At 41.7% G+C, this 556,707-nt stretch overlaps 3 protein-coding genes and 1 long non-coding RNA gene across 8 annotated transcripts; 2 read left to right on the top strand and 2 right to left on the bottom strand.

Annotated features, from left to right (window-relative positions):
• Positions 1–37,785: 37,785 nt before the first annotated feature.
• Positions 37,786–89,479, bottom strand: LOC117512736 (C-C chemokine receptor type 3-like). Its single transcript, XM_034172925.1, has 3 exons — positions 89,429–89,479; positions 89,097–89,296; positions 37,786–39,340 (listed from the first exon to the last, which is right to left on the bottom strand). Exons 2-3 carry the CDS (start codon positions 89,267–89,269, stop codon positions 38,488–38,490), a joined length of 1,026 nt encoding a protein of 341 aa, XP_034028816.1. The 5' UTR covers positions 89,270–89,296; positions 89,429–89,479; the 3' UTR covers positions 37,786–38,487.
• A 16,640-nt stretch (positions 89,480–106,119) lies between these two features.
• On the bottom strand, positions 106,120–399,109 carry LOC117512720 (collagen alpha-1(XXI) chain-like). The gene is made up of 32 exons (XM_034172906.1): positions 399,020–399,109; positions 347,885–347,985; positions 331,773–331,909; positions 328,886–329,005; positions 314,374–314,490; positions 309,418–309,604; positions 306,468–306,633; positions 306,158–306,380; positions 297,590–297,763; positions 293,215–293,292; positions 293,066–293,077; positions 279,098–279,187; positions 272,442–272,495; positions 272,260–272,313; positions 263,734–263,787; positions 263,572–263,625; positions 262,118–262,171; positions 260,468–260,521; positions 228,601–228,654; positions 221,340–221,384; positions 221,188–221,241; positions 194,908–194,961; positions 188,980–189,033; positions 152,248–152,319; positions 151,775–151,810; positions 144,396–144,440; positions 133,339–133,371; positions 131,727–131,873; positions 131,439–131,493; positions 126,269–126,463; positions 114,981–115,058; positions 106,120–107,867 (listed from the first exon to the last, which is right to left on the bottom strand). Exons 2-32 carry the CDS (start codon positions 347,967–347,969, stop codon positions 107,677–107,679), a joined length of 2,826 nt encoding a protein of 941 aa, XP_034028797.1. The 5' UTR covers positions 347,970–347,985; positions 399,020–399,109; the 3' UTR covers positions 106,120–107,676.
• On the top strand, positions 142,461–150,510 carry LOC117512730. The gene is made up of 3 exons (XR_004561368.1): positions 142,461–142,554; positions 145,391–145,401; positions 150,500–150,510. It is a non-coding gene; the product is annotated as an uncharacterized LOC117512730 (long non-coding RNA).
• Positions 399,110–445,903: 46,794 nt separating the features above from the next.
• On the top strand, positions 445,904–549,030 carry zcchc2 (zinc finger, CCHC domain containing 2). 5 transcript variants are annotated; one of them, XM_034172862.1, is made up of 14 exons: positions 445,904–446,791; positions 457,623–457,734; positions 468,258–468,328; positions 487,899–487,970; positions 489,610–489,710; positions 523,001–523,104; positions 524,419–524,481; positions 529,899–529,959; positions 530,641–530,750; positions 540,080–540,149; positions 540,976–541,058; positions 543,692–543,793; positions 544,266–545,861; positions 548,174–549,030. In XM_034172862.1, exons 1-14 carry the CDS (start codon positions 446,072–446,074, stop codon positions 548,233–548,235), a joined length of 3,327 nt encoding a protein of 1,108 aa, XP_034028753.1. In that variant the 5' UTR covers positions 445,904–446,071; the 3' UTR covers positions 548,236–549,030. The 5 variants fall into 5 exon arrangements, with proteins under 5 accessions (XP_034028753.1, XP_034028772.1, XP_034028761.1 ...); XM_034172881.1 differs by having other exon boundaries at positions 530,641–530,755; positions 540,088–540,149; XM_034172870.1 differs by having other exon boundaries at positions 530,641–530,755; positions 540,085–540,149.
• Positions 549,031–556,707: the final 7,677 nt, after the last annotated feature.

The following is a 556,707-nucleotide window of genomic DNA, read 5'->3' as shown; positions in this document are numbered from 1 at the left end:
ACTTCTCCGCCATTATTTACATTTAAGAAGTGAAAACTTGTGCTTAGGTCAATTCAGATACGTAGATTTGATTTCTGAAGTCAAATTTATCATAACGTTTGATCGTTTCTCCCTATAAGGCTGCGAATGGTTACCCTTCCTCAGCGGGCGGTGGGCACAGTTGGGTAAGGGCTGTGGTCCACCACAGGATGATTTTGTTCTAATCCTTCGCTGTCAAAGCACAGAAAAAAAGAGGAATCAGCCAGAGAGCTGACTGAGGACATGAGTTTTCTATTGACAGGAGCCCCACTTTACACTCCATTCCAATTCCACTAGGGCAGGGGTGGGCAATCATGTGCCATGAAGGGCCAAGACACTGCAGGTTTTCCTTTCAACCAATCACCTCAGCAGGTGATTTCATTCATGATCAGGTGTCTCAGCAGCTGATTTCATTGACGATCAGGTGTTTATGTTCAAGGGAGAAGCTCATCAGCAACCCATCTGCTGAGGTTATTGGTTGCAAGGAAAACCTGCAGTGTCTTGGCCCTCGTTGCCCACCCCTGCACTAGGGGCAGGCCTTTTGTACAGCTCGACCCTATCTAGTAAATCTGTGCTCCAGCTGCTTGCACCTTTATTTTGATATTCAACCTTTATTTTGATACTGTAACATTAGTACTTCCAAGATGGCGCCCTCTGTGGCGTCTCTGTCCTGCAAAACCTTCATTTGTATATAGATTTCTGTCAAAATTAGTTTCCATGTTCAGTTTATTTTGTCATATAAAACCACTAACTTTAATAAATATGAATATACATTTTATGGTTTTATTTTGACAAGAAACGCGCTCCTCACAAAACGTGACCTTGTGATTAAAAACAAGCGCCTTCTTCTGTGGTGTTTAATGTCAGCCGGCATCCATATTGTTGCATTGCTGCCACCTTCTGCATCAGTCCATTATAGCAAATTATAAACAGTGTGACTTGTCTTTGTCAAGGCCACATACCAAGTTTTTAGAAAATTTGTTTTCTTCAAAGCCTGTTTCACCTGTGTGATACACAAGCCAAAGCTTGGAATCAAATAAACAAAATTTTTTAAATGACATGAATAGAGAACATGTCCACATACAAATTATTTTTGGGAATTTCACATGTGTACATATACACACAAAATTCCAAATTAAAAACAGCAATTATTATTATATTTTATTATTATTTTTGTCAGTTGATTTAAATGGACCACAATGGAAATAAATATTTTCACTTTCTTGTGTCATCCATGTATTTTAATGTATTTACAATTATTGTTGTGTGTTGGGGGTTTGGATGGACTTTTTGTACGGCCTTTGTGTTTGTTTTCCTCTCCAGGTGGTTTGTGGCTGATCATTGTTGGCTGAGTGTGCTGCAGAAGAGTCTCTCACCTCTATCAAGACGATCTGCTGCACCTGTGGCACTCACGTGCGGACCTAAGGACTCTCAGCTGGTGCCAATTAAGAGATGAAGCACTGCATTTAAGCCAGCAGTGATCAGAGCTGAATTGCCGGAGAATACAACCTTATGATGACCGTTTGTGGGACGCTGAGGGCCGCTCCAGGTTCTGACACATCTCGCCTGTGAAGGAGGTCGAGGTTGAGAGACAAACGCTGTCAGCACACGTCAGAGGTGATTACTGTTGAAGTACTTATTAGTGATTGCAATTTGGCATCTTTACGCAGCTATAACTGAACCTTGGTGAAAATTGTCGGGTTTGCTCCTCACGGCTGTGGCACGTGGATTAATGATCCTCCACTGATTGTGAGCAGCCGCCCTTAAAATTAAGCTTGAATTCAGACCTGAACGTGTTGCTGATAAGTGCACCTCTAAATGGTATCTTTTGGTAACAGTGTTGACTAACCTCACCTCTGTCCATCCTTCAGAGAAGTCAGTCCTGGTCATAAACCACCTGGGGGGTGTCGGCGGGGTACCTGGGTCCAGAACGCCGGGCTCCGATCCAGTTTGGCATTGAGAGAGCGCGCCGCCTCTTCACCTCACCAGACTTTATTAGTTAGATGTTTTTGTACAGCACAGGGGGAAAAATAAACTTGTTTTCTGGAACCTCTTTCTGGTTATTTGGCGCTGGGTCCTGTCAGACACTGGTTCGGTTCTCACCTGCGTCCAATCTATCACAGAATTCTCCGGCCAAACCAATATGGACCCAGCGGTAGAAGCGGTTCCTTTTCAGGAAGAGGTCCAAAAACACCTGGAAAAGGTCCAAAAACACCTGGAGACGATTTGGGAGCAATTACAGCACCTTTCGAACCAAATTAAGCAAACAGATGCCCGCGTTACGGAGCTTGCAGCGCAAGCTGGCTCCATCGATACCGGTGCAGATAATTCCGCCGTCCAGAGATTCAGCCCCCGAACCGGTTATTTGTCATCCGGAGCCTTACACGGGAAAAGTTGAAGCCTGTGATCAGTTTTTGATGCAATGTTCTCTGGTCTTTGCTCAGCGACCGGCATCTTTCTCTTCTGATAGTAGCCGTGTTTCGTATGTGACGAATCTGCTTCGAGGTGACGCCTTAGCATGGGTCACTGCGTTGTGGAGCAAGAAATCACCATTGCTAGAATCCTTTGAGGATTTTTCCCGTGAGTTCCGATTGGTTTTCGATCATTCGGTAAAAACAAATACCGTGGCTCAACGGTTGCTGAATCTCAGACAGGAGCGGTGAAGTGCAGCCGATTATTCCGTTGATTTTCGAATCTTTTCTGCACAGTCTGGCTGGAACGCTGCCGCACTGAGGGGGGGGTGTTTGTAGAGGGGTTGAATGATTCCCTGAAAGATGAGCTAGCAGTCCGTGACGAACCAAAAGATTTAGATGAGATGATATCTTTGGTTATTCGTCTAGACGATCGGATTAAAGAGCGTGGACGTGAGAGAGGGCAAGCGTCCGAGCGGGTTTTTGCGTCTCGGGGCTTTCCCCGACACAAGTCCAGGCCGCCTCTTCTTCGCTCCACTGAAACTCCTCCGACGGGACCTCTAGCTCCTCTAGTGGATGAGCCAATGCAACTCGGAAGGGTTAAAACAGCCATATTGCCCCGGTCAAACGAGCATCAGGAAATATGACAATGACGTAACTCCAGGTGTTTTTATGAATAAATAAGTAATAATTTTTTTTTTGAACCACTGAGGGATAATTACTGAGAAATAAAAAGGAAACAGACCACATGTTTTTATTTTTTGGTCTGTTTTTTGTTTTCTTATTGGGATATTGGGTTTTTATGGGACACTTAAAATTACAGAATGTTTTTTGTGAATCATAGCACTTGAGGCAGTTCTGGTGGAGTGAACAGACTGGCAGATCAGAGTTCGGTTGGACTCAGGTAAGCGTAAGTTTTATTATTTGTAGTTATTTATTTTTTGTTAGTGGCGTGGGTTGTTTTGTTTTTGTTAACTTTTATTTCCCTGTCCCCTAACCCCAACCTCACACACTTCTGACCATTCATCTTTAGTGTTGTGGGGTGGTGCAGGTTGGTTACGCTGGGCGTCTCCGAGAAAACCTCTGCACCTGGGGGGGGGGGGTTTCAGGGTCGTTATTTATGTTTAGTTGATTCCCGGTTCCACTCCAGCCTCGGTGAGCCTTTGACTGTTCGCCATCGGCGTCACTGAGGTGTAGTGCAGTGGAAATATGCTTCAGCCGGAGCGGTGGGGCCGATCTGACCTGTACGCCTTTTCCGCTGTCCACCCCTCCCGGTAGGCTGAAGTATAGTTGGAGTAATGACACCGGACGTATTTCCGGTTTTCCGCTGCGCTTGGGGGTGGGACTGGGTTTGTTTTTTTTTTCCTGTTTCCTTCCCCGGCTCGGTAGTTTTGAGCCGTTTGCCGAAACCGGTACTGACGATGGGCTCTGGGGGTGTTCCGGGGTCTTTCGGGGTGTTGGGGAGAGCAACGGGGTTCTCATTTGTTTTATTTGTCTCCAGGGTTGTTTATTGGAGTCACCTGGGGGTTTGGGATTTTTATATTGTTTGTGTTTCCTCCTGTTTTCCACCTCCAGGGTTTGATGGAACGGTCCTCTGGGGGGGAAGTTGACTGTGGGGCCGACTAGCCGTGCACGGCCGGGGCTGGGGTTTCTGGGTCATGGGGGTGTCTCCTGGGGTTTGATGGGATAGTCCTCTGGGGGGCGCTAAGACTCCCGTGTATGCCTGGGAACCTCTGGATGGCCCCAGCCACGGTTATACTCCTGGAGCTGGCGGGAATGTCCTCTGGAGGGTGTTGTGCTCCACGAGTTGGTGGGAGGGTGTTTGTTATTTTTCTTATACAAGCTTGTGTTTATATTGAGTTAATGGGGCTTTGTTGGGTTTTTTGGGATTGTATGTTTTCTTTTCTCCCCGGGGTTTGATCGAACGGTCCTCTGGAGAGGTGTAAGGGTGGGTGTTGTGTTTTTATATTATGTTGTTCCCAGGAATGCTTACCTGGGGTGTGTTTGTACTGTCATCTGGGGGGGTATGTTGGGGGTTTTTCTGTGTTTTTATTTTCATGTTGGACTGTGTTGGGACTCTTTTGGGGTTTTTGGGATTGTTTTTGTTTTGATGCCAGCCGGCCTTCCAGCCGCATCTACCGGCCCTGTTGCCTGCTGTGGACCCTGGGGGCCTCGCGCTGCCTGACTCCTGCCTTGGATCCCGGGGGGAGGGACTGTTTTCAGGCCAGGTCTGTGTGGTTGCCGGGAGGCTTCCCGTTGATGGGGGGGGTACTGTTGTGTGTTGGGGGGTTTGGCTGGACTTTTTGTACTGCCTTTGTGTTTGTTTTCCTCTCCAGGTGGTTGGTGGCTGATCATTGTTGGCTGAGTGTGCTGCAGAAGAGTCCCTCACCTCTATCAAGATGATCTGCTGCACCTGTGGCACTCACGTGCGGACCTAAGGACTCTCAGCTGGTGCCAATTAAGAGATGAAGCACTGCATTTAAGCCAGCAGTGATCAGAGTTGAATTGCCGGAGAATATGACCTTGTGACGACTGTTTGTGGGACGCTGAGGGCCACTCCAGGTTCTGACACATCGCGTCTGTGAAGGAGGTCGAGGTTGAGAGACAAACGCTGTCAGCACACGTCAGAGGTGACTACTGTTGAAGTACTTACTAGTGATTGCAATTTGGCGTCTTTATGCAGCTATAAATCAACCTTGGTGAAAATTGTCGGGTTTGCTCCTCACAGCTGTGGCGCGCGGATTAATGATCCTCCACTGATTGTGAGCAGCCGCCCTTAAAATTAAGCTTGAATTCAGACCTGAACGTGTTGCTGATAAGTGCGCCTCTAAATGGTATCTTTTGGTAACAGTGTTGACTAACCTCACCTCTGTCCATCCTTCACAGAAGTCAGTCCTGGTCATAAACCACCTGGGGGGTGTCGGCGGGGTACCTGGGTCCAGAACGCCAGGCTCCGATCCAGTTTGGCATTGAGAGAGCGCGCCGCCTTTTCACCTCACCAGACTTTATTAGTTAGATGTTTTTGTACAGCACAGGTGGAAAAATAAACTTGTTTTCTGGAAGCGCTTTCTGGTTATTTGGCGCTGGGTCCTGTCAGACGCTGGTTCGGTTCTCACCTGCGTCCAATCTATAACAATTATATTATGTACTTACATTGAACTTACTGAATAAAATCACGCACTCACGCTTTAAATATAAAAATGATTTACCGGCCCTTGCTGGAATGGCATGTTAGTCCAGAATGAAATTCACAATCTTAGATAATTTCCATAGTTTCTCCAAAAATATTAGTCCTATCAATGTTCCATTTTGGTGCCATTCCTCCTTGATCCAAAATACATAAGCATACCAAATGGCAAATGTCAGCTGTCCCCAGTTGCACACATGCAGAGTTTGTTTTTTTTTTCTGCATTCTGCTGCAAGCAGGTGCTTTTAATTTTTACACAAGCACAAACACAGACGTGGCAGAAGACATCAAAAGCGATACTCTTTTCACTCATGGTAATGACAACATGACACATAACTAAACTGACTAAAGCAATTGAAATAGAAAAACACAAACCAATAACATTAACAACACTGTTAAATGAACATGAACCACAATAACATCATTTAAAACCCCGAACTCCCATGGTGTATTGCAGCACAATGGACATTGTGCTGCAATGCACAGTCATCGAGCACAGTCATAGAGCGCGAGGCAGGGAACATCCTGGACAGGACGCCAGTCTGTCGCAGGGCCACATATTGACAAACAAACACACCCGCATGCACACTTACAGACAATTTAAAGTTTCCAATCCACCTAACCTGCTGATCTTTGGAAGTGGGAGGAAGACAGAGCACTCGGAGAGAACCCAGGCAAACACGGGGAGAACACAAAGAAACTCCACGGGTGGAAATCAAACCCATGACCTTCTTGCTGTGAGTCAACAGTGCCAACCACTAAGCCACCATGCTGCACTTAACTAAACCGACTAAACCAACTGAACTACAAAAACTCAATAAATCAATAACACTAACAACACTGTTAACCCTCTGGGGCTGACGGCTAAGACCAAGCTTTACTAAATTATAAATAACTTTTAAATGATATGAGATAAAAACTTACTTTTTTTGCTGAAAAGTTAACTCCGCGGACTTTCAAGCCAGCCATCGGCCATCTTTGTACTCCTCATAGAAGCTGTGTGATGAGGTGCACAATGTGAGTGTCCAATCAGAATTGGTTCACCGCCACATGGTTTTCCAAAATCCAATCATAGGGCAGATTTACCTCATGTGAAAAGCCAAAGATCGTTTTCAGGAGTGATGTGTTACTAGCTGGCCCATTTGAATAGCCCCCTGGGTGCTTCAATGAGTACATACTATTACAACCCCTGGCAAAAATTATGGAATCACCAGCCTCGGAGGATGTTCATTCAGTTGTTTAATTTTGTAGAAAAAAAGCAGATCACAGACATGACACAAAACTAAAGTCATTTCAAATGGCAACTTTCTGGCTTTAAGAAACACTATAAGAAATCAGGAAAAAAATTGTGGCAGTCAGTAACGGTTACTTTTTTACACCAAGCAGAGGGAAAAAAATATGGACTCACTCAATTCTGAGGAATAAATTATGGAATCACCCTGTAAATTTTCATCCCCAAAACTAACACCTGCATCAAATCAGATCTGCTCATTAGTCTGCATCTAAAAAGGAGTGATCACACCTTGGAGAGTTGTTGCACCAAGTGGACTGACATGAATCATGGCTCCAACACGAGAGATATCAATTAAAACAAAGGAGAGGATTATCAAACTCTTAAAAGAGGGTAAATCATCACGCAATGTTGCAAAAGATGTTGGTTGTTCACAGTCAGCTGTGTCTTAACTCTGGACCAAATACAAACAACATGGGAAGGTTGTTAAAGGCAAACATACTGGTAGACCAAGGAAGACATCAAAGCGTCAAGACAGAAAACTTAAAGCAATATGTCTCAAAAATCAAAAAAGCACAACAAAACAAATGAGGAATGTACGGGAAGAAACTGGAGTCAACATCTGTGACCGAACTGTAAGAAACCGCCTAAAGGAAATGGGATTTACATACAGAAAAGCTAAACGAAAGCCATCATTAACACCTAAACAGAAAAAAACAAGGTTACAATGGGCTAAGGAAAAGCAGTCATGGACTGTGGATGACTGGATGAAAGTCATATTCAGTGATGAATCTCGAATCTGCATTGGGCAAGGTGATGATGCTGGAACTTTTGTTTGGTGCCGTTCCAATGAGATTTATAAAGATGACAGCCTGAAGAGAACATGTACATTTCTACAGTCATTGATGATATGGGGCTGCATGTCAGGTAAAGGCACTGGGGAGATGGCTGTCATTACATCATCAATAAATGCACAAGTTTACGTTGATATTTTGGACACTTTTCTTATCCCATCAATTTAAAGGATATTTTGGGATGATGAAATCATTTTTCAAGATGATAATGCATCTTGCCATAGAGCAAAAACTGTGAAAACATTCCTTGCAAAAGACACATAGGGTCAATGTCATGGCCTGCAAATAGTCCGGATCTTAATCCAATTGAATATCTTTGGTGGAAGTTGAAGAAAATGGTCCATGACAAGGCTCCAACCTGCAAAGCTGATCTGGCAACAGCAATCAGAGAAAGCTGGAGCCAGATTGATGAAGAGTACTGTTTGTCACTCATTAAGTCCATGCCTCAGAGACTGCAAGCTGTTATAAAAGCCAGAGGTGGTGCAACAAAATACTAGTGATGTGTTGGAGCGTTCTTTTGTTTTTCATGATTCCATAATTTATTCCTCAGAATTGAGTGATTCCATATTTTTTTCCCTCTGCTTGGTCTAAAAAAGTAACCGTTACTGACTGCCACAATTTTTTTTCCTAAATTGTTATAGTGTTTCTTAAAGCCAGAAAGTTGCCATTTGAATTTGTGTCATGTCTGTGATCTGCTTTTTTTCTACAAAATTAAACAACTGAATGAACATCCTCCGAGGCTGGTGATTCCATAATTTTTGGCAGGGGTTGTAGTACATACTCAGTACGCCCTGCGCCATTACGCACAGCGATCAGTGAAAGCAGGAGCACACGGAAAGCCTCTGATGACAATCTCATTGCTCAAACAAAGAGTGTGTAACTATCAGGATTGCTCCACTAGTTTGCATGTGAATGTTACTGAATAACTCTGTTGCTTTCTCTGCATAAAGCACTGTTTACCATATCAATGGACAACAAAATGCATAGACCATTTTGTATATATTGTTCAAAATGTGCATTTGTGTTTACTGTTTGAACCTTATTGTTGTACAGTTTTTCACACAAGACCTCAAATTACCTTTATAAAGTCTCAAAACAGTTGTTTATTATAGTTTGCTGTGTGTTTTGAATAAATGTGTGGAAAATTATTTTTCGCTTTATTTTTTCCTTGCTTATTTTTGATTGTAACCTTTATTACACTTATAAAACACAACAAAAACATATATATTCTGAAAGCACAGGTTGTCCTGAAAAAAGAGACATAAAACGTGATTGTGGGATGCAGGGAGAGCTGTTAAGAGCAACAATAAAACATTTATGCCAGGTGAGTGAACTGTCCAAAAAAATGGCCTCGGACCCCAGAGGGTTAAACTAACATGAACCACAATAACAACAATTAAAACCACAAAACCTCGAAGTCCCATGGTGGATTGCAGCACAACATCCATTGTTTACTGGTTGTGAATTTTGTGAATTTTGAATTGTGAATTTTTCCAAAAATATTAGTTCCATCAAAGCAAAAAAAGGAAAGTTCTCCGCGCTTCTGCCAAGCACAAAATCTGGTGCAACCAGGTATACACAGACTATATATAGCTGGTGCAACACAGAAATAAGTGCAAAAAAAATTATTAAGGTGCCAAAAACATAGAAAAGACTAACGTTTCAATATAACATCTTCCTCAGAGTCCTTGAAAGACACGGATGGTGCAGTGCAGCCTTAAATACTACAAGGGCCAGGTGTCATGCGTAAAAGGGCGTTCCCATCCATCAATCAAGGCAGCTGCACTCAGTTCATAGTTAGAGACACACCATCCCAATTAAAAACAAACATAAAATATCAGTACCCCAGAAAAAAGACTATAAATATCAAAGAAAGCAAATTAAATTCAGTTCCTCATTTAAACCGAACGACCCCCCCCATGCTTAGCCTGTTTGTAATGGTCTTGCCATGACATAGTTTAAATTCTGGGTATGGATTGCTGTTTTATGTTCAGCTATCTGTAATTTGAATTGACATTTGTTTGGCCTATATAGGCCAATCCACAAGAACATTTAAAAGGTATACTACATGTGTAGTGTTACAGTGAATAAGTAACCCCTAAATGTGTTCACATTATTGTGTTCTGGAGGCTTCTCTTTGACAGCCTTCAGCTGGGACAGCTCTGTATTTATGGCATCTTATATGAACCATTAAATGCATTGAAAAGAGGTCTTTGTGTAAACCACATTTCAACAACCAGAGAAATTGCTATTTAGAAAAATATCACCACAGTAATCTGCATCACCTCTTTTTAAAGCTCTGTCTTAAGTTGTAGTTTGACAACACAATAATGCAATCACACAGCACATACATTCTGAGCATGTCTTAGTGAAATCAGACTGCTATTCACTGTATTGAGGTTTCAAATCTCACAAAATCTCAGCGAGGTTGCCGCTCTGCGAGATGTCAACAACACTGAGAAATGCAATGGTCTGATAATGTTGCACACTGACAACAACATCAACGTCGCAATGTAAAACTCTTTGTATATTGTTCCTAAAACTCTCATGAATCTAATATGTGGATTTTTAGGCGCTGTTATTTGCTTGTTTTATGTAAACATGTGAGAATCTCAAGTGATTACACCGTTATTTATAATGGGAATTGCTGTGAGGCGCGATCGCTTCCTGGTTATGTCATTCTGGGTAGAAAGTGAAGTTTGCTTTCTTAAGATGGAATCAGTTATTCAGTGAAATCACCTGGTGGAGTCAGTGGCTGCAAAGAAAACCTGCACCCCCTTGGTCCTTTCTGGAACAAGTTGCCCACCCCTGCATTAGGGTGTATATGCTATTTTTATCATGCTCAAAATTTCTGCAGTTGGACTGCAGCTGTATTTCCTGTGTTACATCATAGGAAACTCATAGTGGGCCACACTGGTGCGTGTGCACACACATACACGGGCACAGTTGCACTTGCGAAACAGGAGCAGCCACAGTAAAATTATATTAATGCACTCAGCTGTGGCCAAAGTCCCCCAGATTTCCATAAAGACTTTGTGTGAGGAGATCCGTGTTTCTATTGATGAAACTCCATATAAGAGCAGCTGTAAGAATGATTAAAAAAATTAAGCATTGAGGCTTTAAAGCAGAGGTCTTCAACTCATTCCAGAAAGGGCCGAGAGAATGCAAGTTTCCTTTGCCACCACCCACTCCACCAGGTGATTTCACTGATTAACTGATTCTATCTGCTCACAATGATGTTAATCAATGGTGGCAAAGGAAACCTGCAACCTCTCGGCCCTTTCTGGAATGAGTTGAAGCCCTCTACTTTAAAAGATCTGACTTCCAGGGTGTGCACAGTGTGCAGTTTTGGTGTAGCCACAGATGACCAAAATGCAAATTCTAATTCATTTTGAAGATTGATTAATGTGTGCGCATGAAGTAAATATGAATATGATTTTCAAAAATGCTTGCAGCTGAGTCACTGAAAAATGTGATGTCTTGGCTCACATGATGCATCTCTTTCTCTGAGCAGACAAAATTTTTTACGTGCTCAATAAATTTATGTCTTTGCTATTATACACAAACACCCACTAATAGCCTCTCAAACTGTGTAATTGGTTATCTCAAGTCTCTGTGAACACTTGGCAATTTTGCACAGCACAGACACATCTTGTGTACATGTATTTATCCAATGCAGCAAATTGCATCTTTTGTGCACACAACAGAATTTTTCTCTCTGCATCAGTGAGAATCTCTACAACACTGTACACAATGTACACCTCCTATTAGTCCCTCCACTGTGTGGCTAAAGTTGCACAACATAGTGTGTGTTTTGCGGTGATATGCACTCCATCTGAAGTACATTTCTGCATTACGTGGATAAAGTTCTGTGATATGTTGATAAGGCAGGAACATACATTATCACTGTTGTGAGTGCCAACTTTAAGCTTCAAACTTAACCTGCTCACTTAACCTGCTCTGAAACAGCCTATGTTCTGAGTTTGAACTATTGGCTATAAAAAAGCACTTGTCTTTAATGGAGTTCCACTGAATTGTATGCTGGTGTATTCCAAGTCTAGGATATAACTGCATTATGCAGTATAAAGTTCCCTGTGCTAATAGCACTCAGCCATAACAATAGCTACGTTTACATGGACACTTTATTTCTGATCTGATTGAATTCTATCCAATTGGTGGATCAGATTGTCCTGTTTACATGAACGTGCCCTAAAGTGATCCACTTGCTGTGTGTGTTTACATGCACCATGATTACGATCCAATTCAGTCAGTGGAGCAATCCCATAATGCTTTGCGTTGTGACGCCTGCCATTTGTGACATACGCAAATGAGGTTGTACCCGAAGCCACCCGTATAAACAATGGATTTGTTTTCTGGAGTAATTAAGATTACTGTTATTCTTTGCGCGTTTTTTTGAAACTGCAGCATCAGAGGAACATGCTTCTTCTTCAGGACTTGTTCAGAAAGAGACGAGCGCGCGAAATTGTTTTTACGTGATGTAGCACGGAGCAAGGTTAGTAAGCGGTAATGAAAACACCGACGGATTAAACAGCTGATTTACAAGCCAAATGAAATGAAGCCTTGAGATCAGACGGAGCTTTGAGGAAACGCATGATATCGCTCAAATAACTGAGGGACACATGCAGGTAGGTTATTTCTGAACGTCGGTCGTTTGCATTGACCACAATCAATAACATCACAGCTGCCACTTTAATGACTTCTGCTAACTTTTTTCTGTGGCTTTTATGTAGAGCCCACTATGAAATCTCACTAAACTTATTTTAAACAATGAACTTTTTCAAAATATGACAATAAAGCAGTTTCATGAATAAATGAAACAAACCTTGTGAGGTGTTTTTACATTTCCTACTTTACTCAAACAAGTTGTTGCTTTTAGATTTTGGAGCATCGGTTGCAAAATGTCTGGAGAAGCCCAAGATTCCAATGTTTTGTGCCATTCAGACCTTTTTGAGAGCTCATCAACTGCCAAAGGTGCCTTTCAAACTTTTAAGAGAAAAAAAAAGTCATATCCACTGCACCCTGTGCTTTTTTCCCTGATTTTTCTTAAGGATATAATTACTCTTTAAACAAAAATTTAAAAAAACATAACCATTTTCTGTTTTAGGGTGTGAAAAACACTGACGGACTGAGGGAGAAGACTACACATCATTACGAATACAAATCAGTGGTGACCCTGCAGATCCACTCCTCGACTGGTTGCTGAAAGGCTTCATAAATTCTACACATATGACCCCAGAGGAGAAATCTGTTAATGTGAACTCAGCTCACTCTGTGTGACAGTAGAAAACACTTTAAGGATTTTGAAGTCGAGGTGGAGGGGGCTACTGAAGAGATTTTCACTTCACCTTTACACCAGTTGTGATAACAACCTGCTTTGCACATCATAATTTGTCAAAATGAGAGGAACAACGCAAGCAACAACTGGTTGGAGAAAGCTGGTCACTTTGATGGCATCTTTCCTCAGCCTGGACCACAAGTCTGGATGCAGAGCCGTTCCGGCGCGAGCAGGACAACAATGGCATTGAAGGAGTACATGTTCAATCACGTCCCTCTCTGAAATGGTCATCTCCATTAACAAAATAACAATTTAAAAAAATGACACAATATAAAATTAAAAACCTGGCAGGACCACAACAATCTGGTTAAAAATAAAATAGGGCTAAAAACTTTTATTCACTTACATCAAAGCTTGGCATTACTTCTTAGACTGGCGTTACAGTGAAGTCAGATCATAAAACCAAACCCTAAAGGTGGCTCTTTGTCAGCAAAATAAGAGAAACTAAACATCAGGGCCAGTTTCTTATGTTCAGTTTCTACATGTTGTGTAGGCTGTAGTCAAAGTTTCCACTGTTATTTTGATTATTCTGAGTGTGCAGATGTGGCAGGTAGCAACTTGGGTCGGGTGGTCAGGTGGCTCGCTGTGATTCGTGATGAAATAGTGGACTTAGTAGAGGACCTAGCTGAGATGCGTGCACATCATTTAGGAGAGATTAACTCACCTGTTCCAGACTAATATGACCCCAATGAACAACTTGAGATATGTGCCAAAATCTCTGTCCAGGACAAACAGCCCAAAAATGCCCACGCCCTTTTTCATCCCATGTGTTACTTCATATACAGCTGTATTTTCTAAACAGCAGCAGCAAGAGATTTTCAAAGGTGTTGAAAATGACCAGTACATCTTTGGGAGGGCCAAAGAAACTGTAAAATTTGTTTGATTTTTAAGAGAAAATGGCTAAAATAAGTGGGTCAACGTATTACCACACATCCAAAGAAAATTAACATTTTCCAAATAGGCAATTTTTATTTTCAGTCCTACTGTTATCAATGGAATATGCATTTAAAGTGGAAAATACAAACCCTCTATCTTTGGCAGACAGCAGTATCTAGAGGCCTTAAATGCTTTACAGATTATCAGCAACATCCCAACAGAAAGTTTAAGATACTAAATATGTGGTGATTCCAGACTGTACGGGTCTGTGAGAAAAGTATCCGACCTTTTTTTTTATGCAAAAAATATATGGATTGATTCATATGTTTTTACGTCAGCCAAGCTTGAACCTTCGTGCGCATGCGTGAGTTTTTCCACGCCTGTTGGTTGTGTCATTCGCCTGTGGGCAGGCTTTGAGTGAGCACTTGTCCAAAAATAGAAATTTTACACTCTTCTATGACCCTTCTAAACATGTACTGGTCATTCTCAGCATATTGAGTACCTTGGAAAATCTACAGCTGCTGCAGTTTAGAAAATCCAGTTGTATTGAAGTAACACTCGAGACGAGTGGTAGTTTTCAGGCTGTTACATGCTTGCTCAGCTAGGTCCGAGACTAACTTTGTTCATGTAAATGTAGAGCTGATGAGTAGGACTGAGAAAGGAGAGCCTGAAGACCATCACACAGTTGCCCTATAATGCTTTCAGTTGAGCGGGTACTTTCTTGGAAAGCACACACATATATATATATATCCAAGAACAAAATCTCAAAAACCCTTTTACCATTTTGTCATTATGAGGTATTGTGTAGTATTTTGAGGAAAAAAAATCATTTCATCCATTTTGGAATAAGGCTGTAACATAACAAAATGTGGAAAAAGTGAAATGCTACGAATACGTTCTGGATGCAATGTACACACGGCCATCACAAACCGGTGTTGCCAACAAAATGCATGTGTGTGCATCAGTGCCTTTCACAAAAGAGTCTTAGATACAGTATGTGATTGCAACTTTCACTAAAACATCCACCACTGTATTCTTGAGACTGCTGGAGACTGTCTGAAATCATTGTCAGTTTATCTCCATGTGACTAGGCCTTATGATGCACATCCTGACAGTCAGCAAACAGAACATTTTCTTTCTTACCATAACTATGATTTTTTTTATCATTTGTTTTGGGCACCAAATCATATGCCCTGTGCACAGTAGCTTTAAATCTCATCATCAGTACTTAACTCAGAGGGATGTACCACAAAGTGAGATTCTTCCCAGTGAGCATTTTCCTTTGAAAAAACATTTAAAATATGTCTAGGCCCACCATTGAAAAGATGCTAAAAAATAGGTCAACAGTAAAAGTTTTTTCACTATCTATTTGTAGATTTAATCAACATTCGAATTTTGATAATTACTAACTGAGATTTTCAAAACTGGTATTTTTAACCCTCTGGGGTCTGAGGGCATTTTTTGGACAGTTCACTCGCCTGGCATAAATTTTATTATTGCTGTTAACAGCTCTGCATCCCACAATCAAGTTTTATGTCTCTTTTTTTCAGGACAACCTCTTCTTTCAATATATATGTTTTTGTTGTGTTTTATAAGTGTAATAAAGGTTTACAATCAGAAATAAGAAAGGAAAAAATAAGCGGAATATAATTTTCCACACATTTATTCAAAACACACAGCAAACTATAATAAACAACTGTTTTGACACTTTATAAAGGTAATTTGAGGTCTTGTGTGAAAGACAATTTCTGTCTGCTTTTACACAAAGGTCACATCACAAATATCTATTTCTACTGTGTTTTGGAGTCTTCTGTCTGACTCTGCAAGCAGCTTTCATTTCACACTTTGACTCCTTGCAGTCTGAGGAGCGGCCCCTCTCCCTCACCTCATTGATATGGTAAACAGTGCTTTACGCCAGAGGGAGAGAGCCACGGAGTAATCCAGTAACATTCAAATGCAAACTAGTGGAGCAATCCTGATAGTTACATACTCTTTGTTAGAGCACGTGAGCTTGTCACGCGAGGCTCTCCGTCTGCTTTCACTTTCGCTGTGCATAATGGCGCAGGGTGCATTGCAAGAGTTAGGGGCTATTCAAACAGGCCATCTAGTAAGATTACTCCTGAAAATGATCTTTGGTTTATCACGTAAGGTAAATCTGCCCTACCATTGGATTTTGGAAAACCATGTGACGGTGAACCAGTTCCGATTGGACACTCACATTCCGCACATTATCACACAGCTTCTATGAGGAGTACAAAGATGGCCGACGGTGGATCGAAAGTCCACGGAGTTAACCTTTCAGCAAAACAAAGTAAGTTTCTATCTCATATCATTAAAAGTTATTTGTAATTTAGTAAAGCTTGGTCCCAGCCATCGTATATGATGGCGTCGGCCCCAGAGGGTTAAACCTGTACAGCCTGGCAATGCAAATACCATTGAAAACGTGAATAAACTTTCATTTTTAAACCTTTAAACACTTTTTTCACCATAACCATTTTTTAAACATCTATTCAGAATCGGATTTATTTGGCCAAGTATGAAAACACATACAAGAATTTGACTTTCTACTCCCTTTGTTCACTTTACACAATAGACATAGATAGACACCAGCAAATAAAGCACACAAGTAGACACATACACACACAAAACCATAAATAGGCATAATTAAAACAAAAATAGACATGCATGAAGACCCCTTCACACATAACATGATTGAATCTGACTAGCATTTTTTTCCGTTTTTCCGTAATTATTCTATGGCCTTGCCTTACAATATAAAGCGCCTTGGGGCAACTGTTTGTTGTGATTTGGCGCTATATAAATAAAATTGATTTGATTTGATTTAGCGCACGAAGGAGGAACTGCGTGCCATTCGTTAAAAATCAAAGCCACCTGTAACGCTTCGTACTCTTGTCACTACAACTATTCACACACACCAGCAGCCTAAAGACAGAAAGTGCCCTGTGAGAGCCCATTTGAATCCATCTTGCGCCAAATTCCAGGTGACCACACGAACTCCAACACTTCTCACTGCACACTAGAAAATGTTGGAGGCATTCACGCTGTCAGCAAGAAAATAGTGAGCAGGCGATCACTTTCGAGCTGGCGGTGAAATTTGTCAAAGTGCGCCCACATGTGTGGCATGCAAAAGCACACACGTGGCGTGCGTGTGTATCGCATGTGTACGTGTGTGTCGCCTCCCCACAACACATGTTGCATGCATGTTTTCACACTCCCTGCCCCGCCCCCCCCCCCCCCAACACATGTAGTGTGCAGGGGGAGCACACTTGCATGAAATTCTGATATGTATGTACAGACATGATCACGATGGGGGGCCGGACACCACATCTGAGTGCACACAGCACAGCAAGGCACCTCTCAGCTGATCGCAGCACACTGACAGCTGGAAATGATGGCTCAGTGCACACAACGTGTTACATTAATAACACAGAGACCACCGCCCGGGCAGGTATATAAATAATTACAACAATAAATACATACACAATTACATGCCAAATAACTAAAATGAATGACACATAACACAGAAACAGAGTGTGTCACATTTGTCCTGGGCGTCTGAAACAACAGACAAGGGGACGTGGCTGCCAACAGCAGCAGCTTTGAGATCTCTGCTCCTGGACGTCACAGCTGGGACACACATACCGTGTTTTGAAGGACATGACCATACAATTTTCCTCTGTGAGGCACGTGTCTCTGCATGCTGTCCTCATGTGGAAATACATAAAACATCTTTCGCCTTTTCGCCGGGCTGCAGCGGTTGCCACACAGTGCACTTCAGCAGACTGCTCCATGTGAAACGGACTGTCAGATCATGTGAACAGGCAGCAGGCAATCAGAATGTCATGCGTGTCCGGCTCAACATGCATGTTCTGTGAGTGGAGTGCCGCAGGACTATGAAAAGCCAACAGTGAGACAAATACCCCACATTCAGTCACGTATCACCATCTTACGCCGTAAGAAACGCTGTTTTGTCACTTAATAAGGCTATTTTTTGCCGTAATTAAAGACGACAAAAGCTTCCTCTTCTTTTCATCGCCTATTTCTCTTTTAAAAAAAAAATTTATGTCCTTTTTGATTTTAAGCATTTTAAGCAGCGCAGTGGTAAGTTTCCATCTGTTAATCAGAGCTTTTGTAAATTGCAGGTTTGAATCCCGCGAGTGGCATTTATTTTTATTTAACATGGTTATTTAACCACAGAGTTCTGCATTGGGTTCTCTTTTATTTATTATTTATATTAACCCCATGAATTTCACTAATTATACACTAATATCTAATCTATCAGTGTCTGGTGATTGTAGTAATTATTTATATACCCAGCTGGACATGATAAGACATAATGAGAGCGAACTGCTTCATTCATGTCATTTCATGACTGTATGTCTGTGACTATGGGTCATATACAGAGGCACAGGGGGATCCTACTTGTATTGTCCGCTGATAAGAGGGATTAAATATTAGACATTGCGGTGTTTTTTTATGGTGTTGTAGTTTTGTTTTTGTTTTTTTTTATCTCCACAGCAGCGGCGTGATGTGGCTCCACACGCTCCAGCTCATAGACATCCCATAACAGACAGGCATTTTGGTCATGTGACCTGGAGTGCTGAGCTGCCGATCTTGGAAGTTTGAAGCGCTGCAGCGGTCTCTCTCTGTCAGTGGAAAATGCATGCTCTGCACTTGTAATCACTGTTGATTCTCTGGCTGACTTCTCCGCCATTATTTACATTTAAGAAGTGAAAACTTGTGCTTAGGTCAATTCAGATACGTAGATTTGATTTCTGAAGTCAAATTATCATAACGTTTGATCGTTTCTCCCTATAAGGCTGCGAATGGTTACCCTTCCTCAGCGGGCGGTGGGCACAGTTGGGTAAGGGCTGTGGTCCACCACAGGATGATTTTGTTCTAATCCTTCGCTGTCAAGCACAGAAAAAAGAGGAATCAGCCAGAGAGCTGACTGAGGACATGAGTTTTCTATTGACAGGAGCCCCACTTTACACTCCATTCCAATTCCACTAGGGCAGGGGTGGGCAATCATGTGCCATGAAGGGCCAAGACACTGCAGGTTTTCCTTTCAACCAATCACCTCAGCAGGTGATTTCATTCATGATCAGGTGTCTCAGCAGCTGATTTCATTGACGATCAGGTGTTTATGTTCAAGGGAGAAGCTCATCAGCAACCCCTCTGCTGAGGTTATTGGTTGCAAGGAAAACCTGCAGTGTCTTGGCCCTCGTTGCCCACCCCTGCACTAGGGCAGGCCTTTTGTACAGCTCGACCCTATCTAGTAAATCTGTGCTCCAGCTGCTTGCACCTTTATTTTGATATTCAACCTTTATTTTGATACTGTAACATTAGTACTTCCAAGATGGCGCCCTCTGTGGCGTCTCTGTCCTGCAAAACCTTCATTTGTATATAGATTTCTGTCAAAATTAGTTTCCATGTTCAGTTTATTTTGTCATATAAAACCACTACTTTAATAAATATGAATATACATTTATGGTTTTATTTTGACAGAAACGCGCATCCTCACAAAACGTGACCTTGTGATTAAAACAAGCGCTTCTTCTGTGGTGTTTAATGTCAGCCGGCATCCATATTGTTGCATTGCTGCCACCTTCTGCATCAGTCCATTATAGCAAATTATAAACAGTGTGACTTGTCTTGTCAAGGCCACATACCAAGTTTTTAGAAAATTTGTTTTCTTCAAAGCCTGTTTCACCTGTGTGATACACAAGCCAAAGCTTGGAATCAAATAAACAAAATTTTTTAAATGACATGAATAGAGAACATGTCCACATACAAATTATTTTTGGGAATTTCACATGTGTACATATACACACAAAATTCCAAATTAAAAACAGCAATTATTATTATATTTATTATTATTTTTGTCAGTTGATTTAAATGACCACAATGGAAATAAATATTTTCACTTTCTTGTGTCATCCATGTATTTTAATGTATTTACAATTATTGTTGTGTGTTGGGGGGTTTGGATGGACTTTTTGTACGGCCTTTGTGTTTGTTTTCCTCTCCAGGTGGTTTGTGGCTGATCATTGTTGGCTGAGTGTGCTGCAGAAGAGTCTCTCACCTCTATCAAGACGATCTGCTGCACCTGTGGCACTCACGTGCGGACCTAAGGACTCTCATCTGGTGCCAATTAAGAGATGAAGCACTGCATTTAAGCCAGCAGTGATCAGAGCTGAATTGCCGGAGAATACAACCTTATGATGACCGTTTGTGGGACGCTGAGGGCCGCTCCAGGTTCTGACACATCTCGCCTGTGAAGGAGGGTCGAGGTTGAGAGACAAACGCTGTCAGCACACGTCAGAGGTGATTACTGTTGAAGTACTTATTAGTGATTGCAATTTGGCATCTTTACGCAGCTATAACTGAACCTTGGTGAAAAATTGTCGGGTTGCTCCTCACGGCTGTGGCACGTGGATTAATGATCCTCCACTGATTGTGAGCAGCCGCCCTTAAAATTAAGCTTGAATTCAGACCTGAACGTGTTGCTGATAAGTGCACCTCTAAATGGTATCTTTTGGTAACAGTGTTGACTAACCTCACCTCTGTCCATCCTTCAGAGAGTCAGTCCTGGTCATAACCACCTGGGGGGTGTCGGCGGGGTACCTGGTCCAGAACGCCGGGCTCCGATCCAGTTTGGCATTGAGAGAGCGCGCCCGCCTCTTCACCTCACCAGACTTTATTAGTTAGATGTTTTTGTACAGCACAGGGGGAAAATAAACTTGTTTTCTGGAACCTCTTTCTGGTTATTTGGCGCTGGGTCCTGTCAGACACTGGTTCGGTTCTCACCTGCGTCCAATCTATCACAGAATTTCTCCGGCCAAACCAATATGGACCAGCGTAGAAGCGGTTCCTTTTCAGGAAGAGGTCCAAAAACACCTGGAAAAGGTCCAAAACACCTGGAGACGATTTGGGAGCAATTACAGCACCTTTCGAACCAAATTAAGCAAACAGATGCCCGCGTTACGGAGCTTGCAGCGCAAGCTGGCTCCATCGATACCGGTGCAGATAATTCCGCCGTCCAGAGATTCAGCCCCCGAACCGGTTATTTGTCATCCGGAGCCTTACACGGAAAAGTTGAAGCCTGTGATCAGTTTTTGATGCAATGTTCTCTGGTCTTTGCTCAGCGACCGGCATCTTCTCTTCTGATAGTAGCCGTGTTTCGTATGTGACGAATCTGCTTCGAGGTGACGCCTTAGCATGGGTCACTGCGTTGTGGAGCAAGAAATCACATTGCTAGAATCCTTTGAGGATTTTTCCCGTGAGTTTCCGATTGGTTTCGATCATTCGGTAAAAAACAAATACCGTGGCTCAACGGTTGCTGAATCTCAGACAGGAGCGGGTGAAGTGCAGCCGATATTCCGTTGATTTTCGAATCTTTTCTGCACAGTCTGGCTGGAACGCTGCCGCACTGAGGGGGGGTGTTGTAGAGGGGTTGAATGATTCCCTGAAAGATGAGCTAGCAGTCCGTGACGAACCAAAAGATTTAGATGAGATGATATCTTTGGTTATTCGTCTAGACGATCGGATTAAAGAGCGTGGACGTGAGAGAGGGCAAGCGTCCGAGCGGGTTTTTTGCGTCTCGGGGCTTTCCCCGACACAAGTCCAGGCCGCCTCTTCTTCGCTCCACTGAAACTCTCCGCCGGGACCTCTAGCTCCTCTAGTGGATGAGCCAATGCAACTCGGAAGGGTTAAAACAGCCATATTGCCCCGGTCAAACGAGCATCAGGAAATATGACAATGACGTAACTCCAGGTGTTTTTATGAATAAATAAGTAATAATTTTTTTTTTGAACCACTGAGGATAATTACTGAGAAATAAAAGGAAACAGACCACATGTTTTTATTTTTTGGTCTGTTTTTTGTTTCTTATTGGGATATTGGGTTTTTATGGGACACTTAAAATTACAGAATGTTTTTTGTGAATCATAGCACTTGAGGCAGTTCTGGTGGAGTGAACAGACTGGCAGATCAGAGTTTCGGTTGGACTCAGGTAAGCGTAAGTTTTATTATTTGTAGTTATTTATTTTTTGTTAGTGGCGTGGGTTGTTTTGTTTTTGTTAACTTTTATTTCCCTGTCCCCTAACCCCAACCTCACACACTTCTGACCATTCATCTTTAGTGTTGTGGGGTGGTGCAGGTTGGTTACGCTGGGCGTCTCCGAGAAAACCTCTGCACCTGGGGGGGGGGGTTTCAGGGTCGTTATTTATGTTTAGTTGATTCCGGTTCCACTCCAGCCTCGGTGAGCCTTTGACTGTTCGCCATCGGCGTCACTGAGGTGTAGTGCAGTGGAAATATGCTTCAGCCGGAGCGGTGGGGCCGATCTGACCTGTACGCCTTTTCCCGCTGTCCACCCCTCCCGGTAGGCTGAAGTATAGTTGGAGTAATGACACCGGACGTATTTCCGGTTTTCCGCTGCGCTTGGGGGTGGGACTGGGTTTGTTTTTTTTTTTCCTGTTTCCTTCCCCGGCTCGGTAGTTTTGAGCCGTTTGCCGAAACCGGTACTGACGATGGGCTCTGGGGGTGTTCCGGGTCTTTCGGGGTGTTGGGGAGAGCAACGGGGTTCTCATTGTTTATTTGTCTCCAGGGTTGTTTATTGGAGTCACCTGGGGGTTTGGGATTTTATATTGTTTGTGTTTCCTCCTGTTTTCCACCTCCAGGGTTTGATGGAACGGTCCTCTGGGGGGGAAGTTGACTGTGGGGCCGACTAGCCGTGCACGGCCGGGGCTGGGGTTTCTGGGTCATGGGGGTGTCTCCTGGGGTTTGATGGGATAGTCCTCTGGGGGGCGCTAAGACTCCCGTGTATGCCTGGGAACCTCTGGATGGCCCCAGCCACGGTTATACTCCTGGAGCTGGCGGGAATGTCCTCTGGAGGGTGTTGTGCTCCACGAGTTGGTGGGAGGGTGTTTGTTATTTTCTTATACAAGCTTGTGTTTATATTGAGTTAATGGGGCTTTGTTGGGTTTTTTGGGATTGTATGTTTTCTTTTCTCCCCGGGGTTTGATCGAACGGTCCTCTGGAGAGGTGTAAGGGTGGGTGTTGTGTTTTTATATTATGTTGTTCCCAGGAATGCTTACCTGGGGTGTGTTTGTACTGTCATCTGGGGGGGTATGTTGGGGGTTTTTCTGTGTTTTTATTTTCATGTTGGACTGTGTTGGGACTCTTTTGGGGTTTTTGGGATTGTTTTTGTTTTGATGCCAGCCGGCCTTCCAGCCGCATCTACCGGCCCTGTTGCCTGCTGTGGACCTGGGGGCCTCGCGCTGCCTGACTCCTGCCTTGGATCCCGGGGGGAGGGACTGTTTTCAGGCCAGGTCTGTGTGGTTGCCGGGAGGCTTCCCGTTGATGGGGGGGGTACTGTTGTGTGTTGGGGGGTTTGGCTGGACTTTTTGTACTGCCTTTGTGTTTGTTTTCCTCTCCAGGTGGTTGGTGGCTGATCATTGTTGGCTGAGTGTGCTGCAGAAGAGTCCCTCACCTCTATCAAGATGATCTGCTGCACCTGTGGCACTCACGTGCGGACCTAAGGACTCTCAGCTGGTGCCAATTAAGAGATGAAGCACTGCATTTAAGCCAGCAGTGATCAGAGTTGAATTGCCGGAGAATATGACCTTGTGACGACTGTTTGTGGGACGCTGAGGGCCACTCCAGGTTCTGACACATCGCGTCTGTGAAGGAGGTCGAGGTTGAGAGACAAACGCTGTCAGCACACGTCAGAGGTGACTACTGTTGAAGTACTTACTAGTGATTGCAATTTGGCGTCTTTATGCAGCTATAAATCAACCTTGGTGAAAATTGTCGGGTTTGCTCCTCACAGCTGTGGCACGCGGATTAATGATCCTCCACTGATTGTGAGCAGCCGCCCTTAAAATTAAGCTTGAATTCAGACCTGAACGTGTTGCTGATAAGTGCGCCTCTAAATGGTATCTTTTGGTAACAGTGTTGACTAACCTCACCTCTGTCCATCCTTCACAGAAGTCAGTCCTGGTCATAAACCACCTGGGGGGTGTCGGCGGGTACCTGGGTCCAGAACGCCAGGCTCCGATCCAGTTTGGCATTGAGAGAGCGCGCCGCCTTTTCACCTCACCAGACTTTATTAGTTAGATGTTTTTGTACAGCACAGGGGGAAAAATAAACTTGTTTTCTGGAAGCGCTTTCTGGTTATTTGGCGCTGGGTCCTGTCAGACGCTGGTTCGGTTCTCACCTGCGTCCAATCTATAACAATTATATTATGTACTTACATTGAACTTACTGAATAAAAATCACGCACTCACGCTTTAAATATAAAAATGATTTACCGGCCCTTGCTGGAATGGCATGTTAGTCCAGAATGAAATTCACAATCTTAGATAATTTCCATAGTTTCTCCAAAAATATTAGTCCTATCAATGTTCCATTTTGGTGCCATTCCTCCTTGATCCAAAATACATAAGCATACCAAATGGCAAATGTCAGCTGTCCCCAGTTGCACACATGCAGAGTTTGTTTTTTTTTTCTGCATTCTGCTGCAAGCAGGTGCTTTTAATTTTTACACAAGCACAAACACAGACGTGGCAGAAGACATCAAAAGCGATACTCTTTTCACTCATGGTAATGACAACATGACACATAACTAAACTGACTAAAGCAATTGAAATAGAAAAACACAAACCAATAACATTAACAACACTGTTAAATGAACATGAACCACAATAACATCATTTAAAACCCCCGAACTCCCATGGTGTATTGCAGCACAATGGACATTGTGCTGCAATGCACAGTCATCGAGCACAGTCATAGAGCGCGAGGCAGGGAACATCCTGGACAGGACGCCAGTCTGTCGCAGGGCCACATATTGACAAACAAACACACCCGCATGCACACTTACAGACAATTTAAAGTTTCCAATCCACCTAACCTGCTGATCTTTGGAAGTGGGAGGAAGACAGAGCACTCGGAGAGAACCCAGGCAAACACGGGGAGAACACAAAGAAACTCCACGGGTGGAAATCAAACCCATGACCTTCTTGCTGTGAGTCAACAGTGCCAACCACTAAGCCACCATGCTGCACTTAACTAAACCGACTAAACCAACTGAACTACAAAACTCAATAAATCAATAACACTAACAACACTGTTAACCCTCTGGGGCTGACGGCTAAGACCAAGCTTTACTAAATTATAAATAACTTTTAAATGATATGAGATAAAAACTTACTTTTTTTGCTGAAAAGTTAACTCCGCGGACTTTCAAGCCAGCCATCGGCCATCTTTGTACTCCTCATAGAAGCTGTGTGATGAGGTGCACAATGTGAGTGTCCAATCAGAATTGGTTCACCGCCACATGGTTTTCCAAAATCCAATCATAGGGCAGATTTACCTCATGTGAAAAGCCAAAGATCGTTTTCAGGAGTGATGTGTTACTAGCTGGCCCATTTGAATAGCCCCCTGGGTGCTTCAATGAGTACATACTATTACAACCCCTGGCAAAAATTATGGAATCACCAGCCTCGGAGGATGTTCATTCAGTTGTTTAATTTTGTAGAAAAAAAGCAGATCACAGACATGACACAAAACTAAAGTCATTTCAAATGGCAACTTTCTGGCTTTAAGAAACACTATAAGAAATCAGGAAAAAAATTGTGGCAGTCAGTAACGGTTACTTTTTTACACCAAGCAGAGGGAAAAAAATATGGACTCACTCAATTCTGAGGAATAAATTATGGAATCACCCTGTAAATTTTCATCCCCAAAACTAACACCTGCATCAAATCAGATCTGCTCATTAGTCTGCATCTAAAAAGGAGTGATCACACCTTGGAGAGTTGTTGCACCAAGTGGACTGACATGAATCATGGCTCCAACACGAGAGATATCAATTAAAACAAAGGAGAGGATTATCAAACTCTTAAAAGAGGGTAAATCATCACGCAATGTTGCAAAAGATGTTGGTTGTTCACAGTCAGCTGTGTCTTAACTCTGGACCAAATACAAACAACATGGGAAGGTTGTTAAAGGCAAACATACTGGTAGACCAAGGAAGACATCAAAGCGTCAAGACAGAAAACTTAAAGCAATATGTCTCAAAAATCAAAAAAGCACAACAAAACAAATGAGGAATGTACGGGAAGAAACTGGAGTCAACATCTGTGACCGAACTGTAAGAAACCGCCTAAAGGAAATGGGATTTACATACAGAAAAGCTAAACGAAAGCCATCATTAACACCTAAACAGAAAAAAACAAGGTTACAATGGGCTAAGGAAAAGCAGTCATGGACTGTGGATGACTGGATGAAAGTCATATTCAGTGATGAATCTCGAATCTGCATTGGGCAAGGTGATGATGCTGGAACTTTTGTTTGGTGCCGTTCCAATGAGATTTATAAAGATGACTGCCTGAAGAGAACATGTAAATTTCCACAGTCATTGATGATATGGGGCTGCATGTCAGGTAAAGGCACTGGGGAGATGGCTGTCATTACATCATCAATAAATGCACAAGTTTACGTTGATATTTTGGACACTTTTCTTATCCCATCAATTTAAAGGATATTTTGGGATGATGAAATCATTTTTCAAGATGATAATGCATCTTGCCATAGAGCAAAAACTGTGAAAACATTCCTTGCAAAAAGACACATAGGGTCAATGTCATGGCCTGCAAATAGTCCGGATCTTAATCCAATTGAAAATCTTTGGTGGAAGTTGAAGAAAATGGTCCATGACAAGGCTCCAACCTGCAAAGCTGATCTGGCAACAGCAATCAGAGAAAGCTGGAGCCAGATTGATGAAGAGTACTGTTTGTCACTCATTAAGTCCATGCCTCAGAGACTGCAAGCTGTTATAAAAGCCAGAGGTGGTGCAACAAAATACTAGTGATGTGTTGGAGCGTTCTTTTGTTTTTCATGATTCCATAATTTTTTCCTCAGAATTGAGTGATTCCATATTTTTTTCCCTCTGCTTGGTCTAAAAAAGTAACCGTTACTGACTGCCACAATTTTTTTTCCTAAATTGTTATAGTGTTTCTTAAAGCCAGAAAGTTGCCATTTGAATTTGTGTCATGTCTGTGATCTGCTTTTTTTCTACAAAATTAAACAACTGAATGAACATCCTCCGAGGCTGGTGATTCCATAATTTTTGGCAGGGGTTGTAGTACATACTCAGTACGCCCTGCGCCATTACGCACAGCGATCAGTGAAAGCAGGAGCACACGGAAAGCCTCTGATGACAATCTCATTTGCTCAAACAAAGAGTGTGTAACTATCAGGATTGCTCCACTAGTTTGCATGTGAATGTTACTGAATAACTCTGTTGCTTTCTCTGCATAAAGCACTGTTTACCATATCAATGGACAACAAAATGCATAGACCATTTTGTATATATTGTTCAAAATGTGCATTTGTGTTTACTGTTTGAACCTTATTGTTGTACAGTTTTTCACACAAGACCTCAAATTACCTTTATAAAGTCTCAAAACAGTTGTTTATTATAGTTTGCTGTGTGTTTTGAATAAATGTGTGGAAAATTATTTTTCGCTTTATTTTTTCCTTGCTTATTTTTGATTGTAAACCTTTATTACACTTATAAAACACAACAAAAACATATATATTCTGAAAGCACAGGTTGTCCTGAAAAAAGAGACATAAAACGTGATTGTGGGATGCAGGGAGAGCTGTTAAGAGCAATAATAAAACATTTATGCCAGGTGAGTGAACTGTCCAAAAAAATGGCCTCGGACCCCAGAGGGTTAAACTAACATGAACCACAATAACAACAATTAAAACCACAAAACCTCGAAGTCCCATGGTGGATTGCAGCACAACATCCATTGTTTACTGGTTGTGAATTTTGTGAATTTTGAATTGTGAATTTTTCCAAAAATATTAGTTCCATCAAAGCAAAAAAAGGAAAGTTCTCCGCGCTTCTGCCAAGCACAAAATCTGGTGCAACCAGGTATACACAGACTATATATAGCTGGTGCAACACAGAAATAAGTGCAAAAAAAATTATTAAGGTGCCAAAAACATAGAAAAGACTAACGTTTCAATATAACATCTTCCTCAGAGTCCTTGAAAGACACGGATGGTGCAGTGCAGCCTTAAATACTAACAAGGGCCAGGTGTCATGCGTAAAAGGGCGTTCCCATCCATCAATCAAGGCAGCTGCACTCAGTTCATAGTTAGAGACACACCATCCCAATTAAAAACAAACATAAAATATCAGTACCCCAGAAAAAAGACTATAAATATCAAAGAAAGCAAATTAAATTCAGTTCCTCATTTAAACCGAACGACCCCCCCCCATGCTTAGCCTGTTTGTAATGTCTTGCCATGACATAGTTTAAATTCTGGGTATGGATTGCTGTTTTATGTTCAGCTATCTGTAATTTGAATTGACATTTTGTTTGGCCTATATAGGCCAATCCACAAGAACATTTTAAAAGGTATACTACATGTGTAGTGTTACAGTGAATAAGTAACCCCTAAATGTGTTCACATTATTGTGTTCTGGAGGCTTCTCTTTGACAGCCTTCAGCTGGGACAGCTCTGTATTTATGGCATCTTATATGAACCATTAAATGCATTGAAAAGATGTCTTTGTGTAAACCACATTTCAACAACCAGAGAAATTGCTATTTAGAAAAATATCACCACAGTAATCTGCATCACCTCTTTTTAAAGCTCTGTCTTAAGTTGTAGTTTGACAACACAATAATGCAATCACACAGCACATACATTCTGAGCATGTCTTAGTGAAATCAGACTGCTATTCACTGTATTGAGGTTTCAAATCTCACAAAATCTCAGCGAGGTTGCCGCTCTGCGAGATGTCAACAACACTGAGAAATGCAATGGTCTGATAATGTTGCACACTGACAACAACATCAACGTCGCAATGTAAAACTCTTTGTATATTGTTCCTAAAACTCTCATGAATCTAATATGTGGATTTTTAGGCGCTGTTATTTTGCTTGTTTTATGTAAACATGTGAGAATCTCAAGTGATTACACCGTTATTTATAATGGGAATTGCTGTGAGGCGCGATCGCTTCCTGGTTATGTCATTCTGGGTAGAAAGTGAAGTTTGCTTTCTTAAGATGGAATCAGTTATTCAGTGAAATCACCTGGTGGAGTCAGTGGCTGCAAAGAAAACCTGCACCCCCTTGGTCCTTTCTGGAACAAGTTGCCCACCCCTGCATTAGGGTGTATATGCTATTTTTATCATGCTCAAAATTTCTGCAGTTGGACTGCAGCTGTATTTCCTGTGTTACATCATAGGAAACTCATAGTGGGCCACACTGGTGCGTGTGCACACACATACACGGGCACAGTTGCACTTGCGAAACAGGAGCAGCCACAGTAAAATTATATTAATGCACTCAGCTGTGGCCAAAGTCCCCCAGATTTCCATAAAGACTTTGTGTGAGGAGATCCGTGTTTCTATTGATGAAACTCCATATAAGAGCAGCTGTAAGAATGATTAAAAAAATTAAGCATTGAGGCTTTAAAGCAGAGGTCTTCAACTCATTCCAGAAAGGGCCGAGAGAATGCAAGTTTCCTTTGCCACCACCCACTCCACCAGGTGATTTCACTGATTAACTGATTCTATCTGCTCACAATGATGTTAATCAATGGTGGCAAAGGAAACCTGCAACCTCTCGGCCCTTTCTGGAATGAGTTGAAGCCCTCTACTTTAAAAGATCTGACTTCCAGGGTGTGCACAGTGTGCAGTTTTGGTGTAGCCACAGATGACCAAAATGCAAATTCTAATTCATTTTGAAGATTGATTAATGTGTGCGCATGAAGTAAATATGAATATGATTTTCAAAAATGCTTGCAGCTGAGTCACTGAAAAATGTGATGTCTTGGCTCACATGATGCATCTCTTTCTCTGAGCAGACAAAATTTTTTACGTGCTCAATAAATTTATGTCTTTGCTATTATACACAAACACCCACTAATAGCCTCTCAAACTGTGTAATTGGTTATCTCAAGTCTCTGTGAACACTTGGCAATTTTGCACAGCACAGACACATCTTGTGTACATGTATTTATCCAATGCAGCAAATTGCATCTTTTGTGCACACAACAGAATTTTTCTCTCTGCATCAGTGAGAATCTCTACAACACTGTACACAATGTACACCTCCTATTAGTCCTCCACTGTGTGGCTAAAGTTGCACAACATAGTGTGTGTTTTGCGGTGATATGCACTCCATCTGAAGTACATTTCTGCATTACGTGGATAAAGTTCTGTGATATGTTGATAAGGCAGGAACATACATTATCACTGTTGTGAGTGGCCAACTTTAAGCTTCAAACTTAACCTGCTCACTTAACCTGCTCTGAAACAGCCTATGTTCTGAGTTTGAACTATTGGCTATAAAAAGCACTTGTCTTTAATGGAGTTCCACTGAATTGTATGCTGGTGTATTCCAAGTCTAGGATATAACTGCATTATGCAGTATAAAGTTCCCTGTGCTAATAGCACTCAGCCATAACAATAGCTACGTTTACATGGACACTTTATTTCTGATCTGATTGAATTCTATCCAATTGGTGGATCAGATTGTCCTGTTTACATGAACGTGCCCTAAAGTGATCCACTTGCTGTGTGTGTTTACATGCACCATGATTACGATCCAATTCAGTCAGTGGAGCAATCCCATAATGCTTTGCGTTGTGACGCCTGCCATTTGTGACATACGCAAATGAGTTGTACCCGGAAGCCACCCGTATAAACAATGGATTTGTTTTCTGGAGTAATTAAGATTACTGTTATTCTTTGCGCGTTTTTTTGAAACTGCAGCATCAGAGGAACATGCTTCTTCTTCAGGACTTGTTCAGAAAGAGACGAGCGCGGCGAAATGTGTTTTTACGTGATGTAGCACGGAGCACGGTTAGTAAAGCGGTAATGAAAACACCGACGGATTAAACAGCTGATTTACAAGCCAAATGAAAATGAAGCCTTGGAGATCAGACGGAGCTTTGAGGAAACGCATGATATCACTCAAATAACTGACGGGACACATGCAGGTAGGTTATTTCTGAACGTCGGTCGTTTGCATTGACCCACAATCAATAACATCACAGCTGCCACTTTAATGACTTCTGCTAACTTTTTTCTGTGGCTTTTATGTAGAGCCCACTATGAAATCTCACTAAACTTATTTTAAACAATGAACTTTTTCAAAATATGACAATAAAGCAGTTTCATGAATAAATGAAACAAACCTTGTGAGGTGTTTTTACATTTCCTACTTTACTCAAACAAGTTGTTTGCTTTTAGATTTTGGAGCATCGGTTGCAAAATGTCTGGAGAAGCCCAAGATTCCAATGTTTTGTGCCATTCAGACCTTTTTGAGAGCTCATCAACTGCCAAAGGTGCCTTTCAAACTTTTAAGAGAAAAAAAAAGTCATATCCACTGCACCCTGTGCTTTTTTCCCTGATTTATTCTTAAGGATATAATTACTCTTTAAACAAAAATTTAAAAAAACATAACCATTTTCTGTTTTAGGGTGTGAAAAACACTGACGGACTGAGGGAGAAGACTACACATCATTACGAATACAAATCAGTGGTGACCCTGCAGATCCACTCCTCGACTGGTTGCTGAAAGGCTTCATAAATTCTACACATATGACCCCAGAGGAGAAATCTGTTAATGTGAACTCAGCTCACTCTGTGTGACAGTAGAAAACACTTTAAGGATTTTGAAGTCGAGGTGGAGGGGGCTACTGAAGAGATTTTCACTTCACCTTTACACCAGTTGTGATAACAACCTGCTTTGCACATCATAATTTGTCAAAATGAGAGGAACAACGCAAGCAACAACTGGTTGGAGAAAGCTGGTCACTTTGATGGCATCTTTCCTCAGCCTGGACCACAAGTCTGGATGCAGAGCCGTTCCGGCGCGAGCAGGACAACAATGGCATTGAAGGAGTACATGTTCAATCACGTCCCTCTCTGAAATGGTCATCTCCATTAACAAAATAACAATTTAAAAAAATGACACATATATAAAATTAAAAACCTGGCAGGACCACAACAATCTGGTTAAAAATAAAATAGGGCTAAAAACTTTTATTCACTTACATCAAAGCTTGGCATTACTTCTTAGACTGGCGTTACAGTGAAGTCAGATCATAAAACCAAACCCTAAAGGTGGCTCTTTGTCAGCAAAATAAGAGAAACTAAACATCAGGGCCAGTTTCTTATGTTCAGTTTCTACATGTTGTGTAGGCTGTAGTCAAAGTTTCCACTGTTATTTTGATTATTCTGAGTGTGCAGATGTGGCAGGTAGCAACTTGGGTCGGGTGGTCAGGTGGCTCGCTGTGATTCGTGATGAAATAGTGGACTTAGTAGAGGACCTAGCTGAGATGCGTGCACATCATTTAGGAGAGATTAACTCACCTGTTCCAGACTAATATGACCCCAATGAACAACTTGAGATATGTGCCAAAATCTCTGTCCAGGACAAACAGCCCAAAAATGCCCACGCCCTTTTTCATCCCATGTGTTACTTCATATACAGCTGTATTTTCTAAACAGCAGCAGCAAGAGATTTTCAAAGGTGTTGAAAATGACCAGTACATCTTTGGGAGGGCCAAAGAAAACTGTAAAATTTGTATTTTGATATTTTAAGAGAAAATGGCTAAAATAAGTGGGTCAACGTATTACCACACATCCAAAGAAAATTAACATTTTCCAAATAGGCAATTTTTATTTTCAGTCCTACTGTTATCAATGGAATATGCATTTAAAGTGGAAAATACAAAACAAACCCTCTATCTTTGGCAGACAGCAGTATCTAGAGGCCTTAAATGCTTTACAGATTATCAGCAACATCCACAACAGAAAGTTTAAGATACTAAATATGTGGTGATTCCAGACTGTACGGGGTCTGTGAGAAAAGTATCCGACCTTTTTATTTTATGCAAAAAATATATGGATTTGATTCATATGTTTTTACGTCAGCCAAGCTTGAACCTTCGTGCGCATGCGTGAGTTTTTCCACGCCTGTTGGTTGTGTCATTCGCCTGTGGGCAGGCTTTGAGTGAGCACTTGTCCAAAAATAGAAATTTTACACTCTTCTATGACCCTTCTAAACATGTACTGGTCATTCTCAGCATATTGAGTACCTTGGAAAATCTACAGCTGCTGCAGTTTAGAAAATCCAGTTGTATTTGAAGTAACACTCGAGACGAGTGGTAGTTTTCAGGCTGTTACATGCTTGTCTCAGCTAGGTCCGAGACTAACTTTGTTCATGTAAATGTAGAGCTGATGAGTAGGACTGAGAAAGGAGAGCCTGAAGACCATCACACAGTTGCCCTATAATGCTTTCAGTTGAGCGGGTACTTTCTTGGAAAGAAGTCTCTCTTCTCTTTCCAGATTCCTCTCATGCTGCTGTTGCATGTTGTCCAGGAAAGATCTCTGCTGGGCTGATCGATCACCCAGGAGCTTGGCATAACCAGATGATGGCTTTCATTCTAGAAAGAATGTATAATTTCAGTTAGCAAAGAAAAAAAATGTTCCTCATGTTTTTCTCTTTGTGGATCTCTCAGTCATGTATTATACCAAAGAATCATCCTGCTTCTGTATTCAAATGTTGTAACTCGTCCACACGGCTTTTGACTTCACAAAGCTCAAAACAGGAAAACAAAATTGAAATGAAAATATGTTTGTGTCTCAACTGTCTAAAGGATATTAACTGTCATATTCTGCTGGAACTTTCTAATATTATAATTTCTAAAAAATAAAGCACTCCAAATAAATAAATAAATATGCAATGACTTTGAACGTTATTTTTTGAACAAACTCTACAGGAACTGTCAAGAACTCACTGTGGTCTTAGTTTGCAGCATATTACTCTTAAAAAAAAAGCTCACTTTTTTGTCTGGAGCCTCCTCTGTGTGGTCTTCAGGTTGTGGAGATCTGCTGTCATCAGTCTCCTCCGACGTGCTGTTTACATCATCATCATCATCATCTGTATATATGAGAGCAGAAATTAACGTGATGCACTAAAGTGAATGAGGATAAAGAGTGTTGGTTAACTCGATGATCAGACTGTGTTCATGCACTTTACTCCAAGAATAAACTTATGGGATAACTTAACATGAATCCCAAAGACTTGAACTAAAGCCACACATTTGGCTCAAAGTACGTCTCGTAAAAAAATAAAAAAAAGGAACGTTGAGTTAGAGTGATTTTATCAGGATTTACCTCCAGGCTTTCCGGTGTCTCGAGTGAACTTTTCTCCGGTGGAAAACCGACTTCTACTCCAGTGTGCTCCTTGGAGAGGGTCGTCCTCCGATTATTATCCATTAATTCATAATAAGTGAAGCTGGTTGGAGCTGTGCCACTCCTACTCGTTTATCTTCTCCTTGTAGAAAGCACTCGTTGCTTCCCAGCAGTTTTTAATTTGCTCTACTGACCTGCTGACTCCGGACACAAGAAGTCTGTGCTGCCAACTTACGTCTGTCAAGCTTTTCCACTTATTGTAAATTCTTTTAAAACGTTGAGGAGTGTTGGCTCTTGTAAAGTCCAGCTGTGTTTTTTCCGTCACCATTTCCGCGAACACAGAGCAGGAAGCGTCACGTGGTGATGTGACGTAACAAACATGCGCAATAAGGCTCCTCACAGGCGGACAATCCGACGTGCCGTTTACATGGAACGCGATCAGGTTAAAAACAGGGTTACACCACCTCCTCTAACCCGATTGTAATTTCGATCGGATTGGGCTATTCTAATCAGATGGAGCTGTTTACATGGCGTGATTTTGATCTGATTGTTCAATCAGATTACTTTTGGTCCATGTAACCGCAGCTACTGATCAATTGATATTTCAGAGAATTGCATTTCCATGAAAATGAGGCCAAAATAGGTTGCTATTCGCATAAAGAAGAATAATTAAGGTCTAAAGAGGCCCTCAGGCCCATCCGGAGGTAAGCTGGAACCTGTCTGTCTGTGGTTTTCATAGCATGAAGCAGATGAGAATTACAATTCTGTTGACAGCTAGTCCATCACAGGTACGTCTCCACCCAAGGGCAGTGCCCACTGATAACTAGGTGGGCTGAGAAAATATAGATGAAGTTTCTTGTTCAAGGACACAGACAGGTACATTGACTGGGTGACGAACCCAGGATGACAAACTCCTTACTCTACTGAACTACCTTCACAAGTGGGCAACTATTAAGAGGTTGCTAGGTCACTATTAAAAAGTAAAACACATGAATTGCAAATTGCACAGGTTATTTTATTTATTCTTATACAGTAGTGTTCAGAATAATAGTAGTGCTATGTGACTAAAAAGATTAATCCAGGTTTTGAGAATATTTCTTATTGTTACATGGAAACAAGGTACCAGTAGATTCAGTAGATTCTCACAAATCAAAAGACCAAGCATTCATGATATGCACACTCTTAAGGCTATGAAATTGGGCTATTAGTAAAACAAAGTAGAAAAGGGGGTGTTCACAATAATAGTAGTGTGGCATTCAGTCAGTGAGTTTGTTAATTTTGTGGAACAAACGGGTGTGAATCAGGTGTCCCCTATTTAAGGATGAAGCCAGCACCTGTTGAACATGCTTTTCTCTTTGAAAGCCTGAGGAAAATGGGACGTTCAAGACATTCTTCAGAAGAACAGCATAGTTTGATTAAAAAGTTGATTGGAGAGGGGAAAACGTATATGCAGGTGCAAAAAATTATAGGCTGTTCATCTACAATGATCTCCAATACTTTAAAGTGGAAAAAAAAACCAGAGATGTGTGGAAGAAAATGGAAAACAACCATCAAAATGGATAGAAGAATAACCAGAATGGAAAAGGCTCACCCATTGATCAGCTCCAGGATGATCAAAGACAGTCTGGAGTTACCTGTAAGTGCTGTGACAGTTAGAAGATGCCTGTGTGAAGCTAATTTATTTGCAAGAATCCCCTGCAAAGTCCCTCTGTTAAATAAAAGACGTGCAGAAGAGGTTACAATTTGCCAAAGAACACATCAACTGGCCTAAAGAGAAATGGAAGAATATTTTGTGGACTGATGAGAGTAAAATTGTTCTTTTTGGGTCCAAGGGCCACAGACAGTTTGTGAGACAACCCCCAAACTCTGAATTCAAGCCACAGTTCACAGTGAAGACAGTGAAGCATGGTGGTGCAAGCATCATGACATGTTCATATTTCTCCTACTATGGTGTTGGGCCTATATATCGCATACCAGGTATCATGGATCAGTTTGGATATGTCAAAATACTTGAAGAGGTCATGTTGTCTTATGCTGAAGAGGACATGCCCTTGAAATGGGTGTTTCAACAAGACAATGACCCCAAGCACACTAGTAAACAAACAAAATCTTGGTTCCAAACCAAAAAATGAATGCCTTGCAGATGTGAAGAAATCATGAAAAACTGTGGTTATACAACTAAATACTAGTTTAGTTATTCACAGGATTTCTAAAAAAGCAGTTTGAACATAATAGTTTTGAGTTTGTAGCCTCAACAGAAGATGCTACTGTTGTTATTGTGAACACCCCCTTTTCTACTTTTTTTTTACTAATAGCCCAATTTCATAGCCTTAAGAGTGTGCATATCATGAATACTTGAATCTACTGGTACCTTGTTTCCCATGTAACTATAAGAAATATACTCAAAACCTGGATTAATCTTTTTAGTCACATAGCACTACTATTATTCTGAACACTATTGTAAATATCCACCTCTTCATTTCATGGTATTTATTTATTTGACACATTAAGCAAAAGTTCTGTTTACAATTTAACAGAAAACTCCATTCTACATTCACTGATTAAAAAATGAAGAGTACACTTGTGTGGCATATTTTAAAGGCAATTTTAGATTAAACAATGAACAGAAAGTCTTTCAAATGAAGATGTGCTTGCAGCATAATTTACCATGGTGAGACAGTCAGCTTTAACACGAGCAACATTTGATTCTTTGAAAAACATGGTCCTTCCTCCTAGAAAGGCAGTTTCACCAGTCAACAAACATCTGTAAATATCCAGAAAGATACTATGATGTGGACATCTGCATTAAAATGGACTTTAATAACTGTCAACCTACACAAAACATGTGGATGTTAGGGCTGATTTGATGTTCCACACTACTTTCTGCAGGAAAATGACTTGAAATTACCAAGTCAACATACTGTTTGTACAGTTGTGCTCAAACGTTTACATACCCTGGCAGATGTTTTTGGTTTATTGACCACTTTTTAGAGAATATGAATGATAACACTTTTTTTTCCTTTTAACTCATGGTTAGTGGCTGTGTGAAGCCATTTAGCATCAACCAACTGTGTTTAGTCTGTTCATCTCATAATGACAACAAAAACTACCCAAATTAACCTGTTCAAAAGTTTACATACCCCTGTTCTTAATACTGTGTATTACCCCTTTTAATATAAATGACAGCTTGGAGTCTTTTGTGGTGGTTGTGGATGAGGCTCTCTGATGGTAAAGCTGCCACTGAATATGTCTTGGACTTTATTTACATCAGTTATGAAGAAATACAAACAGTATGGCACTCTATGGTAAATGTGCATGAAGTAGACAATTCTCAAATCTGAGTGACTGTGCAAGAAGGAGAAGAGTGAGGAAAGCCACCAAGACACGCAGACAACCCAGAAGAAGTTATAGGCTTCTGTGGCTGTGATTGAAGAAATTGTGCATAGTGCAAGTTTTGCATTTTGTATCACAGGTTAAACATTTTCTTAAAAAGAAGACCTGAATGTTTAGCTATAAATTACCAGAAGGTACATCTGAGATGCAGGCCTAGATTTGATCTGTTTTGGTGAAAGAATATCCTTCTCTGCGCTACTCCACTATGAAGCTAAGAGTAACAAATGGCTTCACCCAACCAATAACCATGAGTGTGTTGTCATTCATATTCTCTAAGAAATGTCCAAAACAAAAATTCTGCCAGGGTATGCAAATGTTTGAGCACAGCTGTATACGTTTAGCACTTCTCCTGGGTAAGTATGAACACGGATGAGGCATATCAACAGACAGATTTTGTCAAAAAGTAGTTTGTCAAAATAATAGTTTTGCAGACGGTGATTCACATTCTCATACAAGTATTTGATAACTATCCACATAGTTCAAACATGGGGGCACACACACACACACACAAAAAATTGTACATTTTTCATAAAATGCCCATTTTCTGTGGATCCCAGAAAAATACAAATGCATAGCAGTTTGTTCTGCCTTTGTAATATTTTTCATGCACCAAAACAAAATACCAAAAGACAATTTGGGAGTCTGAAAAGTTTCAAACGAAAATCAGAAAGTAGTTATGCAATCCCACATATGAATGAACTGCATTATTAAGATGGAGTTGTGCATAGGAAAAAAAATAGTAGCTTTTATCTTGCTATGGTCATGTTAAAATCCTCATATTTCATTGCTCTCCTGTTTGACCTCTTTACATTATCATTCTTGAACAAAAACATCCTCAAAATACTTGAAAAAAGTTACTATGTTGAAAATAACAGTATTGAGGAAATGCAAAGGTCTTTGATTAATATACTGGACTTGTTGCCATTTTTGTAGTAGTTGACCTGGTTGTGTGACTGACAGTAACAAAGCTTGTTAATCCTGGGAAGTGTTTCACCAGGAGTAATCGAAAGTAGTTCTGGAACTTTTTCCCAACAAATGTATAAAAGATGGGACTGATGCAAAAGTAAACATAGGCAATGGTACGAGTGACTTGAAGAGCATAACCCATTCTCTGTACTTTGTCACAGGTAGAGACATTGTCATATGTCAGTAGTACAATGTTGAACGGGGTCCAGCAAGCAAAAAACAACAGCACAATGATGAATACCAGCCTGACAGTCTTAAACTTGGTGGCTATCTTGGATAATACAACAGCAATGGTGATTCTGATGTAGCAGTACAAGATAATGGCTAAAGGAAAGAGAAAGAAAATGAAAAGCTGAAGATAAAATCCAGCTGATCTCAAATGGGATGCATTAATAGAGTCAATGTTGTAATATTCATCGCAGAACACTGTATTGCCTAAAAAAGTGAATGGCCTATAGAGAATCATCGGTTTGATGCAGGCTAACAGACTGACTAACCACACCACTGCACAGGAAACTATTGCATAGCTACGTCTCCGTACTTGTGATGCTGCTAAAGGGTACACTACTGCAACATGTCGGTCAAAGGTCAAAAGAGTGAGGAACAGAACAGAACTGTAGAAACCCAGGAAATAGACACTGCCTACAATCTTGCACATGGTTGTGCCAAAGATCCAGTTGGAGAGCTGCTGGTAGACTCCCCAGAAAGGGAGGCTGCTCGTGAAGATCAATGAAGAAAGCACCAGGTTCAGCAGGAAGATGTTGGTCACGGAGGTCAGCTTCTGAAATCTGGAAGAGATGCATTTGTTTCGGTCATGAAAATGTGCACACTCAAGCATTTGTGACTGTAGTACTTCACATATTGTTAGTAGGAATGAGCGAGCACACCACTATCTGTATCAGTATCTGTATCTGTTCAATCATCTAAATTATCTGTATCAGTATCTGTACTCATAGTGGGCAGGGCCTATATCGGAAGTGGGCATGGTTTAATCCAAAATGGGTGGGGCTTAAATCAGTACATTATTTTAAGCCTGAAATTGATGTGGATTGATCAGAAGTTGCTATATTTATTGTTTATTTGAAAACTATTTACAGAACAGCCTCAAAATTGAGATTCAAATCAATGTTTTTGATCACAAAAGTAAGAGAACTATCTACAAAACCAGGTTTTTTTTTATGTCCACCACGTAAGTTAAGTGTGAGTGAGTCACTGGTCAGCAGTCAGCGGACACGGCTCCTTGTCTGGAACGGCGAACAGCAGCTCCAGTCTGCAGAGTACCAAACAGGACAAATTAAAAAAATAAATAAAGAGAAAAAGAACACAGCATGAAACCTCACTATGTCGGCAGAATGCAGCAGGAAAATGCAGAATGCACCTCCAATGCTGTACGTGCCACCAGAAGTCTGGGTGGAAGGCAAGGGGGTGGGCGTGTCAGGAGGGCAGCTGTGGTCCTCTCCCCCGTCTCACCCTCTGTCCCTTTTTTCTGTGATTATATATTTCACTTTATTTTATTTTTACCCTATTTATTAATTTCATTCCCTTATATTATTTATGATTGTGTTATTTATGTATTTAATCAGTTATTTTAGTTATGTATTTTGTGTGTAAATATGTATTTATTGTTTTATTTTATTAATTTTTCCTCCCTCTCTCTGTTCTCTTTGTTTTAATTTAACACGTGTTCACTCTGTCAGTGTCAGCTGAGAGTGAGTCGCTGGCTGGCGGTCAGCTGACACGCCCCTTGTATGTATTTATTTATTTTTCCTCTCTGTTTCTGTCAAGTGATTCATAACTTATGTGGCGGAAGTGACATTAGCCTCGCATGGTCAGCGCCGTGCATGCTGAGACATGGCTGGGGGTGATCGAAAGGTGATCTTGTATGTTTTTAATTTTCACCATGTCATGAGAGCCTGCTAACACATGTATCATGGTGGCATGCTGAGAGGTGATGTTCTTCATGGCACGATATGTGTTCTCCAGCTGTGACTTGCTCTGGACAGACCGGTGGGCGTGTTTCACCGGGGAGCTGCTGCAGCTAACTGCTGCAGCTGATCGCTGTGTCATTGCTAGTCACAGCTGGAGAACACATATCATGCCATGAGAACCATCACCTCTCAACACCACCACAATGTGTCAGCAAGCTCTCATAATATGGTAAAAAATAAAAACACATATCACCTTTGAAACCTGTTAGCTGCACCTCACACACCTCACAGCACACCATCAGCCAGGCTGATCATGAGAGCAGGAAGCTAACAAGGCAAATGTCACATCCACCATGTGAGGTATAGTATACATGGCAAGATGTCCTTCGGCACGCCGCGCACCAATTGGGCAGTGAGAGCTGGACGCGCAGAGCCGGCTGATCATGTCAGTTCTTGAGTCCTTATTTACGTCCGTGGGCATGGTTCATGAACATAAAGGAACAGAAGGATGATAATTCTTGTATTCTCTGCTCTTTATAACAGGAATGAAATATTTTAAGACAAAAGGAAATCTATTTGTTTTGTCATTTCCAACACAGACTATCTATCTATCTATCTATCTATCTATCTATCTATCTATCTATCTATCTATCTATCTATCTATCTATCTATCTATCTATCTATCTATCTATCTATCTATCTATCTATCTATCTATCTATCTATCTATCTATCTATCTATCTATCTATCTATCTATCTATCTATCTATCTATCTATCTATCTATCTATCTATCTATCCCCAATTCCAGTAAAGTTGGGACGTTGTGCAAAATGCAAATAAAAACAGAATACAATGATTTGCAAATCCTCTTCAACCTATATTCAATTGAATACACCAGAAAGACAAGATATTTAATGTTCAAATTGATAAACTTTGTTTTGTGCAAATATTTGATCATTTTGAAATGGATGCCTGCAACACGTTTCAAAAAAGCTGGGACAGTGGTATGTTTATCACTGTGTTACATCACCTTTCTTTCTAAGCCTTCATAACAACAGCTCTTGGGAGACATATGAATACACGGATTTGACAATGATGGATTACATTGTGGATTTAAAAAACTGCATTCACCACTACTTCAAGGCCTGCTGCTCAGACATGGCTTCCCTGGATCACAGAGACAACACCAACCCATGTAAATGTAAGAAGAAGGACTCCTCTCCAGACACAGAAGATCTCCAAAGAACGGAGGTGGAGGTAAGTATGCTCCATTCCATCAACACTAAACTGGATTCACTTATGGCGATGCACACAGAAATTAAAGACATTCAGGTAAGCCACTGCTTCACATATGAAAAAAATAGATTGGCTGGAGTCTGAAAATAAATCACTTAAAGTTTCAGTGGATGTATTGGGGGAGGTGATGGTCTGGGGGAGGTAATGGTCTAGTGGTTAATGTGTTGGGCTTGAGAACAGAAGATCCTCAGTTCAAATCCCAGCCTGACTGGAAAATCACTAAGGGTCTTTGGGCAAGGTCTTTAATCCCCTATTGTTCCCGGTGTGTCGTGAGCGCCTTGTATGGCAGCACCCTAACATTGGGGTGAATGTGAGACATCATTTGTAAAGTGCTTTGAGCATCTGATGCAGGTGGAAATGCACTATATAAATACAGTCCATTTAGCATTTATTATCTAAAAACAGACATGTTAGCCAAAGAAAACAAGAAGACAACTGAAATGATAGTGGATCAGTCTAGGAGCACATGTGACAACTTAATTTTCTCAGGGATACCAGAAAACCCCACCTCAGAAGATCTAGAAGCCCTCTTAAAAGACTTCATGGTCTCCAAACTCAAACTTCCTTTCACTATTAACAGCTAATTCTGCAGTCATTGGAGGAGATTTTAATGGAGCTTTAAACCTGTCTTTACATCATTCCAGTACTCCAACAATGGCAAGACTTTTTTCATTCTGCTAGAGCTATAAAGAAGTATATGGATGACTTTGGTCTGGTTGGTAGGTGGAGAATCAGAAACACATTAATGAAGGAATATGCATTTTTATTTCCAGTACATCACTCTTTCTCTAGAATATACTTATTTCTCACTAGCAATTCTATATCTACTCCAGAAATGAATTCTAAAATTTATTCTATCAGTATCAGTGATCATGCTCCTGTGTCACTTTCCATACAAATAGAATCCACTCTTAAATTGTCTCACTCATGGCACTGTAACACCTCACTTTTAAAGGACTCTGAATTTGATAAAATCATAAGGAGAGAGTGGGCAGAATTTATAGAAAGAAATGATTCTCTGAGTATTTCTCCTTCTTTATTTTGGGAAACAGAAAAAGTAGTAATTAGAGGAAAAAATGATTTCATATTAGACTTATTAAATAAAAGGAACAAAAACTGAAAAAAAAATTAACAAATAAATATGCTGCACAGGCAAATGATCAAACTTTGACCAAATTAAATACAAAATACAAAATTTCAACTTGATAACATTATATAAAAACAGAATTCCTATCCAGCGACTCTAATATGAAAGTTTCAAACAAATGAATAAATTAATCAGGCAAATTACTGGCAAATCAATTACAATGCAGTAAACAAAAATCACAAAAACATCTATTAGGGATTCAGCCGAAAATTGTATGCAGTCACCACAGGAAATCAATCAGACATTTAATAATTACTATAGTAATCTGTACTCATTAGATAATACACCTAAGCAAATATCCAGGCATTCCTCAACAATCTAAAGTTACCTCATTTATCTAAAGAACATACAGATACATTAGACACACCTGTAACTATCACAGAACTATATGTGGCTTTGAATAAAATGCCAAATGGCAGGGCTCTGGGTCCAGATGGTTTTCCTGCTGGATTCCTGGACCCGTATGCACAAAGCAGCCTAAGGCTAAAAATAACTCCTAGTGACATTGTTCAAAGAAGAATCTTAGAATTCCTCAAATTCCTAGACATTTCTCAGAACTTTCCGTTGGTAAAGGCCCTCTCACACCTTGATGATTTAGCCAGCGTATGCCAATCGTATTAAAAAATGCTGTCCAAGTCCAATAAGTTAAGGGTAAGTTTTTTATAAGTTAAGAGCACATTGAAACCAGCCCAGTCTCACTTTTTTTTTCGTGCTCCTGTCACAAAATGAGTCAAATTTTCTTGACAGGGTTTTATTTAAATCACTATTACTAACCCTAATACTACACCCAACCCTAACCTTAACCATAACTTAACCCTACTCCTTCCCCCCACCCTAACCATAACCACCCCGACCCCCCGCTTCACTTTTAATCTCGTGCAGCCATCACGGAATGAATTAGAATGAATTTGCGCTGTCATGACGAAAATGGGGCACTTTCGTCACAATATCATGAACCAATAGATTAATGTATATTTCGTGCTGCTGAATCACGACTTGCCATGAGACCAGGTTTGTTGAAACATGCTGAAGCTCACTGATGTACGTCCTAATAAACTGAGCTCCTCAAAAAATTTTGGGCATGCTGAAAATTTTCAATGCATGCCAGCATGTGACTCATATGTCCAGCACATGTGGGACATAAGTTGTAGGTAAGTTATGGGATTGTTGGCACAAACCTGCGGTCCTCCTGTGGATCGACTGTTTCATTCAAACACGGAGTATCTGACATGTTCATTTCAGTCCAATTCTCCATCACAGATGGACATGAATCCACATAAAGCTCCTGATTTTTGAAAATGACATCTGAAAATGCTTTAATTCGTGGCTGGAAATGTAGCACTTTAAAGCAAGTCCCTCTGTTTTTTTTTTTGTTTTTTTTTTGCTGCAGATGTGTTTCTCAGAGGATACCCATGTTGCACTCTGAACACACAGAAGTGCTGTGATGATTTAAGCTTTTAAAGCACCATCGCTGTGGTGCGATCATCGGATGACCTGATCAATTAATGTGGTCATGTAGTGTGGTCATGCCTGATTAATGTGGTGTTTAAACATTTAAAGCACGGGTCACCACACCAACAGATCACACAGCGCTTTATTCAGATGTCACCTGATAGCGGTCGACTGGCGCTTTAAAAGTTTAAATCATTGCAGCGTTTCATTATTCAGGTCTGTGATGACCTGATCAGATCCGCTGATCAGGAAGCAGTTGGCGCTTAAAGAGACTTCATTCATTCATGGCAGTGTTAAGCCCTGTTTACACATAGACGGTTTTGTCGGTGGGTAGTACGTAGACTGAAGTTCGCTGTAGTTCCGGCTGTTTTCGCGGTGGAAAGGGGTGGAGCATTTCGCCAGCGTTTTGACCGCTGTGCTATCCGCAAATAGGCGGATAAAACGCTGCTAAATCCGCCGAATAAAGCGGCGTTTTGACGCCGTAGCATCTGCCACACATCAGGCAACGGGGGTTAATACCCAGTTCTATCCTTTACAATCGCAGGTTAAGACGCGCGTGAGAATGGCGGTGTTCTGCTGCCGCCGATAATGCCCTGTGTACCGCTGGTTAATACCCAGATTTTTATCCAGGCAAATCCTGCGTTACTCCAGGATCATTTGCATATAGGCACCGCCCCCAGAGTATAATAGGCTGAAGCAACAGGAATACATGCCTCTGTCACTGCAGGGGGAGGGAGATCATCCTCAGCCTTTTCTTCTCCTTCCTTTCCCCCTCCTCAACGTGTTGCTCCATCTCCACCACAGGCCTCCCCTCTGCTTCTGAACCAGACCTCTTGGTTTCCTTCTTCTTTAAGTCCTTGCCACTGCCAACTTTCTTTTAGGAGGCATACTGGAGCTTCTCTGCAAAAATATCTGGAGCTGGCCATAAGTGAGAGGCCTGCATGCAGCGCGCTAGCATTTTTATACTGACCGCCGCCTATCGACTGTTTGGAACGCCATTTTAACTGGGAGGTGGCGTTTACGGCGTACTGTCTGCTAGCGCCGCCGTTTTGTCTGCCTCTGTCGCCGGTTAAAACGCTGTTGTGTATGCCGATGTGGGCTCTATCTCCATTTTATACGCCGTTGATTAGGGATACAACACCGGCTGCCGAATAATGGCAGTGTAAACTGCAGCACTACAGGAAGGGACAGGATGAAACGGCGATTAAAAAGTATCAAACGCCGTTGTTCGCGTTGTCTCTGTCATCACGCAAATTCTCCGGGAGCGCTCCCGGAATTATTCGACATGTTGAATAATTTTTTAGACGATTCCCGGTGAAGCCGGAACTAAGCCACGCCCCCTAGCACCGGCGTTAACAATGGCGTTTGATCCCTAAGACGGCCCAGAGGAGCCAAAAACTCTTTCGGACGCTTCCGGGAGCTCTTACCTTCTATGTGTAAACGGGGCTTTAACCACAGCCAGTCGACTCATAAGCATTCTGTACACAATGAAAATGATCCACCAAGATAAAAAAAAATGAAAATAAAAATAAAATAATGTTAAAATACTCTGTTTCTGACCCACACCACATGGTGCCATACTGACCCAAACAACTGGGTGGAAACGGGGATGTCGGCATACACTGGACAATCGTCAGTGTGACAGATGCATTAATTTATTAGACCTACAACAGCGTGTGCCAGTGTTTTTAATACAGCGGGCATATGCAGGCTAAATCATCAAGGTGTGACAGGGCCTTGAGATGAAAGTTGTCTGCAAAGCACCTGAGGCCTTAAGAGAGCTCCTAAGGTGCCAAACTGGTAGGAGTAGTCATGAGGATTTAATGAAGCCTAACCCCTCGCTCACACTGTCTCCGGTGTTACCGTTGTGGGGTACGGATGCGGGACCTGTAGAGAATCCAAGTCAAAAAAAAAAAGATATAAGCCTCTCTCAGTGGTCACAGAGGTCTGCGACTGCAGTTACCGAAACCCTGCGGCGCTGCGGATTTTTCCACAAAGAAGTCTATCCTTGCAGGCTGCCAGAGGGCTCCGCATCAAAACAGAAAGCGTAGTCTCTGGACCTGTTGCCGGTGTTGGCCGCAGCTCCGCACAGCAGACAGAGGGGCGGTGTGAGTACCCTGCTGTGGCGCTTACCGAGCCCACAGACTCAGTAAATAGGCAGTGAGAGCGAGGCCTAAGAGTGTCTTAAGCAGGCAAGCTGGTGGAAAACACACAGAGGAAGCAAAGATATTCTCCATATGTACAATGATCGTGAGTTAGTAACATCCCACCAGCTTGATCTACGTAATTATTTTATATTAATTTACAACCCCAATTCCAATGAAGTTGGGATGTTTTGTAAAATGTAAATAAAAATAGAATACAATGATTTGCAAATTCTCTTCAACCTATATCCAATTGAATACACCACAAAACAAGATATTTAATGTTCAAACTGATAAACTTTATTGTTTTTGTGCAAATATTTGCACATTTTGAAATGGATGCCTTATCACGTTTCAAAAAAGCTGGAACAGTGGCATGTTTACCATTGTGTTACATCACCTTTCCTTTTAACAACACTCAATAATTGTTTGGGAACTAAGGACACTCATGATTGGGTATAAAAGGAGCATCCCCAAAAGTCTCAGCTGTTCACAAGCAATGTTGGGGCAAGGATCACCACTTTGTGAACAACTGCATGAAAAAATAGTCCAACAGTTTAAGAACAATGTTTCTCAATGTTCAATTGCAAGGAATTTAGGGATTCTATCATCTACAGTCCATAATATAATCAGAAAATTCAGAGAATCTGGAAAACTTTCTACACGTAAGCGACAAGGCTGAAAACCAACATTGAATGCCCGTGACCTACGATCACTCGGGCAGCACTGCATTAAAAACTGACATCATTGTGTAAAGGATCTTACCACGTGGGCTCAGGAACACTTCAGAATACCACTGTCAGTTAACACAGTTCATCGCTACATCTACAAGTTCAAGTTAAAACTCTACCATGCAAAGCAAAAGCCATACGTCAACAACATACAGAAACACCGCCGCCTTCTTTGGGTCCGAGCTCATTTGAAATGGACAGATGCAAAGTGGAAAAGTGTGCTGTGGTCTGATGAGTCCACATTTCAAATTGTTTTTGGAAATCATGGACGTCGTGTCCTCTGGACAAAAGAGGAAAAAGTCCATCTAGATTGTTACCAGCGCAAAGTTCAAAAGCCAGCATCTGTGATTGTATGGGGGTGTGTTAGTGCCCATAGCATGGACAACTTACACATCTGTGATGGCACCATCAATGCTGAAAGGTACATCCAGGATTTGGAGCAACACATGCTGCCAACCAAGCAATGTCTTTTTCAGGGACGTTCCTGCTTATTTCAGTAAGACAATGCCAAGCCACATTCTGTACATGTTACAACAGCATGGCTTCGTAGTGAAAGAGTGTGGGTACTAGACTGGCCTGCCTGCAGTCCAGACCTGTCACCCATTGAAAATGTGTGGCGCATTATGAAACGCAAAATACAACAACGGAGACCCCGGACTGTTGAATAACTGAAGTCGTACTTTAAGCAATAATGGGAAAGAATCTACAAAGCTTCAACAATTAGCGTCCTCAGTTCCCAAACGCTTACTGAGTGTTGTTAGAAGGAAAAGTGATGTAACACAGTGGTAAACATACCACTGTCCCAGCTTTTTTTAAACGTGTTGCAGACATCCATTTAAAAATGAGCAAATTGTTGTGTGGGCCGCTGAAGAGGAGGTACTGCTGGCCCACCACCACAAGATGGCGCCCTGCTTGAAGTGCGGGCTTCAAGCACGAGAGGGCGTCGGCTTTGCTGGAGGTGACAGCTGTCAACAATCAACACAAGCTGTCACCCATCATCACCACTACAAAGACCGGACTGCAACTCCACCTCCTCGCCGAGAAATCAACTACCATTCAGGTAATTTCTCTGCTGCCTGACACTGTGTGTGTTTAACCTGAACTTCTATTTGCAGCCGTTTTCCTGGAGTGTTTCCTTATCTGGAGGATTGGCGTTTGGTGTGACAGCGACGGCTTCACCTCACACCCCAACTCAGATAAGTGGTTGACCAGGAGCTGCACGAGTGTGTGTGATTGGAGGTGGAGGTTTTCCCTCCTATACTTAAGACAGACTGTGGATTACTGAGTGTGCGAACTCACACTCATCTGGACTGTCTTTGTTCTCTGCCAGCAGTACCGGGTCTGACTGCTGAAGACAGCGGCCACCTGGGGCGCAAGGCTTGGCGGCTCCGGTGTTCTTCAGCTCCGTTGGTGGTGGAAGCTGTGTGGGGATCCAGCTCTTCTCTCTCCAGGCATCTTCTATCGTCGAGCCTGCCCACACGTCACCTGGTGTATGATTGACAGTCACCATATTGTTATTGTCTGTACGTTGTTGTGCGATTCACAACATTAAATTGTTACTTTTTGGCTTATCCATTGTCCGTTCATTAACGCCCCCTGTTGTGGGTCCGTGTCACGTCACTTTCACAACAGGATTTCTCGGCCAGCGTCATGGATCCCGAGGGGCGTCAACCATCACTTGAACAGCCAATGGGAGAGCGAGGTGCACAGGCAGGAGGCGTGTTGGGTGAGCTGCAGCACATCTTAACCGCCTTCGCCGCTCGGTTGGACTTAGTTACCGAGCAGACCAGTGTTCTCAATCGCAGGATAGAGGCTCTCACCGCCCAGGTGGAAGCGCGTGCTCAGGGCGCTGCTGCAGCACCTCCTCCTGCTGACCGTGTGCCAGAAACAGACATTCCGCTGGTCGTTCAACGACCCCCCCCACCTTCCCCTGAAGCATACATAAGCCCTCCGGAGCCGTACGGAGGCTGTGTGGAGACGTGCACGGACTTCTTGATGCAGTGCTCGCTCGTCTTTTCACAGCGTCCCGTCATGTACGCGGCAGACGCCAGCCGGGTGGCTTACGTTATAAATTTGCTTCGAGGAGAGGCACGCGCCTGGGCTATGGCACTTTGGGAGCAGAATTCATGGCTCCTAACGGTTTATACTGAGTTTGTGAGGGAGTTCAGACAGGTGTTCGATCACCCTCATAGAGGCGAGACCGCTTCAAGCGTGCTGCTGTCGATACGGCAGGGGCGTCGGAGCGCAGCTAAGTATGCAGTCGACTTCCGCATTGCGGCAGCGCGAGCCGGCTGGAATGCTGTTGCGCTCCGCGCCGCCTTTGTAAACGGACTGTCTCTGGTTCTTAAGGAGCACCTGGTGGCGAAGGACGAGCCGCGGGATTTAGACGGGCTTATCGACCTGGTTATACGGTTAGACAACTGATTAACAGAACACCGATGGGAGCGAGACGAAGGGCGTGGTCAGGCACAAGCCGTCCCTCTTCCTCCCGGGTCTGAAAGGGAGCCGACTTCCCCACGCTCCACTGCCAGGGCTCTCCACGTGACAACAGCTCCCCCTGCTGACGTTGCTATGGAAACGAGCAGGGCCAAAAAACGATCAGATCAGAGACAAAGGAGGCTGATCCGTGGAGAGTGTTTTCTCTGCAGCTCTACTGAGCACACACAGAGAGAATGCCCCAAACGATAAAAACAGCAGCACTCGTCCTTAGAGACTGGGCTAAGGGTGGGTCACAAAACCCATGCGGGGAGACCCCGTAAATCTGCACGAATCCCAGTCACGATCCTGAGTGAGGATTTAACCCTTCACGCCCCAGCACTGGTGGACACGGGGTCGGAGGGAAATCTGCTGGATAGCAGATGGGCAAAGGAGGTTGGGCTCCCTCTAGTGGCCTTACCGTCACCATTGTCGGTGCGGACACTAGATGGCACCCTTCTTCCACTAATCACACACCAGACTCGAAAAACCTGCCACCGGGAGTGTTTAGGATCCTCGGTTCCACCCGGTGTGACAGCTAAGGAGGAGGTTTTAGTCCCCCCCAATCTGGCGGCGGTGCCAGCCGAGTACCACGACCTTGCTGACGTCTTCAGCAAGGATCTGGCACTCACGCTGCCCCCGCACCGTCAGTACGATTGTGCCATTGATTTGATACCGGGCGCTGAGTACCCGTCCAGCAGGCAGTACAACCTCTCACGTCCGGAACGCGAATCAATGGAGACCTACATCCGGGACTCGTTAGCTGCCGGGTTGATCCGGAACTCCACCTCCCCGATGGGTGCTGGTTTCTTTTTTGTGGGCAAGAAGGACGGCGGACTCCGTCCATGCATTGATTACAGAGGGCTGAACGAGATCACGGTTCGCAACCGATACCCGTTACCTCTGTTGGATTCAGTGTTCACGCCCCTGCATGGAGCCCAAATTTTTACAAAATTGGATCTTAGGAATGCTTATCACCTGGTTCGGATCCGGGAGGGAGACGAGTGGAAGACGGCATTTAACACCCCCGTTAGGTCACTTTGAGTACCTGGTCATGCCGTTCGGCCTCACCAATGCGCCCGCGACGTTCCAAGCATTGGTTAATGACGTCTTGCGGGACTTCCTGCATCGGTTTGTCTTCGTATATCTAGACGATATACTCATCTTTTCTCCGGATCCTGAGACCCATGTTAAGCATGTACGTCAGGTCCTACAGCGGTTATTGGAGAACCAGCTGTTTGTGAAGGGCGAGAAGTGGGAGTTCCACCGCACTTCTTTGTCCTTCTTGGGGTTCATAATCTCCTCCAACTCCGTCGCCCCTGATCCGGCCAAGGTTGCGGCGGTGAGAGATTGGCCCCAACCAACGAACCGTAGGAAACTACAACAGTTCCTCGGTTTTGCAAATTTCTACCGGAGGTTCATCAAGGGCTACAGTCAGGTAGTTAGCCCCCTGACAGCCCTGACCTCCACAAACGTCCCCTTCACCTGGTCGGATTGGTGCGAAGCCGCGTTTAGGGAGTTGAAACGCCGGTTCTCGACTGCACCGGTTCTGGTGCAGCCCGATCCCAAGCGCCAGTTTGTTGTTGAAGTGGATGCCTCTGACTCAGGTATAGGAGCCGTGCTATCCCAGAGCGGGGAGTCCGACAAGGTTCTCCATCCATGTGCCTATCAGTTATTTTAGTTATGTATTTTGTGTGTAAATATGTATTTATTGTTTTATTTTATTAATTTTTCCTCCCTCTCTCTGTTCTCTTTGTTTTAATTTAACACGTGTTCACTCTGTCAGTGTCAGCTGAGAGTGAGTCGCTGGCTGGCGGTCAGCTGACACGCCCCTTGTATGTATTTATTTATTTTTCCTCTCTGTTTCTGTCAAGTGATTCATAACTTATGTGGCGGAAGTGACATTAGCCTCGCATGGTCAGCGCCGTGCATGCTGAGACATGGCTGGGGGTGATCGAAAGGTGATCTTGGTGGTCATGCCTGATTAATGTGGTGTTTAAACATTTAAAGCACGGGTCACCACACCAACAGATCACACAGCGCTTTATTCAGATGTCACCTGATAGCGGTCGACTGGCGCTTTAAAAGTTTAAATCATTGCAGCGTTTCATTATTCAGGTCTGTGATGACCTGATCAGATCCGCTGATCAGGAAGCAGTTGGCGCTTAAAGAGACTTCATTCATTCATGGCAGTGTTAAGCCCTGTTTACACATAGACGGTTTTGTCGGTGGGTAGTACGTAGACTGAAGTTCGCTGTAGTTCCGGCTGTTTTCGCGGTGGAAAGGGGTGGAGCATTTCGCCAGCGTTTTGACCGCTGTGCTATCCGCAAATAGGCGGATAAAACGCTGCTAAATCCGCCGAATAAAGCGGCGTTTTGACGCCGTAGCATCTGCCACACATCAGGCAACGGGGGTTAATACCCAGTTCTATCCTTTACAATCGCAGGTTAAGACGCGCGTGAGAATGGCGGTGTTCTGCTGCCGCCGATAATGCCCTGTGTACCGCTGGTTAATATCCAGATTTTTATCCAGGCAAATCCTGCGTTACTCCAGGATCATTTGCATATAGGCACCGCCCCCAGAGTATAATAGGCTGAAGCAACAGGAATACATGCCTCTGTCACTGCAGGGGGAGGGAGATCATCCTCAGCCTTTTCTTCTCCTTCCTTTCCCCCTCCTCAACGTGTTGCTCCATCTCCACCACAGGCCTCCCCTCTGCTTCTGAACAGACCTCTTGGTTTCCTTCTTCTTTAAGTCCTTGCCACTGCCAACTTTCTTTTAGGAGGCATACTGGAGCTTCTCTGCAAAAATATCTGGAGCTGGCCATAAGTGAGAGGCCTGCATGCAGCGCGCTAGCATTTTTATACTGACCGCCGCCTATCGACTGTTTGGAACGCCATTTTAACTGGGAGGTGGCGTTTACGGCGTACTGTCCGCTAGCGCCGCCGTTTTGTCTGCCTCTGTCGCCGGTTAAAACGCTGTTGTGTATGCCGATGTGGGCTCTATCTCCATTTTATACGCCGTTGATTAGGGATACAACACCGGCTGCCGAATAATGGCAGTGTAAACTGCAGCACTACAGGAAGGGACAGGATGAAACGGCGATTAAAAAGTATCAAACGCCGTTGTTCGCGTTGTCTCTGTCATCACGCAAATTCTCCGGGAGCGCTCCCGGAATTATTCGACATGTTGAATAATTTTTTAGACGATTCCCGGTGAAGCCGGAACTAAGCCACGCCCCCTAGCACCGGCGTTAACAATGGCGTTTGATCCCTAAGACGGCCCAGAGGAGCCAAAAACTCTTTCGGACGCTTCCGGGAGCTCTTACCTTCTATGTGTAAACGGGGCTTTAACCACAGCCAGTCGACTCATAAGCATTCTGTACACAATGAAAATGATCCACCAAGATAAAAAAAAATGAAAATAAAAAATAAAATAATGTTAAAATACTCTGTTTCTGACCCACACCACATGGTGCCATACTGACCCAAACAACTGGGTGGAAACGGGGATGTCGGCATACACTGGACAATCGTCAGTGTGACAGATGCATTAATTTATTAGACCTACAACAGCGTGTGCCAGTGTTTTTAATACAGCGGGCATATGCAGGCTAAATCATCAAGGTGTGACAGGGCCTTGAGATGAAAGTTGTCTGCAAAGCACCTGAGGCCTTAAGAGAGCTCCTAAGGTGCCAAACTGGTAGGAGTAGTCATGAGGATTTAATGAAGCCTAACCCCTCGCTCACACTGTCTCCGGTGTTACCGTTGTGGGGTACGGATGCGGGACCTGTAGAGAATCCAAGTCAAAAAAAAAAGATATAAGCCTCTCTCAGTGGTCACAGAGGTCTGCGACTGCAGTTACCGAAACCCTGCGGCGCTGCGGATTTTTCCACAAAGAAGTCTATCCTTGCAGGCTGCCAGAGGGCTCCGCATCAAAACAGAAAGCGTAGTCTCTGGACCTGTTGCCGGTGTTGGCCGCAGCTCCGCACAGCAGACAGAGGGGCGGTGTGAGTACCCTGCTGTGGCGCTTACCGAGCCCACAGACTCAGTAAATAGGCAGTGAGAGCGAGGCCTAAGAGTGTCTTAAGCAGGCAAGCTGGTGGAAAACACACAGAGGAAGCAAAGATATTCTCCATATGTACAATGATCGTGAGTTAGTAACATCCCACCAGCTTGATCTACGTAATTATTTTATATTAATTTACAACCCCAATTCCAATGAAGTTGGGATGTTTTGTAAAATGTAAATAAAAATAGAATACAATGATTTGCAAATTCTCTTCAACCTATATCCAATTGAATACACCACAAAACAAGATATTTAATGTTCAAACTGATAAACTTTATTGTTTTTGTGCAAATATTTGCACATTTTGAAATGGATGCCTTATCACGTTTCAAAAAAGCTGGAACAGTGGCATGTTTACCATTGTGTTACATCACCTTTCCTTTTAACAACACTCAATAATTGTTTGGGAACTAAGGACACTCATGATTGGGTATAAAAGGAGCATCCCCAAAAGTCTCAGCTGTTCACAAGCAATGTTGGGGCAAGGATCACCACTTTGTGAACAACTGCATGAAAAAATAGTCCAACAGTTTAAGAACAATGTTTCTCAATGTTCAATTGCAAGGAATTTAGGGATTCTATCATCTACAGTCCATAATATAATCAGAAAATTCAGAGAATCTGGAAAACTTTCTACACGTAAGCGACAAGGCTGAAAACCAACATTGAATGCCCGTGACCTACGATCACTCGGGCAGCACTGCATTAAAAACTGACATCATTGTGTAAAGGATCTTACCACGTGGGCTCAGGAACACTTCAGAATACCACTGTCAGTTAACACAGTTCATCGCTACATCTACAAGTTCAAGTTAAAACTCTACCATGCAAAGCAAAAGCCATACGTCAACAACATACAGAAACACCGCCGCCTTCTTTGGGTCCGAGCTCATTTGAAATGGACAGATGCAAAGTGGAAAAGTGTGCTGTGGTCTGATGAGTCCACATTTCAAATTGTTTTTGGAAATCATGGACGTCGTGTCCTCTGGACAAAAGAGGAAAAAGTCCATCTAGATTGTTACCAGCGCAAAGTTCAAAAGCCAGCATCTGTGATTGTATGGGGGTGTGTTAGTGCCCATAGCATGGACAACTTACACATCTGTGATGGCACCATCAATGCTGAAAGGTACATCCAGGATTTGGAGCAACACATGCTGCCAACCAAGCAATGTCTTTTTCAGGGACGTTCCTGCTTATTTCAGTAAGACAATGCCAAGCCACATTCTGTACATGTTACAACAGCATGGCTTCGTAGTGAAAGAGTGTGGGTACTAGACTGGCCTGCCTGCAGTCCAGACCTGTCACCCATTGAAAATGTGTGGCGCATTATGAAACGCAAAATACAACAACGGAGACCCCGGACTGTTGAATAACTGAAGTCGTACTTTAAGCAATAATGGGAAAGAATCTACAAAGCTTCAACAATTAGCGTCCTCAGTTCCCAAACGCTTACTGAGTGTTGTTAGAAGGAAAAGTGATGTAACACAGTGGTAAACATACCACTGTCCCAGCTTTTTTTAAACGTGTTGCAGACATCCATTTAAAAATGAGCAAATTGTTGTGTGGGCCGCTGAAGAGGAGGTACTGCTGGCCCCACCACCACAAGATGGCGCCCTGCTTGAAGTGCGGGCTTCAAGCACGAGAGGGCGTCGGCTTTGCTGGAGGTGACAGCTGTCAACAATCAACACAAGCTGTCACCCATCATCACCACTACAAAGACCGGACTGCAACTCCACCTCCTCGCCGAGAAATCAACTACCATTCAGGTAATTTCTCTGCTGCCTGACACTGTGTGTGTTTAACCTGAACTTCTATTTGCAGCCGTTTTCCTGGAGTGTTTCCTTATCTGGAGGATTGGCGTTTGGTGTGACAGCGACGGCTTCACCTCACACCCCAACTCAGATAAGTGGTTGACCAGGAGCTGCACGAGTGTGTGTGATTGGAGGTGGAGGTTTTCCCTCCTATACTTAAGACAGACTGTGGATTACTGAGTGTGCGAACTCACACTCATCTGGACTGTCTTTGTTCTCTGCCAGCAGTACCGGGTCTGACTGCTGAAGACAGCGGCCACCTGGGGCGCAAGGCTTGGCGGCTCCGGTGTTCTTCAGCTCCGTTGGTGGTGGAAGCTGTGTGGGGATCCAGCTCTTCTCTCTCCAGGCATCTTCTATCGTCGAGCCTGCCCACACGTCACCTGGTGTATGATTGACAGTCACCATATTGTTATTGTCTGTACGTTGTTGTGCGATTCACAACATTAAATTGTTACTTTTTGGCTTATCCATTGTCCGTTCATTAACGCCCCCTGTTGTGGGTCCGTGTCACGTCACTTTCACAACAGGATTTCTCGGCCAGCGTCATGGATCCCGAGGGGCGTCAACCATCACTTGAACAGCCAATGGGAGAGCGAGGTGCACAGGCAGGAGGCGTGTTGGGTGAGCTGCAGCACATCTTAACCGCCTTCGCCGCTCGGTTGGACTTAGTTACCGAGCAGACCAGTGTTCTCAATCGCAGGATAGAGGCTCTCACCGCCCAGGTGGAAGCGCGTGCTCAGGGCGCTGCTGCAGCACCTCCTCCTGCTGACCGTGTGCCAGAAACAGACATTCCGCTGGTCGTTCAACGACCCCCCCCCACCTTCCCCTGAAGCATACATAAGCCCTCCGGAGCCGTACGGAGGCTGTGTGGAGACGTGCACGGACTTCTTGATGCAGTGCTCGCTCGTCTTTTCACAGCGTCCCGTCATGTACGCGGCAGACGCCAGCCGGGTGGCTTACGTTATAAATTTGCTTCGAGGAGAGGCACGCGCCTGGGCTATGGCGCTTTGGGAGCAGAATTCATGGCTCCTAACGGTTTATACTGAGTTTGTGAGGGAGTTCAGACAGGTGTTCGATCACCCTCATAGAGGCGAGACCGCTTCAAGCGTGCTGCTGTCGATACGGCAGGGGCGTCGGAGCGCAGCTAAGTATGCAGTCGACTTCCGCATTGCGGCAGCGCGAGCCGGCTGGAATGCTGTTGCGCTCCGCGCCGCCTTTGTAAACGGACTGTCTCTGGTTCTTAAGGAGCACCTGGTGGCGAAGGACGAGCCGCGGGATTTAGACGGGCTTATCGACCTGGTTATACGGTTAGACAACTGATTAACAGAACACCGATGGGAGCGAGACGAAGGGCGTGGTCAGGCACAAGCCGTCCCTCTTCCTCCCGGGTCTGAAAGGGAGCCGACTTCCCCACGCTCCACTGCCAGGGCTCTCCACGTGACAACAGCTCCCCCTGCTGACGTTGCTATGGAAACGAGCAGGGCCAAAAAACGATCAGATCAGAGACAAAGGAGGCTGATCCGTGGAGAGTGTTTTCTCTGCAGCTCTACTGAGCACACACAGAGAGAATGCCCCAAACGATAAAAACAGCAGCACTCGTCCTTAGAGACTGGGCTAAGGGTGGGTCACAAAACCCATGCGGGGAGACCCCGTAAATCTGCACGAATCCCAGTCACGATCCTGAGTGAGGATTTAACCCTTCACGCCCCAGCACTGGTGGACACGGGGTCGGAGGGAAATCTGCTGGATAGCAGATGGGCAAAGGAGGTTGGGCTCCCTCTAGTGGCCTTACCGTCACCATTGTCGGTGCGGACACTAGATGGCACCCTTCTTCCACTAATCACACACCAGACTCGAAAACCCTGCCACCGGGAGTGTTTAGGATCCTCGGTTCCACCCGGTGTGACAGCTAAGGAGGAGGTTTTAGTCCCCCCCAATCTGGCGGCGGTGCCAGCCGAGTACCACGACCTTGCTGACGTCTTCAGCAAGGATCTGGCACTCACGCTGCCCCCGCACCGTCAGTACAATTGTGCCATTGATTTGATACCGGGCGCTGAGTACCCGTCCAGCAGGCAGTACAACCTCTCACGTCCGGAACGCGAATCAATGGAGACCTACATCCGGGACTCGTTAGCTGCCGGGTTGATCCGGAACTCCACCTCCCCGATGGGTGCTGGTTTCTTTTTTGTGGGCAAGAAGGACGGCGGACTCCGTCCATGCATTGATTACAGAGGGCTGAACGAGATCACGGTTCGCAACCGATACCCGTTACCTCTGTTGGATTCAGTGTTCACGCCCCTGCATGGAGCCCAAATTTTTACAAAATTGGATCTTAGGAATGCTTATCACCTGGTTCGGATCCGGGAGGGAGACGAGTGGAAGACGGCATTTAACACCCCGTTAGGTCACTTTGAGTACCTGGTCATGCCGTTCGGCCTCACCAATGCGCCCGCGACGTTCCAAGCATTGGTTAATGACGTCTTGCGGGACTTCCTGCATCGGTTTGTCTTCGTATATCTAGACGATATACTCATCTTTTCTCCGGATCCTGAGACCCATGTTAAGCATGTACGTCAGGTCCTACAGCGGTTATTGGAGAACCAGCTGTTTGTGAAGGGCGAGAAGTGGGAGTTCCACCGCACTTCTTTGTCCTTCTTGGGGTTCATAATCTCCTCCAACTCCGTCGCCCCTGATCCGGCCAAGGTTGCGGCGGTGAGAGATTGGCCCCAACCAACGAACCGTAGGAAACTACAACAGTTCCTCGGTTTTGCAAATTTCTACCGGAGGTTCATCAAGGGCTACAGTCAGGTAGTTAGCCCCCTGACAGCCCTGACCTCCACAAACGTCCCCTTCACCTGGTCGGATTGGTGCGAAGCCGCGTTTAGGGAGTTGAAACGCCGGTTCTCGACTGCACCGGTTCTGGTGCAGCCCGATCCCAAGCGCCAGTTTGTTGTTGAAGTGGATGCCTCTGACTCAGGTATAGGAGCCGTGCTATCCCAGAGCGGGGAGTCCGACAAGGTTCTCCATCCATGTGCCTACTTTTCCCGCAGGCTGACCCCAGCTGAACGGAACTATGACGTCGGCAATCGGGAACTTCTTGCGGTGAAGGAGGCTCTTGAAGAGTGGAGACACCTGTTGGAGGGAGCATCGGTACCATTTACAGTTTTCACGGACCATCGGAACCTGGAGTACATCCGGACCGCGAAGCGTCTGAACCCCAGGCAAGCCCGCTGGTCGCTGTTCTTCGGGCGTTTTGACTTCCGGATCACCTACCGCCCCGGGACAAAGAACCAACGATCTGATGCCCTGTCCCGGGTGCACGAAGAGGAGGTCAAGACCGAGCTGTCAGACCCCCCTGAAACCATCATCCCCAAGTCCACTGTCGTGGCGGCCCTTACCTGGGACGTGGAGAAGACCGTCCGGGAGGCCCTGACACGGAGCCCGGACCCGGGGACCGGTCCGAAGAACAAACTGTACGTCCCACCAGAGTCCAGGGCTGCGGTCCTTGACTTCTGTCACGGTTCCAAGCTCTCCTGTCACCCAGGGGTGGGAAGAACCGTGGCAGTGGTCCGGCAGCACTTCTGGTGGGCGTCTATGGAAGCCGACGTCCGGGAGTATGTCCAGGCCTGCACCACCTGCGCCAGGGGCAAAGCTGACCATCACAAGGCCCAAGGCCTCCTCCAGCCTCTGCCAGTGCTTCGTCGCCCCTGGTCTCATATCGGCCTGGACTTTGTCATGGGCCTCCCGCCATCCCAGGGAAACACCACCATCCTAACGATAGTGGACCGGTTCTCCAAGGCGGCCCACTTCGTGGCCCTCCCGAAGCTCCCGACGGCCCAGGAGACTGCAGACCTCCTGGTCCACCACGTCGTGCGTCTGCATGGGATTCCATCAGACATTGTCTCGGATCGTGGTCCTCAGTTCTCCTCCCAGGTCTGGCGGAGTTTCTGTAGGGAACTGGGGGCCACCGTCAGTCTCTCGTCTGGGTACCACCCCCAGACGAACGGGCAGGCAGAGCGGACAAACCAGGAACTGGAGCAGGCCCTCCGTTGCGTGACCTCCGCGCACCCGACGGCCTGGAGTGACCATCTGGCCTGGATCGAGTACGCTCATAACAGCCAAGTCTCGTCTGCCACCGGCCTCTCCCCATTTGAAGTGTGTTTGGGGTACCAGCCCCCATTGTTCCCACTAGTGGAGGGAGAGGTCGGGGTGCCCTCGGTCCAGGCCCATCTGAGAAGGTGCCGTCGGGTGTGGCGTACCGCCCGCTCTGCCCTGCTCAAAGCCCGGACGAGGGCCAAGAACCATGCAGACCGCCGGCGTGCCCCGGCCCCTGCGTACCAGCCTGGGCAGGAGGTTTGGCTTTCCACAAAGGACATTCCCCTGCAAGTGGAATCCCAAAAGTTGAAGGACAGATACATCAGACCTTTCCCCATCCTCAAGGTCCTCAGTCCAGCCGCAGTGAAGCTGAAGCTGCCAGCTTCACTGCGGATCCACCCGGTTTTCCATGTGTCCCACATCAAACCTCACCACGTGTCACCCCTCTGTACCCCCGGACCGGCGCCGCCTCCTGCCCGGATCATTGACGGGGAGCCGGCTTGGACCGTGCGCTGGCTCCTGGACGTCTGTCGGAAGGGCCGGGGGTTCCAGTATTTGGTGGACTGGGAGGGGTATGGACCCGAAGAACGCTCCTGGGTGAAGAGGAGCTTCATCCTGGACCCGGCCCTCCTGGCCGACTTCTACCGGCGGCACCCGGACAAGCCTGGTCGGGCGCCAGGAGGCGCCCGTTGAGGGGGGGTCCTGTTGTGTGGGCCGCTGAAGAGGAGGTACTGCTGGCCCACCACCACAAGATGGCACCCTGCTTGAAGTGCGGGCTTCAAGCACGAGAGGGCGTCGGCTTTGCTGGAGGTGACAGCTGTCAACAATCAACACAAGCTGTCACCCATCATCACCACTACAAAGACCGGACTGCAACTCCACCTCCTCACCGAGAAATCAACTACCATTCAGGTAATTTCTCTGCTGCCTGACACTGTGTGTGTTTAACCTGAACTTCTATTTGCAGCCGTTTTCCTGGAGTGTTTCCTTATCTGGAGGATTGGTGTTTGGTGTGACAGCGACGGCTTCGCCTCACACCCCAACTCAGATAAGTGGTTGACCAGGAGCTGCACGAGTGTGTGTGATTGGAGGTGGAGGTTTTCCCTCCTTTACTTAAGACAGACTGTGGATTACTGAGTGTGCGAACTCACACTCATCTGGACTGTCTTTGTTCTCTGCCAGCAGTACCGGGTCTGACTGCTGAAGACAGCGGCCACCTGGGGCGCAGGGCTTGGCGGCTCCGGTGTTCTTCAGCTCCGTTGGTGGTGGAAGCTGTGTGGGGATCCAGCTCTTCTCTCTCCAGGCGTCTTCTATCGTCGAGCCTGCCCACACGTCACCTGGTGTATGATTGACAGTCACCATATTGTTATTGTCTGTACGTTGTTGTGCGATTCACAACATTAAATTGTTACTTTTTGGCTTATCCATTGTCCATTCATTAACGCCCCCTGTTGTGGGTCCGTGTCACGTCACTTTCACAACACAAATATTTGCACAAAAACAATAAAGTTTATCAGTTTGAACACAACATATCTTGTCTTTGTGGTGTATTTACACAATGATGTCAATTTTTAATCCAGTGTCGCCTGAGGAATCGAAGGTCAAGGGCATTCAATGTTGGTTTTCGACCTTTCTGTCAACAGCAAGATCGAAAGTGTAGAAAGTTCTCCAGATTCTCTGAATCTTTTGATTATATTATGACTGTAGATGATTGAATCCCTAGATTCCTTGCAATTGAACATTGATAAACATTGTTCTTAAACTGTTGGACTATTTTTTCACACAGTTGCTCACAAAGTGGTGACCGTCACCCCATCTTTGATTGTGAAAGGCTGAGCCTTTTGGGGATCCTCCTATTTTATCCATTCATGACACTCACTTGTTTTCAATTAGGTGTTCTTTGAGCATTCATCAACTTTCCCAGTCTTCTGTTGCCCCGTCCCAGCTTTTTTGAAATGTGTTGCAGGCATCTATTTCAAAATGAACAAATATTTGCACAAAAACAACAAAGTTTATCAGTTTGAACATTAAATATCTTGTCTTTGTGGTGTATTCAATTGAATATATGTTGAAGAGGATTTGCAAATCATTGTATTCTGTTTTTATTTACATTTTACACAATGTCCCAACTTCATTGGATTTGGGGTTGTATATGTCACTGTAGTGAAAGAGTAGTGAAAGTTGTTACAGGGAGGCTCACTTTGCCTTCACAGCAGCTGCATTTGCCTTCTCTCTATGGGTACATAAACTATTCATACCTAGCATGGCTTCATCACATTACATTCTCCAAGCTAGTGTTCTTTTTCTGTCAGTGTACTGACAGAAAAACAACTGGCTGAGAACTGAAGCCTGTAGAGTTCTTCCTCTCTCTTCCTCCCTGCTGCATTTGTTCAAATGATTTCAAATCAAATTATTTATCACAGTCAAGTAACTTGCTTATTCTATCTATGATGAATGTTTCACCTGCCATAGTCAGCTGTATGTGAAACTTTCTACAAAGCACTCAGATAGTGAGCTCCAAATTGCAGAATTTCTCCAACTTATAAACCAAAGGGATAGCACTCAAAAATTCTTAACAAAACTTTATTATGTGATTGCCCTTTGGTTTATAACTTTTGAGCCATTTAAACTCGCTGTCAACCAATTTTAAAAAGTTAGCTTCTCAAACGTTTCACAAAATTCAAACATCTATTCTTGCACACCAATATTACAATATTTCTCCTCAGTACATTGATAAAATTAAACGATTCACTTTCTAGATTATAAGCAGGAGTGGTGGCCAAGTGGTTAAAGCGCTTGGTTTCAGTACATAAGGTTCTGGGTTCAAATCCCACCCCTGCCACATTTCTCCATGTAATGTGGAGTTGCGTCAGGAAGGGCATCCGGCGTTAAACCTATGCCAATTCAACATGCAGTTCCACCTTGGATTAGCTGTGGTGACCCTGAGTGCAAACAAGGGAGCAGCAGAAGGGACTGCTAAGTGACTGACTGAAACAAAGGCAAGGATGCAGCCAGAGGAGAGGACATCAACCATTCTGTTGGAAGACGAATGCAGATGCGGTTTCCAGCCATGGTCCCTGGAGGGGGGTGTTTCTCCTGGGTCAGGTTTGTGTGGTCGCCGGGAGGCTTCCCGTGAGGGTGGGGTACTGTTGTATGGCTGGGGGGCCTGGCTGCCTTTTTGTTTCTGTCTTTTGTTTTTCCTTCCAGGTGGCTTGCATTTGGGACTGAGTGGCTGTGTTGCTGAGGTTATCAGGACCTCACCCTGATCACCTGCGGCTCGTCAGGACTCACAGCTGAGGTGCATCTATATGGATTGGAACATGGTGGCATTTAAGACTGGAGTATACAGTGTGTATTTGCCAGAGACTCGACCTTGTGACCAGACGGGTGAGATCGTCGTCTCGGGAGCCATCTCATCATCAGTGGATGCAGAGAACGTCCAGGGTTTGATGCACGGTCTGTGAAAGAGGAGGGGGTGAGGTCTCACGCTCGTCAGCACACTTCCTGAGGTACGTTAGATTTTGTGACTAACATTTATACAGTCAGTAAATGTGGTGTCCCTCACACCTTTTTATACTGAGCTGTATGTTAGTCATGTATTGGCTTCCACTGCAGTGGAGTTTTGTGAACTGGATGTTCCATGCCTGCAGGTTAGGAAGCTGATTAGTAATCAAGCCAGGAAGTGTTTGCTGTTTGTACACCTTTAAGTGTTCTCTCTGTGTGTAGAGTGTGGACTCACATAATGGTTCCTTCTTTCACAGACTCGGTTTGTTGCGGCCACCTGGGGGGTGTCGGCGGGGTCCTTGGGTCCGAACAGCTTCTGGCTCCGGACCGTTAGCGCTGCTGGGAGCGCACCACGCCAGACCGCACTTTCTTTAGTTAGTTTTTGTATCACTGTTATGTATTAAATTCAGTTAGCCTTTGTACCGTGCTCTGCTTATTTCATACTGGGTCCTTCAACGCTGGTCGGTTCTCCGAGCTGCGTCCGACACATAACAGTAGTCTCTGGCCAAACATCACGGACCCAGCGGTAGCAGAGACGGTAACGCGCCGGGAAGGCGGCAGCAGACGTTCAGAAGTTATCCGGATCAGTTGCGGGTGCTCTCCGCCCGGATGGTGCGTGTTTGAGAACCCATTACTGAATACTGATTCGTGCTCTCTTGCAGCCGTGTTCCTGTGTGTGCCTTATCCGTGGGTCGTGGTGGAGTGTGACTGGCGACGGCTTCGCGTCGCACTTCGACCGGATAAGAGGTTTGAACGGGAGCTGCAGGAGTGAGTCTGTAATGGGTGAACGCGCACGGCGGAGCTCTGTGGCACGGGTCGCGGTGCTTCCTGTGTTACAGTCGTAGCCCCGTTTCCCCGGGTAATGATAGCTACTGCGTCTGTTGTGTCAGCTCCGGCGTTATTTAGTTGAATCACATTTTTGGTTGTGTGCTGCTCACAGAAAGGCAGCATGAGTTTGTTTTCTCAGTTACCAAAGGGGGTTTTTCATTTTTAGCACTTTGGCTCCCTCTTTTGGTGACTGAGTCACATTACCGTCAAGCTCTTAAGTTGGAACAGGTGTGTTCCATTTGTTGGAGCTTGACGGTATAAATCACTTATTTGTTTTGTGTTAGTTCATTTTGTGTGGGTGTTTTTTGAGTTGGTTTTTGTGTGGGATTTTATTTTTTGGTTTTCACTATTTAGTGTCTGGGGTCGTGACCCTGCAGTTCTGCCAAAAAAAAAAAAAAAAAAAAAAAAAAGGACCCGAGCAACCTTATGTCAGTCTGTTAGTCTTTCTTTTTCTTTTTATTTTTTTTTTCTTTTCAGTTTCACCTCCCAGGGTTTGATGGGACGGTCCCCTGGAGGGTCATGGGGGGGGTATTTGGGTTGTTGTTTTTTCTTTCTTTTTTTTTGTTTTGTTTTTTGTTATGCCCTCTCTTCTCCTCTGACTCCAGCCGTGTGAGCCGTAGTGTCGGCGTTGCTGGAGTGGTGCAGTTAGGTTGTGCTGGGCGTTTCCCAGGTAACCTCTGCACCCGGGAGGGGAGGGGGGGTTTGGGGTATTTTCTTTTTGTTCCCTCTCTTCTCCTCTGGCTCCAGCCGTGTGAGCCGTAGTGTCGGCGTTGCTGGAGTGGTGCAGTGTGGTTATGCTGGGCGTTTCCCAGGTAACCTCTGCACCTGGGGGGGGGAGGGGTTCCCCCCAGTTTCCGCCCTCAGGGTTTGACTGTGGTGTCCTCTGGGGGGGAAAGGGCTGTGGGTCCATCTAGCCATAGACGGCCGGGGCTGGGTCCGTTGGTCGTGAGGGGAGGCGTCTCCTGGGGTTGACGAGTGGTCCTCTGGGAGGCGCTGGGAGTCCCCGTGGGTGACGTTGGATCCCAGAGAGACCTCGGCTGTGGTTATTACTCCTGGAGCTGGCGGGAAGTCCTCTGGGGGGTGTTGGTCCCTACATGTCGTTTGGGGGGGGGGGGGGGGGGGTGTTTTAGCGCTTTTATTTGTAAGCTTAAGTTTGGGGTTTTTCTTTTCTCCTCATCCCGGGGTTTGATAGGACGGTCCCCTGGGGAGGGGGGGGGGGTGGTTTGGTTGTTTGTGTTTGTCTTTTTTGTTTTATGACTAATGACCGCACATGGTTGGATAAAGGCTGACCGCACAGGTTTAAGAACTCCTAGCCACACCTGTGCTAAGTGACTGACTGAAACAAAGGCAAGGATGCAGCCAGAGGAGAGGACATCAACCATTCTGTTGGAAGACGAATGCAGATGCGGTTTCCAGCCATGGTCCCTGGAGGGGGGTGTTTCTCCTGGGTCAGGTTTGTGTGGTCGCCGGGAGGCTTCCCGTGAGGGTGGGGTACTGTTGTATGGCTGGGGGGCCTGGCTGCCTTTTTGTTTCTGTCTTTTGTTTTTCCTTCCAGGTGGCTTGCATTTGGGACTGAGTGGCTGTGTTGCTGAGGTTATCAGGACCTCACCCTGATCACCTGCGGCTCGTCAGGACTCACAGCTGAGGTGCATCTATATGGATTGGAACATGGTGGCATTTAAGACTGGAGTATACAGTGTGTATTTGCCAGAGACTCGACCTTGTGACCAGACGGGTGAGATCGTCGTCTCGGGAGCCATCTCATCATCAGTGGATGCAGAGAACGTCCAGGGTTTGATGCACGGTCTGTGAAAGAGGAGGGGGTGAGGTCTCACGCTCGTCAGCACACTTCCTGAGGTACGTTAGATTTTGTGACTAACATTTATACAGTCAGTAAATGTGGTGTCCCTCACACCTTTTTATATTGAGCTGTATGTTAGTCATGTATCGGCTTCCACTGCAGTGGAGTTTTGTGAACTGGATGTTCCATGCCTGCAGGTTGGGAAGCTGATTAGTAATCAAGCCAGGAAGTGTTTGCTGTTTGTACACCTTTAAGTGTTCTCTCTGTGTGTAGAGTGTGGACTCACATAATGGTTCCTTCTTTCACAGACTCGGTTTGTTGCGGCCACCTGGGGGGTGTCGGCGGGGTCCTTGGGTCCGAACAGCTTCTGGCTCCGGACCGTTAGCGCTGCTGGGAGCGCACCACGCCAGACCGCACTTTCTTTTGTTAGTTTTTGTATCACTGTTATGTATTAAATTCAGTTAGCCTTTGTACCGTGCTCTGCTTATTTCATACTGGGTCCTTCAAACGCTGGTCGGTTCTCCGAGCTGCGTCCGACACATAACATTACTTTTTACTTTCTAGATTATACCTTGAAGTGTCAGCATTATATTTTTGACAAAAAGGAAAATTTGTAACAAACTCCTCTCAAACAATAAAGATACCTCCTCAGCAGCGCTGCATGCATTGTGTGAACCTGACAAAAATTCAAAGGCATAACTTTTGTTTTTCATAAGATGTGTTGTGTGTTGGGGGGTTTGGCTGGATGTTTTTGTGTTCTTTTCTTTTCTTTGCTCTCCAGGTGGTATGCAGACTGTTTTTTGTCTGTGGAGAAGGTGCTGGCAGAAGAGTCCTTCACCCTCATCAGCATTATTAGCTGCACCTGTGGAGGATGTTCACGTGCAGGCCTACTAACTCACAGCACCTGTGGATGATGCTCACGTGCAAACTTAAAGACTTTCAGCTGAAGCAGATAATGAGAAGGCCTTCTGCATTTAAGCCATGAGTGGTTCAAGCAGAATTGCCGGGAACTCGACCTTGTGACGTTCGTTTGTGAGACGCCGAGGACCGCGCCAGGGTTTGACACATCGTGCCTGTGAAGGAGGACGGGTGAGGGACACATGCTGTCAGCACGCATCAGAGGTGATTATTGTCTGAATGATCATTAATAGTAATCTGGCATTCTGTTACGCAGTATATTTGAACATTGATGAGAATTGTGCAGTTTGCTTCTCACTGCCGTGGCGTACGGACTGATGATCCTCCACCTGTTGTGAGAAGCTGCTCATTTACATAAAGCTTAAATTCAGACCTGAATGTGTTGCTGATAGTGTGTGCCTCTGAAGGATATTTGCTGTAGCTCTGTTGACTTACCTCACCTTTTCCATCCTTCACAGAGTCAGTTTGTCGTGTCCACCTGGAGGGTGTTTGGCGGTGAATCTGAGTCCAGAAGCGCCGAGGCTTCGATCCTTTTGGGCGCTGGAGAGTGCGCCGTCCTTCACTCCGCCAGACAAACCAAATATTTATGTTGTACACTAATTATTGCACTGGAGGGGAAATAAAATCGTTTTGTTTGTGGAACCGCTTTCTGGTTATTTAGCGCTGGGTTCGGTCAGACGTTGGTCCGCTCCTCAACTTGCGTCTGCACATAACAAGATGAGAAAAAAAGCAAATTTCTGTGCACACAAAAGGTTTATTTCTCTCAAACTGTTCACAAATTGGTTGAAATACATGTTGGTGGGCACTTTATTATAACTATTATCTTGAGTAACTCATTAAAAACAACAATAGCCAATTTACTGATTTACAGTTTTTAAAAACCTCTAAATCACTGGTTAATGTACAGACTCATATTTCTTTGATTTCTTCTTGGAAAAAATATGAATGGTTTATTCTGAGATATCAGTGTTGTTTTGTGTTTTTTTTTTCTTTGTTTTTTGGTCTCCAAACATGTCACATGACGTTGATGTAGGCCAGGTTTAGACCTAATTGCCAGCTGTATACTGGTTGTCACATTCAGTCAGCTTGCCATGTAAGATTTTCACTGAAACTCTATTTTAACTCTGTCATAATAGAAACTGTGGTACTATTTCAATTGATGCTTGATGTTTGTGAGTGGGTGCAGTTCAGTTCCATGTCCAGCAGGTGCACATATGGAATGATATGTTGGTTTATGATGAGTAATGTCATACAGTTGATGGGAGAATAAATGACCAGTTACGGTTTCAATGCCAAGGAAGTGACCAAGGAAAGACAAAAAATAATTGATAATACACTCACTCATCTTGAACTGCTCGGGGTGCTGGAGCCTATCCCAGCAGTCAGAGCGTGAGGCAGGGTACACCCTGGACAGGACACCAGTCTGTCGCAGGGCTACATATAGACAAACAATTACAGTCACACCTGCACGTCCACCTACACACAATTTAGTTTACAATCCACCTAACCTGCATGTCTTCAGATGTAAGAGGAAGCTGGAGAACCTAGAGGGAACGCAGGCAAACATGGAAGAACATGCAAACTCCACACAGAAAAGTCACAGTCGGGAATCAAACCCATGACCTTCTTACTGTGAGGCAACAGTGCTAACCACTAAGCCACTGTGCTACCCAATTGATAATACATTCCACTTAAATATACCCAATTGTGTGAGTTAATTAGGGAACGGATTGGTTGTCATTGTGTACTTCATTACTTATCAGATGTCAGTCTCTGCAAAGGGAGTCTAGATAATTAGATATCCTCACAATCTTGGGCACAAACATGTCAAGTGGCTTACACCAAATTAATCCATTCAACTGGCAGCTGTGGCATATCAAGATGCTGATTAGACCAAATGATTGTTGTAAAGCTGTGCCTTTTACTGGTCAAAATAAAATTCACTTTAAAATGTGCAGTTTTATCACACAACACAGTGCCACAGATGTCAGAAATTACATGCAACAAAATAGAAAAATATTGCGTTTGGTTGAAAGTCTTTTTGAATATTTTAGTCAGAGTCCTTCCTTGGTTTACAAACACTTCAGTGTAATTACTCACAAGTATGTGTGCTTTCAACTAAACAAGTCTTTCTTTCTCAATCATATAATCTGCTTAGCTCGCTGGTATATGTGTGTTATCATCCTAAATAATTATTCAATCATTCAAACTCAGCCTGGTAGGGGTGTTTGAATGTATTTATTTATAATTGTAATACGTAATTATTTATTTAATTTTTATATTGAATTGTTCTGTGTGAGGCTCCTTAAGACAGCTTTTGTTGTGATTTGGCACATTATAAGATGATTAAATTGAATTGAATTAATTTAAATTCTTGTGTGTATAATTAAACAAAAACACATTGCATGTCACAATTTAACCTGACATGTTTATGTAATCAATGGTGTGTCATTCAGAAAAACTCTCAACTTTGTGGTAGTTTAAGAAAACCTAAGAACAAGGTGTGTGACAATATATTTAATGTCTAAAGTATTTAAATAATCTGTCTCTCTCTGCATCTGAAGTCTCTGACTTAGTGGCGTAGAGTCCACTTTAAAAGTTCCAAAACAGAGCACCTCTCACTTCTCTCTTGTCTTTTCCACTTCTGTTTTGCTCTCTTCTCTTGTGCAATTGCTTATTGTTCTTTATGGCTGAACAGCCCTCATTAGCGAAAAGGTACCACGTGGCTTCACTCTTTGTTTCATGACTACTGTGACTTTTGATAGCAACGTGCAAGCCTGATAATTCTTGTTCAGGCTTGTCAAGATTTTCATTTTTATAGACAACTTCTTAGCAGAGTTCTTCAGAAGAAGAGCAAATTTACAGAAAAGCATCTTTTTCCTTTCCTGTAATTTTACAACGTCGCTTCAAGCCTTTAACTTTTTCTAAGATTACAAAGACTATTAATCTGGACCCACACGTTTTTGAGGCCAAGCCCTCTCGTGCTTGGAGCCCGCACTCCAAGCAGGGCGCCCTCTGGTGGTGGTGGGCCAGCAGTACCTCCTCTTCAGCGGCCCACACAACAAAATTGCCAGTAATCTGTTCATTTTTTGTATATTTGCAAATAAAATGTAAATATCCCCTTTCAATTTTAGATCTGAATAGTTATTCAATATTTAAACTTGCTACATCTTATATTGCCGCCGTGTGTGGCCAAAGTTTAATAACTGCAAAATTATTTTAAATTACGCTACATATGGTATCAAGGGATTGGCACATGATTGGATGATGAGCTACTTGTGTCCATAATGGTGGAACAAATAATGAATTCTTGAAGATTACTTGTGGGGTACTCCAGGGTTCAGTCCTTGGGCCATTGTTGTTTCTTTAGCATATAAATGATATACAGTATGTCTGGTTTCCAAGCCCATAATTTGTATTTTATTTGCTGATGATACGACTGCATCTTGTAGTGGGGATCATTTGGGACAGCTCTTGGACACGATGGAGAAGGAATTACAGAAATTTAAACAATGGTTCAATTCACACAAATTAATATTCCAGTTTGGTAAAAGATTTTGGAATCATATTTGCAAATAAGTCCAGAAACTTAAGCAGAAATTTATTACAACATCAAAATTGAAATTGTAACTGATACAACATTTTCTTGGTGTTTTAATTGATGAGAAATTAAGTTGGAAAACATATTATGTTAAATCTAAAATGTCAAAGTCCATTGCAATTTTGCATAAAACACAAGACTCCCTCTCCCAACATTCATGGTCGAATTATGCATGAAGTGTGCAGGAAGCAGGAATTGTATGTGCAAAATTACACATGAAGTGCACATGAAGCAGGAATTGTATGTGCAATATGTGTAAAATTGTAGCTGCCTCTAATGCGTCGTACACCTGTTGCTACAATTATTTGCATACACCAGTGACTGAAAGAATGAGTGTGCGTTGTGACAGCCCATCAAACCCTCTCATGGCAGGTGTCGGCCAAATTCCAGGTGACACGCATGAACATCTAACACCACTTGCATGGCATTTAGAAAATGTGTGGCCATTCACGCTGTTAACATGACAACAGTCAGCAGACGATCACTGTCGAGGTGGATGTGAAATTTTTTCTAATTTATCTTTGGTAAATGGACTGCATTTATATAGCGCTTTTCCATCTGAATCAGACGCTCAAAGCGCTTTACAATTATGCCTCACATTCACCCCGATGTCAGGGTGCTGCCATACAAGGTGCTCACTACACACTGGGAGCAATAGGGGATTAAAGACCTTGCCCAAGGGCCTTTAGTGATTTTCCAGTCAGGTGGGGATTTGAACCCATGATCTTCTGGACTCAAGCCCAACACCTTAGCCATCTTAGACCATCACCTCCCCTAAGTGCACCGCGAGTGTGGCTTTGCAAACAGACACAGTGACACGTAGGTGTGTGCACTGAACTGACAGGGGGTGTGGCCACCAACAGTAGTGGCTGCGGAGATCTGTGGTTCGGGACGACACGGCTGGGGAACATATACCATGTTTGGATTGACATGAACTAACAACTGTCCACTGTGATGTGCATGTGTCTGCTTGCTGTCATCACATGGACATACATAAAAACAACTGTTGCAATGGGCTGCAGCAAGCGTGCACATGCTGCGCACATTGACAGGCTACCCCAGGTGATCCGGACTGTCAGATCATAACACGTAGCGGACGATCTCAATGTCATGCCATCCACGTGAGCTCTGTTCCACATGATGCAGCATCTATCCTGCAGCATGTCATCCACAAGACATGCATGTTGGGCAGGACATGTGCATGGGGCCGGCTAGACATGCTGCCAGCAGATGTGGACATAAGAGCGCCATGCTTCTCATTCATGTCATTTCATGACTGTATGTCTGTGACCATGGGTCATCTACAGAGGAACAGACTGATCATACTTGTATTGCCCGTTTGATAAGAGGGATTCAATAAAATGCTGTGTTTTTATATGGTGTGTGATTTAATTTGTAAAGGGTTTGTAAGAGTAGAATGGGAGGCAGAGCCTTCAGCTTTCAGGCTCCTCTCCTGTGGAACCAGCTCCCAATTCAGATCAGGGAGACAGACACCCTCTCTACTTTTAAGATTAGGCTTAAAACTTTCCTTTTTGCTAAAGCTTATAGTTAGGGCTGGATCAGGTGACCCTGAACCATCCCTTAGTTATGCTGCTATAGACGTAGACTGCTGGGGGGTTCCCATGATGCACTGTTTCTTTCTCTTTTTGCTCTGTATGCACCAATCTGCATTTAATCATTAGTGATCGATCTCTGCTCCCCTCCACAGCATGTCTTTTTCCTGGTTCTCTCCCTCAGCCCCAACCAGTCCCAGCAGAAGACTGCCCCTCCCTGAGCCTGGTTCTGCTGGAGGTTTCTTCCTGTTAAAAGGGAGTTTTTCCTTCCCACTGTAGCCAAGTGCTTGCTCACAGGGGGTCGTTTTGACCGTTGGGGTTTTACATAATTATTGTATGGCCTTGCCTTACAATATAAAGCGCCTTGGGGCAACTGTTTGTTGTGATTTGGCGCTATATAAAAAAATTGATTGATTGATTGATTGATAATTATTTTTAAATACATCCATTTCCTTCTTGGTATCAGGCATTTTCCCGCACCTTTCACAGGACAGCGATAGCAGCTCAGTGGTAAAGTTTCTGACTGACAATCACAGCTTTTGGAAAGTGCAGGTTTGAATCCTGTGGGTGGCATGTATTTTTTTTTTTTTATTTTAACAGCAGCTGCGTTCCCACATGCACAAAACCGTCACAGCATGTATTTTTTTTTTATTTTTTATTTATTTTTCTTCACAGCAGCTATGCGATGTGTAACCACATTGTGCAGCTGCTTGCACTGTGTTCCCGCATGCACGAAAACATCATGCACACCTGCCAGTTGGCTCAATGTTTTTGTGGTTTGCTCATATGAACTGTTCCGCCGTGAGTCGCCCTGAGTTATACTTATTCGTACTATGTGTGAAGGGGCCCTAACCATTTAATATAATTTATTACTTGTTCCATATATATGACATATTGTATTGAGGTTTGGGGAAACATACTAATCCTGTATTTTTGTTGCAAAAGAAAACTATAAGAATCATCAGTATCAAACCATATCATGAGCCAACAAATCCATTATTTGCCTGTTTACAAATTTTAAAATTCTGGGACTTGGTTGATTACATCACAATACAAATTATGTATAAAATTAAAAACAAAACTTTTGCCTCAACATGTACAGTTTAAAATGAGAGACTCCAATTATAATATGAGAGGAATATTATTTTTTGAGAAATCAAAGATCTGAACTACTGTAAAAAGTCATTGTATTTCCGTTAAAGGTGCTGGTAGTTGGAATTATTGTCCTGATATTAAATGACTTGGTACCTTAGTTTGCTTTAAAAGGCATTAAACAAATAATAAAATGACTTGTTGTAGTTTGAAGAATTAGGTTTACCAATTTTGTTATTATTTTTGTCATTGTGTACTATTGCTTGTTTGGTTGTGTTTTGAAATTTTAGCGCATTGATTAGGTTGGATTTTTTGTGCGTATTTCTTTGGTATTTGTTGTTGAGAGTACACTGTTAAGTTGTTCTTTTTATGAGTTTTTGTTTTTGTTGATCTATGTGCCAAATAAATAAATAAATTCATTCCTTCATAAATAAATTCATTCAAATTCATGAATTCTTTGTGTCTTTATTTTAATCTTACTCTGAAGCACTTTGTGATTGTTTTTGAAAGGTGCTATATAAATAAATGTTGCTTACTTACTACTCATGGCATCTGCAGACAATGGGATGCTGCACTGACCTTGAGATGCCATGCTAAAGCTGATGCAGCACATGTTTAAGATTCCTGTTTTCTGTTTCTTCAGCTCTGTAAACCTTTGTAAAACCCTTATAACTTGGCCGAATGGCCGAAGCAGTGGGTCACCCCTCTGAGTCTGGTCTGCTTGAGGTTTCTTCCTCAACATCATCGCAGGGAGTTTTACCTTACCACTGTTGCCTCTGAGCTTGCTCTAGGGGTTGGTAAGGTTAGACCTTGTTTGTGTGAAGTGCCTTGAGCCAGCTATGTTGTGATTTGGCACTATATAAATGTAATAAATTGAAATTCAAATTTGTATGTCGACATATGAGTCCTTGGGTGTTATGCTCATAAGGGTCTAGCAGAGGACGATGTGAGACCATTGAGTTGCCAAGTGTGCATATTAAGGTGTGGTTCAGTAGATTACTTTTTGAGAAACTCAGTTCATGAGTGGACATTAATCATTTATGAAGATGCAACACTGTTAATATAACACAGCCAAGCAAGTCGCAAATATAACATGTTATTGGAACGTAATTTATCACATGTAAAATATTACTTAACACTGTCCTGTTTTTTTTTTCTTTCTCTTCCTTTCTCTTTGTTCTTTTCTGGCTTCCTAGCAGATAACTCTGGTTCATGATTGCTGAAGTTTTATATTTTGTCGATGTGAACTAGTACCTGTCAAGATGAGCTCCACTGCACAGCTGCAGTTGTGCAGTGCTGGCACAAGAGAGGCATAGTATGCCTCTCACCCAAGACTGGTTTAGTATAGTATATACTATACTATACTAAACCAGGCAGTATAGTAGTGTAATTATTAACTGCACTACTCAGATCTGTGAAATGAAAATTGTGAAATCTGAGGAAAATTCGCAGGGGGTCTGGGGGGCGCACCCCCCCCCCCCAAAAAAAAACACAGCTAAAGCTTGTAGAATATTTTAAAAATCAGGATAAAATATCAATAAAATACCTTATAATAGACTTCCGGTTATGGTCATGCCTGAGTCAGATGCATAGTCGAATGGCTAACCCGATTTTTCATTTAAATAGCTTATAAATAACTATTAAATGCCACTGACACCCATCACATATAAGATCGGTTAAGACTGACGATGAGTTCCAGCCAAAAGCAGACGAAGAAAGACTCTAAAGCCGGCAAAAGTGAGGAACTGAAGATGAATCAAAAACAGCTAACGCTAGATGCTACTCTGGCTAACAGTGAGATGAGCGACTCCGTGATGCTAATGGAACTCTGCAAGTTTCGACAAGAGTCTGGTCTGGCTCAAAAAGACATAATGGAGTCACAGAAATGTTTAGAGGAGTCAATAAAAGAATTGACATACTTGAAAAGAGGCTGTTCACCGCGGAAACTCGAGTGAGTGACACGGAGGACAGAGGCCTGAGACAGGAAAGGGCACTTGCATACTTGCTGAACAGAGAAGCCAAAATAACGGCAAGGCAAGAAGAACTCCCGATAGATCACGCAGAAATAACATTCGAGTTTACGGGATTGCTGAGGATGAAGAAAATGGCATGGACATGATACAGTTTGTCACTGAATTCTTCAAAAGAAGTCTGAAGCTACAAGATGACTTGAACATCCCACTACAAAGGGCTCACAGAGCCACAATACCAAAGCCAAAAAGCACAGCCCCTCCGAGATCCATAATTATCCGCTTTCTGGATTTCAGTGTGAAGCAGGTGGTCCTTCAGCAAGCATGGAAGCAACGAGAAGTGCAGTTCAGAGGCAAAAGAGTGTATTTCGACCAGGACTACTCACCTGATCTCTAGAGAAAAAAAAGCAGGTACGAGAAGTGATTAAAAAACTCAAAGAGCATGACATCAAGGCACAAGCGCTGTACCCAACACAGTTGAAGGTGTTTCTGGAAACTGGGGTCAAAAGCTTCCCATCACTGTGGGAAGCACAACCAACTCTGAACGACCTGGGAGTGAAAGTGCATGTGGAGGAACGTGATATCCTGGAGAGGGAGTTTTGACACCTAAGGAAATCCGAGCCATCATGAAGGCAGCTGACCAACAGGAAGCATGAGAGAGAATTTTCTCAGGACATTAGATTTGATTGAAAATTTCTAAAAGCATATACATGAAAGGTTAGTGGTGTGACGGTGAACAGTAATTTCATTTCAATATATATAAGCAATAGCAGTTATAAGTTCTGATTATAAATCGGGTGACTGCACACTATTTTCTTTTTTTTTTAACGACTATCATCATCGAGTGTGGGAAGCAGCAGAGACTAGGACTAGATGAGGACTGCTGTTTACACTGTTGGTGTACCTGTTCCAGGGAGGTACATCTCCCTGCCCATGTTATATCGGGGGTGGAGGGGTTCTTGTGAATTAGACATCATAATGTTTATTTCAAATAACTTCCACCAGTTCTATTGGAAGTTCTGTTTTGTCAATTGTTCGTTCTATGTGTTTCTCGGCAATAATATTATGCAAGTATCATTGACAGGAAATGTACAGGGACTTATTCTACTTTATCGCAAAAATGGCAAATATTAAACTGGTTAGTTATAACATAAATGGTCTAAATCATCCTATAAAGAGTAAGAAAATATTGGCACAGTTAAAAAGACTGAATTGCACTATTGGGCTACTACAAGAAACCCACTTGAATGAAAAAGAACACGCCAAATTAAAAAGAGAATGGGTGGGACAAATATTTTGTGCCTCATATGAGAACTATAAAAAAAGGGGAGTTGCTATTCTTTGTCATAAATCGCTGTGTTTTACACCAGAAAAGGTTCTTAAAGATAAGAGTGAACGCTGGGTAATGGTTATAGGAACTCTCGGTGAAACTACCTTAACAATAGTTAACCTATACGCACCAAATGAGGACAACCCAGGCTTCTTCAGAGAGATGGCACAACTTTTAGCAGGTCTTTCTAAAGGAATAATTATAATAGCAGGGGATTTCAATTGTGTGGCTAATGGGTATGTTGATAAATTCCCTCCTGATCAAAAAGGCCAATCTTCTAAATCTAAAGCATTATGCGGCATGATGGAGGAGCTAGGACTTGATATTTGGAGAGTAAAGAATCCAAGGGTCAGGGACTACACTCACTTTTCAAGAGCTCACAAAAGTCACTCCAGAATAGATATGTTTATTATTTCCAGGCGGGATGCCCACAGAGTAGAGAGTTGTCATATTGAGCCTCAGACAATAACAGATCACGGACCTGTAGTAATGAAGATGTGTGTGGATCAAGAAATTACATCAAAACTATGGAGACCTAATGTGTCAATTTTGAACAATCCTGATGTTGTAAAACGTATAAAAGACAAAATAAGTAAATACTTAGATATGAATGATGATGGAAATGTATCTCCCTCTACTCTGTGGGATGCTGCTAAGGCAGTACTTAGGGGTAAAATTATATCAATTTCTTCCCACTTGAAAAGAGAAAGAGAGAACAACCAAAAAAACTCTAGAAGAAAAAATTAAGCAGCTAGAGGCAGATCACAAAAGATCAAATAAAGACAGTATCTTGTCTGATCTTAACTGCAGACAGAAATTAAATGACATTTTAACATATAAGGCAGAAGGCGCTTTACGTTTCACCAATCAAAAATACTATGAACAAGGTAATAAGGCTAGTAGATTACTCTCCTTCCAATTAAAAAAAAACCCAAGCTAGTCGAATAGTCCAAAAAGTAATGTGTCCCTCCTCAGGGAACTTGGTATCTCAACCCAAGGCAGTAGCAAACGCTTTTTCCAAATACTATGAACAACTATATGACTCGATGAGTTCACTAAATAAATTGAAAGACATCAAAACATTTCTTAACCAATTAGATTTACCGAAACTTAACGAGATTGATTATAAATCAATAATAAGGAACATATCCACAGAGAAAATTAAATCAACAATAAAAAACCTTAAAAGCAATAGGACGCCAGGGCCTGATGGGTTCCTGGGCGAATTTTACAAATGTTTTGAAGAAGAACTCACTCCTATATTATACAGAGTGTTCAATTATGCATTAAACAAGATGGACCCCCCTAAAACATGGTCTGAAGCAATTATCTCTGTGATTTATAAAGAGGGAAAGGACCCCACTCTGTGCACCTCCTACAGGCCAAAAAGTTTATTGTGTAATGATGTAAAGATCCTGAGTGCTATACTGGTGAAGAGAATTAAAACAGTGATAAATAAACTGATTGACCCAGATCAAATTGGATTTATGCCCGGAAGATTCAGAGTAAATAATATTAGGCGCACTCTCAATATTATATCTACAGCCCGAGAACTACCCCACCCTTCAGTGCTTCTCACCCTTGATGTTGAGAAGGCATTTGATAGGTTGGATTGGTCCTTTCTGAAACAAGTGTTAGAAAAGATGGGCTTTAATTCAATGTTTAATGACTGGTTTGATGTCTTATATTCAAATCCCAAATCCAGAGTGCGAGTAAATGGTTATATTTCAGATAGTTTTTTCTTGAAAAGGGGAACCCGTCAGGGTTGCTGCCTTTCGCCAATTTTATTTGCTATCAGTATTGAACCCTTGGCCGTGTTAATCAGGAATAACCCATATTAGGAATACCAGATAAAATTAGATCTCACAAACTATCATTGTACGTAGATGATGTTATATTATATATTAGTAATCCCACCATCTCAATACCCGTACTTTTAAACTGCCTCAGGACTTTCAGTAAAGTTTCCGGATATAAAATAAATGAATCCAAATCTGAAGCCATGATGATTAAGGGAACTTGGCCTGTGGAGCTGTCGCAAAAAGTTAAATTTAACTGGTCTCCTCAAGGATTTCGATACTTAGGTATTATAATAACCACAGATCCCTCTCAACTATACAAAGAAAATATTGGAAAAGTAATCACTCAGATCAAAAAAGATTTAAAAAGATGAGAAGTATTACCTCTATCACTCTTTGGGAGAATGGAAACCATCAGAATGAATGTACTCCCACGATTGCTATATCTGTTCATGTCACTTCCTATTATGATTCCTGCCACTACATTTAAAAATATACAAAAAAAATGTTTTCTTCCTTTATTTGGCAAAAGAAAAAACCCAGGATTAAGTTCTTTCAGCTGACCAGTAGTAAAGAAAATGGAGGTCTCAATCTACCTAACCTAAAATTATACTATTGGGCAGCACAATTAAGGAGTGCCATGGAATGGATAAAACAAAGTGAAGAGACAATCTGGTTAACTCTGGAACAAAGTTCAATCTCTGAAATTCCATTGCAAGCTCTACTTTTTAGTTGGACTGAAATTTGGAATAAAAACAAAATTACAAACTCTTGGATGAGATGTACCCACAAAGTATTAAATACCATACGGAAAAAAAATAAGAGCCCCGCTATCAATATCCAGGGCAACAAGGATAATTGATATTTTAGACTTCTTACCTGTGAAAACTGATTCAAGATTCAAAGAGTGGAAAGATAAAGGCCTAACAGTTTTAAATGACTTATTTGAAGGAGAAATTATGTTATCCTTTAATCAACTACAAGAAAAATTTGATTTGAAATCTACTGACTTTTACAGAGTCTTACAGTTGAGGAGTTATCTGATGTCACACAAAGAATGGTCCTTTCTTAAAATGCAAGCTAATGACTTAGAGGTTTTCTTAATTCAATCCTTCAAAAAAGGAAGATATGAAAAACTAGTGTCAAATTTGTACAGATGTCTTCAATCGCTTTATAAGGGGGTCTCTCCGGAGATAAAGGAAAAGTGGGAGTTTGAAATGAATGTGGTAATTGATGACCAGGTCTGGGAGCAAATCTGTGAAAATGCTCACAAAGTTACTAGTAGTCCAAAGTACATTTAACATATTTTAAAACTCCACTTATTATTTCTAAATTTGACAAATCTAAGACAACAAATGCTGGAGACATGTGGACAAATTGCAGATCACACACGTGTTCTGGGATTGCCCAAAATTAAAAACATTCTGGGAGGGAATTAGGCATGAAATTTCTAAAATTTTGCAGATTTATATCGACTGGGATCCAAAGGTGTTTGTCTTCGGATTGCTCCCCTGTGACTACTTAAATAGGAATCATGTGCACTTATTCAGAATTTTTGTGTTAGTGGCAAAGAAAATGATTAGTACTTTATGGTTGAAACCACTGCCCCCTACTGTTGCACAATGGAAAGAAAGAGTAACTAAAGTGTATATGATAGAAAAAATAACAGCAAGCCTCAATTTGACCATGGACCAATTCGAAAAAACATGGAAACCAGTGAAAAATCATTTGGGATTGACATGATAAGATGAACAATATTGATGTATTTACACTACTTGTTTCATTTCCTGGTAATTTATTTTTACGTCGTTGTTGCCGAGAAGTTCTTTAACTTTACATTATTATTTATGTAACACTTTTTGTTTTTGACTATTAAGACATTTCTGGATAAGAATTTGAGCTTCTTACTCTACAAATGTACATATGTAGGAACAACTGTAAAGCTTGAAATAAGAATGTGAATAAACAATGTTCAAAAAACAAAAACAAAAAACCTTATAATAAAAAGCCACACATTCTTGTGTAAATTCCTGTAAATCCACTCAAAGCCACAATGTATTTTTCCCATGAAAAAAGTCTACATTAATAAAAACTAATATACAGTGTTGCGTAAATTCATGTAGCCTAAATTCATTCGAAGCCACAATGTCTTTTTTTTTCAATGAAAGAAAGTCTAGATTAATAAAAAAAAAAATAAGGCACATAATCTTTTCTGAAATTCTGTTTGAACAGCACAATGTTTATTTTCCAGAGAGAAAAAAAATTTCTTACCGGTTCGCTTTTCCTGTTCATCTTTCAGGTATGTTCCTGAAGTCAGCAACAATTCCACGGATTCTTGTCCTTATCACACTTTTTCAAACCGTCTTTCTCGCCATCTTCGCTCTGTCTGATGTCGCTCCGTGACACAGACATGCTGCAAAGTTCTTCTTTTAAAAACTTGAAAGTTCTAAAAGTTTGCGATGTCCACATGCTACTTTTAGCTAAGCTTCGCACAGGAGCCACACAGTGTCACCGCAGCAACCAACCAGTCTCGCTTTACGACAACTGTCGCAACAGCCAGGCTTTGAGTGGATTGTATTCTCCTTGAAACTCCGCGGATCCGAGGAAACTGATTTGTATCTGTAACACACAGATCAGTGTCCGCGGACTTATAAAACTTGCATGATGTCGTAAAAAAAGAACGCTTTGCGATAAGCATTTTAAAAACTCAGTGATGATCACGATTAAAGAGTACAACAATAACACCCCCGCCCCCCTCGCCATGAGTTTTCACAGCCCTGACTACTATACTGGCATAGTAGTGGAGTTACTACTATCAAAGCCACGTTGTCATTGTCTTGCTGAAATACAACCCCAGTTCTAATGAAGTTGCTATGTTGTGTAAAATGGAAATAAAAACAGAATACAAAATGGATGCCTGCAACACATTTCAAAAAAGTTGGGACAGTGGTATGTTTACCACTGTGTTACATCAACTTTCCTTCAAACAACACTCAATAAGCATTTGAACATTTCTCAATGTTCAATTGCAAGGAATTTAGGGATTCCATCATCTACAGTCCATAATATATTAAGAAGATTCAGAGAATCTGGAGAACTTTCTACATGTAAGTGGCAAGGCCATGACCTTTAATCCCTCAGGCAGCACTGCATTAAAAACCAACATCATTGTGTAAAGGATCTTACAGCATGTGCTCAGGAACACTTCAGAAAACCATTGTTCGTTAACACAGTTCGTTGCTACATCTACAAGTGCAAGTTAAAACTCTACCATGCAAAGCGAAAGCCATACATCAACAACATCCAGAAACACCGCCACCTTCTCTGGGCCCGAGCTCATTTGAAATGGACAGATACAAAGTGGAAAAGTGTGCTGTGGTCTGATGAGTCCATTTTCAAATTGTTTTTGGAAATCATGGATGTTATGTCCTCTGGACAAAAGAGGATAATGGCCATCCAGATTGTTACCAGCGCAAAGTTCAAAAGCCAGCATCTGTGATGGTATGGGGGTGTGTTAGTGCCCATGGCATGGGCAACTTACACATCTGTGATGGCACCATCAATGCTGAAAGGTACATCCAGGTTTTGGAGCAACACATGCTGCCATCCAAGCAAAGTCTTTTTCAGGGACGTCCCTGCTTATTTCAGCAAGACAATGCCAAGCCACATTCTGCACGTGTTGCAACAGTGTGACTTCGTAGTAAAACAGTGCTAGTACTAGACTGGCCTGCCTGCAGTCCAGACCTGTCACTCACTGAAAATATGTGGTGCATTATGAAGCACAAAATACAACAACAGAGACCCCGGACTGTTGAACAACTGAAGTCATACATCAAGCAAGAATGGGAACCAATTCCACCTACAAAGCTTCAATAATTAGTGTCCTCAGTTCCAAGATGCTTATTGAGTGTTGTTAGAAGGAAAGGTGATATAACACAGTGGTAAACATACCACTGTCCCAGCTTTTTTGAAACATGTTGCAGATATCCATTTCAAAATGAGCAAATATTTAAATAAGTTTATCAGTTTGAACATTAAATACCTTGTCTTTGTCATGTATTCAATTGAATATAGGTTGAAGAGGATTTGCAAATCATTATATTCTGTTTTTATTTACATTTTACACAACGTCCCAACTTCACTGGAATTGGGGTTGTAACATAAGATCAGTGTCCTCAAAATCATTGCTGATTAATGATCTAATTATGGATCATCACTTACTTATGATTGGGTTATGTGAAACCTAGCTTAAACCTACAGCTGTGCTCCCCTTAAATGAGGCCTGCCCACTTCATGATGCGAATCAAGGGATGTTGCTCTTATTTCTAAATTTAGGTTTAGTCTATTAGCTGTTGGGGGTCACAAATATAATTCATTTGAACATCTGATTCTCTGCTCTGCCCACAATGCTACAGTAGTGTTCAGAATAACTGTTGTGCTATGTGACTAAAAAGATTAATCCAGGTTTTGAGTATATTTCTTATTGTTACATGGGATACAAGGTACCAGTAGATTCAATAGATTCTCACAAATCCAACAAGACCAAGTATTCATGATATGCACACTGTTAAGGCTATGGAATTGGGCTATTAGTAAAAAAAAAAAAGTAGAAAAGGGGGTGTTCACAATAATAGTAGTGTGGCATTCAGTCAGTGAGTTTGTCAATTTTGTGGAACAAACAGGTGTGAATCAGGTGTCCCCTATTTAAGGATGAAGCCAGCACCTGTTGAACATGCTTTTCTCTTTGAAAGCATGAGGAAAATAGGACGTTCAAAGGCTCACCCATTGATCAGCTCCAGGATGATCAAAGACAGTCTTGAGTTACCTGTAAGTGCTGTGACAGTTAGAAGACGCCTGTGTGAAGCTAATTTATTTGCAAGAATCCCCCGCAAAGTCCCTCTGTTAAATAAAAGACGTGCAGAAGAGGTTACAATTTGCCAAAGAACACATCAACTGGCCTAAAGAGAAATGGAGGAATATTTTGTGGACTGATGAGAGTAAAATTGTTCTTTTTGGGTCCAAGGGCTGCAGAGTTTGTAAGATGACCCCCAAACTCTGAATTCAAGCCACAGTTCACATTGAAGACAGTGAAGCATGGTGGTGCAAGCATCATGATATGGGCATGTTTCTCCTACTATGGTGTTGGGCCTATATATTGCCCTATATGTTGCCTTATGCTGAAGAGGACATGCCCTTGAAATGGGTGTTTCAACAAGACAATGACCCCAAGCACACTAGTAAACGAGCAAAATCTTGGTTCCAAACCAACAAAATTAATGCCTCGCAGATCTGAAGAAATCATGAAAAACTGTGGTTATACAACTAAATACTAGTTTAGTGATTCATAGGATTGCTAAAAAGCAGTTTGAACATAATAGTTTTGAGTTTGTAGCGTCAACAGCAAATGCTACTATTATTGTGAACACCCCCTTTTCTACTTTTTTTTTTAATAATAGCCCAATTTCATAGCCTTAAGAGTGTGCATATCATGAATGCTTGGTCTTGTTGGATTTGTGAGAATCTACTGAATCTACTGGTACCTTGTTTCATGTAACAATAAGAAATATACTCAAAACCTGGATTAATCTTTTTAGTCACATAGCACTACTATTATTCTGAACACTACTGTATGTATTGCCATGGTCAGAAAAATAAAAAAACAGAGCTTTCTCTTATCGTGCCCCTGTTTTGTGGAATGATATCCCTGCATCAATAAAACAGATTCTGTAGAGACTTTCAAGTCCAGACTTATGACACACTTAGGCTGAATCTCAATTCTACCTGTTGGCCCTTCCCCTGCGTTTTGTGCGGGCACGAGAGACAGAGGGGTGTCTCAATTCTCTTTTTGGAGCGAGGTGGAGGGGTAGGCGGAGGGCTACAAACCCCTCAGTTTGGAGTGAATCTGGATGCACACTCTGTTTGGAGGGGTAGGAGGAGGTTACTGCTTTCTCCCAAAAAACAAACATGGCGCCGTAAGAGCTGCACAAATGACATGGCTTTCATTACAAATTACGCTGTTTAGAAAGTTATAACTTGGCAAAAAACTTTACAGGCAGTTGTCTATGACAGCAACGTGTATGCTGCTGGATGCATGTTGCGTATATTGTCATTCTGAGGAATATCGTAACTTTGCTGAGGCGTTATAATGCGCATACACACGAACGCTATGATAAGACACGTTTATATCTCACAATGGAGAAAATCATGATAAAGGATAAGCACGTTAATTTGTATGTTCATAAATCTTTGGATAATAGCGATCCCTGCAGTTGGATTTCAAGGTGTGTAACGTGTGTGTATTTTGTAAACAAACGGAGCCCTGAGCACAATCGTCTCCTATTAAGCTTTCAGGCAGAAAATGAGGAGAAGTTTCACCAATGGGAATAAGTTGGAAAATATATACACACACATGTATATGTGTAACACATAACCTGATGTCCTAATAGACTGATATTATTTGTCACAGAAATTTCTAAAGGAAAAAGTGCTGGATGCAAAAATGGGAGAATTTGAAAAAGAAATATAAGGTTAACAGAACTAGATGCAGCCCATAACATACATACAGGTGCTGGTCATATTATTAGAATATCATGAAAAAGTTGATTTATTTCAGTAATTCCATTCAAAAAGTGAAACTTGTATAATGTATACATTCATTCCACAGACTGATATATTTCAAGTGTTTATTTATTTTAATTACTAATTAATTAATTAATTAATTAATTACTAATCAATCATTTAATATTAATCAAACTATATTAATTATTACTATTATTGATTAATTATTAGTAGTATTATTAACATTAATCAATTACTAATTAATTAATTATTGATACTATTAATTATTATTATTATAAATTACAAATTAATTTAATTAATTAACATGACATGATTGCGATGCATCAAAGAAATCTGCGACATCTTCTATTTCTTTGCATTGACGCAGAAAGGCGAGAAAATAAAAAGAGCAAACAGGCATTTCGGTTGCCATGTTAACAAACAGTGAAGATGGCAGTTTGACACGGCCAGTTTTTTTTTCTCCTAAGGTGGAGGGGTGTCTCAATTCATAGGGCTAGAGGCATACCCCTTCGCCTTATCCCTTGTTTTAAAGGGGTAGGCGTAGGGGTAGGGGTAGTGCCAAAGGGAAGGGGAAGGGGTACAAAAGAGAATTGAGATTGAGGGTTATTTTCCCTTTCGTATGGCTAGCATACTGGCATAGTATGTTACTATGCTTTTTACCCTTTGAAATTAATTTTTTTAGTAAAGACAGCGGGCTCGCACTGTGTTCGTATGCACACACGCAAATGGCACTGACTTCTTGGAGTTCTTTGTTGATAAGGTCAGACACATAAAAAAATGCCTTTACTGACCCCTTGTGGGCCAGTCCGGCCTGAACTGCCATTACAGGTCTGGTCGTCTTTCAACCGAGTGTCACTAGAAGACATTGCAGCAGTTGCAACTAAAATGAACCTGTCCTCATGCCCATTTGATGTCCTTCCCTCCAAGCTTTTCTTAGATACTTTTGACTCAATCGGGCCATGGGTCATGAAAATGTTCAACATGTCCCTGTCATCCGGTCTCTTTCCTAGCTCATTTAAAGGTGCTAGAGAGAGGTTGAATGGGGCATTAATCCTTGTTCTGTGATGTGATACGTAGCCCAAAAAAAATTGGTTGGGTCTGTAATGGCTCAGAACCTTCCTAAAAGGCTCTCTGAAACAGCTATATTACTATGCTGGGCTTATTTGGCAACCTCATTATGAAATGCACGTAGGTGTTGGCGCTGATCGGTTGCCGTTGTTTGATTGGCTGCCCTTGCGCTCTCTGAAAATGCCGCTAAGAGGATTAGGAAAGTCTCCGGTTCAACTCAGAACAGAATGAAAATGATCGCTGATTCGCTCATTTCGCTGTCAATCAAAAATGGATTCAGCCTCAGACAGATCATCCAATCATCATGCAGAAGCTGGGCGTCCGGGCCGGCTGAGGCCAGCCCACTGCCCCATAGACCCCCAGACACGCAGAGCCTCCAATGGGCGGGACAAAGCCCAGCATTTATCCAATGACTCGTCTCGTTTTGCTACACTTGTGTCGCTATTGAAGTCTGTGGATGACGGTTTAAAGCACTGTGAAGCTGCGGGTTTGAGTGAGAGGAGAAGCTGATTCTGAACAAAAGTTGAGCGCATTGTAGCGAAAATGAGACGACAGTAATCTTCTCTAACTTATTTAACAGATCACGTTTCAACATTGCTGTTGAGTGATAAATCTTGTTCCTCGCCCACCAACATGAAGTCAGCCAGAGGCTGACTGTGACATAAAGTCCAGTCACAAAATAATAATGATAATAAAAAAAAATGATCCCAAATAAATTTAAAAACAAATTTAAAACAAAAGAAAATGTGATACTTACAGGCTGTACTGATTGATGGGGTTGATTTTGTCGCAAAGTCGGAACTGACAATCTACTGAGTATTAAATGCCGATAGAAGCCAGCTCGAAATTGTGCAAGGTTTGTGAAACAGACCTCCGTGAAATGCGCAGAGCAAAGAAATAGTCGGCGGTTGTATGTACTGGGGATGCGGTTAAAAATGAATAAAAGCCATTGATCGCGTACATTGCTTTCCGTGGGAAGAATATGTAAAGATCGTAGTCCGCTATGACAGCCTGGGAAAGCACACCTGTAGCTCGCCATTGCTCCTCTTCCAGTGGTAGGAATGGGTGGGCACAACCTTATGAATAATTAATTTCGAAGGGACGTGTGTGAAAGGGGGTGGGTGTGGGTGTGTGTGTGGGGGGGCTATTGGTGAAAAAGTGACCTACCTTTTCTCTCAAAAACGGATTGGCCTGTTTTCTGGTGGCAATTCAAAAAAGGAGAATTACTTGAAACAAAGGTTCTGAAACTTGCTGGCACTTCGTGTGTATTCCCCACAGCGGGGAGACTCTGAACTAACACCAAAAACATGAAAAAGATGATTTTGATTCTCTATCCCCTTTAAACATGCTGTGGTGGAACCAAGACTCAAAAAGCCTAACTTGGACCAGTCTGAGCTTAAGAATTTCCAGCCAATATCGAAGCTCCCCTTTCTAGCAAAAATATTGGAAAAAGTGGTCGCAAAACAACTAACATCTTTCCTTGAGGTGCACAACATCTATGACACTTTTCAGTCAGGTTTTCGGAAACATCACTCCACCGAGACCGCACTACTGAAAGTGTCTAGTGACATCATGATGGCCGCTGACGCAGGAAGATGCACGGTCCTAGTCCTGCTAGACCTGTCCGCAGCCTTCGACATCGTTGACCACAGCATTATGGTCAACCGGCTGCGCGATCTGGTAGGGTTGTCGGGGTCCGTGCTGAAGTGGTTTGCCTCATACTTGGAGGAGAGGAGCTTTAGTGTGTTGGCTGGCCATAAACTATCAAAAACAGCAGCCTTACAGTATGGTGTCCCACAAGGTTGTGTTTTGGGGCCACTGCTGTTTCAGTTGTATGTCCTTCCCCTCGGCCAGATGATTCAGGGCTTTAGGGATATTTCCTACCACCTGTTTGCGGACGACTTACAACTGTACTGTTCCTTTAAGATTTCAGAAGTCCAAAAACTGAACTCTTTATTTGACTGCCTGTCACAGGTGAAGAAGTGGCTTAATGGAAACCGTCTGCAACTAAACTCTGAAAAAACTGAGACACTTATTGTTGCCCCTGACAGTGCTGTTCCTGTTATCAGGAGGCTCCTTGGTGACTTGGGCTTAATGGCAAAAACAAGCCTTAGAAACCTTGGCATTATTTTCGATGAAGGAATGTTTCTTGCTCAGCATGCAAGCAAGCTTGTGAAGAATTGCTTCTTTCAACTGCGAAATATCGCCAAGCTTCAACAATTGGTGTCACAGAAAGAATTAGAGGAAATCATCCATGCGTTTGTCTCCACGCGGTTAGACTATTGCAACAGCCTGTTCACTTGCCTGGGTAAGAAGGAGCTAAATCGGTTGCAGTATGTCCAGAACTCTGCTTCTGACCCGCACCAACAGGAGAGCCCGCATCACACCTATCTTGGAATCCCTCCACTGGCTCCCTGTTGCCTCCAGAATTCATTTTAAAATCTTGGTCTTGACTTTCTGAGCACTACATGGTCAGGCTCCTGATTACATTGCTGGCTTGATTCAGCCCTACACCTCAGCCCGCAGCCTCAGATCTTCAGGTCAGAACCTGTTGATGGTTCCTCGAACCTGCTTTAAAACTCGAGGAGACCGATCTTTTAAAGCCGTAGCGCCTCGTCTCTGGAATGAACTCCCTCTGTTCCTGCGATCCCTGGACTCTGTTGAGATGTTCAAAAAGCAACTAAAGACTCTACTTTTTAAACAGGCTTTTCATGGCCAATAATCTTTTAGTACTGAGTGTGTATTTTTACTGTATATTTTTATTGTTTTACCTTGTAAAGCGCTTTGTGGCCCTTGTCTGCGGAAAGAGCTATATGAATAAAGTTTACTTACTTACTTACTTACACACACGACCATGCATGAAACTGTCGCTGTGGGACTGTTCACACTTCTCCAAACGTGTGTCTTTCCCGACAGTAGCTGGAATTTTTCACGGTTTGCAAGTTTCTGTTTTATTTTCCCTTTTTTCTGCTGGTTTCTTCTTCTTTTGCCCAACTTCGTATTATGTGTTAAGGGGCCCTAAATCCCACACAATGCCACTTTAATGTTAATCACAAGGACTGTCCTCTAAGAAAGAGGTTCTTTTAACGAAACACTTCCACAATAATCAGAAAGATAAGAACATCCAAATTATACTGCAGGTTAGATGGATGTAACCAGTCATTACTGGGACAAGAAAAAAACAAAAAACAAATACTGTTTTGTTTTGTTTTTAGCTCTGATCTTCTCTGAGGACTTTTCTGTGTATCACAGTGTTTGCAGTCTTTAAAATCTGACCGATGGGATTATTGTCGGCATAATTAATTTGTAAAGTGTAATTGTTGCTGACTTTCCATTTGTTGGTCGACTCACCGATGGATGATGACGAAAACTAGGCCATTCCCAAAGAGGCTGAAGACAAACATGACATAGTAGAGGGTGGAGAGCTGAGCTCCAAGATAGTTGATGCTGTAAGTGTTACACGGGGAAATCGGTGTAACATTGTATTCATAATCGTAATAATCAGTTGATGTTGAAGGGGTCATCTTCACATTCAGTGGTGTCAGGAAAATCTATCAGAAAAGAAAAACAAAGATGATGCAGCCAACTTTCTATTACCAAAAAATTTTAAAAAATGACACTTAAGTGAGAAGTTAAAAGAGCTTTTGTGGGCATGACAGTCCAGTTAAACTGAGCTGACTTACCACCTGGACAGCTGAGAAGCTTCTGTTTGCTGTCTGACTGTCAAGGCCAGAGCTGTCTGACTCACAGTCAGTAGCTGTCACTTCAAGATAACGTGGGGTGGGGGAGGAAGTGTGGTGAGTGTGTAGAAATAGAGGGAACTGGCTCAGAATATACAGCGTGTTTGGACTTGCCTGTTAGCCTGTTACGTTTCATTTAATTTCAGTACAAATGAAGTATTTGGACACACAGTGGACGAGGTTTACTTCCAAAAGAGGTTTGCTTTCCTTTTGCATGAACAACAAAATACAGGAATTAATTTATACATCTACCTTGGTCTTGTTCCAGTTGCTTCAAGTAGTGATGTTTTCTTCAAAGACTATCTTTTTGTTGTTGTTTTCATGGGCATGAAAAACAGCTTCAGTGTCTCAGTACTGACATGCTGAGAACTGAGCAGCAGAAATTCTTTACAAATCTGTGAATGTCACAAAAATATGTTTTATTGGGGTGGGGGGGGGGGGGGGGGGTTTGAGGTGTGTTTGTCTTACATTTTTTGCCTTACTTTTCTTTCAGCTTTCTTTTTTATTTTGAGATATTGATTCGTTTGTTGATTTATTCTCTAACATCCTCCTCTTATGACATCAGGATCTTTCTTTTCCTGATATTTTCAACATCAGTTGTTTTATCATTTCTGTAAAACTCTTACAGTCAAACATCACTTACTCATCTTCAACCACTTAATCCAAAATTAAGGGTCACAGGGGGCTGGAGCCTATCCCAGCAGTCATAGGGCATGAAGTGGGAGTCACCCTGGACAGGATGCCAGTCTGTTGCAGGGCCACATACAAACACATTCACATCAGCACGCACAATTTAAAGTTTCCATTTCACCACCTTTGGATGTGGGAGGAATTTGGAGCACCCGGAGAGAACCCACGCAAACACGGGGACAACATGCAAACTCCACACAGAAAGGCCACAGGTGGGAATTGATCCCATGACCTTCTTGCTGTGACGCAACAGTGCTAACCACTAAGACACCATGTTGCCCAGATGAACATCACTAAGTACCAAATTACTTCCTCACAAAAATTTATCTTTTGCACTTTGGAGCTCTATCCCTGGCCATGTTTACATGACCATAATAATCAGATCAGAATCGAATTTATTGCCATATGCGTTCTCACATACAAGGAATTTGATTTGGTGTCATTGGTGCATAAACAAAAATAAAAAGAAATGGAAAAAATACTTCTGTAAGAATAATTGGTGCACAAACAACAATAAAAAGAAAAGGAAAATAATACTTCTGTAAGAAATAAGGGACTTAAATAGACAACTAGGCAAAACTATGTTCACTGTCAAATAAATATAACATTGTGGAATGGGGCTGTGCAAAGTCTTGCAGATGTACAGTACCTTTCAGTGCAGGGATGATCAATTTGTACTTTGTGGGAGTGAGGGGGGCAGGGTAATTGGGGGTCTCTGGTATTATTTATAAGTCTAGCTGCGGATGGAAAAAAGCTGTTTTTGTTTTTAGAGATTTTAGTTCTGATGGACCTTAGCTGTCTGCCAGAGGGGAGGGTGACACAAAGTTTGTGTCCTGGGTGAGAGGGATTGTCCACTATCTTCCTTGCTCGCCTCAGGGCCCTCAGATCCTGTAGGGATGGTAGATTGCAGTTGATCACCTTCTCTGCTGCATGAATGATACACTGCAGTCGGCTCCTGTCCTGTTAGTAATCAGATAACTGTAGTCTGATCTCTCACGTTGACATGCACTTCAGTAATCTGATAACTGGAAAAACCGGTGGTTTACATGGATTCACTTCATTAGTTGCATTTCTTTGGAAATGGAGAAAGAAGAAAGGACAGCTCCTGAAGAAAAAGCAGTGACTAAAAAAAGAGCTCTCTCTCTCTCTTCTTCCTCTCTCTCTCTCTCTCTCTGTCCCTCTCATTTCATTTCATTTCAATGGAGCTTTATTGACATGGGAAACATATGATTACATTATTAAGGGCCCCTGCACACATAGCACAAATAAGCAGGAATCAGGGCAAGTCATGGAGAAACAGCCCGAATGAGTGAACCCCAAAAACATCAAGCCAACATCGGGAGGCACACACGTTCTGGCAGGCATGAACGATCCCGCTATGATGGTTTCGTGCATGTGCTCGAGCATGCATGAAACCGTCACAACGGGAACACAGTGCAAACAGCTGGGGCATGTGGAACCATATCGCGCAGCTGCTGTTGGAAAAAAAGAAAACACCTAGCTGGAACGTGTGGAGCCACATCACGCGCTGCTGTGGAGATAAAAAACAAAAACAAAACAAAACCTACACACCATAAAAAAAACACCGCAATCTCCAAAATTGAATCCCTCTTATCGAGCGTACAATACATGTATGATCCCTCTGTGCCTCTGTATATGACCCATGGTCACAGACATACAGTCATGAAATAACATGAATGAAGCAGTGTGCTCTCATCATATCTTATTATGTCCAGCCAAGTATATAAATAATTACTACAATCACCGGACACTGATAGATGAGATACTGGTGTATAATTAGTGAAAATCACTGGGCTGATATAAATAATAAATAAAAGGGGAGCCAATACAGAACGCTGTGGTTAAATAACCCTGGTTAAATAAAAAAATAAATGCCACTCCCAGGATTCGAACCTGCAATTTACGAAAGCTCTGATTAGCAGACGGAAACTTTACCACTGCGCTATAATCACTGTCTTATAACAAGAATGTAAAATGCCTAACATAAACAAGGAGATAAACTTTTTTTTTTTAAGAGAAATTAGATGATGTAGACGAAGAGGCAGTTTTCATCGTCTTTAATTACGGCAAAAAAAGCACCATAACTGACAAAACGGCATTTGTTGCAGTGTATTTTTGGAGATACGTGACTGAAAGCGGCGTATTTGTTGCACCGTTGGCTTGTCATAGTCCTGCGGCGCGCTGCTCACAGGACACATGTTACCATATCTCATGGCATGTCATGATTCAGCAGCACAAAACATACATTAATCTATTGTTTGTGATATTGTCACGAAAAGTGCCACATTTTCGTAACAATAGCACAAATTCATTCTTATACATTCCGTGACGGCTGCATGAAATTAAAGTGAAGCTGGGGGGTCGGGGTGGTTATGGTTAGGGTTGGGGGAAGGAGTAGGGTTAGGTTATGGTTAAGGTTAGGGCTGGGGGTAGGAGTAGGGTTAGTAATAGTGAGTTTAAAAAACCCGTCACGAAAAATTGAATCATTTCGTGATGGGAGCATGAAAAAAAATGTGAGATTGGGTTGGACATGCGTGTCCCATCAGACCGACATGACATTCAGATCCCCTGCTGTGTTTCCACATGACCTGACAGTCTGTTTCACCTGGGTGAAACAGACACACAAGACACCTGCATGCCGTGTGTGTCTGTGCGTGCGCACCAGCCCATTGCAAAAGCAATATATGTTTTATGTATTTCCACATGACGGTAGCAAGCACACACATGCGTGTCATGTTGGACAGTTGTAAGGTCATGTCTGTCAAAACACGGTACGTGTTCTACAGCTGTGATGTCCAGGACTGGAAATCTCAACAGCTGCTGCTGTTGGCAGCCAGCCACGCCCCCTGTCCTTTCAATCAATCAATCAATCAATTTTATTTATATAGCGCCAAATCACAACAAACAGTTGCCCCAAGGCGCTTTATATTGTAAGGCAAGGCCATACAATAATTACGTAAAAACCCCAACGGTCAAAACGACCCCCTGTGAGCAAGCACTTGGCGACAGTGGGAAGGAAAAACTCCCTTTTAACAGAAAGAAACCTCCAGCAGAACCAGGCTCAGGGAGGGGCAGTCTTCTGCTGGGACTGGTTAGGGCTGAGGGAGAGAACCAGGAAAAAGACATGCTGTGGAGGGGAGGAGAGATCAATCACTAATGATTAAATGCAGAGTGGTGCATACAGAGCAAAAAGAGAAAGAAACACTCAGTGCATCATGGGAACCCCCCAGCAGTCTAAGTCTATAGCAGCATAACTAAGGGATGGTTCAGGGTCACCTGATCCAGCCCTAACTATAAGCTTTAGCAAAAAGGAAAGTTTTAAGCCTAATCTTAAAAGTAGAGAGGGTGTCTGTCTCCCTGATCTGAATTGGAAGCTTTCAGTGCAAAGACCAAAGTGTCACTCTCTGTTTCTGTGTTATGTGATCTTTTTTTATTTTTTATTTTTATTTTGGCATGTAATGTAATGTACAACCCCAATTCCAGTGAAGTTGGGACGTTGTGTAAAACGTAAATAAAAACAGAACACAATGATTTGCAAATCCTCTTCAACCTATAGTGGGGCAAAAAGGTATTTAGTCAGTCCTTGATTGTGCAAGTTCTCCTACTTAGAAAGATGACAGAGGTCTGTAATTTTCAACAGGTAAACTTCAACTATGCGAGACAAAATGAGAAAAAAAAATCCAGGAAATCACATTGTGGGAGTTTTAGAGAATTTATTTGTAAATTATGGTGGAAAATAAGTATTTGGTCAATAACAAAAGTTCAACTCAATACTTTGTAACATAATCTTTGTTGGCAATAACAGAGGTCAAACGTTTCCTGTAAGTGTTCACCAGGTTTGCACACACTGTAGCTGCTATTTTGGCCCATTCCTCCATGCAGATCTCCTCTAGAGCAGTGATGTTTTGGGGCTGTCACTGGGCAACATGGACTTTCAACTCCCTCAACAAATTTTCTATGGGGTTGAGGTCTGGAGACTGGCTAGGCCACACCAAGACCTTGAAATGCTTTTTACGAAGCCACTCCTTCGTTGCCCAAGCTGCGTTTTTTGGATTATTGTCATGCTGGAAGACCCAGCCACTATGTATCTTCAATGCTCTCACCACGTTCATTCTTCCCTTAACACAGATCAGTCGTCCTGTCCGCTTGGCAGAAAAACAGCCCCAAAGCTTGATGTTTCCACCCCCATGCTTCACAGTAGGTATGGTGTTCTTGGGATGCAACTCAGCATTCATCTTCCTCCAAACATGAGGAGTTGAGTTTTTACTAAAAAGTTCTATTTTGGTTTCATCTGACCACATGATATTCTCCTAATCCTCTTCTGGATCATCCATATGCTCTCTGGCAAACTTCAGACAGGCCTGGACACATACTGGCTTAAGCAGGGGGACACGCCTGGCACTGCAGGATTTGAGTTCATCTCTGCATAGTGTGTAGCCTTTGTTACTTTAGTCCCAACTCTCTGCAGGTCATTCATCAGGTCCCTCTGTGTAGTTCTGTGTAGTTCTGGGACTTTTGCTCACCGTTCCCATGATCATTTTGATCCCACGGGATGACATCTTGCATGGAGCCCCAGATCGAGGGAGATTATAAATGGTCTTGTATGTCTTCTATTTTCTTACAGTTGCTCCCACAGTTGATTTATTCACACCAACCTGCTTGACTATTGTACGTAGATTCACTCTTCCCAGCCTGGTGCACATCTACAATTTTCTTCCTGGTGTCCTTTGACAGCTCTTTGGTCTTGGCCGTGGTTGAGTTTGGAGTCTGACTGTTTGAGGCTGTGGACAGGTGTCTTTCATACAGATAACGAGTTCCAACAGGTGCCATTAATACAGGTAACAGGTGGAGGACAGAAGAGCTTCTTAACGAAGAAGTTACAGGTCTGTGAGAGCCAGAAATCTTGCTTGTTTGTGGGTGACCAAATACTTATTTTCCACCATGGTTTACAATTAAATTCTTTACAATGTGAGTTTCTGGATTTTTTTTTTTTTTTTCTAATTTTGTCTCTCACAGTTGAAGTGTATCTATGATGAAAATTACAGACCGCTCTCATCTTTCTAAGTAGGAGAACCTGCACAGTCAGGGGCTGACTAAATATTTTTTTGCCCCACTGCATATTCAATTGAATACACCACAAAGACAAGATACTTAACGTTCAAACTGGACACTTGAACATTGAGAAACATTGTTCTTAAACTGTTTTTCCATGCAGTTGTTCATAAAGTGGTGATCTTCGCCCCATCTTTGCTTGTGAATGGCTGAGCATTTTGGGGATGCTCCTTTTATACCCAATCATGACACTCACCTGTTTCTAATTAACCTGTTCACCTGTGGAATGTTCCAAACAGGTGTTCTTTGAGCATTCATCAACTTTCCCAGTCTTTTGTTGCCACTGTCCCAGCTTTTTTGAAACGTGTTGCAGGCATCCATTTTAAAAAAAAGCAAATATTTGCACAAAAACAATAAAGTTTATCGGTTTGAACATTAAATATCTTGTCTTTGTGGTGTATTCAATTGAATATAGATAGGTTGAAGAGGATTTGCAGATCATTGTATTCTGTTTTATTTACATTTTACACAATGTCCCAACTTCATTGGAACTGGGGTTGTAATATATTTCTGTACCTGTGCGCTGTGACACATCATGTGCACTGAGCCCACCCTGCTCAGAGTGCCACTGTCTTTGGACCGACATCTCTACTATTTTAGCATTGTGGGATAGCTCGCACCCACAGATTGAGCTCCCCGGACTACTTTCACAAAACTGCTCAGAGTGCCGCTCTCGTTGGAGTGACAACATACAGAATGTGTTTCTTCCCAGATAGATCTCTTTCAGTGCAGCTTCTTGTTCTGACTTTAACATGAAGGTAACACCCAAGTCTTTCATCGCCAACTGTAAATGGTAATCAAACCATTCCATTCGTATCTTTCTGAACTCTTCCACATCAAAATCCATCGTGTCAATGTTTCCAATGCTCATAAACTTTTAAGTTTCTTAAATATTTATTATGGCCACTCTTAAAACTTCAGTTCTCTTTATAATTTTATTACTGGCAAATTTTAGAATTGACTTAGATAAGATATACTCATTATCTCACAGGAATATATCACAATAATCTGGGAACTACGTTTTGCGCAGGAATTCATCAAGCACATTGGCTGCGGGCACGTACTAACACAGAATCCCCAGAAACTGGAAAGTTGTTCGGCCATAACGAGAGTGTCCACTTTTAGCTTGTCATAAGTTAAGCTAGTGGCGCTCGTGAGAGTGTGCACTGAGCCATCATTTGGAGCTGTCAGTGAGTCTCTGGCCAGCAATTAGCTGAGAGGCACCTTGCTGTGTTGTGTGCGCTCTGGCTGGCCCCTCCCCATCTGTACATACATATCAGCACTTCATGTAAATGTGCTCACCCCCCGAAACACTTACACTCCACATGTTTCGGGGGGGAGCGGGGTGCACAACACACAAGCGATACGCACACAAGGCACATGCGTTAAGGTTAGAGCCGACACTCTGGCATGCCACATGCGTATCGTGGGGTCACTTAGACAAATTCCACAGCCAGCTCAAAAGTGGTCACATACTCACTATTTTTGTGCTAACAGCGTGAATGGCCACACAGAGTGTCCAGCGAGCAATGTTGGATGTTCGTGTGTGTCACCTGGAGACACTGATTATCAGATGTGGGACAAAGTCACCATCAAGTCACTCCCAAATCACAAATCTACAAGTCCCAAGTCAAGTCTCAAGTCATCATGACCACCAATTGTTTGCAAGCTGACTTGAGACTTGACTTGGGACCTGCAGATTGATGACTTGAGAATGACTTGACAGTGACTTCATCCCACCTCTGCTGATTAGGTCTTGGACTTTATTTACATGAATTATGAAGAAATACAAACAGCATGGTACAGTGAAAACATTCATGTTGTCTTTTTGTTCCTGAGTTATTTTTGTATTTGAAATTTGGAAAACAAAAACAAAGAACTGTGTAGTGTTTAATAGTTTATTTGTAGAAGACAATTTAACAACAAATATAGCAACTCAAACCATAATGTAATGTAATACAATAATGATAATACTGTACCTACAAAAATAAGCAAGCAAACTCTGTCCCTGTAACAGCTTTAAAAAAATTATGAAATTATGGAAATACTGGATCTTAAAATATGTTACATGTCAAAAGAGTACACAACCAACATGTAAAACCCTAAAGAAAAAGCACAGTAAAAATGTCATTGCTTAACTATTGTATATCAGGTGGCAGCATAGCATGTTACACTGAAGATCGGCGGAGGAGGAGGACACACATACAGCAGCAGCTGTTGAAGCTGGTGAAGTTTTTCCATTTTCACATTTTCTAAGACTTTTGAAATGCTAATTACACACAGCTGGTGCTTTAGTGGATAAATAACCAAACTTAAATGATCATGACTTAATTTTGGTGCTTGAAACCAACCTATACAGAAAACCTTTCTGCACAATCAAACCACAACTATTTGACAATTGTCAGTGCTGCGCATCACTTCGGCACTTTTCTTTTATTGCAAATTTCGTCTAAAACATGCATGTAATAATAAAAGCTTGATCAACTCTTCATTACAATGGATTACCCTTTGAAGATCATTTCAAGTATCAGAAATCATCTATAATGATCAACCAGAATGAAGGGAAGGTAAAACCACAAGAAAAATTGTAAGAGGCAGTGTAACGTACAGTGCATCTGGAAAGGATTCACAGTGCATAATTTTTTCCTATGTTTTATGTTACAGCCTTATTCCAAAATGTATATTAATTTTTTCCCCTCTACTAACAACACCCCATAATAACAACATGATTTTTTTTTTAATTTTTGCAAATTTATTAAAAACAACAAAACAAAGAAATCACATGTACAAGTATTCAAACCCTTTGCTCAATACTTTGTTGTTGGACCTTTGGCAGCAATTAGAGCCTCAGCTCTTCTTGAAAATGATGCCACAAGCTTGGTTCACCTATCTTTGGGCAGTTTTGCCCATTCCTCTTTGCAGCACCTCTCAAGCTCCATCAGGTTGGATGGGGAGTGTCAATGCACAGCCATTTTCAGATCTCTCCATAGATCTTGACTGTGTGCTTAGGGTCACTGTCCTGCTGAAAGATGAACCATTACCCCAGTTTGAGGTCAAGAGCGCTCTGGAAGAGGTTTTCATCCAGGATGTCTCTGTACATGGGCAGCACAGTGACTTAGTGGTTAGCACTGTTGCCTCACAGCGAGAAGGTCGTGGGTTCAATTCCCATGGCCTTTCTGTGTGGAGTCTGCATGATCTCCTTGTGTGTGCGTGGGTTTCCTCCGGGTGCTCCGGTTTCCTCCTCCGGTTTTCCTTCCTTCCTTCCTCCAAAGACATGCGGGTTAGGTGGATTGGAGTCTTTAAATTGTCCGTAGGTGTGTGTGTGGGTGTGTCTGTGCTTGTCTCTTTGTGGCTTGAGCTTCATGACAAAAGCTGTGAATATTTATGTACGTGTGATTTCTTCATTTGTTGTTTTTGTTTTTTTGTTTTTTTTCATAAATTTGCAAAAATCTAAAAAAACAAAAACAAAAAAATAACTTTTTTCACATTGTAATTATGAGGTATTGTGTGTAGAATTTTGAGGAAAAACATGAATTTCATCCATTCTGGAATAAGATTATAACATAACAAAATGTGGAAAAAGTGAAGCGCTATGAATACTTTCCAGATGCACCGTACATTATGTTTACATCGTTTTTGTGCTGAAACATTAACGTAGCAGTTATCGTCATTTCATATGAATGAAAACCAAATTGACATAGTAACAGAACAGTATATATATATATATATATATATATTACAGTAGTGTTCAAAATAATAGTAGTGCTATGTGACTAAAAAGATTAATCCAGGTTTTGAGTATATTTCTTATTGTTACATGGGAAACAAGGTACCAGTAGATTCAGTAGATTCTCACAAATCCAACAAGACCAAGCATTCATGATATGGACACTCTTAAGGCTATGAAACTGGGCTATTAGTAAAAAAAAGTAGAAAAGGGGGTGTTCACAATAATAGTAGTGTGGCATTCAGTTAGTGAGTTTGTCAATTTTGTGGAACAAACAGGTGTGAATCAGGTGTCCCCTATTTAATGATGAAGCCAGCACTTGTTGAACATGCTTTTCTCTTTGAAAGCCTGAGGAAAATGGGTCCTTCAAGACATTGTTCAGAAGAACAGCATAGTTTGATTAAAAAGTTGATTGGAGAGGGGAAAACTTATACGAAGGTGCAAAAAATTATAGGCTGTTCATCTACAATGATCTCCAATGCTTTAAAATTGACAAAAAACCAGAGACGCGTGGAAGAAAATGGAAAACAACCATCAAAATGGATAGAAGAACAACCAGAATAGCAAAGGCTCACCCATTGATCAGCTCCAGGATGATCAAAGACAGTCTGGAGTTACCTGTAAGTGCTGTGACAGTTAGAAGACACCTGTGTGAAGCTAATTTATTTGCAAGAATCCCCCGCAAAGTCCTTCTGTTAAATAAAAGACATGTGCAGAAGAGGTTACAATCTGCCAAAGAACACATCAACTGGCCTAAAGAGAAATGGAAGAATATTTTGTGGACTGATGAGATTAAAATTGTTCTTTTTGGGTCCAAGGGCTGCAGACATTTTGTAAGATGATCCCCAAACTCTGAATTCAAGCCACAGTTCACAATGAAGACAGTGAAGCATGGTTGTACAAGCATCATGATATGGGCATGTTTCTCCTACTATGGTGATGGGCCTATATATCGCATACCAGGTATCATGGTGTTGGGAAAGTGTAGTGACACAGACCCACAACAGGGGGCGCAAATGAACGGTCAATAGATGAGCCAAAATATAACAATTTAATGTTGTGAATGTGCACAACGAACATACAGACAATCTCAGAATATCATAACAGTCAATACACAAAGGTGACGTGTGGGCAGGCTCGAGGATAGAAGACGTCTGTCCTAAGAAGAGCCGGAACCACACGATTTCCGCCGCCCCAGAACCTGGTGAATACTGGAGCCGCCAAGTCCCAAATTCCCAGGTGATCATCGTCCCCGACTGTCGGATCTGGTACTGCTGGCGAAGAACAAAGACAGTCAAGTGTGGGTGTGTGTACACCCAGTAACAACAATGGTGGGAATGCCACCTCCACCTCTCACTCAATAACTTGCAGAGTACTGTAGATTCCTCAGGGGAAAAGAGTGCCTTCAGCGCTCTCACAGCTTCCACCGACGGAGGAACTGGTACTCCTGCAAACACTCACAATATACAAATATTGCAATTACAAAACGGCTGAGGATATTACCTCCAATGAAGTATGATATCTCGGCAACGAGGTGTCAAGAGGTAATGAGTGACAGCTGTCACCCCCGGCTGTGTCCATGGCGGCAGCGCCCTCTCGTGCCTGAAGCCCGCACTTCAGGCAGGGCGCCCTCTGGTGGTGGGCCAGCAGTACCTCCTCTTCTGGCGGCCCACACAACACATGGATCAGTTTGGATATGTCACAATACTTGAAGAGGTCATGTTGCCTTATGCTGAAGAGGACATGCCCTTGAAATGGGTGTTTCAACAAGACAATGACCCCAAGCACACTAGTAAATGAGCAAAATCTTGGTTCCAAACCAACAAAATTAATGCCTCACAGATGTGAAGAAATCATGAAAAACTGTGGTTATACAACTAAATACTAGTTTAGTGATTCACAGGATTGTTAAAAAAAGCAGTTTGAACATAATAGTTTTGAGTTTGTAGTGTCAACAGCAGATGCTACTATTATTGTGAACACCCCCTTTTCTACTTTTTTTTAATAATAGCCCAATTTCATAGCCTTAAGAGTGTGCATATCATGAATGCTTGGTCTTGTTGGATTTGTCAGAATCTACTGAATCTACTGGTACCTTGTTTCCCATGTAACAATAAGAAATATACTCAAAACCTGGATTAATCTTTTTAGTCACATAGCACTACTATTATTCTGAACACTACTATATATATATATATATATATATATAGTTGTATGTAAAGTTTGGGCACCCCTGATAATTTTCATGATTTTCCTTTATAAATCACTGGTTGTCTGGATCAGAATTTTCAGTTAAATATATCATATAGCAGAATAACATACTGATATTTCAGAAGTTAAATGAAGTTTCTAGTATTTACAGAAAGTGTGCAATACTTATTTAAACAAAATTGGGCAGGTGCATAAATTTGGGCAACCTTGTCATTTTATTGATTTGAATACATTTAGCACTAATTATTGGAACACAAAATTGGTTTGGTAAGCTCACTGACCCTTGACACAGGTGAATTCAATCATCAGAAAGGGTATCTAAGGTGGCCATTTACAAATGTTTCCCCTCTTTGCATCTCTTCTAATGAGTGGCAACGTGGGAGTCTCTAAACAACTCTCAGTGACCTGAAAACAGATTGATGAACATCACGGTTTAGGGGAAGGATACAAAAAGCTACCGCAGAGATTTCAGCTGTCAGTTTCCACTGTGAGGAACATAGTGAGGAAATGGAAGACCACAGGCTTAGTACTAGTTAAGGCCCGAAGTGGCAGTCCAAGAAAAATCTCAGATAAGCTGAAGTGAAGGATGGTGAGAACAGTCATAGTCAACCCACAGACCTGCTCCAAAAACCTATAACATGATCTTGCTGCAGATAGTGTCTCTGTGCATTGTTCAACTATACAGCGCACTTTGGACAAGGAGATGCTGGATGAGAGAGTAATGCAGATGAAGCCTTTTCTGCGTACACGCCACAAAAAGAGTTGCTTGAGGTATGCTAAAGCACATTTGGACAAGCCAGCTTCACTGCTCAAAATGTACTAAGGCATTCATGCAAAGGAACAAGTACAATATTCTGGAATGGCCATCTCAGTCCCAGACCAAAATATTACTGAAAATCTGTGGTGCGATTTTAAGCGGGCTGTCCATGCTCAGAAACCAACAAACCTGAGATGTTTTGTAAAGAAGAATGGTCCAAAATACCTTCAAACAGAATCCAGACTCTCATTGGAAGCTATAGGAAGCATTTAGAGGCTGTTATTTCTGCAAAAGGAGGATCTACTAAATATTGATGTATTTTTTTTTTCTGTTGGGGTGCCCAAATTTATGCACCTGCCTAATTCTGTTTAAAGAATTATTGCATACTTTATGTACACTTCTCAAATATCACTGTGTTTGTCTGCCATATGATATATTTAACTGAAACTACTGATCCAAACAACCAATGATTTATAAAGAAAAATCATTGAAATCAACAGGAGTGCCCAAACGTTTAGATACCACTCTATATATATATATGTATTCTTTTGAGCTCATCAGAGTATTTTAACTGTGATTCTTCATAAGTTTCCAAATCATCTTTCAGTCTACACAACAACAACAAAAACAAAAACAATTAGTTGGCACTAATATGAGAGTTTGAAATGATTATTTTTCGTTAGCGTTTATCATTACCCTTGGCCCCCATCTATTGGAACAGTTTTACGAAAAGCAACATTATCATATTATGAGTTGAAATTAACAATGTATCTTAGCCAACAAGGTTCAGAATGTATTAAAATTCTGTTCAATGGAAAATGGTGGATATTTTGACATCATGGCTCCTTAAAACAACTGTGAAACTAGTACAACTAAAATGTTGCAAAGAATATAATAATTTTGAGTCTGTGTTCTCATGTAATTACGGCATTGTCATGTTGAAAATGTGAACCCATAAATCTGTGCATAGTGGCTGCAAATGTCCCTGTTATATTGTTTATTTGTGGAGATGAATGCTTGCTGCTTTTTTCTATTAAGAGATATGATATGTCAGCTTAGCCATTTGTAAATCCCACTAACTACATCTGAAATCATTACCCTATTTGACTACAATACAAGTAGTTCCATAAAATGTTTTTACCATATCATTTGTGTTACTTTTCTGAATAAATTTTGTCACCTATTTTCATTTGCTCCACTGAAAAAATAAATTGCCATTGCAACTTGCTGTTCTTCAGAGAGAGGGAGTAAACTGAAGTGACTTCACAGAACATACACTGAATTAGCTCTTTGCACAAAGCTCCTCCAACAAATCAGACCTTTGTCCTTTGCCATCATAACTGAACAACTGCTGACTTACCACATAAGGTGGTGACATAAATGGTTATTTATTTTCTGAATAAATCAAATCAAATCAATTTTATTTATATAGCGCCAAATCACAACAAACAGTTGCCCCAAGGCACTTTATATTGTAAGGCAAGGCCATACAATAATTACGGAAAAACCCCAACGGTCAAAACGACCCCCTGTGAGCAAGCACTTGGCAACAGTGGGAAGGAATAGCATTCTATAATAGAAGCACCTTTTTATATTGTGTGTAGTTTGAGATTCCAAACTGCCAGATAAAAATATCTGGAATTTCCTGAAGTTTAGGGGAGGTGATGGTCTCGTGGTTAAGCGCTGGGCTTAAGACCAGAGGATTCTCGGTTCAAACCCCAGCCTGACTGGAAAATCACTAATGGCCCTTGGGCAAGGTCCTTAATCCCCTAGTTGCTCCTGGTGTGTAGTGAGTACCTTGTATGGCAGCACCCTGAAATCGGGGTGAATGTGAGGCATTATTGTAACGCGCTTTGAGCATCTGATGTAGATGGAAAAGTGCTATATAAATGCAGCCCATTTAGCATTTTACTGTTAATCGTGATAAGATGTCACAGAACCATCACAGAATTTGCTGTAACACCATATCATAGAATTCTGGTGAAATCAAGGAGAAATCTGCACCTGTGTAAAGCTGCCCATTTTTATTTATTTATTGTTATTCTTATTATTATTTCTTTGTTTCTCTTCTTTTTTATTATTCTTCTTATTATCAGTCCTATTCTGGCCTATCTCCAGTGGCTGCCTGTGCACTTTAGAGTTCATTTTAGCATTCTTGTTTTTTTTTTTTTTTTTTTGCATTTAAAGCTCTTAATGGTCTCGCCCTGCCTTACCTCTCTGAGCTACTCCACCCATACGCCCTTGCTCGGTGCCTCAGGTCAGCTGATCCGCTGCTCCTGGAGGTGCCAAAGGTGCTTAAGCGGAACCTCAGAGGGCCTGAACTTTCTCTGTCGCTGCCCCCACTCTTTGGAATGAGCTTCCACTCCACATCAGAGAAACCCCCTCACTGTCTATTTTTAAAACTTGCCTAAAAACCTGGCATTTAACTCAGCATGAGATGCTATTTCATTTCTCAATTGAATTTATTTGTTGGTTACTCTTCTCCTTTTTTGTTTTAAACTTGTTCTATTGTTTTATTGTCTCATATATTTTATGAGACAATAGTATTTTATGTGTCATGTACAGCACTTTGTGGTAGATGTAGTAAAGTGCTACATAAACAAAACTGAGTTGAGATTAAGGGAGGAAAACCATTCTAACCTTTGCATTTTGGAGACAGTTCAACTGAGGGAGTTATCTTTTTCCTTTTTTTTTTTTTTTACATTTTGCCAAATATTCCAAAACTATTCCAAATATGAGAAAAAACTGGAATACATTTATACCACGTGACTGACTGTCCACAAATGCAGTTTGGTGTGGAAGCAGATAAATTCAATTCAACATAGTTTGTAGGCTTTACAGAGGTCTGTCCTCATCTTATGGGTGCTTCTGGATTATTTTATAGATATCAGTTTGATGATAATGCCCTTTATTAATGTGTATCAGTCATTGTTTCTCATCAGGCAGGAGTTAATAGATAAAATCTTTACCCTTATAATTCTTTTCCTGCTGATATCCAAGTTTCTGGACTTCATTCTTACATCTGCATTTTAAAATGGTATTATTTGTACTTATGCGATATCCTACATTTCCATGGCTTTGGCCTGACACTCCCTAGATGCAAATTTGGGGCTTTGTGCATTTTGCATGAGATTAACTCAAAGATCTAAAACTTTTTCCACATACACAATATCACCATTTCCCTCAAATATTGTTCACAAACCAGTCTAAATCTGTGATAGTGAGCACTTCTCCTTTGCTGAGATAATCCATCCCACCTCACAGGTGTGCCATATCAAGATGCTGATTAGACACCATGATTAGTGCACAGGTGTGCCTTAGACTGCCCACAATAAAAGGCCACTCTGAAAGGTGCAGTTTTGTTTTACTGGGGGGGGATACCAGTCAGTATCTGGTGTGACCACCATTTGCCTCATGCAGTGCAACACATCTCCTTCGCATCTCCTTCGTGAAGAGAACACCTCTCCAACGTGCCAAACGGCAGCGAATGTGAGCATTTGCCCACTCAAATCGGTTACAACGACGAAATGGAGTCAGGTCGAGACCCAGATGAGGACGACGAGCATGCAGATGAGCTTCCCTGAGACAGTTTCTGACAGTTTGTGCAGAAATTCTTTGGTTATGCAAACCGATTGTTCCAGCAGCTGTCCGAGTGGCTGGTCTCAGACGATCTTGGAGGTGAACATGCTGGATGTGGAGGTCCTGGGCTGGTGTGGTTACATGTGGTCTGCGGTTGTGAGGCTGGTTGGATGTACTGCCAAATTCTCTGAAACGCCTTTGGAGACGGCTTATGGTAGAGAAATGAACATTCAATACACGAGCAACAGCTCTGGTTGACATTCCTGCTGTCAGCATGCCAATTGCACGCTCCCTCAAATCTTGCGACATCTGTGGCATTGTGCTGTGTGATAAAACTGCACCTTTCAGAGTGGCCTTTTATTGTGGGCAGTCTAAGGCACACCTGTGCACTAATCATGGTGTCTAATCAGCATCTTGATATGGCACACCTGTGAGGTGGGATGGATTATCTCAGCAAAGGAGATGTGCTCACTATCACAGATTTAGACTGGTTTGTGAACAATATTTGAGAGAAATGGTGATATTGTATATGTGGAAAAAGTTTTAGATCTTTGAGTTCATCTCATACAAAATGGGAGCAAAACCAAAAGTGTTGCGTTTATATTTTTGTTGAGTATATATGTACACAAAAATCACAGAGGTACGGCGGCCAAGTGGTTAGTGCATTTGGTTTCATTGTGGAAGATACCGGTTCTAACCCAAAACCATGCCACATTACTCCATGTAATATGGAGTTGTGTCAGGGGGGGTATCTGGCATAAAACGTGCTAATTCAACATGTAGATCCACCTTGGATTTGCTGTGGTAAGACTGAGTGGCAACAAGGGAGCAGCCGAAGGGACTTACTTATATGTAAACAAAAATTGCAATAAAATGCTATTTTAACATATGTAGCTTTTTACATCATACTGTAACATGCAAATTTTATCTATTTGTTCCCCTAATTCAGGTCCTTTGATACCCCCTACCAGACTTGAAATGCATATGACAGTCAACCCCAGAATTGTCCTTAAGGGGTTTGTGTTGTTAAAGGTCAGGGTAATTGGGGTCAAAGGTCAAAATGGTGATCACCCACTTCTGTTGTCTAAACTTGGCACACAAATGTAGAGGGGTTCTAAAAGTGCCCAGGCAAGAGTAAATATACTAAAAGTCAATCATTGGGGTCATTGGTCAAAATTTTAGGTTTTCCACGAATTGCTCACATTTAGAGGTGGTTTCTGGAATTGCTCAGGAGAGGACACATTTATAATAGATCAATCATTGGCATCAAGGTCCTGTGAAAAGGTAAAGTTCAAAGATTTTGATTGTCCACGTGATTTGTATGAAATGTGGCTTACAGGTGGATTTCAGAATTGCATTTGAAAGGCAGCCAGAGATCAATGATTTGGCTACAGGTCAAGCTAATTGAGATCAAATGACAGCCTGTCAAACCCATTAATGTCATCATGCTCACGGCCACAATGATTTTGTTAGCAAAAGACAATCCTGCAATTTTCAAGAAATTGTGAATATGCTATAATTTACAAATTATTGATACTGGGCATGCTGCAATAAGGAGGCACTTGTAGCATTTGCCTGACAATACTGAAAATACTGTTTTAAATTTATAAAATAAATACTTGGTCTCTGTGCATGTGTATGGTGATGAGATGTCATTAATGCTAGCCTGTTAACATCGTGTCTTGCTCAAGAAACTTTCAGTAATTTTGTACTTAGACTGTTCTCAGTAAGATAGGAGGTAGCATGTCTTTATGTTTTTATTTAGAATTTTACTTGTTTGTTAGATACCTCTGCATTTTCAGGACCTGCTCTGCAAACTTTGCATTTTTAAAGTAGTTTAAAGTAGTCATGTTTGCAGGTCAGGAAGATAGAACCAGCTGACCTGAGATCCTGTCATGTCCATTTCACTTTAACTCATCTAATGATGTTATGTTGCTCTCTGCCGTAGAGAACTTTGAAACTTAGTTACACATTCTGATGGGAGGGAAGGCAATGGTCACCTCTAACTCAGTAAACAGAGTTTATAATACCACTGCTTCCTGGAAACACATCAGTTTTTCAGTTCATAGCAGCTTTTGCCACATTTCTGTATCATCAGATGTGAGGTCCTTTCTGGAATTGATCATCCCTGAAGTTGTAGGTCTGATAGCATGTGAAAACATCACAAACTCCTGGAAGACCTGGGCCGCCCCGTTTACCAGGAACTCCTGTACGTCCGGGTTTTCCTGGCATACCTTGGCTGCCTGGATGTCCGATTCCATCAAACCCACGAGGGCCTTGAATTCCTACAATGGAAAGTTTGAAAAAATGTAAGAAAATAATGGATGTGCAGCTGCTTATGAACATTTTTTTTAAATCTCAAAGACAGTTATCTATGAATACAAAGTCACCAACTGGACCATAAATTTTATTGTCATTAATTAGCGCCAATTATAGATTCATGTACAGTACATTGCTTTCTTTCATTAAGCACAGTGTCAACATGTTTATAATTAGTTTTGAGTTTGAAATATGGAAGACAACAAACAGCCTTGTTGCCCTTTTGTTTGGAACATATTAGACATTAAAAGCTCACATGCAAAAATACAGTGGTCTTTGGAATTTTAGAGAATATGTTGATAAGGGTTCTTTTTTCAGGCATTTTATGTATTTATGTATTTAGATTAACAGCAATCCTCTCCCATCCATATCCCTTACACAGTTTCTGGCTCACTGGAATTAAGTGTCTGAATGGACTTTTTGCTAATGATGTGCATATTAAAATAAATAAGCAGTTGTTTGCATGAAACTGAGCACTGTGGAATAGTGGGGTTGTAGTGGGGAAGTTAAGCAGATGAGTTTAAATACTTGGGATCAACTTTTCAAAGTAATGGAGAGTGGTCGAGAGAGTGCAGGTAGGGTGGGGAAGTGAATAGTATCTGCAATTGTGAAAAGGTCAGTAGTGATGCCAGCAGTGGCAGTAACAAGAACATAGGAGGCAGAGGTGGAGGAAGTGGTGCTGGCAGTGGGACAGCACAAGTATGATAGCTTTGAGAAAGAGTGAGAGAGGTGAGACTGACATGGTTTAGACATGTGCAGAGGGGGGATGCAGAGTATATCAGGAGAAGGCTGCTGAGGATGACCAAAGAAGATGCAAAGGATAGGGTGAGCGATAGAGACGGATAATCTGCTGTGGCCACAAAGAACAGCCGGGGCTAAAAGAAGAAGATGACAATTTAAGAAAGACCTCTCTTGCAACATAATAAGTACAATTTCTAGTCTATTAAATTTACTTAGTTGACTACGGTTAGTTGTCCAACATTATCCGTCTAATCACTGTTACATCATCAACTAAACTTGTAGATTGGCCGTCTTATGTTAGTCGACGGTTGTCACGGGCATAACGGCCTTGCACATGCCGTTGCCAAGAGACTGCTCCAATGTGCGACAATTTTGTTTACTTCTGGGTTGGTTGTTATCATGAACTATCCAGCCTTTGTTTCGTTAACTGGCTTTATAAACATTTATGGACAAATATGAACTGCAGAACGACGTATTTAACACTTAGCCTTGAAGTTTCATTCATCATATTCTTCTTCTACACTTCAGTCAAGCCTTTTCTGTGCACACAACGCTGCTCAGCGTAACAGCAATGCTAATGTGAGAACTGTGACAAACACATCATGACAAACGTCTACTGCAACTATGGCCAAAAGCGGAGGAAGGTCTCTCTCCTTTTGAAGGAATATGAGCGACGAATATGAGCGAGGGGTGCTCAAGTGTTCCATCAAGCATTGGTACATGATAGCCGGCATTTTTGAGGTAAGATGATGAAATTTTGTTGACTAAAATAAGATTAGCCTCCTGTGTACCAGGCTAAAAACTTTAAGGCCCAGTCACACGGCACTTAATGAAGTGTGACGAAGCCCTGACGAAACAAGAAACCTGGACTTTTGTTGGCATCATTTCGCGCAGCTTCGTTCCTGCAGCTGGAACTTCGTCAGGATTTTTAAACTGTTGAAAAATTTGAACGAAGGGCAACAAAAACCTCAATTTGTCTGTGTTTTGTTTTGCTGTCGTTCTTGACATTTTTTAATCGTTTGTTTAGTTTTTGTAACATTATTGTTTAATTTGACTTCGTTGGAGCAGCTGAGTGTTTTCACACAGTGCAGAAGCCGTTTTGTGAGCGCTGAGGCTGCTGCTGCTTCATGTACCGTCGGAAATTACAGGGCAAACTCAACCTGTTTGCTTGGACTTTTTTTTTATCTGTGTGAGGGGGTCAGCTTCAATGGGCTCAGGCACCTTACATAGGCCAGAATTAATCTTTTGTGTGGATATAATTCAATATTTTGCCACAAGCAACTGTTGAATTTGAAACGACAAAAAAGATGTGTAATTTCCGACGGTACTGAAATGCAGCATTAGCAGCAGGAGCAGCTCCTGCTTGCGCTTATTATTTTGTATTAAATATAACAAAATTAGTGTAGGAATGATAATCCAGCCCTTCTGTACATGTGGCAACGGGTAGATGAATCAAAATGATTATATGAAGACCACAGCGCACTCTTTTTTTTTTATTTTTTTTTTTTATTGAAGCAAGACGGAGCGCGCAGCGTGTCAACAGACAGTCAGGGTTCTGATGATGATGGAGATGATCCCTCTTTTGTTCTGGACGAGGAACCAGAGCAGGTGGTCCACTGACATGCACACAGATCTCCACAGCTTCTGTTTGCAGTTTCTCCAGGACTCAGGCGCTATGAGCTCCGTCCCAGCGCCAAGTCCTGGAACACAGACACACACTGCTCCAGCTGTGGCTCTAGGCGCGTTTCGTTAAAGCGTCAAGAGCGTGAGCTTCGGTTTTGTTAAGTTCCTCTTTCGTCCCTTTTGCGCTCTTGCTTCACATACGATTCGGTGATAAAGCTCTTTCGTCCACCTTTTCTCAACGAATTGTGATGTTTTTTACTTTTTCCCTTTGTTCAGGAATCGTCGTGCGCCGTGTGACTGGGCCATTAGTCGGGTAACACGAAACTTTAGCTGACTAAGCGCTTTGTGCAACGACTATCTATTTGTATAGTCTATTTGACTAAACAAAATTTGAGTGGTTTACGAAATTGGGCCCAGCCCTTTTGTTCAGAGCTCAAGAGTTCCTCCAAGGCTGCTCAGAAATGGCCTCCAGATTTGAGTTCCCTGGAAGAAGAGTCTGAATCCAAGTATTGAACTCTGTCCATGTGCAAGAACGAAAGAAATCTGAAAATTGAGGACGCTTCATGTTTTCATTCCTTGAAGACAGTGGCCACCAATGGTGCTCATGCGGGATGCCTGCCCTTTATATCTTGCAGTTTTCCCTGCCCTAACCATGGTTCAAGTATTTTGTTGTAAGATCTGGAATCCAACCAGTGGCTATGACTGTCTTTGGTAGTAGGTGTCTCCAGAGAGTCTTTGGGTGTGCTAGGAGTGTTTTTGTGTTAAATGAGCGTTTGCACAAGTAGCTCTAGATGAGGTGTACTACTTGCATTGTGAGTAAATTCACATTATGACATTGGCAATGTGTAACATTTTTCTGTGTATAATCCAACTGGCCAATGCCTCAGTGCTGAGGATTGCAGCAACTCCGTGAGGCCAAGAGGAAACCCACATACCATCTGGCAGTAAGGGCAGTTGCTACTTTTGTAATGAAGGGATAGACTGTTGGCCTGCCTGGGTGGTTGCCATTCAAAGGTTACACTTCACTATTTGGCAATATTAGTGTAGACACAGAATGTCCAAACACAACCAGGTCCACATCAATGGCAATGTTGTTGACATACACTCTTGAGAAAATGTTGAAAATATGTACACAAAATTTGGCCAGAATTACATTGTAAAAAAGCTTTCCAAGAGTACCATCTGTGTACACATTTTGCATAATGTTTAGGAGGCAATAAATATTCTGTGCAATTTAGTTTTGGAGTAGTAGTGACTAACTGGAAAGTCCAGGCTGTATAAGTAGCTGAGAAAGCAAGTTGGGATGGCACAGATAGTATAAAAGGAGGTGGATGGTGTGACCACTGGCCTGCTTACAGAGAACCTGAAACACTGCTTTTCTCCAAGTCTACACCTCATCTCATTGCAGTTATGGCAAGCGATGGCACAGTCCTGACAGATGCCTGTGCTGAACTGTCCCACTGGGCTGGTTACTTTGAGCAGTGGTATAAGAGTGATCCTACTGCCAAGATGGTGGACATCTCCTGTGTCAGGATTCTGGTGGCTGACCTACCAGTCAACTGTGAACCACCAAATAAATCTCAGCGAGACTGCAAAGGTGATGAATTAGCTGATGATTAGTAAAGGTGCAGGGATCTGTGGTATTGTGGCTGAAATCCATCAGGCAGATGGAAATGCTGTTCTCCTGGCACTGGAAGTGATCTTTGCTCCCATTTGGGAGACAGTTATCATCCAAATAGCCTGGAATAAAAAAAATCCCTCTGTAAATCACTCTTGCAAGTACAAGTACAGTGGTACTATACTGCTCTCTGTGTCACGAAAGGTAGTTGCAAGGGTCACTGTCAACAGTCCCAGCTACGTCAGGCTCAGTGGCAGGAACAATCTGACTTCATGCCCAAGAAGTCAACCACTGAACTCATCATAGCTCTGCAAGGCCAGTGAACATAAGTGCAAATATTGGTAGTGCTTCTTTTCAGCTGTGTTGATTTTTTGCAAAGCCTTTGATTTCGTTGACTGGGCTATTCTGTGGAACATTAACACTGACTTACACAGGCACTTAAAAGGCTATACAGAGTGGAGGTAGAGTTTTTTATTTCTTCCCAGTAACTTGTGGCATTCATCTGGGATTTTTTTTTCTTACTCTGTTCAGTGTTTGACTGGGTGTTGGGTAAGATCATGAAATCAAACACTGTGTGTGCTTTTGTGAGTGAAAAATTAGATACCTGACCATGACCTTTTTGTTGACACTGTGATCTTTTTGGAATCAATGGATGTCCTGATTCTAGCACTTTTCCAATTGCAGATTTGCAATTGTCCAGGAAGAAAACAAAGATTTATGTTTTTAATAACTTTCTGGTGTCACGAGCCAGGTCACATGAGGATTGTGTATGGTTTTCACAAGTGTTATCCGAAAGTATTACATTTTGATTCACTTATCTTGGCAGTGATATTCAGATCTTGCTTTTCAGATCCAATAGTGCATGGGAAAAGCTTATAGAGCCAAATGATTGCTGGATAGAGGAGGTTTGTTTTTTCCAGAATAAAAGTCCAAGTTTTCACACTCTAAATCATTGCAGCTGCATTTTGTTATATCCACTTGCTACTTCTCTTTAACATAAAGAGCTTTTACAAGTTTTGGATGATGAACTCAACTTTACAACTCAACTCAACTTTAACCGCTGCACACAGACAACACCATTAACATCGCAACATAAAACTATTTTTATATTGTGCCTAAAACACTCATGAATATATTCTCTGGGTTTAGAGACGTTGTTATTGCGTTTGTTTTATGTAAACATGCGAGAATCACAGACTGCCTCTCTGTTATTTTCAATGGGAGCTGCTGTGAGCTACGCTTGCTTCCTGTTCATGTCGTTCTGGGGGAAGTGAAGTTTGCTCTTTAACGTCTTTATTGTTCTTTACAACACTGTTTGTCCTCTTTGTTCCAGACTAATATATATAATATGTCTGAAATTCGGTTTGTGTTTATTAAATTGCACGCAGATTAAATGTAGCAGACACGGATTATTTGGAATATTTGTTTTAGCAAGTTTTCAGGGTATCATGCATGTGGTTTCTTATTAACGTGATGAAAAGCATAAAAAAAAAAACATTTTTGTAGTATAATATTAATTTACAATTGTCATCATGTGGATTCTCTATATGTTGTTTGACTGCAGTGACTCTCTGGCGTGCAAGGGATTATGGGATACATCAATAGGGTGAATGGCAGTGTTCTATTTATTTTGACACCGATTATATCAGATGGTTATCTAATACAACTTGGCTTTTTTTTTTGAAAATGCCTTTTTTTACAAATAAAAAATGGCATAATTTACAAAAGCACATTTATCTGTAAACACCAGCACACGAAACACATGACATTAATGTGGTGATTTACATAGACTAAATCATCCAATCAGTGTGAGCAGAGGCACATTTTACCCAGAATGCCATCTGTCTGTGTTTGTTACAAAACTTCAGAATTAGTGCATTATTCAACATTAAAAGATATATGTTATATCTTAACTTTGCACAAATGACAGAATTGACATTAATGGAGTTATTCTATCAGTATTCATTTTATTTATACACCAAACCATAACTCAGCAGGGCTTTATTTTCCAAGACCTCCGCCTGACAGCAGTGCTGTGATTGGGTAGAGAGTTGAGCTGTGAGACTCCTTGCAGTTGCTTCTGTGCTGGAAGCCATGTAGTAAACAGAAGCTTCCAGCAGGGGGCAGGATGCTCAAAGACAGAAGTGCTGACTCATTGTTTGGGTCTGTTGTTGCTTTTGATACTTCCAAAAACAATTGTGGTGTTAAAACTCAAAATCAGCTTGTTAGCAGCTGTAAGTGTACCGGAGACAATACTGGAATTTATCGGTTATCTGTAACTTCCAATACATTTTTGGGGGGTTTATCGTTTTATCTTCATCAAAGATAACTTTTCAGTTATCTGATTATGCGTTATTGAAATTAATGTTTTGGTTATCTGTGCCCACCACTGCCTAAAGTGATAACGTATTTGTTACTACAGTGTAGTGCAGTGTAGTACTGTATCTCCAGAGAATCCCAAGACACCGCTATAATGGCATTTTGTCAAAAGAACAAGAAGGAGACTCAGTTAAGGCATGTACCCTTCATTTTGAGGGAACATCAGGTAGATTACGGTCATTTGGATTAGATTAGATTTGATAGAACTTTATTGATCCCTTGGTAATTGGGCATACTTCCCCGATCATGACCCAGCTCACAGGTGGTTCAGTCTTGAGAAGCCAAGCATGTGGGATAGGCATATATCACCTGTCAGCAGCAGACACATGGTTATATTCTGAGGGAAAGGGTGGACTAGCTATCTGTCTGCCTGGATGCTTCCCCATCAGGACCCAGGGTGTTCGGTAGTGTGGTGGATGTGGTGACAGGTGGCATCAGTGCATGCTACCACCCCTGACCTGATCTGTATCATTACTGCCTGCTCTGTTTGCATGTCATTCCATCCCATCACTCATTTCAGTGTTTCCCAATTGTGGTTCTTGGGAAGCAAAGTAGAGCACATTTTTCCATTTGTCCCTGAACTAATCAGAGAATACAGCTGACTGAGCTGATCTGCTGTAATTAGTTCTGGGACAAATGGAAAATGTGCAATACTATGGGTCACAAGGACCAGGATTGGGAAACTCTGACTCATTGTGTAAGTTGACTTTTAACATACCTGGTTGTCCAGGTGGTCCTGGGGGTCCATGGTGGCCTTCTCCTTTACTGCCTTTGATCCCTTTGGGTCCAATGTCACCTGGGAGACATAGTGTGTTAACGTTTAAAAATTGTCTTTCCACCTTCATCAAGTGAGCTGTTCAGCCACAGCTCAAAGTCATGCTGAGTTCAAACTACTGAAGTGTCTCTTACGTAGTCCTTTTCAATTACACATACAAAGTACTTCACAAGATAAAATGCAATAAAAGACAATAAAACACTAAACATATAAAACATTTAAAAGATAGAAATAATATAAGATCCCTAAAATATAAATTTAACATTAAAATGAAAAAAAATCACATACGTTATTAAAAACATGAGTGCAGGGGCGCTAGTGAGCCATGATGGACTAAAGATATGTATTTCAGCGCTCCTGCAGATTTCCATTTATTTTTTAATTAATAACGACTCTTTGTTACAAAACGTAACTTAAATTCGATGGTTAACAGTTTTTAACTCCAAAGAAATAAATAACACCACGCGTTATTTGTTAACTGTGGATAAACTTCGCAAATTCAAGTATGATGGTAGCACATCGCAGCTAACAGCTAACACCAGATCCACGAGGCAGTGCACTCCTGAAGATAAACATCCACAACCCAAGAACCCGAGCATGAGTGAGGAGGTAAAAGCAGAGATTTTAGCCTCCATACGTGGTGATATTTCCAAAATTATAAGAGAGGAAATACAGAGTGCACTGTCTGAAGATCTTGATGCTCTTAAGGCTGACATTAAGGCCATACGGGACAAAATTGCTCGCAACGCCACCACAATCCGAGCATAAATGACCTCTATGGAAACGGACATTGAAGATGTGAGAGGCAGATTGTCAACATGGTCTGATGAGGTTACTACATTGCAGACAACTGGAACTGAAGTCTAGGGTGAGCTAAAGAAAATATGGGACAACTGTGAGGGCATGAAGGGGAGAATGAGGCACGGAAATATCCATATAGTTGGCATGGAAGAGCAGCTGAACTCCACCAGCCCCAGTGAGGTCTCCAAAATGATCAAATAGGTTCTGCAGATGGACTGGGAGTAAAAGTCGACCGTTCACACCGTGTGTTTGCACCCAATAAACCGGGAGATGGAACTTGTGTCATCATCGCTAAGGTGCATTATAATGGAGACAGCTGAGAAAAGCCAGGGACAGAGCCCCACTGATCTACAATGGTAAAAGGATCGCAATATTTCCAGATTACACCACCAGCGTTGCCAAAGCACAAGCCGCTTTCACTGACGTATGGAAAGCTTTACAAGGATAGAGCGACGTGCGTTTTGGATTATTTTACCCAGCAAGATTCAAAATAACCTCCAAAGAGGACAGTAAGGGGTTCTGACATCCCATGAAGGCCATGGACTACATCAGGGGGACAATCCTTCCCGCTACAGACACTGAAATGGAAACTTAAACTTGCCCTTAAAGAATAACTTGAACGACTCGGACCACTGGACTCTAATACTGGAACACTGTGGTTGGACTTTTTTTTTAAGTTGCCTTCTCAACCACTTACTGTGAGTATCTCACCTTCTAAACTGGCCTGTTTCAGGAAAAATGCCTAATGTTGCATTTAACCAACCCCTTCATAATACTGCTAAAATTGTTTACACGTTTTGTATGAATAGTTTTTGTACATTTTACACATGGTTTAAGAACTCACGTTTATTTCTGCAGGAACCTGGACTCTTACTCAATTATTCTTTCATTTTTCCTTTTCATTGTTTTTGTACACAGCCATTATCTGTGGCGTGTGTGTTGCTGCTTATGTTTAGTGGCTAGGGACTTAAACCCACTATTTTGCACCATGTTAACAACATGTAACCTTAAATGCTGTGTTTTTTGCATTCTGATCCTTCTGTTCCCAGAGGATCTAATTACAACCCCAATATCAGTGAAGTTGGGATGCTGTGAAAAATGTAAATAAAAAACAGAATACAATGATTTGCAAATCCTCTTCATGCACTGGTTATTACAACAGCGGAACAAACAAACAAACCTTTAAAGCATTCCTATTTCAGACATGTCATTGTTGTTAAGTCTAGGAAATTGTTTTCTTTGTCTTTTTTTAACTGCCAGTGCATGAACATGCTCAGTTGCGGCAAAGTTCATGTGTAACAAACTGCTTGCTGCATATTTTGCTGCATATAACTAGAGCGCAATAGGTGCTAATTAGAGCTAATGTTTAGTCACTAGCCTATAGCAGTCTGCCTCTCAGTAGGAGGGGTCTGGTTAGGTTTAAAACTCCAGCTTTTGTGGCTTCTGTTTATTCTTCTCTACAAGAGTCAAGACAGAAGTCAGACTACCAGAGCAAGAAATTTAGCTGAGGAAGCTTCTGCGATTTGAAGCGAAACGTCCTCGCGTCAAGCAACCCAGTCCAGTCAAAGATTCAAGCTTCTCTACTACGGAAACCACCTGGACAACTGAGAGCCTACACAGAAACAAAGCCAGATGTAATAACAAAAGTGAGTGTAATAGGTTATAAAAATAGATTCCACAAACATTGGAGAAATACTGAGCGTAAATATGGTAGCACAGTGGCTTGGTGGTTAGTAATGTTTCCTCAAAGCAACAAGGTCGCGGGATCACTTTCCACCTGGTCCTTTTTGCATGTTCTCCCCTTGTTCACGTGGGATGTGTTTGAGTGCTCTGGCTTCCTCCCACTTCCAAAAACATGGAGGCTAGGTGAATTGATGACTGTAAATTGACCGGAGGTGTGCATGCATGTGTGAATGTGTTTGTCTGTCTATATGTTTGCCCTGCGAAAGACTGGCATCATGTGCAGCGTGTACCCTGCACCACAACCTATGACCACTGGGACAGGCTCCAGCTCCCCGTGACCCTTGACTGGACTAAGTGGGTATAGAAAATGAATGAATGGTAGCAAATATAATATAGACAGCATTAGTTAAATCAATAAAATACACTGCTTTTTGAGTACTTGTCTTCCCATGTATATTAGATCTGGATAAAGAGGTGCCTTACACTTGTGGCTAATTTACTGTAATTTCATTGTACGCTTATGGCTATGAATGTGCAAAAGCTTTGTTGACATATTGCTGTCTATGTCACATTACTGCTCGCTATCAACTGTGCATTGACTGTTCATAAATCACCCGCAAAAATGCCTCCAACACAATGCACAAATGTTTGGATTGCCCACACAATTTAGCACTCTTTATGTGGTATTTCAGTAAATCAGGTGCAGAACATTTAAAGAACAGAAGAGTCTTCACGGGCAATAATTCCAACTGTTAAAGTGACATTTTTGTTCAAATCCTTGAATTAAAGCTAAAACTTCAGATTTCACATGCAGAGGCACAATGACAAAAATTGTGTCACTGTACAACTTTACTTATGGAGCTGATGGACCAAGATGATGACCTCCTTAAATAGCACAGAAGATTACAGAAATTGGTGGAATTACTTGTAAAAGCTTCTGGAAGAATAAATGGGATGTACTGGGGATAATTGGAGAACATTTGGCTGTATTTAAGGGCCTAACTGTAGAGCAGTCATTTCTTGCATTAAAAGCAAGAAAAAAATCTAAAGAATTAAGCTATGCCACTTGGTACAAAATTCTGAATCTCAAGAAGCAAAAATCTTTAGGAGCCATCTTACAAAGATGAATGGTACCACAAACAACTGTACAATCAATTATACCAAAATATAAGACGCTTTGGAGGACCATACAGACTTTACATTCTTGAGGAAGGAAACCCAAAGTAACATCCAGAAAGTGAGAAACCTTTGTTTTAAAGGTCCATCAGAATCAGGTCTACAAATACCTATATATTTTAGTAAATGTATTAAATTCAGCTAACTATTTTAGTAGTTTTCTTTAGTCATAGCATTTATGAAGTACAAGTTTATTTAGATAACAGCCAATAAATTTGGCTATAATATCTTGACTCATTAGTCTTTCCTTTGAGCAGCTATTTGGAAAATACTAAGAAACATGCTTCAAAGTCTTTCTAAATTCTATATATATTAATCCATTTTCAGTTAATAATTACTACAGTTGTATGCAAAAGTTTGGGCACCCCTGATAATTTTGATGATTTTCCTTTATAAATCATTGGTTGACTGGATCAGAAATTTCAGTTAAATATATCATATGGCAGACAAACACCCTGATATTTGAGAAGTGAAATGAAGTTTCTAGCATTTACAGAAAGTGTGCAATAATTATTTAAACAAAATTAGGCAAGTGCATAAATTTGGGCACCCTTGTCATTTTACTAATTTGAATACATTCAGCACTAATAAAAATTGATTTGGTAAGCTCATTGAGGAAAGGATACAAAAAGCTATCTCAGAGATTTCAGCTGTCTGTTTCCACTGTGGGGAACATAGTGAGGAAATGGAAGACCACAGGCTTAGTACTAGTTAAGGCTCGAAGTGGCAGTCCAAGAAAAATCTCAGATAAGCTGAAGTGAAGAATGAGAACAGTCATAGTCAACCCACAGACCTGCTCCAAAGACCTACAACATGATCTTGCTGCAGATAGTGTCTCTGTGCATCGTTCAACTATACAGTGCACTCTGCACAAAGATTTGCTGCAAGATGCTGTAATGTAGAGAAAGCCTTTTCTGCATACATGCCACAAACAGAGTGGCTTGAGGTATGCTAAAGCACATTTGGACAAGGCAGCTTCATTTTGGAACAAGGTGCTGTGGACTGATGAAACTAAAATTGAGTTATTTGGGCATAACAAGGGGCGGTATGCTTGGCTGAAAAAGAACACACCATTCCAAGAAAAACGCCTGCTACCTAGTGTAAAAACTGTAGGTGGTTTCATCATGCTGTGTGGCTGTGTGGCCACTGCAGGTACTGGGAATCTTGTTAAAGTTGAGGGTCACATGGATTCCAGTCAATATCAGCAGATTCTTGAGAACAATGTCCATGAATCAGTGACAAAGTTGAAGCTGTGCCGGGGCTGGATCTTTCAACAAGACAACAACCCTAAACACTGCTCAGAATCTACTAAGGCACTCATGCAGAGGAACAAGTACAATGTTGTGGAATGGCCATCTCAGTCCCCAGACCTGAATATTATTGAAAATCTGTGGTGTGATTTAAATGGGCTGCCCATGCTGGGAAACCAAGAAACCTGAGATGTTTTGTAAAGAAGAATGGTCCAAAATACAACCCCAGTTCCAATGAAGTTGGGACATTGTGTAAAATGGAAAAAAGAGTACATTTATTTGCAAATCCTCTTCAACCTATATTCAATTGAATACACCACAAAGACAAGATATTTAATCTTCAAACTGATAAACCATTTTGTTTTTGTGCAAATATTTGGTCATTTTGAAATGGATGCCTGCAACACGTTTCAAAAAAGCTGGGACAGTGGTATGTTTACCACTGTGTTACATCACCTTTCCTTCTAACAACACTCAATAAGCATTTGGGAACTGAGGACACTAATTGTTGAAGCTTTGTAGGTGGAATTCTTTCCCATTCATGCTTGTTTTACAACTTCAGTTGTTCAACAGTCTGGGGTCTCCATTGTTGTATTTTGTGCTTCATAATGCCCTACACATTTTTAATGGACAACAGGTCTGGACTGCAGGCAGGCCAGTCTAGTACCCACACTCTTTTACTACGAACCCACAATGTTGTAACGTGCAGAATGTGGCTTGGCATTGTCTTGCTGAAATAAGCAGAGATGTCCCTGAAAAAGACGTTGCTTGGATGGCAGCATGTGTTGTTCCAAAAGCTGGATGTACCTTTCAGCATTGATGATGCCATCACAGTTGTGTAAGTTGCCCATGCCATAGGCATTAACACACCCCCATACCATCACAGATACTGGCTTTTGAACTTTGGTAACAATCTGGATGGTATTTTTCCTCTTTTATCCAGAGGACACAATGTCCATGATTTCCAAAAAGAATTTGAAATGTGGACTCATCAAACCACAGCACACTTTTCCACTTTGCGTCTGTCCATTTAAAATGAGCTCTGGCCCAGAGAAGGCGGCAGCATTTCTGGATGTTGTTGATGTATGGCTTTCGCTTTGCATGGTAGAGTTTTAACTTGCACTTGTAGATGTAGCGACAAACTGTGTTAACTGACAACAGTTTTCTGAAGTATTCCTGAGCCCACACGATAAGATCCTTTAAACAATGATGTCAGTTTTTTATTGTGCCGCCTGAGGGATCGAAGGTCACGGGCATTCAATGTTGGTTGTCGGTCTTGCCGCTTACATGTAGAAGGTTCTCCAGATTCTCTGAATCTTTTGATTATATAATGGACTGTAGATGATGGAATCCCTAAATTCCTTGCAACTGAACATTGAGCAAGGGATAGGGTTAGGGTTAGGGTTATCATGACAATCACCTGTTTCCAATTAACCTGTTCATCTGTGGAATGTTCCAAAAAAGTGTTCTTTGAGCATTTATAGCTGTGGTCAGGTTGTGGAGGTCTTGCTGTTCTGTTGGGGTGAGGTCAAGGAGCACTGGCACCGCCTTCCCTTCCAATGCTAGGGGCAGATGAGTAGCAGCTTCCTTATCACTCCAGCTATTGTATAGTGCTGCTAGCTGGACCTGGAAGAGGCATGGCACCAGCAGCGTCACTCCATTGTATTTGGGCAGCTTGACTGGTGACTTCAGCACCACCACAGGCTGTGACAGACTTACTGTGGTCGTCGCCGGGACAGGCTTGTCTGCAGTGACAACTGTGATCAGCAGCCATCATAGCACTGGTGGCAGTAACCCTCCCTGTTGACAGAGGGCGACGAGAATCCAGCACGCTGTAGCCATCAGGAGCATCATCAGCAGGCAGCATGGCTGTGGCTGCACTGCTTCTCTCAGCCTCCAGAGGGGGACATAGCCTTGTCATGTCCCTCTTCGGTAAGCGCTCTCTTCTGCCACTCTGTCACATCATGCAATGCTAATTTGCTAATGTTAGTATAACAACATGTGAGCAATGTTGTGAAAGTGTAGGAACACGGACCCACAACAGGGGGCGCAAATGAACGGACAATGGAGTAAATCAAAATAACAACGCTTTACTGTTGTGAATGTGCACAACGAATACAACCAATCACGGAAATGGACAACAGTCAATTCACAAAAGTGTCGTGTGGGCAGGCTCGAAGATAGGAGACGCCTCTCCAAGGTAAGACCGGAACCACACGGCTTCCTCCGCCACAGGACCCCGGGAATACTGGAGCCGCCAAGTCCCGAACTCCCAGGTGGCCACTGCCTCCGCGTGTCGGACCTGGTACTGCTGGCGAGGAACAAAGAACAGTTAAATGGGGGCGCGTTTGCACCCAGGACTCCGAACAGCAGGGAAGTTACCTCCACCTCTCGTTGGAACAGTAATCCACAAACTAAGCACAAATCCAAAAGGATACACTCCGTCAGCTTTGATACGTTACCTCTCAGGTAGAAACGATATCTCGGCAATGAGGTGGAGATGCCGTCCTGCTGATATACCCCACTGATGATTGCTGTCAGCTGTCTCAGGTGATGGGTGACAGCTGTCACCTTGGCTGCTCCCGTGAGGCGGCGGCGCCCTCTGGTGCCTGGAGCCCGCACTCCAGGCAGGGCGCCCTCTGGTGGTGGTGGGCCAGCAGTACCTCCTCTTCAGCGGCCCACACAACAAGCAATACAAAATGCGATGCTACTAGGCACCTGGAACAAAACAGCATCACATAATGCAATGCAGTGCATAGAACCATTAGGTGAGTGACTCTTTTGTGAAGCAACAGGATTTGTAGTAGGTAAGTCCCTTTGGCTTTGGCTTCCCCCTTGTTTCGCCATAGCAGATCCAACAAACAAAAACTCTGCCTTTGTCACCAAGGCCTGCAAAGAATTCAAGATCTATTGGGAACAGAATGGTGCTAATGTAATGTGAATGCATACTGGCAATGTTTTACAGTCTTCATATGTGTGGCATATTAAAATATATTTGTGAAAATATCAAAGGTTGGATGTCTGTGCTTCCATTCTTAGCAAATTTAGTGTGAACTAGTTGTAGAATTACTGTAAGTGGTGCATATTAGCACACATAGATATTACTCTTTCTGGGAAAGACGGATGCCGATGTTTGTTTATGTTTGTAACGAGGATCAAAACCACCTGTTATGTCATTGTTTTTTGACAAATTTCATGTATTGTTCCATGAAATAAACTGGTAATATGTTATAGAAGCTCATTAGAATGGTATTCTTGAAGTTGCTATTGTTGACTGACGTAAATATGACATTTAAATGAGCTGTGATACCACTGTGTACAGGAAACATGAACATGATAAAGTCCAATCTGCGTAAACATGTATGCAGATCGTAATAATTGCTTTAGCAAGATTTTATAACAAATATAGCTTCTTATTCAGTCAAATAAATTAAGAATATTTTGTAGAGGTTTACCGGCACACCCCGTCCTTCTCCCCCGTTCATCTCGAAAATCATCCAAACATCCCCGTATACTTCACTTTCATGAGTTTCATTTGACTTTTACAAAATCGTGTCTGAAATTAATTTTTACATCACTTTTTCATTGACCATTTCTATACATCGCTATCAAAATATTGGCGATTTATTGCTTGTGGGTCAAATTTATTATGAATGAATGATCTTTGGGCATACCCATGATTCATTGCAGATGCTGAGATAGCAACTTCACTTATTCGCCATGAAAGGTAAGCTTCCACATTTGTGACGTTTGATTGGAATGAGTGTATATGCCTGTGTGTAAATAGTCAGTGAGTTTCTTAGCTTTTGTGAGACTCCTGCACATTTCATCCACAGTTGCACTGACTTCCCGGGCTACTGAGCCATGGACAAAGCAAATGAGCTGTCATAGCATCTGTAAGAAAAGGTATTGTATACAGCAGCCCAGTCTCAGGGTTTTTTTTTTTCCTGCTCCTGTGACGAAATGAGTCAAATTTTCGTTTGTTTTTTTTAACTCACTATTACTAACCCTACTCCTACCCCCCAACCCTAACCTTAACCATAACTTAATCTTACTCCTTCCCTCCACCCTAACCATAACCATCCCCCACCCCCCGCTTCACTTTCAATTTCATGCAGCCATCATAGAATGAATTAGAATGAATTTGTGCTGCAGTGACAAAAATGAGGCGCTTTTCGTCACAATATCACGAACCAATAGATTAAAAAGTCACTGATTAAGTGATTTCATCTGTCCAAGGTGATGTTAATCAGTGAAATCATCTGCTGGAGTGTGTGGTTGCAAGGAAAAGCTGCACCCTCTCAGCCCTTTCTGGAATGAGTTGAAGAGCCCTGGTGTAGAGTATACTCTACACGTTTCTGTGTGACTCTGATCTACATATCTCACCATTCGGTATTGATTTGGAGACTTCATTTTGAAGTGTCATTGTGTATATCACTGTGGGATGAATTACATGTGATCTGGCACTGTGTGAATAATTTGAATCTCTCTCTCTCTCCCTCTCTCTGTCTGCCTTTTCCCAGGGTATTGGCAGTGGAACTGATTGGAACACCTGCACCTAATCACTACTGCATATAACCCCAGTTTCTCTACTTCATCCTCATCAGAATCTACAGTTCCTTCTTCAGTAACCTGGCCTCCTTGTTGATAACTTAGGCTTTAGTTTTGCTACCCTGTTGCTGTTGCCTTGAGTCCCTCAGTTATTTTTGTCCCTCTTTTACCCACAGTTTCCTGCTACCATTCTGCTTTGCTGTTTTCTACATGGCCCTGGCTCCTCAATCCCTGATTCACAGCTTCCACAACCGATCTCCTCCTCCTGCTCCTCCAAGAATGCCTGTGCAATTTCAACCTACCATACATTAAATAAACTCGTTTGTCATTTTTACCAACTGCCTCAGTGTGCAGAGTCCAACTCTTTGATCCCCGAACCTGACAGAGTGACTTTTTTTTTTTTTTTGTCAGAAAGGCACCTGTAGGGGACCTGAGTTATCCCAACTTAACCAATGATGAAGAGTATTTCTTCATACATTATGCACTATAGGGTTTTGCATGCTGGTGATCCTACCATGCAGTAAGTACCCTTATTTCTTAACCCCCTGCCCTTTGAACAGCCTGAGTCCACAGTTGCAGATATCTAAAACATATCAGAAGTAATGTTACTGACTGAGACATTACAATTATTCAATATACCCTCTGATTAGTTCAGCCTGCCCATTTTCACATAGCTACAACTGTATGGATCAAACTAAAAGTTATTATAGAGATTATGACACCAAAATAGCCAAAATGGTCAATGAACAATGAACCTTTGAATGAGCTTTTTCCATGTAAAGCAGGCAAAGCAATTTGCATTCACTGTGTTCACACGCATGCATGCAAATGCACACCACTGTCAAAATACCACATCGCAAGCTGCACACTGGGAGCAACTTCAAGATTAAGCACCTTGCTCAAGTACACTTTAGTGATGGTAATGTGAAGAAAAGAAATACTGTTTGTCTTTCATTTCTGTCTGTCGGGTGAGGAGACTGAATTACTTTACAACCTTGCAGTCAGAAGGCTGCTTCTCTTATCGTCACTTGGACATCAACAGTTATAATTACTGCAACAAACTTGAGTGTAAATATGATCAATATGCATCAATTTCACAGTGACCTATGGACAAAAGGGTTGGTAGACATGCAGAGAGTGCTTAACATAATTTATTCTTTAAACAGTGTTCAGTTACATTATTTCTATAGTAATTCATTATGTTTGTTGTGTCTTTTATAAGACATGCATTTGCTTAATGTAATAAATGTTACAAAAATTATATGAATAACGTGACATGAAAACACTGAATCTTGAAGCCTTTGTCAGATTACAAATATTATATTTTCATTTGATTTCATTGTGTAATACATGCAAATAAAGTGTATTTTTTGTAGTAGATACAGTATTTACATTTCCCATTATTGTAGCTGTTAAAGTACACATCAAATTATAAAAATTGTCTGTTGAATGCAGTTCAAAATATATTTCATTATGTAAATTTTAACCTTTTATTTCATTGTTTTCCTGTTTTTGATTTGTAGTTATGTACCCTTCTCACCTAAGAGTATGAGTATGATGAATGGAGCCCAACCTGTGCTGAGATGTCAATTGCCTGTTTGTTTCTAAATGGAAGCAGTAAAGTAAAAAAAGAAAAAGAAAAGAAAAGAAACTGAGACTGGTTGAGAGGCTTATACTGGCTTATAACTGACATCAACTTGTCATCAGGGTCTGAAGTTAATCACTTAAACTGCAGACCTCAAGGGACTCATTACATCATGACTTAATCACCTTTGTGCCCTGGACGGCCTTGTATTCCAGGGGGTCCTGGGTAACCCTGAGAACCAGTTCTCCCAGGGTAGCCTGGAGGGCCCATGGAGCCTTTGGACCCTGGTATTCCTGGTTGCCCTGGCGGTCCCTTCAGGCTCTGGCAAGGTTCACAGTGAGACGGAGGGGTAAGGGTCTGGAGCAATGTTGGCAACTGGTCTGTAAGGCACAGCCAGAATATATTGAGTCATTAATTTACATAAAATATCAAGCCATTAACTTTCTTAACAGATATCCTTAGTAAGTGTTGGACTCTATCAAGGCTATGGTTTGTCAGTGTCTGTGATTGTTTTTGTAATGGACAAAATCTCAAGGCACACCTGAACATCAGAGTGTAATGATGTTCTCATTACACTCTGTAGCTCAAAAAAGAGAGCTTTAAATCAGAAGTGCCTGACTCCGTGGTATAACTCACAAACTCGCAGCTTAAAGCAGATAACCCGTAAGTTGGAGAGGAAATGGCGTCTCACTAATTTAGAAGATCTTCACTTAGCCTGGAAAAAGAGTCTGTTGCTCTATAAAAAAAGCCCTCCGTAAAGCTAGGACATCTTACTACTCATCACTAATTGAAGAAAATAAGAACAACCCCAGGTTTCTTTTCAGCACTGTAGCCAGGCTGACAAAGAGTCAGAGCTCTATTGAGCCGAGTATTCCTTTAACTAGTAATGACTTCATGAATTTCTTTGCTAATAAAATTTTAACTATTAGAGAAAAAATTACTCATAACCATCCCAAAGACGTATCGTTATCTTTGGCTGCTTTCAGTGATGCCGGTATTTGGTTAGACTCTTTCTCTACGATTGTTCTGTCTGAGTTATTTTCATTAGTTACTTCCTCCAAACCATCAACATGTCTATTAGACCACATTCCTACCAGGCTGCTCAAGGAAGCCCTACCATTAATTAATGCTTCGATCTTAAATATGATCAATCTATCTTTATTAGTTGGCTATGTACCACAGGCTTTTAAGGTGGCAGTAATTAAACCATTACATAAAAAGCCATCACTTGACCCAGCTATCTTAGCTAATTATAGGCCAATCTCCAACCTTCCTTTTCTCTCAGAAATTCTTGAAAGGGTAGTTGTAAAACAGTTAACTGATCATCTGCAGAGGAATGGTCTATTTGAAGAGTTTCAGTCAGGTTTTAGAATTCATCATAGTACAGAAACAGCATTAGTGAAGGTTACAAATGATCTTCTTATGGCCTCAGACAGTGGACTCATCTCTGTGCTTGTTCTGTTAGACCTCAGTGCTGCTTTTGATACTGTTGACCATAAAATTTTATTACAGAGATTAGAGCATGGCATAGGTATTAAAGGCACTGCGCTGCGGTGGTTTGAATCATATTTATCTAATAGATTACAATTTGTTCATGTAAATGGGGAATCTTCTTCACAGACTAAGGTTAATTATGGAGTTCCACAAGGTTCTGTGCTAGGACCAATTTTATTCACTTTATACATGTTTCCCTTAGGCAGTATTATTAGACGGCATTGCTTAAATTTTCATTGTTACGCAGATGATACCCAGCTTTATCTATCCATGAAGCCAGAGGACACACACCAATTAGCTAAACTGCAGGATTGTCTTACAGACATAAAGACATGGATGACCTCTAATTTCCTGCTTTTAAACTCAGATAAAACTGAAGTTATTGTACTTGGCCCCACAAATCTTAGAAACATGGTGTCTAACCAGATCCTTACTCTGGATGGCATTACCCTGACCTCTAGTAATACTGTGAGAAATCCTGGAGTCATTTTTGATCAGGATATGTCATTCAATGCGCATATTAAACAAATATGTAGGACTGCTTTTTTGCATTCGCGCAATATCTCTAAAATTAGAAAGGTCTTGTCTCAGAGTGATGCTGAAAAACTAATTCATGCATTTATTTCCTCTAGGCTGGACTACTGTAATTCATTATTATCAGGTTGTCCTAAAAGTTCCCTGAAAAGCCTTCAGTTAATTCAAAATGCTGCAGCTAGAGTACTGACGGGGACTAGAAGGAGAGAGCATATCTCACCCATATTGGCCTCTCTTCATTGGCTTCCTGTTAATTCTAGAATAGAATTTAAAATTCTTCTTCTTGCTTATAAGGTTTTGAATAATCAGGTCCCATCTTATCTTAGGGACCTCATAGTACCATATCACCCCAATAGAGCCTTCGCTCTCAGACTGCAGGCTTACTTGTAGTTCCTAGGGTTTGTAAGAGTAGAATGGGAGGCAGAGCCTTCAGCTTTCAGGCTCCTCTCCTGTGGAACCAGCTCCCAATTCAGATCAGGGAGACAGACACCCTCTCTACTTTTAAGATTAGGCTTAAAACTTTCCTTTTTGCTAAAGCTTATAGTTAGGGCTGGATCAGGTGACCCTGAACCATCCCTTAGTTATGCTGCTATAGACTTAGACTGCTGGGGGGGTCCCATGATGCACTGAGTGTTTCTTTCTCTTTTTGCTCTGTATGCACCACTCTGCATTTAATCATTAGTGACTGATCTCTGCTCCCCTCCACAGCATGTCTTTTTCCTGGTTCTCTCCCTCAGCCCCAACCAGTTCCAGCAGAAGACTGCCCCTCCCTGAGCCTGGTTCTGCTGGAGGTTTCTTCCTGTTAAAAGGGAGTTTTTCCTTCCTACTGTCGCCAAGTGCTTGCTCACAGGGGGTCGTTTTGACCGTTGGGGTTTTTACGTAATTATTGTATGGCCTTGCCTTACAATATAAAGCGCCTTGGGGCAATTGTTTGTTGTGATTTGGTGCTATATAAATAAAATTGATTTGATTTTGATTTGATTACAACAAATGTATTGCTGCTTTTTGAAAGTGATAATGTTCTGATGGCTTCTACAGCATACGACCTCCAGCTGCGGCTCAGTCCACTGTCCACCAGAGGCCCATAAGAGTTACACACAGTAAGATGTTTTGGTTTTCCTGTATGGCAGGGCATACAAATTCACTCAGGCTTCCTCTGTCTCCCCTTAGTCTTGCCCTTTTTATGCCTACTCTCTCCCTTGTGTACTCTCTCTTCACTCTGTGCAGTTGAACTGGGAAAATAAAAAAAAAAAACAGCTGCTACACATGTATATCAATAACACTTAAGAGGATATGCATTGTTTACTCTTCATTTCTTGATCCACTGTGGTTAAATAACAGCATTTATATAAAGTAAATATGAGGAGTTGTGCTTTGCATTCATGATCAGACACTAAAAAAACAAGTGAATGAAAAGTAGCCGCACTTCAGACAGATATGATAATGAGACAAAGCTATTACATAACACAGTCACAATGCGACTGAACTGTTCAGGGGTCAGTTGCACGGCTGGTGGACATTTTCTGTTAGTCACTTGGTGAAAATGTGGAAAGAGCTCAGCATAGACACACTGCTTCTTCACATTAAAAGAAGCAAGCTGTTTGTCCTGGTATGTTGTACTGTTGGGGTCCCGTCTCCTTGGTGTCTGACTTTTCATCACTTCACCGATATTCCTGTCGCCACTTGTCTTTCGTTCTTGTACGTCTTCATGTTATTATGGGGGTCTGCCCTTCCTGAAAGAAGTTGTCTGTTGGCTTTGAGTAGGATGTGTAGGCTGATCAGGAAGGGTGGATTTGGGTCACACATGCACACCACATTCACTCACGCACTACATATTATCTGTCTTGCAAGAACAAATTGCATATATGTGTATTTATGTATATAAATGGTTCTGCCAGTGTGCCATTTACCTTTACTATATATGCAGACGGGGGGGCAAATTAAGGCAGTTGAACATTATTATAATGGTATATACCCTGGATGTCTCCCTGTGGATGGTCTGTGGGCCTGCATTATTTGAATATAGCTTTGAGGAAGACTGCAAGAAATGTTAATTAAAGGCCCAATCTTCCACCCGTTGTAATGTGGCACACAGAGCAAAACAAGTGCAGTTGCTAGTGTACAAGTGATGTAGTCATCATTGTCATGCTCAGCACCGCTGTCATGTAAATGCAATTACAGCTGAACTCAATTGTGCACCCATGGGCATGTTGGGGTAAAAATGAGGTATGGTCAGGCCAAAAGCAGTTTCACCACAAACCAGTAAAGTACAGTGGAGTTTTTCTGCTATTTAAAAAGTGCTGTTTTCAGATACCATAAACTGGTGTCCTGTCCAGGGTGTACCCCATCTCTCCTTCTATGAGTGCTGGGATAGGCTCCACCCCTCCCAGACCCTTGATTGCAGTAAGCAGGTATAGAAAATGAATGAATGAAAAAATATTCAGATACTTCAGGGACTCCAGTTACAATAACAACTTGCATCGTGAGGGAGCGTCAGCTATGACAATTTGGTCATGTGATCTAGTTATCTGGGCATGATCCAGCACATGGGTACCATAATATTGAGAACCCCAGTTGCTGAAAAAGGCCAAGGGGACACTCACTCCTCACCAGGTTATGGAAGATAGATGGTAACTTTGGAGAGCTGGGATAGATGGGTTGTTTGCCTGTGTGGTTGCCATTCAGGAATCAGGGTGGTTCCATAGTGTGGTGAAGTGTTGATGTGATACACCAGCACATGACCCAATGCGTCAGTTGAATTTTCAGACACCCTCTTATATTATGTCAGTTCATAATGTGTGTAGACTTTACGCAGAGGAATGCACACTGGTGCATCAAGGTTGGTGTTTTGTCAAAACAGGGTTCTAAATATTTGACCTGGGAACAACTTGGGCTTCCCGGCATGGTCCCCCTTAGTTAGCCTGCCATCATCCAAATGAGGCCCCAGAAAAACTGGAAAATGAATGAATGAATGAGTGGGCATCATGTATTTGTGGATAAATGAATTGATTTTCCTTCCATAGATACTTTCATACATTCAACACACTGCAAAGTACAGATTTTCTCAAATACCAAAGAGAATGGTAATATATCAGATTTGCACCTGACCCTGTGTAAAATAAATTTACAATGAACATGTGTAAGCAAATCTACATAAAACCTGCACAACTGCACCAGTGGGAATTGATGCTTTAAAAGTCAAGCAGAATTTTGTGGTGTACATTTGGAAATATGAGGCTGCTGTTGAGATACTTTGGCACTTCGAAGATGTGAATGTTCTAACCTGGCCTTCACATGCCTCAGTGAATTGATACAACATGTACTTACCACGCAGCACATCAGCACACAGCTTTATAAGGTGTTCATCTGAGGGAGGCTTGCCCTGAAACACATAAATACACTTTGGTTCAGCTGAATCCACCGAGGGATGGGGAGAAGAGGCTCAGACTGTGATGGACTGTGAGCACAGAAGTAGCCCACACACTGAGAGCAGCGACCCTGTTACTCCCAGACATAACTCTCACATTCCACAGAAAATATCATAAATTGGATTTTCAACTCAGACCTTCTTTATTTAAAACGAGCTTTGTAGAAATGATCAGGAGGCTCACTCACAGGTTTCCCAGGATATCCTGGTTGGCCTGGTTGACCAGGTACCCCATCCTGCCCAGGAAATCCTCTTGGACCTACAGTCCCCATGTGGCCCATGTCCCCCTTTTTTCCTTCCACACCCTTGATGCCGGTGTCTCCTACAACTCCTTTCTGAAGAAGCACAAGGCAAGACACGTCATCTGTTGGTAAATTATCAATCATTATACATAAGGGTGAAATTAAACTAACAGCAGTGAGGTCCATAAGTATTTGGACAATGACGTGATTTTTGCAATTTTCACACTGTCACAGTGGAGCTGAAATTAAATAATCAGTATGTGTTTATAGCATAAACTTTCAACTTTAATTCAAGGGGTTGGCCAAAAATATCAAATTAAACCTTTAGTTATCACAGCTATTTTTATATACAATCCCTCATTTTCAGAGGCCAGAATTGGTCAAATTAAATACAAGAATTTTACAGACACTTTTCTTGTGACAAGTGAGAGGATGGATGACTGAAAATATCCAAGTCACTGAATATGTCTTAGACTACATTTACATCAATCATTAAGACATACAAACAGTATGGTTGTTTACGATAAATCTGACTCAAGTCGGCAGTTCGCAATAACTGAGGTTGGAAAAAAAGGAAAGTCCTTCAGTGTTGTCGTGGCTACTATAGATGTGACTGGAGAAACTGGGCTGCATGCAGGAAATAAAAAAGCAAAAATTGAATTAAATGATTTCTACTGGTAATATTGAAGTAAATTATGTCCAAATAAATGTCACATGTTAGTATTAATATTACTTGCTAGTTAATTTGGATCAACCAAATTTATTTGAGTGTTACCAACTAAAGCACTTTATCAAAGACTGTCCAACAATTCTCTTTTTTCACTGTGGTTGAGTGAGGCAGAGGAGGACTTTAGATAGAAAACAAATTAAATCTAGGCTTAAGTATTTTTTTAAGAAAATCCATCTAATTTCCACTCAACTATGAAACTGCATAACACATGAAGCTATAGATAAAAGCTCCATTTGTGCAAGTGAGGAACTGTCTTAAAAATAATCAACTTGTTGAATTAATTTTCTGAAAATGAATGGACAGTGTATAACAATGGATATAATTCCTAAATGGTTAAATAATGTTTTTGGTAAACCCTATGACCCGACAAGCACATCTGGTTTCATTAGAGGCAACATTACAACAATTGTATCACTGTCCAAATATCTAGCTACCTGACTAACTTTTAGTTGTACGTTTAGCCTACATAAAATTAATGTTATTCAATAAAATATCAGTTATAGCAAAGGTGTGCTTTAGTGGAGATTTTTGATCACAAAGTCAGTTCATCAAGTGTCAAACTATTCTTTAATAATATTCAAATGATACAGTGTGTAGATATATTGTGATTCTGCAGGCATGAAGTGTATGTTTGATATTTCCAATGTGTACACTTTTGAAGACTACACATTGGTGATGTATATTTTTTCCTGAGGGGCTGGATTTTTCCAGGCCCACGGTTGTATTGGTTGTGTAAGTCCTTTAGAGCAGCTGACAATGTTCCTCGCTGTAGTGCAGAAAGGGACAGAAAGGATTTTATCTAACCCTGCAAAGTCTAATTCAACAAACCTCTCCTTTCCTTCCCTTGGGTCCCACGTCACCCTGATGGAAGAAAGAAAAGATAGTGAGGAGAGTGGGGTATAGGGAGAAACAAAGACAGAAACGTATGCATATCAAAGACTGAGACAGTATGTCAGGGAAGCTTGCTGCTCTGCACTACTGATGCAGAAATATTCCTTTCTGTCAAAACTGCTGGCATTCAAAACATTTTAGATTGATTATTAAAATGTTTCCTGCAAACCTTTGGTGCTACTTGGTGTCATGCGATGCATCTGCATGTGTTGGGAAAACAAATCCTGTTAGGATTTGTAAAATTAAACAATGGGAATATGTAAATATGTAAAATCCTTTGTTTTAACGTGCTTTCTCCTCTTGCTCCCTTCTGCCTCCTTCAATTTATGAAGGACACAATAAAGCCAGGAGGTGGTCTCTTTACAAAGGTTTGTCTTAGGTCACGTACTGTATCTGCAATGTATCGTGTTACATCATTACAGCAGTCGAATGACGGTGAAGAAATAAAGCATGCAAACAAAATCACATGCTGTTCTGAAGTGCAGTCCAGACTCATGTTTATTTTATCGTGGGGAATTAGGAAGTCTGTCTGAACACAGAAATGTGTCACATTCACTTCTGCAGTGACACACTTATGATTCAGTGCAAATCTCTGTATCTTTAGCTGGTAGTGTGACTTGGAAATACGACCACAAACAACACTGCACTCAGAGAGCGCAAATGTTAACATGCAAAGTCAGACATGGCCCCGGTGGCCACCAGACCGAGGCTTTTGCAATGAAATACACTGACAAACAAGCTCATGTCAAGCTGCCCATAGCCTAAAAACCACACATACTCTATTTTGAAAGAGACAGAAAGATAAGGAAAAAGTGTCTGCTTCAGCTAGACTCTTAGAAATCCTTTGACTTTTATAATATTTACAGCTTTTAAATAATTACAAAATAATGGTTTACTGCACTTATTTTAGACATTTCTTTGTGGAAAAGGATTTCTTTCTTATGAACCCTATTCACTGTCCGCAGTACTATGCTTGACCATCTCCCTCAAGCTCTGTTTCTTTTGTGGCTAAATTAATATAAAGGCATTTCTGTATAGTTTGTGTGGTGGTATGACCACATTATTTGAGTTTTAGAACATAACTGCTGTGAAACAATCAGATTAGGAGCAGGAGTGGCTGTCATTTAAAGAGACAAGTCATTTCTCACAGAAATCTATTCAATCTGAGAAATAATTTTTTACTTTCTATCATCAATTCAGTATTCACTAATCATCAAACAGGTAGCAGAATGGAAAATTAGATTTGCAAGTCAAAGTGATAACAATAGGCTCTGGGTTTTCATTCTGCCCCATCTTTTTGTCAACAGCGGGATAGTTAATAAATTAAACTTGTCCTGTAGGAAGTAAACGTTTTTCTTGCCACGGAAGGCTTCATATGCAAGTGTTTGTTCCTCTTTTGAAGTGTGAAAATAAAATAATTGTCTTCATGTGATGTCATGTTTATTTGATTGTGTTCATCACAGTGGGAATTCACCCTATCGACATATCCCATAATCCCTTGCATGCCAGAGACTCGCTGCAGTCAACAACATATAGAGAATAAACATGATGACTGTTGTAAATGAATATTATACTACAAAAATGTATTTTTTTATGCTTTTCGTCATGTTAATAAGAGACTGCTGCATGATACCCTGAAAACTTGCTAAAACAATTATAACACAATCTGTGTCTGTTACCTTTAATCTGCGTGGAATTTAATAAATGCAAACCGAATTTCAGACATATTATATACAAAAATATAAACGCAACACTTCTGGTTTTGCTCCCATTTTGTATGAGATGAACTCAAAGATCTAAAACTTTTTCCACATACACAATATCACCATTTCCCTCAAATATTGTTCACAAACCAGTCTAAATCTGTGATAGTGAGCACTTCTCCTTTGCTGAGATAATCCATCCCACCTCACAGGTGTGCCATACCAAGATGCTGATTAGACACCATGATTAGTGCACAGGTGTGCCTTAGACTGCCCACAATAAAAGGCCACTCTGAAAGGTGCAGTTTTGTTTTATTGGGGGGGGGGATACCAGTCAGTATCTGGTGTGACCACCATTTGCCTCATGCAGTGCAACACATCTCCTTCGCATAGAGTTGATCAGGTTGTCAATTGTGGCCTGTGGAATGTTGGTCCACTCCTCTTCAATGGCTGTGCGAAGTTGCTGCATATTGGCAGGAACTGGTACACGCTGTCGTACATGCCGGTCCAGAGCATCCCAAACATGCTCAATGGGTGACATGTCCGGTGAGTATGCCGGCCATGCAAGAACTGGGACATTTTCAGCTTCCAAGAATTGTGTACAGATCCTTGCAACATGGGGCCGTGCATTATCCTGCTGCAACATGAGGTGATGTTCTTGGATGTATGGCACAATAATGGGCCTCAGGATCTCGTCACGGTATCTCTGTGCATTCAAAATGCCATCAATAAAATGCACCTGTGTTCTTCGTCCATAACAGACGCCTGCCCATACCATAACCCCACCGCCACCATGGGCCACTCGATCCACAACATTGACATCAGAAAACCGCTCACCCACACGACGCCACACATGCTGTCTGCCGCTGTCTTCACATTGTGAACCGGGATTCTCCAACGTGCCAAACGCCAGCGAATGTGAGCATTTGCCCACTCAAGAACTGGAGTCAGGTCGACACCCCGATGAGGACGACGAGCATGCAGATGAGCTTCCCTGAGACGGTTTCTGACAGTTTGTGCAGAAATTCTTTGGTTATGCAAACTAATTGTTTCAGCAGCTGTCCGAGTGGCTGGTCTTAGACGATCTTGGAGGTGAACATGCTGGATGTGGAGGTCCTGGGCTGGTGTGGTTACATGTGGTCTGCGGTTGTAAGGCTGGTTGGATGTACTGCCAAATTCTCTGAAACGCCTTTGGAGACGGCTTATGGAAGAGAAATGAACATTCAATACACGAGCAACAGCTCTGGTTGACATTCCTGCTGTCAGCATGTCAATTGCACGCTCCCTCAAATCTTGCAACATCTGTGGCATTGTGCTGTGTGATAAAACTGCACCTTTCAGAGTGGCCTTTTATTGTGGACAGTCTAAGGCACACCTGTGCGCTAATCATGGTGTCTAATCAGCATCTTGGTATGGCACACCTGTGAGATGGGATGGATTATCTCAGCAAAGGAGAAGTGCTCACTATCACAGATTTAGACTGGTTTGTGAACAATATTTGAGGGAAATGGTGATATTGTGTATGTGGAAAAAGTTTTAGATCTTTGAGTTCATCTCATACAAAATGGGAGCAAAACCAAAAGTGTTGCATTTATATTTTTGTTGAGTGTATATTAGTCTTGAACAAAGAGGACAAACAGTGTTTTAAAGAACAATAATCAAGACGTTAAAGAGCAAACTTCACTTTCCCCCAGCACGACATGATCAGGAAGCGATTGTAGCTCACAGCAGCTCCCATTGAAAATAACAGAGACACAGCCTGTGATTCTCGCATGTTTACATAAAACAAACACAATAACGTCTGTAAACCCAGAGAATATATTCACGAGAGTTTTAGGCACAATATAAAAATAGTTTTATGTTGTGATGTTAATGGTGTTGTCTGTGTGCAGCGGTTAAATTGCAGCCCGATCAGAGCGTCTCAGTGCAGTTCTCAATGTTACTGAGATCTCGCAGCGCGGCGAACTCTCCGAGGTTTTGTGGGTTTTGAAACGTCAATAGGGCGAATGCACTGTGAAATGTCCTTACTTAATTCAGAGACCGTTCATGCAGTTTGCGCAAAACGACTGATAGCCACGTGCTTCTGTCTGACCCAGAGTGACACAGAATTTGTTCTGATAGCGCCTAACTGCAGCCTTGAGACAAAACATTTTTTTGTGCGAATTTGTCTCTCAACAGCTTGTTTCCAAATGAAGTCATTTTCAGACAGGTACCAGCATCAGTTTGTGTAGATGAACTCGTGAGAACTTGCACACGAACACCGTCCTGACATGTACATAAGGGTGCACTCTAAGTGCTGATATAACACACACTCAGACACTTGCTGTATGCTATTCGTTGGTGAGTCCAAAGTGTTTTGTATAATAAACCTGTTAATTTTGACAAACAGTCAACCTCCTGACTCTTCCTTCCGCAGAGAGCCAGAGAGCGCTTGGTCCAAAGTTGAAATTTTGCCTCGACAGAAGAAAATACACTTTCCAGATTGTTTAATGCTGACGGTGGATTCAAGAGATTGTTTCAACTCAGAGGCAGCCATCTTGGTTGTTTAGAAAAATACCTCAGTGATGCCTCTCTGTCAATCATCCAGCAGATGCCAGTGTTCAACACGTGCCAGCCAAGCATGTGATTTGTGTGTGATGTGATGTGCTCCTTTTCTTGCCGATGCAAAACAATGTCTGAAACACTGGTGTTTCAAAGGTTCTTGAAAGCTTTCGCAACAATGTTTTGCATTTGCGATGGTTAATCTACTGTACTGACAAAGCATTTTTGTTACTTTTCATCTCCTATTTAGCAATGTAATGGACAGTTTCTAGCTTAAAGCGGGACATACACTACATGATGATATGATGCAAGTGCAAACTATCAATGCAACATAGTACTGTATCAATGTAATGTGCACTATTTTAGGAACTAGAAGTCGTGTGTTTTTGTTTGTTTGTTTGTTTGTTTGTTTTTAACTTGTTTGGCTGGTGCTGTGACTTATATTTCAAAGCAACATATATGTCCAAAAATACTGCATTGTCATCTGCGGCTACAAGAAGACACTATCTACATCAGTGATTTTCAACCTTTTTTGAGCCGCGGCACCCTTTTTATATTTACAAAATCCTGCGGCACACCACCAACCAAAATATTATAATTCTATTACCTCTGGTTTTGCGCAAAACCCAATTATCGCAATAGAAAATCGATACAGAAAACACCGCATTTCGAAAATCCTAAAGCATTTTGCACTCTGATCTCAAGTAGGGCTGTAACGATTAGGAATTTCTGGAGATGATTAATTGTCAGACAAAAAATTGCGGTTGATGAATATATTGACTATTTTTTCTTTTTTCCCCTTCTTTATATTATACTATTGTAGTATAATTACACAACTCTGGAAGAACGTTTGGCTTCTGTGAGTGGAGAAACTGGGAATGGTGCAACATTTTTATTTTTATCTTCATTTTACATACAGTCCCAACTTTTTCTGAATTGTGGTTGTTTCTATTGCATTTCTGAAATTATTTCTCCTCATCAGTCACATTTTGTGCTTAAACACTGCATTAAGCCCATATTGAACAAATCAATACCTTTGGAAAGTAACAGTTGTTAAAGTTTAGAGTTCTCACCTGCTTTTTGTGATCTGTGCATCTGAACATCACCACAGCTTCTCCATGTCAGGGTTTTTTTTTTTTTTTTTTGTGGCTCAGTTCATTTATATATTCTCATTTTTTAAATATGTTTTTAAAGCTATTTGACCGTTTATTTCATCTCATGATCTCATAAATTCAGCACACGACACGCACATGGTGTGAACAGGAAGGTAACGGCAGAATCACACCTTTAGAGAGAGTTCAGAGAGAAGTAAAGGCAGCTTCACGTTTTCGTTTTGTTAACATGTTCACTCGGGTTAAAATCCTCTCTCTGCTCCGCGCTCGCTGCGCACTGAATGTGTCGCGCCTGCATTCAGGAATCTCCCTCACCCACCCCCTCCCTCACAGTCTACAGCCTGTTAACTCCACGCGCGCACACACAGACACAGACACACACACACACCGACAGCTCCGCATTTTAGACGGCTTTTGAAGAAGACGGCACTGTTTTAATCGGCCGTCAGCCTCCTTGTTATTGTCCCGCCTTAAGACGAGCGCAAGGCTGCAGCACAATGATGTCAGATTCTGAGTCGTTTTATGCTTTGTGGATAAAATAAATAATTCACGGTAATCGCGAATATGAAAAATAATCGCGATTCACAAATATTGTAATAACTGTGACAGCCCTACCCACGGCACCCCTGACGATCGATCATGGCACCCTAGGGTGCCGCGGCACCCCGGTTGAGAATCACTGATCTACATGACTCAAGTTTCGCTGACAAACTGCTCCTGTATTAATGTTATGAATGAATGAATGAGGTGTCTCACCCGCACGCCAGAGCAGAGGGTAGTAGTAATGCATCATTAAGATGGATGCCAACCTCCATGAAAGAAGAACATTTTAATGGGGAGGACGAGCTGTGTCTTAGAGAACGAGTGAAATTAACCCAATCATGCTCTCAGCCTGAAAGGCCACACTCGAATAAAGAGAGGGAATAATCTTCATACTCCTTGTTACTTGTTTGCACTTTGTGGGACAGCCAGATGATGATGAGGACAATTGCTCGGTTAAGGTAAAACTAAATATAATGTTTAAAAATGCTTAATCTAATTGCTTCACCCATTAGCTTCAGCTTGCTAATATGATGTTTACATTAGAAATAAATAATGCACCGATTAGAATAATTTTGCTTCTTGTTCCATGAAGCAGTTGCACAACATTTCACCAATAAATGTGACTTACAGACCAATGCAACTTGTATCTTTTTTCCTCTTCATGACACATTTTTGTGTAGATGCGTTTATTCACTCATAGTAGCTCCATATTTGAGAATATCTGCAGACCACAGTGCATAAATTATAGTGGGCACCCCTGTCTGTCCCACACAGTACAGCAAGGAGGAGGAAGGCCTGAGCTGTGCAACAGGCTATAGTGTCATCTGTGGTCTAGAATGATAAAGAGAAAATGTATATTGCAAGGACACTGGAAATGCTACTGTGAGCGCACAAGAGACAATTAGTTTGCACTCTTTGATTTTTACCCACATTTGATTTGTTCATGAAGTGTGCTTAGTTGAGTGCACACAGAATGTGCTAAATTGAGAATGACAGATGTTATTATTGTATGTGGATAACAACAAACATGGAAATACATTAACTGACAACAAAATAGAGATAGTAATGAATGACATCTGTATGCACTGCTAAAATGATTTATCTCATGAAAACACATTAATCAAATCAATTACATTGTTTGTTGTACATTGTACATTGTTTTGTTTTTCTTTTTTCTTTTTTTTCTATTATGCCCTGTCTGTAACCACTCCAGTGCTATATAGACACCTTCGTATGCACAGCTTAAAACTTGGGTCCGTAAAAGGTGTAGTAGACTCTGGCTACAGGTGGGTGTGTCATTATGTTTGTTTTTGTGTTTTGACTGCCGGTGTCGCCGACTGAACGGTCCCCCCTAATTGGTCCACCCTGCCTTCACTGCGCGTGTCATTAGCCGTGGTTCATGGATTATCGCCTTGTTTCTGCTTTAAACTGCATTCCAGTCATCATCTATCTCAGCAACAGATATCTGAAGCTTTTGTATAACAGTCATTTTCACATAAATTCAGTATTATTTCATCATAAAAGATGGAGGAAGCAGTCAGAGCGCCACGGCTACATGAGCTGCTAGCTGATGTGTTCACTGTCGGTCATTTCAAAACGTCACAGAATATCGCCTCATTTCTGCTTAAAGCGGCCTTGTTTCTGCTTAAAACTGACTTTAGAATGATTTAAGAGGTTTTACCTTTATCATCTGATGGTTGATAATCCCATTAATCCATCTGATTGCTTTGGGTGAAGAGACTGCAAAAAGACACATGCACAGTGGAGGCAGGGTGGACCGTTCGGTCTGTGACACCGGGTGCAAATGTGTGCGTGCATGTACCTATGTGCCCCTGTACTGTCTCTCTGCTTGTAATAACATTTATGTAACACCACACAATGCTCATATAATATGGGAAATACAGCACCTGCTACATGGCAGGCATTTTGAACATAAGGTTAAGTTCTCATCTCACCAAGATGTACTTTGGTAGTGCAACAGCAATACTTTTATGTAAGATCCTGCATGTATTCATATTGTGTCATTGTGCAGGCTATGACAAGTGGTTATCTCACATAAAGGCCAGCACTGCTCCTGCAGGTGTTAGACACATCCGTGAAATATTACAACACAGAGACTAAATAAAGTTGCCTTCTCACTTGATGTTCATCATCAAAGTTCCCCACTTTTAATCAGTTTGTCCTCATTATACAAGCTGGCTGGGATGGACTAATCCACTTACTCATCCACTCATCTGCATTTTTGCTGTTCAAGCTCTACACAGGAATTAACTTGATAAAAAGGTGTATAATATGACTCCTCTGCTGGAATCTGACTCTTGAAGATATGATTTTATTTGATTTTATTTGTTTATAATGCTGTCTGGGGCTCTCATGCTGTTTGATTCTCAAATGTATATTATCTTCCATCATTTGGTGCATTTATTCAGTTTTATTTTCTCTTATTTATTCACTTTGTCATCCCATGCTGCAGCCTGCTTCTGCTGTTCACTTTCTGCTTCCTCTTATAGTGTGCATGGGTATGCTTTTTACAAGTGTTATCTGTTTTAATCAAAGTACATTTATCTTCATAACAGTTATACAGCTAGTTATTACATGTATTTCTTAAATATATTTTTATGTGTTTGTGACAGCTGAAGAATTGAACAATCTGTCATGCACTATTGTAATGTTTTGTGTAACAGCACAGCAGAAGCTCAAAGCAAAGTAAACAAGCAAACACATATTTAAATTAAAATTCTTCTGACATAGTAGAATACCTGTTGCTGTTGGAATAATTACTTTCCTCAATGAATTTTGATTTATGGCATTTGTCCTTTCCACACAAAATACTCCTATGTACTTAATTTGTTTCCGAGCTTTTCTCCAACCATACAAAATAAAAGATCCTCAGCCGCAATAAAAAACAATCAAGCTGTCATCCTTATTATAATTTTTTTTTTTTTTTTTTTACAGGGGATATTTACAGTGGTTATCACTTGTAATTATCTGGGATTAGTTGAAGGTACACCAGTGCCTACTATTAAACACTGATATGAAGTCATATCAGCTTTGTATTGGTCACATGCCTTTGAACTGTAGGTCCGAACTGTGACCACGACCACGTTCAGGTCATCCCCCAGTTCAACAACAGTGGCTCACTAGGCGGCTCACATTCCATGCCGGGCTCCAAGCCAGCGAGCCGGGCTTCTTACCCATTTAAAGTTTGAGAATAGGTTGAGATCGTTTCGGCCACAAGGCCTCTAGTCATTTGAGTCATTTGCTTTACCATAAAAACTGTAGTGGGGAGTGCCAGGGGTCCTGAGGGAAACTTCAGAGGGAACAGCTACGAGATGTTTCGATTAGTCTTTCGCTCTAATATCCAGGTAGGGCAACCAACTTGCACGTCAGGACCGCTGCGGGCCTCCACCAGAGTTTCCTCTGGCTTCGCCTGCCCAGGCATAGTTCACCATCTTTTGGGTCCTACCACCCGCGCTCATACTCCACCTCCCCAATGGCACGGGGACCACTAAGCCACCTGGTGGCTTAGTGATTAGCACTGTTGCCCCACAGCAAAAAGGTCGTGGGATCAATTCCCACCTGTGGCCTTTCTGTGTGGAGTTTGCATGTCTTCCCCATGTTTGCATGGGTTTCCTCCGGGTGCTCCAATTTTCTCTCACATTTAAAGACATGCAGGTTAGGTGAATTGGAAACTTTAGAATTGCCCAGGTCTCCATTGCAAAATAGATCTTGATCTCAGTGGGACTAACCTGGTCAAATAAAGGTTAAATTAAAAAAAATAATTCAAACAAGTTGAAGCGAATATGGATTAAACATGGTGGAAAGGTTGTGTGTTCGTCAACGGTAAAGTGTTTCAACTTTGGACAGAATTGAGCAAATGTCAAGCAAACACAGAATCATAAAAAATGGCAAAACCCAGTCACAATGAATGAATTTGCAACAAATCTATGTCAAACATACATTGTGTGCCCATTCAAGTATTTGTGTGTTCCTCCTTTGTATTCTCCAGATCATAAGAAAACAAGTCTGTGCAGACTGTTTATTTAGCCGTTCTTCACATTTGCTTGTTATGAGAATGACTGACAGGAATGCTGAGGAGAAGCAGTGGCCTAAAGAGTCAGGAAATAGCTGTGTAACTGGAGGGTCATAGATTTGATCTCTGGGATAAATGTGGATGAGGAAGAAAATACTTGTTTTATTTTCATTTCCACCACTAAGATACCCTTGAGCATCGTCCTGAACCACCAGAAATCCACTTAGTGTACAGTTCAGCACCTGACATCACTGTGTGAATGGGTGAATATGAGGCATCACTGCAGAGCACTTTGAGCGCCTGATGCTTAACCTACTGTATGCTGATGTCTGAGTGCTTACAGCATCACACACTCCACACTCAACTACACAACACTGTTGCTCAGTTCTCATGGTGCTGTGGGTTAGAGCTGGTGAAGTCATGATTACTACTCCGTTCATTGTCATTCTAGTGTCAGTTTAATTGTTGCTAATACGGATCTGATGACTTTGGTCATCAGATTTGCTCTTTTTGCTCCGTATGCATCACTCTGCATTTAATCATTAGTGATCGATCTCTGCCCCCCTTCTCGGCATGTCTTTTTCCTGGTTCTCTCCCTCAGCCCCAACCAGTCTCAGCAGAAGACTGCCCCTCCCTGAGCCTGGTTCTGCTGGAGGTTTCTTCCTGTTAAAAGGGAGTTTTTCCTTCCCACTGTGGCCAAGTGCTTGCTCACAGGGGGTCATTTTGACCGTTGGGGTTTTTCATAATTATTGTATGGCCTTACCTTACAATATGGAGCGCCTTGGGGCAACTGTTTGTTGTGATTTGGCGCTATATGAGAAAAAAGTTGATTGATTGATTGATTTGGTAAGAATGCTCAAGCAGACGGTGCTTCCTACAAAGAGTCACGAGCACTAAAATGGATGTGATCCACTTCTTTTGGAAGCTTTTCTGATTCCTTATGTCCTTATGAATAACCTTAAACTACAAAGACATGCATGCACACCCACAGCAAGCCACTCCAATGAACCCACTGAAACACAGTACTGCCACCCAGTGGAAAATGGATGTGTCTGCACTCACTGGTGCACCGGGAGTCCCAGGAGCTCCGTCTCTGCCTGGCATCCCCTGAAAAGAGATACATCACCGTTAAGTGCACACCGGCATGGGAGGTGTGTGTGTGTGTGTGTGTGTGTGTGTGTGTGTGTGTGTGTGTGTGTGTGTGTGTGTGTGTGTGTGTGTGTGTGTGTGTGTGTGTGTGTGTGTGTGTGTGTGTGTGTGTGTGTGTGTGCAACTATGAGGAATATGCATGTATTAATGTGTACTGGTCAATGTCTTCATTCTGAGTGTGTGTGTGTGTGTGTGTGTGTGTGTGTGTGTGTGTGTGTGTGTGTGTGTGTGTGTGTGTGTGTGTGTGTGTGTGTGTGTGTGTGTGTGTGTGTGTGTGTGGAGAGAGAGAGAGAGAGAGTGAGAGAAAAGGTCATGATTACCACTAGCAGCCAAAAAGAGAATCCCAGGGAGAGATGGGAAAGGAAATGGTTAGTGGTGACCTTTAGCAAAGCTGACGTTTTATCTCGTGTGTGGTGTTCCTGCAGCAGTGCAACACACTTCTGTTCTGTCGTTTCTCGACTCCTCTGGGTGATCACAGCTTCCCAGTGCAGGTTAAAGCAAGACATTAAATTAGAACATTCATCAGCCGCTTTGATTTTCAATTTGTGGGATACTGGAAGATGTGGAACTGCATCTTAGTTCTACGGTTTGCAGATGTCATGTGGTTAACACATGGAACAGCCTTGACCAAAATATTTTTTGTAATTTTTTTTAAGGTTGTGAAATGTATGTCTTATGTCTGCATGTTATCCATGAGTCTGACCTCACTGGACAAACACTCTGTTACATCGCCCATAGGTTTTTTGTGAAAAACTGATCTGAAGCTCAAATGGGGTTATTCAAAATATCACCATCTTGTCAGTGCTTACTGTGCCTAACTCCCTACCAATCCATAAAATAGGTAAAGAGGCAGAGCATGGGTATCACAGCAGGACCAGTGAAGTTCGAAGGCAACTCCCTTCTCAAAGTTACCAAAGAAGTTAACACTAACAGGCAAACAATGGTTTGAGTGTTTTATTAATACACATACATATTTTTGGACTGGGCAGTGGTCTTTGTGGCTTAGGTGCTGGTTTTACAGATAATGAGCAACATAGTGCCTCAGTAACTGTGGAGATAACATCACCAACACATTGACACCTGTTAATTACTGGTAATGGTGCTAATATACAAAACACAAAAACATTAACATTTCGCTTAGCTTGTGTGCCAGTCAGTCCAGGCAACCACATTAAAATTTCAACTGTCACTCATAGCTCAAAGTGACCATGCCTCTGCTACTTATTCATAATTTTGTAGCTTCAAATACGTAGCTTAAAGGATGAATTATATTCATACAGTTGTCATGAATGGAGAAACTATCTATAGCACCCAAAACCATTGTTTGGACCATAAACTTCATACTATAAAGTTGGAGATTGTAACAGTTCCCACTGGTTCCATTGATTTATCCCATGCATGATGGGACACACTAATAACAACTAATAACCAGATTGTCATTTCCACAAAGCATATTAAGACTTGTTAAGATACAATGCACCTGGAAAGTATTCACAGCACTCCATTTTTTTCCACATTTTATGTTATATTCCAAAATGGAGTAAATCCATTTTTTTCCCTCAAAATTCTGCTCACAACACCCCATAATGACTGTGATTTATATATATATATATATATATATATATATATATATATATATATATATATATACAAATTTATTAAAGATAAAAAAAAAAAACCTCACACCCTTTGCCCAATACTTTATTTATGCATCTTTGGCAGAAATGACATCCTCGAGTCTTCTTGAATATGATGCCACAAGCTTGGTGCACCTATCTTTGGGCACTTTTGTCCATTCCTCTTTGCAGCACCTCTCAAACTCCATCAGGTTGGATGGGGAGTGTCGGTGCACAGACCTTTTCAGATCTCTCCAAAGATGTTCAATCGGAGACAGGTCTGGGCTCTGGCTGGGCCACTCAGGGACATTCACAGAGTTGTCCTGAAGCCACTCCTTTGATATCTTGGCTGTGTGCTTAGGTCACACCTGTCAACCCTCCTGATATCTTTGGGAGTCTCACAGTTTGGAGAGTTATCTCCCGACCTCCCGATTCATACTTAAAATCTCCTGACATCACAGTTCCCGAGTGAGGACCGCTGACAGATGAACAGCGGAAAGCGTGAAGACTCTCTGTGGGGGCCACTAAGTCTGTAAAATGGAGATATACATCCAGCTGTTTAATTGTGACTACAACTACTTAAACAAATAAATAAATAAATCACATATTCTGTGGTAAACAGCAGTGGCAGCATGTGAGTGGACATTACTGTTATGGCCACTTGATCCCTCGCAGCCCTGATGCGGACTGAGTGGACAGCTAAGAGTGCACGTGCTCTGGAGGACAGCAGTAGCTTTACAGGTAGAGGTGTGGAGCCAAGCAACAAGAAATGAAGATTGACCATCCAAGTGAGCACTGCCCACCACTGCTCTGGAAGCCACACCAACATAAATGAATGCAGGGAGTGACGTAATCACGAATTTTCTTGCTGAATGTCTACGCAATGCATTGTGGGTACATCATTTTCAGAATGATGGCGATGTAAAACGTATTGAAAAATCTGAGAAAATAATGAAAAAACAAAGTATTTGTGAAAATTTCAACAGGACCGTTTGAAGGAGACAGCATTTATTGCTAGGAGTCACAAGGATGTCGACTTTGCAAAGTGTGTCCCCTCATGTCTCATGGACATTAGTATCATTTGAGGTGGGAAGAATGATATTGTAAAACACATTTCATTGGAACAGTACAAGAAGCACTATACTGTGGAGATCTTGATCTCCACAATGCAAACTCAACTCAGATTGGAAGGCCATCATTTACACAAAGACTAAATTTGCAATGTTTGTGGCTAAGCACAATCTGCCTTTCAGCATTTGCGATGAGTTTGTGATGAGCTGTTTTTTATTATTATTTTTAAGAAATTTGTAAAAATCCCTTCTTTTTTTTGCATTATTATGGGGTTATTCTATTGTTATTGTGTGTAGAATTTTGAGGGGGAAAAAATTAATTTCATCCATTTTGGAATAAGGCTGTAACGTAGCAAAATGTGGAAAAAAATGAAGTGCTGTGAATACTTTCCGGATGCACCGTAATTGCAAGATACATCTTATAAGCATCTGCAAACCTGAGGAAATATGATTCTTAACACTTCACTCCAAAAATGCTTCATGGGGTTAGTGTGCAAAAATGTAAATTAAGTATTTTCAGCATAAAAAATATAAAAATGTTAGTATGCTGATAACTTACAAGATGTTGGTACAAAATTATAAATTATGCACGGATTCAAAAAAACATCTGGACATTTTTTAACATAAACAGTTTGATAATAACACAGGAACTGCAATAGGTCAAAACTCTCTCTCTCTCTCTCTCTCTCTCTCTCTCTCTCTCTCTCTCTCTCTCTCTCTCTCTCTCTCTCTCTCTCTCTCTCTCTCTCTATATATATATATATGTTTGTGTGTCTGTGTGTGTAGATAGATAGATATATAGATAGATAGACATGTATAAGATAACAATTTGCATGGACATTTCTGGGTAAAATGGAGGTAAAATAAATCATTTGGAATAACATAAATAAAACAAGTTGGTTACAAGTAACAACAAAACCTTTTAATTAAGTTGGCTCAACCTAATTAACCTTGTTGAGGACAAACCAAATCTGATACACCAAACTACTTAACCAAATGCTTTCAAAACAAATTAGCCTGACTATTAAAGTTCAGTGGTGGGCACAGTTCCAATAATCATCAAAGATAAAATATTCATTATGGGATTATCTTTTCAGATAACTTTGAAAACCGTTATCGGACTAATTATCTTCTGATAAATTTTTGTCCAATAACTTTTAGACTGTTAACATGGTAAACAAAAGTGAACAGATGTGTATGTAACCCTCTACAAACAGAGAAGAGCAGCTTCTAAGAGAAACCGCTCTATCCTCTGCAGGCAAAGGAGAACTGGTTACCAAAACCCCATACTGATACGCGGCAAATATCACCCAAGTCATCCAGAGGCATACATTTTTAACTTGTGGTTCAAATTTTAACCAAACTTATTTTGGACAAGTTATTTAAATTAACGTCACTTCTGAAGTTTTATAAAGTGAAAATATCAGATATATGTTTTAGTTTTAAAGTAATGCGCTAATTTTTAAGGTTTTAGTGTGGGGCATGCTGTGTCCAGGTGCATTATGGGTAGGGTAATCTCAGTATGGTAATCTCAGTACATTCACAACAGGAGAAATGCATTTCAGACACTCTGATCAGGACAACAGGATTAAAGTCTAGTAACTAAAACTCACATGAATATATTCTCTGGGTTTATAGACGTTTTTATTGTGTCTGCTTTTATTAAATTCTACGCATCTTAAATGTAGCAATTAGCAACACAGATTATCTGGAATTTTGTGTTTGCAAGTTTTCAAGGCATCTACTGCCATCTATTGGCCAGTAGTGTTCATGGTAGTATTCAAACTGAAGCTGGGCTAATATTTTCTCATTGTACGTTCAAAAAACACACGTCTGACTCGTGTGTCCAGGAGCAAAACGTAAACAGAAGCTTTTTTTTCATACTTAATTTACAAAAACTCTCGATGGGAGACATCAAAGTTTAAAGAAACAACAACAAAAAAAACATTGAGAACTGCATTGATACGCTCTGATCGGGCTGCATTTTAACTGCTGCACACGGACAACACCATTAACATCGCAACATAAAACTATTTTTATATTGTGCCTAAAACTCTCATGAATATATTCTCTGCGTTTACAGACGTTGTTATTGCATTTGTTTTATGTAAACATGCGAGAATCACAGGCTGTCTCTCCGTTATTTTCAATGGGAGCTGCTGTGAGCTACGCTCGCTCCTGATAATGTCGTTCTGGGGGAAAGTGAAGTTTGCTCTTTAACGTCTTGATTATTGTTCTTTACAACACTGTTTGTCCTCTTTGTTCCAGACTAATATATAAAATGTCTGAAATTCGGTTTGCGTTTATTAAATTCCATGCAGATTAAACGTGGCAGACATGAATTATTTGTTATAATTGTTTTAGCAAGTTTTCAGGGTAAAATGCATGCAATCTCTTATTGACATGATGAAAACCATAAAAAAAAAACATTTTTGTAGTATAATATTAATTTACAATTGTATGTTGTTTTGACTGCAGTGACTCTCTGGTGCGCAAGGGATTATGGGATACGTCTAATTTATTTTGACACCATTATATCAGATGGTTATCTAATTACAACTTGGCTTTTTTTTTTTTGAAAATGCCTTTTTTTACAAATAAAAAATGGCATATTTTACAAAAGGACATTTATCTGTAAACACCAGCACATGACATATGTCACATTAATGTGTTGGTTTACATAGAATGAATCATCCAATCAGTGTAAGCAGAGGCACATTTTACCCAGAATGCCATCTGTCTGTTTGTTACAAAACTTCAGAATTAGTGCATTATTCAACATTAAAATATATATGTTATATCTTAACTTTGCACAAATGACAGAATTGACATTAATGGAGTTATTCTATCACTATTCATTTTATTTATACACCAAATCATAACTCAGCAGGACTTTATTTTCCAAGACCTCGGCCTGACAGCAGTGCTGTAATTGAGTAGAGTTGAGCTTTGTGGCTCCTCTCAGTTGCTTCTGTGCTGGAAGCCATGTAGTAAACAAAACCTTCCAGCAGGGGGCAGGATGCTCAAAGCCAGCAATGTTGACTCATTGTTCGGTTCTGTTGTTGCTTTTGATGCTTCCAAAAGTGATCGTGGTGTTAAAATTCAACATCAGCTTGTTAGTAGTTTTAAGTGTACCGGAGATAATATTGGAATTTATTGGTTATCTGTACCTTCCGATACATTTTTGGGTGGTTTATTGTTTTAACTTTATCAAAGATAACTTTTCAGTTATCTGATTATCTGTTATCAAAGTCACTTTTTTGGTTATCTGTGCCCACCACTGTTAAAGTCCCATGCCACTTAAGCCCCTTTCATATTGGCGTATTTGTAGAACTGCGCATTGCAGCATTGTGTTTCATTCAAATCCGCCCGAAATGCGCGCGTACTCAGCCTTTTTCCGTGTTCATTTCATACTTGCAGCTGCGTGTTCACTTTTTTAATGTGTGCACACAATCGCGTGTACCTTGCCGCTATTTAAACCCAGTTTACTCCTGTTGGCTGTGGAGAACACAACACTGCACTTGGAAAACAGTGGACTGTGTCATGAGGGTTTTACAGTTGCATTACTGCCACAATCCGGGTGTTTGATGAGTGCACCAACATGCAGTGAGTGCGCTTTTATTTTAAAGTCACAGGTTTGATCAGACACAGAGAGAGAGAGAGAGAGACAGAGTGAGAGTGAGGGAGAGCGCAAGAGAGAGCAAGCGACCGACATGCTGTTTCTGTTGTGTTTCTGGATTTCTGAGTTGAGGTTCGATTCCCTGTTCTGAGCACACAGGTGGTGTGGGCTGTGTGATCATGTTCTCATGTTCTCAGCTGACTCCTCTGAATGCAGCACTCAGTTTTTGGTTGTGTACAGAAGCGGAGTGTTGCACAGACTTGCATGCAGTAACGCTGTGCTGCACAGACCTGCTTCAAACTGTGTCCAGCGCTCTACGCCGAAGAAAATTAAACATGTTTAATTCTTCCGTCCTACGCGCGTAGCCCTCAACATAATGCTGCGTATTTTGAAAAACTCAACGTAGAGCTGCTAAAAGTGGGCGGAGAGCTGCTCAATTCAGCGTAGATACGCCACAATGAGCAGCTCTATGAATACGCCAATGTGAAAGGGGCTTTAGTCAGCAATGGTTGAGTTGCAAATTACTTAAAAATGATCCATGCAAATTGTTACCTTTTTTTTTTGAAGATGGGATCATTTTTAACATATTGACTCCTATCCCCACTAACAAGAAGATACATCCACTCACCAGTGTTGCTCAAACTTCATGAAATGATTTGGATCAACTTACTCATATTCATCATGTGAGCAGAGAGAAAAGTCGGCATCACAGTAAATGACCTACGTGATGTATCTCCACAGAGCCCCCTGTGGATTTGTACTGATGTCTTCATTGATTTGCCCACCACACTGTGTGCAGCATCCTCTGTGCCAAAATTATTTACGAGTTTTAGCTTTTATACTTAACACCTGAGCTTAGTGTCTGACCTATCACCTTGCACCTGCAGTCACATGGCCCAGTGCACATGGTAACCCAGTGGAAGTGTGAAGATGAAAGATAGATGTGTCTGTGAGGTCAGCTGCAAAGAAATAGAGAAAGGACCATACCTGATTTCCTTCAGGGCCTGTGTCTCCCAACTCCCCCTGAAATCAAATTACTGATCAAGTTTATTAAGGCCACACTTCGGTCCACAGTGGACATTTATGTGACATATCAATAAAATGTTGTTTGAAAGATTTACAGAAGAATATATTCCTGGTGAAGGACAAAATGTCAAAACAGCATGCCTGTGGTTTGCATGTTGTCCTGCTTTGAGGCATGAAGGACAAACATTGGCAACATTAAAATGAATCACACCTTCTAAGCAAAAATGAATAATGCATGTAGAAATATTTGTTGTTAAATTGTGAACATTTTTACATTTCAGGATGCAAATGTGTGTGCTTCTGGCACCAAGCACCATATATTATTCATGTAGCTGTTACTACAAAGTAATCTTACAATAATGTGCAAACAAAAGCCTAGAGGTGATTCATTTTACTTTGGATGCGTGCACGTTGTTATAAAAGGCAACCCTCACTTTATGACCTTTGAACCCTGGCAGTCCTGGAGCACCGGGCAGCCCTGGAAATCCCGGCTCTCCCATTGAGCCCTAGAAAGGTAAAAGGTCATCGTTCATTAAAGTCACTTTAGAGGATTTTCTAATCACACACATTACATGTTTTTCATGAAACCAACCACTTATTTTATATATATATATATATATATATATATATATATATATATATATATATATATATATATATATTTTTTTTTTTTTTTTTTTTTTTTTTTTTTTGAGTATATATATATATATATATATATATACTCAACAAAAATATAAATGCAACACTTTTGGTTTTGCTCCCATTTTGTATGAGATGAACTCAAAGATCTAAAACTTTTTCCACATACACAATATCACCATTTCCCTCAAATATTGTTCACAAACCAGTCGAAATCTGTGATAGTGAGCACTTCTCCTTCGCTGAGATAATCCATCCCACCTCACAGGTGTGCCATATCAAGATGCTGATTAGACACCATGATTAGTGCACAGGTGTGCCTTAGACTGCCCACAATAAAAGGCCACTCTGAAAGGTGCAGTTTTATCACACAGCACAATGCCACAGATGTCGCAAGATTTGAGGGAGCGTGCAATTGGCATGCTGACAGCAGGAATGTCAACCAGAGCTGTTGCTCGTGTATTGAATGTTCATTTCGCTATCATAAGCCATCTCCAAAGGCGTTTCAGAGAATTTGGCAGTACATCCAACCAGCCTCACAACCGCAGACCATGTGTAACCACACCAGCCCAGGACCTCCACATCCAGCATGTTCACCTCCAAGATCGTCTGAGACCAGCCACTCGGACAGCTGTTGAAACAATCGGTTTGCATAACCAAAGAATGTCTGCACAAACTGTCAGAAACCGTCTCAGGGAAGCTCATCTGCATGCTCGTCATCTTCATTGGGGTCTCGACCTGACTCCAGTTCGTCGTCGTAACCGACTTGAGTGGGCAAATGCTCACATTCGCTGGCGTTTGGCACGTTGGAGAGGTGTTCTCTTCACGGATGATGCGAAGGAGATGTGTTGCACTGCATGAGGCAAATGGTGGTCACACCAGATACTGACTGGTATACCCCCCAATAAAACAAAACTGCACCTTTCAGAGTGGCCTTTTATTGTGGGCAGTCTAAGGCACACCTGTGCACTAATCATGGTGTCTAATCAGCATCTTGATATGGCACAGCTGTGAGGTGGGATGGATTATCTCAGCGAAGGAGAAGTGCTCACTATCACAGATTTCGACTGGTTTGTGAACAATATTTGAGGGAAATGGTGATATTGTGTATGTGGAAAAAGTTTTAGATCTTTGAGTTTGTCTCATACAAAATGGGAGCAAAACCAAAAGTGTTGCGTTTATATTTTTGTTGAGTACATATATATGTACTAGTGCACATATATGTACTGGTTCAGTACATATGCATACATAACATGATTGGAATTGAAAAAGACAGGAGCATCTTAGTGGAATTTAGATGTGATAAGGTGACACTTGTGCTGGGATTTGTAAACGAGTTGTTATTGCACATGATTTGTGGACATAATAATATTGCACATGATTTGTGGACATAATAATATTGCACATGATTTGTGGACATAATAATATTGCACGTGATTTGTGGACATATTATTGCATGTGGTTATTTTACAGTGTTATTGTACAGCCTGACAGCAGCAGTGAGGAACGACCTGCGGTATCCTTGCACCGAGGGTGCCTCAGTCTGTCACTGAAGGAGCTGCTCAGCTCCATTACAGTCTGGTGCAGAGGGTGAGAGGAGTTGTCCATAATTGGATTTGAACTGGCTAACACCTTCCTCTCAGCCACCATCTCCAAAGAGTCCAGAGGACACCCCAGGACAAAGCTGGCCTTCCTGACCAGCTTGAGAGCTGGACTTCCTGACCAGCTTGTTCAGTCTCTTTCTCTCCCGCTCTGTGCTGCCCAGATGACAGCATAGAGGAGAGCAGAGGCTACAACAGAGTCACAGAAGGTCTTAAGCAGAGGCCTGCTCACTCCAAAGGATCTCAGTCTCCTCAGGAGGTGGAGGCGACGCTGACCTTTTTTGTACAGGGCGTGTTGTGAGTCCAGTCCAGTTTGTTGTTGAGGTGAACACCCAGGTATCTGAAACTGTCCAAGGTCTCTATGTCCTCCCCCTGGATGTTCACCAGTGGGTTAGGTGGTGGTTTCCTCCTGAAGTCGATCACCATCTCCTTCGTCTTACTGGTGTTGAGACACAAGTGGTTGTGCTCACACCAGTCCACGAAGTCTGTGATGACTGACCGGTACTCCAGCTCGTTCCCTCAGACACATGACCCACAATGGCGGAGTCATCAGAGAACTTCTGGAGATGGCAGCTGTCTGTGTTGTAGGTGAAGTCCGAGGTGTAGAGGGTGAAGAGGAAAGGTGAGAGGATGGTGCCCTGGGGGGCCCTGGTGCTGCACCTTACCACCTCAGACTGACAGCTGTGCAGCTGCACGTACTGCGGGCGGTCAGTGAGGTAGTCGATGGTCCAGGCGGGGAGATGTCCAACCACACCTGCGTCCTCCAGCTTCCTCCGCAGCAGCGCCGGTCTGATGGTGTTGAAAGCGCTGAAGAAATCAAAGAGCATGACTCTCACAGTGCTCCTGCCAGTCTCCAGGTGGGTGAGCACTATATATATATATATATATAAGCAAAGGGCATATAGTGAACTGTAAATAAAGTTGAACACTAAAGGTCCTATCTCACTGGGTTGCAACATTCCACAAATGGCAGTTGTGAGGGAAATCACTTGATTTCGTGGAATGTTTGCTAGGTGGTGCTCTTCCCTCTCTTTAGTCGCAGGGCATCCCCAACATCACACCTGGATTTTGAACTTTTCAAACACTGCCAGGCAACAAGGCTCCTCCCAATGTACACTCAGAGTCATCATTGGTTGTTGTGACTCTCTGAATATCCTCCTGAGTACCAGGATATATATATATATATATATATATATATATATATGTATAGAGAGAGAGAGAGAGAGAGATACAACCCCAATTCCAATAAAGATGGGATGTTGTGTAAAATGTAAATTAAAAACAGAATACAATGATTTGAAAATCCTCTTCAACCTATATTCAATTGAATATGCCACAAAGACAAGATATTTAATGTTCAAACTGATAAATTTTATTGTTTTTGTGCAAATATTTGCTCATTTTGAGACGGATGCCTGCAACACATTTCAAAAAAGTTGGGATGGAGCAACAGAAAACTGGGAGATTTGATGAATGCTCAAAGAACACCTAATTGGAAACAGGTGAGTGTCATGATTGGGTATAAAAGGAGCATCCCCAAAATGCTCAGCCATTCACAAGCAAAGATGGGGCAAGTATCACCACGTTGTGAACAACTTTGTGATCACCACTTTGTGAAAAAAAATAGTCCAACAGTTTAAGAACAATGTCTCTCGACGTTCAATTGCAAGGAATTTAGGGATTCCATCATCTACAGTCCATAATATAATCAGAAGATTCAGAGAATCTGGAGAACTTTCTACACGTAAGCGGCAAGGCCAAAAACCAACATTGAATGCCCGTGACCTTCAAGCCCTCAGGCGGCACTGCATTAAAAACCGACATCATTGTGTAAAGGATCTTACCGCGTGGGCACATGAGCACTTCTGAAAACCATTGTCAGTTAACACAGTTTGTCGCTACATCTACAAGTGCAAGTTAAAACTCTACCATGCAATGTGAAAGCCAAACATCAACAACATCCTGAAACGCCACCACCTTCTCTGAGCCCGAGATCATTTGAAATGGACAGATGCAAAGTGGAAAAGTGTGCTGTGGTCTGATGAGTCCATGTTTCAAATTGTTTTTGGAAATCATGGATGTCGTGTCCTCTGGACAAAAGAGGAAAAAGACCATCGAGATTGTTACCAGGGCAAAGTTCAAAAAGCCAGCATCTGTGATGGTAAGTGGGTGTGTTAGTGCCCATGGTATGGGCAACTTACACATCTGTGATGGCACCATCAATGCTGAAAGGTACATCCAGGTTTTGGAGCAACACATGCTGCCATGCAAGCAACGTCTTTTTCAGGGATGTCCCTGCTTATTTCAGCAAGACAATGCCAAGCCACATTCTGCACGTGTTACAACAGCGTGGCTTCGTAGTCACAGAGTGCAGGTTCTAGACTGGCCTGCCTGCAGTCCAGACCCGTCACCCATTGAAAATGTGTGGCGCATTATGAAGCACAAAATACGAGAACGGAGACCCCGGACTGCTGAACAACTGAAGTCGTACATCAAGCAAGAATGGGAAAGAATTCCAAATACAAAGCTTCAACAATTAGTGTATTTGGGAACTGAAGCAAAGGTAAGTAAGTAAGTAAGGTTTATTTATATAGCACCTTTCAAGATAGAAATCACAAAGTGCTTCACATAAGAACAGAGAAATTAAAAACAGCAGAAACATAAAAGCATAAAAACTAGGTAAAAGCCAGCCTATACAAAAGGGTCTTTAGCTTCACTTTAAATGTTTCAACAGAGTCCACAGAGCGTAGGTCCAAAGGCAATGCATTCCACATTTTAGGTGCCACCACCTCGAAAGCACAGTCTCCCCTGGTCTTCAGTCTTGTCCTAGGCACAACCAATAGGCCCAGGTCCGAAGACCTCAGAGACCTACTTGTCACATATGGATGTAATAGCTCGGTGATATAAGATGGCATTTGACCATGCAGAGCTCTAAAAGTCAGTACTAGAATTTTAAATTGGAGTCTGAAATGGATGGGGAGCCAGTGCAAGGAGGAGAGGATTGGGGTTATATGTGACCTCTTTGATGGCCTCGTCAGCAGCCTCGCAGCCGCATTCTGAACCGTTTGTAAGCGGTCCAAAGAGGACTTGCTAAGGCTAAAAAATAGAGAGTTACAGTAATCCAAACGTGATGACACAAATGCATGAATGATCATCTCCATCTCCGCCCGAGACACAATGCTGCGCAGACGGGCAATATTGTGCAAATGGAAAAAACAAGACTGTGCCAGGCGGGTAACATACGCGTCAAAATTGAGGGAGTGATCGAACGTAACACCCAAGTTCCTCACTGCTGAGCGAACAAAAGGGGCCAGAGAACCAAGAACCACAGTGGGAACAAACTCATCAGGGGCACAAACATGGACCTCAGTCTTTGCTATATTTAAGGACAAATAGTTGGCCGCCATCCAGTCACCAATAACCTCAACACAGCTCTGAAGAGCAGATACCCTAGAGACCGTTTGAGGAGTGAATGAGATGTACAGCTGGATGTCATCCGCATAACAGTGGTAGGAGACATCTTTAAAACTACTCAAGACATGACCAAGTGGGAGCAAATATAGAGCAAACAATATAGGTCCCAGAACAGAACCCTGAGGCACACCACAGGATAGCATGGCAGAGGAGGACATAAATTTACCAGCAGCAACAGCGAAAGTCCTGTGTGAAAGATAAGACAAAAACCAGTCCAGAGCAGACCCAGAAATGCCCTCCCAAGTCCTTAGTCTCTCAGCTAAGACTCCATGATCCACCGTATCAAAAGCTGCAGAGAGATCCAAAAGGACAAGCACAGAATATTCACCTGCATCTCTGCGCATTAAAATATCATTTAAAACTCTGAGAAGGGCAGTTTCTGTAGAGTGCAAGTGGCGGAACCCAGACTGGAATTTATCAAGAATATTATGTTCAGCTAAAACCTCATTAAGCTGTTTGGCCACCACTTTCTCCAAAACTTTAGAAATAAAAGGCAACTTTGAAATTGGTCTAAAATTTTGAAGGAAGGAAAGGTGATGTAACACAGTGGTAAACATACCACTGTCCCAGCTTTTTTGAAAAGTGTTGCAGGCATCCATTTCAAAATGAGCAAATATTTGCACAACAATAAAGTTTATCAGTTTGAACATTAAATATCTTGTCTTTGTGGTGTATTCAGTTGAATATAGGTTGTACAGGATTTGCAAATCATTGTATTACAGCCCAGTCTCATGTTTGTTTGTTTTTTCGTGCTCCCGTGACGAAATGAGTCAAATCAAATTTTTTCATGACGGAGCTTTTTTAACTCACTATTCCTAACTCGACTCCCATCCTCAACCCTAACGTTAACAATAACCTAATCTTACTCCTTCCCCCACCCTAACCATAACCTCCCCCAACCCCCCGCTTCAATTTTAATTTTGTGCAGCCATCACGGAATGAATGAGAATGAATTTGTGCTGTCGTGATGAAAATGAGGCGCTTTTCGTCACAATATCACGAACCAACAGATTAATGTATATTTTGTGCTGCTGAAGCATGACTTGCCGTGAGACCAGGTTGTGTATTCTGTTTTTATTTACATTTTACACAACATCCCAACTTCATTGGAATTTGGGTTGTACATGTCCTGGTATATATGTCACACATAACATGACTGAAGCCAACTGGGGCACGAACGAGGAACTCGTGAAAAACCGGAGTCACCTCAGACGCTTCATACAGCTGTCGCCACGACCATTCGCACACAGCAGCGGCCAACTGTCAGCTGGACCTGACCATGCACGTAAGGTGTTAACACTGGCAGGCCCATAGATTTTTGTTTCTGCTGCCTGCCCCCTCCTCTGTGCAAAACATGTTAATTCCTCTCATATGCTAACATTTGGAGAGGAATTAACATGCCACTCAAGTGAACCTGTCTGGGCACATTCCAAAGAAACAATAGGCCACATTCCTCTGTTGTGTCTGATTGAGCCTGAGTGCAGAAGTATTATTTCAGCTGGAGTCTGCCACTTACCTTTATTTAACCAGGAAAAGAGTCTCATTGCGATTAAAAATCTCTTTTACAAGAGCGTCCTGGCCAAGACAGGCAGCAAGGTTACGTGTCAATTTCAGCATTCCACCACACATACAGAATAAAAAAATTACCAGCCAATGGAAAAGTTTCAGTATAAAAGTTCAAAAACAACACATTTTTACAAAAAAAAAAAATAAAAAAGTTAAAACAACTACATGTCAATGTGCCAGCATCTCTGTCATTTAAAAGTCCTTTAAAAGATTCTAAGGAGACCAGCTCCCTCAGTTTTAAGTCATTCTGTAAAAGGTTCCATGCAGAGGGTGCAGCAAACTGAAAGCCCTTCTTTCCCAGTTCTGACCGGACCTTTGGAACTGACAATAAAAAACGGTCGGTAGAACAAAGTTGATAGGAACCAATACATTTCCAAGAAATATACATCCTTAAGTAACCAGGAAGCTGACCAAGTAAACATTTATAGATGAGTAAATACAGATGCCTAAGCCTTTGAAACGCCAAGGAGGACAAACCAACATGAGCACAAAGAATACAGTGATGTGTAAGAGCTCTGAGGCCAGTGATGAACCTCAGAGCTCCATGGTAGACAGCATCAAGAGCTCTCAGACTCTGAGCTGATGAGTGCATGTACAATAAATCGCCATAGTCCAACATTGGCATAAAAGTGGCGGCAACAAGCCTCCTCCGGGCCTCAAAGGACAGACAAGTCCGAATTCGAAAAAAGAAACCCAACCTGATTCTGAGTCGATTTACAAGCAGATTAATATGATGTGCAAATGAAAGTGTATTGTCAATCCAAATTCCAAGATATCTGTATTGTTTAACAAATTCTATTTGAATTCCCAGCAAGGTGGTGATTTGTGGCAGGATTTGAAGGTTGGATTTGGTGTTTGAAAACAACATGACTTTTGTTTTGTCAGAATTTAAGATAAGTTTTAGATTAAGAAGATTATTTTGAATAATGTCGAAAGCTGATTGTAAATGAGTGATGGCTTGAGCGGGTGAGTGTGCAGAGCTGTAGATGATTGTGTCATCAGCGTAAAAATGTGAATGTGCATTTAGGATATTCTGATTTATGTTATTAATGTAGAGAATGAATAGTAGAGGTCCTAATACTGATCCCTGTAGTATTCCCTTGGTGATGGCAAGTGTTTGTGATGTGAATCCATCTATCTTCACACATTGAGTCCGGCCTGAAAGGTAGTTGTGAAACCATTTTACTGTCTGATTTGAAAATCCGCATGCAGTGAGCCTATGTTCCAATAATGTATGATCAACTGTATCAAAAGCTTTTGTGAGATCTATGAACAGGGCTGCACAATGATGTTTACTGTCCAGGGTGGTAATGATGTCATTGACTACTTTTAAGGCAGCAGTGGTTGTGCTATGTTGCTTCCTGAAACCAGACTGAAAATCAGATAAGATATTATTGTCAGAGAGAAATTCTTTAACTTGAATACTGATGAGTGACTCCAGTAGTTTGACCAAGGCGGATAATTTAGATATTGGTCTGTAATTATTCAAAAGTGTTGGATCACCACCTTTTAACAGAGGGAGAACAAAAGCCGATTTCGAAATTGATGGACTTTCATTTGTGGCCAGAATGAGGTTGAAGAGGTGAGTCAAAGGTGAGGCTATAAAGTCAGCTGCTATTTTTAGGAAATAGGGCTCAAGGTTGTCAGGTCCTGGAGATGTCGAGATGTTTAAGAGTTTGAGGGCTTTATGCACCTCAGTGACTGTGAAAGGGGCGAAACTAAAAGGTTGAGTTATAGCAACACGAGAATCAACAAAGTCTACTAAGTTTCTGTGAGTACTATAAAGTGAATTGAACAAGGAACCTGACGCTACAAAGTCCAACAGTCCAACATCTCTGCTTTATCGTAAATTTTTTGAGTGTCTGTTACAATACAAGATGGGAGCTCAGCGCATTTATTAGTTTGATTAATAGATTTAATTGTCTTCCAAAACTTCATTGGGTTTTGAAGATTTTGTGCCGTTTGAGTGAGGAAGTGATCTGCTTTAGCATTTCTAATGGCAACTGTACATGAATTCCGTAATTGTCTGAACTTGAGCCAGTCCTTCTCAGTGTTTGTTTTCCTGGCTTCAGCCCAAGCCAGATTACGATCGTGTAACAGAGTGGATAAATTAAGTGTGAACCAAGGATTGTTTCGTCCTTTCACTCTAAACTTTTTAAAAGGTGCAAGCTTATTAACAATGCTGTTAAAACCATCATAAAAATACTTCCAGGCATTTTCAACATGAGCAATCAAATAAATCCTGTCCCAATCAAAACTGTACAAATTGTGGTAGAAACTCTGCTCTGAAAAATGTTTCATATCACGCTTTATGATAATGCAAGGCTTTGTTTTAGGTATTTTTATATCTCTTGCAATTGCAATGACACAATGATCACTCAAGTCATTTGCAAATATTGAAGCAGGAGTATATTTATGTGGAACGTTAGTCAAAACTAAGTCAATTAAGGTAGATTTTTCTGGATTTTTGGAGTTTGGTCTTGTGGGACTGCCAGCAATTTGAGAAAGATTCAGTGCATCACAGAGGGCTTTAAACTCACTGGATACTGGTTGCAACCAGTTCAGATTAAAATCCCCAGCAACAACAATTTCACTGAATTTCAGCTCTGACAAAAGCTGTATTAAGGAAATGAGAGCAGTACTGTGAGCTGATGGCATCCTGTAACAGCCAACAACAGTTAAGTGCAAGTTTTTAGATACCTCAGTGTCCAGTGCTAAAAATTCATACTGCTTTACTACAGACTTTGAGACCAATACATTCACATGGAACCTATTTTTAATAAAAATTGCAACACCTCCACCCCGCCTGGGTCGATCTGCCCTAAAAACCTTGTAACCATCGATATGAATGTCCTTATCTGTAACAGATTTATTAAGCCAAGTTTCAGATAGAATCATAATATCCACATCTGTAGAATGTGCCCAGATTCGAATTAAGTCCATTTTGTTAACCAAGCTTCTTACATTAAGATGGAGAAAGCCAAGACCAGATCTTGCTTTAAAATCTGCAGGTGTATCAAACCCAGGGCCAGGATTAGGCTGTACATTGCCAGACATGAACAACAATAAAACAATCAACAATCTCTGCTTAAATGAGCTTCTATAGGCCCTGTGTGCAGAGTTATGTACATTAGATAAATAATTATAAAAAACCCTGTCCGAAATAATGAAGTTCTCCTGAAAAATCATAACACTGGATAGCTGGACCAGCTCAACTGTGACTGAAAACAACAGTAGGGGGCGCTGTATGACACCTGGGAAACCCTGCTCACACCCGGAGGACTACTACCACTACTGCCCCTGCAACATTATTCATTTTGCATTCAATTTCATTGAAGTCATATCTCATTTCATGTACTAAGAGTAACCATTTTTCATTTTATATTTTATTTAGCCAACAAACAGTTCTACCCTATTTTTAGCATTTGATCCAAGATACGTTTTCTATTTGTCATAAAAAACACTTACTGTAATAATTGCCTGTCATTTTAAGAAGGGCAGAAGTATTTCTGATGAAAATCCTTCATGAATGGTAATTTGGTTGTAGGCAAAACACCAATTACAATGACAATTTACTGTACTAAGCTTACAATGTCATAGAACTGGGATTAGCTCCCCCCCAACAAAAAACATTTCATCTTGGGATAACAACAAACACAAGGTCAGGAAGAAAACTAAATTTTATTTCTCCCAAAGAAAAGTCTTGTTACTATACAAAGACTATACAAAGCACACAAATGTAGCATACAGTTGTCATAACTAGCAGTTTCCACATTCCCAAGGTGCGTCTTTCCTACATTTGCCACTGGTGTATTTTGTGCAGTGTACACAACATTCAGTGCTTCTGTTATTATTGCAGAGTATGTGCACCTGACACTGTCTTTTTTTCTGAGAAACTCTCATCTCACAACGCTGCTGCTTGCGATCTTCCCCTAGTGCCTTTTCCTGCAAATGTCTGTTTTGAAGTTCCTCAGCGAGCTCCAGCATGAACAATTGCTGACTTTCTTTTGAACCTGTACATGCTGTGTATAAAACATGTGCATTTGTGGCAGCCATGTCCTACAGGTTGTAAAACACAGCCATGGGCCATCTCCGTGTTCCTGCATGCATGGAGTAGTTTACATAATTTCTGGTCCACGATATCAACACCACATTTGAAATGGTTGTAATCAACAACAGTGTTTGGTTTTTGTTTTCAGGTGTCCACAATTTCCACTTTCTGATACATGGTGCTCAGAAGACAGACAGATTTCTTCTTTTTTTCTTGTGTACACCATCATCAGATGTGAAGACCTGTGTTGAGTACAACTGGCAGCCCAAGGTTTCCTTGGCAGTTGCTGGTAGCTCCTGATGATTTTTGTGATGGTGCCAAGCAGAGTTGTTTTTTGTTGAAGAAGCCTGTTAGCCAAAGACAGAGAGGTGAAGAAACTGTCTATAGTTACAGTCCTTCCCTGGTCCATAAATGGTTCCATCAACTTCAAAACAACATTCTCTGACAGCCTTTCTCCCGCCGGATGAGTGGGATCTTTTCTCAAGTAAGGGATGGCATTACACATGTACTTCGTGGCCAGATTTGCTGCAATCCAAAACTTGATTCCAAACTTGTCAGGCTTGGATACAGATGCAGTGTACTGCAGAAAAGGAGAACGAACCTTTGACGGAAATAATTGCTCATCCACGATAACATGCTGCCTTGGACTTTAGGACGACACACACTTCTGAACAAACCGCTGCCAGATGTCAGAAATTGCTGCAAATTTGTCTGTTTGTACGCATTCCTTGCGGGTGTCCTTGTTGTCGAAGCAAAGGTACAGCTCCATTTCAAGAAAGCGGTTACGGGGCATTATGGCTTTGATATCTGGGTTGCCAAATCTATTGGGCCACATGAATCGCATGGCACCAACATAGCCCTTGGCAGCCCTTCGAAAAACGATTACAAGGAACACCATCAGCTCATAGACGCTCATCTGCCAGCTGGTGTTTGTTCTACAGCCCTCCTGGACTGTGCAGTTTCTGATAGTCAGCTACATGCTGATATCCACCAAACACAGGAAACTTTGAATGTGAGTCATGATTTTGCATTATGCAAACTCTGTTGGCCCTCCAGATCCATTGAATGCTGTCTGTAGAGTTTCATGAACAGAATAGTCTCCAGTCTGATCCTTCTTGATTGCATTGGTTGTGACATTGTAAAAATCTGGGGTCTGTGTGAAAGGCATCCCCTATTTATGGTTGAACTCTCAGCTCAGTTATATAACAAAGGGAGGAGTTTGGTGCCGAAGTGAAACTGCCTTCACGTGTTAATTGGCACGTTCCAAAAAAACAATAGGCTGCTTTTCTCTGCTGAAACCTGTGTCAGCATCCATATGTTATTACATATGCAGGCGATACAAACCACACAGGGACTCAGCTCATTTATATAACAAAGGGAGGAGTTTGGTGCCGAAGTGAAACTGCCTTCACGTGTTAATTGGCACGTTCCAAAAAAACAATAGGCTGCTTTTCTCTGCTGAAACCTGTGTCAGCCTCCATATGTTATTACATATGCAGGCGATACAAACCACACAGGGACTCAGCTCATTTATATAACAAAGGGAGGAGGTTGGCCATATACTAAACTTTGGAGGGATTTTCACTGCAGACTAAAGTCTGCTCTCCGGGCCTATTAGTGTTAAATTAAAACACATACATCAGATAGATGCAGGACAAAAAATAATACATACATAAAATGAAAATCACAGAACAAAGGAACAGAGAGTGAGCCTTTTTTCTGTGAGCTGATGAGGTCCGCAGACAGAGGTGTGCATGTCCTTGCGACCTGCAGCTGTTTGGATATCTGTGCTCGCAAGTCACAGCTGGGGAACACCTGTAGTGGCTTGTAGAATATGACCTCACATAACTTCACCGTGAGGCACGGACATCGACATGCTGTCCGCACATGGAAATAAATTAAAACTCCCAGCACAATGCTGGTGAATATCGTGCCATGCAGAAAATCACTGCAAGGCATGTGTATCTGTGGGATTTCCCCACATTGTAATAATTAAAACACATATCACATTTGCAATGCGATCACCAGCGGATCACTGTGCACTGGACACGCCATGCCGGCTGATGTGTTCATGACAGGGGAGCTGACTCTTCATGAGACGAGCACATCAGGTAATTCATATAAAAAACAGAAAAGGAAGAAAAGTAATCCACTTTCTTTTTTTTTGCTCCGCTGCTGTGTGCGCAACTTTCCACGTGCTTACACTGTTCATGCACGTGAACACAAGCATGCACAAATGCACAGCAGGTGGAATGTTTTGCGGTTCCCCATTTCGTTTTTTGTTGGCGGATTTTCGGCCGGCTTCTGCTTCTTTCGCCCAGTTTCATGTTATGTGTGAAGGGGTTCTTAGAGACAGTGACACAAACAAAAAGACAGGAGGGAGAGCTTAAGGTGGCGGAGCTGAAGATGTTGCCGATTTTTTGATCCAGCCCTTATAGTTAGGGCTGGATCAGGTGACCCTGAACCATCCCTTAGTTATGCTGCTATAGACGTAGACTGCTGGGGGGTTCCCATGATGCACTGTTTCTTTCTCTTTTTGCTCTGTATGCACCACTCTGCATTTAATCATTAGTGATCGATCTCTGCTCCCCTCCACAGCATGTCTTTTTCCTGGTTCTCTCCCTCAGCCCCAACCAGTCCCAGCAGAAGACTGCCCCTCCCTGAGCCTGGTTCTGCTGGAGGTTTCTTCCTGTTAAAAGGGAGTTTTTCCGTCCCACTGTAGCCAAGTGCTTGCTCACAGGGGGTCGTTTTGACCGTTGGGGTTTTACATAATTATTGTATGGCCTTGCCTTACAATATAAAGCGCCTTGGGACAACTGTTTGTTGTGATTTGGCGCTATATAAAAAAAATTGATTGATTGATTGATTTTCTTTAAGAGTGATGAGGAATGACAGGATTAGGAAGGCACATATCAAGGAGACAGCTCGGGTGGGACGGTTTGGAGACAAAGTCAGAGAGGTGAGAGTGAGACAGTTTGGACATGTGCAGAGGAGGGAGTCAGAGTATACAGTGAGAAGGATGCTGAGGATGGAGCCACCAGGCAGGAGGAGAACAGGGAGGACAAAGAGGAGGTTTATGGATGTGCTGCGGGAGGACATGCAGGTGGTTGGTGTGACAGAGGAAGATACAGAGGACAGGGTGAGATAGAAACAGATGATCAGCTGTGGTGACCCCTAAAGGGAGCACCTGAAGGAAGAAGAACACAGAGCACATCCACATGGAAGCAACAGCTCACGCATGCCATCTGGACATTAGATTTCCGTGAGCTTTTTAATAAATGAACCACTCTTCCAGATGCCCTTTTTTTCTCTTCTCACATAATTTCATATCTTCAGACTGTGGATATTTTTAATCCCTGCACTGGAACAAACAGTATCTGACCTTCTTTGTGCTCTGTTACAAAAGACACAATTCCAGGTCATGATGGATCTCTCTGCACTTAATGCATACAGCTTCTTTCCACTTCAGTGCTCTGAATCCATCACCCAAATCTCTCTTAAAATACTTTCATTAACTATGCGGCAGCTGAAGATTACAAATACACCAGTAAGATCCTGCCTTTACTATACTGGAACAAATTTACTTCACACTGTTATTGATATAATAAAATTGAACAATAATTGAATTTGCGTTTAGATGTGTCTTCTGGTTAAAGTGCTTCCATAACACTGATAACTCTGGAGCTGCTGTGATTAGTTTGTAAGTTGCTGACAGAGTTATCACTAATGGTCCTTGAGCGAAGAACAGATGTGGTCATGACAGGTCTATTTTCTGTGCTACATCCTTCATGCAATTTACACCAATTGTTACAAATATCATTAGAGTCTTGAACACAGATGTGCAGACACGCAGGTGATAGATGAATAAATGAAGCGTGAGACAGACTGACAACAGCTGTGGAGAATGAGTGAAGAACAAGACATACAAGCAAATGAAAAACAACCAGACATCTGTGAGTAAAAGATCACAAAATGTCACGCTCACTCCGCCATACTCATTGCTTATATGTATTATATATCGTCAGAAATGTTTTCTGATGAATTACCTGAATTAAAAAAATAAAAAATACACACACACCCACAACCCACACACACACACACACACACACACACACACACACACACACACACACATATAGGGAAAACCGGGGCACAGTGAATCAGCAGCTATATCTGCAAAACTACATACGTATTTGCAGCATTTATGCCATATTTTTATGCATAAAGACATCTTCCTTATAAATTTGTGTTTTTGCATGCATTAAGGGTAAAACTAAGTGGCAAATGAAGTCAGTTTTTTCCTATCAAAAGTAAATTTTGTGGATATCAGTGTCTTTGTATTTATTTCTCACAACAGAGGAAAGGTGGCCCAAAAAATTACTAGTTAGAAGACTACCCTGTGCAACTGTGTACTATGTGTTATGTCTTCTCCAGACTATCAGCTATTTGGTAACATGACTCATGTGCAGTGTTGCCACAGTTACTTTGAAAAAGTAATCCAATTACTGATTACTGATTACTCCTTGAAAAAGTAACTTAGTTACTTTACTGATTACTCAATTGTAAAAGTAACTAAGTTAGATTACTAGTTACTTTTTTAGTTACTTTCCCCAGCTGCCGACAACAACCCACGTCAACATGACAATGATACCTGTTTTGCCAAAACTCACTTTATAGTCACCCTTTCTTGACGTCAATGAAAATAAATACTTGTTTTATAAAAAGTAAAATAATCTTTCTTGACCTCATATTTAACTGTTGACAGCACTGTAACAGTAAAACTTGCAATTTCAAGCACAAAGAATGGATAACATTCATTTATGCAGAAAACAGGGCCAGATTTACAGGTAAGAAAGTTTTATTGCGTTTTCACATCATGTGGTCCTCAGAAAGAGAGTTTAGGTGCATTTGAGTGGAAAATAGTGTTAGTTGTTGACGCGTCGCGGAGGATCAGCTGTTTTTAACGAGACGATACGGAGCGGCTCAGCTCAGAATTCTAAATAAAGGAGGGAAAAAAGTATAAAAATGTGTTTGTAAAGCTCAGTGCAGGTGTGCTGATCACCGCGCTTTAAGAGGTGAGGACGAGTCGAGCAGCTGCAAAAAACCGTGGATGAAAAGCTCACAGCTCGCTTAAAGTGGGCAGTTCAGTCGAACCCCGACCCCCTGCCCACGGACCAAGTTTAATGCTGCTGTCGACCCACAATGAAAAATAATAGTAACGCACAGTGACATGGAGAAGTAACTTTAATCTGATTACTGATTTGGAAAGATTAACGCGTTAGATTACTCGTTACTAAAAAAAGTGGTCAGATTAGAGTATCACTGCTCATGTGTGTCACATGCACCCGGGGAACAGTGAATCATGGCACCATGAATCAGTCTAGAAAGTGATTTACTAAGCCCCAGTATCAGGTGGATGACAAATATTACTTGTTGAAGTTTATGCATTTATTTTTACATTAATTATTTCTATAATTTGTGTATAAAAACAACTGTTTTCATGTTTGAAGAGAAATTATAACAGTTGTATTTATAATAGTTTGTAAGTAGGACTTATATCACTATATAAGACACTCACACGTCACGTAGCTGGTTTGCTGGATTATAGTTTGTATATGCATCAGCATGTATTTAATAATTTTGAAGAAATCTTTATAATCGTGTTTTTTTCATTATATTCTAAGTTGATTCACTGTGCTCAGGACACTGATTCACTGTGCCCCGTGAATTAGTGTCCGGGGCACAGTGAATCAAACATTTTAAAATCGATTTTAAACACCTGTAAATTATACTTGGGGAGACATAAATAACACTACCTTATAAACAATAACTTGCTGTATTAAATCCACAATAGAATGATGTAAACCTATGCATAATGTATTCATGCTGCCACAAAACAACATTTCTGATCCACTGTGCCCCAGCTTCCCCTACACAGTAAGGAGTGTGCATCTGTCCAAATTACAGTAAATTACAAAAGCTGTGTCACTGTAAACTACTTATGAACGTGACTGTATGTGTTGTGAAAATTATTCAGTTAGTTTTTGAATAATGCCACCATGAAACTGGTAGACACAAGTAAAATCACAGCCTTCCTAGCAGAATTTTTGAAAAGCACTTTGCCACTATCCAGAAACACGACACTTAACAAACATGGTATTTAATCTGTAGTTGTCGGTCATCACTGGCTCCAAACTGAGGTGAAATAAGAACAAGCTATCAGAATATAGGAAATAATTGCAGCTTAGAAAACAGAAAAGCCACAAACTGTTACCCAGGTCAAAGCCCGGTTCCTTTGAAGGGCGATGAGTTACTAATTCTCTGACATATCAAACTGTCACACTTTATTTCCTTAAACTTTCACTTTCATGTGCAGATGTGAGCAGTTGAGCTTTATTTAAAGCGACTTTTCTTTCCAAGTGAGGAGAAAATGTACCATTTATTTGTGCTGTGTCAGATCAAAGTAAATATTTCCAGCAACTGTGCTTTAACTCTGGAATCATTTTATTTGTAGCAGAATGTTTCAGACTACACTGTAAAAAACAGAATTACGCTTTGTTCAAGTAATTTCATATTCACTATTGAATTGACAAGAAAATGTGAATAATTATGAATGAAGAGAAAACTTCACATCAAACTTATAGGGTGCACCTCAATGATGTGCAAATGTACAATAGTGAATATTCTGGATTGAAAATACATAATTGCCACAGGTGTTGTTTTAGCGCATGACTAATGCATTGGGTTTCCTCCAAGTGCAAGGGCATTGGCAACGCGGTTCTCTTTGAAGTTCTCCCACTTGGCTTCTTGGATGGGCAAACTTTGAAAAGGTACGTTTTTTACCCTTCTGTAAGCATGTATATAACATTGTATCCTACTCAATAAATAATTTAAAAGGTCTGTGTGCGTTTTGATGAATTGCAAGATTTCGATGCATGTACTAGTTTTGACCCAGTGTTTGCTGTTGGGCTAGCTGATATGGTGTTCACGTTAGCTAAATTTCGGAGTGAATTCCTGCAGGAATGGAATGTGTTTGTTAAGCCCCGGTCACAACCCACCGTGCGTTTTTTTTTTTTCGCCGTATGTTTTCTGCGGATGCCATGGCCACTACATTTTTGTACAGGGCTGTGAAAACTGCGGATCCGCCAGGAAAAATGCCACTCAAAGTGTAGCTGTTATGACAGTTGTTGTAAAGCAGGACTGGTTGGTTGCTGCAGCGACGCTGTGTGGCTCCTGTGCGTCGCTTAAGCTAAACTTAGCATGTGGATATCCTGAACTTTTAGAGCTTTCAAGTTTTTAAAGAAGATTTGTGCAGCATGTCTGTGTCACGGAACGACGTCGCACAGAGAGAAGATGGTGAGAAAGACTGTTTGAAAAAGTCTTATAAGGACAAGAATCCGTGGAATTGTCACTGGCTTCATCAACACACATGAAAGATAAAAGAAACGGGAAAAGTGAACTGTCATCAGGAAACATGGTAAGAACTTTTATCTCCCTGGAAAATAAACATTCTGCTGTTCAAACGAGATTTTAGACAAGATTATGTGACTTTTATTCACTAATCAAGACTTTATTTCATTGTGAAAAAAGACATTGTGGCTTTGAATGGATTTAGGCTGCATGAATTTACACAAGAATATAAATGACTTTTTTACTATAAGGTATGTTATTGATATATTATCATGATTTTCCAAATATTCTACAAGCTTTAGCTGTGGTTTTTGAAATGCTGTAACGGTCTTTTCAGTCTTCATGAATTTCATGTAGTTTAATTGTTCTGAGTTAATGCATAATTTGGTTTACAATTAAAAGGAAAATCATTCCAGGTCCTACTTCCACGTCATATTCTGTTATTTCAATATCATCATTGACAGGTCAAATAAAAGGTTGAATGTAGGATCATTTAAATATGCACTAATTTTGAGATTTGTTCTTCCAGGAGATGCTGAAAAAGTATCATTAGATAAAAATTTAATTCTGGGGCCCCACAGGGCCCTAGACCCCAGCTCCTGGACGCTGCATCCCCCCCAAGACCCCCTGCAAGTTTTCCTCGGATTTCACAATTTTCATTTCACAGCCCTATTTGTGAAAACGTACGGAAGCAGTAGCAAGAGGAGGGAGGGAGTACATTCAACGCACGTCTCTAGGAGTGTAACGATAGAGTTGACAATAAAGCAGTGTGTGTGGGATCGCTTTTCTTTTTTATGAGCGGGACCGGAGTGGCAGGTGTTTTTCGGCGTCGGCGATGCATGAGCATGTCCAGCCTGCAGCGGTCAGTTGTACAAGTGTTTACTTGCCTCAGAGTTACAGCTAGTTAACAGACTGAAGCTGTGGAGTGTCTGTGTTGCTGAAGTTTGAAAATAAAGTCAAGTTCAAGTGAGAAGCTGCATCGTGCACGCAAGTCTGTCGGCCTCCCCACATCAGAGTTAGTGAAAAGTCACACAAGGTGTGAAACACTGATAGCGGAATATATCCACTACACACTTGATTACCAGCTTTTTAAATTTCAACTTAATTCTAATTTATATATGTGTATCACAATCTTCAAGATCTGATACCTACAGTTGAATTCCATAGTATGTGGTGAGTAGCCTACTGCCTCCGTATGGATTTGGTTAATTCAATAGTAATTGAATGAAAATGTGCTGCTTTGAATCCATACTGAGGCAGTACTCACAACGTGCGTCATCTGTACTGTTGGTGAATCCGCAGCCTGACCGCAGCAAAAGTTCTGCATGCACTAAAACCTCCATGGCGTGTCTGCGTGCTCCTAAATTTGTACTGAGGAAGTACTTACGACGTACGGATCTCCAAATTTAGCCCACGTTTTTGCAAGTAGACTGCAAGTACGGCGGGTTGTGACCACGGCTTTACCTGAGTGCAGTGTTTCAGTGCCATGCTGTCTGTCCGTCTAGCACTATCAGTATCATTAACTAGGAAAGCTAACATGTAAACGACACAAAGTTGATGTTCATGTTGTTGCAGTCTATGCTTCTTTTTTTTTAGCTGTTCTATGGATAGTAGCGCGTCTGTAAAGCTGTATTGCCCACATTTGTCTATTGGTTTTATCCATACATCGTCATGATTTCTAATGTGTGCATATCACAGAGCTAGCTTATTAGATAGTAGTCTTAACTGTAATGCAATTAATTTTGGTATACTATGGGGTTCCTTGCACAAGGCCTTTTTCTTATGGATACCAAACTTATTTTGAATATTCTGATTATGTTTCAGATAAGAACTACAAATCTCCATGTTATGCAAGTACTGCGGTTTCTCTTCAGACCAGGACAGTCTTGTCAGACACCACCAGCTTCACCACAGGAGACCCCACCATTGGCCGTGTGTTCATCCCAACTGTGCTTGTGTGTTTAAAACTCGAGGAGCCTTAAGATCACACCTGTCAAGATATCATCGCACAGGTGCACTTATTTGAGATCAGTCTAATTTCACCTTCAAATGTGAATGTTGTGAGTTTCAAGAAATATGCACTGAAAGGGATTTTTTTTTAAACACCTGGGAAATCATCTTAGAATTCAGGAAACTGTTCAATACCCTTTTTTGGCTGTGACTTTCAAACAAACTTGTACAAAACATTCAGCTCACATAAAAGCAGGAAACATAAGCAATATAATACAAATGACTTTAGAACGATCATTCAGCCTTGTGCTGTAACTGTAGCTGAAAGTGCTGCCTCAACTTTCATTCAACAAGAGTCGAGTAATGCATTGGAGGAACATGCCACTGATAATTTGGAGTGTACAACAATTGAGCACAAAATTGCAAGTCTTTTTCTGTGTATGCAAACTGTCTTACATGTCTCATGGAGTGCAGTTCAAGCAATAATTGAGGGATTACATGATATATTCATATGCTCAAAATCTAGTGCTTTTCAGTTAGTTTCAGAGGTTCTTGCAAAACACCATCTTACATCAGAGAGCACTCTTGTTCAGGAGATAGTTGATTCTGTTTTTGCATCCAATCCCTTGCTGTCGACAATTTCTGAAAAGGGCTGCCTATCTACTGACTACAGAAGAAACCAGTATTTTGCACAAAATTTTCCTTTGATTGAGGCAGTAGAATATCGTTACAGACAAGATAGTAGAAACACCTTTGTTTATGTACCACTGACTTTGGTCCTTGAAAACGTATTGAGACGCTCTGATTATTCAGGTGCATTAGTTCTCAGTCAAGACCACTTGCCTGGTATTTACAGGACTTTCCAGGATGGCCAGTACTTTAGACATCGTGGTGTTTCCCTAAGTGAAGACACAGAAATCAGTATAGCCCTGTACATTGATGAATTTAAATTGTGCAACCCTTTGGGTACATCATGAAAGATCCACAAAATAGTTGGAGTATATTGGGTCATCCTAAATTTACCAGCAAAGTTCAGGGCAGGGTTGACGTCGATTCATTTGGGAGCTTTAGGAAAAAGAATTGATGTCAAGAAGTTTGGGTATGAGAGTTTTTTAGAGCCCCTGATACAGGATCTAAAGCTGGTTGGTCAACATGGGATCTTTGTGGAGAAATTAGAGAAGTCTGTAAAGGTGAAGCTGTTCTGTGTCTGTGCAGATAATCTTGGAGCGCACAGTTTAGCAGGATTCCAGGAAAGTTTTACTGTTGATAAGTTTTGTCGTTTTTGTTTGGTGAGTCACAGGGAAATAGCAACTGTCAAACCAGGTGATTTTTGTTTTAAGAACTGTTGAGCAGCATAATGAGTTTGTGGAGGAGCTTAAGCAAAACGAAGCTCTTCAGAGTGTAAATGGCGTTAAACGAGAGTGTGTGTTGAGTAAGCACTTCCTTTCATCCTGTGAAGGGGTTCCCCCCTGATGTCTTGCACGACACTTTTGAAGGCATTGTTCCAGTCGAGTTAGCATTGTGCCTATCAGATTTGATTTCCAAAGGTTTTTTCACATTGGACAGACTTAACCACAGTATCAGATCATTCCCATATAAATACTCAGATAAAGTCAACAAGCCGAAGATCATTGCTAAATCAGCCCTTTCAAAGAGGTCTATAGGGGGCAATGGTCATGAAAACTGGGCGCTGCTGTGACTGCTTCCTCTCATGGTTGGTGGACTTGTCCCAGAGAATGAACCATCATGGGAGATATTAATGGACTTGAAGGAGATCGTTCAGATAGTTGTTTCTGACAAATTCACAGAGGAAACATTAAGCTTTCTGGCAACCAAGTTATCAGATCATCGCTTACTACTCAGAGCCACATTTCCTGATTTTGTCTTAAACCAAAGCATCATATTTGAACACTATCCACACCTCATACGTTGTTATGGTCCATTAGTGGAACTATGGACCATGAGGTTCGAGTCAAAGCATAGTGTCTTCAAGACAGTTGCTCGTGATGTGCATAACACAAAAAATGTACTGCTTTCTGTAGCTACTAAGCATCAGCAGTTAATGGCTTACAATTTGTGTGGACAAAGCCTCTTCAAGTCTGACTTGTACATTGACAAAGTGGTAGCTGTTCAGGTGGGAACTTTGGACAGTGCACAGAGGTCTGCGGTGTTAAGAAAGTTACCACATGTTGACACTGTATCTATTACTCGTAAACTCGAACTGTTTGGAACAGAATATTCCCAAGGCATGATTGTCACAGCGGGGCATTGCCATGGCCAGCCAGACTTTTTCAAAATTTTGAACATCACTGTCCATGGTGACAAAGTATTATTCCTGTCAAAGAAGCTTATCACCTGGTACTTTGAGCATTATAGGTCTTTTCAAGTAGAGGACAATGTCTATGGTGAAATCACTGTTGTTGACATCAATGAATTGAATAATTACTATCCTTGGCAGCTTACCTTGTTGGGGGAAGGCTCTGGGTGACACTGAGGACACACTGTTATAGGGATAATGGTGAGTCTTAAAACGTTATTCCAAAACTAATCTCATAATTCCAATTTCATGAATGTTTGTATTGTGTATAATGTATCTTCCTGAAGCTGAGTGTTTTCTGTTTCATAGGCACTGTTGCTTAGAGTAATAATATCTGCTGATGAAGCAAGACGTGTCCAACTTCCACGAGCGCCAGAGTCGGTGGATGCGCTCATGGATGTGATAAAAGAAAAACTACAACTTCAGGGGGATTTCCAGTTACAATTTGAGGACCCTGAATTCCAAATGCCCGCTGCGATTGTCACATATATCAGAACTTCCGCCTGATCGTGCAATTCTACACATTAAGTGGACAGGGCATTCAGCTTATCAAGATCCCTTGGATATATCTCGTCACTCGACACTGCAAGCTTAAGCTCCTCCAAAGGCCCCTCATCCGCCGCCTCAACAAATTTACAGAGTGCGTCAGAGTGGCCCTCTCCATTCCCTATCCCCGCTCTGTCCCTTGATGTTGAGCTGAAGTTAAGAAAAGGCAATGAGGCATATGAGAAGACAAATAAAGGCATTGATGTTACAAGAGACATTAAGACAGACATTATTGACAAAATTGCCCATGCTGCTTTTGATATAAAAGCTTATCCTCAGCCTCACGAACTTGCATCCATTGCATTTGCATTGATTACCAAATACCCATGTCTCAGAGAGGTCGATGGCAATGGTTATGATGGGTGGCTTGGCAGTATCAGGAACAAGTTCAACAACTTCAGAGCAAAGCTGTGGCTGGCTGGCTGCAGTGAAGTTTCTCTTAATTGCAAAAGAAAGGCAGATAGAGGCACTGCAGCATACACACTGAAGAAGGCCAAGCGTGGTGAGATTAACCATTTTCCTGAACATCCGAATCAGCAGGATGATTTCTCACTTGAACAGCACAGAAAGCTCTTGGTGGAAGCAACAAAGATGGCCAAAATAGATGAGAAGTTCATTAGGGAAACCATGGAAATGACCTTTTCCCTGAGGAGAAGGGAGGTTGTTGATGATCAGCCGATGGTGACTGAAGTGCAGGACAGATGGCCTGCTTTGTTTTTCAGACAGCAGGTAAGAATTTACACATTTTGTCTTTTCTGTAACTTCTGTAGACGTCTCTTAACAGGTATGTTTCCTGAGAACCCTTCCATTGTGTTTAACTCATACCTTTGTATGCTTGATTTTTGTATTTGACAGATTGATGCAGAGTTTTATCGCATCACAAACAAGATGCTATTGGCAACATTCAGAGCTGTAGTGGACAAGTACACTCCCACACTACTTCGTCTGTACCATGCACGAAAAGCAGCCTTTGGGAAGGCTATGGATGATGTGATGGCAAAGCTTGATGATGAGGTATGTTATGGTTGAAATACACTATATTACCAAAAGTATTCGCTAACCTGCCTTGACTCGCATGAACTTAACTGCCATCCCATTCATAACCCATAGGGTTCAGTATGATATCGGTCCACCTTTTGCAGCTTTTACAGCTTCAACTCATCTGGGAAGGCTGTCCACAAGTTTGAGGAGTGTGTTTATAGGAATTTTTGACCATTCTTCCAAAAGCGCATTGGTGAGGTCACACACTGATGTTGGTCGAGAAGGCCTGGCTCTCAGTCTCTGCGCTAATTCATCCCAAAGGTGTTCTATTGGGTTCAGGTTAGGACTCTGTGCAGGCCAGTCAAGTTCATCCATACCATACTCTGTCATCCATGTCTTTGTGGACCTTGCTTTGTGCACTGGTGCACAGTCATGTTGTAAGAGGAAGGGATGCGCTCCAAACTGTTCCCAAAACGTTGGGAGCATGGAATTGTCCAAAATGTTTTGGTATCATTTGGACAATTCCATGCTCCCAATGTTTTTGGAACAGTTCGGAGCGCGTCCCTTCCTCTTCCAACATGACTGTGCACAAAGCAAGGTCCATGATGACAGAGTATGGTATGGATGAACTTGACTGGCCTGCACAGAGTCCTAACCTGAATCCAATAGAACACCTTTGGGATGAATTAGAGCAGAGACTGAGAGCCAGGCCTTCTCGACCAACATCAGTGTGTGACCTCACCAATGCGCTTTTGGAAGAATGGTTAAAAATTCCTATAAACACACTCATCAAACTTGTGGACAGCCTTCCCAGATGAGCTGAAGCTGTAATAGCTGCAAAAGGTGGACCGATATCATATTGAACCCTATGGGTTAGGAATGGGATGGCAGTTAAGTTCATGTGAGTCAAGGCAGGTTAGCGAGTACTTTTGGTAATATAGTGTATACCTTTTGCAACACTGTTCAAACTGGGTAATAAAAAAAATAAATCACACACTTATCTTATTTGCTTAAAAAGGTCTTTAATTTTTGGCAGTAGAAAAGTCAAATAAATTTGACTTTTACTATTAGGAAGTTTATGAACTCTCAACTCCCTATGTTTGTCTTTCTTGTTTTTCTTTTGGATAGACCTGTGACATCCTCAGGCACCGCAAAGATGCTGCTCTTCAAGGACTTCCAGTATTTCTCCGCGAGGAACCTATGGAACTCTTCAAACAATTCCTTGTAAGTACTCATTAGTATCAAACAAAAATCACCGCTTTTTAAAACTGATATGGTATTATGACACATGTATACACATGCACACTGAAAGCAACTTGCTGTTCAGTGCAGACGTACATGTCTGTTCAATCCTTTCTGACATCTTGGCCATTCTAATGGGGCCATGGCTTGTTTGCAGTTTTTAAAAAAAAATATCTTTAACATACTCCAAATGTCATCCTAAGTTGTGCAATATTAGCAGACGCCTTACAATACAGCAGTAACTTTTGGGATTATCTTTGAATTGTGTTGAGACGTTTATTTTATAAAATGTAAACAAACCGTAACACCATTAGAATGGCTGACATGTCAGAAAGGATTGGACAAACAAATGAACGTCATTGGGTAGTGACAAGTCAAGGGTAGCGTAGGTTACTCAACAAAGTATTGAGCAAAGGGTTGCTGGCGTTGTGTGTTCGCCGCTCGTCTGATTTTCTCCAGTTTTCTCGTGTATAATTCGGTTTTTAGTGGCTTGAGTGTAATTTTTATTTTGGATATGTACTTAACGTGGTTTTTGGTCCTTCATTGTGCATTTTTAGTTCTCTTTGATTGTTTATTGCCTGCTTTGCGCTGTACGACGCCGCATTTCACTCCCTCGGCTGGCGTGATGCTAAGCTACTCTGCAGCTGAGCTACGAAGCTTGAACAACAATAATGTCCCTCGGGACATTCTCGCTATCAGAGAGCTTGGCTTGTTCCGCCGACGTTGCTGTGTCCACAGAGGCTCCCGGAGAAAGTTTGTGTTCCATCGAACTGAGTCATCTGTGCCGGTCATCTGGTCAGCTGAGCGCATCGGTGCTCGGCACCCACGTCATCAGAGCGCTACAGCTTCTGGGAATTGTAGTCCTGATGTGACGACAGCGGTTCCTGACACTCTCTGGGCGCTGGATGGAAAACGTGGAGTGGATTTTAAGATACTCAGGCCTATTCAAAGATGTCAGTCTGTCAAACCGACAGAAGTCTTCAGTTTTGGGTCTTATTAACATCAGATCTTTGTCCTCAAAATCCCTGTTGATTAACGATCTAATTATGGATCATCATTTGGACATGATTGGGTTATGTGAAACCTGGCTCAAACCCACAGCTGTTCTTCCTCTGAATGAGGCCTGCCCACCAGGGTACACATTCAGTCACATGTCTCGTTGTGCGAAGCAAGGCGGGGGTGTTGCTTTTATCTATAAATCCAAGTTTACCTTCTTGACTGTCGGGGGGCATAAATATAATTCGTTTGAGCATCTGACTCTCCGCTCTGCCCATGATGCTACATATTGTCAGGGTCAGACGTATGGAAATCAGTCATGCCATGTTGTCACTGTTTATAGGCCTCCTGGCCCATATTCTGAATTTTTAGATGAATTTGGTGCATTCATCTCTAGCCTGTCAGCTAGTGTGGACAACATTTTGATTATTGGTGATTTTAATATTCACATAAATAAGCCCTCTGATCCCCTTTGCAAGTCATTTATGGAACTTGTGGATGAGCTGGGATTCCAGCAATGTATTCAGGATTCAACACATACTAGTGGAAATACCCTTGATCTGGTACTCACACGTGGCCTTGCTGTCACAAACATTGACATTTTGCCTCTTGCCTCAGTGATCTCTGACCACTCATTTGTTAGGTGTGCATTTATGTTGCCGTGCCTAGTGGATCGAAAGCCTTGTCTTTCTTTGCGGCGATGCATTACTCCTTCAGTTATGATAGAACTCGAAGTCAGACTGCCTGAAATTTTGGCCTCGGGGTTAGAGAATATTCAATCAGTAGACAGTCTTGCAGATGGCTTGAACTCAGCGCTCAAGGCCACACTAGACAAGGTTGCGCCTCCTCTTTTGAGGACGCGCCTTCCCAAGGCATACTCACCTTGGTTTAATGGTTACCTGCGTGACCTTAGGCAGAAGGCTCGAGGTTTTGAACGGAAATGGCGTAGTTCTAAGTTAGAGGTGTTCCATCTTGCATGGCGAGATGCTGTCTTGGATTAAGCAGGCACTACTGGGCTACAAAGCGTGCCTATATTCTGATTTGATTACTAAAATAAGCATAATTTCCAAGTTTTGTTTGAAACTGTAGCACTTCTTATTCATGGACAGCCAACTGTTATTCACTCTCCTTTCTCAGCACAGGACTTCTTGGATTACTTCGAGAAGAAAATTGAGGATATTAGGTTGAGTATATCTCAGCAGGCTTTGGCCCAACCACTGCATACTGCTGTGGAGGTGGATGCGCCCACTGAGGTGGTATCCAGATTTACAGATTTTGATGGTATCTCGCTAGGCGCACTGACGAAGCTCGCGACGTCTACTAAAAGCACAACCTGTTTAATTGATCCTATACCAACAAAACTGTTTAAGGACCTGTGGCCCATTCTTGGACCAACTGTGCTGGAAATTATAAATCTCTCATTAACTTCTGGATCTGTTCCTAAGTGTTTTAAGTCTGCAGTGATCAAGCCATTACTTAAAAAATCTAATCTCGACCCTAGTGTATTGAAGAATTATAGACCGATATCAAATCTGTCATTTTGTTTTAAAATCCTGGAAAAAGTGGTCTCGCGACAGCTCGTGGACTACCTCACTGAGAATAATCTTTTTGAGCCACTGCAGTCTGCTTTTAGAAAATTTCACTCCACAGAGACAGCACTTACTAAAGTAGTGAATGACCTTTTGCGAGCAATGGACTCGGATATCACTACGGTCCTGGTGCTGCTGGATCTTAGTGCTGCATTTGACACTGTGGTTACCATATTCTACTCAATAGGCTGGAGAATCACTTTGGGATTACTGGAAACTGCTCTTGCATGGTTGACGTCGTACCTGTCCAGTCGTTCCTACTGTGTATTGTGTAATGGAACCTCCTCCAATCGTAGAGACATGAAGTTTGGGGTTCCTCAGGGCAGTGATTTTCAACCTTTTTTGAGCCGCGGCACCCTTTTTATATTTACAAAATCCTGCGGCACACCACTGTCACATGTCATGCACCACTAACTCGACTGTCTCTACACGGTGCGTTAGCAACACGTGCGGTACAGATATAACGTAACATTGTATACTATAGTCATGGAGCTGTATATAAGAACTAGAGAGCGCAATCCCAATGCTGCACACTAAACGAAAACGTCCCTTCATGGACAGCGACATGACGTCTCCTAACCGGGCAAAATATTGATGAAGTACCCGGATGTTAATGCATTTTCAATGGAGATTCGTGACTGAACACACACAGAAAAATGCTCGCAAAATACGTGTTAAAATGCCATTTTGTCCTGGATATCGAGCCAGTAAAATTAAATTACATTAAATTATGTCAGGAAAGTATTAAACTTACTCTGACACACACACATTCACAAATATTAGTGTTGAAAGTTACACGGATCTGCGCTGATAAGCTGCGCTGCTCGGTTGAGCTGCTGCTGCTGTTCAATGCAGCGCGGCTCCTAAAACCATTACAATATATTTATATATATTATATTTTTACATAATTATCCTTTATTGACCGAGTTTCATTCATGAAGTCAGCGGTGTGTGTGTGCACATCTCTGTGTGTGTGGCAGCACAGCGCGGGTCATTAATCTCATTATTTTAAGGTGCAAAAAAAAAAAAAAAAACTCCCCAGTCTTGTCGAACAATTTTTAGTCACTAACGACAAGAATTTTAACTAGACATTGGTCTAGCAGTGGAAAATATCAACTAGACATAAGTGAAATTAATGATCCGTGTCATCGGGCGACACAGGTACGGCAGGAGACATACAGCTGTTTATCATCCAGATATCACAGACAAAGTGACAACGATAACTAAAACCACTTACTTATGGAAGGAAATATTGTCTCCCTTGTTCCTCCGTTTGTGACTTTGCCAACATGCGCAGCTTTCCGGCATATTCCACCTGTTTCTTGACGAGACTAAGTGAACTTCTATGCACACAAATCACTAACTTGCCCGGAATTAAAATGGCGATCACACCTCCTTGTCGGCACACGGCTCAGCGCTACTGCGTGCTTTGCTGCCATCTACTGGAATAAAAGAGCATTACACCATCTGCCACACTATTACAGCACATACACCCGATAATGGTGATATTTGATAATTGCCCACGGCACCCCTGACGATCGATCACGGCACCCTAGGGTGCCGCAGCACCCCGGTTGAGAATCACTGCCTCAGGGATCCGTTTTGGGCCCCTTGCTTTTTTCTCTTTATGTAGCACCCCTCGGGAATATATTGCGGCGTTTTGGGATTCCCTTTCATTGCTATGCTGATGACACTCAATTGTATATGCCAATAACTGCTGGTAATCTTACTCACATAAAATCCTTGGAAGATTGTCTTGCATCAGTAAGAAGTTGGATGTCTAGTAACTTCCTACTTTTAAATTCTGATAAGACTGAAGTTATGGTTTTTGGTCCAGCGAGATATCGGCATCAATTTGATCAGCTAGCATTTAGCTTAGGTCCGTGTGTTATACATCATACGGATAAAGTGAGGAACCTTGGAGTAATTTTTGATCCTGCGTTGTCCTTTGATCTCCACATTAGAGACATTACAAGGACTGCCTTCTTCCATTTGCGAAATATAGCGAGGATTCGTCCTATTCTGTCTATGGCTGATGCTGAGACTTTGATTCATGCGTTTGTCTCTTCTAGATTGGACTATTGTAATGCTCTATTCTCTGGCTTACCGCAGTCCAGGATCAGGGGTCTTCAATTGGTTCAGAATGCTGCTGCCAGACTTTTGACACGGAGCAGAAAGTTTGACCACATTACACCAATCTTGGCGTCCCTGCACTGGCTTCCTGTTTCTGCAAGAGTGGATTTTAAAGTACTGATTTTAGTTTATAAAATTGTTCATGGACTTGCACCTCCCTATCTGGCTGACTTGATAAGCCCCTATGTACCAGCTCGGGCCCTGCGTTCTCAGGGTGCAGGACTTCTGTGTGTTCCCAGGGTGAATAAAAAGTCTGCCGGTCACAGAGCTTTTTCCTATCGTGCCCCAGCTCTGTGGAACGATCTGCCGGCACACATTCGGCAGTCGGACACTGTGGAGACCTTTAAATCACGTTTAAAGACTCATTTATTTTCCCTGTTTTATCATTAGTGTTATGATGTGGTTTTAATCTTGTATTCTTTTACTGCTGTCTTTCTTTTATGGTTGTTTTTATTGTGTTTTAAATTTTTAATTGTTTTTTTATGTTGTGAAGCGCCTTGAGACGATTTTGTCATGAATTGGCGCTATATAAATTAATAAATTTGAAATTTTGAAATTTGTGCCAGTACACCAGGGGATGTAGAGGAGGCCGTAGGATGGTTTACAACCCAGCAGCAGGATCGCCATCTCCTTCCTTGTGCCAGGTGCCACAGGAAGAGCACTGCCAGAGCTCTGCGAAATGAGCTTTGCAGGCGATAATGTGCATGTTTCTGCTCAAATGGTCAGAAACAGACTTCTTGAGGGTATGAGGGTCTGATGTTCACAAGTGGGTCCTACGCTTACAGAGTGGCACTGTAGGGAGCGATTTGCGTATACCAGAGAACATCAAGATGGGCACATTCACCATTGGTGCCCTGTGCTCTTCGCTGATGAGAGCAGGCTCACACTGAACACATGTGACAGACATGGCAAAGCCTGAAGATGCCATGGAGAATGTTATGCTGCCTGAAACATCATTTGTGAAGCACACAGGGCGCCAATGGCAAGTAAGCAAATTTTGACGTTCTCTGGTTTATGCAAATCGCTTTCTGCAGTGCCACTCTGTAAGCATAGGCCCCACGAGTGGATATCAGGCCCTCATACCCTCCTCATGAAGTCAGTTTCTGACCATTTGAGCATCAACATACACATTAGTGGCCTGTAAAGCTCGTTTGGCAGGGCTATGGCAGTGCCACCTGGCACAAGGAAGGAGATGGCAATCCCGCCCCTGGGTTGTAAACCGTCCTATGGCCTCCTCCATGTCCCCGTGGTGGGTGCACAGCAAACCTTCTTCCCACAGCGCACATTGATGTGCCATCTTGGATAAGTAGCACTACCTGAGCAAATTCAGTGGGTTATAGACACCGCCTCGTGGTACCTACAGGGTTGTGGAACCGTCAAAATGCACGTGACCAAAAATCAGCTAGAAAGGATGAGAAAAAACAGAAATTGTCTGTGGACAACACCTGCGGAATAACTTTATTTTTGGGGCACATTTTGTTTATTACCTTTTAATTTCTACCCACAACAGTAGGCAAAATGGATTCACAATGAATGTTGCTTCCTAATTGGACAGGCTGGCATCACAGAAATATGACTGAGTTGGAGTTGTGCTGTTTTGGTGTTCCCTTTATTTTTTGGAGCGTACTTATTCAGTGGAATGCATATGTGTAGTCAGTGCAGGTGTTAGTGTATCTGTTTCTCCTTATTTTGATGCACCTGTGGCGCCTTCCTGAGGGCAACCGTTCAAAACAGGAGTGCTGAAGAAGCTGTCCTTGATCAGCTGAAGCAGCAAGGGGCGGGGTGTAGATCTCCATCTGAAGAGAGCGGGCCACTGTTGGGTCATCAGCAAACCTCACAATGAGGTTGCTGTCAATCATGACTGTTGAGACAGTACTGGAGGCGAGGGGCAGAACTAGACAGATTTGCAAAGTCGATATGAGCTCTAAGACTTTTATGCTTTGTTTTCCTCAGGAGACTGATGCAGATGATGTGGCTCTCCGGGGCGTGGCTGTGGGCATTCTTTATGTTCACGAAATTGTGGTCCGGGAAGATCTACACGAGTGCAAAACATTGCGGTAATCCTTGAAGAGAGAATTGTTTTGCAAGATATCCCAGACACTCCAACTGCTCTGGCATACCTTTATGGCCTGCTTTACACTCTCAATATTTCCTACCCAAAGGCTCTGAAGTATACCTTTGATACTTTACAAAATATTTTCATGGAAATGGGTCCAAAATGCACACAGCGTGTGCTATCTCTGAAAAATAAACTTAATCTGTAAGACTTAAAGAGTGAATAGCAGGTTGTATGGTGAACTGAGTGTTCTAGTTAGATCAGGTTCCTTTCAATAGCCCATAATGTTGTTGTGTATGTTTGGAAAAAATAAGGATGGTGTACAAGTTTTATTTTAGAGTGATTATGTGGGCAGCATGTTTGCATTTGCACGTTTTAACTTTGTTTTTAATAGTTTTAACCTCCTCACTTGGGCCATGGAGGTTCAACATTGTCTTTTTTTTTTCGTGTAATAATACTTTCTACATTATCGCTTTTTTACTTACCATTTTAAGAACAGCTTGGTGAGAATGCCAAGATACCTCAGTTAAGAAATGCACTTGTTGTGATGTAGCTTGGCCTAAGAAACCATGAAGATGGCAAAGTTTTATTTAAAAGTTTAAATGTTTTTATTTCAAGAAATGGAACCCCATGTTTGTTCATGTTTGAAAAGACTTCACATAGATTGAAAAGGGGGTGTGTGCTCTGTATGAAAGTTCTGATTTTGGTAATTGAAATAAAGTTTGGAAGAAAAAAGTTCATTGTATATTTCATTATTGAAGTTTTATAATGGTGTGGAACAATGAAGAAAGGCATGTGTAGTTACATGATAAATTGTGACGACCTCAATTACCTTTTTGTAGTGCTGTGAATGTCACTGTTCAGCAAAAAGAGAAAGCTATGTTGGTAGAATGAGGAATTGAAAATAATGGATCACTCGCCTAACTAAGAATTTATAATTGGGACAACAGTGTTTTCATAGTTGACTTAATATATAGTTCATCATCGGTAAAACATAAAAGTCTTAGTGCAGACTGTTGCCTGCAAATTTTAAGTATTCTCAACTAATCTTTTTTTACAGTGTAAAGTACTGAACTGAAAGAAACTTGGTGGAAATGGATGGACATAGACAAAATGAAAATTGACTGAAAAAGTTTCCCAGGTCTGGAGGAGTTGATACTTTGTTTCATTTATACGTCAATACATCAAGTTTATTTATATAGTGCCAAATTACAACACAAGTTACCCCAATGTAACAGCCCCAACCAGTCCTAGCAGAAGGCTGCCCCTCCCTGAGCCTGGTACTGCTGGAGGTTTCTTCCTGTTAAAAGGGAGTTTTTCCTTCCCACTGTCGCCAAGTGCTTGCTCACAGGGGGTCGTTTTGACCGTTGGGGTTTTTACGTAATTATTGTATGGCCTTGCCTTACAATATAAAGCGCCTTGGGGCAACTGTTTGTTGTGATTTGGCGCTATATAAATAAAATTGATTGATTGAATGTATCTCACAAAAGCAAGGTCCAACAACAGCGGATGGATGCACAAATGCTTTAAAAGTGTAACATAATTAAGTCCACATCAGCTGTATGCTTGAGAAACTTTTTTAACCTGGACTTAAATGAGTCCACAGAATCAGGCTGCCTTATCTCAATGGGCAAGGTGTTCCACAAAAAGCTGCATGATGAGAAAAGGTTCTGTGACCAGCTGAATTCTTCTTCACCTTCAGATCACATAGTTGTCTTTTGCCTCAAGAATGCAGGTATATAAGGTGTAAGTAGACAGCCAAATATGAAGACCAAACCATGTCAAAAAAATAAATAAAATTACGTTTGTCACAGTAACTTAGTCAGATCTTGCATGAACAGGAAGGCAGTAAAGGAAGACCAAGACTGGAGTAATATAATCAAACTTTCTTCTTCCAGTTAAAACTCTGGCCAAAGTGTTCTGAACCATTTAAAACCCCTGAACATTTGTATGTGGCTAACCAGAAAACGGAACATTACAAAAGTTAATTCTAGACAAAACAAAGGCATAGATCAATGTCTCTGCATCTGCCATTCACAGATTAGATAGAGTGCATCTTTGTCGTATTACGTAGGTGGAAAAGAGCATTCTGTGTAACCTCTCTAATGTGTACATCAAAGGACAGTGTTGGACAAAAGATCAACCTTAAATTGTATTTTACTGTATTATTATGTTGTACTATGTCCAGTCTCGGTGACAGTGCTCAAAGTTACATCAGTGCCTCGCACGACCAATGACCATCATTTACAGCTTTTTTGAAGTCAAAAGTAGGAAATTACAAGATGACTATTTTTTCACTGACACCCAACAATCCTCCAAGGTCCCATCTGAGAGATATTATTAGCACTGATCAGCATGTAAATCTGGTAACATCATCATAACAGTGAAAAGCAATTACAAAACATTACAATATCTGTCCAAGGGGTGCTATATAAAGAGAAAACAGCAAAGGCCCAGTAAAGAACCCTGTAGAACCCCCTAATTTATAGGAAATTTACTCAAAAAGCTCATTAACAAGGGCAGCACAGTGGATTAGTGGTTAGCACTGTTGCCTCACAGCGAGAAGGTTATGCGTTTGATTCCCACCTGTGGCCTTTCTGTGTGGAGTTTGCATGTTCTCTCTGTGTTTGCGTAGGTCCTCTCCGTGTGCTCCAGCTTCCGCCCACATCCAAAGACACACAGGTTAGGTGGATTGGAAACTTTAAGTTGTCTATAGGTGTGTATGCGGGTGTGAATGTGTTTGTTTGTCTATATGTGGCCCTGCAACAGATTGGCGTACTGTTCAGGGTGTACCCCACCTCACGCTCTGTGACTGCTGGGATAGGCTTCAGCCCCCCATGACCCTCACCTGGATTGAGTGGTTGAAGATGAGTGAGTGTGAGGTCATTAACAACAAGATTGTCCAAAAGCTGTGATGAAACTACCCTTTCAGGAAATTTAGACCCAAAGGGTACATTTGACAGTATTTGCCAGTATCCAAATTATTTTTTTTGAGAATAGATTTAATCACTATTGATTTTGAAATATGGTAGAACAGAATTGGTTGAAAGTAACAGATTAATAATTTTCAACAAAGTGGATTCAAGTGAAGACCACATATTCTTAACAAATTTTGTTGGCAATGGATTAAAAAGAGAACCACAATTTGTGACAGCATATTGCCTAAGCGAGATAGTGTCAAAATCAGCAAGTGTGGATTTTACTGTGTGTTTCTCCAGGTAAAACTGGAGTTGTGTCAGGAAGGCATAAGGGCCCTTCACACATAACACAAAAGACGCAGAAACCGGAAGAAAATCTGCGAACCAAGAATGAAATGGGGAACCATGAAACATTCCACCTGCTTTCGTGCATGCGCACAAGCGTGCATGAAGACAGTTGCGAACAGCTGGCACGTGTTGTATCACATCGCACCTCTGCTGTGAAGAAAAAAATTAAAACCACACAAAAAACACCACAATTTATTGAATCCTGCTAATCAAGTGGACAATACAAGTATGAACCATCTATTCCTCTGTAGATGACCCATGGTCACAGACGTACAGTCATGAATGACATGAATGAAGCAGTGTGCTCTTATCATGTCCACACCTGCCGACATGCTGGATAGCTGTGATACTCCAGATAGGGAAGTTAAGAATAACATTGTCATTTCAGACAGGGTAATAGTGCAAGAATCAGCCTGTCCTGTGCATGACTGATGCAGAGTCACTGGTTCTTGCCTGTGTACCCGCAATGTAATGTTTTCTGGTCTTACACACACCATCACCAGGTCTTCTACAGGTTCAGAATGCAGCTCCTAGAGTTTCAAACAGACTGTAGATATTCATCATCATCCTACACTTTTCTCATGCACTGGCAATGGCTTCCTGTTCATGTTTGACCAGATTTTAAGTTTCTGTTGTTAATTTACAAAATACCACATGGTAGCATGCCCTGTTATCTCACAGAATCTGTGGAGCCATATGTACCTGCCCATGCTCTGCATTCCCACTCTACAAATTTCCTTTGTGTCCCAAAGGTAAGAATGAAGATGGCAGGGTTTAGGGCTTTCTGTTGTTTTCCTTTGGAACAGCCTGACAGCTGACAACAAACAGTTATGTTCTGTTCAGTCTTTTAAATCTACTCTTATCACATAGTTATTCTCTGTTTCTTATAATTTGTAAACAACTACCATGTTATTTTATCCTAACATTTTTGTAACTCTAATTATTCATACTTTGAGTTTTTATTTTGTTTTTATTCGTATTTTTACTGAAAGTGAATATGAAGTGAAAGTGAATATTTATGCTGAATGGCTCTTCTGTCAATGTTATGAAGCACTTAGTAAAACTTGTCTGAAAAGTGCTGCTGTGAATTCATTACTGTGTTGTACTGGAATCAACCCGGGAATTATATTAACTTCATGATTTTAAGAGCATTGTTATAGTTATACATGAACAAAAGCAAATCTGAAATCTTCAACCATTTTTGACAGACACTGACCAACACTGATCTACATGAATGTATTATGTATCAATAAATCAATAAGTACATAAAAACTGAAATATTTGCACAAAAATGAAGTGCTACTTAAGGGAGTGGTGAAAACAATTAATTCAGCTGTTACTTCACTCACCTTTATGCCTGACACACCAGGAGGACCAGTGAACCCGGGGTCTCCACACCTCCCCTAAGTAAAACACAATCTCCACATTAGTTTAACAATACGTGTGAAAGCCTACAGTAATGTTTTTGTTGTTATTATTTGTTTGTTCTGATATCTAATATTAATCCTAAAGATGTGTTTCATGGCTCCATTTTAACAGTCACAAAGACCAGCACACAATTGGGTCAGCTGTAGAAAATCTCCAAGCGGGATTGCAAGAGTGTGCGTGTGCTGCTCCAGTTGAACGTTGCTACATCCATCACCTCCAAGAACTATCCTGAGGTCCTGCTGGAAAACATCCAGGCAGGCCAGCAGTCCTTCCCAAGAGTTGTTATCATTCATGTGCAGCCACGTGTCAAGTGAGTATCACCTTGGCATTGCCCAGTCACCGAGACAGTCAACAATGAGGCGCCTGCATGCTGGATTAAGCTCAGGAAAATGTTCTATCCTCTCTCAAAAGGCAGGTAATACACCAGATTTAGGTCCTGCCAGTTCTCACCATGACAGGGATGTCCACATTGTCAAAGTGCAGGAAGTCACTGACAACCTAGATCTTACACTTGATCCAGTAATATTGTAAACCCAAACACTGACTTTTGTGCTGAAATTAGCCGCTGATTCTACAAAGATCACAGCATCAGGTGTGAAATTAAGGTTGGTGAACCTTTCCTCAGCAACAAAAGCACTCACGTCTAAGGACTCCACAACCTTATCCAGCACTCAGTCAAAACGCATCCTTGATGGACCGCATGATTCACTGGTGGCAGATAAGAGACTATGTTTCCACTTTACAAAGCACTTAGAGTATCTGTGTATAGGCCAGCTAGAATCCTCAGCAACTTCACAGGTATCCCATGAATTCTCAGGATGTCCCATAAAGCAGCAAGATTAACAAAAGTTTTTCAAACATCAACACAAGCTGCAAATAAGTCCTGTTGAAACTCATGTTTGTACCTTAGGTGCGGTTGGTAGTTGACCAGCAACCAGATGGATGGAAAATGATGCTTGTAAGTACCTTAACCATCTCTGAGAGCAATGTAATACTGGCATAGTTACTGCAATCCCATCAATGGAAGAATTTCAGTCATTCTACAAGATCCCACTCAACTATGTCACCACCTTTACAGTCTCACTGAGATTCCCAGCTAACTGAAGGATCAGCCACAAGAATCCTATCATCAGAGGTGAACAACATCATGGTAGGAGCATCATCTTTTCATAGCTGCTCACACCATCCAGGCAAGCAATAATTAAAGTTATGTGTCATGACTGCACCATCACTTATCATGGCCGTGGTTGAATGAGATGTAGATGTGATGTCACTGCCTCCGTAACTTGTTTTTACAACTATATATATATATATATATATATATATATGTATATATATAACATTTTTGTTTCCATATTTGTATGCATGTGAACGCAGCTTAATGAAAAGAACTTATGGTGTTGAGTTATACGAGGGCTGTCAATAAAGTTACGGTCCTTTTTATTTCTTTCAAAAACTATATGGATTTCATTCATATGTTTTTACGTCAGACATGCTTGAACCCTCGTGCGCATGCGTGAGTTTTTCCACGCCTGTCGGTGACGTCATTCGCCTGTGAGCACTCCTTGTGGGAGGAGTCGTCCAGCCCCTCGTCGGAATTCCTTTGTCTGGGAAGTTGCTGAGAGACTGGCGCGTTGTTTGATCAAAATTTTTTCTAAACCTGTGAGACACATCGAAGTGAACACGGTTCGAAAAATTAAGCTGGTTTTCAGTGAAAATTTTAACGGCTGATGAGAGATTTTGAGGCGATTCTGTCGCTTTAAGGACTTTTCACGGTGCGAGACGTCGCGCAGCGCTCTCAGGCGGCGTCATCAGCCTGTTCAAGCTGAAAACCTCCACATTTCAGGCTCTATTGATCCAGGACGTCGTGAGAGAACAGAGAAGTTTCAGAAGAAGTCGGTTTCAGCATTTTATCCGGATATTCCACTGTTAATGGAGATTTTTTTAATGAAAGACGTGCGGACGGATCCGCGCGTCGGGACGCAGCCGACGTGGTGCGGCGGCACAGGAAAAACACCTCCGTGTTGATAACCATTTGTAAAATCCAGGCGGCTTTTGATGGCTTTCAGTGGAGTGAGTATATGAGAAATTGTTTAACAGGCAGGACATGTTCCAACTTGTCCTTAAGGCTTTCAACAGAGGTGTTTTTCCTGTGGCGGAGCGTCGCGGCGGCTGCGTCCCGACGCGCGGATCCGTCCGCACATCTTTCATTAAAAAAATCTCCTTTAACAGTGGAATATCCGGATAAAATGCTGAAACCGACTTCTTCTGAAACTTCTCTGTTCTCTCACGACGTCCTGGATCAATAGAGCCTGAAATGTGGAGGTTTTAAGCTTGAAACAGGCTGACGACGCTGCCTGAGAGCGCTGCGCGACGTCTCGCACCGTGAAAAGTCCTTAAAGCGACAGAATCACCTCAAAATCTCTCATCAGCCGTTTAAAATTTTCACTGAAAACCAGCTTAATTTTTCGAACCGTGTCCACTTCGATGTGTCTCACAGGTTTAGAAAAAATTTTGATCAAACAACGCGCCAGTCTCTCAGCAACTTCTCAGACAAAGGAATTCCGACGAGGGGCTGGACGACTCCTCCCACAAGGAGTGCTCACAGGCGAATGACGTCACCGACAGGCGTGGAAAAAGTCACGCATGCGCACGAGGGTTCAAGCATGTCTGACGTAAAAACATATGAATGAAATCCATATAGTTTTTGAAAAAAATAAAAAGGACCGTAACTTTATTGACAGCCCTCGTATTCTCAGTATATCGATATTAAATTGTGACATAACGACTTTAAAATAGACATTTGTTTTACATAATTACATTAAGGCTATTGTACAGTTCATTTTAGTATTGGAGAATTTGTTTTTGTAGTTCGTGCAGTTGATGGTGAAGCACTGGCTGCCTTTTTTCCTCTCATTTCACTTCTGTTTAACTGGCTCAAGGTCTCTCTCCGCCCTTAGTAATGGCCGCCGTGCGGCACGCCGCTAGTCAGTCACGTGACTTCCATTCCAGTCTCTATTTCCATGGTTTTTACTATCGGATTATCTTTTCAGATAAGTTTTAAAACCATCATCGGACCAATTATCTTCCGATAAATTTAGTCCCGATAACTTTCAGTCCGATAACATTTTCTTTGCTGGTAAAGTTTAACAGTCAAAAACGTTTGTAAACCCTAAAATCAAACATTTTAGTCCGTTTGTTGTGTGTTTATAGCCATGGAGCAGACTGGCTGTCTGTCAGTTGCTGATGACATCATCATTAAGCACAAAATGTGATTGGCTGGTCGATGCAGGGAGCATTGTGGGTAGTGTAGTTCAGGTTCACTTTGGACGTTACAGTGACTTGTCCACTCGACACAAAAACAAAACAGACTAATTTTAACATTATTTTATTTTATTTCTTTGTGGCTGTAATTTAATCGCCAAAACTCGGTGGAGGAGAAGAGCTCTCATGGTGCAGCTGTGTACAGAGGGAGGGACTTTTCTTCACGTTTCAACACTGTTTTGGATTTTTAAAAGGACACTTTATGTGGATTATTTATTCAGATGAATCCCACTGAAACTAACAGGTAAGAATTTATATTTACTACATGTATTTTACTCTGCCAATCAATGCATTAATGGATGTATATCATTTGTTAAAGCCGCAGGGTTCAAAGCATGTGAATGTCAAGATTCAAAGGTAGTCAAGGCACAGCAGGTGGTAGGGAGCAAAATGCAGACACACAGGCAGGTGATGGATTAAGAAAAAGGCTTCATCAATAAATCAGGCAGGGTCTGGTACACAGAAGTGCAGTCAGCGTTACGGAGGTACAGACAGGTGATAAACAGAGGTGTTGTCAAAAAACAGGCAAGGTTCGATACCACAGCAAACAATGTAACAAGGACAAAAACAAAATCCAGGTCCAGAATACAAGTGAGGTCGAGAAAAATGTGAGAGCAAAAAACTGTGACGAGAGGGCCAGGACGAAGATAACAAAATCAACGAGCAAGCAAAGGAAAAGAAAACATGCAGGGCTTAAATACACTGAGTTAATTAGGAAGTGATATGGAGCAGGTGTGGTGTGCAGGCAGGATGAGGGCGTGGCCTAACAGGAGAGGCTGTGAGACAAGAGAAGGCTGTGACAAGTGGACAAGGAGGTGACAAACAAAACTAGGTGTGGCCAACAGAGCTGAGAAGGTGATGGACAAGAGTGGAGTGATCTGAGGACGTGACTGTGATCCAAATGAAACGGGATGTGAAAATATGAGAACAGAGACAAAGGAGTGCAGTGACAAGATGGACATGACAGATGACACTAAAATATCCAAGACAGCAAACTAAACATGAACAGAATCAGGTTGGAGAACAAAAAAATCAGGAGCTAAAACTAGAACTGACATGAATAATATAACTGAAGACAAATGTGGTAAACCTGACAAATAAACTTAGTGACACAAGTAATCAAATGCAATCAAAAACAGTGGATCAAAACTAAACTAAATCAGAACTCAACATGTGACTGAAGTGTGGTGAACAGAAAACAAGCTGTGACAAAAGCAGTGATGAACAAAAATCAAAGACTGTGGTTCAAAGACTGAACCAGAACGGAACTCAAGATGTGGCTATGGTGTGATGAAAAGAAAACAAGCAGCTGTGACGAAAGTGAAACCAGACTGTCAAAAAAGCAGACAAAAGGAAATCAATAAAAAGACTGACAAACATGATGGGTGAGGGCCGAGCAGGGGCAAGACCTGACAGTGAAAAAAGCAGCAGCTTTTAGCTCGTAGTGTATCTAATACAGAGATAAACTGTGACTTCCAATTCTGTGTTTTACTGATTTTGAAAGATGATGATAGTGTTTGGGGTTTTATTTTTTTATTTATTCATTTTTTGTGTGTTCTTTGTGTTTGTGATCCTTGAATTTACCCAGCAGCCCCTACGGCGCTTAAAGTGAAACCGGTTTATCAGAAGTCGACAGCGTAATCTGATGTGGCAGTATCCGAATCAATACTAATAGTTATCGGTTATCTGTAATAGATAACCAATGTAATAGATAGAAGATAAATTTCTTAGCAGTTTATTAGTTTATCGTCATAAAAGATAACTTTTCAGTTATCTGATTAATGGTTAGCGAAGCTAACTTTTTGGTTTGCTGTGGCCACCACTGTATACATATATATATACATATATATATATATATATATATATATATATATATATATATATATATATATATATATATATATATATATATATATATATATATGTATATATATTGAAAGCAGATGCACTGCGTGCTGTAGAATCAGATTATGTCCTCACTGGAACATCAAGGAATCGCTTTTGTCAAAAGTAAGAGTCCACCTGGGCCTCCCTAATCAACATGAATCCATTTGCCTCATCTGTCCTCCTTCTGCGTTTGTACTGTGTGTGCTGTCCTGAGTACAAAGACACCAAAGGGAGAGAGAATATTCATTTTAAGGTCAGGAAAATATGTCAGTGTGGCCCCTGTGCCGGGCTTTGTACTGTCACAGAAACAGAGCCATGAAAAACCTTAGAAAGTGAAAGTCACAAAGTGACAAACACATTCTCATCATGAGAGAAGGACAACATGCACACACACACACACACACACACACACACACACACACACACACACACACACACACACACGATAGGATTTGAATTCTTCATGAAAGATGACATTTAATGTCTATTCAAAACACCTGCACTTTAGTTCAAGTTGTGTTCCTTGAAACACATTCCTGTTTTCACAACAGGAACATCAAGTGGACAGGCATAGAGGACACGACAGTCAAACAGTCAACATTAGCATATGAACTAATTATAATATAAAACACACGAACCTTGGGACCAATGCTGCCAATCTCTCCGGGCGGTCCCTGTGGCCCCTGGATTCCCTGTACAGACAAATATTCAGGAGAGAAGGACAAAAGTGAGCATGGGGGGGCAGTCATACGGAGTGCTTTGGGGTGAACGTGACAGTGGGAGTGATGGCTTCCTGGAGGCGGTGAGGGAGAACGGATATGGCTTGCGCACACAGGCGTGCACACACACATACACACACACACACACGTGCATTCAGGAAAGCATTCTTCTGTACGAGCAGCTCAGCATGACTAAAAATTAAACTCTTCTGATTTTACTGTCCAATAATCTAACACAAAAGCACAGAAAAAACCTAACCTGTAAACACTCATCAAAAGACATATTAACATTCTAATATAAGTGGACATTTGTTGACTCATTTTCAAATTAATTTATCCTATTAATTCATCAGTGGGTTGAGGCTGTGCATTGTGCCAGGTGTACAGAGAAGGATCCTTGGTTTCACAACATTGTGTCTATCTCCACTGATAGGACAACACAGAATTCTACACAAAACTGTTGCAAATGTGCTCCTGTGAGGTAACTGTCAGGCTATAGTGTAATGACATCATGCACAGAGGTGTCCTCCCAAAAATGCCCAATCAGGGCTCAAAAACCCTTCCATTTAGATGGTAAAATGAAAATCAGCAACATCCACTTGTAGTACTTTTGAGTTTACTTTTTAGTTTCCCTTTGTTACAAAATCAACCACCTTCACCTGTTTTTTGTTTTTTTTTGGGGGGGTTTTTTTTGCTTCTTACTTTGATTAGCTTTTTTGACATCCAGTGAAGCAACAATTAATTTATGTGTATATGTCCATCTGTTCATTAAATTGAAAATATTTATAAATAAATACTTGAATGCATGTGGACATATACTGTATTTATTTCACGTAAATATTATTTAAGACATTTGTGCTTACAAAAACTGATTTCAGTCCAATGCCGTATGCATCGCATGGGAGAAGCTAGTTACAGATTAACCTGAATCCATCAGCTCAACATCAAAGTTGTCCAGTTTTATTGAGGTGACCTTGTGTACCAAGCTTCACCTCAATATACAAATGAAAGATATGCAACCTGAATAAAGAAAAAATGCTGATAGTCATGTAAATGCAATAAGGGTGGCACAGAAAGACATCATAAATCTCACACTCATTTTTCTTGAGGATGTGAATGGTTAGTGTCCTTTAGTTAAAAACAGGCCACGATAAATGAATGTTTAATTTTGGTGTTTTCTGTGTTAAAGACAATGATTGAATGAAAATAAAGAAGAGCATATCCCAGACGGAACAAGGTTAATGACTTTGCATCAAATTTATCCGTGTCTGCAATGCTGCAAAAGTAAGCACACAAGCACAAGGCCCTGAAAGTGCTTTTGGGTTTGATAAATCACATGTGCTAATATAACCTGTTTGCATGTTCACCTCTATGTTGCAGACTTGGGTAAACAGACCCCAAATTGTATATTCTTTAAGGCAAACATATTAAATGGCCAATACACATTATTATGCTCATCCTCAGTATACATTTGTTTGGGGGTGATTTGTAGTTTGCCAACATTTTTATATATGCAGACCGTAGTGTTTGCCAAGATCCTGCGTACTCATGAACCACACAATCAGAGACAGATGAGCACATGGAGTGAATCAGTTCTTAGACCTGGGGCCTGTACTACGAAGCAGGGTTACTGGCTTATCAGGGTAACTTCGGGAGTAAGTTGATGACGTGTGGAGTAACTTCCCGGTTAACCCGTACTACGAAAGGTGGATAGGTTTTGATCGAGGTATGCTGCCATGGCAATTTACGCTGCGTGCCAAACCTGCTCCGAGCAGGTTATATTCTAGGTTAGCTTGAGGTTTTCGCTTAACCACTCCCTTTATAAGTACCGCCCATCCACCTTCAATCACTCCAAAGACAATGCCGGCCTACCTGGATGATCCATTTGATATTGGGGCACAAATTGTGAGGGGCTCTCTTTGCAGGGCGAGGGCTTTTAAAGACCACCAGAATCCGCTGACATACCTGGACGATATTCTCCATGAAAGATATAGATTCTCAGCCGAGGGAATTCGTTATCTTTGTCAGCTGATCGGGCCAGACGTCTGTAACATCACCCATCGTAGCAATGCCCTGATGATCGAGCAGATAATGTGCCTTGCGCTTAGATATTTTGCCAGTGGACAATTTATGTATTCCATCGGTGATGCTGAACATCTGAGCAAGAATACTGTATGTCGTATGATTCACAAGGTAGTACTTGCTCTATCTAAACTGTTGGATGCATTTGTCATTTTCCCTGGCCATTTATCCGCAATCAATGCAAATCAAAGAAGGGTTTTATGCAATCGCGGGTAATTAGTAATATCAAAATAGGTCTAATGCATGTCCAAAAAAAAAACAGCTGATCCTCTGCGACGTGTCAACAACTAACACTATTTTCCACTCAAATGCACCTAAACTCTCTTTCTGAGGACCACATGATGTGAAAACGCAATAAAACTTTCTTACCTGTAAATCTGGTCATGTTTTCTGCATAAATAAATGTTATCCATTCCTTGTGCTCAAACACCAAAGCAGGGGCAAATCCAGATGGAATGGGGGCGTGGGGCAAGGATGTGGCCTCCCCCCCCCACAACACCCATAGATTAAAGGTCCAGTTTTGAAGCCGTTTTTTACTACAACTACTAATATTGCTTAAAATAATAATAATTTCGACAAGTAAAATGTTTAGAGAGAATTTAAATGTTAGAAAAATGTTAGAATTTAATAGTTACATTTATAAACAATGTAGGTTTGAAATTGCAAGTTTTACTGTTACAGTGCTGTCAACAGTTAAATATGAGGTCAAGAAAGAGGTCTTTATTTTACTTTTTATAAAACAAGTATTTATTTTCATTGAAGTCAAGAAAGGGTGACTATAAAGTGAGTTTTGGCAAAACAGGTATCATTGTCATGTTGACGTGGGTTGTTGTCGGCAGCTGGGGAAAGTAACTAAAAAGTAACTAGTAATCTAACTTAGTTACTTTTACAATTGAGTAATCAGTAAAGTAACTAAGTTACTTTTTCAAGGAGTAATCAGTAATCAGTAATTGGATTACTTTTTCAAAGTAACTGTGGCAACACTGCCCATTATCGTGTAGTCCACTCTAAGCTCACCTTCTTTTCACTTATTTCAGCCACATAAGGGTTGCTTTGGTTTGGGTGATTTTTCTAAATATTCTAATATACAGTTACTATAATTACATATTTCACATTCTTTTTCTCCCCACATGGGGCTGTCCTATTGGATAACCTTCATGCCAAAGTGATATATATGTAACTATGTTAACACAATGACCACTAATGGCTTTAAATCCTTAGATAGGTAGCCTATTTAGGAAACATAAAATTAACCTAATATCTATTAGTAGGCCTATGCCCACTTCTGAATCATGTTGCATCTGGGCATAATTAATGAAAGAAGGTCATTATTTTACACATATCAGACTTCCACAGGTTAATCATCTGTAACAGATTTGGAGAACAATTGAATTGTACGTACGCATTTACCCGATCAGCAATATGTTGCCAACAAGCCTGTCTTGCTTTATTGGCAGACGATGTGTTCGATTTCCCCCTTAACGTTAATTTAAATTCCTCGTAGCTCCGCATAATAATCGTGCATTCTTCTTCGGTAAAGTAAGGTGACCGTGCCATCACTGAAAAATGGTGAAGTGCGCTGAAACCTGCCCCTTTTATGTGAACGCGCACAAACTCCAATTAGGTTAACACAGGTTCAAAAAATCAACATCTTATTCAGCGTCGTAGTACCGATTAACACCACTTGAGAACACCAGGTTTTGTCAACCCCGGTTTAAGAGTTAACCCTGGGTTTCATCTGAGTAAGTTAACCCCGCTTCATAGTACAGGCCCCTGGTCTGCCTCTGTGATGCTGGTAATAAATATCAAATATAAGTGTAACTTGAAAATTATTTGATACCACGGTGACACATTTTCACAATTTTGTTCATTTAAATGAACAAAATTCACTGGATGTTCTTTACCAGGCAGCTTTGCAGAGAATGACAAGGACCATCCATTGTTTGAGGAGTTTGAACTGATGCCCTCTGGGCGCCATTACAGAATGCCTTTTGCAACAAAGAAGGTGTATAGGGGGTCATTTTTGCCTAATGCAGTCAGTCTACTGAACAGGTACTACTGAAGTTATGCAGAAGTTATGCAGCACATGAAATTGGATGAATTGTTATTAAATCATTATTTATTGTAATTTTATCTATTGTATATTAACTGTCATGTTTTGTGATTGTTTAAACTTTTTTGTGGTGAACCAAAGACCAAAGTTTCCACTGAGGTGGACAATAAAGTTTAATCTAATCTAATCTAAATTATGTGGGGTTTTTTTAGGGTGTCCATTTTGGTGACCTCATAGTTGCATCTCTGCTTTTTGCAGATGATGTGGTTCTGTTGGCTTCATCAGGTGGTGACCTCATGTACATCTTAATTAATATGAAGTCCAAAGGTCTTACTTAAGGTAATTGAACACCCACCCCCCCCCCCCCCAAAAAAATAAAAAAAAATCACATTTTTCACAATAATGTTTAAACTAAGAAAGCAAGAATCATGATATTAAATACTTATGAATCAGCAAACACAACACCAGTGGTGATTCCTGAAGAATTTGTTGGGGGGAGCAATTTTTGATAATGATTGAAACAACCCTGTACATTATGCAAGGAAATCATATCAATTTGTTGTTAACTGATTTACACATACAGCAATATTTCCATTAGATGGCAGTACACAACAGAGTTCCCCTCTAGCGACATAAGTTGGAAAGTTATGGAAAAAAGTTGCATCAGGGAATCTTCACAAGTAAAATGGTAATCAAAATCATAATCAAAATTATTTGACCACAAAATAATTTAACCCACTTATTCATTATTCACATTAATAAGTAAAGCTAGGATGAAATCGCCAACAACATTTTTGGTGCTGCTAACTTAGGGTACTATCTCACTGACTTGCAACATGCAGAGAGTGTTAGGAGACCAAAAAAAAAAAAAAAAAAACTGCGACCAAACACAGAAATTACAGACAAAATTTGCAGTTGGTATCTCACTGAAATGACACACAGTGTTCCAGGATGGCTGTGTGCTGCTGTTAGACTGTTATGTGAAAAGTAGCTGTGGAAATACTCCAGACTGGAGGCACGGACAAAAAGCATTGTAAATAATAAGTAGCACCATCAGGGGTTGAGAAAAAATGAATGTTATTAGTACAAAGCTATTATTAATAAATTAATTGCACTTAATTGCATGTATGATTTTTCTGAAAATATTTGAGATTTTTTGCAATTTATTAAAAATTATAAAACTAGAAATCACACATACATAAGTATTCACAGCCTTTGCCATGAAGCTTAAATTGAAATTAGGTGCATTTTGTTTCCACTGATCATCCTTGTGATTCCTACAGCTTATTTGGAATCCACTTGGGGTAAATTCAGTTGGACATTGGACATGATTTCGAAAGACACACACCTGTCTACACATAAGATCCCACAGTTGACAGTGTATGTCAGAGCACAAACCAAGCATGAGGTCAAAGGAATTGTCTGTAGTCCTCCGAGACAGGATTGTCTTGAGGCACAAATATGGGGAAGGGTACAGAAACATTTTGCTGCTGTGAAGGTCTCAATGAGCACCGTGGTCTCCATCATCCGTAAATGGAAGAAGTTAGGATCCCCCAGGACTCTTCCTAGAGCTGGCCACACATCAAAAATGAGCGATCGCAGAAGAAGGGCCTCAGTCAGGGAGGCCAATGTTCACTGTGTCAGAGCTCCAGCATTCCTCTGTGGAGAGAGGAGAACCTTCCAGAAGGACTTCTCTGCAGCAGTCTACCAGTCACACCTGTGTGGCAGATTGGCCAGACGGAAGCCATTTGTCAGTAAAAGGCACGTGGCAGCCAAACCATGAGTTTGCCAATAAGCACATGAAGGATTCTCAGACCAGGAGAAACAAAATTCTCTGGTTTGACGACACAAACTTGAACTCTTTGGCATGAATGCCAGGTGTTATGTTTGGAGGAAATAAAGCACCATCTGTGGGGATGTTTTTCAGTTGCAGGAATTGTGAGACTAGTCAGGATTGAGGGAAAGATGAATGCAGCAATGTACAGAGACATCCTGGATGAAAACCTGCTCCAGACCACCCTTGCCCTCAGACTGGGACAACGGTTCATCCTTCAGCAGGACAATGACCCTAAACACACAGCCAAGATATCAAAGGAGTAGCTTCAGAACAATTCTGTGAATGTCCTTGACTGGCTCAGCCAGAGCCCAAACCTGAATCTGATTGAACATCTCTGGAGAAATCTCAGATCTGCACCGACGCTCCCCATCGAACCTGATGGAGCTTGAGAGGTGGTGCAATGAGGAATGGGCAAAACTACCCAAAGATAGGTGCACCAAACTTGTGACATCACATTCAAGTTGACTTGAGGCTGTAATTGCTGCCAAAGGTGCATCAACAAAATATTGAGCAAAGACTGTGAATACATACACTGTAAAAAAAAGGAAAAAAAAATGTTTTTACAGGAAAACACTGGCAGCAGTGGTTTGCAGGGAATTCCTGTAAAAAATACAGCAGCACAGTAGATAACTTTACAGACATAATATGTAAATGGATTTACAGTGAATGAACCACGGCTGACTCACATTAAAAAACTGTTAAATCTACAAAAAAAGAGAGCCTAGTCTGAGTATCATATCGCATTAAAATTAAAAGAACCAAAGCATGCAAGGATTATGACTGAACAGAAGTACTTAGACTATCGATAATAATTTCTTATAGGCCTACTCCCTAGCCTACTCTACAAGCTGCAAATAGCCTACCTGTAGCCTATAGGCCTACCTGAATTTGCATTGTTTCATCAATCATGTTAAAGTTAGGCTACAGCATAAACTTGTAAAGTGACTTACATATAATTCTTGTATTTTTAAAAACAACTGACTAAAACTATAGGTTTTACAATATTTGCATGTCAATTTACCACAACTGTTTTCTCAGTATAGTATAGTATAGTATTTCTCAGTTTTTGTTACAAATAGTTGTAGTTTCAACAAATACATTTGATTAGAATCACATATTGTTGTTGTACATCTAACAAAAACATTCTGTTTAAGAGACATTCCAGAATTAGAGGACATTTGCTGTCCCCCACCTGATATTTCAATCAATCAATCAATTTTTTTATATAGCGCCAAATCACAACAAACAGTTGCCCCAAGGCGCTTTATATTGTAAGGCAAGGCCATACAATAATTATGTAAAACCCCAACGGTCAAAACGACCCCCTGTGAGCAAGCACTTGGCTACAGTGGGAAGGAAAAACTCCCTTTTAACAGGAAGAAACCTCCAGCAGAACCAGGCTCAGGGAGGGGCAGTCTTCTGCTGGGACTGGTTGGGGCTGAGGGAGAGAAGCAGGAAAAAGACATGCTGTGGAGGGGAGCAGAGATCGATCACTAATGATTAAATGCAGAGTGGTGCATACAGAGCAAAAAGAGGAAAGAAACAGTGCATCATGGGAACCCCCCAGCAGTCTACGTCTATAGCAGCATAACTAAGGGATGGTTCAGGGTCACCTGATCCAGCCCTAACTATAAGCTTTAGCAAAAAGGAAAGTTTTAAGCCTAATCTTAAAAGTAGAGAGGGTGTCTGTCTCCCTGATCTGAATTGGGAGCTGGTTCCACAGGAGAGGAGCCTGAAAGCTGAAGGCTCTGCCTCCCATTCTACTCTTACAAACCCTAGGAACTACAAGTAAGCCTGCAGTCTGAGAGCGAAGCGCTCTATTGGGGTGATATGGTACTATGAGGTCCCTAAGATAAGATGGGACCTGATTATTCAAAACCTTATAAGTAAGAAGAAGAATTTTAAATTCTATTCTAGAATTAACAGGAAGCCAATGAAGAGAGGCCAATATGGGTGAGATATGCTCTCTCCTTCTAGTCCCCGTCAGTACTCTAGCTGCAGCATTTTGAATTAACTGAAGGCTTTTTAGGGAACTTTTAGGACAACCTGATAATAATGAATTACAATAGTCCAGCCTAGAGGAAATAAATGCATGAATTAGTTTTTCAGCATCACTCTGAGACAAGACCTTTCTGATTTTAGAGATATTGCGTAAATGCAAAAAAGCAGTCCTACATATTTGTTTAATATGCGCTTTGAATGACATATCCTGATCAAAAATGACTCCAAGATTTCTCACAGTATTACTAGAGGTCAGGGTAATGCCATCCAGAGTAAGGATCTGGTTAGACACCATGTTTCTAAGATTTGTGGGGCCAAGTACAATAACTTCAGTTTTATCTGAGTTTAAAAGCAGGAAATTAGAGGTCATCCATGTCTTTATGTCTGTAAGACAATCCTGCAGTTTAGCTAATTGGTGTGTGTCCTCTGGCTTCATGGATAGATAAAGCTGGGTATCATCTGCGTAACAATGAAAATTTAAGCAATACCGTCTAATAATACTGCCTAAGGGAAGCATGTATAAAGTGAATAAAATTGGTCCTAGCACAGAACCTTGTGGAACTCCATAATTAACTTTAGTCTGTGAAGAAGATTCCCCATTTACATGAACAAATTGTAATCTATTAGACAAATATGATTCAAACCACCGCAGCGCAGTGCCTTTAATACCTATGGCATGCTCTAATCTCTGTAATAAAATTTATGGTCAACAGTATCAAAAGCAGCACTGAGGTCTAACAGAACAAGCACAGAGATGAGTCCACTGTCCGAGGCCATAAGAAGATCATTTGTAACCTTCACTAATGCTGTTTCTGTACTATGATGAATTCTAAAACCTGACTGAAACTCTTCAAATAGACCATTCCTCTGCAGATGATCAGTTAGCTGTTTTACAACTACCCTTTCAAGAATTTTTGAGAGAAAAGGAAGGTTGGAGATTGGCCTATAATTAGCTAAGATAGCTGGGTCAAGTGATGGCTTTTTAAGCAATGGTTTAATTACTGCCACCTTAAAAGCCTGTGGTACATAGCCAACTAACAAAGATAGATTGATCATATTTAAGATCGAAGCATTAAATAATGGTAGGGCTTCCTTGAGCAGCCTGGTAGGAACGGGGTCTAATAAACATGTTGATGGTTTGGATGAAGTAACTAATGAAAATAACTCAGACAGAACAATCGGAGAGAAAGAGTCTAACCAAATACCGGCATCACTGAAAGCAGCCAAAGATAACGATACGTCTTGGGATGGTTATATGAGTAATTTTTTCTCTAATAGTTAAAATTTTGTTAGCAAAGAAAGTCATGAAGTCATTACTAGTTAAAGCTAATGGAATACTCAGCTCAATAGAGCTCTGACTCTTTGTCAGCCTGGCTACAGTGCTGAAAAGAAACCTGGGGTTGTTCTTATTTTCTTCAATTAGTGATGAGTAGAAAGATGTCCTAGCTTTACGGAGGGCTTTTTTATAGAGCAACAGACTCTTTTTCCAGGCTAAGTGAAGATCTTCTAAATTAGTGAGACGCCATTTCCTCTCCAACTTACGGGTTATCTGCTTTAAGCTACGAGTTTGTGAGTTATACCACGGAGTCAGACACTTCTGATTTAAAGCTCTCTTTCTCAGAGGAGCTACAGCATCCAAAGTTGTCTTCAATGACGATGTAAAACTATTGACGAGATACTCTATCTCTCTATATTTAAAATACTTTAGTCCAAAATAACAAAATATATCACATAACCTGCCAATTAAACTGTCATAAAGCAAAATATATTAATTTGCTGGAAAGAAATTGTGTCTTTACATAATTAAATATCAGGTTTTTCTCTTGTCCCTCCTCCTGGTGACAAGCTTTTACATCATTTTTAATATCTAAAATAAGTCTTGAATTAATTGTCTTCTGTTGTATTTTCATTACATGAATCTACTGTACCTGTAAAAACAACAACAAAAAAAGAATAAAACATATTTTGAATACTATTCATTGTGCTTTGAAGTTGTGTCCCTTAATGTGCACGCAACCCTGTTACCATACCATTTTTGCCTGGCTGATGAAGGGTTAAAATATTATGTCATATTACAAACAGAAAATTACATCATCCAAACATAGACCAAAGGTGAGTGCCCTCTTGCATCTTTGACATATTTTCAAACTTTTCTGGGTTAACTGAGTGCGTAAAGCTAAACCACTCAACCCTGTTACTCACAGTTTAAGAATAATGTTGAATAATTTCAATTTTTATTTTCTGTTTTTGTAAAATTAAACTGGTTGCTGACCTTGGTAAAATAGCTAAATTAAGCAGCTAGCTTTTGTTCATTAGGTAGATGCTGTATTAGCACTGATTTGCAACCCTGTTACATGCAACCCTGTTACTAAAATTATATAACATGGTTATTATCATAGTTAACAGGGTGTTTATGGTTAAAGATGTTTAGTTAAATGATGAAAATGAATTTATTTGTGTACTTTTTTGTATTTACATATGAATATCTTTTATATTATTAAAAATATTTACATATTTTACATATTTAAAATAAATAGCCAGAATTTACATGTTTCTTCAGATAGAACAGCATAATTACTGCATAGTGTGCCACAATACATGTTGAGATCAAATAACATCTGAAAATAAATTAATTTTGGTTAGATTGTCATGATTATTTATAATTATTATTATTATTATTTGCAATAGATAGGCCTAATATGAGTATTTCAAATTATGTATATATATATATATATATATATATATATATATATATATATATATATATATATATATATATATATATATATATATATATATATATATATATATATATATATATATATATGCAACAATGCAACAAAAGACTGGGAAAGTTGATGAATACTCAAAGAACACCGAATTGGAAACAGGTGAGCATCATGATTGGGAAAAAAGGAGCATCCCCAAAAGTCTCAGCCGTTCACAAGCAAAGATGGGGTGAGGATCACCACTTTGAGAACAACTGCGTGAAAAAATAGTCCAACAGTTTAAAAATAATGTTTCTCAATGTTCAATAGCAAGGAATTTAGGGATTCCATCATCTACAGTCCATAATATAATCAGAAGATTCAGAGAATCTGGAGAACTTTCTACATGTAAGCTGCAAGGCCGAAAACCAACATTGAATGCCCATGACCTTTGATCCCTCAGGCGAAGGAGGATGGAGAGGAACAGAATCAGAGTTCCCCTTCTATTATTATTTTTATTAGTAAATGAGAACTGTTTTGTTGTTTTTCTTTTATTTGGGGTTACCAAAACTTTTCGGCACATGCTATGTGCATGCAGAGTCACACGCCAGCCAAAGTACCAAAGTTGGCAGCCCTGGTGTTGTCTGGGGGGAGGTGTGCTAAGGGAAGGAGAGATGTCTGCAGTGAGGGAGAGGGTGGGGGGGGGGGGGGGGGGCATGGACTGGTGAACCGGTTGAAGAAGTTGTTAAGTTCGTTCACACTCTTCATTGTCTCCCTGTGTCTCTGGTCTTGTTTTGTTCTCTTGGTCTGGTTTTGTTATGGCCTGTGATAATAAATGGACTGCATTTATGGGTGATTCTTTAACTACGGGCACTATTGGCCTTGTAAATGTAATTTCCACCACACCATTACCTTACAATATAAAGCGCCTTGGGGCAACTGTTTGTTGTGATTTGGCACTATATACATGTGCTCTGATGTCACTGTTTATCTCCATAGAAACTACCCAATCAATCTTTCATACAAACTGTTTAAAGGGACATTACAGTGTTGTGGTGGAAATTACGGCAATGGTGTGGGACAACTACATTTTGTTTAAAAAAAATCACAACAGTTGTATGACATTGAATACCCCAATTATGTTTTGATTATTTTACTGATATTTTATTCAGAGATATTTTAAAACATTAGAAAAAATGTTTCTTTACCATTCATTTTTATCATTGAAGATCAAAAGTCTGGGTGTGGGACAAGTACAAAACGGCAATATTTGCATATAATGATGCTGAAAAAAGGTGAAAAAGTCATCATAGACTACTAGAACAAAGTTCTTAACACACTGATTGTAAAGATAACTATAAAAGTGTGAAATTTCCCTTTTTTTCTGTTTTTCATACAATACGATCAAAGGACATAATAAGTGCCCATAGCCTAAGAATCACCCTTATATAGTGCTGTTCCATCTGCATCAGACGCTCAAAGCACTTTACAATAATGCCTCACATTCACCCTGATGTCATTGTGCTGCCATACAAGGCACTCACTATACAGCGGGAGCAACTAGGGGATTAAGGACCTTGCCCAAGGGCCCTTAGTGATGTGATGGTTTTCAGACCTTCCCAGAACTCCTTCATGCTGTTTTGTTTCAGCTTCTGCTCCACCTTCCATCCTGTAGCTGTCTTTTGCTTCCCTCAAGCATTGTTTCACCTCCCGCTGTGCTGCCTTCATCGCTTCCATGTCTCTGCTTCTGAAGGCGGACTTCTGCCTGTTGTGGACAGCTTTGACTTCCTGCATAACACATGGTTTGTTGTTAGGGTAAAGGCCCACTTACACGAGCACGCCTTTGCCTCAAGCAACAGCACGACCTGTGTTGTGACGATCCCACCTGCTGTGTTCCCAGCTGGACGCCATTCTTTGTTCCACTGGCTGCCATATACACACGTGGACGCTGTGTATATAAAATAATTATTTCGTGGCAGATTAATATTTTTTTTTTCTGCAAATTAGCCGTTGAAAACGGCTCTAATCACTTCCTAATCACAGAAGAGGCTGCAACCGGAGCCGTTCGCGCACGAACCTAAAGTCCCTTTCACATTGGCGTATTCATAGAGCTGGGTATTGCAGCGTTGTGTTTCATTTAAATACGCCCGAAATGCGCACTTACTCAGCCTTTTTTTGTGTTTGTTTCATACTTGCAGCTGCGTGTGTTCACTTTTTTAATATGTGCACACAGTCGCGTGTACCATGCCGCTATTTAAACCCAGTTCACTCCTGCCGGCTGTGCAGAACACATCACTGCACTTGGAAAACAGTGGACTGTATCAAGAGGTTTTTACAGTTGCATTACTGCCAAGATCAGGGTGTTTGATGAGCGCACGACATGCAGCAAGTGCGCTTTTATTTTAAAGTCACAGGTTTGATCAGACCTGTTTGATCAGACCTGATCGATCAGGGCGTTTGATGAGCACACCGACATGCAGCGAGAGCGCTTTTATTTTAAAGTCACAGGTTTGATCAGAGCTGATCGATCAGGGCGTTTGATGAGCGCACCAACATGCAGCGAGTGCGCTTTTATTTTAAAGTCACAGGTTTGATCAGACACAGAGAGAGAGAGTGACAGACGGAGAGAGAGAGAGACAGAGTGAGAGTGAGGGAGAGCGCGCGCGAGAGAGAGCGAGCGACCTGCTGTTTCTGTTGTGTTTCTGGATTTCTGAGTTGAGGTTCGATTCCCTGTTCTGAGCACACAGGTGGTGTGGGCTGTGTGATCATGTTCTCATGTTCTCAGCTGATTCCTATGGATGCAGCACTCAGTTTTTGGTTGTGTACAGAAGCGGAGTGTTGCACAGACTTACATGCAGTAACGCTGTGCTGCACAGACCTGCTTCAAACTGTGTCCAGCGCTCTACGCCAAAGAAAATTAAACATGTTTAATTTCTTCCATCCTACGCGCGTAGCCCTCAACATACTGCTGCGTAGGGGGAAAAAAACTCGACGTAGAGCTGCTAAAAGTGGGCGTAGAGCTGCTCAACTCAGCGTAGACTATACGCCACTATGAGCAGCTCTACGAATACGCCAATATGAAAGGGGCTTAACTACCTGCAGAAAGGAATTTGAGCCATTTAAAAAGGTAATTATTTGTCTTGTTTACATTGTCATGGCTTGATAAAACAGTTGTGTGTTTTTCCTTCTTGTTTGCAGCTGTTAAAGTATGTTTATAACAGATTTATCTTCTTGTTATAATCGTTCAGACAAGCTGCGCTCTGATGCGATCCACTGACATGACCACTCGCTCTGCTCACTTCTTTACTCCACTTGACAAGCTGCACGTCATGTTGGCGATTAGATCGTGTGACATAGCATGACATTTGTGTATGAAAGATTTTTTGAACATTTCAAAATTCTCTGTGCACAATAGCACGCACCGGCGCCCCTCTGGCATCCTGTCTGCACCCATTAAAGATGAGTTTACTCTCCAGCATGACACATCAGGACACAGGTTGTGATGTGTCGTGAAGCAAAGGCATGCTCTTGTCAGTGGGCCTTAAGAGCAGACAGTCTTGGTTTTGCAGACCACGTCTGCACAGAAGTTAAGATAATCCATCAGAGAGTGTGTCAGCTCCTCCATGTCCTCACCATGCAGGTTGATCAGTTCATCCCAGACCGTGGTGTTGTTGCAGTCTCTCAGAGCACTTTCTATTTCAGGGGACCACCTCCTGAGCGAGTGGTTACCAGCTGCCTTTGGACCAGGGGGGTGTACTGTGGCTGTAGGTGGACTAGGTTGTGGTCAGACTTCCCTAAAGGGGGGCGGGGTGTGACTCCCTATGCATCCCTCACATTAACATACAGTTTGGCAATTTCCCTGTCATTTCTTGTTGGACAGTCCACAACCTGGTGAAAAGCAGCCAAAGTAGAGTCCAAAGTTGCATGGTTAAAATCCCCAGAAACGCGCATCAGTGTCTCAGGGTGCTCTGTCTGCAGCCTTGCTGTGACAGTGTGACTTTCCTCAAATACACTGGCTGCGTCCACTCTCGGAGGGTAAACACAGATGGTGATCACGTGACTAAGCTCCCTCGATAGATAGTATGGTCGCAGGCTAACAGCTCGCAGCTCAAGGTCCCCGGCAGCACAAGACCATCTTTACTGTGATGTGTCCTGAGTCGCACCAGCAGTTGTTAATGTGCCAGTTGCTGATGCAGCTGTCTATTAATATAATATAATGCAATAATATGTATACAAATCATGTGCAATATTAATCTGTCTACAAATCATGTGCAATAACAACTTGTTTATAAATTCCAGCACTAGTGTCACCTTATCACATCCAAACCTTACTTCACATATTGTAAATAAGATGCTCCTATTTTTTAATTCCAATCACACACACACACATATATATATACGAGTATATATATATATATATATATATATATATATATATATATATATATATATATATATATATATATATATATATATATATAATTTTTATTTCCACTTCATTTCCTTAATTTATTGTATTGTTACAAGTATTATCATTGCTTTATCTTTGCACACGCTATTTGATGCACAATTTTTCTACTCGCACTCATCTTGTGTTTATTAAGAGCTGACGTAACGTGAATTTCTCCATTGTGAGATCAATAAAGTCTTATCTCTTATCTTATCTCATTAAATGCAGTGACAGGCATCATTCTAATCGGTTTATTGCATGTTATGCTTAAAACTTGCCTTGACTAATTAAGAGACGTTATACCCTTTTGTAACCTGAGCCTTTGTGCTCACATTGTTCACCCTGCAAATAGAAAAGTGCAACTTCAGAAAGTTAAGATGGTGCCAAAAAACCTACAAGGTTTTGCATGAAAAACCCTACTTGTTTTCATGCAAAACCCTTTGCAGATTCCCAGTTTAATCTGCATGAGGGGCTGCACAATCTTTAAGCTATAACTGAAAAATAATTAAACAATGAAAATTAAATTAAAAATTATTAAATAATAAAATAAATAAATAATCAATTAAATAATCAAACAGTGGTCAGTCAAGTTTTAACTTCAGTGATCTGCAGAGGCATTTTGTGCAAATGCTTCTATAGGCTGCACTGTTGGGGTTTGGCCAACAGAGGGAGGCAAACACAAACATACTATGTTGTAATCACTGTGTGGGATTTTCTTCCTGACGTTCCATCCTAATTGTATTTGGTGGCTGTGATCTTGTTTGGTAATGGGATGGTCGGGTGCGCGATTACTTTGTCTCTGTCTAAGTTAATAATTGCTCGCTGCCTTAATGTCATCACAATATAAATCAAATGGACTAATGTGGAGCCTGAGCTGAATTAATGATCTCATTATGAACCCTCTGAGGAGATTTTAATGTGAATCACATTACGTGTGGAGTTCTTTTTAAAAGTAAGTCCCTTCAGCTGCTCCCTTGTTTGCCACAGCAAATCCAAGGTGGATCTGCATGTTGAATTGGCACAAGTTTTACAGGTGCCCTTCTTGGCGCAACTCCACATTACATGGAGAAATGTGGCAGGGGTGGGGTGAGCACTTGGCCACACAATTTTCAAACACAACTATCCAAACACCCCAATGACACATGCACCATTTGCACAAATGTGTACCAGCTCTTTATCAGCTTGAACTGCGTGGGGTTAAATGTAGGCCAAATATCCATTTACACTCACTGTTTCAAGAGTTCATTCAAATCGAGATCATGAACGTTTTCTTGTGCATGTCATCTTATGCCGTGTTGTTCTCCAGTGGATCAACATTTTACCAATTTACACTGAAGATGATAAAGCACATATCATCGCAATCAACAAAATTAAGACATATTTTAATGATCAAATAAGAATACGGTCATGTTAGAACATCTAGAAAAAAAACTGTCCAATGTGGTAGGGACGGCAAAGTAGTGAAAAATGAGTGTGGTTTAGATGGCAGTAACTAGCTAAAGTTATCATGGTTAGTTAATGTTTTAAAAACAGGCTACTGTAAGAAAGCTAACTTCAGTTTTGGCACGGTAACATAGTTTAAAATTTAAACAAATTTTTAAAGCAAGTCACTTACTTACACTTACTTATTTATTAAAGCACGTTAAATTGTACAATTTTGCACTAGAAAGTGCTAGATAAAGTTATTATCTTCAGGTCAAGTAATGTTAGGGAGCATGACCTGTTGCCATGTCAGCACATCCACCACACAACACTACTACCGTACTTTGAGTCTCAGGGCCCAGTCACACGGCACACGATAGCTGAAGAAAGGAAAAAAAAGTCACAAAGTCACACATCATCGAGAAAAGGTGGACGAATGATCCTGCACTTATCCCATCACCGAAAAACCTGCGATTCAAGAACACATAAAGGAACGACACAAAGGCAAAACTAACAAAAGAAAAACAAAGCGAACGTTGACCTTGACGCTTTAAACAAAATCGATGACGTGACTTGACAGCGGGTACGAGACTGAGCGCAGCTAGCCTGTGCTCATGTCTACAGCACCTGCAGGTGTGGTATCTGGTTGTCTTGAGAACAAATTTGTCTTCACAACAACATGTGCACACACGCACGTTCCAGCCACAGACAGCTGGAATGTGTGGAAATAGTTACAGTAGTTGATAAACGTTCTTTGCGCTATTGTTTCTGTATGAAAATGTTGCTTTTCGTGCCACACGTGGACGAGTCACGTGCAGCTCGTCTGAGCTTGTTATTGAGCCGTTCAGATATCGTCAGTGTTCTTGCAAGATGTGGGAGTTGGGAGGCTGGACGAAGTTGGACAACAATCAAACGGAACGCTGATGGTACGGGAACTACACAAACGATAAGGAACCGTCAAGACAGAAAGCAAAACAAATACGGATGAATTGAGGTTGTCGTCAGATTCGTTCAAATTTTTCAACAGTTTGAAAATTCTGACGAAGCGCCAGCTACAGGGACAAAGTTGGAGGATGGTTAAACAATGTCTCCAAAAGTCAAACTAAGTCCAAATTTCTTGTTTCATTTTAGCATTGGTGTCCTTCGTTAATTCCGTGTGACCGAGGCTTTAGATCAGGGGTGGCCAAGTTCGGTCTTCAAGAGCCACCTTCCTGACACTCTTAGTTGTCTCCCTGCTCCAACACACCTGAATCCAATGAAAGGCTCACGAGCCTTTCATTGAGACACCTAAGATTGTCAGGAAGGTGGCTCTCGAGGACCGAACTTGGCCACCCCTGCTTTAGATGGCAACCACCCAGGCAGACAACTGATCCATCATCACCACTAAAAGTAACAGCCATGTATAAATGGGTGGCCTTCTCCAGCCACTGTGCCACATGCCGGAGCATACCCTAGCAAAAAGAAGCTTAAAAGCAGCATACCTCTTTAATCTAGAAAGTAGTGAGTGTAGGTTCCGGAGCACAGCGGTGTTTTGCTGTATCTGTTAATTTTGGCTCTCTGTTGGGACTGTTTACACAGAGACTGCTACCTGCTGCTTTGGACTTTGAACTAATAGTCTTTTTCAAGACTTTTTTACTTTTTTACCTTTTTATTTTTTTTTATTTTTTTTTTTTTTACTTTTTTACTTGACTCTACTGGTGGTCGGCTCTCACTGCGGTATTGTATCACTTCTTGTTCCGGAGCACAGCGGTGTTTTTCTGTATCTGTTAGCTGTTTGATCTGCGCAGTTAGATTGATCTAGTTATCTAGATTACGATTTGTTTCCCAGTGTAATCTTTACGTGCCTTAACTAAAGCACTCCTTCTGCTGAATCACCTCTAAATTATTTACACATTATTCGCTTTGCGTGTTTTTAGGAATCCGCTAGCTTAGCGTAGCTACTAGCTCTTAGCCGATTTAGCATGGCGGCTTCTCCTGTCTCTCCCGCACTTTTCTGCTCTGGGTGTGAAATGTTTAGTTATTCCTCGGCCTCCTTTAGCAGTAATGGTACTTGTAATAAGTGTAGCTTATTCGTAGCTTTGGAGGCCAGGCTGGGCGAATTGGAGACTCGGCTCCGCACCGTGGAAAATTCTACAGCTAGCAAGGCCCCTGTAGTCGGTGCGGACCAAGGTAGCTTAGCCGCCGTTAGTTCCCCCCTGGCAGATCCCGAGCAGCCGGGAAAGCAGGCCGACTGGGTGACTGTGAGGAGGAAGCGTAGCCCTAAACAGAAGCCCCGTGTACACCGCCAACCCGTTCACATCTTTAACCGTTTTTCCCCACTCGACGATACACCCGCCGAGGATCAAACTCTGGTTATTGGCGACTCTGTTTTGAGAAATGTGAAGTTAGCGACACCAGCAACCATAGTCAATTGTCTTCCGGGGGCCAGAGCAGGCGACATTGAAGGAAATTTGAAACTGCTGGTTAAGGCTAAGCGTAAATTGGTAAGATTGTAATTCACGTCGGCAGTAATGACACCCGGTTACGCCAATCGGAGGTCACTAAAATTAACATTGAATCGGTGTGTAACTTTGCAAAAACAATGTCGGACTCTGTAGTTTTCTCTGGGCCCCTCCCCAATCAGACCGGGAGTGACATGTTTAGCCGCATGTTCTCCTTGAATTGCTGGCTGTCTGAGTGGTGTCCAAAAAATGAGGTGGGCTTCATAGATAATTGGCAAAGCTTCTGGGGAAAACCTGGTCTTGTTAGGAGAGACGGCAGCCATCCCACTTTGGATGGAGCAGCTCTCATTTCTAGAAATCTGGCCAATTTTCTTAAATCCTCCAAACCGTGACTATCCAGGGTTGGGACCAGGAAGCAGAGTTGTAGTCTTACACACCTCTCTGCAGCTTCTCTCCCCCTGCCATCCCCTCATTACCCCATCCCCGTAGAGACGGTGCCTGCTCCCAGACTACCAATAACCAGCAAAAATCTATTTAAGCATAAAAATTCAAAAAGAAAAAATAATATAGCACCTTCAACTGCACCACAGACTAAAACAGTTAAATGTGGTCTATTAAACATTAGGTCTCTCTCTTCTAAGTCCCTGTTGGTAAATGATATAATAATTGATCAACATATTGATTTATTCTGCCTAACAGAAACCTGGTTACAGCAGGATGAATATGTTAGTTTAAATGAGTCAACACCCCCGAGTCACACTAACTGTCAGAATGCTCGTAGCACGGGCCGGGGTGGAGGATTAGCAGCAATCTTCCATTCCAGCTTATTAATTAATCCAAAACCCAGACAGAGCTTTAATTCATTTGAAAGCTTGTCTCTTAGTCTTGTCCATCCAAATTGGAAGTCCCAAAAACCAGTTTTATTTGTTATTATCTATCGTCCACCTGGTCGTTACTGTGAGTTTCTCTGTGAATTTTCAGACCTTTTGTCTGACTTAGTGCTTAGCTCAGATAAGATAATTATAGTGGGCGATTTTAACATCCACACAGATGCTGAGAATGACAGCCTCAACACTGCATTTAATCTATTATTAGACTCTATTGGCTTTGCTCAAAAAGTAAATGAGTCCACCCACCACTTTAATCATATCTTAGATCTTGTTCTGACTTATGGTATGGAAATAGAAGACTTAACAGTATTCCCTGATAACTCCCTTCTGTCTGATCATTTCTTAATAACATTTACATTTACTCTGATGGACTACCCAGCAGTGGGGAATAAGTTTCATTACACTAGAAGTCTTTCAGAAAGCGCTGTAACTAGGTTTAAGGATATGATTCCTTCTTTATGTTCTCTAATGCCATATACCAACACAGTGCAGAGTAGCTACCTAAACTCTGTAAGGGAGATAGAGTATCTCGTCAATAGTTTTACATCCTCATTGAAGACAACTTTGGATGCTGTAGCTCCTCTGAAAAAGAGAGCTTTAAATCAGAAGTGTCTGACTCCGTGGTATAACTCACAAACTCGTAGCTTAAAGCAGATAACCCGTAAGTTGGAGAGGAAATGGCGTCTCACTAATTTAGAAGATCTTCACTTAGCCTGGAAAAAGAGTCTGTTGCTCTATAAAAAAGCCCTTCGTAAAGCTAGGACATCTTTCTACTCATCACTAATTGAAGAAAATAAGAACAACCCCAGGTTTCTTTTCAGCACTGTAGCCAGGCTGACAAAGAGTCAGAGCTCTATTGAGCTGAGTATTCCATTAACTTTAACTAGTAATGACTTCATGACTTTCTTTGCTAACAAAATTTTAACTATTAGAGAAAAAATTACTCATAACCATCCCAAAGACGTATCGTTATCTTTGGCTGCTTTCAGTGATGCCGGTATTTGGTTAGACTCTTTCTCTCCGATTGTTCTGTCTGAGTTATTCTCATTAGTTACTTCATCCAAACCATCAACATGTTTATTAGACCCCATTCCTACCAGGCTGCTCAAGGAAGCCCTACCATTATTTAATGCTTCGATCTTAAATATGATCAATCTATCTTTGTTAGTTGGCTATGTACCACAGGCTTTTAAGGTGGCAGTAATTAAACCATTACTTAAAAAGCCATCACTTGACCCAGCTATCTTAGCTAATTATAGGCCAATCTCCAACCTTCCTTTTCTCTCAAAAATTCTTGAAAGGGTAGTTGTAAAACAGCTAACTGATCATCTGCAGAGGAATGGTCTATTTGAAGAGTTTCAGTCAGGTTTTAGAATTCATCATAGTACAGAAACAGCATTAGTGAAGGTTACAAATGATCTTCTTATGGCCTCGGACAGTGGACTCATCTCTGTGCTTGTTCTGTTAGATCTCAGTGCTGCTTTTGATACTGTTGACCATAAAATTTTATTACAGAGATTAGAGCATGCCATAGGTATTAAAGGCACTGCGCTGCGGTGGTTTGAATCATATTTGTCTAATAGATTACAATTTGTTCATGTAAATGGGGAATCTTCTTCACAGACTAAAGTTAATTATGGAGTTCCACAAGGTTCTGTGCTAGGACCAATTTTATTCACTTTATACATGCTTCCCTTAGGCAGTATTATTAGACGGTATTGCTTAAATTTTCATTGTTACGCAGATGATACCCAGCTTTATCTATCCATGAAGCCAGAGGACACACACCAATTAGCTAAACTGCAGGATTGTCTTACAGACATAAAGACATGGATGACCTCTAATTTCCTGCTTTTAAACTCAGATAAAACTGAAGTTATTGTACTTGGCCCCACAAATCTTAGAAACATGGTGTCTAACCAGATCCTTACTCTGGATGGCATTACCCTGACCTCTAGTAATACTGTGAGAAATCTTGGAGTCATTTTTGATCAGGATATGTCATTCAAAGTGCATATTAAACAAATATGTAGGACTGCTTTTTTGCATTTACGCAATATCTCTAAAATCAGAAAGGTCTTGTCTCAGAGTGATGCTGAAAAACTAATTCATGCATTTATTTCCTCTAGGCTGGACTATTGTAATTCATTATTATCAGGTTGTCCTAAAAGTTCCCTAAAAAGCCTTCAGTTAATTCAAAATGCTGCAGCTAGAGTACTGACGGGGACTAGAAGGAGAGAGCATATCTCACCCATATTGGCCTCTCTTCATTGGCTTCCTGTTAATTCTAGAATAGAATTTAAAATTCTTCTTCTTACTTATAAGGTTTTGAATAATCAGGTCCCATCTTATCTTAGGGACCTCGTAGTACCATATTACCCCAATAGAGCGCTTCGCTCTCAGACTGCAGGCTTACTTGTAGTTCCTAGGGTTTGTAAGAGTAGAATGGGAGGCAGAGCCTTCAGCTTTCAGGCTCCTCTCCTGTGGAACCAGCTCCCAATTCAGATCAGGGAGACAGACACCCTCTCTACTTTTAAGATTAGGCTTAAAACTTTCCTTTTTGCTAAAGCTTATAGTTAGGGCTGGATCAGGTGACCCTGAACCATCCCTTAGTTATGCTGCTATAGACGTAGACTGCTGGGGGGTTCCCATGATGCACTGTTTCTTTTTCTTTTGCTCTGTATGCACCACTCTGCATTTAATCATTAGTGATCGATCTCTGCTCCCCTCCACAGCATGTCTTTTTCCTGGTTCTCTCCCTCAGCCCCAACCAGTCCCAGCAGAAGACTGCCCCTCCCTGAGCCTGGTTCTGCTGGAGGTTTCTTCCTGTTAAAAGGGAGTTTTTCCTTCCCACTGTAGCCAAGTGCTTGCTCACAGGGGGTCGTTTTGACCGTTGGGGTTTTACATAATTATTGTATGGCCTTGCCTTACAATATAAAGCGCCTTGGGGCAACTGTTTGTTGTGATTTGGCGCTATATAAAAAAAATTGATTGATTGATTGATTGATTTTCAATTTAGTTGGTAGGTACTTAATAGATTTTACTTAATACTGTACTTTAAGTACCTCTAAATTTTGTCAGGTTTCAGCCCCGGGGTGGTGTCATTTCTTATTTTTCCCCTTTCCATGGTTCAATTTTGTAGTGATTAGTTTTGTTTTTAGTTCGTCAGTTATTGTCTGCCGAGTATTTTGTAGTCTTTGGTTTTGTTTTCTGTTTATTATGTATTTTCTGTTCACCATACCTTAGTCATGTGATTTATTCAGGTGTAGTTTCTGTCCAGCTAGTGTTTTTCCATTGTGTTATGCTTTTGTTGCTGGTTTTAGTTTCTGCTTCTCGGTATGTAGTCATTAGTTGTATCATTCCTTTTTCTACGCTGTATATTGTTTTCTCGGATTTTGTTTTCTGTTCTTTAGTTATGCTGTTTAATCTATAGGTTACTTTGTTATGGTTATTGTCTTTTAGAATTTTAGCCATGTGTGGAGTTTAGTTTGTTATCTTATTTAGTCAATAATTTTTGTCACCGTTTGTATTTCTTTCACTTACACTCTTGCACCTGTCTTTTTGTCTCTGTTTTCCCCGTCTGTTCACTTACACTCTTGCACCTGCCTGTTTCATCTTTGTCTCTGTCTGCCACGATCACTCCCTCTTTCACTTGCCTCTCTTCCCGCCTCTTGGATTCACCTGACCACGTCTACCTTTCCAGAGCATTCCAACATGTGCATCTTGTTTCCCAAATTATATCACCTGTGTCATTAAAGCCCTTCACTTTCTCCACTCTCCTGCCAGTTTGTAGCAATCTTTGTATCCTCATTCCAGCCTTTTGCCGTAGTCCTGTTTTTTGCCACATTGTGTATTGACCTTGCTCTGTTTTTCGGACCTTGTTTATGCCCAGCCTATGTTACAGTTTCTCTATCTGTCTTTGAACCCAGCCTGCCTTTTGACCACATTTTCGCTTTGCACTTACCTGTACCTCTGCTTCACTGCCTGCCTTTCTGTGTACCGTACCCCAGCCAGGCCTAATGATAAAGATTATTTTTTACGTCTATCACTTTGTCTTTGAGTCTGCATTTTGTGCCCTCCCACTATCTGTGCCATGCATCCTCAAGCCGGGACAAATTTGTTTATGCTGACAAGTAAACCAAAAAAAGTGTCTGTACTTGGTGTACACTGAAAACTATGCAGAAAAATCTCAGTGTACATGGTGTATGCTGACAAATAGCATACAGAATAACCTAACTATACTTTGTGTATACTGACAAGTATACTTGTAAAAGGAAGTGTGTTTAGGTAACTTAAATCGCATGTTGCTGAACTGGTCTAAGGGGTTAGGGATGTTGTTTTGTGACAAAAGGGTCCTTGGATCAAATCCTGAATAGACTGTTATGTCATTGAAGACCCTTGGGTACTGTGTACTTTCATAAAGTAAAAAGTGGCCTCCAAGTATATAATTTCTTTGGCACTTATAAGTTCACTTTCACTGTAAAAACAAAACTGGCTGCATACTCAAAGTTTACTACTTATATTACTTATATTTGATGTATAGTTATAGTTATGTTTTTATAAATTAAAAAGTGGGCCAATTTTGTCCCACAAAGTATTGAAATGGTACACGGAGAAGTATAGCAGGGGTCACCAACCCTGGAGGGCACCTGTCCTGCATGTTTTCCACTTCTACCTCCTCAAGTCACACCTGATTTTTTTAAAAGTGCTGTTTTCCAGCTCCTGATTGGCTGAGCACACCTGATAGAGTTAATTACCTGGGAGTGGATCAGAGAGAGTTAGGAAACATGCAGGGCAGGGGCCCTCCAAGAACAGGGTTGGTGACCCCTGCTGTAAAGTGTATTTAGGATGTAAACTTAAGGTTTACATAAGTTGAACGGCACATGTTTTGCAATGATTGCCATGCTGACACAACTAAAGAAGTACGGGGGGCACAGGGTACCACAGGGTTTTAGGGTACCTAAAACTGGGGACCTACACACTGAGAAACAAGTAAGCTAACACTTGTGCTGCTGTACTGCCCAGATTAAGTATTCCACCTACACTGAGAAAGCCTCAGCATGAGGCTGGGATAGAAAGATACATCAGATACACTAAAACACAGCTACAATGTGACTTGAATCAGGAAAATCAGCGACCACTTTAATATTTTCTCTGCTTTGCTGTTGCTTAATGCTGATGAATTATACCTTAGGTGTAGTTTTTATTCTCCGACTGATTCTGCTTCTTTTTTTCCCCTCTCTGTCCGAGTGTGGATGACAGCATGATGTCACGCGCTGGATTTGACGACTACATACTTTCTGAAACGGACGTGGAACGGACTCTGCCACAGGAACAGGCCCACATGGCATGAGCACTGTTGGATGACCCCTGCCTGTGGACTGTACGCCTGCATGGACCTCTTATCAAATGCATCTTCTTTTGTTGTGTTATGTTCTGTTTTGTAAAACTTTGCAAAACCTTGTAACTGTTGGAATGACCTAAGCATTGGGTCACCCCTCTGAGTCTGATCTGCTTGAGGTTTCTTCCTCAATATCATCAGAGGGAGTTTTTCCTTACCACTGTCACCTGTGTGCTTGCTCTAGGGGTTGGTAAGGTTAGACCTCGAGCTGTGAAGCATCTCGAGGCAGCTTTGTTGTGATTTGGCACTATATAAATGAAATAAATTATAAATTATAATTGTTACAGGAAAAGTAAAGGAAAATGATTGAACAGATTAGTTTCTGTTCATATACTTCATATATAGTACATATAGTACATATGTGAATTTGACGTGCTGATGTCCATTGGCTGATTTTTTTTTTTTTTCAACATAAGTGGGTGTGAACATGGAACAGTGGTTAACTGTGAAAATCAAACTATTAAAGTGTGAGTTATGAGTTCAATGGTACGAATATTTCATGAGGTGAAAGCTGGAACATACCATTCATTCACGTGTGCGCGTCCATGTGCATGTACAAGTGCATGCAGGAGCACACGAGCACATGTGCGTGTGTTTGTGTGTGAGTGCACGTGTGCAGAGTGCAGTGGTACCAAAGATATGGAACCAAATTTGCACTCTAAATGGAACCAAACTGCACTCTAAATGCAATGCCACACAAATGGGACAAATTAATCCATGTCATGTGACACACAAAGCACCAATCAAATGACAAGGATCCACTCAGCCATTATATAACATAAATTAACCCCATGTGGTGGTCTGTGGAAGGTTTATCACATGTAAACATACTTCCACTTGACATCTGTCTAGAGAATGAAGGGCTTTCAAGCGTGTAAAAATTGGTGTATGTAGCATGTATAACTGTCACCAACCATTGTTCCCTTCGTTCCAGGTAATCCTTGTTGTCCTGGTAACCCCTGCTCTCCCTGGAAAGATGTTTAAAGCATAGAAAACAATCAAGTGGTGGACTGACTTCATTCTGTGAGCAGTACTGAAATAAAGTGACTTTCAGGTCAGGTTTTACCTGAGGTCCCTTTGAGCCTGCTGTACCAGGATGTCCCCGGTCACCCTGTGGATCACAGTGTACAGAATTATCAGATGTTCCAAGTCACCGAAAGTGAATAAACAAATACAAATACATTCCAAACTTGTAATGTATTTTTCATTCAAATTATAATCACAACTTGTAAGCTGTCCTTTAGACAAAGTGTCTTACAATGTTGCATATTTCCCTCAAGTGGGTTTTGCCTGGTAACAGTTTTATATGAGCCAACATAAAGGACACATGCAAACAAACTGCCCACCCCCACTGGCCACAAGTGCTGTGTTTATGTTCCAGGGTTGTTGTCATTGCTGCAGCTTCAATTAAACTAATGTACTAACATCAGAGCTAACACTGTCCTTGAGTAGCTTAGTCCCAAATCTATCTATCTCTCTATCTATCTATTGTTCTACAGGTGTGTGAAAATTCACCTATGAAAGTACTTTGGTGAAAACATGATGTACCCCTAATTATATTTATGGGTTCTTGCAAGCTGGTAGTGGTCATCTGAAAAAATTAATCTGACGACTCATTCTGCAGTGTCTGTTAAGAAAAAACTCTACAGTGTTCAGCATTTGGGTCAGATACTTAATCCACTGGCTTGAATAATTTGTTACCATAAGTGAACCATATCGTGGTCCCCATGGAACCAGATGGGTTCCCACGTTTGTGAGGGGACCACAGTGCGGTTGTTTGGTCTGCACCAGAATTTGAAGCCATGTTTCCACCACACCAAAAGAACTGAGCTTTGTGAAAATGGTGACTGTGGTCAGATCAAAATGAGCCAAAACGGTGCAGGTTACTCAAAGTTAAATGTTATGTAATGAGACTGAAAAATGAAAGCATTGTTGATAAGATACATTTTAGTTTGTTAAATAGAACAAAACCTATGCAATTTTTTTGATTAAATCTTGCATCAAATAAAAATATGACATGAAAACAGTCTTTCATATGTAACTCCATTTTTATATAAATAGGCAGTAAGCCTGGGATCATGCGATGTATGTACAGAACCACCTTGGGCACTGGCTACAAACTACCTAGCCAAAAATCTAGGTCCCATCCAAAAAAAATCCCCAACCATCTATCTGCATCAGGCAGGTATGTGCCCTTGATATGTGAGTGCCCCCTTTGCCATTTCCAGCTGTGGCGATTGGTACTGAGGCACCTGTATAGGGGATCAACCTCAGGAAAGTGTTCCACATTCGGAGTTTTCATGTATCCCATAATCTCTTGCGCGCCAGAGAGTCGCTGCAGTCAAAACAACATAGAGAATCCACACGATGACACTTGTAAATGAATATTATAGTACAAAAATGTAATTACCTCTGCCAAGGAGGTTATGTTTTCGGTTGAGTTTGTTTGTTTGTCTGTCTGTCTGTCTGTTTGTCAGCAGGATAACTCAAAAAGTTTTGAACGGATTTTGATGAAATTTTGTGGAGTGGTTGGAAATGACAAGAGGAACAAGTGATTAAATTTTAGTGGTGATCCGGATCACGATCTGGATCCAGAGATTTTTTAAAGGATTCTTCACCATTGCGGGATAGGGGGAATTTTGACATTCTAGTTTCTAACTCCACAAAAACAAGGCAGAAAGGCTTGAAAAAAATTAGGGTGTAACATAGTCAAATGTTCTATCAAACAACAAAGTTTGGTGATGATCGGATCCGGAATCCGGATCTGGTGATTCAGAATATGCAAAAATATAAGGAAAATAGAAAATGTGTCAGTGTGAGGTGACAAATGAAGCTAGAGATGCACAACTAACACCAAATTGTAGCTGAATCTGTACTGACATGTACTGTCTGACATTTTCACCATAAACAAATACATTTCTGATTGCCGAATCCAGGAACCTATTGAAAGCCTGGATTGTAGTCTTATGTCATAACAGTCGCAAACCCAGACACTCCAACTCATGATATGGCATCTAATTAAATTGTACTGATATTCCAAAATTCATAAGCACCGCTGAAACAGCACTATTTCCCCTTTTGTGCATATAAATAATTAATTATGATTTATTTTAGTTCCACTCAAAAATGATGACTCCTTTGATGGTGATTGCACACTAATACATGCTGCTCATCCTGCAGTTTACTTAATGAGATTTAAGTGAGGTTATTTAGTGTGTTGAGTCATGAATTTATAACCAGTGACAAATCTCAGGGCACTGTGACAAATAATGTAAAATAATAATCAATCAATGGCAAAAATGTACCAACAACCAAGATATCCTTACATTTAGAGATGTTTTATTTATTTTTCTTTTACATTTACTTACAACACTGAGTTTTCCAAACTGGAAACTCTAAACACAAAAGCTGGTGTTTACAGCCAGTAAACGCCAGTTTTTGGAGGTCAAAGGTAACAAATTGCCTTCAGTGATCACAGCCATCATATTCCTGAAGACTTCTGACACACAAACTCAATAAACCAACAAACCTGGATTTCTGGGGAAAATGGCTCCATGTTACAGTTTGGCTTATTGGACAGTGACAACTGTTTTTTAAAATGTTGTCTCTGGAGTTGAAATTAAAAAATCGAGATGTGCTTGCAGTGCAGAATTTCAAGGGGTTTAACAAAAATATCACTTTAACCATTTAGGAATTAGGATTAGGGTAAAGATTATTTTTGCAACCTCTTATCAGAAAAAGTTGGAACAGTATGGAGAATGCAATTAAAAACAAAACAGTGATTCTTACACTTGTTGGAAATAACATAATAATTATTATTTTTATCCTGGTGTTGCCGACTGAACAAGTCCCCCCTAAAAATCAGTCCCCCCTGCTTTCATTGTGCATGTGTCATTTCAGAGTGTCAGCAGCAATTCAGTGATTATCACCTCGTTTCTGCTTCAAACTGCACTCCAGGCATCATCTGTCTCAGCGACCGATATCTGAAGCTTTGGTACAACAATCATTTCCACATAAATTCAGCATTATTTTATAATTAAAGACGGGGGAGCGATCAGAGCACGACAGCAGCACGTCTGAGTCTGACTCTCTGAGTCTGACTCTCTACACCCAAACCAATCAAAGGGAATAATGTGATTATTAACCATCAGATGACAAAATAACACCTCTTAAATCATTCTAAAGTCAGTTTTAAGCAGAAACAAGGCTGTTTTAAGCAGAAATGAAGCGATAATCTGTGAATCACTGCTGACACTCCGAAATGATGCATATGCAGTGAAGGCAAGGGGGAACTGATTTTTTAGGGAGGACCATTTGGTCTGCAACACCAGCATCCAGCTGTGTGTTCTGATCAGGGAAGAAAATGTGCGTGTCCAATCATCACTACCTCATATTTCAAGCAAGCATCACAGGAGAGTGATGATGATTGGAGCCTGTCTGCCAAATGTAAACTTATATGCTGCTGTTGCCTCGACATGAGTTGGCAGACTGAAATATAATTCAACGATTCAAGGAATCTGGAGGAATTTCAGTGCATACAAATGGCAAGGCTGCAAGGCTAATCTGATCACCCATGGCTCAGTGTGTTCATGATGAAACAAATCGGGAAAATGCCATTCTGATACGGTTCCTCATCACCAAGAATAACACATGATGTCTGCTGGCTGTGGTGAAGGCCTGCAGGAATAACTACTTTAACAGAAAGGGAGAGTACAACGAATTATTGACCAATTAAACTCAATGCATTGAAGTCATAAAAATGTTCGGAGGTGGACTTTCATTACCATATACAATGTATTCAAGGTTTATTTTTCTCTTTTAGAAGCACATGAGAAATGCATAACTCCAAGCAAAAGACAAACTGAGGGCAAACTCCCCAGGATGTTACGATACACACAGCTGATGCTGTTGCTGGTGGACAGAGTGTGAGGAGCGCGGCTAAGGACTTTACCTTAGTTGCCACAATCTGACTGTGGGCATTACTGTGTATTTGGGACATTTACGTTTGTGATTTGAAACTGATGTATTGTGACTTGAAACTGTGGGAGCTGAACTGCATTGACTTTTCTTACCACAGTTGACAATCTTGACTTTTCTGTTTGTTTATAAGATTATTACTATAACCATGAGCACAAGGTAATCATTTCATTCAGTGTTGTAATTACAACATTAAATATTTTATCAGGCAAAACAATGGTTTTGAATTTCAGTTATCTCTGTTGAGGGTTAATGATCAACTTACATCTGTGTGACACAACTTTTCTCTCAGGGAGGGTCAACTTACCCCCCAGGCGAGGCAAGTTGAGCCATTTGACATTCATTTTTTCAAAGGTCATGGTGACTTTCATTTTGGGGACAGAAAGCTAGAATTAGCTGGAATGTTTTCCAAGGATCAAATTTGAAGATAAGATATTCATGTCTGCAAAATCACTCAGCCCTTCAGATCAACAATGGGCTCAACTTGCCCCGCTTTCCCCTACGTGAAGACATGTCACTCTGTGGTCAGTGAGCAATTTTGAAGATGTGGGATTGTGTTATTGTTTTTAAAACATCAAGCTGACATTCATTAACTGAGCTCTTGGCAGGAAATAAAATTGCATTTTAATTTAAATTTTTTAAATTAATGAACATATAACTAGATGTAAAGATGTGTGTTTGCAAAAATGGCATCCAGACTGCTTTATATGCATCCTGATTTATAGAGCAGTTACATGTACAATGGTACTATTTACAAGAATACAAAGTGCATTTTTTATTTTTTTATTTTTTGTCCTCCTCTACATGTAAACAACAGCTTGATGAGAAAGGAGCAGCTCGGCACGCGATGCCATCTGCTAATATGGGTTTCCACAAGCAGTAATGCAACACAGTGTGTGTCTGTGACCACAGAAATTTACAGTTTGCACATTTGCATATTAGTACCAGGGGTTAGAAAATAGAAAAGTGTCTAACAAGCTGTGTGTGTGTGTGTGTGTGTGTGTGTGTGTGTGTGTGTGTGTGTGTGTGTGTGTGTGTGTGTGTGTGTGTGTGTGTGTGTGTGTGTGTGTGTGTGTGTGTGTGTGTGTGTGTGTGTGTGTGTGTGTGTGTGGTTTTGGGATGTGCTGATGACTTTTCCAGCCTAATACCATACAAACCTGTTTAATAGATGTGTGAATGAGTCTGTTGAAATGAACAGTTCTGCTCTTTAAACAGGCAAAATTAATTACACTCACCGACGTTTTTGTGTGAATAAATTCATATATTTCAGGCTGCAAATGATTAATCAGTCACAAAGCAAAAGTGGAAAGTTTGCAAAGCAAAGTCAGAACACCACTGATGCTACTGTGCATCCATGATTAGTGTTGGGAGGAACATGTTATGAAAGTAATGGTGCGTTTACACATATGCAGGACGCGTTCTGAATGTCATATTTGCATCATTCTTGGCACATTCCTGACATTCTTAATGTGACTTAATGCATCTGAATAGGTTTCTTAATAGTACGTGATGGTGCATGATATTCATGATTTTCATGGAGCATGTTTTTGGCTGTCAAAAAATATTCCACGAATGTCACGCACCACCCTCATTTCGCCTCATGTCGTGGAGGTCGCAACTGAGCGTGTTGATCCGTCTTGATGAGTGGTGATGCTTAACAGAGCCTGACAGTGTTCTTCTCTGACATGCGCACAATTAAACCCTGCTGCACTGCATTCAGTTTCATTGCTGCAGTATGCTGAAGAAGGACAGTGACGCCAAGTAGGCTAAAATTCTTGTTCCAGTGCTCCTCAGCACACTTCTGCAGGTGTTCCACCTGCTGCATGTGCCTGATGTTTGGGAAAACGAGTGAGATGGGAGCTGTGTGGAGCCACACATCTGGCTCTCAGTCTCCTCCTCCTCTCTGCGCCACTCCATGGTGCAGAGCCCAACTAAGCATGTAGTCACAAAGTTCTTCTGGTGTGGATTTTGAGGAGCAAACTGGAGCGATCTGAATTGTTCAGCAGCTGACGGATGAATATGGGTGTGTGTGCGGAGACACTTCACCTCATTCACAACGTGACAGAACTTACGATAGCGTATTACAGCGCGGAACATTATTCTTGACCGTGCGTAATGGTTCCTGATAATGCTCCACCAACACGTTACATTAATCATAACGCGTGGTAACAGGTTACAGCCATTCCTGAGGACACCTGATGCCTCTGACTCAAATCATCACATTTGTGATTAGCGGCCAAGAATGTATATTTCGTGGCATTCGTGAATTGTTGTCGTTATGTGTAAACACAGCATAATCAGCATCATGATACGCCACAACAGTGAGGTGGGCTGGATTATCTCAGCAAAGGAGAAGTGCTCACTAACACAGATTTAGACAGACTTGTGAAGAATATTTGAGAGAAAAAACATCTTTGAATTCATCTCATGAAAAATGAGAGTAAAGACAAAAGTGTTGCGTTTATATTTGCTGTTCAGTGTAATTTAAAAAACAACGCAGTGAGGGTATCAAGTGAAGTCAGTTTTCTTGTCTAGCTGTCTCATTGTGTGGCTCTTCTCATAGGATGCTTGTCTGTGCTCACTGTGCTAGTTTTGATATGTTACACATAGTGCTGGGGAAAAAAACTTATCTCTTATTGCGATGACACAGAGAGATTTATTGCACACTGTTTCTGTTTTCTCTCCTCTGACTGTGGCAAATTAAAAACCACAACACAATGCTTTGTATAGAATTACTGGGCAGCTGTGAACAATGACAGCTGCCTGGTCTGTCACAGCACACTTTGTTTGTGAAGAGTGGAAAGTACTGTCCAATGTGCACACAGACTGAAAGATCTGATCCAAAATCTGCATATGGGCTCAGACATGGCTTTCTACAATGCTAGTACAGACACATAATATTCACCACTCGGTGGAGAGGGGAGTGTTATGAAGCTCTGTTAAAGTCTCGATGTAAGATTTAGAATGGCCCCGCCCAATGTGTGTTTACAAGTGGCAATGTGTATGAGCTCCCAAGTTTATGTGCTCATTGCTTTTTGCTTCAATTCGTTATGAGTCCATTAAAAGCTATTTTTGTATGAGACACAGAGAATGTTGACTCGACACAAATGATCTCTTGTAAGCAGTTACTGCAGCACCGACCTCTTATGCTGTAATAACTTTCACTAATGCACTGATTTACTCAGTCCAGCAGCAATTTCTTTTTTGGGGATGTATATGCAAATATTCAGTAAATTAACTATAGTCCTTGTACTGCATTGCTACTGCAGTGCAGTGCTTCACTTTCAATATCACAAGTTGACAAATAACACAGTATACACTGTAAAATTTGTTCATGTAGCTCAACTTACTGGGGCGCCTGGAGGTCCACCAGCACCAGCTGGCCCAGGATCACCCTTTTCTCCCTGGAGAGGAAAGGAAAGAACAATGAATAACTGTAATTATATGTGACTGAGCTAAGAGTTAACATATTTAAAAGCACAGAAAATGACAATATTTTCTGAAAGCACCACTTATGAAACATACAAAAAAAGTAAAACCGGAATGAAAGAATAGATACAAGGTGTGGTTGGGGTTATATCAAAACTTATCAGTACTAAATGCCAGATTCATGCATACATAGAAGCACACGGGAAACAAAGCTCGCTCCTTTTTCCAGCCATTTTGTGTTTATTGACATTGTCATCAGCAGAGTGAAAAGTAGCCATTCAAAGCGTTCAGGTCAGGTCTGAGAGCATGTGTTTGTGCTATACACCACGGCATCAACCACACTATGGAACTGCCTTGAATCCTGATGGCAACCAGCCAGGCAGCAAATCCCCATCTCTCAGAAGTAATCATCTATCTTCCAGATGAAACATGGGCATCCCCATGGCCTCATCCAGCCACTGGGGTGCTCAACACTGAGGTACCTGTAGGGATGGGTATTAAGATTTTATCAATATTGATACCATTATCCATTCTGCTTATCAATCCGATTCTTTATCGATTCCCTTATCAATCCCTCCTGTGTATTTTCTGTGTACAAAAAGTAGGCTTTACAGGTTTTCTATGTCAACAACATTTTAATGAGTCTTAAAGTAAATAAGTATGAAATTAGTTGCTGGATGCTTAATCTCTGGGACAGGTTCATCCAAGAGTCAGCAAGACCTTATTTAGGACATTGTTTTGGTGATTAGGGTTGTCCTCGTGTAATAAATATTCCAGAGAAAAGCAAGTGCTTCTCACAGAGTTTAGAAGAATAGGCCCAAAAGAAGTTCCTGCTGGAAGTATTTTAGACCTAGGATCAGCAGGTTAGGTGAATTGGAAACTTTATAATTGTCCAGGTGTCCCTTGTAAAAGAGATCTTGATCTCAATGGGACTAACCTGGTTAAATAAAGATTAAATTAAGGTGGGAGGGGGAACTGTTGGCTTTTTAAATACTTGAAAGACACTGGACTCAAGAGGATTTAGTACTGCTATAACGGACTGATGCTGAAGGTGGAAGCAATGCAACAATTAGGATGGTGGTTACCGTTAAACACCATAGATGAAGAGAGAGTGTGTTTGGTTTCTATCACAGGAGCGCAGTTTGAGATTGGAGTGCATTCCGCCACTCACAAAATGCCTCAAAAAAAAAAAAAAAACACAAAAAAATGTATGAAATTACTTAAAGTTACTCATATTTGTTGTCAGTCTGGGTAAATTGTTGGACTCGGAGCCACTGATTGTGCAACTAATCTTTGTTTCCTCAGTGGAGCATGTGCGGGACAAAAACAAATGTGTTTTCGTTATGGCGAGTGGTCGGAGCTATCTGCGACCACCAGCTGGCTCTGGCATAATGTGAACTGAAGAACCGATAAAGGAATCATTAAGCAAAAAGGCTGTTGATGTCGGTGGGTTGAATCATTTATCGACTCTTAACAGAAACTGGCTTTCAATACCCATCCCGAGGTACCTGGATGCTGGATTATGCACAGAGAAGTGTACCACATGACCAACATGCACTGCTTTTGCACATGTGGACCCATTTCAAGTCAAATTTTAGTATATGTTAGTCTTCAGCTTTGACAGTATGGAGAAAAAAAAACCCTATAGTTCAGTTTTGTTTAAGCCTTCAGTAGAATTAGAAGTGACCAGATCCAACCAGCACATATTCAAAGCATCCAGCACAGTATGTTGGAAGTGAAGACACAACTGAATTAGTGTTCCTTTGTGTCCATTTTCTTTTGAAGTGTCTTGCCACATTACACATATAAAACCGCAAGAGCAGCAGACCTCATAATTACACAGCCAAGACGCCCACCGCAGACCAATAAACGCCAACATGACATAAATCTCAGGATGTTTAGAACAAGAGAAAATAGACAAGTGCACTGTAACTGTCTGACTGTCCTTTTATGCATGGCGAATAAACTGCTGCTTCAGCCTTCCACACATTGTTAAACAGTGAAGTGACGTCTCAAGTCAACTACAGTAGGACAAATTCTGGTTGGAGATCTAATAGAAGCATCAATAAAAGGTAGTTAAGAAGAAAATACAAAAATGCACAGTAAGGTCTTTGTTTGACCAGAAGCTTTTATGATCGAGAATCAAACTACATGTGTTTTTGGATCTTACCACAGGGATGTTTGCTGCAGGCCACAATACACTCAGAGGAACAATTTGGTTTTATCAGTCAGGCACTGGGCTGGCTGCATATTGTGCTGTTGCACCCAAAAGTGACAACACGCAGGAATTAATACAAGCTTTACAGGAGCTATAACTCAAGGCCCCAACATTACAGAGACCGCAGACAGACGAGAGATGGAAATCCAAGGCCCGGCTACGTCTGCAGCCCAGGAAAGTGAAACCGGCTAATTAAGGCATCAACTTAAGGAGAATGTGGTGCAGATGTGGGTGGTGCAGTGTTACTTCAGCACGAGAAAGCTCAACATGTTACATTACTGCCTCATACAATTACATCTCCTGTGTGTCCTAATATGCTCATATCAGTGTGCCAATGTCACTGTTGAATGAATGAATGAATGAATGAATGAATTTATTTATTTGGCACACAGATCAACAATAACAAAAAATCATAAAAAGAACAACTTAACAGTGCACCCATATGGCCGAAAGCAAAGCCTAAGATGATGTTCGATGATGCTATATGAGTACCTTTACCTTGGCTTACACGTTTAAAAAGCATTTTTCTTCAATTTTGTATCTTTGCACACATTATCAATTACAATATCTACTGCATTTCAGAATGCAGACACTGTGGGCAGTGATCATGTGTGTCACAGCAGAAAGCATACAAACAGCAGAAAGTACAGCTTTGTGGAACATGAACGTGAACAAGAAGAAAATATTTCAGTAACGAGGTGGAGGTGTACCAGCAATCACAGATTTAGATGACAGTGAACAACGCAGAATGAACTGCATCAATTACGTACAAAACGTCACACAGCTCGCATTCTTTCACTGTCTCAACACCTGTCAATGCATTTTCAAATGTTGTCAAGCAAATTATTTCATAAGAAGAAGTAAGTTTTTCTAAATATGAATTTCAGCTGTGCTTTTCTTTTCATCCCTCCCTTCACTACGTCCACATCCACAGGTGGTGATACCAGTCTAAAATTCACTATGAAATTTTCACTGACATCATCACAGAATATTCAAATTATATGTTTCAAAAAGGCTCTACTGGTTCTCTGGATATTAATATGCATATTAGTATGTGCTCAGGGTACATGTGCTTGCATTTTCTGTACAAAATTGCATACATTTTATTGAGCCAATTAAGTATATTGCTGCTCTTTTAATATCTGTCATGAAATGTGTTACATTTTCATGATGCGGTCAACCTTTGATCACTGTTTTTAACCCTAACCATATTCATGATACATCACAAAATATTTTTGTGACACCATCACAAACAGGTACTCAATTTCATGACTGTACCATCACAAACTTCCTGTGAGATTGGGTTGTAAACAGTGCATTAGTTTTCAGAATGCAAGATTTTGTTGTGTTTCAAAGGAGAACAATGAGAAGTCTGCAGGCCATGGGCTTTCTTTAATCATGATCCTTTCTGTGGAGATGTCTGCATCATGAGATAAGACAATACATTGACTCTTCTGTTAATGAAAACATTAAAGAGATATTAAATTGGTGATAAAAAAAAGGTCATTCTTATCACTTTTAACTCTGTTGTCTTTCCTTCTATCCACACTGTTACCAAGCAGACCTGTTCTCTGCACTGTTGTGGAATTTTCGTGATGATGTCAGCAGAGAAATGAGACCAATGAGCAAGGATCACCAGTGACTCAGATAAGTATGATGCAGAGAGAGATTTAATTGCAGTTGAAGTCCATAACAGATGCACCCAAAGGAGAACCCAACAGATAGTAGTCTGTGTTGGACTGACATCCCCTCCCGGGAATACTTAGACTCTCATTTGCTTGAAGCACTGGCACCAAATGGTCTCAGGGCCTATATACAGTAGTACTTCTTCCCTGTATACAGGGCTGCGAAAATAAATTAATTAATAAATAAAAACAACCCTCTTACAAATAAAGACTGCAGCAAATACATTTATGGGTGATTAATACCAACCTCTAATGATGCCACTTACCACAGGAAGCACAACAGTGCATGCTGCCATTGTAAATAACATAACCTCTGTGTGTATACAGAATGGGGGTTACTGTGATGTGCCTCATTAATCTCATTATGATCATTTACATGTGTTAAACAGGGCTTAATGTGCCACCATTATCACCATGATTAATCACATCAGTAAACACGTTAATGACTCGTGGCGCTATTTCTGTCATATACTGTAATGTTCAAGTTATTTCATTGTGTCTTCAAAAAGCTTAATTTAAAAATCTTTTTATAATGAGGTCCTATATTTTGCATATATGTTTTCATTTAAACTGAGCACTCTTCTTTGGTACTTTCCCACTGCAGTTTAAAATTCTTCTGCAAAGACAAATAAAACTTGAATGTTAAAGCTTCTAATTTCTGAAGGCTCTGAAGACTCAGTGTAATCTATATTGTGGTGTACTTGAGGTATAGAACTGATGTTGTGGGGTTTCACAGCCTGAAGAATTATGAAGCTGTATCTAATAATGTGCACATGATGTTATGAGGTCTGTAAAATTGTTTTCCTGTATGCAAGCAGTTTAAAATAGTCTTAAGAGAATCTCACAGATCGCCGTTTTAAATCAAATGACACCTCTTTCCAAACGTTATAATACAAACAAACTACAACCGACCAAACTAATTTTTTCCCCCAAAATGAGACGTCCTCTGTTTCTTATGAATTACATCCTGACCTGCAGCACAGCCAGCTGCAAGAGCTCAGCTCAGTCTGTGGAGTTACATTTGAATCAATAATATCTGAAAGGAAATGCTTTGACAAAAACTACAGATTTTGTTTATTTCTATTTCTATCCAGAGATCTACATCTAACATAGAAAACCTGTAAACCTGCCTACTTTTAGTACATAGAAAACTCATGAGGTATTGATAAGGGAATCAATAAAGAATCGGCTCGATAAGCGGAATCGATAATAGCATCAATACTGATAAATAAACAAACCTGTATGTGTTTTACCTGACTGTATTATCTAGTTCAAGTGTCTCTTTTTATTGATAAAATCATATCAATCCCCATGATTAATCGTATCGCACCAAATCACAGCGTATCGCATTGTGAGGAATTGAATCGCCATCAAATACATATCAAATTGCATCGAATTGGGAATGGGGTGAATCGCATCGCATCATCATGTATCGCTGTATGTATCGTATTGCTGGTAGTGTGTCAAGGTGCGTATCGAATCGTTGTCAGTAATAAAATTCACATGCCTACTGCCCAGGCAGTTGCCAGCTAGGACTCCAATCCATGACAGTGTGGTGGATTCAGTGGAATGCACAGTGACCTGGCCTTCTCTGCTGAATGATTTCAAGGTCTCATAAGCAAATCCCTCCTATTCAAAATTATTTCTCTGTAACTATACCACTGTGCACCTTTCCTTTGAATTCTCCTTATCTAAAGCAAGGGTATAAAAAACATCACTTCGGCAATGGAACTGCCACTACAAAAGTCAACAAATGTACCTTCAGGAATTTCCTTTGGTGATACAAGCTGCCATCATGATGTTCATTTGTGCAAAGTTTTAAACTATATCTTCAGGTTTAAGCCTCATTGCCATTTAATGGAGCTGTCATGGATGGGTGGACAGGAATTGTTTACAGTTGACCGGGGATGTTTCCTCAGGCAGTGCATGCATCTGGACATTTTTAAAGCAGTATATAACTGTTCACACAGTCGTATTTGTGTAGAAACCGGTGAAATGCTTCACTTCTTTTATCACATTAATCTTCTGAAGCTTTGCTCTGATTTGTTACATTGTGAAGACATGCTAAAGATGAGTTTGCTCCAGTTGCTCTGCTACCAGACTGAAATCAAATGTGCGAGTACCGGATTCATAAATAATTTGTAAGTGAATAATGTCAACTAATACTGTATAAACTTCAGAGTGTGAGCAGTAAAATATCAATTGTTACTGAACTACAAATGCTCTAACAAAAGCATTTGCTTTTCTTCACTTAGTTGGGACGTCGTGTAAAATGTTAATAAAAAAAGAATACAATGATTTGAAAATCCTCTTCAACCTATATTCAATTGAATACACCACAAAGACAAGATATTTAATGTTCAAACTGATAAACTTTGTTGTTTTTGTGCAAATATTTGCTCATTTCAAAAAAGTTGCGACAGGAGCAACAAAAGACTGGGAAAGTTGATGGATGCCCAAAGAACACCCAATTGGAAACAGGCGAGTGTCATGATTAGTTATAAAAGGAGCATCCCCAAAAGGCTCAGCCATTCACAAGCAAAGTTGGGGTGAGGATCACCACTTTGTGAACAACTGCATGAAAAATAGTCCAACAGTTTAAGAACAATGTTTCTCGACGTTCAGTTGCAAGGAATTTAGGGATTCTATCATCTACAGTCCATAATATAATCAGACGATTCAGAGAATCTGGAGAACTTTCTACATGTAAGTGGCAAGGGTGAAAACCAACACTGAATGCCCGTGACCTTCGATCCCTCAGTCGGCACTGCATTAAAAACCGACATCATTGTGTAAAGGATCTTACCGCGTGGGCTCAGGAACATTTCAGAAAACCATTGTCAGTTAACACAGTTCATCCCTACATCTACAAGTGTAAGTTAAAGCTCTACCATGCAAAGTGAAAGCCATACATCAACAACATCCAGAAACACTGCCGCCTTCTCTGGGCCTGAGCTCATTTGAAATGGACAGACGCAAAGTGGAAGAGTGTACTGTGGTCTGATGAGTTCACGTTTCAAATCGTTTTGGGAAATCATGGACGTCGTGTCCTCCGGACAAAAGAGGAAAAAGACCACCCAGATTGTTACCAGCGCAAAGTTCAAAAGCCAGCATCTGTGATGGTATGGGGGTGTGTTAGTGCCCATAGCATGGACAACTTACACATCTGTGATGGCACCAACAATTCTGAAAGGTACATCCAGGTTTTGGAGCAGCACATGCTGCCATCTAAGCAACATCTTTTTCAGGGACGTCCCTGCTTATTTCAGCAAGACAATGCCAAGCCACATTCTGCACGTGTTGCAACAGTGCAGTAAAAGAGTGTGTGTACTAGTCTGGCCTGTTTGCAGTCCAGACCTGTCACCCATTGAAAATGTGTGGCGCATTATGAAGTGCAAAATACGACAACGGAGACCCCAGACTGTTGAACAACTGAAGTCGTGCATTAAGCAAGAATAGGAAAGAATTCCACCTACAACACTTCAACAATTAGTGTCCTCAGTTCCCAAACGCTTATTGAGTGTTGTTAGAAGGAAAGGTCATGTAACACAAACATACCACTGTCCCAGCTTTTTGAAACATGTTGCAGGAATCCATTTCAAAATGAGCAAATATTTGTACAAATAACAATAAAGTTTATCAGTTTGAACATTAAATATCTCGTCTTTGTGGTGTATTCAATTGAATATAGGTTGAAGAGGATTTTCAAATCATTGTATTCTGTTTTTATTTACATTTTACACAACATCCCAACTTCATTGGAATTGGGGTTGTACATTTTAAATTCCCCACTATTGTAATATGACTCATCTTCATCTGTGAAAGGTGGTGAACAGTCCATCAGATATTTTGTTGAAAGATCGAATATGAATAAAAGAATAATTGCAATGACATCACAATGACATATTGGAGGAGAAAGTCAAAACTCTACCAGTCCATCTTGTTGGTTGTTGAATATAACCACTGGTTAAAAAAAAAACTTTGCACACTTCAAACACCCTCTAAATTCAATTTTTTGTGGAGAGACTTCATCTATACAATATTACCCAAAGAAGATCTTCTCTCTGTATGTGTGGGGCCTTCTGTGTGCAGGTGATCATAGGCTGTGTGTGCATAGCAATGTGGTGGAATATATCTGTTGATGTTGGTGTCTCTGTGTCCTTGTGTATAGTTTTGTCCCCCAGCATGTCCGTCCTGTGTTTGTCAAGTGGGCGTTACCCCTCAGTGTCATGTGTGAGTGTCTATGTCCTTGTCTGTCTCCCAAGTGTGCATGCATGTGGGTGTGTAGATGGGTGTGTGTGTTATCCCCTGACTGTCATTAGTGTGGTGCCTCCTGGCAGTTTGTCCTTTGTCAGTACCTGTGGTCAATCTGTTCCTTGTTTATGTGATCAGTCCTCTATGTGAGTTTTCATTATGTTCTTCACATGTCATGTCTTTGTGTTTTCTTGTTCATCAGTCTTCATTAGGTTTCAGGCAGTTTATCTTGTGTTCTGGCAACTGTTGTGTTCCACATTGATTTTCATACTTGGATTTAGTTTTTGTTATGGTTCAGTTCTTTTTGTAGTGTGATTATTGAATACCATTTCATGTCAGTTTGGCCTCTGGTTTTGGTGTCTTGTAATTGGAATTATATTTTGGTTTTGTTACTTCCTCTGTGTGTTTTACTATCTTGTAACGTCTTATTTCCACCTACCACTTAGACATTTGTTTTAGCTCATTCTCCTTTTGGCTGGTTCTTGACCTTTGACCCCATCACACACCTGTCCTCCATTTTCGTTCATCAGCTGAGTTAGTACTTAAGTCACACCCATTCAGTTCCTCACTACCGGTCAAGTATTTTCTTGTTCGCTCATTCATGATCCATGTTCTCTCATCCTACACTGGTGTGGTCTGCTGTTTGTAAGTGTTCGTCTCACTCCTAGAATATTTTACACACACACACACACCCCACCCCCACCCCGGATCCACTGACGTCACCACTCGCTCTGTTCACTTCTTTTTTACTCCACTTGACGAGCTGCATATAGTGTTGGAGATTAGATCACGCCACATAGCATGACATTTGTGTGTGAAAGATTTTTTGAACATTTCAAAATTCTCTGTGCACAATAGCACACGCCGGCACCCCTCTGGCATCCTGTCTGCACCTGTTAAAGAGGAGTTTACTCTCCAGCACGACACATCACGACAGGTCAATCAATCAATCAATCAACTTTTTTCTTGTATAGCGCCAAATCACAACAAACAGTTGCCCCAAGGCGCTCCATGATGTGTCGTGAATCAAAGGCATGCTTGTGTCAGTGCACCTTTACATACACAGTTACATTTGCATAGAAAACAGACACTTAAACTAGATAATACAGTCGAGTAAAATCTACAGGTTTGTTTCAACAGCCATCAAGAGTGACTTAAAAGTGTTAAGTGTCACTAGCTCTTTAAGTCTAAACTCATTTTGGAGTTAATTCCAAAAGTGGAATGTTGGAATGTTGCCTGTCAGGGGTGGGTGGGAAGATATCCTAGGATATCTTCCTCCCCGAGGGGAAGCTATTCCGGGGGGTTCATACTGTTACACCGGATCTATTGAGAGATTCTGGATTTTCACATTGTTTGTTTGTTTGTTCGCTTTGGACTGTTGAATGATTTTGGATTTGGGGTCACCTGGAACTATTGTTCACTCACATAATCATTGTCACTTGGACAACCACCTGTTCTTTTGCTCCCAACCTCCTGTGTTTGCTGCCTGCAGCCCAGGGTCTAACCCTTGTACCTTAGTGGTCTCCTCCACAACAGTTGATTGGTAATGAATAGGACTGTGCAGGTCATCAGGTGGTCAGAATGAAATATTTTCTGTCTATCAAGTAGAACTTAACATGGCTAACATGCCTGCTAACTTGCTAACTTTGTGTCCCACGAACTAGCCTGCCAATTCCTACCTGCTATGTTTGATAACTGTGTTTCAACCTGCTATCAGGATTCTTTGATTGCTGCTACCCTCACAAACACTGCTGCCTTCTGGTGACCTAAACATCCACCATGATGATCTCACCAGCCTGTTTCCACACACACGCCATTGTTGAATGGACTGTTTCTGTGTTGGTAGCTGCCACAGTTCCAGTGGCTGTAAATGACACCATCTTAACCCCTTAACGCCCATCGTTGCATATATGCTACAATCTCTGACTCAAATATGCAACTTACCAAATTGACCTGTATGCCCGTTGTCGCAAATTTGCAACATACCATCATTATTATTATAACATTATAAAATAGTCATTACCAGAATACCCAATATTACTATCTAGTTTTTGTGCAAAAGTGAAATTAATAATCTCAACATTATTTACCATCTACTTAAAGGCAAAAACACACACAAAACATTTTTTATATACAGCTATATAAATTCGGGCATTAAGGGGTTAAACTTTCCATCAGTCTGGATCTTCTGCCCCATTCCCAGCTGTACTCTAAATCTTACAAACATGGCACAGTGCACAAACTAATGTACCCTGATCAGTTATTGCAAAAATACACCTTATGTGCAGTGTGCACACAGTATTGTTTCAAGCTCTCTTTGTAGGGAAACATGATCACTTTATGTGTTTTTCTTTAGTTATTCATGTACCACAGATGGGACCACCACCTGTTCTTCTCATATATTTCTGTGTTATATTAACACATTTAACATATTGCATTGTATCAGTGTAGTGAACATAAAGAAAAAGATGCCTGAATGTACAATTGTGGGAGGCTGTAGGCTGTGAAAACAGACAGTTTGGACTCCATTAAAGTAAATTAGGTGGTTTAGGAATAATTAAATTATCCCATCTACCCCTGTTAATCCATGCAGAGTACAAAAAGTCAAGAAAACAGAAATAATGAGCCATCACATTCACGGCTTACCACAGCTAACAGTCGAACACACACGTAGGTCCAAAAACTGTATATTTGGACATAAACAGTTTCATGGTCAATTGGCACTGAGAGAAACCATTGTTGAAAAGAAAACATAAATCTACGCTATGGTCAGGCAAACACCTTCTAGATATATTTCCTATTTCCTCTGTTCCCCTCTACCATGAAGCAGTGGCTGGTGAACCAACAGATGCTCTGTTTCTCTAAACAGCCAGTGATGCTTGTAGCTCCTTGAGAGTTGGAAGCGGGTGTTTTGGTTGTTTCCCCTCACTCATACAGTGTTACCAAACAATGCCATAGTCTTTACATTTCTTAATCAACTCATCTCCAAGACATATGTAATATTTAAAATCAGCTATCGGCCATTTATCTGCTGAGCTGTCAATGAAACCAGCAATTGAGACATGGCTGGACATGAACGAGCTGTGCAGAAAACTGTCCAATTGCTTTCAATCCCTTTAAATTTGGAGCCTGCATATGGACAATTTTCTGTAATTTCATCATTGTTTACCAAATTTAAGGTAAGTACTCTAAAACTGATAGGTTGCACAGAGAATTCATGTTTACAAGCAGAGGTACACGTCTTCACCCACATGAAGAGTAGTTACCAAGTTGTAAGTGTTTTTCATATTAAAAAATAAGCATGCCACTGGAACCAGAGCATCAACATGCTGATTTTAGGCTGCAAATAAGCTAAAATCTATCTAGCTAAAAGCTATTCTTGTTCAGTCTCCTCGAAGTGTATGACTGTGCTAAAACTGTGTGCTGGTTCTAACATACTTCTGTTATATTTTGATTATTTTAGTATTTCACATTCTGTATTCTATTCACTTAGAATAATTAATGCTATGATTCCACACTCCAATACAATAGGTGGCAGTATGCACCACTAATGCTGGTTTGCAATCCACAGATAAAAACAAAAAAAGTGTTGTTTTTTTTTGTTTGTTTGTTTGTTTAATTGATTAATTTTTAGATGTTTGGGGTGGTTGCCAAGTGGTTTAGTTTTCAGTGAAGAAGGTTTCTGGTTCAAACCCCCACCCCTCCCATTCTCCATGGAACATGGAGTATCGTCAGGAAAGGTATCCGGCATAAAACTTGTGCCAAATCAACATAAAGATCCACCTCTGATCTGCTGTGTCGACCCTGAGAGGAAAAACAAATGAGAGGCTGAAGGGACTTACTATTAATTATAATTAAGTTTATTTCCAGAAGGTGGCTGAATTGACCAAGTCGAGCACCTTAAAGCAGCGATTCATGATTGATTTTAATTATTCATGTGTGTTTGAAAATGTCATGTTTTACATAACAGCTAACATTACTATTACAACCCCTGGCAAAAATTATGGAATCACCAGCCTCTGAGGATGTTCATTCAGTTGTTTAATTTTGTAGAAAAAAAAGCAGATCACAGACATGACACAAAACTAAAGTCATTTCAAATGGCAACTTTCTGGCTTTAAGAAACACTATAAGAAATCAAGAAAAAAAGATTGTGGCAGTCAGTAATGGTTACTTTTTTAGACCAAGCAGAGGAAAAAAATATGGAATCACTCAATTCTGAGGAAAAAATTATGGAATCACCCTGTAAATTTTCATCCCCAAAACTAACACCTGCATCATATCAGATCTACTCGTTAGTCTGCATCTAAAAAGGAGTGAACACACCTTGGAGAGCTGTTGCACCAAGTGGACTGACATGAATCATGGCTCCAACACGAGAGATGTCAATTGAAACAAAGGAGAGGATTATCAAACTCTTAAAAGAGAGTAAATCATCATGCAATGTTGCAAAAAATGTTGGTTATTCACAATCAGCTGTGTCTAAACTCTGGACCAAATACAAACAACATGGGAAGGTTGTTAAAGGCAAACATACTGGTAGACCAAGGAAGACATCAAAGCGTCAAGACAGAAAACTTAAAACAATATGTCTCAAAAATCAAAAAATGCACAACAAAACAAATGAGGAACGAATGGGAGGAAACTGGAGTCAACGTCTGTGACTGAACTGTAAGAAACCGCCTAAAGGAAATGGGATTTACATACAGAAAAGCTAAACGAAAGCCATCATTAATGTTGTGTGGGCTGCTGAAGAGGAGGTACTGCTGGCCCACCACCACCAGAGGGCACCCTGCCTGGAGTGCGGGCTCCAGGCACAAGAGGGCGCTGCCGCCTCACAGGAGCCGCCGGGGTGACAGCTGTCACTCATCACCTATGACAGCTGTCACCAATCATCTGATCTTCATCTGTATATCAGCAGGACGACATCTCCACCTCTTTGCCGAGATATCGCTATTCTTAGGAGGTAACGAGCTCAGCCGATTGAATTATCTTTCTGACAGCAGAATATTGTTGCTTTGTGTTTTTGACAGCAGAGTGAGTGCTTGCAGCTGGAGACCGAGTTGGACTTTTCTCCTACCTGTTGATAAGTAACCCTACTCCTGCATTTACCAGCTTTTGATGAGAGGTGGAGGTGGATTTTCCCACCATACGTGTTATTGGGTGTAAACCCACCTACATCTAACTGTTTTGTTCCTCGCCAGCAGTACCAGATCCGACAAGCGGAGGCAGTGACCACCTGGGAGTTCGGGACTTGGCGGCTCCAGTATTCGCGGGGTTCGGTGGCGGAGGAAATCGTGTGGTTCCGGTTCTGCTTTGGACAGACGTCTCTTATCTTCGAGCCTGCCCACATGACACGTTCTGTACATTGACTTCATTGCATACTATTGTGACCTGCCGTGTTTGTTGTGCTCATTCACAACAGTAAAGTGTTGTTATTTGACTTCCTCCATTGTCCGTTCATTTGCGCCCCCTGTTGTGGGTCCGTGTTCCTACACTTTCACAACAGGATATCTCGGCCAGCGTCATGGACCCCCGAGGGGCGTCACCCGGCTGTTGAACGGCCAATGGAAGAGCAGGGCACACAGGCGTCTGCAGGAGGCATGATCGGTGAGTTGCAGCGAATCCTCACCGCTTTTACTGCTCGGTTGGATCTAATGACCGAGCAGAACGTCCTCCTTAACCGCAGGGTGGAGGCTCTTGCCGCGCAGGTGGAAGCGCGCCCCCAGGGCGCTGCTGCGGCTCCCCCTCCTGTCGATCCTGTGCGCAACAGTGACGTTCCACAGGTCGTTCAACGACCCCTCCCACCTTCCCCTGAAGCATACATAAGCCCTCCAGAGCCGTACGGGGGTTGTGTGGAGACGTGCGCGGACTTTCTTATGCAGTGTTCGCTCGTCTTCGCACAACGTCCCGTTATGTACGCGACTGATGCTAGTAAGATAGCTTATGTGATTAATCTGCTTCGCGGTGAGGCACGCGCTTGGGCTACAGCGCTCTGGGAACAAAATTCACGGCTCCTTCTGACATACGATGGGTTTGTGAGGGAGTTCAGAACAGTGTTCGATCACCCAAATAGAGGAGAGACCGCTTCAGCCGTGCTGCTGTCAATGAGACAGGGGCGCCGGAGCGCAGCTGCTTATGCAGTCGACTTCCGCATCACGGCTGCGAGGTCCGGCTGGAATAGCACTGCCCTCCGTGCCGCCTTCGTAAACGGACTGTCGTTGGTCCTGAAGGAGCACCTGGTGGCTAAGGACGAACCGCGGGATTTAGACGGGCTTATCGATCTCGTTATACGGCTAGACAATCGGCTAGAAGAACGCCATCGGGAACGAGACGAAGGGCGTGGCCGGGCACGCGCCGTCCCTCCTCCTTCCGGTTCCGACCGAGTTCCGCCCTCCCCATGCTCCACGGCCTCTACGCTCCGTGTGGTTACAGCTCCCCCTGCTGACGAAGCTATGGACACGAGCAGGGCCACATTTAGGCCACCAGATAGACAAAGGAGGCTGGTCCGCGGAGCGTGCTTTGTTTGTGGCTTGATAGAGCATCAAGTGAGAGACTGCCCCGAGCGGTTAAACACCAACGCCCGCCCCTAGAAACTGGGCTAAGGGTGGGCCAAGACATTCACGTGGGACATACCCATATTGCCACACGACTCCCAGTTACGATCCTTTATAGGGATTTAACCCTTCAGGCCCCAGCACTGGTGGACACGGGCTCTGAAGGGAATCTGCTAGACAGCAGATGGGCCAGGGAGGCAGGGCTCCCTCTAGTGGCGCTTACTTCGCCAGTGCAGGTGCGGGCACTAGATGGCTCCCTACTCCCTCTAATCACACACAAGACATCACCAGTAACTCTGGTGGTGTCAGGAAACCACCGGGAGGAGATCGAGTTTTTTGTGACTCCTTCCACCTCCTGCGTGATTCTCGGGTTCCCCTGGATGTTAAAACACAATCCCCGGATCGATTGGCCATCCGGGGTAGTGGTTCAGTGGAGCGAAACCTGCCATCGGGTATGTTTAGGTTCCTCGGTTCCTCCCGGTTCCCAGGCTAGGGAGGAGGTCAGAGTCCCGCCCAATCTAGCGACGGTGCCGGTGGAGTACCATGACCTTATGGATGTGTTCAGTAAGGATCTGGCGCTCACCCTTCCCCCGCACCGTCCGTACAATTGTGCCATTGATTTGGTTCCAGGCGTTGAGTTCCCGTCCAGCAGACTGTACAACCTCTCACGACCTGAGCGCGAATCAATGGAGACCTACATCCGGGACTCTTTAGCTGCCGGGTTGATCCGGAATTCCACCTCCCCGATGGGTGCAGGTTTCTTTTTTGTGGGAAAAAAAGATGGCGGGCTCCGTCCATGCATTGATTACAGGGGGCTGAACGAAATCACGGTTCGTAACCGATACCCATTGCCCTTGTTGGATTCAGTGTTCACGCCCCTGCATGAAGCCCAAATATTCACTAAGCTGGATCTTAGAAATGCGTATCACCTGGTTCGGATCCAGAAGGGAGACGAGTGGAAGACGGCATTCAACACCCCGTTAGGTCACTTTGAGTACCTGGTCATGCCGTTCGGCCTTACAAACGCCCCCGCGACGTTCCAAGCATTAGTTAATGATGTCTTGCGGGATTTCCTGCACCGATTCGTCTTCGTATATCTGGACGATATACTCATCTTTTCTCCGGATCCTGAGACCCATGTCCGGCATGTACGTCAGGTCCTGCAGCGGTTGTTGGAGAACCGGCTGTTTGTGAAGGGCGAGAAGTGTGAGTTTCACCGCACTTCTTTGTCCTTCCTGGGGTTTATCATCTCCCCCAACTCCGTCGCTCCTGATCCGGCCAAGGTTGCGGCGGTGAGAGACTGGCCCCAACCAACAAGCCGTAGGAAGCTGCAACAGTTCCTCGGCTTTACAAATTTTTACAGGAGGTTCATTAAGGGCTACAGTCAGGTAGTTAGCCCCCTGACAGCCCTGACCTCTCCAAAAGTCCCCTTCACCTGGTCGGATCGGTGCGATGCCGCGTTCAAGGAGTTGAAATGGCGCTTCTCGTCTGCACCCGTTCTGGTGCAGCCCGATCCTAGTCGCCAGTTTGTGGTTGAAGTGGACGCCTCGGACTCTGGGATAGGAGCTGTGCTTTCCCAGAGCGGAGAGACCGATAAGGTCCTTCACCCGTGTGCCTACTTTTCCCACAGGTTGACCCCGGCAGAATGGAACTATGACATCGGCAATCGAGAACTCCTTGCGGTGAAAGAGGCTCTTGAAGAGTGGAGACATCTGTTGGAGGGAATGTCTGTGCCATTCACGGTTTTCACTGACCACCGGAACCTGGAGTATATCAGGACCGCCAAACGGCTGAACCCCAGGCAAGCCCGCTGGTCACTGTTCTTCGGCCATTTTGACTTCCGGATCACCTACCGCCCCGGGACCAAAAACCAGAGATCGGATGCCTTGTCCCGGGTGCATGAAGACGAAGTCAAAACTGGGTTGTCGGATCCACCGGAACCTATCATCCCGGAGTCCGCTATCGTGGCCACCCTCACCTGGGACGTGGAGAAGACCGTCCGGGAGGCCCTGGCGCAGAGCCCGGACCCCGGAACCGGGCCGAAGAACAAACTTTACGTCCCACCAGAAGCCAGGGCTGCAGTCTTGGACTTCTGTCACGGCTCCAAGTTCTCCTGTCATCCGGGGGTGCGGAGAACTGTGGCAGTTGTCCGGCAGCGCTTCTGGTGGGCGTCCCTGGAGGCCGACGTCCGGGATTATATCCAGGCCTGCACCACCTGCGCCAGGGGCAAGGCCGACCACCGCAGGACACCGGGACTGCTCCAGCCGCTGCCTGTGCCTCATCGCCCCTGGTCCCACATCGGCCTGGATTTTGTCACGGGCCTCCCGCCGTCCCAGGGCAACACCACCATCCTCACGATAGTGGACCGGTTCTCCAAGGCGGCCCACTTCGTGGCCCTCCCGAAGCTCCCGACGGCCCAGGAGACAGCAGACCTCCTGGTCCACCACGTCGTCCGGCTGCATGGGATTCCAACAGACATCGTCTCCGATCGCGGCCCCCAGTTCTCCTCACAGGTCTGGAGGAGCTTCTGCCGGGAACTGGGGGCCACGGTGAGTCTCTCGTCCGGGTACCACCCTCAGACCAACGGGCAGGCAGAACGGGCCAATCAGGAATTGGAACAGGCCCTGCGCTGCGTGACGGCCGCGCACCCGGCGGCCTGGAGTACCCATTTGGCCTGGATCGAGTACGCCCATAACAGCCAGGTGTCTTCTGCCACCAGCCTCTCCCCTTTTGAGGTGTGTCTGGGGTACCAGCCCCCGTTGTTTCCAGTGGTGGAGGGAGAGGTCGGTGTGCCCTCGGTCCAGGCCCACCTGCGGAAGTGCCGTTGGGTGTGGCGCGCCGCCCGTTCTGCCTTGCTGAAGGCCCAGACGAGGGCAAAAGCCCATGCAGACCGCCGGCGGTCCCCGGCCCCTGCCTACCAGCCAGGGCAGGAGGTGTGGTTATCAACAAAGGACATTCCCCTCCAAGTGGACTCCCCTAAACTGCAGGACCGTTACATCGGTCCCTTCAAGATACTCAAGGTCATCAGTCCAGCCGCAGTGAGGCTTCAGCTTCCGGCCTCACTGCGGATCCATCCGGTTTTCCATGTGTCCCGTGTAAAACCGCATCACACCTCACTCCTCTGTGCTCCTGGACCGGCACCGCCTCCTGCCCGGATCGTCGATGGAGAGCCGGCTTGGACTGTGCGCCGGCTCTTGGATGTCCGTCGGATGGGCCGGGGCTTCCAGTATTTGGTGGACTGGGAGGGGTACGGACCGGAAGAACGCTCCTGGGTGAAGAGGAGCTTCATCCTGGACCCGGCCCTCCTGGCCGATTTCTACCGCCGCCACCCGGACAAGCCTGGTTGGGCGCCAGGAGGCGCCCGTTGAGGGGGGGGTCCTGTTGTGTGGGCCGCTGAAGAGGAGGTACTGCTGGCCCACCACCACCAGAGGGCACCCTGCCTGGAGTGCGGGCTCCAGGCACAAGAGGGCGCTGCCGCCTCACAGGAGCCGCCGGGGTGACAGCTGTCACTCATCACCTATGACAGCTGTCACCAATCATCTGATCTTCATCTGTATATCAGCAGGACGACATCTCCACCTCTTTGCCGAGATATCGCTATTCTTAGGAGGTAACGAGCTCAGCCGATTGAGTTATCTTTCTGACAGCAGAATATTGTTGCTTTGTGTTTTTGACAGCAGAGTGAGTGCTTGCAGCTGGAGACCGAGTTGGACTTTTCTCCTACCTGTTGATAAGTAACCATACTCCTGCATTTACCAGCTTTTTGATGAGAGGTGGAGGTGGATTTTCCCACCATACGTGTTGCTGGGTGTAAACCCACCTACATCTAACTGTTTTGTTCCTCGCCAGCAGTACCAGATCCGACAAGCGGAGGCAGTGACCACCTGGGAGTTCAGGACTTGGCGGCTCCAGTATTCCTGGGGTTTGGTGGCGGAGGAAATCGTGTGGTTCCGGTTCTGCTTTGGACAGACGTCTCTTATCTTCGAGCCTGCCCACATGACACGTTCTGTACATTGACTTCATTGCATACTATTGTGACCTGCCGTGTTTGTTGTGCTCATTCACAACAGTAAAGTGTTGTTATTTGACTTCCTCCATTGTCCGTTCATTTGCGCCCCCTGTTGTGGGTCCGTGTTCCTACACTTTCACAACAATTAACACCTAAACAGAAAAAAAACAAGGTTACAATGGGCTAAGGAAAAGCATTCGTGGACTGTGGATGACTGGATGAAAGTCATATTCAGTGATGAATCTCGAATCTGCATTGGGCAAGGTGATGATGCTGGAACCTTTGTTTGGTGCCATTCCAATGAGATTTATAATGATGACTGCCTGAAGAGAACATGTAAATTTCCACAGTCATTGATGATATGGGGCTGCATGTAAGGTAAAGGCACTGGGGAGATGGCTGTCATTACATCATCAATAAATGCACAAGTTTACGTTGATATTTTGGACAATTGAAAGGATGTTTGGGGATGTTTCAAGATGATAATGCATCTTGCCATAGAGCAAAAACTGCGAAAACATTCCTTGTAAAAAGACACATAGGGTCAATGTCAACGAGTAGATCTGATTTGATGCAGGTGTTAGTTTTGGGGATGAAAATTTACAGGGTGATTCCATAATTTTTTCCTCAGAATTGAGTGATTCCATATTTTTTTCCTCTGCTTGGTCTAAAAAAGTAACTGTTACTGACTGCCACAATCTTTTTTTCTTGATTTCTTATAGTGTTTCTTAAAGCCAGAAAGTTGCCATTTGAAATGACTTTAGTTTTGTGTCATGTCTGTGATCTGCTTTTTTTCTACAAAATTAAACAACTGAATGAACATCCTCTGAGGCCGGTGATTCCATAATTTTTGCCAGGGGTTGTACACAGTATCTATTCTGTGAGCAATTTAATAGAAATATGTTATAATATGGCTTAACCAAGTGATCATCTTTGAGAAAGTTGTGCTAAATTTTTTCCATCAAGTGAGGTGGTGGCTTATGTACAGAGAAATCATGCCTTTGCTGTGGACATGCATACAGAGCCACACACGTAATGTGCTTTATATATATATATATATTATATATATATATATATATATATATATATATATATATATATATATATATATATATATATATATATATATATATATATATAGAAGGTATTTGCTTTCAACCCTAAAGTACTGTGACAGCTAAAATCTTTCTTCTGAAGCTGTGTGTGATGACTTACAGGATCACTCTGACCTCATTGTGGCTTCAGAAACACGTCCAGTTACAATCTGGCTCAAGTGAGTTCTTGTGCTCAGCCTGAATCAAAACCCTGTTGGATTTCTGATCCATTTATAGACAAAATAAAATATCCCCTCAAGTGTCAATAAAAAATATCCATGTATACCCAAAATACTTCAAAAAGGTGCAGCAAAATACTTCACAAAGAGGGGGGAATGAGATTTGTATGAGATAAGAAAATTGCAGTTGTTTGACTTGGTTCATCAATATCAGCACAATAATATGTTTAGTCTGAAGCAAATGTGTTCTAACGTTTAAATTCTGCCCTTTTAACCCCAATATTTAGCTCAAGATGTAACATGTTCTTTTAAAGGCGGAACAACAGCTGTTACTAATTAGGATGCTCAGTGTTCCTTGATATGGTTACAGTAAGACTCTATATGTTTGTTAGTGTTAAAGTCTCTGTGATACAAGTCAGGTCAACGGGCGCTAGTTCCAGGAATCAGCGATAAGTTAACTATCAGCTGCTTCACATGTGAACCAGATGGCCGATCAGTGTGATTCAGAGGCATTTTACTTTTATTAATGTATCATGGAAGTTATCTGGCTAAATCCTGTAAGTGGTTACATTCGTCAGTCAACCAATTAGTGAGGAATAAGTAATTGAGTCATTGCTAGGTGACATTAGACTGACGAGTGAGAAATGTATGAATCATATGATGTGCATTATTTTAAGGAGTTTGGTAGGTGTTTCCCTATTATTATTGTTGTTGTTATCACCATGGGGCCATTTCATGACTTTTTGTGCTTTTATTGTCAATGATGGAGAACCTTTTTAACCATTTATGACATGTTTGAGCTGTTTATAGGCAATTAAGCCCTAAATAATGACATAAACATACAACCCCAATTTCAATGAAACATACAACCCCAATTTCAATGAAGTTGGGACATTGAGAAAAATGTAAATAAAACAGAATACAATGATTTGCAAATCCTCTTCAACTTATATTCAGTTGAATACACCACAAAGACAAGATATTTAATGTTCAAACTGATAAACTATTGTTTTTGTGCAAATATTTGCTCATTTCGAAATGGATGCCTGCAACTTGTTTCAAAAAAGCTGGGACAGCGGTATGTTTATCACTGTGTTACATGACGTTTCCTTCTAACAACACTCAATAAGTGTTTGGGAACTGAGGACACTAACTGTTGAAGCGTTGTAGGTGGAATTCTTTCCCATTCTTGCTTGATGTATGACTTCATTTGTTCAACAGTCCGGGGTCTCCGTTGTCATATTTTGTGCTTCATAATGTGCCACACATTTTCAATGGGCGACAGGTCTGGACTGCAGGCAGGCCAGTCTAGTACCAGCACTCTTTTACTACGAAGCCACGCTGTTGTAACATGCAGAATGTGGCTTGGCATTGTCTTGCTGAAATAAGCAGGGACGTCCCTGAAAAAGACATTGCTTGGATGGCAGCATGTGTTGCTCCAACACCTGGATGTACCTTTCAGCATTGATGGTGCCATCACAGATGTGTAAGTTGTCCATGCCATGGGCACTAACACACCCCCATACCATCACAGATGCTGGCTTTTGAACTTTGCACTGGTAACAATCTGGATGGTCTTTTTCCTCTTTTGTCTGGAGGACACGACGTCCATGATTTCCAAAAACAATTTGAAATGTGGACTCATCAGACCACAGCACACTTTTCCACTTTGCATCTGTCCATTTCAAATGAGCTCGGGCCCAGAGAAAGGCGGCGGTGGTTCTGGATGTTGTTAATGTATGGCTTTTGCTTTGCATGGTAGAGTTTTAATTTGCACTTGTAGATGTAGTAACGAACTGTGTTAACTGACAGTGGTTTTCTGAAGTGTTCCTGAGCCCACGCAGTAAGATCCTTTACACAATGATGTCAGTTTTTAATGCAGTGCCGCCTGAGGGATCAAAGGTCACGGGCATTCAGTGTTGGTTTTTGGGCTTGCCGCTCATGTGTCAAAAGTTCTCCAGATTCTCTGAATCTTCTGATTATATTATAGACTGTAGATGCTGGAATCCCTAAATTCCTTGCAACTGAACATCGAGAAACATTTTTCACGCAGTTGCTCACAAAGTGGTGATCCTTGCCTAATCTTTGCTTGTGAACAGCTGAGCATTTTGGGGATGCTCCTTTTATACCCAATCATCACGTTGGCGTATCATTTATAGGTATATGATAATATTTGATATTGCTGCTTTTCTTTCTTTCTTTCAGTGCCTGCCTGCACTGATTTTGGAGTTGGCTTTTAATCTCGTTGTACATTGTATAATGACAATAAAAGGCACTCTATTCTATTCATGCTTCACTGTAGGGATGGTGCCTAGTTTACTCTAAACATAATGCCTGGCATTCACGGTAAAGAGTTCGAGCTTTGTCTCATCAGACCAGAGAATTGTTTCTCATGGTCTGAGAGTCCTTCAGGTGCCTTTTGGCAAGCTGCATGTGGGCTGCCATGTGCCTTTTACTAAGGAGGGGCTTTTGTCTGGCCACTCTACCACACAGGCCTGATTGGTAGATTGCTACAGAGATGGTTGTCCCTCTGGAAGGTTCTTCTTTCTCCACAGAGGAATGCTGGAGCTTTGACATAGTGACCAGCAGGTTCTCGGTCACCTGACTAAGACCCTTCTCCGCCAATTGCTCAGTTTAGACAAGCGGCCAGCTGATGATCCCTTTGAGTCTGGTTTGGTTGAGGTTTCTTCTACATCATCACAGGGAGTTTTTCCTTACCACTGTCACCTATTTGCTTTCTCTAGGAGTTGGTAAGGTTAGACCTTACTTGTATGAAGCGCCTTGGGGCAACTTTGTTGTTATTTGGCGCTATATAAATGAAAATATATTGAAACTGAAATGAGCAATTATGGTGATTAAAAAATAGCCTCCAGGTTAAGAATACTTAATACAGTCAGTACATTTTACACATTACTACATGCGGACGAAAAATGTATACATTTATTTGTCCGTCAAAATAAGATAATTTTGTCAAGAGTCATATATTCAGTGAATGAAAGTGAAACATAATAGGCAGCTCGTTTCAATGGAGCTCATCTTGACACATGAAACTGTTGATTTACAGCCCAGTGTTAGGGACTGGGCCAGGTCAGGGCGTTGAACCCTTATTTTTCCCCTTTTCGTGGTTTCTCGTCTGCTGTGCCTTTGATTTATTAGTTATTTTCATCATGTGGTTTTCTGTCATGTTTTTCTTGCCACTTTATTCTTATGATTCACTAGGTATTTCATTTTCATCATATGGTTATTTTCTGTTTTGTCACTTTGTTTTCTTTGTTACTTTTTACTTTGGCCTTTCACGCTGTTCTAGTTTTCAGTCATTGTTTAGTTATCACTTGTTTCTCTTGGTTATAATATCTGTTGTACTGTTATGTCAGGATTTGTTTTGGTTATTGTTTGTTCACTGCTTCTTCTTATGGTTGGTATTACTGCCTAGTTTTCTTTAGTCAGTTTTTGTTTAATGTCATTTTAGTATTTTGCTCCGTCTTGTCTTCTAGTCCATGTTGCCAGTTCTTGTTTAGTCTAGTCCTCAAGTTCATGTTTGACTCCTGTTCAGTTGTAGCTCAGTTTTGTTTTCGCCTCTTGTTCCTCCTTCACATCCTGCACCTGCTTTCATGTCCTTGTCTCACGCCCAGTTATTTATGTTCACTTCACATCCTGCACCTGTCATGTTTTTCTCTCACTTTAACTCTGTCTGTTTTGTCTTCTTTCACTCACGCTCTGTGCACCTGTTCACATATCTTTGTCTTTTCTTCACTCCACCTTAAGTTGTCCTCCCTCACTGTCTTGCACAATGAAGTATCTTCATTCACTAGCCACGCCTCCTTCTTGATTGTTCCTCACGTGCACCTAGTTAACTCCTGTCCTATTTAGTCTCCACCCAGCCACCACACCCTTGCTCGTTTGTTGTCTTTGTGCACTTACCAGCTCTGTTTCCATTCCTGTTTTTGATTCGCCGTGTATCCTGATCCTGCTTTGTATTTTTCGACTTTGCCTTTTGCCTCGCCCATGATGTCTGTGTCTGCTCGTGCCTGTGAACCCTGCTTGCCCATGACTGCGTTTTTGCCTGACCCTGTTTGTACTTCTGCTTCGCCGACTGATCACCTGTGTACCGAACCAGAGCCTGTATTAAAGACCATGATTTCTTCAACATCCAAGCTGAGTCAGAGAGTTTGCATTTTGGGTCCTGACAATTCAGGTGCCTGCCACCTGCCCGCCCTGACACCCAGTGTCACGTTTTTTTGTTTGTGTTTTTCGTGGTCCCGTGACGAAATGAGTCGAATTTTCGTGACGGGGTTTTTTTTTTTTAACTCACTATTACTAAGCCTACTCCCACCCTCAACCCTAACCTTAACCATAAGCTAATTCTACTCCTTCTCCTAACCATAACCACCCCGACCCCCCCCCCCCCCCCCCCCGCTTCACTTTTAATTTCGTACAGTCATCACGGAATGAATTACAATGAATTTGTGGTGCCGTGACAAAAATGAGACGCTTTTAGTCACAATAGCACGAACCAGTAGATTAATGTATATTCCGTGCTGCTGAATCACGACTTGCCGTGAGACTAGGTTGTGATTTACGCTCAACTCAACAGGGTAACTCATCTCGACAGAACACTATGAGGCTCTGAGTGCAAGAGACAAAGGTTGCACTATGCACAGTCTCCAATCACAGCCACATAAGCCCATCAATTCTTCAGAGTTCTCTTGGATGTCTTGGTTGCTTTCTTCATCTCCTTCTTGCACGGTCACTCAGTTTTTAAGAACTGCTTCCTCCAGACAGATTTACCACACAGTTTGTATTGCTTAAAGATTGATGTAAATGATGTCCGAGACATATTCAGTGACTTGGAAATGTTCATGTATCCATCCCCTGATTTGTCTAAAGCCTGGTTCACACGACAAGATTTTAAAATTATCTGTAGGTTTCCAAAACCTGAGAGACCACACACCTGAAGATAAAAAATCATAGCTCTAACAGGTTTGGTCATACAGTGTGTGGTGTGCAGCCACACGGTAAGGACAACACCACCACACACTAACAGATTTCACACACCAACATTTACAGTTCAGACAGGAAATCTCGCAAAATCTCTCGAGATTAAACGTGACTTCAGAGTAAACAAACGGAGGTACTTTGTGGACTATTTACAACAGAGGGAAAAAACGATACAAAAAGAAAAAGAAAAGGTGCTCTTTAAAGGAGTGGAGACAGTGTGACCACCGGACTTTCTGGTAAGTCAGAACAGCTGTTTTGATTTTATTTTCCGCTCCGTACGTCCGTCACCTCGCTTTCTGATTGGATGCACGTCACATTCAGCAGGCTGCGTGCTCGTTTTGGTTCGGAGGACAAACACATGCTGTGATATCGGGCTAAAAAAATCCAACATGTTGAATATCCCTGATTTGTCATCGGAGCGCTCCTGATGCCCTTCCGAGCAGATCAGAGCACTCTGAACACACCACACACGGGAGGAATATCTGATAAGATTATCTTTAGCGTCATCACGATTGTCGGGGCGTCCTTAAGATTGTTGGAAGGGGAAGATCGGGTCCGATATCGGCCTAATTATCCTGCCGTGTGAACCAGGCCTAAAGAAAACAGGCTGTAAAAGCGATGATTTACTGTAAATTGATCAAAATTGTGTCCAGCATATATTTTACTGTATGTCAGGATTTTTTGTTTTACTTTATGAAAGCTTTTTGTTTTCTTCTTCTTGCTAATAACTTTGAACATTTTTGAGAAATACTGACGAAACAAAATTACTGTTTGTATTTATTTCTGACCATATATTAAAATGGGTACATAAAATATAGGGGTACCAAAAACCTTGAATATGTATGTACGTGGTTGACATGAACAAGTGTATTTCACTTTTTTTACACATACATTTGAAAATTAATTTGTATGAATATCACCTACAAAGAGGACTGGCTTGAGTACAATGAAAAAGTGTATTTCATTTAAACTTCATCTGGTGTTAAGTCATACCTTCCACTATTAATGTTTTGTGTGAAGCTGTACAAATTGTTATTGTTGAATTGTACTTGTTTTTACATCCATTTCTATCTCGTGTGTTTTTTCACGTTTGCCACAGAACCAAAATGCCATCCAACAAAAACATTCTTTCTGATTTGAATACAATTTGATGTGAGAAAAATTGTACATGACCAAGAAGATTCAGAAAATGAAACCAGTAAAAAAAAAAAAAAAGAAATGACAAAAGAGCGCTGTGACAGACTGGTGTCCTGTCCAGGGTGTGCCCCGCCTCACAGCCAATGACTGCTGGGATAGGCTCCAGACCTCCATGACCCATAATTGGAGTAAGCGGGTATAGAAAATGAATGGATGGAAATGACAAAAGAAAATAAATGAATAAAAAAAACACACTAGAACAACAACCATGTCATGAAAGGGTTTTAAAAAATGCATGAATGCTGTTGACGTTACTGAAAAGAAAGAAAGAATTGGGAGCAAAAAAATGCCATTTTTAATAAAATATAACAGCGCCATCTATGGTGATGAAAATAAAACAGCAGCCTCTGCATTGATCACTAGTGATCAGGGGCACCCATGATACGTACTTGCAGGGGTCACAGCCTCATCTGAAGAGGTCTCCCATCCAAGTACTAACCAGGACCCACTCTCCTTAGATGTGACAGGATCATGGTCACACAGAGCAGCCTGGCTGATGAAAACTTAGAGCTAGTATTGAGGTAAAAAAAAAAGAAAAGAAATAATATTTCAAACAGGTCATGTCAACAGGTGATTCATTCATTCATAGACTAACAAACCCACACGCACACCTTGGAGCCACAAATTCACCTAACTTGCATGTCTCTGGAAGTGGGAGAACGCCAGAGCACCCACAGCAAATCCACATGAACATGCAACCTCCACACAGAAAGGACCAGATGGGAATCAATCCCTCAAGCTTCTTGCTGTGAGGCAACAGGACTAATGACTAAGACACTGTGCCGCATCAACAGGGGCATCATGTACAAAGCGTGCTTATGCACAAAAACCTGGTGTACGACCGTCTCTACATCCATGTGCAGATGTATCCAAAGTGACTTGAGCCTATTTGGGTTTGTTCCCTAGTATAACCACATAGACAAGGGATTACTTTGGAAGCCTTTGTCAAGAGCTACAAAATGGAGTTTCATTCACAAGTCCCACTGAAAACCACACACTCACTCACTCATCTTCAATTGCTTACTCCAGTTCAGGATCACGGGGGGCTGGAGCCTATCCCAAGAAGTGGGGTACACCCTGGACAGGACACCAGTCTGTCACAGGGCCACATATAGACAAAGAAACACATTCATTCCTGCACACACACACCTACAGACAATTTAAAGTTTTCAATTCACCTAACCTGCATGTCTTTGGATGTGGCAAGAAACTGGAGCATCTGGAGAGAACCCAAGCAAACACAGGGAGAACATGCAAACTCCACACAGAAAGGCCACAGGTGAGAATCGATCCCGTGACCTTCTTGCTGTGAAGCAACAGTACGAACCATCAACCACCACGCTGCTCCACTGAAAACCTGACTGTACACAAAAGAAACCTTATGTTAACCTTGTCTAGAAGCAGTGTCAACTTCTCCAAGCTCTATGGCATCTAGGTTGGACCATCACACAGCAGAAACGGATACTGGCCTGTTTGCAGTTCAGACCTGTGCCTACTACAGAATGTGCAGAGAATTATGAAACGAAAATGCAGTGATGATCCTGTACTGTTGCATACCTTTCCCTTATGAGTCCATGCAACCACAAACAGGGGCATAATTTTCTTTTTCCAAAAAACAAATTCCCTCTCAACCTCAGGCCTTAAGTGGGTAAGATGTGTTTACAGGAACAATGGGGCAAAATAATACCTGAGATGCTTCATTATTTGTTACCCTCAATGCTGCAATGTCTTTTAAGTGTTCTGAGAATGAATGGCAACATTACAAATTCATAAATGCTTTAATGTCTCAACTGTTTTCTAGATCCTGATGTAGGCCTGAAATGAAGGAATGGGTGCACATAAACAAATGAAATGACATTTACCACACAAACCATAAAATATCTTGGGTTTATACCATCTCAGCTTTTTCTGAAATGGGGTTGTATAACAAACACACATGAATAAGTGTTAAGAAAAACATTTTGCATCTGTTAAAATTGGGAATGGCAGCTGTATATAGCATCTGAGTGTGTGTGGAACCACATGCACACACACACAAGCTGTGTATTCTGGTTCCGCTCTCTGTGGCTCACCACCCACCAGATTGGAAAGTCGTTTATTATGATAACAGGATGACTTCCAAATTAGTGAGCAGGGTGGCAGAAAGTCAGAATACCCCAAGAGCTCCACCGCAGCTGCAAATAGTATCACGCACACACACACACACACACACACACACACACACACACACACACACACACACACACACACACACACACACACACACGTGTGTTTGTGCTCTTTCATTTAATCTGTTTTTCCCCCATGTTACCACAGATTACATTTACTCTTACACAGCCAGGTTTCTTGCAGTGGGGTTATTTGTGTTTACTCACAGATGTGGAAAGTCTTTGTAGATTTGTTGTACTATCGGACACAAACTGAGATTTTTCTTCTTTTTTTTTTCATTTTTGTGGCTGAAATGATTATTGAAATAATGTGCGTAGTTTGAATTATAGGAATAACAAGCACCAAGGGCCTTAGTGTCCACCAGACCAGATTTTGGAAAGGAAACAAACTGACAGGCAAGTTTATTTCCAGCGACATGTAACTCCAACAACACCTGCTCCTAATTTCTATCATGAATGTGATAAGATTATTGCCTCGAAGAATCCCAGACATGTTCTGCAGAAGTATCTGGAAAGGATGGAATCACTTTTCTACCGTACTCATTCACTCAATACATTTTAACAAAGCTTTTCAAAAACCTGAGAAAAGCTCTGCAAGCAAATTTACTGCCAAAGGATTTCCAAATCATTTATCTTTTGTACTCTTCAACAGTAAAGTAGTGCACATATGAGCTTTTTTCACCGTGTCTCTATGTATAGCTCACAACTTGCTCCACACCATTAAGAATATACAGTGTGCTCAAAAGTTTACATACCCTGGCAGAATTTTTGTTTTTGGCCATTTTTAAGAGAATATTAATGACAACACAAAAACTTTTTTTCACTCATGGTTAGTGGTTGGGTGAAGCCATTTATTGTCAAACAACTGTGTTTCCTCTTTTTAAATCAAAATGACAAGAGAACTACCCAAATGAACCTGATCCAAAGTTTACATACCCCTGTTCTTAATACTGTGTATTCCCCCCTTTAACATCACTGACAGCTTGGAGTCTTTTGTGGTGGTTGTGGACGAGGCTCTCTGATGGTAAAGCTGCCACTGAATATGTTTCTGACTTTATTTACATCAGTTACAAAGAAATGTAAACAATATGACACTCTATGGTAAATCTGCATGGAGTAGACGGTTCTCAAAAACTGAGTGACTGTGCAAGAAGGAGAAGAGTGAGGAAAGCCACCAAGACACCCAGACAACCCAGAAGAAGTTATAGGCTTCTGTGGCTGTGATTGAAGAAATTGTGCACTGTGCAAGCTTTGCATTTTGCATCACTACTCTTAGCTTCATAGTGGAGTAGAGCAGAGAAGGATTTTCTTTCACCAAAACAGATCAAATCCAGGCTTGCATCTCAGACGTACCTTCTGGCAATTTGTAGCTAAACTTTCAGGTCTTCTTTTTAAGAAAATCCTCCTCTATACCACTTCATCATGAAGATGGATAACTGATGATACAAAATGCAAACCTTGCACTGTGCATAATTTCTCCAATCACAGCCACGTAAGCCTATAACTTCTTCTGGGTTGTCTGGGTGTCTTGGTGGCTTTCTCACTCTTTCTACCATGGGGCACAGAGCCTTTTAATGCGGATATGCATCCTCTGTGTAAATACACAGACATGACTGAATCTATGGATAACACTGTGACAAATGTTTGTAACTTGACCAAAGAAAGGTGGATGATGTCCCTTAAATGTGTCCCAGATGTGACAATCAGAACAGTAACACAATATTTAGTAGATAACATTGGCGCTGGCAGCTGTAATCCTGTACACACTGTGTGCACGTTTTTGTCACAGTTTTATTCGTGAATATCCTTCAGTATTACAACAGTAGCAAGAGCAAACAGGGATTTCTGACATCCACCAATCCAAATCTGGATCACCTCCAAAGTTCAGTAGAGTCTTCCACGCCCTAGTATCTATCTGTGGTACAAATTTGGTGAGAATCTGTGAAGCAGTTTTGACATAATCCTTAACAGCCCATAAAGAGAAATCCTGAGCCAGAATCCAGATCTGGATCACCTTCAGAATTTAATGGAGTCTTCCATGACCAAATATCTATCTGTGGTGAAAATGTTGTCAAAAGCTGTGCAGTAGTTTTGACATAATCCTGCTAACAGGCAGACAAATAAATAAATAATTGCATCCTTTAAATGAATATTTTTTTACATCACGTAAAAATAGGTTGTGTGACACTACATTTAATGTCTTGATTCAAATGTGCTTTACACAAATGATAGTTATATTTGGGAGGAAAGCTGGACAACAGCAGACTTTTCCATCAGGAAGCGTTGTCCACCAGATTGCAGAATGCTGTAAAATATTCTGCCACAAACTGATGAGCTCATTCGTCTTTAGTACTTGATTGACTGCACACTTGAATGAGGTCATCAGCTTGTGATGGTGCAGGGAGAGGTGGAAAATGGGTAGGTTAGGTGGCACTTGTGGACCAGGTTGAGAAGCACTGGACTAACGCATATTTTTGTAGACAGGGTGGTGTTTTTTTTATAGGGTGGACTGAGTGGGTGTATTAAAAATTATGACTGACATAAACCCTCAGTATCCATGGAAACATCAGTCTAGCTAACATCACCAAGATATCAGTACTTGGTAATTAGCTCCATTGGTGCTAACATACAAATTAAATAATTCTAAAAATTTTGCTAAAAGGAAATACTGGAGTCCAGACTTCTTTGATGGTTTGTCAGTACAATTAACTGTACAATAAGCCATATTATTATATTATCTTTCTTTCAATTTCGTTGTACCTTGTGTATAATGACAGTAAAAAGCATTCTATTCTATTATGTCAGACATTTGTAATAAAATGCTCAAAAAGGACAAATACAGTTGAATTCATAGCAGCTGGCGGTCAGTGCGTGTGGCCTCAGTTAGCAGGTGGCCATCTGGACCATACCCAACACACTATGTGACACTCAAGCAAGGATGTCACAAATTATTCATAACTTTATGGCTTAAAATAGCTAACCACTCCCCTCCCCATTGTCATTCACAGGGAAACTAGCTGTAGAATGACCAAAACCACATATTTTACCTGGCTGTATCTTTGTTTATTTCCACTGTAAGGTTTGACATCATATCAAGGGGTCATTGGGGTTTGACTTGCTTTTAGAGTCAGTCTCTGTTGGCCATTCAAGATACTGCAGGTTTTGCACTTCCACATTGGCTCAATTTTTAAGGACCAGAAATTGCAGCTTTCTCATAACGTGGCTCAAAATATGAATCTGCTTGGTGCAACAACCTCAGCTGGGTTGTGGGTGAATGCAAAGGGGATGTGGTTCTATGCTTTCTGAGGACAGAGAGCAGATGCTGTGCATTCCTAGAATGGTGTTAGCTGCTGATACACAACATGGAATTATTCAATTACCGGACTACTCTCTATTGTGATCTCGCAGTGACTAGATTTTGGCACTTACCTTTGATCCTGTTGACCCAGCCAGTCCACGGAGACCTGGCATTCCTGGTTGCCCCTGTGTAGAAAGAAATCACATTCTGAGGGCCTTTAGGGCAATGTATGTTCAGACAGGTTGTCTCATCTCTTCTTGTCATATCACCGCAGCTCACTTCATAAGAGAATTTTTATCTATCATGAACATCTTCGCACAACATAGAAAACCAAAAAAACTGTAAGAAGGCTATACAAGTAACATAGAACCAGACTGGTGTTAAGTTACAAGTCCTTCTCATCTGTTCATGTCACCTTTTAATACCACCATCCAAAATAATATCACACTAAGGAACCCTGTCTGTCTGTCTCTGAAGACATTTAATGTCTGGGCAATATAAACAAAAAATATTAAAGAGATTTTTTTTTTTTTTTTTTGCTAAATTTGGTTTATGAATGAAACAAAAAAAATGAATGCTAACCAGTGACCTTGGTGGATCCTACGTTCCAAAGTCATTCCAGTGGTACCCAAACGTAGGTGTGCCTTTGTCTCACTTCATCAGCAAATCGGTCGTGACGCACGAAGCCTCCGTGCGGCTTTCCATGACAAAATCTCTTGTTAAAAGTGAATCTGCCGGAAAATGACTGATGTCCAGCGCTTGTGATAACCAGAGAAAGAGCACACGACGGTCTCGTATCCACAGAGCCATCAGCTTAGAAATGATCTGGCGTTTTCTGCCTCATCATTGCAGCTCGGAGAGCGGCGTGCCAACCATCCTTAAAGGGGTCCTTAAAGCTGTAGTAACAGTCCTTATTCTCTGTGAAGCCTGTAAAATTTTCACCAAAAGCCAGATAAATTTTTCGAATGGTTTCCAGGTGCCAGTCTCTAACAGCTTCTGAAAAAATTCTGATGGAAAAAAGTTCTTTTCATTCCGCCATTTCCAGACAATGAAAATCCGACGAGGGGGCGGGACCACTCCTTCCCAAGGCGTGCTCACAGGCGAATGACGTAACCCGACAGGCGTGGAAAAACTCACGCATGCGCACAAGGGTTCAAGCATGTCTGACGTAAAAACATATGAATGAAAGCCATATAGTTTTTGAAAAAAATAAAAAGGACCGTTACTTTATTGACAGACCTCGTACTGAATTCTTAGTGAAGTGATTTTGTCCGATATAAAGAGTAATTACATATTTTGACAAGAAATTTAACAAATATGCTTGGTCAGATATGGCCTTTTTCCAGTGCTGTTCTAGTCAAAATCACACTGACTACAGCTAGTGTGAAAGCATCTTAGAGGAAAAGTAGAACGGAACAGGAACAAGAGGAAACAGCAGCTCATTTCCCATCAGCAGTAGCCTAATCAAACACAAGTACAGTAATTTTCTCTTTTTAAACCTCACTTCAAACACAGCAAATAGGACAGGAGGAAACCCTACTCATACATAAACACCATTAGAAGGCAGCTAGGCTTCCACAATTAGAGAGCCCTCTCCTCACTGCTACTTAGAGCTGAATTATTTACATCTGGCTTCATGTGGTTAACTTGTAACATTTGGTATGTTTTCATTTCTAAGTCAAGAGTTATTGACTGATGCCTCAGATTTCAAGCTTTAACATATTATCAGTGTCAAATGGGCTGTTATAAAAAGGAGATGTTTAAGTAGAACTGGTTTCTACCTTTGATCCAACTGCTCCTGGAGGCCCTGGTTCCCCTTTCCCACCAGGAAGACCCTGCACACAGAAATAAACAAAAATAACATAAAATAGCAACACTCAGCTCTCATTAGGTTATTGATCAATTTTAAACAAGCACAATGAATTATAAGATGTGCATAACACTGGAAAATCATTAGAAAGCATATTTCATAGAGAATTGCTGAGTCTTTGTTTTGAAAGGAACCGGTTCAGGTAGTTGAGGCATCTGTTTAAAAATGCCTTCTTAAAATGTTATTAAGCAAATGGCAATACAGATGGTATATGGTGTATTTTTATGGCAAAATATAGCTGCTTTACAATTGATATGTGGTGTGCTGACCCAGAATGTTTTCACGAGCACACTTCCTATAGCCTGCAACAATACACTACCAAGAAATTATTTAAATAAGAAGAAGAGATGGTGTCTGTATTGACCATACTGAGTAACACACAAAGGCCATTTTATAAAGGAACATTTCTCTGGCTTCCCCCAATACACCACCAGAAAAGTGGTTTCAATCAGATGAGGCATTCTGTATGTATTGTGGAGAAACAAAAATACAGATGGTGTCTTTGGTGACCATATTGGATATTAGATGATGAACAACCCTCATTTTCAAAAGGAAGCTTCCTCTAGCCTCCCCCAATTCACCACCAAGAAATGTTTCAATGAGATGAGGTGTTATTTACTTGTGTGTAAACATAAATCAAGATGAGGCACTGTAGCCATATTGAATAACAGACAACAGCAATTTTTGAAAGGAGCCTTCCTCTAGCCTCCAACAATACACCACCAAAAAATGATTTCAAACAAAACAAAAGGTATTCTTTAGTTGTTATGCTTGTGTTCAGTTACTGAAAGGTTTTAGACAAATGGACACCTGGACAGATGGGATGAAAACGAAATTCCTTTGATAATGTGATATTTTTGTTCAACCAGCTTTAAGACTGAAAACCTACACTACAAGCACATCTTGATGTGTACAGGCCAAAAATGGTGTCACTGTCCAACTACCTGAGTGTGTAAGACTGGAACCTACAGAATAAACCTCACAATTTGTTTTGGTTGTTGTGGCTGTGCTTTTTTTAATTGTATTTTTAAGTTTAATATTTAATTATATTTAACATCAGCAAATAACTTTTCATATTTAACTCCAGTTAATGTCAGAGTCCACCCATGACACAGACACACAAATGGGGAGTCCTTTGACATCCCCCAAGAAGAGTTAGAGAATGTGCCTGGAGAGATGGATGGATGGATGGATGGATGGATGGATGGATGGATGGATGGATGGATGGATGGATGGATGGATGGATGGATGGATGGATGGATGGATGGATGGATGGATGGAGTTTTAGTTGTGCAGTCGTTAACAACAGTGGGGGGAGAAAGCAACAACAATGGATGCTATAGTATACTCAGATCAGTGTCTCACCATGTGTCCTGGTGCTCCTGGTTGTCCTTGAAAACCTGGCTCCCCTCTGAGTCCCTAAGCCAAAGAAGACTGTGTCAGTTGAGTAGAATCTATAACTGAACACACTGTTTCAGTAATACCAACAGACAAGCCACCAAGCCAGAAGCTTCATGAAGGACTTACGTGGTCACCTTTTGGACCAGACTCTCCTCTTGGTCCTGCTGGGCCACTCTCACCCTTTTCCAGAGAAAACAATCATTGCCTATAGTCAGATAACAATCAGAAAAGCCCCTATCTTCCACATGGCAAAAAGTACACCATAACATAAGTGTCACAAGCACACAACTGAAGGTGATGTCATCGCATGTACAGGTACGAAAAGTGTGCTAATTTTTCCACCAGTGTGCATGTTGGTCTTAAAGTGAGTTGTGGTCAGGCTAAATACTGGTGGAATGTTATCATGAGGCAGCACAAAGGAACTGCACCATAGACAGCCATAAACCTGGGCCTGTATCCACGAAGCATCTTTAGAGTCCTCTCAGAGATGCTTCGTGGATGTCTGAGAGCAACTCTGAGCAGAGTGGAAACTTTTATCTTTGTGAGGAGGTGGGGTTGAACCCATTGCTGGGTATGACACAGTCTTCTAAGAGCTGTGATTGGTTGTCACAAAAAGGGAAATAAAAAAAACAAATGTGCTCTGCACTCCTAAGTATGAATGGACAGGAAAATCAACCAATCATAACCTGAACCTTTATTAAGAAATTTGTAATCGTGAAAATAATTTAATGTCATGATGATGAAGCTCAGCAAAATTAAATGAATTTTTACACAGCTTCAAAATGTTTGAACATACCTCATTCACATGCCAATTATATTGATTAGCTTATTGTTATGTTTACTGTTCATGCTGGTAATTGCGCACAAGCAATGAGTGTGAGAAGCACTGGTACACGCTGAAATACAAAGTGAGAGCAGAGATTACAGCAAGCCACGTTCTCCTCAAACAGAGTTTAGGCTGTGACTGCTGACATCTCTATACTTTGATATTAATAACTGTATGAATATTATAGAGTTTAGAATAGAATAGAATCCCTTTATTGTCATTATACAAAATGTACAATGACACTGGAGAGAGCTTCTCCTTTATCAGTGCAAAAAAAAGTATAAATAAAAGTATAAAATCGTGCAGGACAGTGCAATGAAAATCTCTATGTACAAATATAAGATAAGAAGAATATATATATATGCAATTGGCATTTTTCCTGTAGCCAGGTACCACAATGTTGTGATGACCTTCATCTCAGGCGTTATTACGTTACTACGCTGGGTGGGAAAATTAAGCTCATTCCTGATGAGGTCAACCACAAACATTATTCCTGCACAATCAAGCCAGCAGTGTTACTGAATCACTGCCATTCAACATACAGAGAATGTCTGCCCTGTCTGTTGAAGACACTCAGGCATATTAAAAGTCCTCCTCCCTCTTCTTAACAGTTTGCCACCTTAGGAGCTCTCTGAAGGCCTAAGATGCTTTGTGAATAACTTTTATCTTACCAAGGGAAAATTCTAAGAAATGTCTAAGAATCTGAGGAATTCAAAGATTTTTCTTAGAATGGCATCTCTAAGAGCTACTTTTAGCCTTAGGATGCTTTGTGGATACAGGCCCTGGTCTACAGTAGAGTGCAGTGCATATGTGATATTTATATGATGCTATTTTGATGTGATTTACATAAGCACATTCATGAGGCACATACACCCTGCTTGTATACACACACACACACACACACACACACACACACACACACACACACACACAAAAAAACTGCACTGACACCAACCATTAAATGAAATTTCGAACAATATGGCAGTGTGGTGGCCAAGTTATTACTCTCCATGCAGTTAATTTAATTTAACCTTTATTTAACCAGGTTAGTCCCGCTGAGATCAAAATCTCTTTTGCAGGGGAGACCTGGATAGTTATTAAGTTTCTAATTTACCAAACCTGCATGTCTTTAAATGTGGGAGGAAACTGGAGCACCCGGAGGAAACCCACACAAATACGGACAGGACATGCAAACTCCACACAGAAAGGCCACAGATGGGAAATGAACTCATGACCTTCCTGCTGTGAGGCAACAGTGCTAACCACTAATCCACCGTGCTGCCCAAATGAGTGTTTTAATGAGTTTGTTCAGCGAGAAACTCAAAAATCACACGGAGAACCCAGTTCCCGGCTAACCCCATCACCCTGTGTGACTCCCCACTCACCACTACTGGTCTTGTCATAATAGAAGTCACCTTGAGGTGAAGCGAACTGGTTCAGATTTTTTTTTTTTTTTTTTGGGCCACAAAAGAAAAGCTGTGTGGTGTATGCTGTCCAGTGCAGTGACGAGTGTTCTGTCCTCTACATTGTAGAAGCTAAACAGGCATTACACAAACAGATGCTCCAACATAGGAGGTGCAATTCTTCTGGTCAAGACAAAGGACTTTCCTTTGAAGATGACCAAGTTCACATTTTGTACCAGGAACATAGGTGGTTTGAGAGAGGGGTAAAGGAAGCCATGCACGCCATGCACGTCAGAACTGAAAGGCCTTATCGCAGCAAGTGCAGAGGTCTGAGACATCACCTTTACATAACTTACAATGTTGTCCTTACATCTCTCCCCAGAAAAATCAGAAGTACTTCACTTCTCTCCCAAAAATGGCATCAGCCTACAACCCTATCAAATCAAATCAATTTTATTTATATAGCGCCAAATCACAACAAACAGTTGCCCCAAGACGCTTTATATTGTAAGGCAAAGGCCATACAATAATTATAGAAAAACCCCAACGGTCAAAACGACCCCCTATGAGCAAGCACTTGGCGACAGTGGGAAGGAAAAACTCCCTTTTAACAGGAAGAAACCTCCAGCAGAACCAGGCTCAGGGAGGGGCAGTCTTCTGCTGGGACTGGTTGGGGCTGAGGGGAGAGAATCAGGAAAAAGACATGCTGTGGAAGAGAGCAGAGATCAATCACTAATTTATTTATTTATTTATTTAATCCTTTATTTAGACAGGAAAATCTCTTGAGACTCAATGTCTCATTTACAAGAGAGACCTGTTATGCAAAACAATAACAGTTAACAATGTAAAAATAATGTTACAGTACACACAATAAAAAATTCAGAATACATACATTAGTAAAATAATTAAAAACAAGTGCAAGTGCCTATAAATGTATTTTCCAAACTTTTCAGTAAAACTTTAAACTCCCCAAGTGTGACCAGACTAGACAACCTCAAATCCTGCTGAAGCATGTTCCAGGTCGATGGACCAGAGTAGCAGAATGCTTTTTTGCCGAACTCAGTATGTATAGAAGGAACACTGAAAGTAATCAAATCATTGGAGCGAAGACTGTAATGTTGCTGTTTGCATGAAAAGTACAAGGTCTGTCAATAAAGTAAAGGTCCTTTTTAGCAGCACAGGAAAAACACCTCCGTGTTGATAACCATTTGTAAAATCCAGGCGGCTTTTGATGGCTTTCAGTGGAGTGAGTATCTGAGAAATTGTTTAACAGTTGGGCATGTTCCAACTTGTCCTTAAGGCTTCCAACAGAGGTGTTTTTCCTGTGGCGGAGCGTCGCGGCGGCTGCGAGCCGACGCTGCAATCCGTCCGCACGTCTTTCATTAAAAAAATCTCCTTTAACAGTGGAATATCCGGATAAAATGCTGAAACCGACTTCTTCTGAAACTTCTCTGTTCTCTCACGACGTCCTGGATCTATAGAGCCTGAAATGTGGAGGTTTTCAGCTTGAAACAGGCTGACGACGGCGCCTGGGAGCACTGCGCGACGTCCCGCTCCGTGGGAAGTCCTTAAAGCAACAGTATCACCTCAAAATCTCTCATCAGCCGTTAAAATTTTCACCAAAAACCAGCTTCATTTTTCGAACCGTGTCCACTTCGATGTGCCTCACAGGTTTAGAAAAAATTTTGATCAAACAAAGCGCCAGTCTCTCAGCAACTTCTCAGACAAAGGAATTCTGACGAGGGGCTGGACGACTCCTCCCACAAGGAGTGCTCACAGGCGAATGACGTCACCGACATGCGTGGAAAAACTCACGCATACGCACGAGGGTTCAAGCAGGTCTGACGTAAAAACATATGAATGAAATCCATATAGTTTTTGAAAAAAATAAAAAGGGCCGTTACTTTATTGACAGCCCTCGTAACATGACAAATATGGTGGTACCAAGTGAAGGATGGATTTGTAAATGAATGTGTACGAATGTAGAAGTCTGCGTGTGCATAAAGAGGGCCACTTAACTAAGGAGTAGAGGGTGCAGTGATGAGTGAGAGCTTTGCTATCTGTGATGAATCTGAGAGCTCCATGATACACAGCGTCCAACATACGTAATAAGCTGGCAGAGGCGTTCATATACACAATATCTCCATAATCTAACAGGCTCATAAAGGTGGCAGAAACCAGCTGTTTCCTGGCATTATAAGAGAAACGTGTTTATTTCGAAAAAAGAAGCCTAGTTTTAACTTAAGCTTTTTTAGTAGATTTTCAATGTGTGGCTTAAAGGTTAAATCTTCATCTAAAATAATGCCAAGGTATTTATATGATGATACAAAGTCAATTTGTAATCCCTGTGCTGTGATGATAGTAGGGAGAGGTGAGGGCACTTTCTTTTTGTTCGAAAATAACATTACTTTTGTCTTACTTGCATTTAACATTAACTGAAGTTGTGAAAACTGAGACTGAATGATATTAAAAGTGGACTGCAGGTGCTCAAAAACAAGGGCAACTGATTTTGCCTGACAAAAAATTATGGAATCATCAGCATAAAAATGCACAGCCGCATCTGTGAGACCATGGGCCAAGTTGTTAATGTATACAGTAAAAAGAACAGGCCCTAAGGCCCTAAAATTGACCCTTGTGGGACCCCCCGAGTAATGTCTAAGTAGTCTGACGTCTGATCCCTATACTGTACACACTGCTTACGACCAGTTAGATAATGCAGTGATTGCATTACTAATGATTAAATGCAGAGTGGTGCATACAGAGCAACCCCCCAGCAGTCTAAGTCTATAGCAGCATAACTAAGGAATGGTTCAGGGTCACCTGATCCAGCCCTAACTATAAGCTTTAGCAAAAAGGAAAGTCCATCCATCCATTTTCTTCCGCTTTATCCGGAGTCGGGTCGCGGGGGCAGCAGCTCAAGCAAAGCCGCCCAGACCTCCCGATCCACACACACCTCCCCCAGCTCCTCCGGGGGAACCCCAAGGCGTTCCCAAGCCAGCCGAGAGATGTAGTCCCTCCAGCGTGTCCTGGGTCTTCCCCGGGGCCTCCTCCCAGTGGGACGTGCCCGGAACACCTCTCCAGCGAGGTGTCCAGGGGGCATCCGGAAAAGATGCCCGAGCCACCTCAACTGACTCCTTTCGACGTGGAGGAGCAGCGGCTCGACTCCGACCTCCTCCCGAGTGACCGAGCTCCTCACCCTATCTCTAAGGGAGCGCCCAGCCACCCTGAGGAGGAAACTCATCTCGGCCGCTTGTACTCGCTATCTCGTTCTTTCGGTCATGAGCCAAATCTCCTGACCATAGGTGAGGATTGGAACGTAGATCTCTCTCTTCACCACGACGGTCCGATACAGCAACAACATCACTGCAGATGCTGCATCGATCCGTCTATTGATCTCACGCTCCATCCGTCCCTCACTCGTGAACAAGACCCCAAGATACTTAAACTCCTCCACTTGGGGCAAGGACACTCCACCGACCTGAAGAGGGCAAAGCACCTTTTTCCAGTTGAGAACCATGCCCTTGGATTTGGAGGTGCTGATTTTCATCCTGGATGCTTCACACTTGGCTGCAAACCACCCCAGTGCACGCTGAAGGTCCTGATTTGATGAAGCAAATAGAACCACATCGTCCGCAAACAGCAGAGATGAGATTCTGTGGTTCCCAAACCAGACCCTCTCTACACCCTGGCTGCACGTAGAAATTCTGTCCATAAAGATAATGAACAGAACCGGTGACAAAGGGCAGCCCTGGCGAAGGCCAACGTGCAGTGGAAACAGGTTTGACTTACTACCGGCAATGTGAACCAAGCTCCTGCTGTGGTCGTACAGGGACCGGATAGCCCTTAGCAAAGGACCCCAGACCCCGTACCCCCCACAGCATGCCCGGAGGGACACAGTCGAACGCCTTCTCCAGATCCACAAAGCACATGTGGACTGGTTGGGCGAACTCCCATGAATCCTCGAGCACCAGATGGAGCATGTAGAGCTGGTCCAGTGTGCCGCGACCAGGACGAAAACCACACTGCTCCTTCTGAATCCAAGGTTTGACTTCCGGTCGAATTCTCCTCTCCAGTACTCTGGAATAGACCTTACCGGGGAGGCTGAGGAGTGTGATCCCCTGTAGTTGGAACACACCCTCCGGTCCCTCTTCTTAAACAGAGGGACCACCGACCTGGTCTGCCAATCCAGAGGCACTGTCCCCGACCACCACGCGATGTTGCAGAGGCGTGTCAGCCAAGACAATCCCACAACATCCAGAGATTTAAGGTACTCAGGAGGGATTTCATCCACCCCAGGAGCCTTGCCACAGAGGAGCTTTCTAACCACCTCGGTGACTTGGGCCTGGGTAATGGATGAGTCTGCCTCTAAGTCCCCAGTCTCTGCTTCCTCTTCGGAAGACGTGACGATGGGATTGAGGAGATCCTCAAAGTATTCCTTCCACCGCCCGACAACATCCCAGTCAGGGTCAACAGCTCCCCACCCACACTATAGACAGTGCTGGTGGACAGCTGCTTCCGCCTCCTGAGGCGTCGGACCGTTTGCCAGAATTTCTTCGAGGCCGACCGATAGTCCTCCTCCATGGCCTCCCCGAACTCCTCCCAGACCCGAGTTTTTGCCTCTGTGACCACACGGGCTGCGGCACGCTTGGCCTGCCAGTACCCGTCAGCTCCCTCCATGTAATAAAGTGTAATAAAGGTTTACAATCAGAAATAGAAAGGAAAAATAAAGCAGAAAATAATTTTCATAAACACTTATTCAAAACACACAGCAAACTATAATAAACAACTATTTCGGCACTTTATAAAGGTAGTTTGTGTTCTTGTATAAAAGAATGTACAAAATAAAGGTTCTAATAATAAACACAAATGCATATTTTGAACAATATATACAAAATGGTCTATGCATTTTGTTTGTCTTTATGCCACATCTCAAAGCAGTTTCTGTCTGCTATTACACAAAGGCTTACAACACAAACTTTTTATTTCCATGAAGTTTGACTCCCTCTTGGAATGTGTTTCTGCACTGTAAACAACCTATTTTCACAGTTTGAGGCCCTGTTAACACCCCCCCTTCATTCATATGCGCAAATGGCACTTTACGAGTGAAAGTGAGAGAGGCTTATTCAACAACATTCACTGGCCAAGTAGTGAATCATTTGTTCCACTGACACTCTTTGTTCGACCACATGAGGTTGTATGAGGCCCTCTTATGCTGATCACCTCCATTCATATTCGCAATGTTGCGCTTTTACGCATGGAGCCAAAGAGTATCTCATCGCTGCTCCTAACAATCTTTGGCCCTACCATGTGAGACTGCTCTGCCCTACGATTGGATATTGGAAAACCATGTGACAGTGAACCAATTCCGATTGGACACTCACATTGTTCACGTCATCACACAGCTTCTATTAGGCCTACAAGCATGGTGGATGTCTGAACCGAAGTCCGAGGAGTGTACTTTTCAGCAAAAAAAAGTAAGTTTCTATCTCATATCATTAAAAAGTTATTTATAATTTAGTAAAACTTGTACTCAGCTGTTGTACACGACGGCGTCGGCCCCAGGGGACTAAAAAAATTTTTATTTAAATTTGAACATCACTCAGTTATTTTTTCTGCACTGTCAAAGGTTAGTCCATCTTTTGCTGCAAACCTTGGTTTCTATCTGAAGAAACCTTGTTACCATGAGTTATGACAAGTTTGTTAGCATCTCAGTGAAATTAATTGCTAATTCCGCCCCGTAACAGTTTTGGTTTGGTTTGGTTAAACAAATAATGGTTTAAGAGACATCAAATTCAACACCTCCTAAAGCATTCCTAACAATGTTCATGTTAGTATGGTCTAAGTCAAGGGTGAGCAATCATGTGACATGAAGGGTTGAGACACTGCAGGTTTTCCTTACAACCAATCACTCAGCAGGTGATTTCATTGATGATCAGGTGTTTATGTTCAGGGGAGAAGCTCATCAGCAACCCACCTGCTGAGGTGATTGGTTGCAAGGAAAACCTGCAGTGTCTCGGCCCTCGCTGCCCACCCCTGCTCTGTCACCCCTCTGAGTCTGATCTGCTGGAGGACAAACACCTGACAGAGTTTTTCTTCACCACTGCCACCTGTGTGCTTGTTCGGCAGGGGAAGGGGGGAGAGGGGGTGGACTTTAAACCTGTGAAGCACTTTGGGGCAACTTATGTTGTTATTTGGTGTTACAGAAGTAAACTGAACTGAACTGAATTGATAAAGTCACTCATTTATTATTTTATTGCCTTAAAACACATATTTTTGACAACAAGTTGTAATACTGATTATCAAAAGACATTTTTCAGGACATACTTATTTCAAAGCAAGACCTTCAAATAGCTTAATAAAATAAACTTTTTTTTTTTTTTTTTTTTGAGTTTCCGTCTTCAGAAAATAAGAATAAGACTTTACCTTTTCCCCTGGTAATCCAGGTGGGCCAGAGTCCCCAGGTTTTCCATCTTTACCCTAGGGAACAACAACAACAGCAAAAACTAGCAGATAGAAAAGAGCAAATATTTGAATTTTGGCACATTTCCTGGTAGAAACAGAATGATGGGAGCTACACAGAGCAGAAGAAACCAACAGGGACTTACAGGCTTACCATCAGGTCCTGGTGGTCCTGTCCTCCCTTTCTCACCTGGGAAACCCTGGAACATTAACACACTCCATCACAACATGCACAGACAACTTGCTGGGCATCAATGCAATGTAATGCAATGTAATTGTTATACAGTGGTCCCTCGCTATAACGCGGTTCACCTTTCGTGGCCTCGCAGTTTCGCGGATATTTTTAATCCAATGTTGTATGTATGCTCTTTTTTTTTTACAGCGCATTGAGTTCTGCGTCCTCATCAAGCAGGCCGGTCAAGGCACCGGTCGGCAGCACCACAAAGGGAGAGCATGCGCATTGTGTTCTGCATGTGTCTATTTATAAGAATCTTCTCACCCATAAGAAAAAAGAGCGCCAACAACTACCCATAACTGTGTTCTTCACTCGGAAAAAGACACCTGCACCGAGGTGTCGCTCTGTGGAAAAAGACATGACAGCGGAGCAGCGCCATGACGAAGAGGCGCGATCAGAGGAACTGTGAAATACTGGCGAGTCACTATTAATAATTTCTTATGTGTCCAACCTCATAGGTTGTTCGTTAAAATTAAATTTGTTAGATCTAAAAGCCATCATAATTATTTATAGGAAAACGTTCTATTTTTATTTCTCAAACAAATGTTTGGGCCTGAACACAGGTTTTGATCTTTGGTTTCTTTCTATAATACTGGACTTATTTTTCTACTAAGGTTTGAACTTTGAGAGTGTTTACACAGGAGAGAAAAGTGAGAAAATGTTAATGTCTGTTTGAGAAACGTGTATAAAGTGTGTAATGAGGGGTTTTGCAGCCTTAAAACGTCTACAACAATTGTAAAAAATAACGCTGACTACTTTGCGGATTTCACCTGTTGCGGGTTATTTTTAGAATGTAACTCCTGCGATAAATGAGGGACCACTGTATTTAAAATATAAATACCAAGAAATTCTGTCTCCTTTGTCTTAGCCTCTACCATGGACACAATAATGCAAGATTATCATAGTTAAACAAAACAAATTTTTGTTTCAAATGACAAACTCAAATGGCTTAAGACAGACAGACAGATAGACAGACAGACAAATCAATCGATCTAGGAACATTAGCGATACCACATGTCAGTATGTTTGCCACACCACAGAACCACTCTGGGTCTTGCAACTAACCCATCACCACTTCTCAATGGTATTAATCTATCTGCCACAATCAGGTGAAATACTGGCCCATCTCGTTGCAGGGGTCCTCAATCTGAGGCAGATGTATGTTGGATCATGCCCAGCGAAGTGTGCCACATGGCCAAAATGTTGTAGTGCAGTGATGATTGATAAGGAGCAGAAGACCGCAGTTGTCAATGTGGCAATCCCAATCGACAGCAACATCAGAAAGAAGGAGCACAAGAAAAATTAGAAGGCAAAAGGAACAACTAGAGCAGATGTGGACAGTAAAGTCCAAAGTGATCCCAGGAGTAGTGGGTCCAGCAGATTCCAGACACAACATCAGAGGTATCTGTTCAGAAGAGTGCAGTCCTAGTGTGGCAGTTTGTATTGTATAGTCTGCCTTTTGTTGTTTGTCTCCTCCCACTCACTCCCCTCAGGACATGAACTCATGAGCTCTGGCATGGTAGGCAGACACTCTGACCAATTGGCTAAAACCCAGGCTCTGCCCTGAGTGGCCAGAGTATCCTTTGGCTGTCATGAGCCCTATCAACTACCACATGCACAGCGACTCCTGCTGGCCTCCATCACACTAGGGACACCAAAGATACTGCACAGAACTCTCAAACTTCCAGGCATCTGGTTTAGGACCTCAGATTGAGAAACATAAGGAACACAGACACCGGCAGGAAAAAGATCTGAACAATCAATACATGCACCCTACCAGTCATCAGATACCCAGCTGGGATAATAAGTTGGCCACAGCAGGAGATAGAAACCACTGATGTCAAGACACAAAAACAGATTTCCACCCAAAGTCACACAATGATTCTCTATGAGCAATGGAAAGAGGGAGGGAGAGGATTAGTGAGTGTCAGAGCCACAATCCAGGATGACACGAGGAGCATCCATGAATACACCAGAAAGATGGCCCCCTGAAATCACTTGCTACAAGAATGCCTCAGATACGGCAGAGTTTAGTCATCAAGAGAATAAAGCGTATGGGCTCAGAACACAGGGTGTCTCTTTATGCAGACGATGCACTATTGTTTGTTTCAAATCCTATGTCTAGCATTCCTGCATTGTTGGACATGCTTGATAGGTTTGGGAAGATATCTGGCTATAAAGTAAATTTTCAAAAAAGTGAAATGATCCCCCTAAGATCACTGAATGAGAAGCTTTCCAAAATAGCTCCTTTTAAATGCAATTTTAAAAAGTTCAAGTATCTTGGTATCTGGGTGACCCATGACTATAAAGAGCTATACAATGCTAATTATTTACCATTGTTATCCAGTCTTAAACAGGACATATCACATTGGGAATTACTGCCTCTTTCATTGGGGGCTAGGATTAATTTGATTAAAATGACTGTTCTGCCTAAATTTCTTTACTTATTTCAAAGCCTACCTATTTTCCTTTCCAAATCTTTCTTCTCCAAATTGTATAGTCAGATATCATCTTTTATTTGGAATAAAAAGCACCCAAGATTGGGCAAGAAAATACTGCAGCTGCCCCAGGACCTGGGTGGCATGTCACTCCCTAACTTTATGTATTACTGGGCCGCTAATAATAGAGTGGCATTGTACTGGCTTGGAGGAGATAATGCAGCACCTAGCTGGGTAATTTTGGAAAGAGGCTCAATACAGTATAGTTCTTCTGTCGCATTGCTCTGTTCTGAAATACCCTTCAAACAGCCTATCTCATTTTACTCTTCCAACCCAGTAGTGATACACTCACTTAAAATTTGGAATCAGTGTAGAAGGTCATTTAAATGTAATAATTTATTATTCACAGCACCAGTTACAAAGAACCATATGTTTGTCCCATCAGTGACTGATGAAGTCTTTGATGTCTGGGAGGGGCATGGGATACATTTGTTGTATAATCTATACATAGATAACACTTTTGCTTCATTTGATCAGCTGTTAAAGAAATATAATATTCCAAAGTCACACTTTTTTAGATATTTGCAATTGAGAAATTTTGTCTGGTCAAATTCTGGCTGCTTTCCTTTGTGTCCCTCCCAGTCACTGTTAGACAAACGTCTGGATTATCAAACTGACTCTAAAAAGGTTTTGAGCAGGATTTACACCTTACTCATGTCATATCATGAGCCCAGTCTGGAGGACCTTAAGCAGAAATGGGAGCCGGACTTGAATGAGACTATATCGGACTCTGTGTGGCAAAGGGCACTACATAACATTCATTCATCTTCTAACTCATTCAGACATACAGCAGTCCAATTCAAAGTTGTGCACCATCTGCACTGGTCTAAAGACAAGTTGTCCAAGTTCAATCCAGATCTGGACCCATCATGTGATCATTACAAACAAACAACTGCTACACTTGTGCACATGTTTTGGACCTGCCCCAAACTCTGTGGATATTGGCATTCCATTTTTAAGGCCTTTTCCAAGATTTGCAGAAAAACTGTGTACCCCTGTCCTTGGATTGTTTTGTTCAGGGTAGTATCCCCGAAATTTATTTTGCACAGAAGCCAAGAAAAAATGATTGCTTTTTGTTCTTTATTGGCTCGTAGACTAATTTTGTTCAAATGGAAGGGGGTGTGCCCTCCAACATTCGCTCAATGGATGAAAGATGTTATGGCACATATACATTTGGAAAAGATAAGGTATGCACTTAAAGGTTCCTCTGGGAAATTTTATGATCAATGGCTGCCTTTTATTTCTTATTTTGACAGCGTGTAGCAGGGGTGGTGGCCAAGTGGTTAATGCGCTTGGTTTCAGTTCAGAAGGCTCCGGGTTCAAATCCCACCCCTGCCACATTTCTCCATGTAATGTGGAGTTGCGTCAGGAAGGGCATCCGGCATAAAACCTGTGCCAATTCAACATGCAGATCCAACTTGGATTTGCTGTGGCAACCCTGAGTGCAAACAAGGGAGCAGCCGAAGGGACTTACTTTTTGACAGCGTGTCTGCTAACAATTTGATTTAAATTGCTCAATTCTGTATTTTGTACGCAAATCCTTATTTTACGATTTTGTACCAGACGGAAATATGGTATGTTTCTTGAACCGGTATAGCACGGGTCGGGAGGGGAGGGATTTCTCTTTTTTTCTTGTATACTTTTATTTGTGTTTGTCATTTTCTAAACTTGTAAAAACAATAAAAAAAAACACTGATTAAAAAAAAAAAAGGAATGCCTCAGACAGCTGAAAACAGACAGTGATATGGAACAGGAGGAGGAGATATCATGGAAGACCAAGTCCCTAAATGGGAAGTACCATTGACAGATAGAGGAAGTGGCTGACATCAAGAAGTCCTGCCAGTGGCAGGATGCAAAATTCAAGATGGGACAGCATACACTGAGGCACAAGTGTCAGAAATTGCGTATAGGAACATCTGTGCTGCATATGGATTAGACATCCCAATGGGAGAAACTGCCGAAGGTGGTTGAGAATAACAGGATGAAGGTCCTGTTAAATCAAGCTGGGACTTTGGGGAGGGTGATCGCATCTCCTCCTCCTCTCTCCTCTCTGTGTTTCTCTATCTATGCTCCAACCGTCAAAGTCCCTACTTCACCAGACTGTGAATTCTTCAAACTATATTGGAATAACCATGGAATTGATGAGCTGGTCTCTGAACGCTATTGACATCATTTTATCAACAAGGAAATCAGGGCTGGGGGACCCTGCGTGCCCAGATGGAACCTACCCTGTGGGCTATGTTCTCGACGCCTGGGAGAAGTGGCACATCGTGTGCTTGGCTCCACTCTCTGTGGAGGATGTCGAAGATTTATTTTTATTTGGTTTTATAGTAGGAGGACTGGTGCTTATTGCTTTATGTGCTGCCCTGACCTACCGGAGAATTAGCAAGACGCCTGCTACTAGAACCACAACCCCTCATCTGTCTGTCATGATTAATGAGGTAGGCAAACCGGTACAATCTCAGACTGCGTTAACCCTTGAACTCAGACGCAAATTGGAAAACATCTCGGAGCAACTGTCTGCCTTGCAAAGGAAGATATCGGAGACCAGGGAATAATCATAAATTGGATTTGGTTTGTCAGAATGGAATGGAATTCCTGTGTTTCTCTGCTTAACTCTAAACATGGCAGGCTTATTATTTGTTGGCCTCCAGAAGAATCTCTATGGCCTTGGTGAACCATTCGGCTCCCCCTCTTATCTTTCTGCCTCCCCTACAGATGTCAAGGCAACTCCAGACATTATGCACACATGGACAGTAACTGATATAAGCTCATCTACAAGATGCACACCTCCTACCAAGATTTCTACCCCCCCACCTCCCCCGTGTCTCTGACCCTACCCCCCCCCCCCCCCCGGCCTCCACTCTGCTGCTCCCCCAAGCTTGCGGCTGTGCGGGAGACTGCTGCGCCCCTGCCCCATGCTCATATTGCCTCAATTCTGATGACGGACTGTCTTAAAGTTTAGCGTATATAAACAATCAAATGTATATGTGCAGTGTTTTAATTCTGTGTGCCATTATTACGTTCAACTAGTAATAATTGTGGTTTAATTGCTGTATTTTTTTTTTTTTTTTGTCTGAGGTAATTGGGTGTGATATGAATTGCCATTTTAGGGATCAATAAAGTTGCTTGACTCTTGAATCACTTCAAAGTCAAGATAGACAAACAGCTGCTGGCCAACCAACCAGACATAGCGGTGGTTAATGACAGAAAAAAAAAACTGTAATTGTGATTGATATGGCAATCCCAGCTGACAGCAACATCAGCTAGATGAAAACTGAGAAGTACCAAGGCCTGATGGAACAACTGGCACAGATGTGGAAGATAAAGTCCAAAGTGGTCCCCGTGGTAATAGGAGCTGTAACCCCAAACTGGAAGAGTGACTCCAGCAGATTACAAGCACAACATCAGAGGTCTCTGTCCAGAAGTGTGCAGTCCTACAAACAGCTAAGATACTGTGCCAAAACCTCAAACTCCCAGGCCTCTGGCGGGGGGGGGATTTTTTACACATGCACACACTTTCCCATTCAGTTAAATTTACATATCTTATTATAACTGTAGGACAGACAACCAAAAAAAGAAATTTTCAGATGTGATCTGGAATTACATATTATATATTATATTGTCTTTTTAAAAGATAAATGAGTAATAATTTATTCTTTTTTTAAAAAACAATTATTCAGTATTGTAACATGGATGGGTGTTTATGGTGCAGCTCCTTTGTTCTCACACTAGATATCCTCTTTTGTCAGATAGTAATGACACCATCCAACTGCACAGTCTGATGTCATGGTGATTTTGACTAGATATGAGACAAAACTGAAAATTCATCATCAAAGATGATAGTGAACGGCTGGAAACAAATATATTCAACAGTACATTCAGTTTGACTGGAGCATTGAATTGTTTGGCATCACGTGCTGGAGGAGCTCAGAATAACAGCAGTAAGATGTGTGTGTGTGTGTGTGTGTGTGTGTGTGTGTGTGTGTGTGTGTGTGTGTGTGTGTGTGTGTGTGTGTGTGTGTGTGTGTGTGTGTGTGTGTGTGTGTGTGTGTGTGTGTGTAGCTACCATGCGTCCTGGGGGGCCACGCAGCCCCGTTGGTCCAATAGCACATTGGCAGTCGTCTTCCTCCTCTGTGGCTGTTCGATTCAGAGGACACTGCAGAAAGACAGATTGATTTCCGACTGCTGCACAGACACAAAAAAAACTCCACAGTACTAAGGAGGACACTAAACTCTGTTCTACTTTGACTGTGTTTGTGATATTTTCCCAGGTCAGTTTTCAGTGGCAGCTAAATGCCACTCTGAGTGGATCAGTCTGGTTCACACTCCAGCAGGCATCGATCTGCTGCATCCTATAACTACTCAGTGAATGCAAGTGAGAATATCAGTAAACTGTTTGTTGACATTTCTAAAATGTTTGAATTTCCAAGTTATGCAGAGGGTAGTATGTCTGCATGTATATGAACGCTGGTGAGAGAGAGAGAGAAAGAGAGAAATTCTATATTAAATATGACAAACTGCTTTTGACATTCATGTGGTCATTTCACTCATGCTATCTGTGTGTGTCCTTGGACAAGCCTCTTAATCGACATTGGCTCCATCCTCAGCATCCTTCTCCCTAAATACCCCTGGTCCCTGCTTTACACAAGTCCAAACCCTCTCAGTCTCATCTCTCTGACTTTGTCTCCAAATCGTCCCACCTGAGCGGTCCTTCTGATATGTTCATTCCTAATCTTCTCCATTCTCGTCACTCCCAAAGAGAATCTCAACATCTCCAGCTCTGCCTCCTGTCTTTTTGTTAGTGGCACCGTCTCTAAGCCCTACAACATAGCTGGTCTCACTACTGTCTTGTAGACTTTCCCCTTCACTCTTCCTTAGTTATGCTGCTATAGACTTAGACTGCTGGGGGGTTCCCATGATGCACTGAGTGTTTCTTTCTCTTTTTGCTCTGTATGCACCACTCTGCATTTAATCATTAGTGATCGATCTCTGCTCCCCTCCACAGCATGTCTTTTTCCTGGTTCTCTCCCTCAGCCCCAACCAGTCCCGGCAGAAGACTGCCCCTCCCTGAGCCTGGTTCTGCTGGAGGTTTCTTCCTGTTAAAAGGGAGTTTTTCCTTCCCACTGTTGCCAAGTGCTTGCTCACAGGGGGTCGTTTTGACCGTTGGGGTTTTTACGTAATTATTGTATGGCCTTGCCTTACAATATAAAGCGCCTTGGGGCAACTGTTTGTTGTGATTTGGCGCTATATAAATAAAATTGATTGATTGATTGATTGATTGCTGATATTCTTCGGTCACAAATCACTCCTGCCACCTTTCTTCATCACCCACTCCACCCTGCCTGCACTCTCTTCTTCACCTGTCTACCACACTCTCTATTACTTTGAATAGATGACTCCAAGTATTTAAATACATCTACCTTCACCACCTCTACTCCTTGTAACCACACTTCCCCACTGGGCTCCTCCTCGGTCACAGACATGTACTCCGTCTTATTAATATGGACTTTCATTCCACTCCACTCCTTTCATTTCATTCCATGCCAGAGCGTATCTCCCCATCTCCAAGTGTGTCTCATCCTGCTATTTACTCTCACTATGGATTACAGTGCTATCTGCAAACATCATAGTCCATGGAGAATCCTGTCTGACCTCATCTGTCAACCTGTCCATCACCACCGCAAACCAGAAAGAACCGATCTTTGATATAATCTCACCTCCACCTTGAATGCATCTGCCATTCTTACTGCACATCTCACCATTGTCACACTGTCCTTGTACGTATCCTTCACCACCCTCATATACCCGTCCTTCTGTGCAGCTCCAAACTTTCTCATACAAAACCAAAATTCCTCTCTTGACAATTTTACACAGACACACTGCAGCTCTCTCTGGCCTTCTCTGTACTTTTACATCAGCACTTTCCTAGCAAACATTGCATCACTGGTGCTTTCTCAGTATGAAACCATACTGCTGCTCACAGGTCTTCACCTCTTTTCTCAGCCTCCATTACTTTTTACCATAACTTCATGCTGTGGCTCATCAATTTTAGGTCTCTGTAGTTACTGCAGCTGTACACATCATCAAGTCATCTCACGTCTGGGAGCATAAACTGGTGCTACAATTCACCGCATTTACAACACCACGGAACCTTCTTGGGTTCTGGATAATAACCACCCAGGCAGACAACCAGTCCATTGCCACATATTTCAAAAAACCAACTCCTGGTCCAAAAACTGACACATCTGCATCGCCACCCCCATCTGCCAGTAGATCAAGGACTTCCTCACGAACCGCCCACAGTCCATGAAACTTGGCCCCCACCTTTCCTCCACCATCACACTCAGTACCGGTTCCCCTCAAGGCTGTGTACTGAGCCCCCTCCTGTTCACCCTTTACACTCACAACTGCTCTCCGACCCATCTCTCAAACACCATCATAAAGTCTGCAGATGATACCACCGTGGTTGGGCTCATCTCAGGAGGGGATGAGTCTGATTACAGAGACGAGGTCAACTGACTGACAGTGTGGTGTTCAGCTAACAATCTGCTGCTGAACACCACAAAAACAAAATAAATAATCCTGGACTTCAGAAAGGGCAGGGCTGACCCAGCCCCGCTCTACATCCAAGGGGACTGTGTGGAAAGGGTCAGCTCCATCAGGTTCCTGGGAGTGCAGCTCTCTGACAGCCTCTCCTGGACTGCCAACACCACAGTGGCGCCAACACCACAGTGGCACCAACACCACTTCCTGAGAGTGCTCAGGAGGAACAATCTGGAGGAGAAGCTGCTGGTGTTGTTCTACAGAGCCACCACTGAGAGCATCCTGATGTACTGCATTACAGCGTGGTACGGTGGGTGCTCAGCAGCAGACAGGAGGGCGCTGCAGAGGATGATCAATACGGCTGATTCTGATTCTATGTGAAAGAGCCAGGTGAAGTCTGGGCATCCCCTCGGAGTTCTCCAGCCACTATGGCCCTCAACACTTTGGGGAGGTGATGGTCAAGTGTTTAAAGTTGTGGACTTGTGAGTATGTATGTGAAACGGTCAATTTGAGGCATCATTGTAAAGCGTTTTGCCATGAAAGCAATATAAATGCAGTCATGTTTCTTGATCTAACACATAGTTGCCAAAGTGAATGACCTTAGGCACCCACATGGCCAAAATTTTGAAGTTGATGCTCCCTCACAATGCAAGTAATAGTCCTCCCCTAAGTACAAAGATACAAAGATACAAAGTCATTTAAGTAGCACTCAAGGATCTTCTGAAGAGATGTAGTACCAAAGATAGCCAGTCATCACTCACTGGTTAGCATCTAAGTCTCACAACCATACGGTTCCCTTATACTCTTTCCCTTCATTTTACACTTTTTGCAGAAGTGCAAAAATGGTAGTGTGAAGAAAGAATATTTGGACCGGGCCTATCTGTACCTTTCCTCTCCATCATATCAGACAATAACAGTCACAGTGCCAACATTCAAAGCCCCAACTCTCACTTTCAACCAGCAGTGGTTTTGTTCTCAAGAAAATCATTTAATTTTCAGACTTTTGCAAAGACCTCACTACGCTCGGTCCGTACTGTCAACACCTCGGTCTGATATTTTCCTGTACAGACCTCGTCCCTTCAGCTGCTCCCTCGTTTGCACTTGGGGTCGCCACAGCAAATCCAAGGTGGATCTGCATGTTGAATTGGCACAGGCTTTACGCCGGATGCCCTTCCTGACGCAACTCCACATTACATGGAGAAATGTGGCAGGGGTAGGATTTGAACCCGGAACCTTCTGAACTGAAACCAAGCGCATTAACGTCTTGGCGTGCTCAGTTAATAATCCTTTAATATCATCACAAAGTCTATGGTGAGCATTAGTCTTGTATTTATATGTGCCTTTCTTACTTTTTAACTGAGGATTTTTTTTTTTATCTGTACCATATTTATGTGATAGGGCCCTGTCTTCTACACAGTGAAAGGCACCACACACAGCATAGTTGATGTCTTTGCTAGTTTCCACCAGATGTAGTTGTCATTTTTATATGCCGAGCACCCACATCCTCTAAATCATAATCCTACTTGTACTCATGTGGACGTGATGGTCTAAAAATGATGTGTGGTCAGGCGCACAGCTGGTGTGGTGATGGCACTGGCTGATACGAAAGTGGCTCCACCTCTGATATCTCTGGCCTACAATCTTTGCTGTAGCGTTGCTGGCATAGCTGTTTGCCGACTTGCATGTAATTACTTATCTGATAATCTGACTGCATTGCTAAAATGTACTGTTTATGCCTGATGTTTACACATATATAAGGCACCATGGAGAATGTCACTGATAAGGACAAGGAATAGACAGGCAATCTGAGGGTGGAGATGACCTTTTTGCACTTGACGACCACCCATATGGGCTCCAGCAAGTCTGGACAGAACAAGTGGGTACAGAACAGATGTACAGCAGTCTAGCTCTATTTAGACATGACTGATCACCATCAGTCTCTACTGATTTGGTAGCTGTGAGAATTTGTAAATGGACAGAATTTATATTGTGTTTATTTACCAAAATGCTTTACAAAGATGCCTCACATTCACCCATTCACTCACATACCAATGTCAGTGTGCTACTGTGCAAGGTGCTCACCTACACACCAGGAGCAATTTGGGAATTAAGGACCTTAACCAAGGGCCCTTCATGAATTTCCAACCTGTCCTGAACTGCAGATCCTCTGGTCTCAATCCCCAACACTATAACCTCCAGACCCTCACCACCCTCCTCACCTTGAGTGTCGGTTTTAAACCAGAAGTGGATGTCTTTTGTTTGATAAGCACAGCGTCAAGTACATCACGTTTGACACATATGGAGAGATGGTGTTGTTTGACATGAACACAAAGCCTCAGCTTTGTATGTCACGTGACATGGATTATTCAAACCATTTGTGTTGCATTGCATTTAGTGTGCAAATTTGGTTCCATATGTTTTGTACCATTGTACACTGCAAACTAAGCCCACTCACACACTAGTGGGGGGTGGCATTTAGCTAAACATGACGGGGTTTGTTTTGCAGACGGACGACGATTTGAAGGAGTGAACTGATGGTGCTAATTCTTATAAGACACAAAAACAAATCCACCACGCCGTAAGCCATCTGGAGGCATGAAGAGCTGTTAGGATGAAAAGGATGAAGTTAGGATGAAAAGCTGGACAGTCTGCACTGAATATGGCACAACAACGGCATCACGGGCTACATCGTCACAATTGTTTTTTGCAAGTTGCCTGAGAACAATTTTTGACTCCTATTTTAAAGTTTGTGTTGGACTGTTGATATCAAAGCACCAGTGGCTCACACCAAAATGTAAATCCCTTTTCTGTTGTTTATAAGTGAATAAAATATCTAATGACAAGGATCTGTTTTATCCGTTAAACAAAATAAACGATGAATATTTTTTCATTCTTTCAATGGAATGAACACTTCATTCAGTGAAAGATGGAACGTACGATTCAACATGGACACATCCACACTCGCACATACACCTATGGTCAATTTAGAGTTTCCAGTTCACCTAACCTGCATGACTTTGGAAGTAGGAGGAAGCAGGAGCACCTGGAGAGAACCCATGTGAACATGGGAAGAACACACAAACTCCACACAGAAAGGTGGGAAGTGATCACAGACCTTCTTGCAGTGAGGTGACAGAGCTAACCACTAAACCACCGTGCTTCCTTCTGCACAACACATTGCTACAATATACATTTTACTGTGATTTGCACATCAAGTGATGCATCGTAATTCTATTTTTATTCTACTTTTTGTGATTAACTGTCACTGTAAATTTTTACTGCATCTCATTGGGGTTATCCCTCTGAGGTCACCATACCTTCAGAAATTCTCCTCTTAAAAAGGTACTTGTTTTTAGTATAATGCCTATGTATTGTATTTCACAATGTTCAGAAGGATCTCAGCTTTCAGAATATGTGATACATATTTCACTAGAACATTGCATGTCAAAATATTTTGACTCTAAATCTGAAAAAATGAAATGCATTTTAGAAAATTCTTCAAACCTCTATTGAATATACATGTGGCCGAATATACATTCATGTGACAGAACTGTTTTGGTACTAGGAATAGGGTTACCAAAGTCGTTCGCTCAGAAAAGTGGTGTAATATATGAAGGAAATTGTATATCAATGTGAATAAATGAAAAACAGCATCCCTCATCATTTCCTCTATGTAGAAATGTCCACAAATATCTGTCATTGGATGATAAGTGAAAAGTCCCTCATAAAAAAATATCAGTTTGCTCCATTGGGGGTCCTGCAAATCTTGGAAAAAGAAAATAGCCCATTCACATGTTTTTAATAACTATGCTTTGTCTGGATTACTAAACAAAAATAAGTGTTTGAGGGTTGACATGGCCATTTTTAGCATTTATTAGGGTTTAGTGGCAGTGTGAATTTGTCTGCCTCCTGAACAGATGAATTTTGAATGAGCCTGTTGAAGTAGTAGGCAGAGAGAGGGGGCGGGGGGCACAGACCTATTTGACCTTCTCTGGACTCGAGGATTGGCTGTGTGGCAAAGCTCTTCTGGAACATGGGTTGACACTAGAAGTGACACTCTGGTTTAAGGAAGTTGACAAATGATGTTCTATCACAGATTTAATAATAGACACCTGAGTTGGATGCACCGGCGCATCTACAGACTTTGAAGTATAGTATGTTCTTTTGGCTTCTCCTTTTTTCTTTGTGGTCACACAGCAGATCTGATATGGGTCTACAAGTTGATTTGGCACATGTTTTACCACTGATGCCCTTCCTGATGCAACTCCACAATACATGGAGAATATGCAGAAATGGTCTTGAACTGGGAACCATTTTTTTGTTCTATCTCTCTAGCTACCTATCTATTCCCTGTGCCACTGGTCTTTGCACCAATGTAAGGTACGTTTTGAGCACAGACATCAAAAAGTGCATTAAAATGTGGCATTAAAAGCAACATTAAATAAAAGATTATAAAAAGACTAAGTCAAAGCGAGTCTGAACGTCTGCATTTTAAGCTTCCTTTGTAACGTATCCACAGCGCCCACCAATCTTCAGTGAAATTCATGAACCACAACCTCAAAGCCACAGTCTCCTCTAGTTTACAAGAGCACAGCACATACCACACAATAACCATTAACTTTAAACAACCAGTGTTTGGGTTAATAAAATAAATTCCACCTCATGTTTGAGGAGGATGAAAACAGAAAGACATAAACGTCTAGACATAACTAGGTTTTGTTAAGGAACCACTCCACTCAACCATATATATGTCCACTCTTTTTAAATCTAATTCTAATCTAGTCTCCAGCAGTAATTCATACTCACTAAACACTGTAATGTATGTCTGTACTGTGTTAGTGTAGTTTTTTGAGTTTGTCACAGACACAGAGAAGCTGAGGTTTTTTAATCACAAAATGAAGAGACCAACACAATGCAGTACAAATCTGAACAAACCACTCACAGGAGGGAGCAGGAAGCAGTGGGCCTCATTATTATCAATGCAGGTCTGGGAACATGCTCTGGTGCTTGTGCTTTGCTACCCCACCTTGGGTCCTGGATGGAAATCACCCAGACGTACAACCTGTCAATTCCCACATCTCTAAAATAACCATCTACGTGCTGCAGCCACATGAAGCGTGGGCATCCCCTGGCTTTTTCCAGCTACTGGGGTCCTCAGCACTCAGGCACCTGCATCCTGGATCATGGACAGAGGCCAAAACATCCATGCTGACGCTCCCTCAACAACGCAAATGATACTCCTCATCTTTCTGGCCAAGTGGATAATGCACGTGGTTTCAGTGCCGAAGGTTCCTGATTCAAACCCCACCCCTGCCACATTTCTCCATGTACTATGGAGTTGCAGCAGGAAGGGAATCTGGCACAAAACCTTTGCCAGTTGACTATGCATATCCACCTTGAATTTGCTGTTGCGACCCCAAGTGAAAACAAAGGAGCAGCTGAAGGGACATACTTCTTTGTTTCTTGTTGTAACCATTTGTTTAATAGAAAGTTATTCCAGGGGTACCCAAGGATCATCTGAAAACACCTAGACATTCAGTCTTCACCTTAGGTTACTGGTTAGCACCCAAGTCTCAGAACCATACAGCGAAACAGAACCTTAAAGACTTGGACCTTCATTTGACTACAAAGACATCAGCATCGGCAAACACCTCTGTCCAGTGACCTCAGGACTTCATAAGCTCTTCCTATGCCCCTCTTGATCTCAAAGGCTGAGGCCACAGAGACATGTATGTCACTACCAAGATAAGTGAATGTCTCTACAACATCAACACTTTCACCACATACAGATAACACTTCTGATGGCTGACTCCAGGAAGTCATCAAAAGACTTAGTGTGGCTTCCCTGAGAATTCCATTGAAATCTCGCAGGACTCTGCCTGCTTGGTGCCCAAGATTAAATCTGGCCAGAATTCAAGATCAGACACTTACTCAGGAATTTGCATGCAATTTGGCTGGATGACTTGCAGACACAGGCAAAGCTGGTGATCTGAATAGGTTATGGGAGTTCTCCCACAATCAGACCCTGAAAGTTGCTATGGATTGTATTGGAGCTGTTAGTGTTCATAGGAAGATGTGTTTCATGTCTGTGGAGACTCTAATATCATCAGAGGAGTTGTACGTATTTCATGGTTTGATGGAATTATTAACAGATTGTACTGTAGTTTAAAGGAACTTCCAGGATTCACCATTTTTCTCGTATTTTGAGTTTTTCGCAGGTACAAACAAAATCCACAAGTGGTCTACACCTGTACTGGGAGTCATGCAGTTATTCTGTTGTCATTCAAACCTACAACCCCAAGTCCAATGAAGTTGGGACGTTGTGTAAAATGTAAATAAAAACAGAATACAATGATTTGCAAATCCTCTACAACCTATATTCAATTGAATACACCACAAAGACAAGATATTTAATGTTCAAACTGATAAACTTTAAAAAAAAAAAGACTGGGAAAGTTGATGAATGCTCAAAGAACACCTAATTGGAAATAGGTGAGTGTCATGATTGGGTATAAAAGGAGCATCCCCAAAAGGCTCAGCCATTCACAAGCAAAGATGGGGTGAGGATCACCACTTTGTGAACAACTGCATGAAAAAATAGCCCAAGAGTTTAAGAACAATATTTCTCAACGTTCAATTGCAAAGAATTTAGGGATTCCTGCATATACAGTCCATAATATAATCATAAGATTCAGAGATTCGGAGAACTTTCTACATGTAAGCGGCAAGGCCGAAAGCCAACACTGAATGTCCGTGACCTTTGATCCCTCAGCGGCAATGCATTAAAAACCAACCTCACTATGTAAAGGATCTTACCGCGTGGGCTCAGGAACACTTCAGAAAACCATTGTCAGTTAACACAGTTCGTCACTACATCTACAAGTGCAAGTTAAAACGCTACCATGCAAAGTGAAAGCCATATATCAACAGCATCCAGAAATGCCACTGCCTATTTGAAATGGACAGACACAGAGTGGAAAAGTGTGCTGTGGTCTGATGAGTCCACATTTGAAATTGTTTTTGGAAATCATGGACGTTGTGTCCTCCGGACAAAAGAAGAAAAAGACCATCCAGATTGTTACCAGCGCAAAGTTCAAAGCCAGCATCTGTGATGGTATGGGGGTGTTTTAGTACCCATGGCATGGGCAACTTTCACATCTGTGATGGCACCATCAATGCTGAAAGGTTCATCCAGATTTTGGTGCAACACATGCTGCCATCCAAGCAAAGTCTTTTTCAGGGACATCTCTGCTTATTTCAGCAAGACAATGCCAAGCCACATTCTGCACGTGTTACAACAGCATGGCTTCGTAGTAAAAGAGTGCGGGTACTAGACTGGCCTGCCTGCAGTCCAGACCTGACGCCCATTGAAAATGTGTGGCACATTATGAAGCACAAAATATGACAACGGAGACCCCAGACTGTTGAACAACTGAAGTCATACATCAAGAAAGAATGGGAAAGAATTCCACCTACAAAGCTTCAACAATCAGTGCCCTCAGTTCCCAAATGCTTTTTGAGTGTTGTTAGAAGGAAAGGTGATGTAACACAGTGGCAAACATACCACTGTCCCAACTTTTTTTAAATGTGTTGCAGGCATCCATCATCCATCCATTTTCTTCTTTATCCGGAGTCGGGTCGCGGGGGCAGCAGCTCAAGCAAAGCCGCCCAGACCTCCCAATTCACACAAACCTCCCTCCAAAAACAATAACGGTTATCAGTTTGAACATTAATATCTTGTCTTTGTGGTGTATTCAATTGAATATAGGTTGAAGAGGATTTGCAAATCATTGTATCCTGTTTTTATTTACATTTTTCACAACATCCCAACTTCTTTGGAAATGGGGTTGTAGGTTTTCATGAAAAGATTGAATATTTCATTAGTTTGAAGCAGTTTTATGTGGAAAATCTGACACAGATTGACATGGTACTGTATAATTCCACAGTTTGAAAGGCAGTATAATTCTGAATTCAGACATATAATCTAACGTCATTAACGTAAGATAAGATATTCCTTTATTTGGTGGCTTTCGCACAGAACGTGGTATACTCTGCACATGCGGCTGGGTTCAGCACAGGTGAGAGTGGTCACTTTCACAGAAGATGAATTTTTGCACAGTGCTAACTGCAGGGGAGGCACAATTTTTATGTCACTATGTTGTTGTTCTGGCTCCATTGACAACTCGCCAACTTTGACCATGTGGCATCTCTCGCACAGAAACAAGTTTTAACATTAGCTCTGCTAAGAAAAAACAAGAGCAACAACAAAAAAGAAACCTTGCAGCGATTTTGAGGAAATTTTGCGTGAATTCTGATGGAGCTCCATTTGTTTCCACAGTGACTGATTTCAGGTCTGCTATCAGCTCAGAACAAATGATATAATGGCTGAGTAGATCTTTGTCATTTGATTGGTTTGTATGTCACGTGACATGGATTATTAGTACCATTTGCCGTTGTGTTTTAGCAGGCAACTGTGGTTCAATATTAAATGTGCTATTGCCTGCTCCAACCACTGCTGCTCACACTACCAGGGATGGAGTTTAGCTAAACATGGCTGAGTTTTGTTTTGGGTTTTTTTTGTTGTTGTTGTTGTTTTTGCTGATGGATGAAGACTTGAAGGAGCTAATTGACAGTGCTAATTCTTCTAACAAAGAAAAATGAAACGAACAAACAAATCCACTACGCTGTAAACTGTCTGGAGGCATAAAGAGCTTAGGATGAAGTTAGGATGAAAGGCTGGACAAATTTCAGATGCTATTTTTTTGCTGGACTGAGCCACACTAGAAAGCCTCGTACAGCAAGTTGGCACAACCGTTCGGCCACAGCACATGCACTCCTCATTTGCATTGCGCTCGTGCTGGAAAACAATCAAACAGTAGTCAAGATGAGGTTATACTACTATCTGACCGTGGTTGCAACATTCGTAAGGCATGTTGTACACAGGTCAGAGCATTTGCACCACGGTTGAGGGGCTGCACGAAATGATTGGCCACATTGAACCTTGGCCCAATTTCACGATCGAGCAAGCCTTCACACCAACGGTTTGCCATTCGACCCACACTCGGCCGCAGTTGAGGTGACACCCACGAAATTCCAATAGCAGTCACGGTGAACTTAAAAATCCACACCCATTCACGTGGCCAGAATACTGCCCAGGACACCACTGTCGAGGTGGCAACAGCTCCAAGGGTGGTCAGTGTGTCATGTCCACCCGAGCATCACGAATGGTGTGCAAGTGTGTTGTGCCCTCCCCCCCGAGCACCACGAATGAAGTGTAAGTGTGTCATGCCCCTCCCCCCATCCAACATTATCGAGGTGCGGCTGAAGTGGCAAAAGCTTGAATGGCAACCGGAGTGCAGTGCGATCGCTGTCCAGTTCAGCGCGCACACCTGGATAGCCTGTCATGTCCACAATGGATGTCATTTAACACATACATGGTCATTCCCTCCCAGACAGACATTATGATCATCACAGTTGTAATATGAGATGTGTAGGTACGTACAGTGTGCTGCCTATCCACAGCGAGTCAATGCATGTGACAGGCTCGACACACTGCCACCAAACACAGCTGAGTGGGATATGACAGCTATCGAATACCCATCATAACATATACATCATGTCCTTCTGGAGGTGGAATTACTGGGTAGCAGTGTGCCCACACCGCCACAACCAAAAGAACTAGAAGCACTCGGAGAGCGCAAACCTCCGCCAAGGACATAGAGTCACTGACATCACATGGAATACCCTTTGGCAAAGAGACTTTTTCCACATCATTTCACGCATCTACCATCATGTTTCAGATTCAGTGGTTAACCCTCTGGGGTCTGAGGGCATTTTTTGGACAGTTCACTTGCCTGGCATAAATGTTGTATTATTGCTGTGAACAGCTCTCCCTGCATCACACAATAAAGTTTTATGTCTCTTTTTTCAGGACAACCTGTACTTTCAATATATATGCTATAGCTGTGTTTTATAAGTGTAATACAGGTTTACATCAGAAATAAGAAAGGAAAAAGTAAAGCAGCAATAATTTTCCACACACATTTATTTAAAACACACAGCAAACTATAATAAACAACTGTTTGACACTTTATAAAGGTAAGTTGGGCTCTTGTGTGAAAGACTGTACAACACAAAGGTTCAAACAATAAACACAAATGCACATTTTGAACAATATATACAAAATGGTCTATGCGTTTTGTTTGTCTTCATCTCAGAGCAATTTCTGTCTGCTATTACAGAAAGGTCACATCACAAACTTCTACTATGAAGTTGACTGTGTGTTTGTTCTCTCCCGCTCTGAAAGCAACATTCACAGTTCGAGGCTCATTCAGTTTGAGGAGCCCCCCCGCTCCACTGATATGGTAAACAGTGCTTTACGCCGGAGTGAGAGAGCTTGCCACAGGCTTATCCAGTAACATTCACAGGAAAACTAGTCCAGCAATCCTGATACTCACACACTCTGTTTGAGCACGTGAGATTGTATGAGAGGCTCTTCGTCTGCTCCATCTGCTCACTTTCACTTTCGCTGTGCATAATGGTGCAGGGCACATTGGAGCAGCCAGGGGGCTATTCAAATGGGCCAACTAGTAACACATCACTCCTAAAACAATCTTTGGTGTGTCACATGAGGTGAATCTGCCCTACGATTGGATTTTGGAAAACAATGTGACGGTGAACTAATTCTGATTGGACACTCACATTGCTCACGTCATCACACAGCTTCTATGAGGAATACAAAGATGGTCGACGGTGGTTCGAAAGTCTGCGGAGTTAACTTTTCAGCCAAAAAAAGTAAGTTTCTATCTCATATCATTAAAAAGTTATTTATAATTTAGTAAAGCTTTGTCTCAGCCATCATATATGATGGCGTCAGCCCCAGAGGGTTAAACCCTTAGATCTTCAGCAAATGTATTTATAAAGAGAAACTGCATGAACTACACAAGGTTTTTTTTATTTTCTTATGATTATTATTATTAATATTGTGTACTCCAACTGTGGACCAGGAAGGAAGAAAGAAGACCAACTGTTACCATTCTCCATGTATATAGGGATCGTGATGGTCTAGTGGTTAGGGCGTTGGGCTTGAGACCAGAAGATCCATGGTTCAAATCCCAGCCAGACTAGAAAATCACTAAGGGCCCTTGGGCAAGGTCCTTAATCCCCTATTGCTCCCGGTGTGTAGTGAGTACCTTGTATGGCAGCACTGACATTGGGGTGAATGTGAAGCATCATTGTAAAGTGCTTTGAGCGTTTGATGCAGATGGAAAAGTGCAATAAAAATGCAGTCAATTTATGTATCCGGTGTCATGCTTGGACAACATCAACATACATGCTTATACTATATGTTTATGTATCTCACAAATGGTTTCCATATTTAAATATCTAATTTGCCTGAGATCAGTTACGATGTTATTGGATTCCACCAGTAACTCAGTGTTTTCCAAGCACAGTCTGATGAAGAATGAAACAGAAAAAAGTTAACACTTACCCTCTCATCATCCTGTGCACCATAAGAAAGAAAACAAAGGGCAAAAGTTTAGTTACAGTCAGTGTCAGCCTTAAACAATCCAATTTTAAGAACATCCTGTGATGTCACACAGAAGCCACAGGGGAGAAAGATGTTTGAGGTGATCTTACCACAGAATAAATCTCACAGGCTGTTTCTCGCTCACTCTGGTAAGGATCACAGTACAGACGCAGCTTCTGAAGGTCCACCTAAGAAAAAATTGGACATCATCTCATGGCTTCTAATTCAGTTCATTCATCAAAGGCTTGTTTCACACTCTCTGAACAAGGAAAATTAACTTATTTTTACTCATGGGCACAAAACGGCAAATAATCTTGAATGCAGTCCTGCCAATAGTTGCTGGTGAACAATAAATAATCCTTTGAAAGTAATCGAGTCCTGGCTATTCTCATGTTAACTTTGTCACCTGCATGTTTTTTTTTGTTGGGGGGTTGGATGTTGCATTTTATAGAACCTTGTGAGGGAGACTTCATGCCACCATTTCTGGTTCTTTTCATCTCTTAGGGCCCCATCTTGATTATCGACACAGCACAGTCGAAACTGCATAACTCACGTAAGATTAACATAAGATGAATTACATCAATTCCATTTTCATCTGTCATTGCCTTTCAAAATCACCTACTAAATGTTAGGTTGTGCCCGATGTCTACACGTATAGAGAATGTAGAATGTAACTGATGAGAAGCCACAACATTTAAAGGATCTACTGCTAACATCTTGGTGCCAGATACCACAGCACACCTTTAGATGTTGAGTGGAGTCCATGCCTCAATGGGTCAGGGCTGTTTGGTAGCAAAAAGGGGACTTACACAACCAGGACATTTCATTATTCAACACTAAGTCCTATACCCACTTACTCCAGGTAGGAGTCATGGCGGGGGGTGGGGGTGGGGGGCGGTTCAGAGTCTATCCCAACGTCATTCATCCCAACAAACATACACATTCACACCTATGGTCAATTCAGAGTCACCTATTCACCTCGCATGCATGTCTTTGGATTGGGAGGAAGCCAGAGCACCCAGAGGGAACCCACCCAAATACAGCCACCCGCATTTCTTTATGATGGAAAACCAACATCGAAATAAAGCAGCTATGGTAATTTTTTTCAGTTGCAAACAATGGGTCGTGATCGCAGCTATCAGTGATGCCACCCTGTTTTAGCCTGATACCTGATTCCTTATTATAACCTATTAAATTACAGAAGTATTTGTTATGCATTTGTTGTATTCATTAATAGAAAGGTCACAGCAATATTTCTGCGTGAAATAAATGTGTACCAGTCAACACCCAAATGAAAACAGCAAATTGTATCATTCTGAGTTTAACTTTCTAAATTTTCACCCTTTCATATGGCCCTTTGTGAACCCTGACCTCACACTTGTTCATGCTTCTCTGAAGACACAAAGTGGGAAAACCTACAGATCATGTAGTCCTGTAGGTTTCACAGAGTATATGCCCATAAGTTTAATGATTTTGTTAGTGTTAAGAAGATGCCCTAAGTTCCATAGCTTCATAGTAGGAATCATAACAGCAGCAAACCTAAGACTTTTAACATCTTCCTATCATTTCCTTTTTGCCTTGAATTGGACCTCAGCGACTGGATAAAGTTTTTGCTGCTTGATGTCTATTTTATCAATTGCTCGTTGCTGCCATAATTAGCATTATGGCAAATGTTCTTCCTTTGCTGTCAAAGCTTTATTTTATTTTTATTATATGTTGAAAGTATTTTACTATCAAATTCCACATTGTTTCAAAAACATAAAAAAACATTAAGGAAAACTGTCCATTTAAAAGTAAAGATTGTACTCTTTCCTAGAAGGTGAAAAAGCTTGCAGCTGAATTGGAGATTAACATATGCCGTGAAGGTGGACCACATCTCAAGGTTTTGTGCTTCAGAAACTGGGAACCACTTCCACAAGTGCAGTGCATACATTTGACACCTATGCTCTACGCCAGGGGTGCCCAAGTTCAGTCCTCGAGATCTCCCTTCCTGACACTCTTAGTTGTCTCCCTGTTCCAACACACCTGAATCGAATGAAAGACGCGTTAGCAGGCTTTAATGAGCCTTTCATTGGATTCAGGTGTGTTGGAACAGAGAGACAACTAAGAGTGTCAGGAAGGTAGATCTCGAGGACCGAACTTGGGCACCCCTGCTCTACGGTGATGTCTCAGCTGCCAGGAAAGCTTTAAAATCACTTACTCTTAAATTTCATAGAAAATCTTGAAATGTGAACCTTCTGATATAGTCCAACTGCTGAAGTGATGTGCAGCCACTATGAAAATTGGGCAAAGGTTTTGTACACTTTGGGAGGTCATGCACAGTATCAGAATTCTGAGATAGTCTAGGTTGACTTCTGGGAGTGAACCAGTTTAAATGCAATGACTAAATACAGTGTTGCCAGATAGGAAATATGCAACTATCGTACTAAAACCTCAAAATTATCGTATTTTTGGAGAAATTATCGTACACAAATAAAACGCATACAAAATAGCTATTTTAGCTTTTTTTTTTTAAATTTCCAAAGAATTTTATGTCACATTTTTAAACAGTAATTCACAATATCCCTATAGTAATGGGGAAACTATGGCATAAAAAGAACGCAAATGCACAAGCAAATGCACTACCAGACTAGAAAGATTTTTTTTTTTCTGTGAAGGGACACTAACGTGTTAATTACCAGACTAGCTGCTAGGCTCAAAAGTTGTGTGTGTAGTGATGGTGACGGGGGTGGGCTAAGCTACGTATGTGCGCATGTGCAGCCAAAACAGTCTACATATTTATTTATTTTATGTTTTTCTTTATTCGATGACCCCTGGCATACCTTTGTACTTTGTGTGTTTATCGTTAATCTTTAAAAAAAAATGCACTGTGTTGCACAACTTCTCAATCATAAAAAAAAGCTACAAATGTAAAGAAAGTGTGAAGTGAAAACGAACTATTTTGTTGAACACAGAGAAAACGTTGACACCTCCATAAGGAACTTGAACTGTTTTTATTTTTGTTGTATATCTCTTTGCCCTTGTGTTTTGTTTGTTTGTTATTGCATTTGTTGAAATAAAGTTTTGTAAAAAAAAAAAAGAAAAAAAAAGAAAAAAAAAAAAGGTCAGTTGTCTCGGGCCCAGGGAGGCAGGGGCAGGGCCGAGAATTGGGAACTCATTACTTTGTATGGAGAGGGGGTGGGCTTTCAAATGACTTTGTTCCGGGCCGGCCAAAGCTAGCAGCAGCCATGTGTGTGGTGTGTCTTTGAAGGCCCCTGAGTGCAACGCCTGCGAAATGATTCTTGGGTGTCAGAGAGAGATGCGTGTTTGGGCAACCAACTGAAATTATCGGACATTTTGGATTTTTTCCCATTATTGATCGTACATCGTACAGAGGGCAAAACTATCATACAAATACGATAATTATCATACATCTGGCAACACTGACTAAATATGATTCCTCGAGTTATCCCTTGTCCACACGGAAACTGAACTTTCCCTATATGATCTTTTTACTTGTTATTTTCAAAACTGTTCCGTAAACATGGACTGTTTCAAGAAATATCTGCGTACACACAAAACCACTGAAAATGGTTTGTGTGCAGTATATATGCCAGGCCTATATGTGGCGCTGTAACCCTCCCACAGAAAATGGAGAAGATGTGGAGCATGTGCATACAAAGTCGAATCTCTGCTTTGAGTCACACTGGATTATAAATTGAATGAACTACAAGAGAATGTTGACTGGGAATTGTGTCAATCCAAATACGCCAATATACTGGACATGTTTCAGGCACAGTATCTGAGACACCCAACAGAGACAGACGTGACATCTGATGTTAGATAGGTAGGGCTGTCACATCATTGTTTCACAAAAGTTGCATGTTGGCTATACACACAAAAACACAAAGACAACATTTTGAGATTTAGCCACTCTGGGACCAGTTTTCAAAAAACAGCATTTTCTGTGTGGTTTTCTGGTTCTGTGTGGATGAAACACCAATACGATACAAAACTATGGCGGATACGCCTAAACTTGTCTCAGAGTCTTTCACTGATCACTACATAAGACACAAACTGTAAGTAAGTAAGTCCCTTTGGCTGGTCCCTTGTTTTTTTTACCCGGGATCTCCACATCAAATCCAAGGTGGATCTGCATGTTGATTTGGCACAAGTTTTACACTAGATGGCCTTCCTGACGCAACTCCACATTACATGGAGAAATGTGGCAGGGGTGGGGATTGAACCAAGAACTTTCTGCACTGAAACCACTTGTCCACCATCCCTGCTTAAAGTGAACACAAACTGAATGGAGAATATTTGGAGTTTTGCTTTTGAGTCCAGCAGCATTTTCTGTGGCTATGAATGTCCATTTGAATCTGTGACGCAAACTCAGTGCTCTGTGACTCGCCTGTTGATCACATTTACTCGTCATAATGTTCTCTGATAATACATTCATTTTCCAGTATGTGCACAGGACCAAGTCCACTTTTATTTTCCTCTCACCGGCACAGTGAGGTCTGTTCCTTGCCTCTTTGCCACCTGTGTCTTGCCATTGATGTAAATGGGCTCCACCTGTTCCACTTGGACTTTCTGGATCACTTCATCATCAAGGAAACTGGTGATTTGGCGCGGCCTCACCAGCAGCTTGAGTTGATGCCATTTTCCATCATACAAAGTCTGAGAGGAATAGAGAAGAGAAGGAATGCTGGAAATAGGAATTCTGTTTTTGGCACACAGGCATCATACTGTAATCATACTACAATTTGAGAAACATGTGTTTGTGTGTTTTTTTCCACTCCTCTTCCGAGGTGCTTTGGCCAATTTCCAGCACTGTGTGCATATGTGGACTGACCCCAGAACTGCCCTTAACAGGTTTGTTTTGGCAAAGGTCCAGGTCACACATACGTATATAGGTGAGTTCTGGAACTGTCCATGTAACCTAAAATTTACTGAAGGTCAATCACTGGGATCAAGGTCACTGGGGTCAAAGGTCAAATCAAAATTGGTTTGTTTGTTGTTTTTTTCATTCGATTTGCACTAATGTAGCACATCTATGGAGTTGGGCTGTGAAATTGGACAGGCAAGGTCATGTTGCCAAAGGTCAGTCATTGGGGTCAAGTTCATTTGGGTCAAAAGTCAAAATTGAAGTTTTTCATTCTGATTTGCATCAGATGTACCACAGATAGGCACTTAGGTTCTGGAATTGTCCAGGTTAAGTTCAATGTTGTGAAAAGTCAATAAATGGAGCAAAGGTCATGTCTGTCTGTTTGTTGACCTACTCCTCCCAGGTCCTTTTGCTGATTTCTTTGGTATGTCAATGTAGACTGGCCCAGAAAAAAAAAAATCATTTTCAAGGTCAAGGAATTTGATTTTTAACATTAGCATTATTAACCAGAGATTAATCATTTGGGTGAAGGTTGAGGTCACTGGGGTCAAAGTTCAAATTTTTAATTTTCAATCACTGGAGGTCATGGCAATTGGGTCAGATGTCAAAATTAGCAATGTTTGTCTGTTTATTCTCCAACTCCACTCAGATTCTTTGGCCAATTTCCACCTAACTTGGTATGTGGATGAAGGTTTATCTCAAGTGGAAAACTGAACCCCAGAACATCTAAAAAACCAGGCCCCAAGTTAAAAAATGTTGGAGCTCCCCTTTAAATAATTCATTTTGGCAACGCTTAATCTCAAGGGATTTAATTTTTATCCCAATTGGGACCAAATACAGCACATGCTTAGGTAGATTATATAATTACCTTGGCAAGGTCAGGCAGAGATCAGTCATTTGTATAAACGTTAGGGCCCCATCACACATAGCAAGAATGTGCAGGAACCAGGCCGACATGGAAAAAATACCCATAATCTGGATGCAGGAGGCGTGTGGACTGTGGTCGGATCCCATCCAGACTACCTCGTGCACACCTGCCTGTTCGTATCCAAAGCGTATTTAGACAACAGTTAGATGACACAGATAGATGGCACTTGTTCAGGTGCGAGCCTCTGACGCATGCAATGATGCATTACTGCGCATGACTCCACGGAGAGGCGCATCTGCCCGTTGTATCACAGATATGATGGGCACAATATTTTACAGTATTTGTGTCACCCATGGGAAGAACTGGCAATATATCTGTACTGTAAGGTCTATTATGGATATAACTGTATACATCTACGGCGGTGTGCACTGTGCGATGCATTGACCCACAGTGGCACACAGTGCTTTCAATTTGATTGCACACTGTTCACATTCACTACGCATGATGAATGCATGCCACATGCAAGTTATTACATATCAACATTTCCTTTGCCCTCCCTGGCCGGGGTCCAGTGGAGGTGGACATACGTAGCACAACATGTCGACAGGCTTTGCCGTGACCGAGCCATCTCAGAGCTCAATCAGCTGCGATCAGATCAATTCAAATGTTGTTATGATGCCATTAGAATATCTAGACTGCAATCAGATGGGGCACAAACTGCACATAGACCACTGTCAGTGTTTTGAACTGTGCAACACACTCAGGACAGCCGAGCGAATGGGACCAACTATGTAGACTGCTTAGAGACTGCTGTCCATCAGTCTTCAGACCGCACCTCAGTACTTCTCGACTGTGGCCGGATGTGTCATTCTGTCGCAATTTGGCCTCAATCACCGTATGTGACAGGGGTATTAAAGTCATGAAAGTTAAAGCTTTTGATTTTCAATCCAATTTCCACCAATTTTGGGACTCATACAGTACAATAATAATAATATAAATAATAATAATAACCTTTATTTAACTAAATAAAAGCCAATTGAGTTTGAAACCTCTTTTACAAGGATGACCTGGCCAAGAAAGGCAGCAGCACACATGATAATAGACAGGTTAACATCATCAAGAGAACATTAATAACAAATAAAATAGAAGCAACTTGATCACTGTGAGTTGTAATGATGTGTGGGGAAAAAAAAAATGTTTAGAATTTAAAGACACAGGCATTGTGCAAAAGAATTCCATTTGCAATCTCTTAAAGCAGAGTGGAAGACATTCAAAGAAGTTAACCCAGACAGTTTGGAGCAGAAAAACTGAAAGCTTTCCTTCCTGTTCCAGTGCAGACACAAGGTACACAGAAACATAATATGTTGTTCGAGTGCAGAGCATGATGGCTTTCCAATCTCTGAAGTAACCTGGATAAATAGGTCTGAACCAGTCCAATAAGAGTCTTGTAAACCAGACAATATCAATAGGCAATATCAATGGCCTTACCATCAAAGAGGGCATGCCAGCTTTGGCATACAACTCACAGTGGTGTGTGAGGCGGTATCTATGTGGGTTTCTGAATTGCCTAAGTGAGGTCAACTTTATCAAAAGACGTTGTGGTCAAACCTCAAAATTTTTATTTGCACCCACCACTACAAACAAAAAACAGCCCAGATCTGATGGCATATTTATATAACAAAACAATTCTTCTCTTGACATCCGATCACATATGTTTTCCAAATCCACAAGCACACAGTGTAACTTCTTGTGGGCTTCGGTGTTCTTGTCCATCAACACCACATGTTGTCAGTCAGGCAGAAAAGATATAACAACCTTACAAGTGTTTCATTTTGTTATTAAAAGCACAAACCATCCAAAGTGAAAGAGGGCAGCAACTTTTTGATTAAAGCTACACTGTAATCATTGTTTCCAAATATCACAGAAATAAAAGACAAATCACAGATTTCTGTGGTTAGCCACACTAAACCAAACCTGTGCAAACCAAACTTAGGACAATTGCAGCCTTATCCAGTGCTCTATGTCTCACTGTGTGTTTGGATTAAAGGTAGTGGGTGGTTTTGGATAAACCAACCTCTCATGTCCAACACAACGTATTGTTATTACTATGTGCTGCAGTGGAAACAGAGGCATAAGAAATTTCCACTGTGGACACAAAGTGGTTTATAGAAGCAAACATCTGACATGTGAATTCTTCCCCACCTGAGCCGTGCACTGACCTGAACAGGGGATGATGTTAAAGAGGTTTTTTTCCCCTGAAGTTCATACAACCTGTGACAGTGACCATTCTTCTTCCAAGCTATATCACAAGAAGCACCGACCACCAAATGAGAACACATACTTTTGTCTTAGGCATTGACACACCCAAAATAACCAAAATGTTGAATTAGATGTAACATAGATGTTTGTCAGCCTGCTATTTTAAGTAACCTTTTGTCACCAACCTACATGCTTCAATAGACAATTATATAAAACTAAACATTTACACCTTAAGTATTTGTGACATGGGAAATTACTGACTTTTGGTGGTACACAAAGTCAGCTCATATTACATTTTAGGTGTCTTCCAAGGGTTTTGTGCACAAAATGTGATGGGTGCTCCATGTTTGACGTGGCTGAGGCAAACAGGTGCTTAATTCCAGATGTGGGGATCCGCCTCGGTGGTTGCCATACCAGATCAAACGTGGAACTGTGATGTGGTGGCATCAGTGCATGCTCTCAGAACTGACCACTACAAGGTGCCAAAGATGCCTGAAAGTACATTATTAGTGTACTTTGGTGAAACCTGGTGCAGCACATCTTTATATTACACAAAAATTAAAACTGATTCAGAGTGTTGTAATGTAACAAAGTAGAAATGCTTCATTACTGTACTTAAATAGAATTTTAACATATCTGTACTTTACTTTGTTATTCACTTTTCTGGTAACTTTCACTTTGCCTCAATAAAATGTATACTTGTACTCCAATACATTTCTCTTAAACATCTTCGTTACTCATTCCTACAATGTAAAAGTAGAAGAAATTTGATTGGGCAATGCTTGTTTGCAGAGGTGAAAGTAAGCCAGAGCGCAGCTGTACACCAGGAGATACAGCCCTCTACAGCCTGAGCGCAGGGAACTTCCAGCCCTGCAGCATCAACTGCCGTGTTTGACATAAAACAACTTTAAAAGACAAAAAATATAAAAGATGACTGGTTGAATCTATGCCCCCCTGAGGAAGAGGAAGACTGTGGAGGGTGAAAACCATCTGCGGTTTGAACTCCAAATGCACACACACACACACATGGATTGGCTCCCGCTACAGTGCAGCAGTCGATAGGAGTTAAGGGGAATACTTCAGTACCGACAAAACTGCGTGGCTGTGTAATTTCATTTATTTGATTTGAAATGTTCAAGGAGAAGCGTTGCGTAAAAGCCGCACCACCTTTTGGATTCGAGAGTGCAAAGAGCGCCGCGTTTGGTTAGTAGTAGTTTTTTTTTTACTTTTCTTAAATTTGCAACAACTGTGTAGCTATAAATGACTCTTCTGTTTCACAAGAGCCTGGCTGTTGTGTTTAACAGAAAAGTGTGTGTGGGTCGTCCAAGAAAAAGACTGTGTCTTCAGAAAAAGAACGGCAACTTTATTTACAGCTATATACGAGGTCTGTCCATAAAGTATCGTACCTTTTTACTTTTTTTTTTAAACTATATGGATTTGATTCATATGTTTTCACGTCAGACAAGCTTGAACCCTTGTGCGCATGCGTGAGTTTTTCCACGCCTGTCGGTGACGTCATTCGCCTGTGAGCACGCCTTGTGGAAGGAGTGGTCCCGCCCCGTCGTCGGATTTTCATTGTCTGGAAATGGTGGAATGATTTGGGTTTTTTTCCATCAGAATTTTTTCAGAAGCTGTTAGAGACTGGCAGCTGGAAACTATTCGAAAAATGTATCTGGCTTTCGGTGAAAATTTTACGGGCTTCACAGAGAATAAGGTCTGGTAGTACAGCTTTAAGGACCCCTTTAAGGACGCTCAGCACACCGCGCTCTGAGATGCGACGACATGGCACAAGCCACCGGACCATTTCTGAGATGATGGCTCTGTGGATACGAGACCATCGTGTGCTCTTTCTCTGGTTATCTCAAGAGCTGGACATCAGCCATTTTCCAGCAGATTTCACTTTTAACAAGAGATTTTGTCATGGTAAGCCGTGCGGAGGCTTCGCACGTAAAGACCGATTCGCTTTGGAAGCGAGACAAAGGAACACCTCCATTTCAGCGTGTCAGAGGACAAGTTTAGACATGTCTATCTCGGCTTTCAATGCTTACAAGTCCACTAAGTATCAGTGAAATTGTGGAGAGCTGGACATGTCCAAACTTGTCCTCTGACACACCGAAACGGAGGTGTTCCTTTTTCTCGCTTCCAAAGCGAATCGGTCGTGACGCGCGAAGCCTCCACGTGGCTTTCCATGACAAAATCTCTTGTTAAAAGTGAAATCTGCTGGAAAATGGCTGATGTCCAGCTCTTGTGATAACCAGAGAAAGAGCACACGATGGTCTCGTATCCACAGAGCCATCAGCTCAGAAATGGTCCAGTGGCTTGTGCCGTGTTGTCGCAGCTCGGAGCGCGGCGCGCTGAGCGTCCTTAAAGGGGTCCTTAAAGCTGTACTACCAGACCTTATTCTCTGTGAAGCCCGTAAAATTTTCACCGAAAGCCAGATACATTTTTCGAATAGTTTCCAGCTGCCAGTCTCTAACAGCTTCTGAAAAAATTCTGATGGAAAAAAAACCTCAAATCATTCCGCCATTTCCAGACAATGAAAATCTGATGACGGGGCAGGACCACTCCTTCCACAAGGCGTGCTCACAGGCGAATGACGTCACCGACAGGCGTGGAAAAACTCATGCATGCGCACAAGGGTTCAAGCTTGTCTGACGTGAAAACATATGAATCAAATCCATATAGTTTAAAAAAAAATAAAAAGGTACGATACTTTATGGACAGACCTCGTACATCCATCTGTTGCTCACTCATCCCGTCACCAACACCAACTGCTCTGCCAGAGGCAGATCCAGCCTTTTACAGGGGCTGACACCCCTTCCTGTTTTATCCAGACACCACACTGGCTTTCTTTTCGTGTCGCCATTTCACTCGTTTTGGATTTTACTTTTACTCAATACTTTTACTAAAAGTACAGTTTATATGACAATTTTATTTTTGATACTTAAGTACAGTAAATGTCAGATACTTTAAGCCTTTTACTTAAGTAAAAATTTTAAAGGAGACTTTAACCTTCACCAAAGTAATTTTATGATAAGATATAATTTCACTCAAGTATTACTTTGAGGTACTTTATTCAAGACTGCTGATTCATGAGGAAAACCTCTAAAGATTGCCTCAATCTCTGTGTGTGTGTGTGTGTGTGTGTGTGTGTGTGTGTGTGTGTGTGTGTGTGTGTGTGTGTGTGTGTGTGTGTGTGTGTGTGTGTGTGTGTGTGTGTGTGTGTGTGTGTGTGTGTGTGTGTGTGTGTGTGTGTGTGTGTTTATTTGGGACTAGATACTTCCTGTGACCCATGTCTGGGAAAAAATAATATCTGTCATAGTCACTGTCACTGCCTGCCTGATCTTTTAAAAAAAAACTCAAAAATCCTCACAACCATATTCTTCCATATCAGTGAAAATGAAAAACTATAACACAATAGCATCATTTGTAGTTTTAGCATAGTTAAGATACATAAAAAATAATAAATTCAACCGAAAATAAATAACAATATATTATTCTGGATTTCTTAACTCCAAAAAAAGGCCATATAAATGATTAAAAAACAAATGCCCTATATATGTGCTGGCTTGGTCTCAAAACTACAGACTGAAATGTCCATGAACATGTCACATCTATATTTTCAAAATAGATATCAAACATTAATGAAGAACAGTTTCCCAAAGTCAATTTGAGAACTGATTCTATAATTTCACAGTCAGATTCCACATAGACAACTGTCCGCACAGTTGTCTGTGTGCATTCCACTGGCAGAACATAGCATAGTTATTATCCAGTTTGCTTAAACACTATGGATGCAGCAATAATTAAATATCTGAAATACAAGATTTTTTTTAACTGCCAGCTCGTGGACATGCTCAGCTATGTGGCAGAGTTCAAGTGTAATGAAGCACAAGGCGTATACTGTACCTGCAAGTGATCGATTGAATTTCTTTGTGCGCTCACATGTAATTAATGTAAAACATGTTTTGTAGAAACAAAATCATCATTTACATGCTGCTGTCTACGTCACGTTATTACCCGCTATCTTTTGCGCAATTAGTCTCAAAACTGTCTCCACCCCATCATGCAAAAGTTTGGGTTGCCCTTATAATTTAGCTCTTGGTTGTTAGATAAATTATACTGTAAAAACATGTTTATCATTTATTATCATCTATTACGTCTGCTCATTTTAAATTGTTCTTTCTGTATCTTAAAATCTGCAAACTGTTTCTCTCACATATTCACAACTGCAGCCTGTTTACAGTTTGACATTTAGCAAGCTTCAGCAAAATCACTCACTCTGTACCTAAGATTGGAATGATTCAGTTGTCACTCTGTACAAGATTGGAATGATTCAGTTGTTTTGTCGTAAACGTATCTGCACATGACTAATAGCACATGTTGTAACCATGGACTCATGTAGCCACTCTTATCTTTTGTTTTCTTTACACAATAAAAGGGCCCCGCGAGGAGGTCACAGTTAGAGAAACTGCACGAAGCTGCCAACCTCTGCTGTATCTCTCCTTTGCAAAGCTCACTAAAGACATCTCAACTCTCTGTCTGGTTCTTTCTTGTATGTCTAGCCGAGGTCAAACCTGACATATTTCCTGGTGCCGTGACCCGGATAGTAAATAGTAAATCAGGCCCTGAATTGTTTTGTTGTTGTTGTTGTTGTTTGTTTGTTTGTTTGTTTTAACCTGGGTTCCAATCACTTTTACAAAAATATTACATTCATCATTTTTATACACAGTAACTTCATTTTTGGAGGCCATAAGTAACCGGACAACCTGAATTAAAAAAATTATTGTTCATACAAATTCTCACTTTTACAGTCAGTTTTCTTTAATCAGGTCAGTGGATAAATATTTGAACACTTCCAAGTCACTAAATACTGTATGTCTTGGACTTCATTTACAACAATCTTTAAGAAATGCAAACAGTTAAAGTTAAGTTGGTGTATGTGATGACTGTTGAAGAGCTTGGAGTGAAATTAACTGAATGACATTTCAGAGTCCACAATCCAAGTGCCCAAATAAGAAATGTGCCTTTGTTGATGTGGTGTGGAAACCAAACAAACCTGAAAGCCCACTCTAAAGACGGCACTCTGCTGTTTGTCTGTTGTGCTGGTGGTGGTGAAGGTGACAGTCTTGTCCTTCCCACTCAGCGTCACTGCAGCCTGGATCTCCCCGTCCTTAGACAGCACCCTCCAAAGGTCAAACGTCCCTATCTTGGAGGCCCCCTTCAGACGCAGGGTGGCTACAAACACATACGAGGGTGGGAAGCCTTCAGGGAAGATATCCCTGATGCAAAGAAAGTGGAAGCAAACTAATGATACCTTTGTTCCACAAATTATAAAAGACAAAAGTGAGGAGTTTGGTGGCAGCTACCTGGTTTTCTCAGTGATGTCTGTGGGAGCACTGAGGGTGTAGGCCGTCTCAGACAGCAGAGAGCCAGAGATTTTCTGGGCTTTCTTTTGGATGTTCAGACCCACCATCAGTTCAAAGCCCTTTTCATCACGAGATGCCACTGGGATTCGGGTTGGACACACAGACTCTGGAAGAAAAACAAGACCATTAAGACAGCTAAGATAGCAAGGGGTGGTCACTAAGTGGTTATGTGTACTCGTTTCCGGAGTGGAAGGTTTCTGGTTCCCAGTTCACCCCTGCCTATTCTCCATAGAATGTGGTGTTGTGTCAAGATGGACATCTTGTGTAAAAATTCTGCCAAATCAACATGCAGATCCGCTGTGGTGGCCCCAAGTGAAAAACAAGGGAGAAGCTGAAGGGACTTACTTAGTAATGGAACACTGGTATCCTCATCACTGAGGCCACTGTATACTTGTTCATTTGCAGAGAAATGCAACACACAGCCATAATGCAAGGAGGGACTGACGTTCTCACTATGATAGATTTCTGTCCGTTGGAATCCACAAAGGCCATATGATGTCAATGTAGATCCAGAAAACATAAAAAAAATGTCTCAAGCCCAGATTTCATCTCATTACTTGTATTAAAGTAATTCTTTGTTCCACTCCACAATGAACCTGTGACAAAAGTTGACTATGGACAGTTTCCCCAAACACAGCCAAGGAGATGTGTCAATCGTTCAGAGTTCCCTGGGTGTCTAGGTTGCTTCCCTCACTCAACATCTTCTGGCATGAACACTCAAGCTTTTGAGAAATTCCTATTGCAGATAGATCTACCAGACAGTTACATACTGTTTGCATTATTTAATAATTAATGTAAATGAAGTCCAAGACATATTCAGGAATTTAAAATGCTCAAAAATCCATCTCCTGGCATCTGGCTGTAAAAGTGATGATTTTTATTTTAAATAATAATTGTACTTAGTTTGTCCCATTATTTATGGCCTCTTAAAACTGAGGGACTGACCTTGTGATATTTTTGTTAAACCCCTTGAATTAAAGTTGAATGTTTATACTCTTAAGTTCATCTTGATTGTTTTACTTCAACCCCATTGTGGTGGTGTACAGAGACAGTATTCCAAAAACTGTGCCACTCTGCAATAATTATGGAGCTGGCTGTAAGTGACCTCGCTTCACATCTGTCTGTCCCAGCAGAACCAGTATATCTTTTGGTTTCTCACATTTTTGCTTATAGGGTCACCACTGTTCCTGCCACAACTCCTGGTGTACTTGAAGATTGGGGCATGAGTGGCCTTGAATCAGAGACCTTTTTGTTGGGAGGCAAGAGCACTACCACAGCACCTTGTACTGCTACTGTGGTCCTCTAACCCTACCAAGCACATTAAACAAGATAGATCAAGCTGATAGAACTGAAGGTTGGTTGACTTATTTAAATGACATGTCGCACGTTTTTTTAACGTCCCAGTTAGCAAGAGAACATAAAACGACTCATGATTGTAAGTCTCTTCACACACGTGCAAATAATTAGTGGTCGCTGATGTATTTTATTCCTCTCACTCTGAGCGTGAGCAGATGCATTTCCAGAAAACAGCAATTCTCTGCATTTTTCAGCGTGTGACTTACATTTTAGAATGAGCAGAGACATCCCGATGACTGACAGACAGAGGGAAACAGACCTGCTCCGTTCGAAATGAAACATCTGAGCTGCCGTTCGAAAGGGATGGCTCGGAATTACAGACAGAAGGTGACACACTTCACTCCGAAACTCTTAACTTTGTCAGTGTTGGATTTTGGAACCTAAAGTGTGGTGATGTACTGTTTGTGTGGCAGGATGCTGGTTTACTGAAGCTGTGAACATGGACGTGTGGACATCTCCATGACGCTGTTTTTAACAGACTTCTTGACATGCAGATGGATTTGTTACATTGGAAAAAGTCAGAACACATTATTTCCAGGGCTTAATGGATGTTATTTAACATGCCACAATCGTGAGAGAACTAATGGCGATGCTGGAGCCAGCGATCGCGCACGTGCATGCATGCTTCTTTGATCATGTGGAGTTTACATTTGCAAATAAATCTATAACACGGTGAGCCTGGCATGTTCAGGATTTTACCCCTTTTGTATTTTATGACAAGCTTTTTTTTTCTTTTACTGTGCGAGATTGAGAATTTGGAGCTTGTGTGTGTGTGTGTGTGTGTGTGTGTGTGTGTGTGTGTGTGTGTGTGTGTGTGTGTGTGTGTGTGTGTGTGTGTGTGTGTGTGTGTGTGTGTGTGTGTGTGCTGCTCATTGCTCCTCTCAGCACCTGCTGCTGTAGACGTCTCCACAGTGACTTTTATTCCCCAGCAGCACGTTTTTTTTTTTGTTTTTGTTTTTTTTTTATTGGTAACAACACTAATACTTAATTGTGCACAAAGCTGAACCTGGAGCAGAGATTGTTATGGACAGACTACGTTTATGACTCATGCACATAAACCTTCTCAGAGCTGCAGCTTTTACCATGACTGCATAAAAATGAACAATTTTCACTTAAAAATGAGTTGTTCATAACACGACATCACACTTATGTCCACTTTGGAATTAATCTGTGCCTCCGTTCTTAATGTTAGCAGCTACATTCCATTGAAGAGCACACTGGGACGCTTCTAATATCTATGTCACTTGGCGGAAACACCCGAGGACTCATGAGTACTTTTTTCAGACGTCTCCATAGCTGTTTGTTGCGAATGCCGTATACTTTGAAACCAGTCAAGGTAGTGCTCAAAGTAATCCCAGTGGATCATCAGATGATCACTAACAGCCTAAATCTAAATTGTCATGATTTCGGTGTGACATGTCCTTTAATGGTGGGCATAATTTCTTTCATTCTGATTAAAAAGCTGATTTCCTGGTTATTACAGCTGCTATAGACAGATAAACAATACACAAATAAACCTGGTGGTTAGATTTACCTTCACACAGCTTCTGCTCCATGGCATCTCGGATACGACCAATGGTGGTATAATCCTCTGCATACAGGACGTAGGTGGAAGATGGCTTGTTTGCAATGGACACAAGTTCTGAGGTAGTGATCTCACTGCCAACACCAACAGCAAACATTGTGATGCCTTGAGCTCGTGCCTCCATGCTGGCATCCACCTAGAGCCACACAAATACTGGTAACACTTTAAAATAATAAATCATTATATTAGCCATTATTTAAAAAAGTAAAATACTTATAATTATTAAATAATGAGGATGGGGTGGTGGCCAAGTGGTTAAACCACTTGGTTTCAGTGCAGAAGGTTCCGGGTTCAAATCCCACCCCTGCCACATTTCTCCATGTAATGTGGAGTTGCATCAAGAAGGGCATCCGGCATAAAACCTGTGCCAATTCAACATGCAGATCCACTTTGGATTTGCTGTGGCAACCTCGAGTGCAAACAAGGGAGCAGCCGAAGCAACTTACCTTTATTAAATAATGAGGATATATTACTAAACAACTCATAAAGCATGGATAGACACGTAACATATCTGTTGTAAATAAAATTAGTGGATAATGAGAAAAAAATTTAAATGATTAATATGAATGAGAAAATAACTTGTAAATGATTTATTGAGACATATCTTTTCGGTTGTCCATAATTGGGTTTTAAATAATGGATGAGTCCTTGTCATTTTATTGGTGCTTTGTATGTCACTTGACATGGATTATTTGTCCCATTTGTGTTGCATTGCATTTAACGTGTCAATTTGGTTCCATACATTTTGTACCATTGCATGCTGCGAGCCCCGCCCACACACACATTAGTGGGGGTGGTGTTTAGCTAAACATGGCAGAGTTTGTTTTGCTGATGGACCACGTTTTGAATGAGCTAATTGATGGTGATAATTTTTCAAACACACACACACACACACACACAAAAAAAACAAATCCACTACACCATAACCTGTCTGGAGGCATGAAGAGCTGTTAGGATGAAAACCTGGACAAATTTCTGACGCAGTTTTTCACTGGACTAAGGAAGTACACAAATTCGCCTTTTTTTTGTTTGTTTGTTTGTTTGTTCTTGGAAGTATAACGGACTACATCCTCAGAATTATTTTTGAACCATGTAACTGTTTTTCAAGTTGACTGAGAATAATTGTGGGCTTCTATTTAAAGTTCGTGTTGGACTGTTGATGTCAAAGCATCAGTGATGAACAACAAAATGTAAGTCTCTTTTCTGTTGTTTATGAATGAATATAATATCAAATGACACAGATCTGTTTTAGCTATTATATAAAACAAATAATGAATGTTTTTTTTTTAATTCTTTCAATGGAACAAATATTTCATAAAGCGAAAGATGCCTCGCTGAATGGAACATTCCATCTTTCACTTTATGAAATATTTGTTCCATTAAACTCATAAATATTCATTATTTGTTTAATAATGGAGGATAAATAATGAGAATGAGAATAGTTTACATTAATGATTTAACAAATGATTTGATAGGCAATAAATTTCTTGTGAATGATTTATAAGGTATTAGTTAATTACAGAAAAACATCTTATTGTTGTAATAAGTATCAGCAGTATCAATATTACAAACATCATGGTTGTTATCATTCAGATGACACATTTTAATTCCATCCTACAGTTACAGCACAATGCACTGTATGGTTGGCTGCATTATACTGTTATTCTACAGTGTTACTGTGCTGTTATTCTACAGTCCATCGACTGTAACATACAACAGCTTATTACTGTAAAAAAGATTAGCATACTGTCCAGACCCGGCGCCACGAGGGGGCGTCCGGGGGTGACGCCCCCTCAAGTCATCAACCCCGCCCCCTCGGATGTGAGCGTTATCAAAAAGAAAAAAGAAAAAGAAATACAGGAAAATATAGCAAAATATTAGTTATTCAATAATATCACGTATTTAACAAATAAACCAAATTAATTAACTAAAGTAATTAATTTTAAAACAAACGGATATGGCGTGTGTCTGTGTTCAAGCGATTTGATAGGTTGAGGGTTGTGCTTGTCAGTGCGGCAGAGGGCAAGGATCCTGAGTCCAGCGATTATGGCAAGGTGGACGAACTAAAGCATGCTCGATTTATTCAAGCAGTGTCAGAGCTGGAGTTCCTCGGATTCGTCAAGTCCACCAAGCAAAAGGCAGATCATGCAGCACGACTCACTTGGGGAGGGTGTTAATGCTGCATTTACACATAACGACGACAAGTCACGAATGTCATTTTTCTGTCATTCGTGAGACATTCCTGACATTCTTAATGTGACCTAACGCATCTGAATAGGTTTCTTAATAGTGCGTGTTGGTGCGTGATATTCTTGATATTCGTGGAGCATGTTTTTGCCTGTCAAAAAATCTTCCACGAATGTCACACACCACCCTCATTTCATCTTACGTCGTGGAGGTCGTAATTGAGTGTATTGATCCGTCTTGATGAGTATTGATCCTTAATAGAACGTGACAACGTTCGTAGTGGTTCCTGTGATGGTTCTTGGAGCCCAAACTGTCACGCGTTATTACGAAGTGACATGGAAACTGTCAAGTTTTGACACGACTTGTAACACGGCGTCACATTTCACTGCGCGCCACGACGAGTCAGTTTTCTGTCACGTGCGCACAATTAAACTCGGCTCCAAGTGTCGTTCCACAGTTCCTGCTGAAGCTCCTCAGGATGCTCCTACAGGTGTTCCACCTGCTGTTGTAACCGATGAGCGGGAAAACGAGTCTGAGCCAGAGGAGCGAGAGGAGACTCACACGCAGCCAGACATCTCTGCACCTCCTCCAGTCCGGCGGAGGAAGAAGCACGCGCACAATTAAACCCTGCTGCATCGCGTTCAGTTTGACTGCTGACACCAAATTTCAGTGCTCTTCAGCGCGCTCCTGCAGGTGTTCCACCTGCTGCATGTGCCTGATGTTTGGGAAAATGCGCGAGACGAGACCAGCATGAAGCCACACATCTGGCTCTGTCCTCCTCCTCCTCTCTGCACCACTCCAGGGCACAGAGCCCAACTACGCATGCAGTCACAAAGTTCTTCTGAAAAACTGGAGCGATCTGAATTCGGTTGGATGAATATGGGTGTGTGTGTGTGGAAACAATTCATCTCGTTCACAACGTGACAGAACTTAACGATACGCTGTTACGCGCAATAGCGCGCAACAACACAATTCTCAGGTGTCAGGTGTCCTCAGGAACTGTTGCAACCTGTTACCACACGTTACGATTAATGGCACGTGTTGCTGGAGAATTATCAGGAACCATTACGCACGGTCAAGAATAGTGTTCCGTGTTGTTGCGCGCTATTGCGCGTAATTGTTAAGTTCTGTCACGTTGTGAACGAGGTGAATTGTTTCCACACACACACACCCATATTCATCCAACCGAATTCAGATCGCTCCAGTTTTTCAGAAGAACTTTGTGACTGCATGCGTAGTTGGGCTCTGTGACATGGAGTGGCGCACATGCCCAATTCTGGCGCTGGGCTTGGTACTGTCCCACTTACCAGAAATTGCCAGACTATTTCTTTTTTTGAAAAAAAAAAAAAAAAGCAAATCACAGTTGTGCGTTTAGATAGTGCACTTGCCTCCTAAACAGATTGTGCCTGGTTCAAAGCGGGCCATGTCCCATTCTCTGTGTACAGCTGAAGTTGCATTACAAAAGCCAAATCAACATCTGGATCCCAAACCAAATGTTCTGTGGTGCCCCTGAGCAAAATGGAAGAGGCCTTCTGAATTATTTTACTGTATTTTTTTATGGAAACCACAGCTGCTTACTGCTAACATCAAAACAACTCTTACACATGAATAAAAAAAGTATCTTCATGGAATATTTCAAGAATTTCTGAAAACACATGTCATATTTTCAGCTTTTGAGACAAATGATATCTTTTTACAGTATTCTAAACCTGTGTTTCTTCACCTGGTCTTTGAGTTCCACCGAACCTGAACATTTTCCAACTCTCTATGTTCTGTAAAAAGTTGTTGACTACTCATCCAGGTGTCAGTTAGTACTTGATTGACTGAGTACACCTGACTGAACATTGTTACTGTCAAAGGTGTGTCCATTTTTCTTAAGATTCTGGTGGACAGTTGAGTCCTGACCAGAGGAACTGGTCCTCCTGTGTTGAGCCTTTCTATTGTTAAGCATCTGCTTGCTTTCTCTGATGTACAGTTCATTTCTTTTTTGTATTTGTGGTGTGCTGTCTTTGGGGTGAACCAGTTTATGTCTGACAGTGTGTTTGGGTTGGAAAAACACAAGAAAATTGTGTTTGTTGAAAATCCTCCTGTTTTAAAACTAATTTATTTAAACTTTTTCCTGGAGAATTTAATCACTACCACATTCATATATATATATATAATTATTATTATTATTTTATTTTATTTTATTTCATTTTTTTTGAACACAACTCCAGCTGTGTGAGGTGAATAGGGCTTCATCAGCTTTGAACATAGGATATTTCACTTCGGAGACAAGCACATGTTCTGTTTGTGCCACTGTGCAGTCATACAACAGAAACTACTCTGAAAATATCATACATCATATCGCCATATTAGTATATTTATACTAAACATGTTAATAAGAGGATTTATGAAAAAGAATATCTGTTTAGAATTGAGAAGGCAACACATTAACAGGATAAAACAGATTCTGCAGTTGTTTACATTTTCAGACTCATTAATAGAACAGTGTTACAGGCAGTTCGTATGCTTGCTTCCCAAACACAATGTCCCTAATTCAATGTCCCCCCCCCCCCCCCATCAAAACAACAGAATTTCTGGATTTTTTTTTTTATTTTTTAACAGTGTTGAAGGGAAGGTTGTGACTGGTGTCTTTTGTTTGTTTGTCCTTCATGGTAAATCTCTGCATTTTAATGTACAGTTTCACAAATATTAGATGTTTAGTGCGACATTTACCACATCATCCTGAGACTTTCCATCAGTCACCACCACAGCAATGCGGTTCTTCACTTGGTTGGTTCGAGGAGAGGAGGAGAAGACGTGATCCACAGCAAATTTAATGGCCCTACCTGTCTGCAATAGAAAACATACATGACATGATCAAAGTGTGTGTGTGTATAGCCCTACTCAAAATCTCAACATATGAACATATTCCTGTAAGCAGGAGTCAGAATAACTTTGATTCCCAGGCCTCTAGGACCTTGGGAAAGGCATATTCCCATTTTTCACATTTCTGTCATACATTCTGATGTGTCGTGAAAACGTGCAAAATATTTGTGATTGATTGGTATGAATGACTTCAAAGTGAAGTCATCAATCAATCAATCAATCAATTTTTTTTTATATAGCGCCAAATCACAACAAACAGTTGCCCCAAGGCGCTTTATATTGTAAGGCAAGGCCATACAATAATTATGTAAAACCCCAACGGTCAAAACGACCCCCTGTGAGCAAGCACTTGGCTACAGTGGGAAGGAAAAACTCCCTTTTAACAGGAAGAAACCTCCAGCAGAACCAGGCTCAGGGAGGGGCAGTCTTCTGCTGGGACTGGTTGGGGCTGAGGGAGAGAACCAGGAAAAAGACATGCTGTGGAGGGGAGCAGAGATCGATCACTAATGATTAAATGCAGAGTGGTGCATACAGAGCAAAAAGAAAAAGAAACAGTGCATCATGGGAACCCCCCAGCAGTCTACGTCTATAGCAGCATAACTAAGGGATGGTTCAGGGTCACCTGATCCAGCCCTAACTATAAGCTTTAGCAAAAAGGAAAGTTTTAAGCCTAATCTTAAAAGTAGAGAGGGTGTCTGTCTCCCTGATCTGAATTGGGAGCTGGTTCCACAGGAGAGGAGCCTGAAAGCTGAAGGCTCTGCCTCCCATTCTACTCTTACAAACCCTAGGAACTACAAGTAAGCCTGCAGTCTGAGAGCGAAGCGCTCTATTGGGGTAATATGGTACTACGAGGTCCCTAAGATAAGATGGGACCTGATTATTCAAAACCTTATAAGTAAGAAGAAGAATTTTAAATTCTATTCTAGAATTAACAGGAAGCCAATGAAGAGAGGCCAATATGGGTGAGATATGCTCTCTCCTTCTAGTCCCCGTCAGTACTCTAGCTGCAGCATTTTGAATTAACTGAAGGCTTTTTAGGGAACTTTTAGGACAACCTGATAATAATGAATTACAATAGTCCAGCCTAGAGGAAATAAATGCATGAATTAGTTTTTCAGCATCACTCTGAGACAAGACCTTTCTGATTTTAGAGATATTGCGTAAATGCAAAAAAGCAGTCCTACATATTTGTTTAATATGCACTTTGAATGACATATCCTGATCAAAAATGACTCCAAGATTTCTCACAGTATTACTAGAGGTCAGGGTAATGCCATCCAGAGTAAGGATCTGGTTAGACACCATGTTTCTAAGATTTGTGGGGCCAAGTACAATAACTTCAGTTTTATCTGAGTTTAAAAGCAGGAAATTAGAGGTCATCCATGTCTTTATGTCTGTAAGACAATCCTGCAGTTTAGCTAATTGGTGTGTGTCCTCTGGCTTCATGGATAGATAAAGCTGGGTATCATCTGCGTAACAATGAAAATTTAAGCAATACCGTCTAATAATACTGCCTAAGGGAAGCATGTATAAAGTGAATAAAATTGGTCCTAGCACAGAACCTTGTGGAACTCCATAATTAACTTTAGTCTGTGAAGAAGATTCCCCATTTACATGAACAAATTGTAATCTATTAGACAAATATGATTCAAACCACCGCAGCGCAGTGCCTTTAATACCTATGGCATGCTCTAATCTCTGTAATAAAATTTTATGGTCAACAGTATCAAAAGCAGCACTGAGATCTAACAGAACAAGCACAGAGATGAGTCCACTGTCCGAGGCCATAAGAAGATCATTTGTAACCTTCACTAATGCTGTTTCTGTACTATGATGAATTCTAAAACCTGACTGAAACTCTTCAAATAGACCATTCCTCTGCAGATGATCAGTTAGCTGTTTTACAACTACCCTTTCAAGAATTTTTGAGAGAAAAGGAAGGTTGGAGATTGGCCTATAATTAGCTAAGATAGCTGGGTCAAGTGATGGCTTTTTAAGTAATGGTTTAATTACTGCCACCTTAAAAGCCTGTGGTACATAGCCAACTAACAAAGATAGATTGATCATATTTAAGATCGAAGCATTAAATAATGGTAGGGCTTCCTTGAGCAGCCTGGTAGGAATGGGGTCTAATAAACATGTTGATGGTTTGGATGAAGTAACTAATGAGAATAACTCAGACAGAACAATCGGAGAGAAAGAGTCTAACCAAATACCGGCATCACTGAAAGCAGCCAAAGATAACGATACGTCTTTGGGATGGTTATGAGTAATTTTTTCTCTAATAGTTAAAATTTTGTTAGCAAAGAAAGTCATGAAGTCATTACTAGTTAAAGTTAATGGAATACTCAGCTCAATAGAGCTCTGACTCTTTGTCAGCCTGGCTACAGTGCTGAAAAGAAACCTGGGGTTGTTCTTATTTTCTTCAATTAGTGATGAGTAGAAAGATGTCCTAGCTTTACGAAGGGCTTTTTTATAGAGCAACAGACTCTTTTTCCAGGCTAAGTGAAGATCTTCTAAATTAGTGAGACGCCATTTCCTCTCCAACTTACGGGTTATCTGCTTTAAGCTACGAGTTTGTGAGTTATACCACGGAGTCAGACACTTCTGATTTAAAGCTCTCTTTTTCAGAGGAGCTACAGCATCCAAAGTTGTCTTCAATGAGGATGTAAAACTATTGACGAGATACTCTATCTCCCTTACAGAGTTTAGGTAGCTACTCTGCACTGTGTTGGTATATGGCATTAGAGAACATAAAGAAGGAATCATATCCTTAAACCTAGTTACAGCGCTTTCTGAAAGACTTCTAGTGTAATGAAACTTATTCCCCACTGCTGGGTAGTCCATCAGAGTAAATGTAAATGTTATTAAGAAATGATCAGACAGAAGGGAGTTATCAGGGAATACTGTTAAGTCTTCTATTTCCATACCATAAGTCAGAACAAGATCTAAGATATGATTAAAGTGGTGGGTGGACTCATTTACTTTTTGAGCAAAGCCAATAGAGTCTAATAATAGATTAAATGCAGTGTTGAGGCTGTCATTCTCAGCATCTGTGTGGATGTTAAAATCGCCCACTATAATTATCTTATCTGAGCTAAGCACTAAGTCAGACAAAAGGTCTGAAAATTCACAGAGAAACTCACAGTAACGACCAGGTGGACGATAGATAATAACAAATAAAACTGGTTTTTGGGACTTCCAATTTGGATGGACAAGACTAAGAGACAAGCTTTCAAATGAATTAAAGCTCTGTCTGGGTTTTGGATTAATTAATAAGCTGGAATGGAAGATTGCTGCTAATCCTCCACCCCGGCCCGTGCTACGAGCATTCTGACAGTTAGTGTGACTCGGGGGTGTTGACTCATTTAAACTAACATATTCATCCTGCTGTAACCAGGTTTCTGTTAGGCAGAATAAATCAATATGTTGATCAATTATTATATCATTTACCAACAGGGACTTAGAAGAGAGAGACCTAATGTTTAATAGACCACATTTAACTGTTTTAGTCTGTGGTGCAGTTGAAGGTGCTATATTATTTTTTCTTTTTGAATTTTTATGCTTAAATAGATTTTTGCTGGTTATTGGTAGTCTGGGAGCAGGCACCGTCTCTACGGGGATGGGGTAATGAGGGGATGGCAGGGGGAGAGAAGCTGCAGAGAGGTGTGTAAGACTACAACTCTGCTTCCTGGTCCCAACCCTGGATAGTCACGGTTTGGAGGATTTAAGAAAATTGGCCAGATTTCTAGAAATGAGAGCTGCTCCATCCAAAGTGGGATGGCTGCCGTCTCTCCTAACAAGACCAGGTTTTCCCCAGAAGCTTTGCCAATTATCTATGAAGCCCACCTCATTTTTTGGACACCACTCAGACAGCCAGCAATTCAAGGAGAACATGCGGCTAAACATGTCACTCCCGGTCTGATTGGGGAGGGGCCCAGAGAAAACTACAGAGTCCGACATTGTTTTTGCAAAGTTACACACCGATTCAATGTTAATTTTAGTGACCTCCGATTGGCGTAACCGGGTGTCATTACTGCCGACGTGAATTACAATCTTACCAAATTTACGCTTAGCCTTAGCCAGCAGTTTCAAATTTCCTTCAATGTCGCCTGCTCTGGCCCCCGGAAGACAATTGACTATGGTTGCTGGTGTCGCTAACTTCACATTTCTCAAAACAGAGTCGCCAATAACCAGAGTTTGATCCTCGGCGGGTGTATCGTCGAGTGGGGAAAAACGGTTAAAGATGTGAACGGGTTGGCGGTGTACACGGGGCTTCTGTTTAGGGCTACGCTTCCTCCTCACAGTCACCCAGTCGGCCTGCTTTCCCGGCTGCTCGGGATCTGCCAGGGGGGAACTAACGGCGGCTAAGCTACCTTGGTCCGCACCGACTACAGGGGCCTTGCTAGCTGTAGAATTTTCCACGGTGCGGAGCCGAGTCTCCAATTCGCCCAGCCTGGCCTCCAAAGCTACGAATAAGCTACACTTATTACAAGTACCATTACTGCTAAAGGAGGCCGAGGAATAACTAAACATTTCACACCCAGAGCAGAAAAGTGCGGGAGAGACAGGAGAAGCCGCCATGCTAAATCGGCTAAGAGCTAGTAGCTACGCTAAGCTAGCGGATTCCTAAAAACACGCAAAGCGAATAATGTGTAAATAATTTAGAGGTGATTCAGCAGAAGGAGTGCTTTAGTTAAGGCACGTAAAGATTACACTGGGAAACAAATCGTAATCTAGATAACTAGATCAATCTAACTGCGCAGATCAAACAGCTAACAGATACAGAAAAACACCGCTGTGCTCCGGAACAAGAAGTGATACAATACCGCAGTGAGAGCCGACCACCAGTAGAGTCAAGTAAAAAAGTAAAAAAAAAAAAATAAAAAGGTAAAAAAGTAAAAAAGTCTTGAAAAAGACTATTAGTTCAAAGTCCAAAGCAGCAGGTAGCAGTCTCTGTGTAAACAGTCCCAACAGAGAGCCAAAATTAACAGATACAGCAAAACACCGCTGAGTCATATACACAGTAAAATCACCAGTGTAAAACTAACACTGACAGTGTTAAATTAACACTGATAGTGTATATATGGTCCCATGGTGCCACTCTGGCCAGAGTGGGATCATATATACGAGGTCTATTAGAAAAGAAACCGACCATTTTATTTTTTTAAAAAACTATATGGATTTGATTCATATGTTTTTACGTCAGCCAAGCTTGAACCTTCGTGCGCATGCGTGAGTTTTTCCACGCCTGTCGGTGACGTCATTTGCCTGTGAGCACGCCTTGTGGGAGGAGTGGTCCAGCCCCCTCGTCGGATTTTCATTGTCTGAGAAGTTGCTGAGAGACTGGCGCTGTGCTTCATCAAAATTTTTTCAAAACTGTGAGGCACATCCGAGTGGATACCATTCGAGAAATTAAGCTGGTTTTCAGTGAAAATTTTAACAGCTGATGAGAGATTTTGAATTGTTTCTATCGCTGTAAGGACTTCCCATGGAGCGAGACGTCGCGCAGCGCTCCGAGGCGACGTCGTCATCCTGTTTCAAGCTGAAAACCTCCAAATTTAAGCCTCTGTTGACCCAGGACGTCGTGAGAGAACAGAGAACTTTCAGAAGAGGTCGGACTCAGCAGTTTATCCGGACATTCCACTGTTAAAGGAGATTTTTTTAATGAAAGACGTGCAGACGGATTGGCGCGTCGGCTCACAGCCGGCGCGGCGCGCCTGCCACAGGAAAAACACCTCTGTGTTGATAACCATTTGTAAAATCCAGGCGGCTTTTGGTGGCTTTCAGTTGAGTGAGTATCTGAGAAATTGTTTAACAGCAGGGCATGTTCCAACTTGTCCTTAAGGCTTCCAACGGAGGTGTTTTTCCTGTGGTGGGCGCACCGCACCAGCTGCGAGCCGACGCGCCAATCCGTCCGCATGTCTTTCATTAAAAAAATCTCCTTTAACAGTGGAATGTCCACATAAACTGCTGATTCCGACCTCTTCTGAAAGTTCTCTGTTCTCTCACAACGTCCTGGGTCAACAGAGGCTTAAATTTGGAGGTTTTCAGCTTGAAACAGGATGACGACGTCACCTCGGAGCGCTGCGCGACGTCCCGCTCCGTGGGAAGTCCTTACAGCGATAGAAACAATCCAAAATCTCTCATCAGCCCTTAAAATTTTCACCGAAAACCAGCTTAATTTCTCAAATGGTATCAAATCAAATCAAATCAAATCAATTTTATTTATATAGCGCCAAATCACAACAAACAGTTGTCCCAAGGCGCTTTATATTGTAAGGCAAAGCCATACAATAATTACGGAAAAACCCTAACGGTCAAAATGACCCCCTGTTAGCAAGCACTTGGCGACAGTGGGAAGGAAAAACTCCCTTTTAACAGGAAGAAACCTCCAGCAGAACCAGGCTCAGGGAGGGGCAGTCTTCTGCTGGGACTGGTTGGGGCTGAGGGAGAGAACCAGGAAAAAGACATGCTGTGGAGGGGAGCAGAGATCAATCACTAATGATTAAATGCAAAGTGGTGCATACAGAGCAAAAAGAGAAAAAAACACTCAGTGCATCATGGGAACCCCCCAGCAGTCTAAGTCTATAGCAGCATAACTAAGGGATGGTTCAGGGTCACCTGATCCAGCCCTAACTATAAGCTTTAGCAAAAAGGAAAGTTTTAAGCCTAATCTTAAAAGTAGAGAGGGTGTCTGTCTCCCTGATCCGAATTGGGAGCTGGTTCCAGAGGAGAGGAGCCTGAAAGCTGAAGGCTCTGCCTCCCATTCTACTCTTACAAACCCTAGGAACAACAAGTAAGCCTGCAGTCTGAGAGCAAGCGCTCTATTGGGGTGATATGGTACTATGAGGTCCCTAAGATAAGATGGGACCTGATTATTCAAAACCTTATAAGTAAGAAGAAGAATTTTAAATTCTATTCTAGAATTAACAGGAAGCCAATGAAGAGAGGCCAATATGGGTGAAATATGCTCTCTCCTTCTAGTCCCTGTCAGTACTCTAGCTGCAGCATTTTGAATTAACTGAAGGCTTTTCAGGGAACTTTTAGGACAACCTGATAATAATGAATTACAATAGTCCAGCCTAGAGGAAATAAATGCATGAATTCGTTTGTCAGCATCACTCTGAGACAAGACCTTTCTAATTAATCAAGAAATTAGAGGTCATCCATGTCTTTATGTCTGTAAGACAATCCTGCAGTTTAGCTAATTGGTGTGTGTCCTCTGGCTTCATGGATAGATAAAGCTGGGTATCATCTGCGTAACAATGAAAATTTAAGCAATGCTGTCTAATAATACTGCCTAAGGGAAGCATGTATAAAGTGAATAAAATTGGTCCTAGCACAGAACCTTGTGGAACTCCGTAATTAACCTTAGTCTGTGAAGAAGATTCCCCATTTACATGAACAAATTGTAATCTATTAGATAAATATGATTCAACCCACCGCAGCACAGTGCCTTTAATACCTATGACATGGTCTAATCTCTGTAATAAAATTTTATGGTCAACAGTATCAAAGCAGCACTGAGGTCTAACAGAACAAGCATAGAGATGAGTCCACTGTCTGAGGCTATAAGAAGATCATTTGTAACCTTCACTAATGCTGTTTCTGTACTATGATGAATTCTAAACCCTGACTGAAACTCTTCAAATAGACCATTCCTCTGCAGATGATCAGTTAGCTGTTTTACAACTACCCTTTCAAGAATTTTTGAGAAAAAAGGAAGGTTGGAGATTGGCCTATTTTTGGCCTATTTTGGCTAGCTAAGATAGCTGGGTCAAGTGATGGCTTTTTAAGTAATGGTTTAATTACTGCCACCTTAAAAGCCTGTGGTACATAGCCAACTAATAAAGATAGATTGATCATATTTAAGATCGAAGCATTACTTAATGGTAGGACTTCCTTGAGCAGCCTGGTAGGAATGGGGTCTAATAGACATGTGGATGGTTTGGAGGAAGTAACTAATGAAAATAACTCAGACGGAACAATCTGAGAGAAAGAGTCTAACCAAATACCGGCATCACTGAAAGCAGCCAAAGAGAACGATATGTCTTTGGGATGGTTATGAGTAATTTTTTCTCTAATAGTTAAAATTTTATTAGCAAAGAAAGTCATGAAGTCATTACTAGTTAAAGTTAAAGGAATACTCGGCTCAGTAGAGCCTGGCTACAGTGCTGAAAAGAAACCTGGGGTTGTTCTTATTTTCTTCAATTAGTGATGAGTAGTAAGATGTCCTAGCTTTACGGAGGGCTTTTTTATACAGCAACAGACTCTTTTTCCAGGCTAAGTGAAGATGTTCTAAATTAATGAGATGCCATTTCCTCTCCAGCTTACGGGTTATCTGCTTTAAGCTGCGAGTTTGTGGGTTATACCACGGAGTCAGGCACTTCTGATTTAAGGCTCTCTTTTTCAGAGGAGCTACAGCATCCTCTGGTGGACAGATGAGGACAGATCCTCATTATATCCTCAATGAGGATATAAAACTATTGACGAGATAATCTATCTCACTCACAGAGTTTAGGTAGCTACTCTGACCTCTGTTGGTATATGGCATTGGAGAACATAAAGAAGGAATCATATCCTTAAACCTAGTTACAGCGCTTTCTGAAAGACTTCTACTGTAATGAAACGGATTCCCCACTGCTGGGTAGTCCATCAGAGTAAATGTAAATGTTATTAAGAAATGATCAGACAGAAGGGGGTTTTCAGGGAATAATGTTAAGTCTTCAATTTCCATACCATACGTCAGAACAAGATCTAAGATATGATTAAAGTGGTGGGTGGACTCATTTACATTTTGAGCAAAGCCAATCGAGTCTAACAATAGATTAAATGCAGTGTTGAGGCTGTCATTCTCAGCATCTGTGTGGATGTTAAAATCGCCCACTATAATTATCTTAGTGAGCTAAGCACTAAGTCAGACAAAAGGTCCGAAAATTCACAGAGAAACTCACAGTAACGACCAGGTGGACATTAGATAACAACAAATAAAACTGGTTTTTGGGACTTCCAATTTGGATGGACAAGACTAAGAGTCAAGCTTTCAAATGAATTAAAGCTCTGTCTGGGTTTTTTATTAATTAATAAGCTGGAGTGGAAGATTGCTGCTAATCCTCCGCCTCGGCCCCTGCTACGGGCGTTCTGGCAGTTAGTGTGACTCGGGGGTGTTGACTCATTTAAACTAACATATTCATCCTGGTGTAACCAGGTTTCTGTAAGGCAGAATAAATCAATATGTTGATCAATTATTATATCATTTAATAACAGGGACTTAGAAGAGAGAGATCTAATGTTTAATAGACCACATTTAACTGTTTTAGTCTGTGGTGCAGTTGAAGGTGCTATATTTTTTTCTTTTTGAATTTTTATGCTTAAATAGATTTTTTGCTGGTTATTGGTGGTCTGGGAGCAGGCACCCTCTCTACGGGGATGGGGTAATGAGGGGATGGCAGGGGAAGAGAAGCTGCAGAGAGGTGTGTAAGACTACAACTCTGCTTCCTGGTCCCAACCCTGGATAGTCAGGGTTGATAGTCAGGGTATCCACTCGGATGTGCCTCACAGTTTTTGAAAAAATTTTGATGAAGCACAGCGCCAGTCTCTCAGCAACTTCTCAGACAAAGGAATTCCGATGAGGGGGCTGGACCACTCCTCCCACAAGGCGTGCTCACAGGCGAATGACGTCACCGACAGGCGTGAAAAAACTCTCGCATGCCCACAAGGGTTCAAGCTTGGCTGATGTAATGACACGTGATTCAAATCCATATGGTTTTTTAAAAAAATAATAAGGTCGGATACTTTTCTAATAGACCTCATACACGATCAGTGTTAAATTAACACTGCCAGGGTATATATGGTCCCACGCTGGCCAGAGTGGGTTCATATGTTCATTATCAGTGTTAATTTAACACTGGTGATTTTACTGTGTAATGAAGTCATGCATAGTCAAAAACACCATTACAGGCATATGTATACTTGCTTGTACATGTACAATGAACAAAAATATAAACACAATACTTTTGTTTTTGCTCCCATTTTTCATGATCTGAGCTCAAAGATCTAAAACATTTTCTGTATACACAAAAGATCTATTTCTCTCTAATATTGTTCACAAATCTGTCTAAATCTGTGTTAGTGATCACTTCTTCTTTGCCGAGATAATCCATCCCACCTCACAGGCTTGGCATATCAAGATGCTGATTGAACAGCATGATTATTGCACAGATGTGCCTTATGCTGGACACAATAAAAGGCCACTCTGAAATTTATCACACAGAGCAATGCCACAGTTGTCGCATGTTTTGAAGCAGTGTGCAATTGGCGGGCTGACTGCAGGAATGTCCACCAGAGCTGTTTCCCGTGAATTGAATGTTCATTTCTCTGCCATAAAGCATCTCAAAGGCATTTCAGAGAATTTGGCTGTATGTCCAACCGGCCTCACAACCGCAGACCACGTGTAACCACACCAGCCCAGGACCTCTACATCCAGCATGGTCACCTCCAAGATCATCTGAGACCAGCCACCCGGACAACTGCTGCAATAATTTCTGCACAAACTGTCAGAAACCGTCTCAGGAAATCTCCTCTGCATGCTCGTTGTCCTCATCGTGGTCTCGACCTGACTGCAGTTTGTTGTTGTAACTGACTTCAGTGGACAAATGGTCACATTCAATGGCATCTGTCACATGGAGAGGTGTTCTATTCATGGGTTAATCCCAGTTTTTGCTGTTCAGAGCAGTTGGCAGACAGTGTGTTGAGGATCAAATGGGCCATGGTGGCGGTGGGGTTATGGTTATGGACACGTGTATGTTATGGGCAATGACCACAGCTACATTTTATTGATGGCATTTTGAATGCACAGAGATACTGTGATAAGAACTTGAGGCCCATTGCTGTGCCATTCATCCAAGACCATCACCTCATGTTGCAGCATGATAATGCATGGCCCCATGCATGGATCTGTACACAATTCCTGGGCATGTTTCGGGTATTCTGGATTTGCGTATACGACAGCATGTTCCAGTTCCTGCCAATATCCAGTAACTTCACACAGCCATTGAAGAGGAGTGGACCAACATTCCACAGGGCACAATCAACAACTTGATCAACTCTATGCAAAGGAGATGTGTTGCACAGCGTGAGGCAAATGGTGTTCACACCACAAACTGACTGGTTTTCTGACCCCCCCCCCCTCCCCCCATAAAGCAAAATTGCATATTTCACGGTGGCCTTTCATTGTGTCCAGTCTAATGCACACCTGTGCAATAATCATGCTGTCTAATCAGCATCTTGATATGCCACGCCTGAGGTGGGATGGATTATCTCGGCAAAGGAGAAATACATTTTTTGAGTGTATAGAAAATGTTTTAGATCTTTGAGTTCAGCGCATGAAAAATGGGAGCAAAAACAAAAGTGTTGTGTTTATATTTTTGTTCAGTGTATTTTGTGGTGTGAGAGTGCACAGGTTATGTATTAACCCTCTGATGCCTTTCATTATTTTTGGGTTACTGACACAGTGAGCCTCTCCCTCAGTGTTAATGTGATATATTCATATTGGTGGTGGTCACACTGTCGTAGATATACCTGAGGGGACTGTTGCATTTCCTTAACCAGGCTCTTCTTTGTCACACTTCACTGGATGATTATTGTTATTATTATTTTGTTGCTGTTATTGTCATTTATTTATTTATTTATTTTGGATGTTGTATTGGAATATTTTTATTGTAGAATGTAAAGTGCATTTACACAATATTCCTCCTCAACCCTCCTCCATATAAGAGCCTTCCTCATCCACTCATCCATGTTCTATACCTGCTTATCCCAATTAAGGGGCAAGGGGGTAATGGAGCCTATCCCATCGGTCATAGAGTATAAGGTGGGGTACACCCTGGACAGGACGCTAGTCTGCGACAGGGTCACATATAAAGAAACAAACACACTCACACACCAGTGGACAGTTTAAAGTTTCCAAATCACCTAATCTGAAGGCGCATTTGAAGGGAACCCATGCTAACACGGGGAGAACATGCAAACTCCACACAGAAAGGCCACAGTTGGGAACCGATCCCATGACCTTCTTGCTGTGAGGCAACAGTGGTAACCACTAAGCCACCATGCTGCCAAAATGCTCATTCAGTGGTTTTGAAAAAAATGTTCATTCTCACTGATGGGAATTTAACCACCTCCAGGTGCTGGTTACGTGAATTGGACACTTTTAATTCTGCATGTGGGTGTGAGTGTGTTTGTTTGTCTGTATGTGGCCTTGTGACAAACTGGCGTCTTGTCCAGGGTGTACAATGCCTCACGCACTGACTGCTGAGATCGGCTTCAGCCCCTGGTGACCTTTAATTGGAGGAAGCAGGTATAGAAAATGGATGGCTGTATGGATCTCTGCAGCAAAGTACTTTACTCTGAAGCAATCTCAACATATCCAGGTTTTGTTTGTGATTTTCACTCTGATGTCCACCAAAAATGGCACCCATATGTAGGTTCTGGAAATGCCCAAGCAACATCAAATTTACCAAAGGTTGGCCACTGGTGTCAAGGTCATCAGGTCAAGGTTACAAATGAAGACAAAAGAAGTTTTTTTCACTCTGATTTACACCACACCTAACACATACAGGATATGGTCGATGGGTTTTGGAATGGCCCAGCTGAGGTGAAATTTGCCAAAAAAAAAAAATTGGTTCAAGATTATTGAGATCAAACATCAAAATTTAAAGGCCCAGTCCCACTGGGGAGAGGCTTAATTGCGCATGAATTGAGTATACAAATTTTGGGCGTTCGTTGTCATCCGCAACAAAAGTGGCCAAGAATGACAAATTTCTTAGTATGAATTACGGATATATTAATAATGTATAGCGAATATATGTCAAACAATCACGGATGTATAACGCATGTATTGAGGAAACGGGTTGGACGCATTGCGATTATCACGGAAGTATTACGGATGTATTGAGAATGCATTGCGCACGTGTTGAGGAATTGCAGTCATAAAAAAAGCACGCTCAGGCCTTTCGGCATCACTATTCACACCAGCACCACAGCTTCTGAAGCAATTGCTGGACTTGGACACGTTGATTAGTATGTTGTTGGATGGCAGCAACTATCACACTATGTCTTTGGGGATCCATAACTACATCTGTACGTCTCCACAGCTGGACTGGCAATGACTGGCAAGTATGATGATTTCTGCCACATTTATATAGTATTTTGGGTTTACGTGAAGTGTTTGTTATGCATTCGCAAATTGTCTGCATATCAGATGCAAAGCTGACGTAATCCAAATGCTTTATTCGTGGCCACTCTGTATGCATTTGCTACAACTTATTTTAGTTTGTGATGTGGACGTGATAGGCACACTATATATCTGTTTTACACACTGTCCCAGTCCACAATACCCCGTCAGTTGTGGATATCAGCGGATAACGGCGGATATGCGAGGTCTGATAGAAAAGTATCTGACCTTTTTATTTTTTTCAAAAACTATATGGATTTGAATCATGTGCGCTTGCATCAGCCAAGCTTGAACCTTCGTGCGCATGGGTGAGTTTTTTCACGCATGTCGGTTGTGTCATTCGCCTGTGGGCAGAATTTGAGTGAGCACTGGTCCACCCCCCTCATCGGATTTTCATTGTCAGGGAAATGGCTGAGCGATTGGAGCAGCGCTAAATCAAATTTTTCCAGAAACTGTGAGAGACAGCCAGGTGGAAACCATTTTGAAGATTCAGACGCCTTTTGGTGAGGATACTCTGGGCGTCATACAGATTAAGGATCATTACAACCAGATTAAAGACGGCCCACAGCGGCGGAGGGCGCGCCACGCTCCAAGCGGCCATCGACAGGCTGAAACGACCAGATCATTTCCAAAGTGAATGCTGTGTTGATCCGGGATGTCGTCTGACTACCAGAGAAATTGCAGAAGAGGTGGACATCAGCACTTTTGATAATTGCACTTTTGATAATTTTGATAATTGCGGACGTGTGCAGATGTCGGCCGACTCATACAAGCATGTTTCACAGATATTGCGGATGTTTAGCGAATATAAACCAAGTTTGTGTGCAATTCATGTGCAAATTTTCCTAAACGCCAGTTTAGACCGGGCCTTAAGCATTTCCCTCCTATTTGGATTGAACTTCGTACACATATGGGGATGGGTTCCAGAACTGACCAGCAAGGTCAAATTTGCCAACAGTAAAACATGCGCTAACAACAGTCTACCTCCACGTCTTGGCTAAGGCATGATGCATTCCAAGATCATCTTGTTTTTGTCTTACATCATTGAAGTTATGAATACATTTTTAGAACATGAACATGTGGGTTATCCTTCCTGTGCCAATGAAAACATGCTGTGCCTGCCTGTGTGTTTCCTCCCAGGTAAGCAATGTTCTCTATGTCTTTAATGAGCTCAGCTGCAATCTCGTGTTTTCCTAGAGGGATCTCAAGGCGAGGTGTGTCACTGTACTGGATCACAGCCACCTGCAACAGCCAGAACATACCAAAGAATAATAATATGGAATAATAGTGCTATTGAAGTTAGTAGCTGATATTGAAAGCAAATGTAACTGAGATGATGGCAACACAACAAATATGAAGGGATCTCAATCACACATACAACCCCTGGCAAAAATTATGGAATCACCGGCCTCAGAGGATGTTCATTCAGTTGTTTAATTTTGTAGAAAAAAGCAGATCACAGACATGACACAAAACTAAAGTCATTTCAAATGGCAGCTTTCTGGCTTTAAGAACCACTATAAGAAATCAGGAAAAAAAAATTGTGGCAGTCAGTAATGGTTACTTTTTTAGACCAAGCAGATAGAAAAAAATATGGAATCACTCAATTCTGAGTAAAAAATTATGGAATCATGAAAAACAAAAGAACGCTCCAACACATCACTAGTATTTTGTTGCACCACCCCTGGCTTTTATAAAAGCTTGCAGTCTCTGAGGCATGGACTTAATGAGTGACAAACAGTACTCTTCATCAATCTGACTCCAACTTTCTCTGATTGCTGTTGCCAGATCAGCTTTGCAGGTTGGAGCCTTGTCATGACCATTTTCTTCAACTTCCACCAAAGATTTTCAATTGGATTAAGATCTGGACTATTTGCAGGCCATGACATTGACCCTATGTGTCTTTTTGCAAGGATGTTTTCACAGTTTTTGCTCTATGGCAAGATGCATTATCATCTTGAAAAATGATTTCATCATCCCCAAACATCCTTTCAATTGATGGGGTAAGAAAAGTGTCCAAAATATCAACGTAAACTTGTGCATTTATTGATGATGTAATGACAGCCATTTCCCCAGTGCCTTTACCTGACATGCAGCCCCATATCATCAATGACTGTGGAAATTTACATGTTCTCTTCAGGCAGTCATCTTTATAAATCTCTATAAATCTCATTGGAACAGCACCAAACAAAAGTTCCAGCATCATCACCTTGCCCAATGCAGATTCGAGATTCATCACTGAATATGACTTTCATCCAGTCATCCACAGTCCACGATTGCTTTTCCTTAGTGTTATGTGCAGACGCAGGTTGAGGAGCGGACCAACGTCTGACCGAACCCAGCGCTAAATAACCAGAAAGCGGTTCCACAAACAAAACGATTTTATTTCCCCCTCTAGTGCAATAATTAGTGTACAACATAAATATGTGGTTTGTATGGTGGAGTGAAGGACAGCAAGCTCTCCAGCGCCCAAAAGGATCGAAGCCTCGGCGCTTCTGGACTCAGATTCACCACCAAACACCCCCCAGGTGGACACGACAAACGGACTCTGTGAAGGATGGAAAAGGTGAGGTAAGTCAACAGAGCTACAGCAAATATCCCTCAGAGGCACACACTATCAGCAACACATTCAGGTCTGAATTTAAGCTTTATGTAAATGAGCAGCTTCTCACAACAGGTGGAGGATCATCAGTCCGTACGCCACGGCAGTGATAAGCAAACTGCACAATTCTCATCAATGTTCAACTATACTGCGTAACAAAATGCCAAATTACTATTAACGATCATTCAGACAATAATCACCTCTTATGTGTGCTGACAGAATGTGTCCCTCACCCGTCCTCCTTCACAGGCACGATGTGTCAAACCCTGGCGCGGTCCTCAGCGTCTCACAAACGAACGTCACAAGGTCGAGTTTCCGGCAATTCTGCTTGAACCACTCATGGCTTAAATGCAGAACGCCATCTCATTATCTGCTTCAGCTGAAAGTCTTTAAGTTTACACGTGAGCATCCTCCACAGGTGCAGCTAATAATGCTGATGAGGGTGAAGGACTCTTCTGCCAGGACCGTCTCCACAGACAAAAACCAGTTTGCATACCACCTGGAGAGCAAAGAAAAGAAAACAACACAAAAACATCCAGCCAAACCCCCCAACACACAACACTTAGCCCATTGTAACCTTTTTTTTTCTGTTTAGGTGTTAATGATGGCTTTCATTTAGCTTTTCTGTATGTAAATCCCATTTCCTTTAGGCGGTTTTCTTACAGTTCGGTCACAGACGTTGACTCCAGTTTCCTCCCATTCGTTCCTCATTTGTTTTGTTGTGCATTTTTGATTTTTGAGACATATTGCTTTAAGTTTTCTGTCTTGACGCTTTGATGTCTTCCTTGGTCTACCAGTATGGTTGCCTTTAACAACCTTCCCAGTTGTTTGTATTTGGTCCAGAGTTTAGACACAGCTGACTGTGAACAACCAACATCTTTTGCAACATTGCGTGATGATTTACCCTCTTTAAGAGTTTGATAATCCTCTCCTTTGTTTCAATTGACATCTCTCGTGTTGGAGCCATGATTCATGTCAGTCCACTTGGTGCAACAGCTCTCCAAGGTGTGAGCACTCCTTTTTAGATGCAGACTAAGGAGCAGATCTGATATGATGCAGATGTTAGTTTTGGGGATGAAAATTTACAGGGTGATTCCATAATTTTTTCCTAAGATTGAGTGAGTCCATATTTTTTTTCCCTCTGCTTGGTCTAAAAAAGTAACCGTTACTGACTGCCACAATTTTTTTTTTCTTGATTTCTTTTAGTGTTTCTTAAAGCCAGAAATTTGCCATTTGAAATGACTTTAGTTTTGTGTCATGTCTGTGATCTGCTTTTTTCTACAAAATTAAACAACTGAATGAACATCCTCCGAGGCCGGTGATTCCATAATTATTGCCAGGGGTTGTAGAAGGTTGAACATTCAGGCACAAAAAGTGCATACTCAGTTTGTACAGTATCCTTTGTACCTGTGTGTACTGGGAACTGATGTCAAATCCACTGCTGATATTGATAAGCCAGTGCTTGGACATCTCAAAGTCTGTTAGGCCAACACTCCAGGAGCCATCAGTGATGTAGACCAGGTCATTTACCGCTGTGCTGCAGCCTGCACATAAACAGTTTTCACAGTAAAGACTCTTATTTCAAGTCCAAATAATACTGTATCTAAAGTTAGATGGCCTGACACCACTCTGCGAATGATCTGTGGAGCATGGAGATGACTACCGGTGTCACAGACCAAATACCCCCCCCCCCCCCCAAAAAAAAAAAAAAAAAATCGGTCCACCCTGCAACCACTGCGCATGTATCATTTCGGAGCTCAGCAGCTCATCTGAGATGGAGTCTCTTCACCCAAAGCGATCAAATGGATTAATGTGATTATTAACCATCAGATGACAAGGTAAAGCCTCTTAAATCATTCTAAAGTCAGTTTTAAGCAGAAACGAGACGATAATCGCTGACACTTTGAAATGACGGATGCGCAGTGAATGCAGCAGCTAGCAGCTTGTGTAGCTGCGACGCTCTGATCGCTTCCTCCATCTTTTATGAAGAAATAATGCTGAATTTTGTGGAAGTGACTGTTGTACAAAAGCTTCAGATATCTGTTGCTGAGATAGATGATAACAGGAGTGCAGTTTTAAGCAGAAACGAGGTGATAATCGGTGAACCGTGGCTGATGACACGTGCAGTGAAGGCACGATGGGCCGTTTTGTAGGGGGGACCATTCAGTCTGCGACAGCAGCTTTGAAAGAATTAAGGAATGTGTAGGTGTCGGATGAACTCATGTTGCATCATATCTGTATCTGTGTAGGCTCTCAGTTGTCCAGGTGGTTTCCATAGTAGAGAAGCCTGAATCTTCGACTGGACTGGGTTGCTTGAAGTGAGGACGTTTCGCTTCAAATCACAGAAGCTTCCTCAGCTAAAATTCTTGCTCTGGTAGTCTGACTTCTGTCTTGACTCTTCTGTGCTTGCTCACAGGGGGTTGTTTTGACCGTTGGGGTTTTACATAATTATTGTATGGCCTTGCCTTACAATATAAAGCGCCTTGGGGCAACTGTTTGTTGTGATTTGGCGCTATATAAAAAAATTGATTGATTGATTGATTGATTGTAGAGAAGAATAAACCAGAAGCCAACAAAAGCTGGTGTTTTTAACCTAACCAGACCCCTCCTACCAAGAGGCCGACTGCTATAGGCTAGTGACTGAACAATAGCTCTAATTAGCACCTATTGTGCTCTAGTTAGCACTCTCCGAATGATGGGATGGAAGCCTTCCCTGATGGCTCCCTTGATGACTCTCCTGATGATGTGAATGACTCATTACCATGAACAAAAGACTGAAACTGCTTTGACCTGAGTACCCCATTGTAAACAGGGGACAAAGCGTGTCTGAGACCCGCCCCCCGGTTAAGGCTGGGTTTCAACTGTTTTACAAAGAATGCTTCCTTGACACCTCTCTCAAACCATTTCTTCTTATTATCTTCTTATATACTCAACAAAAATTTAAACGCAACACTTTTGGTTTTGCTCTCATTTTGTATGAGATGAACTCAAAGATCTAAAACTTTTTCCACATACACAATATCACCATTTCCCTCAAATATTGTTCACAAACCAGTCTAAATCTGTGATAGTGAGCACTTCTCCTTTGCTGAGATAATCCATCCCACCTCACAGGTGTGCCATACCAAGATGCTGATTAGACACCATGATTAGTGCACAGGTGTGCCTTAGACTGTCCACAATAAAAGGCCACTCTGAAAAGTGCAGTTTTGTTTTATTGAGGGGGGATACCAGTCAGTATCTGGTGTGACCACCATTTGCCTCACGCAGTGCACACATCTCCTTCGCATAGAGTTGATCAGGTTGTCAATTGTGGCCTGTGGAATGTTGGTCCACTCCTCTTCAATGGCTGTGCAAAGTTGCTGGATATTGGCAGGAACTGGTACACGCTGTCGTATACGCCGGTCCAGAGCATCCCAAACATGCTCAATGGGTGACATGTCCGGTGAGTATGCCGGCCATGCAAGAACTGGGACATTTTCAGCTTCCAAGAATTGTGTACAGATCCTTGCAACATGGGGCCGTGCATTATCCTGCTGCAACATGAGGTGATGTTCTTGGATGTATGGCACAACAATGGGCCTCAGGATCTCGTCACGGTATCTCTGTGCATTCAAAATGCCATCAATAAATGCACCTGTGTTCTTCATCCATAACAGACGCCTGCCCATACCATAACCCCACCGCCACCATGGGCCACTCGATCCACAACATTGACATCAGAAAACGCTCACCCACACGACGCCACACACGCTGTCTGCCATCTGCCCTGGACAGTGTGAACCGGGATTCATCCGTGAAGAGAACACCTCTCCAACGTGCCAAACGCCAGCGAATGTGAGCATTTACCCACTCAAGTCGGTTACGATGTCGAACTGGAGTCAGGTTGAGATTCCGATGAGGACGACGAGCATGCAGATGAGCTTCCCTGAGACGGTTTCTGACAGTTTGTGCAGAAATTCTTGGTTATGCAAACTAATTGTTTCAGCAGCTGTCTGAGTGGCTGGTCTCAGACGATCTTGGAGGTGAACATGCTGGATGTGGAGGTCCTGGGCTGGTGTGGTTACACGTGGTCTGTGGTTGTAAGGCTGGTTGGATGTACTGCCAAATTCTCTGAAACGCCTTTGGAGACAGCTTATGGTAGAGAAATGAACATTCAATACATGAGCAACAGCTCTGGTTGACATTCCTGCTGTCAGCATGCCAATTGCACACTCCCTCAAATCTTGCAACATCTGTGGCATTGTGCTGTGTGATAAAACTGCACCTTTCAGAGTGGTCTTTTATTGTGGACAGTCTAAGGCACACCTGTGCACTAATCATGGTGTCTAATCAGCATCTTGATATGGCACACCTCTGAGGTGGGATGGATTATCTCAGCAAAGGAGAAGTGCTCACTATCACAGATTTAGACTGGTCCTCACGTCAAGCAACCCAGTCCAGTCGAAGATTCAAGCTTCTCTACTATCACATCTGTATTTATGCTTTGTATTGAGACGTGTTCAGTTTTTGGAATTTTTTACTTCTTCCAGAACTTGCTTGTAGAATATGAAGCCATTATGATGGATGGAGAAGCGTTAGGATTAGAAATGGAGAATGTCCTATTTTAACGACTTAATTTATGCTTTCTAGTTTACTGGGACTCTTCACCTCCTGGTTATCTTTTCAGCTGTCTGTCATTGTGAAAACCTGCTACATGTGGTTGCTTTGCTGCATCATTTCTGTCACTGAATGTTCCGATAATTCCGTTTTGTGCTTTGTTGTAATTTGCTCATATGGTTATAGCAGATGGACACCCCACTGAGTCTGATCTGCTTGAGGTTTCTTCCTGTAATCAAAAAATGCCTGAGAAAGTTTGTCCTTACCAATGTGTCCAGTGTGTTTGGTCATGGGTTGGGGAATGTGTAGATGGCTTATGTTGTGATTTGGGGCTGTATAAATAAACTGAATTGAATTGAATGACTGAGGGGCAGCAGAGTGTATTAGTGGTTAGCACTGTTGCCTCACAGCAAGAAGGTCCTGGGACCTATTGTAATGCTGAGAAGCAGTAACTTTGTCATACCACGAGGTGGAACTCTCAAGAGGTGACTGGTTTTGCACTTCCTCCACTGCTGTGTGCGTTACTGTAGAAGAAGAATGTGCTGTCCCAGGTTCTGTAATGCCAATGTTCACTTCTCTTAAAAATGTTCTCATAAAGTCACCACTCAATACACCTTTGTTTTGTGGTCCTTGTCATTGACCAAGTTACCACAGTATTGCTTCCCACCTAGGCCTTTCAGTGTGGAGTTTGGAAGTTTCCTGCAGGTGCTCTGGCTTCTTCTCACTTCCAAAGACATGCAAGTTAGGTGAACTGGAAATTTTAAATTGACCATAGGTGTGCATGTGGGTGGGAATGTGTTTGTCTGTCTATAATTGACTAAAATAAGTTTTCCATTGCACCACACATCCCACCTTTGTATGCAGACAAAAACTGAAAGAGCTGCTGAAAGAACTGAAATACAATTTTAAATAATTGAATAAAAAAAAAAAAAACACTCCAGTAATCTGTGGTCTCTGACATTAAAAATAAGTGTAATATTATTCACAAATGCCTGCAGATAAATGTTTTTTCCAAATGTTTCTTAATGATCACATACTTGTAGTATTTGACACATAAATCAAATATGTTCAAATTAATGTTTCTTATAAATAGAAGCAGTGCTTTGTGACTGTCATAAACACTGCTTCTGGAGATCACTGCCCAGGGGTGAGATTCCTCTAGACATATGTGGAAATCTGACTTTTCTGACTTGAAAATGAGGCTCTCGTGAATTATGCAAATCCTGTTTTTTTTTGGGGGGGGGGGGGGGGGGGGGGGTCAGACACACAAGTCGATGTTGGTTATTATTATCACTTACTGAGGCGTTGCTGGGCCAGTAGATTTACATTTACGTTACCTGTCCATACCTGCCCGCAGTAACAGGTGGGTATCCCAATACCCGCCTGCTGTGCATAAACTGATGATGTCATAGTGCGCCAGAAGCCCCCAAGAACTGTCCGCAGAGTAAAAGATGAAAAGGCGAGAAGTGTGTTGGTCCCAATATGGATATTACAGATGATTTTATCATGGATAGTCCGACAATGAACAGCAGCCAAGGCAGCCAGCTTGATGAGGACGCCCTGGCGAATTTGAAGAGCAGCGCCATACCAGCCAACACGACAAAAGTTAAAGTGAGCCAACTTTTTATGTACACGTTTGCTGGGTGTCGTGCATTTTGAAATGACATTAAATATTGTTAATGTGATTCCACGTGTTGTGTATCTCAGTAAGTGATAATAATGCAAATAACATGCAGTTGTGTGTGCGGTATGCATTTTCAGAGGCCCGCGTTCATGCCCAGTCCGCCCTGTCATTTGGGCGACTGGGCATGACGCCGTCCTCTGAAAATGCATACCACCTTCCAAAAGCATGTTATTGTATTAATAGAATGACCGGTCATCACTGTCAACTTTTTTGTGCCTCTGATTCATGTCTTCATGTCACTCTGGAAGCAGGCCAATCATCTGTCATGATGACTGCAGAGCTCCACCAAAAGAGCCTTTCACACTGGACACACAAAACAATTGCCTTCATGGATTCTTGACAGGAAAAAGTGAAACGCTCAGTTTGGGAGTCATAACTATGAAATTAGGAGTAAAAGCAGAAGGAGTGATGGACATCACCCTGCTGGAAGGAGCTTTTTTCAGCAACTGTTCGGAGTGAGGCCGGATGGAGCTGAAGTGGGCAGCCTGGCCAGACACACACAGACCCGGTCAGCAAGAGACATAGCAGAAGGTATTATCGAGCAGACCCACTCAATCTGAAATTCTTCACTTTTGGCTATAAATGCACAGTTTGAGCAATGGAGCTTCTACAAATTTGTCTGAGAATAAAATCTGAAAATAAAACGTGAAATTACTGCACCGCTGAATAATTAAGTTTTATCAGGTAACATTAGCTTAGCTTTCAGCGTTTTGCTGCGGAATCACTCAGTTGAGCTGAGTGAATGTTTTATATTTGTAAAGGATCTATTTTTATTCTTACCAAAATAATCTAAACTGTTTTTTTTTTTTCATTGTTACTGTTGTGACTACAAGAACAGTCTCAACTTTATATAACTTAGTTTTTGTTTTTTCATTTTAAATATTTTTTAAATATTTTTAATATTTTTTTAATTTTGTAATATTTTTTTTTGGAATCAGACCTTAAAGAAAATAGCACAGTACTGTGCTATTTTTAGTTTGTGTATATTTTAAGAAATATATTCACTTTTCCCACATCAGGAACATTTCAACATTTGCTGTGCAGAAAAACTTGTAAATCCAGATACACTCCAGAACTTCCAGTGATGCAGCTGGACACCAAAACCTGAAGTGGTGTGCCAATGCTACTGCTTTTGTTTAAAGTGCAGGTTAAAAGGTTAAAAAATTAAAACATTTTTGACAAATGAAGGAAGATAAAGCAAGATAGTAGTGATTTATCTTGACAAATCAACTCTAAATACAAGAGAAGAATATTTACAGTTATTTTTGTAAATGAATTTATCTTACTACTATGTAAGTTCTTGTCTAGAATGTTCATAAATTCATTTACAAAAATAACTAAACATTCTATTTCATTTAAAGATGAAATTTTCAAGAGAAATCACTACTCGCTACAATACTATCTATTTACTATCAAACATAAAGTTTGTTAACCTGACATATACACTTTAATGTTACTCTTAATGATAATAATGACAATTACATTGTCATTAAAATATCAAATTAATACAGAAAGAATAATGGAGATAATTAAGGGAATAGTTAAAAACTAAGAGATTTCGTTGTCCACTCACTTTGAATATAAACTTTACTAGACGGTCTGCATAGTCATTGCACACTGGAACACGTGTTGGAACTTTGTTAACCCCAAAAACATGAATCAGCTGCAAATCATGAATTATTCGCAAACCATTAATTGCAAAATGTGAATACTGAAAAAAAAATCTCCCGAAATGTGAACGCAGGTCTCACAAAACATGAATATACAGGAAATAGGAAACCCTATTGCCACAATTTTTTTTTTGGTGGGGGGGTCACTACAGCCGGTGAGGCGGGGAGGTAAGTCTCGAGCGTGCTCTTGCTTCTGGTGTCAAGCACCTGGCCACGCTGGGTGTGACCCACTCTGGGGACAGTGTCAGGTGAGGAGTTTGACTGGGGTGGTCCACCTGTCAAACAGTAACATAGGTGTCAAACTCAGTTAGAAAGATATTCACAGATTCGAAGTTCACAGCTGAAAAAATCTTAAGAGAAATGTTGTAGAAAAACAAAACACTAGTTTCTGCCCTAAAAAAGGTAGACAACGAGCTACAACCTTATTTTTATCCATATGAGCCATCCTCTGAGCTGGAAAAATAACATTGATCTGAACAAGCAGGCAGCTGAGAAACGGAAGCATAGGGACCGTCAACAAAGTGCAGTAACAAAGAGACACCAGAAAAATATTCAATAAATTCAGGTGTGGTGTCACCAGATTCACTGAGCACATCAGTGGGGTCCTGCTGGTTATACTACAGCACTCAGTTTGAAAAAATAAACTAAAATTTTAATTTTCACTACACCTTACAACAATGGCACTATTGAAAATTTAAATAATGAGAAATTCTTCAAAAAGTTTCTCAGTGACATTTTGTGGGCTCTCGTTTCTGGTGTCAAGCGTCCTGCCCTGCTGGGCGTGACCCACTCCGGGGATAGTGGCAGGTGAGGAGTTTGTCTGGGGCAGTACACCTGTCAAAAATTTTACACATTTGTGTATCTGGTTACACACGCATGAATTGAAATAAATACACAGGGGTTTTTTTTTACACATTTGTGTATCTGGCTACACACGCATAAATCGAAATACATACACAGATATTTTGCACATTTGTGGATGTGGTTACATATACACAGATCGAAATACACATTTGTAAATATTTTTTGTGACAGGTGTGCAGCCAGTACATTCTGAGTGCCGGTCCCAAGCCCGGATAAATAAGGAGGGTTGCGTCAGGAAGGGCATCCGGTGTATAACAAGCCAACCCAACTATGCAGACTAAGAATCGAATTCCCATACCGGATCGGTCGCGGCCCGGGTTAACAACGTCCACCACCAATGCTGTTGCCCAACAGGGTGCCGGTGGAAATGTGCTACTGCTATGCGAAGACGACAAAGAAGAGGAGGAGAACGTTGCCACAAACAGCGAGAGAAGAAGAAAACTAGAAGGGTGGAAATGAGAGTGAGGACTTTGAATGTTGGTAGTATGACTGGTAAAGGGAGAGAGCTGACTAATATGATGAAGAGGAGAAAGGTAGACATATTGTGTGTGCAAGAGTCCAAGTGGAAGGGAAGTAAGAGCAGGAGTATCGGCGGTGGGTATAAGTTGATGTACAATGGTGAGGACAGGAAGAGAAATGGTGTTGGGTTCATTTTAAAGGAAGAGTATGTTAAAAGTGTGTTGGAGGTTAAGCGAGTTTCTGAGAGGGTGAGGAGTGTGAAGTTGGAAATTGAAGGGGTGATGATGAATATCATCAGTGCATATGCCCCACAGGTAGGTTGTGAGATGAAGGAGAAAGAAGATTTCTGGAGTGTGTTAGATGAGGTGGTGGAGAGTGTGCCCAAGCATGAAAGAGTTGGTGATAGGAACTGACTTCAATGGGCATGTTGGTGAAGGGAACAGAGGTGATGAGGAAGTAATGGGTAGATATGGTATCAAGGAGAAGAATGGGGAAGGACAGATGGTAGTTGATTTTGCAAAAAGGATGGAAATGGCTGTGGTGAATACCTACTTTACGAAAAGGGAGGAGCACAGGGTAACATATAAGAGTGGAGGAAGGTGCACACATGTGGACTACATTCTTTATAGGAGATGCAAGCTAAAAGAAATCAGAGACTGTAAGGTGGTGGCAGGAGAGAGTGTCGTTAGACAGCATAGGATGGTTGTTTGTAGGATGACTTTAGAGGTAAAGAAGAAGAAGAGAGTGAGAGCTCAACAAAGGATCAGATGGTGGAAGCTGAAGGAGGAAGACTGTTGTGTAAAATTTTAGCGAGCAGGTGAGAGAAGCACTGGTTGGAGGGAAGCAATTTTGGACAACTGGAAAAGTACTGCAGATGTGGTGAGGGAGACAGCTAGGGCAGTACTGGGTATGACATCTGGACAGTGGAATGAAGACAAGGAGACTTGGTGGTGGAATGAAGAGGTCCAGGAAAGCATAAGGAGAAAGAGGTTGGTGAAAAAGTTTTGGGATAGTCGGAGAGATGAAGAAAGTAGACAGGAGTACAAGGGATGCAGCGTAAGGCGAAAAGAGAAGTGGCAAAAGTGAAGGAAAAGGCATACTGCGAGCTGTACAAGAAGTTGAATAATAAGGAAGGACAGAAGGACTTGTACCGATTGGCCAGACAAGGGACAGGAGCTGGAAAGGATGTACAGCAGGTTAGGGTGGTAAAAGACACACATGGTAATGTGCTGACAAGTGAGGAGTGTGTGCTGAGAAGGTGGAGGGAATATTTTGAAGAGCTGATGAATAAAGAAAATGAGCAAGAGAAAAGGTTGGATGATGTGATGAGAGTAAATCAGGAAGTACAAGAGATTAGTAAGGAAGAAGTGAGGCTGCTATGAGGAGGATGAAGAGTGGAAAGGCAGTTGTCCGGATGACATTCCAGTGGAGGCATGGAAATGTATAGGAGAGATGGCAGTAGAGTTTTTAACCAGATTGTTTAATAAAAGCTTGGAAAGTGAGAGGATGCCTGAGGAGTGGAGACGAAGTGTGCTCGTTCCTATTTTTTAAGAACAAGGGTGATGTGCAGAGCTGCAGTAACTACTGAGGCATAAAGTTGATCAGCCACAGCATGACGTTATGGGAAAGAGTAGTAGAAGCTAGGCTTAGAAAACAGGTGAAGATCTGTGAGCAGCAATATGGTTTCATGCCAAGAAAGAGCACTACAGATGCAATGTTTGCTCTGAGAATATTGTTGGAGAAGTACAGAGAAGGACAGAAAGCGTTACATTGTGTGTTTGTGGACTTAGAAAAAGCTTATGATAGGGTGCCAAGAGAAGAGCTGTGGTATTGTATGAGGAAGTCTGGAGTGGCAGAGAAGTATGTTAGGGTAGTGCAGGACATATACAAGAATAGTGTGACATCGGTGAGATGCGCAGTCGGAATGACAGACTCATTCAAGGTGGAAGTGGGATTACACCAAGGATTAGCTCTAAGTCCTTTCTTGTTTGCAGTGGTGATGGACAGGTTGACGGATGAGATCAGACAGGAGTCCCCATGGACTATGATGTTTGCAGATGACGTGATCTGTCGTGAGAGTAGAGAGCAAGTTGAGTCTAGTCTGGAGAGGTGGAGATATTTTTTGGAGTGAAGGGGAATGAAAGTCAGTAGAAGCAAGACTGAGTACATGTGTGTGAATGGGAGGGAGCCCAGTGGAATAGTGCAGTTACAAGGAGTAGAAGTGGTGAAAGTAGATGAGTTTAAATATTTGGGGTCAACTGTTCAAAGTAATGGAGAGTGTGGTAAAGAGGTGAAGAAGAGAGTGCAGGCAGGGTGGAGTGGGTGGAGAAAGGTGGCAGAGCTGAAGATGTTGAGATTCTCTTTGGGGAGTGACAAGAATGGACAAGATTAGTAATGGACATATCAGAGGGACAGCTCAGGTGTGACGGTTTAGAGACAAAGTCAGAGAGGCGAGATTGAGATGGTTTGGACATGTGCAGAGGAGGGACCCAGGGTATATAGGGAGAAGGATGCTGAGCATGGAGCCACCAGGCAGGAGGAGAAGAGGGAGGCCAAAGAGGAGGTTCATGGATGTGCTGAGGGAGGACATACAGATGGTTGGTGTGACAGAGGAAGATACAGAGGACAAGATGAGATGGAAACGATTGATCTGCTGTGGCGACCCCTAACGGGAACAGCTGAAAGGCAAAGAAGAAGATATTCACGTTTTGGGATCTACAATTAGTGAGACCTGCTTTCACGTTTTGCGCGACTTGCGTTCACATTTTGCTAGACCTGCGTTTGAATTTCAGGAGATATTTTTTTCAATATTCATGTTTTACAATTAACAATTTGCACATAATTCATGATTTGCAGCTGATTCACGTTTTGGGGGTTAACAACTTCCTACCTGGCATTTCCGGCTGGATCACACTTCTGCATTAGCTTATCCTACAACCCCAATTCCAATGAAGTTGGGACATTGTGAAAAATCTTCAGAATCCTCTTCAACCAATATTCAATTGAATACACCACAGAGACAAGATATTTAATGTTCAAACTGATAAACTTTATTGTTTTTGTGCAAATATTTGCTCATTTTGAAATGGATGCCTGCAACATGTTTCAAAAAAGCTGGGACAGTGGTATGTTTACCACTGTGTTATATCACCTTTCCTACTAACAACATTCAATAAGTCTTTGGGAACTGAGGACAATAATTGTTGAAACTTTGTAGGTGGAATTCTTTCCCATTCTTGCTCGATGTATGACTTCAGTTGTTCAACAGTCCGGGGTCTCCACTGTCGTATTTTGCGCTTCATAATGCGCCACACATTTTCAATGGGTAACATGTCTGGACTGCAGGCAGGCCAGTCTAGTACCCCCACTCTTTTAATACGAAACCACAGTGTTGTAACACGTGCAGAATGTGGCTTGGCATTGTCTTGCTGAAATAAGCAGAGACGTCCCTGAAAAAGACGCTGCTTGGATGGCAGCATGTGTTGCTCCAAAATCTGGATGTACCTTTCAGCAATGATGGTTCCATCACAGATGTGTAAGTTGCCCGTGCCATGGGCACTAAAACACCCCCAGACCATCACAGCTTTTGAACTTTGCGCTGGTAACAATCTGGATGGTCTTTTTCCTCTTTTGTCCAGAGGACACAACGTCCGTGATTTCCAAAAACAATTTGACATGTGGACTCATCAGACCACAGCACACTTTTCCAATTTGGATCTGCCCATTTCAAATGAGCTCAGGCCCAGAGAATGCGGTGGTGTTTCTGGATGTTGTTGATGTATGGTTTTTGCTTTGCATGGTAGAGTTTTAACTTGCACTTGTAGATGTAGCAACAAACTGTGTTAACTGACAATGGTTTTCTGAAGTGCTCCTGAGCCCACGCGGTAAAATCCTTTACACAATGATGTCAGTTTTTAATGCAGTGCTGCCTGAGGGATCGAAGGTCACAGGCATTCAATGTTGGCTTTCGGCCTTGCCACTTACATGTAGAAAGTTCTCCAGATTCTCTGAATCTTCTATTCATTCAATTAATAACTGTAAATGATGGAATCCCTAAATTCCTTGCAATTAAATGTTGAGAAACATTGTTCTTAAACTGTTGGAGTATTTTTTCATGTGCCCCATCTTTGCTTGTGAACAGCTGAGCCTTTTTGGGAGCCTGTTTTCAATTTGGTGTTCTTTGAGCATTCATTAACTTTCCCAGTCTTTTGTTGATCCGTCTCAACTTTTTTGAAATGTGTTGCAAGCATCCATTTCAAAATGAGCAAATATTTGCACAAAAAACAATAAAGTTTATCATTTTGAACTAGGGGTGGGCAGAACATAAAAAATCTTAATCGCATTAACTCAATGACTTTCTGTGATTAATCATGATTAATCGCATGGTATAGTGAAACCCAAAAATGAATTCAAAAGCCGCTTAAAGCACAGTTTTATTTGAAAATGTAAATGAACATTGCATTAAAATTTGAAAATGTAAATTTCAACTGAAACACACTAATGAAATCAAATATAAAACCACTGGCAGGTCATTTGTTATCCTGTTTCATATCAAAATAACAATATTCATGTCCATGACTAAATGTACTAAAACAAATACGTCACAATTGTACACATACGAAAATTTGATATGTGTACAATTGTGATGTATTGTTTTAGTATATTTAGATTTGTTGTGATTTGGCACTTTATAAGCTGATTAAATTGAATTGAAATTGAACATTTTATTGAGTCTTAAAGCAAATAAATATGAATTTGGTCACTGGATCCTTAAACTTTGTACATAATGAATTCTACATGGTGAATCCTTGATCTCTGGACATAAATAGGAATAAACAAAATCTGTAGTTTTTGTCAAAAGCATTTCCTTTCAGACATTGGCATGAATGTGTTTCCATATATCTGAGCTGAGCTTACAGCTGCTGTGCTTCACTTCAGGATGTAATTTGAAAAGAAAATACAGCACGTTTCATTTTGGGAGGAAAAAAAAAACGTTTTAGTTGATTGTAGTTTCTTGTCTGTATTACATTTGGAAAGAGGTGTCATTTTATTCATTTTGAAGTTATTAATTCCGACCGGACTCTGTCTCAGCCGCACAGCGTTTCGAGCTGTGTGAACGGAACGGAGGACGATTCTCGTTTCTGACAGCAACAAGACAAGAGTCCCAGTGTAGTGATTTAATCCACACAAAAGTGACTGACAATATTTTAATGGCTTTGCGAGGGGTTAAGAAGCGGCTTGCCATTTCTGAAGAGCAGTGAATCAAAGAACCAACGAGCTACTGGATCGAAGCATTGCTTCAATGGTTCATGGTTTCAAAGTGAGTCGCGCTGCAGAATAGTTTATTACAGACCAAACCCTGAATATCCGACTTTATTTGTACGTCCGTATGACTCTGAAACTCGGAAAAATCCGTATAATTTACGGACTGTAGGTTGACATGAAAACCACCGAAAATCTGTGTTCACCGCGGGGACATGTTCAGCTATTCGAGATTATTCAAGATTTTTTTTTTACCGATGACGAACGATGCATAAAAAAATTGCATCGGTCCAAACCGGTCTGGATCCGGGCCTGATCCTGTAGAACTTTGTACCGAAAATGTCCATTCAAAAGTTCGGCATCTTTCTGCATTTTGTTTTGTTGTGCATTGCATAGCCTGTACTTTTCTCGATCCTCGTGTCGTTTTCTGTGTGAACTCAGCTATCAGCAGGAAGCAGCAGCATAAGCTCGCCCCTGACTGACGGTTTCAAAATAAAAGGCAACGAGCAACAGTCATAAAAGGCTAAAAAAAAAAAAAAAAAGCAGCGTTAAGGGGAGGAACAAAATTGTCGGCGATAATGACCTCAGTAATTAACGCAACGTTAGCTCGTTAACGTTGCCCAGCCCTAGTTTGAACATTAAATAGCTTGTCTTTGTGCTGTATTCAACTGAATATAGGTTGAAGAGGATTTGCAAATCATTGTACAAGTATTCCATTTTTATTTACATTTTACACAACGTCCCAACTTCATTGGAATTGGGGTTGTAGAAGTATATTATCCAACAAGTAGGAGCGCCATCTACTGGATAACATGTAAATTTTACTTAAACAGTCACTGCACATATTAAGTCATTGCGCCTTATAATTATCAGCTTGACTCATATTAATAATAAAGAGGATATCACAGATGAAAAGATATTTTACTGAAAGTGGAGTGCAAGAAAATGTTACTTTCTGTGTGCAAAATGAAAAATTACCATGTTGTTTCTCATCTTTGTATGCAAGTGACATGATGTTGCCTCCTATGATGGATGTGATGGAATGCAGTGAAAAAACATTGAGGTACCCAAGTTGGCACTCTCTGCTTTGTGCCCTTTTCATGGACCTCAAGTGGAGTCTTCCTTCACGATGATGGCCAACATCATGCAGGCCAAAACATCAAGCCTGGATCTGGAGACCTATGAAGCTGTGAAGTACAGGCTGAAGGCCATGCAGGTCTCAGCAGTTGGCCGCTACTCTAGACCAACAAAGGACAGCCCCATCAACCTATCACTATTAATGGCCCCATCACACATAGTGCGAAGTTTGGGCGGTGTTTGGACGAAAACGGTGAAACAGTGCGAAACAGTTCAAAATTAGCACACAAAATATTGCGCACAAAACATCGCACCAATGGGCAGGCATGCACAAACCAGGTGTGAGAGTTTGTGCACACGCCAGTGTCTGTCAAGCTGGAACAGTGCGAGGTGCACCACATGGCGCCAGTTATGTGGAAAAAATGAAAACCACCTGGTACATGTGGAACCACATCGCACTGCTTATGTGGAATAAATAAAAAAAATTAAAACAAGCCGGTACCTGTGAGACCACATCGCGCCACTTATGTGGAATAATTTAAAAAAAGAAAAAAACACACCACCCGGGACGCGACCTCGCACCTTTCAAAGGCTCTGATCACCAGTCAGAGACTTTATCACTGAGCGACAGAGCTGTTCTTTGAGAGCTGCGGGAAGCTGCCTCATATCAGGAAGGACACGGAAGTATTACAAAAAAAAAAAAAAAAAAAAAAATTTAAATCCCACACCATATAAAAACACCACATTTATCAAGCAAGCAATACAAATATGATCCATCTCTTCCTCTGGTGATGACCCATGGTCACAGACATACAGTCATGAAATGATATGAATGAGAGGGAGTGTGCTGAGACGACATTACACAGTTTCCACACGATTCCTGCATCATGTGCACTAAGCGTGCACTTCGTCCAAACTTTGGACTATGTGTGAGGGGCCCTAAGGAATGTCAAACTCTCAAGCCAGAGGTACAGGGCAAAGAACCAATGAAAGGCAGAACTTAATGCTCCCAATCCAGCCAGAAAGAAGGCAGCCAAAGACTCAATAGTAGCAGCAACTTTCAATACCAGAAAGGTTTTTCAAAAACAGCAGCTGCAGCCATTAAAGAATGTTGCTGCCAAGAAACAAAAGCACTAATTTTCAATTCATTGTGCACTGTCTTGCACTGTTTGCACTGCATTTTATTAAATTAAATGTATTGAAGTAATGTCACTGTGTGTGTGTGTGTGTGTGTGTGTGTGTGTGTGTGTGTGTGTGTGGTGTGTGTGTGTGTGTGTGTGTGTGTGTGTGGTTGGGGGGGGGGTGGGGGTCGCCGTGTCATGGTACATGTGCTGTTTTTGTCCTTTGCCAATCACACCTATGCTGACACTGCACATCTTGTGTCAAACTGTGGAGAGAGCAGGCAAGGTGGAAAATTATGCAAAACAGGTGATCTGAAGTAACAGGGTTGGTGAGCATTGTTATATAAGTGTTACTTAGACTCTTTTTTATTGTCATTCAGTAAAAAACACAGATGTCATCACAGAACGAAATATCGATGCACTGCATGAATCAATAAAAACGCAGAATAAAAGCACAGAATACCAATCCAAGGTGTGTGATTGTGATAAATACGTTTTTAAAAAATTTCTATTGATAACTGTCTTTGTATCTGTGTATACACAACATATAATAAATAAAGGACACGGGATATTGCACATATGAAGATGCTACAAAGATAAAGTTGCTACCAGATGCTACAGTGCATTCTGTGTCCTACAATCTATGCATTCTTTACTATAGAAGCATATACAAATTCAATTTGATCCATATCATCCAGCTCTAACTGTGTTTTTCTCAGAATTTCTTGTGTTTTCTTACGTTTTCTTAATCTTATTCTGTTAGTAAACCTAAAACTGTCCCACCTGCTCGGACGTCCTCCTCCTCTGCAGCCTTCACAAGGTTCAGCAGCAACATTGTACAGAGAGTCCACAATGATGAATGCATCATTGGACACTGGTCCCACCTGAATAAAACAGGATGAAAAAGCCGTACTGAATGATAATTTAGTGCTAAACATTAATAATACATGTATGCTAGTCTTGAAATTTTTACAACTTTGGTAACTCTATCAGAATTGACCAGAGGCAAAATTATGCTTGACCAAATAGTTCATTTTCTTATCTGCATCAGTTATTCATGCTGAAAATGACAACAAATAGAAGAAGTACAACCTTGTCCCCCTGCCTGAGTATATCTTGAACAATTGGACATTAGTGGAGTCTGAGTCCCATGACACACACACACACACACACACATACACATAGTATCCTTGTGTGCATGCATACGTGTGTTTGTCAGTTACACTTTTTTTGTGCATGTGATAATATTTGCTTGAATCTCACCAAATGTTAACTGGATTTCTTCAATAAGTTTTTCTTAGTTATGTTCTAACATGTGGCCCTGTGACAGACTGGCGTCCTGTCCAGGATGTACCCCGCCTCATGCCCTATGACTACTGGGATAGGCTCCAGCACCCCGTGACCCTTAATTGGAGTAAGTGGTTGAGGATGAGTGAATAAGTGTTCTAACATGACAATGATCAAACTGCAGCAAACATGTTTTTGGCCCCTTGAACCTTGTCAGAACTGTCCAGCTCCATATTTGACCCATTAATGTTTTGTTTCTGATATGCATACTCGAGGGCTGCATTGGGATTGGGTCCCGCCGGGACCCAACGCAAATCTTGCAGGAACAGGTGGTCAGAACTTCGCTGTGGGCAGGAGTGGGCAGCTAAAAATAAACACTGCAGGAACAGAAGCAACAAGATGACTCAGCCAACAAAGGAGAATAGTGTAAAGCGTCCATATGCTACTTTCATCTTAAATAATTTAATAGTAGCAGCGAAAATTACAGGAGTGAACAGAGAGAGACACAAACACAGCACAGTGAGTCTGTGTCTGTCTGTGTCACAGCGCAGCGACTTACTGCACTGAACTGTCTTTAAACTGAAAACAACCAAATAATAACCCTAATCCTGATCAGTGCGTCAAAAGACATACAGGACAGGGATTCAACTCAACAAACAATCCCATGATTTTTCTTTATTAATAACCTAAATGACGTGTTTTCTCCTGTGGGATGGGAGAATACACAAAATCATTGCCTATTATTGTGTGCTCAGCCTTTCATGGGTGCAGACATAACTGTAACACATGTTGCGAGTGCAGGTGAGAATGATCAGAATTTCAGCGGGAGTGGGACAAAGAATATAGTCCCGTGCAGGGCTCTAATCCATACCGCTTATCTCGGTATCAGAGTAAGCTTTTGTATCAGGGGCTTACCTTACCCCTGGGGCCCCCTGAGGGGGATCAAAATCTCTCCAAATTGCCCACAGGTTGTACCTATGCTAACCTTTCCATTAATGATGGAAAGTGTGTTAAATCCTTTTGAAAAATATCAGCATGGGCAGATATGTCAGTTGGCCTAAGGGACCAGTGTGTGAGGGTAGAGGTTGGGGGAGTGGACCTAAGTGGGTTCATACAGTGGTTTTCAAATTGTGAGGTGCCCTGCAGCGGGTCTGTAATCAATCACTTCTACAGTGGCTGTTCTTGAAGCTTGAAGCAACGAAGCAGTGCTCCAACCCACTGCTTCATTGGTTCATTGCATGGCTGCTTTTCAGAAGTGGCAAGTCCGCTTCTTAACCCCTCTCAAAGCCATTTAAAAATGTCAATCATGAGTCACTTTTGTGCAGATTAAAGTCACTAACTGGGACTGTTGTCTTGTTGCAGGCAAGAAACGAGAATCGTCGTCCATTCCGTTCACACAGCTCCAAACGCTGCACCACTCTCTGCTGAGTCAAGTTAGAGTCCGGCCAGAATTAATAACTTTAAAGTGAATTACCATTTTAAATCAAATGACACCTCTTTCCAAACGTTGTAAGGCAGACAACAAACTACAACAGACTAATTTTTTTTCCTCCTAAAATGAGACGTCCTTGCTTTCTTTATGAATTACATTGATGTTGACTTGCAGCGCAGCCAGCTGCAAGAGCCCAGGTCAGAGGTATGGAGTGACATTCATGCCATTAATGTCTGAAAGGAAATGCTTTAGAGAAAAACTGCAGATTTTGTTGATTTTTATTTATGTCCAGAGATCAAGGATCCAGTGACCAATTTCATCTTTATTTACTTTACGACTCAATAAAATGTCCTTGACATAGAAAACCCATAAAGCCTATTTTTAGTACACACAAAAATCATAAGAGGTATCGATAAGCAGAATCGATAAGCACTGATATCCATAAAATCTTATCAATACCCATCCCTGTAAAGTTGAATTAATATTATTTATGTTAAAAAGTGTTAGCTATGCCAAAGACATTTAAAACACAGAGATGTTTTAAAAAAGATGTTTAAAATGACAAAAGATAAAAATAGAAGAATAGAAAGTTCTTTAAAAACACATGAAAATTCAGTAAGGTATATCTTATATATTATATTCCAATTATAAGGTAGAACTATGCTAGTATACTAAGGTATATCTAAATATCTAAAAAGGAAGAGTAAAATGGAAGAGTAGAAAAGAGTAGAGTAGAGCCACTTAGGTGCCTGGTCTTGAGAACCAGGGATGGTTTGACATGTTTAAAATGTTTGAAAACAGTGTCAAATGTGTGTTCCCTAAAAATGCACAAATACTTTTAAAATGTGTTTAAGATGTTTAATAGAATAAAAAGAAATACACAAAGATGTTGAAATTGTGTGTATGTGTGTCGTGGGTAGGGGAGACGCCTATTGTTCTCTGAGGGGGGGCTCACTCTCCCACACTCTGGGTTAATAGATACAGATACAAATAGATACAAATCACTAGCGGGGGATTCTCAACAAGTGAGTGTGCCTTGTTTCACTTTCAGCAACACTGTTTTACTAGGATGTACAGTTATGAAGCTATATAGATACTTAAATGCTTTGTAATAAGCTAAGAACTATTGAAGGTGACGTAAAGTGCAGCCTTTTAATTCAATGGACATTACATACATAATAGTTGCAGTTGAAGAATGCTCTGTGCTTAGTTTACAAAGAACTCGTCCTTGCAATGGAGATGCAGAGCCGCCTCCTCAGTTTAATCATATTACATGTATTTATATCTATTGGGCGATGTACAATTCTGTCTAAAATTTATGCATATGAGCCCCTACAAGGTCATTTTATATTTTCTGTTAACAACAAACAGCCAACATGCCAGTAGGATGATGGCATCATGCAGAGAGATGGCATAAACGCAAAACTGACCAAACACAACTTGCAAAAACTCTTCTGTTTATTTTGCAAAAACTAAGCCGGCAATTATTACTAGGTATGAATTATACTCCTCATACACTCTCAAATGGGCCATCATTTGTACTTAACTCTTATGTTTCCACTGAGCAACACCAATTAGTATGTTTTTTCTCCAGAAGCTTATTTCTCATGTTTTCTGTGGTTACCATGGCAACCATCTAAAAGCCTATTTCTCAAGTGTCAGGTTGAGCAGGAATTTGCACCCACATGAAGGATGCATGAACAGGTTTTGTGAAGGTGGTTCAGTAGTAGCACTGGATAACAGACAGACAGACCAAATAAACTACACACACGGACTAATGAAACTCAGCTGAGGCACAAAAACCAGCAACGACCCAACAAAGACACAGTGGAAACCAGGGACTAATATACTGTGCCATGATTACCTAGATCCCCCAGGCATTCCACCTTCACCGAGTGATACCTGGTGTGCAAACAGAAACAGCAAAGACACAGTCAAGTAAGACAGATACCCACACAAACAGCACGCAGTGATCAAGTGGCACTCAGGTGAACACGGGCCTCTCTACGAGTCCGTACCAGCTAAGCTAACAGGCTGACATCAGTTCGGGTGTTTATAAAATCATAGTTTTGGGCTTTGCTTTGGTGTGGGTATAAATAGTTATGAGCCGCTTATTTTCTCAGTAATTATGCATTAAAGAGATCTAAGGGATCAACATTAAACATTACATTAAAGAGGAACTATGCAACTCTAAAAAGGGGTTTTGCTTTTTTTTTTGGTGGGGGGGCGCGCCCCCAACAGCTACCCCCCCCCCCTTCCCCTGCTGTCTATGTGAATTTGATTTCAATAGAGCCGGATGAACCCAATCCATGGAGCCATGAAAATTCAGTAAGGTATGTCTTCTATAAAACATTCCAATTCTAAGGTAGAACTCAAGTGTGTACTAAGGTATATCTAAATATCTAAAAAAAGAAAGTAGAACAGAAGAGGAGAATAGAGTAGAGTAGAGCTACTTCGGTGCCTGGTCTTGAGAACCAGGGATGGTCAAGGAATGTCATGTCAAGGAAGCAACAATGCTCAGAAACACATAGAGAACAGATAATTTATCCTAATATACTTACAAGTGGAGCAGCAAGAACACCAGGTCTGCATTCATTTTGCACACTTCTTTATCTTTCAGCTCTTGCCATTCCGGGAAAGCCTACCCCGGGTGTGACCCTTCACTCACTCACATACTCTTTTTCTCTTCCTCCGCCAGTGTTTTTTTCTTCTTCTTTCTGTGTGCCAGCTTTTGTCATGATGATGAACATCTAAGAATTAAAGCCTTTGTTGACTTGTTGTTAAAGCTGCCTCGCGAGTGGGCATGTACGTGTTGTAGTGCCACAAAGCAATTCATGTTTCTCACGAGACCTGACACTCTTGTTCAAACACCAGGTCGGCGTCCCTAAAGTTGCAAGGATTGTTTATCGCTACAAGCGACTTGGTTGGGAGGGAGTGACCCCCATTCTCCCCCAAACAAGTAATTTAGCAATTACAATTATTCCCAGATTGTAAAATTAAGGTAAAACTGTTGCATCGTTCCTCTTTAAATAAGACAACAATTTCACTCAGTGTGAATATTACAGCAGGGACATCTGGGATGATCTGTTAGGACTTAAGACATTTCACCACACAGCAAACCATATTATTTCAGGGATGTAATATATAAGGCTGACTGTGTGTGTGTGTGTGTGTGTGTGTGTGTGTGTGTGTGTGTGTGTGTGTGTGTGTGTGTGTGTGTGTGTGTGTGTGTGTGTGTGTGTGTGTGTGTGTGTGTGTGTGTGTGTGTGTGTGTGTGTGTGTGTGTGTGTGTGTATGTTCGCTATGCACAGCCACAGTAATTAAGAAATCAACACCAAACTTGCTGTGGTGACTGGGTGCACCAAGGGGAGGTCACTGGGACCCTTAGGTTGAAAGCATACATGTGCTTTAATTAGAATCACGACCAGCTCACTGGAGCCCTTTTTTTCACAGATCACATGATACTCAGGTCAGATAGAAAGCATCACACTTAACTTGCAACATCACCAAGGGTACTGACACAGCAAAAGTGTTGAAAGAGTGCCAAATGATTGTCTGGGATGAGTGTACCATGGCACACAAGTTAGCACTGGAGGCCCTGGATCACTGTCAACGTGATATCAGAGAAAACCAGTCAATCCTAGGTGGTGTCACCCTTCTACTTGCAGGTGACTTCCTGCAAACTCTCTCAGTCATCCCAAAAGGAACTCCAGCAGATGAGTTGTCTACCTGTCTAAAGTCTTCCTACCTATGGTACCAAGTCCAAACACTTACTCTGTCCAGAAACATGCAGGTACACCTTCAGGAGAATTTGCACAACTACTTCTGACTGTAGGCAATGGGGAACTGCCTGTAAATGATGAAGGGATGGTGACCATTCCAGCTGGCTATGGCTAGGTGGTTCAAAGTGTTCAGGAACTCAACAATGTCTACTCTAATCTGCCAGAAAACTACAAGAACCACAAGCCATCCTTGCTCCAAGAAATGACATGGTGAGCAAACCAATGAGCAGCTCCTCCAATTAATACCAGAAGTGAAGACATACAAATCCATTGACTCAGTTGTAGAGACAGCTGAGGCAGTTCATTACCCAGCTGCGTTCCTGAATTCCCTAGATCCCCCAGGCATTCCACCTTCACCTTTTTATCATCATTCACTTGAGTCTCATGAATGTCACAAATTGCTCTATGAAAATTAATGATGGCAACGTACACACAATGCAATGCAACTTACTACACCTTAACTAAAGTGACATGAAATATACAATGAGATGGCTAAAATTCTCCATCTGTGCGTGGAATGAGGAACTCAGCTAGTTTATCATAAAATGGTCAAAACAACAGACACATCTGTACACAACAACTAGCAGCCAGTGCCAGTGGACTCTGGAGATGTTATGAAAGGTGGAGACACTAAGCAAACTAAGAAGTAAATAAATAATTCACCCCCTCTACACTTGCCATGAAGGAAGAAACTATTTATAGAGACCAAAACCATTTTTTGTACCAGGCTATAAAACTATTTATTTATTTTGGGAGCCAGCTTCAAGTGACCAGTGAAGGAACTGTAATTTTTTTCTTCTTCCAGGAAGGCTTCAAGTGAGGCCATCAAAGTTTACTGTCTGATGGTGCCCTGGTCTACTCACCTGCCCCCCCCCCCCCCCCCCCCATCACAGAGCACACACATTATCAGCAACAATTCGAAAGCACTATGACATCATGATAAAGTATTCTCGAGCTTAAAAATGCAATGTTCCATTCATTCGTGGAAAACGTACTGCTCCAGTGAGTCACCTTGAATAAAAAAAAACACCAGCTAAATATTTTTTGGGCATGTAAGAATAATAAAAGGTGCACATGACAGCTCTCTGCTTTCAGCCTGCTGGACAGCACCTTTCAGCTCATCACTTATCCTCATTAAGAAAAAAAACATGCAAGATTAGATTATTAGGGGAAATCACATGAAAATGGATTAGAAATCAAACGACAGCCATGTGCATTGCCATCGTCTAGACCGTGATTCTATATCAGCGCACACAGCAAAACACACTCACGCCAGTTTGCCCAACAAACACGCATGCACTCATGCCCGGATCCACACACACAAGCTGAATTGAGTTTGGACGCATGTGTAGGATGGGTTGGATTTGAAAAACAGGTCTGAATGCTATCTGGCTAGAAAACAACCCAAACTGAATCTGGCTCAAGGCAGATTGCCAACCCCAGTCTGAATGAGGTTTGATATCAGGTTTCTTTGCAGCTGTTTGAAAAGAAATTGATTGACTACAGTATTTCATTACTCCCGACATTTACAGTAAATTATTTATTTATTTTTTTCCTGTCTATGACATTGCTTTGAGAGCTCCTTTGAAAGCACAGCGTAAACCAAAGAAAGGGTTTTTATTGCTCTAAAAACAACAGAAATTCGAGTTCTGCCAGATGGCAATGCCACAATTTTGCACATTCACTCTGTTTTTTGATTTGATTTCACTCGAGCACGTGTCTGTGGGCATGCGTGAAGATGGACAGAGCAGAGGAGCAAGTTTGGGTTTTTTTTATGCAGGTAGACAAACACTGTGTCCAGCAACAATCAATCACAGTGAGAATATAAATGTCAGATGGCAACGATTATTGGGAAAAAGTCAGCCAATCACTCCATCTCTCTCTCTCTCTCTCTCTCTCTCTCTCTCTCTCTCTCTCTCTCTCTCTCTCTCTCTCTCATTTCATTGTATCATTGCATGTAGGAGGTGAGCGGTAAAAAAGCACTCCTTCTGTATCAAAAAGGAACCCTTATTGCCGACTGCTGCTGTCAGTCATCATGGTTGCACTTCATCAAGGACTGACAGAATGGACTGCTAACATTGGGCAATGGAGTCTTGTTTGAGGGCGGGCGCTAAAGGGATAAAATATGATGCATATGATGGAATTTCTCTACTTCTGGGGACAAAAACATGGCACTTTCTCTGAGTTTTTGGGCAAATTACACCCAAAAGTGAAAATGCAAAGAAAAAGCTAAAGATGTGGTGGAAAGTGGACATGTGTGGCGGTTTGTTTATGACCCGAAGCTCAAACGTGTTAAGGTGGCTGTGCAGAATGCAGCTACTCTGGTTAGCTGACACGACATCTCCCATTTGCCTCATCTTCCCTTCTCCACTGGGAGCTGAAAAAAACTGCACTTTTCGCGACTGCTTTGGTGATTGCAGCCAAAAACAAAACAGTACACCATGCCATAGGTATTAGAGCATGCCATAGGTATTAAAGGCACTGCGCTGCGGTGGTTTGAATCATATTTGTCTAATAGATTACAGTTTGTTCATGTAAATGGAGAATCTTCTTCACAGACTAAAGTTAATTATGGAGTTCCACAAGGTTCTGTGCTAGGACCAATTTTATTAGGTAGTATTATTAGACGGTATTGCTTAAATTTTCATTGTTACGCAGATGATACCCAGCTTTATCTATCCATGAAGCCAGAGGACACACACCAATTAGCTAAACTGCAGGATTGTCTTACAGACATAAAGACATGGATGACCTCTAACTTCCTGCTTTTAAACTCAGATAAAACTGAAGTTATTGTACTTGGCCCCACAAATCTTAGAAACATGGTGTCTAACCAGATCCTTACTCTGGATGGCATTACCCTGACCTCTAGTAATACTGTGAGAAATCTTGGAGTCATTTTTGATCAGGATATGTCATTCAAAGCGCATATTAAACAAATATGTAGGACTGCTTTTTTGCATTTACGCAATATCTCTAAAATCAGAAAGGTCTTGTCTCAGAGTGATGCTGAAAAACTAATTCATGCATTTATTTCCTCTAGGCTGGACTATTGTAATTCATTATTATCAGGTTGTCCTAAACGTTCCCTAAAAAGCCTTCAGTTAATTCAAAATGCTGCAGCTAGAGTACTGACGGGGACTAGAAGGAGAGAGCATATCTCACCCATATTGGCCTCTCTTCATTGGCTTCCTGTTAATTCTAGAATAGAATTTAAAATTCTTCTTCTTACTTATAAGGTTTTGAATAATCAGGTCCCATCTTATCTTAGGGACCTCATAGTACCATATCACCCCAATAGAGCGCTTCGCTCTCAGACTGCAGGCTTACTTGTAGTTCCTAGGGTTTGTAAGAGTAGAATGGGAGGCAGAGCCTTCAGCTTTGAGGCTCCTCTCATGTGGAACCAGCTCCCAATTCAGATCAGGGAGACAGACACCCTCTCTACTTTTAAGATTAGGCTTAAAACTTTCCTTTTTGCTAAAGCTTATAGTTAGGGCTGGGTCAGGTGACCCTGAACCATCCCTTAGTTATGCTGCTATAGACGTAGACTGCTGGGGGGTTCCCATGATGCACTGTTTCTTTCTCTTTTTGCTCTGTATGCACCACTCTGCATTTAATCATTAGTGATCGATCTCTGCTCCCCTCCACAGCATGTCTTTTTCCTGGTTCTCTCCCTCAGCCCCAACCAGTCCCAGCAGAAGACTGCCCCTCCCTGAGCCTGGTTCTGCTGGAGGTTTCTTCCTGTTAAAAGGGAGTTTTTCCTTCCCACTGTAGCCAAGTGCTTGCTCACAGGGGGTCGTTTTGACCGTTGGGGTTTTACATAATTATTGTATGGCCTTGCCTTACAATATAAAGCGCCTTGGGGCAACTGTTTGTTGTGATTTGGCGCTATATAAAAAAATTGATTGATTGATTTTCCCGTTAGAATTGATGCTGTTTGTGGGAAGAGACTAATATCTGGGTGGAGTGTGGGAGTGTCAGCACAAACCATGGGGTGGACCACGGGGTGGGGGTTTCAGTGGAAACCATTTTAAACCGGCACATCTTAAACCGGCAGTATGCTTTTAAGTTTCCTGAGCCAGGCTGAAAGGTTTGTGCTGAAACTCCCACACTCCACCCGGGGATTCTCTGCCGTGTTTGTGCCGGCTGTCCCAGGTGTGGTCAAATCTCGCAACATCACGCAGGGGTTGAAACGAGACTCTGCTGCCCTATTACACATTTCCAAATGACTTCTTCATGAAATGTATGAATAATGTTTATGTCTTCACTTTCATGTTAGCTTAAGCACATTTGCTAAAGTTAGCATGAGCGTCAACCTCACCCTTTGACAACAAAGCACATTCAGAAGAAAATGAGTTAGTGTATAATTGTACAGGAGGAGGGGTACAGGAGCTGAACACAGGCTTTGTAATAAAGATCGTGGTTACTCTCCGACTGATCCTCCCTGTCTTTAAAGCCTCTGCCAGCCATCTGCTGACCTTACTGCCATGTTTTCATTCCTGTTTTCCTTCCCAGCATAGTGTGTTATTTTCTCTGCCCAGCCTTGTGGTCACAGGAACCGTGTTTGCACTGCAAAATGAAAGCAGCAGGAGCATCACAGAAAACACACTGTGAGACCAACCATATGTCACATGGTACGAACACCATGAGAACATTTTATGGGAGAAGTGCAGGATGTGGTTAAATGATAAAGGAGAAAGGAGGGAGATCATTTATCTTTGCACCACTTCAAACTAATAATACAAGACAACTGTGAGCAATTACGGCCTAAGATGTTAAAGTTTTATTGAATGTGAGTTACACTGTATGCAGTGCACTGCATACAGTAAGTGAAATCACGGATAAGTGTGGCTATTTATATCTGTGTACAAATAAACAGTACAATGTGGCTTAGGGTGCATCATTTGTCACACTTTTTCTAAATATTCTAAAAACAATCAGAAATAAATAAATAATGGAATGGAATAAATCTTTTACACTTACTAAAGTAAACTTCCATGAGAACTTTTAATAAATGCCATTAATATCTACTGGGTCCACCGAGCTTCTGAAGTTTCCTACTAACGACACCCATAAATCCGAGCTGAAAATATCACCTGTTCTTAAATAATGCCAAAAAATAATGCATTTAGCCCCATAATGTCAATGAGAGCTGAATATAAATATGGATATTGTACATCTTTTGGTGGCAGTGGTACATCTCTATTGGAGCTGGGTATTGATTCAAATTTCAACAATTTGATTCCAATTCTTAATATTCGGAATCGATTATTTTGATTCAATTTGATATCGATTTGGGTTAGTCTTATTAAATTGTTTTTTCATTGTCTAGTTATGCAACATATTAATACTCCTTCACAAAATTTGGCCCTCAAAATGCAGGCAAGAGTGTTTCAAAGAGTTTTACATTTAAAACTTTTCTGGGGGATAACAGTACCCTGGTCTCCCCTACAAAACCCACGTCTGCACCACTCACTGCAGCAGGAGAACGTGGCTATTAGAAAAGCTCTCCCACAGCGGGGGAAGTTCTCCTAAGTTCTCCTGCAGCAGGAGAACATGGCTCCCACAGTCCACACCAGAGAATCTTCATGCGCTGTTCCACAGAAATGGCACGTGAGAATTAAACAGTGGACGATTGTCTTTTCTTGCCTGCAACAACAGTCCCAGTAGTCATGATTAACATCTTTAAATGGCTAATACGCACCCTTGGAAACAGTGCAACGGCCCAACTGCAGTGTAATTTTTTACAGACATGCTGTTATAACAGTGGCGAGAAGGGCATATATATTTATATATATTTTTATTATTTAAAAAAAAAATGGATCTTTGGATGTATGAATCGATCTGTGGGAATTAAAATGAGAATTGATTTAAAATCGGTGAATCGATCTTTTCAACCCAGCACTAGTCTCTATCTTTATTAGTTCCTGAGATATGGCAATAGTGACAGGTTTTTTGTTTTGTTTTTTTTTTGGTGGGGGGAGGAGGGGGAGCACAATGAAAATTGCCTTTGCCAGATATTTCCATAATAACAGCAACAAAGTAAGCCAACAATGAAACCTTAAATTATATTCCATTAACTCACAGTATCATAATATACAAATAATGAATGTTTATTAGTTCAATGGTACGAATATTTCATGAGGTGAAAGCTGGAACATTTCCAGCTTTCATCAAATTAAATATTCGTTCCATTGAAAGAATGTAAAAACATTTATTATTTGTTTTATATAATGGCTAAAATAGATCCTTGTCATTTGATATTATATTAATTTATAAAAAACAGAAAAGGAACTTACATTTTGGTGCGTCACTGCACTGACTTCATGTACTTCCAAAAAAAAAAAAAACACGTCAGAATTTAGTCCAGCTTTCCATTCTAACTTCCTCCTAACAGCTCTTCATGCCTCCCGATGGCTTACAGTGCAGTGGATTTGTTTTGGGTGTGCGTGTGTTCGTGCGCGCACGTGTGTGTGTGTGTGTGTGTGTGTGTGTGTGTGTGTGGTGTGTGTGTGTGTGTGTGTGTGTGTGTGTGTGTGTGTGTGTGTGTGTGTGTGTGTGTGTGTGTGTGTGAGTGTGTGTGTGCACACGCGCGCAGACTGCAATGGTACCAAACGTATGGATTACTTATGCAACCCATCTTCTTGGCTTTTCTAGTTTTAATTAATTTATATCAAGGTGTAGAGATTTACTTTCAGTTTGAGTCTAAGAAAGATCATTTCTGAAATTTTTATATTGAGAAGCCTGATTTACTTTTTGTATTTGAAATGCCATAAACAAATTAAAATGCGTGAAATATCAAAGGGCTGAATACTTTTGCGAGCCACTGTATATTACTGAAATCATGGCATAACTCAGAGTTATGAATAAATAAATACTGAATAAATAAAACCCCATCTGATGACTGACTAGTAAGACAGAAAAAAGTGTCTTCATGAGACCATGACTACCGTCACCTTTGAAGAAATGCTTAAAAATTCAACAAAAATGTAATATCTTGAAACCAATGAAGCTACAGATATCACACTGGTACCAACAGATGTGCAGGAGCCACATTAATATTCAACTTTCATTAACACTAAAGGGCTAAATACATTAGTTTCAAGGTTATTTGAGAAAAACTATTTTTTTTTTCCACAGTGGTGATATGGGCTTATTCAATCCAGCTAATATTTGATAGATTTTCTTTTCATTGGTATTCTCAAGTTTTAAAATTGGGTACAAGCTGAATTTCCAAAACTGGGGCAAATAATGTACCCAATGTGGCTTTATGACAAACTGAAATTTACTACATGAAAACAGTTTCAATAAATTAAAAAACAGTGCAGATTACCTTCTCACATAAATGGAATATGTAGTATGCATGTGTTGGGATGAAATGGAAAATAATCTCTTCTCTTCTCATGCATGTGAAGAGAACAATTTTAAAATATGCAGATGACTCTGTAATTATTAGTTTATTGCAGGATAATGAAACCAGCCATGGACCTGTTGTTGATCACTTTGTCAGGTGGTGTGAAGAGTCCCACCTTCAGCTGAACATTTAAGACTAAATATATGACTGTGGATTTCAGAAAAAAAACCTGTACACCTGAGGCCATAGTCATCAAGGGTCAGAAGCTAGAATTTCTGCAATGATATAAGTACGTACCTGGGGACTATGATAGAGTCTAAACTTAACTTTGAGACCAACTGTGAAGCTGTATGCAAAAAAAGGCATCAGCAGTTGTTTTGTTTAAGAAAGCTGTCATCTTTTAACATTGGCAAAACCATCATAACATCATTTAATTTGTCTTTTATTGACTCACGTGTTATTCTTTGGTGTCATGGTATGGTGCTTTGTCAGTGAAGGAGAGAAGCAAACTGATGCAGATTTTGAAGTGGTCAGGGATGCAGACTGGTGAACCACAGCTTAGCCCTGAGTCTCTGTATACCAGGCAGCTACAGAGGACCACGAAATTGATTCTACATGACCATTCACACCCTCTACATGGCGAATTGCAGCTTCTTCCCTCTGGTTGGAGGTTTATAGTCCTGAAGTGCAGAACAAAGCACTACAGGAACAGTTTTGTTCCACTCGCCATAATTCAGATGAATAAATCATCGCAGAAAATTTGGTACTATTTTAGGTGGTTGCCAGGCTGTGATCTAGTGTGGCTCTGAGCACTTTTATGTCTGTGTCAGGTCTTTGTGTGTATGTCAGTGTTGTCCTATATGTTTAATAAGTTGGATGCTGTCTGTTACTGCAACACACATCTGCCTACGTGTATCAATAAAGTAACCTGAGCCTGAGCCTGAATTTGTTTTTTGTGTTAAAAGAACTAGCATAATCAATTAGCTCCTTCAAATCATCATCCGCCAGCAAAACAAACTCTGCCATGTTTAGCTAAACGCCACCCCAGTGTGAGCATGCGTGGTGGTCGGGGCGTGCAATAGCACATTTCATATTGTATCAAAATTCCACACTAAAAAGAACTACTGCACGGTAAATGAAAGACAACGGCAAATGGTATGAATAATCCATGTCATGTGACATACAACCCACCAATCAAATAACAAAGATCCACTCAGCCGTTATCTAAAAATGATCAAAATAGCAAATGACAAGGTTGTTGTTTCACTGTTATATAAAACAAATAGTTTTTTTTTCATTCTTTCATTCAATATTTGTACCACTGAACTCATAAACATTCATTATTTGTATACTATGTGGTAAATCTGTGTCAAGTAGGCAGTTCTCAAAAACTGAGTGGCCATGCTGAAAGGAGACTCATGAGGATGCCACCAAGACCCCCCTGACAGCTCTGAAAGAAGTACCATAGGTTGCTGTGGATGTGAGTGGAGAAACTGGGAATGGTAAGTGGAGAAGGAATGAAAAAAACATGAAAACTGATCATCTGAAAGTTTGCATGATCTTTTTTTAAGAAAATACTCCTCTATACCACTTCATCACAAAACTGGATAACTGATGATGCATGACAAAAGCTGCACTATGCATAGTTTCTTCAACCACAACCACAGAAACACATAAGTCCTTCAGAGTTGACTGGGTGTCTTGGTGGCTTCCATCACTAGTCACCTTGCAGCATGGTCACTGAATTTCTGAGAAGTACTTACTAGACACTGATTTACCATACAGTACCATACCCATCACAACTTTTTACCTTTGCCAACTAAGTTGGAGGAGGTTATGTTTTCGCCTCTGTTTGTTTGATTGTGAACAGCCTGAAGCCCACAATTTTTCATATATCATTATAACATTTTTACTGAAGATTCATATCCTGATAGGCAAGAACTGATTCAATTTTCAAGGTCATAGGTCAAAGTAGGAAAATCTTGGAAAATTGGAAAAATCCCTATTCTTTAACATTAAACACATTTTCAGAAATTCATAACTCATATTTGAGAGTGTTATATAGGATGGTATCCTTTATCAACTGACAAAGTTTGTTCCGGATTTGAACCAGATTACAGGTTTTGTGACCATTTAAATTTAGTGTATTTAATGTACATTTTATATTATATCTTAATCAAACATGCCCTGATCACTCTCATATTTGAAAGTGAGGTGCAGACTGGGACTCACTATCGCCTGAGAAAGTTTGATCCGGATCTGATCCGGGTTGCAGATTTTGTGGATATTTGAATTTTATATTGAAAAGCTAATTTGGTGTACATTTTGCATTATATCTCAGTCAAAAATGCTTCAGTCACTCTCAGTTTTCTATTATGGATTTACCTAGACCACCAAAATTGGATGGAGGTTCCCAATTTTATGCTTGTTTGTCGATCTTCCAGTAATCAGTCGGACAGGTGCCAAAATGCGATGACAAATTGTGCATAGTAAAGATAACCAATGTTCTGTGAAAATTATCTGAAAAACAATTCATAAACCAAAAAAATTTAAACAAAAACCTGACAACCACAAAAAACTTTGATTCAAGTGCATGAAAAAATACCCCTGTCACATCTGCCATGTGCCATAATACACTTGTATGGTGAGTGTATTACAGTAAAAATGCTGGCATATGCAGGCGTATGTCCAATAACATTCAAATCTTACCCATAACTTAAGAGTACATTGAAGCACACTGATATACGTCATAATATGGTGAGGTCATCAAACATTTTTGGGCATGCACAATATTTTCAATGTAGGTCAGCGTATTGCTCATACATCCCACATATATGGGACATAAGTTGTAGGTAAGTTATGTACATGCCCACACACATTACTTGTAAGTAACTCACAAGTCAAAATACGGTAAGATAATGTTTAGTGTACCCAAAACGTTTTTATAACCTATGAGTAACGTGCTATGAACCTATGTGTATTTGACGTGTTTCTGATGACCACAGAACTTACGGAACGTGTCAGCTACAGTATCATGGCGTATTGACAGGGACTGGTATAAAAAATAGGGTTTGGCAGGAGGAACCCGTCAGTACTCTTCAGACTCCATGGTGAACAGACATGCAGGATCCAGCAAGACAACGAGAATACCTACTAGCTGTCCTCCAACATCAGCATGATCTCATGTATTTGACAGTGCACCAGTTGCATGTCAACAGAGCCAGGAGAAGAAGAGATGAATGAAGGAGAAGGACCTGGGTATGTCCACAACCTCAGCCAGGAAAGTTCTTGCCAACGGAAGTTAATTTCGGCATGACGATGATGTTGATCCTTCGATTTGTGACTTTCTTTCTTTCACCAAAACATTAAATCTAGGCTTGCATCTCAGATGTACTTTCTGGCAAATTATAGCTGAACTTTCAGGTCTTCATTTTAATAAAACCCTCCTCCATACCACTTCATACCACTGTGGCTGTGATTGGAGAAATTGTGCATGGTGCATGTTTTGCATTTTGTATCCCCACTTATACAGCTTCATGATGAAATGGTATAGAGGAGGGTTTTATTAAAAAGAAGACCTGAGGGTTCAGCTACAATTTGCCAGAAGGTACATCTGAGATGCAAGCCTAGATTTAATGTTTTGGTGAAAGAAATCCCTCCTCTGTACCACTTCATCATGAAGCTGTATAACTGGGGATACAAAATGCAAAACAATCACTGTGCACAGTTTCTCCAATCACAGCCACAGAAGCCTATAACCTCTTCTGGGTTGTCTGGGTGTCTTGGTGGTTTTCCTCACTCTTCTCCTTCTTGCACCGTCACTCAGTTTTTGAGAACTGTCTACTCCACACAGATTCAAGATAGAGTGCCATACTGTTTGTATATCTGTAGAAACAGTCTTGCCTCAGAATCTTTCACAGCTATTTTTTAACAAAACAAATGGATACTCAGACATGTTTATTTTGTGACATACCTGGACACCCAATTTTCAAGCCTCAAAATGGAGCTGTTTTGTTGGTCTGGTTAACTGGATACAGTTTCTATTTACAGATATTGATCATTCAAATCTATTAATTACCTATTGAATGATAACTTGGCTTTGGTTTGTTTTTTTTTATAAGGTCTTATATTTTGGTGTTCATGTATGTTTAATTTCTGTCAAACAAAATCTCAAAATCCAAGTGCTCCCAAATCTAACAGAGTAGTCTGATCATCAATATTCCAGTGATAAATGCTTAGACATATAGCAAGCTGTAAAGTCTAATCCTCTCCTCAATGTGACCTAAGCCAGAACAATATTTAATGCTCACTCCAAATTACTCCCTCCAAATTCTGCCAAGATTTAACATACGTGAACACAACTTTTATTATCAAGTGCATAAGCAGCAAAAATCTATGACTCAGCAGGATTGGAGCTCAGTGTGCACACAACATGATGATGTCATCAGTTTTAGTGAAGAACCTCTGCAATGGGTACCGTCTCTCTCACACACACACACACATGGTTTTGTCCAAAAATTGACATACGTGAAACTGTGACATACGTGATGTTTTCAAGACAAATTTTCACACAGGAAAAGACGTAAGTTGTTTACAGTTTCTGTAGAACAAATAATTTAAATGTATCCATTCTACATTTTCAGTTGGCAGACACATTTGTGTTAGGAGATAAGAAAATTCACCTGCATGGTTTCACATATGTCACATTTGACGGAATTCTGTTCACGTACATCATATTTTGATGGATGTTTTTTCACGCACATTGTAAATCTAACAGTCAAAAATGAAATGTATGATTCCAAAATCCCAACTGAGGTGTATTCATCATCTGAGTTTCTTCATAAGCTGAATATCCCTGGAAAACACTGATAGTAAATCAGATGTGAGTGGGGTCAGCATGCACTGGTTTGATTCATTTTATTCACGTATGTCAGTTTTCAATTTCAATTTATTTTCATTTATATAGCGCCAAATCACAACAGAGTTGCCTCAAAGCGCTTCACACAGGTAAGGTCTAACCTTACCAACTCCCAGAGCAACAGTGGTAATGAAAAACTCCCTCTGAGGAAGAAACCTCAAGCAGACCAGACTCAAAGGGGTGACCCCCTGCCCGGGCCATGCCACAAAACATAAACCACAGAATAATTCACAGAACAATTCACGGACGAACATACAAGAAATGCTATCGGTGCACAGGACAGGAGGATCGCCAACACAAATACAACTCCCATCTCTGGATGGAGCTGCACCTTAAACAGAGAGAAAAAACAGAATCAGGCATTAGAAAGACAAGAAATACTGTATAATTTGTCAGTATTAAACAACAAGAAAAACAGAGAAATACTAAGGTGATCGCCGGCCACTAGCCCTAAACTTCACTAAAAGACCCAGAATTTAGGTAAAGTTGAGGCCGCGGCCCACTCCAATTACTAATAAAATTAATTAAAGGAGTAAAAAGCGTAAAACAAAACTGTACCAGTATGCTAGCCATATGAAAGGGAAAATAACTGCATCTTAAGTTTTGTGGGGCCAAGTACAGTAACTTCAGTTTTATCTGAGTTTAAAGCAGGAAATTAGAGGTCATCCATGTCTTTATGTCTGTAAGACAATCCTGCAGTTTAGCTAATTGGTGTGTGTCCTCTGGCTTCATGGATAGATAAAGCTGGGTATCATCTGCGTAACAATGAAAATTTAAGCAATGCCGTCTAATAATACTGCCTAAGGGAAGCATGTATAAAGTGAATAAAATTGGTCCTAGCACAGAACTTTGTGGAACTCCATAATTAACCTTAGTCTGTGAAGAAGATTCCCCATTTACATGAACAAATTGTAATCTATTAGATAAATATGATTCAAACCACCACAGCGCAGTGCCTTTAATACCTATGGCATGCTCTAATCTCTGTAATAAAATTTTATGGTCAACAGTATCAAAAGCAGCACTGAGGTCTAACAGAACAAGCACAGAGATGAGTCCACTGTCTGAGGCCATAAGAAGATCATTTGTAACCTTCACTAATGCTGTTTCTGTACTATGATGAATTCTAAAACCTGAATGAAACTCTTCAAATAGACCGTTCCTCTGCAGATGATCAGTTAGCTGTTTTACAACTACCCTTTCAAGAATTTTTGAGAGAAAAGGAAGGTTGGAGATTTTCCTATAATTAGCTAAGATAGCTGGGTCAAGTGATGGCTTTTTAAGTAATGGTTTAATTACTGCCACCTTAAAAGCCTGTGGCACATAGCCAACTAATAAAGATAGATTGATCATATTTAAGATCGAAGCATTAAATAATGGTAGGGCTTCCTTGAGCAGCCTGGTAGGAATGGGGTCTAATAGACATGTTGATGGTTTGGATGAAGTAACTAATGAAAATAACTCAGACAGAACAATCAGAGACAAAGAGTCTAACCAAATACCGGCATCACTGAAAGCAGCCGAAGATAACGATACGTCTTTGGGATTGTTATGAGTAATTTTTTCTCTAATAGTTAAAATTTTATTAGCAAAGAAAGTCATGAAGTCATTACTAGTTAAAGTTAAAGGAATACTCAGCTCAATAGAGCTCTGACTCTTTGTCAGCCTGGCTACAGTGCTGAAAAGAAACCTGGGGTTGTTCTTATTTTCTTCAATTAGTGATGAGTAGTAAGATGTCCTAGCTTTACAGAGGGCTTTTTTTTATAAAGCAACAGACTCTTTTTCCTGGCTAAGTGAAGATCTTCTAAATTAGTGAGACGCCATTTCCTCTCCAACTTACGGGTTATCTGCTTTAAGCTGCGAGTTTGTGAGTTATACCACGGAGTCAGGCACTTCTGATTTAAAGCTCTCTTTTTCAGAGGAGCTACAGCATCCAAAGTTGTCTTCAGTGAAGATGTAAAACTATTGACGAGATACTCTATCTCACTTACAGAGTTACACTCTGCACTGTGTTGGTATATGGCATTAGAGAACATAAAGAAGGAATCATATCCTTAAACCTAGTTACAGCGCTTTCTGAAAGACTTCTAGTGTAATGACACTTATTCCCCACTGCTGGGTAGTCCATCAGAGTAAATGTTACTGTTATTAAGAAATGATCAGACAGAAGGGAGTTTTCAGGGAATACTGTTAAGTCTTCAATTTCCATACCATAAGTCAGAACAGATCTAAGATGTGATTAAAGTGGTGGGGTGGACTCATTTACATTTTGAGCACAGCCAATTGAGTCTAATATAGATTAAATGCAGTGTTGAGGCTGTCATTCTCAGCATCTGTGTGGATGTTAAAATCGCCCACTATAATTATCTTATCTGAGCTAAGCACTAAGTCAGACAAAAGGTCTGAAAATTCACAGAGAAACTCACAGTAACGACCAGGTGGACGATAGATAATAACAAAATAAAACTGGTTTTTGGGACTTTCCAGTTTGGATGGACAAGACTAAGAGTCAAGCTTTTAAATGAATTAAAGCTCTGTCTGGGTTTTTGATTATTAATAAGATGGAATGGAAGATTGCTGCTAATCCTCCGCCTCGGCCCGTGCTACGAGCGTTCTGGCAGTTAGTGTGACTCGGGGGTGTTGACTCATTTAAACTAACATATTCATCCTGCTGTAACCAGGTTTCTGTAAGGCAGAATAAATCAATATGTTGATCAATTATTATATCATTTACTAACAGGGACTTAGAAGAGAGAGATCTAATGTTTAATAGACCACATTTAACTGTTTTAGTCTGTGGTGCAGTTGAAGGTGCTATATTATTTTTTCTTTTTGAATTTTTATGCTTAAATAGATTTTTGCTGGTTATTGGTGGTCTGGGAGCAGGCACCATCTCTGCGGGGATGGGGTAATGAGGGGATGGCAGGGGGAGAGAAGCTGCAGAGAGGTGTGTAAGACTACAACTCTGCTTCCTGGTCCCAACCCTGGATAGTCACGGTTTGGAGGATTTAAGAAAATTGGCCAAATTTCTAGAAATGAGAGCTGCTCCATCCAAAGTGGGATGTATGCCGTCTCTCCTAACAAGACCAGGTTTTCCCCAGAAGCTTTGCCAATTATCTATGAAGCCCACCTCATTTATTGGACACCACTCAGACAGCCAGCAATTCAAGGAGAACATGCGGCTAAACATGTCACTCCCGGTCCGATTGGGGAGGGGCCCAGGGAAAACTACAGAGTCCGACATTGTTTTTGCAAAGTTACACACCGATTCAATGTTAATTTTAGTGACCTCCAATTGGCGTAACCGGGGTTCATTACTGCCGACGTGAATTACAATCTTACCAAATTTACGCTTAGCCTTAGCCAGCAGTTTCAAATTTCCTTCAATGTCGCCTGCTCTGGCCCCCGGAAGACAATTTACTATGGTTGCTGGTGTCGCTAACTTCACATTTCTCAAAACAGAGTCGCCAATAACCAGAGTTTGATCCTCGGCGGGTGTGTCGTCGAGTGGGGAAAAACGGTTAGAAATGTGAATGGGTTGGTGGTGTACACAGGGCTTCTGTTTAGAACTACGCTTCCTCCTCACAGTCACCCAGTCGGCCTGCTTTCCCGGCTGCTCAGGATCTGCCAGAGGAAAACTAACGGTGGCTAAGCTACCTTGGTCCGCACCGACTACAGGGGCCTGGCTAGCTGTAGAATTTTCCACGGTGCGGAGCCGAGTCTCCAATTCACCCAGCCTGGCCTCCAAAGCTACGAATAAGCTACACTTATTACAAGTACCATTACTGCTAAAGGAGGCCGAGGAATAACTAAACATTTCACACCCAGAGCAGAAAAGTGCAGGAGAGACAGGAGAAGCCACCATGCTAAACCGGCTAAGAGCTAGTAGCTGCGCTAAGCTAGCGGATTCCTAAAAACACACAAAGTGAATAATGTGTAAATAATTTAGAGGTGATTCAGCAGAGGGAGTGCTTTAGTTAAGGCACGTGAAGATTACACTGTGAAACAAATCGTTATCTAGGTAACTAGATCAATCTAACTGTGCAGATTAAACAGCTAACAGATACAGCAAAACACCGTTGTGCTCCGGAACAGGAAGTGATACAATACCACAGTTAGAGCCAACCACCAGTAGAGGCAAGGAGCGAATCTTCGCTATATTTCGCAGGTGGAAGAAAGCAGTCCTAGTAATATTTCTAATGTGGAGGCCAAAGGACAATGAAGGATCAAAAATTACCCCAAGGTTCCTCACTTTGTCAGTGTGATGTATGACACACGAGCCGAGGCTGAGCATTAACTGGTCAAATTGATGCCGATGTCTCACTGGACCAAGAACCATCATTTCAGTCTTATCAGAGTTTAAATGTAGGACGTTTCTAGACATCTAACTTCTCACTGCTGCAAGGCAATCTTCTAAGGATTTTTTGTGAAGGAGATTACCAGCAGTTATCGGCATGTATAACTGAGTATCATCTGCATAGCAGTGAAAGGTAATCCCAAAACGCCACAATATGTGCCCAAGGGGAGAAAAGCAGGGGGCCTAAGACAGACCCCTGTGGAACCCCAAATTTCATGTCACTAAGGTTAGAGGTAGTGTTACTGTACAAAACACAGTGAGAACGACTAGTCAAGTATGAGGTCAGCCATGCAAGGGCACTCCCCGTAATCCCAAAATGATTTTCCAGCCTATCAAGTAGAATATGATGATCCACTGTATCAAATGCAGCACTGAGATCTAACAGCAACAGAACCGTAGTGGTGTCCGAATCCATTGTAAGCAGAAGATCATTCACCACTTTAGTGAGAGCTGTCTCTGTGGAATGATATTTTCTAAAAGCAGACTGCAGTGGCTCAAAGAGATTATTCTCAGTAAGACAGTCTACGAGCTGCCGTGACACCACTTTTTCCAGAATTTTAGAGAAAAATTATAGATTTGATATCGACCGATAGTTTCTCAATACACTAGGGTCAAGATTAGGTTTCTTAAGTAATGGTTTAATCGCTGCAGATTTGAAACATTTAGGAACAGATCCAGAAGTTAAAGAAAGATTAATCATTTCCAGCACAGTCAGCCCAAGAGTGGGCCACAGGTCCTTAAACAGTTTTGTTGGTATAGGATCAAATAACAGGTTGTGCTTTTTGTTGACATTACGAGTTTTGTCAGCATGTCTAGAGAGATACTGTCAAATTCTGTAAATCTAGGTAATACCTCAGTAGTGGTGCCCACATCAATAGCAGGGTGTAGTGGCTGGATTAAGGCATGCCGGGATATGTGATGTCTTCTATTTTCTTCTCAAAGTAATCCAGGAAATCTTGTGCTGTAAAAGGAGAGCGAACTACAGATGGCTGTCCATGCAAAAGTGTTGCCACCGTGTCAAAAAGGAACTTTGAGTTATGCTTGTTTTTGTTGATCAAATCAGAGTAGTAAGTCCGCTTTGTAGCCAATAATGCATGCTTATAGTCTAAGATAGCTTCATGCCACACAAGGTGGAATTCTTCTAATTTTGAATGATGCCATTTTTGTTCTAGACCTCTTGCTTTATGCTTGAGGTCATGCAGATAGTCATTTCTGACAATTGATTCACGTAAGTCATATTATAGCCCACTCTGCCCGCCAAACATTTCAGTTAGTTTCTCCTGTGCTTGACTTCCCAAAAATGACTGTCAGTGACTCGAACCACATTTGTTATGGAAGTTGGTTATATTTACATCTAAAAAAACCTTCTTCCCCAGTTTTGAGAATTCACCACTCCTGTCAAGTATATGTATCACATTAGCAAATTTTGACTCATATACATCCAACTGGTTAAGAATACACTATGTATGCATCCAGCAGTGAAAAAAAAATAAAAATTCAGCGTATTTCAGCATTTTAAATACGGTCGCATATGCTGGCTAAATCGTCAAGGTGTGACAGGGCCCTAAATATATACTCCGGACATTTGATCACATCTAATTTAGCTTATGAAAAGCCACTTTTAACAGGACTTTGACGTTGAAAATTTTTCCCAATTATGTAAACATTTGTGGAATTGGAAACTAGTGTTGGCAGAGGCTTACACTCTACAAGCGTGCTACTCCAGCTTTGGAATGTGTTGCAGGCCTTAAATGCAGGAATGGATGTATATTAACAAAAGGAATGAAGCTGATCACACAAAACATGAAATATCTTGGGCTCAAACTGTCTGTGATGAAATGTAAGTATTACTGTATTTTGTTTTTATTTGCACTTTCCATATTATTCTAACTTTTCTGATTTGGGGTTGTAGAACAATATGAAACACCTATTAGTGCAATAACAAAAAGAAACAGTATTTTGTAAAGAGTTGTTGATTATTAATCGTTTAAATAGGGGGTGGTGGCCAAGTGGTTAATGCGCTTGGTTTCAGTTCAGAAGATTCCGGGTTCAAATCCCACCAGTGCCACATTTCTCCATGTAATGTGGAGTTGCATCAGGAAGGGCATCCGGCGTAAAACTTGTGTCAATTCAACATGCAGATCCACCTTGGATTTGCTGTGGCGACCCCGAGTGCAAACAAGGGAGCAGCCGAAGGGACTTACTTTTAAGCAATCTTGAAAATGTTTAATTGAAGAAAGGCCTCACAGAATTTGCACATGTGGTCTACATATGGGGTAAATGTGGGGTACATGCAGAATAAGTGCTCAAGGGATTGTAATAGGCCCAGTGCTAAATGTAGACTTTGGTTTTAGGCTGGAAAGGGGTTTTACATAAGACCCATACGTGTTTGATTACATGGGTCCCATATTTCAAGCCCGTGTGGGCTGTTTGTATCAGGTCCTAATGGTTTCTTGTGGTCAAAGTGAGACTATGGCAAAAAGGTTCCTTTGGAAACCTCATGCTTTTGTACAGACTGAAACCTTATTTGCCAGTAGATATTGATTAAGGAAGACAAATTAATTGAATCACATGAAGTTAAAATATCAGTAACACAATTGAAAACCAGTTTTGTGCTCTTTTCAGTACTCTAACGCTCTCCTGACAGATGTTGAGAAAACTGTTGTGTGGGCCGCTGAAGAGGAGGTACTGCTGGCCCACCACCACCAGAGGGCGCCCTGCCTGGAGTGCGGGCTCCAGGCACCAGAGGGCGCTGCCGCCGACGAGGGCTGCCAGGGTGACAGCTGTCACCCATTACTGGACACAGCTGACTGCACTCAGGACGGAGGTATATCAGCAGGACAGCGTCTCCACCTCAGTGCCGAGATATCGCCTTGAGATTAAGGTAACCTTCTCTGCAAGCTCATATTGAAGACTCTGATAAACCTTGGTAAACCTTTCAGGACAGCTGACTACAGAAAGCTACTTGCTTGGATAAGTACTCACCTTTCCTGCTTCATTGTAACAAGAGGTGGAGGCGGCTTCTCCCCTCTCCGTCTACTGGGTGCTGTCGCATCCATACCTGTGTGTTTGTGCTCTTTCCCGCCAGCAGTACCGGATCCGACGAGCGGAGGCAGTGGCCACCTGGGAATTCGGGACTTGGCGGTTCCAGTACTTCTGGGGTTCGGTGGCAGAGGAAATCTGGGTGGTTCCGGTTCGACTAGGACGGACGCCTCCTACCTTCGAGCCTGCCCACACGACACCAGCAGATTTCGGCTTCAAACTCCAAATTATTAATTGTTGTATTGGTTGTGCTCTTTTCACAACAGTAAAACTTGTTATTCACCTTTCTCCATTGTCCGTTCATTGCGCCCCCTGTTGTGGGTCCGTGTACCTACACTTTCACAACAGGATATCTCGGCCAGCGTCATGGATCCCGAGGGGCGTCAACCGGCTGTTGAACGGCCAATGGAAGAACAGGGCGCATCGGCGGCTTCGGGAGGGGTAGTCGGTGAGTTGCAGCGGATCCTCACCGCTTTCACCACTCGGATCGATTTAATGACCGAGCAGCACGTTCTCCTAAACCGCAGGGTGGAGGCTCTCGCCGCACAAGTGGAAGCGCGCCCTCCGGGCGCCGCTGCGGCTCTCCCTCCCGAGGACCCTGCGCGTGAGAGTGACGTTCCACTGGTCGTTCAACGGTCCCTTCCTCCGTCCCCAGAAGCATACATAAGCCCTCCAGAACCGTACGGAGGCTGTGTGGAGACGTGCGCGGATTTTTTGATGCAATGTTCGCTCGTCTTCGCACAGCGTCCCGTGATGTACGCGACTGACGCTAGCAAAGTAGCTTATGTCATAAACCTGCTTCGCGGGGAGGCACGCGCTTGGGCTACAGCGCTCTGGGAGCAGAACTCACGGCTCCTTCATTCATACGATGGGTTTGTACGGGAGCTCAGAACGGTGTTCGATCATCCCAACAGAGGCGAGTCCGCTTCAACCGCACTACTGTCCATACGACAGGGGCGTCGGAGCGCAGCTGCCTATGCAGTCGCCTTCCGCATCGCGGCGGCGAGATCCGGCTGGAATAGCACTGCCCTCCGCGCTGCCTTTGTAAACGGACTGTCTCTGGTCCTAAAAGAGCACCTGGTGGCTAAGGACGAACCGCGGGATTTAGATGGGCTCATCGATCTAGTTATACGACTCGACAACCGGTTAGAAGAACGCCGCCGGGAACGAGGCGAAGGGCGTGGCCAGGCACGCGTCGTCCCTCTCCCTTCCGGGTCCGATCGAGCTGCGCCCTCCCCACGCTCCTCTGTTCCTGCGCTCCGTGGGGTCACAGCTCCCCCTACTGACGAAGCTAGGGACACGAGTAGGGCAACATTTAGGGCACCAGATGCACAAAGGAGATGGACCCACGGAGCGTGTCTTGTTTGTGGTTCAATAGAGCACCATGTGAGAGACTGCCCCGAGCGGTCAAACGCCAAACGCCCGCCCTTAGAGACTGGGTCAGGGGTGGGCCAAAACATTCACGTGGGACATACCCACATTGCTACACGACTCCCAGTCACGATCCTGTTTGAGGATTCAACCCTGAAGGCCCCAGCACTGGTGGACACGGGCTCTGAGGGGAATCTGCTAGACAGTAGATGGGCCAGGGAGATAGGGCTCCCTCTGGTGGCTCTTACCTCGCCTGTGCAGGTTCGAGCACTAGATGGCTCCCTACTCCCACCAATCACACACAAGACACCTCCAGTAACTCTGGTGGTGTCAGGCAACCACCGGGAGGTGATCGAGTTCTTCGTGACTCAGGCCACCTCCCGTGTGGTTTTAGGATTTCCATGGATGCTCAAGCACAATCCCCGGATTGATTGGCCGTCCGGGGTGGTGGTTCAGTGGAGCGAAACCTGCCATCGGGAGTGTCTCGGTTCCTCGGTTCCTCCCGGCTCCCAAGCTAAGGAGGAGGTCCGAGTCCCGCCCAATCTGAAGGCGGTGCCAGCGGAGTACCATGACCTCGCTGATGTGTTCAGCAAGGATCTGGCTCTCACGCTTCCTCCTCACCGCCCATACGATTGTGCCATTGATTTGGTTCCAGGCAGTGAGTTCCCGTCCAGTAGGCTGTACAACCTCTCACGGCCGGAGCGCGAATCAATGGAGACCTACATCCGGGACTCATTAGCTGCCGGGTTGATCCGGAATTCCACCTCTCCGATGGGTGCTGGTTTCTTTTTTGTGGGTAAAAAGGATGGCGGGCTTCGTCCATGCATTGATTATAGGGGGTTGAACGAAATCACGGTTCGCAATCGATACCCGTTGCCCCTGTTGGATTCGGTGTTCACCCCCTTGCATGGAGCCAATATCTTCACCAAACTTGATCTTAGGAATGCCTATCATTTGGTTCGGATCCGGAAGGGAGACGAATGGAAGACGGCATTTAACACCCCGTTGGGCCATTTTGAGTACCTGGTCATGCCGTTTGGTCTCACTAACGCTCCCGCGACCTTCCAAGCATTGGTAAACGATGTCCTGCGGGACTTCCTGCACCGGTTCGTCTTCGTGTATCTGGATGATATACTCATCTTTTCCCCGGATCCTGAGACTCATGTCCGGCATGTCCGTCAGGTCCTGCAGCGGTTGTTGGAGAACCGCCTGTTTGTGAAGGGCGAGAAGTGTGAGTTCCACCGCACTTCTTTGTCCTTCCTGGGGTTCATCATCTCCTCTAACTCCGTCGCCCCGGACCCGGCCAAGGTTGCGGCGGTGAGAGATTGGCCCCAACCTACAAGCCGTAGGAAGCTGCAACAGTTCCTCGGTTTTGCTAATTTTTATAGGAGGTTCATTAAGGGCTACAGTCAGGTAGTTAGCCCCCTGACAGCCCTGACCTCTCCAAAAGTTCCCTTCACCTGGTCGGACCGGTGCGAGGCCGCGTTCAAGGAGTTGAAACGGCGCTTCTCGTCTGCACCAGTTCTGGTGCAGCCCGATCCTAGCCGCCAGTTAGTGGTTGAAGTGGATGCCTCGGACTCAGGGATAGGAGCGGTGCTCTCCCAGAGCGGGAAGACCGATAAGGTCCTTCACCCGTGTGCCTATTTTTCTCGCAGGTTGACCCCCGCTGAACGGAATTATGACGTCGGCAATCGGGAACTCCTTGCTGTGAAAGAGGCCCTCGAAGAGTGGAGACATCTGTTGGAGGGAACAGCCGTGCCATTCACGGTTTTCACTGACCATCGGAACCTGGAGTACATCAGAACCGCCAAGCGTCTGAACCCCAGGCAAGCCCGCTGGTCACTGTTCTTTGGCCGTTTTGACTTCCGGATTACCTACCGTCCCGGGACCAAGAATCAGAGATCGGATGCATTGTCCCGGGTGCACGAAGATGAGGTCAAAACGGAACCGTCGGATCCCCCGGATCCCATCATCCCGGAGTCCGCTATCGTGGCCGCCCTCACCTGGGACGTGGAGAAGACCGTCCGGGAGGCCCTGACCCGTGTCCCGGACCCCGGAAACGGACCAAAAAAACAGACTATACGTCCCACCAGAGGCTAGAGCTGCAGTCCTGGACTTCTGTCACGGTTCTAAGCTCTCCTGTCACCCAGGGGTGCGAAGGACCGTGGCAGTCGTCCGGCAACGCTTCTGGTGGGCATCCCTGGAGACCGACGTCCGGGACTACGTCCAGGCCTGTACCACCTGCGCCAGGGGCAAGGCCGATCACAGGAAGACCTCAGGGCAGCTACAGCCGTTGCCCGTGCCTCATCGCCCCTGGTCCCACATCGGCCTGGACTTCGTCACGGGTCTCCCGCCGTCCCAGGGAAACACCGTCGTCTTCACGATAGTGGACCGTTTCTCCAAGGCGGCCCACTTCGTGGCCCTCCCGAAGCTCCCTACGGCCCAGGAGACAGCGGACCTCCTGGTCCACCACGTCGTCCGTCTGCATGGCATACCATCAGACATCGTCTCCGATCGCGGTCCCCAGTTCACCTCACATGTCTGGAGGAGCTTCTGCCGGGAACTGGGGGCCTCGGTCAGCCTTTCGTCCGGGTACCACCCCCAGACCAACGGGCAAGCAGAGCGGGCCAACCAAGAATTGGAGCAGACACTACGCTGTGTGACAGCCGCGCACCCGACGGCCTGGAGTACCCACCTGGCCTGGATCGAGTACGCCCACAACAGCCAAGTGTCATCAGCCACCGGCCTCTCCCCGTTTGAGGTGTGCTTGGGGTATCAGCCCCCCTTGTTTCCGGTGGTCGAGGGAGAGGTCGGTGTGCCCTCGGTCCAGGCCCACCTACGGAAGTGCCGTCGGGTGTGGCGTGCTGCCCGCTCTGCTTTGTTGAAGGCCCGGACGAGGGCGAAGAAACATGCAGACCGGCGGCGGGCCCCGGCCCCCACGTATCGTCCTGGGCAGGAAGTGTGGTTGTCCACCAAGGACATTCCCCTTCAAGTGGACTCCCCCAAGCTCCAAGAACGATACATCGGTCCCTTCAAAGTCCTCAAAGTCATCAATCCCGCCGCAGTGAGGCTTCAGCTTCCGGCCTCACTGCGGATTCACCCAGTGTTTCACGTCTCCCGGATAAAACCCCATCACACCTCACCCCTCTGCACCCCGGGTCCGGCACCACCTCCTGCCCGGATCATCGACGGGGAACCGGCTTGGACCGTGCGCCGGCTCCTCGATGTCCGTCGAATGGGCCGGGGTTTTCAGTACCTGGTGGACTGGGAGGGGTACGGCCCCGAGGAGCGCTCCTGGGTGAAGAAGGGCTTCATCCTGGACCCGGCCCTCCTGGCCGACTTCTACCGACGCCATCCGGACAAGCCCGGTCGTGCGCCAGGAGGCGCCCGTTGAGGGGGGGGGTCCTGTTGTGTGGGCCGCTGAAGAGGAGGTACTGCTGGCCCACCACCACCAGAGGGCGCCCTGCCTGGAGTGCGGGCTCCAGGCACCAGAGGGCGCTGCCGCCGACGAGGGCTGCCAGGGTGACAGCTGTCACCCATTACTGGACACAGCTGACTGCACTCAGGACGGAGGTATATCAGCAGGACAGCGTCTCCACCTCAGTGCCGAGATATCGCCTTGAGATTAAGGTAACCTTCTCTGCAAGCTCATATTGAAGACTCTGATAAACCTTGGTAAACCTTTTCAGGACAGCTGACTACAGAAAGCTACTTGCTTGGATAAGTACTCACCTTTCCTGCTTCATTGTAACAAGAGGTGGAGGCGGCTTCTCCCCTCTCCGTCTACTGGGTGCTGTCGCATCCATACCTGTGTGTTTGTGCTCTTTCCCGCCAGCAGTACCGGATCCGACGAGCGGAGGCAGTGGCCACCTGGGAATTCGGGACTTGGCGGTTCCAGTACTTCTGGGGTTCGGTGGCAGAGGAAATCTGGGTGGTTCCGGTTCGACTAGGACGGACGCCTCCTACCTTCGAGCCTGCCCACACGACACCAGCAGATTTCGGCTTCAAACTCCAAATTATTAATTGTTGTATTGGTTGTGCTCTTTTCACAACAGTAAAACTTGTTATTCACCTTTCTCCATTGTCCGTTCATTGCGCCCCCTGTTGTGGGTCCGTGTACCTACACTTTCACAACAAAAACTGTATTAAGGTACCTTGAAACTTGCATAAAATTGATCCCCGCACTGCCACACAATTTGTTGTGCCAATGCGTCCCACTTTGTCCCACTTGACACCACGCTTTTTCCCGCTTGATGCCACACAGTATAAAATAATTATTTCATAGTTGATGACGCATTTGCTCTAAGAAATTGGCTGATGAAACCACCCTCTCATCGTTCCCAGAATCACACAGAAACAAGAACAATCAGAGATTTGTGACATCTGCCAATCCGGATCAGGATCACCTCCAAATTTCAGTAAAGTCTTTCATGCCCTAATATCTATCTGTGGTGCAAATTTGGTGAGAATACGCAAAGTAGTTTTGACGTAATTCTTTAAAGTGAAATCTTGATCCAGAATCCGGATCATCTCCAAAACTGAATGGAGTCTTCCATGGCCGAATATGTATCTGTGGTGCAAATCTGGTGAGAATCCATGTGCTTTTCATGCTGCCACTTCTGTCTGTCTTTCTGTCTGTCTGGGATAAACTCCCAAACTATAAAATGTAGCCCTAAAAACTATATACTATATACGTATATTCTGAATCCTCATGACATGGGGAACAAACTGGTACCATTTTTTAAAAAGTTGAACTGAAAATTACCCCCAAAATAGCCGTCTGAGGGTATGACCAGACAGATTCAAATTTCCAGCCCTGTATATGTGTTGGCCATCTCTGTTTATGTAATCCCTTTCTACAGCATGCTCAGCAGAGCACAGCCACAGCACACTCAGCAAAACAACAACATACTTAGGCTGAGGCTGTGGGTATGACCAGGCAGATTCAAATTTCCAGTCCTGTATATGTGTTGGCCATCTCTGTTTATTTAATCCCTTTCTTCAGCTACTTTATGTTGTCAACTGTTAAGCACCTGACTGTCCTGTACGTATTTTATGTTTGTCAAATTGCAATTTAAAAACAGTGAAATACACCACTACCTCAATTTTGATTCATTGATATTTACATTTACTGTTACCTACCTTTTGTGTGTAATTTTGTTCTAAATTTTGATTGCAAAACAAAGTCTGAATGATGGACTTCAAATGTGTTTGTCTTTTAACCAAGTATTTACACTTAGTTTGGGGAGTCCACCTCTTATAGTTCTGCTGGACAAACTTTAGTCCATTAACTATTATATTTACAAGACATTAGCATTACAAAAACAAATGTTGGGCAATTGTTTTGATTAAAATGATTGGCATTTGGCTTATGTCTAAAACAGGTTAACCCGGGCAGTGCCAGGTACCCCAGCTAGTTATTTATAAAAAATATTGTAATGGATTGGTAAAACAGTTGCATTTTCATTCCTTCTTATGAGTTAGATAATGTATCTGTAAAGTTATGTTTATTATAGATACATCTTGTCAAAATCTAATTTCAGGTTCAGATTCCCTGCGCACAATGACACGCAGTGTTTTCAAATAGGTTCCCCAATGTTCAAAACTAGTTCATGCAAGTGCCAAAAAATTAATATATGCCAGAAATTTTTAATATTTCAACATTTTCTTTGTGCACTGGCACACAGCCACACACAGTTTACGATGAGTTTACTCATTGACAAGCAAGATTTTGTGCCAGTGCCGGAATCAAATTCGTGCAAGTGTCAAGGTGGCTTAAGTGTGAATGTGATAAGTGTGATCATTGTCAGTGTGCACAGTAGGGATAGAACCTTTTCATTTCTTCCTCAAAAACTGTTTTCTGTATTACAGTTAGATGAGCTTTTATACATACATAACTAAAGTGAACACACTTTTGAGCTATCTTTACCAGTGATGCTGGTAACACGTTACTTAGTAACGCATTACTCTAATCTGACCTTTTTTTTTTTCAGTAACGAGTAATCTAATGCGTTAATCTTTCCAAATTAGTAATCAGGTGAAAGTTACTTTTCCAAATCACTGTGTGTTACTCTTATTTTTGCATTGCGGTTCGATCGCAGCATTAAACTTGGTCTGTGGGCAGGAGGTCGGGGTTCGACTGAACTGTCCACTATAAGCAAGCTGCAAGCTCTTCATCTGCAGTTTTCTGCATCAGCTACGAGTATTCCTCATGTCTCAAAGCGCAGTGACAACAGCACACCTGCACAGAGCCTTACAAAGACATTTTTATTCTTTTTTCCCCTTTATTTAGAACTCTGAGCTGAGCCGCTGCGTGTCTGCTTGCTAAAACCAGGTGAGCCGCGACGCATCAACAACTAATACTTTTTTCCACTCAAATGCGCCTAAACTGTTGTGGTCACCTCTTGTCCTTGTCCTGTCTGTCCCTTTTGGGTGTTGTTTGTCTGTTTTCCCTCCAGGTGGTGCACTGCAGAGCTGATGAGCACCTGCAACTCATCATCTCCTCGCACCTGAGGATCATGAGCTCCTGATCAGGAGCGGGTTACTTAAACCCTGTCTCAGGAAATCTCTCAAAAGACAAATTCTCAGAGACGCCTCTGTGTGATGTCTGAGGTTCCCGCAGCTCCTCTCAAAGGCACCTCTATTTTCTGTAATAGAGCTCTTTGACCTTTGGTGTTTCCAGATGCCTTCCAAGCTGCAACATCTCCTGGTTTCCACACCACTACCTGCACTATGTCACTTTGGACTTGCAGCTGTGCTGCTGCTCCTCAGCACTCAGCCTCAGAGCATGCTGCTCTGCTCTGTTCAGCTAAGTTCCTGCTGCCTCTGAGTTTGTGAGATTCCGCCTCTCATTCTGCTCCTGTCAGTGACTGTGCATTACCAAGAACTGTATGAACTGTTATGCAGAACTACTAAGAACTTCCAAGTCATTCCTGAATCCAAGTCAAGCTTAATCGAACTGCGTCATAAGACATGCTGCTCCTGACCTCTGTGAACAATTCCTGAACTCTGAATAATTCCTGAACTGTGAACGTTCCTGCATTAAGCCTTCCTGTGAACATTCTGTTATTAAATGCTTCCAGTGTTACAAATACAATCACTCACCTTTGTTCTCCTCATTTCTCAGAACGTTCCTCCCCCCTGGCTCTGGTTCCTGTACCACACTCTTGGGTTTCATTCCCAAGCTTGGCTCCTTATGCACTGCAGCTCCTGACTTTCCACTCTACAAGTGGGCCCTGTCTCAGCACCAACTCCAGCTTCAGCTCTATTAAATCCTTTGTTAATCCATTATTATAAATAAATCTCCTTTCATTCACTTCTGTCTCGTCCTTGCTCCCAGCATTTGAGTCCATCGCCTGAACCAGTCCGATCCCTTTCAGACTTCTAACAACAACTTAAACTTTCTTTCTGAGGACAACATGACGTAAAAACACCATAAATTTTCTTACCTGTCAATCTGGTCGTGTTTTCTGCATAAATAAACGTTATCCATTCTTTGTGCTCAAGCACCGCGATGCGGCCACCCCACAACACCCCTAGATTAAAGGTCCGGTTTTGAAGCCTTTTTAACTACAACTACTAATACTAATTGTAATAATAATAATTTCAACAACTAAAATGATTAGAGAGAATTTAAATGTTAGAAAAATGTTACAAAGAATTTAATAGCTACATTTACAAACAATGTAGATTAGTAATCGCAAGTTTTACTGTTACAGTGCTGACAACAGTTAAATATGAGGTCAAGAAAGATGTCTTTATTTTACTTATACTATTATTATTATTTTACTTATAAAACAAGTATTTATGTTAATTGAAGTAAAAAAAAAGGGTGACTATAAAGTGACTATTGGCAAAACAGGTTATTTTCATTTTGAGGTCAGAGGGGTGTTGTTGGCAGCTGGTGAAAGTAAAAAAGTAACTTGTAATCTAACTTAGTTACTTTTACAATTGAATAATCAGTAAAGTAACTAAGTTACTTTTTCAAGGAGTAATCAGTAATCAGTCATTGCATTACTTTTTCAAAGTAGCTGTGGCAACATTGATCTTTACAAAGGTTCACTCATGAACCCATGTCTGTACACTTATGCAAAACTTGACTGAATATGGGGAAGGTTGCATAGCATTCTTGGCTTTCAGTAAATTTTTAAGGCCCCTTCACACAGAGTCCAAATTTGGTTGAATTATGGCGAAACAGTTCGAATTAGCGAACCACAAAGCAACATGCTGATGGGCAGGCTTGTACCATCCCACTGCGACGGTTTTGTGCATGCTCGTGCACAAACACAGTGCGAGCAACTGGAGCATGTGTAACCATATTGCACCGCTGATGTGGAAAAATAAAAAATAAAAACCAGCTGGTACATGTGGAACCACATCGCTCCGCTGCTGTGGAAAACAAAACAAAAAAAAAAACATGCCACCTACGGGATTTGAATCTGCACTTTACTGATTGCCAGCCCAAAACCTTACCACTGCATTACTGTCACTGGCTTATAAATGGTGCAGGAAAATGCCTGAAATCAACAAAGAGATGGATGTATTAAAATAAATAAATAAATAAAACCACACAGCATTTCACTGAATCCCTCTTATCAAGTATGAACTGTCTGTTCCTCTGTAGATGACCCATGGTCACAAACGAACAGTCATGAAATTACATGAATGGAGCAGTGCACTGTTATCATGTCCACATCTAAAGGTCCGGTGTATCCAGCCAGCCCCGAACGCGTGTCCAGCCCGACGCGTCTTGTGGACGGTGCGCCGCACGACAAATACCGCGTCATGTGGAACAGAGCTCATGTGGGTGACGTGACATTCAAATTGCCCGATGCATGTTCTGATCTGACAGTCCATTGTCATCTGGGGCAGCCTGTCAATATGCGCGCCATGTCCACGCACGCCGCAGCCGATCACAACAGCGATATATGTTTTATGAATGTCCACGTGAAGACAGCAAGAAGACACACGCACATCACAGTGGACAGTTGAAAGTTCATGTCCGTCCAAACACGGTATGTGTTCCCCAGTCATGCCGTCCAGAACCAGAGATCTCAACAGATGCTGCTGTGGGCAGACACACCCTTGTCAGTCCAGCGCACACACCAACACACCATCTGTACATCTATATACAGCTCCAATTACAATGAAGTTGGGACGTTGTGTAAAATGTAAATAAAAACAGAATACATTCATTCATCTTCTACCGCTTAGTCCAATTAAGGGTCACGGGGGGATGGACCCTATCCCAGCAGTCATAGAGTGCGAGGCAGGGTACACCCAGGACAGGACGCCAGTCTGTCGCAGGGCCACAAATAGACAAACAAACACAGACACACCCACACACACACCTACGGACAATTTTTTAAAGAGTCCAATCCACCTAACCGAGGAGGAAACCGGAGCACCCGGAGGAAACCCATGCAAACACGGAGAGAACATGCAAACTCCAACCAGAAAGGCCACAGGAATTGAACCCACGACCTTCTCGCTGTGAGGCAACAGTGCTAACCACTAAGCCATCATGCTGCCAAACAGAATACAATGATTTGCTAATCCTTTTCAATCTATATTCAATTGAATACACCACAAAGACAAGATATTTAATGTTCAAACTGATAAACTTTATTGGTTTTGTGCAAATATTTGCTGATTTTGAAATGGATGCCTGCAACACATTTCAAAAAAGCTGGAACAGTGGTATGTTTACCACTGTGTTACATCACCTTTCCTTCTAACAACACTCAATAAATGTTTGGGAACTGAGGACACTAATTGTTGAAGCTTTTTAGGTGGAATTCTTTCCCATTCTTGCTTGATGTACGATTTTAGTTGTTCAACAGTCCGGGGTCTCCGTTGACGTATTTTGCGCTTCATAATGCGGCACACATTTTCAATGGGTGACAGGTCTGGACTGCAGGCAGGCCAGTCTAGTACCCGCACTCTTTTACTACGAAGCCATGCTGTTGTAACACATGCAGAATGTGGCTTGGCATTGTCTTGCTGAAATAAGCAGGATGTCCCTGAAAAAGACGTTGCTTGGATGGCAGCATGTGTTGCTCCAAAACCTGGATGTACCTTTCAGCATTGATGGTGCCATCACAGATGTGTAAGTTGCCCATGCCATGGGCACTAACACACCCCCATACCATCACAGATGCTGGCTTTTGAACTTTGCGATGGTAACAGTCGGGATGGTCTTTTTCCTCTTTTGTCCAGAGGACACAACATCCATGATTTCCAAAAAAATTTGAAATGTGGACTCATCACAGCACACCTTTCCACTTTGCATCTGTCCACTTCAAATGAGCTCGGGCCCAGAGAAGGTGGCGGCATTTCTGAATGTTGTTAATGTATGGCTTTCGCTTTGCATGGTACTTTTAACTTGCACTTCTGAATGTAGCAACGAACTGTGTTAACTGTCAATGTTTTTCTGAAGTGTTCCTGAGCCCACGCAGTAAGATCCTTTACATAATGATGTCGGTTTTTAATGCAGTGCCTGAGGGATCGAAGGTCACAAGCAGTCAATGTTGGTTTTCGGCCTTACCGCTTACGTGTAGAAAGTTCTCCAGATTCTCTGAATCTTCTGATTATCCTATGGACTGTAGATGATGCAATCCTTAAATTCCTTGGAAATTGACCGTTGAGAAACATTTTAAACGGTTGGTCTATTTTTTTACGCAGTTGTTCACAAAGTGATGATTTTCGCCCCATCTTTGCTTGTGAACGGCTGAGCCTTTTGGGGATGCTCCTTTTATACCAAATCATGACACTCACCTGCTTCCAATTAACCTGTTCACCTGTAGAATGTTCCAAACAGGTGTTCTTTGAGCATTCATCAACTTTCCTAGTCTTGTATTGCCCCTGTCCCAGCTTTTTTGAAATGTGTTGCAGGCATCCATTTCAAAATTAGTAAATATTTGCACAAAAACAATAAAGTTTATCAGTTTGAACATTAAATATCTTGTCTTTGTGGTGTATTCAGTTGAATATAGGTTGAAGAGATTTTGCAAATCATTGTATTCTGTTTTTATTTACATTCCACACAACGTCCCAACTTCAGTGGAATTAGGATTGCATCAGCAGCTCATGCAAGTGCGCACCCCCCGGGCACGAGGCTTGTTTATGGGAGCGCAACACATGCGTGATTCACACGCACGGCACTCTGGGACCTCGCATGTGTGCTGCTGTTTTGCGAAGCCACACTCGTGGGGCACTTACACAAATTTCACAACCACCTTGAAAGTGATCGTCTGCTGACTGTTTTCATCCTACAAGTGTCAAGTGAGTCGTGTGGATGTTGAGGCAGCTCTGATTTTACATGAATTGCATACATTTCCTGCTTTGTGCACAATTCATCCACATTTGTACTATGTGTGAAGGGGCCCTTAGCATTTGTAAGACTTCAGTGGCGATTAGATTGTATTGCTGAGTCATCATGCTTTTCCCTTTTTTGTTTATTATTCAACCAGGGTTGTAGCTTTTGGAAATCCACCCAAATGCAACAACTAGAAAAATTTCAAAGTCAGTCATAAGTAAGCTTTTGGATCAAATACAGAAGAAATGTTGACTTTCATTGTTTTCCATCAAAAGTTCATCAGAATATGATATAGGACTAAAGTGTTGCAAAAATGTTATATCCCTAGTGCACTCAATGCCCACTGAATGATCCAACAGTAGGCACCTCTCCAACTCCCCCTGGATGGTACACAGTATAAATCCATCACTCCATCACACATTACCTTCCCACCCAAGGCTGGTGTCCTTTTACAGCTGGGTGGACAAAAGGAATCAACAGGAACAAACAAGAATGATTTTAGGGTTTGCATATGTTTCTGATCGTTAAACTTTACATTTAAAAGATTAAAAGGCTATTTAATGATGGCAAAACCTTTTATATATATGGTGAACTTCGATGAGCTAGATCAGTCTAAAAAGCTACAATTTCCTTCTGTAATATCCCACAAGCAGTGGTGGACTTGGTGACCACCAGACCAGGCCACCAACAAGCTAATTTCATAGTACATGTAACTTCTAAACCAAACATGTTGAGAGCAGATGTGTCTTGCCTTTGAAGGGAAGTAAATGAATCTGAATGGAGGGCCATGGCCTAAATGTAAATGCCGAAGTTGTGTAAATTACATAATTACAATTGCATTACAAATAAATGTACATATGGCAAACAAACATATGGCAAATTACACTACAGCACTAATATTATTAACACAAAGACAATGCCAATCATTGCATTAGGGAAAATAGCGACACTGCATGTAAAAAGAAAATATAACGCAATGCTAAAATCCCCTCAGCCGTATGAGCATTGTCTTCTTTATAATTTGCATTTTTTTTTAGCTAATTATTAAGATTGCCTTATATACAATTTGTACATGTTCAATAAAGCCCCTCTATCAATAAATCAATCATAAATGAATAATATTTATGTTTGAACGGCATCTGCATGTACATGAGCTTTTGACAAGAATGGAAGTTAGCGGAAGTGAGCGTGCATGCTGATGTCCGCGAAATGTCTTGTAAATTACTCCAGAGGTGTTATGAGGTTAAAAAAACAGCATTTTCAGTTTTAGAAGTGTTGATTTCTTTTCCTTTTATATTTCCTTTTTCTTTTACATAATATATGAGGAATATGTTATATAAACACATAATCGAAGCAGGTTTCGAGACACCAGCCACTGACATCACAGTGCTGCTCTACTCTGATTGGCTATCACCCTCGCCACTCAAAAAAAACAGAATGTGACATTTTGACCACTTAAAATACCTCTTAAAGTAGGCCAAGGTTAGCCATCTTTGAACTTGTCCAAGGTCTGTGTCCCCCCAAGAATGTTCCCTGTGAATTTGAAGACTGTGGCAGTAATAGAACTGGACTTATGCCAAGCACAGACAGATGGAGGGACGGAGGGATGGATGGATGCAAAGTCTTGACAGTACCCGATGGCCATATTTGATGGCCTTGGGTAAAAAGTCTCTTAAAGCACCTCTCCCTCCCCCAATAACAACAACAACAACAACAAAAACGCAACCTGTGATTTTTTTTCTTGCACCTTCAAAGTAACAAAACAAAGCAAAAAAAAAAAAAAACTGGGAGGCACAGTGGACAGTTACAGGTGGGACAACGGACCACTTGCTCTGAGGGGTTTTAGTTTCTGTCAGACATTGAGACTGGGGACCAGTGTTCCATATCTTAAGCTCACAGGGTGGCATCACTCTCACATGCGGTGATGAGTGTACACCTTCATTGGTTGGCTGGTGTGTAATCCCCATGATTGCATGTTGTCCAGGGTACTGGGTAATGGTCATGCCCTGGCACATGTCCTTATGGTGTTTGCTGTGGCTGCAAGGCCCTGCGTGGTTGTGAGGCCACATCTCAAGCCCCATGCACACAGAAACAGGTTTTGGCATATCCACATCAGTTTTGTAACTTATTGGTGTTTCTTCCACATGGAAACAACAATTTTCAGCGGCCAAAAACACTATACTTTTTGAAAACTAGTCCCAGAGTGGATAAATCTGAAAACACAGCCTTCACATCTTCATGTGGACAAGCAATATGGAACTTTTCTGAAGCGATGGCGTGACAGCCCCACCTTTCTAACCTGAGCCACTCAGAATGAATGACATGTTGTCCATCCATTCATCCATTTTCTATACCCACTTACTCCAGTCAAGGTCACGGTGGGGCTGAAACCTATCCCAGCAGTCATAGGGCCTGAGGCATGGTACACCCTGGACAGGACACCAGTCTATGTTGTTGTTGTTAACAGGCTAATTTAACTTGCTTTTTTGTCTTGGTGTGTCTTTGATGGGATTTATTACCCTAGGCCATCAAATATTGCAAAGACTTTGCATCAGTCCATCCATCTGTCCGTCTGTCTGTGCTCAGCATAAGTACAGTCCTACAACCCCTGGCAAAAATTATGGAATCACCAGCCTCTGAGGATGTTCATTCAGTTGTTTCATTTTGTAGAAAAAAAGCGGATCACGGACATGACACAAAACTAAAGTCATTTCAAATGGCAACTTTCTGGCTTTAAGAAACACTATAAGAAATCAAGAAAAAAGATTGTGGCAGTCAGTAACGGTTACTTTTTTAGACCAAGCAGAGGAAAAAAATATGGAATCACTCAATTCTGAGGAAAAAATTATGGAATCACCCTGTACATTTTCATCCCCAAAACTAACACCTGCATCATATCAGATCTGCTCGTTAGTCTGCATCTAAAAAGGAGTGATCACACCTTGGAGAGCTGTTGCACCAAGTGGACTGACATGAATCATGGCTCCAACACGAGAGATGTCAATTGAAACAAAGGAGAGGATTATCAAACTCTTAAAAGAGGGTAAATCATCACGCAATGTTGCAAAAGATGTTGGTTGTTCACAGTCAGCTGTGTCTAAACTCTGGACCAAATACAAACAACATGGGAAGGTTGTTAAAGGCAAACATACTGGTAGACCAAGGAAGACATCAAAGCGTCAAGACAGAAAACTTAAAGCAATATGTCTCAAAAATCGAAAAATGCACAACAAAAAGAAATGAGGAACGAATGGGAGGAAACTGGAGTCAACGTCTGTGACCGAACTGTAAGAAACCGCCTAAAGGAAATGGGATTTACATACAGAAAAGCTAAATGAAAGCCATCATTAACACCTAAACAGAAAAAAAACACGGTTACAATGGGCTAAGGAAAAGCAATCGTGGACTGTGGATGACTGGATGAAAGTCATATTCAGTGATGAATCTCGAATCTGCATTGGGCAAGGTGATGATGCTGGAACTTTTATTTGGTGCCGTTCCAATGAGATTTATAAAGATGACTGCCTGAAGAGAACATGTAAATTTCCACAGTCATTGATGATATGGGGCTGCATGTCAGGTAAAGGCACTGGGGAGATGGCTGTCATTACATCATCAATAAATGCACAAGTTTACGTTGATATTTTGGACAATTGAAAGGATGTTTGGGGATGATTAAATCATTTTTCAAGATGATAATGCATCTTGCCATAGAGCAAAAACTGTGAAAACATTCCTTGCAAAAAGACACATAGGGTCAATGTCATGGCATAGGGTCAATGTCAACGAGCAGATCTGATTTGATGCAGGTGTTAGTTTGGGGGATGAAAATTTACAGGGTGATTCCATAATTTATTCCTCAGAATTGAGTGATTCCATATTTTTTTCCTCTGCTTGGTCTAAAAAAGTAACCGTTACTGACTGTCACAATCTTTTTTTCTTGATTTCTTATAGTGTTTCTTAAAGCCAGAAAGTTGCCATTTGAAATGACTTTAGTTTTGTGTCATGTCTGTGATCTGCTTTTTTTCTACAAAATTAAACAACTGAATGAACATCCTCTGAGGCCAGTGATTCCATAATTTTTGCCAGGGGTTGTATTACTGCCAGAGTCTTCAAATTCATAGGGAACATCTTTGTTCCATAGATCTTGGACAAGTTCAAAGATTGCTAACCTTGACCTATTTTAAGAGGTATATTAAGAGGTTAAATTCTGTTTCATTCTGTTCTGTTCTTTTTTTTCAACTGGTGGAGGTGACAGCCAATCAGAGTAGAGCTGCACCATGATGTCAGCGACTAGTCTCTCCAAAACCGCTTTGTTTTGTGTGTTTATATGTTTCTCATATATTATGTTAAAGCTAGCAAGAAATAAACACTTCTAAACTGAAAATGCTGTTTTTGGAACCTAATAACACCTCTGGACTTATTTACAAAACATTTTGTGGATGTTAGCATGCTGATGTCACAGGCTGGTCTAGCTAGCTGCAAAACTCTGTTTCATTTGTGTGTAAATATAACCTCTTTGTCATTCATTATGTTAAAGCTAGTGAGAAATAAACACTTCTAAAACTGAAAATGCTGTTTTTGTAACCTGACAACACCTCTGGAGTGATTTCAAAGACATTTCACGGATGTCAACATGCATGCTAACTTCCGCTATCTCAAAGCTAACTTCCGCTCTTGTCAAATGCTCATGCACACGCAGATGCATACACTCCTGAAGACACTGTTAAAATGTAAATATTGTTTATGATTGATTGATTGATTGAGGGTCTTTATAGAACATGTAAAAATTGTATGTAAGACAATACGCTAAGTACAGGCCACAACTCCCTTCAGTTCACATTAAATGTTCAGTCTCAATCCGGCACACTGTGAAGAAAGCCGTGAGAATGTCACAACATAATCTGAAGTTATGATTCCTTCCCAGTAATTTTAAAAATTTTTCTACCATGATGCTCAACAAAAATGAGAGGCGCTTGAGCTTTCTATGTATTTTTTTCCTTGCTGCATGCCTCACTCTTTCATGTAAGGCCCAGGCATCATTGCACAGTGTGGAGATATGGAAGTGGAACCTGAATTCCTGCAAACCTCAGGCTGCATTTGCCAAACCATTGGTGCAGTGTACTAACCACTTCATCTGCCTGCCGATCAGAGAGCAATTCATGTGCACAGATGTTGACAGATTGCTCAGCACCAGTGATTTGTTTATGGAGCAAAGATGACTGCAGAGATGTCTATTCCAGTTTACCTCCACCAACTAACAGAGGTCACAGTTGCACCTTTCCCTGCATCCATCTGACAAAGTAAAGAATAACTCAAAAAGTAGAGGGCAGGTTTCCAAAACATTTGGGTTTCCATTACTGAATATAGAAAGTTAAAATGCGCGGATAAAAAGGGATATGGTACTTGTAATGACATCACATATAGCAGCGGTTCTCAAACATTTTTTGGCTTAAGTACCCACTTTATGAGATTTTGAAACCAAAGTACCCCCTGAGGCTTAAGTAGTCTAGCAGTAACAGAGTGGCCAATTTTAGTCCTGAATAAAAATAACAGTGATACAGTATTATATTTGGAGCCTTCTTAACAGGTTTATTTGCTACAAATACCCGCCCAAACATTTCAGTATGTAACTTCATGCAAGTACAAATGTCCATTTGAAACAAGTACTAGGCACTACAGTCAAAAGGGCTTTTAAGGGTTGTTTACTGCTATTTTTACTTTCTTTTTTCATCTTTCTTTTGGTGCTTAAATGTGTTTCTGGTATAAACAATATAAAGATATTAACCATAAGAAAGGCAATTGAGTTTTTCAAGGATTTTTGTTGTTGTTTGTTTTTGTGGGTCACTTTTTCAATATGTTTCAATGATAAACAGCTATCAGAAGGATAGTATTTGCATTAATTTGTCATTTCCATGGGCCTTCCACACTGAAAAACTCAACGATTTAGTTGGACTCAAACCATTTGAGGAAACCGATTGCCTTAAACCATTTGAGTGTGCCAATTTAAATAAAATGATTTTCAAAAATGTAATTGTTAAAGTTTTAGTAACTTAACAATTTATAGTTAATTAAACTTATGGAAATCTAGTTTATGTTTTCAATAAAAAAGTGACAAATAAATTTCTGCCTAACAAATTTGTATTACATTTTCGATTAGATTTTTTTGATGCATTCTTTGGTTTGCTTGTTGACTCTACCCATTCGCTCCCCTCGGGACGCAAACTCACAATCTCCGGCATGGAAGTCGGACTCGTTAACCAGAAGGCTAAAACCCAGGGCTCTGGCCTTGTGACCAGATAATTCTTTTGCACTGTTGGGAGTGAGGTTTACTAACTACATATGCACAGTGACACCTACATAAACTCAATTAAAATGAGTGAATGGAATGCACTGGAAATACATCACTAACACTTAAATGCCCCAAAACTTTAAATGAACTTAAAGGAACTGAGTTGTTATGACAACAATTCATTTTGAGTTCGTTTAATTAATGTAAATGAGTGACTATAACTTTTTTCAAAGTTTGAGTTACATTAACTTAATTATTGTATTAAAATGGAGTGTTCGGTTTAAGAGTGCATGGGCTTGTCTTTGTCTCATGTGCTTTGTGCTTTGACATTCTTGGTGGCAGGGAACTACAGCTTTTGTTAGACTATTTTGCAAGGTAAAATCTGTATCGTACTGTTTTGATCTGGATCACTGCTGAAAATGAAGTATCACAGACCTAGGTAGAACTAAATGGGAGCAGATGCTCCAGAGTCCTTTTCCTAGCTCAGTGTGATCTCTTCTCACACCCAAAACTCTGTCAGGGAGCAGTTTTCAAAACTCATCAAAACATCCAGTTTTCCAAAAACGTAAATGGCTTTCTGATCCAATCTAGTTGCTCAGACTCCTCTCTTATGCCTACCGTCCACATGTTCCCATTAGTTTCCAGTTAGGTTCCAGATAGAAATCAGGAACCAAATGGCATCTGAAGCTGCAACAAGGGTCGGAGCTGAAGTTGGCAGTGATCTTTCCACTGGTGACACCTATTCACAGAATGGAAAATTTCACCGACTGTTGCCACAATGAGCTGTAGGATAATTGATTGTTATATATATGAGTATGATATAAAAAAAACTCAACTCTTTCAGTTTAGTAAAAATATCTGCTGAATATGTGAACTTTATCCTTAAAGTGGAAAGAGGAGATATAACATCTCATTTCACTGATGGTCTTTTTTTCATACAGCAAGTTATCAGACATTATTATCACTTTACCGGGGCATTGCTAGGCCGGTAGTGTAGATTTACGTCGACGCTATCTGGCTATACCCGCCTGCGGTGCGTAAACAAATGACGCCATAGCGCACAGCCCAAGAACTGTCCGCAGAAGGGAAAAAAAACTGTCTGCAGAGGAAAAGATGAAAAGGTGAGAAGTGTGTTTTGGTCCCAATATGGATATTCTGGATGATTTTCTCATGGATAGTACGACAATGAACAGCAGCTAAAGCAGCCAGCTTCATGAGGACCCACTGCTGAATTTAGAGAGCAGTATGCGCCAGCCGACACGACAAAAGTTAAGTGAGCCTACTTTTTATGTACGCGTTACATGTTGTGTATCTCAGTAAAAAGTGATAATAATGCAAATAACATGCTGTTGTCGTGCTGTATGCATTTTCAGAGGCCCGATGTTCACAGCCCTCCAAAAGCATGTTATTGTATTATTATCCTGTTACTTTTCAGTCTCACGTACTCCCTGCAATATCACCAAGTACCCCTGGGGGTACACATGCCCCTATTTGAGAAACACTGACATACAATATGTGACATATATACCGTATTTTCCGGACTATAAGTCGCACTTTTTTACATGTTTTGGCCGGGGGTGCGACCTATACTCCGGTGCGACTTATAAATGAAAAATATACCGGTAGGATCTCAATTAATTTACTGTAACAAAACAATTTTACGTGACAGAGTCGATCTATGTTTTAAAATGGCCACCGGAAAAGGAAATGCAATGCATCATGGGCACTGTAGTATGACGGCCATCCTATAGTTCACGCTGGTCGCGATAACCAATCAGAGAACAGAACTTTGGATGCGTATTCCTCACCTCACCCACAGCGTGTGAAGCTGACGAACTCGGTGCTTGCTGTTATTCCGGCTTGGCGAACAAAACGGCTTCAACCCTTGGATATCAATGTGAGCAGAGTGTTTAAGTTGACGCTGAGAGCTGCGTGGGAGCATTGGGTGAGCGACGGCGGAGGATTAGCATGTGCACTTGGAAGGAGCTGGCGTCGATGATTGTGAAAAGCGTTTGAAGCAGACGAACATGGTGTTTATTCCGGGACGGCTAACAAAACAGCTTCAACCCTTGGATATCAGTGTGAGCAGAGTTGACGCTGAGAGCTGCATGGGAGCACTGAGCGACGGCGGAGGATTAGCGTCTCCACTTGGAAGGAGCTGGATCGACACCGCTGGGAGGTCATGAGCTGCGCAGGTAGGTGCTGCATGGTTCGGCTCGCAATGTGGTCCGCAAAATACAAACATATCCGTAGGTAAAATGCAGCTCACGAGAGGGCACTCGAGGCTTGTGTGACTGTTCCTGCGACTTCTGACTACCATAGAAAAATAAAAATTTTAACGTTACTGATAACATAACAAGACAACGGAGGAGGCCCGAAAAAATGCCACCAAAAAGAAAATCATACTCTGCAGATTACAAGTTGCGACTGGTGAAATATGCATCCGAAAACGGTAGCCGTCACAATATTATCATCTGAACTTTTCATGTTAACATACCTGTATGTCCATGGGACTTATAGTCCAGTGGACCTTATTTATGGTTTATTTTTCTTTATAATGGATAAAGTGGCTGGTGCGACTTATACTCCGGTGCGACTTATTTATGGTTTGTTTTTCTTTATAATGGATAAAGTGGCTGGTGCGACTTATACTCCGGTGCGACTTATTTATGGTTTGTTTTTCTTTATAATGGATAAAGTGGCTGGTGCGACTTATACTCCGGTGCGACTTATAGTCCGGAAAATACGGTAATTAGAAGAGATTGGCCTGATATTTCAGTGTTGGGTCTGCTACAGATGTCATTCATTTATTGGCTATTGGACAGACAGGGTCGACCCGTTTATAAACAAACATTCCAGTCAACAGCTTGCACTGGACAATGAACACTTCATAACATAACAAAGGAATAAGCTTTGATGGTCTCACATGAAGCCTGGCTGGAAGTATAAAAAGTTGCAGTTCCTTGACTGACTGCTTGAGGCTGGATCCAAAACAGATCATATTCCCATAGGAGCTGATGTTAAAATGTCCAACTTTATAGCAGAAATTAACATGTTTACAACCTGGTACAAAAGAAAAAGGGTTTTAGTCTCTATATATAGTTTCCTCCTCCATGACAACTGTATGGGGCGGGGGTGATTTTCTAACTCCTTGTTTTTGCCCTTGTTTGTTGGTTTGTTTGTTTGTCTGGTGGGAACAGCCTGGAGCCCACAATTTTTCATGTGTCATAATGGAATTTTTACTTAAGATTCATATCCTGATAGGCAAGAAGTGATTCAGTTTTCAAGGTAATAGGTCAAAGTAAGGAAAAATCTTGGAAAAATCTTTATCTATAACACTGAACAAATTATCAAAAATTCATAACTCTGTCAAAAAATATCAAATTTATTTCATATTTCAGAGTGCTATGTAAGATGATATCCTGTAATCATGTATTCTGGATCAGATCCAGATCACAGATTTTGTGGCCATTTAAATCAATATTATAATAGCCAAGTGGCCTATGTGTGAGTGCATATGTATGGCTTTGATCACGCAAAAACCGGGGAGAGCTGACATTTGCCGATTGGCATGCTTATGTATTTTGGGTCAAGGATGAATGCTGCAAAAACAGAAAGTTGATAGAACAAATATTTTTGGAGAAACCAAAAAACAATGGATGCTGCACTACAATGCACCATGGGATTCAGGGTTTAAATGTTGTTATTGTGGTTTATGATAGTTTAACAGTGGTGTTAGTGTTATTGATTCATTGTGGTTTTGTAGCTCAATTGGTTTACTCCATTTAGATAAGTCTCATGTTGCTGTTACCATGAGTGACTTAAGTTTAAAGTTGGCACCATGAGTGAAATATTTAATGGTTTGCGTGCGTGCATGTGTGCGTGCGTGCGTGCAAGCAACTTAAATCAGGGACAAACAAAGCACAGCTGACACTTGCCATTTAGTATGCTTATGCATTTTGGGTCAAGGAGGAATGGCCAAAACGGAACACTGATAGGACTAACAGTTTTGGAGAAGCTACGAATATTAGCGAACATTACTAATTACATTTTGGACTCACATGCCTTTCCAGCAGGGGGCAGTAAATCATCTTTATATTAAAAGTGTGATTGTAAGTGCATATAATTGTAAACACGTTAGAAATACATGCATGACACAAGGAAGAAAAAACACTTATTTCCATTGTTTTCCATTTCAAAATAAAATGACAAAATAGAAGTATTACACTCACTCACACACTCAGCTTCAATGGCTTAGTCCAATTAAGGGTCACAGAGGGCTGTAGCGTATCCGCATCAGTCATAGAGTGCGAGGCGGGGTACACCCTGGACAGAACGCCAGTCTGTCGAAGGGCCACATATAGACAAACAAACACAACCACACCCGCAGACACACGTATGGACAATTTTAAAGTTTCCAATCCACCTGCATGTCTTTGGATGTGGGAGGAAGCCAGAGCACCCGGAGAGAACCCACACAAACACGGGGAGAACATGCAAACTCCAGACAGAAAGCCCACAAGTGGGAATCAAACCCATGCCCTCCTTGCTGTGAGGCAACAGTGCTAACCACTAAGCCACCATGCTTAGTGGTTATCACTGAATATAAGTAATAATAAAATAATGAAATATAATAATAAAAACATTAATAAAATAATCCATATATATATATATATATATATATATATATATATATATATATATATATATATATATATATATATACACACACAATAATCCATCCATTTTCTTCCACTTCGCCCGAGGTCAGGTCGCGGGGGCAGCAGCTCAAGCAAAGCCGCGCAGACCTCCCGATCCACACACACATATAAATACATTAAGACAGTAAATTAACATGGAAAAATGACATAATGAACATGAATTAAAAGGGTTGAGTTCCTCTTGTTGAGGTCTAAGGTTCTAAAAACATTTTGGACTCATATGGCATTCCAACTCATTGCTTAATTTATGGCCACCTTTGAAAAATGTCAACTACCTATTTTATAAACACTACCCAATCTAGAGACTGTGGATCCCCACGGCAACATGCTAGTTTAACATTGAAAACTCAATTTAATATATATTTTACATTATATCTTAATCAAGCATGCCTCAATCACTCTCTTATTGGAAAGTGGGGTGCAAAACTGGCACTCACTATCGCCTGACAAAAGTTTGATCCACATCTGATTTGGATTGCGAATATCGTGGACATTTTAATTTAATATTGGAAAGCCCATTTGGTGTAGATTTTGCATTATATCTAAATCAAAAGTGCCTCAGTCACTCTCATTTTTTCTGTTATGGATTTACCTGCACCACCAAAATTGAATGGAGGCTCCAATTTTATGCCTGTTTGTCGATGTCCCAGTTATCACTCAGAAACCAAGTGCCAAAAGGCAATGACAAATTGTGCATAGCAGAGATAACCAATGTTGATGAAGATGATTTAAGCCATAAAGTTCTGTAAATTTGGGGACGTGGTCACTTAGAATGACAGCAGCTGAGCCAAGCATCTCTGCCTCTCACTGTGACGGTGACCAAGAGACCACTGGATGCGGTGGCTAGCTGTGGTGGAGGTTGTGTCTGTCATTTGGAGTATTTTATTACAAACCCCTCAAATAATCTGGCTTGTTATGCAGTGAAATGTCCAGACACATCATCTAAGACATGTCTGCTGCAATATTCATGCTGAGTGTGAAACTCTTGTTGGAATGACATTAGCACTTTTAGCAGCTGGTGGTTTCATCTGTTATGTCCAATTAATGCGCAGTTACTGAGTAAATAAAGTAAGTGCCTCATGACTTTTAATGCCCACATCAAAGTAAACTGTTTGAAGAACCACGGCACAGTCCTAACAAGATGGCCCATGGTTGTCGGCCGCCTGTGGCCCAACCTCCATGTAATAAATGTGGAATTGTCTCAGGAAGGGTACAGGGAGTAAAATGTGTCAACAAGCGGATCTATATTGGATCAGATGCTGTGACGCCAAGCAAAAAATGGGAACAGCCAAAAGAATCCACACACAAGAATAACTACAGAAGTGGAAAGGAACAGACACCTGTGTTGCACTGGCGTTCCTTTCCTCTTCAAGTTTCGTCCTGACCTGGTTGTACCGGATTGTCGTGACTGGCAGAAGCGCAGAGAATCTTTCTTTTTCTGCTCGGATAACTACAGAAAAGTACTGACACAACTGCTCGAAAGTAAACTGCACCAAATATTGTAGGTGTAACTGAAAGCCTTATGATTGAATAATGAAGCCTTATGCATGCGACCAGGTTGAATTCTGTACACACCTCCATCATTTCTCATTTATTCAGTATTTGTACATAATTTGGGTGTGAGACAGTTATTTCTGGCTGTAGACTTCATGAACATCATAACTTTGCAATGCCACACTACAGAGAAAGTGGAGCAGAAGACCTCACTGACCCATAATCATAGAGCTTGTTGTGCGCAGTTATATTGTATATTTAGCTTGTCTTGTCTTTGTCCTGATGACTGGCTACTCGTGGCCAAACCAAACGCATGCCATGGAAACATCAAGTGAAACAACTGCAGCGACTCAAGGATACAAGTGCAGGCAAAACATGCACACAGCGGTGCCGAAAAGCCACCAACCTGAGCACAGCTTTTCTGACAAAGACTAATACAGACCTTAATTCTGATGAGTGTGATGAACACTAAACACTGTCGTCTAACAAGCCCCACCACATTCCGCAATGTGTCAACAGGTACAATAACGAAATGATGAACAGGTTCTTACCTTTCAGTTTGAGCTACAGGCACTGATGAATGTCACTGTGGAGGAAAAAGTAGAAAGAGAGAACCTGTCAGTCCTCCTCCCAGTTTCTACTGAGACTGTCAGAGCAGCTTTTGTGACCACAGGATGACATCACAGCCCCCTGTCCCCCTCCCTCCCTCCCTCTCTCTCTCTCTCTCTCTCTCTCTCTCTCTATTTCAATCCACCGCTTACTCCATGGGCTCTCTCTTGATGATATATAATACATGGTCAAGTGTATTTGGGGTGTATTTACCTCCACTTTGCTGTTTCCACTGCATGTAATCTGAGCACAAAGTAAGACACAGGGTGCAATGCGGTGGCATTAAATCAATTAAGTATGGGTGTGTTTTGACCAAAACATGAGATTCAATCAATTATTGTCATCTTGAAGAGCTGGAGTGTGACGGAACTTCAAGTTAATGACACAAATTTCATGCATAGACATCAAAAATATCCCCAATCAAACATCTCTGGAATGTTCAACAACATATATACATCTTAAATTAAAGGAAAGGATGAAAAAGAGATTAACTTAGGTGAAAAAAATCAACTGATAGTGACAACTTTGCTATGTTTTTGGTTAAAAATATTATTGATTGTATTGTTATGCCTTTAACGTATATCTGTAATTTGTCATTAATGACATTAAATTTCCTTTCAAAATGAAAATAGATAAAGTGATACCATTGTTCAAATGACAAACTTGTTTTTTTGTTGTTGTTGTTGTTGTTGTTGTTGTTGTTTTCAAATTATAGGCCAATCTCCCCCTTACCACAATTTTCTAATTTTGAAAAAGGTATTTGTAATGAGGTTAAATGATTTCTTAGCTAAACATCACATCCTTAGTGAGTAGCAATACGATTTTAGAAAAAAAATTGCACTACTTCACTGGCTGTAATGGATTTTGTTGAACAAATTTCCAATGCAATTGAGAAGAGGCAATATGCTGTAGGGATCTTTTTTGATTTACAGAAAGCATTTGATGTTATTGATCATACTTTGCTATTGGACAAATTACAGATGTATGGCTTCAGGGGATTGGCACATGATTGGATAACAAGCTACTTACACAATAGGTATCAGTGTGTACACATTGGTGGGGCAAATTCTGAATTCTTGAAAATTACATGTGGGGTGCCCCAGGGTTCAGTCCTTGGTGTTGTTGGCTGGGGTGTTTGGCTGGCTTGGTTTTTGTTTTCTGTTTCTCCCACCAGGTGGTATGCATTCAGGACTGAGTGGCTGAGCATTAGGACCTCACCCTGAACACCTGAGGCTTGTTTTCACATGCAGGTCATCAGGACTCACAGCTGTGGTGTATTCTGTCTTGATCAGAGATTGCTGCATTTAAACCTTGAATGCACAGTTTGTGATTGCCAGAGACTCGACCTTGTGAGCAGACGTGTGAGATCAACGTCAGGAGAACAGTCTCACCATCACGGACGCAGAGACCGCTCCAGGTTTGACGCCACAGTCTGTGAAGGAGGATTGGGTGAGGTCTCACGCTCTTCAGCACACTTCCTGAGGTAATTTGGTTTTGGTGACTTTTATGAAGTAATGACAGTGGATTTGGTGTCCCTCACACCTTGTGTTAGTGAGCTGTCACGTTATGCTAATTGTCTAATCAGCTTCTGCTGCAGTGGAGATTTGAACTGAGTTGTTCCGTGCCTGCAGGGTGAGAAGCTGATGTATAGATTTAAGCCAGGAAGTGTTTGCTGATTGCGTGCACCTTTGAGTTGTGTCTCTCTGTGTGGAGTTGGACTCACCTCATGTCTTCTTTCTTCACAGACTTGGTTTGTCGCGGGGTCCCTAGGTCTGAACTGCTGTGGCTCTGGACCGTTTGCGCTGTTGAGAGCGCGCCGTGTTTCCACCTCACCAAACCGCGGACTTTTTAGTTGTTTAGCACTTCACCCACTGTTATGTTTATTAAATTCTGTTACCTTTTGAACCGTGCTCTGCTTATTTTATGCTGGGTCCTTTCAAATGCTGGGTCGGTGCTCCGACCGCGTCCGAAACATAACACTTGGGCCATTGCTGTTTCTTCTGTACATTAATGATATATATGTTTGGTTTCCAAGTCCGCAAGTTGTATTTTATTTGCTGATGGTAGGACTGTATTTTTTAGTTGGGATCATTTGGGGCAGCTCCTGGACACGAAGGAGAATGAATTACAGAAATTTAAACATTTTTATATGTACTGTATACATTCTTTACTTTCTTTATTTTTGGTATTTATGGTATTTATACGCTTTGCTTCTGCCTTCACACTTTTGGCCACATGGGTTCATTCTACGTTGTTCTTTTTATGAGTTTTGTTATTGTCTGTGTTGTTACAGTGGAGGACATAGGTGTTTGATCCACTGTCAATTTTGCAAGTTTTCCCACTTGCAAAGAATGGAGAGGTCTGTAAGTTTTATCGTAGGTACACTTCAAAAGTGAGAGACAGAATCTAAAAACAAAATCAATAAATATCACTTTGTATGATTTTTAAATAATTCATTTGCATTTTCTTACATGACATTACAGAGGTCAGACATTTCCTGTAGTTCTTGACCAAGTTTGCACACTGCTGCAGGGATTTTGGTCCACTCCTCCATACAGATCTTCTCCAGATCTGTCAGGTTTGGAGTTTCAGCTTCCTCCAAAGATTTTCTATTGAGTTCAGGTCTGAAGACTGGCTAGGCCATTCCAGGACCTTGAAATACTTCTTACAAACCCACTCCTTAGTTGCCCAGACTGTGTGTTTGGGGTCATTGTCATGCTGGAAGACCCAGCCACGACCCATTTTCAAAATCTTCAACCCATTGCCAGAATCTCACAATACATGACCCCATCCATCCTCCTTTCAATACGGTGCAGTCATCCTGTTCCCTTTGCAGAAAAGCACCCCCCAAAATATAGTTTCCACCCCCATGCTTCATGGTTGGGGTGGTGTTCTTGGGGTTGTTCTCATCCTCTAAACACGGCGAGTGGCGTTGATTCCAAAAAGTTCTATTTTGGTCTCATCTGACCACATGACCTTCTCCCATGCCTCCTCTGGATCATCCACATGGTCACTGGTGAACGTCAAACGGGCCTGGACATGTGCTGGTTTGAGCAGGGGGACCTTGCTGCCCTGCAGGATTTTAAACCATGAAGGCATCATGTGTTACTAATGTAATCTTTGTGACTGTGGTCCCAGCTCTCTTCAGGTCATTGACCAAGTCCTGCTGGGTTGTTCTGGACTTTCTCAGAATCATCCTTACCCCATGAAGTGAGATCTCAATTCAATTTCAATTTTTCAATTTATTTTCATTTATATAGCGTCAAATCACAACAGAGGTGCCTCAAAATGCTTCACACAGGTAAGGTCTAACCTTACCAACCCCCAGAGCAACAGTGGTAAGGAAAAACTCCCTCTGAGGAAGAAACCTCAAGTAGATCAGACTCAAAGGGGTGAACCTCTGCTTGGGCCATGCTACAAACATAAATTACAGAACAATTCACAGAACAATTCATGGACGAATATACAAGAAATGATATTGGCGCACAGGACAGGAGGATTGCCAACACGAATACAACTCCCATCTCTGGATGGAGTTGCACCTTAAACAGAGAGAAAAAACAGAATCAGGCATCAGAAAGACAAAAAATACTGTATAATTTGCCAGCATTAATCAACAAGAAAAACAGAGAAGTACTAAGGTGATCGCCGGCAACTAGCCCTAAACTTCACTAAAAGACCCAGAATTTAGGTAAAGCTCCAATTACTAATAAATGAATTAAAAGAGTAAAAAGCGTAAAACAAAACTGTACCAGTATGCTAGCCATATGAAAGGGAAAATAAGTGCGTCTTAAGTCTGGACTTGAAAATCTCCACAGAATCTGACTGTTTTATTGACGCAGGGAGATCATTCCACACAACAGGGGCACGATAAGAGAAAGCTCCGTGACCTGCAGACTTCTTATTCACCTTAGGGGATACAAAGTAGTCCTGCACCCCGAGAATGTAAAGCCCAGGCTGGTACGTAAGGTTTAATTAGGTCAGCTAGGTAGGGAGGTGCCAGTCCATGAATAATTTTATAGGTTAGTAGCAGAACCTTAAAATCTGATATCACTGGGACAGGAAGCCAGTGAAGGGATGGCAAAATGGGTGTAATGTGGTCGAACTTTCTGCTTCGTGTCAAAAGTCTGGCTGCAGCATTTTCAGACAATTGGAGACCCCAAATGCTGGATTGCGGTAAACCAGAAAATAGAACATTGCAGTAGTCCAATCTAGAATAGATAAATACATGGATCAGGGTCTCAGCATCAACCATAGACAGGATGGGACAAATCTTCCCTATATTTTGCAGGTGGAAGAAAGCAGTCCTAGTAATATTTCTAATGTGGAGGCCAAAGGACAACAAAGGATCAAAAATTACCCCAAGGTTCCTCACTTTGTCAGTGTGATTGATGTATGACACACGAGCCGAGGCTGAGCGTTAACTGGTCAAATTGATGCCGATGTCTCACTGGACCAAGAACCATCATTTCAGTCTTATCAGAGTTTAAAAGTAGGTAGTTTCTAGACATCCAACTTCTCACTGCTGCAAGGCAATCTTCTAAGGATTTTATGTGAACGAGCAGATATCGGCAAGTATAACTGAGTATCATCTGCATAGCAGTGAAAGGTAATCCCAAAACGCCGCAATATATGTTCTCAAGGGGTGCTATATAAAGGGAGAAAAGCAGGGGGCCTAACACAGACCCCTGTGGAACCCCAAATTTCATGTCACTAAGGTTAGAGGTAGTGTTACTGTACAAAACACAGTGAGAACGACTGGTCAAGTATGACGTCAGCCATGCAAGGGCACTCCCAGTAATCCCAAAATTATTTTCCAGCCTATCAAGTAGAATATGATGATCCACTGTATCAAATGCAGCACTGAGATCTAACAGCAACAGAATCGTAGTGGTGTCGGAATCCATTGTAAGCAGAAGATCATTCACCACTTTAGTGAGAGCTGTCTCTGTGGAATGATATTTTCTAAAAGCAGACTGCAGTGGCTCAAAGAGATTATTCTCAGTGACACCACTTTTTCCAGAATTTTAGAGAAAAATGATAGATTTGATATCGACCGATAGTTTGTCAATACACTAGGGTCAAGATTAGGTTTCTTAAGTAATGGTTTAATCACTGCAGATTTGAAACATTTAGGAACAGATCCAGAAGTTAAAGAAAGATTAATCATTTCCAGCACAGTCGGCCCAAGAGTGGGCCACAGGTCCTTAAACAGTTTTGTTGGTATAGGATCAAATAAACAGGTTTTGTCAGCATGCCTAGTGAGATACTATCAAATTCTGTAAATCTAGGTAATACCTCAGTAGTGGCGCCCACCTCAATAGCAGGGTGTAGTGGCTGGGTTAAGACATGCTGGGATATGTTTAACCTGATGTCTTCTATTTTCTTCCCAAAGTAATCCAGGAAATCTTGTGCTGTAAAAGGAGAGCGAACTACAGGTGGTTGTCCATGCATAGGTGTTGCCACCGTGTTGAACAAGAACTTTGAGTTATGCTTGTTTTTGTTGATCAAATCAGAGTAGTAAGTCCGCTTTGTAGCCAATAATGCATGCTTATAGCCTAAGATAGGATCATGTCACGCAAGGTGAAATACTTCTAATTTTGAACAACGCCATTTCCATTCTAGACCTCTTGCTTTATGCTTGAGGTCACGCAGATAATCATTGAACCAAGGCGACTGTGATTTGGGGGAGCGTGGTTTTAACACAGGTGGCGCAATCATGTCGAGTGTAGTTTTGAGCACTGAGTTTAAACTATCCACAAGTCTGTCTACTGACTGGGTATTTGTCAAATGTGAAGCTAAGACATCAGGCAGTCTAGCTTCGAGTTCAATCTTAGTTGAGGAGTTGATGCATCGCCGTAACATATAAGGTTGTTGTTCCACTAAACACGGCAGCAAAACAGTAAACTTAATAAGTGAGTGATCAGACACCACTGATGTAAGAGGCATGATGTCAATATTCGTGACAGCAATACCACGTGCGAGAACCAGATCCAGGGTATTTCCACTAATGTGCGTCGAATCCCGAATGCATTGCCGAAATCCTAATGCATCCACAATTTCCATAAATGATTTGCAGAGGGGATCAGAAGGCTTATTTATATGAATGTTAAAGTCACCAATGATCAAAATGTTATCTACACTAGTTGACAAGTTAGAGATGAACGCACCAAATTCATCTAAGAATTCAGAATATGGGTCAGGAGGTCTATATACAGTGACAAAGTAATACAACTGATTTTTATTCTTCTGACCTTGGCAATGTGTAATATCCTGAGCAGAGCGGAGAATCAGATGCTCAAACAAGTGATATTTGTAACCCCCAACAGCTAATAGGCTAAACCTAGATTTATAAATAAGAGCAACACTCCGCCTTGCTTCGCATCATGAGGGATGTGACTAAATGTATATGCTGGTGGGCAGGCCTCATTTAAGGGGAGGACAGCTGTAGGTTTAAGCCAGGTTTCACATAGCCCAATCATATCTACAACTCCTGGCAAAAATTATGGAATCACCGGCCTCGGAGGATGTTCATTCAGTTGTTTCATTTTGTAGAAAAAAAGCAGATCACAGACATGACACAAAACTAAAGTCATTTCAAATGGCAACTTTCTGGCTTTAAGAAACACTATAAGAAATCAGGAAAAAAAAATTGTGGCAGTCAGTAACGGTTACTTTTTTAGACCAAGCAGAGGGAAAAAAATATGGAATCACTCAATTCTGAGGAAAAAATTATGGAATCATGAAAAACAAAAGAACGCTCCAACACATCATTAGTATTTGGTTGCACCACCTCTGGCTTTTATAACAGATTGCAGTCTCTGAGGCATGGACTTAATGAGTGACAAACAGTACTCTTCATCAATCTGGCTCCAACTTTCTCTGATTGCTGTTGCCAGATCAGCTTTGCAGGTTGGAGCCTTGTCATGGACCATTTTCTTCAACTTCCACCTAAGATATTCAATTGGATTAAGATCCGGACTATTTGCAGGCCATGACATTGACCCTATGTGTCTTTTTGCAAGGAATGTTTTCACAGTTTTTGCTTTATGGCAAGATGCATTATCATCTTGAAAAATGATTTCATCATCCCCAAACATCCTTTCAATTGATGGGATAAGAAAAGTGTACAAAATATCAACGTAAACTTGTGATGTAATGACTTGATGATGTAATGACAGCCATCTCCCCAGTGCCTTTAACTGACATTCAGCCCCATATCATCAATGACTGTGGAAATTTACATGTTCTCTTCAGGCAGTCATCTTTATAAATCTCATTGGAATGGCACCAAACAAAAGTTCCAGTATCATCACCTTGCCCAATGCAGATTCGAGATTCATCACTGAATATGACTTTCATCCAGTCATCCACAGTCCACGATTGCTTTTCCTTAGCCCATTGTAACCTTGTTTTTTTCTGTTTAGGTGTAAATGATGGCTTTTGTTTAGCTTTTCTGTATGTAAATCCCATTTCCTTTAGGCGGTTTCTTACAGTTCGGTCACAGACGTTGACTCCAGTTTCCTCCCATTCGTTCCTCATTTGTTTTGTTGTGCATTTTCGATTTTTGAGACATATTGCTTTAAGTTTTCTGTCTTATATATATATATATATATATATATGGTTCACAGGACACCATGACAGTATGAGGTAGAGGAAATGTGACTCGGGCCGGAGGAAGCCTGGGGCCCTCATCTGAATCCAGGCGTGGATGTAGGACCCATCAGCGAGTGCCTGGTGGCTGGGCTTGCCACGGAGCCCAGTCGAGCACAGCCCAAAAAGGCAATGTGGACCTTCCATCTCCACCCTGTGGGCTCACCACCCACAGGGTGAACCGCTGGTGTCAGGTGTGCTGTCCCATGGGTGGCAGTGAAAGTCGAGGGCCTCGATGGATCACACCCGTGTGGCAGGGGCTGGCTCTGGGGGTGTGGAAAGTCACCTTGCTGTGGGGGAAGGAACTGGAGCTTGTGCAGGAGGTGGAGCGATACCAGTTAGATCTGGTGGGCCTCACCTCCATGCACAGCCTCGGCTTGGGGACCACTCTCCTTGATCGAGGTTGGATCTTATTCTTCTCTGGAGTTGCCCAGGGGGTGAAGCGCCGGGCGGGTGTGGGGATACTCACAAGTCCCTGGCTGAGTGCCGCTACATTGTTTACCCCAGTAGATGAGAGGGTCGCCTCCATGCACCTTCAGGTGGCAGGGGGGGTTGGGCTGCGACTGTTGTTTGTGCATATGCACCGAACAGCATTTTGGATTATTTGGGCTTCTTGGAGTTCCTGAATGGAGTCCTGTATGGGGCTACAGTCAGGGACTCCATTGTTCTGCTGGGGAACTTCAACGCACGCATGGGCAATGACAGAGACACCTGGAGAGCTGTGACTGGGAGGAATGGCCTCCCTGATTTAAACTCGAATGGTCGTTTGTTATTGAACTTCTGTGCTAGCCACAGACTATCCATAATGAACACCATGTTTGAACATAAGGATGTCCATAAGTGTACATGGTACCAGACTACCCTAGGCTGAAGATCGATGATCAATTTTGTGATCGTATCATCTGATTTGAGGCCGCATGTTCTGCACACTTGGGTGAAGAGAGGGGCAGTGCTGTCAACTAATCACCATCTGGTGGTGAGTTGGATCAGAGGGTGGGGGAGGACTTTTGACAGACCTGGTAAGCTCACACGGATAGTGCAGGTGAACTGGGAACATCTGGAGGAGCCCACTGTCCGACAGAGCTTCAACTCACACCTCCAACAGAGCTTCTCTAGCATCCCTGCAGAGGTGGGGGCATTGAACCAGAATGGGCAATGTTCAAAGCTTCCATTGCTGAAGCTGCAGCGGGGAGCTGTGGACTGAAGGTCTTAGGTGCCTCTAGGGGTGGCAACCCTGGTCAGGGAAGCCGTCTGACTGAAGAAGGAGTCCTTCTGGGATATGTTATCTTGGAGCACTCCAGAGGTAGGTGCACAGTACTGACAGGCCTGAAGGGCAGCAGCCTCTGCTGTGAGGGAGGCAAAGCAGTGGCTGTGGGAGGAGTTCAGAGCAACCATGGAGAAGGATTTTCGGTCAGCACCAAGGTGCTTCTGGCAGACCGTGAGGCACCTCAGGAGGGGAAAATGGGGAACCATCCAAGCTGTCTACAGTAAGGATGGGACTCTGGTGACCTCAACTGAGGACGTAATCCGGTGCTGGAAAGAACACTTTTAGGAACTCCTGCATCAGACCAGAGTGCCCCCTATAGTAATGGCAGAGCTGAAAGCTGATGGAGGACTTTCATCAATTTCCCTGGAGGAAGTCACTGAGGTAGTCAAACAACTCTGCAGTGGCAAGGCCCCGGGGGTTGATGAGATCTGTCCAGAAATGCTGAAGGCTCTGGGTGTGGAGGGATTGTTTTGGACCTTAACATTGCTTTGAGTTCTGAGACAGTGCCTAAGGAGTGGAAAACTGGGGTGGTGCTCCTCATATTTAAAAAGGGGGACCAGAGAGTGTGTGCCAACTACAGGGGCATCACACTACTCAGCCTCCCTGGTAAAGTCTACTCCAGTGTGCTGGAAAGGAGGGTTCAGCTGATAGTCCAACCCCCAATTGAAGATGAACAATGCGGGTTCTGTCCTGGTCGTGGAACAACCGACCAGCTCTTCACTCTCACAAGAATCCTGGAGGGTGCCTGGAAGTATGCCCACCCAGTCTACATTTGTTTTGTGGACTTGGAGAAGGCGTATGATAGGGTACCCCAGGAGATACTGTGGGAGGTGCTGCGGGAGTATGGAGAGAGGGGGTCCCTTCTCATCAGGGCTATCCAATCTCTGTACTCGCAAAGCGAGAGCTGTGTTCGGGTGCTCGGCAGTAAGTCGGACTTGTTTCCGGTGGAGGTTGGCCTCTGCCAGGGTTGCGCCTTGTCACCAATTCTGTTTGTGATATTCATGGACAGGATATCGAGGTGTAGTCGGGGGGAGGAGGGTTTCCAGTCTGGTGGGCTCAGGGTCTCATCACTGCTTTTTGCAGATGATGTGGTCCTGTTGGCTTCATCAGCCAGTGACATCCAATACTCACTGGATCAGTTTGCAGCCGAGTGTGAAGCAGGTGGGATGAGGATCAGCACCTCTAAATCTGAGACCATGGTTCTCAGCAGGAAACCGATAGATTGCCTACTACAGGTAGGGAATACAGTCTTACCCTAAAAGTGAAGGAGTTCAAGTACCTTGGGGTCTTGTGCATGAGTGAGGGAACAATGGAGCATGAGATTGACCATAGAATCAGTGCAGCAAGGGCGGTATTGCATTCGCCCTGCCGTACTATTGTGACAAAAAGGGAGGTGAGCCAAAAGTCAAAGCTCTTGATCTACTGGTCAGTCTTCGTTCCTACTCTCACCTATGGTTATAAGGGTTGGGTCATGTCTGAAAGAACTAGATCGTGGGTACAAGCGGCTGAAATGGGCTTCCTCAGGCGGGTGGCTGGTGTCTCCCTTAGAGATAGGGTAAGAAGTTCAGTCATCCGTGGGGAGCTCAGAGTAGAGTTGCTGTTCCTTCATGTTGAAAGGAGCCAGCTGAGGTGGTTCGGGCAATTGGTAAGGATGCCTCCTGGGCGCCTCTCTAGGGAGGTGTTCCAGGCACGTCCATCTGGGAGGAAACCCCGGTGAAGACCCAGGACTAGGTGGAGTGATTATATTTCCACACTGGCCTGAGAACGCCTCAGGATCCCCAGTCAGAGGTGGTCAATGTGGCACGGGAATTCTGAGGTCCCCTGCTGGAGATGTTGCCCCCACAACCTGAACCCTGAAAAGCAGATGAAGATGAGTGCTATATATCAGCCCAGTCTCACAATTTTTTTTTTTTTTTTTTTTTTGTGCTCCCGTGGTGAAATGAGTCAAATTTTCGTGACAAGGTTTTTTTTACTCACTATTACTAGCCCTACTCCTACCCTGATCCTAACCTTAACTGTTGTGAAAGTGTAGTGACACGGACTCACAACAGGGGGCGCAAATGAACGGTCAATAGATGAGCCAAAAAGTAACAATTTAATGTTGTGAAATGTGCACAACGAATATACAGACAATCTCAGAATATAATTACAGTCAAATTACAAAGGTGACGTGTGGGCAGGCTTGAGGATAGAAGACGTCTGTCCTGAGAAGAGCCGGAACCACACGATTTCCGCCGCCTCCGAACCTGGTGAATACTGGAGCCGCCAAGTCCCGAAATCCCAGGTGATCACCATCCCCGACTGTCGGATCTGGTACTGCTGGCGAGAACAAAGACAGTCAAGTGTGGGTGTGTGTACACCCAGTAACAACAACGGTGGGAATGCCACCTCCACCTCTCACTCAATATGTGATGAGTACCGCAGTGATTCCTCAGAGGAAAAGAGTGCCGTCCTGTACTCACTCAGCTTCCACAGAAAGAGGAACCGGTACTCCTGCAAACACTCACAATATACAGATATATTGTAACGCAAAACGGCTGAGGATATTACCTTCAATGAAGTATGATATCTCGGCGATGAGGTGGAGATGACGTCTGGGTTTTATGGAGTGAGATGATGAAGAATGAGTGACAGCTGTCAGGAAGTAATGAGTAACAGCTGTCACTCCTGGCTGTGTCCGTGGCGGCAGCGCCCTCTCGTGCCTGAAGCCCGCACTTCAGGCAGGGCGCCCTCTGGTGGTGGGCCAGCAGTACCACCTCTTCTGGCGGCCCACACAACAGGACCCCCCCCCTCAACGGGCACCTCCTGGCACCCGACCAGGTTTGTCGGGGTGTCGGCGGTAGAAGTCGGCCAGGAGGGCCGGATCCAGGATGAAGCTCCTCTTCACCCAGGAGCGTTCTTCGGGTCCATATCCTTCCCAGTCCACCAGATATTGGAACCCCCGGCCCATTCAACGGACGTCCAGGAGCCGGCGCACTGTCCAAGCCGGCTCCCCGTCAATGATCCGGGCAGGAGGCGGCGCCGGACCGGGAGCACAGAGGGGTGAGGTTTGGTGAGGTTTGATCCTGGAAACATGGAAGACCGGGTGGATCCGCAGTGAAGCTGGGAGCTGGAGCTTCACTGCGGCAGGGCTGAGGACTTTGAGGATACGGAAGGGGCCGATGAACCTGTCCATCAATTTTGGAGACTGTACTTGCAGGGGGATGTCCTTCGTTGACAACCACACCTCCTGCCCGGGCTGGTATGCAGGGGCCGGGGACCGCCGGCGGTCTGCATGGGTCTTGGCCCTCATCCAGGCTTTCAACAAGGCAGAACGGGCGGTGCGCCACACCCGACGGCACCTCCGAAGATGGGCCCAGACCGAGGGTACACCGACCTCTCCCTCCACCACGGGAAATAATGGGGGCTGGTACCCCAAACACACCTCAAATGGGGAGAGGCCAGTGGCAGAAGACACCTGGCTGTTATGCGCATACTCGATCCAGGCCAGATGGTTACTCCAGGCCGTCGGGTGCGCGGATGTTACGCAGCGGAGGGTCTGTTCCAGTTCCTGGTTGGCCCGCTCTGCCTGTCCGTTCGTCTGTGGATGGTACCCGGACGAGAGGCTCACGGTGGCCCCCAGTTCCCGGCAGAAGCTCCTCCAGACGCGTGAGGAGAACTGGGGACCACGGTCAGAGATGATGTCGGTGGGTATCCCATGCAGACGGACGACGTGGTGGACCAGGAGGTCTGCTGTCTCCTGGGCTGTTGGGAGCTTCGGGAGGGCCACGAAGTGGGCCGCCTTGGAGAATTGGTCCACTATCGTGAAGATGGTGGTGTTGCCCTGGGACGGCGGGAGGCCCGTGACGAAATCCAGGCCGATGTGGGACCAGGGGTGATGAGGCACCGGTAATGGCTGGAGAAGTCCTTGGGACCTTTTATGGTCTGCCTTGCCCCTGGCACAGGTGGTGCAGGCCTGGATATACTCCCGGATGTCGGCCTCCATAGACACCCACCAGAAGCGCTGCCGGACAACTGCCACAGTCCTTCGCACCCCTGGATGACAGGAGAGCTTGGAACCATGACAGAAGTCCAAGACTGCAGCTCTGGCCTCTGGTGGGACGTATAAACGGTTCTTCGGACCTGTTCCTGGGTCCGGGCTCCGTGCCAGGGCCTCCCGGACGATCTTCTCCACGTCCCAGGTGAGGGTGGCCACGATAGTGGACTCCGGCAGGATGGGCTCTGGTGGATCCGACAGTGCCGTTTTGACCTCCTCTTCGTGTACCCGGGACAAGGCATCCGACCTCTGGTTCTTGGTCCCGGGGCGATAGGTGATCTGGAAGTCAAAATGCCCGAAGAACAGTGACCAGCGGGCTTGCCTGGGGTTCAGCCGCTTGGCGGTCCTGATATACTCCAGGTTCCGATGGTCAGTGAAAACCGTGAACGGCACAGACGCTCCCTCCAACAGGTGTCTCCACTCCTCAAGAGCCTCTTTCACCGCAAGGAGTTCTCGATTGCCGACGTCATAGTTCCGTTCAGCCGGGGTCAACCTGCGGGAAAAGTAGGCACATGGGTGAAGAACCTTATCGGTCTCTCCGCTCTGGGACAGCACGGCTCCTATCCCTGAGTCAGAGGCGTCCACTTCAACCACGAACTGGCGGCTAGGGTCGGGCTGCACCAAAACTGGCGCAGTAGAGAACCGTCATTTCAACTCCTTGAACGCAGCTTCGCACCGATCCGACCAGGTGAAGGGGACTTTTGGAGAGGTCAGGGCTGTCAGGGGGCTAACTACCTGATTGTAGCCCTTAATGAACCTCCTATAGAAATTAGCGAAGCCGAGGAACTGTTGCAGCTTCCTACGGCTTGTTGGTTGGGGCCAATCTCTCACCGCCGCAACCTTGGCCGGATCAGGGGCGACGGAGTTAGAGGAGATGATAAACCCCAGGAAGGACAAAAACGTGCGGTGAAACTCGCACTTCTCGCCCTTCACAAACAGTCGGTTCTCTAACAACCGCTGCAGGACCTGACGTACATGCTGGACATGGGTCTCAGGATCCAGAGAAAAGATGAGAATATCGTCCAGATATACGAAGACGAATCGGTGCAGGAAGTCCCGCAAGACATCGTTAACCAAGGCTTGGAACGTCGCGGGGGCGTTGGTGAGGCCGAACGGCATGACCAGGTACTCAAAGTGACCTAACGGGGTGTTAAATGCCGTCTTCCATTCGTCTCCCTTCCGGATCCGAACCAGGTGATACGCATTTCTAAGATCCAGCTTAGTAAAGATTTTGGCTCCATGCAGGGGGGTGAACACGGAATCCAGCAATGGCAACGGGTATCGATTGCGAACCGTAATCTCATTCAGCCCGCTGTAATCAATGCATGGACGGAGTCCGCCATCTTTCTTGCCCACAAAAAAGAAACCTGCCCCCATCGGGGAGGTGGAGTTCCGGATCAGCCCGGCAGCTAATGAGTCCCGGATGTAGGTCTCCATTGATTCGCGCTCAGGTCGTGAGAGGTTGTACAGCCTGCTGGACGGGAACTCAGCGCCTGGAACCAAATCAATGGCACAATCGTACGGACGGTGCAGGGGAAGGGTGAGTGCCAGATCCTTGCTGAAGACGTCAGCAAGATCGTGGTACTCAACCGGCACTGCCGTCAGATTGGGAGGGACTTTGACCTCCTCCTTAGCCTGTAAACCGGGAGGAACCGAGGATCCTAAACACACCCGATGGCAGGTTTCGCTCCACTGAACCACCACCCCAGACGGCCAATCAATCCAGGGATTGTGCTTCAACATCCATGGGAAGCCCGAAAATCACGCGGGAGGTAGAAGGAGTTACAAAAAACTCAATCTCCTCCCGATGGTTTCCAGACACCACCAGAGTTACTGGTTGTGTCTTGTGTGTGATTAAAGGGAGGAGGGTGCCATCTAGTGCCCGCACCTGCAATGGCGAAGGAAGCGCCAGCAGAGGGAGCCCTACCTCCCTTGCCCATCTGCTGTCTAGCAGATTCCCTTCTGACCCCGTGTCCACCAGTGCTGGGGCTTGAAGGGTTAAATCCCCGCTCAGGATTGTAACTGGGAGTCGTGTGGCAATCTGTGTGTGTCTCACTTGAATGTTTTGACCCCCCCTTAGCCCAGTCTCTAAGGGTGAGTGTTGTCGTTTTGGCCGTTTGGGGCAGTTTTTCTGTATGTGCTCCTTTGAGCTGCAGAGAAAACACTCCCCGCGGATCAGCCTCCTCATTTTGGCCCTGTGTGTTTCCCTAACAACGTCAGCAGGGGGAGCTGTTGCCCCACAGAGCGCTGCCGCTGTGGAGCGTGGGGAGGGCGGCCCCTTTTCGAACCCGGAAGGGAGAGGGGCGGCGCGTATCCGGTCACGTCCTTCGCCTCGCTCCCGACGGCGTTCCTCCAACCGATTGTCTAACCGTATAACGAGATCGATAAGCCCATCTAAATCCCGCGGTTCGTCCTTAGCTACCAGCTGCTCCTTCAGGACCAACGACATTCCGTTTATGAAGGCGGCGCGGAGCCCAACGTTATTCCAGCCGGACCTCGCAGCCGCGATGCGGAAGTTGACTGCATAAGCGGCTGCGCTCTCGTGTCCCTGTCTCATTGACAGCAGCACAGTTGAAGCGGCCTCTCCTCTGTTAGGGTGATCAAACACTGTTCTGAACTCCCCCACAAACCCAGTGTATGCTGATAACAACCGTGAATTCTGTTCCCAGAGCGCCGTAGCCCAGGCACGTGCCTTACCCCGAAGCAGAGCAATCACATAAGCTATTTTACTAGCATCTGACGCGTACATGACGGGACGTTGTGCGAAGACGAGCGAACACTGCATGAGAAAGTCCGCACACGTCTCCGCACAACCTCCGTACGGCTCAAGAGGGCTTATGTATGCTTCAGGGGATGGTGGGAGGTGTTGTTGAACCACCACTGGAACGTTCATATCCTGCACAGGATCGGCAGGAGGAGGAGCTGCAGCAGCGCCCTGAGCGCTCGCCGCCATCTGCGCGGAGAGAGCCTCCACCCTGCAGTTCAGGAGGTTGTTTTGCTCGGTCATTTGATCCAACCGAGCCGTAAAGGCGGTGAGAATGTGCTGTAGCTCACCAATCACGCCTCCTGCAGACGCCTGCGCTCCCTGCTCTCCCATTGGCCGTTCAACAGCCGGGTGACGCCCCTCGGAGTCCATGACGCTGGCCGAGATATCCTGTTGTGAAAGTGTAGTGACACGGACCAACAACAGGGGGCGCAAATGAACGGTCAATAGATGAGCCAAAAAGTAACAATTTAATGTTGTGAAATGTGCACAACGAATATACAGACAATCTCAGAATATAATTACAGTCAAATTACAAAGGTGACGTGTGGGCAGGCTCGAGGATAGAAGACGTCTGTCCTGAGAAGAGCCGGAACCACACGATTTCCGCCGCCTCCGAACCTGGTGAATACTGGAGCCGCCAAGTCCCGAATTCCCAGGTGATCACCATCCCCGACTGTCGGATCTGGTACTGCTGGCGAGAACAAAGACAGTCAAGTGTGGGTGTGTGTACACCCAGTAACAACAACGGTGGGAATGCCACCTCCACCTCTCACTCAATATGTGATGAGTACTGCAGTGATTTCTCAGAGGAAAAGAGTGCCGTCCTGCAGCTTCCACAGAAAGAGGAACCGGTACTCCTGCAAACACTCACAATATACAGATATATATATTGTAACACAAAACGGCTGAGGATATTACCTTCAATGAAGTATGATATCTCAGCGATGAGGTGGAGATGACGTCTGGGTTTTATGGAGTGAGATGATGAAGAATGAGTGACAGCTGTCAGGAAGTAATGAGTAACAGCTGTCACTCCCGGCTGTGTCCGTGGCGGCAGCGCCCTCTCGTGCCTGAAGCCCGCACTTCAGGCAGGGCGCCCTCTGGTGGTGGGCCAGCAGTCCCACCTCTTCTGGCGGCCCACACAACACTTAACCATTACCAACCCTAACCATAACCACCCCTGACCCCCCCACACCCCCCAGCTTCACTTGTAATTTCGTGCAGCCATCATGTAATGAATTAGAATGAATTTGTGCCACCGTGACGAAAATGAGATGCTTTTTGTCACAATATCACAAACCAATAGATTAATGTATATTTAGTGCTGCTGAATCATGACTTGCCGTGAGACTGGGTTGTATATGTAGTGTGTCTCAAAAAATGTACCCAAAAGTATTTTGACAGCACAGAAAAACCAATCAATATTATCATACATTTTCTGCATGACCATGTTGGCGAAGCATTTCATTTTTCTCCCCAATGTACAGTTTTAGTTCAGTCTTTCCTTTTTGATGTTTTAACCCTTTATATTTTACACCACATGATCAATGTAACTTCCATGTCTGAAGTTTCCTAAGAATCAAATCATCCATCTGCATTATTCAGGAAAACCACTGCATTGCACAAAACTCAACGATTTTTGTTCTCTGAATTAGGGTCAACTGCTGCATTTTTCCTGGACTTGAATGTCTTGCCAGTCTGTCACAGGGCCACAAACAGAGAAACAAACACAATCACACCCACTCGCACACCTACGGATAATTTAAAGATTCCAATTCACCAAACCAGCATGTCTTTGGATGTGGGAGGAAACCAGAGCACCTGGAAACGTACGCAAACACAGGGAGACCATGCAAACTCCACCAGAAAGGCCACACGTGGGAATTGAACCCATGACCTTCTCACTGTGAGGCACCAGTGCTACCCATGAAGCCACCGTGCTTCCCAGTTGCAAATAATCATGCAATATTAAAATGACTGAAAAACACAATTACTCATACTTTAAGTTGTGTTTTTCTTAAAATACGAGGTCTGTCAATAAAGTGGGAGTGCTGCGCAACATCCCACTGCGTGGGAAGTCCTTAAGGCGACAGTATCATCTCAAAATCTCTCATCAGCCGTTAAAATTTTCACCAAAAACCAGCTTAATTTTTCGAACCTTGTCCACTTCGATGTGCCTCACAGGTTTAGAAAAAATTTTGATCAAACAAAGCACCAGTCTCTCCGCAACTTCTCAGACAAAGGAATTCCAACGAGGGGCTGGACGACTCCTCCCACAAGGAGAGCTCACAGGCGGATGACGTCACCGACATGCGTGGAAAAACTCATGCATACGCACGAGGGTTGAAGCATGTCTGACGTAAAAACATATGAATGAAATCCATATAGTTTTTGAAAAAAATAAAAAGGACCTATACTTTATTGACAGACCTCGTAGTTTTTGAGGTCCTGTGACTTATACTCTGCTGCGACTTATATACCGTAAAATCACATGTAAATATAAACCAAATTTCATATTAATAAACATTAAAGCTGAAATTCATCGTATATTTATTTTATGCCTATTTATCAGGTTTTCAGAATTTCTACCCGAGGCCATCAAGTATTGTGACGGCTTTGCGTCCATCTGTCCGTCTGTCCTTCTGTCTGTGCTCAGCATAAGTCCAGTCCTATTACTGCCAGTCTTCAAATTCACAGGGAACATTCTTGGGACACAGACCTTGGACAAGTTCAAAGATGGCTAACCTTGACATATTTTAAGAGGTTAAAATGTCACATTCTGTTTCAAAGTGTTCCTTTATTTTGTCTTCCGAGTGATGGGGTGATAGCCAATCAGAGTAGAGCTGCACCATGACGTCAGTGGCTGGTATCTCCAAAACCACTTTGTTTTGTGTGTTTATATATATATGCTTCTCATGTATTATGTAAAGGTGAACAAGAAATAAACTTCAAAAACTGAAAATGCTGTTTTTTGAACCTAATAACACTTCTAAACTTATTTACAAAGCATTTTGTGGATGTTAGCATCGTGACATTACAGGCTGGTCTAGCTAGCTGCAAAAATCTGTTATGTTTGTGTGTAAATATAACATCTTTGTCATATATTATGTAAAGGTTAGCGAGAAATAAACACTTCTAAAACTGAAAATGTTGTTTGTATTTCCTGATAACACCTCTGGAGTCATTTACAAGACATTTCATGAATGTCAGCGTGCACGCTAACTTCTGCTAACTCAAAGCTAACTTCTGCTCTTGCAGCCCCGGCGCCAGAAAAAAAATATTAAGGGGGCGATGAGTTTATCACAGGGGGCGGCGTTGCCCCCCCCCACACACACACACAAAAAAAGTGCGCACCGGAGGGTACCTGCCTCTGAGCATGCGTAATGAATTGGGTGCGCTCCTAGAAAGCTCCTGTATTTAGGCTACACCGTTATAAGAGACTGACTAAGAGTAAAGAGTGATGACAGTATTTTTTAATTATTATTTGAACGTATAGACTCTCGGTCAAGTGATCTCCTGCATACCACAAAACCAAACCAACAACTGATCTGAGAAACGACAGGAGACAGTAGATTAACCCCACATAAACCTTTCATGTAGATATACAGTGGTCCCTCGTTTATCGCTGTAGTAGTCAGCGTTATTTTTTACAATTATTATACACATTTTAAGGCTGTAAAACCACTCACTACACACTTTATACACTTTTCTCAAACAGGCATTAACATTTTCTCACTTTTCTCTCGTGTGTAAACACTCTCAAAGTTAAAACCTTAGTAGAAAAATAAGACCAACCTGTTTTCAGGCCCAAACATTTGTTTGAGAAATAAAAATAGAACGTTTTCTTATAAATAATTATGATGGCTTTTAGAACTAACAAATTTAATTTTAACGATCAACCTTAGAGGTTGGACACATAAGAAATTATTAATAGTGACTGACCAGTATTTCACAGTTCCTCTGATCGCGCCTTTTCGTCCTGGCGCGGCGCCACTGTCGCGCCTTTTTCCACTCACACCTCGCTGCAGGTGTCTTTTTTGAGTGAAGAACACATTTATGGGTAGTTGTTTGCGCTCTTTTTTCTTCTGGGCAAGAAGATTCTTATAAACAGACAAACAGAACACAATGCACATGCTCTCCCTTCACGGTGCCGCAACAGGTGTCCCGTCATCTCGACAGAACACCGGCCTGCTTGATGAGGACGCAGAGCACAATGCGCTGTTTAAAAAAAAAAAAGAGCGCAAAATTGGAATAAAAAAATCCGCGAAACTGCGAGGCGCTATATTTTCCAGTATTTCTTTTTCTTTCTTTTTTATTTTTGATAACTCTCATATCCGAGGGGGCGAGGTTGATGACGTGAGGGGGCGTCACCCACAAATGCCCCCTCGTGGCGCCGGGTCCGTGCTCTTGTCAAATGCTCATGTACACGCAGACACAAGCACTCATGCAGGCACCGTTAAATAAATATAGAAATACTAGCTGGGGTACCCGGCGCTGCCCAGGTAAACCTGTTTTAGACATAAGCCAAATGCCCAACATTTGTTTTTGTAATGCTGATGTCTTATAAATATAAGAGTTAATGGGCTAAAGTTTGTCCAGCAGAAGTATAAGAGGTGGACTCCCCAAACTAAATGGAAATACTTGGTTAAAAGACAAACACATTTGAAGTCCTTCATGCAGACTTTGTTTTGCAATCAAATTTCTAACAAAATTACACACAAAAGGTAGGTAACAGTAAATGTAAATATCAATGAATCAAAACTGAGCTAGTGGTGTATTTCACTGTTTTTAAATTGCGATTTTACAAACATAAAATGAATGTATTCAGACAGGAAGGCAAACTGGGTTGTACAGGACAGTCAGGTGCTTAACAGTTAAGAACATAAAGTAGCTAAAGGAAGGGATTAAATAAACAGAGATGGCCAACACCTATACAGGACTGGAAATTTGAATCTGCCTGGTCATACCCACAGCCTCAGCCTAAGCATGTTGTTGTTTTGCTGAGTGTGCTGTGGCTGTGCTGTGCTGAGTGTGCTGTAGAAAGGGATTAAATAAACAGAGATGGCCAACACATATACAGGGCTGGAAATTTGAATCTGCCTGGTCATACCCACAGCCGGCTATTTTGGGGGTAATTTTCAGTTCAACTTTTAAAAAAATCATAACAGTTTGTTCCCCATGTCATGAGGATTCAGAATATATATAGTTTTTAGGGCTACATTTTATAGTTTGGGAGTTTATCCCGGACAGACAGAAAGACAGACAGAAGTGGCAGCATGAAAAGCACATGGTACAACACTGTATTGTCTTACATAAATGGCTATTTTGGGGGTAATTTTCAGTTCAACTTTTAAAAAAATGGTACCAGTTTGTTCCCCATGTCATGAGGATTCAGAATATATATAGTTTTTAGGGTTACATATTATAGTTTATGGGTTTATCGCACATGGTACAACAATGTATGGTCTTACATAAATGGCTATTTTGGGGGTAATTTTCAGTTCAACTTTTAAAAAAATGGTACCAGTTTGTTCCCCATGTCATGAGGATTCAGAATATATATAGTTTTTAGGGCTATATATAATAGTTTATGAGTTTATCGCACATGGTACAACAATGTATGGTCTTACATAAATGGCTATTTTGGGGGTAATTGGCCCTTTCTGTTACAAGTTGCCCACCCCTGATCTAGAGTGAGGATAATGGGATGTCATTCAGATTGGATAAGTGTGGCTGAACAGTGGCAAAAAGTGGAAAGGTGGTTTGGACTGAGGGGGAGTGGTGTTACAACAACAGTGACATGTACCTGGGAGTCCCACAAGCCAATGGGAACCATGATGAAGATGCAAGAATGTCAGCCACAGCCAAATACCTCTAGAAGGTATCTGGCTAGTAAGAATAAGATCTGAGCCATCAAGACATGCGCCCTACCAGTCATCAGATACCCAGGTGGGATAATAAGTTCGCCACAAAAGGAGATAGATGCCACTGATGTCAAGACATGAAAACTCCTCACAATGCACAGAGGTTTTCACCCAAAGTCCAGGACCCTGACACTCTATGAGCAATGGAAAGAGGAAAGGCAAGGATTAGTGAGTGTCAGAGCCATAATCCAGTGTGAGATAAGGACCATCCCATGTATACATCAGAAAGTTGGGCCCCCGCGATCAACTGCTCCAAGAATGTGGTAAGGATGGTGTTAAGGAACAAGAAGAGGAGGTATCATGAAAAATCAAGCACCTCCATCGACAGACAAAGGAAGTTGCTGACATCAAGAAGTCCTGTCAGTGGGTAGAAAAGGCCCTACTAAAGTATGGCACAGAGGCTCTGATCATAGCAGCACAAGAACAAGCCCCAAGCATTAGATCCATAGAGGCAGGAGTCTACCACAGCTGACAAGACCTAAGTTGCAAGCTGTGCAAATGTGCCCCAGAGACAGTCCAGCACATAGAAGCAGGATGTAAGGTGCAAGCTGGAACAGCATACACTGAGAGGCACAACCAAGTGTTGGAAATAGTGTACAGGAACATCTATGCGGCATATAGAAGTCCCCATTTCCCGATGGGAGACACTGCCAAAAGTGGTTGAGAACGACAGGGCTCAAAGTCCTGTGGGACTTCAAATACCAGACAGACAAGCAGCTGCTGACCAACCAACCAGATACAGTGGTGGTTGACAAGGGAAAGAAGACCGCAATTGTGATTGATGTGGCATTCCTAACTGACAGCAACATGAGAAAGAAGGAGTGCAAGAAAAACGAGAAGTACCAAGGGTTGAAGGAGCAACTGGAGCAGATGTGGAAGGTAAAGTCCAAAGTGATCCCAGCAGAAGGAGCGGTAACCTCCAAATTGGAAGAGTGGCTCCAAACCCTCAAACTTCCTTATGTATGCTTCATTGCTTATATTCATTACCTTTTCCATACGTGCCAGTCCTTTACAGATTAGAGACAGTGTTCAAGAATTAAAGCAACATGGTTCTTAAAGATGTGGAGAAGCTGAGGCTCCACTACCAAATATCATCACTGGAGGCTTTTCAAAGTTTCACTCTATATTTTTCACCTAGAATGGCATCATTTCTCTACTTGGAATGTTACACAAGTAAATCAACCATTGTCATCTCAATACTGAAGGGAATGTGTACAGCATGTACTATACACATGGGCTTTGAAACATATTTCTAAGTATATTTTCCTTCCCAGACTTGGCCTGGTAGCCCTGCACACCAACAAAATGCAGAGAATCCCCACCGTAACACGAGCTGATGAACTGGTATTTAGAGTCAACTTCCCAAAGTACAGAAAGGGAGAATGCACAGAAAAACCATTGACAACAGAACCATTTTCACCGATTATGCTGTATGTTTGTTTTTTTTGTTTTTTTACTGATTATGTGGAGGAACTGTTGGACCAGATATTTCAGGAAGATATTGAGGACCCTGCCCCCTGTGTGGATGAGGTACTTAATCCCCATCCCTGATGAATTCCGTTTTGAAAAAGCAAAGAAGCAGGATGTGATAGCCAGCTACATATCAAAGTTCAATCAAGGGTCTGAACCCGAAGTACCTTCCTTGAACACCAACTCCATCTGTACCCATAGCACCAGGCAGGAAATTTCATTCTGATTGTTGGCCCAACAAAGCCCCAACAAAAAGTGGCTCATTTTTGAATGTTGTATGCAAACATAAACCATCTATACAGCTTTTCCACATGTGAACTGGAATTACAGAGGAAAAATGTATGCTGATATGTCATGCATATTTCAGATCAAGCGTGCATGCGTTTCTCAGAACAAGTCAAGCCTGATATGGTAAAGCGGCAACAAAAAATAATTCAAATTAAATCATAAAGCAAAGAAACAAAAGTCATGTTTTTCTGCTCATGGTAAACCAGACACCTTCACTTCACAAATAAATTTGCTTGGCAAAAGAGTTGGTGTTTCCCCCAATTTGCTGCATTTTCCTCTCGTATACAACAGGTACAAATCAATCACAACCTCTTATCTCATATGAGGCGGGCTTCGTTTGATGACTCAGTGAGAAACGGTGAAGAGGTGGTGGGGGTAAATTCTCGACAGTCAAGATGGCTGCTGCTTTTGCAGACTGATTATTTAAAACAGCCCTCGTTTCTGTTTTGAACCACCTGGACAATTATGTTATTTCATATTTCAGTCTCTGTTCAGATTTGGAGAAGGAACTTCTTTCTTGGTTGGCACCCCTGGTGATGTAACTCTTGCTTCACGGTGGACACTGACGTTGGTGTTCTAGCAGTTTCCACTTCATGGGAGGCCTGAACCGTGGTGGTTCCTGGGTTGTTCCTGAACATCCTAACAAATCTCCTCATATCTGAGGGTGACATTTTGGGTCTTCTAACAGACTTTGGCAAAATGGTGATACGACTAACATGTACTTAAGTACAATTGTTTGAACTGATGATCTTGGAATCTGCAGTTGTTTAGAAATGGCTCCAAGAGACCCTCCTAAATTGTGTAAATCTACAATTCTCCTTCTTAGACATCCCTGAGTTCTTTGGACTTTCCCATTGTTCTGAATATTGGTCAGTCCAGTGAGTGCTTTCAAACACATCCTTTTTATGCTGGAAAAGAGAAAGTGACCATTATAGTCAATCATGAGCAGGAACAAGGAGTTGATAGGCTTTGGTCTTGTCACATTTAAAGACATTGTAGATCCTTCAGCACAAAGATTTAAGTGAATGTACATATATACAGTGTTGCCACAGTTACTTTGAAAAAGTAATCCAATAACTGATTACTGATTACTCCTTGAAAAAGTAACTTAGTTACTTTACTGATTACTCAGTTGGAAAAGTGACTAAGTTAGATTACTAGTTACTTTTTTAGTTACTTTCCCCAGCTGCCGACAACAACCCTCTGCCACCTCAACATGACAATGATACCTGTTTTGCCAAAACTCACTTTATAGTCACCCTTTCTTGGCTTCAATGAAAATAAATACTTGCTTTATAAAAAGTAAAATAAAGACCTCTTTCTTGACCTCATATTTAACTGTTGACAGCACTGTAACAGTAAAACTTGCAATTTCTAACCTACATTGTTTATAAATGTAACTATTAAATTCATTCTAACATTTAAATTCTCTCTAAACATTTTACTTGTCGAAATTATTATTATTTTAAGTAGTATTAGTAGTTGTAGTAAAAAAAAAGGCTTCAAAACTGGACCTTTAATCTAGGGGTGTTGTGGGGGGGGGGGGCATCCCCGCCCCACGCTCCCATTCCATCTGGATTCACCCCTGCTTTGGCGTTTGAGCACAAAGAATGGATAACGTTTATTTATGCAGAAAACATGACCAGATTTACAAGTAAGAAGGTTTTATTGCGTTTTCACATCATGTGGTCCTCAGAAAGAGAGTTTATGTGCATTTGAGTGGAAAATAGTGTTAGTTGTTGACGCGTCACGGAGGATCAGCTGTTTTTAGCAGCAGATACGGAGCGGCTCAGAGAAAAAAAAGCATAAAAATGTCTTTGTAAAGCTCAGTGCAGGTGTGCTGTTGTCACCGCGCTTTAAGAGGTGAGGACGAGTCGTAGCTGTTGCAGAAAACTGCGGATGAAGAGCTCACAACTCGCTTCAAGTGTGTAGTTCAGTCGAACCTCGACCCCCTGCCCACAGACCAAGTTTAATGCTGCTGTCGACCCACAATGCAAAAATAATAGTAACGCACAGTGACTTGGAGAAGTAACTTTAATCTGATTACTGATTTGGAAAGATTAACCCGTTAGATTACTTGTTACTAAAAAAAGTGGTCAGATACCGGCATCACTGCATATATTTGAACCTGTATTTATAATTTTGACCCTGTGTAAATTACAGACGATCTCAAATAAATTCAAACTCATGCACCAAATTCTGTTATTCATGATCCACCCTGGCAAACGAACAGTTCAGGGACATCATTAAAAGCCCAAAATTACCATGACATTCATGACCATGATGAGTGTATGTAAACTTCCAAACACAAATGTAAGTGCATTATTAAAATTTCATTCAAGCAATCATACTGGTCCTGGTGTCTCCCTGAACCTGCCTGACTTCCCACAAATATGCCTTTGCCAGAAAATAAAATTCAAAAAGGCAACCTTGTAGGTGTAGGTTATGTTAATGTTGTTCCGCTTGCTTGCTTGTTTGTTTGTTTATAAGGCCATAACATTCCAAATACAGCTATTTACCTGTGTTAATGTTAACTAGAGCTCTGTGAACAAGGTTAAAATTAAATTATATGACATCATAAACATCTTCTTATAGAGTACTGCCATTTTGTGAGGTTTCCCAGAAATCGAACAACTGATTTAGGAGTGGTAGCATGGTGGATTAGTGGTTAGCACTGTTGAGTCACGGTGAGATGGTCCTGGGATCACTTCCCAGCTTGTCCTTTCTCTGTGGAGTTTGCACGTTCACTCCATGTTTGCATGGTTTTCCTCCATGTACTCCAACTTTCGCCCACTTCCAAAACATGCAGGGTGGGTACAACCCCAATTCCAATGAAGTTGGGACGTTGTGTAAAATGTAAATAAAAACAGAATACAATGATTTGCAAATCCTCTTCAACCTATATTCAACTGAATATACCACAAAGACAAGATATTTAATGTTCATACTGATAAACTTTATTGTTTTTGTGCAAATATTTAGTCATTTTAAAATGGATGCCTGCAACACGTTTCAAAAGAGCTGGGACAGGGACAACAAACGACTGGAAAAGTTGATGAATGATCAAAGAACACCTGTTTGGAACATTCCACAGGTGAACAGGTTAATTGGAAACAGGTGAGAGTCATGATTGGGTGTAAAAGGAACATCCCCAAAAGGCTCAGCTGTTCACAAGCAAAGATGGGGTGAGGATCACCACTTTGTGAACAACTGCATGAAAAAATAGTCCAGCAGTTTCAATCAATCAATTCAATCAATCAATTTTTTTATATAGTGCCAAATCACAACAAACAGTTGCCCCAAGGCGCAAGTTTAAGAACAATGTTTCTCAACATTCAATTGCAAGGAATTTAGGGATTCCATCATCTATAGTCCATAATATAATCACAAAATTCAGAGAATCTGGAGAACTTTCTACACGTAAGCGGTAAGGCCGAAAACCAACACTGAATGCCCATGACCTTCGATCCCTCAGGCGGCAATGCATTAAAAACCAACATCATTGGGTAAAGGATCTTACCTCGTGGGCTCAGGAACACTTCAGAAAACCACTGTCAGTTAACACAGTTCATAGTAGAGAAGCTTGAATCTTCGACTGGACTGGGTTGTAAGCGGGTAAGCAAGTAAGCAAGTAAATTTTCTTCTCTACAAGAGTCAAGACAGAAGTCAGACTACCAGAGCAAGGAATTTAGCTAAGGAAGCTTCTGTGATTATAAGTGAAATGTCCTCACGTCAAGCAACCCAGTCCAGTCGAAGATTCAAGCTTCTCTACTATGGAAACCACCTGGACAACTGAGAGCCTTCACACATTAACACAGTTCGTCACTACATCTACAAGTGCAAGTTAAAACTCTACCATGCAAAGTGAAAGCCATACATTAAGAACATCCAGAAACCCCGCCGCCTTCTTTGGGCCTGAGCTCATTTGAAATGGACAGATACAAAGTGGAAAAGTGTGCTGTGATCTGATGAGTCCATGTTTCAAATTGTTTTGGGAAATCATGGACATCATGTCCTCTGGACAAAAGAGGAAAAAGACCATCCAGCTTGTTATCAGAGCAAATTTCAAAAGCCAACATCTGTGATTGTATGGGGGTGTGTTAATGCCCATGGCATGGGCAATCACAGATGTATAATCTGTGATGGCACCATCAATGCTGAAAGGTACATCCAGGTTTTGGAGCAACACATGCTGCCATCCAAGCAACGACTTTTTCAGGGACGTCCCTGCTTATTTCAGCAAGACAATGCCAAGACACATTCTACACGTGTTACAACAGCGTGGCTTCGTAGTAAAAGAGTGTGGGTACTAGACTGGCCTGCCTGTAGTCCAGACCTGGTGCCCATTGAAAATGTGTGGCACATTATGAAGTGCAAAATATGACAACGGAGATCCCGGACTGTTGAACAAATGAAGTCGTACATCCAGCAAGAATAGGAAAGAATTCCACCTAAAAAGCTTCAACAATTAGTGTCCTCAGTTCCCAAACACTTATTGAGTGTTGTTAGAAGAAAAGGTGATGTAACACAGTGGTAAACTTACCACTGTCCCAGCTTTTTTGAAACGTGTTGCAGGCATCCATTTCAAAATGAGCAAATATTTGCACAAAAACAATAAAGTTTATTGTATTCTGTTTTTTGTTTTTTTTACATTTTACACATCGTCCCAACTTCATTGGAATTGAAGTTGTAAACTGATGACTCTAAATTGGTTGTAGGTGAATGTGACAGACTGCTGTCCTGTCCAGTTGTGTCTCTCTTCTAGCCAATGACTGTTGGGATAGGCTCTGAGCGAGAGAAAGTGGCGAAGTGACGACGATGCCAAAATGCGTGGATTTAAGCTACCATATGAAAGTATTGATGTGGATTCTGATATGGAATTACTCAATGCAGTTGACAAAATGGAGAACTCTGTGGGTCTGCTCACAGAATTTCTAGTTTGGCATGAAGACGCTGTTGCTACTGTAAGCTTTACAGACCAAATTACTTACAGAAAAATAAACCGTGAAAACGATGTAATTGGATCATAATGGGAATAACCCCTTTATGCCTGATGATTTGCAGACGTTAGTCCTGGATTACAGTCGCAAATATCCTTAAAACTCCTTTTTACCAAAGTCAATTTGCAACCAGAAATTCCAGCATGAATGTCCACAAATCATTAGACACAACAGGGTTATTCCCTATTTATCGCTTTGCCTCTGTCACTTGTAACTAATCTGACCACAGGGTAACGAATGTAGCAGCCATATATTAAATTTGATAAACTCATTAAGGAGTGAGTTTTATGTCTTTTTAAATTTTAAATTAGCCTTTATTTAACCAGGTTAGTCTCATTGAGATCAAGATCTCTTTTGCAAGGAAGACCTGGAAAATTAGAAAGTTTCCAGTTCACCAAACTTGTGTATCTTTAAATGTGGGAGGAAACCGGAGCACCTGGAGGTGGAACGGGGAAAACATGCAAACTCCACACAGAAAGGCCACAGGTGGGAATTGATCCCATGACTTTTTTGCTGTGTGGCAACAGTGCTAACCACTAATCCACCATGCTGCCCAAAGCTGAATACAGATTTCAAGATCTGCAGTGGTCAGTTTGTCTTATGAATGCATGTTACCTTGCAAACAGGAACCAGTGCTTTGAAAATGTTTCTGGAAAACAGAATCGCATTGATTATCACAGGAAGGGGAATGCAGTTTTCTACATAGGAGCTGTGAAGTACTGCTGCCCCCTGCTGGAATAAAACAGTGAAAGCCTTTCAGACACTGAGAGGGGAAAGTGCTCAAGGTTCAAAATTTGTGTTGTAAATGTTCACACTGTAGGATTCTAATAAACTATAGTCTGTTATCCAGCAAAACATATGGTCAGTTTCATAGGAATACACTTGGAGCTGAGTTGAACGGTATCCCCAAAAACATCTTTTAAAAATTAAACGTGGGTATGTATGTATGTACAGCAACAGCATACCTCAAGGTCCTAACTAGAAAAAGATGAGCACCAACACAAGTAAAGCTGTATTAAGACTTAATAAATTGCTCACCTCTCACCCACAAAAAAAAAAAACATTTATCACACCTGCAATTAAAATAAGAAAACTTGGAAAGGGACCACTCTACCTGGAAAGGAAAACAAACACACACACACAATAATTGGTTCAAACAAAATGTACTCAACATGCCATTAATATTATATATGACAAAGACCATGACCAAAAAATGAGGTTCACAAAGCAAAGACATTACAAAACTGGCCTGATGGCAACAGGTCCACATAAATGCCATCCAATTTTTCTGTAATTATTGTATGGCTTTTGCCTTACAATATAAAGTGCCTTGGGGCAACTGTTTGTTGTGATTTGGCGCTATATAAATAAAATTGATTTGATTTGGTTTTGATCTTACTAGAAGTTTGACTGAAGTTGTACGTTGTTTGTACATTTGGTTGTTTGTACTGTATGTTTGAACCATATCTTCTTTAAGTTTATTGAAGATATGTTTTTACCTTGTGGAAAGCTGTGTGTGATTTAGCGCAAGTGTCATTGTTACTAGTTTCCACCAGACACAGGTCTTATTTCATACTCAACACCCATTTTCCTTGAATACCATATGTACGTACTTGTTCAGAGTGTTTGGTGCAGAAGACCACAGTTGTGATCGCTGTAGCAATCCCAGCCAGCAGAAACATCAGACAGGAGGAGTACAAGAAAAAAGTACCAGGAACTGATGGGCCATCGAGATCAGATGTGGAAGGTAAAATCCAAAGTGTTCCCAGTGCTAACAGAAGCATTAGATACTGTAAGCTCCAAACTGGAAGTGTGGCTCCAGCAGATTTCAGACACAACATCCGAGGTCTCTCTCTCGAAGAGTGAAGTTCTAGGAATAGCTAAGATATGCAGAACCCTCAAACTCCCAGGCCTGTGGTAGAAGACTGAGCTTGAAGAACACCCCCCCACCTTTCCTTACCAACAAAAAGCTTTTGGGTCCTAGTCAATCAATCAATCAATTTTTTTATATAGCGCCAAATCACAACAAACAGTTGCCCCAAGGCGCTTTATATTGTAAGGTAAGGCCATACAATAATTATGTAAAACCCCAACGGTCAAAACGACCCCCTGTGAGCAAGCACTTGGCTACAGTGGGAAGGAAAAACTCCCTTTTAACAGGAAGAAACCTCCAGCAGAACCAGGCTCAGGGAGGGGCAGTCTTCTGCTGGGACTGGTTGGGGCTGAGGGAGAGAACCAGGAAAAAGACATGCTGTGGAGGGGAGCAGAGATCGATCACTAATGATTAAATGCAGAGTGGTGCATACAGAGCAAAAAGAGAAAGAAACAATGCATCATGGGAACCCCCCAGCAGTCTACGTCTATAGCAGCATAACTAAGGGATGGTTCAGGGTCACCTGATCCAGCCCTTACTATAAGCTTTAGCAAAAAGGAAAGTTTTAAGCCTAATCTTAAAAGTAGAGAGGGTGTCTGTCTCCCTGATCTGAATTGGGAACTGGTTCCACAGGAGAGGAGCCTGAAAGCTGAAGGCTCTGCCTCCCATTCTACTCTTACATACCCTAGGAACTACAAGTAAACCTGCAGTCTGAGAGCGAAGCGCTCTATTGGGGTGATATGGTACTACGAGGTCCCTAAGATAAGATGGGACCTGATTATTCAAAACCTTATAAGTAAGAAGAAGAATTTTAAATTCTATTCTAGAATTAACAGGAAGCCAATGAAGAGAGGCCAATATGGGTGAGATATGCTCTCTCCTTCTAGTCCCCGTCAGTACTCTAGCTGCAGCATTTTGAATTAACTGAAGGCTTTTTAGGGAACTTTTAGGACAACCTGATAATAATGAATTACAATAGTCCAGCCTAGAGGAAATAAATGCATGAATTAGTTTTTCAGCATCACTCTGAGACAAGACCTTTCTGATTTTAGAGATATTGTGTAAATGCAAAAAAGCAGTCCTACATATTTGTTTAATATGCGCTTTGAATGACATATCCTGATCAAAAATGACTCCAAGATTTCTCACAATATTACTAGAGCTCAGGGTAATGCCATCCAGAGTAAGGATCTGGTTAGACACCATGTTTCTAAGATTTGTGGGGCCAAGTACAATAACTTCAGTTTTATCTGAGTTTAAAAGCAGGAAATTAGAGGTCATCCATGTCTTTATGTCTGTAAGACAATCCTGCAGTTTAGCTAATTGGTGTGTGTCCTCTGGCTTCATGGATAGATAAAGCTGGGTATCATCTGCGTAACAATGAAAATTTAAGCAATACCGTCTAATAATACTGCCTAAGGGAAGCATGTATAAAGTGAATAAAATTGGTCCTAGCACAGAACCTTGTGGAACTCCATAATTAACTTTAGTCTGTGAAGAAGATTCCCCATTTACATGAACAAATTGTAATCTATTAGACAAATATGATTCAAACCACCGCAACGCAGTGCCTTTAATACCTATGGCATGCTCTAATCTCTGTAATAAAATTTTATGGTCAACAGTATCAAAAGCAGCACTGAGGTCTAACAGAACAAGCACAGAGATGAGTCCACTGTCCGAGGCCATAAGAAGATCATTTGTAACCTTCACTAATGCTGTTTCTGTACTATGATGAATTCTAAAACCTGACTGAAACTCTTCAAATAGACAATTCCTCTGCAGATGATCAGTTAGCTGTTTTACAACTACCCTTTCAAGAATTTTTGAGAGAAAAGGAAGGTTGGAGATTGGCCTATAATTAGCTAAGATAGCTGGGTCAAGTGATGGCTTTTTAAGTAATGGTTTAATTACTGCCACCTTAAAAGCCTGTGGTTTTAGTGCTTCCTATCTGACCATATGGTTGTGACAGTTCATTCCTAATCAGTGACATGTTTGGTATTAGGTCCCTTCAGAGGGTCCTTTGGTCCCGCTAGGATGACTTTCTGTCAAATGAATTGTTACTTAGGGGGGATCAGGTGTGAGGAGTATCACTTGCATTGTGAGGGAACATCAGCTACAGCATTTTGATCATGTGGTGCATTTTTCTAGACATGACCCAGCTTGCAGGTTTCTCAATGTTGAGGACCTCAGCAACTAGAAAAGGTCAAGGGGATTCCTATGTTTCACCTGGTTGCAGCACATACATGGGTACTTTCTAGAAGTGGGGATGGACCAGTTGCTTGCCTGGTGTTTATGACATCTGGGACCCAAGATAGTTCTTTCATGTGGGATATGGGCACCAGCTGTTAATCCCAGATCTGACCTTTGTCTTACACTCATTATTATTATTATTATTATTATTATTATTATTAGTAGTAGTAGTAGTAGTAGTAGTAGTAGTAGTAGTAGTAGTATTGTTGTTGTTGTTGTTATTATTATTATTATTATTTTTATTATTGCTGTTGTTGTTGTTGTCTAAATGTGCTAGTATCATTTTAAAGCAGACATAGCGAAAAGCATTTACATCCGTCATTAATCATTTAAATGAATGTTCTTTAATTTCTGGTTTAAATGCAGGCTACAAACTTTTCACATCAATACTTGCCAAGAAATTAGATCAACCTGTTACTGATGTGATTAATCCTGACAAGACCGGGTTTGTGAGGGACAGACAGACACAGGACAATATCAGCAGAACACTGCATCAATTAGATTATGTGATTAGGGAAAATACAAAAGCTGCACTGAAGATGCCAAAAAGGCATTTGACTCAAATGAATATGATTATCTGCATTAGGTTCTGGAAACGTTTGGCTTTCACTCTGGATGATTATTGTATTTATTTTTAATTCTGGATCATTATTATCTTAAACGTAGTCATGATTTAATTTGGGCGGCTGCTGATACTAGGTAGGGCCGCGTGGAATGTTCAGATGATATCGCTACCTGGTGCTGGTTCATCAGGGACGATCACTGGGGCTTTCAGAGATTTTATTTATTTAATTTATTCATTGTTTCATGTTTTTAAGTATTGTTCTTACTGAATGATTTTTGGCTTCATTTGACGAAGGAAGACAATTTGTATCAAACTGTCTAATTCCAACATGCAGGTAATTTTCAGTGCATTTTGTTACAGCATTAGTGTGTTTTATTTCAATCCAGCTGTGCTTTATAGACCCAAGAAAATGCATCCTGTCAGATTAATTTATTTGTGTTATATATTAACTGTCTGTTTGTATACATAGCTGTAAAATGGGTTAAATAGTCACCACAGTCATAATTTTTGAATTAAAAAAACTTCTTTCTTTCTCATTCAATGAAAAGTGTTGCAGTGTAGAGACAATATAAAGATAATACATTACGGTAGTTTCTTTCATTAAAATGGATGTGAGAAAGTACAGAAGACAGAACTTCAAGACTGAAAAATCCCCCATATTTTACTATACAGAATGTTTTAAAGATTATGTAAACATTTGGCACAATGTAGATGCATTCATGTCAGCAGGTACATCATTGAAATAAATTCTGTGCAAATTTGTTAAAACCGGATAAGAAAGATTCCAACATACAGGATAAAATGTTGATATCCTTGTGCAAGTACATGCAGATAACTGGTGGACTTGTCAGTGAATATATGGGATACTTGGAGAAGATTGGGGGAAACTTGAATTCATAGGAAGCATCATCAGTCGTGCTCTTCTGGCTCATGGGATGTTTCGGCCTTTACCACTATAAACCCTCACCAGAGGCGGCCAGCTGCAGGCTGATCAAACCTGAGCTTGCATCCCATACCCAATTAGCTATGAGAGTCGCCTTGTTGTCAAGTGACAGACATCTCATGGGACTATTCATGGCAGGGGTGCCCAGTTCCCTGAGTCAAGTCTTTGGTGCCTGTATACGAGGTCTGTCAATAAAGTAACGGTCCTTTTTATTTTTTTTTAAACTATATGGATTTGATTCATATGTTTTTACGTCAGACAAGCTTGAACCCTCGTGCGCATGCGTGAGTTTTTCCACGCCTGTTGGTGACGTCATTCGCCTGTGAGCACGCCTTGTGGAAGGAGTGGTCCCGCCCCCTCGTCGGATTTTCATTGTCTGGAAATGGCGGAATGATTTGGACTTTTTTAAAAAGTGAAATCTGCCGGAAAATGGCTGATGTCCAGCTCTTGTGATAACCAGAGAAAGTGCACACGACGGTCTCGTATCCACAGAGCCATCAGCTTAGAAATGATCTGGCGTTTTCTGCATCGTCGTCGCAGCTCGGAGAACGGCGCGCCGAGCGTCCTTAAAGCCACCCTTAAAGCTGTAGTTACACTCCTTATTCTCTGTGAAGCCCGTAAAATTTTCACCGAAAGCCAGATAAATTCTTCAAATGGTTTCCAGGTGCCAGTCTCTAACAGCTTCTGAAAAAATTCTGATGGAAAAAAAGTCCAGATCATTCCGCCTTTTCCAGACAATGAAAATCCGACGAGGGGGCGGGACCACTCCTTCCACAAGGCGTGCTCACTGGCGAATGACGTCACCGACAGGCGTGGAAAAACACACGCATGCGCACGAGGGTTCAAGCTTGTCTGACGTAAAAACATATGAATGAAATCCATATAGTTTTTGAAAAAATAAAAAGGACCATTACTTTATTGACAGACCTTGTACTCCTGGCTTGTTACTTGGGGGCCCAACAGGAATCATTCCTCTTCAGTCAGAGCCACTGGCTGCATCTCTCTGCTGCCTCTGATGCAGTTTTCATGGCTGCAAATTGGCTCTGGCCCCTGATTCCCAAGTGCCTCTGCAGTTTGCTGGTAGATGTTCACACAAACCCTCTGTATCCAACCTCCACTAGACGGACTTATGTGTTCCAGCCATGATGTTGTGCTTCAGCAGCTAACTCAGCATATAGCAGATGTTTTTGCTCATATACCTCATCCATGGAATGCGCCCAGGGTATGGTGAGGTCAATTATATAAACCTTCTTTAGAGGAGACCAGAGCACCAGATCAGGTCTCAAGGTGGTGTGGAGTTGCTCCTGGTAGCTGCAGCCTCTTCATGGACAAAGGCAGTTGTCAACTAATCTCCACTAGTGGAAATTAGTTGGTGGTGGAAAGACATCATATGTGGCTATGATGGAGTTCAAACAGTGTGTGTCCAGGGTATGAGGGGTCTGGTCGCTTCCTGGTCCTGGACTGGTATAAGTCCTGGATGGAGGGCAGGCTGGCTCCAATGATGTTTTCTGCAGACCTGACAGTTCATTGAAGTTTGTATCATGTTTTGGGGCAGAGGGAAACCAAAGAGATGGAGATGCACAGGACAGACAGATGGATGTGTAAAAGATGATGAGCAGTTCCTGGGGTAGGTTAACTTTCCTGAGCTATCTGAGGAAGTACATCCTCTACTGTGCCTGTGCCAATATGTTGTGACCACACCAGAACACCAACTGTTCCACCTCCTGTCTGTATGCAGCCTCATCACCATCCTGGATCAGTCCAATGATGGTGGTGTCATCCACAAACTTTAGGAGTTTAACAGAGGGGCTCCCTGAGGTGCAGTCACTTGTGTAGAGGGAGAAGAGCAGTGGGGAGAGCACACACCCCTGAGGGGTGCCAGTGCTGATTGTACATGTGCTGGATGCACTGTAGGTTACATTACGGACATGATCAATCAATCAATCAATCAATTTTTTTATATAGCGCCAAATCACAACAAACAGTTGCCCCAAGGCGCTTTATATTGTAAGGCAAGGCCATACAATAATTATGTAAAACCCCAACGGTCAAAACGACCCCCTGTGAGCAAGCACTTGGCTACAGTGGGAAGGAAAAACTCCCTTTTAACAGGAAGAAACCTCCAGCAGAACCAGGCTCAGGGAGGGGCAGTCTTCTGCTGGGACTGGTTGGGGCTGAGGGAGAGAACCAGGAAAAAGACATGCTGTGGAGGGGAGCAGAGATCGATCACTAATGATTAAATGCAGAGTGGTGCATACAGAGCAAAAAGAGAAAGAAACAGTGCATCATGGGAACCCCCCAGCAGTCTACGTCTATAGCAGCATAACTAAGGGATGGTTCAGGGTCACCCGATCCAACCCTAACTATAAGCTTTAGCAAAAAGGAAAGTTTTAAGCCTAATCTTAAAAGTAGAGAGGGTGTCTGTCTCCCTGATCTGAATTGGGAGCTGGTTCCACAGGAGAGGAGCCTGAAAGCTGAAGGCTCTGCCTCCCATTCTACTCTTACAAACCCTAGGAACTACAAGTAAGCCTGCAGTCTGAGAGCGAAGCGCTCTATTGGGGTGATATGGTACTACGAGGTCCCTAAGATAAGATGGGACCTGATTATTCAAAACCTTATAAGTAAGAAGAAGAATTTTAAATTCTATTCTAGAATTAACAGGAAGCCAATGAAGAGAGGCCAATATGGGTGAGATATGCTCTCTCCTTCTAGTCCCCGTCAGTACTCTAGCTGCAGCATTTTGAATTAACTGAAGGCTTTTTAGGGAACTTTTAGGACAACCTGATAATAATGAATTACAATAGTCCAGCCTAGAGGAAATAAATGCATGAATTAATTTTTCAGCATCACTCTGAGACAAGACCTTTCTGATTTTAGAGATATTGCGTAAATGCAAAAAAGCAGTCCTACATATTTGTTTAATATGCGCTTTGAATGACATATCCTGATCAAAAATGACTCCAAGATTTCTCACAGTATTACTAGAGGTCAGGGTAATGCCATCCAGAGTAAGGATCTGGTTAGACACCATGTTTCTTGGCCATTGTGGGGCCAAGTACAATAACTTCAGTTTTATCTGAGTTTAAAAGCAGGAAATTAGAGGTCATCCATGTCTTTATGTCTGTAAGACAATCCTGCAGTTTAGCTAATTGGTGTGTGTCCTCTGGCTTCATGGATAGATAAAGCTGGGTATCATCTGCATAACAATGAAAATTTAAGCAATACCGTCTAATAATACTGCCTAAGGGAAGCATGTATAAAGTGAATAAAATTGGTCCTAGCACAGAACCTTGTGAAACTCCATAATTAACTTTAGTCTGTGAAGAAGATTCCCCATTTACATGAACAAATTGTAATCTATTAGACAAATATGATTCAAACCACCGCAGCGCAGTGCCTTTAATACCTATGGCATGCTCTAATCTCTGTAATAAAATTTTATGGTCAACAGTATCAAAAGCAGCACTGAGGTCTAACAGAACAAGCACAGAGATGAGTCCACTGTCCGAGGCCATAAGAAGATCATTTGTAACCTTCATTAATGCTGTTTCTGTACTATGATGAATTCTAAAACCTGACTGAAACTCTTCAAATAGACCATTCCTCTGCAGATGATCAGTTAGCTGTTTTACAACTACCCTTTCAAGAATTTTTGAGAGAAAAGGAAGGTTGGAGATTGGCCTATAATTAGCTAAGATAGCTGGGTCAAGTGATGGCTTTTTAAGTAATGGTTTAATTACTGCCACCTTAAAAGCCTGTGGTACATAGCCAACTAACAAAGATAGATTGATCATATTTAAGATCGAAGCATTAAATAATGGTAGGGCTTCCTTGAGCAGCCTGGTAGGAATGGGGTCTAATAAACATGTTGATGGTTTGGATGAAGTAACTAATGAAAATAACTCAGACAGAACAATCGGAGAGAAAGAGTCTAACCAAATACCGGCATCACTGAAAGCAGCCAAAGATAACGATACGTCTTTGGGATGGTTATGAGTAATTTTTTCTCTAATAGTTAAAATTTTGTTAGCAAAGAAAGTCATGAAGTCATTACTAGTTAAAGTTAATGGAATACTCAGCTCAATAGAGCTCTGACTCTTTGTCAGCCTGGCTACAGTGCTGAAAAGAAACCTGGGGTTGTTCTTATTTTCTTCAATTAGTGATGAGTAGTAAGATGTCCTAGCTTTACGGAGGGCTTTTTTATAGAGCAACAGACTCTTTTTCCAGGCTAAGTGAAGATCTTCTAAATTAGTGAGACGCCATTTCCTCTCCAACTTACGGGTTATCTGCTTTAAGCTACGAGTTTGTGAGTTATACCACGGAGTCAGGCACTTCTGATTTAAAGCTCTCTTTTTTAGAGGAGCTACAGCATCCAAAGTTGTCTTCAATGAGGATGTAAAACTATTGACGAGATACTCTATCTCACTTACAGAGTTTAGGTAGCTACTCTGCACTGTGTTGGTATATGGCATTAGAGAACATAAAGAAGGAATCATATCCTTAAACCTAGTTACAGCGCTTTCTGAAAGACTTCTAGTGTAATGAAACTTATTCCCCACTGCTGGGTAGTCCATCAGAGTAAATGTAAATGTTATTAAGAAATGATCAGACAGAAGGGAGTTTTCAGGGAATACTGTTAAGTCTTCTATTTCTATACCATAAGTCAGAACAAGATCTAAGATATGATTAAAGTGGTGGGTGGACTCATTTACTTTTTGAGCAAAGCCAATAGAGTCTAATAATAGATTAAATGCAGTGTTGAGGCTGTCATTCTCAGCATCTGTGTGGATGTTAAAATCGCCCACTATAATTATCTTATCTGAGCTAAGCATGATGGTCCTAAAGGTTATTGAAGCAGAGGCCAGAGGATCTGAGGTCTCAGCACTTGTCTCATTTTCAGTGCCATCACTGAAGTGCTCTTGAGAAAGGTGCTTTATCCTCCAGAGCTTTACTAGCTTCAGCTCCAGGGGTGTATTTGAGTGCCCTGCACAGCAGTACCCTGGCACTGGTGTTCAAGTGGGTAAGTGTGAAGCATTGCTTAAAGAACTTTGTGTACGTTAGATGTTTAAGCTCTATAGAGGGTTTTCAATCACGTGGACGATTTGCTGCGGGACAGTTGCTGTCTCCATCGTGGATTACTATGTGGCTGGCGCATGAAAGAAAATATAGAGAATGAAAGCTTATTACGAGGCTTTAAACCTTTGAGATAAAGCTGTTTATCGTGATCGATGTGTAACAGCTGGTTCAGTGGATCCGTATGTTATACCGGATAGTGAATTTATGACGATGTAACGCAGTGGCTGGCAGTTTCACAGCGCAAACTTAATATCGCCAGAACAAAGCAGACCACCCGTAAATCCACCGGAGGAAAAGCTCTGAGGAAGCAGCTGGTTACCAAAGCCGCCTGGAAGAGCACTCCGGCCACCGGCAGTGTGAAGAAGCCTCACCATTACAGGCCCAACACCGTGGCACTGAGAGAGATCCGCCACTACCAGAAATTCACCGAGGTGCTGATCCACAAGCTGCCGACCAGGTAAGCCTCACTGGCCTCCTACAGAGCATCACAGCGGAGCTCTGAAAGTGGAGGTCAGTTTTGAAGGCCTGAGCGATTTCTCTCACCAGGCACTGGAAGGGTTAAAGTGTTGGGGTTGAGACCAGAGGATCCTCGGTTCAAATCGCAGCCAGACCGGAATGTCACTAAGGGCCCTTGGGCAAGGTCCTCAATCTCCTAGTTGCTCCTGGTGTGTAGTGAGTACCTTGTATGGCAGCACCCTCACATTGGGGTGAATGTGAGGCATTATTTGTTTTGAGCATCTGCAGATGGAAAAGCGCTATATATAAATGCAGTCCATTTAAGTATTCCTGCTCTAAAGTTTGACAGTTTAACATGGGGGTCTATGCGGACTGTTTTGCTTTTGGAGCCCATCTTTAAGCAGCCATTCAAAAATTTGCAAGATTTGTCATTTCCACGTTTGGTTAATTTAACAGGGCTGGAGGTTGGGCTTGTTGAGAGCTCATGCTCATGCTGGGGATCAATAAAATGTTATCTTAAAAAAATCACTTGTTACTCTCACATAGTTTAAAAAAGGTGAACAAGCAGAATACAAATTGTACAACAATTCACACACACACGTGGGCGCATGCACACACATATTACATATATATTTGGCGCTATATAAAAAAATTGATTGATTGATTGATATTACATTACATACTCCATTCTACATATTACATTATATCCTTCATATTACATACTACTTTACATACTGTATTTTACATATTACATAATACTTTTTGCAGAATACATTGCATATTACATTACATATTACAGTACATAGTACATAATATATGAATGAATGAATGAATGAATGATGTATTGTCATTACAAGTGCAACGAAATTATCAATTAATGCATCACATAATGCGTCTCTTATTACACTGCATATCCCAAACGACACTGCATATTGCACAATACATTACAGATTGCATATTATATATTACAATGTGTATTACATCCTAGAAAGGTGTTTTATTTGTGTGAACGTACATAATCACCATATTCTTCATATTCTGGATGTTAAATTGAATGTTATGATGCATTTTTTGTTGGTCTATGATAGATGATGTGAACATTTTTCATGGACATACATACAGAGCCATTTATACATAAGATGTCAGTGCAGAGGCAAAATTACAAAAATTCTAACATTTTCCAAACATGTATGGACTTAACTGTATATAAAAGATTACCAGCAAATTATTACTATTATTATTATTATTGTTACTGAAGGAAATGTTTTGACCCATTCACTAACCAATGACCTCTAGTATGTCTATGCTTGCTCTGTTCATCGTAGGAAATATCCACATCTTTCTTTGTCGCTTCCGTAATCTGTACATTCAGTATTTTTAGGTATTCATATTGCTGCAAAATTTTAGCCCTGTTTCTAATTGCTGAGAAAATTTCAGGATACATCTGGCTGTTTCAGCCAGTCATGTCCTGCCTTTCTCCAAATTTTGATGCAGTTCTTTTTAAACCTTTTGAGATATTCTGTTAAAGAACCAAACAAAGTGGAAAGAAAGCACTGATAAAGCCAAAGTTTGCCAAAAACCGTGGGATGAGGATGTTAAAGGATCACACTGCATTGACTAAGACACTGTTTGTGTTAGGAAAAGTACACACAACTATGTAGAACCGCACTTTTGTAAATACAAAGAAAAAAGGGCATGTCTGGAAAAAAGTTAAGGTGCAGAAAAGACAGAAATTAATTACATACTTCTTGAAAAGCGAGAGGGGCGGGCAAGATGGCGGACAGGGCACAAGCAAACTTTTCAGCTCCGTACGTCTGGGTCCCAACGTTAGACTAGAACTGTCCTCTTTTGACAAAAAATCGCTGTGAACTCTGCGGAATCACTGTCTAGCCTACCAGTGAAGAAAGGTACGTGAATAAAAATTATGTGTGCAAATAAAGACAAAACAAACGGAAAGGCGGGAGATTCGCTAGCCTTTCATAGCTACACCGCTGCCGCCGCATCTCCGGAGAAGGCCACCCCGATGGACGCCATCAACCAAAGCAAAACCAGACAACAATTAAGCACTCCCACCAAACAACCACCTGCTAAGAGGTTGGGACAAAACACCGAGAAGACGACATTAAACACAGAGTTGGAAATAAACAGTATGGAATTCACGTTTGCTGACATGGTGAAAATTATGAGGAAAGTTGAAAGCAAAGTACGAGTAGATGACTTGACGGAGCAAGTGAAAGAACAGTCAAACATGTTTGCCGAGCTACTCCAGTATGTCGAGGTAAATGGGAAAGCAATCGCTGAATGCTTCTCGAGAGTCGAAACTCTGGAATGCGAATACAAAGAGCTGAAAAAAGAAAACACTGCTCTGAAAGAAAAGGTTCTAGAAGTTGAACGTTACAAACGACGCTGGAATCTTCGACTATCCGGTCTCAAGGAACAAGATGGCGAAAACATCAGGGAGAAAATTGAGGAGCTTCTGCTGAAAATCTTCCCACAGTGGGCTGATAACATCGGAGACGTGATCGACTCCATGCACCGCGTCGGAAGAAGGGAGAATGGATGCAGCCGCCAGGTCATCATCCAGTTTGTAAGAAGAATTCATCGAGATGCAGTTTGGAAATCAACCAAGGATTCACCAGTCTGCAAGGATCGAGGAGTCCCCTTTGTCCAGGATTTCATCAAGGAAGATCTGCTATCTCGAGAGAAACTTTGGCCAATAATATAACTGGCCAGATCACAGAATAAGGTGGCTTTTTACAAAGGCCACACTGCAGTCATTGACGGCCGCATAGTTACAGCCTAAAAACGAAAATATAAGCACCTTAGACTTGAAAACATTCAAATTATTCAAATCATTTCAATCCAGTTTGTTCTAATGAAATTTCTAACACGTTCAATTGATATTCACAATGTTACTTTTAGATGGACAAATTTCCACGTTTGTTAGGGACCTGCCTAGAGTTTCTCCTTACTTAAAGTAAGAAACTTTACCGACCTTCTACAACTTTTTGCTTTTTTATATATATGTGTATGCATGTATGTATGTATGTGAGCAACAATGCTACTAAAATGCAACTTAAAATTATTGACAATTAATACTCGAGGTCTAAGGGATAGTGTCAAAAGAAAGGCTCTGTTTTTATACTGCAAAAGTAGACAAGCACAATGCATTCTACTACAGGAAACTCATTCAAATGAAATGGATGAAAAATTTTGGACGTCTCAATGGGGGGACAAAATGTTTTTTTTCACATGGGACTTTAAGATCAGCTGGTGTAGCAATTTTATTCAACAACTGCCAAGGGAAAATAGTTAGTACAAAATTTGATGATAATGGCCACTGTATTATAACAGTAATTCAACTTGATGAAGCTATTTTAATACTAGGGAATGTTTATGGTCACTGCAGCATTATGCTAAATAGAAAACTGCTCTCTGAAATACAGGAAGTGCTATTTCAACTCAGAATTAAATATGCATCAGAAAACATTGTTTTAGGAGGAGATTGGAATATGGTTAAAGATGACTGGCTTGACAGACATCCCAGTAAATATAACACTCCTCGCCCTAATCTCATGTTAATGGATTACTGCGTTTCCTTAAATCTTACAGACCCATGGAGACAAAGTCATCCTGATAAAAGACAATAGTCTTGGTTTAAACCAAACGGTTCAGCAAAATCCAGGCTTGATTACTGGCTAGTAAGTGATGACATAGCCAATCAAACCTCAAAATGTGAAATACTACCAGCACCTCTCACTGATCACTGCTGTGTGGAGTTATGTGTAACACCTCTCCCACAGTCCATCAGGAAAAATGGGTACTGGAAATTTAACTCCAGGTTACTATTTCATGATTACTTCTGTCAAGGCATAGAAGATCTTATACAAATCATTTTAAAAGATGAATCCCTAGTATAATTTACTCAAAAATGGGAATTCTTAAAATATAAAATCTGTCAATACTCAATCTCTTATAGTAAGCAACTCAAAAAGAGGAATAACATGGAAGAAGATCGCACTGTAAAAGACATACTTGCCATTACCCTGGGTTCCATAATATCAGAGAATGATAAGATAAGACTTCTACAACTACAAGAAAAATTAGATAAAATATATGAAAGGAAAGCTCAAGGAGCCTACATAAGATCACGAGCCAAGTGGATGGAGGAGGGTGAAAAGAACACTGCCTATTTTTGCAGATTAGAAAAAAATAGACAAGAACGTAAAACAATAAAATCTTTAGTGATTAATGGTGAGGAATGCTTTAATGAAACATCTATTGCAAATGAAATTACTAAGTTCTATTAAAATCTGTACACCTCCTCCTATTCGGCTCCAAAGGCTGAAAGCTTTCTGAAACAAATTAAACAACATATCCCACAAATTGATGATGAGTTTAAAGAAAACTGTGAGAAAGACATAAACCTTACTGAGCTTGACAAGGCAATTATGTGCCTAAAACTTGATCATTCTCCAGGTCCTGATGGGCTAACTGGTAACTTCTATAGACATTTTTGGAAATCACTCAGAAACCTACTCTTTCAAATGTTTAATGAGGCCATAGATAATTTAGCTCTACCAACAAGCATGAAACAAGGTATCATCACTTTAATTCCCAAACCAGATAAAGATACAAAAATACTAGAAAACTATCTCCCAATCTCACTTCTTAATAATGATTATAAACTACTTACATATATATATATATATATTAATAGACTTAAAAAGAAAATAGACACTATTATTAATGAAACACAATCAGGCTTTGTGAATAAAAGATCTATACATAATAATATTAGATTGGTAAAAGACCTATTAGATTATAGTGACTTAATTGAAGACAAAGGATTCATTCTATTCCTTGACTTTTATAAGGCCTTTGATCAACTAGAGCATCAATTTCTTTTTCAAGTACTGCGGGCATATGGCTTTGGACCTAAATTTTGTAATTTAATTGAAACATTCTATAGAGATACTACTAGTACAGTGACACTTCCAACTGGTACCACACCACGCTTCTCTTTAAATAGAGGAGTAAAACAAGGATGCAATATTTCACCATTCCTATTCATAATGGCAGTTGAAATGCTGGCCATTATGCTTAAAAATTCAAGTATAGAAAAATTGAACGTTTTTAGTAAACAGCTTATGATTAGTCAACTTGCTGACGACACAACTATCTTCCTCAAAAATTTAGAACAAATTCCTGTAGTATTAAACTTAATTAACCTCTTCTCTGAAGCATCTGGTTTGACACTTAATCATAATAAATGTGAACTTATGGCCATACACGATTGTAACCTTATAGAAGCATATAATATTCCAATAAAATCTTGTGTAAAATATCTGGGCATTAGTCTAACTAAAGATACTGATGCAAGTGACTCATTAAATATACACCCAAAAATTAATCAGTGTAAATCTAAGTTGAATTCTTGGCTACAACGAGACCTAACAGTTTTTGGAAGAACATACCTAACTAAAATGGGATCTCTAGCAAGATGTATTTATCCAGCCTACTCCATGGTGATCCCAGACAAATCAATAAAAGCCATAAACAAGCTCAACTTTAACTTTGTCTGGAAAAACAAAGTTCACTATATTAAAAAATCTGAAACCATAAAAGAATACGAGGAAGGTGGACTTCAAGTAATTGACTTTGAATGTTTAAATACTGTATTAAAAATAAAATGGTTAAAATCTTTCCTAACTGAAAAAATAGCACCTGGTTCTGCCTCTCCAAAGGCCTATTTGATAAAATGGGAAGTATTGAATTCATCCTTAGATGTGATTTTAATGTTGATAAATTACCAGTTAAACTATCATCCTTTCATAAACAAGTCCTGTTAAGCTGGAAACTTATGTACAACCACAATTTTACTCCACATCAAACCCCAATATGGAACAACAGATATGTACTTTGCAATAGAAAATCTATTTTCTTGCAGAACTGGATGGATAAAGGAGTGTGGTCAATACGCCATCTAATGGATGACCAAGGGAACTGGTTATCATTTGAAAACTTCTGCACGCTACACAGTATTGCATGTCGAAGGGCAGAATTTAAAAAAATCTCCAAAGCAATCCCTCAAGCTCTCAAATGCCTAATAGAGAGCATGGAAATGAACAATCTGTCTGCTCCTAACCTCCCAAACCTGCAAATCTATGAACAAAATTTCTTAGAAAAAAATATACCCAACAAAACTCTCAGAAAATGTCTAAATAATCAATTATTCCCCATAAAACCAAATAGAAACTCAATCATCCAAAAATTTTCTAAAGTTGAAATTAAAAAAATTAGAACTGAATATCTAAAATTTCCCATTAGTCCCAAAACAAAAGAAACACACTTTAAAATTTTAAATGAAATTTATCCATCCAGGGAACTGCTTAGAAAAAGATTTAATATTGAACAAAACAACTGTATATTCTGTGATAACGACACTGAAACAATTGAGCATTTATTTTACCAGTGCATATATTCCAGGACATTTTGGGACGACTTATGAACTGGCTATCTTCAAGAATCCAGCTACAAAGTGATCTGAAATGGGATGATATTGTTTTTGGTATTTTTTCAAGAGACACTGAAACAAGAAATGTGCTGAACAATACCTTATTGTTAGCAAAATATTTTATACATACATGTAAATGTAAGAAAGTAAAGCCCATTTTCGCTGTCTTTAAAAAACAAATGCAAGATAACTATGTAAAATCCCTTAAACAGATGACATGTAAAAATGCACTATCTCTGATGGAAGCCATAGAAGATCTACAACTTTTTGCTGACCTCTAATGTTTGTATATAGATGTATATCTTCTTGTGTGTGTGTGTGTGTGTGTGTGTGTGTGTGTGTGTATCTATCTTCTTTTCTTCTTTTGTTAAGTTACCAGTGCCTTGTAAACCGCACCAGAATGTTTCAAATTGTTAATTGCCAAGATGGTTTGTACATTTAATCCTGTTGGAAGGGGAAGGAGAGAGAGGAGAAGGAAGAAGAAGAAGAAAAAAAACTATTTCTCATAATACTGAGAACGTTATTGTGGCCTTTCCTTTTTTTTCGTTACTGTATGTTGTTGCATTTGTTGAAATAAAGTTTTGGAAAAAAAAAAAAACTTCTTGAAAAGCTCTGGTTTAAGCAATTATTGTACGGTAGGCGGCACTGTGCCTTAAAAAATTACACCAATGACCCAAAGAGGGCAGTAATACGCCTGAAGCCTGCTTTCTTTTAGCGGGGAAACCGCCGAACAAGAAGAAGTGCAAAGCTTGGTGGTGTTATGGCTGCAGTGTTCCAGAACATTTAGCTAATATTAATAAATGTTCGAATTCGTTGGCATTTGCGGCATCGCGAGACAGTTTGAAATGTGGCCGAAGTGTTTAAGTTAGTCGTTAACAGGTTGAAGCTTTTTCCGCGACGCTGAGAATGTTGAAAATGAAGCTACTGTCGAGAACGGGCAGGAGAGGAGGCGAGGAGGAGGAAGAAGCAGCCGAACACCGTCCGCTGGATCAGCCCGGGGCTCAGTCCGAGCGCATCCACTGGACCCAGGGCGACTTCCATCCGGCCCAGCTGGACAAGGAAAACGTGTTTGAGTGGTTCGGCCTGCATCTGGACCCCGCGAAACGGCTCGAGGTCATGTGCGGGCTGCTTCATATGTGCCAGCCTCTGGAACTCCGCTTTATTGGATCGTGTCTGGAGGATCTGGCTCGGAAAGATTACCACATTTTGCGAGACTTCGAGCTTCGAGCAAACAACCCGAACGATCTGGGAGCTTTAACGGACGTGGCTGACTCAGTGATCAGGTCCAAACTGCTGGTCTGCCTGTCACTGCTGGGCTCTGACAGCAGGGAGTGTGCTGGGATCCTCTTCGGGATCCTCAGTCACATCGACCCGCTGCTGTTCTGCACGAACTCTGACCACTGCCCAGCACTCGGGGAGCCGCCGGGGCCGGACGGTACCGGGTCCTGCGGGCTGTCCGCTGGCGATCCAGCGGCAGAAGCTCTGCAACAGCTGGCGCTGCTCTTCACCATGGCCTCCTTACACCCAGCCTTCCACTTCCACCAGCAAGAGTCCATCCGAGCTCAGCTGGACAAAATGCAGCACCGTACGGAGGAGGAGAGACTGAACGGACCGAACACTGAGCCGGTGAGTTCGTTGATCAAGACAACACATTTCAGATTTCCGATTCACGTTCAGTAAATACTGTCGGAACATGACATTAGTTACACATTGTCACTTTCTAGGCCTCTGTGGCAGCGTAGCTTTAGCAGCTAAAGTCAGGAGGTCGATCAGCGAGCTGGACAGTGAATTTTGAAGTTAGAAATTTCTGCAGGGATTTAGGACTGAATAATTTTGAGAAAATATCTAATTGCAAATTTTCTGACAGATACTGCAACTTGATTTGTGATATTTTTGAAAGTGAAGCTTCTGTTCAGTATTCACTATGTACCTGCATCTAGAAAGTATTCACAGAGCTTCACTTTTTCCACATTTTGTTATGTTACAGCCTTATTCCAGAATTAATGAAATTCATTTTTCCTCAAAATTCTACACACAGTACTCCATAGTGACCATGTGATTTTTTTTTTTAAATTTATAAAAAATATGAAAACTAAGAAATCACATGTACATAAATATTCACAGCCTTTGCCATGAAGATCAAAATTGCATCCAGGTGCATCCTGTTTCCACTGATCATCCTTGAGATGTTTCTACAGCTTAATTAAAGTCCACCTGGGGTAAATTTAGTTAGTTGGACATGATTTAGAAAGACACACACGAGACACAAATCTGGGGAAGGGTACAGAAACATTTCTGCTCCTTTGACTGTCTCAGTGAGCACAGTGGCTTCCATCATCTGTAAATGGAAGAAGCTGGGATCAAACAGGACTCTTCCTGGAGCTGGCCGCACATCAAAATTGAGCAATCGGGGAGAAGGGCCTCAGTCAGGGAGGTGACCAAGAACCTGATGGTCACTCTTTCAGCTATCCAGCATTCTTCTGTGAACCTTCCAGAAGGACAGCCATCTCTGGAGCAATGCACCAATCAGGCCTGTATGGTGGAGTTGCCAGATGGAAGCCACGCCCTAAGGCACCTTGACACTTGCACAAATTTGATCCCGCTCTGACACACAATCTGGCATGCCAATACCCATCGTAAACTGTTGTAAACTGTGTGTGACCTGTGCTCGGCTGCATGCCAGTGCGCAAAGAAAATTTGAAATGTTAAAAACTTATGGCACTCATTAATTTCATAAACTAGTTGTGAACATTGTGTAATGTATTTGAAAACACTGTGTCAATGTGTGTCATTGTGCGCAAGACATCTGAATGATTATGATGAGATGTTACATCTATAACAGGGTTCTCACCAGGATTTTTTCACAACATAAGGGAGAACTTAGCGGAGCATAGCCACGCGACAAGCATTGCAAGCACGAGCATTGTAGGAGGCTCCAGGAGCATCCCTCCGAGAAAATTTTGAAATTTATAACCCTTTGAAAAACTATTTCCTGCATTTTGAAGGTCACTTTAGGTTGCTAACTGGGACATTAAATAACGTGCGACATGTCCTTTAAAAAGAAAGACAAAACAAAAATAGAAAAGCCCCTGATGGGATGGTCCCTTTCACCACACTATCACACAAGTGTACACAATAAGACCTGAGACAACCAACCAGTAATATCACACAATTATCTTTTAGGCACCACCCCGCACAGTCGTTGATGGAAGAAGGATGACCAGGACTCAGTCCAGTTCTAAGACTGACCTCGCCTTTATTACAGAGAATGAGCCAAAGTAACAGTAACAGAGAGTCTCTGGGTTCATGCTTAGTTTGCCTGAGCAATCAGACATAGTCTGGGGAGCTGTCAGGCGCTCTGAGCAGGAACCCCGTCTAACTAAACCTGAACCCTTTTATAATAAAAAATAAAACCCTACCCTAGACAATGCAAAATCTACTCTTAGGCGTTGTACTGACTTTTTATTGGTCCACTTCCATTCCACATGCAGTGCACTCTTGTTTTTTCTTGTGTCCAAGCGCAATCATGACCTAAAAAAGAAATATCATACAAAACCGCCACCATCCTGATTGAGCTGCACGTGTCACCCCTGCCTCAGTGAGAAAAACAACTTGACCTCGTCCTCTGATTGCCCAATAAGACAAAGAAACTTGCCTTCGTCCCCTGATTGGCTACAAGAAAAACAGCTTGGCATCGTCTCAGTTAAATGAATCATCAGAAAAATAGAAAAACATGTTTTCACATCCCGTCTCAATACTGGTTTATCAGCACTTTTTAACACGCAAAGGCACAGTGGTTTTATTCAGGTCACAATAGCAAGACAAGCTAGCATAAGAAAAATGTAACTAATAATAAAGAATAAAATCACCATAATATTTTTACACCTCCTTATGCTGGTGAAATCACAGCATAGGGGCCCAAATCACAGCATAGGGGCCTGCTATGTTCAACTGCTCTGGCGCGAACCCTGTTTAATAAACAACATTTTACAGATACATTATCTAGCTCATTAGAAGGAATGAAAATCCAACTGTTTTACCAATCCATTACAATATACGAGGTCTATTAGAAAAGTATCCGACCTTATTATTTTTTCAAAAACCATATGGATTTGAATCACGTGTGATTACATCAGACATGCTTGAACCCTCGTGGGCATGCGAGAGTTTTTTCACGCCTGTCGGTTACGTCATTCGCCTGTGGGCAGTCTTTGAGTGAGGAGTCGTCCACCTGCTCGTCGATTTTTTTCATTGTTTAGGAATGGCTCAGAGACTGTTGCTTTGTTTGATAAAAAATTTTTCAAAACTGTAAGGCACAACTGAGTGGACACCATTCAATAAATTCAGCTGGTTTTCGGTAAAAATTTTAACGGCTGATGAGAGATTTTGGTCTGGTAGTGTCGCTTTAAGGACGGTCCACGGCGCCTGACGGCGATCTGCGCTTCGAGGCGGCAGCGTCTCGCCGTTTCAAGTTGAAAACTTCCACATTTCAGGCTCTGTTGACGCAGTAAGTCGTCAGAGAACAGAGAACTTTCAGAAGAAGTCGGCATAAGGAGTTTATTCGGACATTCCATTGTTAACGGTCATTTTGTAATGAAAGAACGTGCGGGCAGAGTCGCATGTCGGGCTGGACCCGACCGCGGGGGGTCGCGGCAGGAAAAACACCTCCGTTGGAAATCTTAACGGGCAAGTTGGAACATGCCCAAGCTGTTAAACAATTTCTCAGTTACTCACTTGTTGAAAGCCATTAAAAGCCGCCTGAATTCTACAAATGGTTTTCAACACGGAGGTGTTTTTCCTGTCGCGGCGCACACAGATTTGCCGAGTCGTCACGGAAACGACTCGGCGAATTTGCGCGTACGTCTTTCATTAAAAAAATGTCCTTAAACAGTGGAATGTCCGCATAAATTCCTCATGCCGGCCTCTTCTGTATCTTCTCTGTTCTCTCACGATGTCCTGGGTGAATTAAGCCTTAAATTAGGATGGTTTCAGCTCGAAACAGGCCGACGACAGCGCCTGGAAGCGCTGCAGGACGTCCCGCTCCGTGGGAAGTCCTTACACCGACAGAAACACCCCATAATCTCTCATCAGCCGTTAAACGTTTCACAGAAAACCAGCTTAATTTCTCAAATAGTGTCCACTCGGATATTCCTCACAGGTCCAGAAAAAATTTTGATAAAGCAACGCGCGCCGTCTCGAGCAGCGTGTGAAACAAAGGAATTCAGCCGAGAGGGCGGGACCACATCTCACTCAAGGCCTGCCCACAGGGAAATGACGTCACCGACACGCGTGAAAAAACTCACGCATGCGCACGAGGGTTCAAGCATGATTGGTGTAATCGCATGTCATTCAAATCCATATAGTTAAAAAAAAAATAAAAGGGTCGGTTTATTATCTAAGAGACCTCGTATATATTTAAATAATTACCTTTGAGACAGGGATACACAATCCACATTTTTTTCACTTTCAATCCAGTCCTAATACCTGAATTTGGATATCTGCCGATACCGTTAGTATCCCAATACCAGAGCTCTGTTTGCTTTTCTATTATTATTGACATTGTTGATTTTATATAAGGATGTTTTGTATCCCCAGTTATGCAGCTTCATGATGAAGTGGTATAGAGGCGGGCAATTCCAGCAAAAAGGCAACATGGCAGGTGAAATTTCAAAATGTAAATATCACATCAAAAACCACTTGGTTATGTCCTTTGGGTACCCAAGTACGAGAAACGAGGATTTCTACCAGTTCAGCTGACCTTAGGTTTTTGGCTGCACATCTCATTTTTGCCTCAACAAAACAGCAAGTTTCAAGCCCAAAACACAGTTTTAATTCCTCATTGTATTACACAAGTCCTGAGCTTAATACAGAATTTATCACTATTTTCTGTTAGTATTCTTATTAGAGTATTGAAAACAACATATTAATTTCAAAAGTAAGCCTTGTGTTAGCCTGGGCGACGAAAATGAGGTAGTCCTTCTAGGTAATGTGAGTAACAAAAAATGATGAACTTTGACAGTGCTGGTAGATATGACAGCCAGATTCCTGCATTCATCTCTTCCACCCTCAATTACTATATTCATGAAACAAAATTAGAGAAATCCCTCATAGCCTTTGGACAGAAGTGCTTCAAAATCTGTAATGTGAGTAACACTGTAACGTGAGTAGGGATGGGTATTGAGAACCGGTTCCTTTCGGGTATCGTTAAGAAATGATTCAGTCCACCGACATCAGTAACCTTTTTACTTAACGATTCCCTTATCAGTCCTTCACAGTGGCCGTTGTTTTTGGGGGTGTTTGTCAGGAATATTATAATTTCTCTACATTGATTACAGATCCTGCAGTGCGGCTTTGCTTTAAACCTTGAACCAATTGAAGCAGTGATTCGCAGATCGAAGCAGTGCTTCGATGATTTTTTTTTTCGTTCACTTTCCCCCGCTAAAACCCTAAAGAGCATATGCCTGTGAGTATTATTTACCTTTTTTATGTTAAACCGACCTGTTATGGTCTTCTGAAACAGTTGATAGATGTATTTTATAACTTAAAAACGGGACCGATGCTAACACGTTAGCATGTCTATGGCATTTACAAAGTTAAACTTAGCATTAAGCAGTTGCAGCTGTCAAGCGTTTGTTGTCATAAAAGAGTCAAATGTATTACAAATTGTAATATTTTTTAAATTTATTTTTGTTTATATATTAATAATAGCAAGCACAACAATAATAGTAATAATAACTAATCGAATGATTATATACAATTTTAGAGAAAGAGACAAAAAGAATCTGAATAAAAACACAACAGAAAATATAAAACCAACAATGAACATACATACATAAATAAATACATACATACATACAGAAATAAATAAGTGTTTCCTGTGAACACCTAGTGACTGTTACACCTCCATTTCATCCCTGTCTTATTTAAGTTTAATGATAGTTTGTTTCGGTCAAACCATATTTTCAATGTGTTAATTTCTTCAGTGATTTCCTCCAGAACTATCTGCCAAGCTAGAAAACTGCTGCATCCTAGTAAGAGCAGAATACTGCTGGAATGAATTTGAATAAGGAAAGTTGGGTTTTTTTCTCACTAAATGGATGCTGCACTCACTGCAGTTTATTGTCTGGAATAGTCCCAGATTGCATTTCAGAGCTTCTAGAATTCAAACATTTTCATGCACGTGGTGTTGGGGGGTAATTTTGGGTTTCAGCTTTTTTGTTTTTCACCACTTTCATCCCTGAATATGTGAAATCGTCAGTCACTTTTGTGCGGGTTAAAGTTACTAACTGGGACTCCTGTCTTGTTGCGAGAAAGAAATGAGAATCGTCCTCTGTTCTGTTCACACAGCTCCAAATGCTGCGCGGCTCTCTGCCGAGTCAAGTTAGAACGATAGAGTCCAGTTGGAATTAATAACTTCAAAGCGAAACACCGTTTTGTTTATTTTTATTTATGTCCAGAGATCAAGGATGCTGTCGAGCGTTATTCCTTATTTTACTGCGCCCCTCGCTCGAAGGGATTTCACCCGCAATTCCTTAATCATGCAGCAGATGTTTTACTCAGATGACGCTGTAACATTTCCCACTTCTTGTTTATTGGGTTTTGCTTTGATGCCACCAGGTAAAAAAAACCTTAAAACACACATACATACGCAACTATAAATATACCATAAACCATTTCCAAGTAACTTAAATTAATTTAGCGACACGTGCCTTATCATTTAATCAATTTCATTTCCTAAAATACATATAAAAGCCGCCAACACCAAATTATTGTCCTCATTATCATTACTGATTGATGCAGCCACACGATTGAACAAATTACTCATTACACAATAAATAATCAGCAGCTTATATTATCAAACTATAAAGTAACAATCAAAAATCATAATTTAAAAACATAAGCCCGCAGCCAAGCGGCTTGCAGCTTCAATGCACATGAATTTAAGTGAATATTCACGCCCACACCACATACACAAAAAATCCCCTTTCGTACAAACAACAAGTATCTACGAATCGTCCCATCCAAACTACACACGAACAACGCCCCATGTTGCCTACAGCGCCTTCACAAGCGCGAGTAGCGACGTGGGGCAGAAGTAAAGACGCCCAACAGTGTGATCATATTAATACACAAAAATCTTACCGGCTGCCTTTCACAGATTATTTGCGGGTACACGCGCAGTTGTTTAAAGTCAGTCGGAACGAGCATAACTTAAAACTCGCCCCACAACCACTACTTGTCGCTACAGTAACATGAATAAAGTCCGCCCCTAGAAAGGGCCCGGGTACGCGCTAACCGGCCGACAGTTCCGCCCTGATCAGCACAAATGACAAACAGCTGATCAGCGCGACAGATGCAGTGACCAATTTCATATTTATTTACTTTAAGAATCAATGAAATACATAGAAAACCTGTAAAGGCTACTTTTAGTACAAAATTCACAAGAGGTATCGATAAGGGAATCGATAAGGAATCGGATCGATAAACAGAATCGATAATGGCATCGATATCGATAAAATCTTATCAATACCCATCCCTAAACGTGAGTAACGTGTAGTGTAACGTGAGTAACACTACTTTATCACTGAACCACTAAGTTACTCAGTCAGCCAACTAGTTATTGTTTTAACATATAGGTGGCAGTCAATTAGCTATTGTTTTAACTTTGAGACATAGGTGGCAGGTTGTTTTCCCACAATGCAATAGGTGATACATGTCATTTCATGTATGGTGGGAGAAATTGAATCTGTGTCATGTCATAACAAATTTCAATCCAGCAACAACAAACAAACATAGTAGAGAAGCTTGAATCTTCGACTGGACTGGGTTGTTTGATGCGAGGACGTTTCGCTTCAAATCACAGAAGCTTCCTCAGCTAAAATTCTTGCTCTGGTAGTCTGACTTCTGTCTTGACCCTTGTAGAGAAGAACAAACAGAAGCCACAAAAGCTGGAGTTTTAAACCTAACCAGACCCCTCCTGCTGAGAGGCAGACTGCTATAGGCTAGTGACTAAACAACTGCTTTAATTAGCACCTATTGTGCTCTAGTTAGCACCCTCCTAATGACAGGGTCGCTGTCCCTCCTAACAATGGGACTGACATCTCTCCTGACGGCTCACCTGACGGCTCTCCGGATGACATGAATGACTCATTACCATGAATAAAAGACTGAAACTGCTTTGACCTGAGTAACCCATTGTAAACAGTGGACAAAGCGTGTCTCAGACCCCCTCCCCGGTTAAGGCTGGGTTTCAACTGTTTCACATACAATGCCTCCTTCACTCCTCTCTTAAACCATTTCTTCTCTTTGGCTAAGATTTTAACTTCCTTGTCCTCATACATGTGGTTAGTGTCTTTAAGGTGGAGATGAACTGCAGACTGAAGTCCACTGGCGCCCTCTCTGCGGTGCTGGTATAGCCTTTTGTGTAACGGCTGCTTAGTCTCACCTATGTAGTGTTCGTTACAGTTTTCCTGACATCTGATAGAATACACTACATTGCTCTGTTTGTAACTAGGGATCCTGTCCATAGGGTGAACTAATTTCTGTCTCAAGGTGTTAACAGGTTTAAAGTAAACTGGGATTTTGTGCTGTGTGAAGATCCTCTGTAGTTTTTTTCCCCTACTCCTGCTAAATAATGGAGTACGTCTTTCATTAAAAAAATGTCCTTAAACAGTGGAATGTCCGCATAAATTCCTCATGCCGGCCTCTTCTGTATCTTCTCTGTTCTCTCACGATGTCCTGGGTGAATTAAGCCTTAAATTAGGATGGTTTCAGCTCGAAACAGGCCGAAATCCCCAAATCCCTTTTCAATTGATGAAGACGTTGTGAAAGAGATACGAAGGGAGTATCAGGAACTCAGAAAGATACTCCATTGAACTATCTTGTACAGGACTATTGACATTGTATTTCCATGGTTGATGGACAAGATTGATCAATTATTGTGGGGTGCAATTGGGGGAGAGGGCTAGTCAACAGTTTTTACAGAGTTACTAATTGCTTACTCGGCAGTCTTCACTTCAAAAACGTAAGGTTTTAAAGCACTGCAGTGTTCTTGGTGAACATGTAATGTGAGTAACGTAACGTGAGTAACACGACTTTTATTCTTTTAATGTCTATAAAGACAAATGTTAGTCTCTTCCAATTTGTTTGTTCTTTTGAAGAGGTTATTAATAAAGGTTTAAACTATAATAGATAATTTTGCTCTGTCCTCTGTAGTTTAACAAGAAGGTGAAAGCAAACTTAAGTTTAAAAAAAAGCCATGTGATTTTTGCGTAACATGAGTAACGGTGACAAAATGTGCCCAACAAGGACAATGAAGAAAGATCTTTCTCATGTTGTGCTATGTGGATGTAGAGACTGGTGTTTAGTATTCACCATGAAAAAATACAATTGTTCAGTCCAGTCATAAAAGAGGGAGACGCCTTTATTCAAGCATCTGTTGTTTTAAATGTAACGTGAGTAACGATGGAATTGCCTAGGAGGATTTTCTTAAAAAGAAGACCTGAAAGTTCAGCTATAATTTGCCAGAAGGTACATCTAATGGATCAGTCACACGGCACACGACGATCGCTGAATGAAGGAAAAAAGTCACAAGTCTTTGAGAAAAGATGGACGAAAGATCCTACAACCTTCCCCATCACCGAAAAGCCTGCGAATCAAGAGCGAAAAAAGGAAAAAACAAAACCGAAACAAACAGAAGAAAAATGAAGCAAAGGTCGACTTCGATGTTTTAAATGAAATCAAAACGAAACATTCACGATGATGTGACTGACAGCAGGTATGAGACCAAGCACAGCCAGTCTTGTCCTCATGTCCGTAGCATTTGCAGGGGTAGTATTTGGTTGTCTTGACAACAGGTGAGAGATGTTGTTTGACTTCACGTGATGATCAAGTGGTACAGAGGAGGATTTTCTTAAAAAAAAAAAAAAAAGACCTGAATGTCCAGCTGCAATTTGCCAGAAGGTACATCTGAGATGCAAGCCTAGATTTAATGTTTTAGTGAAATAGAATCCTCCTGTATGCCTGTATGCCACTTCGTCATGAAGCTGTATAACTGGTGATGCAAATTGCAGAACTTGCACGAAGCACAATTTCTCCAATCACAGCCAGAGAGGTTTATAACTTCTTCTGGGTTGTCTGAGTGTCTTGGTGGCTTTCCTCACTCTTCTCCATCTTGCACAGTCACTCAATTTGTGAGAACTGTCTACAGATTTACCATAGAGGTAAATAAAGTCCAAGACATATTCTGTTGTTGTTGTCCATTCGGCTGCTCCCATTTTGTTTGGGGTCACCACAGCGGATACAGCCAGATCAGCATTGGTATTTGGCACAAGTTTTACGCCGGATACCCTTCCTGACGCAAATCCAGTGTAACCTGAAGAAACACACACAGCCGCTGGTGTTCCAAAGAAGTCTGCCATCCAAGTACGAACCACGTCCCACACTGCTTAGCTTCAGAGATCTGATGGGATCAGCCTGACACAGAGCAGATCTGCTGCTCCAAGACATATTCAGTGACTTGGAAATGTTCATGTATCCATCCCCTAAACTAGCAATTAAACTGATTATTTACAGGTATTATACCAAAGGAGCTGATTACTTATGCAGCCGTTATCTTGGTTTTTATATTTTTTATTAATTTATATCAAGTTGTAGAGATTTGTTTTCAGTTTAAGGAACATAATTTTCCAAATTTTTATATTGAGAAGCCTGATTTAGTTTTTGTATTCGAAATGGCATAAATAAATTAAAATGCATGAAATACCAAGGGGCCAAATACTTTTGCAAGCCACTGTATGCTCATACGGCCAAGGGTATTTTAGCATTGCATTATATTGAAAAGTTTAAAGCATCAGAGCGCATCATTTATTCACGTCAGCATTGACCACAGGCATCTGTCGATTCTTCAGCATTCTGCAGGCGATGAAAATAAATCCCATGATCCACCAAGACAAAATTTAAACAATGTTGAATTACTCTGTCTGGCCTCCATGTGGAAGGGCGAGGCCACGCGACCGGGTACGTACGCTCGGTGACGTGCATGTCAACATCTACATGCTCTGCCTACCAAACAAAAAGGTTCTGCTGGTGGTGGAAATGCAAACCAAGCCAGATTTAACCATTCTGACCTGTAACATAGCGACCCGGGCCACTTGGTGGAAACGAGGCTGTTGGCATACGCTGGCTAAATCGTCATGGTGTGACAGCTGCAGAACTTATTTGACGTAGCCAGCGTATTTGCCAAATTTTTCATAAGTCGGCATGCACTGGCTAAATTGTCAAGGTGTGACAGGCCTATCAAACATGTAAAAGCTCAGGGGTGCACAGACTTTTTCACATTATTGTAATGTAGTCAGCTTGTGGTCTGAATGTTCATCCCATTATATCACACTGAAAATGTAACTCTACACTCATCAGTATGACAGATAAGTTACTAACAGTCTCAATTATTGTCCAGAACCTGACATGTCAGAGAGAAGAATACCGGCCTTCGACGGTGCTGGCTTTAGGGGAATGTACCCCATCTCATCACACTCGACGTTCAGGTCGACGAGCTGCACAAAGGGAAGGTGAGTGAACACGGCTCACATACTGCACATCAGTTTAGATTGCATCGCTGTGATGTCAACATCCAGCTTATCTTCCCAATAATGTACGGCACCATTTTAAAAGGGGTAAACAACTCTGGAGCTATCTAAAATAGATGGCTCCTGTGAGATGTGCTGCTTGTGAATGTTCTCAGCATGCCTAGCAGGAGGAAAATTAAATTTTCTATCATATTATGACAGAAAAGCCCCAAAATGAGCTCAGTGGCTGCAAGCTATTAAGAGTTAATGGTGAGTTAAGGGCTTGCACACAGAGGACAAAGAAGTGTCTAGAATTTAAATTGTTCTTTGAATGTGCTCACAGGGCTTTACAGAAGGTGGGAAAACGTGTCATGCACGTTTCAGTCCCTGATGAAAATACAAATGTGGACTGAAACATCTACACAGCACTTTTTTTCACCATCTCTACAATTTGGGAACATATTGCTGCCACATTAGAAAATTTAGAAATCAAAATGATGTTATAATTGATGTTATAATTGTTTATATTGTGAGAATGTTTTATGCTTCATGTTATAATGACTTAAGAGGGTCCCGGACAGTGGGACAGAGGTTCTTAATGGCAGCAGGAGCCGCATGAATGTAGTATTTTCTCTGATGTGAGAACATAAAGGGCTATTATTTAATGTACTGCACTGATATCTGAGTTTTCTTCTTTGAGTTACTTCAATGAGAATCTTCTTTTTCACATGTTATGAGGTGCAGTGTAATGCACGTCGCCATGCTGAATATTGTGCACCGGGAGAGCACTAATTGTAGTACATAGTCGAGCAGTAAAACGAAAAACTGTAAATATGACAGCACTGAGAAGAGTCTTTAGGAGAAACAGAATTATTGCTTTGGAAATACTAATAATACCAATCCAGTTATGTTCCATATTCACTATATTTGGGCCCTGCAACAGACCCCGCCTCATGCCCTGTGAGTGCTAGCATAGGCTCCAGCCCCCCTGTGATCATTAATTGGAGTAAGCAGCTGTGGAAAGTGGATGGATTCACTATGTTTGGTATAGTTTCTGACTTTCTGTTGATAAGAAACCAGATTTGACTGGTAGAGTGCATCAGAATGAACCTTATGCCGCGTTCACACCGGGCGCGACCAGACGCCACAAATTCGCGTTGGTCGCATGGTGACGGACGCCCGGTGTGTCACTCTGCCTTCGCTTGAAAATTCGCCCATCAAATAGGAGGAGCTTCCATTCCGCTCGCCGGCTCCGGTTGTCAGTCAAGTTAACATGACGGACCTTGATCACACGGAGCGAGTTGTTGTGGAAAGCTGACGAACGTCATGAGACGATCCCAATTCGGGGAGTATCATTATTTGCTGCAGGAGCTGCGTCTGGATGACGGCCGCTTTCAACGGTCCTTCCGCCTCTGCAGGACCCAATTTAAGGACCTCCTGTCCCGTTCACGCGAGCACATGTAAACAATTAAAAAAAAATAAAAGCCTCTGCTCCCCCTGCTGCTCGCTCCAAAAACTCTGTCATAATTGTGTAAGAAACCAGTCACCATTTGCTTTATTATACGTCTGTGTAGTTAATAAATAAAATAATCTTCACGGACGATCCGCTCTCGCGCGCACGTAAAATAAAAATACTCCACTCCCCCTGCTGCGGGGCTGCTGCTCGCTCTTCCCCCAAAAACTGTGTCATACAACCCCTGGCAAAAATTATGGAATCACCGGCCTCGGAGGATGTTCATTCAGTTGTTTAATTTTGTAGAAAAAAAGCAGATCACAGACATGACACAAAACTAAAGTCATTTCAAATGGCAACTTTCTGGCTTTAAGAAACACTATAAGAAATCAGGAAAAAAAAATGTGGCAGTCAGTAACGGTTACTTTTTTAGACCAAGCAGAGGGGAAAAAATATGGAATCACTCAATTCTGAGGAAAAAATTATGGAATCATGAAAAACAAAAGAACACTCCAACACATCACTAGTATTTTGTTGCACCACCTCTGGCTTTTATAACAGCTTGCAGTCTCTGAGGCATGGACTTAATGGGCCTCATGTATCAACGTTGCGTACAGCGATATTTGAGCGTATATGGGTTGTACGACAAAATGGCTGCGCTACTTGGCATTTATCAATGTGGTCGTTGGCATACGGTGCGCTGAAAATATACACCAGGTCGAGAGGTGGTGTAAATTATACACCAAAATGAACCAGCACTGGAATCCACATAAAAATGAAAATGATCAACATGATAAACTGCCATTATACAAATCAATGCATATGTTAAATAAATAACACTTTCTTGATTATACTACATAATAATTAATACAAATCCCGCTTTTGCAGGATTGTTGGTCTCGATCACGATCCGTGGCCACAGCGCTGACCGCAAAGAAAGCGCTGCTCACCTTTTTCTCCAGACTTTGAGCCTGGAGCCAGATCAGCGCTGAGCTTAACTTTATGTGGTGTGATCGTTTTAGACAATGGAATTGATAATTACAACTGTAGTGTTGTCATTCCCTTCGCCCGTGCTGCAATCAGGTTTTGTCTTCTCCATTCGTTTGTTACAATAAAATAAATAAATACATTTTAAAAATAAAGAAATCTGAAAAATTAGGTGTGTCTTATTAACTGAGCTAGCAAATATCCACATGTCAAGAATTATTGACATGTGAAAAGAATACAGTGGTCCCTCGCTATAACGCGGTTCACCTTTCGCGGCCTCACAGTTTCGCAGATTTTTTTAGTCCAATTTTGCATGCTTTTTTTACAGTGCATTGTGGTCTGCGTGTCTGTTTATAAGAATCTTCTCACCCAGAAGAAAAAAGAGCGCCAACAACTACCCATAACTGTGTTCTTCACACGGAAAAAGACACCTGCAGTGAGGTTTGACGCAGTGGAAAAAGGCGCGGTGTCAGGACGAAGAGGCGCGATCAGAGGATCTGTGAAATACTGTCAGTCACTATTAATAATTTCTTATGTGTCCAACCTCGTAGGTTGATCGTTAAAATTAAATTCGTTAGTTCTAAAAGCCATCATAATTATTTATAGGAAAGCGTTCTATTTTTATTTCTCAAACAAATGTTTGGGCCTGAAAACAGGTTGGTCTTATTTTTCTACTAAGGTTTGAACTTTGAGAGTGTTTACACAGGAGAGAAAACAGAGAAAATGTTCATGCCTGATTGAGAAATGTGTATAAAGTGGTTTTACAGGGGTTTTACAGCTTTAAAACATCTATAATAATTGTAAAAAAAAATAACGCTGACTACTTCGCGGACTTCACTTTTTGCGGGCTATTTTTAGAACGTAACTCCCGCGATAAACGAGGGACCACTGTAACACTTTTTTAATTATACTACAAAACAATTAATACGACGGCCGCTTTTGACGCATCGTGATTGGTGGAGTTCTTTTTCTTTGCCGTCTTCCTGGCTTCCATGTCGTAAAATGAGGGTGTGTCTGAAGCGGAGTCTGAATATTTATGGGCGTGTTCATTATAATTACGATTGTTTTCACCCGCCGCATTTATCAAGGTCCCATCAGGCCTACGCTGGAAATGGGCAGGTGCGCACTGCTTGATACATGTCACGGCAACTTTGGTGTACTTCAAATTTACACAGTAAATTTACGCCACAAGTGCGCAACGTTGATACATGAGGCCCAATGAGTGACAAACAGTACTCTTCATCAATCTGGCTCCAACATTCTCTGATTGCTGTTGCCAGATCAGCTTTGCAGGTTGGAGCCTTGTCATGGACCATTTTCTTCAACTTCCACCAAAGATTTTCAATTGGATTAAGATCCGGACTATTTGCAGGCCATGACATTGACCCTATGTGTCTTTTTGCAAGGAATGTTTTCACAGTTTTTGCTCTATGGCAAGATGCATTATCATCTTGAAAAATGATTTCATTATCCCCAAACATCGTTTCAATTGATGGGATAAGAAAAGTGTCCAAAATATCAACATAAACTTGTGCATTTATTGATAATGTAATGACAGCCATCTCCCCAGTGCCTTTACCTGACATGCAGCCCCGTATCATCAATGACTGTGGAAATTTACATGTTCTCTTCAGGCAGTCATCTTTACAAATCTCATTGGAACGGCACCAAACAAAAGTTCCAGCATCATCACCTTGCCCAATGCAGATTCGAGATTCATCACTGAATATGACTTTCATCCAGTCATCCACAGTCCACGATTGCTTTTCCTTAGCCCATTGTAACCTTGTCTTTTTTCTGTTTAGGTGTTAATGATGGCTTTTGTTTAGCTTTTCTGTATGTAAATCCCATTTCCTTTAGGCGGTTTCTTACAGTTTGGTCACAGACGTTGACTCCAGTTTCCTCCCATTCGTTCCTCATTTGTTGTGCATTTTCGATTTTTGAGACATATTGCTTTAAGTTTTCTGTCTTGACGCTTTGATGTCTTCCTTGGTCTACCAGTATGTTTGCCTTTAACAACCTTCCCATGTTGTTTGTATTTGGTCCAGAGTTTAGACACAGCTGACTGTGAACAACCAACATCTTTTGCAACATTGCGTGATGATTTACCCTCTTTTAAGAGTTTGACAATCCTCTCCTTTGTTTCAATTGACATCTCTCGTGTTGGAGCCATGATTCATGTCAGTCCACTTGGTGCAACAGCTCTCCAAGGTGTGATCACTCCTTTTTAGATGCAGACTAACGAGCAGATCTGATTTGATGCAGGTGTTAGTTTTGGGGATGAAAATTTACAGGGTGATTCCATAATTTATTCCTCAGAATTGAGTGAGTCCATATTTTTTTCCCCTCTGTTTGGTCTAAAAAAGTAACCGTTACTGACTTCCACAATTATTTTTCCTGATTTCTTATAGTGTTTCTTAAAGTCAGAAAGTTGCCATTTGAAATGACTTTAGTTTTGTGTCATGTCTGTGATCTGCTTTTTTCTACAAAATTAAACAACTGAATGAACATCCTCCGAGGCCGGTGATTCCATAATTATCGCCAGGGGTTGTAATTGTGAAATAAAGGACAAAAGGGACATAAGTCCTGCTCACAGGCTGGCTACCAGAGACCATGGGCGCAATTTGCTGGGGGATGGGGGGATATGTCCCCCCCACCTTTTCAACCGGGGGAACAGAATATGGTATGTCGCCCCCACCTTCTGACATATATGTGTGTACTTGAAACATGCTATGTCAGTCTTATGTGCAAAACCATGTCAGAATAGTATCTTTGTTTCTGGAAGTTTGTATTTTTAGCAGCATTGACTTGTTTACAACACCTGTTTCTTGTTTGTCACATTCGGAATTTTCTGGGACTGCATTTGCCCAGATTTGAAACCAAAAATAGTTGCCTCTCTGGACTAGTGTCTACACATAAGTATCAATGGACCATATGCTAATTTACTCAATTCTGAAAGTTAGAAAGGGAAATCAGAAAAGCTGTCTGGGACCTCAGAAAGCCCATCTGCAATTATTGCTTGATCTCCAAAATCAGTCTATGCAAGCAAAATTATGTTCAGTATGAGTGTTGTCATTAGTGCCACTTCAAAAATTGAATTCATGATAAGTAATTTATCTTAAACTTATGATCTATTGTAGGGGTTGCATGACTCAGATTTTTCAAGGTTGATGTCAACATGATAAAACTTGAGTCGACAGCGACTAGTCACTATGACGTCATACGAACTCGAGACACGATGCTTTGCAGTAACTTACAGGCTTTATTACCCATATTCACAGATAAAACGTTATTTATGCAGAATAACAAATAAATAAACAAACAAAAACCAAACACTGGGAGCCTATATTTATGCTCTACCATTTAACATACTGCAAATAAGTCACAGGAAAACAAAAATTATTATTACGCTGCAAAAGTGAAAGAAACATGCCTATTTTAGACAAACCAAACCAAACAAAACTATCATAAACAAAAGGTGGCCCGGTTTAGTAAAGTTCACTCACTGTCAGTCTCCTCTCTTACAGTTACTGCTTTTCGATCCTGGTTTACGTGTAAGAAAACAAGAGCATCAACATGAGTGGGATGAGGGCTCGCTCGTTTTCGTGTAATGGTATTCCCAGCAAGGGAGAAAATCCTCTCGCTGGGAGTGCTTGTTGCCGGAACAGCTAAATACCTTCTACTAAGTTTTGCCAAACGGGGAAATCTGTCCTGATTGCTGGCCCACCACTGCAGCGGGTTCGGCATGGTGGGAATCTGTGGTAACAACAAAAAATCACGGACCTCTTCCGCAGCAGTGGAGAAGTGTGCTGCTGGTCTCCTGTCACTCTGGTAATGTGGCCCAAAACGTTGCTCAAAATCCTCCACGAGTCTAGCTTTCTTCCCAGTCACTGGCTCGCTCTGGTTATCGGGCACATTCTCCTCCTCCTCACCTTGGACAGCTACGTAAAATGAATAATGCTCAGTGTACCAAAGTTGTCCACATAAAAAGAGTAAAAAGTTTATATTATGTCCTAATGTGGACAACTTTTATATTATGTTATATTAGAAAATAAAGTAAACTGCTCAACCTTGTATGCTGCATTTAAAATAAATTCATTGGACCCACCTGTTGCTCCAGACGGCTCTCCCAAGTTGTGCAGCAGGCTGATCAGGTGACTGTGTGTCCTCTCTCTGGCTCTGCGAGATGAAGTTAAGATGTTTAAAGTGGGGATCTAACATGCAGGCGATGACTGGAACAGACTCCGTCAGATTCTCAGAATGCAGTTTGAAGCATGTTTCCAGCTGTTGGCGGACTATGTTTTTATATATTATTATATATACAAGTATATATAATAATATATATATATTATATATAACATATTATATATGTTTGTATAACTCCCAGGTCAGATGCTTCATCACGCAGAGTGGTGCTGATCATGTTGAAAATCACCGGATAGATGGAGAGTCCAACATGTAACTCTCCGCACATTATTTCAGTGGCCTTTGCCAGGGGTTGAAATACCGGAATCAGTTGTTCAATGACTTCCCACTATGATGCTCTCAAATCAAGTGACTTCTGGACATTTGGCTTGGTGATGGTTTCAGCAGCAAGTACAGACTGCACTGCAATCCTCTGCTCAAACAGCCGCTGAAGCATGACGAAAGTGGAATTCCAACGAACTGGACAATCATTCTGGAGTCATAGTTGGAATGGTTTTCTTGGGGTTGTTCTCATCCTCTAAACATGGCAAGTGGAATTGATCCCAAAAGCTCTATTCTGGTCTCATGTGACCACATTACCTTCTCCCATGCCTCCTCTAGATCATCTAGATGGTCACTGGTGAACTTCAAACGGGCCTGGACATGTGCTGGCTTGAGAATGGGGACCTTGCTGCCCTGCAGGATTTTAAACCATGACAGCATCATGTGTTACTAATGTAATCTTTGTGACTGTGGTCCCAGCTCTCTTCACGACATTGACCAGGTTCTCCTGTGTAGTTCTGAGCTTTCTCAGAATCATCCTTACCCCACAAAGTGAGATCTTGCATGGAATCCCAGACCAAGGGTGATTGACAGTCATCTTGTGTTTCTTCCACTTTCTAATAAATAATCATAACAGTTGTTGTCTTCTACCAAGATGCTTGCCTGTTGTCCTGTAGTCCATCCCAGCCTTGTGCAGGTCTACAGTTTTGTCCCTGGTGTCCTTAGACAGCTCTTTGGTCTTGGCTATGGTGGTCAGGCTGGAGTGTGATTGATTGAGTGTGTGAACAGGTGTCTTTTATACAGGTAATAAGTTCAAATAGGTGCAATTAATACAGATAAAGAGTGCAGAATAGGGGGGCTTTTTAAAGAAAAATTAACAGGTCTGTGTGAGCCAGAATTCTTGCTGGTTGGTATGTGTTCAAATACTTATTTGCAGCAGTAACATACAAATAAGTTATTAAAAAATCATACATTGTGATTTCCGGATTTTTTTTTTTTTTTTTTTTTTTTAGATTGTCTCTCACAGTGGACCTAAGATGCACCTAAGATGAAAATTTCAGACCCCTCCATGATTTCTGAGTGGGAGAACTTGCAAAACTGCAGGGTGTTCAAATACTTATAATAATAATTTATTAATTTATATAGTGCCAAATCACGAGTAATCGCCTCAAGGCGCTTCACAATCATTTAAAAGCAGAGTAAAATGAAATAAGATTAAAACACAATAAAAAAAAATTAACCATAAAACGGTAAAAGAAATAAATTAAACAAATTAAAAAAAGACACACAATCATATAAAATACTAATGATAAATGCTTATTTTCCTCACTGTATATTTGCAATTTGTCTCTAATGACTGGGAAATTCCCTTCTAAAATGAAAATGGCTAAGGTGATACCTTTGTTTAAATCTGGTAACAAGGATGTTTTTTTTTTCAAATTATAGGCCAATTTCTTTATCACAGTTTTCTAAAATTCTGGAAAAAATATTTGTAAAGAGGCTGAATGATTTTATATCCAAACATCATATACTTAGTGAACAGCAGTATGGTTTTAGAAAACGTCGCACCACTTCTTTGGCTATAATTGATTTTGTTGAACAAGTTACAAATGCAATAGCGATGAAGCAATACACTGTAGGGGTTTTCTTTGATTTACAGAAAGCATTTGATACCATAGATCATTCTTTATTATTGGACAAATTACAGAAGTATGGCATCAGATGATTAGCCCTTGATTGGTTAGCTAGTTATTTATCAAATACATATCAGTGTGTTCATTTTGGAGGGACAAATTCAGAATTATTCAGGATCACACGTGGGGTGCCTCAAGGGTCAGTCTTTGGGCCGTTGCTGCTTTTGTTGTATGCTAATGATATACGTAAGTTTAGTGTCAAAGTCTGTGCGTTGTATTTTGTTTGCTGATGACATGACTGTGTTCAGTAGTGGGGACAATTTGGACAACTTTTGGAAAGGATGGAGAAGGAATTATTAAATTTTAAATATTGGTTTGATTCTAATAAATTGTCACTTCATTTTGGTAAGACTAAGTGTATTATATTTGGAAATAAGCCCAGGAATTTAAATAGAAACTTATCATTGAACAGTGTTGAAATTGAAATTGTATCTGAAACTAAATTTCTTGGCATTTTTATTGATGATAAATTTCAATTTTGTACAAAGCACATTATTTTCTCCCCCAACATTTGTTCTTGTCATTCATTACTTGTCCCATATATGACCTATTGTATTGAGGTTTGGGGAAACATGTATAAAACAAAAACAAATTCAGTTTTTCTGTTACAAAAGAAAGTTATAAGAGTTATAAGTAAAAAAAAAAAAAACATGTTACAAACCAATTCTTTGCTTCTCTGGGTATTTTGAAATTTCAAGATTTGGTGGATTATTTTATGTTACAGATCATGTACAAAGTTAAAAATAATCTTTTGCCTCTACACGTTCAGGAGTTGTTTAAAATGAGGGAGTCCATTTGCGAGGAACATTGATATTTTGAAAGAAGAAAGATTTGAACTACTGTTAAGTCATTGTGTTTCTGTAAGAAGTGTTAGAATTTGGAATAATTGTTCTGATCAATCATGTGGTACATTGGTAGGTGTTAAAAGGCTCTATAAAAACAATGCAATTTCTTACTATAGTATGTTATATTAGGCTAATTGTTTTTGTGGTTCTTTTTTGTTTATTTGCACATCATATTATTGATTGATCTGTTCTGTTCTGTTATTTTCTGATTATTACCTTGTTTTAAGTGTACAGGGTGGGCGTTTATAAACTTTTGCTTCAGCCCATGCCCTTCGGCCGCACCCAATTGTCCAGGCCTGTTTGAAGTTCACCAGTGACTATCTGGATGATCCAGAGGAGGCATGGGAGAAGGTCATGTGGTCAGATGAGACCAAAATAGAGCTTTTTGGAATCAACTCCACTTACCATGTTTAGAATGAGAACAACCCCAAGAAAACCATCCCAACCGTGAAGCATGGTGGAAACCTCATACTCTGGGGGTGCTCTTCTCTAAAGGGGACAGGACGACTGCACCGTATTGAAGGGAGGATGGATGGGGTCATGTATTGTGAGATTTTGGCAAACAACCTCCTTCCCCTGTTGCAGTGTGTGAAAACTTGGTCAAGAACTACAGGAAACATCTGATCTCTGTAATGGCAGACAAATGTTTCTGTACCAGTTGTTAAGCTCTGTTTTTCTAGGGGGTCAAACACTTATTTTATGCAATAAAATGCAAATTAATTATTTAAAAATCATACAATGTGATTTTCTGGATTTTTTTTTTTTTGTTGTTTTTAGATTCTGTCTCTCACAGTTGAAGTGTGCCTACGATAAAAATGACAGATCTCTCCATTCTTTGTAGGTGGGAAAACCTGCAAAACTGACAGGGGGTCAAGTGCTTATTTCCCCCACTGTAACTACTACTTACAACAGTCAAGACAGATATGTTTGAGTACTTGTATGAAGGAAATGTTGTAAAAATGGTTTTCTTTTTTATATCTCTGTTTGTCATGTTCTGTTTTCTGAGCCTCTGTTCTTGTTTTTTTTATTGAATTGTTCCAGAATCATTTGTTAACATGCAGGTTTTTTCTGTTTTTGCAGCGGTGCATATAGAGAGAATTGTACTCAGGGGCATCTTTCAAAGCAGGATAGATAAAGAATACAATTTTGAGGTTGGTATTCACATGACATACTGCATGTAGTTAAGAATACAGAAACATTTCTGTTTTGTATGTGTGTCTTTTTAAAGTCTGTGTTCATATTTAGTCCTGGTCTGATCTCCAGTTAAGACTGCCAATGCAGAAGATATCACTGATCAGTTTTTCTTCCTGTGTATGTTCATTTGGCAAAAATAGATGCTTTTTTTGCAGGACACAATAGTTTTATTGTGACATCAAATGTTTGCTTTGAATAAAACCTTTTGTAAGTGTGCCTATGGGTACACTATAACACAAGACAGCTGATGATATTCAGTCTTAAAATTATTGTCAAAGGATATGTCAAACTGAAATCATAACAGTTTAGATTTAGGCTGTTAGTGACCATCTGATGATCCACCGGGATTACTTTGTGCACCTCAGTGAACGGTTTCAAAGTATACAGCATTCTCAACAAACAGCTGGAGGCTTTTAAAAACAAAGTACTCGTGAATACTCGGGTGTTTCCGACAAGCGGCGTAGCTCTGAGAAGAGTCCCAGCATGCGCTTCAATGGAATGTAGCTGCTAACATTAAGAATGGAGGCACAGATTAAGTCCAAAGTTAATGACTCATTTTTAAGTGAAAACTGTTCATTTTGACACAGTCACGGTAAAGCTGTGGTTCTGTGAAGGTGTCTGTGCACCGGCACAGCCGTGAGCCATAAAAACAGCCTGTCAGTCATCTGCTACAGGTTCAGCTTTGTGCATTATTAATTATGACTGTTATCAATAAAATTAAAAAAAATACATCTGCTGCTGGGAAAAACATCTTGGAGACATTCCTTTTCGCAGCGAGCTGAGAGGAGCAGTGAGCAGCAGCACACAGCGAGCTTTGCAGCACACACAGATGCGAGCGCACACACACACACGTCCAGCTTGCAAATTCACACACTCTCAAAGGGGGGAAAAAAGCTTGCCACAAAACAAAAAATGGGTAAATCCTGAACATGCCAGACTCACTGTGTTATATGCTTTTCCAAATTTAAACTAAACACGTCCAAAGAAGCGCGCGCATGTGAGATCGCCACCTGCAGCTTTGCCTGTCTCCTGATTGTGGCCCGCAAAATAACATCCATTAACTCTTGGAAATAATGTATTCCGACATTTTCCATTGTAATAAACCCGTCTCTGTGTCCAGGCAGTCTGTTAAAACAGAATCATGCAGATGTCCCGTGTCCATGTTCACAGCTTCAGTAAACCAGCATCCACACAAACAGCGTGTCACCACACCTTAGGTTCGAAAATCCGACACTCTGAAAAAGTTAAGAGTTTTGGGGTGAATGTGTCGTCTCCTGTTTGTAAATCCGAGCCATCACTTGAACGGCAGCTCAGAAGCTTTGTTTTCAGACAGAGAAGGTCTGTTTCCCTCTGTCTGTCCCTCTGTCATTCTAAAATGTGCATCACATGCCAAGAATTGCCGAGTGAAACATTTTCCGGAAATGCATCTACTAATGCTCAGAGTGAGAGGAATAAAATACATCAGAGATCACTAATTATTAGTACGTGTGTGGGGAGACTTACAGTCATGAGTACTTACATTGTGTTGCTAACTGGGACATTAAAAACGTGAGACGTGTCCTTTAAAAAGTGATTAAATATACAACCCCAATTCCATTGAAGTTGGGACATTGTGTAAAATGTCAATAAAAACAGAATACAATGATTTGCAAATCCTCTTCAACCTGTATTCAACTGAATACACCACAACAACAAGATATTTAATGTTAAAACTGATAAACTTTGTTGTTTTTGTGCAAATATTTGCTCAGTTTGAAGTGGATGACTGCAAAATGTTTCAGAAAGCTGGGACAGTGGTATGTTTACCACTGTGTTACATCACCTTTTCTTCTAACAACACTCGATAAGCGTTTGGGAACTGAGGACACTAATTGTTTAAGCTTTGTAGGTGGAATTCTTTCCCATTCTTGCTTGATGTACGATTTTCTTTTCATTTGTTCAACAGTCCGGGGTCTCTGTTGTCGTATTTTGCACTTCATAATGCACCACACATTTTCAGTGGGCGACTGGTCTGGACTGCAGGCAGGTCAGTCTAGTACCCGCACTCTTTTACTGCGAAGCCACGCTGTTGTAACATGTGCAGAATGTGGCTTTGCATTGTCTTGCTGAAATAAGCAGGGACGTCCCTGAAAAAGACGTTGCTTGGATGGCAGCATGTGTTGCTCCAAAACCAGGATGTTCCTTTCAGCATTGATGGTGCCATCACAGATGTGTAAGTTGCCCATGCCATCGGCACTAACACACCCCCATACCATCACAGATGCTGGCTTTTGAACTTAGCGCTGGTAACAATCTGGACGGTCTTTTTCCACTTTTGTCCGGAGGACACAACATCCATGATTTCCAAAAACAATTTGAAATGTGGACGCATCGGACCACAGCACACATTTCCACTTTGCGTCTGTCAAATGAGCTCGGGCCCAGAGAAGGCGGCAGCATTTCTGGATGTTGTTGATGTATGGCTTTCACTTTGCATGGTAGAGTTTTAACTTGCACTTGTAGATGTAGCGACGAACTGTGTTAACTGACGATGGTTTTCTGAAGTGTTCCCGAGCCCACGCGGTAAGATCCTTTACACAATGATGTCAGTTTTTAATGCAGCACTGCCTGAGGGATTGAAGGTCACGGACATTCAATGTTGGTTTTCAGCCTTGTTGTTCACAAAGTGGTGATCCTTGCCCCATCTTTGCTTGTGAATGGCTGATCCTTTTGGGGATGCTCCTTTTATACCCAGTCATGACGCTCGCAATTAGTGTCCTCAGTTCCCAAATGCGTATTGAGTGTTGTTAGAAGGAAAGGTGATGTAACACAGTGGTAAACATACCACTGTCCCAGCTTTTTTGAAACGTGTTGCAGGCATCCATTTCAAAATGAGCAAGTGTTTGCACAAAAACAATAAAATTTATCAGTGTGAACGTTAAATATCCTGTCTATGTGGTTTATTCAATTGAATATAAGTTGAAGAGGATTTGCAAATCATTGTATTCTGTCATTTACATTTTACACAAGGTCCCAACTTCATTGGAATTGGGTTTGTAAGCTGATGAAAAATGTAGACTTAGATGCGTCCATCCATCTGTCTGCTCAGCATAAGTCCAGTCCTGTTGTTGCCAGAGTCTTCAAATTCACAGGGAACATTCTTGGGACAAAGACCTTGCACTGTTTCAAAGATGGCTAATCTTGACCTATTTTAAGAGGTTAAAAAGTCACATTCTGTTTCAGTCTGTTCTGCTTTTTGTTTTGAGTGGCGGAGGTGACAGCCAATCAGACTCGTGCGGCACTGTGACGTCAGTGGGAGGTCTCTTTAAAACGCTTCATTTATGTGTTTATATATTCTGTAAAAGCTTGCGAGAAATAGACATTTCTAAAACTAAAAATGCTGTTTTTAAACCTAATAACACCTCTGAAATGATTTACAAGACATTTAGCGGATGTTAGCGTGGTGACATCACAGGCTTTTGCTAGCTGCAAACTCTGTTTTGTTTGTGTGTAACTATGATGCTTTTGTGATATGTTAAAGCTTGTGAGAAATAAACACTTCTAAAACAGAAAATGCTGTTTTTGTAACCTAATAACACCTCTAGATTGATTTACAAGACATTTCACAGATGAAAAGCTCATAAACGGAAATGTTATTTATGATTGATTGATTGATTGATTGATTGATTGATAGATTGAACATGTACAAATTGTAAGTAAGACAATAAATGTGTGTGTGTGTGTGTGTGTGTGTGTGTGTACACACACACACACACACACTGCACAGGGATACCAATTAAACAACTGCAAATTATAAAGAAGACAATGCTCATACGGCCAAGGGTATTTTAGTACTGAGTTAAATTTTTAAAGTGTTTCAAAAACCTGTCTTTGTCATAAAGCCAGGTTGTTATGAATCTGTGGGGGGAGAATTACGATACTGATATTGGGCAGCAAAAAAAATTTACGATATCGCCTGCATCTGCCACTATACACATTAGTATAGTGTTAATTTCATCAGACGAAACGAGATGAGACTGCACCAATTTTCTAAAAACACTGACTAAAGCTGTGGAAATGTTTGTTATTGTTGACGAATAAAAACGAGACGAAAATGTTTTGCAAGAAATATAAAATAAACAAAAAACTCCCTTTTTGTCTAGTACACAAGAAAAAAACGCAACATCCAGTCCAGCTGTCATGTGTTTGTGCCAGCAGTTCTACTGTACTGTCGGCTACGTTGCGTATCCTCTTGCTGCACCCAAATAGTTTTAGACTGGAACATTAATATCTCCCGCTTCTTTGGTTCCTAACCTAAAGTTAGCGTCCCTCATGAAAATAATAATATGAGCGAAGCACCGTGCAGCGACGTGAAGCTCGCTCATGGTACGGGGCGTCCTAAACAGGAAGTGCCAATTTTCAAATCCACAGTAAAACAAGAAATGTTCAAATGTCAAACACTTCCTGGATTGACAGACGAGATCCCATGGAATCTCGCGGGAACTCAGTGGCAAGCTCACACTCAAACAGCAAGTGCTGAATTCTCAGTCACAGGGAAACAGGAAATGTTCAAATGTCAAACACTTCCTGGCATGGGTGGAGCTAGAGCGGAGGCCGGAGTTTAGTTGAAAAAGCTGCATTTTCAAATCAGTGAGTCACATTGACTGATAGGTTCCTCCTGTCCAGTAGTTGGTGCTGTGTACCACAAAAAGTTCTAATCCACCTTAGAAGAATTTGAACTGAACACGTCATTTGAACTATGGAATTCTAATCACACCAGACTTACATTGGTGAGTAAACGACCATATTTTATGACAGAAATGAGGTCCAGGTTGTTAAAAGCAGCATTTGTCCTTTAATTGGGTGCCTTATGTACACATTTTTAAACTAAGACAGCAGCTTGTTCATGTTGGCTTATTAGTGCACCACATAACTGAAACAATCCTTCAAATGGTGATACAAGCATCAAATTCTGCACAATTACAGCTGGAGCAAAATTAATGGAGCAACTTTAATTTTTGACCCCTGTACAAACTGAAACTGACCTCTGTCACCATTATTGCTGCTTTTACTTCATAACTCCATAACATTCAGTCACAGATTGTCCAAACTATACTTTTTTTGAAATCGTTATGATCAGGCAAATAATGTGGTGTAGTTTACTATATGATTGGAGTATCTTTTAACTTAGACCAGGGTGGGCAACTTGTTCCAGAAAGGGCCAAGAGGGTGCAGGTTTTCTTTGCAGCCACTGATTCACCAGGTGATTTCACTCACTATATCACTTTGAGCAGATGGAATCAGTTAATCCGTGAAATCACCTGGTGGAATCAGTGGCTGCAAAGAAAACCTGCACCCTCTTGGCCCTTTCTAGAGCAAGTTGCCCACCCTGATTTTGACCCCTGTGTAATTCTTCAATTGACCCCTACCTGGCTGCCTATTGAAAATTCAAGTGGCCAATCAGTTTTATTTATTTTTTTTTAGAGTTCATGTCTATGGATTATTTGTGCCAAATTTGATGTTTGTATCACCATTTGCAGGATTCCACTCTAAATATTCTCTGCACTATATATGAGATGTAAGATGTTGCTTAGTGTTTCTCAGTTGCCTCAAACGTATTGGAACACTTGATATTTCACACATTTTAATTTGTTTATTCTATTTCAAATACATTTTTTTTTTCTAAAATGATCTTCCTTAACTCAAACTGAAATCAAATCTCTACAACTTGATAAAAATTAATTAAAAATATAAAATCCAGCTTCCTGATGAAGTGGTGTAGAGGAGGATTTTCTTAAAAGAAGACCTGAAAGTTCAGCTACAATTTAACAGAAAGTACATTTGAAGAAAACTGGCAATAAAACTGATTATTATTTACAAGTTTTATCAAGTTTTAGAGATTTGCTTTCAGTTTGAGTTTGAGGAAGATAATTTTAGAAATTTTAATTCTTTTTTGTATTTCTAGTATTTAAAATGGCATAAACAAATTAAAATGTGTGAATTCCAAGTGTTTCATTATTTTTGGAGGGCACAGTATCCTAACCTTATGATGAGTGTGGTATTATTACTGTTTTGTTTAAGAATGTTTAATTTTCACTGTTGCTGCACTTTGTGTCAAATCATGTCATATCGTTTATCATATTGATATGAAAATTCAGGTAAGATATATTTCTATTATACCTTCCAAATCTAAAGTAGAACTCTATATGTGTTTACTAGGTACGCATAAATACTATAGGTCTGTCCATAAAGTATCGTACCTTTTATTTATTTTTTAAACTATATGAATTTGATTCATATTGTTTCACGTCAGACAAGCTTGAACCCTTGTGCGCATGCGTGAGTTTTCCACGCCTGTCGTGATGTCATTCGCCTGTGAGCACGCCTTGTGGAAGGAGCTGGGTCCCACCCCGTCGTCGGATTTTCATTGTCTGGAAATGGCAGATGATTTGGGGTTTTTTTTTCCCATCAGACTTTTTTCAGAAGCTGTTAGAGACTGGCACCTGGAAACTATTTGAAAAAATTATGCGGCTTTCAGTGAAAATTTTACAGGCTTCACAGAGAATAAGGTCTGTTAGTACAGCTTTAAGGACTCCTTTAAGGACGCTCAGCGTGCCGCGCTCCGAGCTGCGACGACATGGCACAAGCCACCGGACCATTTCTAAGCTGATGGCTCTGTGGATACGAGACCGTCGTGTGCTCTTTCTCTGGTTATCACAAGAGCTGGACATCAGCCATTTTCCTGCAGATTTCACTTTTAACAAGAGATTTTGTCATGGAAAGCCGTGCGGAGGCTTCGCGCGTCACGACCGATTCGCTTTGGAAGCGAGACAAAGGAACACCTCCGTCTCTAACAGCTTCTGAAAAAATTCTGGTGGAAAAATCCCCAAATCATTCCGCCATTTCCAGACAATGAAAATCCGACGACGGGCAGGACCACTCCTTCCACAAGGCGTGCTCACAGGCGAATGACGTCACCGGACAGGCGTGGAAAAACTCACCGCATGCGCACAAGGGTTTCCAGCTTGTCTGACGTGAAAACATATGAATCAACTCCATATAGTTTAAAAAAAATAAAAAGGTACGATACTTTATGGACAGACCTCGTATCTTAAAAAAAAAAAAGAGCGTAGAGCCACTTCAGTGCCTGGTCTTGAGAACCAGGGATGGTAGGTTGAAAAACATTTTATCCCATGGGAACTCTCCCTACCCACCTAAGCAGCTCAAGAATATGGACAGCATGTATATAAGTGACATTTACACGACAATTTATATGACAATATTGAGATACGATAATTTGGCCATATTGTACCATATTGTACAGCCCTACTGTCAATTCACTGAAAACTTTGAATATTAATTTACATCTACAATAAGAAAAAATGCTTAAAGTGGCAGGGGGTTAAGAGGGCTGTAAATTGGGGGGTCAGCTGAAAAGCAAAAAAGAAAAATGCTTAAAAAGGTGGGGAGTATAGGGGGCAGAGCTCCCCAGAAGCTGAGAGTTTTTAGTCATGCTCATGCTCCCAAGAGCAATTTTAGTGAAAAGTCTGAAGGACCTAAAGGACATGGTTAGGTGGCGAGGAGCTTTTCCAGGCATGTGAGAGGCAAAGAAAGAGAAATGCTTAAAAAGGCAGAAGCTGGAAGGTTTTTGCCATACTAATGCTCTCTTGAAGCATTTACTCAAAATAAAGTCTGAAGGACCTAAATGACATGGTGAGATGCTGATGATCTTCACTTATTTATGTCGGCGACATATGCATATTAATAATGAAAATATCATCCGCTCTAGGGCTGCAGTTATTGATTATTTTTGTAATCGAGTATGCTATCGATTATTCTGCTGATTAATCGAGTAATTGGATAAAAAGTACTTTTGCATTTTTTAACAACGTCAACAGTCCAGGGCTCTCCCTAAGCACTGGTACAATGTCACTGTGCCATCGCACAGATTGTCAAATTTAGTGTATCCCTTTCTGTTTTCCTTTATTTTTTCACATCTTTACAAGGTTTGGATCTTTCCCTGTGTCAGGAGCTCATCCATAGTTGGGCCAAAATCTTGACATTTTGCTGAAATGGCTCATACCCTCATACTCCTTCTTTTACTAATGAGTCCTATAATCCTATCTCTTTTCCTGTTAATTTAGGCCTGGGTACTACTATTACCTTTGCTAGCTCCCATTGATTACTCGCCTGAATAGGTTTAGAATTAAATACCTTAGCTATTATTCCACTTATAGTTCAACAACACCATCCCCGCACAACTGAAGCATCTATTAAATATTTCCTAGTCCGAGCACTTGCTTCTGCCCTATTACTATTTTCTAGCACATCAAATCCCTGATTAACAGGTCATTGGCATATTAACGAAATAATTCACCCATTATTTAGTTCTATTATAATTCTAGCTATTTCTGTAAAAATAGGACTAGCACCCCTCCATGTTTGACTGCCAGAAGTCCTCCAAGGCTTAGACCTAATTACAGGATTAATCCTTTCTACATGACAACAACTCGCCTCACTAATTCTTCTACTCCAAATCACACAAGTAAACAACTTTTCTATTAATAACTTTAGCTTTCCTATCTATATTAGTAGGGGGTTGGGGTGGCCTCAACCAAAACCAATTACGTAAAATATTGGCCTACTCTTCCATTCCCCCATTTCGGCTGAATTATCATTATCATTAAATTTCCCCAATAATTACACTTATAACTTTAACTATTATATTGATAATAACATACTCCTATTTATTATATTTTACCTAAACAAAGCCACAACATCAATAAACCTAGCTCTATCATGAACTAAATTCCCAACCATAATGGCCTCACTAATTACATTCTTCTAGCCATGGGCGGACTACCCCATAACAGGCTCTTTACCAAAATGATTTATCCTCCAACAACGAACTATCATGGACCTAGTCTTCTAGCGTTATAACCGCATTATTTCCCTACTTAGCCTCTTCTTCTACCTCCGACTATCATATAATTAAATTAACTACAGCCCCTAATAATATATCTTCCCTTTACCATGGCGCCCTAAACCAATCTAACCTAAACTCTCTCTCCCTATTCCATCCTGCGATCTACAATATTACTTCCATTAACCCCCCTTCTAGAAATAGTTTTCTTCAAGCCTAGGTTAGCAAACACTAACTACTAGGATTTGCAATCCTACATGTAACCCCCTCTAAGCTTCCAAACAGGGTTAAGGATCATTTGACCAAGAGCCTTCAAAGCCCTAAGAGAAAGTTTTAACCTGTCAACCCCTAAATAACACCCGCTGTCAATTACACGTTGAATATTCTCAACTAATCACAAAGACATTGGCACCCTGTATTTAATCTTTGGTTGTCTGAGCAGCAATAGTGGGTATAGCCCTTAGCCTTCTTATCCGCACCAGAACTAACCCACCCGGCTTCACTCCTTGGAAGTGACCAAATTTATAAAGTTATTGTTACCGCCCCATGCTCTGTCATAATTTTTTATAGTAATACCTATTATAATCGGAGGCTTGGTAACTGATTAATTCCATTAATAAGTGGAGCCCCAGACATAGCCTTCCCCGAATAAATAACATAAGCTTTTGACTCCTTCCACCATAATTTTCTTTTACTCTTAGCTTCCTCTATGTTGAAGTGGTGTCCGGTACAGGTGAACCGTTATCCCCCTCTCGCCGGAAACTTGGCCCATGCTGGGCTCAGTAGACCTCACTATCTCTCACTCACCTTGCAGGTGTATCCTCCATCTTAGGCGCAATCAACTTTTATTACTACAATCATTAATATAAACCCCCAATTTATACAGAATATCAAACACCTTTATTTATTTGATCAACCCTAGTAAATGCTGTACTTCTCCTCCTATCTCTGTCTGTACTAGCAGCTGGAATTACTATACTTCTTACAGACCGAAACCTTAATACAACATTTTTTGACCCAGCCGGAGGTGGTGACCCTATCTTATCTTCAGACTTGTTCTGATTCTTTGGCAACCCAGAAGGAATATATCCTTATTCTACAGGATTCGGAATAATCTCCCAGTGTAGTAACATTTTTACTCAGGCAAAACAGAACCCTTTTGGATATATATGGCATAGTATGAGCCATGGTAGCCATCGGCTTCCACGGCTTCATTGTATGAGCCCATCATATGTTACTGTAGGAATAGACGTCGAAACCCGTGCCTATTTTACTTCTGCCACAATAGTAATTGCTATTCCAACAGGCGTTAAGTCTTTAGCTGATTAGCCACCCTCATGGAAGCACTATTCATGAGATCCTCCCCTTCTATGAGCACTCTGGTTTATCTTCTATTTACTGTGGCCGGCCTTACAGGCATTGTCCTGAGCAAATTCATCATTAGATATTGTCCTCCACGACACCTATACGTAGTTGCCCACTTTCACTATGTACTTTCAATAGGAGCTGTATTTTCAATTATAGCAGGATTTTACCCACTATTCTCCTTATACAGGCTCCATGCTAAACAACTCACTCTCAAAAGCCCAATTCTATATTATATTTATTGGCGTTAACCTTACATCTTTCCCCAACCTTTCCTAGGCTTAGCCAGAATGCCCCGACGTTATTCAGACTACCCAGATGCCTAAACTTCTTGAAACCTAATTTCCTCAATAGGTGTACCATCTCCTTAACCACAACCATTCTACTTTTATTTATTATTGAGAAGCCTTTACCTCAAAACGCAAAGTCCTAACCGTTCAACTTATATCTACTAAGTTAGAATGATTAAATAACACTCCACCCCATATCACACTTTCGAAGAGATTCCTTTTGTACTCTCTCCTCCTAAAACAGATTCTTCCAAACTGTATTCCTACATACTATCCGTCTTTATTTTTATAGACAACTAATTCACTACAGTAAATATAGTTTAATAAACACAAGATTGTGATTCTAGAAATAGGAGACCAAGTCTCCTATTTACCACTTTCCTTCGCCTGCGCCCCTTACATCCTACTTTAATAAATCACCACGACACAATCCCTTGAGTTATTTTCTAATACTACAATAGGGTTAAAATAATACACCACCCCAATTATTAACATCTTACCACACATCCCATACATTTCCCCTACTCCCACACCCCCTAATAAATCACTTAACTCACAGCTGACATCTAAAATCCACACTTCATCCAACCACCATCGCCAAAAAAACCCCTAATATGCTAGCTATAAATACCATCTATAATACACCACTATATAAAGTTCCCCCTAGTAATACCTCAGGAAATGGATAAGTAGCTAATGCCGTTGTATAAACAAACACAACTATTATCCCCCCTAAATAGATTAAAAATAGTACTAAAGACAAGAAAAACTCCCCAACTTCACTTAATAACACACAACATATGCCAGCAACAACTACCAAACCCAACGCACCAAAATATGGAGAAGGATTAGAAGCCACTGCCATCACCCCTAAAACTATTATAATGACTACTAAAACCGTTATATATACCATTATTCTAACTAGGGTTTTAACCTAGATTTATGACCTGAAAAATCACAGTTATAATTTAACTATTAGAACACGACACTTCTCCGAAAACGTAATCCCCTTCTAACATTATATAAAACTATCCTAGATCTTCCCTCCCCCGCTAATCTTTCCATTTGATGAAATACTGGGTCCCTTTTAGGGTTATGCCTTATTATACAAATAGCTACTGGTGTCTTCATTGCAATACACTACATTCCAGATACAAATAGCCTTCCCATCCCTAGCACACTTAACTTGTGATGTTAACTACGGCTGACTCCTTCGCAGCCTTCATGCCAACGGAGCCTCTGTTTTCCTTCATTTGCATTTACCTCCATATTGCCCGAGGCCTCTACAATGCTTCCTATCTTAACAAAGAAACTTGAAATATTGGGGTAATCATTTTTCTAGTAACAATACTAACAGCCTTCATAGGGTACGTCCTTCCATGATGCTAAATATCCTTCTGAGCTGCAACTGTAATTACCAACTTACTCTCCGCTATTCCATATTTGATTTGATTTTATATGATCGTTTTAGTCCCCATGGGGGCAATTCAGGTGCAGTCAGCAGTAAAAATTGCATTCATAAAAAACACATCATACAAGTTCATAAAAACACAGCAGAATAAATATACAAAACAAAAACAAGAAATAAGGTGCAAGTCAGTGTAGACCTTAAGTGCAAACAGTGAGTGCTTAGGTGTTATTTAGGAGAGCAATGGCTGTGGGAATAAAAGAGTTTTTTAGTCTGTTGGTTCTGCATCTGGGCATTACCAGGCATCTGCCCGAGGGCAGAAACTTAAATTGTGAGTGCAGAGGGTGTGCCGAATCCGCCATAATTGTCCTGGCTTTTGACACAACCCTTGTTTTAAAAAGGTCCATGATGTCTGTGCACTGAGTTCCCATAATTTTACCACATTCCTTGACAATATTAGAAAGACGGTTGCGATTCTTGAGGTTCAATAAGTTGATCCAACACAGGAAGGAAAAGGTTAACACAGACTCCACAAAGCAATATTTAGGACAACCATTAGTTTGAATGACTTGAGGAGGTTTCTCTGTTGACGCCCCCACCCTAACACGCTTTTTTCTCCCTTCACTTCATCTTTCCATTTATTATCGTGGCCCTAGTCCTCAATCACCTACTTTTCCTCCATGAAAATGGCTCCTCCAACCCACTAGGCCTAAACCCAAATCTCGACAAAATTCCATTCCATCCATATTATACCATTAAAGACATTCTAGGCTTCCTCCTAACCTTCATTTGCCTGTTCTACCCTAACCTATTTACAGACGCATAAAACTTCACCCCAGCCAAACCTATAGTTACCCCCACCCATATTAAACCTGAGTGGTACTTCTTATTCGCCTACACCATTCTGTGAGCATTCCCTAACAAACTAGGAGGAGTCTTAGCCTTAGTATTATCTATTCTAATTCTGTTTCTCGCCCCTATTTTACACACATCACAACACACCTCTATATCTTTCCGCCCAATCTCTCAAATCCTGTTCTGAGTATTCATCACTAACTTTATTATCCTCTCATGTATCGGGGGCCTCCCAGTAGAAGAACCTTACATCACATTAGGATGAATCTCTACAATAATTTACTTCTCTACTTTCCTTATTTTTATGCCTTTAGCTGGAATGTTAGACAACTACCTAATCAAAAAAAAACCTAAATTCAATATAATCTAAACCTAAACCCATACTTAACTTAAACTCTAGGACACTATACCTTATAGTGATCTTGAGTTTCTCCGCTTTCAAGCATGTTTATGTACTAATACATATTATGTATGTATTAGGACACTTATTTTTTTCGAACATTTATTACATTACCCAAGAAACCCATCAAAAAGTCATATACGACGAATTATTTCCTTGCTTTAAACACAGGCAAGTTTAAAGCAAGTTTTAACTACCAAGTTTATATTACAATTAAATTTCTCGAATCAAATAACAGTGAAATTTCACTACTTCATTATACCCTAATCAAGATCATCTTAAGTATCATCTTATACCGATCTGAGAAATCTCAGGTACATTTCTCACAAGTATCCCCAAGCCAGAATGCGTTTGAGACACACTGCGCACCTTACCCACTTATTACCCTTTATCCAATCATGCCGGGCGTTCTTTCTATGGTACCTGGGGTGCAGAATCATCTCAGGAACATCTTACCGATCATCGCGTCACCTATGGATGCCGTGCTCCGATTGAAAGGTGTTAATGGCGATTACCCTTTATCCAATCATGAAGAGCGTTCTCTCTAAAGTGCCTGGGGTATTTTTTTGGGTAACCTTTCCTCCCCATCTCAGAGTGCAGAGCGTCAGTGACTATCAAGCTTGTACATTTTTTCTTGTATAAGTAAGTACGTATCATGCGTTTAAACTCAGCAACAAGGGATTGCATATATTGTTCTAGTACATAATATTTTTTTTTCATCAATCATTCCATCATTTCCCCACAGGGTATTTTGCGTTTTTTTTCCCCCCAAACCCTCTAACTAGTAAAATTTAGGTTCTTAGAAACCTTTCAAAACAAAAATCATTTAACAACTCCAAGTATGAGGTCTATTAGAAAAGTATCCGACCTTATTATTTTTTTCAAAAACCATATGGATTTGAATCACGTGTGATTGCGTCAGCCAAGCTTGAACCTTCGTGCGCATGCGTGAGTTTTTTCACGCCTGTCGGTTGCGTCATTCGCCTGTGACCAGGCTTTGAGTGAGGAGTGGTCCACCCCTCTTGTTGTTTTTTTTCATTGTTTAGGAATGGCTCAGAGACTGCCGCTTTGCTTGATCAAAATTTTTTTCAGAAACTGTGAGGGACATCAAAGTGGACACCATTCAAGAAATTCAGATGGTTTTGGTGAAAATTTTATGGGCTTCAAAGAGATTACGGAGTGTTACTGTCGCTTTAAGGACGGCCCAGAGCGACTGGTGGTGCGCCGCGCTCCGAAGCCGCCTCGACAGGCTGAGGACCATTCATTTCTAAACGGATGGCTGTATGGATCCGTGACCATCGTGTGCAATTTCTCTGGTTATCACAAGGAGCTGGACATCAACCATTTCTGGCAGATTTCACTTTAACAAGAGATTTGTCATGGAAATGCCGAGCGGAGGCTTTCACGTGTCACGATGGATTCACTACTGAGCGAGACAAAACACCTCCGTTTTGGTCTCACAGGACGGCTTTGAGATGGCGTTCAGACGCTGTCGGTGGTTTTTCCATCGAGTGATTATCCGAGAAATTGTGGGATGTGCCTGGACATGCCAGAACATGTCCTGTGAGGCTTCATCACGGCGTTGCTTTGCGCCATGCGGCACCGCCGTCGATGCGCGGAATTCCTCCACACGTCTGTCTCAATGTGCCGAAAAAGTGCTGATGTCCACGTCTTTTCACAATTCCTGTGCTAGCCAGATGACATCCCGGATAAAACACAGCGTCCAGTTTGGAAATGAACGGCACATTCCACGTTACAGGAGTTTTTTGTCATGGAAAGAGGAGTGGAGGCGTTCGCACGTCATGCCCATGGCTTCACCTCTTCCGCACTATTCTGTTTAGCAAATACAAATTATGAACGAGTCCATAGCCGAACCATGCTCTTAACTCGGGGGTTACAAATTATCCTCCCACTTATATCCCATGATGACTTATTTCATGTCTACTTAACTTAGCTCTTCCCCATCGCTTAACCTTATAGCAGAATTAACTATCATTATATCGCTATTTTAAATGATGCCCATTTACAGGCGCTGGAGTCCTCATCACCGCTACCTATTCCCTATCTATATTTCTTATTACTCAGCAAGGCCCGTCCCCCCCCCAGTTGCATATTATCCCACCCACTCAACGAGAACACCTCCTCCTATTCCTCCACATCATCCCACTCTTCTCTCAATTAAGCCAAGCCTAATCTCAGGAACCTTATTTAACTTTTCACCCCGCAAATACTAAATACTTTAACTTAAACTCAGGAACATCTCACCGATCATCGCGTCACCTATGGATGCCGTGCTTCGATTACCATCTTATCTAGATCCTACATGACTCTAGAAAACAATTATATTCAAAGAAGGAAGACTTAAACATCCACTCTTGGCCCCCAAAGCCAAAATTCTACTTAAACTGTTCTTTGTTAAACCCTAAATATGCTAATGTAGCTTACATAAAGCATATTGATGAAAACGATAAGAAGAATATCTAATTCCAGAAGCAAATAAGGAGTTATGCCTGAAAAAGGGCCATCTTGATAGAATGACACATGAAAGCACTAAATCTCTCTAACTCCTAGAAAAAAGGGTTAGGGTGATCAAAACTCCCTGTGCGTCCCTCTACGCCACTTTCTAGTAAATGAGCTAAATTAAGCTTTGGACAATCTTACTCCTAAAAGGCTTTAATTTACTCTGTGTGTCCGTTGGAAAGGGGTAGCTTTTGTGCTAAATGGATTAGCGCATGATCTAGTCGTCTTCTGTTTTTTTTTTTTTTTTTTGTTTGTTTTTTGTCTGGGTACGTTACAGCGCCACACACAGGCCTGGCATATGTATTACAACATTAAACGAAGCTTCGAGGCACAGAATTTGCCTTGACCATTTTTTGTCATCGAATTATTTCAACCCTAATCTGCTTTGTGTGTGTTGTGGGATTTCCCAAAATGAGACATCATCCATTCCGTTGGGGAGAATTATCCCATTATCTCAGCGCTCCAGTCTGACCACAGCCGTGCAGCAGCACTCCAGGCGCGAGTATTGTACGGGAGATCGGGCCCAAAGTCACATTTTACATTTATATCCCTCTGAATCTGCTTGGCTATAAGAGTCTAGCTGTAATAGTTTAACACCACTTTTTATTTTATTTTATTTTGTTGGTGTTTCTAATAATATAAAAACATCAAAACAGTTGCATCATTTGTAAATATGTATTGAATCAACAAACAAGACACTTTTAGCAAGTTGCATTGAAGATTCATTCATTCATTTCACTTCAGTTAATTCAAGATGTTTGTTATTCCAGACATTTAATCAATATTTCGGCTGTGGAACACAAGTCAACTGGAATGAATAAACAAAAATTATCTCTGAAATAAACAGAAAAACACTGAAAGGGTTTTGACTGAAACTCGACTATACCGTGAGTTCTCATTTAACTAAAACTCGACCTAAAATGTTGAGACTTTAGTCGAAAATTGGTCAAGGTTAGCCATCTTTGAACTTGTCCAAGGCCTGTGCCCCAAGAATATTCCCTCTGATTTGAAGACCTGGCAGTTATAGGACTGGACTTATGCTGAGCACAGACAGACGGATGCAAGGCCTTCACATACCTGATGGCCATAGTTTTGGCTTCGGGTAAAAATAGCAGTGATTCTTAACTTTTGTTATCAAAACCTTATGACAAAGAAATATAATTGAGGCTTGATGTTTAACAATGTAAACATGGTCTGTATTATAAATAACCTATAAATATAACCACAGCACAGTAAGAAGCTTTATTGTGAAAGGGTAGGGCAGGGGCTTCGGGTAACATTAGCTAATGGGGACGGCAGTAAGATATTAAGACCAAAACATGAACATGTTTTAAGTGGGATTCATTTAGGAGCCATCGCTGTCCAAAAGATGTTCTATGTCCTTATGCCTGGTTGACATGGCAAGATTTTAAAGTTGTTGGTAAATTTTCGGTACCTGAGACACCCCACATATGGCGATTAAAAACATCATCGATACAACAGTTTTGATTGTACAGTGTGTAGTGTTCAGCCACATGGAAAAGACAACACACAACAACAGATTTCACTCATGAACATTCCCAGGGTCAGACGGGAAAATCTCGCAAAACCTCTTGAGATCAAATGTGACTTCAGAGTAAACAATTTTGGATTCCCCTCCATGCTTCCGTCACCTTACATTCTGATTGGCTACATGTCGCATTCAATAAGCTGTATGCTTGTTTGTGCTCGGGGCACACCCCCACTCACTGCGATATTGGGCCAAGACAGTCCAGCATGTTGAATATTCACGATTTGAGGTCTGAGTGGTCCCAACATCCTTCTGAGCAGACTGGAGCAATCTTAACACACCACACACAGCAGGAATATCTGAGAAGATTGTCTTCAGAGCCATCACGATAGTCGGGGCTTACTTAAGATTGTCGGAAGGGGAAGATCGAGTCAGAAATTGGCATCATTATCTTGACGTGTGAACAGGCATTAGCAAGAGCTGTTCAGGTTTACTGCATACAGGAGCAACAGGACAAGCTGCCATACTAACTACTAACTGTCATGTGATTAAATATAACTCTGAAGTGTTAAATAATTTACAGTGGTATGTAAAAGTTTTGGCACCCCTGATGAGTTCCAAGATTTTTCTTTATAAATCATTGGTTGTTTTAGGCAGCAATTTCAGTTAAATATATCATACAGTAGACAAACAGTGATATTTGAGAAGTGAAGTGAAGTTTATAGGATTTACAGAAAGTGTGCAATTCTTTAAACAAAATTAGGCAGGTGCATAAATTTGGGCACCCCAACAGAAAAAAATACATCAGTATTTAGTTGATCCTCCTTTTGCGGAAATAACAGCCTCTAAACGCTTCCTATAATTTCCTATGAGAGTCTGGAATCTGGTTGAAGGTATTTTGGACCATTCTTCTTTACAAAACATCTCAGGTTTGTTGGTTTCCGAGCATGGACAGCACGCTTAAAATCACACCACAGATTTTCAATAATATTCAGGTCTGGGGACTGAGATGGCCATTCCAGAATGTTGTACTTGTTCCTCTACATGAATGCCTTAGTAGATTTTGAGCATTGTTTAGGGTTGTGGTCTTGTTGAAAGATTCAGCCCCGGCACAACTTCAACTTTGTCACTGATTCATGAACATTGTTCTCAAGAATCTGCTCATATTGACTGGAATCCATGTGACCCTCAACTTTAACAAGATTCCCAGTACCTGCACTGGCACAGAGCATAATGGAACCACCTCCAAATTTTACTGTTGGTAGCAAGTGTTTTTCTTAGAATGCTGTGTTCTTTTTCTGCCATGCATACCGCCCCTTGTTATGTCCAAATAACTTAGTTTTATTTTCATCAGTCCACAGCACCTTATTCCAAAATGAAGCTGGCTGGCCAAAATGTGCTTTAGCATACCTCAAGTGACTCTGTTTGTGGTGTGTACACAGAAAAGGCTTCCTCTGCATTACAGCATCATCCAGTATGGCTTTGTGCAAAGTGCCCTATATAGTTGAATGATGCACAGAGACACTATCTGCAGCAAGATCATGTTGTAGGTCTTTGGAGTAGGTCTGTGGGTTGACTATGACTGTTCTGACCATCCTTCGCTTCAACTTATCTGAGATTTTTCTTGGCCTGCCACTTCCGGCCTTAACTAATACTGTGCCTGCGGTCTTCCATTTCCTCACTATGTTCCTCACCGTGGAAACTGACAGCTGAAATCTCTGAGATAACCTTTTTGTATCCTTCCCCTAAACCATGTTGTTGAACAATCTTTGTTTTCAGGTCATTTGAGAGTTGTTTAGAGGCTCTCATGTTGCCACTTATTAGAAGATGCAAAGATGGGAAACATTTGGAAATGGCCACCTTAAATACCCTTTCTCATGATTGGATTCACTTGTGTAAGGGGGTCAAGGGTCATTGAGGTTACCAAACCAATTTTGTGTTCCAATAAATAGTGCTAAATGTATTCAAATCAATAAAATGAAAAGGGTGCCCAAATTTCTGCACATGCCTAATTTTATTTAAATAATTATTGCACACTTGCTGTAAATACTAGAAACTTCATTTCACTTCTCAAATATCACTGTTTGTCTGCTATATGATGTATTTAACTGAAATTGCTGATCAAAACAACCAATGATTTATAAAGGAAAATCATTCAAATCTTCAGTGGTGCCCAAACTTTTACAAACTGTAAAAACAGCATAGTGTATCAGTGATACTACTTTCTACACATGCTATCCTCTTGACTATATCAGGTTGCCTTGTTTGTTTGTAATGCACACTGTTGATGTGTTTCAGGTGCAGTGGTCGGACTCCTCATCCAGCAGTGTGACCAAAACCCATCTGGAACTGGAGAACTTTCTACTTAAGGTGGCCACTTTTTCACTCACTCGCTCATATTTACAAAACTGCTTAAAGGGGTTATAGTGTGCTAAATTGTTCTATTTTAGAGTTATGTATGTTCTATCTTGAACATCCCCAAAGACTCACAGCCCTTCACTCAAGTCCTCTTGATGTAAGTGCAATAATTAGTGCCTTGTTCGTTCAGCCACCTGCTGTCATCTGTATTCATTTTGGTTCTGCCTGCCAGAAATCTCAGGAGGAAGAAAACTAGTGTGAAAATCTGGTACAGAGTTATTAATGTCTTGTATTTTTCCATTCGTGTTTACTTAATTTTAGCAGGTGAGCACTTCAGTTTCTTGTTAGTATAATGTGTTATAGGCAGGGCTTTGAACCAGAATTTTTTTTTTTTCCAACTGGTTCATTCCAAACAGAAATGGTATTTTAATGTTCCCGGTTTTGGGTTCCACCAAAAATTGATGTTCCTGAACCAGTTAGAACAAAAAAAAATATTGTTCCCACACCGGCTAATCATTGGTTAACCATTGGTCCATGTCAGCTGTGGGACATTGAAAACAATGTATATGCCAGACCTGTATGTGGCATAGCAGACACCGAGTAAAATAAAACCTTTTAATAGAAAGAGTGTCCGCAGTGATCATCTGAAATAGACTTATTGTGTATTTAAAGCAAAGCAGTGTGTTTCGTGTATTTTTAAGACACAGCACTGTGTTGCTCTCAGCTAAAATAATGGGATGGCAGCTAACCAGCAGCTAAAGCTGCACTTCTCACATGATCATTCAGTTCCGACTATTCACACACTGAGTAAATATAAAGTCTTAATCTGACCTGTTAGACATTTCAGTCTGATTGATCAGCAGCTTGATGATAAGACGTAATTGTTTTGGAAGATGACGTCTGGGAAATACTTTAATTCCTTATCGTGGAAATTACTCCTTTCAGGTATCCGCCGTCTTGAAAAAAATTCTATAAAAATTCAAAGAGGAAAAAAAAAAAGCATAATAATGCCAATAAACTCTGTGTCCCTCCATGTTTGTCTACTCTGGGTGCATTTCTCGGCATGAAACAGGATGCCAGCTCTTTGTCCCACCAACAACAACCAAAATAAGTGAGCGACAGGAAGTGAACCTCACCAGTTCATTGTAAATGGAAATCTTTTCAAGAACAACAACAAAAAAACTTTCTCGTTTTCATTTTTGTTCCACAGACCGGTTCAAAGCCTTGGTTATGTGCATCCCTGTGTTTACTGCTGTAGTACGGGGAGGTAAACCCACCTCTGCAAGGCTCTGCGTGTCTCAATACTACACCATGTAAATAACAGTTTTTGCTGGTTTATGTTGCAGATGCTTTTTGATGCCACTTGATTGCAGTGTGCTGTGTCCAACACCAACACATCCATGTGCACAGAAATGAGTGCAGTTATAGTTGCTACTTATGCAATATGGGGACTGGCTGTGAAAATCATGACTCAGTTGTACACTTGCTGTGTGTCACAATATGCACTCCTCTGTCCTCCATAGGGTCCTATAAGTTGAAGCATTTCATGTGTAGTTGAAGGTCTCTTGAAAGACAGTTGGTAATAGCATCAGTTGTACTAACATTGCTCTCAATGTGTTGCTGCTCTTGTTTCCATTCTCTCTGGCTGCAGCTTCCTAAGGAACAGTGCACTGAGTCATTTGCAAGGAGCATCCTTAGACTCCTGAATGAGGCGGAGCATCATGAAGCCAGGGACATAGAGAGGAACCTCAGGTACACAGACATGTTTGATTCATAACCCTGTTGTTTCACAAATTGGCTAAAAACAATGACTCAAGATGGCAAACCTTCTTTGTCATTCTCTTTCAAACTTGGAGAAAGTGTTACTGATGATCCTACCTATAATTGTGTTGTGCGGATATTTGTTGCCACCTGGCGTTGTTCTGCCAAAAGTGCGACTGAAAGGGGTCAGATCCCTGCCAAATCCATCCTTCCATATCACTTACACCAATCAGGGGTCACCGGGGGTGGGGTGGTCATAGGGCATGTGGCAGGATACACACTGGACAGGATGCCAGCCTATCACAGGGCCACATATATAGACAAACAAACAGATTCACTCCCGCACGCACACCTACGGTCAATTTAAAGTTTCCGATCCACCGAACCTGCATGTCTTTGGATGTGGGAGGAAACCACAGCACCCAGAGGGAATCCACTCAAACACGGGGAGAACATGCAAACTTTTGACTGAAAATCTCTGCTTTTTGGCGGATTTCCACTTTTTTGCCAGTCAAATGGGTCATTTTTGAGATCAGTGCAAATCTGTTGTGTTGTAAATTCCTTTAGTTGTAGCTGATTGTTATCTATGTGAGGCATCAATTTAGGCAGCCCCAATCTGCTGTTAGTTTGGTTGTGTTAGCAAGCTGATGACCAGAGTTAGTGGTTGTGCTTTAATTTATAGGTATGATTATTTTCTGTTATTTTAAGTTGAAAAGATATATTTGTAAATTCTTGTGAGAATGCTACTAGAGGAGTGATTCTGAATAAGGAATGTTGGTTTTTTGTTTGTTTGTTTTGTGTTTTCACCAAAATGGGTGCTGCGCTCACTGCAATTTATTGTCTGGAATCGCCCCAGATTGCATCTAAGAGCTACTAGAATTCCAAAATTTTTAACGTAATCCTCAAAATCAAACAAAGTGAAGTGTACAAATTGAAATCCTGATTTAGAATCTGGATCACCTCTAAAATTCAGTGGAGTCTTCCATGGCCTAATATATATCTGTGGTGCAAATTTGGTGAGAATCTGTAAAATAATTTTGACGTAATCTTTAAAAGCCTATATAAAGTGAGATCTTGATCTAGAATCTGGATCTGGATCACGTCCAAAATGTAATGGAGTCTTCCATGGCCTAATATCTATCTGTGGTGAAAATTTTGTCAAAATCCGTGCAGTAGTTTTTGACGTAATCCTGCTAACAGTCAGACAAATAAATAAATAAACACCGGTGATTTTATTACGTCCTTGGTGTAAGTAATAACCCACATGCTTATCAGTTAATACCAAAAACAAGACTACAACTTCTTTTTGTTTATTGGTGGATTGCAGACCAGCTTTAGAGGTGTATACCGCCACCTACTTTGTCGGAGTATGTGGATAATGCTTAATTCTAAGTCTATATGATGCACAACGTCAAACAATAAAATGGCTAATAAAATATTTAAAATGTACAGTCCGTGAGTGCTATAGTTTATTTATACCATAAAACCACAGTGTTGATGTGCTGATTCAAGTGGCATACTTGCATTGCTTTTGTTGTTGTTGATTTTTTTTTTTTTTTCAAAAATTGTTGACAGTTTTGTTTTTCTGCTTTATCCAGTCGAAAACAGGTAACCTCTGCTACTACTTTTATAAGGGTTGTCAAAACTCTACGGATCAAAGGAATTCCATGTATTTGAATGAATTAATGAATTGAATTTATTCAGCACACACAGGTCCAGAACAACAAAAAAAACTTACAAAGAAAGAAAGAAAGAAAGAAAATAATCCAACACTGCATCCAAAAGAGTGTAGGCAGAAGCCAAAGCTTGTAAACGCCTGCCCCTTAATCAAAAATAAAAATTATACATATGTATATAAAATTGTACATATACCAGTTATAACTAATACAAAGTATACATTGATCCATGAATGAGAATTAAAAAAAAACACAAACATGCAAGCAGCAGTGCACCCCCCCCCCCCCCCCAAAAAATAAAACTAAATCAGTAAACCTAATTTAACATGCTATAGCAAGTAATCAAATAATTTTATAGAGCCTTTTAAAGCCAACCAAACTACCAAGTGATTTTATGTTATCCGGGCAAATATTCCAAATATTTACACCTTTAATGGAAATACAAAGTACATAGCATCAACTGCTTTCTATAGATCAAAAAAACCTACGGTATTTTGTTTGTTTTCAATTGCATTTGTGATATGCTCCACAAAATCAATTGCCACCAGTGAAGTAGTATGATTTTTTTTCTAAATTCATATTCTTGTTCATTTAATGTGATGTTTGTATATAAAATCATTTAACCTCTAAAAAAAAAATGCTTTTTCCAGAATTTTTGAAAATTGAGGTAGCAGTGAGATTGGTCTGTAGTTTGAAAAAATGTGTTTATCACCAGATTTGAACAGCGGCATCACTTTAGCTGTTTTCATTTTGGATGGAAATCTCCCAGTTGTTAATGACAAGTTACAGATGTAAGTTTAAGGTTTGACAGAAACTGTTTTATCAAAGCCATATCAAAATTATCGTAATCAGTTGATTTTTTTTCCCTCCCTTTAATTTATGTACTTTGTCAATTATTTCATGTTTATCAGTTTCTCTCAGAAATATTTAATCTGAAAGGTTATTCCTCATTGTCCTGACATCCCAAGTACTCATATTAGAGGGTACAATTGAATTTGCTAAATTTTTCCCCACATTGGCAAAATGATCATTAAAATGATCTACTATAGCTTTCTTTTCCTTAACAACTATATCAGAATTTGAGTAAAAATATGTTGGGTAATCTTTGACAACTTTCTTATTTTTGATGATTTTATTTAAGAGCTTCCAAGTACCGTTGATGTTTGCTTTATTTTTTTTTTTTTTTCAAACAAATCGCTATAATACTGCCTTTTGGCAAGATTGCATAATATTAGTTAACTTGTTTTTATATGTCTTATATTTACACTCAGCCTCAGTTTTTCTGCATTTTAAAAAATTGCTTGTACATAAAAAAAATTCTTTTAACATGCATTCAGTAGTCCCTTTGTGATCCAGTCAGACACTTTACCACTGAGCTACGATCGCTATCCTGTGAAAGCTGCGGGAAACTGCCTCATATCAGGAAGGACATGGATGTATTTTTAAAAAAAAAACAGACACCATATAAAAACACTGCATTTTATTGAGTACCTCTTATCGAGCAGGCAGTACAAATATCATCTGTCTGTTCCTCTGTAGATGACCCATGGTCACAGACATACAGCCATTAAATGACATGAATGAGAAGCAGTTCGCTCTTCTCATGTCCACATCTACTGGTCCAGTGCCTCCAGCTGGCCCCGCGTGCATGTTCTGCCTGACACCCATGTCTTGTGGATGCCGTGCCACAGGACTGACACTGCATCATGTGGAACAGAGCTCACGTGGGTGATATGACAGTCAGATCACCTGCTGCATGTTCTGATCTGACGGACCATTTCAACCTGGGGGCAGCCTGTCAATGTCTGTGCCGTGCGTGTGCTCGCTGCAGTCTGTCGCCACAGCGATATATGCTTTTATTTATGTCCACTTAAGGACAGCAAGCAGACACACGCACATCACAATGGGCAGTTATTAGTCCATGTCCATCCAAACAGTGCGTGTTGTCCTGCTGGGACGTCCAGATCCACAGCTCCCCACAGCTGCTTCTGTCAGCGGCCACACCTCCTGTCAGTTTAGCGCACACACTAACGTGTCTGTGTGTGTGTGTTTGCAAAGCCACACTTGTGGGGAACGTAGACAGATTTCACATTCACCTTGACAGTGATTGTCTGCAGACTGTTTTCGTGATGATACGAGGGCTGTCCATAAAGTATAGGTCCTTTTAATTTTTTTCAAAAACTATATGGATTTCATTCATATGTTTTTACGTCAGACATGCATGAACCCTCGTGCGCATGCGTGAGTTTTTCCATGCCTGTCGGTGACGTCATTCGCCTGTGAGCACTCCTTGTGGGAGGAGTCGTCCAGCCCCTCGTCGGAATTCCTTTGTCTGAGAAGTTGCTGAGAGACTGGCGCTTTGTTTGATCAAAATTTTTTCTAAACCTGTGAGACACATCGAAGTGGACACGGTTCGAAAAATTAAGCTGGTTTTCAGTGAAAATTTTAACGGCTGATGAGAGATTTTGAGGTGACACTGTCGCTTTAAGGACTTCCCACAGTGCGAGACGTCGCGCAGCAGTCTCAGGCGGCATCATCAGCCTGTTTCAAGCTTAAAACCTCCACATTTCAGGCTCTATTGATCCAGGACGACGTGAGAGAACAGAGAAGTTTCAGAAGAAGTCGGTTTCAGCATTTTATCCGGATATTCCACTTTTAAAGGAGATTTTTTTAATGAAAGACGTGCGGACGGGTCCGCGCGTCGGGACGCGGCCGACGCGGTGCGGCGGCACAGGAAAAACACCTCCGTGTTGATAACCATTTGTAAAATCCAGGCGGCTTTTGATGGCTTTCAGTGGAGTGAGTATATGAGAAATTGTTTAACAGCTGGACATGTTCCAACTTGTCCTTAAGGCTTCCAACAGAGGTGTTTTTCCTGTGGCGGAGCGTCGCGGCGGCTGCGAGCCGACGCGCGGACCCGTCCGCACGTCTTTCATTAAAAAAATCTCCTTTAACAGTGGAATATCCGGATAAAATGCTGAAACTGACTTCTTCTGAAACTTCTCTGTTCTCTCACGACATCCTGGATCAATAGAGCCTGAAATGTGGAGGTTTTAAGCTTGTAACAGGCTGATGACGCCGCCTGAGAGCGCTGAGCGACGTCTCACACTGTGGGAAGTCCTTAAAGTGACAGTGTCACCTCAAAATCTCTCATCAGCCGTTAAAATTTTCACTGAAAACCAGCTTAATTTTTCGAACCATGTCCACTTCGATGTGTCTCACAGGTTTAGATAAAATTTTGATCAAACAAAGCGCCAGTCTCTCAGCCACTTCTCAGACAAAGGAATTCCGACGAGGGGCTGGACGACTCCTCCCACAAGGAGTGCTCACAGGCGAATGACGTCACCGACAGGCGTGGAAAAACTCACGCATGCGCACGAGGGTTTAAGCATGTCTGACGTAAAAACATATGAATGAAATCCATATAGTTTTTGAAAAAAATAAAAAGGACCTATACTTTATGGACAGACCTCGTAGTATGAATGGCCACACACTTAGAAAGTGTGTGGCCATTCACGGTGTTGATATTCGTGTGTGTCACCTAGAATTTGTCCGACACCTGCCACAAGAAGGTTCGATGGGCTCTCACAGCGCACACTCCGTCTTTCAGCCACTGGTGTACGCAAATAGTTGTAGCAACATGTGTACGAGATGGCTGCGATTTTACATGTTTTGCACACGATTCCTGCTTCATGCGCAATTTATGCGCAAATCGACCAAATTCGCACTATGTGTGAAGGGGCCCTAAGATTAGCCATAGATTCCTCAGTTATTTTCCTTTTAAAATTTGGGATGTCAGTATGGTCAACTTTATCAACTAAGGAATTGTAAACAACAGAAACCTGCAAGTGATCACTGATGTCACTCATAAGTAATCCACCCATTAAATTCCCAACAATAACATTTGTTAATATATTGTCAATGAGTGTCGAAGTGTTCATGGTAATACTGGTTGGGTGTGTTATCGCTGGATATAATCCCATACAGATCACAGAATCTAAGAACTTTGCTATATGTATATGGCCACAAATCTATATGTAAAGTCTCCACAAACAAGAGCTTATGTTTTTAATTGAGTTGTACATTGCAGTCAACTCCTCCACAAAAATGTTTATATTCGATCCAGGGACTCTATAAATACAACTTATAATGATGTTTTTTGATTTTTCACATGTAATCTCCACAGTGACACATTCCATAACGTCATCCAAAGAAAATTACATATTTGGAACAATTTCACAGCGATAATTAGATCTGACATAAAGAGCCACACCACCACTCTGTTTATTTGCCCTATTTCTGGCAAAAAAAAAAAATTCATAACCTTCAAACTGGACAGAATCAATATACTCATCTTTCAACCACGTCTCAGTAACTGCAATTACTGAAAAATATTTATTCGCAATTTAACACTCCTGGATTTTGGAAAAATTCATAGAAAGGCTTCTGCTATTAAAATACATAATAGAGAATGCCCCATTTGTGAAGGAATATTGCTTAAATTGTTCCTCCGTAAAGTAATTACATAGATGATTTGTATTTCTAAGAAAGAAACAATCCGGATCAATATTTTCAATGTTGTGAAATCTATGTTCGGCGTCTTCAAAAAATTTTTAATTGAGCTCCTGTGCAGGAGTAAATTGTGAAAACTCAGTTGTCATTATAAAAGAAATATAATCCACAGTTTGAGAAATGCAATTTAGCAAAATCTAACTTCACGTTGTGAACCTAAATACAGTATAGAATTTCTCAAGATTTTCCCCTTAACAAAGGATGAAGCATCCTTATTCAAAGTGTTCTAACTGACACATATTCCTGATGCACGGACCGCTGGCATTTTCAGGTGCATCCTTTGGTTTGACAAAAACCTTGCAATTTGTGACCCAGACTGAATACATTTTGCCCTGTTTTCTAAGCAGCCTTGCTTTCCTTGGTACGATGTAGAGCTGCCACAAACGACTATTTTCATATTCGACTAGTCAACGACTTTTGCGATTAGTCGACGAGCCGGATCATACGCAAATTGCAGCTTATCACATTTTATCGATGCCATTATCGATTCGGCTTATCGATCAAATTCCTTATCGATTCCCTTATCGATACCTCCTGTGAATTTTCTGTGTACTAAAAGTAAGCTTTACAGGTTTTCTATGTCAACAACACATTTTAGTCTTAAAGTAAATAAATATGAAATTGCTGGACATCAATAAACTCTACATGGTGGATCATTGATCTCTGGACATAGAAAAATCTCTAGATCTTGTCAAAAGCATTTCCTTTCAGACATTAACGGCATGGATGTCTGTCCATACATCTGAGCTGAGCTCAGCTGACTGCTGGAGTCTGCAGGTCTGCAGCCATACAGTCTTGGGCTGCTGCGTGTCAGCCAGGACAAAATTTTTTGGGAGGAAAAAAAACAAAACATTTTGATTGATTGCAGTTTATTGTTTGTGTTACAACGTTTGGAAAGAGGTCATTTGATTTAAACGGCGATTCGCTTTGAAGTTATTCATTCTGAGTGGACTCTATCTTTCTAACTTGACTCGGCAGCACAGCATTTGGAGCAACGGAATGGAGGACGATTCTCGTTTCTTTCTCCCAGTTAGTTGCTTTAATCCGTACAAAAGTGACTCACAATTGACATATTTTAATGGCTTTGAGAGGGGATACGAAGATCCAACAAAACAGCGGATCGAAGCACTGCTTCATTGGTCCAAGGTTCAAAGCAAATGACTCGTCGACTACTAAATTAGTTGTCGACGGTTTCAATAATCAACATAGTCGTGACTAGTCAACTAGTCGTGGCAGGCCTAGTAAGATGCTCATTTATATAAACATTTGTGCCTTTCAACTTCCTTCCCTGTTTGAGTAATTCAGTTTTGTGCCTTCTATTTGCAAAATGGATGATGATAACTGGAGTGGATGTCTTATCCCGAGTCGGCAGAGTGTGACATGCTTTGATATTTTCGTTATTAATGTCAATTTGTTTACTATGAAGGAATGCAGTCAACTGTTCCTCCATAGTTTCCTCATGTCCACCGTCCTCTGCACTAACTCCCGTTACAGCTTGTGAAAAGTTTCTTGGTTTAATTTTTAGTCTGGAGATAATGACATTGTTCACTCGTGAGTACTGCTCCAAGTCAGACACCTGATTTTAAAGATATAACATTTTCTGTTTTTGTTCAGAATTTTGACTTTTTGATTTCTCCCAGCAGTTCTGTAATGATGTGGTTTTGTTTTGTCAAAGAAGCCATTTCCGCAGACATCATGTTCATGGACTCCTTTAATTCCTCCATGTCTTTTTGAAGGTTTTTTAAGGCCATGTTGCTTTCATGACACAGTAGGTCTTGATTAAAAGCTAATCACACTACTACAGTTCCCAAACACCAAAAGCTATCTTACTGAGGCTAAACTAGCTTAGCTTAACCTGTGACGTCCCTGCTTCCCTGCAGGGACGACAAACTGACAGCCGATGCTGGTGGTGGATTCTGACGCTGCAGCGGGCCTGGTTAATGGATTCCAACGAGCCGCGGGTCTGGTTGGCGGCTTCCGATGAGCCGCGGGTCTGGTTGGCGGCCTCCGACGAGCCGCGGGTCTGGTTGGGGGCCTCGGACGAGCCGCGGGTCTGGTTGGGGGCCTCCGACGAGCCGCGGGTCTGGTTGGGGGCCTCCGACGAGCCGCGGGTCTGGTTGGGGGCCTCCGACGAGCCGCGGGTCTGGTTGGGGGCCTCCGACGAGCCGCGCGCCTGGTTGGGGGCCTCCGACGAGCCGCGCGCCTGGTTGGTAGACTCCGATGAGCCGCGGGCTTGATCGGCGACCTCAGACGAGCCGTGGGCCTAGATGGCAGATGGTGACGCGGCCGCAGACCTGGTTGGCAGACTCTTAACGTGGCTGCGGGCTGTAACAAACAGTATGGCCGAATGCACAAACGCCGATTGTCTGCTCTGGATCAGTGAACTAAAGGCTTGAAAACAGCATCCAGCATGTTGACTAGTTTCTTGTCTTCTCATTTCTTCTTGTTGCTCTGCAATGTGTTTGTTTCTACCAACTCAAATATCTTGGCATTAGCACCAATTAGCCGCTGTTTCAACAACATTCTCAACTGTTCCGTAACACACCCCCCCCTCCCCATGATTTCGGGGGGGGGTGTTGTACTCTGTAATCGTGATCATCACTGATTTTTTTTTTAAATGCCTTTCGCAGAGCATTCTTCTTTTTATGACATTGTGCAAGTTTTATAAGTCAGAGTGTGTGTTACAGACACAAATCGGTGTCCTCAGATCTGCAGAAGTCAGCAGAGAAAAATACCTCTCTCAAAGCGTGGCTGTTGCGACAGTTGTCATAAAGTGGGACTGGTTGGTTGCTACGGGAACGCTGTGGCTACTCCATGACGCTGTTCTGTAAGCTAAACATAACATGTAGACATCACATACTTTAAGAGCCATCAAGTTTTTAAAAGAAGAATTTTGCAGAAGAGTTTTGTGTCATGGAGTGATGTCAGACAGGGGGAAGATGGCGAGAAACGCGGTTTGAGAAAGTTTAATAAGGACAAAAATCCGTATAATTGGTTAGGTTGAATTTAAAGTTGGTCGTCATGAACACAGATAAAAGAAAACGTGAAAAGCTCACTGCATCTTGTGCCATGAAGAAACACGGTAAGAATTTTTTTTGTCTCTGGAAAATAAACATTGTGCTGTTCAAACGGGATTTCAGGCGATTATGTGACTTTTTTAAATTAATGTAGACTTTCTTTCAATGGAAAAAAAGACTGTGGCCTTGAATGGATTTACAGGAATTTACACAAGGATATACAACCCCTGGCAATAATTATGGAATCACCGGCCTCAGAGGATGTTCATTCAGTTGTTTAATTTTGTAGAAAAAAAGCAGATCACAGACATGACACAAAACTAAAGTCATTTCAAATGGCAACTTTCTGGCTTTAAGAAACACTATAAGAAATCAGGAAAAATAATTGTGGCAGTCAGTAACGGTTCTTTTTTTAGACCAAGCAGAGGGAAACAAATATGGACTCACTCAATTTTGAGGAATAAATTATGGAATCACCCTGTAAATTTTCATCCCCAAAACTAACACCTGCATCAAATCAGATCTGCTCGGTAGTCTGCATCTAAAAAGGAGTGATCACACCTTGGAGAGCTGTTGCACCAAGTGGACTGACATGAATCATGGCTCCAACACGAGAGATGTCAATTGAAACAAAGGAGAGGATTATCAAACTCTTAAAAGAGGGTAAATCATCACGCAATGTTGCAAAAGATGTTGGTTGTTCACAGTCAGCTGTGTCTAAACTCTGGACCAAATACAAACAACATGGGAAGGTTGTTAAAGGCAAACATACTGGTAGACCAAGGAAGACATCAAAGCGTCAAGACATAAAACTTAAAGCAATATGTCTCAAAAATAAGGAAAAACAAGGTTACAATGGGCTAAGGAAAAGCAATCGTGGACTGTGGATGACTGGATGAAAGTCATATTCAGTGATGATCTCGAATCTGCATTGGGCAAGGTGATGATGCTGGAACTTTTGTTTGGTGCCGTTCCAATGAGATTTATAAAGATGACTGCCTGAAGAGAACATGTAAATTTCCACAGTCATTGATGATATGGGGCTGCATGTCAGGTAAAGGCACTGGGGAGATGGCTGTCATTACATCATCAATAAATGCACAAGTTTACGTTGATATTTTGTACACTTTTCTTATCCCATCAATTGAAAGGATGTTTGGGGATGATGAAATCATTTTTCAAGATGATAATGCATCTTGCCATAGAGCAAAAACTGTGAAAACATTCCTTGCACAAAGTCACATAGGGTCAATGTCATGGCCTGCAAATAGTCCGGATCTTAATCCAATTGAAAATCTTTGGTGGAAGGTGAAGAAAATGGTCCATGACAAGGCTCCAACCTGCAAAGCTGATCTGGCAACAGCAATCAGAGAAAGTTGGAGCCAGATTGATGAAGAGTACTGTTTGTCACTCATTAAGTCCATGCCTCAGAGACTGCAAGCTGTTATAAAAGCCAGAGGTGGTGCAACAAAATACTAGTGATGTGCTGGAGCGTTCTTTTGTTTTTCATGATTCCATAATTTTTTCCTCAGAATTGAGTGATTCCATATTTTTTTCCCTCTGCTTGGTCTAAAAAAGTAACCGTTACTGACTGCCACAATTTTTTTTCCCTGATTTCTTATAGTGTTTCTTAATGTTATGTGTCGGACGCAGCTCAGAGAACCGACCAGCGTTTGAAGGACCCAGTATGAAATAAGCAGAGCACGGTACAAAGGATAACTGAGTTTAATACAAAACAGTGATACAAAACAACAAAAGAGTGTGCGGTCTGGCATGGTGGTGATACGGTGCGCTCCCAGCAGCGCTAACAGTCCGGAGCCAGAAGCTGTTCGGACCCAAGGACCCCGTCGACACCCCCCAGGTCGCAACAAACCGAGTCTGTGAAAGAAGGAACCATTATGTGAGTCCACACTCTACACACAGAGAGACCACTCAAAGGTGTACATAAACAGCAAACACTTCCTGGCTTAATTACTAATCAGCTTCCCAACCTGCAGGCATGGAACATCCAGTTCACAAAACTCCACTGCAGTGGAAGCCGATACATGACTAACGTACAGCTCAATATAATAAGGTGTGAGGGACACCACATTTACTGACTGTATAAATGTTAGTCACAAAATCTAACATACCTCAGGAAGTGTGCTGACGAGCGTGAGACCTCACCCCCTCCTCTTTCACAGACCGTGCATCAAACCCTGGACGTTCTCTGCATCCACTGATGATGAGATGGCTCCCGAGACGACGATCTCACCCGTCTGGTCACAAGGTCGAGTCTCTGGCAAATACACACTGTATACTCCAGTCTTAAATGCCACCATGTTCCAATCCATATAGATGCACCACAGCTGTGAGTCCTGACGAGCCGCAGGTGATCAGGGTGAGGTCCTGATAACCTCAGCAACACAGCCACTCAGTCCCAAATGCAAGCCACCTGGAAGGAAAAACAAAAGACAGAAACAAAAAGGCAGCCAGGCCCCCCAGCCATACAACACTTAAAGCCAGAAAGTTGCCATTTGAAATGACTTTAGTTTTGTGTCATGTCTGTGATCTGCTTTCTTTCTACAAAATTAAACAACTGAATGAACATCCTCCGAGGCCGGTGATTCCATAATTTTTGCCAGGGGTTGTAAGTGACTTTTTTTTTTTTTTTAACTATAAGGTATGTTATTGATATTTTACCATGATTTTCAAAATATTCTCCAAGCTTTCGCTGTGGGTCTTTGAAATGCTTTGTCTTTTCAGTCTTCATGAATTTCATGTAGTTGAATTGTTCTCAGTTAATGCATGATTTGGTTTACAATTAAAAAGAAAATCTTTCCATATGTCATATGTCTGTTATTTCAACAACATCATTGACAGTTCAAATGAAAGGTTGAATCTGGGATCATTTAAATATGCACCTCTTTTGAGATTTTTTTTTTTTCTTCCAGGAGATGCTGAAAATGTATCATTAGATACTAAATTAATTTGGTTCCTGGGGCCCCGCGGGCCATAAACCCTGGCTCCAGGGGTGTTGCGCCCCCCGACCTCCTGCAAGTTTTTCTCAGATTTCACAGTTTTCATTTCATATAAATGGATATGTAAATGAACTAAACCTGGCTTAATACTAATTGTTTTTGTTGTCCATTTTATTACTCACATCTGCCTTTCAGGGTACAAATATGAGAACTTGTGTCCTTTTTTGTGGTGCTTTTCCTGTTTACTGTCCTACAGTACAAAGTACATTCCTTTATCATCACACAGCAGATATGTAAACATGTTTCACAACTGAATAGCTAATTAGAACTGCAGCAACGTTGCACAACTTTCTTTATAGTTCTAAGGACTAGTGAAGAGGTTAACTCTCATCTATGCAGCACTATGATCGACTAAGAGTTCTGATACACAACTACAACAGCCAGTCCTCATCCAACAATGTTGCTAAAATGATAAAAGCCTTTGGCAAGGAATATACCTGCATGATGTACCATTGGAGTGCCATTACCACACATGCACAATAGTCACATTGCAGTGTGCAAACAAAGACAAATCATACTTGTCACCCTGCAACTTTGTTATTATTATTCTCATCTAAGCTAACTAATCAACAAGGGGCAAAAAATTAGCAGTTGTACTCCTAAAAGTGATGTCTGTCTATTATAACATGACTAACATATTGCCCGTGGGGATCCATGAGCTCTAGATTGGGTATTGTTTGTAAAATAGGTAGCTGACATTTTTCAAGGGTGGTAATACATTGTGCAATGTTTCTGAAATGATTTGGAATGGCGTGTGAGTCCAGAATGTTTTTAGAACCTTAGAACTTAGATGTCAACAATTTTTAGAAGAATGCCACCATTTTATTTTCCAACCATTTTTCCCATCGCTTCTTCCCTAGATCCTCCTGAAGTCTTAGTGAGTAGGTCATGCGTTCCATGAGTTTAATATTTTCAGCCACAGAAAAAAAATAGATTCCTGTTGGGTGGCTGCTTCTGTAGCCAACATTTTGTAATTGACTTTTTGGCTGAAGCTAGTAGTATCTTCAAGAGATAGGCATCATCTGAAGATATCTTTTCGGAGGAGTAACCAAAGTACATCATTGTGGGGGAATAATCAAGGTCGAAGCCCATTACCTTTGAGATTATTTCTGCCACCTCTGTCCAGAAAGGCTGAATGAGTGGGCAGGACCAGAAGATGTGGTGGCCATGGTCTGCTGAGATCTCTCCACAGTCTCTCCAACAGTTGGCAGGAGCCATGCTGTATTTCGATTTTTGTTTTGGTGTTATGAAAAAACGGATCAAATTTTTCCAACAGAAATCTCTCCAGGCAGTAGAGTTTGTAGTTAAGGATTGTGTTTCCCATATCCTTATCCACATGTCTTCTGAAATACTAACATTCATTTCCCTTTCCCATTTTTGCTTTATGTAAGTTATTGAGTCTGTTTTTAATACAGCCAAACTATGGTATAATTTGCAAATTAAACCTTTTAGACTTATCGAATTATAGGCATTAGTAAAAATACTGACTAGTGTTGAGAAGGCGTTAATTTTACAAATCTGTAGCTCTGTATTTATATAATTACGGAGCTGTAAATATCTGAAAAAATATTGTTTCTCCAAATCAAATCTCTTACATAAAGCAACAAATGACATAAGGTTGGACCTTTCATATGTAGTACATACAGCAGTAAGACCAGATGATGTCATGTGTTAAATCTAGAGTCTTGTGAAGCGGGTAGAAAGTCTGGGTCATATGCTGGCCATCTGAGGAATTTAATCTTTCTCTAGCTGTTTTTTTCTCACTACTGACTTCCAAATTTTAAGTGATTAAATTTACCCACTGACTACTTGTCAAATACTGAACAGTCTCAAGTGTAATATGACCGAGCCTTGATTGAATTGGGACCTCGGATAGCGACATTTCGATAGTTTTCCATTTTGCATAATATGATGGATTACACCAGTAGACCAGAGGTCGCAACTGGGCTGATATGTAATAGTCCCGTAATAAATGCAGAGCCTGCCCCCCCTTGTCCTTTGGCAATTGTAGAGTTGACAGACTAACCCTTGGCCTCTTTTTTAAGCCAGATAAACCTTGAGATTTGTTTATTCCACTCTCTGAACTGTTTATCGGGTACATGAACTGGCAAAGATAAAAAAAGATATAGCAATTTTGGGAGAACGTTCATCTTAATTGCGTGTATTCTGCCTCCGAAATCCAGAGGTAGCAGGCTCCAGCGATCAAGATCACCGTAGATGTCTCGGTTTATGCGGTTGTAATTTCTGTCAAACAATTGTGATTGGTCTTTGGGTAAGTAAACTCCTAAGTATTTAATATGATCTGCATCCCAATTCACATTAAATTTGGATTTAAGCTCATGTCCAGGTTGGAAATTAAATGTCATGATTTGAGTTTTATGTATATTTAAAACGTATCCAGAATATGAACTGTATTTCTGTAGTAGTTCTAGCAGCACTGGTAAACCAGTGTCAGGTTCAGTGATTGTTAATAAGACATCATCTGCGTATAGGCACACTTTGTATTCCTCTCCACCTATCGAGATGCCGCTTAACCTACTTTCTTGTCGTATTGCTTGGGCTAAGGGTTCAATAAAGAAATTAAATAAATTTGGGCGTCCAGGGCAGCCTTGCCTGCATCCACGCTGCAGCTGAATGGGGTTAGAGAGGCTTCCATTGATCTTAATTCTAGCACTGGGTGAGGAGTAGAGAGCTTGAATACATTTTATGAAATCATCACAGAATCCAAACCTTTTCATGACTAGATAAAGAAAATCCCACCGGACTGAATCGAATGCCTTTTCCGCATCGAGACTGATAATAACTGAATTCAGCTTCCTATTGTTTATCTGTTCAATAATATGGAGCGCTCTTCTTACATTGTCTTGGGTTTGCCTATTTTTCAGAAAGCCGGTTTGATCTTCTTCTATAAGTGATGACATCACTGCATCCATTCTCTTAACTAAAACAGACATATAAATTTATAATCTGTATTTAAAACACTAATTGGTCTGTAGGATTTACATTCTGTTTTGTCCTTTCCGTCTTTGGGGATCACAAATATAAAGGCTTCATTCCATGAGGGAGGGATAGGACCTCCTTTGAGAATAAAGTTAAAGCTTCTTTCTAATAAGGGGACAAGTTCTTCCTTCATTTTCTTGTACCACTCGGGTGGGAATCCGTCTGTCCCTGGGCTTTTATTTGAGTTCAGGGAAGATATGGCTTTGTCCATTTCCATTCGTGTTATAGGAGATGTCAACTTTTTATTTGCATCTCTGCCCAGGGAAGGAAGATCTAGTGAACGCAGAAAATTTGAGATATTCTTTTCATCGACTGTACCAGATTGACTGTATAATGATTTATAATAGTTCTCGAATGCTTTTTGAATATCATCCATATCAGTTACCATTCTATGACTTATTGGGTCTTTGATTTTGTGGATTGTATTCTCTGCCTGCTGCTTTTTTTTAGGCGCCACGCTAATAATTTTGATGCTTTCAGGCCAGTTTCGTAGTATCTCTGTTTCATGAAGCGTATATTTTTCTCCACCTCTTCACTTAATATCTTACCTATTTCTTGTTTGGACCATCTTATTTGTTGTATTAAATTATGACCTTTGTCAGTCAACTGTTTTTGTTCCAACATCTTTTAATTCCTCCTGTAATTGTAGAAGTTTTTGAAATTTCTGTTTTTTTAGCATTGCTGTTTTTGCTATTATTTTCCCCCTGAGAACAGCCTTAGCTGCGTCCCATACAATACTGGGGCTTGTCTCCCCATTATCATTATCCTGTAAGTACAGAACCAAGTCTGTTGACATTGCCTTTATAAAGGTGTCATCATTTAACATGCCAGTATTCAGTCTCCATAATGTCTTTCTCTGTCTAACATCAAGGTGTATTGTTAGATATAACCCTGAGTGATCAGAAATATCTCTTTGGCCAATTCTGCAATTTGTAATTCCATTTAAATCCTTACTGTACATAAAGCAATAATCTATTCATGAGAGCACACAATGGTGAGAGGAGTAAAAAGTGAACCCAGAGGTCTGACCATGCATAGAACGCCATACATCAACAAGGCCCAAATCTGAAAGCATTTTTTTGATTCATTTCTCCAGAGTAGTAAATTTCCTTCTTATATTGGTTGTGTCCCTTTTGGGATTCAGTAAAACATTGAAATCTCCTGCGCAAATTAAGCAACCATGAAATTCAGTGGCTATTGAGTTGAACAACCTCTTTAAAAAAGTGATATCACTTCCAGGGGGTGCATATACATTTAGCAGTCTGATATCCTTTTGATCAATTTTTCCTTTAACTAAAATATATCTGCCGCCTTTATCACTTATTTCTGACAAATTCAAATTTAAGTTTGTTTGAGATTAAAATTGCAACTCCCCGTTTTTTGTCACTTCTGTGAGAGGAATAGAAAGTATTTGCAAAACCCATCTTTTTCAATTTATCATGTTCTGCATTGGATAAGTGGGTTTCTTGCCAATAAACTATATCTGCTTTTTCTTTTTTCATTTTGACCAAAAGCTTGCTCCTTTTAATAGGATTGTTCAGCCCATTAACATTCAGTGACAGTACAGTATATTGTTTAAGAGACATTTGTCAAGTTTTGAAAGTGCAATGCCATCCAAGACCTCAATGTAATAACAATAACAGTGAAAAAACACGAACATATCAAACAAAGAACCACAACATTGAACTGGACTTCCAATGAGAAGGATATGGTGTTGTCCTTCGGTGTTGAGGGGATTGGCCACAAGGTGGGGCCCCTCGACCAGGTATGTATCCAGGGCGGGGTAGGAGGGATTAGAAGAAATAAAAATAAAAGAAAAAATATCAACTGAGGGTAGTAGTGCGGTGGTCTTCTGTCTATTTCCGTCGGTACTAGCCCAAACTGTAATTAAAGTATTTAAATCAAGCTACCGATCCGTATTTCCGAGCAGCCTTCACATAAAACTCACAGTGATGAGAATAATTTTACTTAATCATTCTCTGCTGTCTTCTTGTCTCCCTTAAGTTTTTCTCGTATGTTTTGGTGGAAGTCTCCGCGTCGTGATGGCTGTGTTTCCCATGGGAAGAGATCCGTCAGCGCATCCTCGATCATCTGGCTTTTGCTCAGCTCAACTGCAGTGATAACCCGGTCTTCAGTTATGCCCCGTTTCTGCAAGTCGTCAGCGGCCTGAGCCGCACTGTTGTAAAGGACACTTCCTGTTGCATAGAAGACGCGCATCTTACTGAGTGGCGTCTGGAAATGGATCCCTCTCTCTTTCAAAGCTCTTTTAATAGGAATGTACTCTTTTCTTTTGCACGTCCTGTGCGTAATCATGGTCAAAGTACACTTGCTTGCCATTGATACATATCATCTTTTTCCATGCTGCACGGAGCACCGCCTCTTTAACAGCAAAACGAAGAAAGCGGATTATTATTGAGTGTGGTGGGGCACTCGCTGGTGGTTTTGCTCCGAGAGCACAGTGCGCGCTCAATTCCAAGATCGTTACAGTAGGCAGGTAGGTCCACTCCCGGCTCGTTCTTGATAAGGTTTTCAACAAAAATGGTTGTGAACGTCCCCTCAGTGTTCTCTGGTACCCCGTATAGGCGAATGTTATTATGGCGTCCCCGTCCCTCTAGTTCTGGTACCTTCTCCTGGAGAGCTCGTTGGCTTTGTAGAAGTTGTACAAGCGTGTCCTTGACTCCAATGTCCCATCGCCCCATCAGGGCGAAGTCATTTTCAACTTGTTGCATGCGGTCCTCCACCGTTCTCATCCAAGTTTTTGGTTTATTTCCTTGGACAATTCAGCTGTTTGTCTTTTCATATCCTCGGAAATTTCTGAGCGTAAATCTTCCAAATTCCTCTTTAGTCCTGCTTGGAGAGTAGATATTTCAACCGTGAGTACTTCTCTCATAGCCTCTTGAATCATGGCCATATTCATCGTGGGACCGCCACGTTGTTCATGTGCTAGCTCCGTTACGTTAGCCGAGACCTCTTTCTCCATTTCCCAGTCAGGATTGTTTCGTAGCCCGTATCCACCTTTCTTAGTCTTGTCCCCTCTCATTCCCACTGTTGGGAGAGGGTCGTAACAGGGGGCCCAAATGAACAGACAATGGATAAGACAAAGAGTAACAATTTAATGTTGTGAATCGCACAACTAAATACAGACACAGATAATGCCAATTGTACACAAGGTGACGTGCGGGCAGGCTCGAAGATAGGAGACCTCTGGCGATCGGAGAGCCGGGACCCACACAGCTTCCACCACCAACGGCCTGAAGAACACCGGAGCCGCCAAGTCCTGAGTCCCCAGGTGGTCACCGTCTTCGGTTGCAGACCCTGGTACTGCTGGCAGAAGATGACAAAACAGTTATGGTGAGTGTGTATCTACACACCCAGTAATCCTTTTTCTGCAGGTCTTCAAGGAGGAAAACCTCCACCTCCAGACACAATTTCACCCGTGCAGCTCCTGCTAGTCTCCTCCCTGGATGGAGTAAGAGGCGAAGAACGTCGCACTCCCACTATCCGCCAATCCAGCTTCAGACTTAATCTACAGGAATGCGGCTGCACACAGAACAATGTTAGACAACAATAATCACAGCAGAGAAGATTACCTTCAACGGTAGTTGATTTCTCGGCGAGGAGGTGGAGTAATGATCCGGCTTTTGTAGAGCTGCAGGTGATTGGTGACAGCTGGTGTAAACGAGTGACAGCTGTCACTCTCTGTCTCGGCGCCCTCTCATGCTTGAAGCCCGCACTCCAAGCAGGGCGCCGACTGGTGGTGGTGGGCCAGCAGTACCTCCTCTTCAGCAGCCCACACAACACCCACTGCGATATGTCGAAGTTTTAATCAAGTTGACTACTCGGGTCTGGAGGTATTATAAGGCTAGTTACCGCAGCTCAGTCTTTATGCGTCCATATTCTATCAGGCGCCACCGGAAGTCCACTATGATCAGTATTATTATGATTATTATTATTTTATTTTATTGTTGCTTCTATTTTGTCATGTGATTTTTAAATGGACCACAATGGAAATAAGTGTTTTCACTTTCTTGTGTCATCCATGTATTTTTAACGTATTTACAATTATATTATGTACTTAAATTGAACTTACTAAGTTAACTCAGGCGCATGCTTTTAATATATAGATGATTTACCATCCCCTGCTGGAATGGCGTGTGAGTCAAGAATATAATTATGACATTGTTCAGTGTTGTTAGCTAATATCTATAGTTTCTCCAAAAATATTTGTCCTGTCAACTTTCTGTTTTGGCAATGTTCATCCTTGACTCAAAATACCAAAGGGCAAAGCTCATCTCTCCACAATTTGTCTGTGATGGAAGTTATATGCACATCCACGCGCAGAGCTTTTTGTGTTTCGTGCATTCTGCTGCAAGCAGACGCTTTTATTTTTACACATCCACAAACAGACAGTGGCGGAAGACATCAAACGCACTACACTTTTCACTCATGGTACCGGCAACATGACACTTAATTAAACTGACTAAACCAATTGAACTACAAAAACACAAGAAATCAGTAACACTAACAATGCTGTTAAACTAAAATGAACCACAATAACAACATTTAAAACCCCAAAACCCAGAACTCCCATGGTGCTTTGCAACACAATATCCATTGTTCACCATTGTTAGCTAATATCACTGATTTCTCCAAAAATATTAGTACTATCAACTTTCTGTTTTCGTAGCGTGCATCCTTGACCCAAAATACATAACCATACCAAACGGCAAATGTCAGCTCTCCCCAGTTTCTCTGTGATCGAAGCCATACTCACACATGCATACACACAGAGGCCACTTGTTATAATATAGATTACTCTGATTTAAGAGTTCTTGCATAAACTTAGGATTTTCTGCTCATAATCAATGTGCAGAAGCTGCATGTCAAGTTAACTGCAAGTTGTCACAAACTTCCAGTGCTTGTCTTTGCTCACCCATACGAAATTGTAGTGAAGGAATGACCTAATCATCCCACAAAAGTGACTTCAAAAGAGAAATATTGTTTACTCTTTTATCTTTCTACCCTGGGAGATACTGTGGGAGGTGCTGCGGGAGTATAGAGTGAAGGGGGTCCCTTCTCAGGGCCATCCAATCTCTGTGCTCAGGTTTTCAGCAGTATTTCAGACTCCTTTCTAGTGGGGATTGGCCAGTGGTGTGCATAGTTCTGCTAACTGCTAATTTGCAAAGGTAACATTTTTGTTAGCAGATTAGCTTTTCAGCTAACTTTGAAAACCACCAGCGGACCAATTAGCTTCTGCTAACTTTAGTTCTGATAACTTTCAGTCCTCTAACTTTTTTTTTTTTTTTTGCTGGCATAGTGAGTAAAGCTGAATGGTCAGAAACATCAGTAAAACCTAAAATCCTACATGTTAATTTCTGTTGTGTGCTTTGCAATAAACAGACCACTGTGAGAAGCTCAGTCCTCCCCCAGTAAAAGTGGGCGGACCAGCTGCCAGCTGCTCTTGCAAAGAAGAAAAAAAAAAGTCATTTACTTTCAACATGCTGATACTCAGACAGTGGGCAGGAGACATGAAGCACAAGGCACCTTTCACTCATGGTTTCATTTAAAACCAACTAATTCCAGACAGTTTTAGTGAAATTAATGACAACTCTGTCATTTTTACAAAGTGAAACTATGATATTGCTCATATTTTTTTAAAGTAATGCCCTAATTTCTGAAGGTTTGAGCATTAAACAGACATGTGCCGAAAGGCATTATGGGAAAATAAAAATGAGCTGCTCTCATTACATCCCCCCCCCCCCCCCCCCCCCCCCCAAATCAAGATGCAGAGAACACTACCATCCACTGGCATCCACATCTCACTTTGTAAAAATGACAGAGGTGACATTCATTTGGTAAATTGTCCTGAATTAGTTTAAAATTTTAACCATAAGTCAAAACTGCCTTGCTGTGTACATCTGCGAGACTGTATGGCTGTGAAAATAAATGAGCTTTTTTTTCTCCCCCCCTTTTCCCCTCTCTGGTCACTAGGTCTGTTTTGCTGAGAGAAGACTGAACTTAGACAGAAGCGCTAGCTCGTTGTTGTTTGCAATTGCCTTTGAATTTACTCAGAAGGTACCAGTAGCTGCAAGTGTACTGGAGTCAATACTAAAAGTTATCAGTTTAGCTGTAACTTCCGCTAAATTTTTTAGGGGTTTATTGGTTTAGCTTTAGAAAAGTTAAGTTTTCATTTAGCAGATTAACGGTTATTGAAGCTAACTTGTTGGTTTGCTCTGCCAACCACTGGGGTTGGCATCAGCCAGGGCTGCACCTTGTCACCAATCCTGTTTGTGATATTCATGGACAGGATATCGAGGCGTAGTCGGGGGGAGGAAGGCCTTTGGATTGGTGGAATCAGGGTCTCATCACTGCTTATTGCAGATGATGTGGTCTAGAGGTGGACGATATAAACGATTTAACTGCTTCACGGTATACGTTTGGCCAATGGTAGAGATTTAGACTCCACAGACCAATCGTGATAATGCTTGTTGATGACGTCATCATGTCTTCCTCAGTGACTCTGAACAACTGAAAAAGACTGCAGTCAGTGCTTTGGTCACAGGCTCCATCTCCACCTCAGTAGATTAAACCGTCTCCTTGTAAGAGTGTAAAATTATAAGCTATTTTTATCCTCTGGAGTCGCTTGACTGAATAATTTCCCAAGTGTATTTTTGTGAATTTCATGGTCATATTTGGTGTGCGTATTTGCGGAAAGCCGCAGTAAACAGTCTCTCATTTCCTCATTCCTTATTCCTCGGGCTGGAGAGTGGAGAAAAACACCCACACCGTCCACTTTATCATTGGTGGAACCCCACGACATAAGCTAATCAGGTTCATAAACCCATGTGGTGGGGTCTCTGAGGACTTTCTGGACAAAATGCAACCAAAAGCAGACAAACTAACACTGCCTCCTGGTGGACAGAAGCAGGAATGGCAAAATGAGATCATTCCAGTGCCAACAAATACGAGTCAGAGAACTAGATGCTCAAAATGAATTATATTTGTTTTTTGTTGTTGTTTTTTATTTATTTGTTTATTTTAATCCGTTTAGCTTTGCTAATGGACTATATAACCCATTCAGAAACACTCCCATTATAATTTTTATACTTAAGTTTATATCGCGATATATACCGTTACCATGAAGGGATTCAATTTATATTGTGATATGAATTTTAAGTCATATCGCCCAGCCCTAATGTGGTCCTGTTGGCTTCATCAGCCTGTGACCTCCAGCACTCACTGGGTCAGTTCGCAACCGAACGACTGAGATGAGGATCAAAACCTCTCAGTCTGAGGCCATGGTTCTCAGCAGGAAATGATGGATTGCCTACTCCGGGTAAGGAATGAGGTCTTGTCCCAAGTGAAGGAGTTCAAGTATCTCGGGGTCTTGTTCATGAGTGACAGGACAATGGAGCATGAGGTTGGCCGGAGAATTGGCACAGCAGGCAAGGTGTTGCATTCGCTTTATCATTCTGTTGTGATGAAAAGGGAGCTGAGCCAAAAGGCAAAGCTCTTGATCTATTTATCAGTGTTCCTTCCTACTCTCACATATGGTCATGACAGCTGGGTCATGACCGAAAGAACTAGGTCGCAATTACAAGCAACTGAAATGGGTTTCCTCAGGAGGGTGGCTGGTGTCTCCCTTAGAGATAAGGTGAGAAGCTTGGTCATCCGTGAGGAGCTCAGAGTTGACCCACAGATCCTTAGCATTGAAAGGAGCTAGCTGAGGTGGTTTGTGCATCTGGTAAGGATGCCTCCTGGGTGCCGCCTTAGGGACGTGTTCCAGGAACCACCAGCTGGGAGGAGACCCTAAGGGAAGACCCAGGACTAGGTGGAAATATTATATCTCTACACTGGCCTGGGAACACCTCAGTATCTTCCAGTCAGTCAGGTGGAGAATGTGGCCAAGGAAAGGGAAATTTGGGGTCCCCTGCTGAAGCTGTTGCCCGTGACCCGCTCCCAAATAAGCGGTAGAAAATGAGTGAGTGAGAGAGAGTCATAATGGACGGACCTGTTTTCTCTGCGTTGCATTGAAAGAAGCTCTTCTCCATGATGAATTGACAGTGCTGTGCTGAAAATGAGTGAAGACAAGAGAAAAACATAAACATCTGCAAAAACCATCAACTTGAGTTGTATGGAATTAGTCCAGGTACAGAAAGGCTGATGTTGACCAAAAACAGGTAGCTTGTTGAGAATACCTTGCTGGGTCTTTCAACTTTTTTGACATTAATTTTTTTTATTTTATGTACAGACACATTCCCCTACAAAGACACCCAAATCATTCTAAAATGTTGTTCTAGCCAAATAGTGCTGTTCAAGTTACATGTGTGTAAATGCCCTTTGTTTTTCTCATCGCAAGATATATTGCATACAAAAATAATACTTCAGTGCCAGTTGGATGTAATGCCGTGCAGCCCAAACAAGGACCATAAAACCGGGAAATCTGGCATTTGTCATTCCTGTAATATAAAGAAGTCTCACTATACCATTTCTACTTGTGGGGAAAAAATATTTTCCAACTCCAGATAGCATAAGCCCATTTAACACCAGAGTTTCCAGTATAGTTAGAAATGGAAACTGTAATTCTGCTGAACTTCAAGCCATAATTCCATTTGATCCACTGCCCTCAACCATCATAGCTTTTCTGCACATTTTATTTGTTAGGGGTAGAAGACTCATGGGCAGGGGACTGCTGTAGAAAGAGTCAGTGTTCACTGTGTTCAGTGTCTCAGCAGTGGATCAAGAAAGCAGAATTAGCTGGTAGCCTGAAAAATAATTCAAATAATCAGGCTGTGATATCGCTGTTTCAAACTAATGTCCAGTCATTATACCCATGCAAACAAAACTTTGGATGGTGTGTAGGGTTCACCCTGGCCATTAGTGTTAATTTTCTCAGCTGTTTTTAAATTTAGTCTTAGTCTTTTGTCAAATGTCCTTTTTAGTTTCAGTCATATTTAGTCATTCACAGCACCAAATCAAAATAAAGCTGCCTCAAGGCACTTCACACGAGGAAGGTCTAACCTTACCGGCCCCTAGAGCAAACACACAGGTGACAGTGGTAAGGAAAAACCCCTCAGATGATGTTGAGGAAGAAGCCTCAAGCAGGCCAGACTCAGAGGGGTGACCCACTGCTTGGGCCATTTTGACAGTGACAAGGTTTCTCTAAAGTTTTTACAAAGCTGAAGAAACAGAAAAACAAAGTAACATCAAAAACAAATTTCATTATTGAGATGACCACACAAGCATTTACGCCACAGTCGGGGTCATCCAGCACCCTGGGGTGCAGGGCCAGTGTCCTTCCATCATGCCGTCAGTGGGCCTATGGCAGAATTTATTCCAAACACAGACTGCAGTGTACTGTGTCAGCTTCACCTATGGCATCCACTGGTCAGTCCAGTGCCCTGTGGTGTGTCGCTGTCCGTGAGACGTCATCAGTACCTCAGACAGAGCAGAGTTCAGTCGGCTGGAAAAACTCCACCTAAGGTATAGTTCACCAGCAGTAAATCGACAGGGAAGCAGAGAGAATATTAAGGTGATTGCTGACTGCTAGCCCTTAGGCCTGACTGTTTTATCTCCATAAGGAGATCATTCCAAAAAATATGGGCACCATAAGAGAAGGCTCTGTGGCCCGCAGACTTTTTATTCACCCTAAGAACACAAAGTAGTCCTGCGCCCTGAGAACACACAGTCCAGCCCAGTATGTAGGGTTTAATCAGCTCAGCTAAGTAGGGAGGTGCTGGTCCATGAATAATCTTATAGGTTAGTAACAGAACCTTAAAATCTGACCTAACTGAGACAAGAAGCCAGTGAAGAGATTCCAAAATGGGTGTAATTTGTCTGGCAGCAGCATTTTGAACCAAATGGAGACCCCTAATGCTGGACTGCTGTAAACCAGAAAATGACCGCGTGGGATCAAAAATCACCCCAAGGTTCCTCACTGTCAGTGTGATGTATGATAGACAAGCCAAGGTTAAGCGTTAGCTGGTCAAGCTGATGCCGATGCCTCACTGGACCAAGAACCATCAGTTCGGGCTTGTCCGAGTTTAAATGTAAGAAATTACTGGACATCCAGCTTTTCACTGACACAAGATAATCTTCTAAGGACTTTATGTGTATGAGATGGCCAGCATGTACAACTGGGTGTCATCAGCATAGCAATGAAAAGTAATCCCATAATGCTGCAGTATGTGCCCAGGGGGGTGCTATGTAAAGGGAGAAATGCATGGGGCCTAAGACGGGCTTTATAAAGCGTAAGAGCTTGTAGACTAAAATGGAGACATTTTTTATTTCATGCAAACATTTTAGTCTTTTTTTGTCAACAATAATGTATGTTAATTTTGTCATCGTCAGCGTTTTAGAACACTGACGTAGTATCGTCATTGTCTTGTTTTCATCATGAAAAAAAATGGTCGTTGACGAATATATTTCATCTCATTTCGTCTGATGAAATGTCTGCTCATGAGTCTTCTAAGCACAACTCATCCTCAACTGGATCATGGACTTTAGTTAAATTTCACATAATGGCACCATCCCAGTTGAAGATGTGTGTGAAAGACAAGAAATCTTATATTACATTTTCACAGTGAGATAGTTGGACTTCAGTGTTTAATTGATGCATCAAATGGTGTTAATATGTGGATTTCAATGAAACTTCACACAGCGGTTGCACAGCAAGGAAAATTATTCCAGTCCACCATCTTCAAGGGGAGATAATTAGACTTTTTTTTAAGACATTATATTGGTTACTTGTACAGACCTGTTGTGGTCTTCATTACAGAGGTTGACCAGTTTCTTAATTCAGGTATTTCATCACAAAAGATTTGTTACTGCCAGTGGTGGGCACAGCTAAACAAAAAGTTAGCTTCGATAACCATTGATCCGCTAACTGAAAAGTTAACTTTTATAGCGCTAAACCGATAAACTACTATAAAATTTAGTGGAAGTTACCGATAACGCATAACTTTTAGTATTGATTTGGTCGCGGCCACATCGGATTACGCTGTCGGCTTCTGATAAACCAGTTTTAGTTTAAGTGCCACAGGGGATGCTGGGTAAATTCAAAGATCAAGTCACATAACCCACGCATTCCCAGGATCACAAACACAAAAAGAATGCACAAAAATAAAGGAATAAAAAATTAAACCCCAGACACTGTCATCATTTTTCAAAAGCAGTAAATCACAGTATCAGAAGTCACAGTTTATCTCGGTATTATATACTATATTTTCCGGACTAAAAGCTGCTGCTTTTTTCACATGCTTTGAACCCTGAGGCTTAAACAACGATGCAGCTATTTTATGGATTTTTACAGGTTTTCCTGTAATTTACTGATAAATCAAAATACATCCATTAATGCTGTCTATTGATTGGCAGAGTAAAAAACACAAGTAAATATACATTCTTACCTGTCAGTTTCAGTGGGATTCATTGCATTCTGAAGAAAAATAATCCACATAAAGTGATTATCCAAAACGGCGTCTAAAAATACTTTAATTCCTTGTAGTGGCTGAAGAAAAGTCTCTCTGTGACACAGCTGCTCCATCAGATCTCCTCTCTCCCACTGGATCTTTGCACCCAAAATCAGACGATTCTGGGTGCAGGTGATGAAATTATCCCATCAGCCACAAAGAAATAAAATAATGTTAAAATGACTCCTTTTTGCCTTTGTGTGGAACGGACGGTAACACTGTAACATCCAAAGTGAACCTGAACTACACACAATGCTCCCTGCATTGACCGGCCAATCACGTCTTGCACTCAGTGATGACATCATCAGCCAGGGACAGCCAGTCTACCACAAATACACAACAGACAGGGACTAAAATGTTTGATTTTAGGGTTTACAAACCTTTTTGACTGTTAAACTTTGCTCACTTTACCAGCAAAAATATGTTAGCGGACAAAAAGTTTGCAGAACTAAATTTAACAGAAGCTAATTGGTCCGCTGATGGTTTTAAAAGTTAGCTGAAAAACTAATCCACTAGCAAAAATGTTAGTTTTGATATTTAGCGGTTAGCTGAACTGTGCCCACCACTGGTTACTACCAATTTAATATGTGCAAGCATCTCGTATGCTATATTCAGTATGACTCAGCGTGAACACATATCAGAGAATTTTATAGGATTTTTTTATAGGATTTATATGACATAATTATCATAGGATTTTTTTTTATGCTGTCTTTCAGTCATTATTGTCATGGTGACTATTTTGAATCAGTATGATTTAGATAAGAAACTCACACAAGAACACAATGAAAGAGCTGCCTAAGCTGGATCTTTTGTATTTGTGTGTATGTAAAAGGTGACACAGATTTTTTTTTGTTTGTTTGTTTGTTTTAATGAGCAAACACTTTTTTGTATAATGAAACTGTAGAAAATGAAACACGGAAAATGAAACTTAAAGGTTTCATTTCATCTGACAGTGTTTATCAGAGCACATCTCACTTTCATTTTTCTGAAAGTGAAACAATGGAACATGAAACTGAAGAAATTAAACTGACAGTATCTGCTTGAAGGTCATCTGTCCAGCTTATACAGATGAATGCAGTACTGCACACAGCTAGTTTGATAAACAGTCCAACCAGAAAACTGTTATATTTACACATTTAAGGCCCGATTTACTAAAAGTATGAATATGTAAAAAAAAAGTCACTACATTGCAAAAACACCTACATGCTGAGTTAATGAGGATTGTGTCTTTCAAATGTGCAAAATGGCATATATTGTCCTCTTTTTTTTTTTTCTTTTTTTGCTTATTGTTATTTTTCCCCCAGTTGTGCGCGCTGCGTGCATTCTGCCAGTGAAACACACACAGACATGGTGCCTTCCACCTCTGCTGACAGGTGGGCTTCGTCCCTCAAAGATGCTGAACTGTGAACACTGTGTGCACAGACAGCTGTGTGCAGTGGTGGAACACACATTTGTCTATGTTTTGAGGTCACCGACTGAACAGTCCCCCCTAAAAAAAAATCGGTCCCCCTGCCTTCACTGCGCATGCATCATTTCTGTGCGTCAGCCACGGTACACCGATTATCACCTTGTTTCTGCTTAAAACTGCACTCGTCATCATCTATCTCAGCGACAGATATCTGAAGTTTCTGTACAACAATCATTTCCACATAAATTCAACATTATTTCATAATAAAGATGGAGGAAGTGATCCAAGCGCCACAGCCAGATGACCTGCTGCTGCTGTGTTCACTGCACTTGCGCCATTTCAAAGCATCAGTAGCGACTCACCAATTATCGCCTTGTTTCTGCTTAAAACGGCCTAGTATCTACTTAAAACTGGCTTTAGAATTATTTAAGCGGTTTTACTTTGTCATCTGATGGTTAATAATCACATTATTCCCTTTGATTGCTTTGTTTGTAAAGACTCAGTCTCAGACGAGCTGCTGTGGTCCCAAATGACGCATGCACAGTGAAGGCAGGGCGGACCAATTTTTAGGAGGGGACTGTTCGGTCTGCGACACCGGTACAACCCAGTATAGTTGTTCATCAGTTTGCTTAAATAACATGGATGGAAGAATTATTAAATATCTGAAATAGGAGGTTGTTTTTTGTTGTTTGTTTTTCCGTAATTGCTAGTGCATAAACATGCTCAATTATGTGAGAGAGTGGTGTTTTTTGTTGCGCGGCATGAACGGCTCGGTGCCGACACGCGAAATCCTCCGCACGTCTTTCATTACAAAATCTCCTGTAACAGTGGAATGTGCCACAAAAGTGCTATGTCCAGCTCTCTTGCCATTTCTGTGGTAGTCACACGATGTCCCGGATCAACACAGCGTTCAGTTTAGAAATGATCTGGTCGTTCCAGCCTGTCGATGGCCGCTCGGTGCGCCGCGCGCCCTCCGCCGCTGTGGGCCATCTTTAAAAAGGTTTTAACACTCCTTAATCCGTGTGACGCCGATGGAATCTTAACCAAAATCCATCTGAATCTTTCGAATGGTTTCCAACTGGCTGTCTCTAACAGTTTCTGAAAAAAATTTCATGGAGCAAAGCGGCAGTCTCTCAGCAAGTTCCCTGACAATAAAATTCCGACGAGGGGGGTGGACCAGTGCTCACTCAAAGCCTGCCCACAGGCGAAAGACGCAACCGACAGGTGTGAAAAAACGCACGCATGTGCACAAAGGTTCAAGCTTGGCTGATGCAATCACGTGATTCAAATCCATATAGTTTTTGAAAAAAATAAAAAGGTCCGTTACTTTTTGGACAGACCTCGTATGTGTGTATATATACGAGGGCTGTCAATAAAGTATAGGTCCTTTTTATTTTTTTCAAAAACTACATGAATTTCATTCATATGTTTTTACATCAGACATGCTTGAACCCTCATGCGCATGCGTGAGTTTTTCCACGCCTGTCGGTGACGTCATTCGCCTGTGAGCACTCCTTGTGGGAGGAGTTGTCCAGCCCCTCGTCGGAATTCCTTTGTCTGAGAAGTTGCTGAGAGACTGGCGCTTTGTTTGATCAAAATTTTATCTAAACCTGTGAGGCACATCGAAGTGGACACGGTTCGAAAAATTAAGCTGGTTTTCGGTGAAAATTTTAACGGCTGATGAGAGATTTTGAGGTGATACTGTCGCTTTAAGGACTTCCCACGGAGCGAGACGTCGCGCAGCGGTCCCAGGCGCCGTCGTCAGCCTGTTTCAAGCTGAAAACCTCCACATTTCAGGCTCTATTGATCCAGGATGTCGTGAGAGAACAGAGAAGTTTCAGAAGAAGTCGGTTTCAGCATTTTATCGGGATATTCCACTGTTAAAGGAGATTTTTTTAATGAAAGACGTGCAGACGGGTCCGCGCGTCGGGACGCAGCCGGCGCGGTGCGGCGGCACAGGAAAAACACCTCCGTGTTGATAACCATTTGTAAAATCCAGGCGGCTTTTGATGGCTTTCAGTGGAGTGAGTATATGAGAAATTGTTTAACAGCTGGACATGTTCCAACTTGTCCTTAAGGCTTCCAACAGAGGTGTTTTTCCTGTGGCGGAGCGTCGCGGCGGCTGCGAGCCGACACTGCAATCCGCCCGCATGTCTTTCATTAAAAAAAATCTCCTTTAACAGTGGAATATCTGGATAAAATGCTGAAACCGACTTCTTCTGAAACTTCTCTGTTCTCTCACGACGTCCTGGATCAATAGAGCCTGAAATGTGGAGGTTTCACCAGGTTTGCACACACTGCAGCAGGGATTTTGGTCCACTCCTCCATACAGATCTTCTCTAGATCTTTCACGTTTGGAGTTTCAGCTCCCTCCAAAGATTTTCTATTGAGTTCAGGTCTGGAGACTGGCCAGGCCACTCCAGGACCTTGAAATGCTTCTTACGGAGGCCCTCCTTAGTTGCCCTGGCTGTGTGTTTGGGGTCATTGTCATGCTGGAAGACCCAGCCATGACCCATCTTCAATGCTCTTACTGAGGGAAGGAGGTTGTTTGCCAAAATCTTGCAATACATGACCCCATCCATCCTCCCTTCAGTACGGTGCAGTCGTCCTGTCCCCTTTGCAGAAGAGCACCCCCAGAGTATGATGTTTCCACCCCCATGCTTCACGGTTGGGATGGTTTTCTTGGGGTTGTTCTCATCCTCTAAACATGGTAAGTGGAGTTGATTCCAAAAAGCTCTATTCTGGTCTCATCTGACCACATGACCTTCTCCCTTGCCTCCTCTGGATCATCCAGATGGTCACTGGTGAACTTCAAACGGGCCTGGACATGTGCTGGCTTGAGCAGGGGGACCTTGCTGCCCTGCAGGATTTTAAACCATGACAGTATCATGTGTTACTAATGTAATCTTTGTGACTGTGGTCCCAGCTCTCTTCAGGTCATTGACCAGGTCCTCCTGTGTAGTTCTGAGCTTTCTCAGAATCATCCTTACCCCATAAATTGAGATCTTGCATGGAATCCCAGACCGAGGGAGATTGACCTTAGACAGCTCTTTGGTCTTGGCTATGGTGGACAGTTTGGAGTGTGATTGATTGCGTGTGTGAACAGGTGTCTTTTATACAGGTAACAAGTTCACACAGGTGCAATTAATACAGGTAAAGAGTGCAGAATAAGAGGGCTTCTTAAAGAAAAATTAACAGGTCTGTGAGAGCCAGAATTCTTGCTGGTTGGTAGGTGTTCAAATACTTATTTGCAGCAGTATCATACAAATAAATGATTAAAAAATCATACATTGTGATTTCCAGATTTTTGTTTTTTTTTAGATTATGTCTCTCACAGTGGACATGCACCTAAGATGAAAATTTCAGACCCTTCCATGATTTCTAAGTGGGAGAACTTGCAAAACCGCAGGGTGTTCAAATACTTATTTTCCTCACTGTATATATATATATATATATATATATATATATATATATATGAGGTCTATTAGATAATAAACCGACCCTTTTATTTTTTTTTTAACTATATGGATTTGAATGACGTGCGATTACACCAATCATGCTTGAACCCTCGTGTGCATGAGTGAGTTTTTTCACACGTGTCGGTGACGTCATTTCCCTGTGGGCAGGCCTTGAGTGAGATGTGGTCCCGCCCTCTTGGCTGAATTCCTTTGTTTCACACGCTGCTCGAGACGGCGTGCGTTGCTTTATCAACATTTTTTCTGGACCTGTGAGGAATATCCGAGTGGACACTATTCGAGAAATTAAGCTGGTTTTCGGTGAAAAGTTTAACCTCTGATGAGAGATTATGGGGTGTTTCTGTCACTGTAAGGACTTCCCACAGAGCAGGACGTCGTGCAGCGCTTCCAGGCGCCGTCGTAGGCCTGTTTTGACCTGAAAACATCCTAATTTAAGGCTTAATTCACCCAGGACATCGTGAGAGAACAGAGAAGATTCAGAAGAGGCCGACATGAGGACTTTATGCGGACATTCCACTGTTTAAGGACATTTTTTAATGAAAGACGTGCGCGCAAATTCGCCGAGTCGTTTCCGTGACGACTCGGCAAATCTGTGTGCGCCGCGACAGGAAAAACACCTCCGTGTTGAAAACCATTTGTAAAATTCAGGCGGCTTTTGATGGCTTTCAACAAGTGAGTAACTGAGAAATTGTTTAACAGCTTGGGCATGTTCCAACTTGCCCGTTAAGGTTTCCAACAGAGGTGTTTTTCCTATCGCGACCACCCGCGGTCGGGTCCGGCCTGACATGCGACTCTGCCCGCACATTCTTTCATTACAAAATGTCCCTTAACAATGGAATGTCCGAAAAAACTCCTCATGCCGACTTCTTCTGAAAGTTCTCTGTTCTCTGACGACTTCCTGGGTCAACAGAGCCTGAAATGTGGAAGTTTTCAACTTGAAACGGTGAGACGCTGCCGCCTCGAAGCGCAGATCGCCGTCAGGCGCCGTGGGCCGTCCTTACGGCGACACTACCAGACCAAAATCTCTCAACAGCCGTTAAAATTTTTACCGAAAACCAGCTGAATTTATCGAATGGTGTCCACTCAGTCGTGCCTTACAGTTTTGAAAAAATTTTGATCAAACAAAGCAGCAGTCTCTGAGCCATTCCTAAACAATGAAAAAACGATGAGAGGGTGGGCGACTCCTCACTCAAAAACTGCCCACAGGCGAATGACGTAACCGACAGGCATGAAAAAACTGTTGCATGCCCACGAGGGTTCAAGCATGTCTGATGTAATCACACGTGATTCAAATCCATATGGTTTTTGAAAAAAATAATAACGTCGTCTACTTTTCTAATAGATCTCATATATATATATATATATATATATATATATATTTTTTTTTTTTTTTTTAAGGTAAAAATGTTTTCTGGTGTTGCTTTAATAACTCGTACAGAATCGAAATGGTTGTTGCTGATTATTAGTGTTATTATCATTATTATTATTAATATTACACAAAGTACACAACATACACTTTACTAGATTTTACAGTGTTCTTCAAATGCTTTGTTATTTTTTAGTTATTGTTGCCTGGTTCCTTCTATTTATGTGATTAAAACTACAGTCATTTGTTTCCTGTCTTTGCTTCTTCGTTTGCTTTAGGGAAAGCTTCCTGTCTGCGCCTCCAGTTTTTAGACAGACCAGAAAAGTCTGCAGCTTCTTCAACTGTGACTCCATTAACTTGACAAAGCCTACGTGTTGCAGATGTAAGTATTATATTTGTACAGTTTAACTTGCATTTGCAAAGGTAAAGTGCAGGTATAGGAGTTGTTTTTCTCTCTCTCTCTGTGTGTGTGTGTGTGTGTGTGTGTGTGTGTGTGTGTGTGTGTGTGTGTGTGTGTGTGTGTGTGTGTGTGTGTGTGTGTGTGTGTGTGTGTGTGTGTGTGTGTGTGTGTGTGTGTGTGTGTGTGTGTGTGTGTGTGTACACAATATATTCACAAAGACTTATCAAGGTGAAAACTGGTACAAGTCACCTCAGTATGATTTCAGTCAGATTAAACATTGAACATTTTTCAATAACAGTTGTGGCCACAAGGTGCTACATCTCTGATACACTGTGTACATGTTACAGCTTGGTATACAGGTAACAAGTTCAAACAGGTGCAGTTAATACAGGTAAAGAGTGCAGAATAAGAGGGCTTCTTAAAGAAAAATTAACAGGTATGTGTGAGCCAGAATTCTTGCTGGTTGGTAGGTGTTCAAATACTTAATTGCAGCAGTAACATACAAATAAATTATTAAAAAATCATACATTGTGATTTTCCAGATTTTTTTTTTAAATTATGTCTCTCACAGTGGACATGCACTTAAGATGAAAATTTCAGACCCCTCCATGATTTCTAAGTGGGACAACTTGCAAAACCGCAGGGTGTTCAAATACTTATCTTCCTCACTGCATATATACAAAGGCATCATGTATCTGTGTCAGAATTGGTAAACCAGGTTACCACGTTAAGATCTCATATCAGTTTGACGTTGGGTGTGTTTCAGTTCTAACTGTGTTCACCTTGTCTGCCAAGGTGAAACTTGGCAGACAAGGATACCTCACAAAAAACTTAGGACAAAATAGACATTGGCCACATTTCAGATTTAATTGTGGCCATGAGGGACCTGACTCTGCGAAACCTTATCTATGTGATTGGTTGACAAAGACTTTCTGTATAAAGATGAAATGTGGTAAATTAGATCTCCTCTGAGATCTTGGACAAGTTCAGTGTTGTGACCACCAGGGAGTTGAGTCTTGAAAACCTTGCTTATGCAATAAACCATTGCGTAGCTTTAGCCATCTAGGGTTGATGGATGTGCTGGCACATCTTAGTGTACTTTTCATCATGTTTCTATTAATATATCAGAGACTGAATGCCAAGGAAACCTCATTATACTCAAAGAAAGTGCCTTAAATGGGGAATTACAGAAAATATGGCAAAATCCAGAAAATGCCCTTAGACATAGAGGTTTAAGCATTAAATTTGTAAAAACTCCCATATTGACTTTTGATTTCATTACTTTTTTCTCCAAAGCCAAATGCCAGCTGGGAAAGGTCTATCATGACAACTGTTCCGATTGTTCCAGTCAGGACGAAGGTGAGCAGACATGAAATGACTCAAACACTTGTGATGTAGAGTTTTTCCGACAGTAAAAGGAGGAGCACCCGGTCATGCACAGTAAATGAGTGAACTATGAGTAAATGATCATGTGTCATAGTTATATGCGCCTTGTCATCTACTGGGCTGTTTGTGTCGCAAGCAGATGTCAAAAGCTTGTGTGTATTAGCCTCCTGCAAAACAAAACAAGAGCAATCTGAGATTTCTGATGTTCACCAATCCAGATCTGGATTACCTCCAAAATTCAGTGGAGTCTTCCATGCCTTAATACAAGGTCTGTTAGAAAAGTATCCAACCTTTTTATTATTATTTATTTTTTTGCAAAAACCTGATGGATTTGAATGCATGAGCCAACCTTGAACCTTCCTGCGCATACGTGAATTTTTTCACGCCTGTCGATTGCGTCATTTGCTGGCAAGCAGCATTTGTGTGAGGACGTGTGTAGTGCTCTCTGCGGATTTTCATTGCAAGGAAAATGGCGGAACGACTGGAGCAGCACTACTGAATCAAATTTTGCCAGAAACTGGGCGACAGCCAGGTGGAAACCTTTCAGAAGATTCAGACGGCTTTCGGTGACGATGCCATGGGCACCACACAGATTAAGGAGTGGTACAACCGGTTTAAAGACGTCCGCACAACGGTGGAGAGTGCGCCACGCTCCGGTCGGCAATCTGCTGAAATGACCAGATCATTTCCAAAGTGAACACTGTGGTGATGCGGGACCGTTGTGTGACTATCTGAGAAATTGCGGAAGAGGTGGACATCAGCACTTTTTTGGCACATTCCACTGTGACAGAAGATTTGGCCATGAAAACAGTGGTGGTGAAGCTGCTAACGGCGGGGCAAAAGCACCTCCGTGTTGAAGTCTCACAGGACATGCTGGACTCAGAAAAATGATGCCCACCTCCTCTACAATTTCTCGGATAGTCACACTACTGAAAAGCCACCGAAACCCGTCTGAATCTTCCAAATGGTTTCCACCTGGCTGTCGCCCAGTTTCTGGCAAAATTTGATGCAGTAGCGCTGCTCCAGTCGTTCCGCCATTTTCCTTACAATGAAAATCCGCAGAGAGCACAACACACGACCTCAAGCAAATGCGGCTTGCCAGCAACTGATGCATTCGACAGGCGTGAAAAAATACACACATGCGCACGAAGGTTCAAGGTTGGCTCATGCAAGCAAATCCATCAGGTTTTTGCAAAAGAAAAAAAAAAAAGGTCGGATACTTTTCTGACAAACCTCGTGTGTATCTGTTGTACAGATTTGGTGAGAATCCGTGAAGTAGTTTTGATATAATCTTCCAAAGATTATATAAAGTGAAATCCTGATCCAGAATCCGGATCTGTATCCAGATCACCTCCGAAATGCAGTCTTCCATGGCTTAATACAGAGTGCCCAACCTTTTTTGAACCGAGATCTACTTTTAAAGTTGACAGTGTATCGAGATCTACCGAGCCATATGGAACGCCACAGCGTAGCTGCAATATATTGTGCACCAATATAATAACACAATTTTCTGGCAGGTTTTAACAATAATGATGCATCATTGAAGTAAATGTGCGTGGTGGAAAAGAATAAGCACAAGTCGGCCTAGGACTGGCCTCAAGCTGGAGAAGTTGCTCCTTACCTTAGTGCAACTTCTGGCCGCGAGAGGAGGAAGCTGGTCTCTCATAGTCCGGACAGTCGGCGCTGAGTGCAGCCTTAAGCATGCACTCAGACACTGTCTGTCTGCATTAGATTCCAGATTTGGACATTCATGTCAGGTGTTGCTCTGGATTTGAGCTCAATGTCATTTTTCAGTGTGAGTATCCAAGTTGTAGAGTGATGCCACTTTGGACGATATACAGTCCACATCTATATTTTCCCCAAAATGGAAAACAGAAAACTGACAACAGGCTCTTTGGATGCAAAGTCAGTGAAACACCTGTCAAATTCTGACAAGATGCTCTGCACATAATCATCATAACGTGCACTCTATGGCTTCACGGTCTTTGTCTTGGGGCTTACACCCCTTTCACACCGGGGCTGCTCCCAGTTGCTTCCTGTGGCGTCATGACGATGCAGGAATATCTGCATCAGGTGCACGCAGCAGGGGTCAGACAGGAGGCGAGAACGCAGCCTGCAGGTTCTCTGCACAGAGAAGTCAGAGTGCACAGTTTGGCTGCAGCCAGACTGAGAACTCTGATTTCTCTTCTAGTTTATATTTGTTCTTGTGCTGAGCTGCAGGTCTGCACTCTGAGTTCTGTTATAGTTTAGCTTTCCTCCTTTGATCGCGAGATGCGTGCGCGCGAACGAACCATCTGTGAGTAAATGTGGAATGTGGAGTGGAGTAAATGAGTATATGTCTGGAGTTATAGTTGATGTGGACATCAGTCTGTGAGCAGGACTTATGTCCTTTTTTGTCCTTTTTTTTTAACAGTGATGAGAGAGTTTGAGGGGAGAACAAGGAACTAACTGCCTGCAGCCAGACAGTTTTTTTTTTTTCTTTCTTTTAATTGTTCACAATTACCTGCGTTCAGGTACCGTCAGAAATTACAGGACTTTTTTGTTGTTTCAAACTCAACAATTGCTTGTGGCAGGAGCATGGTTTTTGCTTTATTTTTGGTAAAATAATTGTGTCTATACAGAAGATTAATTCTGGCCTATATAAGGTGCCTGAGCCCAGTGACGCAGACCCCCCACCCACATAAAAAAAAAATCCAAGCAAATAGGTTGTAATTTCTGATGGTACATGAATGCAGCAGCAGCAGTGAGGGATTGAAGGTCACGGGCATTCAGTGTTGGTTTTCGGCCTTGCCGCTTACGTGTAGAAAGTTCTCCAGATTCTCTGAATCTACTGATTATATTATGGACTGTAGATGATGGAATCCCTAAATTGAATGTTGAGAAACATTGTTCTTAAACTGTTGGACTATTTTTTCCACGCAGTTGTTCACAAAGTGGTGATCCTCGCCCCATCTTTGCTTGTGAATGGCTGCTTTTGGGGATGCTCATTTTATACCCAATCATGACACACACCTGTTTCCAATTAACCTGTTCACCTGTGGACTGTTCCAAACAGGTGTTCTTTGAGCATTCATCAACTTTGCCAGTCTTTTGTTGCCCCTGTCCCAGCTTTTTTGAAATGTGTTACAGGCATCCATTTCAAAATCAGAAAATATTTGCACAAAAACAAAAAAAGTCTATCAGTTTGAACATTAAATATCTTGTCTTGGTGGTGTATTCAATTGAATAATACGTTAAAGAGGATTTGCAAATCATTACCTCCGCCAAGGAGGTTATGTTTTCGGTCGAGTTTGTTTGTCTGTCTGTCTGTTTGTCAGCAGGATAACTCAAAAAGTTTTGAATGGATTTTGATTAAATTTTTTGGAGTGGTTGGAAATGACAAGAGGAACAAGTGATCACGATCCGGATCCAGGAATCCAGGATTCTTAAACATTGCAGGATAGGGCGAATTTCGACATTCTAGTTTCTAACTCCACAAAAACAAGGCAGAAAGGCTTGAAAAAAATTAGGGTGTAACATAGTCAAATGTTCTATCAAACAACAAAGATTGGTGATGATCGGCTCCGGATTCCGGATCTGGTGATCCAGAATATGCAAAAATATAGGGAAAATAGAAAATATGTCAGTGTGAGGTGACAAATGAAGCTAGAGATGCACAACTAACACCAAATTGTAGCTGAATCTGTACTGATTCAGTAAGGTGTCATCAGATTTGATGTAGCTTCAAATGTTATGAAGCTAGATCCAGAAGAAAACCGCCATTACCGAAAAATCTTTTTTATACAATACCTTTTGAACTAATAAAGACATAAAAGTGATTCCAAGTTCTAGTGGTATGTTTTCATGGTCAAGGTTGTCAAATATAAAGGAAAGGAAAGTGTATGTATCATAGTTTTGGTTATAACACTGAATTGTTTAATAGATCACTGTGCCAAGGAGGGAATCTCTTTAGGGTCAGTGACCCCATGGCCTTGTGTAGCACATGCAACACTTAAAAAATAGTTCTATTTCAGAATTTACTGTTATTTATTTAGAGAAGTGTTTCATAAATGTTAAAAAATTCATATATTTGCAGTTTAGTTGAATAATAAATTGAATTTTGTCTCTTACTTGTTTTTGTCTATAAGCACATGCAATATCAATATCAGTGCTCAGATGACAGTAGCTTCTGGGAAAGGTGCAAGTTGCAATAAACTGTGATGCCAAGCGCTAAGGATACATGCTATCCAGTCACAGCAGATGAAACTTTTTTTTACTAGCAATCATCATTGTTAGACTTTTTTAGGTTCAATGATTCTACGGTGTGTAGATGTTATGGCGTCAGTGACCACATGGCCTTGGCGGAAGTTTGCACTCTCCGAGTGCTTCTAGTTGTATTCTGTTTTTATTTACATTTCACACAACGTCCCAACTTCATTGGATTTGTGGTTGTAAAATGTTTGTGAAAATATCGCTGTGTTCCAACTGGGCAAATTGTTCTTTTCATCAAGTCATTTTATTGATGCTATTACAAAACAACTACTTCCTTTGCATTGTATTCTTAGCAAGTATTGTAGCCTATAAATACTTTCAGGTGGGGTCACACTGTGATGGATTGAGTAAACTGATTGGTAATGGATTGAAATAATTTATTGGATGACAAAAGCAGTCTGATCTGTCAGTCTCTGCTGGATTTGGGGCTCTGATAGAATGAGTGAACAACCACTGAATGCAGATGCACAGCGCTTCCGGACTTCAACATAAGACAAACAGATAATGCACAGATAAAACTAACATCTACCAGACATGTAGTGGCAAGCTGGGAAGAAGTACAGCACAAAATTGTTAACAAACATGCAACCACTGGGGAAGCGCTCCGTCTGATGTCCACTCAAAGTTTTGAGCATGTACAAAACTTCCCGACAAACTCGCCAGACATCACCTGGCATCAACTAACAAGGAATGGACTGAAAGACTGAGAAAAGGATTTGTACAGGACAAAAACGAATGGATATTTAAATTTCATATCTATTACACATTCCTTCAGTCTGTGAGTGTGTGACGCAAACATTATTCATTGGGTTTTCAGAACAAGTGATCTTAGGTCCGAGAAGTAACAACCATCCTTAAATTTCAGTTTTTGTTTTCTGATAGGCTCCCACAAAGTAAGCTCCCATTTCAATTATTTGGGGATATACAAACTATGTGTGGAATAAAAGCATCTTGTTTTTAGTTGCTCAACCTGTTTTTGTAGTGCATGTGTATCCACACCAACATATTTTCTACCCTACAGTGCCTCAGGGACACATACTGTACCTTTACTGAATGATAATGAAAACCAGTTCTCACAATTATTTCTAACTAAGCTGATGTTGTAATTAATGAATAATATCGATATTTTGTTCTTTCAGATTTAGAATCTTATGTTCACGGGCACAAGAAAAAACATGGAAGCAAGGGTCCTTGTCATGGGTAAGTAGACTGCGTGTAGTCAAGTTTCAGTTTTGTGAAATTCCTCAGTGTTGTAATATAGGACTGAAAAACAGCCCATTAGAAACCTTTTGAAGTCACACAGAAGTGATAATCAGATCTTCTCTGACTTTCACAATGTGATACAATTCTACTTGACTTATTGGTGGCCCTGATTTGATTGAACAGTTTGAGAGTAAGCAGCACTTAGTGAACTAAGAGAAATAGTCCCATGCAGGTCAAAATTGGCTGTGGCCCATGGATGTGGCAACAGCACTGTTCAGCTGGGGCCTAACAATCAACTACAGCACCTAGAATATCTCCCTCACCTCTGCTGTTTGAGGAACCTCTTCTGTGTGAACAAATCCACAAACTTCAAACCACAACTGACATTCTCATGAAGGCGGGTGCTACAATGAGGAGATGGCAGATAGATGCAGGATATAGGCAAGAAAGTAGTATGGCAAAGAGGAGGTATAATTTTGTAAGAATGCTCTCAGATCTGTAGATTTTTAGAAACGTAATAAAAAAAAATGACATAGTTCTGGAGACTAGATTTAACTTTGATTTCAGAAAAAGTAAAAAAAAAAAAAAAAAAAAAAAAGATGTTTCAGCAGCCATTTGTCAAAGTAAAACTGGCCATTGGTGACTGGATCTTCTTGTACTGTCCACCTCTTTTTCCAGTGCCAAAGGCTCCCCGGCTGAGGCTTGGAGGGGAATCCGCAGTTCAGAGCTCAGTGGTCCAGCAGACAGAAGGAAAAAGAGCTGTATGCTCAGGAGCAGCCAGGATGCAGCACAGGTGAAAGAATAGATATAGATAAGAGAATTGTGGATCGGTTTCTGGCACGGTTTTCCAGTATGTTATACGAGGTCTCTTAGAAAAGTATCCGACCTTATTATTTTTTTTCAAAAACCATATGGATTTGAATCATGTGTGATTGCGTCAGCCAAGCTTGAACCTTCATGCGCATGTGTGAGTTTTTTCATGCCTGTCAGTTGCGTCATTTGCCTGTGAGCAGGCTTTGAGTGAGGAGTGGTCCACCCCTCTTGTTGTTTTTTTTCATTGTTTAGGAATGGCTCAGAGACTGCCGCTTTGCTTGATCAAAATTTTTTCAGAAACTGTGAGGCACGTCCAAGTGGACACCCTTCGAGAAATTCACATGGTGTTTGGTGAAAATTTTATGGGCTTCAAAGAGATTACGGAGTGTTACTGTCGCTTTAAGGATGGCCCAGAGCGACTGGCGGTGCGCCGCACTCCGAAGCCGCCATCGACAGGCTGAACGACCATTTCATTTCTAAACGGATGGCTGTATGGATCCGTGACCATCGTGTGCAATTTCTCTGGTTATCACAAGAGCTGGACATCAACCATTTTCCGGCAGATTTCACTTTTAACAAGAGATTTTGTCATGGAAAGCCGAGCGGAGGCTTCGCGCTACTGGAACGAGACAAAACCACCTCCGTTTTGGTCTCACAGGACGGCTCTGAGATGGCGTTCAGACAGCTGTCGGTGGTTTTTCCATCGAGTGATTATCTGAAAAATTGTGGATGTGCCTGGACATGCCAGAACATGTCCTGTGAGGCTTAATCACGGCGTTGCTTTGCGCCATGCGGCACCGCCACGACGCGCGGAATTCCTCCGCACGTCTGTCTCAATGTGCAGAAAAAGTGCTGATGTCCACGTCTTTTCACATTTCCTGTGCTAGCCAGATGACATGTTTTCTAAGCCTAGCTTCTGCTACTCTTTCCCATAACTTCATGCTGTGGCTGATAAACTTTATGCCTCTGTAGTTACTGCAGCTCTGCACATCACCCTTGTTCTTGAAAATAGGAACCAACACACTTCGTCTCCACTCCTCAGGCATCCTCTCACTTTCCAAGATTTTATTAAACAATCTGGTTAGAAACTCTACTGCCATCTCTCCTAGACATTTCCATGCTTCCACCTGGAATGTCATCTGGACCAACTGCCTTTCCACTCTTCATCCTCTTCATAGCAGCCCTCACTTCTTCCTTACTAATCTCTTGTACTTCCTGATTTACTCTCACATCATCCAGCCTTTTCTCTCGCTCATTTTCTTTATTCATCAGCGCTTCAAAATATTCCCTCCACCTTCTCAGCACACACTCCTCATTCGTCAGCACATTACCATGTGCATCTTTTACCACCCTAACCTGCTGCACATCCTTTCCAGCATTGTCCCTTTGTCTGGCCAGTCGGTACAAGTCCTTTTCTCCTTCCTTACTATTCAACTTCTTGTACAGCTCGCAATATGCCTTTTCCTCCGCTTTTGCCACTTCTCTTTTCGCCTTATGCCTCATCTCCTTGTACTCCTGTCTACTTTCTTCATCTCACCGACTATCCCAAAACTTTTTCGCCAACCTCTTTCTCCTTATGCTTTCCTGGACCTCTTCATTCCCACCAAGTCTCCTTGTCTTCCTTCCACTGTCCAGATGTCATACCCAGTACTGTCCTAGCTGTCTCCCTCACCACATCTGCAGTACTTTTCCAGTTGTCCAAAATTGCTTCCCCTCCAACCAGTGCTTCTCTCACCTGCTCGCTAAATTTCACACAATAGTCTTCCTCCTTCAGCTTCCACCATCTGATCCTTTGAGCTCTTACTCTCGTCTTCTTCTTTACCTCTAAAGTCATCCTACAAACAACCATCCTATGCTGTCTAACGACACTCTCTCCTGCCACCACCTTACAGTCTCTGATTTCTTTTAGCTTGCATCTCCTATAAAGAATGTAGTCCACCTGTGTGCACCTTCCTCCAATCTTATATGTGCTCCTCCCTTTTCTTAAAGTAGGTATTCACCACAGCCATTTCCATCCTTTTTGCAAAATCAACTACCATCTGTCCTTCCCCATTCCTATCCTTGATACCATATCCTACCCATTACTTCCTCATCACCTCTGTTCCCTTCACCAACATGCCCATTGAAGTCCGCTCCTATCACCACTCTTTCATGCTTGGGCACACTCTCCACCACCTCATCTAACACACTCCAGAAATCTTCTTTCTCCTTCATCTCACAACCTACCTGTGGGGCATATGCACTGATATTCATCATCACCCCTTCAATTTCCAACTTCACACTCATCACCCTGTCAGACACTCGCTTAACCTCCAACACACTTTTAACATACTCTTCCTTTAAAATGACCCCAACACCATTTCTCTTCCTGTCCTCACCATGGTACAACAAGTTGTAGCCACCGCCGATACTCCTGCTCTTACTTCCCTTCCACTTGGTCTCTTGCACACACAATATCAATCAATTTTTTTATATAGCGCCAAATCACAACAAACAGTTGCCCCAAGGCGCTTTATATTGTAAGGCAAGGCCATACAATAATTATGTAAAACCCCAACGGTCAAAACGACCCCCTGTGAGCAAGCACTTGGCTACAGTGGGAAGGAAAAACTCCCTTTTAACAGGAAGAAACCTCCAGCAGAACCAGGCTCAGGGAGGGGCAGTCTTCTGCTGGGACTGGTTGGGGCTGAGGGAGAGAACCAGGAAAAAGACATGCTGAGGAGGGGAGCAGAGATCGATCACTAATGATTAAATGCAGAGTGGTGCATACAGAGCAAAAAGAGAAAGAAACAGTGCATCATGGGAACCCCCCAGCAGTCTACGTCTATAGCAGCATAACTAAGGGATGGTTCAGGGTCACCTGATCCAGCCCTAACTATAAGCTTTAGAAAAAAGGAAAGTTTTAAGCCTAATCTTAAAAGTAGAGAGGGTGTCTGTCTCCCTGATCTGAATTGGGAGCTGGTTCCACAGGAGAGGAGCCTGAAAGCTGAAGGCTCTGCCTCCCATTCTACTCTTACAAACCCTAGGAACTACAAGTAAGCCTGCAGTCTGAGAGCGAAGCGCTCTAATGGGGTGATATGGTACTACGAGGTCCCTAAGATAAGATGGGACCTGATTATTCAAAACCTTATAAGTAAGAAGAAGAATTTTAAATTCTATTCTAGAATTAACAGGAAGCCAATGAAGAGAGGCCAATATGGGTGAGATATGCTCTCTCCTTCTAGTCCCCGTCAGTACTCTAGATGCAGCATTTTGAATTAACTGAAGGCTTTTTAGGGAACTTTTAGGACAACCTAATAATAATGAATTACAATAGTCCAGCCTAGAGGAAATAAATGCATGAATTAGTTTTTCAGCATCACTCTGATTTATATGTCTACCTTTCTCCTCTTCATCATATTAGTCAGCTCTCTCCCTTTACCAGTCATACTACCAACATTCAAAGTCTCCACTCTCATTTCCACCCTTCTAGTTTTCTTCTTCTCGCGCTGTTTGTTGAAACGTTCTCCTCCTCTTCGTTGTTGTCTTCACCCAGCAGTAGCCCAGTTTCCACCGGCACCCTGTTGGGCAACAGCACCAGTGGCGCACGTTGTTAACCCGGGCCGCGACCGATCCGGTATGGGAATTTGATTCTTAGTCTGCATAGTTGGGTTGGCTTGTTTTACGCCGGATGCCCTTCCTGACGCAACCCTCCTCATTTATCAGGGCTTGGGACCGGCACTCAGAATGTACTGGCTGCACACCCCATGTGGCTGAGTTAGGAAATCACATTGTAAGATTTTTAAAGAATTTATAAATTGTGGTGGAAAATAAGTATTTGGTCATCCACAAACAAGCAAGATTTCTGGCTCTGACAGACCTGTAACTTCTTCTTTAATAAGCTGTTCTGTCCTCCATCTGTTACTTGTATTAATGGCATCTGTTTGAACTCATTATCTGTATAAAAGACACCTTTCCACAGCCTCAAATAGTCAAACTCCAAACTCAACCATGGCCAAGACCAAAGAGCTGTCGAAGGACACCAGGAAGACAATTGTAGATGTGCACCAGGCTGGGAAGAGTGAGTCTACAATAGTCAAGCAGGTTGGTGTGAATAAATCAACTGTGGGAGCAATTGTAAGAAAATGGAAGACATACAAGACCATTGATAATCTCCCTCGATCTGGGGCTCCACGCAAGATGTCATCCTTCGGGGTCAAAATGATCATGAGAACGTTGAGAAAAAAAATCACAGAACTACATGGAGGGAACTGATGAATGACCTGCAGAGAGCTGGGACCAAAGTAACAAAGGCCTCACTACGCAGAGAGGGACTCAAATCCCGCAGTGCCAGACATGTCCCCCTGCTTAAGCCAGTACGTGTCCAGGCCCGTCTGAAGTTTGCCAGAGAACATATGGATGATCCAGAAGAGGATTGGGAGAATATCATGTGGTCAGATGAAATCAAAATAGAACTTTTTAGTAAAAACTCAACTAGTCGTGTTTGGAGGAAAGAGAATGCTGAGTTGCTTTCCAAGAACACCATATCTACTGTGAAGCATGGGGGTGGAAACATCATGCTTTGGGACTGTTTTTCTGCAAAGGGGACTGGATGACTGATCCGTGTTAAGGGAAGAATAAACAGGGCCATGTGTCATGAGATTTTAAGCCAAAACCTCCTTCCTTCAGTGAGAGCATTGAAGATGCAACGTGGCTGGGTCTTCCAGCATGACAATGATCCCAAACACACCTTTCAGGCAACGAAGGAGTGGCTCCGTAAAAAAGCATTTCAAAGTCCTGGAGTGGCCAAGCCAGTCTGCAGACCTCAACCCCATAGAAAAGTTGTGGAGGGAGTTGAAAGTCGGTGTTGCCCAGCGACAGCCCCAAAACATCACTGCTCTGGAGGAGATGTGCATGGAGGAATAGGCCAAAATACCAGCTACAGTGTGTGCAAACCTGGTGAAGACTTACAGGAAACATTTGACCTCTGTCATTGCCAACAAAGATTATATTACAAAGTATTGAGCTGAACTTTGGTTATTGACCAAAAACTTATTTTCCACTATAATTTACAAATAAATTCTTTAAAAATCCTACAATGTGATTTCCTGGATTTTTTTTTTCTCATTTTGTCTCTCATAATTGAAGTGTACCTATGATGAAAATTCCAGACCTCTCTCATCTTTATAAGTAGAAGAACTTGCACAATCAGGGACTGACTAAATACTTTTTTACCCCACTCTATATTGAAAATATCTGTTACTAAAATAGGTCAAAAAGAAAACTATCTTCAGTAAATGTATGTTTCAAAGTCTCAATGAGTATTTTTTTAACCTATAGGAGAAAATACAATCACATATGAGTGAATACCTTTTTATTTTCGAGTGTATAATTAAATATAACGCACTGCTAAAATAATATCGGCCGTACCACCATTGTCTTCTTGATCATTTTCAGTTATTTAATTGGTATCCCAGTGCAAAGTAAGTGTGTGTGTGTGTGTGTGTGTGTGTGTGTGTGTGTGTGTGTGTGTGTGTGTGTGTGTGTGTGTGTGTGTGTGTGTGTGTGTGTGTGTGTGTGTGTGTGTGTGTGTGTGTGTGTGTGTGTGTGTGTGTGTGTATAAAATTCTGCATTTATTACTTACATAAATTTTTAAGATCCTATTGTCTTACATACAATTTGTACATGTTCAGTAAAGTCCCGCTAGCTAGCTAGCTACAGGGATGCTTATTCACCCTCTTTGGATAGTTTTCTGTCTTTTTGTAAATTCTTGCTGTCTGAATGAAATGGCGGAACATTATTTTTTATTTCTTCAAATTGACGAACTAATACTATATTTGCTATAAAATGCCCAAATTCCTTATAAAGTGGTTTGTTTACCGGAGAAGGAGGCCACCATTTTGGTATACGGACAACATTTCAACGCGCATTCTCATTGGTTGAAAAACAACTCTCCGTGCGCAGTCGCTTTTCGCCACACACTCTTGTGAAGGTAGTAAATGCGCAACAATGTCTTGATGTTCCAGACAATTTCCTGCCTGCTTCCCGCGCCACATCTCATAGCAGCGTTCACCAGTTTTTCTACCTCATCAGTTTCTCATCGTTTATTTACAATATTACACAAGATACGAGACAGGTATGGCAATAGTTTAATGCTGTTATCATTTAAACAAGCAAATTCTGTGATATTTTGGTATTGTATGATAAATGTAATGCTTAGGGAGTAAAACACTGCGATCATTGAAGTTTGTTACCACCAATGGCACCATCCACCACGCATTTTAGTATGTGGCCATGTGTTTTTTTTTTTTGGTTGTAAAACTGTTATATAACCTGCCAAATCGATGGAATCTTTGAAACAAGCTTAAATACTTCGTATGTAGCCTGTTTCCATGAGAAATACATCTTGTATTGAAAAACATGAAACAAATTACACATGGGGGGGTTAAATAAAAATAAATAAATGCCACTCACGGGAGTCAAACCTGTAATTTACAAAAGCTCTGATTACCAGACAGAAACTTTATCACTGCGCTACAATCACTGCCTTATAACAGGAGTGTAAAATGCCTAAAAATCATGTATTTTATGTCATGTAATCATGTAATGTATTTTTTTGAAAAAACAGAAAAAAGCGCAGAAATAACTGACAAAACAGTGTTTGTTACAGTGTATTTTTGGTGATACGTGACTAAAAGTGGCGTATTGTCATAGTCCTGCGGCGCGCATGCCGCAGGACAGTGTGCTCTCCCCCTGCACGCCACGTGTGTGTGTGTGTGTGGTGGGGGGGGGGCGCACACGTGCAATACACATTCACACCACATGTGTGGCTTTTTTGAAAGCCATACTCATGGGGCCACTTCTAAAATTCTCATATCCAGCTCGAAAGTGATTGTCTGCTCACTGTTTTCATGCTAACAGCGTGAATGGCCACACATTTTCTAAGTGTCAAGCGAGCGGTCATAGATGTTCGTGTGTGTCACCCGGAATTTGGCTGACACCAGCCGTGAGAGGGATCGAATGGGCTCTCACAGGGCACACTCTGTCTTTCATCTGCTGGTGTATATGAATTTTTGTAGCAACAGGTGTACAAGGCAGCGCCGATTTTTCACGAATGGCATGCAATTCCTCCGTGCGCTAGTTGGCTTCAATCGTGTTATGTGTGAAGGGGCCCTAACGTTCGCGAAATATCTTGTTAATCATTTCAGATATATTATCAGGTTCCAAAAACAGCATTTTCAGTTTTAGAAGGGCTTATTTCTCACTAGCTTTTACATAGTATCAATCAATCAAAGTTTATTCATATAGCCCTTTCCACAACCCAGAGGGTGACCAAAGTGCTTCACAGTCAGATAAAAACATAAAGAATAACTTAAGACAATAAACAAATTTAAAACAGACACATCAATAAAAATATACATCCAAAATATTTGCACATCAGGACTGAATAAAATGTCAGAGCGCTGCTGGTTGACAGAGGTTATATTTACATTATATTTACACACAAATGAAATGGAGTTTGCAGCTAGCTAGACCAGCCTCTGACTTCATGGTGCCGCTCTACTCTGATTTATATATACATGCGCACACACACCCCCCCGTTTATCTGTCGGAGGGCCCAGGGCCAAGCATCAGCCCACACCCTTTTTTGACAGCAGTTGGTTAAATGCCCACCTTAAATTAAATTACATGGAATACATTTGGGAGACTTATTACACAATTGGGAGACTTATTTGTGATATATTTTTTTAGTTGTGATGTACATGATATTGGCCATGCTCATGCATCAGGCCACCCCGTCTTCAGGCAGAATTTCATATGAACCTTGGGCAGCTATGATGGGAGAATAGTGTATGTTCATACACACTGCTCAAAGTAACTAAAGGAACACTGTACTCCCTGAGGGCGGCACAGTGGATTAGTGGTTAACACTGTTGCCTCACAGCAAGGACATCCTGGTCCTTCTCTGTGGAGTTTGTATGTTCTCCCTGTGTTCGTTTGGGTTCCCTCTGGGTGCTGTAGCTTCCTCCCACTTCCAATGACATGTAGGTTGGGTGAATCGGTGACTCTGAGTTGACTGCAGGTGTGCTTGTCTGTCTGTACGTGGCCCTGTGATAGACTGCCGTCCTGTCCAGAGTGTACCTCGCCTCTCACCCTATGATTGCTAAGCTCCTCCGTGACCCTTGATGGGAGTAAGCGGGTATAATATGAATGTCCCTGAATTGTTTTGTAAATTTGCTCTCTCTGTCTCTCTCTATACACACACAATCACACACACATACACATTCAGTGCTGCATACAGTCAAAATATAACAGTGGCCAAGGGAACAAACTGTGTTCTTTCCTGCAGCTCTATAATTACTTTACCAAATGTCCCAGTAAGTTTTAAGGTGCCGTGGTCCTGTAGCCTGACCCCCAGCTACTTAGAAACAATTTGAAAAACCGGCATGTGTGTGTGAGAGACATGGGGGCAATCAAGACCGATTGAGGCATCTTGTTACTGTATTTTAACACACCTGGGTCATAATCTGATATGATCTATTTCAATCATATTGGCCACATAACACTGGTCAAGAAAAACTTTTTTTTTCTTGCATGGACATTGAGAACTGATTTTGGGTAATTTGGGGCGCTGAATCTGAGCTCTGACATCCTCTGTCACATCACGTTTTTTGCAATCTGCATGTAACTTATTGATGGATTATGCAAGAGTTGCTCATTCACTTACGAGATTCACACCACTCAGAGAGCACACCACTTTCACACCGCTTTCATGCACAAAAGCAGCTTCAAAGCATAGTTTTTAAACCAAGTTCACGAAATGTGAACAAGAGTCGTAATGTCATTTATGGCACTGAAGTGGTGTGCGAGACTGCAGCTTTTGCTTTGATGATTGATACGAGAAATATGTTTTCATATCTCAAAAATGTGATGTGATTGGCAAAAACTAACATCATATTTGGATTCAGCGCCCCCAAAATGACCCAAAATCAGTTAGAAAAACTTCTTGCAAGAAAAATCGTGTTGACCAGTGTAATAATCTTTCATTAGGGTAATACTACAAAACAGTCTACACCTACAATATTACCAACTTAAATGTAACAACAACAACAAAAAAAGAACAAAGAAAATGAAAGTTTTTGTCCCTCAAAGTTTGCAAAGTAATCCTGTGTGAAAAATAATAAAATTTCGGACATGCTTTATTTATGTTTAAAGGAATGCTTTTTTGGTGGTCATCACAGTGACTAAAATAGTGGATGGTTTCTAAGAAATTATGTGGGACGTGTCTGTGGTAGAATGTTCTGACCCTGTTGACCTCACACTTTGCAGCAGCAAGATGGTGAGAAGAGAAGCCATTCTGTCAAAACAAAGACCAGAGTCCTGCCCACAGACAGGTCAGTGACCCACAGCTAATCCAAGTCTAATGTCAGCACATCTTGCTGATGTGCTGATAATGTAAAAACATATTGATCACCATGATTGATATTATAAGCACATCTTGATCATCTTGATTGATATTGTAAGTACATCTTTGATTGTTTCTTTAATGTAAAGATTAAATGAAACAATCAAAGATGTGCTTTTAGCGTTGACTTTAATTTTATTTCAAGAGACTTAAAAATATCACATTAATCATTTAGGAATTAAAGCGACTGGTATACATAGTGCCTCTGTTTTCAGAATGCATGTCATTGGACAAATTAAATGTAAGGATTCTTTTTAATACAAATCATCACTTTCAGAACCTGGGTTCTGTCTACATATCAGGGGAGGATACATGAACATTTCCAAGTCAATCAGTATGTCTTGGATGTCATTTACATCAATCTTTAAGACATCCAAACAGTGTGGTACTGTATGGTAAATCTGTCTGGATTAGGTGTGCAAATAGAAGACTAATGAGGAAAGACACCAAGACACCATAACAGCTGTCAAGGAGTTATCTGCTTCTGTGGCTGTGATTGGGGAAACTGTGCATAGTGCATAGCACAACACCACACTGGAATATCACATTGTTTAGGCTTCATGAAAACCAAAAACACATCCTCAAGCACAGATCCTCTGGCCAGCTCCAGACTGTGTTCCCCCCAGAGAAAGTGATCTAAAATCATATGTCAAAAACTAACGAATGAGTGAATTTGAATCTTTTCACCTTTTATTCATCTGTATCGCTCTTTTCTCTGCACTGTTGACTCGTCACTCCAATGTTTTTCTTATCAGGGATATTGGGAAAGTTAAAGTTCTGGGATCTGCCTGTGTGACCAATGGCTGTGTGCTACCAGTCCACTTGTCTCAGGGAAAAGGTAATTGTTTTCAGCGCCAGCTGCTGCATCATCACTGCACGCGGTACTGGACAGCCAACCGACAAGCGGTTAATACACTTCTCCTCACTTCAAGGCCACCCATGCCCCAGAGTTAAGCAAGACATCCAGCATAAAACTTGCTCCAGCAACTCACAGAACCCAAAAGAAACTAGTTTTCAGGAAATTCCTCTTAATTTGGCTATTGGAATAGAAAAATTTGAACTGGACACAGTGATTTATGGAGCTTCCCTCTGCTGTGCACTTTGTGTTTGACATGAAGGCTTAAATACAGTTAGTTACATTACTCACTATGACCACTATCAAGACTGTTTCAAACATTTTTATCCCCTGGTACGAAATACGGAGGGATATAGTGATCAGCATGCCCGTCTGTCCCTCTGTCCATTTTCACTTGTTAGCGAAATATCTCAAGAACCACTTGACCAATTTAATTCATATTTAGCATAAAGGTGTGTGATCACCTGACACCAGTAAATTACAGTGGCCTTGGAGTCAATTTCAAGGTCACAGTGAGATATTCAAGATATTGTCATCGTCACCCTTGTTAATGCGATATCTCAAGAACCAGTTGATCAGTTTCATTTATTTGTACCATAAGGGTGTACTTGGGTGATTCCCCCTACACTTTAGTGTAACTAATTTGTGGGGACCTGGAGGATCTGTCATCTCCTGATGACTCTTGTTTTGAAACCATACTACTTGCAATATGTCTGTACAGTTGTAAGCAAAGGTTTGGGCACCCTTGATAATTTTCATGATTTTGCTTGGTTGTCTGTATCAGAAATTTCAGTTAAATATATCATATAGCAGACAAACACACTGATATTTGAGAAGTGAAATGAAGTTTCTAGTATTTACAGAAAGTGTGCAATAATTATTTAAACAAAATTGGTCAGGTGCATAAATTTGGGCACCCTTATCATTTTATTGATTTGAATACATTCAGCACTCATTATTGGAACACAGAATTGGTTTAGTAACCTCATTGACCCTTGACCTCCTTACACAGGTGAATCCAGTTATGAGAAAGGGTATTTAAGGTGGCCATTTGCAAATGTTTCGCCTCTTTGCATCTCTTCTAATGAGTGGCAACATGGGAGCATCTAAACAACTCTCAAATGACCTGAAATCAAAGATTGTTTAACATCATGGTTTAGGGAAAGATACAAAAAGCTATTTCAGAGATTTCAGCTGTCAGTTTCCACTGTGAGGAACATGGTGAGAACAGTCATAGTCAACCCACAGACCTGCTCCAAAGATCTGCAATATGATCTTGCTGTAGATAGTGTCTCTGTGCATCGTTCAACTATACAGCGCACTTTGCACAAGGAAATGCTGTATGGGAGAGTAATGCATAGGAAGCCTTTTTTGCGCACACGCCACAAACAGAGTCGCTTGAGGTATGCTAAAGCACATTTGGACAAGCCAGCTTCATTTTGGAATAAGGTGCTGTGGATTGATGAAACTAAAATTGAGTTATTTGGACATAACAAGGGGCAGTATGCATGGCTGAAAAAGAGCACAGCATTCCAAGGAAAACACTTGCTACCTACAGTAAAATTTGGAGGTGGTTCAATTATGTTGTGTGACTGTGTGGCCAGTGCAGGTACTGGGAATCTTGTTAATGTTGAGGGTCACATGGATTCCAGTCAGTATCAGCAGATTCTTGAGAACAATGTTCATGAATCAGTGACAAAGTTGAAGCTGCGCCAGGGATGGATCTTTCAGCAAGACAACAACCTTAAATACTGCTCAAAATCTACAAATGCATTCATGCAGAGGAACAAGTACAACCTTCTGGAATGGCCATCTCAGTACTTGTAAAGAAGAATGGTCCAAAATACCTTCAACCAGAATCCAGACTCTCATTGGAAGCTATGGGAAGCGTTTAGAGGCTGTTGTTTCAGCGAAAGGAGGATCTACTAAATATTGATGTATTTTTTTCTGTTGAGGTGCTCAAATGTTTGCACCTGTCTAATTTTGTTTAAAGAATTATTGCACACTTTCTGTAAATCCTATAAATTTTATTTCACATCCAAATATCACTGTGTTTGTCTGCTATATGATATATTTAACTGACAGTGCTGATCCAAACAACAAATGATTTATAAAGGAAAATCATGGAAATTATCAGGGGTGCCCAAACATTTACATACAACTGTATCTGTAGCTGGAACATTGAAATGAATGTGATCTTTTAAAAAGTGCTAAGTAAAACAAGGCTGCAAAATAAAATCTAGAAATATTTAAAAGTTTTTGAATGTGCATTATTTAAAACAACCATGCCTGTTTGAAATTGCTCCATGTTGCATTATAACAAATACACATACACACACGCAGAGAAAGAGAGATTGCTTTGTCTGCATGAATACTGTCTGACAGTAATCCACCTCCACAGGAAATTACCTGTGGAGGTGGATTACTTTTGAACTGTTTTGTGATAAGGTCTGTTGCTTTTTACATTGCGTTCAGGACAGTGGACATCTGCAACATTAGCCACATTTAATTTAAGATGACATGACCTGATCTGGAGTTTATTTCAGTGAAACATTTGTGCACATTAGACAAATGGTTTGTAGTGTGATGAGTTTCTCACAGTGGTGCTTTCACAGGCAGGAGATCCAGACTAGAAATGCTTGGTGACACATCATCAGAAGCCTACAGTTCTCCACCCAGCCCACAGCATCTTGACAGCGACGACGACAACAACAAAGGTAAATATACGCAGCACTGGTGCACCTGATCCCTGATCATAAAGGAAATGAGGGGCTTTGTGCTCTTGTGTGACGGGGCCCTTCCACATGCACTGTATGTACAAGTGGACTTGAAATTTAAAGAACCTGGGTGTTTGGTGTTAAAATGACGCCAATGTTGGTTGCAAAAGAGCAACGCCATGTTTGCTACACTGTGGGCTGCTTTGTACCAGGGTGTTGAATAAGGAATGATTCCAACTAATACAGTTATTGATACGTTGGATCAATTTCAGTTTGTTCCAATTGTGCAATTGTCGAGATATTTATTTATTAAGATTATTTCATAGTTTCTGAGTTGTTCCTGGTCAAACCAAGCCTGCTTGTATTTATATCAGTTTTCTAATAATCGTGTTGAAGTCATAACTGTTACGTCAACTCTTATTAGCTGTGATGTGGTCTTGGTGGTGGAACACTAACTGAATCTTTTTCTCAGACACAGATAGTCATTCTGACAACTCCACCAAAGTCCCTGATACCGTCTTCACTGAGCAGACAAATGCTGTGATGGGGAACTTGTCCTCTGTTCTTCCTCTGTCATCCAGTACCCATCACGTCCAAACAGATGTCCTCTGCCCAGAGAGCACCACCAACTTTCCCCCCCTCTCCTTTGTAAATTCTCTGCCCTATGCTCTGAACAACGGAGGTGCTGAGAATCCCATGAACCCTCCTCACAGCCAGAGCTTCGGGCCTGAAGGAAAGTCCTTGCCTGCCACAATCATGATGCAGATGCCCCTAGTTCCTCTCGGTGTTCCGGGCCCTGGAATTGTGGGAGCTACAGAGAAGAGGGAAATTCTCCCCACCTTTGGGATTCCCACTTTAGGTCTCCACCCCCCAATGAGCCCAGCCATGCAGCCTCTGGTCCAGAGGTTCAACACAGCTTTGTCTCATAGTAGTGGTGGCACTGATGGAACATCAGGGATTGTTTCTGGTTCTGCTGCTACACAGTCTCCACACGAAGCTCCTGTCAGAGCCCTGAGTGGCCTATCTTCAGGTTCCACATCTTACTCCTCGACACTTCAGTCCTGCCAAGACCCAGTCATTGTCACTTCTTGCATGACCCCCTCTTTGCCTGTCGCGGAGACTTCACATGCCAAACATCCTGGTTTAAACTTAGCATTTGGTCTGCCTTCTTCATATACTGTGCCGTCTGTCTCGACATCTGCCATGCCAACCTTGGGTGGACCTGCAGCCACTGAGATGCCATCACCTGGACATGTACAAACAAGTGCACCTCCAGATGTGCCTCCCGATACTCCTGGGTCTGTCCCCAGCTCCAGCCCAGCACCGGTTCACAGCCTGGGACACAGTGAATATACATCTTACTACAACAGTGACACTTTAACAGGAAGCAGTGCTGTTACCCCTGGCAACCCACTTGTCCAGCAGCAGCAAGATGCTCCTAATCAGCAACAGCAACCAGTTGGCTGTGGGACTTGCGGCTGTCACAACAACTGCGGTGGTCGAGGCACCATCAACACCAATAGCGGTGTCAGTGGTGCCACAGGCTGCCAGGCTCCACTGTTCTTTCCTCAGCACCAGATGGCAGCACGACAGGTATTCAGTATTTCACCAGCTCTCTTCCACCTCACAAGTCTGTCCAGTAATAGCTACCTCACCCAGGGACAGTGTCCACACCAGGCTAACAGTGGTGCCGCCACCCTGTCTGCCTTTTTCCCAACCTCTCCTCCTCCTCCTGCCCACCCACCCCCCTACGGCCCAATCCACAGACCACTCCACACGCATTCCAACAGTCATGCGGATGTACCATCACACATGCTGGGCACCCAGGCAGCAGCAGCCGCTGCAGCTGCAAATTACAACCTGCAGCAGCAGATGGGGCCAGCTCCAGCATTCTGCCAGCGCATCTACCAGAATATGTACCCAAATTCTTTGGGTCTGCAACCTGCTGCTGCAGTAGGGGGAGGAGGCATTAACAAGAAGAATGGAAATGTGTCCTGTTATAACTGCGGCATGAGCGGCCACTATGCACAAGACTGCAGCCAGCCCTCTATTGACTCCACCCAGCAAGGTAAGACAAGAAGACAGCCAGGGACTTTTAATGTCCCCGTCCTTCATACTCATGTCCAAGAGCAGTGTACACCATCAGGGTCCAACATTCACAAATAAAAATGTCAACACTTTTGGCATGGGTTTTAGCAATAAAGAAGAAGAAGAAATACAACTTTGTCAAAAGAGAAATTATCATCAGATATTCAAACTTCTGATGGTCCTTGAACTGACCATCAGTATTAAACACTTCTGTCAGGAAGAATAATTGTTGCTGAAATGGCCTTTGCTTAAAATAATGGTATTTCAACAAATAACTTTCACAAATAAACCTTTGCTGTATCCTGATTCTCTTAAAAACAAACTAAAACATTCTATGCTTCTCAGCTTAAATATATAGTTTTGAATTATTTGACTGAGAACAACAGTCACATGACAAAAAATCATCTACTGAAGCAGACTGAATAAGAACAAGAGTGGAACATTATATTGAGAGAGATGGTAACAGAAAAATAATCAATCTTATGTGTACAGTATGTAGTGCCCCCCCCCCCCCCCCCCCCCCCAATATTGGTAATACTTGGAAATGTGTGTGTGTACAATCCACCTTTTTCAGTTCTTCAAACAAATTCAACTTGTGTTTTTAACATTCTATCTATACAGTTGTGTTCAAAATAAAAGCAGTTTGTTTAAAAAAGTGAATAAAGCTCAAAATCCTTAAAATAACTTTTAATACCATATACACAAATGCATTGGGTACATGGGAACATTCTGTTCCATTTCAAAACAAATGTGCATACAGGCTCAAATCTATAAAAGCCAAAAATGACCCTGACATTTATGGCCATGTTGAGTGTATGTAAATGTCCGACCACAGCTGTATATATAATTATAGCAACATTATAAAATAATTATAACAACTGCAGACTAGAGTCCCTTGATTGAGGAGAGTAACATCAACTCAGAACATGGCACCATTTTGGTTCCAACTGCACTGAACTACTGAATGGACCTTTTATGTTTTTAACTTTTTTTTTTTTAAATCATTTAACCACATATGCCAACACATCCATGTACAGGTGCTATCAAATAAATAAATAAAATTAATTAAGCTATCAAATTTACACGAATATACAATTTATGATTTTATTTAATTAATTTAAAGCCTGATGTATGCTTCTGCAGCTCTGTAACTCATGACTGTTTTAAAGTTCTCTGTCTCTGGATTATGCTTCTTTATGGATTAATTTGACCCTCCACAAGCTTTTCTCTCTACAGTCATCACCTCCAATTCAAAGGTAAGCTACACAATTTACTCTTTTTCAGACTCCGTGCTGTAAACTTGCAGACTTTTCTGATCCATTTGTAATCAGCGTGCGCACTGTAAAACCTTTTATATGATGGCAGACGAAGCAGTGAAAGCAAAAAAGTGTCAAATCACAGCCTTTTGTGTCTGATTTAACAGGTGCACATCAGGCTGAGCACGGTGTGAAAAAAAAAAAACGGTCAGGTTTTTAATCATGGAATTGACCCACTTTCCTCAAATCGGCGAGTGTCAGAGCTGAACTTTAATTTGTACCTCTGTTACTTTGTATATCCAGACTGCTCGGGGGTTTTTAACGGAAGTACATTGCGATTGCGACATTTTGTCCGATGTGAGCGAAAAATCCATTATACAAAATCCGTTATATACAGTGTTTATTACATGGAAAACAATCCAAAAACATTGGAACTTTTTTTGTCCGGTGAGTGCGAATATCTGGTTTATACAATGACGGTTTAGGTGAGTTTTACTGTACATGGGACTTAACAATAACTTTACATCTCAAAGCTTTGACGATGAAGTCGCTTCCATCCCACACAGCTGACTTTATTTTCCCAAATTTTTTATTTGTTCGGATCTGAACGGAATCTGTACATCTTGAAGCCCTTGTTGTGTGTTTTGTGCATCCAAGTGCACAGCAACCCAGCATTTTCAGTGAATAAATAAATAACATAGCTGGATTTACATGCAGACAGATTAACAGCAAACGTTATTTTGGACCCAAGATGGCACCACGAGTCACGTGACAGATTGTTTTGTTTTTTTCTTTATTTGTTTTTTTCCCTCGGCTCATCATGTCGTTACTCTCAATCAAGGGACTCTACGGCAGACTGCCCCCCTCTGAAATTATTGGAACAAGGCTGGAGCATTTGCTTCTGTTGTACACTTAAGAATGTCTGTAACTACTCTGTTGCTTCTAACAGTATGTGGTGTTTGACTGAATTGTTTGTGTGACCTCTCCAGACTTTGATTTGATGTTTTTTGTTTTGTTTTGTTTTGTTTTTTTGCAGGTGGATTCCAGTTGAAGTACACAGCATCGCATATTTCTGAAGCACCTGACAACACTGACTGAAGAAGGAAAAGATGACAGCAGATTTTTCTGCTAAGGGCTCAATGGACAAGTATTCATTTGTGCCTGAAAATCTTGTTTCCATGGAGATGTTTCAGCATTTCACGCGCACTAACAGTCTTTCAGTTAGTTTGTGATATTTTTGCACTGATGTTTGGAAATAATTTATTAAATATTAGGAAGATCCATTTTTGTTTTTTTGTTTGTTTGTGCAGTAAAGTCGAGTCGTCTCGATGCAAACGTTAGACAGCGCTTTCTAAAAGTGCGTATTTTTGGTTCTTCCTCATTCCTACTCTTAACATAAGATTTTATTGTGTGGAAAACTATACAGGAGTTTTCCCTGTTAAAACAAGAATACAAAAAGTTGAAAGAATAAGATTTGTTTTGGTGATTCTGCATTTTGCTGTAGAGTTTTTTTGAATGTACACTTTTTATTTCAGGCAAAGAGTTCGCGAGTGTGAGTTGTGAAAAACAGTTATGTTGGAAGCCAATAGGAATGAGTGAAGTAGTATTTTGTTCCATTTTAAGAGCTTTACTTGTTTTATATGTCTGATAGTGAACATGAAACGTTCATGCACTAAACAGACCTTAACACATCCAAACTGATGTGACACTGAAGCAGTTTCATTTCACTACAAAAAAATCAACAAGAGGTTTGCAGTTCAGTTAGTACTTAGTGTTGAAATTTGTCAAGTTTTTTTTTTTTTGAGGGGTTAAAGACAATATGATTTTTCTCAAACTTCATATACTGTAGAAATACAATAAAGAGGAAGTTTGTTTTCTGCTCTGAGACCTGGACCAGTTTTGTCAACGAGTCAGTTTCTGTCTTCATAAACAGATCTGTAGATGTGCACATCACCAGCCACCTGTCTGTCCAACGGTTAACCCTACTTTCAAAGACATGCAGGTTAGGTGAATTGGTTTGCAGTGTTTGGCACAAGTCCAAACTTAGTACCGCTCTCCTTAAACCAGAGTTCTCAAACTAATTCCAGAAAGGGCCAAGAGGGTGCAGGGTTTCTGTGCAACCACCCACTCCACCAGGTGATTTCACAGATTAACTGATTCCATCTGCTCAAAGTGATGGTGGAGTGGGTGGTTGCGCAGAAACCCTGCACCCTCTTGGCCCTTTCTGGAATCAGTTTGAGAACTCTGCCTTAAACTGACAGTTTAAAGAGAGTTTTCAAATGACAGGGTGCACTTCACCCTCGATCTCGTGACACAGAATGAGAATCATTTCTATAATGTGTATAATGTTTTATATGTCGGTGGCTGTCCACGGCTGCTATCCCTACTAAAGCTACTCACACAGAAGGTGTGTGTGTGTGTGTGTCTCGTGTCAGTGACACTGGTGTGTTACTGTCACTGCGCACACGCCTGCACTCACCATCAATAGCAGTGACTGCTGCTGTGTGTGCAGCGTTTAGTTGTGTTTATTTTTCTTCCATTTGATCCTGGATTTGGAGTTTCTGAACAACGTGATGCTTTCCAGCCTGTCACAGACGACGTGCATGTGGAGAGTTTTACAGAGTAAACAGGCGATGATGTAGTTTGTGTTTTGAACATGATCAAAATTTTCACCACACCTCAGTGAGTGAAAGCAACCATGTGGTGAGTAGTGACGTGTTTGTGGTGGATACTGGTAAGCTGGATTACGAATGCTGCACACACCTTTAAACACCACACACAACTTGTGTGTGAGGGGATCTTTGCAATTCATGGTTCTGACTATGTGCTTTTGCACAAAGGTGTTAAATGGACAGTACGCTGTATGCTACATCCAGTTGTGTTCAAAATAATAGTGTGTTTAAAAAAGTGAGTAAAGCTCAAAATTCTGAAAAAAGTTATATCCGTTCACACAAATCATTGGGAACACTGTACATTCTATTCAAAATCAAAACATGAAGAAAAATGTATCAAATGTATTACTTTACAGAAAGTGAAGAAAAAGGAATATTATACTCTTCATAAAAATGGAAGTGTCTGCATTTTTCTTTTGTGAAAAAACAGGTGTCAAGCAGCAGTAAATGTACATGCTGGCTGTAGTGCATTTCTCTCTGAAAATCTGAATAAAATGGATTATTTTATCACATACCAGGGATCATGGATCAGTTTGAATACATCAAGATAACTTGAAGAGGTTATGTTGCCATATGATGAAAAGGAAATTCCCTTGAAATGAGTTTCACTCCAATGTAATCCAGTAAAGGATGCCATGTTATGTAAAACTGTTCTTCATTATCATGTATAATACTGGTGAGCTTTTCCAGAGGAAGAAAATCAAAGAAATATTTTGGGATTGGGTGTTTTAACCAGACAATAACCCCAAACACACCAGCAAGTGAGCAGCATCTTGGTTCCAGAACAAGATTAACGTGGAATGGTCAGCCAAATCGTGGGACCTTACTCCAATAGAAAACTTGTGGAGTGACAGCAAAAATGCTGTTTCTCAAGCAAAACCAAGAAATGCAAAGGAATTGTGGAATGTAGTCCAACTGTCCTGGGTTGGAAAACCTCACAGGTGCCACAGGTTGGCTGACTCTATGCTACACAGATGTGAAGCAGTTCTCAGAAAGTCTTTATACAAGTAAATATTAGTTCAGTGATTCACAGGAAAGCAAAATTTTCAAGCACCTTTCATTTTATAGAGTAAATATTTTGTTTGTAAAGAAAAATGCAGACACTGCTGTTGTTTTGAACAGCCTAATATTCCTTTTCATATTCTGTAAAGTAATAAATTTGATACATTTTTCTTCATTTGGAATAGAATGGGCAGTGTTCCCAGTATACAGTGCATCTAGAAAGTACTCACAGCATTTTTTCCACATTTTGTTATGTTACAGCCTTATGTTGTTATATTAGTCTTTTTTGAGCCTGTGTCAGGCAAGTTTGGCTGCCACCAGTTTTTGCAATGTCTCCTTCCCAGGTGGGAAAGGCCGTGCACAGCCTCAAAAGTACGTCGCTTCCATGTGGCGGGGATGACGGGCCGTGTCTGTCCTGTGGAGATGTCACAGCATGGCACCGCCCTCACCAAAAGTGATGTCTGTCAGCTGCAGTCCAGTTGCCAAACCTGAGTGCCTGCACGTCTGGGTCGATGGTCTCGTCAGCTGCCATGAGGGTGTATTCCAGCCTGAGGTGGGCTGTGGCTGTAAAAGCTTGAGAGAGGCAGTCCACGATGAAGTACCTCTTGCCCGTGATATGCTGTACATCTGTGGTGAACTCATAAGAGAGCTGTCACTGTTGTTGGGCAGACCAGGGTTCAGACACTTTAGCCTTGGCAAAAGTCAGCCGTTTGTGATCGATGAAAGCTGTAAACCGCCGGGCACCAGACCTCCGATATTGTGTGGAAGTGTCGATTGGTGAGGTGGAGGGCAAGCAGCTCCTGGTTATACTTGCACTCACTGGGGCATAACTATCAACTAAAAGACGCTGCACCCACAGCATAGTCTGATGCATCTGTAGTGATGGCTATGTGGGGCTCCGGCGATGGGTGAGCCAGCAGCTTTGTGGCAGCTTTGGCATCCGTGAATGCTGTATCTCTCTCTCAGTGGACCAGTCCACCGGTGCTTGGATGCTATCCCCTTCAGGGCCTCATTACAGAGGGTGCGTAACCGCTGCCGCTTTGGGAATGAAGTGGTAAATGTTCACCATTCCCAAATACTCCCGCAGGGCCTGAACTGTGACCGGCCATGGAAAAGTTAAGACCGCGTCCAGCTTCGACGGGAGTGGCACAGCCCCATCCTTGGTGACTCTGTGTCCCAGGAAGTCAATGGTGGGTCAAACCAAACTGGCACTTAGCTGGGTTGATAATCAGCCCATGCAGACTGAGGCATTCAAACAATATCCGCAGGTGGGACAGGTGTTCTGTTTGGGAGGAACTGGCCACAGGGATGTCGTCCAGGTACACAAACAGGAACGGCACGTAGTAGAGAGTCCATGAGGCACTGGAAGGACTGGGTGGCGTTCTTAAGGCCAAATAGCAGTCTCAGGAACTGAAGAGTCCTAAAGGGGTGATCACCACTGGTTTGGGGATGTCCAATGGGTGGACTGGCACTTGGCGGTGCCCACATACAAGGTCCACCTTTGAGAAGATTGTGCCCGCCAATTGCACTGAAAAGTCCTGGATGTAGGGAAATGGGTTTGGTATCGTGGCATTGTTAAGTTGCCGGCAATCACCGCAAGGGCACCAACCACCATCAGGCTTGGAACCATGTAAAGGTGTGGCGTTGGAGAGACGAATGATATCCAGGCGTTCTGTGTTGTCAAACTCAGCCTTGGCAATGACGAGCTTGGCCGGGTCGAGACGCCTCATTCGGGAGTACACGGGGGGATCATGGTGGTGATATGGTGCTCCACTCTGTGCTTGGTGGCAGAGAATAAAAATGTTGGCTGTATGAGTGCGGGGAATTACCCGAGCAGGCGGTGAAACACGTCAGCCTGTGACAGCATGCTGGACAGTCAGACGGAGCCCCCCGGTGAGGGTGCAGCTATTTGACCAAAAGGTGGTGGCGTCAATCAATCCCCGGGTTTTGACACCTACCAGTAGTCCATAAGTGCACAGAAAATCTGTGCCCAGGAGGGAGACGGTGACTTTAGCCATGATGATGTCCCAGTGAAATCTCTGTCCCCCGAAAAACAAGTCCACATGTTGTGTGCCATAAGTGCATATGGGAGAGAGAAAACCAAGACACTATTTGTTAAAAAGGCCATGAAGCCATAAACTCATCATAATTTAATTTAGTATGTACGTTGGGGACATGTTCATCTTAAAAGTGTGTCTGTGCGCGTGCACATTTCACCAGCCAGACGGAAATCCAGCGCAGATTTTTTAATCTTTTAGATAAACAGACGGATTGAAGCCCCTGTGTTAGATTCTTAGATCTCAGGCTTTATAGAGCAGATAAAGCCGTATTTTTACGACCCTCAATTTCCAGCAAATGAATTTACATCCTTGAGGAAAAAATGTCTTTCCTGCTACCTATCATAAAACTCAGACCCCATGCGACAACAGAAGCCGGCTCTTTACTGAGGCGGGTCTTTTTTTCAAGCATACATTTCTTTAATTCATGGTAAATTTCCTGATCAAAGATTATACGTGTTTCCTGATGCCTACCATAAAACTCAGATGCTGGTGAGGATGTGTGTTCTTTTAAGATTCAACAATGGGTACATTTTCTGATCAAAGATTATACCTGTTTCCAGCTTGTGTATAATAAATTCAGACCCCATGTGATGAGCCTGGACAAACGCAGTGTTTAAAATTCCCCCTTCAAACTATTCGCTGACATGAAGTTGACAGAATGGCAGCCCCGTACACTGATACTGCGTTACTTAACTGAGACACCGGTGACTTATTACATCAGTGTCTGATGGACCAGGCGCCCCCAAAAAAGCTCAGCTTTATGTCAGCTGTTTGAGAATGCCGCTACCGGAGGAAGACCAGACCATGGTTCTTGCAGATCCTGACCATCTGGGTTACATGTTTGATCCCTACCAGTTCAGCGTAGGGTTTTTCACGCTTCTCCCTGGGGCTACACTGCGATGCAGAACGCCAAGAGTCCCTCTGACATCTACAGACTGGGGCATTATGTCTACAGCCGCTGGACCGTGAGTCAAAGATGTCATCTTCCCGAAAGTCCCAGGTGAACAGACACCCCAGAAAAAAAAAGCATTTCCAGATGACATGGCTTAGCCACCACTGAGTGACCTACAAAGTCACCTTCAGGAGTGATGGTTCTGAAACTAGGTCAGTAGATCAAATGAAACTGGAGCATATTAATGGCAATCGCTGTACCTCCGTGACTGCATCAGCAGAATCCTGGTGTGAAATGCCAATCACCCATGCTGAGAAAGTAAACACGCTTTTCACGAGGTGCCTCACTTGGCGAGTTATGATTGAGGTCAGGAAAAACCTCGCCCCCTTTTTTGTTAAAATCATCTGTGACTCTTCCCACTCTACAGACATGCTTTTATACATCACCTCACCAGAATTCCTTTAAACAGCTGTCAACATGAACGCCGCACACGCCGACTTTACATCTCCAGTGTCCCCCGCGGCCTGCTGTGAGAGGTTTGCAGAGAGTGACTCAATTTTTATGGCTGCTTCAGGAATCCTCGGTTGATCTTTCCAGGGTGATGGGGCAGCCATGGTCGAGTCCTCGTAATCTTTCACCTGCTGATGCGGTACCTATGTGGAGTGTGAGTTCGCTGGGAGGTGTGTGCAGCCTGCCCACCGTGCTGGAAGACTAGAAGCAGCAGGATGCTTCACAGCCTGTTACACCAGCAGTCCTGAAACTTCTGGCACAGCATTTCATCCACCCTTCAGCAGCGAGAGTGTAGGGCATGGCTGAGAACATTTAGCGAGCTGAAATATTGTGACAATTTCACTGAAAAGCTGACCCACATTTACACTTGCTTTGGTGAAAGCTTCGAGGGGGATCTAGGTGAGGTGGAAGATGTCTGGAATTCTGAGGACTGAACACCTGCAGGGTTTTTTTTTTATTATTTTCATTATATTGTTTTCTGTCATGGGTAACTGTGTGATGAAATTGCTTCAAAGCGTGAGGGAAGTGTATGTTATACGCGGACTCTTGTATCTGTTGGAAGAAATTATCATTCACAAACTGGACAACCCTGACGAGTCATTTTCAAATGTTATGGAACATGTTTTGACATAATCAGACGTCAAACTGAGCCTGAAAAGCCACTGTATGATGTATTAGTGTTTTGACTACTGATAATTTTACATGGTTTAAGATGACCCCGAGTCAGGTTACAAACCACAACATCGGAGAAGTTTTTCAGAACTTTTAGACTCCCTGCCTGCCCATCCCCCATGTGTGAAGATGAAATTTAAGGCAGGGGATATAGTGAGAATATCTAAATTGAGGGGTGTGTTTGATTAAAAAAAAAAAAAATATGAGCAGAGTTACACCGACGAAGTGTTCACAGTTTCAGAATATATACCTCTTTTACCGCCTGTTTATAAATTGAAAGATTATGACGGTGAACTTATTCAGGGGTCATTTTATGAGCAGGAATTACAAAAGGTTAAAATAATCAAAGACAAACCCTATCAGGTGCCAGACATTCTGGATGAACAGATGAAGAGGAGGAGAAAATATCTTCTGGTCAGATGGAGGAATTGGCCGAATAAATTCAACTCCTGGGTTGAATCAGCTGATCTCTGTATAAATACACCGGCCGTCTATTCTCGTTAACCACACTTCGAAATGCGTCAGGAACTGAGACAAAGGTTTTATGTGACCCTGCTGTCAAATTCCTGCCTGGATGTGTTTAAAGACAACACAACTTTATGCTATCAGGTCGACTTAGCTCAGCATCTTTATTTAGAAGGGGCGTTATCTTGCGAAAGGGGGGAAAGGTGGCATTATCAGAGATTTCTTACCCCCACACTTGGTTAAATATTCCAGACAGGCAGCACTCTGCATTTCACTGGATGAAAAATGTATCCCCCAGACCCAAGGACTGGAAGGATTTTTTGGGGTAAATATTACAGACAGCTGGCTAAAAAATGTAGCCCTCCAACACTGAGGAAGATTTCAAGTCAGTATACGAGGTCTGTCCATAAAAACATATGAATCAAACCCATATAGTTTAAAAAAATAAAATAAAAAGGTACGATACTTTATGGACAGACCTCGTATTATGATGACTCCGATGTAATCGCGAGCCAAATAAGTTCTCCTCTGAAGAATATCCAGGTCGACCTAAAATATAAAAGCATAAAAAAAAATTTCAAGTTGGCCGGGGACGGGAGCTGTTGCCTCCATTTTCAACCACCGATGGCCTATATGCTGGACTTATGGTCTAATGAATGGGTCGGGTGCGGGTCGGGACCCGTGGACTCACCCCACCATCTGGATATAAAAGTGGGCATGTATCATCTCTTGTTACACAGACGTCATCCACCAGAGCAGTAGGTAACTCATTCGCCCATCTTCTCCGCGCTTTTGAAATTCCAGGCCATTTTGGGGAAATAATGACAAAGAAATTCAACCCGGCTTATTACATACTGGTGTCTAAAAGACATATTGAAAAAATACGCGTTGAAATCAAAAGCGATCAAGATCAGCCAGTTAATTTTATATACGGTAAAGTGACTGTGATGTTACATTTTAAACTGGTGGGTTAAAAAAAATGTATGGAGCAACGCACAAACTCGACATTTATAGATTCATCCCTTACTATGAAAACCAAGTCAGGAGCCATTTACAGGGTTTTCATGGGGCGCCTGTTATGTACGGGAAGGGGCTAGGCAACATACTTTCGAAACTATTCAAATTTGTAACACCGCTATTTAAACGAGGATATGCAATCACCAAGCCTCACCTAAAAAAATGCAGCTTGAAGCACTGCTACCGACGTGGTGACCCACATTGTTGAGCGGGCCGGATGGCACCAGGAGCCGGAATCGGAACAGCAGCAGGGTTCTGGCATCATGGTACACTCTTGAGA

Source organism: Thalassophryne amazonica, chromosome 1, assembly GCF_902500255.1.
Source record: "Thalassophryne amazonica chromosome 1, fThaAma1.1, whole genome shotgun sequence".
NCBI classification, from domain to species: Eukaryota; Metazoa; Chordata; class Actinopteri; order Batrachoidiformes; family Batrachoididae; genus Thalassophryne; species Thalassophryne amazonica.
This window is presented reverse-complemented; position numbering and strand designations above follow the sequence as displayed.

Coding starts and splice junctions, on each gene's coding strand:
- LOC117512736 (XM_034172925.1), bottom strand. CDS start 89,269: ATGACCCCTTCAACATCAACTGATTATTACGATTATGAATACAATGTT. Junction 39,341..89,096: donor GTTTTCGTCATCATCCATCG/GTGAGTCGACCA, acceptor CATCTCTTCCAG/ATTTCAGAAGCTGACCTCCG.
- LOC117512720 (XM_034172906.1), bottom strand. CDS start 347,969: ATGATGCATTCATCATTGTGGACTCTCTGTACAATGTTGCTGCTGAAC. Junction 228,655..260,467: donor CTGGGTCAACAGGATCAAAG/GTAAGTGCCAAA, acceptor TTTCCTCTCCAG/GGAGAAAAGGGTGATCCTGG. Junction 151,811..152,247: donor CAGGGTTCAAAGGTCATAAA/GTGAGGGTTGCC, acceptor ATTTGATTTCAG/GGGGAGTTGGGAGACACAGG.
- zcchc2 (XM_034172862.1), top strand. CDS start 446,072: ATGTTGAAAATGAAGCTACTGTCGAGAACGGGCAGGAGAGGAGGCGAG. Junction 457,735..468,257: donor ACGAGCTGCACAAAGGGAAG/GTGAGTGAACAC, acceptor CTGTTTTTGCAG/CGGTGCATATAGAGAGAATT. Junction 540,150..540,975: donor AGAGTCCTGCCCACAGACAG/GTCAGTGACCCA, acceptor TTTTCTTATCAG/GGATATTGGGAAAGTTAAAG.